Below are 576,716 nucleotides of genomic sequence, written 5' to 3' on the forward strand. Positions count from 1 at the left end.
AGCAAAGGGAGAAAGTCATGTTTCCAGAGCCCAGAGGCTGGGATAGCCCACTGGAAGTTGGAACCATAGTGGGACAGCATTCAGCAGGTATTGGAGCCACAGAAAATGCACAACCATGGCAGAGAGAGGAGAAGAAATGCCTTGGCTTTTTCCTTCTTCCTAGCCTGCAGTCTCCCACCGGTGACTCTGATTAAACAAACTCAGCCAGAAGACGGCTGACGTGAGAGCCTGAGAAGCGCAGGCCATGAGAGTCAGCCTCTTACTGTAGAGGTGAAAGCTAGGGCACAGCAAGAGATGGATCCAAAGGCAAACATGCCCAGGACCAGCAAGTTACCTTCCTTCTTGACATGCAGTACTACTTCCTGTCCCTTCTCCTGGGTACGTGACTTTTGTTGAATTGTCTCAGACCTACATTCGGTTGCCTCCAGAACTGTTAGCAAACATCAGACTGTGTCTCTTCTTCTTTGAGTCTATAAGAGGATTTCTCAAACCTGCCAGTGCCTGTGAATCTTTGTTTTGCTTCCGAACCTTAGATACTACCACATTTTTTGAATATCTGAAATAAACCCACTATGGGACAAAGTTCCCTTATGTTCTATACCCCAAAGCACGCATTCTCAACAGGGGTTATATCACTCCCAAGAGGGCAAAAATTGGTTCTTGGAGGCAGGCAGAGGAATGGGTGAAAAAAACTTAAACTTTACAATGGTTTGGAACCCTCCAAAGCTCAATCCTACCTGACAACACCTTATTCCTTAGTATTGATTTCTCTTGTCAGAGAGAAATTTGATTTAATTTTAAATTTTAAGTAACTTCATTTTACCCCTCAGGGGGCAATTATAACACAAAAAAAAGATAGAGAAATATTGCCTCAAAGGATGAAGAGTGCTTTCTTAACTTTCATTTCTCTGACACATTCTTATGCCAGCAGAATTTTTTTCACTTCACTTCTAAAGCTTTCTTCATGGGTTATTCTTTTCATCCTGCTTAGAAACTCTTCTCCACAACTAGAGCGATAAAAATCAATTTTAGTGGATTTAACCAAAAAAATTTTTTTTATTAATGTTATTAGGATCTTAAGAAATTTTCCAAGTTACAACAAAAGAAGTTAAAAGCAACTAGAAAGAATGATTTGATAAAGAAAAACAACAGAAATTTATGAAAATAACAAACAAATACCAGATAAATCCAAAAGCTAATTCTTTGAAAGGAATGACAAAATAGGTAAACACTTCTAAAACCATAGATAAAGGAGAAATTAAACATAATTATAAGTGAATACTATATGCAACTCTATGGCAAACATTTTAAAATCTAGAAGAAAAGAATGATTTTCTAGCAAAATTAAGATTAGAAGACTCAATTAAAAGAAGAAAGCGTGAACAAACCAGTCACCATAACATATGTTGGAAGGTAATTAGAATCTACCACTGGACAAAATACTAGAACCAGATGGCTTCATAGCTGAGCTTTATCTAACCTCTTAAAAACAAATTATCCCAATGTTATTTAAAATATTTCAGTCACTGGGAAAAGATGAAACCCCCTCCAATTTATTTTATGAATACTGCATAACTTTTATACCAAAATCAAAAAATCGTTACAAAAAATAAAATTTTGGATCAATCTCATATGTGTATAGAAATGTATAAATTCTTCATAAAACCTTAACAAATAAAATCCAGCAACATGTCAAAGGAACAATACATTATAAAAAAGCAGAACTAATTTAAAAAAATAAAGCAGTACTTATTGTGAAAGTGTGCATGAATATCAGAAAGTCTATTAATATAATGAGCAAATTAAAGGGAAAAAGCAGGTGCTTAAAGGTGTTTTGATGAAACATCACTTAACCTTGATAAAAAATAGAAATAGAAGGAAATAACAAATATAATAAAGACTAACAAAAAATAAAACGGAATACTTTCCTAAATGCTAAAACACTATAACCATTTCTGTTAAAATCTGAAACTAGACTGCTATGTCACCATTGCCATTTTTATTTAACATTGTCTTGGAAATTTTAGCAATTAAAATAAGATTAGGACAGGCCGGCCCCGTGGCTTAGTGGTTAAGTGAGCACGCTCCACTGCTGGCGACCCGGGTTCGGATCCCGGGCGCGCACCGATGCACCACTTCTCTGGCCGTGCTGAGGCCGCGTCCCACATACAGCAACTAGAAGGATATGCAGCTATGACATACATCTATCTACTGGGGCTTTGGGGGGAAAATAAATAAATAAATAAAATCTTTAAAAAAAAATAAGATTAGGAAATGAAATAACTGATATAAACATTGGAAAAGAAGAACTAGAGGTAGAAAATCCAAGAGACCCTGTTACAAAAAAATTATTGGATTTAATAAAAGAACTAGGTAATGTGGCTAGATAAAAGATAAATGTACCAAAAAAATAACTTTATCCTAGAAGTAAGCCTAAAAATTGATATGAAAGAAATTATTCCATTCACAATAGCAAAGGATGCTCAGTGGGGATTCAAGATTCAGGATATTCTGAGCAAACCAGGTTAGACTGCAAAGGCTGATCTAGGTTCAAAAACTAGTGGGAATGACTATTCAGATTTGGCTTAAATTATTTTAACTTGATTTTATTATTAAACCAGCAAACAGGAGGGCAAAAGAATGAAATAAGAAAGTTTGCCAAAAGTTTGATAGTCTCAGTAGTCCTCATGGAATAAGATTCTGATCTGCCATTTATACTGTTTTACTCTTGGAGAGGCTTGGAGAAATACATTAGTATTCAAGGGTCCATCACATTGCTGTGTAAGAAAATTCTCGTGTTCCAAAATTGCACACTTCTGCATTCTATTTTTGAATTAGACAGTTGAGTCTTCTCAAGAGTTCAGTACAGCATGCCTGGCCATGGCCTACATGAATCATCTAAATCTTCCCATTGAATTTCTCCAGGCCCACTCTTCCCCCAATCCATGCTCCGACTTTCTCTCAAGAGACCAGCTGAGGATGTGAAGTCAACTCTTTTTAACTCAGAAATTTTCAAGATCAAACTGTACATTTGGTGTTTGACTTTCTGCATACTTTGGCAGCAAGTAATAAGAAATTCTTTTAACAAAGCCATGGAAGCCTCTGGTTTTCAGCATGTGCTTTGAACTGAGAATTTGGAATTTGAGCATCTTTCTCTTTCTTCAAGCTATCAATTATCTTTAGAAACTGTCTTATCCCATAGTCCTTGAATTCCCTGTCACCTTCATATTATTCAATAGCATTGATCTCTTAGTTCCCTGAAGCTTTACCTTCAATTCGGTCTAGGTGCACACAGGTGATGATTTGATTAACACGATCTGGTGATCGTGACAAGAACCCTTAACTACGCCAGCTGGATTTTCATTGCCTTCAACCTCAACCAAGCCAGATAACACTTCCATATTTCCACATACATCCTATATTTCTCTAAGGCTCTGTGGCTTGCAACCACTCCATTCCAATTTCTGGGTCATTGACAGTGCTTAGTTGCAAAGACTAGAAACCAACTCTGTCTGAGTGAAGCAGAAAGTGAATTTACTAAAGGATATTGGGTGGCTCACAGAATCTCTAGGAAGGCTGAAGAGTTAAGTTTGCAGTGAGACAGCCAGGAAAATTACTCCTGAGAAGGGACACAATGACTTGTGTAGGCAGTAGGCTAATTGGACTCTGGACTCCACTAACCCTCTTGCACTGCTACCCCAGAATCCTGATCATTCTGCCACCTCTGACCTTGAGAGGTACTGGAGAGTTTGTTATGGTTCTCCCCCGACTTCGTGACTTCATCTCACAAGTGGATACTATGAGTCATACCTGACTCTAGCAGTGGAGACTGAGAAAGCAAGTATCTGGCATTTCAGTTTCTATAGTGGAAGGTATGTTCTGTCTTTCACTGACACAGGGTGGGAAATCCAAACATGGGAAACAGTTTCAGATACTGAACAGCCAAAAAGAAGGACAAATGTTCACTTTACCTTTTAATAAACCAGAAGAGGAAAGAATATTCAAACCTCTTTCCCTTCTTCTCCAATAGGGAGACAAGATCATATCCAGCAAGAAGACAAATATGGCACATATCCTGGAGATCACTGAGACGCTTTTGTAAGTCTGCCTGTTTCCTGGGTCTCATGTTGAGTTACAACACTTTGAAGTCCCCTCATTAGCATCAGTAGCCAATTCACCCCATCTCTTCACTAGGGATTTGTCGTAACACAAGAGCTTACTTGGCTGCTTTCCTCCCGTTGGGTTCCATCCAATGCTCACTTATTAACTATTAGTATTTCCCACTGATTTTTACCACAACCTTGTCTTTCTCTGTACTTAATAGCATTTTCATTTAGTCAACACTTACTGAATATCCACATATGCTAGGCGACATGCTAGGCTTTGAGGACACAAAGATTCACATTCTATGAGGAAGGAAGAAATACAACAAATAAGGCAATTGATGATTAGAAAAATGTTAAGTGCTCAGATCCTTGACAGAAAATCCAACATTTAAAGTATCTGTCTGAAAACAAACAAAAAAAAAAAACAAAACAAAAAACCCAACAACTCCAGTGAACTCCTCTTGCACTTAGAAGAAGTCCAAACTCCTAACCATGCTGGACCTATAAGGCCCTATAAGACTGGGCCCAGCCTTTCACACTGACCTCATCTCCCACTACATTTCTATGCTCCCTATGATCCAGCCCCCTCAGCCTTCTTTCTGTTCCTCAAACAGGCCAAATTCATTCCCACCTAAGTGTCTGCACTTGATGTTTCCTTTTCTTCACAGTCTTCTCCCTGGCTGCTTCTCAGAAAGCAACCTTGACCACTCTATTTGAAAGCCACTCTTCTGATCACTCATATTTCCATTGTGTTGTATACTTACCATCCCTGCCTTCCTCCCAAGAGTGTGTGCTATTGGAGAGCAGGGATCTTGCCAGTCAGGTTCATTGCTATCCCCAGTGCACTGCACAGTGCATAGTAAGCTGTTTAGAAAGAAATATGAATTAAAGTATAAATGAAGGAATGTCAAAGTCCAAACTGATAGCAAGGGCAACTGTGGGCATGTCAGGGGTTTAGGATACTTAATGATGCAAATCTCCAAGGTGTGCTAGGACATCCTGGATTTTCATATTTTCTGCAGATCTTTCTCCCCCTTTATAAGTTTTGACAAAAGGTAAAAAGGAAAAATGGAAGTATGTTTGGTCCATCCCAGAAGGATCACATGGACATTATGGGATTAAAAGTTGAGGAGATCTGGGTTTGGTCATCGTTTAAAAAGACAGTCTTTGCCAATAGAAGGAAAGCACTTGCCTGCTAAGTAAATCTCACCAAGGGCAGGTAAATTGGGAAGGCCCCATTCTGGCCTTTTCTATGTAGTTAGAAATGGCAGGATCTGCCCTGTTATCTGGTCATGTGAAAACAACAATATGCTGGGTCTCACTGAATTTCAGGACTAGCAGCAAATAGCAGTATAGTCTCTAAATCAGCTGCTCCCCTTGTCAGTGTAGCAATAGTCTTGGCAATTTTCTCTTGATCTCAGTACTCTAAAGCTATTTATACACTGGCATAGGAAAACATATTATTTGCAGAAATGCCTCCGGATCCTATGTCATTTATACAGGGACAGAAGATGTTTTCAAAGAACCATATTTCTGTAGTATTTTTGCGACAAAGACTGTACAGCAATGATCTGCCAGGTTGTGTGGGTGTAAAAACAGCCTCCATTAACTAATCTTCAGTTCTACTTTGGCTAGAATATCTATAAAAAATATCTATTCAAGCTTTTCAGTCTGCCCATATTTAGATTTTGGATTTTACTCGTGATCAATTTGCAAGCTTTAAGAATACAATAGAGTGTGTAGGAGTTCCTTTCTCCATGCTCTCCTCCTCTCTCTTGGGTTTTATTGGAATCTTGCCAATATCAGTGCACTTTGGAACTCTTACTTTAGATAATCTGGAAATATGCAATTGTAGGGATAATGCAAGTCTCTTATTTCACTCCATGGGCTCCTGTGTTAGTTTGGGTCCTAGAAGCAGAGGCTAAGACAGGATTAGACATGCAAGAAGTTTATCAAGGGAAATGCCAATGAGGGGAAAAGGGGAGGGAACTGAAGGAGGTGAGGAGAGCCAGGAAGGATGAGAGGGATGTAATAGGGGGCTGCACTTCAGAGTGCAGCACAGTCCTAAGAATGTCTTAGCCAGGTTGAAGGAAAGTCTTTAGGCCAAAGTCGCCCTCAGAGGAGTCCCCCATCTTGCAGTAAGAGGCCTGCATACGCAGCCCTGTCACATTCAGTCATTGGCCAGGAGCAGCCGATGGGAGTGTGGACTCATGCAAGAGCTGTAGGGGGTTCCTATCTGTCACTATGCTCCCTGCAGCAGGAGATCTGAGTGGTGCATTCTCATGGCCACCACAGCTCCCACCCAGTTTTCTTAAAAAGCGTAAAAAGCTGTAGCTTTTAAATTATTTTCTTTAAAGCTCTGGGGTCCTAAAGTGGGCCATCAGTCCACACAGGGAGGAACCAAGAGGTCAAGAACCACTGCAGAGACCCCTACACCTTCTTCATCCGCAGAGGCTTTTTACTGTTATATACGTTGGGGGTTCTACCTGAGACTTCTTTTAGGGGAAAATGATTCCACCGCTTTCTAAATAGTTTCAAAACAGTTAAAGGAATACCACTGGTAGGGAGGTTCTTCTTAGAACTCAAACCCTTGATTTGTGGGTCATTGGAGGAAAAAGAGATATTTTCTCCATGATACTTATTTTCCCATACCATGTTCTTCCACACGTTTGTGGCTTTCTGTATGCTGTTCCATACACCGGGAATGCCTTTCTCCCTCTTTTCTACCTAGAAAATTCCTCATCCTTCATGACCCCTATCAACTGCCGTCCCGTCTCTGAAGCTTTCCGTGACTTTCTCAGGCACAGAAAGCAGTTCCTGCCACTGTGTTCCCACAGTGCTTTGTATCTTGATTACAGCATTTGTGTCATTTTATAATAATTTGTTTGTACATGTATATTTTTCTAAAGAGGGAAACATTGGCACTATTCCATAAATATACTGGTAAATTCTCTTCTTTTACAACCATGACTAATACCTCTAGCTGGTTAAGAGAAAGCCATCTGCTTTCTAAGTAATTTTGAATTTCCACTACAGGCCTTTCGAAGGAATAAAACCCTGACCAAAGCAAAAACAAAAAAATCCTTGGCATTCAAAACGTAGCTCTAAACTAAGCATCAGTGTGAGATCATTTGTATTACAACTTTGTGAGAACCATAAAAAGCGAATACGAAAAGAAAAATTTACCTATGATTCATTTATCCATTCATTCCACAAATACTGAGAACCTGAGAACCATTGCGCCAGGCAATGTTCCAGGTGCTGCCATAGCTAAAGACTATGATGAAAATAAAACAGAGCAAAGTGATAGGGAGTGATAGAGAGGCGCCTCTAGGTTGGCCGATCAGGGAAGGAGCTTTCCATAATTTGTTAGGACCTAAAGGGTATGTGAAGCTCTAGGGGGACAGCATCCCTTGCAGAGACAACAGCTAGTGCAAAGGGCCTGAGATGGAAACACACAAAGCCAGGGTGAGAAGACTGGAGAGCAAGGCAAGGAGTGGTAGAAGACGTGGTCAGAGAAGCGGGCGGGAGTCGGTTATGTAGGGCTTTGTGGAACAGCATAAGGATTGTGGATTTTCTTCTATGTGGAAGAGGAAGTCATCGGAGGATTGTAAGCAGGCAAATTATGATCTGATTTATGTTTTTAAAAGACCACTGTGGATGCTGTGTATGTAATGGGTTCTAGTGGGTTACGAGCAGAAATAAGGCTAGCGAGGAGTCATTGGAGAAGTCCAGACAGAGCTAGTAGAGATTTGGACTATGGTGTAGCAGTGGAGTGCAGTGTTAAAGTATAAAAATAAATACTGTATGTGAACACGAGCACGTGTGTGCAAGTGCACACATAAAGAAACGTACACATCATAGTTAAAGCAAAAAAATTAATTCTGTGACCTCAGACCTCCCAATTATGCTCTTGCAAGAAACAACTAAACGTAGCTTGTAAAACCACTTCTACCCCTGCTCTCTGTTCTCCATTCCCTAATTATTACAGGAAATGATTAAACTGAGCAGAGAGGGCAGGAATTTCCATCTGAGGGTCTGGAAGGATACAGGTAGCAAGAACAGGAAGTCTGATCTGTAAGGCTGCTTTTCTTTTTTATGTCCAGGTCTGCATCCGTGAATTAAAGGTGATATTTAGTTGCATCCTCTGAGCAAATGTACTAGAGAGAATATTCTGACTGAATTAATCAGGGGGAGGGGGTTTGGGTGTTTAATTAGTTGACCATCTGTTCTATTAAATCGTCTCTTACCTTGACAAGGCACAGGTTCTTGATTGAGCTCCTTCTCTAGTGTAAACCTCCCAAATCCGTTCACTACATTGTTGCCAGAGTGCTAGAGCTAACGGACAGCTCTAATTGTGTTGCTCCCCTGCTACGAAAACTTCAAGGGCTCTCTATCATCTGAAGGATAAGGTTTCAGCTCCTTTCATGCATACAAGGCCCTCTGTATCTCTTGCCATCTCAGCTCTGGCCCCTGCCCTCGTTGCATCCTTTGCTTCACCAAAACTAAAGAAGGGCGACCTGCTGTTCACACCTTGTGCCTTTGCTCATGCTGTTCCCTTTGTCTAGACAGCCAACCCTTCCTTACATATATATCCATCGAGCCCCAGCTCAGGCCCCACTTTCTCAACAAAGTCTCCTGGCATCCTTCCAGGTTGTATTAAATGCCCTTTTGTGCCCTTAAAGCAATGGTTCTTAAAGTGTGGCCCATGGAACCCTGGGGGGAGGAGGGTCCCTAAACTATTGTGGGGGGTCTACAAGGTCAAAACTCTTTTCATAATAACACTAGATTGTTATTTACCTTTTCCACTGTGTTGACATTGGTGATAATAGTGCAAAAGCAATGGTGAGTAAACTCCTGGCATCTTAATACAAATGACAGCAGTGGCACCAAATTATACTACTAGTCACTGTATTCTTCACCACCACACACTCATGAAAAAAAAAAAAAAAGACCAGTTGCACTTAACAACGTCCTTGATGAGGCACTAAAAATTACTGATTTTATTAAATCTCAACCCTTGAATACACAACTTTTTAGCATTCTTCACGATGAATGCTAAGGCATACAAGTAGCACTTAGCCGCATGCCAAACTACGATGGTTGTCGCAAGAAAAAGCACCTGTGTTGGAGTTGCAAGCTGAGCCAGCCGTTTTTCGTTTTTGTGTTTTAATAGAACACCGTTTTTATCTGAAAGAATGACTGACAAACTAAGATTATTCAGATGTGGGTATTTGAACCAAGTGAGCCTGTTACTTCAAGGAAAACAACTGAAAGTATTTGTTGCCAATGATAAAATTTGAGCTTTCCAGCAAAAATTAGAATTTTTGGAAAGCGTGTATCTGCCATTGTGATCTTGACAGCGTCCCAGTGCTTAAAGACTTTTCTGATGAGATTGGTGGAGATATTGATGAATATGGCTTTTTAATATATAGTAAAATGTGTAAATATTTGGAAGATCCACATGACTCAGTGAACCAATATTTTCCAAATGACCGATGCATGATGTGTAAAGTCATGTATAGGTTAAATCTATCCACATTGCAAGATAACCAATGTATTTTAATGTAACAGTATAAAATGTTTACTGCTATCACCCCAAATGGATCTATAAAATCAGTACAATCCCAATCAAAATCCCAACAAGTTTTATTTTTGTAAAACTTGACAAGCTAATTCTAAAATGCATATGGAAATGCAAAGAAACTGGAGTAGCCAAAGCAATTTGAAAAAGTTGAAGAACCTTCTACCTGATTTCAAGACTTGTGTTGTATCAAGATAGTGTGGTATTTGTATAAAGACAGACATACAGATCAATGGAACAGAATAGAGGTTCCAGAAATAGTTCTACACATATGTGATCAGTATATTTGTAACAAAGATGCTAAGGCAATTCAATGGGGTAAAGATAATCTTTTCAGTAAATGATTCTGGAACAATTGGATAGTCATTTAAAAAAGGAATCTCAATCTTTATCTCATAATATATACAAAAATTAACTCAAACTGTATCTTTGTCTTATATGTAAGAGTCAAAACTATAAAACATAGGAATACATAGTAGGGCCGGCTCCATGGCTTAGCAGTTAAGTGCCCGCGCTCTGCTACTGGCAGTCCGGGGTTCAGATCCTGGGCGTGCACCAACGCACCGCTTCTCCGGCCATGCTGAGGCCGCATCCCACATACAGCATCTAGAAGGATGTGCAACTATGACATACAACTATCTACTGGGGCTTTGGGGAAAAAAAAAAGGAGGAGGATTGGCAATAGATGTTAGTTCAGAGCCGGTCTTCCTCAGCAAAAAGAGGAAGATTAGCACGGATGTTAGCTCAGGGCTGATCTTCCTCACAAAAAAAAAAAAGAAGGAATACATAGGAGAATTTAGTGATCCTGGGTTTAGCAAAGATTTCTTAAATAAGACATAGAAAAAGCACAAACTATAAAAAGAAAAATCAATAAATTCATCAAAATTTAAAACTTTTGCCCTTCAAAATGCCAAGAAAATGAAAAGACAAACCACAGATTGGGAGAAAATATTTGTAAAACATATATTTGACAAAAGACTGATATCTAGAATATATAAATAGCTCTTACAACAATAAGAAGACAAGTTACCTAATAAAAAGTGGGCAAATGATTTGCACAGACACAACACCAAAAAAAGATCTATGAAAGACAAATAATACATGAAAAAATGCTTGACATAATTATGGAAAGGAAAATTAAAGCCACAATGAGATACCAGTGCACATCCTGTAGAATGGCTAAAATTAAAAAGACTGACAATACCAAGTGTTGGAGAGTATATAAAACATTGGAGCTCTCATAAATTGCTGATGGGAATGTTAAATGGAACAGGCACTGTGGAAAACAGTTTGACAGTTTTATAGAAAGCTAAACATATACTGTATGACCCCACCATCCCACTCCTAGGTATTTTCCCAAGAGAAATGAAAATATATATCCACACAAAGACTTGAACATTAACATTATAGTAGCCAAACCTTGGGGGAGGGGGGATGTCTATCAGCAGGGGAAAGGATAAACAAACTGCGTCATATTCAAACAATGAAATACTACTCAGCAATAAAAAGGAACAGACTGCTGATATATGCTAAAACATGGATACGTTTCAGCATAATTATGCTGAGTGAAAGAAGCTAGTCAAAAAAGACTACATTATAATTCCATTTAGATACAATTCTAGACCTGCACTGTAAAATATTGTAGCCACTAACCATATATGGCTGTTGAGCACTTGAAGTGTGACTAGTTCAAACTGAGAGGTGCTATAAGTGTGAAATACATACCAGAATTTGAAGACTTAATACGGAAAAAGAGAATGTAAAATATCTGTCTTAGTCTGTTTGGGCTGCTATAACAAAAATACCGTAGACTGGGTGACTTATAAACAATAGAAATTTATTTCTCATGGTTCTGGAAACTGAGAAGTCCAGGACCAAGGTGCCAGCCAGCAGATTCGGTGTCTGGTGAAGGCCTGCTGCCTGGTTCATAGATGGCCATCTTCCTGCTGTGTCCTTACATGGTGGAAGGGGCAAGGAAGCTCTCTGGGGTCCATTGTATAAAGGCACTAATCTCATTTGTTAGGACTCCACCCTCATGACCCAGTCACCTCCCAAAGGCCCACCTCCAAATACTATCACATTGGGGATTAGGTTTCAACATATGAATGTTGGAGGGGACACAAACATTCAGTCTATAGCAGTATCTTGTTAGTAATTTTATATTGATTACATGTCAAAATGATAATATTTAGATATATTGTGTTAAATGAAATATGCTACTAGAAAATTTACAATTACATATGTCACTCACATTTGTAGCTCATGTTATATTTCCTTTGGGCAGTGCTCTTATAGAAAAATACAAAGTAATCTATAGTGACAGAAAACACATCGGTGATTGCCTGGGAATGGTTTGAGGAACACAGGAAGGAGAAACGGACTATAAAGGGGCATAAGGACACTTTTGAGGGTAATAAAAATGCTTATTATCTTGACTTTAGTCATGTATACCTGAATGTGTCCATATGTCAAAACTCACTAACTTGTACATTTCAAATATGTGTGACTTATTGTATGCCAATTATATCTCAACAGATCTCTAAAAAAAATCTGTTTATTGATATGTTTTCAAATTGAACATTGCAACTAACCTTTAAGAAACTATTACTTTAAAAAAAATAGAAACTATCGCTTGTCAAGTTTTTGTGTAATAGTAAAGAAGAATATCCATAATTATTTGAAAAGACTATTAAAATACTATTCTCATTTCAAACTTTATATCTATGTAAGGCTATTTTTCAATCAGCACATTGAATGCAAGGCATATATGAGAATCCAACTGTCTTCTATTAAGCCAGATATTAAAAAGATTTGCAAAATTTTTAAATATTGCCACTCTTCTGCCTAAATATTTTGTTTTCGAAAATATAGTTATTTTTCATTAAAAATAAGATACATTATAAGTTTATTGTTGGTTATTTTTTATTGAATTAATAAACATTTAAAAAAATTTTTGTTTAACTCTGTCATAAAGATGGAGCCAATGAGACTGTGTTAATACACATAAACCTTGTTTTTTTAACATGTCATTGGGATCTTATAGAATGTCTGAAAGCATCACACACTTTACAGGAATGGGAATTTATACAGGCAGCTTTTATGAAAGCAAGGAGAAAAAATATACATCTGTATTTTTTAAATCAGTTTCTATATAGCTGATTAAACGTGTATTTTTTAATTAGTTTCTATATAGCCCAATCAATTGGGCTTTAGGAAAAGTTTTCTGAGCTAGAAAAGAAGTGATTTTTTTTCCCTTGTCTGCAGGAAGTAATCAGCAACCAGCCCTGTGCATTTCGTGAGGATTAACATTAACCCCAACCTTATTGTTTTAGGAAGCTATATGTCAGGATCCAGAAAGAAGACAGAAATCACACCAGTTATTTTAACAGAGAAAATGTAACATGAAGGATTGCTAGCCGGATACTGGAGAACTGGAAAGGCAGAAAAGAAACAGTCGGGTATCACAGAGATGACATCCATAGGAGGAGGCTACCCCTAGGACTGAGGATCCAAAGAAAAAGTCAGAATTATTTAAACTCTGAAGCTTGGAGAATGAGTCCCACAGACTGGAATTCAGACCTCTGAGGAGGGGCAGCTGTTCAGACAAAACGGGTGCCTCAGAATCTGGGGAGAGGGTCCCCAGGGAGCTGAGACCCAGACCTGTGAGGAAGGGAGAGGGGTTCCCTGTTGACTGAGGCCATATTTCTGAAAGTACATGATAAGGCTGGTTCTCTGAGGTTTAGAAGATCGGTAAACTGGAATCATCTGGAATTAATTGCTGCTTCTGGAAGGAGCTGCTGCTGGGGTGAAGTAGTGTTGCTAAGGTGACACCGACAAAAACAGGAAGCAAACAGGAAAGAGAGTATCTCTTCTTCCTTCTCCAGCCTCGCAGTCTCCCTCTAGTGCCCGATGGGCAGAGCCTAAAGGAGCCAGCCAGTAAAGGAGAAAGCAGTATGCAGAGTCACAGCATCGCAAAACGGAACATAGAAGCATGGATTTGAAGCTAATAGACACTAGCTTAATAAACACAGTGGCAGCACTTAAATTTCAACTGTTTTTCTCAAAATAACACCTTGAGTAGTAGGAATTCATGTATATACATGTAATTCATATATATGAATTACGGTAACATGTATATTTCATGACTGTGTCCCTCCCTCCTCCTCTCATGCTTATCTCCATAACCATGAACCTTGTTTTATGTTTATCCCCCAAATTCTTTGAAACACCTCTCATGGAACATATTTGTCAAATAAATTATTAACGAAATAAAAACAGCAGCGAGTCGCATGCTGTTAAGAGTCAAACTATAAAGCTTAGGAAAGTGAAATCCTGTCTGAGGAATCGACAGAAGCATGGGTTGTTTATTCAGAAGGATTTTAAAGATGTTCACTCTTGTTAGGTCCAAATTTAATGGTAGCTAAAAATGATGACTATTGTGGGCCATGATCTAAGATATAATTGATTAATTCTGAAATGATCTTTTACCAATATTTTGGAAGAGATGCCATGAACCCCACTATTCCATATGAATTCTATATAAAGGAATAAGAAACTCACAGTGTCTGTACATAGTTAATTTGACTAATTTCAAAATAAAAAGCTCCAATGGATTAAGAATACGAGATAAGGGGGCCGGCCCCATGGCATAGGAGAGAAAGCTCTGCTTCGGCGGTCCAGCTTCATGGGTTCAGATCCTGAGCGCAGACCTACACCACTTGTCAGCCATGCTGTGGTGGTGACCCACATGCAAAATAGAGGGAGATTGGCACAGATGTTAGGGCTAATCTTCCTCAAGCAAAAAAAAAATAAGAGGAAGATTGGCAAAAGATGTTGGCTCAGGGCCAATCTTCCTCAGCCAAAAAAAAAAAAGAATACAAGGTAGGGCCCTTTCCTTTTTTATACTCAATAAGAATATTAGACTGCATTTCAAATATGAATGCATCAATACCAAAACTTAATAAGGTCATCATTTACTTAATGTGAGGGGGAGTCATACCCAGCAAAAAGCCTCCTGCAAGTTGGACAGAGTTCACCTGTGAAGGGTTCTCCTGGGGGGAGGCATGGTGCAGGGGTTCCCACACCTCAGCCCTTCAAGTCCAACTTCACAGCTTTATTTTAGGCTATGGATTCCTGCTTTATCCTATTCCCACCTCAAAATTCTGAACAGAGAGAGAGAGGGAAGGAGAGAGAAAGCTGGATCAATGCCCAAATTCAGAAATGTAAAGCTTTTAAGCAGTATAAACTCATCAATTAATGTTCTGTAAACATATTCCTTTCTCAGTAAAATTACTTTTAAAATAACACTGCTCTAGTCAATGGCTATCAGCAGAAAACGTCAGAAAGTTTGAAACACTTCACTTCTCCCTTTGGAATCAGCCAACTTCATTATGCTTTCTGTTTAATAATTATAGATCTTATTAACAGAGATGGGTTTAATAACAGAAATAATAGGCATTACAAATTGCATGGTCTCCCAAAGGACTGGATATTTGTGTCATTTAGTACACCAATATGAAAACGTGACTTTTGTTGAACCCATGCACTGGAGTTCTCTAAATATAGTGAAATGATGCAATTTAACAGTAATGTAAGCTGCACAAATCCTTTCTGAGAAACTGTCATTTTATCCCTGCTTTGAGGAACCAGAAATGGTATATCGTACTGTGCCATTAGATTTCTTTCTCCCTGCACATGAGTCAATTCACGTATAACCAACCTACAAATATGCCACTGCCTTGGGATTTTTTAAAATATCTTTTTGGTTTTTATTATAATGGTAATAGTGCTCATTGTATAAAATTTGGAAAATAGAGAAAAGTATGAAGAAGAAAAATAAAAATCACTTAAAATCCCACAATCTAAAAATTACCACTTATTAGTACTTTGGTTTATTTTATTACAATATTTTTATAAATATGTATTTATTGAGATGATTTGTTGACATGATTTGTACCACTTGTATACTGCTGTTTTCATTTAACATAACCTTGTGAGCATTTTCTCTTTTCATAAAAATCTTGGTAAACATACTTTTAACGGGCTTATCCTCCACAATATGAGAGCACGATAAGTTACTTTCATCATTCCCCTGTTAATGAATGTTTAGATAGCTAATTTCTTTACCATTATCAGAAATGCTTGATAAATATGCATGCACATTCATTCTATGAACTGGCCCCAGACCTCTGATTAAGGGAGGGGGCTTCCCTGTTGACTGAGGCCATGTCTCTGAGAGTTTTTAAGGAGATAGTCCTGGTAGAATTATGAGGTCAAAGAAAATAAACGTGTTTAGAGCTCTTAATACATACTAACAAATTGCTTTCCAGAAGATTGCCTCAATTTACACTTCACTAGCAAAGTACAAGACTGCCAACTTCACCATATCTTTGGCAGCATTGAATATTAATATACATATATATATATTTTTTTGTTTTTTTTGCAGGGAAAGATTTGTCCTGAGCTGACATCTCTTGCCAATCTTCCTCTTTTTTTTTTTTTCCTCCCCAAAGCCCCAGTGCATGGTTGTACATTCTAGTTGTAAGTCCTTCTAGTTCTTCTTTGTGAGCCACTGCCACAGCATGGCAGCTGACAGACAGGTGGTGTGGTTCCACGACCAGGAAACGAATCTGGGCTGCCAAAGCGGTGAAAGTGCCGAACTTGAACCACTGGGCCGTCAGGGCTGGCTCAATAGTTTTTAAGGTGAAATGATTTCTCAGTGAATTACTAGTGAATTTGAACATTTTTCTCCCAAGGCATTTTAACTCAATGCAAGATGCATAAAGATAAATTTTTGTAGAATATTTCCTGCCAAGTTGATATGGTGAATCCCCCTTTCAGCCAATTTGAACACTTATAAGAAAAATGCTTCAGTTATCATTCTAAATTTGAAAGTTCTCCTTCTCTAATTAAAAAAAGGCACTGTTTATTTAACATTAAATCATGGCTTAATGCACAATCTTCAGTTAAGGACAGCTGGTCCTTTTAAAGCCAAAAGGACTTCAATATATTAGGCAATATAGAAGTATATACTTGGAAATGGAAAAAAGAAATCATGATTCAGAATTTTGCCAAAAATGTATTTATCCACTGGGAGGAATAATTTTAATATCAGTGGAAAGGCTTCTGAGAATATACAATTAGGGACAATAATTTGCTTTTTGCATGTGCATGGCAAATGATTGCCTGTTCCAGTCAGAAGACTTTTCCTCATTGATTTCTCCTGCGTGTCTCCTGTGCTTTGAAGCTACAACCTAATGTTAGCAGGGAAGTGACTTTTCTATTTAACTCTTCTAGTTACAAACATCATCTAACTCACTCACAAATCCACTTTTTAAAGGGCTGAGGTTCATTTTTAAGAAGTATTTCAACACTCAAAATTATGTAAAGTTTCAAGTGATTTCTTCAGAATTTAAATACTAATGAAAGAGAGAGTTTAGATAAGAAGGCTACAGTCAACAGAAGCTAAGACAATTTTTGACCGATTTTACCCAACGGGATGCAGAAGTCCTGGCACAGTCCTCTGCTTCAGCCCTCATGGACTTGAGCAATAATAAAATCTCTTAAGGACATACTATGTGTATACTCTATGCTGTTCTTTACATACATCATTTGTAAACCACACAACAATGCTGCCAGTTAGGTATTCTTATTCCCATTCTATAGATAAAGAAACTAAAGCTTAGAGAGGCTAAAGTTGGGGTTAGAACCTAGGTCTGTCTCATTCCAGAATCTAGGCATGCTTTTATTTTCTTTTTATTTTTAATAAAATATAACATGCTTACAAAGAGTGCATAGAAATACATTACATCAAAAAATAAACACCACTGTGCTCACTATCAATTCGCCTATACCTTAGAACCCACCATCTGCCACTCCGTATGGCATCTCTCCCATTTCCCAGGTAGCCACTCTCCTGAATTTTATGTTACTAATTTGCTTTCTTTTCTTCATAATTTTACTTCATATGTCTGTGTCCCTAAACACTGTATTTTTAAGTTTTGCCTGTTTTATTTTTTATCTGTATGGAAATCATGAATAATATCTGTTTTTCTCAGAAAAATTCCTTGGTCGTGGATTAATCACAGACCTCTTACTATATCTGTAGTTCTAGAGTTTTAAAACCATAATAAGTAGAAAGCCTAGATTCATAGTTTTAAGGTAGGATTGCCAGATTTATATCCCATGCAGTATTTGGGACATATTTATACTTAAAGAGCATTTGTTCTTCACCAGAAATTCAAATGTAAGTGGGCATCTTGTATTTTATCTGGCAACTCTGTTTGAAGGGAACTTATTACATCAGTCTTGATACCTGAATACCACGTGCTGACAACCCTGGAGGGTAATCAGCAATTTTCTAGTGTCTCCCCACCCCCAACATGGTGGTAGAAATTATGTGGATTCTAAACTTAAAAGATGCAGGTCCTAATTTCTACTCTATCGGTTCTTGATTATGTACTCTTGGACAAGTCCCTTGAACTTCCTGAGCTTTGGTTTTCTCTTCTTCAAAACAGGGGTCATGAGAGTCTTTCTCAAGAGACCTAAATTCTCATCTATTATAAGAGAAATTCAGTTGCTCACATCTAGACTTAATAAACCAAGAAATAATAGCATAAGCATATTACTTAGATATATGCAGGAGATACCAAGAAATCCTGAAAACACCAACAGTTAAGAATTCCAAGGGCTAGCCTGGTGGCGTAGTGGTTGAGTTTGGCGCACTCTGGTTTGGTGGCCCAGGTTCATGGGTTCAGATCCTGGGCATGGACCTACACTATTCATCAAGCCATGCTGTGGTGGTGACCCACATACAAAATAGGGGAAGATTGGCACAGATATTAGTTCAGGGACAATCTTCCTCAAGCAAAAAGAGAAAGTTTGGCAACAGGTATTAGCTTAGGGCCGATCTTCCTCAACAACAACAATAAAAAAATTCCAAATGGGCACCTCTGAGTTGCAGAACCAGGGGTGGAGTGTGGGAAGAGGCAGAGCAGGGAAGGCTGCTTCTCATGGTAAGCTCTCTAGTGGTATTTCATGTTTTTAACATCAACTTTACTTTGGAAAATGTTTAATTTTTAAAATAGAAATTGAATGAAAAAAACAAATTGAGTTTTAAAGTAATAATAAAATGATGCAACTATGACGTACAACTACTGGCGCTTTGGGGAAAAAAATTTAAAAATAAAAAGTAATAATAAAATGAGTATTATCATATTGCCTCCCTCACAAGGTTGAGGATGAAATGAGAACATGTATATAAGAATTCTAAGAAAATTTCAAAGTTGATATCATGCCTGTCTTTTTAGGATAAAAGAAAGGTATGGTATCACCCAGCTGTCCCTGAAGAAGTTGACTCATAGCAGGAGAATTTCCTCTGGCGTTTTTTGATAGGTCACTCAACTTTGACCGGCTGGTGTCTGTTTAGTCTTTCTACTTCAATGCTGAGAAGAGTACCATTCTCCTGACGGACTTTATAAACATTTTTCAGGCCAATGATGAATTCAAGTTACAGAATTTAATTCCAAAGATGGAAACTCCTCTGGGACTTCTGTTCTGAAGAAGGGCAAGTGTTTTGATGAAGATAAGGTGTCTTTGTCTCTGAAATCGGTCTCTGAAATAAGGTAAACTTTCGCTACCAGCTCCAGGGAGAAACTAACTGCCGGGAGCAGTGGAGCTGGCGACAGGAACGACCAGGTATTAGGCATCTTATGCGAGCTGCACCGCCTTCTGGGAACAAAAGGGGGATGCAGTGGTGCCTGGTGCTGCATCCTAGGATACTGCATCCTCAGGCTGAGCTGTGCCCCCTAGTGGCTGCAGATGCTAGTTATTCTTCAAAAATGCTTGTTCCCTCGCACAGGAGTGAGAACTTGGAGTTCCAAATAAATAAAAAAGTAACTAGAGAGACAGAAATGAGAAACAGTTCAGACAGCACATGTTGTTAGATATGTGTGAGAGATTGGGTTTCCATTTCTTTGAAAGTCCCTCTTCTGAGCCAGAGGTTCTCTAGAAATTAGAAAAATAAGGCTAATACACAAAGCCAAACTGCATTTAAGTTAAAAGATTGTCTTTCATTCTGAGATTTTTGTTCTGCCGAATTTTGGGGGCTTTATGAAATGGTGATAGTAAATGATCTTTTTTTTTTTTTTTTTTTAATGTCCTCTGTCATCTCCCAAATGTTTTGGAAGTTTTTACTCATTTATATCTGTACTTCTGGGAACTGCTGTTCCGACCCACCATGACAGCCTTTCAAATTCATAATCACAGAATTATTTTCAGTTGGAATGGATGTCCAAGATCATTGTATTCCGGGAAAATAAGGTATCCTTCCCTCCGTGTTACAGATTTGAGACCTAGGCAGGCGAAGTGACCTGTCTGCTGTGTTTCAGCACCCTGCACATAACAGGAATTCAGTAGGGGATGCTGGAAAGAATGAAGACCTATGGGGAATTCAGTAGGGGATGCTGGAAAGAATGAAGACCTATGGAACCCAGATTTTCTGACACACAATGCAGTGTCCTTTTCACTGAACCAGGATCACAGGATTTCTGATAAGACATGTGCAATCTGCTTGATTGAAAAACTGCTAGGTTTTCATAACGGGAAGGGGTTGGACTGGGGCCTGGAATAGCAGGAATCCAGCCGGGAGACTCCGTGTTTGTCATGATCAGGTAACCCTTGGGGAGTCTCTTTAGAGAGTATCAGACTGGCCCATGGGAAGTTTGGGGCAGTTGTTAACTCCCTTAGTGGCTTTCTCTCCTGTCTGGCATATGACTGAGAGTGGGGGGGTGGAGAGGGGAGGTAGGAATTACTGGGTGGGAGTAGGGAGGAAGACTTCTATGCTGCAGAGAGAAAATGGGGAAATACAAGCCTATGAGAAAATGAGAATGTTTTACACCATGGAGGAGCAAGAGAGGGGGCCTTAAAACTAGCTGTGAAGTCAGGATCATGTGGCTCCCAGAATAGCCAGGTGCTCTGAGTACAGGGAAGTACCAGATAACTCTGCATTGCTAACAACTTTAAAAATCCAAGCAGTGTGTCAAAATGCCCTCCAAAAATTTCTGTAAATTTAAACTTCCATAAATTCGTTTTTACAGTTCCAAAAAAACTGTTTTCAAAAATATATTTAATGATGTTGGTAAGGAGCTAGAGAAATTGGAAGCCTTGTGCATTGCTGATAAGAATGTACAATGATGCAGTCTCTATGGAAATCAATTTAGCGGTTCCTCAGAAAGTTAAACATAGTATTACTATGTAATCCAGAAATTCCACTCCTAGGTATATACCCAGAAGAATTGGAAAACAGTGCTTATAGAGCACTATTCATAATAGCCAAAAGATAGAAATAACCCAAATGTCTATCAATTGATAAATGGATAAGCAAATTGTGGTATATCCATATAATGGAATATTACTCAGCCAAAAAAAGAATGAAATACTGATACATGCGACAATGTAGATGAACTTCAAAAACACTATGCTAAGTAAAAGAAGCTAGACACAAAAGGTCATGTATTGTATGATTCCATTTATATGAAATAGCCAGAATAAGAAATATCCATAGAGACAGAAAGCAGATTAGTGGTTGCTAGGGGCTGGGGACAGGAGTGAAAGGGGAGTAGACTGCTTAATGGGTACAGGAATTCTTTTTGCGGTGATGAAAATGTTTTAGACCCAGATAGAGGTGATGGTTGCACAACATTGTGAAGGTACTTAATGCCATTGAATCGTACACTTTTAAATGGTAAATTTGGTGTGAATTTTACCTCAAAAAGAATAAAATAAATTTTTAAATGGTTTAAAAATATATTTAATGACTAGTCACTTTAGTGACTAGTTACTAGTTAAAGAGATAATGAAAAGAATATTGGTATCTAAATAATTTTTACGTGTTCTTCTTGGATTAAAATAAACAAATTTTAAAGGGTTCATTTTTTTAATTGGTTGTATTTAATCATTACCAACCTTTAACAATTTTATGATTACCCCTGCAATTCACTTTCATGACCTGTGATTATCATTGTGCAGATAATCAAGATGAATGTGAATGAAAGGATTTCTAGACTCCATGTGCTGTAGATGAATTGCCATGGTTAATAAAATTTACCTATTCCCCAATAGTAGAGAGAAATATGTTAGAATTGGTTTAAAAAAGAGAATGATTGTTAAGGCCTTTGAAATGAGTGTGTCATTGTAGTCCTTATTTTATTGATTCTAAGATGCACATTTGTTTTCACATTTTAATATTGCTGAAATTGAGATGCCTCTTGCAGCCCCAGAGGCCAGGTGGCTGTCGTGGTGTAGCTGTCATTGCCTGGACATGTATATCAAAAAGTGCTAACTGGGTGTCAGAGAGCTAGGGAAAAAAATCCCAGAGACAACATCGGAGCACTCTTTTAAGAATATTCTTGATCAAAAAACATGGACATTAATGACTCAAGATCAAAAAATGATTCCAAAGAGTTGGGCTCTGAATATGACAAAGTTTTAGGAATACTTAACCAATTCATCTCAATTCTATTTTCCTTTTCATATTGTACAATATGATATAGGATAATATCATTGCTAAAGAAGTCTTTAAAAGCTCTTTCAATGAGTGTATCATGAAAATTCAAGTGATAAAAAAGCATTTTGTCATGGTTTAACAGCATTTTTCTCTATCTCCATAGAACATAAAATAATGATGTGTCATATATTCAATGATGTCTTAGATTTAATCAAATATGGTAATTATTTTTTGTAAAAATATTAAGCATCTGCATTATTTTAGAAAATTATCCATAGTTACAAATATTAACACTTTCTTATTTAAAAGTAAGCACATTGTAATTCAGTAGAATTTACCTCCTTCAATAAATGTTTACTGAAAATCTGCAAAAAAAAGAACTATATTAGGTACAATGTGGAATATCAAAATAAATAAGACAGCTCCTGTCCTAAAAGAATTTATAATCAACTGGATACGTGATATTACTACTCTGGTGTGTTTCATTTTTTATTCCTTCAAAAAATATTAACTGAGCAATTTCTATATATCAGGGCAGCTCCAGGGGCTGGAAATACAACAGTAAACAAAACAAAATTCTCTACTCTCATGGAACTTACATTCTAGAAGGAAGACATTCGATAAAAAGGATTAACAAATAAATGTATGTTATGATAGATAATGATAAGGGCTAAGAAAAAACATAAAGACTGGAAGAGGATTATGAAATGTTGGGAGGTGGTTGAAATTTTAGATAAGTGTCTGGAAAGCCCTCACTGAGAAAAACCCGAAGGAAGTAGGGAGCTAAAGATGACAACATCTGGCTAAAGAGGAACATTCCAGGCAGAGGGCACAGCAAAGGTCCTGATACAGGAGTGTTTGACAGTCTGACTGGAGTGGAGAAAACACGGAAAAGACTAGTAGGTGATGGAATCAGAGAAGTAGGAGGGGCCGGATCTTAGGGAGCCTGCAGGTCAGAGTAAGCATTTTTGCTTTTCTTCTGAGTGAGGCAAGATGTTGAGCAGAAAAGTGACAGGATATAACTTTTATTTTTAATGGTAACATTTTGACTGCTATGTTGAGAGGATGCTGAAAAGGGGAAGGGTGGAAGCAGGGAAGCCAGTTAGGAGGATGCGGAAATAACCAGGGGAGGGGTGGGGGTGTCTTGGATCAGAGTAGTATGAGTGAGGATGTGAGAATTAGTAGAATTCTGAATATATTTTGAAGGTGGCCTTCACAGGTTTTGTTGATGGATTGCAGGTGAGACTTGCGATGAAGAGAGGAGTCACAGAGGACACCATGGTTTTTGGTCTGAGCAAATAGAATGGAATTGTCATTAACAAGATGAGGAAGAATCTAGGAGGTCGTGTCAAGAACTCAGTAGGGGACATATTAAGTTTGAGATGCTGTGCTGTGAGAGTCAATTGCAGCATGTCTGGAATTGGCCTGCACTCTTAGTGAAATGAGAAATATACCTGCATGGCACTGGCCCCTGCTGAAGACGTGATACACACTGATTGCTTTGTTACCATGGGCCCATGGAGTTTCTGGGCAGTTTGTACTAGCTTGTCAGCATTGTTTATTGATAGTGGTGAGGTTGATGATTTGCATCTGTCTCAGTGAGACCCACAGAAGGCTCTGCCATTGGACCTGGTTACATAGGAGCAATATGCCTATGTGTGAGGCCTGTGAGATATAAGAAACCCTAGCCAAGACTCCATTTTGGGCTCCCTGGTTGTGAGATGTTCCATGCACACATCAATGGTTCCTGATCCGAGAGAGAAAGTATGCTCAGCACGGCCCCTAGAGAGAGAGCCTACGCCTGACCTCTCTGGACGCCTGGCTGTGAGGCAGCCTTTGGCTTCCATGCATGCCCCTAGTTTAACAGTGTTGCTACATTGTTTCCTTTTCCTGAAATAGATTGTAGATTTGTAAGCATTGTCATTTTGGGTTCTATGAGTCTTCTTTAGTAATTGAACTCTGCACAGCTGCCACCAATAATGCAGATGCCTATTAGACATTATGGTAGGTTGATTACAAAAATGGACTTTAAAGCTCCACCATCAAAGGTGAAGACTATCTCTCCACCTTTGGAACTGGCCTTGTGACTTTCTTATACCAATAGGATGTGGCTATAGTAACAGCGTACCATTCTGGGCTTAAGCCTCAAAAGGCCCTGTGTGCTTCCTGTTTCCTCTCTCTCCCTTGTTTCTCTGCCTTTGCCGTGTGAACATGCCTGGGCTAGCCTGCTGGAGGATGAGACGTGGAGCAGAGTGGAGTCAGCATAGGAGTCCCAGCTGGGGCCTCAGACATCTGAGAAAGCACAGCTGAGAGAAGCAAAGCCACCTGACTAACCCACAGCCAACAACAGAAGCATGAGCAAGCCTCGCCAAGGCCAGTTCAAACCAGCAGAAGTGCCCAGCTGACCAACAGACTGTGAGCTAATATAATAGTTTATTATCGTATGCTACTGAGGTCTGTGGGATGTTACAGAGCATTACTGTGGCAATTGATAACTGATGCAGATACCTAAGTAGAGATGTCAAGTAGGCAATTCGATATATGGGTGTGAAATTCAGGGGAGAAGTCCAAGTTGGAGAAAATTTGAGAGCCATCAGCATGTAGTAGCCGCTGTCAGGTGCTCCAGCTGGATTCCCTTGAACACCTTGTCGGGGAAGAGGGAGAATCCCCCTCCACCCTTTCCCTTAAGGTTCTTATGGCTGGCCAAATAATTAAAAGACAGGTTAGCAGGAGAAAATAATACCAAGTTTAATAACATGTATACATGGGAGAAACCAGGGAAACTGAGTTTCTCAACACAATGGCAGAGATTCTCATCTTAAATACCCTCTTCAGCTAAAGACAAAGGAGGACGTTGGGGGTGGGGAGGGAGACAGAAATCACAGTGATCAAGGGTATGTAGATTTAAGGCCTTATCCTCCACACTGATAAGTTTCTAGAGAGGCCATCCCGCCTTCCCCCCAGAGAGGGGGATACCATTACAAATGGAGATTTCCCTTATAAATGTAAATGTTTGTCTGGCAAGTTTATGCAGGGCCACCTAGAGAACATGGCCAGAGAGAGACAGAATTTTTGATGGATGGGCTTGTTGGTGCTTTTCCTATTGTAACAGCTATTTTACATTATATTACAGCCATTATATGATAGTAACTCCTTCCTGGAACAGGTCTTCTATGTTAAATTCTTTAGGCAGTTAGTGGGGGAGGTCAAATGTCCATCAGAGAAAACAATCAAGGTAAAGAGACATATTTCAGAGTGGCCAAATCTTGATCTCCCACAACCTTCTTACCCTTTTTGAGAGCCTCACTCATCACTTCTATGTGCGTTTGCTTCCGACTTCCAGCACCTGCATCTCTTCTTCAGAGAACTGCCCCAGGCCACTGGCAATGCTCTGCCCCCACAGGCAGACAGCTAGACATGCCTGGAAATGCATTTCCCCCCAGGGACAACCCTTGACCAATGACTGACACATATGCAGGGTTAGGGTGGGGAATGTATGAAAGCTCAGCTCCCTTGTTTCAAGAACCCTTGACCAATGACTGACACATATGCAGGCTTAGGGTGGGGAATGTATGAAAGCTCAGCTCCCTTGTTTCAAGAAAACTCTGAGGCTTAACTAAAGCCCCAGAGTTTCCTTACACTCTGGATCAGGTTAAAACTACCCTCTACAAGACAGCCAGAGATTGTTACCTTCATCTGGCCTCCTCTCTTCTCCTGTTCTGGTCTCCCTCTCGGTTACCAGTCTGTCCTGGGAGCACCTCCTTAATAAATCATTTGCACGCAAATCCTTGTCTCAGCGTCTGCTTCTGGGACACCTAACCTAAGACAAACACATAAATAATATTTGAAGGCGTGAGTCTAGGTGAACTATAAGATATCAAGAGACTTGGTATTCACAGTTACTCTCTATATTTAATGTTTTAAAAGATTTAGCTGTTACTTTTTTTTCCCGAACCAAGGCAATTCTGAATGTTTCCAAGTATAAAGTCTGCCCTTGCATTGCTGCATTTATATAACAAATATTCAAGATTCAGCTGGAATAGGATTTCCTAACCAGGTCATCATCACCTCAATACAAAAATATTGGCTTCTGGATGCAAATATAAAAATGAATAGAGGGTGATGAGTGTGTGTGTGTGTGTGTGTGTGTGTGTGTGTGTTGATGTGGGGGTACAGGGCAAGGACAAAGGTCAGTCTCAATGGAACTAGACTAGAGAATACATTCTGGATTCTGGAATGTTTTGCCTGATATTTATGAGTAATATAGTCACACTCCAAAAATGAAAAATGACCATAGATGCATATCATTGTTCATTCAAAAATATTTATTTTAGGTCCTCTACTACATGTCTGGTACTGTGCTGGGCGCTGGGGATAAATGTGAACTGGCAGACGTAAGTCTACCCTCACTGCCCTTAAAGTTTGAAGAGGCGGAGAAGGAGAGACAGACATTAAATAATTACCTAAGTAATTGTTTACTTACAATTATTTGTGCCAGAAAGAAAAAGTACAAGGTATTATTAGAGTAAATAACTGGGGACTGGAGTAATAAGAAAGGCATCTCTGAAGAAGTGACCCCCAAGCTGAGCCTGGAGGATGAATGGACATAGAGGGTGTGTGTTCTGGATTTGGGGCCAGGAAAAAAGGTGTTTTCTTCCAACTTAAGCCCCAAATGATATTAAAGCTGTGCTCTAGCCACAAGAACCATTCCAGCAAGACCACATGTGCTTTGCCCTCCCAGGCCCTTTTTTCTGAATGTGGACTTTGTCCTTGCCTTAAAGTCTCCACCTGGAGGCCATGTGCTCATCTCTCAAGACTCAGTTAATGCCACTGCCTCTTTGAAGCTTTTGCTGACTCAAGGAAATGTTAGACACTCCCGCTGCTGTGTGCCTTGTGCATTCCTGGCACATCATAGGTACTTGTAAAATATTCATTGGATATTTAGTGAATAAATATAACAGCACGTTATTCAGTAACTTATTTTACATGTTTAACCTATCTCCAGACTCTGAGCTCCCTGGGAGGAGAGGCTGTCTTGCTCATTCATCTGATGCTTGACTTGTGACATTTTTTTAAATGTTTGTTGAATGAATACACAAGGTTAAGGAATTGGGGCCATGAAAACAGAAACCTATGAGATGGGGTTTCAATGTAAATTGAGGTTAAATCATGGAAGGCCTTAAATGTCATTTGTAGGACATGGGGAGCCACAAAAAGTGTCTGAGCAAGAGACTGACCTGTTGGAGCTGTGCTTTAAGAAGATAACTCTGTCAGTAGAGTGCGTAGTAGGCGAAAGTGGGGAGAGACAGGAGGCAAGTAGGCTGGATAGGAAGTTACCTAGATTAGTGGTAGTAGAAAGGGGCAGGAGGGAGGAGACACTAGGAAGGGAGAAACAGTGCCTCTTGACCTGAGCACTGATTTCACGTGGGACATCATGCTGATTCACGGGGGAGATTTGCCACCAGAGGCTGCAGTTTGCATAAACTTTCTATAATGTTTCCTAAGAATTCTCCAGAGGCACATGAGTTTTCTAGCTGGGTAATTAAGAAATAGTTATGTTCTCCAGAGAATAGCTGAATGCCCCAGATAATTTCTCCAATTTTGATTTAGCAAAAGGGTGAGGTAGCTATGCCATAATTGCTTTTTGGTCAATGCCTACTAGTTTCAAACTAAATAACCGTTTACTAACACCCCAGCAACATTAATAACCTAAGTTACTTCTAGAAGCTTCACTATCTCAGCTCCTAGATTCTGGCTTCCCTCTGATAACTAAAGTTAATTTTTCATTTTTATTGCTCCATCCCCCTGCAGCTTTAATTACCAATACGATAGAGAATGCTGTGGGTATACTTGTTCATTAAAAGTAAATAAAATGAAAAGAAAAGGGAGCCTACAAAAAACTTAACACTGTATTACAAATTTTATACCAGAAGTCAGGAAATAGAAAATTTAAGATTCTCAAGGCACGTGAATGTTAATTTATCTGCCCTGCATATGTTTTAAAAGGTGTTTCAGATCTAACCCTGAATCCAAACTAATCATCCATAATGTGGGTGGGTTAGCATTAGCATAATTTATCTTTTGATTTTTTTATTTCATGAACAGTATTTATGAGTGACTATTCTTTATACTCCTAAACATTTATAAGAGCCCATTACATGCCAAGCACTGTATTTTATATCTTTATATATCTCAAACTTTAATCTTTGCAAAACTCCTCCAAGGTGTTGTATTATTATCTCTGTTTTACAGCTGAAGAAACAGGCTCAGAGTGGCTCAGTGGCTTGCCTGAGGCCACACAGCTCATAGGCAATGGAGCTGTTGGGAATTCAAATCTGCTTGGCTCCAAGCCTCCCCACCATGCTGCCTCTCTCTAAGACTGAACCTCAGCAGGTCAGCTCTAACATAGCAACACAGCTCAATGAAAACGTTGAAGATCTTCCCTACAATAGGCAAGTAGAATTAAAGTTATCTTTCATGCTATGCTGTGGTCAAAGCAGAGAACAAGCCTCAGTAAGCCGAACAGTTTCAATGAGCAAGAGAAACTGACTCCCAACAGTATAGTATAACCACAGTTATCCTATAACCACCACGGTGGTTATACTATAGTATACTATAAACAGTATAACCACCACCAGGTATATACTTGCTTTAAAATCATTTCCTATTTCTAACGTAACTGTTCTGTCTGTCAAATGTCAACGGACAATACGATTGTAACAATAGTGCGGGCTTCAGTGGACTGTTTCATAAGAAATCTCATACTTTATGAGCAGTTTTCCCCCTGTATGTAATGATAAATACTTTGTTAATGTCTGGAACAATTCTCCAAAGCATTTAAAGGTAATCCATTGCTTATTAACATCTATAACAACCCTGCGAGTGGTGTGGAGCTGAATGTTGCCATTTATATTTTCTTTCCTGTGATAACTCATGTTTAGAGAAGTCAGAGAGTCCCAACTGGACGCTGAAATTAAACGCTGGTCTCTGGCTCCAAGTCCAGTGCACTTTTATGCGCTTGAAGATGATCATTTATTAGTAAATCTGCATAGATACGTTCCTTAAGACTGCAGGATAGAATTACTCCCCTTATCTTCTTTTCTTCCTCTGAGGTTGTGGAAGAAGAAACTCATAGCTTCTTGTCCTCCACCTACAGATGCATCGGTGCCAGACCCAGTGTCACCCGTTGTGTCATTTGAACCCTCAGAACATTGTCTGCGGTTGGTATTATTACCTCCATTTCACAGGCAGGGAAACAGAATCTCAGAGACATTAAAGAAATTGCCCAGTCGCTTATCTAGCAAATGATAGATCCGGGGTACAAACCCAGGTCAAACCAAGCCCAGGCCTGTCCTACCAAATCTGTACGAGAGAACATGGTAGGCTTGTTCTGAGCAGGGTTGTGATTAATGTCTTATGGGGTCGGTGGGCTGAGTAACACTACCTCTCCTCCTTTTTTTTTTTTTGATACTGACATCTGTCAGTAAATTTTAGAGACAGGCATGAGAAAACACGAATAGTTAAAATTCACAGATAACTGCCAATTCTTATTTTAGCGTTTCTGCCAGATCTTTAATTAGAAAATCAGGACTGTTACACAGTCAAATTGGCTGGTTTGCAATTCCCTGCCTCCTTCCCCCACCGGCCTCCACTCTGCTGGAGGTGAAAACTGCCAAAAGGTGACTGTGACGACACACCAGGCCATACGTTTCTCTGTAATCAGGATTTGCTTTTATATGTGTGCTTCTGTTTAAAGAGTAACTTTCAGATATCATAGTTTGTTGGGTTTTTTTTTTTGCTGGGAAAGATTCGCCCTGAGCTAACATCTGTTGCCAGTCTTCCTCTCTTCTCTTTTTCCCCTTCCCCAAAGCCCCAGTAAACAGCTGTATATTCTAGTTGTAAGTCCTTCTAGGTCTTCTATGTGAGCCGCCACAGCATGGCTACTGACAGACCAGTGGTGTGGTCCCACGCCTGGGAACCAAACTGGGGCCGCTGAAGCCAAACTTTAACCGCTAGACCATCAGGGCTGGCCCTCAGATATCTTAATTTTATGTTTTAAATAGGAAATTATAATATCATTAAGAAGCAATGCCATTGTTTTTTGTGGGTTTTTTTTGTCATGGAAGTTCAGGATGAATGTTTTGAATCATCATAACAGACTAACATTTCTCATTTCTTTTCCCAAAGCATACCTGCGTTATGACAAAAATATGCCAGGAGAATGCTAAATGGCTTTGTTCCTTTTGAAAGAGAGATAGATACAGAGCTGATCAGGAAAGGTTAGTGAGCAACTGCTGGTATCAAAAAGAAAGAGCAAGTATCAGAACCCAGTCTCCTTTTCTTGTCAAGTATTTTTAATCTGGCTTTACAGAAGCATCTTTTATTGTTAAAAGGTATCATTCAAGATAGCCTTAGGATGTTATCTTCTTTGTAGATTCCATCAGATTAGTTGCTTTAAAACACAATAGGGCCGGTCCCGTGGCTTGGCGGTTAAGTGCGTGCGCTCCGCTGCTGGCGGCCCAGGTTCGGATTCCGGGCACGCACCGAGGCACCGCTTCTCCGGCCATACTGAGGCCGCGTCACACATACAGCAACTACAAGGATGTGCAACTATGACATACAACTATCTACTGGGGCTTTGGGGAAGAAAAAAAGGAGGAGGATTGGCAAGAGATGTTAGCTCAGAGCCGGTCTTCCTCAGCTAAAAAAAGAGGAGGATTAGCATGGATGTTAGCTCAGGGCTGATCTTCCTCACAAAAAAAAAAAAAAAGGTTAAAAAAAAAAACACAATAGATCGTAACAGAATTGAATATGATGGACACACAACTGAGTTTTAAGAAATTACATTATCTGACATTCACATGTGCCATTTTTTAAAACCTGCTTTTAGAAACTGTTAAGCAACTCAGGCTGTGGTACATTAACAAAATATAGTGAAAGTATAGACTGCCTGTGACTTTTAAAATATCTAACTTACATATAAAATTTATATAAACCAATATTCACTGCCACCTCTTCCCCACTTTCATACCCCACTCAGGATCCCCAGTGATAATGTGAGATGTGAGAGGAAGTGGTTCAGGAGCAGAAGAGAGGACAGTATTATGAAGAGAAGTTAGTGTCAGGGAGCTGACTCTAGAATGGTGAGGTGGAAAATCACAGACTTTGGAGTCACCAGGGCTGGATTTAAGTATTGGCTTTACTGCTTACTAACATTTGACCTTAAATAACTTACTTAACCTCTGTGAGCCTTGGTTTCTGAATCTATAAGACAAGGACAATGATACATGCCTCATGAGATTATTGATAGGATTAAATGAGATGATACACCTGTAACCCTAATTGAAGCCACAACCCATGTGGTCCACTTCCAGAGGAATGCCATAAAGAAACACAGAATCTACAGCCTCAACATCGTGGAAAAGCAGTTCCAATTTTATTCAGGTTTCTCAACATTAAAGAGAATCTAGTCATGACCATTGTGGTATTTTTCATAGCTGCTTGTTTCTTCTACTTAATTTACCTGTATCCCCACTCTCTGGAGTTCCCCATTTACCACAAGACCAAAGAACATTTTCCACCTCTCCTCACTTCTCCTGTCACTCTCACCCCACTCCCCACCTATCCATTTCATCTCTTTCCGTCTTTATTACACAGGTGGACTTAACCTCTTTTGAAAAGTCATTCCTCTTCAACCTCAGTCTCTGCAGTTCTGTGTTTCTCTGGCCATTCTGCATCACAAGTATAGAGAAACCATTCTGAGGAAGACAGACTAGTGGTTTGTTTTGGGAGGTGAAGGTTGGCAGATAAGGGGGTTTAAATTAAACTGGAAATCACAGGCTTTTTCCATGTGGTTACGGGAGGGTAGGTTTTAGAAAAATCTACCAACATTCTGTGTTGATAATTTTCACCCCATGGTATATGTAAAGAAAATAGCACAGGGTCTGCCACAAAGTAAAATCTCAATATTTGTTAGTCCCTCTTCCATTCAGCATCTGTTCCAGATATCTATTGCTGCATAACAAACTATGCCAAAACTAAGTCGCTTAAGACAACAATTATTACTCTCGCTCATGGTTCCGTGGTTGACTGAGCTCACCTGGCCAGTTCTCACCTGGGGTCTCTCATGTGATTGCAGCTAGGTGGCACCTGGGCCTGGAGTCATCTGAAAGTTCAACTGGACAGTCTAGTGTCTCAGGTGGGATGAGTGGAAGAGCTGGAGGCTGGCCAGGTATCTCTCTCTCTCTCTCTCCATGGTCTGTGTGACAGATTTGGGCTTCATCCCAGTATGGCAGTCTCAGGGTGGTAGACCTCTTACATTGTATCTGGCTTCCTCAGAGTGAGCATTTCAAGAGACCCAGGTAGAAGCTGCAAGGCTCCTTATGAAATAGCCTCAGAATTTACACAGGCATCACTTTTGCAAGTTAAAAGCAAGTCATAGGGCCAGCCCAGACCCAAGGGGAGGAAACTACATAAGGACATGAAAACTGGGATGCATAGTTGATTGAGGACCATCTTTGGAGGCCACCTATCACATAGCCCACTCAACGCACCCAAAAACATTTTCTCTCCATTTTGGAAATTTAGAAATGTTTTCTTATTCTTTATAGTTAATTTGCTGAAGAACAGAGAATTTGGGTCAGATGGACAGCCTCCAATGTTAAGCCAACAAAGTTCGATATGAAAACAACCAGTCCTTCCCCTCTTGGAGAGGCAGCGTGGCCCTAAAATCAGACTGCCTGAGTTTGACTCTTGACTCCATGCTACACTTTCTCTCAGAACTTGAGCTGGTCTTGCATCCCAGCATTTCTAGCCTGTAACTGCAACAAGGCACTCTGGTCCACAAATACCTTGGGCTTACCCAGGGATTCTGGGCAGTTAACAATAGTTTCAAAAAATACAAGTAATGTCATTTGTAATGTGAATATACTGAATAAATGGCAGGTTACTGGCAAGCATGTTTACGGACAGAGGCTAATGAAACTTGCACTGATTTGGATTGTGGCATCTCTAAACCATTTTGCCTTCAGCTTCATGGGGAAATGATGCAAAGCAGCACCCTACTTAGCCTAAACTTCCTCAATTCATTTTATTATATTGTTAGGAATTCAACCAATGACAGATTCATTCGGGTGAACAAGTATAACCAAAGCTTTGGAGACAAATGTAATAAAATCTGCTTGATAATTCTGGGAAGCATGGCTGGCTAGAAATGAGTGGAATGTGGGGAGACTGGTTTCCAAGATGAGTGAGAGGAGATGGAAGACCCACTTCACCATTCACAGGGAGAAGACAAACCAGACTCCACTGATCTTCCAACAAAACTTTAGAAATCAAGCAACAGAAACACCAAAAAGGCCCAAAGGCCTCCTAGGTTTGGCCATGGGACTTATTAGGATAAGGTTTGCAGTAGGAGTCAGGTACCTCAGTGGGATAAGAAGTATGTCATCCTTTAGAGATCTGGTCCCCAGGTTCACAGTACAGATAGAGCAAGAGAGAGAGTGGGGAGTTCTATCAGTCAGAGTTCTTTGTGTTAAGCAACAGAAACCAACTCTGGCCAACTTGAACAAAAACTTCTTTCGAAAGGATATAAGACACAGAAGGATAGAAGAGAAGGGCAGAGTCAAAACAGATAGGCTCAGGTGTCTCCAGAAGGTCTCAGTCACAGGAATTACTAAGTAGTCTTGTCTGGAGAGGCCCACTGGAAAGGATGAACCATCCCAGCCATTTTCAGTGTTTTCACCAATAAGTTGAAGGAAGAGGACAGCAATTAGCCTCACAGGGGCAGCTTGCCCAGCTGTTGGCTAGAGAAAGGAGGATCACTATGATTCAAAATCCCATTTGAATATATCCAATGGAAGAGGGGTAATTCCTCGAAATGAGTGCTTTTTCCCGAAGAAAGTTAAAGGGTAGTGGACTGCAGAAAACAACATGTATCTATTATAAAAGTCAGTATCGACACGCAAGAACAGTAATACCAGTAGTGCAATGACGGGTCTTGCCTCAGCAGGAAGAATGATCAGGCCATAGATTGGGGAGGAGGACGAGGGGTGGGGCAGTAGTGTGTGGCTGTATTGCCAGATAAACCAGAAGTGGCTTGTTTTGCCCCCAGGAAGCTAAGAGGCAGTTGAAAAAGAGGGACAATTATCTGAGACAAACCTTGGGGGTAATAGATGTATGAGGATCTTGTACCCCGTTTGATCCTCCAAACTCCTACAGCCAGGTGAAATCCCAAACAGAAAAGCATCCTTTTTCAAAGACATAAGCACTTTGGGAAAGGAAAGGGCTATTAGAAAATCAAATGTGGGTTTGAACCATTAATTCTGTTTGCTTTCCTGTTTGTCTTAGTGAGGGATAGAGTTTGAGTAAAGAGGTGGAGAAGGAGGTTGGTGATCTGGGTGCCCTAGAGAAGTCAGGGCTGACCCAGGTGAAGCGGAAGAGCTTGGGGCAAATGAAGGTCAGAACCCTGGAGAAGGGGAGCTCTGCGGTAGAGGAGGGCGCTGAGGGCTGGCCTTGGACCCAGGGAAGGGGGAGGAGCACTGTCTCTTCTTTTGCCCAGAGGATGTGGTTCCCCACCCCCAGGCCCAGAATTCAGGCTTCTCTTGTCATTTTAGGCACATTGGGGGTTAAACCGGCTTCTGTAGAAAAGGGCTTGCACCCAAATCACCATGTATAACCTTGTGATTGGGGGAAAAACATGCGTTTTGGGTTTCCAAACACTGACATAAACTATTGGAGCACGGGTTTTTCTTAGATTCGGCACTGTCCGTAATGCATCATTTATACCCCGTGATTTTGTTGGTTGGATTTATTCTGAGCGATCTGGCCTAGGGAGTTCCGTCATCAAGCAAACAGTCATCTCTCACGCATGTAATTTGGTTAAGCCCTTAGTGATGCACAATGGCTTTTATCGCGTCTGCCTCTCGTCTTTATTTAGTCTGACTGATTCACTAACTGGCTCAAATCCTGTGCCTCTGCGGAGTACAGATAAACAAGGGTTTAACGAACTCGAGGGTACCTTAGAGTCTCCAGGGGGGCAATGAGAGACTTCGGGAGCTTCTCTGAGGTGTTTCTATCAGAGTGCTGTCTGCCAAGCGAGGGCATCTCAGTAACCAGAGGCTCAGGGGGAAGAGAGGAGTCAGATTACCCAGGTCAGGACACCGCAGGGGGGCAGGGGGATGGAGGGGGATCTCAGGGCCTTCTGCAGAGGATTATATCCATGCCCAGTTAAGTACAACATCTTTCCCCTTTCCCTTAGTCAGCCCTCCCACTGCCTAATCATGAGGTTCATTAAGAACAGTCAGAAAATTGAGACGGCTCTTGGAAATTAAGCCAAAAACTACTCCAGTTTTGCAGCTTGAGAATTTTTAAATGTCCAGTTTATGACCTTAATCTTCCTGTACCTCCATTTCCCATATTGGCAAACACCATAGATTTTGAAAATAAAGTAAAAATGAAGAGCTCTTCTTGGCACTGGCATCTATGCACCCAATGGGCAGCAGCAATATCCTCATCAGTGAAATGGGAGAATTGCATTAGTCCATCTGCACATGTCATTCTAGCTCTGAACTCCAAAAAACTGAATGCTGCTGAGAAGCATGGTAGTTTTCCAAATGCCAACCTCCAGGCTGAGAGAACAAATGTACCATGGGATCACCGTCTGGTATTAGAGCGACTTAGATCACAAGAAAAATAGTTTAGGTTGTAACTATGTGACTAATTGTAATTATGTGACTAATTGGCTACTAATAGTGGCATTCTCCAGAGTCATTTGTGTGTCAAATGAACACATAAGGCAAAGTCTCAACCAAGGACTATGCCTTTAACATACCACCTGGGAATGAACAAGTTAATTTTACTGCTGAGTGAAATAGGAGACATAGAACTAAAATATCAATAGGTAGCAACAAACTAAGTTTAAAAAAATCCAGACTTCCTCGATTCCATTAGGCCTAAATTATAAGACCTGCTGAATGCCACTGCAGGGAATTCTACTGCAACCCACTTCTTTCTCAGTTTCTTTAAATAATTTTCATGTGTGTGCGTACTTCAAGAATGCTGGAAATTTCAGTTTTGTGAAAAATGAACAAAAGACTTTGATGTGCTATTTTAATTGCTGGAACGTAAGGTTTCATTTCAACAGGATATATTTAGCATAAATCATTGTAGTTTTGCATTTCCACTAAAAGTTGATAAGGCACATTGTATTGCGTTTGTTGGCAGGAAGCCTATAATTAATATTTGTTTTCTTTTCCAAAAAATTTGCGTAAGGTCAAATTTTCAAGGGAAAATTTTTCCAAAACATTTGAAATGGTGAGTAATGCTCCACTGAGATTTTGCAATCTAGTGTTCATTAATGTGGGTTAATTCTGATTGGGAAGAGAAGTGGTGTGTCGACACAGCCTCCCATAGAGTGGATGTGAAGGCAAAGCACGGATAGGACAAGGGGAATTTGTTGGCATTGAACATCAGTGGATTTCTGATTATTGAAACCATAGCTGACACGGATCCTCACTTCTGCTCCCATTTTAGCCCCTAGCTATTTTTATGGCAAAGAACTTGAGACTTTACATCAGAGGTTAAATGTAGTGATGGATGTGAAATAGAGAGTTAATGGAAACTCTCTTCCCACTTAAAACACATGATCGGGTTTGGGGAAAAAGCACTTGTCTCAAATGCAAAAAGAAGATAAAGAAATGACAGTGAAGAGAGAAAAGAGGACTAGTTTGAAGGCTGGATCTGATCCTTGGCTGAATTCCATTTGGCCTGTGGAACAAGCTCCCAGATCTGATTTGCTTTAGGGCTGCAATAGTGAAAATGCAATAAGATATTACAAACATTTAGTGGCGATGTTCTATATTAAAAGATGAAGACAGGATGGTTTATGGTTCCCTAAGAGTAGACAAGGCACTTTAAAAAGATGAAACAGTCAGTGTGGCCCATGTTTCTCAGACTATACCTGCAGGAGTACAAACAAGGGGGTGCGGGGACAGTAGCACATTTCCGACTTACCGCTCCCTCAAGCCTAAACTCCATGATACCAGGATATCCTGCTTGACCAGCCTGGGGAAAATTATTATTCAAATCAGTCTCCAACTCACCTATCACTTGAATGGCTTTCTTCCCTCTGCAGGGGTCCTCGTCCCATAATAAATCCAAGAACTCAGAGATTGTCTTTGTTCAAGGAGCTAAGGCTTGCTTTCTCTTGGCTGGAGTCAAAATTCAGTTTCACCCCCATAAGGCTAGAGGATAACTACTACTAGGTATTGGTTGTTCCATGTTAAAATCGTCTGGGCTCCCAGTGAGGTCATCTTTGGTGACTCAGGTCTCTGTTTACACACACACAAATATACACACAAAGACACACACAACCATTTCCCACTCACACCTCTCGCACAACCTTCACTGTGCCCAATGTAGCCCCTCTCTAATAGACTTGAGGCTGTGCTGTGGACCCAGGTGAGCAGTACAAACCTCTCGTCCCCCCCTTCCTCCCCCTCCCTTTCCACCAAGATGATTGCCCCTTGAGTCCCTCTAGTCTGAAATCTTTATGTCACCTGACCTCAGTGAGATTACCCTGACTTATCTGAGATGTTTTATAATGTTGGATGACTTGGAAAGGGAAGGGGTTAGGGTCTCTATGTCTGCCCTTTCAGGAGGTCCCTGAAATTTTTCAAAAATTTGCACACCTCTTCACAACCTTTAAGATTCACCTACCAAAACATTGTATCATACCCTTCCTCTGGGACAGTGGATGCCTGTGTGCATTTATCCGAATAACTATAGGAGGCCACACAAATGATACTTCCTAGAAGACTTGATCCAAGATGACATGCTGTCTCCATCATTGGGACCCTGCTATGTGCTTCTCCTAGTGAAACAATTACAGACCCTTGAGAAGGGTGACCAATTCCTTCCAAAAATCCTCTCTCAGGGTGTGAATGGAGTAAAAGTAAGATGGGGCTTTGGGACTGTTTTCTAGGCTGGGTGCTCCAGAAATGTTATTTCTACAGGTGAACATTGGTAGGCTCTGGGTGATGCCCTGCTCAGAAACTGATTCCATGCAGGTGGCTCAAAATGCTGGCTGTCCTCCTGTAGTCATACAGGCAGTGCCTTAGTCCTCTGAGTGTGAGGAAGTGAGGCTGGTAATGACCTGGGGGTGACTCACTGTCTGTGACTAAAGGCAGAAGCAGGGCGATTTGGTTTGGACAACAAGGTGGACAGATTCCCCAGCCTGAGCCTTCCTCCTCTCCTTCTTCACTCCCAGACTCAGGGCTCAACACCCACCCACCCAGGTCTCTGATTCACATTCACACTGGGAAGCCTCTTGCTCCCATTAAGGGGAGTCTCCTTCCTACCTGACCCTGAGTCTCCACAGTGGGATCCCAGGCAGGGGCCATGTTACCCTCTCTACTCCCTTCCAGATGGCAGAGTGCAAGGGTGCCTGGCATGGGCATGGCCCACCCCTCCCCTACTCTGCTCTGCTCCCAATGCTGGTGGGCTCTCTGTCTTCTCTAGTCTCTCCCTCTAGGGTCTTACCAGTCTTAGAAAGAGGAGGTACTGTGGATAACCAACCTAACAGGGCTAGCCTGCCTCAGCTCCCTCCCAAGAGAGCTTAAGCTTCCGCATAACCAGGTGCCATTTGCCAGGAGCTGGCCCTGGAAGGCTGGGCCAGACACCCAACCTCACCAACCAATCACGTGCACCTTCCAGGAGTTTGTGCTGATGTACCTGGATTTAAATTTCCCAGGTGGGCCCCAACAACAGGCCCCCTTTTGCGATTCTTTCTTCCAAAGCAAGGTCAAGGTTAGTCACTCTTTGTCTGGGCTGTCACAGCCACATTTAAAACACTAATCACCTCACTGATAGACTAGAAGCTCTTCACGGGTTGGTAGGTGCCTTATTGTGCCTTATTTTCTCATCTGTAAGATGGGGAAAATAATAGGTGTAAAGTGCTTAGAATCTTGCCTGGCATAAATGAGCCCTCACTAAATAATAGGCATCATCCTTATAATAATAATTATAGATAATATTAATACCATTGCTATGTCCCTGGCGTCTAGTAGAGTACCTAGCCTAGGTAGGGCCTCGACAGTTGTCTGTTGAGTAGATGATGTTGCAGAAAACCATGAGGACATAAGCCTTGCTGGCCCAAGGGATACATTTTAGGAAGCAGGGGGAAGTCAGGAGATGGAATGTGCTCCTGTACCCCCCTCCCATCTTACTTTCTGCTTAACAGCCCAGTGTTTCCTCTTCATTACAGCCTCCAGGAGGGGAAGAATGGGGTTCTTGCTCTTGGGTACTTTTCTTCCTGTGATATTTCCACTGTTTAGGAAAGTTGAAGTTTCACAAAAAGTCCTTCGTTGACTAGCTCATTCCCCCTCAATGCCATATTTCCTCGCTTGGTACCACCAGGTAATAAGTGGTGGCTAATGAGGATGGTATAGGCACAGTAATTAGACTCATTTTAGGAACAGAACTCTGATAACGGAGGAACAGACCATTCAGTATACACCACAAGGTTTTCATTGGTGTATAAAATGGTTTATTAAGACAACAGATACATCTGTTCAATTCCATTTCTGTGTATAAACAGAGACAATGCGCTGAAACAGAGGAACCCAGCATTTTTGTACATAAGAACTACTTTCTTTCTCCCCCTCCCCTTGTTGAGATTCTCAGCATATTATAAAGGCAGTGTTTGAAAACTTACCATTTACTGTCTATAAACCTCTGAATTGAAGCAACACAAGCAAAAACATTACCAGAGACACACTGGGTAACATTGTCCCTAACTTAGCTATAATAGGCTTATTTCCCCTTTCATAGGTCTAAGAAACAGCCCCTCATAGTCCTCTTCCAGGGGGAAAAAAAAGGCCACAAGCAATTCTTGCCCATGTTTTGTATCAGTTAACCCTGCAACCTGGTGACCATAGATTGGGCTGAGGACTGGTATTCGGCCCACAGGCAGACACGTACAGCAGGAGGCGGTCTGGTACAAGAGCTTTGCTTATCTGAGGCATTCTCTGTTAAAAGAGGGACTGGCGAGAGCATGTAGAGCCTCCCTCTGTGTCTTGACATGAGTACAGCCATGTTTGGCCGCTCCATTGACCTACAGCCGCCAGCACAAAAAGAAATATGAAAGCTGCTTTCTGCGTGGTGGGAACTGGCCCTTCTCTCACGGAGGGAGTTGCAAGTTGTAACATTTCAAGGCTCTTGGAGCGTCGTAGCACGGGATGGACTGGCCATCTGTGCCGGGCTGGGACGATAACCAAAGAGAACAATGCACGTACACAACTACTGGGCCGGGACGTTAGCCCGGGGGCTCAGTGCACGTACGCCACTGATAACCATTTTGTGCATGGGAACACTAAATGCTTGCTCTGCAAACTCTGTAATTGCTTACTCTGAAAATTACTGATGGTATAAAAACTGCTGGAAACTGAGACCCGGTGAGAGTTCCACCTGTGGAAGGGACACCTTGCCCAGGACGTGTGATCCTTGCCCAGCCGCGTCGATTGACAGGGCTCTCCCGGCAGTGGGGCGTGGATGTTGTGAGTAACTAATTTGATGTAAAGTAATTGATTTGATATGAAGTAATTGATGTGATGTGTTCTCTTTTCGGTCAACCTGGTGTTTCTCTTTCTGGTTGATTTGTGTCATGTCTCTTCAGCCGATGTGGGTGTTTTCCCTTTCCAGTCGGGCTGATGTTTTTTCCTTCTTAATATTTGACCTATTTGGATCTGTTTGCAGACTGTCACCTTTACTATCCTCTATATAATAAAATATACCTTCAGTCCATTTGTTTGGAGTGGAAAGTGTCTTTTACGTCTCCGATCGAATCCCCGAACCTCTCATAACACTCTGGTCACCCAGGGAGGGGCACGGTTGGTAACAAGGGCAGAAACCAAGAGACTTGGAGGGAGAAGACGTTAAGCCAGGGGGTGGCAGACGGCATATGGTAGAGCAGAGATTAGAGAGAGTGACAAGTGGAAGCAGAGGGAGTCAGAGACAGAGAGAAACATGGGGCTGGAGGAGTCACCAGGAGAGAAAGCAAGGGACACTTTTTCTGAAATGACAGCTACTAGAGTTGCTGAGGGCACTAGAGCATCTGTTGAGCCTTCCAGTTCCAGGAGGCCTGGCCAAGTCTCAAGATGCAGCCAGTTCCCGAGGCTTCCTCCCTTTGCTGTGGACGCATCCTCACAAAAAGACCACGTGCCCTGGGGTCGCCTGAGCACACATCCACCCCCGACAGAGTCTCAGCCTCCCCCTGTGCAGTGCCAAATTAACTCTCTCTCTTTCGCCTCCATCTCACTCTGTCGCCTTCAGGGTCAGCCAGGGCAGGCAGAAGCTGCAGGCGCTCAGGCCCAGGCCCCAAACATTACAGACGAAATGATAGGGCTGGTTCTCGTTCAAAGGAGCTAGGAAAGGTCGGCTCAACCTACAGCCTGGAATCCTGAAGTCAGGGAGGGGTATGATGGATTCTGAGGTCATAGTTGCTGTTCTAGCAAGAGCTTCTGCTGCCTTTCCCTGCGGGGCAGCTCAGGTCCAGATGCTTAGCTCAGTTGCTCCCTGGCTTGACTGTACAATGGAATTGCCTGGGAGGCTTTTTAAACAGCATGGACGAGGAGGCGTGGCCTCAGGCCAGTTAAATAAGACTTTCTGGGGGTTGGCCCCAGGAATTCGTATTTTTTAAATGCTCCCCAGGTAATTCTAAAGTGCAGCCAACTTAACTGCATTTAAAGGACTCTTTCCAGTTTCCTGCGAGACACTCTCAGTATCAGTTTCCACTGACATGGACAACTCCTGTGGACAGATTAGGATGCTAAGAGTTGTCCTTCCCCTTAATCTTTATCAATTATTAGGACGGTTTCCCCTCTGCATATATTAAGCTAATAGGTAATAATGGTCTCAATAATTTCTTTCGCTACTAATTCTTTTTTATCTTGATTTCTTTTTTTAATTTCTTTTTTTATGGAGGTAACATTGGTTTATAACATTAAATAAATTTCAAGTGTACATCATTGTATTTCGACTTCTTGTAGACTACATTGTGTACACCACCCAAAGTGCAGTTGCCATCCGTCACCGTACACATGTGCCCTATTACCCCTTTCGTCCTCCCCCCTCCTCCCTTCCCCTCTGGTAACCATCAATCTATTCTCCATGGCTATGTGTTTGTTTGTTGTTGCTTATCTTCCACATATGAGTGAAATCATATGGTATTTAGCTTTCTCCGTCTGACTTATTTCACTTTGCATAATACCCTCAAAGTTCATCCATATTGTTGCAAAAGACAAGATTTTATCTTTTTTTATGGCTGAGTAGTATTTCACTGTATATATATACCACATCTTTATCCACTCATCCGTTGATGGGCACTTAGATTGTTTCTAAGTCTTGGCTATTGTGAAAATGCTGCAGTGAACATAGGGGTGCATATATCTTTGTGAATTAGTGTTTTTGTGTTCTTTGGATAAATACCCAGAAATGGAATAGCTGGATCATATGGTAGTTCTATTTTTAATTTTTTGAGGAATCTCCACACTGTTTTCCCTAGTAGCTGCACCAGTTTGCACTCCCACCAGCAGTGTGTGAGACGTCCCTTTTCTCCACATCCTCTCCAACACTTATTTCTTGTCTTTCTAATAATAGCCGTTCTAATGGGCATGAGGTGGTATTGCATTGTGGTTTTGATTTGCATTTCCCGAATAATTAGTGATGTTGAACATCTTTTCATGTGCCTCTTTGCCATATATCTTTTTTGGAAAAATATCTGTTCAGATCATCTGGCCATTTTTAAATCTGGTTGTCTGTTTTTTTGTTGTTGAGTTGTATGAGTTCTTTATACGTTTTGGATATTAACTGCTTATTAGATATATGGTTTGCAAATCTTGTCTCTCAACTCTTAGGTTGTCTTTTCATTGTGTTGATGGCTTCCTTTGCTGTGCAGAAGCTTTTTAGTTTGATGTAATCCCATTTGTTTATTTTTTCTTTTGTTTCCCTTGCCTGAGAAGATATGATATTAAAAAAGATACTGCTAAGACCAATGTCAAAGAGTGTACTGCCTATGTTTTCTTCTAAGAGTTTTATGGTTTCAGGTCTTACATTCAAGTCTTTAATTCATTTTGAGTTAATTTTTTTGTATGGTGTGAGATAATGGTCTACTTTCATTTTTTTATATGTGGCTGTCCAGTTTTCCTAACACTATTTATTAAAAAGACTTTCCTGGGGCTGGCCTGGTGGCGCAGCAGTTGGGTGCGCATGCTCTGCTTTGGCAGCTCGGGATTCGCAGGTTTGGATCCCGGGTGCGCACCAACGCACCACTTGTCAGGCCATGCTGTGGCGGCGTCCCATATAAAGTAGAGGAAGCTGGGCACAGATGTTAGCCCAGGGCCAGTCTTCCTCAGCAAAAAAGAGGAGGATTGGCATCGGATGTTAGCTCAGGGCTGATCTTCCTCACAAAAAAAAAAAGAGAGACTTCCTTTCTCCATTGTATGTTCTTCGCTCCTTTGTTCAAAATTAGCTGTCCATAGATGTGTGGGTTTATTTCTGAGCTCTTGATTCTGTTCCATTGATCTGTGTGTCTCTTTTTGTGACAGTACCATGCTGTTTTGATTACTACAGATTTGTAGTATATTTTGAAATCAGGGAGTATGATACCTCCAGCTTTGTTCTTTTTGCTCAGGATTCGTTTGGCTACTTGGGGTCTTTTGTTGTGCCATATAAATTTTAGGATTCTTTGTCTATTTCTGTGAAAAATGTCATTGGGACTTTGATAGGGATTGCATTGAATCTGTAGATTGCTTTAGGTAGTATGGACATTTTAACTATGTTAATTCTTCCAATCCATGAACATGGAATATCTTTCCATTTCTTTGTGTCTTCTTTGATTTCTTTCAACAATGTTTTATAGTTTTCAGTGTACATGTCTTTAACTTCCTTGGCTAAGTTTATTCCTAAGTATTTTAATCTTTTTGTTGGGATTGTAAATGAGATTGTATTTTTAATTTCTCTTTCTGCTATTTTGTTGTTAGTAGTTAGTAATCAGAAACACAACTGATTCTTGTATGTTGATTTTGTACCCTGCAACTTTACTATTTGTTTATTGTTTCTGATAGTTTTTTGGTGGATTCTTTAGGGTTTTCTGTATATACAATCATGTCATCTGCAAATAGTGACAGTTTTACTTCTTCCTTTCCAATTTGGATAACTTTATTTCTTTTTCTTGCCTAATTGCTATGGCTAGGACTTCCAATACTATGTTGAATAAGAGTGGTGAAAGTAGGCATCCTTGTCTTGTTCCTGTTCTTAGAGGGATAGCTTTAAGTTTTGAAATGTTGAATATGATGTTAGCTGTGGGTTTGTCAAATATGGCCTTTATTATGTTGAGGTACTTTCCTTCTATACCCATTTAAATCAGTTTTTATCATAAATGGATGCTAAATCTTGTCGAATGCTTTCTCTGCATCTATTGAGATGCATCAAGTGACTTTTATTCTTCATTTTGCTAATGTGGTGTATCATATTGATTGATTTGTAGACGTTGAACCATCCTTCCGTCCCTGGAATAAATTCCACTTGATCATGGTGTATGATGCTTTTAATGTATTGTTGTATTCAATTTGCTAATATTTTGTTGAGGACTTTTACATCTGTTATCAGCGATGTTGGCCTGTAATTTTCATTTTTTGTGTTGTCATTGTCTGGTTTTGGTATCAGAGTAATGTTGGTCTTGTAGAATGAGTTAGGAAGCTTTCCTTTCTCTTTAATTTTTTGGAGCAGTTTGAGAAGAATAGGTATTAAATCTTCTTTGAATGTTTGGTAGAATTCACCAGGGAAGCTGTCTGGTCCTGGACTTTTGTTTTTGGGGAGGCTTTTGATTACTGTTTTGATCTCCTTACTAGTGATCAGTCTATTCAGATTCTCTATTTCTTCTTGAGTCAGTTTTGGGAGGTTGTGTGAGTCTAAGAATTTATCCATTTCTTCTTGATTATCCAATTTGTTGGCATATAGCTTTTCATAGTATTCTTTTATAATCCTTTGTATTTCTGTGGTATCTGTTGTAATTTCTCCTCTTTCAGTTCTGCTTTTATTTGATTTTATTATTTATTTATTTTCTCTCTTTTTTTGTTAGTTTATCTAGCTAAAGGTTTGTCAGTTTTGTTTATCTTTTCAAAGAACCAGTGCTTAATTTCTACAATCTTTTCTATCTTCTTTTTAGTTTCTATTTCATTTATTTCCACTCTGATTTTTATTATTCCCTTCTTTCCACTGATTTTTGGCTTGATACTAATTCTTCTTTAAAAATATCAGTTTGTTATTAAGTTCTCCCACTCAAAGAGATTTCTATCTATAGTGGTTCAGAAGATGTAATTTCTGAGATATACTTTCTCTAGGGGAAAACTTTTAGTTGTAGGAGTACAGGATGTAGTCTCCTATACTCATTAGGGTCCCCACACTTTGATGAATGGAGTCACTTGGTTGTTTATGAATATGTCATAGATCATATAGATCCAAACATAGATTAACAAAAAATAAAAGAGGTTTCCTCCCCTAAAGCACTATGTAAGACCTTTCTTTTTTTCATCTGAGCCAAAGGACAAGGTTAGGTGCCTGATCACATTTTATTATAGTGTGATAAAATTTCAAAACACAAATAGATGCAGCTGAGATGCCTCTTAGTGTTCTTTCAATTTAGCTCATGTTGAAAATACTCATTCCCAACTTTAGTGTCACTCCAGATAGTACTTGCCTTCTTGGTCTGTTAGCTTCTGTCTTCAGACTTTGATGGCCTCCCCCAAACCCACTTCTCTTATGTTCTTCTTCAACTGGGTCGAATCTTTGCTCCTGCATATTGGAATTCCCCTCTTCCACCTCTCTGGTTTCTGTCTCTGCTTTCCTTTACAAAATGCCATTCTGATGTCACCTTTCCAGATTTATATAACTTACATTATTCTTAGAACTACTCACTGCTTCACAAGAAACATTTATAGCTTTTAAGTAGTTTCTTCTGGCATCTTCAAACTCTTAATAATTAAAGATATCAAAAATATTTCCACCTTATTTTTTAAAAAATTATCAATAAGCTAATAACAACGCACTATAGATACCTTTACAAATCTAAGATTCATGTAACTCAAATGACAACAGTGCCTTTCCAATTACTCTAAAAGACCTCTGCCAATAAAGTGGTGTGAAATCTTCTGGGTTCTATAGCTTCTTCTTTTATAGCGTCTTTCTTTTGGTTCCGATTCCACCAAATCCTCATTTATCACTTTGACTAATGTAAGAATTCTATTGAGACAAGGAACCCCCTTTCCTCAGCGAGTATCCTAGAGCAGTGCTTCTCACACGTTAAGTGAATATGAATCACCTGGGGATCGCGTTAAACTTTAGACTGTGATTCAGTAGGTCTCAGGTGGGGCCTGAGAGTCTGCATTTGCCACAAGCTCCCAGGTGCTGCTGCTGCTGCTGCTCCAGGGAAGCCCTATCATAGGGGGCTTCTTAGCAGCTCTGGCGCTTGCCCCAAACGTATCATCACCAAAGCTTTCTCTGTGCTTAGCTAACATGTTCTCAAGTCAACGCTCAACCAATTGCTGAATTAAGATGAGGCCAATAGCCTCCAGTATTGATGTTGGTTCTCTAATTGTACTTAAAAACTGTTTTTTCATATTGTCAATGAATCTTCCTAGTTTCTGGCTGATTACTGTTACTTAAATCAACAGAACATGTCACATGCTTCAACTCTTGATCCTTAATCATTCCTACAAAACAACTCATGTGTGAGTATTTTTTTCTCTATTTTCATTAAAATTTACTTCTGCTTCTTTAAAATAGATTGTCTCTTTTTCTTAGCACTTCTAAAACTTTCACTGTTTTGGATTTATCGGACATGGTGGGATTAAGAATGTTCGTAAAACAGCTGAAAATGAAGCACAAACGTGCCATCAACTAATAAACAATGCAACAGTCAAGACAAAAGTGATTGGGCACAGCAAGTAAAGCTATTTTTTAGTGACATGCAGAGTCTTTTCGCTCTGATTCAGTGCTTCGTTAGAGTCCCTGAAACTTAGTAAATTGAAAGCCTGTGACTAGAGGAATTTAACTGAATAAAATAAAAAAGATTTATTATTTTTCAGTGTGGTTTCCAAATCTACTAGAAACTGAGGCATCTGTCCCTATAGATTTGATGATTTGATCACTTACTCTGTACCAAGTACTGTTTCTGGGAGGTGGAGTAGGGCTCAGTTAACAGTACCCCTCTCTCTTACTTGTCTGAACCAACAGAGATATAAGACAACAGCATCAGCCTAAAGCAGCCAAAACATCACTTTTTTTTGGTAAGGCTGATGAAGCATATGGCTTACATTCTTGGGTAAGCAGAACTCCTATTACTAAAGCTCAGATTAAGACTTGTCGACCCAGCCACTGGTGGTGTTCACAGAACACCTCAAAACGAAGTGCTGGAAGTTTGCACTGAAGGAAAAGAAGAGAAGATGGGGCCAGGCTCCTTCCTCCCTCACTTACTAATCAGCAGTCACCTCTCCTCCACCAGGAAAGGCCCCGAGTGTTATACTATGGAGGAGCTTCCTTCAGATGGAAGAAGACGTCAGGAGTGGAAAAGAGGTGTTTCCTGCAACCATAAACCACGTGTTTTATCTTATTTAATTCCTACAACAAAACAATCAATATTTATTGAGTGTTTACTATGTGTCATTCACTGTTTTAAGTGCTGGGATACAGAGCTAAATAAGACAGACAAGGCAGTTTACACCAGGGCCTGTCCTCACACAGCCCACCTCACTCCCCTCATTCAATCCCAGCCTTATCAGATCTGCCTTTATGTAAAATTTTGATATTTTGTTCAAAAATTTTTTTTCACTAATTTTGAATTTTTTTAAATATTATATTAAAATATTATTCATCTTGTCTACTGAGCTTTTTGGCTCCCTCTTAAATTTCGCACCTGAGGTGAATGCCTTATCTGCCTGACACTAGTCCCAGCCCTGGTTTTAAAATAAATATGTAAATTAATTCATAAGAACTTTTTCTTAATTAATTATTAAATAAATTGTCAGATAGTAACGTGTACTAAGTTGAGAAACAAGGTGTATATAGGAAGTGATTGGGTGGGTAACTTGAATGGTCAGGGAAGACCTATCTAAGGGGATGATATTTAAGCTGAGACCTGAATGCCAGGAAGAAGCCAGCCATGGCACAGTTTGGAGAAAAGCTTGTGAAAAGGCCTCAAGGTGAAAATGAACCTGGAATTTTCAAGGAACACACACACATACAGATAGTATGGCTTAAATCTCAAGGACATGATAGGTGAGTAGTACTTGCTTCAGATAGAGTGTCAGGAAGGGTTCACATTTTACGACTGTAAGCTAAGTAAAGAGTCTGAATTTTATTCTAAGTGCACAGGAAGCAACTGAAGGATTTTAAGCAGGAGAGCAACATGATCTCATTGCTCTTTTAAATAATTCTCTTTGGCTGCTGTGTCAAGGATGGATTACAGGGGTGTGGAAGGCAAAATAATAGGATCAGAGAGAACTGTCAGGGCTTCTGGTGAAAGACGGTGGTGCCTTGGACTAGGGTGGTTATAGTGGGGATGGAGAAAGGGGAGCAGGTTCCAGCAATACTTTAGAAATAGAGTCGATTGGACTTGATGGATTAATATGGAGAATGAGAAGAGAGGAAACAGGGGTGATTTCACGTGGCTTAACTTGAGCAACTTGGTGGATGGTGGTGCCATGAGTAGGTTAGGAGGTGAGTATGCAATCCAATTTTCAATTAGGGGTATATTGGGTTTGAGATGCCATGCTGAGTAAGCAACTGGTATAAATTGAAGAGGGCAGGGCTGAAGATAGAGATTTGGGCATCACTGGTGCCTTGATAGAATTTACAGCATGGTAATGGATAGAATAACCCAGGGAGAGAGCATGCATGGACAAGAGCAGGAGGCTGGAGATGTAGCTTTGGGAGCAGCTGTTGAAATAGGAGAAGGGCTAGAGAGGAAGGGAGAGTGGCATTATGGTGTCTTTGAAAGCAAGGGAAGAATGTGTCGTAAGAATGGGATAAGGAACTGCATTAAGAACCACTGAGAGGTCGAGAAAAAAATCAGGGCAGGAAAAGAACAAACGGTATTGGCAATATGGCGGTCACTGGTGACTGGACAAAGGTGACCTCTTTTGGTGTGAAAGGCACAAAAGCCTGACGGAGTAGGTTGAAGAGAGAGCTGGAACGTAAGGATGTCAGACAGTTGATTATTATTGCCATTTTATGAATGAAGAAACCGAGGCTCGGAACGGTTAACCAGCTCATCGAAGGTCAAAGCCAGTGGAGTCCGATCCTGGACCCAGAGTCCATGAAAGGATTTGCTACAGGGAGGTGCACGCTATGAAAGAAATTGATCCAACTCTCTTTCAAACCGTAAAAACCAACGCCGCACTCAAAAAACCCCTTGACTTAAGGCATTCCTTCACGATGCTACTTCTATTTTAAAGTGAAAAACGAGAGAGCCTGGCTCGCATTGGAAAAAGGCATCAGATCCTCCCGCCTGCTCAGCAGGGAGGGAAGGGCCGCCCCTTTTCCGCAGCCCGAGCCTGGCGCGGCCCATTGCGCCTGCGCAGGCCGGGCCCGGTGGGGGCGGGGCGGGGCGAGAGCGCGCGAGCGGGGGGCGGAAACGCGGAAGGGGCTGCGGCGCGGGGGCGAGGACTGAGCCGGGGCCGGGGCGGGCCGCGAGTGTACGGGGCGCGCGGGTGACAGGTGTGCGGGGACGGCCGCGCGGGGTGGAGGGCGGCGGCCGCGTGAGGCCTGAGGGCAGGAGACGCCGCGGCGGCGATGCTGGAGACCCTGCGTGAGCGGCTGCTGAGCGTGCAGCAGGATTTCACCTCCGGGTGGGTATACGGTGGGGGACGCAAAGGGACTCGGGGGGCCTGACGGGACGCCGCGTCCCTCTCCGCTCGCCGGTCCAGTCCCGGCCTGTCCCATCCCGCACCTCCCACCCCGCCGAGGAAAGTAACGAAGTTTGCGGCGGCAGCGGTCTAGCGGCACAAAGTAACTTAGGTCCCGGCAGGCTGGCCCGGAGGCGCGCCCCGGGGCCGTGTGTGGTCGGGAACGCGGCGGGGGGCGATGGGGTTGCGTGGGACCCCTCCCGGCGCCGAGAAGGGGTGTGACGTGAGAGGCGAGCGCGCCGCCCGGCTTCCGCCCGCCGCGGGACGGCGGCCCTGCCCCCCTCAGGCCCCCGACCCCCGCGCGCTCGGGCGTCTGTGCTTAGCGGGGCCCGCGCCCCCTCCCCAGGCCGGAGGGCGCCGGAGCCTCCCGGGCCGGGCCGACCGTCCGGTCGTGTCGAGCGCACGCTCGGCTGCTCGCCCAGCCCGGGGCCTGGCTGGCCGCCGCTTCCCCTTTTGCTTTCTCCACCTTTGCTCCGGTTTAAGTAACGCCTCCGTGAAGAAACTCTTGGGCAAGAAAAACACAACTCCAGCAATGCTGTTAATCCCTAGGGGCTAAGAGCGCAGACCGAGCCGTTCCCATACTTTACTTAGAATCACCTGGGCACTTTTTAACAATCCCGATGCCCAGGTCGCAGACCATACCAATTAAATCAGACGTGGGAGGGAGTTTTAGAGACCCCCAGGTGATTCCAGGGTGCAGCAAAGACTGGGAACCACAGGCATGGACTGGAGCGCCAGGCTGCCTGGGTTCTCGTCTCTACTGCTGAAGCAAAAGTATTTCTGCAATTTACTTGAATTGTTTTGCCTCAATTTCCATGACTGTACAATGGGGATAAAGATGGTACTTGTCTCATGGGGTTATTGTGAGGGTTAATGAATTCACATGTAAAACACGCCGAAAGCACTATGACACTGTTGTTACTACTCAGTGCTTAATTCATTTTCATTTTTCCATTACTTTGGAAAGGGTGTCGACTTTATCAAGGATCTGTCACCTTTAGCTTACAAATTTTTGATTCAGAGTGAATTCGGAGAGAGCTCTGAATATGAGGACATCTCAATCAAACTTTTAAATTTCTAATGAGAAAGATGTTAGCTAAAATTTTATCTAATGGGACAAAAATTTATATTGTTTGCCTTTCGGATGCTGAGAGTAACAAACTGGCAAATACTTGAGCACTTAGCACATGTAAGGTATTTTCGATAGTTCTGGTTTGGTATTGAGAATATTATAGTAGCTGTAGGAGTCTTTCACTGATGGTGTGTTTGCATGCTTTCATTTGTTTCCCCTTTAAATTTAAAAAGTAACTTTTTTTCAAGTGTAAATTACTGAATTGAAAAATTTTGCTGTGATACTGGGATGATCCACTTATGGCATGAGAATGGTCATAGATAAACCCATCTGGTACACCCCTGTTATCATTACTTCAGGGAATTCCTTGATGGTGTAACAGCTGGTCTTCTGGTAGTTACTGTAACTCTAGGTCATGTTGTTGCCTAGGAACCCATTCATACTTCTAACCTTTGCTTTAGAAAGTTAAACTTACCTGGGACTATGGTCTCTGGACCCAGAACTTCCTGGGAGATCTTGATAACGTGAGGTTAGGGTTTAGTTAGGGAGAGAGTTGCAGGGATCTGGTTAGAACTCCTGGAAACTGACTTGACTGCTTGAAGATGCCATAAACTGGGATTTGACATCCTGAGAGGGCTTTCATTCCATCTAGGCCCTGTGTTGGCTTCCTGTGGTACAGGTCCAGCTGATAAACCACTGGACTGTCAGTGTGTGCCATTAGCCTGTCACCTGGCAGAGAGATAACTCATCTCCAAGTGATACCTGTCTTCCGGGTGACTGGCATCTCTAAACTCTGATGTTCTCTTTAGTCAGGTGCACAAATTCCTATGCAATTCTTACCATGAAAAAGTCCACTTAACTCATTTTAGTAAACTCCTCCATATCCAGCTGTTTTACATAATTGAATATTTTGCCTGGCTAAGAAAAGATGAAATCAAACACAGCACATGTGTATATTGCACGAAGGCACTGAGGGATTCAGAGATGAAAGCGACATGGCTCTCACCTCCCGAAACTATCAAATTGAAGCTGGCGTTCCTTTGGAACACTTGGCGTTAATGCCCAAAGAAGCCAGGGCAGCTGGCTTCTAAAATAATTGGAGACTTCAAGTGTTGGAGCTGCCCCAGGGAATCCATAGAAGAAAGGCCTAGTGCTTTTCTGAGCTCCTTCAGTGTGGCCGGTGTTGCTCTTCACAGTCACCCAGAGCAGCATGCTCTCCTCATGGTTTTTCTGCTCATTTTCGATTTCTGAAAATTCATACAACTGGAGCTTAAATGTAGGCAAATTTACTTTTGTTTTTTTAAGTAAAATAGGAGTATTCTTTATCAGCCTCACAAGAGAATGTCTCTAGTGATTGAAGCATGTCCAATGAACACAATGAATTCCTACCTTCCATTCAAACTTAGAAAAAATGCAATTTAACATCGGTTAAGGGCAGTGTAGAGCTTGCTGGTGGCCTGCGGGGACTCTAGGCTGTCCGTGGACTTGTAGCCTTTTTTGTAAATTTTTATTCATAATAACAGTTACGTAAAAATCGAGATGAACCTAGAAATTCTATCACTTCCTTTCTGACTTAAGTGGGTGGCCAGCTAGCCCAAAGGCCACAGGACTGGGGGCTTGGTTCTGGGCCTCTTTTTCCTTCACCTGAGTCCTAATTTGATTTAACTCCCTCAGAACTCGTGGAGCCTTTTGGAGAGTTCACCTAGAACATCCACTTGATGTTGGCGTGAGCTCAGGGGGAAACTTTTGGACATACTGAAGCACGTATTTCAAATCCACTCTGGTCTTTGATTTTTATCTTTTGAGCAGTTATGACCAAAGGCCTCAGGATTGAAGCATTCAGACATGCAAAAACTCTTCAGGGAACTGAAAATCAGATTTACTGAAGGTTTACAGCTGCCAGTCATCGGCTGGCACTTCCTGTTTGGAATGCTCTGGATTCTTGTGGGTAGGGATAGAAAACCTGTGGTTATTACTCCTTGCAACTAGGCTGTGGGTGTTTCCCCCTCAAAGCCACCACTGCCCCTGACCTCCACCCCTGCCCAGTATGTTCATTCTCTCTTCTCCTCTTCCATAGTATGAAAACCTGCTCAAGGAGCGGATCTAATCGTCTAATTCACAGCATGGTGGTGAAATGGCGAGGTTTTGCCTAAAATGTTGACTCTTCCAGGATTACTCACCTTTTTAATAAGCAGGAAAAAATCTCAGTATTCGATTTGGTTTAATAAATATTTACCGGGCCGGTTCCATGGCTTAGCGGTTCAGTGCACACGCTCCGCTGCTGGCAGCCCGGATTTGGATCCCGGGCGTGCACTGACGCACCACTTCTCCGGCCATGCTGAGGCCTCGTCCCACATGCAGCAACTAGAAGGATATGCAGCTATGACATACAACTATCTACTGGGGCTTTGGGGGAAAATAAATAAATAAAATTATAATATATATTTACCGGGTTCCTACTAAGTGTTGGACACTAGGCTAGGCACTTAGAGTGTCCATTTTCATAGAAGCTTTTTTCATTTAATTTAAAAAAAAGATTTAAGAGCCCACATGCTCAGTTTTGCCTAGTCTTTACCAAGCAGTGTCTATCTGTTGGGCTAGATGGGGTTGCAAGGTTGACCAGAATGGTTTCTGCCCTAGACTGGTGGCAGTGTAAAGCAAAGCAGAAGGAACTGAATGTTCAAGATACAAGTGATGTGGTGTGTGAGCCCAGAGGAAAGTCATTGCTTCAGATGCATCTACCAAAGGCGTCTAAGAGGAGGTGGCTTCTATACTGGGCCTTGAAGGATGAGGAGGGATTGTGATAGATTTGGGTGAGGGTATTTCAGAGATGGAAGCAGTCGTGGGGGGTGAAACTGGAAAGGAAGTTTAGTGACTGATAATAGAGGATCTTCAATGCTTTGCTACATTAATTCATTTATCAAATATTTATTGAGCACCCACTCAGTGGCAGGCACTATTCTAGGAGCTAAGAATATAACACCAGACAGCAAATAATGCCCCTGTGCTCATTCTAGTGGCAGGAGGCAGAATATCTAGAAGGTCATAAGTACTGTTGTTAAAAATAAAGTGGGTTGGGGGCTGGCCTGGTAGCCTAGTGGTTTAAGTTTGTGCACTCCACCTTGGCAGCCCAAGGTTTGCAGCTTTGGATCCCAGGTGCAGACCTGTGCACTGCTTATCCAGCCATGCTGTGGCAGGCGTCCCACATATAAAGTAGAGGAAGATGGGTACGGATATTCGCTCAGGGCCAATCTTCCTCAGCAAAAAGAGGAGGATTGGCAACAGATGTTAGCTCAGGGCTAATCTTCCTCACAAAAAAATATAAGGCAGGTTAAGGGGGTTTGGGGATGGAGTGATTGCTGTTTTGTATAGAGTGATCCTGGCTTATTTTTAGGTTGACTGAATCTTTTGAAGTTTTTGTGGAGGGGAGCAGCATGAGCCTACCTCTATTTCTGGAAGAATAATTTGAGAGGAATAGAGACGGGGAACAGGGAGATTATTTAGGAAGCTGTGATTATGGGCCAGGTGAGAGATGATAAGGCAGTGCTGGTAGAAATTTAAAGGAGGGAATGGACATGACAGGCACTAGTTGAGTTTGTAGACAGTGAGATGTAGGAAGTAAAAAAGGTAGGGGAGCTGAGGATGTTAATTTTGAAGTATCTTAGGTAAATGATGTCACTCACCAACATAAAAGAACTTAAGAGTAGTTTTGAGAGAGAAGGAGCAGTTGACAATGAATTTGTTGAGACGTAACTTATGGCTTGACATCCAAGAAGCCATTGGAAATGTGAGAAACACTCGGGAGAGAGGTCAGAACTAAAGCGGTGTATTTGGGGTTAATTAGGATAGAGAGAGGCTAAATTCTTCTCCCTTTCCAGACTCTTTGCAGCTTTTGTTTGGATCTCTCAGGCTTTTGAGCTTAGGGGTCATATGTACTTTCAAGTGTGATTGATGCTTTTGTGTCTTCCTAATCTTATTTTTAAGAAAAGAAAGAGGGGCCGGCCTGATGGTGTAGTGGTTAAGTTCGCGTGCTGTGCTTCGGCAGCCCAGGGTTCACGGGTTTGGATTCTGGGCGCAGACCTACACACTGCTCATTAAGCCAATCTGTGGCTGCGTCCCACATACAAAGTAGAAGAAGATTGGCACAGATGTTAGCTCAGGGCTAATCTTCCTCACCAAAAAAAAAAAAGAAAAGAAAAAATTGGTAAACATTAATGGGAAATGTAATAGATGGGATTTGTATTTGTAAACAGAATTTAAAGTCAGAATAATGGAGAGTTGAACATGGTTAAAGGAATTGACCTTAAATGACAAAATATACTAATTAATATACTTTTATGGCGTTTTAAAGCAGTCATCCTCACCTTTCATAATAGCTGATGAGGTTAGATGAGTAGGAAATTGAAGTGCAAATAAATGGAATGCCATCAGAGTCACCCCGTGTGGTCGAGTCAGCTAGAGAAAGCCCATTTTCTGCTCATCAGTCTTTGTAGTGCTCCATATAGCATCATTTATCTACTTCTTTTTAAACTTGTTGTCTAAAACAGTTTTGCTAATCACATCCATTTCTTAGTAAGCTGCCTCTATTTTAGTATTTTCTACAAAGCTTGAAGAAATAAATGTGCTGGTGTCAAATTAAGGTAAACGTTTGAAACAATCTAAAAATAAATTATTGAAGTGTTACCATGAATTTGAGGGTTAATGCTTTGAACTCAAAAGTGTGCATTAGTTGCTTTTGGTAGAAAATAGTTGTCAGGTGGCTCACTTAAGTGTATATCAATAAACTCACACAGCAGCACTTATGTCTTCCTGGCGGTGTATGATATTACAGAGAAGATTAGGAGTGGTGAGAAGCCTTTTATAGGAACTGGTGCATTGGGGAACCTCTGCTTTATTTCACCTGGGCCTAGTAATGTACGTAGTTTCTTACCTTTCTGGATGCTGATAATTTTTATTACACCTTGTGTTTGAATTAGCTCTTTGGCAGAATGCTGCCAAAGTCAAATTTGGAATTTTATTTATTTCTTGTGACAAATCATTATCGTCAGTATAATGTTACTATTTTATGTTTGAGGAAACTGGGGTATTACAGGTAGGTGAGTATTTCCTTCTCAGTGTGTCATGACATTGTGGGACATTAAATAGACTTTATTAGTGGGTTGTTTCCAGCACAGAATCACTGTGAGAAACTTAAGTAGAGCTATCCTCAAATAAAAATGGTAAGCTACTTTCAATTGAATTTTGGGTTTTGAGGATGTATTTCAGAAAGGACCTTTTTGCTTTTTCTTTTTGTTACTTGTTAGATATATCTGACCTTGTATTTTTTTCAACTTAAAATAAGAATAGTAGTCATTGTGACCCTTAGTCTTTTTCTCTTCTAAACTTTCTTCGTTGTTTCCACGTTCTGTCTAGCTACTTTATGTTTTCTCCAACAGTTTCTATTCTGAATTTTGGCATGTTGATGATTTATATGTAGAAGATATGATGAGAAAAGATGAATATATAAAAGATTATTTTTGTTGTTAAAAATTTTCTTACAAAGTTTTAAACATGTACAAAAATAGAATAACATAGTGAACCCCATACATCCATTATTCAGATTCAGTAGTTGTCAACTATTGCCACATTTGCTCTGTCTCTCCTTTATTTATAAAGTAAATCTTAGGCTTGTCTGTATATCTCTCATACATCAGTTTGCATCTCTTAAAAAAATACAGACATTACATAAATGTGATGCCAGAATCATACCTAATAAAACTAACACTAATTCTCTGATATTATCAATTATCCAGTCCATAATCAAATTTCCTGTTCTTAGAAATGTCTTTTTACAGTTGATTTGTTTAAATTCAGATCAGATAAGTTCCACACATTTATATCTGGTTAAAGACCCATTTTTAAAGCAGATGGTTGTTAAGGAGCCACATGAGGAAGCTCTTATTAACCCTTCCGACAGTTTTATCTTCAGCTCTCTGTAACATTCCTTCTTTCTCTTTTATTCCAAACTAATTTTTTCTTTCTTTTTTGGGTGGGGAAAGTGTGGAGGAAAACCCCACATTTGATGTATTACAATTGAGAAATTAAACTTTATTTCAGAAATAAATATTTGAAATACCAACCTGGAGATTTTGCAGTAAGATTGGTCCAAAGAGGATGTTAGCAGTTCCCTTGCAATATCCTTGTAACACCTAATCGTATGGAATTTTCCCGAATCACTAAAAAAAATACTAGAATCATTTTGAGTGTAATGTACTGCTGTGTATGACTATCCTAGTATAATTCTATCTGGGATGTGAAAACTAAGTGCCTTTCTCAAATTTTGGAGTGGAAATGGTAGAGCATGGCTATCAAGATACCTTTCTCTAGCTGTTGCTTAATCTTAGTTTAAACCAGATTTACTAGTCGCCAACGTAAGCTTGAAAATTTATATTCTTTCTCTAGGACAGATTAGACTTTTTAAATACAGCTCCCTAGACGCTTCTGGAGAGATATATACAAATTAGTTTTGTATTAAAGAGATTGCTGAATCTTTTTTAACATTGTAGAGAAATTAATCTCATCAATATTTTAGTTTTTGAAAAAGAACATAGAGCAATATAAAAATCTTTGTATGAAATTGGCATTCCAATTTGTTAAAAAAAAAGGCATTTGATCAGAATTCCCATTCTGGTACTTAGCCAGGCATTATTGACAAAAAAGATGGAATCCTGTTTCACGGCTTGCACGTATAGTGCACAATACAGCATTGGGGCATTCCTATGAGAGTCAGCTTGTGTATTAGGACAGTTTCTGGCTGATAGCAGTAACGTGTCTTGAGGAAGGAGCACCTATTTCTAGTTTTACAGAGGCTTTGTGGGAACTAGCAGTGGTACTGTGGCCTATGCTTCAGACTCTATTTAGAAATGAATATTTGTTGAAGTAATCAAATTAAGAACGTGTACAGCAATATCTCATTTTATATAAAATTATCTCATAATTTAGCACTTGCTTTTTGGCAACCTCTATTATGTGGTACAGAGTCCACAGCCAAAAGAAGGTGAAAATGGACCAGTGAAGTGAAAATAAATTGTACAAAGTCTAAGAACTTCATATTTTGTATATAGAAGAGCCTATTTAATTTTATTTTGTATATGCATTTCTAGCCCATTTATCTGTTTCCCAGCCTAGTAAGTTAAAAAAGCAAATAGAAGGGGAGGAGGCTGCTATAGTTAAGTAGCTAGCAGAAGCAGTAAATGATAGCTGGTAACCAGATGAGCAGTGGTGAGATGGAAAATGTAAATTTAGAAAAAATAGACACAGGATCCCAAACAAACTCAAAAAAACATTATAGATTGGTTTCAAGTTGGTAAATAAAAAGGGATTCCTAGCTCAGAAACATCTGAGGAGAGTACTGTTTTGCCACAAAATGCAGTCAGTGGTATTTATAATAATGATCTGGAGTTATCAGAAAACGTAAAATTTCACAACATGTTGGTACTTTAAAGAGATTTGAGTGCCTGGCATAGTATCTACTAATAAAATGTGCTGCTTAGATATCTTTGTTACTTGTCAAGTTCACCTATGTGGACCACTTCTTTTTCTAATGAAATCAAATGAGATTTCTCTAGTCCCATCACATTTAGGTATTGTTTCTAAAAAAGATATGTGGGGCAAGAAAAACTATAAAAATGTTTGCTACAAATTTTCCATTTGTAGTGTCTGATGTATGGCAAAGACTCAAATATTTGTTGTCTGTAGAGGTGCTTATTCTTGCTAAAAAAGTAGCTTATCCAACCCAAAATTTTAACAGCTGTGAAATTTACTGTTGCAAAAATCTCTTGAGCTGTAAAAATTTGTTGTATACTTGTTGAATTATAGGCTGAAGACTTTAAGTGACAAGTCAAGAGAAGCCAAAGTAAAAAGCAAACCTAGGTAAGCTTATGCTGATTTAATTTACTATGACTTAAAGTTCATACAACTTTTGGTTATAGTCATAATAATATAATTACTTTAATGGGTTTTACATCTGTTGAGTGCATCTGACTACAAAACAAGTTATTGATTCTTTCTAAATTTTGTGACACTTGAAAATTTTCTGGTAAAATTGTAAAATGATTGAAAAAATGGTGAAGTGTAATTGTTTTACTCTATGACAATCAATAGCTGTTGTTTGATCACAATTAATCATTTTTATTTGTATATTAAGAGCAAAGTAAAAGTTCTACATTATCGAGAAGTAAATTAATAATGAAACAGCTCTTGGCAAGTGAGCCTCTTTAGCTGTGTTACCTATTTTATATGAAAACATTGGTATTAGTTGTGCAGTTTTTTCATTTTTTAGTAAAGTGAAGCATATGACCAAATTTCATTTTAAACCTAGAGATGATGAACTTTTTAAAAAAATTCTTATCTAGCATTATATTAAAGTGTTTATTATTGTATGCTAAAAATCTATAGGGCAAAGTAATGGTGGATAGTATATTAACTTTAACTAAAACAATACATTTCCCTAATAGTTTAGAGAAGTTGTCATTAGTGATTCTAAAATATTCCACATTATAATTGACAGTGTCAAAATGCTTGTATGTAGCTTTTTTTTTTAAGTTGGCCTAAATCAGGAAACAATTTTAATAAAGTGTTTCTTTCGGCAGGACTGTTCCACATTTGCCAAAGTACTCTGCTGGACTAGAATTACTTAGCAGGTAAGTGTTTTCATGTAAATAAGAAGCTTATGCTTCTATTTTATTATCTAAAAATATTTTATAATTTTGAAGATGGAGACCTTCAAACAACTAAATTTTACCTTAACATAGTGATTGGAAATTATTTACTTACTCATTTCCCTGAGAGGTTTTTACTTCTCACTGAATAATACAAAGGCCATTCAGACTTTGAGCAGATTGATCAGTATTGTATTTACTAGTCAGTACCTTTATGCATATGTATTATGTTTATGTTTTTTTTGTTGCCAGAAAATTCTGAATTTGAGTCTTCAGTAATTTTTTTTTTACTGATTTTTAATTTTATACCATTTCTTCTCCAATCCATTGCTGTTGCCATGCAGAATAATATTGAAATACACATGATTTTCTTAGATGACACCAAAAGCATAAGTAACAAAAGAAAAAATAGATGAATTGAACTGTATCAAAATTAAAAACTTTTGCACTTCAAAGAACACCATCAAGAAAGTGAAATAACAATCCACAGAATGGGACAAAAATATTTGTAAATTATATATCTGATAAGGGACTTGTATCTACATATATAAAGAACTCCTATAACTCAAAAATAAAAAGACAAATAACCCAGTGAAGAAATAAGCAAAGAATAGACATTTCCCTAAAGAAGATATACAAATGCCCAATAAGCACATGAAAAGATGCTGAACATCATTAGTCATCAGGAGAATGCAAATCAAAACCACAGTGAGATACCACTTTACACTCTCTAGCATGAATATAATCAAAAAGACAGTAACAAGTGTTGGTGAGGATGTGGAGAAATTAGAACTCATGGATTTCTAGTGCGAATATAAAACGGTGTGGCTGCTGTGGAAAGCAGTTTGGTAGTTTCTCAAAAAGTTACACATAGAATTACCATGTGACGCAGCAATTTCATACCAAGAGAATTGAAACCTTATGTCCACATAAAAACTTGTACATAAATGTGCATAGCAGTATTATTCCTAAATCAATATTATTCATAATAGCCAAAAAGTAGAAACAGCACAAATATTCATCAGCGGATGAATGGATAAACAAAATATGGTATATCCATACAGTGGAATATTATTCAGCTACAAAAAGGAATGAAGTACTGATACATGCTACGACATGAATGAAACTTAACAACATTTTGCCAAGTGAAAGGAACCAACAAAAAAGGCACATATTGTATAATTCCATTTATATGAAATGTCCACAATAGGCAAATCCACAGAGACAGAAAGTAGATCAGTGGTTGCCTAGCTTTGGAGGAGAGATGGGAATGAGTAGTGACTGCTGATGGGGATGGGGTTTCTTTTCAGAGTGATGAAAATGTTTTGGACTCAGATAGTGGTGATAGTTGCTCAACTCCATAAATTACTAAAAAGTCCTAAATTATTCACTTCAAAAGGGTGAATTTTATGGTGTGTGAATTATACCTCAATAAAACTGTTATAAAAATACGTATATGGTTTAAGTATGTTGTTATATGCAGTTCTGTACTTAATAATGTGCCATCTGACAGATACGTGGTGAGGGTGTGTGCAGTAGAAGGTAGGCTCCTTTTCCTTATCTGCATTTATTATAACACAATTATCTGTTCCTACATTTTGCTTTCTCTTTTCTAGCTTTTTATTGTGTTTCTTTTTATGGTTGCTAAGTCTAGAGATTTTTTCCTTCTCTGAAATGAGAAGTGCTTAATTTGATATTAATTTCCTGCTTGACTTTGTTGAGTGAAGAACACAAGTGACCATGAAAGAGGAGGTAGTATAGTAATTAATCAGTGTGTGTACTCTTTACTATTTACGTGTTATCTTTATTTTTTTAATCTAGTGATTTAGTTGAAAGAACTTCATTGAAAGGTTTACTTTAGAGGTGTAGACTTCTGTGTATGGTAGTTTTTTGGGATGGGGTGCATTTTGGGACTTAATATGAAAAATCTACAACCATAGGGAGATGTCTACAATGTGTCCATTCATTGCAATGAAGCACAGTCTTTTCTCTTTGGAACTAATATTGAGTGGAGGAAAGATCATTTTAAATAGCAGATATCTAAATCATAATTTTTTTTAATTGTTAAAAAATTGTGGTAAAATACACATAACTTAAAATTTGCCATCTTAACCATTTTTAAGTGTACAATTCAGTGTGTTAAATACATTCAGATTGTTGTGCATACAGTCTCCAAAACTCTTTTCATCTTGCAAAACTGAAAGTCTGTACCCATTAAGCAAAAACTTCCCATTGCCTTCTTCCCCCTGCCTCTGGCAACCACATTCTACTTTCTCTTTCTATGAATTGGACTATTCTAGGTACCTCATAAGTGGAATCATACAGTATTTGTCTTTTTGTGGCTGGCTTATTTCACTTAGCATAATGTGTTCAAAGTTCATTTGTGTAGTATCATGTCAGAATTTCCTTCCTTTTTAAGGCTGAATGATACTCCATTGTAAGTAGATACCATATTTGCTTATCCGTTTATCCATTAATGGACACTTGGGTTGCTTCCACCTTTTGGCTGCTGTGGATAACGCTGCTATGAACATGGGTATGCAAATATCTCTTCAAGACCCTGCTTTCACTTTTTTTGGGTATATACTTAGAGGAATTACTGGATGATATGGTCATTCTATTTTTAATTTTTTGAAGAACCACTGTACTGCTTTACATAGCAGCTGCACCATTTTACATTCCAGCCAGCAGTGTACAACAGTTCCCATTTCTCCACATCCTCACCAAAACTTATTTTCCGTTTTTTTTAATAGCCCTTCTAATTGGTGTGAAGTGGTATCTCATTGTGGTTTTGATTTGCATTTTCCTAATGACTGATGATGGTGAGCATCTTTTCATGTGCTTATTCACCAATCATATATCTTCTTTAGAGAAGTGTCTGTTCCAGTCCTTTGTCTATTTTTGGATAAGGGTTTTTTGTTGTTGTTGAGTTTTAGACGTTCTTTATATATTCTGGACATTAATCCATTATCAGATAAGTGATTTGCAGAGATTTTCTCTCATTTTGTGAGTTGCCTTTTTACTCTGTTTATTGATTCTTTCACGCACAGAAGTTTTTAATTTTAATCAAGTCCAATTTGTCTGTTTTTTTCTCTTGTTGCCTGTGCCTCTGGTGTCATATCCAAGAAATTGTTGCCAAATCTAATGTCCTAAAGCTTTCCCCCATGTTTTCTTCTAAGAGTTTTATAGATTTAGTTCTTATGTTTGGATTTTTGATCAATTTTTAGTTAATTTTTGTGTCTGGTGTTAAGGGTCCAGCTTTATCCTTTGCATGTGATACCTCCAGCTTTGTTCTTTTTTTTTTTCTGTAAGGAAGATCAGCCCTGAGCTAACATCCATGCCAATCCTCTTTTTTTTTGCTGAGGAAGACCAGCCCTGAGCTAACTTCTATTGCCAATCTTCCTCCCTTTTTTTTTTCCCTTTTTCTCCCCAAAGACCCAGTGGATAGTTGTATGTCATAGTTTCACATCCTTCTAGTTGCTGTATGTGGGACGCGACCTCACCATAGCCAGATAAGCGGTGCGTCGGTGCGCACCCAGGATCCAAACCTGGGCTGCCAGTAGCGGAGCACGCATACTTAGCTGCTAAGCCACAGGGCTGGCCTCCAGCTTTGTTTTTGTTTCTCAGGATTGCTTTGACTATTCAGGATCTTTTGTGGTTTCATACAAATTTTAGGATTGTTCTGTTTCTGTGAAAAATGTCGTTGGAATTTTCATAGAGATTGCATTGAATCTGTAGATTGCTTTGGGTAGTATGGACATTTTAACAATATTAATTCTTCCAATCCATGAACACAGGATATCTTTCTATTTATTTGTCTTCAATTTTTTTCATTAACCTCTTATAGTTTTCAGTGTTCAAGTTTTTCGCCTCCTTGGTTAAATTTATTCCTAGGTAGTTTATTCTTTTTGATGCAATTAAAAATGGAATTTTCTTAATTTCTCTTTCTGATAGTTCATTTTTAGTGTATAGGAATGCAACAGATTTTTGTATATTGATTCTGTATCCTGAGACTTCATTGAATTTTTTTATTACTTCTAACAGTTTTTTGGTGGAGTCTTTAGGGTTTTCTATATATAATGTCATGTCATCTGCAAATAGTGACAATTTTACTTCCTCCTTTCCGATTTGGATGCCTTTTATTTCTTTTTCTTGCCTAATAGCTCTGCCTAGGACTTCTAATACTACATTGAATAAAAGTGGTGAGAGTGGGCATCCTTGTCTTGTTCCTGATCTTAGAGAAAAAGCTTTTAGCTTTGCACCATTGAGTATGATGTTAGCTGTGGGCTTGTTATATATGGTCTTTATTATGTTGAGGTATGTTCCCTTTGTACCCACTTTGTTGAGAGTTTTTATCATAAAAGGATGTTGCATTTTGTCAGATGCTTTTTCTCCATCTATTGACATGATCATGTGATTTTTATCCTTCGTTTTGTTAATATGGTGGATCATGTTGATTGATTTGTGAATGTTGAACCATCCTTGCATCCCTGGAATAAATTCCACTTGATCATAGTGTATGATCCTTTTAATATATTGTTGTATTCAGTTTGCTGAGCTCTTTCTTCCTTTTTAATGAGAATTTATAGCTATAAATTTTCTTCTTAGCCCAGCTTTTGCTGCATCCCATAAGTTTTGGTATGTCATGGTTTTATTTTCATTCATCTCTTAATATTTTCACATTTCTTTTGTAATTTCTTCTTTGACCCATTGGTTGTTTAAGAGTATGTTGTTTAATTTTCACAAATGTGTCAATTTTTTCAGTTTTCCTTTTGTTATTGATTTCTAACTTCATCCTGTTGTGGTCGGAGAAGACACTTTGTATGATATCTATCTTGTTTTTAAATATAGACTTGATTTTTTTAGAGCAGTCTTAGGTTCACAGCAAAATTGAGTAGAAGATTCAGAGATTTCTCCTATACCCACTTTTAAAATCTATTGAGACTTAATCTGTGGCCTAACAACGTGCTCTATCCTGGAGAATGTCCCATGTGCATTTGAGTAGAATGTGTATTCTGTTGTTGGATAGTGTGTTCTATATATGTGTGTTATATCTAGTTTGTTTATTGTGTTGTTCAAGTCCTGTCTTTCTTTACTTATCTTTGGTCGTTTTATCCATTATTGAGAGTGGAATGTTGAAGTCTCTAACTATTATTGGTGAACTGTTTATTTCTACTTTCAATTCTGTCAATTTTTGCTTCATATATTTTGAGGATCATGTACGATAGTATCATTGTCAAAACCAGGAAATTGACATTATAAATAATCTGCAGACCTTATTCACATTTCATTGGTTGTCCCAATAATGTCCTTTTTTCTGGACCAGCATCTAATCCAGGATCACAAATTGTATTTAGTCACCATATCTCCTTTAATCTGGGAATAGTTCTCATGTTTTTCTTTGTTTTTAATGACCTTGACACTTTTGAAGATTGCTGGCCAGTAATTTTGCAAAATGTCCCTCAATTTGGGTTTATCTGCTATTTCCTCATGATTAAATTCAAATTAGTACCTTTTTGGCAATAATGCCAGAAGAGTAATGTGTGTCCTTCCCAGTACATTGTATCAGTAGGCACACGATGTTGATATGTCTCATTACTGTAGATGTTAATATTGATCACTTGGTTAAGGAAGTGCCTGCCAGGTTTCTCCACTGTTAATACTGTTTCCCCCTTTTTTATTAATGAGTATCCTGTGGGGAAATACTTTGAGATAATGTAAATATCCTGTTTCTCTTCATACTTTGACCCACTAATTTCAGCATCCATTAGAATTCTTCCGAAGCAATTCTTATTGTTGTGTTTACCAAATGGTGATTTTTTTTTCTATTTTTATCATTTTTTTCTACAGTTATTAATCAGAGTTCTACTGTAAGGAAGAGTCTTTCCTTTCTTCCCCATTTATTTATTCAATTATTTATTTAAATCACTATGAACTCTGGATGTTTGTTTCATTCTTTGAGTTGTAACCCATTACTACCATTATTTTGTTGCTCAGATTGTCCCAGATTTGGCCTTTGGAAGCTCCTTCAAATTGACTTCTGTGTCCTTGAGACGTGTCCCATTATTTTCTGAGCTTTTCTTTCTGTTACCACAGGATGTTCCAGGTTCATCTTTAGATCATATTTGTTTTAATATGTGGTTTGCATTGTGAATTATTTTTTGTTTTTCTTAGATATGAAGATACATGGGCTACACTCCACAAAAGAGCCCAGGAATGTGCAAGTGCTGGAGAGGTAAAGAATTGGCTATACTTGTGGGAAAAATGACCTTTTGCAGTGTTAAATGCTAGTTTTTTAAGAAATTGAGTTTGTAATTGTATTAAAATGTTTTGCATCAATTTAGTAGTGCTTATAAAACCTTAAATAAGGCACATTTTCATAATTTCTCAGTCAAGTAGTTTAGTTAGGCTTAGAGAGTTTATAACTTTTAAGTAAATATTTGGTTTATTCAAGTATAATGCTTTGAATTTGAGTCTGATGCTTTTGCACTATATGTAAATTATACGATGTAATTTCTTTCTACCCACTATTCAAGAATTCCCTGTTATTTGGGCAAAAGCTTAACTTTGCTGAGTCTACCTAAAATCATTAATTTGCTTATAAAATAAATATAAAAATTTCAGGAGTCATCCTCAATTCACTTAAAAGAACAAACTATTTCTAGCACTATGTATAGAGTGTATAATGAATAAAAGTGACTTGTAATTAAAATTATCTTGTACATGTACTTAAAGCTTTGTTAGCCAAGATCAGATACTCTGTGCTAGTGATGTCAATCAAACTTTCTTTCCAAAAGCACTTCTGTGACTTTGACTTTTAATTTGGGCTGACTTTCTTTACCATTTACCTAAATTAGTGAAGCTATAGTAGTTATATAGAACATAGTAATACATATGATGAAATTTAGACATTAATGTTTCTTTTAGAAATTATTGAGAAGCTGGAATGTAGGTTTCTGGCAGTAAGGCGGACTAGATACCTTGAAAAGCCCTGTAGCTATAAAACACTTAAATGCTGGATAGACTTTAAAAAAATTTTTTAAATGCATTAAGTTCATAAAAATTAAGGTAAATCATAAAGGGCCAAAAAAATGAACAGGGAACTGAAATAAGAGTGGTTAAAAAAAAGTGGAGGGGCCAGCCGGGTGGCGTAAGCAGTTAAGTGCACGCGCTCCACTGCGGCCGCCCGGGGTTCACCGGTTCAGATCCCGGGCACGCACAGATGCACTGCTTGTCAAGCCATGCTGTGACGGCATCCCATATAAGGCATCCCATATAAAGCGGAGGAAGATGGGCAAGGATGTTAGCCCAGGGCCAGTCTTCCTCAGCAAAAAGAGGAGGATTGGCAGATGTTAGCTCGGGGCTGATCTCCTCACACACAAAAAAAAAAGTGGAAGCTGGGGTCAAATACTAAAACAAAGTCTTTAGAGATTTATGGGGATAGGAGACACTGTCTATGGGGAGCTGAAGCTGAGATTCCTGCATAAAGCTCTTGAATATTTGAAGTGGCTACATCCCTCAGTGAAAAGTTACGCTAGGAAAAAAAAAAAGAAGGCTATCTATTGGGGAATGGAGGCAACAAGGAAACCTGTCTGTCTTCATAACAACTTGGAATAAGTATATTCTCCTTTTTGGATTTGTTTCCATGGCCTTGGCCTCATAGGAATGTGAGGCTCTAATTTTTACTTCCTACATGATCAAGGAACCACTAAATTAAGAAATGAAAGGGCCACAGATGGCTGTTCTTTGACACCCAACAGAGACAAACACAAATTCTCCCTGGATGAAACCATGTAAACCTAGGCCCCTCAAGATTTCTGTAGATTAATTCCTCTCCCCCCCAAAATTAGAAAACACACAAAGAAATATATTATCAAAAGTTTAAGAGTCACCAAAACCAAAGAGTAAGATTTAGACCTGCAAAGCAGTTCTGATATTGCACTCTTGGATATAGACAATTAAATAGGTATATACAAAGTCTTTTAAAGAGACAAACGATGGATTAAAAATGAGTAAGGAATAAGACGCTGTCAAACATAACTTTAAAAAATCATTGAAATTAAAAACCCAAAGAATAGTTTTAACAGCAGTTATATTCACCTGAAGGAAGAATATAGTGAAATAGAAGAGAAAGTCGGCGATTACCCAGAGAGGATCTCTGAGGTAAGAACATGGAAAATATGAAAGAGGAGTTAACAGAGAATAGTTACAGACGATCTTTAGGTTGAACCAAGTGAAATTACCAGTGTTGAACCAATTTTGACCTGGAAAATTATAGTTTTATATGGATTAGCTTAATATATCTAATAAACATTCTAGAAAAAGAGAATGAGGGAAAGAATATAGGAAAAGATAAATGGCTGAGAATTTTCCAGAAATAAGATACGTAAATCTTTAGATCCAAAATGTACAACAAGCAAGGAAGATAGATAATTATCCACACCTAGACACATCGTGTTGAAACTACAGAACACCAAAGGCAAGGAGAAGGTCTAAAGCAACTAAGGAGAAAAGACAGATCACTTGTAAATGAATGTTTCACAGCAGACTTTGCAAGCTGTTGTCAAGAATGAGGGCAAAATAAGACATTTTCAGATAAAAATAGAGTTTTCTATCAGAAGTCACCAATGCAGGAACTTCTAAAGAATGTATTTCAGGATAAAAGAAAATGATTTGGAAGATAGATCTGAGATATAGGAAGGAATAGTGAGCAAAGGAAATGGTAAACCTTAAATAAATCTAAACAAACAGTGACTATATATATTTACATCAGTTATCTAATTTCTGGGATTAAAAATGATAAAAATGCTGCATAAAAATAGCATGTAATCTGGAAAGCAGATTATTGTAGTTCAAGCATTCTAAAGCCCATGCATTATTTATGGGGAGCATATAGATATTGATTAGTCTCAGATTTAAAGTTAAATATGTAGGGCAGAATTTTAAGGGTAACCACTAAAGAACAGAAATGGTGTTTATCTTTCAAACCAGTATAAGAAGAAACTAGAATAATGAGAATGAATTCAGTCAACCCAAAAGATGACAAGAAACCAAGAGAAAAAAGCAGAATAGACAGAAAAAAAATAGTAAAAATCTAAATATCAGCAATCACAATAATTGTAAATGGGCTAATCTTGCTTGTTAAAAGAGACCTAGAAAAAAATCTAGCTATAAGCTACTTAAAAGAGACACACCTAGAGCATTTAGAACACAGAAAGATTGAATATAATTGGATGGAAAAAGATATACTAGACAAGTACTAAACAAAAGAAAGCTGATACAGTTATATTACTATCAATCAAGTAGCCTTAGAGAAAAGAAAAAGCATTATTAGGAAGAGGAGGATCATTCTATAATGATAAGATTCATTTCCCTAAGGGGAAAAAGTCTAAACTTGTGTGTGCCTAATAACAGTCTCAGAATATATAAAGGAAAAATAGAATTACAGGGAAAAAGTAGATAAATCCATAATCAAAATGTGATTTTATACATTAAACTTAATTGATAGGAAAAAAATTGATAAAATAAGTATGGATATAGGAGATTTGACTAATATGATTAACAAACTTGACTGGATGGACAAAGATAGAATACTGCTTCAAGAAATACAGAATACACATGCTTTAAAGCACACCTGGAACACATAAAAATTGATCATGTACTGGGCCACAAAGCAATTTTCAATAAGTTTCATATAAATGAAGTCATACGGAATATTCTCTGATCCCAGTGCAAATGAAGCTGAAAGTTAATACAGGAAAACAATCTTGAAAATTCCATATGTTTTGAAATTAAAAATATGTCTTATGAATAATTTATGGTTCAAAGAAGGAAAAAAAATTGAAAATTTAAAAATAGAACAAGGATAATAATTATTACATAGAAACTGTAGAATTTGCCAAAATCTACTTAGAGGGAAATTTTAGAGAGAAAAAAAGACAAAGTCAATAAGCTAATCTAACTTAAGGATTTGGAAAGAGAACAGAGTAAACCTTGAAGGAAGAAGGAAAGAAATAATACAGATAAGAGAAGTAAATGAAGGGGCTGGCCCAGTGGTGTAAGCGGTTAAGTGCGTGCACTCTGTGGCGGCCCGGGGTTCGGATCCTGGGCGAGCACCTACGCAACGCTTGTTAAGCCATGCTGTTGCGGCGTCCCGTATAAAGTAGAGGAAGATGGGCACGGATGTTAGCCCAGAGCCAGTCTTCCTCAGCAAAAAAAGAGGAGGATTAGCATGGATGTTAGCTCAGGGCTGATCTTCCTCACAAAAAAAAAAAAAGAGAAGTTAAATGAAATAGGATATAAAAATACTGTAGAATCTAAACAAAGCCAAAAGTTCATAGAGAAAACTAATAAAATACAGTAGATAAATCTCTGGTGATATTGATCATGAAGAAAGGAAGCATAAATAAATAATTTTAAGAATTAAAGAGAATATAATTATAGCAGAGAGCAAAAAGATAAGAGTTTTTGAACAACTCTATGACAAGTTTGAAAACTTAGACAAAATGGCAAAATCCTAAAAATTTTTACCAAAACCAATTCTAGAAGCAGTACAAATCCTGAGTAGTCTTACAGCCATTAAAAAAATTTTACTAGTGATTAAAAAATTCTTTCCGCTAAGAAAGCACCAGGTCTGCAGAGTTTTCATAGGAGAGTTCTAGCAAACTTTGAGGGAATCTACCATTTCGATGTTAGACAAGCTCTTGTAGAGAATGAAGAAAGAGGAAAAAGTGTTCAGCTCATTTCATGAAGCTAGAATAACTAGGATGCTGAAACACAACAAGGGAAGTGTGACAAAGTGAAATTGGAGTCCAGTCCGATTTGTGAATACAGATTCAAAAATTATAAGCAAAATAAAAGCATTATCTCTCTCTTAACTTTAGTAATCCATTTCTGAAAATCAGATGTTCCATGCAAACACTCTAACCAGGAACCTATTTCTCATATTCTAAATTGAAAAAGTTATAGTGTGTCACATGTCAAGCCAAAACCCTCAACCAACTTCCTTAAATATATTTAAAACCAACAAAGCATCTGTACATAGGTAGAAATCTGTTAGGATGTAAAGTGTTTAAAACATAGTTTTCTGATTACCAAACTTTTGATATAATTCTTAAACTGTTGCTTCATGTGTAGTAACGTGGCCTCTCAACACTAGCAACGTGAAAGGCATGCATCTCCTTTATGGATGGACTCCTTATGCTGTCTTGTGATTCTGATATTCTCATAATTTTATTTGAAATTGAATTTGAGAATCTTCTCACACGTTGTTTTAAAATGTGTATCGAGCTTAAATATAAAGTTTTCCTATGTAAATAGTAGCCAGAACTTTGTGTTGATATGTGTTTGTTCTGTGAATACTGGATGATAAACAACAGGCATTCTACCTGGGAGACATTGTGCAGTGTGTGGCTGTGTTGGCAAACCAAATCCAGCAATGCATGAAAAGCAAAATACCCCAGGTTTTATTCCAGGATTAAAAGATTGGTTTGATATTAGAAATTCTCTTAAATGCAATTGACCATGTTAACATATTAAAAGAGAAAAGTATATGATCATCAGATGCAGAAAATACATTCAATAAAATTAAGTCTATTCAGAGTAAAACGTTTTGCAAGTTTTTAATAGAAGATAACTTCTTTGTCCTGATATCTGTGAAAACCTGCAGTATTTGACTTGCGGTATATTGATCCCATGTTCAACCATCTGGCTAAATCCTCTTATTCTAATAGTTTGTATTTGGAGGTGGGAGTTGTTTTGTGTAGATGGTAGGTTTTGTTTCTTTCCTTCCAATCTGTACAACTTTCATTTCTTCATATCTTTTTATACTGGGTAGAACCTCCAGTATAATGTTGAATAGAAGGAGTTGAAGATCTTGGTTCTGATTTTGACTCCGTCAAACTTAAATGTGAAAGGGAAAACTGCACCTCTTTCAGAAAATAGTAGAAGAGCTTTAGGATCTCAGGGTAGAGAAAGATTTCTTAAGGCATAAAAAGCACCAACCATAAATAAAAATATTAATTTTTATCAAAGCTTCTATTCATCAAACATCACCATGAAAAAGTTAAGCAATTCACAAAACAGAGGACAGGTGTTCAGAAAATATGAATAACCCCTACAAACCAATAAAAAGAGGAGAATAACCCAGTAGAAAAGTAAGCAAAAGATATGACCAGGCGTTTTACAGAACAAAAACTACGAGTGGCCAGTAAACATGAAAACGTGTTCAAACTTGGTTAGTAATCAAGGAAATACAAATTAAAAGCACATATTTACACTCATTAGATTATCAAAAATTTAAGAAGTCTTGAGTTTTCTGTGCAGATGATCATTATTCACAGATGACAGTTTTGTTTCTTCTTTTGGAAGAAACATGATGAGGAACAACTGGAACTAGAGAGTGTAAATGGATTGGTACAATCATGTTAGAAAAAATGAGTTGACATTAAGTGGAAGTTGCATATACCTTTCAGACAACAATTCCACTCCTAGAGATATTACCAGAGCATTGCATCCCAAACTTTCCCCTGATAATATTGGTATTGTGCACATTTCCTCTGATAATATTATGTAATAAATACATGAGATTACTTGAAGTCAGAGGTGACTAGGCTCAAGGAGGACTGGGAGCTCCAAGCCCTGCGGAGCCACTCCGGGAGATGAGGAGAGCAATACCTTGGACACATCTGTAACTCATTTGTGAAACTTAGGTGTGGGCACCAGGAGATTTGTAGGAGATGATTTGTAGCAGGTTTTGTTGAAATTTTAGACAGTCCTGAAGTCCATCTACAGAATAAATTATAATATTAGTTATAAAATCAGATAACCATACTGCAGTGAAAATCAGTGAACTGCTACACCTACATGTATCAACATGGATGAATCCCACAAACAATGTTCAAGGAAGACTATATCCTGTAGAGAAGCTTTAACAGAAATCATCCTTTTGATTGTAAAAAATATTTCGTAATAAAATATATAGGAGAAAGAATTTCCTGTAAGATCTGTTGTTGGATTTATGCTATTTGGGGATTTTAAATTTTTTCATAGTTGAGTACTTGGTTATTTTAAGACCCACATCTGATCAAAAGTGCCACTCTTGCTTTCCAGAAATACAGTATTCAGCTTTAAAAATGAAAATTTATATTAAAGCCCTCTGATGTATTGTTGAGACATATGTAAATGTTTAAAATGTGTATCTTTAATATGCATAGTGTTAAACCTATTGTGTTTATTTTGTCAGAGTGTCAAAATTGTCAGATTTTGTGCTCATGTGTCTTTGGTGGCCTTTAACAAGCAGTTTCAACCTGCTGGGCCAAATATTTTTAAGGGAGAGTCAATCTTGTTTGACAAATTATTTTATACTCTACTTTAAAGCTAATTTTTACTATAAAGTCTTAAAATTCAGAGCAGTATCTTAGAAAACAAACAGCTATCGCCAGTACTGGCTTTGTTGGCTTTTTCTATGAGTTTTTTACAAGTTCTTTGATTTTTTTTTCTCCCTCAGTTATATATAAATGAATAAATAGTTAATAATGACTTAAGGGTTAGACTCTGAGGGCAGCTTTTTAAAGTTAGATTTCTAGTGCATTATTTGCTTGTAATTCCTATTATTGTGAAGTATTTGCTTGCCTTCAAATTGAAGATGCATGTTTTGTTTTAACAGTTTGATATGTAAGCGGGTTAAATTAGACATGCTTCATTCTTTGTGTTCCAGCATGGATCTCCTCTACCTGTGGTAGAAAGTGGACTGAACTGGGTGTTGGAAATTCTAGTTTCTGCACAAATACATTTTGACTTCGGGCAAATAACTTTGTCTGTTTTTAGTTTCCTCATCTGTAAAATGGTATAACACCACTTACCCTCCTTACCAAACAAAGTTGTTTGGAAATCACATGAAATAGTGTACCCCTAAAACGCTGAACTTTTGAGTTTGTTATAGACAGTCAAGTTCTATTATAAGCCATTTTGTAAATCCTTGGTGTTCCCTGCTTTTTCCTCATTCTCTTAACTTCAATGTCCACGAGAAGGAATTTTAGAATGAAGCACTCTGGGTCAGTCTTGCCACTTAAACCTGATATGCTGGTGTTATATCTGGGTTTATTCAGATTTGTTCACTTGGAGGTAGAAAAATGGGCCTTCTGGAGATGGCTCATTTCTTATTAAAGTTTAAGTACAGTTTTTCAGAACCCCTCTTTTGCCAGCTTTTCACTTTTCTTCTTTCTTTCATATACCCCTTAGCACAATCCTTAGAATATTGATTAAGGGCATGGGCTTTAGTGTCAGATTCCCTGGGATTGAACCTAGGGCCACTGTGGCCCTTGGGAAAGTGACTTAGCTTTGTTGTGCCTCAGTTTCTTCATCTGTAAAATGGAGATGGTAATCTTGCTTAGTTTAAAAGGTTTCTTTCTGGTTTAAATGAAATAATAAACGTAAATTGCTTAGCGCAGGGCCTGGCACATAGAAAATACTTAAAATGTTTTAGTATTATTACATAATTATTGGTAATGATTTCTGAGACTCCAGCCTCTCATTCTTTTAAATTAAAATGATAGTGTATTCTGGTATATTCTTTCTGTGTACACTTGTTATAGTCTGTATTCAAAATAGAATTTTTAATTTCCTGGGAAGGTGTGAACTAGACTATAGTTAAGTTTCTTGTTTTTTTTTTTGTGAGGAAGATCGGCCCTGAGCTAACGTCCATGCCAATCCTCCTCTTTTTGCTGCGGAAGACCGGCTCTGAGCTAACATCTATTGCCAGTCCTCCTCCTTTGTTTTCCCCCCAAAGCCCCAGTAGATAGTTGTATGTCATAGCTGCACATGCTTCTAGTTGCTGTATGTGGGAGGGACGCGGCCTCAGCATGGCCGGAGAAGCAGTGCGTCGGTGCGCGCCCGGGATCCGAACCCGGGCCACCAGCAGCGGAGCGCGTGCACTTAACCGCTAAGCCATGGGGCTGGCCCTCTTAGGGAACTTTTTAAAACCACTTGGCAATAGGCATTTTTTAAGTATACAAAATTACTGAGAAATTCAATTTCAGTAAGCTTGGTGTCCTGAAGGTCCCCAGCTCAGTTGAGGCTTGTATGTGAGCATGGTTGTGGTTATCCCTCCAGTGTGGGCTGCAAAACAGCAGAGAGGCGTGTGAGACGGGCACGGAGAGGAAACTCGACAGCTTTCTATCCTTCTTATCATAGCTCACTTCTTTTATTTCAGTGTGGTGAATTCCCTAGAGTATTAACATGTAGAAATGAAAACAACCTAGCACCACATACAAACGATTTTACATCTTATTTTGATATTTTTATTCCTTTGGAGTTCTTGCTTAACATTAGTGAGATTCAGTAAGAATCAATTGTATTCATGTTCCAACTCTTGAGTCTTAATCTTGGGATGTGTAAATTGTCTTTTTTATATATATGTATATAACTTAACTGTGAACTCTGCTTTACATATAATAGTCAAATGCATTTTCTTCTGTTACATAATGAATTTTGCAGTTGTTATATTTACTGTACAGAATGTGGGTATCTTTCACAATTCTTGCTTATCGTTGGTGATGTTTTCAAAAGACGACCTCTCCTTGGTTCTTCTAAATCTTATTCTAGGCCCTTTCCCCTCCCACCAAGTTAAGACTAAAAAAAAAATTGGGAGAAATTGATGTCTGTCATTTTCTTTACAGTCTGCAGGAAAAGAAGTTAGAATTATTTTAGGCTAGTCTAGTATCTCACAACCCTGTTGTTTGGAACCGTTTACATCTGAATTCCTTCTTGGTTAACATAAATGCTTTTCTTCTTTTTCTGGAGTTGATCAGTTGCTTCAATAATTCCTTCATATCCAAATATCCTTTACCTTACTTTATGCAGTAAGTGTTGCTTTTTAAATGTAAATCGAATCATGGTATATTCTAAATGTGTTAGGGAACTATTCTGTTAAAAGAATTCCTTTTGTAAAGCAAATAGTTACCCCTTAATTATGTTTTGGGTTGTTTTTGTTTGTTTTCTTTTCAATTGTTAGTGGTAGTTTTTTGTTTTATTTTTTTTCTAGATTTGGATTTTCAAATACATGGTTTACTTAAAAATAGGGTATACTTAGAAGTGATTTCTAAGGTCATTTCTGAACTTTCTCTTCTCTGGGTTAAGATGCACTGAGACAAGCAGTAATTTGAGGTTTTCTGCACTGAATATTAAGTTGGTTCTTTTCTAAGAAAACAACTTCAGTCTTCTTCAGGGTGTCCTGTTGTGTATACTCAGCGCAGGGGTTTTTAAAGATAACATTGACTAACTCTCATTGTGCTGACTATAATTTCTTTGTGCCTAAAATCTGGTTTTACTTGACTCTTCCTCTTCTGTGTTGCAGCTGGTGGACAGTGAGGTGGTTATGCTTTCAGCACACTGGGAGAAAAAGAAGTCGAGCCTGATAGAGCTGCAGGAGCAGCTGCAGCAGCTTCCGGGCTTAATAGCAGATTTAGAGTCCATGACAGCAAATCTGAGTGAGTTTTATGTTTGTATCTGTACATTACTTATAGGAATGAAAATAATTTGGACAGAACTTGGTATAATATCAGGGCTTTCTAAGAATACATTAAATTCTTGGTTAACAGGATTTTTTTTGGAAAATAGTGAGTTCTTGTTAATTTCATATTCTGATTAATTTAGGATTAGACAGAAAATTATTTAAAGTGTAGAAATGGTTTCTAAAACATACCAGTAACTTTTTCGGCCTCAGTTCAGCTCAGGAAACATAATTATAATTTTGTTGATTCTTAAAGTGACTCAGGGTTGTCTTTGTGACTTTAGATCTCTGTTTAAAAGTAATGAATATAGAAAGTAAAAGTGTGAGAGTGACTTTGTCCTGACTGTAGGATATACTCTGGAAGTTGTTGCTTTTAAAATGAGATCTGCTTAGAGCTTTGTGTCTTGAAATATGCCTTTTTTCTCCTCAAACTGGTGAGAGATCAAACAAATCCGGTTAAATGAGGGTACCTGTTTGGCTAAATTTATACCTTCTGGAAGTTTATATTTTTTTGTTGTTTTCATTGGGTTGAATTATCCTGATACTCTTTATTTCTTGGGTTCATATTCATAAAATTAACTTTTATGTTTGACAGTGGTGCATCTTAGGATAGTACCGTAGGATAGTACTGTGGCTTACTGTTTTCTAACCAACTTAAGATCTTAGTGAAATGGGAAGTATGAGCTGTCTACACAGGAGATAAACTTCTTGAGCTAATTACCTTGTCCAGTCTCATAGTAAGAAAGTAAGGATACTCTATCATCTCTTTCTGTTTTTCAATATTACCTTTTTTCAATCAAAGCAAAACTGGTTTACAAAGCATGTAATTAGCAAATCATAAAACAGTTTTTTTGTGTGAATAAAATTACCCAAATGGTATTTGGAATGCTGTTGCTGATAACAATAGCTAATGTTTATAGCACCTACTATATGTCAGAGATTGTTAGATGCTTTACAAACGTGATCTTTAGTTCTCACAAGAACCCTGCAGAAGTGGCTTTTATTATCCCACTTTACTGATAAGGACAGTAAGGCTTGGAGAGGTTGTGGCTTGCTCAGGGTCACACAGTTAATAAGATGTGGATCCAGGATTCCGGTCACAGTGATGTCGTCCTCAGTGGACTATGGAGCAGTTAGGATGACAGCTGTCAATAAGCCTCGTGAACCATATTCTTAAAGCCCTGGCTGTTAGGAATGTTTTCTGGTGTTGGTGTTTTATTATTTCTGAAGGCAGGGCATGGAAAAGAGATTGTGGGTCTTAGGAGAAATGTAAAATAGCTGTGGTTGCCCTCTGCATTTTTTTCCCTCTTGTGGTTATAGGAATGATCCTTCTTAAGCCTTTTGACAACTAACCAATGGAAATACCCTCCAAGATATTCGGAATTTTCTTTTTAGCCACTTTCTGTTAGCTTATCTTCCTGCATCTCTTTGAGTTACTTGCTTTTCATTGGTTGTATATTTCTTTGCAGAGATAGTCTGTTATGATAACCCTGTCTCTTTTTTATTTCCAGCTGAGAGTAAATTCTGTTTATAGATGTTCTTTGTTTGATACCACCCTGCTGATTAAATGCATTTTGCCGTAATTCTAATTATTTTCATAGTTAATTTTGCTTAGGAAATACAGTTTATCTAAGTCTTTCTTAAAATAATAAATTTATTTTATTATTATAAAATAAATATATTCTATTTATTTCTAAAAAGAATAAAATAGAATTGAGAATATTTTCATTCTCAATTAGGATTCTAATATCCGGAAAAAAGCTGGATGTTTAATGACATATGACCTTTCTCTTTAGAAACTGCATTTTGACTTCTTAAATGAGTGGAGTGGGCTTTCCAAATGCTCATTTGAAATCTCCCTCTTTACTAATCTGAGACCATTGAACACTAAAGGCAAATTAAAGCAAAAAGATTCTCTGAAATACTATTCTGGATAGTCACTTCCAAATAATTTGAATTGTATTTTTAACCTAGTCTATGTCTAACCTATGTTGAGCTCTTTTTGGAGAGTTAATTCAGTTTGTTTAGAAGGTACCTCTAAAATCTAGATGGTTGGCTTTTATATTTATTGCCAATCTGAATTACCATTAGCATTTGAAGTACATGCTACCTTCGTGTTTTAATCTATTGTTGTTATTTGCCTGATAGTTACACTTAGTAATGAATGACTAACTATAGAAGACAGCAAGTCAAAACTGGAATTCCAGAGGCCTAGTATTTGTTGTCCTAGAATGAACTCAGAGACAGGTGTTTTGAAATTGTGAGACTTTTAGATAAGTAACTCAAGCTTCTTGGAGTCAGTGCTGATATTATTTACCGTAGGAAAATATTTTGAAGCCAAATATTTGGTGGGGTAGGTTGTATAAACGTATATTCATATCATTAATGTATTTTATGAATTCATTTCAGTGAATTTATGCATCATTCTAGATATTAGAAGCAGTTAGTATTTTAAATATTTACTCTTATTTTTCTGGTAGCCTCAAAATATCTCTTATTATCACCTAAATATTTTGATATAATATTATAAGGCTTAAATAGTCAAGTAATAATAAAAAATAAAAACTTAGAAGAAACTAGTAACTGACCTATATTTAGTCACAGGATTCCCTTAAAACTTTGAACTTTTTACGCTTTCCCTGTCAGATCTAATACCATATCCAGTCAGTCCCTGTATTTTCCAGGCTACTTAACTCTTTTAGTCTTGCTTTGCTCTCTAGAGGGTCTTCCCTTATTAAAGAGTAAAGGATTTATATGATGTGAGCAATTTGGACCTTTGATGATGCTTTTAGTTGTGTTATCCTATGGCTTAAATATGACTCCTGATTACTTGATCCCTCAGGAATTAAGAAAGAATGGATAATCCATTCATGTTGTTTTTTTTTAATGGGATATGATCCATCCAGCTTACAAAAGCCGGTTTAAGAGATAATTACTGGTAAGGCTTGTCATTTAAAAAAGAAATGCTAAAGGTATGCCGAGAACTGGCAAATAAGGGCTATGGACTGACTCTCAGATCTGAGTTTGAATCTCAATTCCACAGCTTCCTGACTGTGATACCCGTGCAGGTTCTTAACTGCTCCAAGCTTTAGTTCTTTGTCTGCAGAATGAGGATGAGAGTGCCTGCCCCATAGGACAGTTGGAGGGTTGAATGAGATGACAGATGTAAAGCACTCAGCACAGTGCCTAGTACATCTGCTGTGTGCCATGTGCTGTGTGTAGATTCTGGGGCTACAGCAGAGAATAAGACTGGGTACCTGCCATCAGGATGCTGACATTCCAGTGGGAGTCTCTCTAGCCTTTACAGATTTACAAAACCATTGTTCTTTGACTGAAGGGTTTGGGTGAATGTTATGCAATTTAGCTTGTCCTGCAAAATAGTTTAGAATGTAAAAAACCACAGCATGAAATGTGGTGAGATGAGCAGTGTAGTATTGTGTGCATTGAAAGACTGTGTGTAAGGATAAAATGGAATGTTGTCATCCGGATTCTATACACTTTCTCGTTTAGTGTAATAACCACAGCGTGAGTCATATCATAAAATTGGTAAAATGTTTGAAAAGTATTTGTTGAATTCTCTTGAACTTCCACTAGAGGGTAGTCTAATCCTGTTCCTTTACTGAAGTTTAAAATGTCAAGGGCTTGTCTGAATTTTCTCTATTGCTTGTTTGTTTTATATGACTTAGTTTAAAAAGACTGTTACCTTCATCTAGAACAGAAGATTCTGTTAATTCTTAGATAACCAAGTGCTGTAGGAGAACGATAGCCATATGCTGAGTTTGTAGCTTTCTTTTGATCTGACCTAACCTGATGCATTATTGTTTTGCTTTTTTTGTATACGGAATTTGAGAGAGCATCTAGCCGGGGGACTGTCACAGCTATCAGTGTTTCATGAACTAGATTATCTTATTGTCCAGGTTACTTTCTGAGATTAGATCCTTTAAGAGGCACATTAACTCTCTTTAGACACCTTTTAGTATACTACGCAGATCTCATTTGTTCCATAATGGCTTTTGCAAGTTAATGCACTTCTTAAAGTTCCTTATTACCATACCATCATTACCGTATTACCTTATGACACGAAAGAGTAGCGTAAGCATTTGAAGAATCCTGTGGTCTTTTAGTACCTGGCCTCTGTGACCTGTGGGTTTGCAGTCAAAGATTTCTTTGTTCCTTGAGGCTAATTATTTTTTGTTAGAAAAGTACTCATTAAGTGTGAAATTATTAATTTTAGCGTGCCACTCCATCTTTCACATATCAGTGGTTACATTACAGATAATATGTATTTGAAACAAATGGCACAAAGAAAAATTCCAAACAGAATCGCGCTTCCTCTGGGACCGTCTTCTCACAAAGATTTGTGAAGCTCTTTCCTGCACAGCTGTCAGGCATTCCCAAATGGCTTTTCACAATAAAATTCCACCTATCTTTTCCACTGATCACTAAATGAGACATATGTTGTTGTTACAGCGAGCAAAATGGTGAGGTGTGAGCTTCTTGCAAAGGTATATTGTGTCCGTGGAGGCATGTTAGTGTTTTACGTACATGCATTCTAAGTTTGGTTACGAAATTTACTCATATACACAACTCGTTTTGTAGCGGGAAATGAACGGGTTGTGACAAGGAAGTTAAATTTCTGCCCATTGAAATTCAATATAAAATATTCAGAATGCACATCATATATATGCTTGTAGTTATTATTTAAAGAGATTTTTTTAAGTTTTTTAATATAAAAAGGAAAGAAAATTTATTTTTGTTAATACAATTCTTCTGTATTTAATTACTGATTTCAAGCCTGTTAAGAGTTAAAACGGGGGGAAGTTAATATGGAAAATTTCCATTGCTCCTACTGCTTTAACTCACCTGTAATGGGGCCTGGTTTGACACACTAATAATGAAATACCGTTGTGTTGTTTAATATTTTTTAAGTTCTCTGCCCTTGTTTAATTTATTCTTTTACAAAATTTAGCCTGACCTCTTAATAGTTGAGTTAGAGGAACATGAGTCATAGATTTGCTTTCTTGGGTGTTATTTATGTTTCAGAGTGATAGACTCATTCTGTCACCAGAAAGCATTCTTAATTGAATTCTACACACTAGGTTTTAGGGGATACAAAGACGCAGAAATACAGTTATTACCCTTAAGACCCTTACTGATTGCTGAGAGAGATGAGAGTACACAAATAGTTGTGTAATGTTAGTCAGGATATAAGTCCTATGTCAGGTTCAAAGGCACAGGAGAGCGCAGAAGAGGAAGAGAGCTCTGAGGGCTGGAGGGAGGGATAGCACTGACCTGAGACTGAAAAGGGAGATTGGAGTTGGGCGGTGGAGGCAAGCAGGGACCTCTCAGAGACAAGCAGAGGCAAGGAGGCAGGACTCTTGGAGTAATGAGTGGTTCTGACGGAACATAGTAGTGAAATGGGGAAAGTAGGTTGTAGCCAGGGGGTAATGGGTCCCTGAATGCTAAGGTAAGCAGTTAGACTAGATTCTTAAAGTATTTGGGAGCCTTTGAAACTTTTCAAGGGAAGAACATCAATATGAATTTGGTGGTAGCAATAAAATGACCAGACTCTCCCAAGCATTTTAAAATCTAGATTGGCCATTCAGCACAAGAACATGATGCTGTTGGCCTATTCAAAAGGATGTGTGGTTTGTTTCTTTCTCGTTAGTAGTTCCATACTGGTACTAAACAATTCATATGTTTTCACCCAGTCTCCGTTTTATTAACAGAAGAGTGAGCTAGGGCGGCAAGTTCAATTTGTACCTAGAACAGAATTTTTCTCCGTAAGAAATTAATTGGCCTGCCTAGGCATCAACTTCATTCAAGTTCCTGGCCTCATTAGCTCTGCAGTCAACCAACAGAGCTAGACACTAAATGGAAATTGCCATCTGTCCAAATAAAAATAAAAATAAAAAAGGTAAAAAGAACATATATGTTTTCAAGTATAGAGTAATTATTGACCCCTTTACATATTTTCTTTTTAGAAAAATTATTTGAAATTTAAACCCCCTCACTTATAAGGGGTCTTAAGTCTAAGAATGTAGCCTTGAGTATCATTTACAGGTATATATGTTTGCCAGAAAAAATGAGAATTTTATTCATATTTTGGTCTATTAGATCCATAGCTGTTGTTTACAACATGATCATTACTGGTCTGCAGAATTATTGGTTTTAAATGATTTTTACAAAACTTATCTAGTCTTTATAAAATTGTTTCTCTGCATTTTTTATAGTCAGCCATTAATTATTTACTTACTGCCAAGTGCTAAGTTGGCTACTTTACATACTTTGCTTCAGTGAACCCTTTCAAGATGTGTATTGTGAGCCCTCTTTTCACTGATGAAGTACCTCATCTCAGCTCAGCTCAGCTCAGCTCTTCTCATCTCAGCTCAGCTCATCTCATCCGTGAGGGGCAGAGCTGGGTTTCCAAGCTTGTACTTCAAAGCCCTACTCTTAACCAGTCCCCTATATGCTAAGGATAACATACATGGGCCAGCCCCGTGGCTTAGCGGTTAAGTGCACGTGCTCCGCTGCTGGTGGCCCGGGTTCGGATCCCGGGCACGCACCGACGCACCGCTTCTCTGGCCATGCTGAGGCCACGTCCCACATACAGCAACTAGAAGGATGTGCAGCTATGACATACAACTATCTACTGGGGCTTTGGGGGAAAAATAAATAAATAAAATTAAAAAAAAAAAAAAGAAGATAACATACATGATACTGATGGAACCAAGTAGCTTAGAGTTAAATGGATTACATATTAAATTTAATTATTCTAGTTCTTATCACTAATCAAAGTGAAATAGCCTTTTAAATAATCCTATTAGCTATGATCGTCTTTTAAGACCCTGTCAAACTAGTTGTAACAGAATGAGCTGAATATTGCTTCTTCAGGGCCAATAGTACTGGCTCCCAGGCTAAGTCTCCCAGTCATTTTTCCATTTGGTATAATAACAAAAAATACTCTAAATAGCAACTAACATAATAACATCGTTTTGTCTGTTTTCCCCCACATAAACTTCTTATGTACCATTTATGACATTGTTAAAAATCTTAGATATAATTTTTCATTGATTAAAATTTAGATTTTACAGATTGTTTCATGTTAGGCTTTCCGTAATCACATATATTAACTGTTTTATGTGGCCCCTAAAGATAGATTCAAAACTGTTATGAGCTGTGTTATTACCAGCCTTTTCCACTTTCCAGTGGTTTACAATGATGTATCAATATGATAAAAGTCAGTACCTAAAACGTCTTTGAAGAGGAATGCTAAACCACTTGTCATCACATTTTTGTTTTTCAGTAAAATTTTATATTCCAAAAAAATCCGTGTCTTTAAGCCCTAGGCCCTACCAAATAGAAGAGAGAGTTTTTATAAGCATAGGTACTTAGTAGAGTTAAAATTTAGGATATTAGAAAAACATGAATGCTTCTGGATTTAATAGATCTTTCTATGAAACAAAAATTAATTAAAAACAGGCCAAAATTTGCATGTTAATAAACCTAAAATTGCAAGTTGAAATTTGAGGGGTTTGTTCCTAACCTAGGTGGCTCCAAAAGCTAATTTAGAAAGTCATATGAAAATCCAGTGGATAAATTGAGGAATTAGACACATCGTAATTGTATTGTAGCTGTTTAATGGAAACCAAGCTGCACAGTCCGCCTGCTCCTTCTCTGCTGCCCCTTCCCCACTGGATGGCTGTGACTTTCATACTTGAGAGCCAGATCTCTGGCTGAGCCTCTTCCTCATTGTGTTAGATGCCACTCCTTGACTTCTCACAGCACCTCATGCCTGGCTCTGTTAGGCTGTGTTGTCATTGAAATATACCTACCCTCTACTTTAAGCTCTTTGAGCACAAGGACTGTCTTTCTCATCTTCGCATTCCAGTGTCTGGCGCATGTGGTGAATGTTCAGTAGATGGCCACAATGCTGTTTGAGTTCTATAATCTTTGACTTCTAAAACTTTTCTCTTGTCTGAGGAAACAACCTAGCCTCGCACCTATAATTGTGAAGTCTTGGTTTACTTAGTACCTTCTCAGTTGGAAATCATTGTCGTGTAAGAGAGACTCAGTTTTGATTCCTCACTACCCTTGTCTAGCTAGGTGACCTTGGGCAAGACACTGGATTAATTTCTGCAGGCTTTGGTCTTGAACCTTAAATGAAGGATTTGACTAGATGATCTCTATGTTCAATAAAGCTGCAAAACTCTGTGGCCTACAGGCAAAGTGGAGTAGTGCAAGAGTAGCAGACTGGTGAGCAGAGCTGAGTCTCTGCCCTCCAGCCACTGACTGGCCTGGTGACCTGTGCTTACCACTATTTGTACATCTCTATAGTGCCTTGAAGATTTATGTATATGATGTGCTGAGGCAAAACAAATGCTAAAGTAACGTGAAATCTCAAATATTAAATTATGTTCAGTATAATTCGTGTTAATTATATTTTGCTGCATTATTATTTGAAAAATGACTATTCATGTGTGGTATATGTGATCGTTAGGATATCATGTTAGATTAGTCAGAATACTCTGTCTCCTCATCATCTGGTTAATAAAGTATTTTGGAAAGTTATATCTTGAAAATGTTTGAAATATAGAAATATACTCAAAAAAGGTAATTTGAAGTATATTTTAATGTTAGTGTATTTTATTTTGCTTCAAGAAAGTTTAATAAAGAATATTGAATAACTGCAAAACAACCTCAACAGTTTAGACTTTAAGGTTTTGGACACTTTTTCTTCTCTCCATGATCAAGGATTCTGATTTTTGACATTTGTTTGTTCTTTTGACCTTATATACTTTCAGCTCATTTAGAGGCTAGTTTTGAGGAGGTAGAAAACCATCTGCTGAATCTGGAGGATTTATGTGGACAGTGTGAATTAGAAAGATACAAACATACGCAGTCCCAACAACTGGAAAATTACAAGAAAAATAAGAGGTGAGTTTGAAAAATTGGCCACAATATTCATTTTAAATCTCAAAGTTTTCCACAGTACTTTACATGCTATTCTTTATAAGTTTGGACTGATAAAAAGACAAATGTTTCAACACGTAAATCTCATTAATAAGCTTTCCAAAACATGATTTTTTTTTTGGTACCACTATCTGTTGCCGTTTTATGGAGATGAGTTCTGAAAACGTAAAGGATAGGATGAAAGGTGGGGGGGAAGCAGAGCATCGGGCAAAGCTTTCCAAGGAAGTAGGAGACCTGACTTCATTTTCTCCAAGTGGCAAATGCCTGAGCTGCTTTTTCCTTTTCTTTCTTTTCTCCTTTGTTACCAGAGCAGGAGGAAAAGGAACCTGAGCCCTGGCTGTGGAAAGGGGTTTGATGGGTTTGAATCTCAACTTTGTCACATACTGGCTGTGAGACCTTAGGCAAATTATTTAATCTCTGTTAGTCTCAATGTCTCCAGCTTATAGTGAGGGTACTAATGTACCTACCTCAAAGAGTTGTTGTGAGGATTAAATGAGATAATCGTTACCAAATGCAATAAGTGCTCTCTAAGTATTAGTTATAATAATGATTGTCATCATTAGGCTAACCTGAACTGGAAATGAAAGAGAAGTCTAAGGGTAGCAGCTTGCTCAACTAGCTATAGCACCCCAACTTGTACAGTAACATCTTGAGCAGAATTGGGAGGTGCAGGATGGGTCCCTCTGAAGTCCGTGGTGGGGAGGTCCATGGTAGCTCGTGAGAGTGCCTGAGACTGACTGTTGTCTGTGCTGCACAGAGCAGGAAGTGAAGGGGGCTTGATAGATGCAAGAAAACAGAAGTCAGGGAATTGGAGTCTGGCTGAGGCTGAAGAGCAATTTTGGTGAGAGAGAGAGAGGATAGGTTGGGCAGAATATACTGTCAATTTAAAGATCATTGATGAACTGAGTAGTACTGGGTCTAGGGTGTGGCAATAGGAGGAGTGGATTGCTGTCATGGACAGAAAGTGCTGGTCACTGGCAAACAGGAGGTAAAAAAGTGAAGCTAATGTGTAGGTATTGTGGATTATCACACTGGTGTTAAAGTTTTCTAAAATAATGCCAAGGGGGGCTAGAGATGAAAACTCAGTATTCTGACATTCTGAATCAGGTCCATCTGTCCCTAGAGATGGGTCTTAAATGTTAATCAGCCATAAGAATCACCTGGGGAGAGTGTTTAAAATGCAGACCCCTGGACTCCATCATTGGAGTCCAATTCCAAAGTTAATTCCAAGTGTATTGCTTTAGACAAGGATTCCAGGGGATTCTGATAAGGGCGGTTAAGGGACCACATTTTGAGAGATGGATGGGGGTGAGTATTGGGTCACGTACAGGCTCTAAATGGAAGAGCTTCAAAAGAGCTCTCAGGGGACCGTGGATAAAATTGTATACAAAAGTTTGTAAGTTTATGCATTTTTCTGGAGGTGCTTTCTATAAATTTCCTTTGGCCATAAGATTACAGGAGGGTATCTTGGCAGCATTAAGAATGGCATCCTTGTCAGGAAAGACTTTTTTTTTTTTTTTTTAAGTGATGTTTTAATAGTTTTTAACATTGTGAAATTTTGGGTTGTACATTTTTGTTTGTCCATCACCATATATATGACTCCCTTCACCCCTTGTGCCCACCCCCCACCCCCCTTGCCCCTGGTAACCACAATACAGTTTTCTCTGTCCATGTGTTGGTTTATATTCCACATATGAGTGAGATCATACAGTGTTTGTCTTTCTCTTTCTGGCTTATTTCACTTAACATAATACACTCCAGGCCCATCTATGTTGTTGCAAATGGGACGATTTTGTCTTTTTTTTATGGCTGAGTAATATTCCATTGTATATATATATACCACATTTTCTCAATCCAGTCATCAGTTGAGGGACACTTAGGTTGCTTCCACTTCTTGGCTATGGTGAATAATGCTGCAGTGAACATAGGGGTGCATAAGCCTCTTTGGATTGTTGATTTCAGGTTTGTTGGATAGATTCCCAGTAGTGGGATGGCTGGGTCATAGGGCATCTCTATTTCTAATTCTTTGAGGAATCTCCATACCGTTTCAGGAAAGACTTGTGAATGAGTGGGTAAGTATCAGCAGCCAGGGGATTCCAGACTGATACGTGGGGCATGGGAGATAAAGAACTTTCTCTCAAGAAGAAGGTTGCAGAGTTAGAGATGGTTAGGCTGGTCTGGCAAACATTCTGTTATGAAGATGTTAATTGTGTAACAGTTTATTTATAATACAATAAGAATTTCAAAGAACGTTGTAGGAAGGCTTAGAATTTTGAAAGGAAATTTTTGCAGGAAGTTGGACAGCTTGCATACAGGTCATCTGACCCTAGCAGTTACATGGTTTCCTCATCTGTAAGATGGGGATGATAATAATAGGACCTTATACTGTTGTTTTAAGGATTCAATTAGTAAAATACTTAGAATAGTGCTCAGCACATGGTGAGTGCTATGTCAGGTAGCCAGCACTGGCCGACTTGTATTATTACTTGTACAACTCTTAATAGGTGAGTATTCCATATTTTTAATATCAGTTATGTTTTTTAGCTAGTTGAACACAAAAATTATATGAATATTGTGGTTTTTCTATCCATATATGTTGAAGTTTGATTATTTGAAACATACCTGATAACTAAATTTCAGGTTTTCGTAAGTTAAGATGATTAGATAGAAAAGAAAGTAATAAAATTTGGAACTATGAAATTTTATTTGTCATTCTTTTCTTCACTCTCACCCAATGACTTAGGTATAGTTTAATGCATTGTAATTTACATGTTATAAAATGAAAATTAATTTCATGTTTGGAAAACAGCATCACCTGTAATTTAAGTAAAAGCCCAAATGTACTGAACAAGTCTTAATATTTTCACATAATTGAAATGACAAGAGTATTTGTCTTTTTAGAGGTAGAATTGTGTAGTAGAGAGAGCACTGTCCTTAAAGTCAAAAGACCCAAGTCCTGGCTTCATTGGTTACTAACCCTGTGCTCTTGGTTAAGCCATTCAGTTTCCTTTATACCTTATCCTTTTGTAAAGCTTTGCTTAGTCTAGAACCTTCTTGACTAGCCTTGAAAGACTTCTAAAAAAATTGCTTCATTTTAATAAACTTAGATGTGGTAAACAGATTTGTTGATAAGTGCTTGTTACTCTGAAATATGTAAGAAAAAATAGTGTGCCAGTTTAGGACAACCAGTTTATAATCAGTGGCTTGAAATCTGTAAGTAAAATAATGGTAAATATATCATACTCTAATAGACCAAATTTTTAAAAATTATAAAATGTACTTTCTTTTTTTTTTAAATTGATGTTTCTTTTTTTTTTTTAATTTTTATTTTATTTATTTTTCCCCCAAAGCCCCAGTAGATAGTTGTATGTCATAGCTGCACATTCTTCTAGTTGCTGTATGTGGGACGCGGCCTCAGCATGGCCAGAGAAGCAGTGCGTCAGTGCGCGCCCGGGATCCGAACCCAGGCCGCCAGCAGCGGAGCGCACGCACTTAACCACTAAGCCACAGGGCCGGCCCTAAAATGTACTTTCTATTTCTCAAGGTTAGCATGAGATTAATGTAAATGTCATAACAGTTTTTAAAACTAAGTTTTGGTGGGAAATTTCAAAGGTGAGGAATTTGAATTAACCTGTACTTTGATTGACTTTCTAAAACTTTGAAAGAAAAAATTATTTGTATGTAGATATTTATTTGTTAATACTTCCTCCTAGCGTCTTTATGAAATAAATATTTATCAATAAATGCCAAAGTATTTTGCATCTAATTGTCTAGTAAGATATTAGACTTGCGATATAAATTGAAGTCATATTTTTATCTTGAAATGATTACTACTGATTTAATTCAAAATTATTAACAGAAATACAATTTATTTTGGTTATTGTGAAAACGTCCTTGAAGATATAAACTTGAATTTCTTCTCTGCCACTTGCTACCTGTAAGACCTTTTACAGATGACCTGTCTTTGGCTTTCTTATCTGTAAAATAGAGATAATGATACTGTCTTGCAGGGGTATGGAAGAAAAGAATTTTTTTTTAAAGGGTCAAATAAAAGCAGGCCCATTTAGCTCACAGAATCACTGGTAATTCTCCATTCTAGTTAACTTGCCTTTCTGAATACAAATAGTGGAAATACTGACTATGAAACATTGCTTAATACTGTTTATAAACTGTAATCTTTTTGAAACTGTTAATATATTTTATTCACCATATAAAAGAATGAAGTATATTTTTCAAAGAAGCCTGTTGGAAGCAATTTATTTAGTCAAGCTACACACACACATATGTATGTATACATATATATGGCTGATTAATAATTGCTTGTAGTATAAATAATTCGTTTGAGTTGACAACACTGAGAAAGTAGAGCAGTTTTATTCAGTCAGATATAGTTTGATCAAAAACTATGTTTTAAATAATAAATCATGTAGAATATTTACTATTCAGAGATGTTTTATTTACACTTGAAGCTCTTTCTTGGTTTCTTCTATTCAATCTTGAGGTGTCAAAACTGGCAACATGATGAAGGCTAGTGTAATAAAACCAAAATAGTTTTGATTGACACAGAGCTTCTGTTTAACACAATGGATTGAGCACAATCACTTATCTTCACTGAAACTCTACTAAAATGATAATAAAGAACTTTTTTGAACTTATAATTCAAAAGAACAAAATGACTGGAAGAGGAAATGTTATCAGCATTTTGGAAGACAGAAGGTGGATGATGAGTGGTAGCTGACTTAGCAGAGTAGAGAAGGCTGATGCCTAAGCTGAGACTCAAGAGCCTATAGAGGGGAACTCAGACATGAAGCATGCTGTGTGTCCCCCAAAATTCTAGAAAGACTCAGGAATTGAAGGTACCAGGAACCTTAAAAGGTAAGGTGTGTTGCAAGTACATAGGAATAAAATAAAATATTCGAAATAAAATATACGATAGCAGAAGTAGAAAACTTCAGCTGAACCATTGGAAGATAATGTTAAGCTTCTATGTAAGAGAACAAAAAGACTGAGAAAAGCTAAGAATGTTAAGAAAATTAGAGAATTAATTCATAAATCCCATGTCTGACTACTAGGAGATTCAGGAAGGAGAGAGAAAAAGAAGAGACAAATTTATTAAATAAAATTGTTCAAGACTGAAGAATATGAATGAGTTTGAAAGGGCCCACCAAGTAGTTGGCAAAATGAGTGGAGAAAGATCCATTGTCAATACATATTTTTGTAAATTTCACTACACTAGGAATAAAGATCATAAAAGCATTCAGAAAGATTTTATAGTACAGATTAGAAATGGAAAGGAATTTCAACTTTTCAGCAGCAACACTGGAAGTAGAAAATGATTTTTACTGTATATTTACTTAGCAAAATTTTCATCATGTGAGGAAATAGTCATTTCCAGGCATACAAGGGCTCAAATTTAGCTCTCGGGCACACTTAATCAGGAAACTGCTGGAGGATGTGCTCTACAAACAAGGGAGTAACCCACGAAGAAGGAAGATCTGACACAGAAGAGAGGTGAATTACTCTAGGAGGATCCATCCAATTCAGAGGGAAACAAAGGGAATTCCCAAGATGATGGTGAAGAGAAATTGTAGCAGGCCTGGAGAGCAATCCAGACTGAAGCAGGAAACCTTTTGGAGGATTCCAAGAGCAGTGTTTTTAAGGGGAAAAAAATGAAGCTAATCGGTTTTCTGATATGCTTGACCATATTAAGAGGAGTTTTATAAGCTCTGATGGAGAGTTTGATGATGAATTAGTGATAAGTATGTTTTTAAAAACTAAGCCAACAAGGCAACTATTAACACTAAGGGGAAACACAGTTTTACAAGAAAAGAAGTAATACAGTACATGGCTCAGTTATAAGCAATGTTTATGTAACTTTGTAATAATTAAACATAGAGTATGGGTTTAAGCCAGAATTGTGACATAACTTATTAGGAAGATGGGGGAGAGGAAACCTGTTTGTATTGAGGAGTAGGAAGAGTTTAAGAAAGATAATTCTCATTTTCCACAGCAGGAAATCAGTAAGGTTTAAAATAGAAAAAAATGAATAAGTATTAGTATTGGCATATTTAGAAATAATGGAGGTAAATACCAGAAGAAATAACTGAAAGAATTGAATGTGGCTGCTTATGAAAAGCAGAACAGAAAGGTAGAGAGAGCTGGGGCAAGGAACTATTCTTCTTCCTCATAAACAAACTCTTGTGGGTACTATTTGACTTAAGGAATGTACATGTACTATTTTGATAAACATAAAAATTGAATTCAGAAATTTTTTTATGAGCTGCAACATTCCCTGAAGTGTTTTACATGGATTACTAGACTGAGAAGATAGCACTGATAAAACATTCCCTGATCAGTTAAGTTCCAGAAACACTTTATCCTGTATTTGCTTCATGGAGCTTTGTGTAGTATATGTCAGTATACTAAGGGTTCTGAGAATTCCTGTAGTAAAGAAATTTGTTTGACTCAGCATTTCACAACTTACAGAACCAATCTGCATGTACTACATATTAAGTTCTGTGACTTGGTATTCTTTATAACACCATTTGAGAAATTTTCGAATACTGTTACCAAAAATTAAACTTTTTATTATCTGATCCACAAGGGAAGAGTTTAAATAAACCTTCTTTTTTAACAAGATGCCCTACAAATTAAACTAATGATTTTTCTTTTCTTGCTCTGAAGAAGAAAATAATGTGTGATACAAAAGGTTGGGTATATGATGTGTGTGTGTGTGTGTGTGTGTGTGTGCACGCTCTGTAGTGTAGAGGAGGAAAACAAATCCTCTATCCTCTAGGTCCCTCTGGCTGGTCTACGATTTAAATCAACGTGAGACAGAGTAACAGGAGAAAATCAAAGCTTTGTAAAATGTATCCATGAGAGAAACCTCAGAAAATGGAGCAACTTACCAGATGGGAGGAAGGCAATTCACATGGAAATGGAAAAGGAAATATTTGGTAGACAGAACTTTGATAAGAATGGGCTTAGCAAGGATCCTGCCAGTCTACCCATACCCAGAGTTATCTATGGTGATGGCCTGTCCTTTATTTAAGATAAAGGGACGGGCCTTTTATCTTAAGTTCTTTAGGCTGTTAGGGGGAAGTCCAAGTTTCTTTCTTTTGTTCTTAAAAATAATCAAGCCAAAAAGACACATTTGGGGTGGCCAATTCTGATCTCGCACAGTAACTTTCTGCAAAATCTGGGGCAGACAACTGGATGGGGATGGAGAGAGGTGGGGAACGGTTTCTCACCTCCAGTGCTAATGGTCTCTACAATAAGCTCCCATCGTAACCTGTGGAGTGGGCAGGACAGCAGTTACTGGAGTTGAGGAGGAGACTGAGTTATATGAAATCATCAGGCTACTTAGGGGCCAGCAGCAGAGCCAGAGTCTGCAGACACCCCAAACTTGTCTTCTTTTTTGACTTTTGAGTTGGAACAAACTGAATCAGTCCCAGATATTGATACCAGTGCATCTGTAGTTGAGAATGCAGATAATGATATTTTGTCATACATTTGATGGGCAGTCCCAGCACAAAGAATAGATTCTTGCCCCTACAAAAGGAGGGGTCTGACCCATTCCTGATAGTAATTGTGGCTTATTGTGACATTATTCTCGAAGTGCAGAGGGAAACATCTAGCTTGAGAACACTCCCAGGGAAGATTTTGATAGCTCTTATCTACCCTTGATAAAGATTTGAATAGATGTTTCTGCATTGAAGGACATCCTTCTTCAGCTGGTTATCTAATGAAAGTGACTTATAGGGAACTTATAGTTGTAGGGGGAAAATACCTATAAATAGCTTTTCTAGTATTTCTTCTGCATATAAAGTGATATTACTGATAGCTTTTATGGACAGGAATAGACACTGCCTTGATAAATAGTAAAACATTGTATAGTGGATAGAATATAGCTGTAGACAGAAGTAGTGATACCAGTGGCTAAGTTGTCAGATAATTCAGAAGATGAGTTAGCTGTACAAGTCTAACTCATGTATCCCTTTCATAGGTTTTCATAACCAGTAGGAAATGTATTTTTCCTCAGGTAAGAAGAGTTAATATTTAGTATATGAGCCAAAATAAGGAACCTAAAACCATTCACGTGGATTTGTCTAGGTAGCAGTTAGAAAAACGGACTTGCTATTTGGGAGTCAGCTTACATTTTTAGTCGCAGGGTGTGGGAGGATGATAAATGTATAATGAAAAAAAAAGGATAATTTCAGATAATTATATTGGCTTTGAAGAAAATAAATCCAGATAATGTTATAGTGGTAAGGTGGGGAGGGCAGCTTTGGCTAGGGGGCACAGGGAAGGCCCTTCTGAGCAGATACATGAGAACTAAGACCCGGATAAGAAGACAGCCATGTAAAGCTCTAGGATTATACACTTGGAGGCAGAAGGAACAATAGGTACAAAGACCCTGAATCATGAACAGTAGATAATTTGGGTAGGTTGAAGAAGTAGAGCTAAAAAGAAATGTAGAATCTCAACCTTCTAAGTTTTTAATCTTTCTAGTCCTGCCGTAATATTCCTTGGAATGCTTATTGAAATTCTCTCATGATAATTAGTTATATTATACTTAAAATCAGACATAAGTGTGTAAGTTAATTAAAATATTTCTTATTTCCAAACTTCTGGATCCTTTGTTTTCCCCTTCAGTATGCAGCATACCATCAGAATTTCTCTGAAAATAGCTACATCTTGAAGAACAGTGTGATTTTAGTAATTCTACTTAATTATAAATGACTCATAATTTTAACACAGTCTTCTGTTGAACTTGACATTGTCTTAGGGGCATACCAAACTCTAGAAACATTTTCACTGATTCATTTAGACTTTGAAACATAATTGTTCTCTCTTAGAAACTCTCTCTTGTAAGTGGGGGGTCACTGCTTCTGTGGATGAGATTTAGTGCTCATGCATATTTTGAGAAAGTCATTATTCCTTTTGCTATATGTGTTACAGCTAATTCTAGGGAACTATACTCTTCTTTTTGTTTGTGTTTGTGTTTTATTTTTTAGTAATATGGACTATAGATTAAGTTTAGAAAATCTTTAAGGCAAAGCATAACAGATTTATTTGAGACGTTATGGCATATCTTGAGTAGTATTTGACCAGTTGATGTTCTAGAGATTAACCTGCCAAACTCCTGAACTTTAAGAAATGACTGTCCGAACTAACCTAGGCAGGTAGTGGACCATAGGTCTGACCTGTACTTTCATTTCAGAAAGTTGGGGATGGTGATGGTGGGGAGGCTTGGCAGAAGGTGGCACACGGGCCTGGCTTTACTGAGAATAGAACAGAAGAAATCAGTGGCATTCTCCAGGGTAAAGATGGTTCTGGAACCAAAAGAGGTGGTCCAAAGCAGCTCATCCAAAGTAGATAAGCAGAAAGGCAGTAACTAGCTCCTGAGGTTCTGCAGTGGAGATCTGTTTGGATGCTGAATGGAAAGTGGATCAGGAAAACTTTCCCTCAGGCAATGCTTTCACAAAAAGGGGAGTGGACTTCTCTGCCCAAGATGGAGCAACAGGGACCAGATTTACTCTCCCACCTGATAAATCCAAAAACTAGACAAAATATATAAGGCTTTTTAAGACACTGGACATAGGGCAAAGAGGAGAAGTGATCCTTGATAGACAGGAAACAAGTGAGGTGAGCCCTGTGATTGCCTCAGCGTTTTGCCTTGAGGAAGTTCCAGGCTGTGGTGTAGGGAGGAGAGACCCAGAAGAGCCTGGCAGACTCTCTGAGTTGAAGAGACAGAGGTGAGAGTCTGGGAAGACCAAGGCAGCTGGGCTTTACAGGGCACGGTACCAGAGAGGAGAGAGCTGCAAAGAGAAAATGCCAGAAGTCTGCAAAAGGTTCCCCTTGACCGTTCAGCAGTGTACCGATAATACATGTGGGAAAACTACCTGAGGCAAGAGGGAAAAGAACATCCAAAAGGATTCGTTAACAGTGCCCGGAGCCTACACAGTGCCTGTTCCCAACAGCCAGACTGGAAAACCTTATAAGTTGAGAGGCATTGGGAGGAGCACTCAGGAACGTTGTCCCTCAGTAAGGAGTATAATCAGCCCTTAACTGAGCCCTGCTCCAGACCTGCTTAACAAATCATAAAAGCAAGCATCAAAATGATCAAATTGTTTCCAAGTAAATTAACTATATCCCAAAACAAAACTCAAGAATATTTGTAGTAGGGCTGGCCCGGTGGCATAGTGGTTAAATTTGGCACACTCTGCTTTGGTGGTCCAGGTTTTTGGGTTCGAATCCTGGGCGTGGACTTACACCACTTGTCAGCCATGCTGAGGTGGCGACTCGCATACAAAATAGAGGAAGATTGGCATAGATGTTAGCTCAGGGCCACTCTTCCTCAAGCAAAAGAAAAAAAGATAACCAGTTTAATCAAAACCAATTAAGAACTGACACAGATGTTAGAATTAGTAGACAGGGACATTAAAACCAGTTATTGTAAGTGTTCTGTAAGTTCAAAAATTTAAGTAGAGACGTGGAAGATACAAAAAAGGCCCAAACTTGTGTGTGTCTCCTCCATTTTCTTCTTCCCTCTCTATTAGATCCTAGGTTTTAGACAGTGCCCAGGTAGTAAATTGATAGTTAAATGTTAGTAAATTATTATATTTATATAATATAGTAATATAGTAATCACAACTTGCTAGGCCAATGACCTCTAGATAAGAGACTATGAATTTGTTGGTTTCATGAATGTGTAATCACATCTTACATTTTATTTCAAAATGAAATGCTAGCTTATGAGTTGGCCAGGAATTGAACTTAACAAAATTCTTGTTCTAAAGTGTCTGTTAGAGAATAAATCTTGACAGTTTCAGACTTTATATGCAGTCATGAGAACAGAGGTAGCTAGAATATTTAACAGGTTATTAGATCCTTGGGTTGACAGCAAATATAGTTGAGGACTGATATTTAAATTCTTCAAGCTTTATTTTGAACCATGAGTATCTGTTTGCCATCAGTATTAAAAGCTCATGTCCTGACTTAATTCTTTAAAAATAGTAAATGTTTCTCAATTGATTTATAGAACTCTTTTCCTGAACTTTTTCTCCCAGTTGTGTAAATGCTTTTCTGTATATTGGGGTTCATAAAGGTTTTTGTTTTTAACAAAGACAATAAAAACCAAAAGTATATATTTGCAATTGAGAGTAGTCAAGACTAGAGATATAGCAACCTTGAGAAAGGTTTATTGAAATTCAGCAAAACTAATTTTGATTATTCTGGGTTTTTAAAAAAGGTAATCCTTTTTCTGCAGATAGATTGGTTGTAGCTTGTGCATTATAATTTATAGAGTCTGTAATAATTTCCAGTATTTTAGAATCAGTTTATTAAATTTGGAATAATATTTCACATCTTACGTGACCCAGTAACATTATGGAATTTGTTTTCTCTTACTGCTTTTTTTGGAGATGCTTTCAAAAATAGGAAATCTATCAGTTATTTTTGTTTTCGGGTGAGCATGGCTTAAACTGTGGTACAAACTTTTGCTTTTCTCACTTTTCTGGGGTTCTTGAAAGCTTTTAGAGATGGGACAGTGAGAGGCGTACTTAGCAGTGTGCCCTACCTGCTCTGACATCAGTGGCAGGGAGAAATTACGGCAAAGGCAGCAGCAGGAGAAGGGAGTGCTCCTTCTCTCTGCTGCAGCCCTTCCTCTTGCCCTCTCAGGCTGTGCTCTAGTGTGGTTATGTTGGCCCAGTTTTTCTGTGGCTAATAAACAGATCTCTTTTCTTGCTTGCCTTCTACCATTTCTAGTCTTTAGTTCTGGCTCAGAAAGTTGACACTGTAACTGTTTCAAAGGGCATGCACTTGTTTGCTACTGGAGAGGTTTGACACTGGATTTCAAAGAGTGACATTTTCGCCCAAAGTGAGCAACATTTTCCTTTCTCTCTGAAAGTTTCATGTCATGTCTTGCTTATGACCAATTTTTATTCTTATACTGATATCAAAGAAGTGCATTATTGTCATATAAAATAACACATTACTTCTTTGAGGAAGAGAAAATAGAAGTTGCCACATAGCACTCAAGGATTAATTCAGTTAGATTTGAGAATTTATCAGTTGATATCAATATTCTGGGCTTTTACATGGAATTTAAAAAGTTGGAAAGTATCCTTTAAAATTCTAAAGTAAACATTGGACTATTTTGATGAAAGTAAAACACTATTTTACCTCATAAGTGAACTTTTAAAAAGATTTATTAATTAAAATGAATGGGTAAGATGCATGGCACACTAAAGTTACAATATTGCTAATAGAGAAAGAAAGATTATATAGAGGTTGCATAATACTAAGACACTGATAAAGACTGAATCCATGATGTACTTTAAATGTTTAATCTATGTTTTTCTTCTTAGCTTTTTAGGTAAGCCAAACCCATTGACAAATCAATCCTTATTTACCTGACCTCTTGAAACCGTCTGTTCTTGACTTCTGTAACACTAATATCCTAAATTTTCTTCTCTACCTTAGGTTAGTTTTTAGTTTCCATTGTAGATGCTTTAATGTTGGTATTCTCTTGGATTCTGTTGTTGGTTATTGCCTCCTCCCATTCTACATAACCTCCCTAGGTAAGCTCTTCTATATCCTTGGCTCATTTACCACCCATATGGTGATCGTTATCAAATCACTGTCTTCAGTTTGGGTCTCTCTTTTTACCTTCAGAACCAGTTGCCATCTGGACATCCCTACTTGGATATCCCAACAGACATCTCAAGAGCGGCATGCCCCAAATTATCTTGCACAGCACAACTTGACCTTTTCCTGTCTCAATGTGTCATCACCATCTACAGATTTACTCAATCCACAAACATGGAGTCATCATAACCTTTTTCTTTCTCTCCTACCATCTCCACTCAGTTGCCAGTCCAGTCCATTGTTTCTTGAATCTGTTTTTGTTTTTCTGTCTTCACTGGTCCTTTCCTAAGTTCAAGCTCACATCTTTGTAGCCTCAGTCATAGTGATAGTCTCCTAATTAGTCTTCTTGTCTATAATCTTGTCCCTCAGTCCATTTATATTATTGTTAGAGTGTTCATTTTTTTCTAAAATGCACATATGATTAAGACTTATCATCTTCAAGATAATTAAGTTATGATGGTGATGTGAATTAGATAACAGTAGCATTTACTGAGCACTTATTATGTCTCAGGCACTGTGCTTAAAGACCTTAGTCTAAATTAACTCATAGAATTCTCATAATGACCATTTGAGTAGGTGTACTGTCCTCTTTACCAAAAAGAAAAAGGCAACTAAAAGAGGTTAAATAATTTACAGGGCGTTGCAGAGCCAGGAAGTGTCAGAGCTACACCAGATCAGTGTTTTTCTGACTTAAAAGTCTGTTCTTACGCTTTGTATTATATTGTCTCCACACAAAGCTATCCATACTGTGGGTTTGGATGTTGTGGAGTGTGTAAAGGGTCTGGCTTCTCTCACGGTGCGTTGACCACTTCAGCTGTTGTGACTGCTAATTTTAAGAATGGACAAGCAAGATTTTTCATTAGTGGTGCCAGGGATGCATAATTTTTTTTCTTTAATCCACCTTCCACCCTATCAACCACAAACTCACCACGCCTGTAAGGATATACAGTTTCAGTAAATGCTGAGAAATGACAGGAACACTGACTTGGTAATAAGGAGTGATAGGGTGGTTCTTTTTTTGGGAAGCTGGATAGACAATTAAAAATTTGAATTAAAAAATCAGTAACATAAAGGAATTAGAGTTATTTTAATAATTTTATAATAAAAAAATTTAACCAATTAGTTGCCATGGGCTAGTCACTGAACAGTTTTCAGTACATCGGTGAGAATAAAGGTGTTTAATAGACCTGGTTTTGAAAATCACAGGATGTAGTCAAGGGCATGTTGGGGTTTTCACTTTAAGTTTACATCAATGATGATGGCTTTCAACTTCAGTTTCAACAGTTTCCTAAAAGGAATGTACCTCTACAGAGCTGGTTGGACCCAGATGTTGCCCAGAAATTTGGAGATAGTTCTGAGTTTCGTATACATGACTTTGGTATCCAGTAGACTTGGTGGTCTACTTAGGTAACTTTCTGGTGGGGCTGAAATATCTCAGGTGGGCCACAACTTGCATTCAGTAGGCTGTATTTGGTCTTTGAGGTGCATTCTGGATGCTAAAGATTGCACACACTTGGAGTCAGAGAGGTGCAGGTTTTATTCCCAGTCCTATCATTTATTAGCTATGTGGCCTTTCATTCTTAAGCCCCATTTTCCTCATTAAATGAGGATGATGGTACCTACGATAGGGCATTGTGGGTTATAGAGGGTAATGTATGTAAGGTGCCTCGTCTAATGTGTGATATACAGTAAGAACTCAATAAATATTCCTTACATCTGTCTCTCATCCTTCCTTATTCTTACTTGCCTTAACCACCCTCCTCCCCCTCCAAATCAAACAGATTTTCATGGAAAATAAGTTTAGGAAAGTAATCTTGCAAGTTTGGGGGGAACTTAATCCATACATAATTTAGTGCTGCCACCCACCGCCCATTTCCTACGCCTTCATTATCTTTTTTGGGGTCCATTTTTTAAACTCCAAGTCGTTTTTGTTACCATATCACTCAGATGCTTTTCAGCTTTAAATGCCAAGATTCTAGGATTCTATCATCTTATTACTTTCTAGGCTATGTTTCCCCAAGGTAGATAAATATATAAAACTATGTTTATATACATATATATTCACTATTATTAATAGCATGAGAAATATGGATTTAATGCAGTTTTTATGATGAATTGGCAGCTTTTCAAGAAGTTTTGTTTACAGATAATGTTAAAAATGACTTGTATCTGTATCCCTAAGATACAGATAGTTTTGAGAGAATTTACCTCAAGCTGGAAGGCCAGCTCTCTCCCCGCCAAATTCTCCCCCACCTTCATCCGCTTCCTACCCTATCAAGCACAAACCTGCCAGGCGTGTAAGGATACACATGTTCATGACTGTAAAATGCTGGGAAGCAACAGACTTGGTAATAAGGAGTGGTAGGTGGTCCTTTTTGAAAGAGGTCTCGTGAAATCTCTCCTGTGAACAAGTAGTTACAGTGATGGATTCTGTCCATCAGCACTAACAAAGGGATGCTCTTCAAGTGTGTTCTATACAAAAAGTATTGCTGATCATATTTAAAAAAAATTTTTCCCTAAACATTTTCAAATGTGAAGAAAAATGTTAGAGTTGATTTTGCAGGTGGCATTTTGAATGTGGTGTTTTGCCATGTAGAATAATTTTATTAGCTTTTTATCACAGATTTGTCCTAGAGAAGGAGTTTAGTATTTAGAGAAAGTATGCTTCCATCTGTGAGATGATTGTGTTTATGGAGATATTTATCCAGTGGTTCCAATCTATTAAGTTTGCATCTGTGAGTCTCATTTAGTTGATTTCTATATGTATACAGATTTAATATACTTCTTGCAACATTCCATAGATTTATTTATTAATGTGGTGCTTTTTTTGTTTTTATTCTGACCTCATAACTCAACCCCTGTAGAGAAAATGATTAAGTCACAGTTTCACCCTTTGGAAATGTTATTAGATTTTGAGTCTGGTGTTATTTGTTGAATGTTTTAGTTTCAGGATTTGTTATGCTAAATTTTGTAAAGGCATTTGCTGAATTGAGTAAATTTTAAAATATGGTAAAATCTAAAGGAAGGCATTTCAACTTTTTCTACTTATTTGAATCTTCTGAAAATACTATTAAACTATGAAAGATAAGAGACTCAAATTTTTGAAAATGCAAGTGGAAAACAAGTTGTTATCAAATGAGATACCATGTGACCAAAATTTTTTATAAAGAATAAAATACACTATAGTTATAGCAAGGGCTTCTTTGAAGAAGCAAATATTCTTAGTCATTCTGCAGCCAGAGTACTTGATGATCATGATTTGCTGAATGTCTGTTGGGTCTGACTCTGTGATCCCATGTATGATCAGGGCAGATGATAGATAATCTCTGCACTTCAGGAGCTCTGTTATGTAATTGTAGAGATGATACCTGTACAGAAATAAGTGCATTACAAGGCAGTGCGTGAGGTGTTATAACTCTGACAGAGGTAAGTGCTATAGCAGTTTCGATAAGGGGAGATCGCCGATTGGGTGCCAAAGATGTCTTCATGGAAAAGATAAACTTGAAGACTGTTTTACACTGATTATTGTCATTGTCATTTCTAATAGAGTTGGGGGAGTGACCAGAATTTGAAACTCCTGCTCACCTATGCTTTTTCATTTGGTTAACTGAGAGTATGACATAAACAAGAGTAAAATGTCTGCCATGTTTTCAATAAATGTTACCTATCATTGTCAATTATACTTGCCTTCAAAACTCAGTTCAGTCCTTGCTCCTCCAGGAAGCCTTGTCTGTCAAACCAAAGTGTATGAATTGCTCCGTCCTCTTTACTCCTAGAGAATCCTCATCATATCATTACCAGAGCAGTAATCTGTGACATCGATATCTGATTGTTGTTTTACTTCTCTTTCTCTCTCACTAAAGTTCCTTGAGGTTAGGGAATGTGTATATCCCAAACCTAGCATTATTTCTACTGCTATTCCTAACGTTATTCTGTGTCTAAGGCTCAATAAATTTTTGCTGAGTGAATGACTGAACTCAACAAAGATTACATTCAGTATAAGAAAATGGATATTTATACAAGGTTGATGGCAGTGATGATGGAAAGAAATAGATGAATCCGGGATATGACAGGATTTATTGATGGATTGAATGTGGAGAATGAGGGAGCTGGATAAACCAAAGCTTAAGGAACTTGGTAATGCCATTAATTGAGATGAGGGAGACTGGAGGAAGAAAAGGCTGTGTTTTGCAAGGGTTATTCGAGAAGCATCCTCCACTTTTGAGTAGAGCTATCAAATAGGCAGTTGCATATGAGTCTGGAGCTCGAAGAGATCAAGACTGGAGATATAAATCAGGAGGTCAGTAGCACATACACAGTATTTAAGGCTACGCTGCTGGATGAAATTGCCTTGTGAAAAAATATAATAAGGTAAAGAGAGAAGAGGGACCAGAACCAAGCTAGCAGTGCTTCAGCATTTAGTGGTCTGGAAGAGGTGGAGAAGCTAGCAAAAGAAACTGAGGAAGTAGGAGAAAAACTACAGGAAACTTTCTCAAGGAATCGCCAGTTGGGTCAAATGCTGCTGAGGTATTTGAATAAGAAGTGAGAAGTGATCATTGCCTTTGGCAACCTGATGAGTGTTGGTGACCTTGATTGTGGGTGGGGACCCCAGTGGTGGGTTCTGGAAGCCAAATTGGAATCGGTTCAAGACTAAATGGAAAGTGAGGGAGTAGAAGTCTGTAGGAGCTAAATCCATGAGCAGGCTGCAGGGGTTGGGAATTATTACCAGCCTTACGTTTCCAATCTTCCAGATTATTTCATGAAGTCCCAAACTGAACTCATGCGCTGCCCTCCAAAATCTGTTCCTCTTCCTAAGTTTTCTGTTATTAATGAATTCACCTTCCTGCTGGTGATCCAGACTAGAACCCCTCATGGCTAATGTACTGGTCTCCTTCCTCCAGTTATCTCTATGTAATCAGTTGCCGTGGACTGTTGAGTCTTCTCAGCATTTTTCAAGTTGGACTCCTCCTTTTCATTGCCATTGCTGCTTATGTTGCTCTTGCCAGACACTAATTAGCTGTTCTTCAAGCTCCTCTAATAGTTTCCTAAGTACTCCCTGCTTTTATTCTCCCCCTTGACAATACATCTATCCATCACAGCTAGGCTGTTCTTCCTAAAGCACAATGTTTCTCATGTTATTCTCCTGCTAAAAATAAAACCAGATCCTTTTAGCCTGGCATGCAGAACTCGCTACCTTTTTAACCTTATCTCCCACTACTTTCTCTTCATTCAAACTGCCGTTCTGAAGTATTGGCTCTTTCTTAAATATAACCTGCATCATTTGGCCTCCACGCCTTCAGTTTCACTGTTCCCTCTCCTTGACAGCCTTTCCCTCCCTTCTCTTATATCTTCTGTATTTCCAAATGCTTGTTACCTCTAACAAGTGGTGGAGTCTACCCTAGAATTAGGAAATTTCAAGGCTTTCAGTGCTACGCTTTACTTTATCTGTTCTTTAAAAGTTTCATAATACTGGTTTTTACTTTGAACCACGGTTATGTGCACCACCACTACCTCAACCAAGCTTGTTTTTTAGGAATTGGGTACAAGAATGATTTACTATCTGAAAGGAAGTTTCTTGGAAATGTTACTTATGGGTCATGGTAGTCTGTAAATAGAGAATGCCTAAAAAGAACGCTCTGCTAGGCCTCTCCTCTTTTCTCAGTAGCAGCTTCCCCTTGATTTGATGAGGCAGCCAGAAGGTTGAAAGGTGAGCGTGATAGCTCCAAATGGAAGGCAGGTTTCCTCAACTGGGCGGTTACTCGTTAGTAAAATAGACACTGGATTCTCTTTTTATGGTTGTTGATATTTGGGGGTGGGGAGCAGGGCAAGAACAATGTCTGTGAAATTATTACTCTTAGTTTCAGCTTTTTAAAACAGGAAGTGCCTTTTAGAAGTTTTGCTCACTGTTACACATTGTAAAAGAAGGAAAGCAGAAGCTGTCTAAAGATTGTAATCATAGAAAAAAGAATTACTCATTAGAATATTGGGCTGAGTGTTCTGTCATCTTTCCACCCATCAGCGGCCTCAGGGAATTGCCAATGTTAGGGCATCAGTAGGAGGGAAATTGAGGGCATCTTTTCAAGATGTTCTCTTATGATACATGTTGCCTTTCTTTTAGGTATTTTAGCTTTCATACCATTATTGGAGTACAAAGTAGGTTTCAAGTAGGTTTAACTTATCCGTAATTAATCTTTGAAGAATGAAGTTGGACTGTTGGCTGAAAGGAAGCAATTGCATGGTTTTTTTTTTTAAAGATAGAATTGAAAGTAACATTCTTTTTCTCAGTTAATGAACTCTGGTGCTAGAGCTTTATTATGAGGAGTTGGTATTTTTAGAAAAAGAAGAGTGAGATGACCCTCTGATTTAAGAACTTTCAGTTGGCTGTTACAAGAACATTATCTGCTTGGCCTTCCTGTGGGCAGCTTGCCAGTCCTCCAGCCAGCTGCCAGCTGTTAATTGTAGTCAACTATTTTGGAACTTCAGGAGTATTGTAATTAGTAGTGTGGAACACTGATTTGAGAATTCAAAACATCGCTACATTTTTAGTAAAATCTAGAGTGCAAATAAAAGATAAATGTCTTATATTTTGAATGGGATAACAAGCGTTTACTAAATAAACCTACCTCCTCGATTACTTTTTTTTTTTTTTTTTGGTGAGGAAGATTGGCCCTGAGCTAACATCTGTGCCAGTCTTCCTCTATTTTGTATGTGGGACGCCGCCACAGCATGGCTTGATGAGCGGTGTCTAGGTCCACACCAGGGATCCGAACCCACGAACCCTGGACTGCAGAAGCAGAGCATGAGAACTTAACCACTATGCCACTGGGCTGGCTCCTCAAAATTACTTTTTATTAGTACTGATAATGAGAAAAAATATATAATTACAAAATTATGAAGGAAAATCTGAGAACCACTTGCTTTGACTTCTTTGTCAAAAATGTTTTATTTTATGATTGTTCATCTGTTTTCTCCTGCCGTACATTTCCCCAGGAAACTTTGTATTTCAGCATCCTTAATTGACACTGACAAAATTACAAACCAGAGGATTTCCTGGAGGCCTGGCCCTTTTGTGTCAGGATGAGCTATGGACCTCAGTGCTTTGATATGTGCTTTCCTCTTTCATTTAGAAGGGGAAATAACTGCTCCTATGCTGGATGATTTTTAATTAAAGATCTTAAAAGTCTGTTATTTATCAATGGAAAATTGTTACATGCTTTTATAAACTGAATCTTATATATACAAGATGGTTCATAGCTAGCATTAAAAGGCTCTGTTTTCTTGAGTATTTCACTGTTTTAATAGTTTAAATTTTGGTAGAATTTTTTTGAGCCATTAATAGGGTAATAGAAAAACTGGAAATAGTAGCTTTAAGCTAATTGTATTGGTAATTTCAGTAAAGCATAATTGATAATATGAGCATCTAGAAATACCACTCTGGGCATTTAAGGTACGTACATTTTTGTTATAATCTAAGAGCATTTTCTATTGGGAATAGATTATTTTAAATTTACATTTTCTTTTTTTTCTACAGGAAGGAACTTGAAACCTTCAAAGGTAATTTTGTGTTTCATTCTTCACTTTAAAGTAGATGAGAGTTAATTGATGTCAGATGTTCTCTCTTGATGATGAAAGAACTCATTCCTTTTTCTTTAAATCAGACAGTTTACATCAAAAAACAAAAGTTTGCTTCATACTGCTTTTGTAAGTTTTATTTAATCACAAGTGGTTTTGATATTCTTTTAGCTATAACACATGTACCAAGTGAGAGTTTCTGCTAATGACCATTATAAGTAATACAGTAGGACAGCATAGTGCTAACTTTGAGGCTATTGAGACTCATAGTTGAAGAAGATTCTGGTTTCTGTTGTGCAAAGTCTGGGCCACGTGGAGAGCTCGTGGTGATAAAGAGAGAGATGTCCCCTGCAATTGACCCAGTAGTCACTTGAACCTGCGGAGAGGTTTTCGGTGCTGGGTCCTGCTCTGCCACTATTTTGTAACTGTAGATAAGTCTCTTACCTTTCTCAGGCTCAGTTTCTCCATCTGTAAAATTAGAAGCTCTGATGAACTATATTCTGAGATATTAAAAGCACCCAGCATTGCTTTTTAATTTTATGGAACTTTTGAAGGTGGAGCACTGAAGAATAATTCTTGGTCATGTTGACCCTTACTGGTCATGGAGAAACACTAGTGAAAAATGGAGAAAACTACAAACTTTGCAGCAGCTCAAAGCCCTTCCAATTTGCCATTTTTCAGTTACTTATTAACAATTAAGTAGCAAAATCACTATTCTCAGAGAGACTCATCATATCAATAACCAGGAAGACTTTGAATTATTGCTTATATTTCACATATAAACTAGTTTTATGCTTCCTATATTTCACATGTAAACTAGTATTGACTTTTAGATTTACTGAATGATTAAAGATTTTCCAGCATATCATTTACAGTTGAATTGTTTATGTGTATGATCTGGTTGGATGTTTTAGAAAAAATTACTAGCCCTCAAGATAAAAGGTATAAAGGCTTATTCTTACTATGACTGTAATTGAATAGACTTGTTTTGGCTGGGTTTCTGTTTGACTGACTACAGTTATAGTAAATGATTAAGTTCATCGCCATTTTGTTGAGGGTAATGTCAAATGATCATGTGAGGGGTCGGCCGGGTGGCATAGGCGTTAAGTTCGTACATTAAACTTCGGTGGCCCTGGCCCAGGTTCGCCGGTTCAGATCCTGGGCGCGGACCTACTCACCACTCATCAAGCCATGCTGAGGCAGTGTCCCACATAGAAGAACTACAACTCTACAACTGTGATATACAACTATATACTGGGGCTTTAGGGAGAAAAAAGAAAAAGAGGAAGATTGGCAACAGATGTTAGCACAGGACAATCTTCCTCAAAAAAAAAAAATCATGTGATATGATGTATTATCGTGGCTAACATTATTCTTAATCAGTTTGTGAACCACTACTCATGTATATTATTTTTCATCAGTGGTTTAAAATAAGATTTGAAATCCTCAGAAAATGTTCTTTTCCCTCTCATTCTTCTAGTCAACTAGCATCTTCTTATATAACAGGAGAAGGGGGAAAAAAATCAAGTTAGTGTTAAAAGACAGACAGGGACAGATTATGCAAAATGTCAACTTTACTTCCATCTCCGTATTAAGGCATTCTTTTTTTTAGTATGACAGTATTCACAGAAAAAAAAGAAACCAGCAATTTGCAAAAGGTTAGATAGAGTTACATATTACCTGATAGAATAATTCAATTTATGCTGAAATATCTTGTTTATACATACCTCCCTAGTTATGTACAACATTTAACAGCACATCTAACCCACCAGCAGGCCAATTAAAGCTCTCAAATTTGAACAAACCCTAAATTGATTATTGCATCATATCTGGATTTTTTTTGTACCATATTCATGAACAATTCTTTCCTTTTGAGTGTTTTGCTAATATTTAAAAAGCATGAGTAGCATATAATAAGAAGAAAAGAAATGTAACTGCTCTTCTAAGACATTAGTGGAAAAAAAGAAAAAAATGATTCAAACAAATGTAACAATTTCTTATTTTTGAACATTGCCTCTGCCTTTGTTTTTCCTTTATAGGTTGCAGAAAAACAAAAGGTGTTACATCCTCCAATTGTTTCATTCAACTTGTAGTTGTTTTGGAAGCTTTTTTCTAAGTTGGTGAAAAACTAACTTTTGGGGACAAAAACACAAAATTAGTAACTCTGAAAGTTAGTAATATAGATCAGCATCATCTGCTGAGTTCTGGATTCTTCCTTCTATACTCCATTGAGGTTAATGAGTTAAGTTCACCTTTCACTTGTACCACATATAGCAAATCTCTACAATGTTATTGAAACTAGTTATTTATTGTTTGTTTTTTTAATATTGGCAGTAGGGAAGTTTTCTTTGTTCCCCAAATATTGCATTCCTTTCGTCTTTTTAGTGATAGTCACTTGAATATTAGACAATAGAAAAAGGAGGGTAGGATCTTAAGCCTTAATTTTTCATTTTCAGTGGGAGAGGAATTCCATTATTGTAAGCACATGTAGAGTAGATAAGTTTTCACAGTCCTTAGAGACATGAGAAATCGGCCATGAATAGACATATCTGTTATGTAGGGATTATTCATCATTTTTCCACTTTAATTTTTAAAATAGATTGTCATTCATGTATAAATCTTAAAGTCTCTCTTAAGATTTTTCAACTTTAGAAGTAGTATGCTACTGACAAGAGTGTAGAGGTACGGAGATCAAGGATTGGATGTTGTTCTTACCTCCTTATGATTCCTGACTTAACATGGCTTTAATATGCAGACTTGTTCTTTTGCCTTCACTTAAGTTCCTCGCTAAATTAACCATCATTCTCCATTTTCTCTGTAAAATAGAGCAGCTGACACCACAGCACGCTGAGTGCTCGTGGCTGACAGGCTTCTCACCAGTGCCTCCAAGTACTTTTGTTTCCATCAGGTGTGTGGAATGTTTGCCTGCAGTGAGCTGTGTTTGCTCCTGAACTTATTTATACTTGTACTTGTTATTGTAATACATAGCTAAATTAAATATCAGATAAAATGACGAAACCTCAGTGTTAAGGAGAACTATTTGTAAGAAAACTAAGTTGACTGCTTAGGAAGACTTAATATAAGTAAATAGCTTTTAACAGTTGCTACAAAAGGTATACTTAAGAATTAGAAAAGATTTGGGGCAAAAATAATAAATATCCTGAAAGATTCTGTACACAGATTCACACATATGAAATTCCTCCTCTTCTTTTAAAAAGAGATTGGAAATTTTATCCAATGCAGTATGGGTGGCTTATGCAAGAATTTTCAGTCAGTGGACCTGATGATCAAAGACTTTGTGGATAAAAATATGGTTATATTTTAAATTAAAGTGTTTATATATGTGTTTTTTTAATGGATTCCTATATTAACTGATTTTTTAAAAAATTAGGGGCTGGCCCAGTGGTGCAAGCGGTTAAGTGTGCACACTCTGCTGTGGCAGCCCGGGGTTCGCCGGTTCGGATCCCAGGTGCACACCGACGCACCGCTTGTTTAGCCATGCTGTGGCGGCGTCCCATATAAAGTAGAGGAAGATGGGCACGGATGTTAGCTCCGGGCCAGTCTTCCTCAGCACAAAAAGAGGAGGATTGGCAGATGTTAGCACAGGGCTGATCTCCTCACCAAAAAAAAAAAAAAAAAATTAAATGACCAACATGGGTTCTAGGTGTATAATATAAAAGGACATCTGTTGTGACCTTCTTAATATAAAATTATCCAGCCATGTCAGAAATGTGACTGGCAAGGTGACAGCATACCAGGATTTAGGCATTATCGCTGTCACTGAGTGGATCATCATGAGAGTGTGTGGGAAAAGGCAGCTAAGGCTAGCCTGGTGCGGTGTGATCACATTCAAGACTTAGCTGTGGAGAGCGGAGCCAATGAAGGAGACAGGGCCAGAGGGGTCAGAGAAAGAAGGGAAAGACCAAGACAATTTAGTGGCAAGGAAGGCCAGAGAGGAGAAAGATTAAAGAAGTGTTTATCAGTGATATCAGTAATGCAAAGAAGTTGAGCAGAATGGGGAAATCCTGTTGGATTTGACAATGAATAGGTAATTGATGACCTGGAAGAGCTATTTGGGAGAATTCAGATTGCAAATCAGAAGTGTATGAGAAGTTAGGAAATAAAGGTGACATGAACTCGTTATTCTTTCATGAATGAAAAGAAAGAAATGAAAAGATAACTTGAGGTAGAATCGAGGTCAAGGTCAAGGGAGAACATGAAATCGAGGATGTTAAGGAGTTAAGATCCTAGAGAAGATGGAAAGAAATGATATTCAGATAGGTTATCCTTGGAGAGGATCCAGGGACATCTCTTTCACTGAGACCTTAGAGAAAGAAAGGATGCTGTTAATATGGGAAAAAGTTTACATAGAGGGAGAGAGGAAACCATTTTTTGAGAATCCATGTAGGGAAAGATAGTCTGAATTTTCAGGCTAGGCTCGAAAGTAGAAATAAAAACCAAAACAAATATGCTTTGGTTAACACCGAGTTGGGAATTAGAAGATCATATGTAATATATCAGCAGAGCATGGTAGTCTTGGATGAGGCCGTGATTAAAATGATTGGCCATGGAATTCAGCTTGGAAAGAAGAGGCTGACTAGATCAAAAGTTAAGCAAGATTGAGGTACTGGAGATGGTATATACCAAAAAGTAAAGAGCACTTCAATGGTTAAGGTGGATCTTGTGGTCAAAGAAGGAATTTCAGTTTGAGATCTTAGAGCTGGAGCAGTTCCCAGTGATGATAATGGCCAAATTTGAGTAAAAATAGAAGTTGCAAAATTGAAGAGGTCATCTGAATCAGAGAATTCTTTTTTTTTTTTTTTTGTGAGGAAGATTAGCGCTGAGCTAACATCTGTTGCCAATCTTCCTCTTTTTGCTGAGGAAGACTGGCCCTGGGCTAACATGTGTGCCCATCTTCCTCCACTTTATATGTGGGACACCGCCACAGCATGGCTTGATAAGCAGTGCGTATGTCCGTGCCCGGGATACGAACCGGCGAACCTTGGGCTGCTGAAGCAGAGTGGGCGAAATTAACCACTACACCACCAGGCTGGCCCCTGAATCAGAGAATTCTGAAACTGTTAGGAGTCTCACTTGTTTGGATGATCCTTGGATATGGACTCTGCATACTGCTGGCTTGGCAGTCCTTAGCATGTTATAAATCTGGATGTGATGATAGATGATAAACTTGGTAGAATTTGTTGGTTCAATTCAAGAGTTAGCTTAACATGTAAGGCAACACTATTCAGCCGCCATTTGGCAATATTTAGGTGGTGGAGACTCAGGTTTGATAATATGACTGTCCTCTGTCCTCAAGGGGCTAAAGCCCTGTGGCAAAGCCTATAGGACAGAAAGGCAAATATATAATTTTAATACAATGTAAAAAATATTAATATTATAAGAATTTAAGAAATCAGCACACTAAGGCAGGAATAATGAACTATTTAGACAGGCAATGGCACTTGAGCTGGATCTGAATGATGAGTGCTCCCCAGGCTGAAAGGGGCAGTAAGGACATTCCAGGAAAAGGAAAGAACAATTGCAAAGATGCAGAGATGTTTGTTTCAAGAATACAAGCTAAAATTTAACTTCTTGTTCAATGAGGGAACTACAAATAATTTGTTACGGCTGAAGCATATGGTGTGTGGGATGAAGTACTGAGGGATGAAGTCGAGATGTAGGCAGGGAACAAAGGATATACAGCCTTATATGTCATGCCAAGGAGTTGAGACTTTTTTTGGGGGGCCAGTGGTCTCCAAAGAGGATTGCAGGTAGGCAAAACAATATGAGTGCAGAAGAAAACTGGAACTTCTATTTGTTTCTTTTTTATGTCGTCCTTTTAAATTTCACTTTTGGTGTATATTATAAACTAGTACAGGAATTCATGTATATGTTATATAAACATTTGGGGTACATGTTAAAAGTTTTCACTCATGGCGGGGGTGCATGGTCAAAAGAGCTTAGAGGTTACTTCTGTAGCTGGTAGAGAGAGACAGAGTAGGAGGGGGAGAACCCAAATGGTTTTAATTGGAGTAGCAGGACCACATTTGCATTTTAGACCAGGTTTTCTGGGATCATGTAGAAGATAGATTGGAAAAGAGCAGGGATAGAGTAAGAAAGATTGGCTGGGAAACTATTGAAAAGATTTGAGTTAAGGCAGTGGTAGAATGGAGAGAAAGACACAGATTCAAGAAACTAAGTAGGTAGAATAAAAAGAATTTCATGCTTGTTGTGAGGAGTCCCCAGGATGACTCCTAGAATTCTGGCTAGGACATCTGGGTAGATAGTCTTTCATTTACCAGGATATGTAATCTAGGTAAAAGAGCAGATTTGGGAGAGAATGGTAGTGAATTCTGTTGGTTTTGGGGAGGAGGTAAGAGTATCGGTTTATTAATGACTGCAGGCAAGTTCCCAATAACCCCATAAAAGTGCAAAACTTGTTGCTGTCAGATTGAGGAATGCTTTTTTAAAACAGCTTCATTGAGGCTGGATTTATAAACTACAAGATTCATTCATTTTTAAGTGTACAATTCAGTGGGTTTTAGTAAATTTGTCGAGTTGTGCACCCATCACCACAATCCAGTTTTAGAACATTTTCGTCACCCACAACCATTCCTTTCTCCCTGTTTGCATTCGCTTCCCACTCCCAGCCCCAGGCAGTCATTAATCAGTTTCTGTCTCTCTAGATTTGCCCTTTCTGGACATGTCATATAAATGCAGTCATACAATATGTAGTCTTTTTGCATCTGGATTCTTTCACTTAGTGTTAAATTTTTGAGGTTCATCTATGTTATAGCATATATCAGTAGATTGTTTTTTTTTTTTCTGAATTTATATTCCCTAGTATGAATATATTACGTTTTCTTTATCCATTCACCAGTTGATGGATGTTTGGATTGTTTCCAGTTTTGACTATTTTGAGTAATGCTGCTACAAATTTTCATTTACAAGTCTTTGTGTGGACATACATTTTCATTTCTCTTGGATATATAGCTAAGACTAGAATTTCTGGATCAGATGATAAGTTTATGTTTAACTTTTTAAGAAACTGCCAAACTGTTTTCCAAGGTGGCTGTACCATTTTACGTTCCCACCGGCAATGTAGGAGGGTTGTAGTTTCTCCTCATCCTTGTCAACACTTGTTATTGTTAACTCTTACATTTAGGTCTGTAACCCATTTCTTTTTTTCTATAATCCATTTTGAGTTAATTTTTGTGTTTGTGTGATGTAGGAGTCTGTTTTTTTGTTGTTTTTGTCTTTTTTACATATTGATATCCAATTGTTTCAGAACTATTTTTTGAAAAGACTATCTTTTCCCCCATTGAATTGTTTTGGCATCTTTGCAGGAAACCAGTGACTATAAATGTAAGAATTTACTTCTGGACTCGCAATTTCGTTCCTCATTGCCAATATCACACTGCCTTGATTTACTGTAGCTTTGTAATAAGTTTTGAAATTGGGAAGTGTAAGTCCTACAACTTTGTTCTTTTTAAAATCAATTTGGCTATATTAGGTTCTTTGTATTTCCATATAAATTTTAGGGTCATTTTGCAAATTTCTGCCAAAAAGCATACTAGGATTTTGACAGGGATTGTTTAATTTATGGATCAACTTGGGGAGAACTGCTATCTTAGCAATATTGACTCTTCCAATCCATGAACGTGGAATGTATCTCCGTTTATTTAGATCTTTGATTCTTCTCAGCAATGTTTCGTTATTTTCAATATACAGGTCTTCCACTTCTTTTATTAAATTTATCCCTAAATATTTTATTCTTGTTGAGTGAATTCTGTCTTGAGCATATTAAATTTGAAGTGTCTATGAGACATTACAGGTAGAAGTGTACAATGGGCCCTTGGACCTCAGGAGAAAGATCTGAGCTACATTTGGGAGTAGTCAGCATATAGGAGGGAATGGAAGCCTTTGGTTTGGATGAAGTTGCTCACAGAGAGCAGCAGAATAAAAAAAAGATGACAATGGAGAGAAATCTGGGAAGCACTAAAATTCACCAGGCGGAAGATAACTAGTTGCTTATAACTTTAGTTGCTTATAACAGAGGCTGAGAATAATCAGCCACAGAGGTAAGGGGAAGAGTGTGATGTCGCTAAACAGAGAACATTTCAAGGAAATGTCAAGAAGCGGTGTCATATTGTTGTGGAGAGGACAAAGTGAAATATAGTCTGAGAAGGGTCATGTAATTAGGCAATTAAAAGCTAATTGGTGATGTTACTGGGAACGATTTCAGCAGCATGGGTGTTCATATGTCAGGGTGGGAGTGGAAACCAGATGGTGAGGGATTGGGGAATGAGTGGAACGTTCTTCCTTGTTCAGCATCGTGACCCTGGGTGCTTGGCACGTTGGTACTTAGTAAATATTTGACTGGATGAGGACGTAGAGACAATGCTTTCAAAAGCTAAGGCTTAGGGAAGGAAAGAAGAGAGGTTAGAGGAGAGGGTTAGGTTGAAGCTAAGATTTGTTTTTTTAATTTATGAGAATATTTGTATGAAAAGTTTTTAGTATATTTGTGTGAAATGGAAAGAGGCTGTAGAGAGGGAGAGGCTGAAGATGAGAGTGGCTGATTGATGAAGCTGTGGTTCAGAGCGGACCAGAGGGAGTAGGATTTAGAGCATACTATTTTGAAACAGGAAAAGACTGTTGACAAGTGTGTGCAACTGTTGGAATTGTGGTGATTTAAGATACTTATTAAAAATGTATAGCACATACCAAGCCACTGGTTAGTGTTGCTGAATTTGGAGGAACCTTTAGGCTAAAGCTATGTTAAAAATAAAGTGGGGGAAATTTAAAGACACTTTATGTGTTATGAAATGAGCTATATTCTTAATCTGTATTTTATTACTTTCAGATAGCAAGGTTTCTTCTCTCTTGGTATGTTACTAATGCCTCTTTGTGCCTAGATGACAAATTTAGATGGATTTGGTATCTTTTCAGCCTCCCCCCATTTTTGAGCAGCATTTGGTATGGCCCCAGATCTGTGCATACATCTCTGCACACCAGAGCCCCGAGAGCTTGCATTTGGCTTTTATAGAGGCAGTAGATTCCGATATATGTCTGCTTAAGCCATCAGCAGAAAACTAACAGGCTTAATACAATTTCTTTGGAAAAACTTGCTTCTGGCTTCAGCCTCGCTTCCTTTGTTCTACATCCCAGAAGATGCACATCAGGGGAGCTGCCTGGTAACTGGAGGTTTCACTTGACCAGCACTGAGCTTCTGTTTACTTGTTCAGTTCTCACATCCATGTCATCTCCAGGACTCACCGAAAATAGTCAGAGGAATCCCTGTAGGTGGAACTTTATTTTATGTTTTTCCTTCACTGCTTTTCTTTAACATTTTTACCTCCATGCTTGGGTACATTGCAGTATTTGCATGGTATGCAGATGATATATTATTAAAAAGCAGAAATTAAATTTCAACTTGATTTGAACCTACAAGCAGTACATTTTAATGAAAGCATCATTAGTTTCTTTATATTACCAAGAAGCAATAATTACTAAATTAATCCATAAAACAAATGAGAATGTTGCATGGAAACCTAGGACTTTTGCTTTTATAATATTGTGTCTTATCATCCATCAGGTAAAATTCACCAGTCATTTTTATGAGGTGGCATTTATATTAAAAGATAAACATAAAATACCAGGAAAGTAATGCCAGCTATTAGAATAATGAGTCCAGTTCTTATGGTACAGCTTCATAAAACTAATTCAGCGTTCCTTGCTGCTAGTATGTTCATTTTCCAAGAAGCAGTTAATATAGTTAAATATGTGAGCCATATCCAATAATAATGTCAAGTTAAAATTCATTCCATGCTACTATATGGGTTCATCTAAAATGGCTGATTTTCCAAATGGATTTTTAAAATGTTATAATGCTTCATACAGATTAGAAAATATATATATTTTCCTAATTATGCAGAACTTAAGTGCACCCTATCACCTGTTGGCTAGAGGCCACGCTTTTAGTGATGTCTATATGTGGCATTTTTATATAGACATATACAAGGATATTGAACTTGTGGGATTTACTGCAAAAAAATTATACCTTAAAAATTAGCTGGTGGCTGTTTTTTGGTTGAGTAATTTATTATTCTATCCATGGAGATAATTGAAGAATAACTTTTAATAATTATTACATTTTTTAAAACTCCGTATTATGCCTTTAATGTGGCACGTGTTATGACATGTTATATATCATGTCCTGTCACATAGAAGCACACTTGTTTTCAAAGGAAAAAAATGAAAGTACATGTTGTCTCTAATCTCCTACTCTATCGTGGTTATTCTGTTTTTGAGATTACAGATTAGAATAAGATACATCAAACTTGAATTAAAGGGAAAGTTCCTTCTTTTTCTCCCTCTCTCATGTCCATCTTGTATTTAGTATAGCAAAACCCTTCAAGCTCTTTAAGCTTAGATAGACATATTAACTGAAGCAAAATGATAGCTCAGGAATTCATTGTAACACTGGAGCATTTATGGAATGAAATTCCAGCTTGAGGTACCACATTCTTGTTCATTATTTGTTAAGTGTTCAGGAATAAACTGGTAAGAATGGAGGAAGTGAGAACTTTAGTGTTTATTTTTAAAGTATTTATTTATAGGGAATGTATAATAAATGGCATTTTCTCCCCTTCCCTCAGTCCCACTATAGTAACGTAGTGGTTTCAAGAATAAAGATTTGAATATAGGTGTAATCTGGCATTAAATTTAAAATTTTATAGTTGTTCATTTAAGAAATTACTGCCTGAAAATCTTGGTTTGTTGGTGAATACTGGCAAGATTTTTTCAAGTATCTGCTCTTCTTTGTTTCCCACATGTCAATATGTGCAAGTGTGTATTTCTTTTTAAAAAGCTGGTTTATATTTTATAACCTAGTGTTTAGATAAAGTTGGTATCTATGTCTTGTAGTATAGAAATATTTATATCCTGTCTGTTAATTTTGGTTCCAAGACAGTTTATTTTTAAGACTTAGTTGATTCTTTATTCTAATACCCTGTCATAAGATGTGATCCTGTGGCATGACCCAGCACTCTCAAAGGTGATGTTTCATGTTGAAAGGGAATTGGAATTCTAACAGCTTGGTTAAGTATGAAACTACACAAAAGTAGAGCCTCGAGATTAGAGTTGTGATGCTTAAGTGTTACCTTTTTGTGATTTCTTATAATAATTATATACCACTACTGTATAATCAATAATTATAGCAATAGAGTATTTTAGAAATGTATCAGGACAAATTTTTGTTGTATATCATATATGTTTGGTATCATGAATAAATACAGCTGTTCTGTTTCGTTACCTTTTTGCTGGAACATGGTATAAACTTGACAGCAAAAATTATACCTTTCAGAAAACTAAATTCCAGTACCACAAAAAGGAGAGTTCTGTGAAAATTTTGCCTGTCAGGCTCAAAAAGCGATTTTATCTGTTGAATTCGTGTGGAGCTTCATGATTTTGTCTCAGTTTTTTGGAGGTTTGTACTGGAAAATAACCTAGGGGTATTACAGCTCTGCTGATTAAAGTGTTTCAGACAGCTGATGGAGTTTGCACCTTCTCAGAAGACTGCTAGTTGCCTAATGAGTTTTATAGATTTCCAGGGCAAAGGAGAAGTCAAGTGGCCAACTGAGCCCGAAACTTGCTCTTCTACTTAAATATTCATCTGACTCGCCTTGTAGAGGTTTGCCCATGCCGTAAATTAGAGTATATGAGATTTGGTTAATTTGACTACAGTTGAGGAATAAAACAGTGTTTACCCATCTTAAGGGAAATAACTGAAGAAACTTTGGAACAATACTGAGGTATTTAGTTCACTTTTCTGTTTTTCTGAAGGGTTATTTAAAGTATTTGTATAAGGCAACAAAGATTAGTATAGGATACTTACTAATATGGAACTCACTTTCACAGTCTCTACAGTTTTGAAAACTTATGAAAGAAGTACTGTAGTTCTAGATAAGATGAAATCGAACAGTCGGAAACTTACTGCGTGAGGATGACTCATCAGTTCTAGTTATGTTTATTTTTAATTGAAAGTAAAAATATTTATAAGATTTGTCACAGTAATTTCAATAATGTGATCAATAAATAAATAATATATGAACTTGCCATCAGGATTTGTTCTTTTTTTCATTTACTAAAATTAGTGTGGCACAGAATACCAGTTGTACCATTATGAGTGTATAAGTATACTCTTGTTATTTCTGTTAAAATTATAATAAATTGGAGGAAAGAAGGAAACTGCTACTTATTACATATCTACACTATGCTAGCTATGTGCTTTGCCTATCATAGTACCACAGTATCTCAGTATCATCATAGCCTCGTGAGATGAGACAGGTGAGACCCAGAGAGGCTAAACGCATCTCCCCGCCTGTGAGCCTTTGAGCAGGTATTGAACCAGGGATGTCTGCCCGCAGACCTGCGTTTGTCTCGCTTCGCGGCAGTGATTCCCGGGAAGTCCTGAAAAGTAAACAATAAAATTTAGACTTATTTTCTATGGCTCTATAGTTTGTTTCCTTTATGTATTGCATTTATATCTTATCCCTTTCTCCCATTCTCTTCCTGTACCAGATAAATTTAAATTCACAAACTTTAATAGCTAAGTAGCTTACTGAGATATCATCTTTAACTGCATTTTGACTACTTACTGGTCTTGCCGTGTAGCTCTCCTTCAGTTATACCTGACTGTTTTAAAGACAAATACAAACAAAAACCCAGTGTAAAAAAGAACGCAAGCTGATTGATGCAACAGAACCCTGGACAGATTGCTCTGAATTTGGATGTGGATAGAGGCTCAAAACAGGACTGAAAGAAAGACTGTTGGGGCCTCCAGATCCCTTCCCCACACTGTGCCTGAATCTGATGTATTTGACTGTTCTTAAAATACAGAGTCCTTTCTCCTTCAGTTCTGATGTCTGCATAACAGTTTTAAAAGAATTTCAGTGTCCTCTTTTTCTACTTCTAGAATCATATCTTAGAAAAACCTTTTAAGTTATGTAATCCAACATCCTATCCTATGTAGAATCCCTTTTTACGCAATTCTGAAGGATGTTTGTGTAGAGTTTGTTGGATAGTCCTTACTCTCCACTAACCCTCCTAAGTTTCAGAGTCTTAGTTCCCTCAACCTTTTTTTCATAATATCTGGTTGCAGATGCTTTATTTTCCTGATCACCCTGTCTGGACAAATTCGAGTTTTCCAATACCCGTTATAAAAATGGTGTTTGGAACTGCAGCCCTTCAGAAGTGGTGACTAATACCATAGCTTTTTATTCACTTTTTCACCTGGTTAACTCATGTTTACCCACAGTGCCCGGGTCTTCTTAACATGAAAGTGCCCCTAATCTTTATTTTTAAAGATTACTATAGAAGCAATGTATTCCCATTGTAGACAATTAGAAAAATACAAAAAGCTACCGAGAAAAAAATTGTCACTAGTCAGAAATAACCTCAAAAATTTTAGTGTATATATATATATATGTGTGTGTGTATACACATATATACACACACACACCCCGCATACGCTGTATACATCTATAGAGACATATCATCCAAAGTTGGGATATCATATAAATAGTTTTGTTCCCTGTTTTTTCACATTATGAAATGAGTATTGCCTTATGCCATTAATGAATTTTTTAAAAATACCATTTTCCTATTGTTGGAAATTTAGATAGTTGCCCATTTTATGCTATTTATAAATTATGCTATAATAAGCATTTCTGCATACATATTTTCTTAAGGTCACATTTTTTTAGGGTCTGAGAGTATGACATATTTAAGGTTCTTGGTGTGTATTGACCATGAGCTTTTTAGAAAGGTTATGCCAGTTTACACTTTCACTGGCAGTGTGGCTGTATGTTTCACATACTCTCACTTAAGAAGTTTTTTCTTGTCTTTACTAACGTGATAAAAATAATATTTTTTAAACTGTTTTTATTTATTTATTTATTTGTTTTTTGCGAGGAAGATCGGCCCTGTGCTAACATCTGCCAATCCTCCCCTTTTTGCTGAGGAAGACTGGCCCTGGGCTAACATCCATGCCCATCTTCTACCACTTTATATGGGACGCCGCCACAGCATGGCTTGACAAGCGGCGCATCGGTGCCTGCCCTGGATCCCAACCGGTGAACCCCGGGCCGCCGCAGCGGAGCGCGCGCACTTAACCGCTTGCGCCTCCGGGCCGGCCCCGATAAAAATAATATTTGATTATTGTTTGAGGTATAGTGGTGAGGTGGAATTTGATTTATGTCATTTATTTTTTGTTAATGTGAACTGTTAAGGCTTCTGTCTACTTTCAGGTGGAGTTTTAGTGCAGTTATTGATTTGAATGAGGTTGTTACATATTAAGGGTATCAAATTGTTGTCATATATATTTCAGATCTTTGTCTTAGCTGGTTATTTGCCTTTTAGTTTTATTTGCTTTTTTCATTATATACTTTTATATATTCAAATGAATATTTTTAATGATATCCTCTATTGCTTTTATGCCTAAAAACTTCTCTTCCAATCCTAAGAAATAAATGTTAACTTGTAATTTCTTCCAGTTTTTATTCTAGCTTAATTTTTATTTGCTGATTTTACTTGAATTAATGTAGAACTTATGTTGATGTACGCATGAAGTGAGTACTCAGTTTTTTGCCATATAGATAATTGAGTTTTCTAGTACTATGGAATATCCTTTACAGTTCTCTACCTCTGTTGTTGGCAAAATTTAATTGGTTAAATTAAACTCTGCCTGCATGGTGCCTGGACCTGAGCAGCTGAATGAAGCTGGAAAAACGTAGAACCTTCCCCTGAGGTCTGACTTTAAATTTTGTCCACAATTCACTAGAAAGCCTTGAGAACCAACTGGCAATTCTTTTGCATTTCACTTCTGCTCCTGTTTTCTCAGACTGCCAACGTCCCATCCTGACTCCTCATTCTTAATTGATTTCTTCTGATTTCACTGAGAACATAGACGCAATTAGAAGAGGACTTGTGTGTCTTCCCCCGCTGACTCTCCCTGCCGCGTCTGTCTGCTTACTCTCCGTCTTACTCGCTGACACTGGGGGACTGTCCCTGTTCTGAAGCTCCTCTCTCCTTTTGTGCACTCCATCCCATCTGTTCTCTCCTCCTCAAGGACTGTGCTCTGGCGGTGTTTCCCTCTCTCTTCCTACATCATCAGTTTTTACCTCTCTGCTGAATCATTCCCAGCAATTATTCTGATTTTCCCCATAGGTCAGTGTTCTTTGTCTCAGTCTCCTTTGCCTCATTGTCCTTTCTACTCCCCCCATCTGAGATAGTGAAGTGCCTCTGGGCTCAATCCCTGGACCTTTTCTCTCTCCTTCTGTGATCTCATCTGGTCCCAAGGCTTTAAGTACCATCTGATGCTAATGACTCCCTGATTAAACAGCTCCTATCCTGACCTCTCCTCTAAATTCTAAACTGGTATATCCAACTCCCAGCTCAAGATCTCAACAGCTATCCTTACGGGCATCTTAAACTCAACACATCAAACCCTGAAGTCTTGATTCTCATCTTTATAACTTCCTGGCCCCTCACTCTTCCCCATTTCATTAAATGAGACTACCATTCATTCTGGGGCTTAGGCAAAAACAGACCACAAAAAAAATGCTTCTTGGTTCCTCTCTCGCTCTCACACCTCACATCCAGTTCCTCAGTAAATCCAGTCAGCTCTACCTTCAAACTAGATCCCAGATCTAACTATGTCGTACCGTCTCTCCCACTACCATCTAGTCCAGGCTGCTATAAGTTCTCGTTTCCACTCTGCAGTGGCTTCCTCGCTGAGTCCCTGCTTCTGCTCTCACCCTCCCCACAGAAAGAATATCACCTCCTTGCTCGAAACACTCTTCTGACTTCCCAGCACACTTAGATACCATCTGAGTCCTTCTCCTGGCTTGCAAGGTCCTTCATAACCCAGCCCTTTGCTCCCTCTCTGACCTTCTCTCCTCCCACTCTCTTCCTGGCTCCTTGGTTCCAGCCTCACTGGCCTCTTTCCTCCCGCAGGCCCAGCATGTTCCACCGTGGCCTTGGGCTTCTCTTCCCTCTGCCTGCACTGCTCTTCCTGCAGAGAGTGGCCTGGCTGCTTCCTTTCTGCTGCCTTCTCAAAGATCTCTGCCTCTTAAATTGTACATCCTTCTCTCTCTCCCTTCACCTGGCTTTATTTTATTTTTGAGATATATTCTTTTTTTTATCTAAAGTACAAACCTGTCATACATTTATTTGGCTTTTCTCTGCTATGTCCAGTGTGTCTAGAACAGTGACTGGCACAGCACTCAGTAAATGTTCATTAGGTGGATGGAGTACTACTATGACAGCATCCTGTCTCCTTGCTTTCTGGCTTGGACTCCTTTCAACTCTGTTTTCCAAAAGTGGCCAGAGCCATCTATCTAAAAATTCAGATCTGACCATATTATTAAACCTCAAAGTGGCTCCCTAATCCTTACAGCAGTGTTTCCTAAACGTCAGTCATTTGTGCTTCACTTTCACTATTTTTGTCATATCCATGTACAATCTGTACTGTTTTTAACAGATTTTCTTTAAATCAACTCATTTTTAAAATGTATTTTAAAATACACTTAATGTTATAAATGGAAAACTAGTATCACTTGACACGAACAGCAACGAATTGCAAAAATAAGCACATAACTATTAAAACTGTACCACCCCAAGTTATCTTGTCTACAATATTTTGGAAAACTGAGCTGCAGGATTAAAGCTCTTTAGCATAGTAGACAAAATTCTTCTTGAAAGCCTATGCTTGCCTTTCCAGCCTCATCATCTGCTCCTCTGTGTATCTTGTACCTCTTGGTCCAAAAACACTTCACCTACCATCTGGCTTCAGCTTTTGTTCTGGCTCTTCTCCTTGGACTCCATTTCTTCACCCTCATGTCGTCATCATTACCCTTTTACCTCTGAGGACTGCTGAGGTGCCACCACCTCTAGAAGGCCTTCCTTGGCTCTTGAAAGCAGGGTAGGTGCCTTTCTTTCCTGCTTCCATGGCCCCCTTAGATGCCCCTCATCTAATTCATCATATTAAATTGTAGTTATCTACAGTGTTTTTCCTCCATGAGTACACTGGGAGGTCCTCATGGACCAGGATCCCATCATATCCATCTGTGTAGGCCAAACACCGAGCCCAGGGCCTGTCAGTGAATAAATGGCAGATGGATGAACACGATCCTGCGGGGTGAGGCGTGAATGCAAATAAGGGAGAGTGGTAGGGCTTTGGTTCACAGTTACTGAAGTAAAATTGGCCCATTTCAGAAGATCCTTAGACATTTTACCCAGTGGATGTGGGCGAGGAAGGGAGGCAGGGGTGCAGGAGGCCGCTTGTGGTATAGCTGCTGAAAAGGAGAAGTGCCAGGGAAGGTGGGCGAGTTGCAAGTCTGTTCTGCCTTGGTCCATTGCCATCGCTAACTTTACTTCTGCAGATGTTGTGTCCAGAGATGAGCGGAGAGGGAAGCCTGGGGTCAGAGAAGTGAGTAAGTCCCAAGCAGGAGTGTTAAAGCTAACAGAAATGGGAGGGGTTACATAGAGACAAGGGTTGGGAAAACCATGCACAAAATCTTCCTGTGTGTAAGGAAAGGAAAAGATGGGGAAAAATACCAGATTTCTGCCCGGAGTGAGCTGGGGAGATAGAAAAAAGGGAGATGGAAGAGGAGAGAAGAAGGATTTAAAGGGAGAGAGCAGAGGCGGTGTGAGAAACTGACCTCTCGTATATGTGTTGCATGGCCAAGTTGAAATTAGTTGTTTTTTTGCATTGAAGTTTTTGAATCTATGTTTCTGAAGTTTCTACTATTTGCAGGACTTGAGGATTAAAAAATAAAAAGCATAAGATACTCCCCTAAAAAGCATGAAGTGCACCCATTATAGGGCTTACATAAGAGAATAGGGCTACCAGAAATTTTTTCTATACTTAAAACTTTAAGGATATATCACTTGCTGGGTTTATCTTAAATCAGACTGTTTTTTGAAGAGTGTTCTTCTCATTGGTCTATAATAAGTTCAAAAAGAAAATATTTTTTCAGTATGGCATACTGAAAGCTATTTTGCCATCAGCTTCTACAACCTTGATAGCTGCTTCTCCCTCTCTTCTCTTCCAGGGGGCACTTTTTTAGCAGTGGCATTTTCACTGCTATTTTTGCCAGTTCCATTATTTGTGCCCTTGTGAGGCTAAGTACAAAATGCCAGTGACAACTGGAAATATTAACCGTAGGTTAACGGGAAGTTATTTTGTGGTCTCTTGCCCATACAAGTGATTTTGGAGAGTAGTGACAACATTGTAGGGGATGAGTGGGTTATTTTGTTTTCTTTTTTACTTTTTGGTTTCTCTTGTATTCAGTCTCTTCTCAGATTGCTTTGTCCAGCATCATGAATTACCTTCAGAGGATTTTGTATTGTATTATACTCTAAAGAACAAATGTGTTTTGTTTTCTCAGAGCTGTGGTAAGAAGGTTTATATTACTATACACCCTTTTTTCAAATTGAACACTGGAGTAGCCCAAAGAAGTGTTAAAAAAAAAAATGTCTCCATGAAAGTCAGATGAAGATATGCCTTTAAGCGGCTGATTTGGTTTGTGTCGAGTAGAGTGAAAACATTACTGTTTTCCGGAATAAGACAGTTGTGCTAGCCTGGTACTGTTATGTGCATTATATTCAGAGAACATGCAGCAGAAAATTGTGATTATGTTTATAGAATAAATCTGGTTTCAATTCTCTGTCTAGGAAAATTAGTTCTTATAGCCCCATGGTAGAAGGCATTCAAATGGGATCAGAACCCTCTCACTCCTCTTTAGGATTGTGTTGAATAATATTAGAAAACTTGGTGACACTCCATTTTGATTGAGAGAAATATTACAGGGTCTTACCACTAACTAATAAATAGATTTGTGTTTTTTCATGTTCAAGTGACTCCAAAGAAAATCTTCTTTGAATGGTTAGACACTGCCTTACCCTCCTCCTCCTCCCTCACACGTTTTTTGAGCATTTGGGTGGAACAGCTTGCTGAGGGCAGGGCTCTATGTGCTGGAGGATATTGATTTCCGTGCGCAGAGGAGAATGTGACAATAGATTCACTTCTAATAATTTTTGGTGAAAACGATATGCTCAGAGTGGACTGAAATTAACGTATACAAAAAATCCAGAATTGTATGGATGATGTAGCTGAGTCTTTCTGTTAGGTGTCAGAACCTTGACAGCTGCCTTGTGTGATAGTGCATCCTTCCCTTTGGAGGGCCAGGGTCAGCCTCAGTTCTCTAAGGAAACCACCCCTCAGGGCTTGAAATGCTGTTGATTCATTTAGTAAACACCTCTGTTTATTGTTCTTGCCATCTACTCTAGCCAATGCTGGGGATGTAATGATGACTAAGGACGAGCCCACTGGTACTTGCATCTCTAGCATCTGTTGCACCACCTGGCACACAGGAGGCCCTCGGTCAGTGTTTGTGGAAGGGAGAGAGGAAATGTCATCCATTTATGCAGTAGCTGTATTTTCTTCTGGTAACTTTTTGTTTATTTGTGACAATGCAAAGAATCTACAGGGAGTTCTGGTTTTGTGTTATGTGCTCAGGTTCTGGAGATACCCATGTCTCCAGAGACAAAATATCTTTGTACCTTTGAAATACTTAACGGTCTAGATTTATCGTCTTTCCGTTAAAGACCTTTAGCAATAGGGGCAGAGACTTTCCTTTATGCTTTAAAATAGTGCTGAGAACTTACATTAACTGCATACAGCAGAAGAAACGTATAGAGCAAATGTTCTCTGTTTTTCATTTTTAAGAATTTTTCAAAGCTGACTCTTTACAGTGGTTTATATAAACTCAGTAGAGTCGACTAGCCCCAGAAATTTTATTGATTTGATAAATCAAATTCTTGAATTTATAAAACCTTTGCTTTAGTTTTCTTGATATATACTATGTATCAAAAATTTCCTGTATGGTGATAAAGGTGGAAAATAACAATGTTTACTTTTGTAAATTGATGTTGACCATTGCAGTTTTCCTAATTTCCATCTTGAAGACTAGACTACAAAATATAGTTGGAAAAAACAACGTAGATGAAAAACAGTAACTTTGCTCCTATTTACGGGCTATATAAGGCTTAATCCTAAACCACACACTTCAGGTTAACCCAAGTATATGTGTACCTTTTTGGCAGTGCAGCAGGTGACGAAGAGCATGGACTCGGGAGCTGGACTAGGAGTGCTGAAATCCTAGCTTGGCCACTCGCTGGGCATGTTTTGTAACCTCTCTGAGCCTTAGTTTTCTCTCTGAAAAATGAAGATAATAGTAGGACTTGCATTCTTGAATTGCTGTAAGGATGAACTGGGTTGATACATGTACAGGGTTTACAACAGTGCCTGGCATTTACAGAAAAGTGCTGTACATAACAGTTAGCTACTGTTACTGCAGAGACAAGGCAAACAGGCTAAGTGACTTGTTTTCCATTACTTGCTTTCTCTGTCTTGTGCTCTGAGGCGTAAAGATACAGGAAAATCAAACCTAAACTTCCCTGGGTTAGAGAGCGGAGTTTCTTGTACATAATATGAGTTGGGGGTTTCTGCTACAGCGATTAGAAGAGGGGCATCAGCGGTTCAGCACATAGGCTGGATTTGAATCAGCTTCATCCCTTGCAGCTGTATGTGAGTTAACCTCCGAGTCTATTTGCTTATCTATAAAATGGGGAAAATAGTAGTACCTACCTCGTAGGGCTTTTGTGAGAATAAATTAAATCATAGTAGTGCCAGCCATATGATAAATATGGAATAAATGTTAAGCTCTTTGTAATTATGAATTTATACTAACTATAATTTCTTATTGATGGGACTCATAACTCTCCATTTTTTGATTAACCATAGGCTGTCTCTTTCTTTAATGAAAACAATGGTAAAGCGCTGTAAATTAAGGTAATTGTTCACATAAAGATATTAATTGGCTATTTTAATTATCAATATATCTTCAGGACTCAAACTTTGGTTTCAGAAACAGTTTATTAACAAATGTACAATAGTAAGACTAAACTAAGATATTAAAATATTTTTTGGACATTTTATATGTATATTGAAATTATAATATGAAAAAATCTCCACGTATTTAGAGTTTTAGAATGAGCTACTAATTTTGAGATTTGAAGATTTATTTGTCATTCCTCAGACTTTTATTTTGTACCTGCTTAGTCTAAGCATACGATGTAAAGATGAATAAGACCAAGTGTCTACCATCAAGAAGTTCACATTGCAGTTGGGAGACAGTCAACAGTGATGGTACCGTGAGTGGACTGTGGGGTTAGCCTGGGCTGGTACAGGGTTACAGTGGGGGCCCAGACATAGAAGGGTGCCTAGAGAAAGGTTATCAGGCATCCTTGTAATCATATGTCACTAAACCTGTGGAATTCTGTGTACCTGTCCTGTGAGTATACATGTATCTTGAAAAAGATCCCACATGGCTATTGAAACCTTAGGGAACAGAGGTTACAGTGAAACTAAAACAGAGAGATGGAGGGAGAAACAGGGAGGGAGAATTCTTCACAGATCAATGATTTCCAGTCTTTAAAAGAGTGTTGACCTTCAAAAAATAGACAGCCAGGTATCTCTCCAGCAAAAATGGGTTTATTTGGGATCATTAAAGAATCACAGTTTGGGGTCTGCAACCATGGCAAGCCACGTGCAAGTTCCCCAGCAACAAAGGAGTCTCCTGTTTTACACAGGGGAGGAGGAAGTTGGGAGGGCTGTTGTAAACATTGGAGGTATTGAGAGTTTAACGTGTAGTGGCTTTTCATTGGCTGAGTTGTGACAGTCTCTCATTGGCTGAGCTTCTTGCCAGTCAAGAAGAGGAAGTCTGTCTTCTTCCTGTTGAGCTCTGCTATTGATGTAGCGCATGAGAGCTCCCTCTTTTGGCCTCCCAACTCCAATTTAATGAGGTTTCTGTTTATTAATTTGACAAGAGATTACAGTAAAGTTTATATGATGGGTAATATACTTTTTCAATCTTTTAATTTTTGGTTTTTTAAATAAATTTAAACTGCAACTAGCTGAAATCTTTTCTTTGATCAAGTAGACAGTTAAAAGAACTATTTTTCTCCCCACCCATTTTGTTACACAAGTTTTCAAACACATACAAAAAACTAGAGAGAATATAATGAAACTCCATGTCCCCATCACCCAGCGTCAACAATCGACACATGGCCAAGCTTGTTTCATCTCAACCCCTCCCTATTCTCTCCCTCACTTCATTGTTTTACAGGAAATCCCACATGTGATTTCATTTCTTCGGTAAATATCTCAATGTATACCTCTAAAAAATAAGACTTTTTAACATAACCACAACACCATTATTATACCTAAAATAACATAATAATTGTAATTTCTTAATACCATTATCATAGAAAGAGGTTGTAATATTAGGTTTCTTAGATTAATGAGTGAAATAGATGTTAAGCCTTAAGTTATTTCTGTAGTACGTAGTTTACTAAGAGTATAGTTTTGAATTACTCTTTATTTTCATATTGCCTAGTATTCAGTTACCAAACTGTCTTAGTTCACACTCAAATGTTATTATTTTATGAGACTTTTACCCTCTTTAAGTGGAAATTTGCAAAAAGCTATGAGTATAGTTGGCTTATTTGAAGCACTCCCAGAATAACTTTAAAAACTAAAGTGTTTATTTTGCAAATAGAATTGGCTTGTCTTAGGGATTTGCTGAAAGGGGAAGGAATTTTTCAGTTTTTTTATCTGCCACTGAGTACCCTGGTTTAGACAGTGGAGTTTCTGGTGCTTGCCCAGAAAGGAAGGAGTGGGCGGATGCAAAAATAGGGCAGTGTTATGGTAGTTAGTTCATTGTCCTTACACAAGCTGACAAAGTAACAACACGTTTTCAGTTTCCTCTACTTTATCCTTTTTGTTCTCTTGGGCAGCAAGATTAGGCTAATGAGCAGAACTATTTCTGCTATTTTTATAATAATTTTTCAAAAGTAGCCTATAAATGTCGCACAGAAATCTCAGTAGTATCTCATTTGCTGTTTCATGTTGCTGTAACGTGTTATACTGTGAAATATAGTTAAACACGTTTGTCCTTGTGTAACAGAAAAGTAGTAACGTCTCTTTCCACCTTAAAAAAAATTTTTTTAACCTTTATTACTACAAATAAGTAGAATTGATTTTTTAATTAACACATTTTAGTTTATTTTCCTTTGTTTCTGCTGATGATATGATTTTATTCTAACTGCAGGGTTAATATTGAATCTTCCTGTTGTTTGAGGGTACAGGATGGAAACAAAATAGCTTAATAAGCAAGACTTCTCAGACCAAGATGCTCTTATGACATTTGCAAAGGGGGAAAACAGGCTCAACTTTGAGTTTATACTTAAAGTGGAGGAAGCATTGGGTTGCTATTGTAATTTGGAAAGTTTTGCAGTATTTTGTTAAACATCTGAGTTTCAGCAGCATTGTAGAGTAAAATCTGAAACTGCCTTTTTTCTTATAAATCTCTGTTTTCTAGTCAGAACATAAAACTGTTTACGAACTCTTTTATGATGTTAATAGTGTATGAATTGATTTAAGAGAAAGGGATATTTTGGTTAATAGTCTATTCAGTACATCAAATAAAAACATGAAACAGCCAAAGAAAGCATTCTATACATCACGATATATTTTTTAGTAGAAATTTTTTTTGCAGAAAAATGATTTAAATCCTAGATCTTACATTAAGTTTTTATTTGAAAATATTCCATTTTCATGGGAGTGTCTTTTGGCCCGGGGTGGGGGGGGGGGGTTGCTTTTTTTTTTTTTTTTTTGGTTTCTTTTGTATCAATTCCAATTTTTAGTTTATTTGAAAGATTTTTGTTAGTAAATCAGGAATTGATTTAGTCGGAATCTAGGCTGGAGTAGATCACAATGCTAAAACATGATTTGGTGAAAATATAGAAAAAGTGTAACCTTGTGTGGCTTTTTTTTCCACATTTTTCAATTAAAAAATAATTATGTGGATTTAAATTACATATAGTATTATATGGAAAGTGAAAGCAAGCTCTTTGGAGATGATGTAAGTGACTTGACTTTCTATTTGGGGTTAACTGTTTTTTAAAGCATCAGAGTAAAACCAGACCATTTGCATATTGATATCTGTAATGGTTGCCCAAATAAAAATCAGGGTTTTTTTTTTTTTTTTAAAGATTTTATTTATTCATTTTTTTCCCCCCAAAGCCCCAGTAGATAGTTGTATGTCATAGGTTCACATCCTTCTAGTTGCTGTACGTGGGACTCGGCCTCGGGTTGGACGGAGAAGTGGTGCCTTGGGGCGTGCCCGGGATCCGAACCCGGGCCGCCAGCATCAGAGCGCGCGCACTTAACCGCCAAGCCACGGAGCCGGCCCAAAAAAAATCAGGTTTTTAAAGAATGAATTTTTGCCATAATCAGTGTTTGCTGATTCAACAAAGATTTGTGACTGTTTATCTTTGTTAAGCATTGGGAATTCAAAGTTGAAAAGATTCTTACCTTCAAGGAGCTGACAGTCTAGTGGAAGAGAGAAAAATAGTAAAACAGTTGCTTTAATAAGAGCATAAACAAATGTATTTGGAACAGAAAGGAGTCTCTGTCTCAGGGCTGTTGAGAATATTAGCAGATATTTAGCTTTGTCAAAAACGTTGATAAGACAGTTGGTCCACACCAAAAGGTCCTTGACGTTTGGTCTGTCCAAAATGACCATGAGCGTATTTGGTCCACGCCAGATGGTTTTGAACAGGAACAAAGATCAAGAGCCTTTTGGCTTGGACCAAATGTCTTATGGACGTTTTGGACAGGCCCAAATGGTCCTGCAAGGGTTGGGAAAGGTACTTAGAAGACTTTGGGTTAATGGTCATTTTATTCTGTAAACTTGAACAAAAAGTAAATAATAGGATTCATTTGCTGACTGCCCTCTATGTACCAGGCGCTATGCTGGTTAGTAGGTATACGTATATATAATAGATATGCATTTATATAATGGGTGTACACACGTATGTATGTGTGCATGCACATGTTCAAACATATACTTGAGGAGACAGCTGGGATACCCTCATGGAGTTTGGTCTAGCGGGAAGAGATAGGCAGTTGACAACCGTCATTATCATAATGACACAGTTTAGATTGGTGAAGGGGATGGAAAGGGCAAGGATTACCCAAGGTAGTAACTGTTATGTCTGAGACTAAAGGATGTGAAGGGAAAAACCAGTATGAATAAAAGGGGGAGGAAATTTCTAGGTGGCAGGAACACCATGTTCAAAGGTTCTAAGGAAGTAAAGAACTTGGCAGGTTTGAAGCTGCTGAAAGACGGCCGTGTGGCCAGAGTGCAGTGAGGCTGGAGACGCTGGCAGCTGCCGGATCCCGGGGGCCTTATGGAGAATTACAGAGTTTGGATTTCATTTTTATTGCAATGGAAGGCCAAAAAAGGATTTTAAATAGTGTATGGGAGGGGGTATCATCTGACTTATAATTTGAAAAGATCAAGTAGAGTTAAGAAAGAGTTAAGTAGAAGCAGAGAGACCAGGGAGAAGGTATTGTAGGGAACAGGACTAGGATGGAGGTGGTAGTGATAGAGGTAAAAATAGATTCCAGAGATATTTTGGAAGCAGAATTGACAGAGTTTGGAGTAATTATATATTGGAGAGAATGGTCAGTTTTGTCATCCTCACAGTATTGTGAAGATTGAAATATGTCCTTTGGAATTGGCACCATGTAAACCATGGGTGACTGTGAGAAGAGCAGCTTCAGAGGAGTGAAGGGAACATAAGCCATACTGTAGATATATTATTATTGTTAATTCTCACAGCAACCATAGTATTCTTGCGTTAGCTGCCTCTTATAAAAGAAGCAGAGTGCTTGTAGAGGACTCTGTATTTCCCCTCTCAGTGCCTAGCTTGCTGGATACTTCAGAGTAAGTGCTGTAGAGGAGACACATGTTCACGTGAGGTTTTGTTTTTGTTTTTTAACACCTATGTTGAAGTATAGTGTATGTACCATAGAATTCTCCCATTTTAAGTATACCATTCAATGATTTTTAGTAAATTTTAGAGTTGTGCAATCATCACCACCATCATCCAGTTTTAGAACATGTCTGTCAGCCCAAAAAGATCCCTTTCTGCCCATTTGCAGTCACTCCTAGCTCCCAGCCCCAGATAACCATTAATCAGCTTTCTGTCTATATAGATTTACCTTTGCTGGATATTTCATATGAACGTAATCATAACAATATGTGTGGTCTTTTGTATGTAGCTTCTCTCACTTAGCATGATGTTTTTGAGGTTCGTCCGTGTTGTAACATGTATCAGTACTTAGTTCCTTTTTATTGCAGAATGGTTTTCTATTATATGAATATACTACATTAAGTTTATCCCTTCCCCAGTTGATGGACATTTAGATTGTTTTGAGTTTGGGGCTATCATGAATAATACTACTGTAAACATTCATGTGCAAGTCTTGGTGTAGATATATGTTTTCATTTCTCTTGGGAAGATTCCTAGGAGTGGTGAATTGCTGGGTGGTATGCTAAGTTTATGTTTAACATTTTTTTGTGTGAGGAAGACTCGTTCTGAGCTAACATCCATTTCTAATTCTCTTTTTGTTGAGGAAGATTAGCCCTGAGCTAACATGTGCCCATCTTTCTCTATTTTGTATGTGGGATGCTGCCACAGCATGGCTTGATGAGTGATGTGTATGTCCACACCCAGGATCCGAACCTGTGAACCGCAGGCCGCCGAAGCGGAGCGCACAATCTTAACCACTACGCCACTAGGCCAGCCCCTATGTTTAACTTTTTACAGAAACTGTCAAACTGTTTTTCCTAGTGGCTTTACCATTTTACATTCCCACCAGCAGTGTATGAGGGTTCCAATTTTTCCTCATCCTTCACAAGACTGGTTATTGTCTGTCTTTTTTTTTTTTTTTTTTTTTTTTTTTTTTTTTTTTTGTGAGGAGATCAGCCCTGTGCTAACATCCGCCAATCCTCCTCTTTTTTTTCCTGAGGAAGACGGCCCTGGGCTAACATCTGTGCCTATCTTCCTCCACTTTATATGGGACGCCACCACAGCATGGCTTGCCAAGCAGTGCGTCGGTGCGCGCCCGGGATCCGAACCAGCGAACCCCGGGCCGCCGCAGCAGAGCGCGCGCACTTAACCACTTGCGCCACCGGGCCGGCCCCTTGTCTGTCTTTTTTAATGTAACCATTGTAGTGGGAGTGAAGTGGTATCTCATCTGATTTTGATTTGGACTTCTCTGTTGACTAATGATGTTGAGCATCTTTTCATGTGTTTATTAGTTGCTTGTATACCTTCTTTGGTAAAATGGCTGTTGAAATATTTTGCCCATTTCTTAATTGGGTTGTCCTATTATTGAGTTGAAAGAGTTCTTTATATATTTTGGATACAAGTTCTTTATCAAATATATGATTTGCCAATATTTTCTTCTAGTTTGTGGTTTTTCATATTCTTAATTGTATGTTTTGAAGCACAAAAGTTTTTAATTTTGACAAAGTCCATTTTATCAAAAATTTTTTAATGAATTGTGCTTTTGCTGCCATATCCAAGAACTCTTTGCCTAACGTAAGGCCATGAAGATTTTCTCCTGTTTTCTTCTAGAAGTTTCCTATGAGTTTTTATAATAGGTTGGGTTTCACTTAATTATGGAGGTCATAGAATTCTTCTGTGAGGAAGTGGTACTTAAGCTGAGATCTGAAAGTTGAGTAGGAGCTAAGAGGCAAGGGAAGAGATTCCAACTAGAGGGAACAGGTGGGATTATGTCAAGTTTGAAGAGATGGAAGAAGGCCTTTAGAGCTGGTGGGGAGTGGGTGCAGGTGGTGGTACATGATGAGACTGGAGAGGTGATGGGATCATTAGGCCATGTGAAGCAGTCCTCCTAAGAGCAGTGGAGTCAGGGAGGCGTTTTATTAAGCAGAGGGTGACATGATCAGATTTGCTTTTCAGAAAAATCACTCTGACTGTCGTGTGGAAGTGGATTGAGAGAGGGCTGGTGTAGGTTTGGATTGGCCAGTTAGCAGGCTATTGACCAGTTAGTGAGAGATGATGGCAGCCTGGACCCAGGGGAAATATGAAAATAGAGGATATTAGGGACATTTGAGAGCCTCCCTGCCTTGAATTCTTCATGGTCAAGGTTCCCAACCAGGAGATAATAAGAGTGAGTAAGGCAGCAGCCTCTGTGGCTTCCACTCCATTCCCTAGCACACACCTCTTTTTGGTTCTGCTCATTGGGTTTTCTTTACCAGGAGGAGATTAGTCCTGATAGCCTACACACCGCAATTTAGTTTAAACATCTTTACTGCTTTCCTCCTTCTTCATAAGACTTTGGGAAAAAATTGCGAACAGGTTACTTACTCATTTGTACATCCATTTCATTAAAAAAAAAAAAAAGTACTATATGCCAAGCACTCTGCTACACACATAGAAGGTCACGACCCTTTGTTGTGGGAAGGAAAATCTTCAGGTAAAAGTGGCTCATAATCTGGGGTCAGCTAGTCTAGGATTGACCCACCTGTTCTGTTACTTCATGAAGTTATCAGGGGAAATGTAACTGAGTCCAGTGAAGACAAGAGAACAATGAAAGTGACACAAACTGGGAGCTGTAACCCGCTAATTCAATGAAAGATGATTGTGGGACATTTTCAAGGACTACAGTATCAACTTTAAACTCCAGGCTTTTATTTTAGTTCTGAAATATGAAATGTGGAAGAATCTTCTCTGTGATTTTCCCAGAGTGTCCTTTAATTGACTCAGTGAATTAATAGAAGCAAATTACTATTTCTCAAAGGGATTACAATAAATCTAATTTTATCTTTCAAAATACAACAGAAAGCACTGGGATTTCTAGGCTAATGGTGAGAAATGTCTTGCTCAGAAAACTAAAACGTGTATTATTTTTACTAAGTGTTTTCCATTCTGTCTGTGAAATTGACACCTCAAAACGTATTTTCTTTTTTATAATTTTCTATTCTGCTATAAAGAAAGAAAACTAGAACGTGATGTTGAAATCGTTTGCTGGATCATTTTAGCTTCTTAATACCCTAAATGGTAAATGTCAGACCTTTTTGACTGTCAAAATTAAGAGATTCTAGTAAATTGGAAACTATTTCATCTTTTGTGTGCATACCCATGATCATAAATAGAAGGAATTAGGTTTTGGAAAGGAAGGGGCAAAAAAATGATAAAGATGTGAGAAATTTTTTTTTTTTAAACCTTTTATTTATTTATTTTTTGTGCAGAAGATCAGCCCTGAGCTAACATCCATGCTAATCCTCCTCTTTTTGCTGAGGAAGACCGGCTCTGAGCTAACATCTATTGCCAATCCTCCTCCTTTTTTCTCCCCAAAGCCCCAGTAGATAGTTGTATGTCATAGTTGCACATCCTTTTAGTTGCTGTATGTGGGACGCGGCCTCAGCATGGCTGGAGAAGTGGTGTGTTGATGCGCGCCCAGGATCCGAACCCGGGCCGCCAGTAGCGGAGCGCGCGCACTTAACCGCTAAGCCACGGGACAGGCCCAAGATGTAAGACATTAACTATCAGACTTCAGGGCTTTTTTCTAAGGGACTCGCTTGGGTTTTTATAAGTAAATTTAAGAAATGGCAAAGCTGTCTGAGCCAAAAAATACAAAGCTCACCTGTTGCCAAGAGTGTTGTCGTTAATTGTTTTAAGCATGAAGAATAAACAGAGTTGTTCCTCTGCATACAAGGAAGGTGGTAAAGGACATTCAAAGGCCTGAAACAATTTATGCCAGAATGCTAATCAGATCACCGCTCTCTCTGGAGTACTGTGTGGTTCCATCTTACCTGAACTTAAAACAGAATATGTATCTTGTGTGGTGCCAACTTATGTAATATGAAGTTTGTGTTTTTAAGTGTTTAAAAATCTCCCGGTGGCACAAGTGGTTAAGTGCTCGCGCTCCGCTGCAGCTGCCCGGGGTTCGCCGGTTCGGATCCTGGGCACACACTGATGCACCACTTGGCAAGCCATGCTGTGGCGGCATCCCATATAAAGTGGAGGAAGATGGGCACAGATGTTAGCCCGGGGCCAGTCTTCCTCAGCAAAAAGAGGAGGATTGGCATCAGATGTTAGCTCAGGGCTGATCTTCCTCGCAATAAAAGAAAAAAAACTTCTATCTTCATCTGGGGCCTTAGTTATATGCTAACATATTTAAAGAACATGCAGATGTATCAGGGTGGTGTTCCTGGTATGTTACAAGCCATCTCGACTTGTTTTACTAGATTTTTAGGCAGTCTTTTTCATAACATGGCAAGAGTTTGGGAGGTTTTTTTGTTGGTTTTTTGTTTTTCTCTCCTGCTTATGATCATATACAAAACAAAGTGATGAAATGAAATTAATTCTGTCTTGGCTTAGACTAAACTTTTTCTTGAGTGGGTATTTCCTGAATGCTGTGCCTTCTTAATCCTGTCTTGTAATTAGTCATCGATTTGCTCATTTCACATCACTTTTGAGTTCCGACCATGTGCCTAGAACATGGAAAACCGCGAAGTACCCCAAGAAAACAACTTATTTCTGTGTAGTGGATTGGTGGGCAAGTCTTCATTCTAAGGAATATTGACATTATCTGGAGAGTTCATGTAAAGGACACTGTCGCGTCAGTTTTCAGAGCACTCTGGGTCTTATTTTAGGAATGTTAGTTGAGCTTATGAGTTAGACTTTTCTTACAGCAGAATAGGTTTCTTGTATATGAATTGCTGTCATTTTAATGGAGCACATACGAGGAGATTTCCATTATCTCTTGCATGTGTTGAGCTTTGTAATAAATGGGTAAATATCCTTACAGGTTATATGCTATTCTGAATGAACTCTCAGTACTCCTTCAGTTTCTCTGCCTGCTTTCAGTTGTTGTCCACCCCAAGGAAAGGGTCACTGCATCATTTTGTAAATATGAGTTTTGGGGAGTGATTCAGAGGCTGTATTTTGTTAATCATTTGGGGGGTGGCTTACTATTTTTGGAATGCTATTTTTAGTGCCTTACAGGTTTCTTGGCCAGCTTTTCCATAGTCCTTGGGTAATGGCGTTTTTGTACTAAAATGAATCTTGTTAAGCTCGGGAGTTTTTGACTAGGTCCTGCACTGATTATGTGAACCAATTTGATGTCATTGTCCATTGCCAGCCCCGGAAAGCCTGTTGTAGCCACGTCCTGCTCCGACTTTTAGCCTTGATGATTGTACATGTTGTTCTCAGCCCGTATAATGGCGTGCTAGTGTTTCCTGTCAGCCACGCTGCTGTTTCCTGAGCTGCTGTGTGCTGTTTATCTTCTGCATCACTGCATCTTGAACATCTGGCCTGCTGTGACTGCCTTCTGCGGCTTTGCAGTCAAGCAGCCCGGTGAAAGCTGCCACCATCCACTTGTCCAGTGGTGTTCCTCTGCTCCTGGACATTTGGTATTTACCGTGCAGGCTCCACGTTGTGATTGTTACCGGTTCATTCATCAGACTTTCCCTGAGCGTGTCATAGGCACTACAGCTGCCAAGTTGAAAGGGTAGAGGAGGAAAAACTTTCTCCTCTACCTCCTAGGTTTAGTGCCCAGGGCCCTGAAAATTAAACTGACGGAAGACAGAGAAACAGGAGAAAAGGCATACAAATTTTCATAGATGTTAGTATTTTAATTTTTAACTCTCCACGGAGGCCTCATAGAAAAGAAGTGAAGACCCAAAACAACAGTTAGACCCAGGGGCTTAGAGACCATTTTAACAAAGGGCGATAAATTGTGGAGAAGTAACTAGATGGAGAGGGGGAGTTTGGGCTTCTAGGAGTGGTAAATTGTGATAAGGTAAATATACAGGGGAACCTAGTGGAAGGTAAAGGGTATTTAGTGAGGTCTGTTGTGCAGACTCAGTGTGGTGCCTTCTCCACTGATGAGTCATCCCCAGTGATTGAGTCATCCTCCTCTTTCTGGTTTCGGAGAGGGAGGCACCTTTACAAATGAAAATTTGTACCCTTCTTTTAGACAGAAAGGGGAAGGGCAAAGAGCTTTTCCTGCATCTGCTATTTCTCAGGTGTCTTCAGCTCAAAATAATCCTTATGCCCAACTGTCGTATTTTGGGGTGGCGTATGCTGATCTCCTTTAAAAGACGTAGAGTCTGCCTTCAAGGAACTCGGTGTCTGGTCGAGTGACAGAGGACAAGCATGCGGCAGCAGTGAAGATGTATCCTTTACAGTGGGAGAATGCAGGAGAGAGAGCCTAAAATTTCCTGCGTTTATCAGAGGAGGGAACAGTTGAGCTGAGACCTGGAGGATGAGCAGAAGTTTGCTTAGTGCAGGCCTCTGAGCAAAGGGCAAGTGTAGTTGAAAAATCAGGGTCACGAGAAGGGAGGTGGTTTGTTTGGAGTACCACAGGATGTTGGCTGTAAGGCATTTGTAACTGGGAAAGCAGTGTCTTAGGGATACTTCCTGAGTAGTGGTGTATCCCTAAGAAATGTTCCTACAGAAGTCTTCACTGTGGTGGAAGAGCCAGGAGAAACAGGACGAGCAGAGGGTGGCGTAATCTCTGAACACCATGTTGAATCAGGGATGGTGTGTCTGTGATGTTTCATACTTGTCTTTTTCACTTTCTGGTCCCTCTTTCTGCTAGGCATTCATACCTTCACGGCTGAAAGTCTCCACTGAGGCCCACACCACAGCTGCCCTCTCCCCCTCCCACTGCTCCTTTCTTCAGGATCATCTTTCTTTCTACCCATTTCTCTGCATGTCTATACAGCAGTTAATCTGAGAGATGTATTAGGGAGAAAGCATAATAAACTAGTTCACATTAAATTTTGAATATTAAAATTTTGTCAAAGCTCCCAAATACAGTATTCTACTTGCTTAAAGGGGACATGTTAAAACATATAAATCTCTGATTGGTGAAATTTCAGGAAGTAATACAAAGGGAAGTGAGAAAATTCTGACTACTCAACTACTGCCCAGATGTTGGCAGCTCCCCTGCTAGCCCCTTCTTCATGCAACTTCTTCCTCTGCTTCTGGACTCATGGATCTACTCAGCGACCCTTCCTGCCATCCCTGCTGGCTGCGCCACCAGCCTGTCTGGGAAGCACAGAATCCATATCTCAATCCCATCTTGTTAGCTGACGGTAAGGGACTTGGGGTGGAAAGGAGGAGGAGGCCAAGGCAACCATTCATAATACTAATTTATTTATAAGTCCCTCATTCATAAGCCTTCAATAGCTTGTAATTGAAAGTGATAAATCCCCATTTCTGAAATGTTTTCTGGAAATAATGAGGTTCCAGCAGATAACGATCAGCTTTCAAGCATGCTGAGATTTGACTGTCACTGAACCTTTTAGAGGCAGAATGTTTCCAACTTGTGGCATGAGGACATTTATAACAAGAGGCCCTTGCATCCAAAAGCGTGTTGAGCTTTGTGTCCTATGTGGTAAATATTTTGTATTGCAAATATATGCGGTATTCTGTTTCAGATGTGTGTAAATGTTGTGGGAAATAAAATTCAGAGTCATTTTAAAAGTGCTACTGAGTTCATAATACATTTTTGATGTCAAGTACTTTCTCAATAAATTGTAAATAAAAGTATACCTAGTCTTAAACTTCAAAAGGTTTGAAACCATTGTTCTAGATTGCAATTTTTAGACTAATTAATTTGAAATCAAGGCAGCATAAGTAAAAACATCTCTAAAGGTGTTTGATTTGAATGGTATTGAGTATTCTTCAAAGATATTTAAAGTCTAAAGAAATCTAACATCTGAATTACTCTATCACCATTGAAAATCATTATGCTAATGTGTAATCTTAAACTAAACAGGATTTTGATTTCCCAGCATTCCACTGATGCATTGTAGGGAACTGCCTAAGAAGTTAGGTTCTCTCACCGTTGGACGGGAACAGTTCCGGAGGTAGAAGTTGCGATGGTGAAGGCAGGAGGTGGCACCAGCCGTGGTGTGACTTGGGCAGTCATGGGGCAGGAGCCCCTGCTTAGAAAGATTAATTAACAGCAGTTCCTCACTTAGCTTTATTCCTTGAGCTTTAAAGGCTTTTGGATTCTACACTGTCGTATTAAAATGCAAATGTCCCAGAGGGATACTAAACCTAAAAACACAGAATCTTGGCTCTGACCAGCTGAAAGGATCTTGTCCTGTAAAAACTTTCACAGAGTTTAGTCGACAGCTAGCTGAGTATAAAACGATAATGCCATCTACTGAGGGCAGGAAAATTAGCTCCAAGAGAGGAGGCCCAAGGTAGCCGTGGGGTGCCAGAGGGAATAGGATGCTGCCCCAAGACGGCCACGTCCACCTTACTTGTTGCCCACATGCCACCTGGGGGTTTCTGGGCTCCCATATTTCAGATCTCCTGTAAAAGAAAAATGTCATTTTTGTTCAGATAGAAATGCTCAAATTATAGACCCTTAGATAACATTCCTTTGACATATTCTTTGGGGTCAAACATAAAATTGTAAGTGGTGGTATCTCTGACTGCATCTTATTTTCGATGTAACTCAAGCAACCAAAGCTTATTTCCTCCTTCTGATAGTGAGACTAATCTCAGGGAGTTGCTGTCAAAATTAGTTCACATTTGTCAAATGGTTGCTTGCTCCTAGATGAATAAGATACAGAAATATAGATTTTTAATAATTAATGAAAATTTAAACTTAGTATCTATATCTCAAATGTTTTTCTCATGATTTAAAAGAAAACAACAAACTCCAACCTGTAGGCTTCAACACCAGGCCCAATCACTACCAACAGGTCTTTTTGTTTTTTTTAATTCACATTGCGTCATTTTTAGATGTACTGAGATCTTATTGCCTTCTTTCTTTCTTTTTCCCCCTCCTCTAGATCTGTTTAGACAGGCATATGAGTTTAGTTTTTGGAAATTTCTCAAGATACTTTTATAAAAAAGCAGCCAGTCTAAATCACTGTTATCATAGAGATGAGAACTGTCTTACTGAGACAATTCCATCAACACCACTTTTGTACTGAAATCGAAATGTTAGGAGCAAGGGGATGCTTTTGGTTTTTGTGTCCTTAAGTTTTCTGTTTGCAAAAATGTCATTCCTTCCTTCAAAATGTTAAAAATTGGAAGGACTTGTTTTCTTTTGTTTTGAAAGTTTAGAATTTAGTAATAGAAAATATTGACATGAAACCTTAGGTGTGATCTGTCTTAACCCATGAACAGATTATGTTTGATGGCCATGTATTTATAACAGTTGGAGCTATTCTAAAACTTTTAAATATGTGATTATTTATGTTGCATAACAAGCATATCGCGTTTTCAGGGTTGGAAAGTTTCTGGTTAATTCAAACCTTTTATCCATTGATATTTACCATTTACCAACCTGTCAAAGATTACCTATTTTCAAAGCAGTAGAATATATTATAAAATTTTTTAATAATTCAGAAAAGGTCTTTAAAAATCTTTTAATGCCTTAGGTTATCATTGTGATTAACTACATATGTTGAAGCTCAAAAATGTTGACTAATAGAAATTTCTGGTTATAAAAATTCCAGATAACCCTAAATTTTACTGTAGTATTACTATAAAGTAGTATATTTTAAATTATTAACAAATAAGCTATAGGGAGTTATAGGCACATAGTAAATGTGCTTATCAAATGTGTTGAATAAATTAAATGCATGAATGATATCACATGCAAGAATAAATGAATAAATAAATACATTCATATATTGAATATTTTTAAATAAGAAATTATTTAATTTTATAACATCACCAACAGTAAAGTATTAGTTGGATATGTCAAAACACATATTTATTATTTTTATTGGGGAATTAAGATATATTTTGTGTATTTATAGAATCTTATGCTTGTTTGAATTTTTACTTCTAAAGCTATATAATAACATTACTAAAAGTTTATACCATTGAGGGCAAACAATCATCCACAGTCTCACTGTCATGTTTTAGTATCTGGTAGGGCTAGGCTCCCCCGACCTCCACCTTTTTAAAAATATATAATCAGGACCAGCCCCAGTGGCTTAGTGGTTAAGTTTGGTGCGCTCCACTTCAGCGGCCTGGGTTCAGTTCCTGGGTGCAGACGTACACTGCTCGTCTATCAGTGGCCATGTTGTCATGGCGGTTCACATACAAAATAGAGGAAGATTGGCAACAGATGTTAGCTCAGGGTGAATCTTCCTCAGCAAAAAAAAAAAAAAAGAAAGAAACAAACGAATATATATATAATATCAAGTTGTGAAATCAGAATTACTAGGAAAAATCCATTAGACAGCTTGTCATCCTTTTCTGTACCCCGTGATCTTTGAAAACTTAAAATAATTTCATTTTCTCCATTAGATTTTGATATTTAACAATTTCATTTCTTGTGTTAATTTCTGTAATATGTATAATTTTAAATCAAATTATTCATTTCATTGATGCTTCAGAATATGTTAGCATATGTTTGGGCATGGTAGTGTGTGAGGAAAAAAAAGTATTCCTTGATCCTCTTCAAGGTTCCTGGCTGGCTCTGAAAATTAAACTGACAAAGACAGATTTTTTTTTTTTTTTTAAAGATTTTATTTATTTATTTTTTCCCCCAAAGCCCCAGTAGATAGTTGTATGCCATAGCTGCACATCCTTCTAGTTGCTGTATGTGGGACTCGGCCTCAGGATGGACGGAGAAGTGGTGCCTCGGTGCGCGCCCGGGATCCGAACCCTGGGCCACCAGCATCGGAGCGCGAGCACTTAACCACCAAGCCACGGGGCCGGCCCAACAAAGACAGATCAATAGGAGAAAAGTCTACAAATTTATTTAATATGTTTTACATGACACAGGTGCCTTCATAAGCAAATGGAGACCCAAAGAAAGTTAAACCTGGGTGTATTTATGCTAGGTTTGATGAAGAGTGGACAGTCATTGAAAGATATGATAGGACAAAGCGTGTGAGGTAAGTGTAGCAAACTGGGGAAGCTTAGCAAGGCCTGTGTGTTCAAATTCCTCTCTGTGTCCCTCCGTCTTGGAGATAATGGTGCTCTTTTCCTCCAGGTGTGGGGAAAGCACCTCTCACCTGAGGGTTTTATGACCGGCTTCACGGAGGAGAGACGGGGAAGGTCAGAGAACTTCCTGCTTCTGCCGTTTTCTCAGACTTTTTCAGCTAAAATATTCAGTATGCCAAGGTGCCATATTTTGGGGTAGCATGTTCTGAACCCCATCATTAGTCACATATTTTTACATCTCTCCTGCGTCTGTTGGCATACCTTCTCTCATATCTCACTTTGGGTTTGTGTACTTTTCCTTCTCCTCTCTTAGTTTTTATTTGACAGAGTTTTGTCTGTTAGTTTTAAATACAAATATAATTTTATATTGTTTACATGAATGTTTCAATGGAGATGAATGGAACACCTCTGCATGTCATCTCTGGAAATGGAGAGGATGAGAACCCTTGGTTAGATCTGGGTTCGGGACAGAGCACAGATCTGGTCACAACATTTTGTATGAAGCCACCAAGCCACTGAACCAGGGACTTTGGTAAGGGAGTCCACAGAATGGGGTTGAGTTGCTACAGGGGGAATCTCGCCCTGAAGGCACTTGTCTCTCATCAGTAAAGATGACTTGTTGGTTGTTGATGATTATACATTTTGGTTGCTGCTGGAGATTTTCCTTTTTAGATGATTTCATAGATATTTTAAAGATAAGTTAAAGAAAGGATGTTTCTGTCATTTCCATGAATTGTACCAGCTTCCCCATTTTATGTCCATTCTTCTCCATTATATAAATATTTGTGCAAAGTAAAAATTTGAATGAAGTAGATGCACAGATATCGTTCACCTGGAGCAGTGGTTCTCAGAGTCTGGTCCTTGGGCCAGCAGCATCAGCATCACCTGGGAGTTGGTTAGAAATGCAAATTCTCTGGCCCTACCAACTACTGAATCAGAAACTCTCGGCATGGAGCCCAGCAATCTCCGTGTTCACCAGCCCTCAAGGTGGTTTTGGTGCCACTAAAAGTTAAGAACCACTGGCCTCCTGTCTCCATAACCCCTTTGAATGAACTCAGTGATAGTTCATTTTCACACTTAGACACAGGCACTGGTTTATTCTTTTTCTAGAGTCTTTCATCTAGTGACAAAAAAATCCTTGGAGTTTGAAAGGATTCCTGTAGTGGTCTAAACCTCCCCCATTTTTTCCCCCCAAATAATTGTTTTTAAGTAGGTCAATACCCTAAATAAAATTCAGGAAAGTGTCAGATGTGACTTAAAAATTCTAGGAAATTGGGCTATTGTCTAAATATCCATAACAGAGGTTCTAGCCTGGAGTTTTTTTTGTCTTAGAAGAAAAAATTGGAAACCATCCAAAGAGTAGAATAACGTGATATACACTTGATATTTTTTACAGCATTTTTAGGTATTGTTCTGTAAAAAGTATCTTTTGTCAACATATGACAGAAAAGCACTTTCCAGTGGAGTTAAACCACCTCTTTAGACTGTGACCCCCGTTTAATTACGTGGTGATCTCCTGCAGGAAGTACAGCAGTCCTGACGCTCCCTGGCCTCATTTCAGGCCGTAGACCTCTGCTGTCCACCTCCCACCTTGAGCCCAGGACGTTGGAACAGGTTAATAACTCATGAAGTTCTGACCACAGATTGAGTGTACTTCTCACTTATCCGGGAATCTTAAGCTTTTGGGCTCTAATCATTCTTTAAGCAATAAAATGACCAGGAAAATGAATGCAAAAATACCTTCAGGTTTTTGTTAATAGTTGAATCTAGTTTTCTTGAAATGTCGCTAATTCATAAGGTCCTAAATTCCTTACTGCTAATCCGACTTTCGTATCATTTTCCCAAAAACTAGACAGGATTTGGGATTACCTCTTCCTGCCCCAATCAAGTAAAATAGAACCATAGTGTTGAAGAACTAGAAGTGACCTTCTTATGGAGGTCATCCAAGCCCCTCTCTTTAACTGATGGGAAATCCAAGGCCTGGAGGGTGGATGGTGTGAGGTCGTCTAAGCTGCCTGCCCCTCCCGTAGAAGATAACGTACCGTGGAGCATTTCTACCTTGCTGTTTTCAGCAAACCTTGTCCACGTGGTGTGTCTACAGTGTCTGTTTTGCCAGTACTCTGGATAGTGGTCACTTCCTCCAGGGTACTTGATAGGAATTTTAAACGTGTTCCAGAAGTTTAGATACTAGAATAGTGTTTGTTTCCTAGGACATGGATTTAGGAAACAGCTGTTCCGGGAGCTGTTCCAAAGGGCTGAACTTCATGAACTCCTTAGGAGTTGCCATGAGTTCTTTGTTGTCTAAAAGAGTTATTTATTCTGACTGTCTGCAAAACCTGCCATTATTCTAAACTACTCTATTTTAGGTAAGGAGTATCCTTTCTTAGTTGCATGTAAAAGAAATAAGTACTATTTGGTTCTTCATAAATGTGTGTAAGGGGTAATATGTGTGTGTGCATGTGTGTGTGTTGGAGGGAGGGTGAAAAAAAGTTCTGTAAAAAGTCACTTAACTTTCTTTTAAGAAATGTGTTAACTTGAGCATGCACAGGAGACTTTTTTTTCCAAGTAACAATTCTGAAATAAGGGCTCTGTAATACTTGAGAATACTCATAGAAATAATGTATGGTATAAATAAGTTTGTCTTGGAAACTGTTGATGAAAGCTAGACAAAAAACCTTTAAAAACTGTAGAAACATAGGGCATAGAAGTTGATATTTTTTAAATGTATCTATAAAACCCCAATTCTAGGAAAATATTAATTAAAGGTCTCTTTTTGGTCACATCTGAGACAATTAGTATTCATTTTTTTAAGATAGGGGCAGAAGGTAAGGGAGATTATTAAAATGGTTAATGATGCGTTATTTTGAAAAGTAATTTAAGTTAGAAATAAAATGTAACTGTTAAATGGTAAAAGTACAGAATAGGTAGGTTTTAAAACTGGAAGGAAATCTTGTGTATTTTGTCATCGTCTAACAAGTCCTCAGTTCCTGAATAGAATTTTTCTAAAATTAAATATATTTTACCAATTCCAAATGTAAAGAAAAGTAAAGTAGGAAAAAAAAATCTCAAAGAACTGAAGTACCTTTAGAGAAATAGCAGTTATTGAAAATGTCTAAGAGGACTTTGAAACTTGTTTTTGACAGACACATACTCTGGGGAAAAGGAGGAGGAAAGGAAACAGTTCTCGCCAAAAGCTGGCGAGAATGTGTAGGAATGTGGTCGCCTCTACATGGATGATGAGGATAGAAAATGGAATAGCCACTCCAGAAAAGAGTTTGGCAATTCTTTTCAAAACTAAAAAATGCACTTACCATCTGACCCAGTGATTGCTTTCTTGGACATTTATCTCAGAAAAATGACTTACTTTCATCCAGGAACTGGTACACAAATGTTCATAGCAGCTTTATTTATAGTAACCAAAAGTTGGAAACAACCCAGACATCCTTCAGTGAGTGAATGGTTAAACCAACTGGTACATCTATAGCATGAAATTCTACTCGGCAATAAAAAAGGAACACGTTATCGATACGTGCAACAGCTTGTATGAACCTCAAGGAAATTATGCTGAGTGAAAAAAGCCAGTCTCAAAAGGATATATACTGCATGATTCCATTTATGTAACATTTGTGAAATAACATAATTATAGATTTGGAGAACAGATTAGTGGTTGGGGGATGGGTAAGGGAGGAGGGAGAGTGTGGTCACAAGAGGGAGCCTTGTGGTAATAGGACAGTTGAATGTCTTGATTGTGGTTATTACACAAGACTGTACATGTTATAAAACTGCATAGAGCTCCCCCCCACACACACACACACTCTCTCTCACACGAGTGCGTGTGTGACTGGTGGAATCTGAACAAGCTCTGTGGAATGTACCAACGTTAAATCTTTTGTTCTGATATTGTACCATAATCGTATAAGATGTTAGCATTGGGGGAGGATCAGGATGGGTGCGCGGGACTGCCCTGTACATTTCTTGACAACATCCTGTGAACCTATAACCATTTCAAAGTGAAAAGTTGAAAAATAACAATGCAGCTCTTCTAGTGGTACCAAAAAAAAAAAAATCGAGTATTGAAATTGCAAATAGTTCAAGGAATAAAGAAAACCTGATGAGTGTACGCCAAAATGCTAGTTGTAGTCATATATTTATGGTGATTTCAGAGGGATTTTCACCTTATTTCTGCTTTTTTAAGATTAAAATTTTTTCACAATGTACATGCATTGTTTATGCAAAGAAACCTAATAAATAAATGCAAATAATTAAAACAAAAAAATAGTGGGTCCCAATCTTTAAGTTCTATCACGCTAACAGAATTTAGTGTAGTCTTTTAGTGGTCATGTCGTTTGACAGCCTATTGGCAGTTAAGTTTTTATCAAGAACAGTTTGGAAAGATATTTGTTTACTGTGTATATTTAGAAATTTGTTTAGAAATTTACAGAGGTTTCACATTTCTCCCTTGATCATGTCACATATATTTTAGTATCACCAAATTTGTATTCTCTAATAATGTAAAAACATCTGAATTGTAAATATTTATAGATTTGAAATTTATTCTTAGTCTTATATTGAATGGAAGATGCTCTCAATCTTTAACATTATGTAGAAATTACCAGAATTTTTCTTAACTCTTATTTAATTAAATTTTTTGTTTCACTTGTAACATTTTTGGATTAGAGAGATTCTCATTAACTCTTTTAACAGAGAGGTTTATCCTGGTTTTCCTCACATCCTCCATTTCTTTCCTCCCAGCAGCTTTGGGGGCCATTTTCAGTCATTAACACCTCACTGTCTTTTATTACTTATCAGCTCTGTTAAAAGGCTTAGTTGTGGAATAGGTTGAAGTTGTTTCTGAAGTGAGCTTGACGGATGTTTTTTTTATATTTCATATATCTTCTGCTATCCTTATGCCCCACTAAAACATATAATTGAGAATTGATTATACCATCTTCACTGGTAATGGGATTTTTGTTGTTTTGAGTAATTATCCATTTGAAATTGATAGTGGTGGCTGAAGCGGAAGCTGCAGTCAGATAAAGCTTGAGCGATGTCTGGAGTTGAAATAAAAGGAGACACAGACCTGGGTTGATAATGGAATTAAATGATTACTCCTGACTCCTGGTAGAAACTAACTACTGCATCTTTTTTGTATTCTTTTTTCTTTTTAATCTTAAGGCTATTTGTTGAAGTTCTTTAAATCTTTGTATTTGTCTGGCTTTCCTCAGTACAATAAATGGTGTCTTAAATGTGAACAAGGGGTCATTTTTCCTTGTAGAAAATGTTCTATAATTTATATTTTTCCATAGTCACTCTCAAATTCAGATGCTGGTAAACCTCTAGATTTGAAATATTCCCTCAATGTCCTTCCATCGTTTTACCACTCCCAAATGTACTTGTTTCTTGGTGCAAGCTGGACTGATGATTCCAGAACAAACAGCACAGTTAGAACATCGTCGCTCAGGCAGGTAGCTGAGGGTGCATTGTCTTAGCTGCTGAGCAGCACAGTTATTTTTAACGTGTCCATGTGCTTTTTCATCGTCGTCCTGGGTGGGAGCTGCTCAGGGAGTCAGGGAGCTGCTCTAACTGTCCTCAGTTGTCAGTGATCTAGCTTAGTGGTCAGCCCTGAGACGTAAGAGGGCTCTGAAATGAAGTGGAGCTGACAGAGGGCAGTTGGGAATATTTCAGTTACCTAGTATGTAGCATGCTTTAAAACTTAAAGCAGTGATTTTCCTCCTTTTCTTTAAGTCATTTTAAGTTCCCTAATCCAACCCTCCCTCCCTTTTCTGAGGGTTGAGACCTGATTAAATTTCATTTCAATATAGAAAACCTAAGATGAAAAACTACAGGACTTATAATTCAGAAACGTGAGATAATTGAACTTGTGAAGCAGAAGTCTTGAAAAGAATGCAAGTTTTCAAGTTACATAACTATATCTCTATAGAAAATCTTAATTCAGTTAAAACAAGATGTTCTTTAATGAAAACACCTTTGATAATTTCTACATTGATCTTTGTTTTGAGCTGCTTATTCTGGAATTATTTTTTTAAAAAATTAAGTGAACTTTGTTTGAAGTGTTTGAAGCATACCTCATCTATTTTAGGGTGACTGTTTCTAATGGACTTTGCAGTCGTGAAGTATCTGAACAGAGAGGTTGACAGCTGACGTGAAACAAATGAAAAGACATCCTCTTCACTTCCCTTTTTTCCTCTCACAAGTATACTCTAAGTTCCTTGCCGATTTATTAAGGGCACCGAAACGTGACTAATTCTTGAGCGTCTGAGTGGGGCTGAGAGAGTTAGGGTTATTCTTAGTGTCGTTCTCATCCTGGTTCATGGTAATATTTCATACTACTTCCTTTTCAAGAGTCTGTTTTAAATAATGCTGGTATTAATCTTAGCTGTCAGCTATGGTCAAGGTTATGTGCCTGATGATGCACTTCTGTTCCCTCCTTTAATCCTGCCAACAACCTTATGAAATAGGGATTTTTACCTCTCTTGTACAGAGGAGGAAGTTGAGACTCAGAGGTTGTTAGTTATAGCTAGTGATAGATATCCCAGCCTGGGTTTCTCTGGAAGCAGAGCCTGAGACGAGAATTTTGCTGCAGGTAGTTTGCTTGGGAGGTGATCCCAGGAAGCCAGAGTGAGGGAGCACAGAGAGGGAGAGAGCAAAGGAGGAAAAGTCAGTATTGGATGCATTTTTGAAGTGGGGCTGCAGTTCCGCCCAGGTCTCTGAGAAGTGTTCAGAATGCCTCCTAACATTGTCCATTCAGAGGACGTGAGACTGGGGCATTGATACTTCTGTCACTTGTTGGTTGAGAGCTGCCTTAATTCCCCAGAACTTCTGGGCTCTGCTGCTTGCAGGTTCTCTGGGACTCAGAGAATACTCTGACCAGAAAAACGTAGAGGTTTGTTTGCAGGTTCTCTGGGATTCAGAGAATATTCTGACCAGAAAAACGTAGAGATGCAAAAGTATGGCCTTGAGGTAGGACCTTGTATGCACACAAATGAGCTGACACAGAGCTGCCTTGCAGAGTTGCAGATGAAACCAGAGGTAGACTAAAAGGGGTGTGGTGTGAGGTGCCAAAAGGGATAGGACCCGAGTCCAGACCCATCCCAACACCCCGTGCTCTTTCCAAACCATGTCCCTGAAAACAAAGATATGAGATGGGGGTATAAGTTAGGGTGACATGGAAATATAGAGAATGCACATAATGATTATAATAGTGTGAGTAGAATGCACATCATTAGTATTATACATAGAATTATATGTAGTCGACAAGATTTACTTTCCTATTTGTGTTGCTTTGGTTAATATTAGTTTGCTTTCCCTGCATATATGTAGAGTAGGATACAGGAAGAACACCCAGAATGTTGTAACTATCGGAGAGTATAACTGATTGGGGATTAAAAATATACTCCATGATCAAGTTTTTAATCTATATGCATACAGAATTATGTTGTAGTCAGGAGTTGTGAAATGTGGTGTTGCATATTTGTGGGGGGTGGGAGAATGACTAAGGCAGATCACATAGGGCCTTGTAGACCATTGTTCATGGTAAGTTCTGCTATTTTTTTTTTTTTTTGTTAAAAATCACTTCATAACACCCCAAAGATTTTTTTATTGAGATATAATTGACATAAAACATTGTGTAAGTTTAAGGTGTACAACATGTTGATTTGATACATTTATATATTGCAGTGTGATTACCACTGTAGAGTTAGCTAACACCTCCATCATGTCACATAATTAATTCTTTTTTGTGATGAGAACATTTAGTATCCAGTGTGACAGAAACTTTGAAGTATATAATGCAATATTGGTTGACTATAATCACAGTGTTGTGCATTAGAGTTCCAAAACTTATTCATCTTCTAACTGCAAGTTTGTACCCTTTCATCAGCATTTTCCCATTTCCCCCACTCAGTTCATGGTAACTACCACTCTACTCTCTGTTTCTATGCGTTCAGCTTTTTTAGTTTCCACATATAAATGATATCATATAATATTTTTCTTTCTCTGACACATCTCACTTAAATGTAATGCTGTCATGGTCCATCCATGTTGTCTCAAATGGCAGGATTTCCTGCTTTCTCATGGCTGACTAGTATTCCATTGTATATATATTCCACATCTTCTTTATCCATTCATCTGTTGGCAGACACATAGGTCGTTTCCTTATCTTGAATATTGTGAATAACATGCAGTGAACATGGGAGTGCAGATATCGCTTCAAGATCCTGTTTCATTTCCTTTGGATATATACCCCAGAAGTGGGATTGCTGGATCATATGGTAGTTCTATTTTTAACTTTTTCAAGAACCCCCACACTGTTTTCCACAGTGGTTGTACCAATTTACATTCCTACCAACACTGCACAAAGGTTCCCTTTTCTCCATATCCTTACCAACACTTATTTTCTCTTGTTTTTTTCATGTTAGCCATTGTAACACATGTGAGGTGATATCTTGTTGTGGTTTTGATTTGTGATGATTAGTGATGTTGAGCATCTTTTCAAGTACTTGTTGGCCATCTGTATGTCTTCTTTGCAAAAATGTCTATTCATATCCTCTGTGCATTTTTTAACCGGATTGTTTGTTTTTTTATTATTGAGTTGTATGAATTCTAACATCCCAAAGATGTTGACACTCCCCAGAGATGAACCAGAAGGAACAATGCCTTGGGTGAAATTATTTTTCAGTGTTTTGGGCCCTAAGTCTATCCCAGGACAATAAGGTAGCTGAAACTTGCTGTTCTCCTGCCACACTCACCCTAGCATAGTGTCTGCCACAGGGTAGGTGTTGCAAAATATTTGTTTAAGGGAAAGAATTCAAGTTGTCATTTTTCGATTCTTCAGCCAATCAGACGTGGGCAGGGGCTGGAATTCATACAGACAGCTTATTGGGAGTATTCTCATATTGCTGCATAATAGATCACCATAAACTCTGTGGTTGAAAACGACACAGATTAGCTCACAGTCTGTAGGTCAGAAGTCAAGGCCCAGTGTGACTGGGTTCTCTGCTCAGGGTCTCACAGGCTGAAATCAGGGTATCAGCCAGGCTGCAGTCCCTGCTGGAGACTGGAGAAGAATCCATTTCCCAGCTCATTCAGGTTGTTGGCAGAGTTCCAGTTCTTCACATTGGTGGAACTGAGGTCTCTGTTTTCTTGCTGGCTGCCAGCCTGGGACTGCACTCAGCTCCTGAACACCGTCTGCCTTCCTTGCTATATGGACCCCTCCATCTTCAAAGCCAGTAAGGGATACTGTTCCTTGTGTCAGATCCCTCTTGCACTTCAGGTCTCTTTTTCTAGGAAAAGCCCAGGCCCATTTAAGAACCTGATTAAGCCAGGCTCAGCTAGAAAACCTCTCTTACTTAATGTCATCTGCTGTGCCACATAGCATAACCTAATCATGGTTGTGAAATCAGTCACATTAACAGACCTGGGGTTTATGCAGGGTGTGTACACCAGGGAGTGGAGTTCCTGGGGACCGTCTTAGAATTCTGCCTACCACACTGTGTGAGGTACAAAGGACTTGAAAGTTAAAAGCAAATTGAGAAGTAACCATTGGCCCACGTTCAAGGTGAATAATGGTATATGCCTGACCCTGATTTCATTTTTTGTATTCTGTATGCATGCCTTGAGGAACGATTAAACCACTAGAAAGTGTTTATGGAATGGTAAATTTGGGGTTCTTGTTTGTATGACAAGGCTAAGGCTGATTATATTAGTAGTTCTTGCCTGGTATTATTGACTTGGCCCTAATTCGAAAGATCACTGCTCACTTTAATTATAAAGTTATTTTACATTATTTCATTTGTTTCACATCAATTTGGGGTTAATATTTCTAGGCCAAATTTTCAGATGAGTAATCTGAAGCTCAGAAAGGTTAACTGACTCAGCAAGGTTGCATGATTGTAAACAGCAAAGCCAAGAGTAGACACTTTTCTGTTAGAAAAAAAAAAAAGTGGCTACACACTTGCTCTTTAACAAACATCGAGTCCTATGTGCTGGGCTCTGAGCTGGGTGATAGGATATTAAAATGAGTAATATATGGTCACAGTCCTCCAGGAACTCCAAGTCTTTACCTGTTGTACTGTAATGTATGTCAGCTGCAAACGTTTGATCACAGTGATGTGACTCTCAGGATGGGGGACATTCCACTTGAGTTAGTTGAAGAGTTAACTGGGAAGTGAGTGTTGAAAGACGAACAGCTGTTATGTGTGAAGAGTGGGAGACGTGGGTGGGAAGGTCCTTCCAGGCAGAGGGAATAGCGCCAGCAAAGGCATGGGACTGCAGGGCCTGGGCCCCCCCCCCACCCGCAACACCCCTGGGGAACAGGAGAAGTGCAGCTAGTGGGGGAGAGGAGGCTGCATGTATTGCAATCAGTGCCAGCCTGAGTTTGACAAGCAGATGTGCCACTGTGAGCCTTGGAGGGTGGATATGAGTAGGTATTTATACCCATTTCCTATCTTAGTCCCTTCCCAAACCCTGACCCAAAGTATTCTGTTTCCTTAGCTGAACTCGATGCAGAGCACACCCGGAAGGTCCTAGAAATGGAGCACACCCAGCAAATGAAGCTCAAGGAGCGGCAGAAGTTCTTTGAGGAAGCCTTCCAGCAGGACATGGAACAGTACCTTTCCACAGGTTACCTGCAGATAGCGGAGAGGCGAGGCAAGTTGGGGCAGGACCACTGGCAGCTGGCAGCGGGGACTCTCCTTAGGTGTGAAAGATGGTGTCGTGCTGCGCCCCCAGGGTGGGGTGTGGGATCAAGTCCTCAGACGTCCCATTCTGTTATCAGACCCTAAAGATCAAAGTGGATGCATCATGCCATATTTATCTTGCTGTTGTTTTTTTGCCTCTTCCTATTCTAGGCTTTTGTTGAAGGTGTTTAAAAGTGTGGAATATATAAAACAAAACAAAAAAGACAAAAGAAGCATTATCTATAATTCTACAGCACAGAATAATCCCTATTATTACTGTTTTAGGGTGGTTCTTTCTATTCTGTGTGTGTGAGTCTATTTATGTAATTGTTATCAAACTATACATATATCTGGCTTTATATCTAGCTTTTCTTAATATTATATGAAGATCTTTCCCCTTTTATTATTAAAAATTCTTCGAAAGAGTATGTTTTAAAAGCTGCATCTTCATCGTCAGGATGTCTCCTAATATACTTAACCAGTTCCCTAATTGAACATGTAGATTCTTTGCCTCTATAAATGGTGCTGCAGTGAACATCTAGATGTGTAAGTGTTTGTTCGTATCTCTGATCATTAATAAGAACAAACTGAGTAGCGGAGAAATCAGGTACCAGGCTCCTTCATCCAGCCTTTCCTTCCCAAGGCCTGGGTGCTGCGGAAGGAGGCGTTGGAGTGGGCAGGTGCAGCGGCGTTGGGCAGCTTCCATTGTCCCTCAGGCCGGCGCTGAGAGGGCAGAAGCAGCCTAGTTGCAGCGCCCATTCACAGGCAGTGTGGACAAGCGTCCAGGGCTTCCCTGTTTACCTGCCCTTCCATCCTCCTGTGCGTCTCATCACCTCCTGGAAACCCTCTCCCCTCCCCAAATCTGTCTGTAGTCAACCTTCCTCCTCTGCTCTGGCCTTTGTTCCCTATACATGCCTGTCCCTGCACCCCCACATTTATCTGTTACCCTTACTATGTTCCTTCCTTGTCACTCAATTCTGTGTCCTTCCCCAGGAGAGGTTAAAGAAATCAAAGAGGAAGGAAAGCAGTGTAGAGAAAACAGATTAATAGTAGTATGTGAATGCCTCAGAATGTGCTGAAGGATGCATTGATGTGGATAATGCTTTTCAAACTTACTTGCTTTCTCTGTATCTCTGAGTCAGCTCTCCCTCTTTGTATCCCACTGATCTGGAGTCTTCTTCATCTAGGAAAGTCAGACTGCGTATTCACTCCGAGTATGTCCAGTGTCAGTTTCTTTGGTGTCTGGTGTGAGTTGTGGGGAGAGCAGTCCCTGTGTGCTCCAGGGACTTGTGTCCTGTCGTGGGCAGGAGCTGAGGAGGATGCTGTCTTAGTCTGCTCGGGCTGCCGTAACAAAACACCACAGACTGGGGGCTTAAACAGCAGAAGTTTATTTCTCACAGTTCCGGAGGCTGAAGTCCAAGCTGAAGGAGCTAGCTGATTTAGTTCGCTGTCAGAGCTCTCTTCCTGGCTTGTATCTCCCTGTGTCCTCAGGGGCAGAGAGAGCTCTGGCTCTTCCTAAAAGGGCACTAATCCCATCACGGGGCCCGCCCTCATGACCTCATCTAACCCTAGGCACCTCCCAAAGGCCCCACCTCCTTAGGGTGAGGGCCTCAACACACGGATCTCAGGGAGACACAAACTCAGTTCATAACAGACACACCTGCTCTGGCAAATCTGACCCTCAGATTTGAGCATTACACCAAGCAGGCGTGGAGGGGGTGGAGCAGTGAAGAGAACAGGGATAGACACTCTTATTGCTGAACAATTGAACTCTGTCCTCGTTCAGTTCAGTTCAGCTCAGCAGACATTTCCTGAGCGCCTGCTAAGTGTTCAGCACACTTTTAGGCCCAGAGGAGGCAGAGAACGTGCAAGTGCCTCTTAAGAAGCCCCCATCGTCATGGGGAGCCGCCTGAGCGCACACAGAGTGGGAGCACGCAGTACTAGAATCGAGACAGGTCCGGGAGTCCCTCATTCTGTCGATAGAAAGCCCCGTGAGACGGGAACAAGCTGTGTACTGCAGGCCCCTCTGTGGCTCGTGTGGCGCAGTGTCTGGCAAAGAGAAGGGCCCAGCCAACACCCATTGAACAGATTTCAATTAAATGTTAAGAAAGTGAATTTTCGTGGTTTCAAGCACCTGAAAAATAATTTTCTTCATTTCAAAAAAGTGTTGGGCTCATTTTTTTTAAGGTAAAAAGACAGGAACATGTTGCCAATATGTGTGGTTTTGAAAACCTTGAAGAAGAAAATTGGAGAACTTGGGCTCTCGAGCTTTCTGCTTCAGCTGGAGCTGAAAAGACGTTCACAAACAACAAACAGGCCTCTCTCCACAGGGCTGTTCATAGCCGTCCCTTAGGTTTCCCAGCCTGGCGAGTCACACATCCCTTTCTCACAGGGTATTCATCTCCAAGGATGAACATGGGGGGTGTTTAATTTAGAAGAATCAATCAAAATAAAAAATTTCTACAGTGAACTTGGTATTTTGGACTCATTCCACTAAATCAGAAATAGCAGTCTGAATTTTTCTCACTTTCCAAATTATTATTTTTTATTTTATTTTTTTTTTGGTGAGGGAGATCAGCCCTGAGCTAGCATCCATGCTAATCCTCCTCTTTTTGCTGAGGAAGACCGGCTCTGAGCTAACATCTATTGCCAATCCTGCTCTTCCCCCCCCCGCCAAAGCCCCAGTAGACAGTTGTATGTCATAGTTGCACATCCTTCTAGTTGCTGTGTGTGGGACACGGCCTCAGCATGGCCGGAGAAGCGGTGCGTCAGTGCGCGCCCGGGATCCGAACCCGCGCCGCCAGTAGCGGAGCGTGCGCACTTAACCGCTAAGCCACTGTGCAGGCCCTCCAAAGCATCATTTTTTAATTAAGACAAAGGCATGGGAAGTTTTATCCAGAAAATTATCAGAGTAAAGGGTGGAAGGATATCTGACCACTTGGATGGTGGTAAGGCTGGAGAACCGCAGGGCAGGGAGCCTCACGGGCTTGAAGAGGAGCGCAGGCGGTGCCAGAAGCGCTGGGGCCGAGGGGGCCTGGGACCTGCTGCGGCCCAGCAGTTCTGAGTGCTGTCAGGACATAATTAGGTACTTGGTAAGACCCTGACCCAGGTTTTGTCTTCCACCTGACATGACTCCCGTTTCCCTGAAAAGCATTTATTGCTGAGTGCCAGGGTATCTGGACATTGCAGGCAGTTATGGACAGATCACCATGGAGATGCCCACTCTGCACCTATGTACTCCCACAATTAGATCTCAGATTCCTGCGGATCTCTGCTGGCCTGTAGGGCAGCAAAGTCGGGTCCTCTGGAGCCCTGTGCCCTCAGACACTCTGACTCTGCCCTTGAGTGTTCCAGAGTGGATCCAGTGCTGGGAAATAGAAGGAGGTGATGCTTGGGCTAGTGATGAAATTAAAGATAGAAAAGAAAGAATCGATAAAAATGCACCTATACTAAAATTCACATGGTATCTCCCAGAATACAATCTAGAATGTAAAAAAATCTCAAATACAATTGCCAGCTTATGATCTTAACTTTATATGATTATCTCCCCATGAGGGTTTATTCAGAACTTTGAAACTTACTGGTTTTCATTTTAATTAGGAAGTATTTTAAATATCCAGAAAAGAACATAACATACTCATGTTTCCATATTTAACATGTTAATATTTTACCGTATTTGCTTTAGATATTTAAAAAATGTTATGAAATATTCCAAACATACAAAAAGGTATAAGGCATTATATAAATAGCCATGTACTGACCACCCAGCTCAAGGAAGAAAACATCACCAACACAGTGCAGGCCCCACGATCACCCCTCCTCCCCTCCAGAGGTGACCTTCCTGACAGGGCCTTCCCTTGTCTCCTCGTACCTTTTCTATAGGACATTTTCCAAGACCGCACATGGCAGGCTTTGCAGATTTTAAAACTTCGTAGGGACGGCATTATACCATATGTATCTTTATGCAGCTTGTCTTCTCAGGCAGCCATGCTGATAATCATCCCTACTGATACGTTTCACTCTAATTTGTTCATTTTCATTCTTAAATATATTTATTTATTGCTGTGTTGATGAGTATTTTAGTTATTTCTTATTAAAAACACTGCTGTTATGGAGATTCTTATGTCTCTCCGTGTTAAGAGTTTCTTTAGGGCAGTAGTCTCAAACTTGAGCAAGCCTCACAGTCTCCTGGAGGGCTGTTCACAGGAGTGGCTGGACCCCACCCCCAGGGTTCTGATTCAGTAAGGTTGGGGGGGCCTCAGAATGTGCATTTCTAACTAGTTCCCAGGTGATGCCACCGCTGGTCTGGGGCCCCCACTTTGAGAGCCACTTGTTCAGGGTATGTAACTAGGATAGTAGTTAGTGAGTCATATGACATGCATATCTTTAATTTTACTAGATTCTGTCAAATTTCTTGCCAAAATATCTGCACCAGTTTACAGTCTCCATAGCCACATATGCCTGTTCCAATTACTCCACATCTTTGCCAACACTTTGTAGTGTCAGATATTTAAATTTTTGCCAATCCGTGGCTATGAAATGACATCTTATTTTGGTTTTAATTTGTATTTCCTTGTTTGTCCATTTTTCTACTGGTTGGTTGTCTTCCTTGATTAAGTGTTACACTCATCCTGGCCTTTGCTGATTACATCTGATGGAGAAACCTTCTCTCAAGCTGTAGCATATCTAGAGGGGGCTTTGATAAATGTGAGTTTATTTTTAATGTGATCAGCTTTGCCCATCTTATTGTTTATGGTTTGTACTTGTGTGTCTTGTTCAGGAAATCCTTCCTTCCGAGTTATAAGGACATTCTACTATGTTTTATTCTAAAAGTTTTGTTTTCCATTTTATATTTGGCTCTTTGATCCACCAGCAGTTGATTTTTGTGTATATTGTGAGGTAAGGATCCAATGTTAATTTTCTCCCGTAGCAATAACTATCTGTCTCAGTACCGGCATTCTCTCTGCACTGCCTCATATTGTCTTCCGTCAACTTCAGTACCTCATGAGTCTTTTCTAGGCTCTTTTCTGTTCCATTTTTCTCTTTGTCTAGCCTTGGGCCAAAACTGTACTCTCTTAATTATAATTCTTCATTAAGCAGTGGTTTTCCACTGGGGGCAATTTTGTTCCCTAGGGGACATTTGGCAATGTCTGGAAAGTTTTGCTTGTTGTGACTAGGGGTAGGGCTGGCATCTAGTAGATGCTAGTAGAGGCCAGGGATGCTGCTAAACATGCTACAATCTACAAGACACCCGACAACCAAGATTGTCTGGCCCCAAGTGTTAATAGTGCCTAGGCTGAGAAACCCTGTTCTATAGCAGGTCTTGATATCTGGTAGAGCGATTTCCCCCTACCCCTACACATATTTACATTCTTTTTTCTTCAGAGTTGCCTTGGCTCTTCTTGGCTTTTTTTCCTACTATATAAATTTTAAAGTCAGATTTTCAAGTTCTATGAAAAAAAACCCTGTCCAGAGTTTGATTGGAATTGCGTGAAGTTTCTACACTGAAGGAGAACTAGCACCTGAGTGGTAATGGATTCTTCTGCACGTGTATATGGTGATGTCTCATCATTTCTTTCCTAAGTGGGGGGGTAGACTTGCCTCTAACACTGTTGAAGACCAGTGATTTCTTGGGGAGAAGAGCTACCTATTCTTTTTCTCTGATGGTTCTAGAGGTTTCTTATTTCTTAATTTTAGCAAGTGTTCCATGGAATTTGTTCGGCTTGTCTTTAGTTTTCAAATATATTAGCATTACATTGTCCATAATACTCTTTTCAATCTTTGCAGTATTTGGGGTTGGGTTTGCTTTTGCATTCTACAAATTGTTAATTTGTGCCTTTTATCTCTTTTCTCCATGAATCTTACACCAAATATATTCAGGTGTTTTCTCCAAAGACCCAACTTTTAGTTTTGCTATTCCTTTCTCCTATATCTTTATTTCATTAATTTCTGGGTTTCTGTTTTTTGGTCTAATTTAAGTTTAAATAATTAGGCTTGATTTTCAGCATTCTTCTCTTAATAAGCCATTCAAAGCTATGAATTTTTCACTAGGGTACCACTTTATTTAAATTTTTCCATTAAGATTTCTTATTTGACTTGTGAACTGTTTAGAAGTGTATTTTTAAGTAATGTGTGAAGGTCCTTTTTGTTAACAATTTCTAATTAAATTTCATTGGTAGTTGCAGAGTGGGATTTTGATGTTTTTTTATTCGAGACTTACTTTATAGCCTGATTCACAGAGTTTTCCTACATGTTTCATGTGTACTTGAGAGAAAGATTGTTAATGACAGGCATTGAGCTCCATGTGTCCATTTCATCAAGCTTGTTAACTGGGTTGTTCAAATATTCCCTGTTATTACTAAATTTGGATTGCTTAGTTATTATCAAAGAGATATATTAAACCCTCCTTCCCCCATGATTATTGATTTGTTAAATTTTCCTTGTCATTCTTCCATTTTTAACTTTAAAAACATAGCCACAAAATATATAGTCACACAGAAATTTGGAATTACCTTCCTGGTGAATTGAACCTTTGAAAAATCATTAAGTACTATTTACCCCAATACTGCTTTTGTTTCCCCTTTAAGTCTATTTTGTTTGATACTAATATAGCTATGTCAGCTTTATTTTTTAAGTTGTTTGTCCACTTCCCATTTTTCCTTAAACTTTTAATGTTTTTGTGTCCTTGTTTTAGGAGTGTCTCCTATAAACAGAATATAGCTAGATTTTATCACTTTAATTCAGTCTTAAAATCTGTTAACTGGTAAATTTGGTTCATTTACATTTACTATAATTACTGACATACCTGACTTCATTATCATCTTATTTGGTGCTTTCTGTGTTTCTGAAAGCTTTTCCTATGTTTGTCCAATTTTACTCTCTCCTGTTTTAAAAGTTTTACTCCTGCCCTCTTAAGAGGATGGCACAGACAGAAAAAGGAGCCTCTGCTCCGTTCAAAACTGCAGTCAAGGCAAGGCCATACAGAAGGGCCTCCATAGCCACAAAAGAAAACCTGTATGTCACCCACCTTCTGGCAGCCCAACACGGGGCACAGAGGAGTGCCAAGAGGAACAAGTTTGACCACTGTCCCCGACGGTCAGCCTTGAGGAAGCTGCAGGACAGCACTGCCTTGGTGTCCCCGGTGGATGTCAGGATCAGTCAGGCCGTGGAGCAGCTCTGTGACATCAACACGGCCATGGCCCAGGTCAGCGCCCTGGTCAAGTCTGATGCAGACCATGCCAACTTCAACTGGCTCCTGACTACACTGCTTTGGATGTTGCCACTTCAAGTGGGATCATCTAAACTATAATAAACTTTCCTCCAGCTAAAGATACACATTACATACTTATTATTTCAGCGCTGAACTTGAATGATTTTCTGGGCCTAAAGAGAATCCGATTCTCACCTTCCTCCCAGATAAAGCAGGGGCCTAACACTGCTTCAGCTCTCACCACACCACCCCCGCCTGTCGACACCACTATTGCTCAGTCCTTTAATTCTGCCAGACTGAATTCCCCAAATTAGATAGTTATGATTGTGTTATTCAAAGTTTATTTATTTATTCACAGATTTACAGGTCTCTTCGTTTAACATGCTTTCTTGCATCTTAGACCTTCCTTCTGGGATTCCTCACCATCTTCCTTCTTTAAGTCATACCTTTAGTGCGAGTAGGTTCATGGTAGTGTTGTCTTGACAGTGCTAGTATCTTACACTTGATCTTAAATGCAATTTAATGATATATAATTTTAGAGATGACATTTATCTCACCTCTTTGAACTTCTTATTCCACCGTCTTCTGGCTTTTATTATTGTTGTTGAGAAGCTGTCAGTCTGTTTCCTTGTCTCTCCTAATCTGCCCTTTCTCTTTGATGTTCGTCAGTGTCACTGCAGTTGCTGTGAAGAGTTCTTTTCTCTCTCTCGCTTGAGAGAAAATATATTTTGCTTCCTAAATCTGGGACGTCAAGTCTTTCGGCAAATCTGGAAAACAGTCAGTCTCTTGGAATATCACTGTTCCCCACGTTGTCTCCATTCTCATTCTGGAACTGTGAACATGTTTAACTTTTGCATTTTCCATCTCTCTTAAGCTCTTTCATACTTTCCATCTTTTTATTTCTTTACTGTAGAGAATTTATTCAGTCTGTCTTCTGGTTTACTAATTTTCTATTTGGCTCTCACTAATCTTCAATTTAACTCATGCATGGAGTTTTAAATTTTAGTGATTAAATTCTTCCTATCTGAAAGTTATCTGGCTCTTTTTCAAATGCCTGGGCTAATTTTTGACACCTTCCTTGTTCATTTTTTTATTCCATCTTTAATTTCATTAAAATATTTAAAGTCACTTAAAATTCTTGGGAAAGGATCCTCGTAGTGAGTTTGTTTCGGCTGACCATCACTCATAGTGACGTATTTCCACGTGTGTGCTGTCAGTTCTGGATTGGACTGGATTTTGTGTTTTTATATTCGTGCGAGACCCGGGGTTAAGGGTGTGTCCGCATCCAGAAATACTTTGTATTTGCTTCTGCCAGGCACCATCATACCTGGGGTGACTTAACTGTAGTTTTCTGGACCACGGAGATAGTTTACATAGGAACTCCAGCTCCGAGGCATCTCTCACCCACGGCCCACGCCAAGACAGTCTTGTGGCCTCCTTTTGGTGGTGGGATGGTTTTTTTTTTTCTGTAGTCTTTGCTTTCACTGCAGGGAGCTCTTGGTTCCAACTCACCAGCTTGCAGATGCCCAGACTTTGTCTGTTGTTCTGATTGAAGACTATAGAAATGTCAGAGGGGCAGTGAAAATCTCAACTGGAACTATAATAGTTTGAGGGCAGCTGCAGGCGGAAGGCAGAGGTGTGTCTGGCAGGGCAGCTGCTAACCTTGTGCTGCTGCAGCAATGTCGGCCTCTTGGAGACGGTGCCCTGCTCCCAACAGCCAAGATTGGCTTAATGCAGAAACGGGTTTGTTTTCAGCACCTGCAAGCAAAGGGCTGAGAGTGAGCAGGAAAACTGCTATCGAAGGTGTAAAAGGTAATAGTAACATTGCCTATAATGATGGATATCAAGTACCAAAGTGGGATGTGCCATTTAATAATACGTTGCTTCAAGTTGTATTTTAAAATTTTTGGAGTAGCAGGCAGGAGGTATAATAACTAGAAAACACAATGCAGTTAGCCTAATGCAACTGGAGCTCACCTTTTCAAGTATTGCTAAAGATAAGAAATCTACTTTCTTCTTGTGCTGGTCTCTTCCCAGGGCCCGTGGGCAGCATGTCGTCCCTGGAGGTGAACATCGACTTGCTGGAGCAGATGGATCTGACAGACGTCTCTGACCAGGAGGCCCTGGATGTCTTTTTGAATTCAGGTGGAGAAGATAACACTGTGCTGTGCCCTGTCTTAGGTAGGGGGGACAAACTTGCATAAACTTAGCCATACTTCACATTATTTCCTTCCACAGGGAAACCATCAGAGTAACTGGATCAGTCACAATGTACAGATCTCTAAGCTCAGTCAGCTTCTGGTTCCACCAGCCCTCGTCCACCCGTGTCTGGTGTCACGGTAGTGGGCAAATGCAACACTGGCTGTTGCAGTTGTGAATTCCTCCACGATTTTAAGTGCTCTACCCAAATACCTTGAGAGAACAGAGAGCTTGCTTAATTTGTGTTTTACTTCCTCCTCTGTCTCAAATTAATTTGGGTTGGGTTTGTGTGGTTATTTTAAGGATTGGAATTTGGGGGAGGTGGGAGCTCCACTGTGTGGTCACACACCCTGTGCTGCTCTGAGCATACATGTCTTTTTTTAAACTCTCCCCCTTCATTCAGCAGATTTTTGTCTCTGCTGTGGGCAAGCCCAAGGTGTGTGTTAAGCACTTTGCTGATATTTTACAAATTAGTTGCAGCCCTGCGTGCACTTTTACTCCGGTTAATGCCTTCCCAGAATTTTGTTCCTCATTCACTTAGCAAACATTTACCAAAGACCCAGCCCTATACCTGGGCTCCATTTGTTTTCAATTGCAGACCGGTCCTTCTGGGTGGGTCTTCTTATATATACATCATTACAAAGAACGTGTTTGAAGTTTTTCCACATACAAAAAGAGGGACAGGCTTTAAGCTCAGTCCTTCAGCAGCACCTTGTCCCCTCTAGACAGCATGCCCAACCGCAGGCTCCACTCCGCCTCAAGTCGAGTCCCTCAGGGTTCTTGTCCCCTTGGGTTGTCTTGAACTTCTCAATGAAGCAGCTACATTCGCCTCTTCTGGAAAGTCGCTGGGAACAGTGTTGTCCCGGGGCAGGGGCCCCCTGTCGTGAGAAGGCTGGGGCACTGGAGATGGGGATGAATGCTGGCCCCTTTCCCCAGAGTTAAGATGACATTCAGAAACAGTGACTCCATCATCTGCGTATGATTTTGATTAAGAGCTTATCTAGTTCTCATGACATTGGAGAACTGCCAAAAGATCAGTAAGAGTTTTCTCTTAGCATTGATTTCTCTGCATTACTTCAGGGAATGTAAAGAAGTGAATCTAGATTATCAAGGTCACATGGAATGCTCCTTACAGAAATGCAGTGTGTGCCCCTGGGCCTTCAGCACAGGATTTTACTGGATATTGTTGAAAGGGTGCGGGATCTTTCCATCTGTCATAGGTAGAGGGTCGGCTCAAAATCCCCTAGCTGCCTCTGGCGTCACCCAGCTCAGCATTTCTGGGGACAGTCCCTGCACTGCAACAGGCAGCCTGGTTGTGCAGCCCCCAGACACCGCAGCAACAGTTACACCCCTTTCATTCTATGCAAATTCCAATGAGCATCTTGGGTGGCAATTCTAAATTGCAATATTTTTGTGACGCATTTTTTTCTACTTTATTTTGCAGGGCCTGAATCAAGTATCAGTCAGAACGAAGTTACTCTTCAGGTTCCAAATCCCTCTGAGTTACAAGCTAAGCCGCCTTCCCTACCCTCTGCCTGCACCGACCCAGCTGCCCAGGACCCCAGCAAAGGTGGGGAGTCCCCCGTTGTTCAGTCTGACGAGGAGGGAGTTGAGGTGGACACTGCCCTCGCCACCTTACACACCGATGACAGTGACTCCTAAATCCGGGCGCTTGCTTTCTCTGACCACCTTTGAGGAAGACGCAGCCTTGTGCAGAATCCCACCGTGAAAGCAGGTGGTCTTAGGGAGGCTCTTGATTTTTACACAGTTGCCAATAATGTGTGAGAAAATGGACTGAACAGCTGACAATAAAGTTTGAGGACTTGAACCTGAGAGAGTACGTGGCCCCTTTGTACAGAAAGGCTTGTACATGCACACATCCTGTATATGCAGGAGGGGGCGCGGGTCCCCGAGACACTGAGGAGCCTGTGTTGGGCAGGGCTGGGCCAGGAGAGGTTTGTCAGTCTCCGCACAGGCTCGGCACTGACCCAGGACCCCAGGACCCCTACTCTGTTACAGGTAGAAAATTTTGCTTCTTCTAAACTATAACTATAGTCAAGTCAAACCCAGCTCTAACAAAGCTTGGATTTCCATCTGATTGATTGATTGATTGATTATTACAAAATTAACTAACAGTCCACCAACCAGCCCCTACTTTAATACTAGAGCACAGTCTGGGCCCAGAGGAAGAGCAAGCAAGACAAATCAGCAGTCCACTCTTACTCCCGACAGGAAACTGGTCACACACAACTCTTTTTCCCTTTCACCACTCCTCACAGCCCAGTACCCAGCAGAGAAGACAGAACGAGGGGCAGTGCAGTGCGAGGGGAACCCTAGCTCGCGGTGAAGGACGGCTGCAGGGGGATGGCCCGCCCAGCCCGCCGGCTGTCATGGTGCACAGGCCCGCGAGCTGGGTTCCAGTGGGCCACACAGAAAGTAGGGGGAAAAACAGCAGCCACGTGGTTTTGCTCAAAGGGGATTCAAACCACCCCCAGCAGATGCAAAGTCAGCAAGATTAAAATGTGTTGTTAGCTCCACTCCCTGGCTGAGGGGAGGGGTTCTCAGCCCTCCACCCATTTATCAGAAAAGAGCTCATTTCATTCACTCATCTTCCACAAGACAGACAAATGTCCAAAAAACTTTGTTTTTATTATTAAACCTTGTAGTACAAACCTGAAAAGTAAACAAAAAACTGGCAATAAACAACATGAAGTCTTCCCTCCCCAGGGAGGAGTGCAGAGCAGCGCTAATAAATTAAATGTCAAACTGTAAGCCATAGGCAGAAGTTTACTGTCAAAAAGAGGGAAAGTACACAGCAAGGCCATAAAAACCAGACAACCACATTGGAAAACACTTGACTCTGTTCATGTAATTGTTAAATATTCCAAAACAGTTCAGTCTTCTGCAACAACAACCAACAAAGTGTATCACAGGACGTTCCTGACAGTCCCACTGGCGAGCTCAGTGCAGTACGGGTAGCTACGGGATCGATGAGTCCAATCATGAAACAAAGAACAGCTTGTGAAAACAGGTTCCCTTTTTTATTCCACACATACTGTACACACAACCGGAGAAGGGCAACAGCTACTCCATTATTATTTTTTTGTTGTTGTTCAGTGATGTAAGCAGCACTTATAAATGTTACAAGAAAAACCCTGTAAGCATCCAATCCAACCGATGAAGAAACTGAAATGTAAGGCTTTTCTTCATCTTGTCTTCTCACCCCCCTCCCCACCCCCCACCGAGAAAAAGGCTCAAGTATTTAAAACAATTTACAGGCATATGTACAAAAGGGAAGGGATTCTTTTTTTTCTTTTTTTTCTTTTTGTTACAACATGAAGAGAAAAAATAGACAAGATGAGGGCAAATGCATTTTCACATTCAACAAGAACTGCAGACCTCCTAGTGGCTCTAAATGTGATCACAAACGAAACAAATTTAAAAAGAAAGATTAATGCTGACTTGTGAAGGTGTCAAACAACAAGCAGTGAGATGAAGATGGAATGTTAGAAAGATTGCACATCTATGACAAAGAAGCACTTAACGGCTTCACTTTTTTCTTTTTTTTTTTTTGTTAAGGATGCTATTGAAGGGTTTTTTGATAAAGTAGCCAACAGCACCAAAAAATAACAGAATGGATTTCCTAATGAAATCAGGCACAGGTTTTCCTCACGTGACCCCTCCAAGGCAGGCAGTCTTTTTCTTCTCTCTCTTGCTTTTTCTTTTTTCCTTAAACAGATGCATAGTGATGTGCTGGTAAAGAGAACCTAGTCACTCCAATCTCCTCATTTTGCCTATGGTTAGGAAACAACGTCCGCCTTCAGCTGCCATAACCGCCCGAAGAAACAGAATGGGGGTTCTCCGGTCTTAGAAATTACAAACTCATCTTGCACATAACAGAAGAAAAGACAGCCAAAGTAAAGCCATTTCTTTTCAAGTTTTTGTGTGTCTGTCTCCTATCCCTTTTCCTCTCTAGAAAAATCTGCTCACATGACTGATGGTTTTAAAATTTGTTCTCCAAACTTCACCCTCTTCAAAAATGGGTTAAAAAGCCTTTTTTCCCCCAACAGTTACAAAAAAAAAAAAAAAAAGTCAAACAAAAAGGCTTTTGTCAGCCACAGGGGCAATACAAATTAATACAGCCCCCCAAGGGTTTTAAAACAGTGAATATACGGCAGTTTTAAAAATCTGACTGCAGTATCTAGGTATTGTAAGTACAAAAAAAAGTTCAACAGTTTAATGCTAAAACAAAATTAGTTCTCTAAAACCAGAAGAAAATCTTCTTTAGAGCTAGTGCAAAGACAGCTTGTATCCTACAGCAAGTACTCCAAACTAGAATATAATAATTACAAAAAAATATATGTCGATCGACCAGGGGTGTTGGCATCTTCACGAGGAGCTCGAAGCACTTTTGGATGAACTGGAGGAGGAAAGCCGGGCTGGCAGCACGTCCACGGTCGCTCTCTTGCGGGGCCCTCTTTTTGGTGTAGGTTTACTGAGACAGTTCTCAATGCTGCCGTTTTTACCAGATACCTTGCCACAGATCTGATTGACCAGACTGATAATTTGTTCCTGTTTGGGGTTGAAAGAAAGACACAGAATTAACAAACCAGAAGAGCGTGTTCCCAGAACCACCCAGGGAAAGGTTCAGGAGAACTTGCCGGCCAGGCTGGGCAGCCAGTCACCTTCATCAAAGCCAGTCACGGCTGAGATTTCTGAGTGCTGCCCGAAGAGTATGCCTCAGGAAAGCTGGGACGGCCTTGAACAATGTCCCCCACGGATTCCGAGCTGCAGTAGGCTTGAGGAGGAGGCCCCTAACTGGGCACCTTAAATAAAATGCTTTCCTTCCTAAGGAGAAACGGTTGCCATTTCTCACCTGAAAGCCAGCATGGCACAGGGCAGGCTCCTAATCTCCCTTTCGTCATCTAAAAATCAAGGGAGCCTAATAGCACCTCCTAGTGGCTGTAAGGTTGAAAAAAATTCATATGCTAAGAGTCCTGAAATCCAGGACGTCCCATTAACTATACCCAGGAGGTATGTACCTGTCTCCTAAGAGCTGATTCCCATGTGTCTCCACGTTCATCTGAGGTCTACGGATCCCTCACCACAGAGCCACATCACACACCTGACACAGACACGCCAGCCACAATGGCAGGTCTCTGTCCTACTGCCAACCACCAGGGAGCCTCTGTGGGTCACCCATACCACTTCGGAGCTTCAAGATGTCAACCCACAATGAGGCATTTGTGAGAGAAGACTCACAGGCATGAGGGCTCTAGTCCTCTCAACTTGCCCCCCTGGAAAGTGACAAATGCCTGAAGCTGCTTGTTTCACTGGCTACTCTGACACTGGAGCCTACTGAACCTGGTCTTGGAAATAAATGAAAACATTTGTCTTTAAATATTTGTTACTTCCTCCTCAGTGAAGGGGAGACAGCAAACAAAACAAGCATTCCTATAATTCACCCAAAAGAACCATCTATCTGTTGGTATCAAAAATACTTCTAACTTGAACACAACTCATAACCATCCAGTTTTAAAAGAAACCACGGGAAAGACTATCAAAATGGCAGGTGGCTTGACATGCATTTCAGGAGCACCTGCTCTGGGCCAGGGAGGGATGGAGCCATGGAGACACGCAAGGGAGGAGGCCATCCCTTTACTCCAAGGCCTGAGGGTCCGCTAAGGCCCGGGGCCTGCTCTTTGTCCCTCTGGAAGCAAGAGCACCAGGAGGCTGTCATCACAGAGGAGTGAGAGGTGTTGAAGTAGTTAAAGGTCAAGTGAAAAGCAACTGAAAAGAAATACAGTTAACAGCGCCCTGGGAAGGGGCAGGGCTGTGTCTTTGTAAAAACAATTTCCGTGGCCATTTACAGCACTTACGATAAACATGCTAATAAAGAATAAACAGATGAACTTCTTTAAAACCCAGTGTAAGGGCCCAGACATGAGATTTGTCTCCTGGGCGCACAGGGCCTTAGCACAAGAGCCTGTGGAGGGCTCACAGGCTATTGCTGAAATCCAACCCCGAGCCAGAAAGTCCCCAATTTAAAAAAAAAAAAGCACAGTTCAACTCAACAGGGAACTGACTTGCAGATTTTCATTTACTGAAATAAATGAGGCCACTGGCGAAGAGGCGGCTTCTAAATACCTTTTTCTCTTCCTTACTCCTCAAAACCAATGATTAAGCTTCAAACTGACAGACCCTACAAATGTGATTTCATTTCCCAGGCTTTTGGTCACGTTGTAGCAACGTTGTCTTGTAGCAACATCTTGCTACAAGATGGGCTGGAGTGGAAACTAACCCCTATTTTGTAGAGAGCCTCAAAGTCACCTTGGAGAACCCCCGTGGGCCGCAGCTGCACTCTGCAGGCCGAGGGAGAGCTGTTCTGACTCCTCCACTGGGGGTTATTTTTAACCCTGTTCTGACGTTTGCCATTGAAGTGAAGCAGCGGGGAGGGCACCGCACAGTGGCTACTGCCTTCCGGGAACATGCTCTTTAAAAACAAAGACGATGCAGAGATCTATTTTCAGCTTTCTAATCTTATAATTGAGCCAAAGGCTTATCAAGTCTGACCCACGGCCTGAGCCCTGCAGATGCACTGACCCCTCCTGGGGGCTCAGGTGGGGAGGCAGATGCGGTCACCTTCACAGGACCAGCCTCCTGGGATCTCGTGGGGCAGCGGGAGTGGGGGGAGCAGGAGAGAGGCTCCCGCTGCTGGCAGGTTTGGCCTCAGCTGTGCAGGTCGTGCCCTGCATGCAGCTCCTGGCCAGTGTAGACACCACAGGGATGAGGACCATGCTTCAGAAGACGATGGCCAAGAGCCTGGAGGAAGGCCCCCAGGTGCCACGTGTGCAGCAGTAGGCTGACCAGAAGGGGTGACATGGTCCCCACAGCAATCTGAAAGGTGACCCCCAAGAAGGGATCCAGGTCAGTCAAGAAGTGAAATGTGCCTCCTGAGGGGCAGGGTCTCATTTTGCGGGAAGTGGCCAGTTTATACCTGAAGACACAACTGACAGCAGCTTGGAGGCATTTACAGTAACACGCTGGGAAAGGCTGATGGACGACCCAGAGGGAGCGCGTGCTCGCTACTTTGGGATGTGAGAGCCTTGGGTGCAGGGGCTTTTCCTGCGATCCCGTCAGCCCTCCATGCTGGCTGAAGGAAGCGCTGTCATCTATAGGGGAATCTAAGGGACTGCAGAGGCCGACCAACTGGCACAGAAGGGGCTTCAGATGGAGTCTGTCTCTGAAGACGACTAGGGGTTTTCAGTAAAGACATGCTGCGTGAAGCACAGAAAACGGGAAAGAATGAGGGGAAAGACCCTTCCGGACACCGAAGGGCGGCTCCTTACATGAGGGTGGAAGCACTAGAAGTGGTGAGAACTGGGTGGACCTGGAGTTTATCTGGAAGGTGGAGCCAACAAGATTTGCAGAATTGGATAAAGAGAAAGGCTCCATGTTTCAGCTGAGGACCCCTGGGTGAGGACAGAGCCCGGTCCCAGCTGGATGCAATTCCCTGCCAGGCACGGGGCCTGGGGGAGCTTTGAGAGCTACTCCTGCCTCATGTGCCACATCCCTGCTGCCTGGCTCTGCCTGCAGCTTAGCAAGTGGCACACAGGCCTGCCAAATGCATATCTCGCTCTGAAGTTCTCAGATGGAGATTAGATAAATTCTTATGAAGAGAGGCCGAGCTGCTGTTCGCAGGGCTTCCATGAGAGGAGATGGATGGCATCTACTCTGAGGCACCACAAAGCAGTCACCCCGCCCCCTCAGCCCTGAGAGACAGCTGGCAGAGTTATACTGGTCATTTTGTGCGGAAATGGGCACCAGATATCCCAGTCAAGCGTGGGCTGGGATTCTAGGGTTGACGGAAAGCTCTTTCTCCTCACTAGAGCTGCTTCACCACCGCTGATCCACAACAGAACTTCAGAGCAGAAATTCCCTTCCCAGGGCTGTCAGCTGCAAACTCTAGGGGAGGGACACCTCTACAGGCACAAGTGCACCAATGTGCTTAGCTGTGGCCAAGGCAAGAGACTAATTCGTGTCTTTATGTCTCAAGAGTCTCTGTGGGGCCACAGCCAGGAAGACTCCTCTGGCCCAGGACCCTGGAATTGGGCTCCTCTGATAACACAAACGCCAGAGAGACTTGCTTTGAGGCCCTCGAAGCAGCCACAGCTGCTCACTCAGCATGTCCCATGTCTCGATGGCCCACGAACGGGAAGGAGGGAGGACAAGGCCTGAATCTTCCTCCGCTGATCAGAACTGGTCACCTTCAGTGTGGGTCTGTCTTGTGATGGATGTGCAGAGGCAGCCCACTGTCCCCTCTGAATCTGGACCCCCGCACTGACCACAGAGAACAGCGCAGTCTTAGCAGCCTGGCCAGACAGTGTGGTACTTTGGAAACCAGCACCCAGATCCTGAAACCCAACCCCTTGTAAACTGAGGCCGTGGTGGCCAGGGATACTGACTGAGACGCTGTGAGAGCTCAGGTGGGCCCCACAGAGCTGCAGGCCGGCTCCAGCCCAGGGAGTGGGAGTGGACAGGGCCCACTGGTACAAAGCGCCAGTTAACACGAAGAAGAAAACTGCTGTGCAAGTAAAGAAATTTCTACGTTTCAGTTCCTGGGTGTCTCCAGCTCAGGCAGAACACAAGCTGAACCTACCCACTTCCCCTGTCTCGGGAGAAAGAGCCACTTTCCCGGCAGGTCAGGCTGTCTGCCCAGAAGGGAACGTGCCGGCTGTACCAGGTCTTAGGCTCTGCTGAGGGTGCCCGAGTGGATAATGAGAGGCTCTCTCGTCCCTGTGGAAAAGAGGGCAAGTGACAGCTGCCTTCCCCTGCAGAGGCCCTGGCTGCCTGCCTGGGCACGTGGAACGCCAGGCCCCAGAGGGACTGACCTCATCGTAGCGGTACATCAGCTTCAGTCCTCGGCAGGACTTCTGCTTCTCCACGTGGCGCAGAGCACACTCCAGGCAGAACACCACGTTTTCGTTCTCCTGCACGACCTGCGGGGAAGAAGCACTCCTGAGCTTCTGAAGGGGCTTGAGTCACTGCTGTCCAGGGGACACGCCCCTGGGAGGGAGAATCGGAGAGGGCGAGTTCTCAGAACAAACTAAGGCAGGCCTGTCTTGACGCGCACCGCCCAAGCTAAGGGACTTCGTGCCTCAAAAACATCGGAAATTGATGGAAAGACAAATCACCTAGAACAGGGTCTTCAACTAGCAAACACTGCCCACCTCCAAGCTGCACCTAAGGGTGGACGCAAGTCCCCTCCAGGTTTCTGCTGCACCTTCCCATGCGAGGTTCCAAGCACCATTAAGCTGATGAAGATGGGATGAACTAGTGATGCGTTGATAAGTTCTCGAATTCTGAGGGTTTCTGAGACTTCTTGTTCAAAAACTACCCTGGTACAAGAGGTGCCAGAAAGTAGCTAAACATGAAGGACCAGAAATCAGAGCAGGTGTGCAGGGAGGGCACCTGGACGTTTCAGTGGCTCATGGGTGGGTTCTCCTCTTGCTCTTCAGGGGCTCAGTCAACCAGTTGGTTACATGGAAGCTGTCCCTGGCGCAGCACCAGGGGCGCCAATGCCTCCGTCCAAACTCACCCCAAACAACCACAAACTCCTAATCCCCTGTAACCTAGACAGGCCACTCCTGCCTGCCCCACAGACACCTCCAGCCATGGGAAAGCGCGTGCCCAGCCCCGAGGCTGCACGAAGCACACGGAGGCAGCACGTGGACAGCCTGATCCACCTCAGACACTTAGCACAGGGGGGATCTGGACTCAAGAGAGCCTGGTTTGTGTGGGGAGTTCTCACCCCTGACCCTGACTTCTAATCCTGTTCTCATTCTGTGGGAAAAAAAGGGAAAATGCTGCCTTTACACACAAAATGCAAGAGGTTCACGGGCCATTTTCTTAAAGATTTAGGGTAAAGACCCAGGATTCCCATCTTCAGATTTTCTAAGCAAAGACGAGAAAAGCTGTAGGAGAAAGGAAGTGACGCTTATTGGCAAAAACATATCACCTTTTAAAGACACTTGGGGCTAAGGACGGGAATAGACAAAAACATGAAACAGAGTCAACAGAAATGCATGAGCTTCCTAGTCATCCAACCAATGAAAATTGTAAATATAAATGAAATGTCAATTTTTACCTATGAATTTAGGATGTAAGCTTTTAAAAACAACATTCAGGCTGATAAGAAATGACTGGTCAGAAGTGACAACTCTCAAGGTACAACTTTCTGAAGGACAGCTTGAAAACGAGCCCACATGCTGCCGTCCTCAGAGCCCACGGGAACAGACCAGGGCCACACACGGAGGTCACTGCGGCGTCACTCACGCTCATGGGAAAGAGCGCAAGTATTATTTCCCATGGGAGTAACTCCATCCCAAACGAGGAGAATGGACACAGAGATACACAGCTTTTGTGAGTGATGTTTATGAAACACTGGTAAGAACTGGGAAATACTTGTGACTTATTTTTTTAAAGCATGGTTCTCAATTATATCTTGAAAAGAAGAACCTGGTAAAAAAAAAAAAAAAAAGACTAGACAGGAGAAAATCTGTGCAATGGGATGGTGCGGTTGTTACAGACTGAATCGTGCCCCCTCCCCCACTTCAGATGGTGAAGCCCTAACCCTCAGGACTCGACCGTATTTGGAGACGGGACCTTTAAAGAAGTCATTAAGGTAAAATGAGGTCGTATGGGGGGGCTCTCACCCAATATGACTGGTGTCTATATAAGAGGAGATTAGGACACAGACACACACAGGGGAAAGAGAATGTGAGGACCCAGGGAGAAGACAGCCATCTACCAGCCAAGGAGAGAAGCCTCTGAAGAAACCACCCTGCCCACACCTTGACCTCGGACTTCCATGCTCTAGGCTGTGAGGAAATTAACTTCTTTGTTCGCATCCCTGGTCTGTGGTACTTTGTTGTGGGGCCCTAGCGACTAATGCAGGGGTTTTGCCCCCTCCTCCATGGTTTTCTGTTCTCTTGGACAAAGAGCATCTGACTCCACAGGAGTGGCAGCGTGGTCCCTCTTCTCTGCAGGGCAGCCAGGTAAGGGCCAGGGACACGGGGCCAGGAGGCTGAGGGTCAGACCTGGAAGCACTCACTGTTCCAGGCCTCAGAGCCCACGTGTGGCTCATGGGGAGGCACGTGTGGGACGTCGGTGCCATGCCGGGTTTGGGGTGGGTACTTCCTATTAGGAGGAAGAATCTGCACAGGCGGGGAGAGGGCACCAGCACTGGATGGCTGTGAGCGCCAGGCCAAGGCGTGTGGCGGTGGGGACACCTTGGTGGGAGCTGGGTGTCTCCCACAGACCTGTCAGGGCAGCTGCCCCAGTGGAAGGCAGGTGACGAACTGGAAGCAGCACAGGACAGGGCGACACCAGTCCAGCTGTCAACCGGACCAAGGTTTTTCCAAGCCCCCACTGGCCTGGGATGGGGACGGGGTAGTGGAAACACGTACATAACAAAACCCAAGGCTGGGTCGGGCTGGCAGACCTGAGAAGACTGGCTGGGATGTAAGAAACCCTTCAAGGGCACTGTGGGAACAAACCAGAAAGAAGGGAAGACTGACTGAACTGTGTTGGCAGATGGAGAGGCAGGAGGAGGAGCTGGCTCAGGGAGGCCAGAAACAGAGCTCTCAACAGGCTGCCTTGGATACGCCCGAGAAGTAGCCATGATCAGAGACTGGGAGGCTGGAAAGAGGGGAGTGTTGCTGAGGAGAAACGTTTGTTTTAACCGAAGACAGATTTCAGAGTCCTCCGGGGCAATGAGATTGGTCACGGAGCTGAATGGAAACTGGAAACGAGGCAAGAGCCAAGGAAAGAAACTGGGGGCCCCTACATCTTGTCAGGGGTGGTGGAAGGGGCGAAGCCCAGCCCCTCACTGGGGAGGGGACAGGGCGTGACAAAGCAGCGGCACTAAGGGAATCCACTTCCCGCAGCCGTGTGGCTACAGGGGCCTCCGTGGCAGAGCAGAGCCAAGGCCACGCGCCGTTTCCACAGCTGTCTCAGTGAGCTGGGTGTTGCAGGGGATGGCCCGACCTCTGGAGCGTAGGACCAAAGATGGAACACTGACGGGCTTCCTGGCACCGAGAGCCCAGGTTCTCCTGGGCCCTGCAGGCTGCGGGGGTCACAACACGGAGCAGAGCTGGGAGGGCAGCGGGCCCGGGGCAGGGCTCACCATTGACAGGTAGCACAGGTGCTGGCAGATCTGACACCTCCTCTCCGAGGTCTCCAACTGCAGCCATTTTCGAGGCTTTTTCTTCCCATCCGCCACGGCGCTGTTGCTGTCGTGGCTGCCATAGCGCGCAGAGGAGTGGAGGCCGGCCTCGAACAGCTGCCTCCGCTGCCGCAGCTCCGTATCCCTGCCCAGACACAATAGAAGAGCCGGGCCGTTAGGAGGCTGAGCGAGGCCAGGCCTTCCCCAGCGTCAGGAGGGACACATGCGCATCCGGGGGACCTACTCTCTCACCTTCACAAGGCCCCCAGCTGGGGACCCAGGCCCTTTAGTGAAAAAGTCAGACACCCCCGCTCCCAAGGCTGCTCTGATGACTGGACTCTGCCTGCGGTTAACAGGCTGCAAACCCCCAGGGCCTGTCACAAAGGCGTCAGGGCGCCCTTCATTCCGAGCCAGGGATGCACTGACAGACTGTCTGCCAGCATCCTCATCAAAGCTTTGACCAACACGAGTGGACACCCGTGTGCTGTCCTCAGCACTACGGACTCTCGCTGGAGGAAAGAGACCACGAAGCCACGTGGTGGGCAGAAGAGAAGGGGGTCACGCTGCAATTTCTGCCCTGCTCAGCTTCAACCATTGGGAAGGCTCCTCCCACTGCTGTGGGGTGAGAGCCAGGCTAGGGCCTTGGACTCGGGGGAGCGGGCCAGCCACACACAGGTGCCAGGTGTGCTGCAGCTGATGCCAGCTGCACCGAGGCGCCTCACACACATCACAAGTAGGTTTGGCAAGAAAACCAAGCGGGGGCACCAAAACCTCTGGCGCAGGCCGGGCCTGGAGGCTGCAGGTCCCCATTTCCTCACTGGCGACAAGCTGCCTAGACCAGTGGTGCCAGGGGGGTCAAGAGCCCACAAAGAGGGTTAACCTCTTGCATCGGCACATGAGAAAATCCTGGCTCTGAACATCAAGCACGAAGAGGGAAAGGATTAACTAAAAATAACATACAAAGAACTACAGCCAGTCTTCACCCATCTGTCTACGCGCCAGGTGGGCCCTGCAGCTCCGAGCGGGCGGCCGGCGAGTTCAGAGGACGGGCCTTCACCTGCGGCTCCTGGCATCGCCCTGCCCCGCTGAACCCAGGGAGGGCCCAGCACCCCGGCCTCAGCCCGGAACCCAGTGTGCTGTTACCTGAGCTCGTCCAGAAGGGCTGAGATGGTACTGAGAGTGGGACCGTTCTCCTTTTTCGCTTCTGCCTGTGCGATCTGGTAGAGTAACTTCTCCATGGAGAATGGCTTAGCTATATGGCGACGCTTCATTTCCTGCAAGAGCCAGGTACATCCTTGAGGGTGGATTTCCCTTACAGGCAGCTGTCAAGGGTTTTCTTTATTGGGGAGGGGGCACACTCTGAATTTTCAAAGACTGAATTCCATTTGGATTCAAAACGACTGAAACTCCTACAAAGAAGGCCCCAGACACTAGGAAAAGTCACCGCTCCACACCGCCAGCCACAAAGCAGATGCCACAACCTAAAGACAGGCGGAGATTTTCTCTCCATTTCAAGTGCCTTCAGCACCTGCAGTCCACTCATCCTAACACTGTGGTGCGTCAGCAGTGGAACTCAAACCTTTATGACAAACCAACTTCTAACAACTCTCCTTTCCTAGAAACACCTCTCAGCCATATTCTGAAATGAAACATTCTCTAAAGCAGACATGCATGTGCAAGGCTGTGTGCATTCGTGTGCACTCACGTGTGACCTGCAAGGGGCGGTGCAGAGGGGCTCCCAGCCTCACCTTGGCTGTCTCGAAGCCCATGCTTGTCCACTGGGTGGTGGCAAAGTGCACGGTCTCAGAGACGCTGTAGCCGCAGCACACTTTGGACACAAAGGATCCCGGGAAGCAGACGACGAACTGGCCGCTCTGCTGCACGGTCCTGTGCACCTTGATCCCCTCTTTGCACAGCACCTCCGGGGAGATCTGTGGAGACAGGCCAGGGCTGAGATGCACGCCCCACGCAGCTGCACTCTCGCCCATGCTCCCTCCCGCTGCCCAGCCTCCTGTGCCCTGACCACTGCCGTGACCCCTTCTGTGCAGTCCTGAGAAGCAGCCGAGCGCCGGCCTGTGACCCTGTGACAGGCCTCCCTCCCTCCCAGTGTGTGAATGTGCACACCTGTCATCCAGGTGGGGCACAGGACTTAAGACGGGGCCTGCTCCTGAGGAGATAGATTATGTTTTATATTAAAGACTTTTTGTGTGTCTCTTTCAGGGAAAAAAACATGCATAATTCCTAAAAGAGGAAGAAGCAACTTCTAAATTGACACTGGACCAAGAGTAACAAGAGATTCATGACAGCCCTTGACACCACACGGGGGCCCTCCTCTACCCGCCGACCCCCAGCACTGCCAGGGGTGGTAATAGGATAAATTACACCATCTCCTGGTGGGCTTCTGGGCTGTGTCCAGGTGGAGCCTTAGGAGTACCAGCCGGGGGCCTTGGACCTGGCACCTCCCAAGGGGCTGCTGCTCACCTTCTGAGCCGGACCAGGGGGCCCAGCACTAACAGAAAACCCAGGGCAGTGTCAGCACAGGCCCGAGAAGCCCTGAGCTCAGGCGTCAGAGCACAGCTCGAAGCTAAGAAGACTCCCCAGGACTCGGCAGCCCCATAACTTTCTGAAAATGGGGTCAGAGGCCTTTGTGCTCATTCCAGTAATGTTGTGCGTTCCTGATCCATGGCCCAGGCATCCAGGTGCCCGCAGGTGGGCATGGCAGGGACCAAACAGGGGCCCCCGAGTGCCCACCTCACAGCACACCCCAGTCTCCATCTACAAAACAAACCAGCCCTCAAACAGATTCAAAGGCCACCACAGGCCGAGACCTGACGTCCTCTGTGCAATCTGAGAGACACTGGTTTTCATACAAGGGGACGTTTTGGTTTGGACAGATCCCTGGAGGGTTTATTCTGTGTGGCTCTCTCTGCCTCTGAGAAGCAGGTCAGCTAAGAGGGCAGCTTTATAAATCAGCTCTGTGTTAGGCCACTGTTCCTGCCCTGCCCTCCCCGCCACAGCCCGGGGTCTGCGCCCAGGCCGGGGCCGCACCATGACGTTGCTCTCCAGCATCTGCAGCCCTGGGGTCCCGTTGGCCTGCAGCAGGGTGTGGACCACGTCCTCCAGCTTGCTCTCCTCCTCAGCAGGAATGCAATACCTGGGGTGTGGAAACAAGGGCAGAGCAGTCATTCAACAGGGGCCCTCTGCCAGGCGAGCACGTGCTGGGCCCACCCTCCCTCCTCCCTCCTCCCCTGGAGAAGGAGCCAACGCAGGCCTGGAAAGTGGCCTCGGGAGGCACTCGGTGAGGGCGCCGGACCCCCTTTGCAGGCCGCACTGCCGCTTCCACCAACACAGCCAACCCGTAGCCATACCAGCAGGCGAGCGTGTTCATCCTTTACGTAGATCTGACCTATACGTGAGCCAGAAAGCCTTCAAACCAAAAACAGACGTGTCAAACCTCCTCTAAATGAGACCCAGACACGTGTGCAGACTCAATTAGCCCTCATGAGCGCTCCAAAGCAGCATCCTGTCCCGGGCTGGCATCTGACGCTTTCCTGTCGCAGGAGATGCTGCAGGACTAGGAGTTGAAGCTGGAACACACGGGTCCCTCGGCCTTCCAGCCCAACCTGGCCCCGCTCTGTGTCCCGGGGCCCAAAGACAGGTGAGGGCTGCGGTGGCCAGGAAAAGTAAAAGAACCCCTCAGTTCTCCAAACACACAGGAAGTCAGGACGTGAGTCCAGTCTGTGCACCCACTGCCTCACAGCCAACACTCGGGGTGACACTGTAGCCGCTGTGCAATTCTGAAATGGGAGGAGGGCACACCCAGGGGACACAGCCCTGTGCCACTGAGGCAGCTGTGTGTGCCAAACCCAGCCAGCTGGTATCAGGCTCAGTCAGCTAGACACACAGGAGAACCCACACTGCAAGGGCTGCATCAGGCAAACCGAGGGGGGCCGAAAGATGGGGCTCGGCCCAGGATACAGGGCCAGGAAGGGGCGCAGTCAATGCAGATCCCTCTGGCTGGAGCTAAGGAGTCAGCAGGGAAGATGAATGGGAGAAAAAGCCAAAGATGTAAGCAGAACTCAACCAATAGAGGGATGTGGAACCTCACTGCAATCACAAGGAGAGGGGGGACTGTCACTGGTGTCCCAAGAGGGCGTACCCGGGACACATGTGCCACCTACAGCACATGACATCCTGGTGCCAGCCGGTCGGTACGCACAAGGCAGGTGTGCGAGGCCTCCACGAGGTCCCCGCTTCTCTCTTAAGGGCTGGGCGGGGGCAGCTGGCCATCCCCACTCAAGAGTGACACCTGCACAGTGGACACCTGGGCAAGGGCACACCAGAGCAGAGCCCGCCCTGCACCCCCAGAGACTCAGGACTTCAGGCCGCCAACTCAAACGAAGCCACTGACCACCAGTAAAATCCAAAGCAGGGACAGGAACTCTGGTGGGAGTCCCGACCCATTCCTTTGCCAGTCCACCCAGCAGCTCACCCTCACCATGAGTTCTGAACCTCAGCCTCGCACAGGCCCAGGCGGCAGGCAGCCTGCTCAGCGGGGTGGAGGCATCTGTGATGAAATCTCCCGCGGGACCGTATCCCGGTCTCAGTTGCCGAGTGAAGGGAATGCCAATCCCCACATTCAAGTTTCTGTGTTAAATGCTTATGTTATTTCAATGCCAGCATATTCTATTACTGATTTGTGATTTAAATCCAAAGTTTCTAACCTAAATCACATGTTTTAAGAAAAACCACACACCATAAAGTTCTCTGATCATATCCGGCCTTCTCTTTATTCCTCATCAATGAGGTTCCAGGAATTAGCCTTCAAAAAGCCCACAGAATCTCATATTTCCCTCTTTCTAACTCAGCGGTCAAGCAACAAAAGTGTTCTTTTCACCTCATCACCCTCACACGCCACTGTCAGTGAAGAAACCAGGGCTCTGAGCAGCCGGGGCCCAGGCCTGGGTGGGACTCTGGGACTCCCGCGGGGACCGGAGCTGAAGGCTCAAGGAGCAGCTGTTCGCACCCTGGAAGCGGCCACTTGTCCTCTGCCCAGAGACCACTGACCCTCTCGGGCTCCACAGCCCAGCAGGCACACACAGTCTCACCACAGAAGATGAACCACAGGGCCCTGTGGACCACTGGCCTCCGCACGGAGGCTCTCCATCAGCGTCCTTCAGGTACCAGCCTGTGTCAACACCAACAGCCACTCACTAGGACGTGGCCTGAGAGCGGGGAAGTCACAATGACAAGACTGCTACAGACTCTGCCTCCTTGGGGGGAAGCATTAGTTCTAAGACTTGGTTTATTTTGATAAAGGACGCCTAATCACCCCATCAGGACAATAAACACAGTTAGTGTGGGATGAATGCGAGGCCTCCAGACTGTCAGACAACAAGGCGTCTGATTGTTAGCAGTTAATTTCCCATCTGCCACTGAAAACAAAGGAACCACAGAGCCGGCCCCAGGTCAGGACTGGTGAGAGGTGACAGTGACGGAGCACAGGTGGGTCCTGGGGCAGAATGCTTCCACGAAACAGATGAACCTGTGCGGCAGAAACCACATGTGCGTCTCCACACTTCAGGACCTCCGTGCCCCAGCAGCACCCACTCTCTCCATAGCCATCAGCGGACTGCATGACAGCGGCTGAGAGATGGTGATAATGACCACTGATATGAGGCCAGGGAGAGAATGGTTCACACAGGGCTAGGAGAAGGCTGGCAACATGGTGACCACTTCTGTCAACTTTCGGGGATACTCCTACTGGTTCTTATCCCTCATATGGAACGAACTCGCAGAAACCAACAAAAAAGAATATCCCAGAAGAAAAAGCAAATATTCCAATAAGCATATGAAAAGATGTTCAACCTTGCTCATCATCTGAGCAAATTAAAATGTTCCCTGCCACCTCCAGCACAGAGAACACGGGACAAATTCACAAAAGCAAGCTCTCAAAGGCCACCCAGGCACTTTAACCGCATCTTCGTTCCCACCCACCCCCCCCGAGGGGCTGGGGGCGAGCGTACTCACCAAATGCAGTCAGCACCAGTGTGTAAGTAGTCAATGTAGGGAAGGTGGTTTTGGTCTCGAGACCAGCATGAGGTAGAAAAGACCATGCCAATATTTAGCCAGGGAATTGTCACTCCTAAAACATTAAAAAGGGAGAAGTGGCAGCATGAGGACCGCAACGTCGTTTCAGGGGAACAGCCGTTAGAAATCGCTTTCCTCTCCCCAAACAAAAAATAAAAATGGGACTCAAAAACACAGACAAAACCCAGTGAGAAGAAGGTCCTTGCTCTTTCCTGCTGGCTTTACAGAAATGAGCCAAGAAGATGGACGCTGTCACAAACAGTGACAAAAGAACATCTGGAACCCTGAGTAAGGTGGGCAGCGAGATGCCCCAGGAACATGACCGTGTCAATCGATGGTGAGGCCCGTTGAACCTGGAGGCAGAGCACAGAGCTGCAAGCCTGACCTTACTCGCGCTGGAGGCAGGAAGCACGAAGCCCCTTTGTGGGGAGAGGCCCTGAGTAACGCCTCCCACCAGCGGGTGGAGGGCCCCAGGCCACCTCTTGAAGCAGCCCAGCCTTCAGTGACCACTACTCCCAGGACACCTGGCTTTCCCGAACATCTGCGAAGAGCCCATCACTTACAAGCCTCCAGTCTAAGGAGTCAGACTTGAGCTCCAAAAATACCAGTGTCAAGGGGAAACTCGGCCACTGAGCATCTGCCCAGCTTCTAGATTCTGCAATGTGGCTCAACCATTCCACATTTTTGCTATGCTATCTTCAATTATGATCCTTGTCCTCTCTCTTTTCGGATAATCAAGGTTTTCAGTACACATACTCTACACTGAAACTGCCCCAGCCCTTTCCAGCTGTGCTTCAAAGGAACTGTCCAGCTCTAGTTCCCAGGAGTGGAGCGCACTCCACAACCAGCCCAAGGCAGGGGCTCGGGACCCCAAGGAGAGCGGCCGCATCAGGCTTACCAGGCACAGCACCGAGGTGACGCAGGATGGACCCTGTGTTATTGGGGAGGACGGTGAGGTTCCATCCATGCCTGCAGAGGAAGCAGAGGGACGTCACACACTGGCGGGGAGGGACGCTGTCTAGCCCCCAGAACAGGGATGAGAGCATCCAACGTTACCTTGAAAATGGTTCCGATTTACCCACTGGGAATCCGCTGCCGTGAGTGTTGGTGTCCACCTTGCCGCAGTGCACGGCCACGTGGCAGTCCTTCTCTTCCACTAGCCTCCAGTACTCTTGCTGTGGGGAAGAGGGAAGGGCCAGTCAGCACCTCCGCTGTGCCTGAGTCAGAGCACAGTTCACCCTAACAACAAGACAACACTGATGCGTGATGAAGGAGCCCATCGCGGAACAGCTGCCGAGCGTCTCCAACAGAGCTCTGAGCAAGAAAGCCGGGATCAGATCAACGCTGGGGGGTGGATCCAACAGAACCGAAAGCAGGGACTCAAACAGATATTTGCACAGCCATGTTCACAGCAGCATTATTCATGACAGCTAAGACATGGACACAACCCATTATCCATCGACAGATGAATGGAAAGACAAAATGTGGCATATCCATACAATAAAATATTAGTCAGCCTTAAAAAGGAAGGAAATTCTGATACATGCTACAACCTGAGTGAACCTTAAGGACATTATGCTAAGTGAAAAACAAACACTGTATGATTCCACTTACATGAGATATTTAGGATAACGAGTCAGAGAGAGAATGAAGGATGATTGTTGTCATGGGCCATGTGTGGGGAGGGAGGATGGGGAGTCAATATTTAATGGGTACAGAGTTTGGGAATATGAAAAAGTTCTAGAAATAGATGGTGGTGACAGTCACACAATGATGTGAATATACCTAATACTAATGAACTGTATACCTAACAAACAGCAAAGATGGTCTGTTTTGTTATATGTATTTTACCACAATAAAAAAATCATTTCTATGAAAGGGGGGTGAAAAAAAGCAACGATAGGAAGAAGGCTAAGACCTCCCACTGTGGTCCTTAGATTGTAATAAATAACAGCCTCCACGTCCAGCATCTTGACAGAAAAACGCCTTCCACACCTCCAGGAACCAGCTGACGTGACTTCTACGCAAGGTCATCCCCTGGCTGCATGTTAGGAGCATCCGCGTGAAGACTACGTCCACCAGGGCTGTGACCCAAGCCAACTCAATCAGATGAGGGCCAGGGCAGGTGTGCTGGCCGGTTTAAAAGCTTACCAGGCGACCTTACTGAGTCTGATCTAAACAAATACGGGGCAAAGAGCGGGGCAGGATCGGGTGTTGCTAACAGGTAAGCAGACGTGCTCGGCTCCCTGCGAGGCACCTCTCCTGCCTCACAGGCAGGTTTTCATTATCATTCCAGAAGCACAACATCACCTTCCCGAACCTTGGCAAACCCCATGAGCTGGAACCACATGTAAAGAAGGAAGCCTAACCAATAGGCACCCAGTGTCACAAAGTACAATTCAGCTCAAAGAGCTGCTGCCAGCAATGTCACCACTGTGCCTTCTACAAAGAGAGACCAGCCTGGAGGTGGCCAAAGGCCCCAAGTCAAGACTAAAGTCCACATCACCAAATGCCTGGATTCCTTCAACAGGATTCCTGGAATGTAAGGAACGAAGCAATGGTCTGTCTGAAGGGACTGGTTGAGTCCCGGCCCTGCCACCCACTCATTAGACTGAGAGAAACAGCTGGTAGATTAATGAAGATGTGGGGGGTGGCAGGGGAGCCACTACTAAGTGGGGGCCACTCCAGTTGCTGACCACCAGCCCAGAGGAAGGCTTGGCCTTTTTTGAGGATCCAGAAGCTAGACAGACTCAGACTGAAAGTTTGGATTTTAGCGAATCTTCCCTTTGTGTTTATTATGCAACTGCTAAAGCAAAAGACAGACTTTCAGAGATTCCTGAGTAGGCAAGTAAAGCTAAGCTAAGCTTTCTCCACATAGCATTCCTATCCTATGGATAGGATTGAACCCTACACTGCCCGGAGACCTCCACAAGTACCTATGTTGTGCAACAAAGGCCTCTGTTTGCTCAGAGTTGCGTTCCTTTCTTCTGACATCTCGACCGCAAATGCCATGAGCACTCAGGAAGCAACTGTGACAGCCACACGTGTCCCAGAATCAGGGCCCAGCTGACATGGTGGCTGATGGAATGCGGCCTCGGCAGGGCCAAAATTGGGGGATGGGGTGGGGGCCAGGCCACAGCGTGGTGTTCAAACGGAACACCCGGGCACAGAGCTGGGGCAGCCCATGCAGATCAGCAGAGACCAAAGGCCTAAAAGGGACGCCCACAGTGCTAGAGGCAAATACTGACTTCACCAAACTAGGAAACCAGGCCTGAGCACCAGGGCGGGACCCCCTGGGCTGCTGACGGTTTCTCTCAGAGGTGTAGCACCACACAGCACGGATGCGACTGACCAGGTGTCCTGGTTTGACCCAGACTGTCCTGAAAGTCTCACTCCCAGGAAACCCGGTCAACACAGGACGGCTGGGCCCCCTAGTGGTCAGTGTGGGTTTTATCTAGAAGAGGTGGCATATATCACCGAAGAAAAAATTTTGCAACAGCGGTCTGAAGCCTGTTAGACATCAAAAGACCCAGCTGTGGTCCACATAACCTCCTGCTCCCCCGGCAGCTACCCTCAACCAGCGATACAAGCTCCGTTTCTCTCCCCGCCAGGACCGAGGGCCACCTACCCCACATCTGGCCATCCACCCCTGCAGCCGGGCACTGGCCGGGGGTGGTAAACAAACAGACCCGGTCTCTGCCCCACAGCGCCCCACGCTGAGCTCCCCCTCATTGGTCCCGGCACAGAAGTGCTCGCTGTCTTTCCAGCCTCGTCCGAACTCAAAGAGCAGGGTTGGCAGACGCACAAAAATGGCAAGCTGCCAATCCCATTAAATAAAAATAGGAGAGAAGAAAAAGCACAACTGTGGTTTCAAGGGATTCCAAACATTCTCTTGCATAACAGACACAGAGAGGACGGGGAAGAAGCGGCCAGCTGGGCGGGGGATGGAGGCGGAGGACGGAGCTCAACCCGGGGACGTGGCCTCACAGCCTCGGGGTCAGGGTCCCTCAGGGAGAAGCCGGGAGGCTCCCTCTCCTCATTATGCTTTCTTGGCTTTGAACGCGTGTAGACTCAGGTAAGTTAAAACTTCTGGCTGGCCCCGGCACACAGACAACAAAGCCAGCCACTCAGGTCCTCTCGGCCCATCAGGCCCGGGGAGTCAGGGGACACTGCACGAGGCCACGACACGCAGGCGGGGGGCCGGGGTCAGCTGCACTCACCTCGATTTCAGCTGGTGCAGGCTCCTTGCTGAAGCACATGTTCATGATATTTCTTGCTGTTCGATAAAAAGTCGTTAAAGAAACAGACCTTCCCTGAAAACGACAGAAACAGAAGGGTAAAGCGTAAGACAGAGCTGAGCACTGACCCCAGACAGGCCACACCCCCATCCCGGGCCTCTGAGGGAGCTTCCCCGTGTGGCCGCAGGCCAGCGTGTGTCCTCAATTAACATGAGCAGAGAAGGTGGAAAAATATTCTCTCAGAAGGATCCTCAGGGCCGACAAAAGGAGACGGGGGCCCACTGCAGCACCAGGAGCAAACTGAGCCGTGTTCCGGCAGAACCAGCGCTGCACTGGGAGGCCACGAGCAGACGCATGCGGGAAGCCAGGAGTACACCTCCAGGGTCCTCTGTGGAAAGGCATCTTTCTTTCACTTCATGGAGAAGTGGGTACACCGCGGAAAGAGGCAGAATTCCTGTGTTTCCCCCACGTTAAGGGGTAGGATTAAGATTGTGGGCCAGCGAAGAAACTAAGAGAATCAGGACTGTGACTGGCTGGACCCCGTGACCAGGACCCTGCGGAGAGCAGCCTGGAGGACCCTGCAGGACAAACTGAGGGCGACGACTTCCACGCCCTGCAGGTCCTCGACACATGAAACCCGCCAGAGGAACAACCGAACCCCGTGGATCTGAGGGGCAAGAAGTAACCCAGTCACCCCCTTGCCACAGAAGTCACCGCTGTCCCGCTGGCAGCTCCCCGGCGAGGACACAGAGTGCCTTTACACGTCTGACCCCCAGCCCTCTGTTGCCCTTTCCAGGTGATAATCCAAACCATCTGCTCACTTTGAGAGAACAGCTCACCGTGTCAGTCTGGGAACCACAAGTTAGGGCCCGGTTTTACCTGCCGTAGAATACGTGCTGTTTTACAGAGACAAGCCCTCTAAGATACATGCCTTTCGCTCTTTCGTGACCAGGCACAGCGACCCCTTGATGGCAGAAATGTTTACTGAGCACCTACTGTATACTAGGCCGAGTTCTAGGGGCTGGAGACAGAGCAGAGCTCAACACTGACAAAATCTCTGGCCTAGCGGGGCTCACCTTCTGCCTGGGGAGCACGGCCCCTAAACATAAATAAGACTCTGAGGAGGCACTCAGTGCTATGAGCCAGAAGCAGAGTGACAGCAGGGGCAGGGACGGTGGCTTTTATCTGAGGTGGTCAGGGAAGCTCCCCTAATGAGGTGAGCTGGGAGCATCCCCACAATAAGTAACAGGCCTAGACCAGGGGGCAGAGTCTTCGTGCCTTTGGAAGGACAGTCAAAGCAGTCAGCATGAAGAGTCTGGATCTGCTTATGCTGTCCAGTTTTGGAAGTGACTACGCAGGGTTCTAACTAAAAGAAAATACTTCTGTTCAAGGTCTAATCTCTTCTGGCATTCTAACTACTAGGAGGGACCTAATTTTGCACTAAGGCAGAGGGCCCCCAGTTGGAGAAGGCGACACCCAGGGTGCTGAGAGGGGCTCAAGAACCATGAGGTCCCAGGCTCCCAGTGTGCACATAGCTGCCACTGAGCACTGCCACGGCCACCGGACCACTGCCACAGCCACACTCTTACATTTTTGTGATAAAATCTAAAAATACCCTTTACAAAGCACATTAAAAAAAAAAAAAAAAAAAAAAAAAACCTCTTACTCAGATCCAACTTATTCTCATATTATTGGCCTTCTTAAATAAATAGTAAAAATAGGAAATCTCTCATTTCATGAATTGGCTATTCAGAGTCACAGGATTCAACAAGTGGCTTCAACTGAGGAGGGCTTCTCAGGCAAACATTCAGCAAATACATCCAGAAAGTGCTCCTGAGTTTACACAGTCCATGGGTCGTCTTCTCCCTTTTCATGTCACGTTTAAAATGTGAGATACAAGCATGCCATCGGCAGGCTGCAGGTAGCCACTCCCCACCCCCACCGTCTCTGTGAGGCAGCGCTCGACAATGCCAATGGGGACACCGAACCCTCTCCAGGTCTAGTAATAGAAAAAATTCTCGGCAGGCAGGGTACTGCTTTCCAGAAGTGGGTGCAAGGGCTTTAAAAAAAAAAAAAAAAAAGGCAAAAAAATAAGAAGAGTGGGAGAGACTGGCCAGAGACATGACTTCCAAGCTTGGACTCAGAAAGGAAAGAGGCAGAATCTGGAGATGAGTCACAGGATTCCTCTGTGTCACGGACAGGCCAGGGCCTGCCCCCAGACGGCCATGGGAGCCTGGGGGTTGTGGGTGGGGCACAGTGATAACTGACAGCAGATTTCCAACAAGCAGAAACCCATCACCCCCCATTACTGCCAGGCTCCTCTGGAAGTGGAGCCCTGGCTGGGCGAGGGCCGCCAGGACCTGTCCAGGGAACACGGCCTCCCTGGCGAATCCAGAAGTGGATCACCGGGGGTGAGCCTGTGCACCCCTCAGAGCCCAGGCAATTCAGCAGAGGCCTGGTGGAGGTCTCAGCTGGGCTCTGCCATCTGTGCCTCGATGCCGCTCACACTGGTAGGCAGGGAGGGAGGTGGCCGCAGTCTCGCTTTAGAACCAGCCCGGCAGGCGGCTGCAGTCCCCACTGCTGAGCCTGGGCGAGCGGCAGGTGGGCTGCCAAGCGCCTCTGCCTGCTTCTTGGAGGAAGGAGCGAGTCTTCTCAGGATGGCTGGTGCTGCCACAAGATGTGGCAGCACTGGGGAAAACACTGCAAGTTTCACTTTCCGGGCTCTCCCCACCTCCTCCCCTACGGCGTGTTCCTGGCGAGAGCATGCTGATCGCTTTATCAGGGCCTGCTCTCCACGGAAAGACCTGGCAGAGGTGGCCGGAGAAGCGCGGCAGGCTGTGCAGAACGTTAATAAGGAGGCAAAGAAAGGGAGTGCTCCAAGCCACAGAGGGTCTGGTCCGCCAGGGTCTGAAGACCCCCAGACCTGACTGGGCAGTTCCCACCCTCCAGGATGAGATGGGGGTGCTCAGAGGGGCAGACTTGGAACCATGGGCCTAGGAGAAACTGCACGTGCATCCTCGGTACTGCATCTCAGGCACGTGGGCATGTGTGCACGGGCGTGTGTGCACACACACAGCTCATCCCATGCAAAGGAAACCCAAGGCCCGGAGCAGACAAGCGACTCACCCAGTGCTCATGACTGGCAAGGGGCAGTCAGGGCCAGCAGCAGCTGGCCAGATGCCCCGAGGCCCGAGTCCTGACCTCCCCGCCTCCCTGGCAGACTGCAGACATTTCTCTTTATTGCAGATGCTTTCCAGACAAGCTGTCTGGTGGCTGCAGGACCACCAGAGCCCACCACGGCAGCCAGTGCGCCCTCCATCAGCACCAGAGGGCCTCACTCAGCCCATTTCCTGCCCTCCGCGGCGGCGCCCTACCTTATATATACACTTGTGGAAGTCGCTGAGGACGCCTTTGTCCTCCTCCTCCTCCTTCACCACCTCCTTTTCCTGAGCAAAGAGTCGCCGCCGGCCCGTCTTGAGCTGGGCCTGGCCCACCTCTTGGAGCTTGCTGCGGAAGCCGTTCCTGTGCGCCACGCCGTTGATGAGCCCGTTCTTGGGCTCGAAGCGGGGCAGGGGGTGGAACTTGTTGTAGTCGTGCTCCGTGTGGCCCTCCAGGGGCCCCTTCCGCTTCTCCAGGATCTCCTTCTCCATCAGCACCTCCTTCTCCAGCCGCCGGTGCTCCTCGGGGGACAGGGAGTCGTAGGAGAGCAGGTACTGGCAGTAGGCCTCCTGGAGCTTGGCCAGCCGGTCCTGGGCAGTTTTGGGGATGCGCAGCATGTCTGCTAGTTTGTTCCATTTTTTGAGGTCAGTCACTTGCTGCATGCCGCCCATCTCGTTAATCAGCCGGAAAAAGCAGGCCAGGTCGAGCTCACAGCCTCCTGGGACGGTGAGGGGAGAAAACACAGACAGTGGGTGAAAAGGATCACGAACAAGACCTTCCTCAACTGACAGTCCAGGGAGGCCCACCATGGCCAGGGACGCCCGTCAGCTCTGGGGTCAGAGCAGCAAACAGCATCATTTTTGGCCCACAGGGAGCTTAGTCTCCGGAGAGATGGATGTTGGACAATCTTGGGAGCTACGGAGACAAAACAGACTGAGGGGCTGGAGAGGAATGAGGACCACTGTCTTAGGTAAGATGGTCAGGGAGGGCGTCCCCAAAGAGGTAACATTTAAGCAGAGGCCTGAACGGAAGGAGAGTGCTGGCTGTGCAGACCGGTGGAGGAACCATTCCAGTGTCCCCTGGAGCAGGGGCAGCATGTCTGCACTGGAGCACGCCCACCTCAAACACCAGGAGCGGGTATCATGAGACAAGGAGCAGGGTCCCATCCCCCGAGAGGGGCGGGCAGGGCCTGGGTTGTGCTGTCCGGCCACACCCACGTCCCAGTGTCACCCACAACAGCTGTGATGTCAGAAATCGTACACACACAGCGTGTCCTGTCAGTCCTGACTCCACTGCTAACACTCCACACACACACACACACACACACACACACACACACACACACGGCAACTTATTTTCAATCCCACTGGATTTCCAGGGTGACAGGCAAGATTTGCATGAGGGCACATGGCAGTCTGTCTGTCCCTCCCTCACTTCCTTCCATCCTCTGTTCACACAGAGGGACTGCTACCTGCGTCCTCACACAGAAGGACGTGTAGGCTAGTTTACACAGCATCCTTGATCAAGTTACAGCATTGTACAAGCACATCAACTCAAACACGTTTGACTGCCCTCCCGGTAACTTCTAGATGGGACTGGACAAGCAATCTCCCCATGGCCAATAAAGGGGGAAAGTCTCCGAGAATAATCCTCCACTGGCTGTCTTGGAGGTAAATATGCAACAAAATGCTAGGTGAGCAAAGTAAAAGTAAGCAAGTTTTAGATCTTTGGAAGGTAGAGGTGTATTTACATCCAAAACAAAAGGAAAAGCAGCAGGACTCCCGACAGACTCTAATGGCCGCCTGACAGCAACACCCGAGCGCAGGGTGGGCCGGGCACCTCGGGACCTCCAGGTGAGTGCCCAGACAACCTCGGCAGGGTGTGCGAGAGCAAGTCCCCGGCCTGTCAGTGAAACCAGGGGATGGGCGAGCAGCAGCCTGCATTCCAGTCACTCTGCTTGGTGGGAAGCTGGACTTGGTTCGCTGTGGACAACGGAGCCAGTCCTCATTGAGGACACCTGCCCCGACCTCGGCCAAGAGGGACCCGAGGCCCAGATTCCGTCACTCCCTCGAGGTCTCTGGCTCTCAGTCGGGAGACGCTCCGGGGCTGACAGCACTCTGCCTGGACTGTAGAGGTGCGAGTGGGGTGGGGTGAGTCCCGCCACCCGAGCCACAGCGGCTCAGCTCACAGGTCTCCCTAGAAGGGAGGCAGTCCACACTTTCGTCTTTTTCTCTAAGTCATTAATTATCATCCAACAGCAATTATAAACTTACACAGTTCTAGCAAATCCTTTATTTCACAGACTCTTCACCTGCCATGATCAGCCCAGCCACAGGGCCACCAGGCTGCTAAGTGGCCAAGTGCCTCCCTCACCCGAGTTCGTGCTCGTAAGACTCCCCAGGGGCTGGGTGCCCATCTGTGTCAACAGATGCAGAAGGAGCATTCGTTTTGGTGAATTCAGTTTTGAAACTGTTTCAAAACTACTAAGTCCCCGTGCTTCGAGACGGCTGAGCTCAGAGCCACGGCCTGAGGCCTCCACGGGTAACCGGCCAGGTGAGTACCGCTTTCACAAACTGTGACGAGGCTTTACACTTCCAGACCACGGCAAAGAGCGTGAACATACACGTCACAGTGATGAGTCCACTTGGCTTCTAGGGCTACAGGAAGGAGTCAAGGTTAAGAAAACCTACTCCAACAAAAGGTGGCTGGCTGTCATCAGGACGTCACCTGAGTACCCTACCTGTCCCTAAAAGACTCACCAATCCCCTGCAGGGTGGGGGGACCCAGGACGTGTCACCGCAGCCAGGAGGACTTGGTGCTGTTCTGAGTCACCCAGCAGGCTGAGTACGCATGGGGCGAAGCCAACACCCAACTCCGAGGCGCTCGCACCCGCTTAGCCTGTTCCCACAGCCCCGTGTCACTGTCTATCACAAGCCATCCCTGACAGCAGACCACAAACCAAGAATTCTTTCGAATTAAGTGATTCTTACTCCGGCATTAGCCCTGGCAGCACCTGCTGAGAGAAATAATGAAACTCCATCTTGTGAGGAACCCTATCTTGCTGCCAATTCTTGACACTTAAATGACTGTTAAACATCTCCTTTTCTCCCCGCCTTTGAATTACAAGGATCTCCAAAATGGAAGCAGGAATGTGTGCCGTGCACTGCTTCTTCTCATGGGTCTAGAGCTGAAGGGAAGTGTGTGACCTTACCTGGCTGTCCCAAAAGCAAACTCCACTCTGCAGAACCCACTCGCCCCTGACAGAGCAAGCTCATTCTAGAGGTGCGAAGTCCAGGAGAGGAAGAAAGGGAAAAGGGGCTCCAGGGGAGACTGTGAGTGGGCTCTGCCTGGGGGTCCAAGGGTCTTCAAAATTGCCGGGATGGACGGTCACTAGAGGAGTCACTGAGGCGAGCTTTGCAATGTTCCCAGCCAGAGCTGTGCTGCTCTTGGGACAAATTTAAACATGCCCCCTGACTGGTAGGCTCCACAAGGGCCTGGCTGGTCACCAAAGAAACAGAAGCTCAAGTAAAAACGAGGAGTGATAGAGACAAAGATCAGACAAAGAAATGGGCAAAAATCTACGAGAGCTTATGGGCTAAAACATGTTCCCCAAATATTCGCATGTTACAGTGCTAACCCCCAGTGCCTCAGAATGTGACCGAATTTGGAGACAAGGTCTTTAACGAGGTAATCAGGGGCGGGCCTGGTGGCACAGGCGGTTAAGTGCGCACGCTCCGCTGCAGTGGCCTGGGGTTCGCAGGTTCGGATGCTGGGCGCGCATCGACGCACTGCTTGGCAAGCCATGCTGTGGCAGCGTCCCATATAAAGTAGAGGAAGATGGCCATGGATGTTAGCCCAGGGCCAGTCTTCCTCAGCAAAATAAGAGGATTGGCAGATGTTAGCTCAGGGTCGATCTTCCTCACAAAAAAAAAAAAAAAAAGAGGTAAATAGGTTAAAACGGGTGGGTCCTAACCCAACAGGACTGGTGTCCTCATGACAGGAAGAGACACCAGGAATGTGAGCAGAGAGGCAAGACCATGTGAGGACACAGGGAGAAGACAGACGTCTACAAGCCAAGCAGAGGCCTCAGGAGAAACCAAGTCTGGCGACACCCAGACTTCCAACTTCCAGCCTCCACACTGTGAGACAGAAACTTCCCATTGGTTGAGCCCCCAGTGTGTGGTACCCAGTGTGGTGCCTGGTTAAGGCAGCCCAGCAGACGAATACGTGGGCAGTTCCCGTCTCCCTAGACTCTGCCCTGGCCCCCAGGGGGAGGCCAGGCAGCACGTGACGGCCCAGCTGGGAGAGCACGGGCCCCAACACCAACCCTCCCCTGCCACAAACACCCAGGACCTGGAGAAAGGAGCTTCCGACTCCTTCTGAGCAGCGGAGCAGCCCGAGCAGCCCACCCGCCCGAGGACGGGGAGAGCCCTTACCGATGAGGGGGAGCTCGTCCATGGTGATGCCCTGAGATCTGAGGTGCTTCTTGATGCAGGCCAGCCGCTGCACGTTGGGGCCCCAGCGCCGGCCGAGCTTGTGGATGTGCTGAATCTGCGTGACGAAGCGCATCTCGTCGTTGAGCTTGCACTCGGGCCGCCAGTCCGGAGGGGGGATCACCCTGCACATGCCGTACTTCTCCACCTGAGCGCGCACCGACTCGATGTAGACGAGCGGGTCGTGGAACTCCTTGGCCGACGGCCGGAGCACGGGGATCTCGTCCATGGCCGCCCAGCCGGCCCTGCCGCTCCCCTTCTCGGGCCTGGCCGACGCGTCGTGCGGCTTGTGCAAGGGCTCCGATTGCGAGGTAGAACGATTTTCACAGGAGGCGCCGTCCGTCTTGCCGTGTGCTTGTCTGCCCGGCGTGCTCTTCCCAGCCGTGGCCCGCTTTGGCCGGGTCCGCTCCACGCTCCGCTCGGGCACATCCTTCTTCCCGGGGCCGCTCAGCGGGGCCTTGTCCACCGGGGCCGCCGCCGCCTTCCTGCCGGGGGCTTCGGCACAGGCGGCCACCCCCTTCATTTTCTTGGGGGGCGACTGCGGTTTTTCCGCCTGGTGGGCCTCTTCCAGTCTCCTCTTGGAATTCCGCAGCCCCTCCCTCAGCTGCCGCCCCCCCACCTCCTTAGTGCATGACTTTGGGTTCAACCTGCCACTGACCTTGAGGCCACTAACGGCGGGCCCGGTGGACCTGGACGCCCCCCCGAGGGATAGCACCTGTTTGCGGGTTTTTGCATTGCTACTTTCAGTTTTCCCTGAGATTGTGTGGTTGACAGCTGAACTGGGCTTGTGGTGATTGGGTTTGGTTTCCTTGACCAGTTCTCTCTTGGCTTTGGTGTATGTGACAGTCCCCTTCGTCACCGTTGCAGTGTACTTCACAGTTTTGGACGGTGAAGGTCTGACTTCGCGCATCTTTTTGGCACTGGTTGCACTTGTACCCAGAGATGACATTCGAGTGACTCCATTTACCTTAGAAACCTGGGAGGCAGCAGGAGAAGCAGAGGGGAAAAAGCAGAATTAGTATTTGCTGAGAAGGTGACCTCCACACGCCGGTAACCACACAGAGCCAGCACCTGCTCTGAGACGAGGGGGCGTGGGGTTACTGGCAAAGCTAACAAAATGCCCAGCCATGAACTAAACTCCGATATTCCGTTTCAGAATCTTTCTACGACTGTGTGCCTATCCTCCTGCACAAAAACACACAGCCAGAACTGGTGCAGCCCAGTGGGGTCTCTTGGGTGTGTTTTAACATTCATGTTTGTTCCCACGGCTCTTTCAGGCAATAAGATGTTTCACAATGAGGACCTCTCCACGTGCCTGCCAATCACCTGTCTCAGGTGAGTAACATTCAGGACAGCAAGATCCTGCCCACTGGGGCCACAGGAGATAGACACACATACTCAGACCTTTATATCCCTGTTCAAGAAAGCACATGTTTGCTATTCTTGGTGTGCTCCCCATAACAGCACAAGCTGCCCACAGAATTTTAAAATCTATGTGCTAAGAAAAGTAAACAAAAACACCATGGGCAAGAAAAGAACAAGAGCACTTATGTGGTTCAGCTCTGATGCAAATCGCAGGCAAAGCCCAGAGGTGTGGTGGCTGACTGTTGGCATCTTCGAGACTGGACACCAGGCAGTGCCTCCCAAGTACGAGGGATGCGTTCGACCTCTTTACTGAGGCAAAACATGCCCCAGCCTCACCTGCACAGGTGTTTCCTATTTTCCCACCCTCAACCAACCCCCACATTTGGTTCTACGGGAACTGGGTCATCAGAAGCAGCTTCTCTGCACGGGCTGACTTACAGCTTGGACAACAGGGTAATTCTGCGACACACACAAGTCACCCGCGTTTATAAAGAGAAACCAGAGTGACTTGGTGGACCCCAGACATGCATTAAATTCCAGAGCACGAGGAAGGGCCCACGACAGGAGCTACTGCTGGGCCGGCAGGTCTGGATGGACATCGCATCATGACTGCGCCTCTCAGAGGCCTCTGACATGTCAATGTCTTGGGTATCAATTTCTCCTCTGCAACATGAGTTCAAAAACAGGGATTCCAGGGTTCCGCAAGCACCAATGCCTCCAAAAGAGGCAGACTAAAAATTACACGATTATGGGGAGACACAAAGCAGAAACAAGAGCCCTCTTTTCTCACCAAAACCCCGAGAGGAAGGTGACAGGGTGGAGGGAGCCTGCGCTCCGTGGTCGGGAAAGCTGACCAGCCGCAGTCATCCAGAAGCGCCTCCCACCTCTGGGCTGAGAGGACACCTAAAGCAGCTGGCTCCTGTCAACACCCGGGGCCACCACAAACTGTGCAGCTGCCTTACCACAAGAAGCTGAGTGCCCAGGGGACAGGGCCTAAGTCTTAGTGACCTCTGCCCTAGGCCCAGGCCCAGGCCAGGAATCTGCACAGTTAGCTTAGGTAAGAAACAAAACAAAAACAAAAATCCTTCCGGCAGGTATCCAAACCAGGGGTTCTCAGAATCCCCTGGAAAGCTTGTCAAAGCAGATCACTGGGCCTCACCCCCAGAGTTTTTCATTCAGTAGGTCCTGTGAATTTACATTTCTGACAAGGTCCCAGGGGATGCTGAGGCTGCTCATCGAGGGACACACTAAATATTAGCAGAAAGTTCTGAAAACAGAAAAAGGAAAGAAGCCACCGAGACTTTATTTCTTTATACGTCACTAATTATACACATCTGATCAAAGCCATCAATTCTTGGTATGAGATTGTACTCCATGAGCAAACCCCAGGGCATTTAGTGAGTCAGGTTTCTGGTGAGCCAGCTTCGACTTCTGGTCTGGACTCAGTGAGGTCCTGGGCCCCAGTGGAGAGGCTGAAGGGAAGGCCCAGGATTATAGCCTGGATCCTCCACTGCTTGCAGGACTGACAGGATCAGGTGGGAAAGAGAAGGGTCTGGAATAAACAACGGGAAATTAAAACAAACAAACAAAAACCCAGCAGCCTGGCAACAATAAATTAAAAACAAATTTATAAAACCAGGGGTGGCGGCAAAGACAAATTTTCCATGGTAAGTACCACTAATTTAGAATAGGGGTATGGTGAGGAATGCAAATCTCTCTAATTTTTAATTGTTCTTTCAAATTCTTCCACTGACTGAAAACAAAACAAACCATTTAGAACAACAAAAGCAAATGTGAAATCTTGCTGTGGCTCATACAGAGATTTTTCCATCATCAAGACACTAGCAGGCCGGCCCCGTGGCTTAGCAGTTAAGTGCGTGCGCTCCGCTGCTGGCGGCCTGGGTTCGGATCCCCGGCGCGCACCGACGCACCACTTCTCTGGTCATGCTGAGGCCGTGTCCCACGTACAGCAACTAGAAGGATGTGCATCTATGACATACAACTATCTACTGGGGCTTTTGGGGGAAAAATAAATAAATAAAATTAAAAAAAAAAAAAGACACTAGCAAGTCCTCAGGGATCCAGTATCTTCAGAGAAGGCTCCATTTCCCAGACCGTGGAAGACAATGCCCCTTTGGCCTCCATCTTCGGTTAACCATTTAAAGTACAACCTGTTTCAACTCTTTACCCAGTTCCAACTTAAACAGATTGCACAATACAGTGTAATCTCTTCTTGAAGATGAGGGATCTCCTGTGAAAACGGCCAACACTCCACGGTGCAGGGCATCACCATCTCCCACAAGACAGTTCACTTCTTGCAAAGGTTTAGTTCAGCCCTTGTGAAACCTGGGACCCCTGAGAATCCCTGGGAGAGCTTGAAAACAATGCCGATTTCACAGTGTAACCCCCAGATTCTGATCTAATTGGTGAGGACAGAGAAAGGGGATCAGTGGGCAAGCCCCCAGAAGGCTTAGTGTTCCCACAGAAATTTTGGCCCCACCCTTCCCCAGCATCCCTGATCACCTGTGGGAGCCCGGGAAGCCCGAGTTCCACATCTCTCAGATTCTACCTCCAGCAAGAGTGCAGGGCCCTCAGGTCTGTCCATCCTGGCTGCAGGGGGCACCTGACCTCCTGGCTCCTCTGGTGCAGGCAGGTAAATTCTCTGCATAGTGGAATTCTATGTAAGTATTTCACCATCTTCAATGGCAAAGAAGCCCCTCTTTGTTTACATATTTCTATACTTAAATACTGGCTTTTTGCCAAGATGTGCAGTTAACTCACTCAATCAGAAGAATGACTTAATCTCTTCGTTTTCTTCCTCACTGTTATACCACTATCTTCAAAAGTGTCCACCCAAATCTTACACATGCATGTCCATATAATAAGTCCAAAGACTAAATGTATCCCCCTCATAACCCGTTACAATGAACTTTAATTTACAGAGAGATTACAAAGATTGGAAAGAGCATCTTCCACTGACCATATCTCCTCTTCATCCTGTATTGTAAGCCAAACCGTAGAGGCCACGATGCAGCTGACGAGCTAACACAGGAATCAATCCGTCCCACCAGCTGTGCCATGTGCCCTAAAGTTAGGGACAAACCAGAACCAGCAACCCAGGACCCACCTGTCTAACACACAGATGCCTATTCCTTGTCCTGTACTTGTCTCTAGGGCTCCAATGTTTAATTGGTAGCAAAGAAAACAAAGGAATGGGGGAAGGCATTGATTTACCTTGCCATTGGGGGGTCTCCCCGAACCACCACCTTATCAAATAGAACCAAACGCCCAGGTCACCAGGCCAGCTCACCACGCGGCATCACTGTTGTACATCCTGAGAAGGTGCTTACACTGAGCACAGTAGAGAGAGGCCACTTTAATTCACTGGCGAATTTAACACAAAGTTAGCTTATGGCAGAACCCTCCAATGTGCAAAAAAAAAAAAAAAAAAAACATTTTAGCTGAATAACTTGACGTCTCTTCAAGTTGTTCCTCCTCTCAGCTCTGGTGTGGATTTCTGACTTGGCATCCCACTTCTCACAACTCCCCCACTCTGCAACAAGTGAAGTGTCTGCAGCTTGTTCTCCGTGGCCCACCACCACCCACCCATCACTGGTGCTCAGGTCACCCCAGGCCCACAGCCATGAGGTTTTATACAGTCCAGTCCTAGTCAAGAAAGCTATCCTTATAGTTCCACCAAAATTCAATTGTCAAGCTCTTATCTCCCACTAGAGGGAGCTATTGAGTCAGATGCCTCTGCTCATCCTTTCAGAACCCAGAAGCAGCTAGGGAGCTCGAGACACATTCATGGGTTGGGGATAGTCCATTTGGACTTTAAAACTTGAATTAAAAAAGAGGCAGGGGTGGGCCTGGTGGTGCAGGCGGTTAAGTGCGTGCCCTCCGCTGCGGCGGCCCGGGGTTCGCCGGTTCGGATCCCGGGCGTGCACCGACGCACCGCTTGTCAGGCCATGCTGTGGAGGCATCCCATATAAGGTGGAGGAAGATGGGCACGGATATTAGCTCAGGGCCAGTCTTCCTCAGCAAAAAAGAGGAAGATTGGCAGATGTTAGCTCAGGCCTGATCTTCCTCACAAAACAAACAAACATTCCTCACAAAAGAAACAAACAAACAAAAAGAGGCTGAAATGAACAAACTCCACTGGACAAGCCAGGGAGTTCAGGAAGGGGAGAGAAGACCTCCTGGTATGGCAGGCCCCTTTGTTAAGCGGAAGACCAAAGACTCAAGTTCAGGAGGACAAGAGCATCCAAACGTTCTCCAAAGCAGCAGGACAAGGCTGAGGTTTAGACCCATTCTCAAAAAGGAAAACCTGGGTTCTGGGGAGAGTCCCCAAATCTCTTTACAACACCTGCTCCCACTATAGGCAACTGAACGAGTCACAAATACCATGCGACAAACACGTGCAATTCAAACTACACACGTAACCTGATGAGGACTAAGACCCTGAACATTCTTACAGCTAAGGTGATGTGATTTCTGACGTTTTCTCTCCGGATGTCCGTTTATCATTTTCCAGCACTTTAAAAGAATACTCCCAATTCTCTGGTTTGACCAGAGCTTAAACCTCCTCTCTGAATTTTACGAGGCCAGGACTTTTCGGCCACCCCTGTATATTTTAACGTGAAAGCCTATCCTCCAAGGTAGCACACCTCAGTGGATCTTCTGCCTGGGCGTGTCTGCTGGCTGCCCACGCGAGTCGAGGATTTTCTTCTTCACGTTACAGCTCAGCCTCAGTGGAATAAATAAGAACAGAGAGGTGACCATGTTCGGCACAGCCTAATAATCCATGTCCTGGCTTACCGACCACACAAACTTCTATGCAAGTGAGAAATTCCTCATGCCGCTCTTGGAAAACAAACATTTCAAAACCCTCTCTAGGTGTAAGGTCATTTGTTTTATCATCCTAAATTTTTTTAGTGTCTTTTACTGCATTTAAACTGGGGTACATTTTAAGGAAATGAAAAGGAAAACATCATTCGCCCCTTCGTCTGGCACCTACCACACATCCACAGGATCATCCAGGGACAGCCCCTGCCCTGACAGTTCCAGGCTGTTACACCACATGTGCATCACAACAGACACGGCCCCCTTGGTATTATAAGACCAGAGGGCCAGCAAGGGCCCCTCACACCGAGAAAAAGGCAGAGGTGACTGGCATGTCCACACGCTCTAAGTCTCCGGGTCTAGGGCTTTTGTGGAGCCTACAAACTATACACAGCATCATGCAAGGTAGTGAGAGAAGTGGCTATTTTTGTAAAAAGAGCGAGTTATCAGACAGTGCTTCCGAGCACATCAGAGCCAACAGGGTGAAGTGACTTAGGGGCAGCAGCCCCTAAACAGTGTATGCTTCCACCCTGCCCATCTACACATCATGTAATCCATTTATCCTTTTCTTTTAGATGGAAATAAGAAAACTAATCATATTTGAAATTAAAGATCAGAGTATCTGTTGGGCTCCTATCTTTCATGCAGTGGAAAAGACGAAAGGTCAGATTCTAATCATGTGCATCAGGTAGTTACAAAGGAATCTACAATCTGCTTTTACCGACCTTATTTTCAGAGTACAGTCATCCCTCGGTACCCATGGGGGATTGGTTCCAGGATCCCCTGCAGATACTAAAATCCGTGGATGCTTAAGTCCCTTAGTCAGCTCTCTGTATTCACAAATGCAAAACCTGCGAATGCGGAACCCACGAATATGGAGGGCCAACTGTACTTAACAGGATTTGATGGTTTCAAAATTATCGTTTCATTTCTCACAATATCCCCGTGAGAGGAGTTGGCATGACTGGTTCCAAATGTACAATAGGGCCCCGGAAGGGTAAGTATCACCTTTAAGTCTCAGTGAAGGTTGTGGTCAGACCCAAACTAGAACTGGGAGCCCTGGGCCATCCCACCCGGGTTGATAAGACAGGGAAGGGAGGGCACGCAGGGGGGAGTAGGAGAGAGGAAGGGGGTGATGGGAGGAACCCCCCTTGAACCTGCAAAGACTCTAACCTGAACACAGAAAGCAAGCCACGCTCCTACACTTACATGACGGGAGTCTGCTCTGTAAGGGGCACCCGGGTCTCTCCCCCAACTCCGAGGCTGCATGTGAAATGGGCCACATGTGCATGCCATGGAGCGAGGGGGGCAGGGGCAAGCCCAGGGCAACGGGTACTTTCTGCTCCCCTCAACTCTTACTTCCAACTGTGCGAATTCCTCTTGCTCCGTTACGAAGGGAAATCCAGAAGTGTCGCGCAACTGCTCAGAGCTAAGGATGAGCTGCCACCCACTCAGACCAGAGGTTTACTCAACCCAGCCTTATACACGGAAGTGCAAAAAGAGAAAGTGTGTGTGTTCGTATGTGACTATGATTCTTCGTGAACAGAGTCACATATCCATCCCTCACTAGGCCCCGCCCCTTACAAGTCCTTTATTCCTGCCCCACAGATCGATCCTCTCCCTCTCTGGGTTTCTTTTTAATTGATCTCTGTCATAAACCAAACACCTGTGGCAGAGTTCTGCACAAGTGCCTATAAAGCCGACAGCTCTGAAATGGAGTGGGGACAATTCGTCAAAGACGCAGAAACCAAAGGTATGGTGCTCCCTGTGCTTTGCGCTCTTGGTCCTGAAAATTGGGCACCCAGTGCTGGGGGCCATTCCACAACGGTGCGCACCCGTTCTCACCAGGAAACCGTGATGTCTGTGTTTCAGGAACAGTGGGCGATGTTCAAAATACACTAAAACCATTCGCTTCATGTCAAGATAACACCGTAAAGGATGAAGAAGTGGCTATCTGAGGACCGTGGAAACCTAAGTGTGAGGACTCTTACCTCCTCCACACAACTCCAGGTGAAGACCTGAGTGTTACTGGAAAGCTCAAGGTTAAGACTAACACAGGCCTACCTCGTTTTATCGCTCTTCACTTCACTGTGCTTGGAGGATATTGCGTTTTACAAATTGAAGGTTTGTGACAGCCCTGCGTTGAGCAAGTCTACTGGTACCATTTTTCAAACAGCATTTGCTCACTTCACGTCTCTATGTCACATTCTGATAGTTCTCTCAATATCTGAAACTCTTGCATTATTATTACATTTCTTATGGTGATCTGTGGTCACTGATCTTTCATGTTACTATTGCAACTGTTCTGGGGCACCATGAACCGCACCCATATAAGACGGCAAACGTAATTAAACGCTGTATGTGTTCTGGCTGCTCCATCAACCGGCTGTTCCCTGTTCTCTCTCCCTCTCCTCGGGCCTCCCTATCCCAAGGACAACAATACTGAAATTAGGCCAATTAATAACCCTACAATGGCCTCTACGTGTCCAAGTAAAAGGAAGAGTCGTATGTCTCTCACTTTAAATCAAAAGCTAGAAATAATCAAGCTTAGTGAGGAAGGCATGTTGAAAGCTGAGACAGGCCAAAAGCTAGGCCTCTTGAACTAAACAGTTCTCCAAGTTGTAAATGCAAAAGAAAAGTTCTTGAAGGAAATTGAAAGTGCGACTCCAGTGAACACATGAATGATAAAGTGAAACAGCCTTATTGCTGATATGGAGAAAGTTCCAGTGGTCTGGATAGAAGATCAAGCTAGCCACAACATTCCCTTAAGCCAAAGGCTAATCCAGAGCAAGGCCCTAAATGTCCTCAATTCTGTGAAGGCTGAGAGAGGTGAGGAAGCTGTAGAAGAAAACTTTGAATCCAGGAGAGGTTTGTTCATGTGGTTTAAGGAAAGAAGCCATCTCCATAACATAAAAGTGCAAGGTGAAGCAGCAAGTGCTGATGTAGAAGCTGCAGCAAGTTCTCCAGAAGATCTAGCTAAAATAATTAATGAAGGTGGCTACACCAAAGAACAGATTTTCAATGTAGACAAAACAACCTTATATTGGAAGAAGCAGCCATCTGGAACTTTCATAGCTAGAGAGGAGAAGCCAATGCCTGGCTTCAAAGCTTCAAAGGACAGGCTGACTCTCTTGTTAGGGGCTAATGCAGCTGGTGACTTTAAGTTGAAGCCAATGCTCACTTACCATTCTGAAAATCCTAGGGCCCTTAAGTATTATGCTATATCTACTCCGCCTGTGCTCTATAAATGGAACGACAAAGCCTGGATGACAGCCCATCCGTTTACAACATGGTTTACTGAATAACTCAACAGACCAACTGCTCAGAAAAAAGGATTCCTTTTAAAATATTACTGCTCATTGACAATGCAGCTGGTCACCCAAGAGCTCTGATGGAGATGTACAACGAGATTAATGTTGTTTTCATGCCTGCTAACACAACATCCATTATGCAGCTCATGGATCAAGGAGTAATTTCAACTTTCAAGTCTAATTATTTAAGAAATACATTTCATAAGGCTATAAGCTGCCATAGATAGTGACTTCTCTGATGGATCTGGACAAAGGAAATTGAAAACCTTCCGGAAAGGATTCACCACTCTAGATGCCATTTAAGAATATTCAGGATTCATGGGGAGAGGTTAAAATATTAACATTAACAGGCGTTTGGGACAAGTTGATTCCAGCCCACATGGATGACTATGAGGGGGTCAAGACTTCAGTGGAGGAAGTAACTGCAGATGTGGCAGAAACAGCAAGAGAACTAGAATCAGAAGTAGAGCATTGAAGAGGTGACTGAATTGCCGTAAGATGATAAAACTTAAATGGATGAGGAGTTGCTTCTTATGGATGAGCAGAGAAAGTGGTTTCTTGAGATGGAATCTACTCCCGGTGAAGATGCTTGAAGATTGTTGAAATGACAACAAAGGATTTAGAATATTAGATAAACATAGTTGATAAAGCAGCGGCAGGGTTTGAGAGGACTGACTCCAATTCTGAAAGAAGTTCTACTGCGGTAAAATGCTATCAAACATCGCACACTACAGAGAAATCATTTGTGAAGCAGAGAGTCAATTAATGCAGCAAACTTCACTGTTGTCTTATTTAAGAAACTGCCCCAGTCACCCCAGCCTTCAGCAACCAGCACCCTGATCAGTCAGCAGCCTTCAACACTGAGGCAACACCCTCCACCAGAAAAAAGTTCAGGACTGGCTGAAGGCTCTGATGATGGTTAGCAGTTTTTAGCAATGAACTATTTTTTAATTAAGGTTTGTACATTGCTTTTTTTTAGACATAATGCTACTGCACAATTAATAGACTATAGTATGGTGTAAACATAACTTTTATATGCACTGGGAACCAAAAAATTCGTCTGACTCGCTTTATTGTGGTGGTCTGGGAACTAAAACCGCAGTATCTCCGAGGTGCGCCTGGTAATACGTATGTTGACACACATTTCTCTGTCTGGCTGCGTACGAATATAGTAACATTTCAGAGAGAAATACTTCGAACATTACCAAGAATGAGAAAGACCATGTTAAAGAACACTTCAACACAGGAGGAATTTCACTATTTTCACACCACAATGACCACCTTTTAGTCATTCCAGAGTACTGCCAGTCAGGAAATCTCTTCAGTCTACCCACACCTTGCCCTGAATCAGTCTTTACAGATTACAGTTTTGGTCTATTCTAGGGAATTGAACTCTGAGTTAAAAGTCCGGGTGAGGAGAACTCATCTGATATGATCTCCAAGGCTCACTGACTTTAAAATGGAGTGAGGAACAGGAGCATGAGAGGTCAACAAAATGCCACCTGACCTGCCATCACTGTGTGCCTGCAGGCACCTGCCTTTCTCCCTCCCAGGATCCAGAGAAATCACTGTCAAAGGACATGAACACAGTGACAGCAACAATGGCTGAGCCCTGAGGCCATTCTTAAGAGTTTCCCCAACAGGATCTGTGTCATCTAACCGGACCCTGAAATGGGGGGCAGTGGGGGCACTGAGAGCACTGTGCACCTGCCCTCTGCTGAGACGCAGGACTCAAATCGCTCAGCTGTGCCTCATCACACGTGCACACTGCCCAGCAGTGTGCGCACCCACGCAAGTCTTCTGCTCACAAGTCCTGGCGGAGAGATGCTAATTCTCACATTACGAAGAACAGATGAACAGTCCAGGATCATCTGCTGACAGCACTAGGCAGTCTGCAGGCTCGTTTCAAGGCGTAACTTATCAGCTCTCTGCCTAACGTGAGGAAACAACCAAGTCCTCCCAGTACTGGTGGGATGGAAGGGGCCCTAATAGGGCGCGTGGGGTGGAAGAGGCGTAATGAAGGAGGTAGGTTCCCTTCCTAGCCTCTTAATACATCCCCACACATGCAATTCAACAGATTATGGCACTCGCCGCCTGCAGCATCCTCTAGGGATGAACGCAAATCCCCCCATGGCCCAGGCAGATGGATCTTCCCAGAAGAGGTGTGTACATGCACACCTCTGTGCACAGATACTGTTCCTCTCTCCCACCTCACCTCTGAGCATCATTTCCTGCTTTTGGAACCCTCGAAACATGGATTTCGTGAGGCTACCACACACATTTCCCCTTCAGTAACTTGGTGAGATGAGGAGGGGGCATCGGGCAGGCACCCTCTCGGCCAGACCATGGTCCCCGGAGCGGCAGGGCTGGGCTTTACCTGCTTCCGTAAGTCCTGAGCCGACCGATGCAGAGGGGGGTGGTGGTGATTAGCAGCGAGCCCCTTGGCCGAGGAGCCTGTGGAGGGGGCCGCGGGGGGGTGGGTCGCTGAAGCCTGCTCCCTCCGGCTGTCAGCCCGGTGATCGCTGTGCTTCTCCTTCCCGGGAGTGGCCTCTTTGCTTTTGTGTTTTTGAACAGGTTCTTTCTCCCGTGATGACCTGCTGGAACCATTGAAAACTGGAAAGGAAGGAAAAAGGAAGAATGAAGTCACTACACTGAGTATGCTGCCATGTGTGTCAAAAAGAGACAGAAAAAGAAAACATTCTGGAAGACTATCAAGTCTCATCCACTCTCAAGAGCAACCCCAAGTCAAAACACAACCACCACAAAAACGCAAAGTACGGGGGATAATCCTAAATACTGAGACCAAAAAAAAAATCATAAACATACCCCAAGAATTTTTTCCTTTGGTTGAAATGATTGAAAAACCTAATTTTTAAAATCCCTATTAAAAAAACCCCAGCAGCCTCCAGAATATCAACATCACACTTTAAACACAAAGTAATTAAAATGAAGAAACTCATACAAATAATCACACACCAAGAACAGGACTACCTCGTGTATAAAGATACAGGGGACCTGAAATAAGACAATATATTCTCAGATTTAAAAGTTACGCATTTTCAGGCTGAAAATCTGCTAACGGTTCCGCGTCAGAGACGCAGCTGCTCCACGTGACCCTTCAGTGAGCACAGAGGAAGGAGAAAGGGACATCGGAGCTTTGAGCCAGACCCATTTCCTATTCCAGAAATCGTAAGAGCAGTAACAGCTAACAGGTATCAGGTACTTACCACAAACGAGGTGAACCACGCTCAATCTCTGAGGTGCACTCAGCCTCTGAACCCGAAGGGACAGGACATTATCACCACGCCCATTTTACAGATGAAGCCAACAAGAGTGGAGAAGGTGAGCGCCTCACCCAAGCCATGCTGCCTGTCACCAGGGCACCCAGGTCAGCCTGCCGCCGAAGCCCAATGTCCCCTCCCCGACCCCCAGGTGGGTTCTCAGTGCCAATGTGCAACGTGCCCACAGCATTCCACCCACTTAGCAAGTCCAAAGGAGAACAGCGATGCTCAGGGTTTTTACAGCCAACTTCAATCACGGTGCCGTCGCTGAGTTCTCTCTTCTGCTTTACAGCTGGGACTTGCAGACCTAGACAGACTCAGCAGGTCTGGCTCCTCTCCGTGGCATCAATGAGCCTTTCACATCTGTCATCTGTTCCCCTCGCACACACAGGGCCCCCTACTCCCCTCAAACCATCCCAGCAGGCAGCCTACTTCTTCAGGGAGGGAGGAAGGACATCCCATGCCTGGTCTGGTCTGCTCCACCCCACGAGCTCCAGGCAGAACAGCACGGAGAAGCTATAGTGAGCCCTTTAACTGTCATTTTAAAAAGGCTTCTGTGCATTTGCTGACAGAGGGAGCCTTAAAAGGTCACTGTGCCCACCTGCCCATCCGGCACCTCCACTCCAGGCCCTCCCCACCCCAACTGGGACTTGCAGAATTCCGGGCAGAATTCACCACCTGACCAGGCAGCGGTAAAGGGAAAACTCCTCCTCCTGTGAGTTGAAATCTCTTCCTGCTGGCTTGAAGAAGCACAAATCAAACTCACCCACTCCTGCCGGCCCTCAGACAGCTCAAAAAGGACAGATCTCTTTTGAGGATGCCTCTCGAGACTTATATCTACAGTTCCTTCAACCCTCTCTCTCTCACCTTGATTTGTAAGGATCCTTTAAATTACATTTATGCCTTACAGGTTGCAAACATTTTCCTCTTATTCATCATTTGTTTTTGCATCTGCTGTGGTGTGAAATCTGCTAACCCATTTTTTAAAGTTTTTCTTTGCTTCTCTGCTTAGAAGGCCCTCCCATATTGTCAAATGGTAAAATATTCCTCTAAGTTTCCTAATTGTTTTCTGATTCAATTGCTTAGATTTACTTCTTCAGTCCACTTGTTATTCCTTTGCGTATGGTGTAACAGAGAGATTTACATTTTCCATATCCAGCTTGGATGTGAACCTTGATCTCTAAAGTGCCTCCCAGTACCAGTGATTACATATTGTAAACAGATTTTCAGTACTAAAGTACACCTCATACACAAAATACGGTATATGATCCCGTGTTGTGTGTGGTTCTACTGGATACTCTCAGTTACAGAGAAAATGGAGAGCTTCACACGGCTGGCATTTATTCTAAGTGTAAGGAACTACACATTGTCAGAAGCCATCAATCATGCCCAAGCTGACAGACTGCGCGTGCTGTCAAGACAAGTTAGAAGCAACATCCGTAAGAAGTCATACTTCAGTGTGATTAAAAATCAAGTGAAGGAATATCAATCCAGGCAATTCTTGACCATTCACCCATTTTTTAAAGCAGTGAACACAGTCCCTTCATTAAAACACAGCACAGGAAGTTGTTAGTTTTTTAATCTCAAATATTGCATACTCCTCCATGCTTTGTTACTACCACGAAAAAGTACCGGTTTTATAATTATTTTCTCTTTGTTCGATTAAAGAAAATTTTATTCTATGTGTTTGTCCCCTTTTGTAACACTGAATTATAGAGGTTCAATTCCCAGCCCTGCTGTTTGCAACAGGGCAAGTTATTTAATGCTTAGTTTTACCACCAGTAGATCAAGGGTAAGAGGTGTTCCTGTAAGGAGATTTGCGAAACCTTATTACTGCGGGTTTAAAAGGACCGTCTCAGGTTACTACATAATCAGATTGTGGCAAGATCTCTTCTTGCCTCCTGTCCTCCCTGCAGATCAAGTATGAAGAAGGGCTTCGATACAGCCACGTGGTTGGCCTGAACAGACCCATCTCAGCCTCTCCCATTCACCCCAGCTGCCTCCCAACATCCATTTCATGGGAAAAAGAGGCGTTGCTAATGCCCTTACCGAGGAAAGACAAATAAAACGCTGAAAATACATCCCACATTTTCTACTAGGTTTATGAGTGACTTGTGGGACCCTGAGACCCTTTCAGGGAATCCTCTAGGTTAAAACTATTTTCATAATTATACTAAGACAGTAATTTGCCTTTCTCACTGCACTGATATTTTAATAAGGCGTAAAAACAAAGGTGCATTAGCAGTCAGGGAAATGCTAATCAAAACCACCATGAGACAGCACCTTCACATCCACTAGGATGGTATCCTCCAAAAGACACATAACGGTGAGGACGTGGAGAAATCGTAACCCTCATACACTACGGTGGCAGCATAAAGTGGTGTAGCCACTTTGGAAAACAGGCCAGAAGTTCCTCAAAAGTGAAACAGAGTTACCATAAAACCCAGCAAGTCCACTCCCAGGTATGTACCTAAGACAAATGAAAAATATGCCCACATAAACACTGGTATACAAATGTTTGAAAATATATTAACAATAGGTAAAAACTGGGGGACAAAACCCAAAGGTTCATCAACTGATATTTATATAAACAAATTGGGGTATTATCCATCCATAAAGAGGAATTAAGTACTGATACAGCTCCAGCATGGATGAATCTTGGAAACATCATGGTAAATTAAGAAGCTACCGACAAAAGGTCACATACTGTCTGATCCCATTCATATGAAGTGACCAAAACAGACGAATGCACAGAGACAGAAAGTAGATTAGTAGTTGCCAGGGGTTGAAAGGGTTTTGGGAAAATGGGAATGACTGCTAATGGGTACAAGGTTTTTCGGGGGAAGGTGATGAAAACGTTTTAAAGTTGACTGTGATGATAGTTGCCCAACTCCGTGAATATATTAAAAACTACCGAATTGTACACTTAAGTGGGCAAATTTCATGGTACATGAATTACATCTCAATAAAATTACTCTTTTTTTCAACAATGACAGCAACATAAGGCGGGCAAAGTTGCTGATGTTTTAACACAAATCATTGGCAGTTTCAAACTATACTAATAATTATTGTATTGTTCATGACCAGTTACTAGCAGTTAAAAAAAAGTCAGTTGCATTTAAGGATAATGTAGTACAAATTGTTGAAGGTCTTCTCCTGCATACCAAAATATGATGACTGTTTCTAGGGAAAAGCGTTGGTGTGACTGTTTAAGCTGCAAGCTAGCTGCTTCTTTCATAGAATGTTACTTCTATTTGAAAGAAGCACTGATGTACTTATTTGTCGGCCATTTTCTCAAAAGTGAATAAGGGGAGCCTGTCAAAGAAAATAACTCAATAGTTTTTACTGTCAGTGATAGCATTCACAATTTCAGGCCAAAATTACAATTCTGGAAAACCTTTATCTGCCATCATGAGTTTGACAGCCTCTCCATACTTAAAGACTTTTCTGATGAGGTCAGTGGAGAGGAGATGTGGGATTCTTTGATACTGTACCATTAAAGGTGCTGACAGTTGGAAGAGGTACAACTCAGTGAACCATTATTTTCAAATGATAATATGTTACAAAATTGTCCATGGGTAAGAGATCCACTCAAAGTGGAAGGCAAACTGATGTATTTTAATGTAACCGAGTATGAAAAGTTCATCCCTATGGGTTCAGATTCCCCTAACAACTGACCTTTCAGAAACTACCACTGGATGAGTCAGGGTGCAGTATCAGATAATAACCATCTACTAGGGCTCCTCCCTTCTCCAACTGCATATTTGTCTGAGGCTGATTTTCTTCATATATGCCAACCAAATCTACATATTGCAAGAGACTGATGCAGAAGCAGATGTAAGAATCTAGCTGTCTTCTACTAAGCCAGACATTAAAGCGATTAGCAAAAATGTACAACAATGCAACTCTTCTCACCAATAGCTCTTTGGTTTGGGAATATAGTTACTTTCATAAAAACGTTATTTGTGTTAACATGTAATGGGCTTGTGTTATTTTTAAATTTTCTGTTTTAATTTTAATATGGTAAATACTAATAAATACAATCCACATTAATAAAAGCCTTTTGGGGCCTCACTCAATAGCTATTCACAGTAGAAAGGGATCTTGAGAGCAAAAGCCTGAAAGTGCGGGGCTGCATCACCCTTTCCATGGTTGGTTAGCTACATCATGGTTTCCAGAGGCTTTGATGGACCCTGTACTTATGTCTACACCTACAAACCTCTCAAAAAGCTGAGGCTCTCAGCTGAAGCTACCTAAAAGTTTGAATCCAGAAAAATTTGCTAACTGTTTCACCTTGGGCTGGTGACCTGTCCGAGTCTTAGTTTCCCCATTGACTATCTCATAGAGTTGCTTTGAGGATTCGGTGAGAAAATATTAATCTAGAAAGGGGCTTAGTGGGGCATGAAGCCAGCCTTAGGTAAGCGTTAGCTTGTTAGGGTCACCACACTACTTCCAACAGAGTCATTGGCCAGACATGTAGCACAGCACCACTAGCAACAGTGTTCAGTTCCATATGTCTCCTTTCCAAATGAACCATGGGGCACAGCCAGTTGCTAAACTGGGACTTTAAGGAAATTTGTTACGAGTGACACTGTGGTTAGCCAGCAATATCTTTCTGAGATCTAAGAAAAAACAGATCCTTCATCAGCATCATCTGTACTTAAAACATAATGCACAATTCTTTGGTTCTATCCTGATGCCTTGGAGGAGTCTGACCACCACCAACAACAAACCAACTCCTCAGGAAAATGCTCTGGAAAGTAAAGCCCTGCAAATCAAAGACAAATCTGTGGGCTTCTAGGGTTACAGACAAGAAAGCTGGACCAGAGGGGAGAGGGAGGCATGTGCCATTAACACAGTAAATCAAAACTGCTTGCTCTGTGAACTACAGCACTGTATTCCACTGCAGATTATTGTGATCAGATCATCGGAAAAGGAGAAAGTTTTCAAAAATACAAAAATTTAAAATTGAGTAAAATTAACTTTGATTGCAAACAAAGAGAGAGTTTCCAAATGAATCTACTTTCTGTCACCATTTTGCTGTTTTACAGCAGCAATAGACCCAAATGGCAAACACAGCCAAAAAGTCAAATCATGTGCTCAATGGGAAGTGGGAGGGGCAGATGGGGCGAAGACGATGGAGCCAGAGACAAGGTATATTTTGTCCTCAACAGCTCATTAATTTTAAGTGTCGTGGGAAGCTGCCAGTTTTACCCCTCGAAGTAATTATCTTTTGTCTTAATTTGTAAGATTCTTGAGAAGGGGAAAGGAAAAAACATTCACTCTCCCAGGGAAAGACTAAATAAACCCTGTGAACATGAGACAGAAAGACAGAGAAAGTTAGATGCATAGAGGACCTATGCACACAGTCCCCAATTAAAAGGAATAATTGGACTTGTTTCTTTAAGGAGAGAAAAAAAGCATTTATCACAGTGAGCCACATTAGGAAATTGTATTGTACCCAGATACAAACAGCTTTACATTAATGAACAGAGACAAATTTATTGATTTGTATACACATACTCTGAAAGTTAAATGGCCTATAGACAAGTGTTTTCACACCACAGCAAGCAAAATCTTTAAATCCAAAGGCTGATATTTTCATTTCAGGCCACTTCATGCCTGAGAAGATAAGATTTGCTCTCAATAAGGGATGAAAAAGAAACGGGCAAGAGGTTACTTTAGAAACATCTTGAACAGCGAACAGCAACGCCGCAATCATTTGAAAGGCGGAAAGCTACCCTTTCCAAGGAGGAGCCCACATTTATAGCTCCAGGGAGTCTGTACTACAGGATGTTCCTCATATAAGCTCTGTTCACACAGTTAGATCCCGACGTGATTCCTGCGAGAAATCCATAAGGCAGACTATGACAAGCCAATCATAAGGTCTTTAAAACCCTCACTACATACATGACCTCTTGGAGGGCTGTGATTTCTAGCTCCCAGATCACCAAACACATCTGTGCCTCAATTCCCTCAACTATAAGACAACTGCCTCCCCTTATCTGCCCTCCAGGAATCACTGAAGAATTCAAAATAAAGTATATAAAATGCTTTGTGTTCTTCAGAGAAAGGAATTATGCAAATATAAGAAGGTTGATCTTTTTAAAAGCTCCTGCTGCCATGGTGAAGACAAGACCCACATTTGAAAACAGTAATTCCCTTCAAACAGGACTGTCGAGGCCAGCGCGTCCACTTCCGCCTGTCTCCACGCCCTTCCTGTATCCAGATGCCCTGATCTTGCTAATTATCCGTGCTAGTCAGGGCACCTCATCTGAACACCAGGAGACAATCCTGACATTTTATATTAGGTGGCTAGGAAACAGAAGTCCTTGCTTGGCGTCTGACAAAAGTTATATGGTATCCTGAGATGACTCAGAACAGACCTGAGCTAACAGCATTCTGAAGCCTTTACCTCCTTGAAAGGGAAATATGGATGTGAGCCATTCCAGAGCCGGACTGAAATGTCTGCCAGCAGAGACACAAAGGACAAGAAGGAAAGAATGAGCAGAAGGCCTGAAGACTGGACTAACCCCAAAATCATATAAAATAAGACTTGCTCCCAGCCTAACCCCCAAAACACATCGAAGGGACAAAAAAACAAGTCATTGTAAATAAAGAAGAATGTATCACAAAAAGGAAAGAGAAGCACGCCAAGTTTCTGATCTTGAGCCAGACATTTAAACGTAAGCTTCGTGTCATTACACGGCATCCCTACTTGGGGAAGACAGACTCCATCAACTGGCTGGCAGTAAAGCCTTGTTACTGTACAAAAGCTGCACTTGCTCCCTGGAGCTAGTTCAACTTGGAGTCACTATTGTCTGCAAACAATGGAATGTCTGCCAACCTGTGCCAACACTTCAAAAGGACGTTCATGCCGCGTGTGTGAGTGCTGTAACTGGGCTCGCCCTGGGCAAAAACAGCTCCACTAACTTAGCTACAGCACTCATGTGTAAAACTGGGAAAGCAGCAAGGACGTGTTTAGGTCAGCAGAAGCTCCATTATACTGTCGCAGCGCAGCTCACATTGGGAGCTGACAAGAACCCTACAGCAGCCTCCGTGCTGCACCCTGACTCCAGTATCACAAGCAAGTTCTACTGGCTTACATGGTGTTTGTAAAACCCGCTGTAATTTCTACACAGTGAAATCTCCCTACCACTTTGGTTATACACATAAAATAGGAAAGAATTCTATAAGCAGAGTTTTCAAAGCAAATTGAATTTTCTATGGAAGAATTTTAATTCTCTAAGTCATAGAATATCTTTTTCAATCAAAATTTGGTTGCCACAGTCCCAAGACGTAAAACTGTGAATACATTATGTGTAATGATGTAAAATAACTAACAGAGTTGGATAGATTTTCCATTTAAACATATTTCTTACATATGTTCCTATGTAAGAATATATGTTCCTAATAACTTCTGATACTAAAGTTTAAAAGGGCCTATGACCTTTATGAGAAAATAAAGGTTGGGCCAAGAGAAAGACCATAAATCAGGATGAATGGTTTCTGTCATTGAAAAGTGGTTTCCTGGCCCACTTGGCCCCCAAAGGAGCCAAGGAAAGGATGAGACTGATGGCCTGATGGTGACTAACCCCCCCAGCCCCCCCGACTGTGGCCACATCGGTTGGCTCTAAGGCATCTCCATTCTCCAACGGGCCAGAGGGCACCCAGCAGAGGACGTTCAGGCAATGGCCTTTTGGGACAACGAGCAGGGGGCTGAGAGGGCTGTCATGCTTTATCACTCTCAAGAAACAAGACAGAGTACAGAACTATGGGTTATACTCAGAAGAGGACATGCATTAACTTTTGAACAAATGAATAGTGTTTTTGCAGTTTGGGGTTTCATAAAACCCTGTATGGTCAACAACAGACCGCATATGCAATGGTGGTCCCGTAAGATTAGTACCATAGAGCCTAGGTGTGTAGTAGGCTATACAATCTAGGTCCGTGTAAGTCACTCTACGATGTTCGCATGATGATGAAATCGCCCAACGACGCATTTCTCAGAATGTATCCCCATCGTTAAACAACACAAGACTGTATTCAAGGGGATGAATTCTAAAAGACCAACCACATTTGAAGTCAGTGATAAGACTTCTGGCCCATCTTTGGATCTGAACAAGGAAGCTGTAACTACTCACAACACACTGGGAGAGAGAGATCTTGAAAATGTGCACAAGAGTTAAATTGGAAGGCACCCCATATACACAGTCAATTATACAAGTTATAGAAGAATTGGTAATTTTCAGAATAAAAATATTAGTACAGAAAAACTAAATACAGAAATATTTGCATTGTAGGAAGGGTTGTTTTCAAGGTTCTCCAAAAAAAGTATTGTGAATCCACTATGCTATCACATACACCTCCACTCACCCTCCAGGAAACAAATGACTTTCAAAAATTCTATGAGCACATTTTATAGTCTCTGGGAACAGCACGACTTCCCAAGTGACTAAAAAGTCCCCTTAAGACAGGCCAGGTGAATTTAGCTGAAAATATTAAATACTGACCAGTTTGGTGAACAGTTCAGTAATTCAATTTAGGATTGTGGGGGAGGAGGGGAAGTGACTGCTAATGGGCATGGTGTTTCATTTTGAAGTAATGAAAACCATCTCTCTCCCAGGGTGTTGTGAATGTGTATACTATAAACACATCCCAGCCAATTATGAACAACAAAAATAATTAAAGATTCCAAAATCTAATACCTTATATTAATTTCTTTAGAACTGCACAGTATTAGAGTTCTTTAGAAGAAAGAATGATGGGGTGCGAGGCCAGTAACAGGATAGTAGCCAGCCTCCACTGTTTGAGAACTTACCAAGTGCCAGGCACTGTCCATCTGTCACTCATTTAGTCCTAACAGATTTTAGTTTATCTTTAATAAGCTATAATTCACATATTATGTAATTTGCCCATTGAAAGGGTACCATCCAATGGAGTTTTGCATGTTCATGGAGTTGTGCAAGCATTATGATGATGTCAGTTTAAAACGTTTTCATCACCCCAAAATGAAACACCATGCCCATTTGCAGTCACTTCCCCTCCTCCCACCCAACCCGATCCTGATGGAAAAAGCTGGGTGTTACAAGCATATTACAAACAGGGAAACTGAGGCTTAAAAAGGTTAAACAGTTGGCCCAAGGACACCTGGTTAGGAAGACATAGCTGAGCCAGGAGCTTCTCTTCTCCACCACCAGACGCCTCGCCTAGTGGGCTGTCCCGGAAATCTGTATGAGCATCTCACCACAGAGGAGAGGGGCTCTTCCCAGGAGGAGACATCCCCAAACCAAAACACAAGAGGGGCTGGCCCACGGTCCTAAAGTGTGCGTGTCCCTAAGGTCCTGCATGGACCAGTGGAATAAGTGCTTAAGGAAAATGAAAAGAAACAGGGAAAAGCTGATTATACTGATGGACAGGTGTTATTGGGGACCTTCTACCACGCTTGGAACAGCTCATTCTCGTAAGATCAATAATGCCACACTCACAGTGGTAAAGTGATTTCGGGGGTGGGGGGAGTGGCCTGAGGAAGATTAGCCCTGAGCTAACATCTGTGTCCATCTTCCCCTTTTTTTTTATGTGTGGGATGCCTGCCACAGCATGGCTTGATGAGCCGTGTACAGATCCGTGCCCAGGATCCGAAGCTGCGAACCCTGGGCTGCTGAAGTGGAGCGCGTGAATTTAACCACTACACCACTGGGCCAGCCCCCTCACGGTGTTAAGAGTCACCTCTCAGAGAGCCCTCACTGTGTGCCAGGCATTTAAACACACTAACTTTCCAAGCTTCTCTTATCAATTACAAAGTTGTTCTAGGCTTCCAAATGTTTTCAAACACATGTGGTGTTAAGGATAATAGCCAACAGGCAATTTGTACCAGCCATAAAGTCTTCCAACATGTAGTGACTCATTTAGCTCTCACAAAAACCTATGAAAAAGCCACTCCTATTACCTTTTCTTCAAAAGTAAGAAAACTAAAACACAGAAAACTGGACCAAAGTTGCAGCCATAAATGGGAAGACGAGAGCCAGCCCCGTGCTCTCCACCACTATGCCAAGTGGTCCTGCAGAAGTGGCGGATGGTTAGGAACAGATACTTTCTAACCTGACTCTACATGTACTACTGCTCTTAAAACACATGCTCCCAGCCCAGAGCCCAACTTTTTGGAATATTCACTTGCCTCAACAGGAAAAGAAATGGAGCTGCCAAGTTAAAAATAGTAAAGAAGATATGCTATGAAAACGTCAATTAAAAAAAAGCATTTGTCAGCTAGAGAGTGTCTCCTCACTGAGCACGGCCATGGCAAGACACACTGACCCTGCCTGCACCCCCGCCCTCCACCAGCCAGACGGAGAGGGGGCTAAAAGCACCTGGAAGGCAACCACAGAGCAGAAATGCGGTACACGCATCCAAATGACTGCTTTTCGGCCCTTACACAACATGCCCCCGGTGTGAATCCAAAAGCAATTAAATCATTCCAGCTGGGAGGCCAATGGTATGTTGTTTAAAAAGTCTTCTGAGAAACGTCCCTCTTCAGAAAGGGATGAGCACAAAAAGGGACCATGGTCTCCGCTCTTCCTTCCATCGTTCATACACACACAAACTCATTTATAGAAAACGTGGCGACGCGAGCAATGAACTTTCACCAGGTTCTCCTTTGCAAAGGACGATGAGGCCTCACCACAATGACAACGCCGAGGAAAAATCAAAGCCAAATTCATTCCAAACAAATGGATTAATTCCTCCAGTCCACCTCACTTACCCCATTGGAAAAAACAACCAATGATGAGAACTTTTCAAAAACTAGGCAAGTTTCAAATATCAACTTGTAATATAAATACCCACAAGGCAGTGTTTTGATTGTGTTGTTTTGTTTCCAAACCGTGATTACCTAAGGGCTCTATTGTTAGGATTATTGAGGTTCTGTGTATGTAAGAGTATTCTGGAAACTGAAGAGCTATCGAAATAGAAGTTGCTGGAGGCATTGTTATTGTAACCCGTAAGTGTTAACCCAAGGTTAAAAGCGTGGGGGATGCAGTCCATATCATTTCAAATCATGTATTTTAATAAACAAGTCCATTTCCATTAGGATGCTCAGTGAATTATAAATGAGAACATAAGAGTCCTGTGTAATGTTTACGAAACTGAACATCTGCCCGGGGACACCAGACTCTTATAGGAGACTATTGGGGTCAGGGCTCCCACCCCCAGGAAGACGAGTGCTGTCACAGACAGACTCAATTAGACACAACCGTAGCCCAGTGTCAGGGGGCGAGGCAGGAGCGCGTTCTCTCTTGGCACCTCCTTCCCTGAGCCAGGCCACTGCTCTGGAGGGAACCCTGTGGCTTCACTCACGGTCAAGCATGGGGAGAAACAAGATAAAGGGACCACCACCAGCAGTCTGGATTCTAGTTTCTTCAAACTAGCACAGCCTAAATAAAACTAATCCTGGACATGCAGCCTAATCAGGGTTTTTGGCCAGAGCCAGGCCAGTATAAAGTATTAGTTTTCCACATTTTGTCTTCTGTGCATTTATGTTTTCCCCAGATTTCAGCAAGGGTGATCCCCATGGGGTAGCATATAGATGTTGCTGATTTCCCGACTCACCTCAACATCTCCACCACGCAAAATAGGGAAAGCGCCACGCTAACAAGAGAAACACCCTGTTGGGGAGAAGCATGAAAAAGCAGCTTGCTCTCCACTTTATCACGTGAAAAAGCCAACAATTCTGAGGACCTGCTTGACCACACAATGACTACGCTCTCATCCTTGTTCTTTCTGTTAGAAAATCGATTTTAACACCTGTACATTCTTCACCGAAGTCAGAAAAATAAAAGGAAATGGAGACAATCTGTCCCTAGATTTTACTATTTGGAAAGGGAGGCATGAGCAGGGAAAGGGAGAGCCCTCATCTCATTCACAAACTGGACCCAACCTTTTCATTCTGTGCAGTCAGAGAACTTACGAGTGCAGTCAGAGAACTTACGAGAATCTCAAGAGTGGTTCTTTTCTTGCTTATGCTCATCAGCGCCCTCTAAAATCAGAGAACGGGGGGAGGGGTGGGAGAAGCTCGCGAAGCAGGACAAGAGCATCTTGGGTCTCCCAGTGTCGCAGGTGTCACACTGCAGGGCCCTCTGACACATTCTGGGGAGTGGCGAGTCCACCTGCTCACCCGCGAGGCTTGAAACCCTCTGACACCAGCCCGCTGTTCATGAGGGACAATTAGGCATCGGCGCCCTACACATCTATCTAATCAAGCTGGGAGCTCTGCAGGAGCTCTCAGAAGCTGAACAGGAAAGGTTCAATTTTCTGAACATGAACAAGGCCTCCTCTGAACTCCAGACAGAAGAAATAAAGCCGGTTGGGGCAGGTCCTGGGTGAGCCTGGGGTCAAGCATTTTCCTCTTAATCACCTATCATCTACCCACTTTCTTTAAAGATAAAACTGCTGGGCCAACGTCATGCCAACAGACCAGGTAAACACCTTCTGTACTCCCACCGAGAACTCTCTATTACAAGTGAACCCTCCAGGAGTATCTGTTTTATTCTGTTGTCACATATCACATCTAAACAACCCCTTTTATAACTGATAGGTACCCATAATGAAATCCTATCACAAGGAATTGCAAGGAATTCTGCTCTGTATTCACCAAGAAATGGGTCTCAGTAAAAGCAAAGCAGGAAAGACAACTTCTAGCTGCCACAGGAATTGTTGCCAGCGTCTGATCTGTATTTATTAAATGTGAAAGCAGAGCTCTTAGTGATCCCCTCCTGACCACGCGGAGGATTCCTGTGTAAACAACTCAGGTCCGGGGGTTTCCAGCTGACCTTCTCATACTCTGGAGGAGGCACAGTGTACCAATGGGTTATAACAGGGGCAAGAAGAGTCTGGATTGGAATGTGAAGGAGTTGAAAACTGGGTGGGATATAAATGTTTTCAATTTGAAAAAGGCAATCTCAGGGAAAGAAGACTGGATTATAGGGAACAGAGTTTTAGTTAGGGCTCTTCACTCAGCCAAACAGGTGACCTTGGGAAAGCCACTTTTCTTGCACACACAGCTACGCCGGTCATCCACTAGAAGAGATCTCAATGGTAACCATTCCTGCACATGAAACAGGCAGTAAGGGTTTCTTTGTGCTGGGATATAAATGAATGAATGAACAAACGAATGCTAATCCACTCCATCCTGCTCATTTCATGGAAGGGGAAATTAAGAATCAGAGAAGTTAAATGCTTCACCCAGGAACACACAGCTAATTAGTTAGTAGCTTTAAAAGAGGCATGACCAGGGGCTGGTCCAGTGGCACGAGCGGTTAAGTGTGCATGCTCTGCTGCGGCGGCCCGGGGTTTGCCGGTTCGGATCCTATGCACGCACCAAGGCACTGCTTGTCAAACCATGCTACAGTGGCGTCCCATATAAAGTGGAGGAAGATGGGCATGGATGATAGCCCAGGGCCAGTCTTCTTCAGCAAAAAAAAAAAAAAAAAAAAGAGGATGATTGGCAGATGTTAGCTCAGGGCTGATCTTCCTCACACAAAAAAATAAATAAATAAAAAATAAAAGAGGCATGAACAAAGCTCCTGGGGACAACGTGATGCTGATAAAGACCTTTGTAGGAACTGAACAGACAAAAAAGACCAAACGTGTTGTAAACTTGGTATTACAGTACAATTTCAATGATCTAGAAATGGTTGGGGATCTAGAAATGGTTGGGGAAGGAGCAATACTGAACATGGGATCACTCCACAGCCGAATACTCACTTTTCAAAGATTACTACATTTTAATTGTACCACGTGTCACTGACGAGCTTCTAATATCAATAACTCCTTTCTCCACTGTTGAAAATAGTACCTTCAGGAACATCCTTACGTCCTCCTGCCTGGGGACTTACTCCCAAGCATCTCTAGGACTTGCATAGTAAACTGCTGATGGCGGTTCGTTTCCTTGTCATCTGCCTTCTTTATATAAGAGAGGATGTAGAATCGAGAGGGTGACTGACACAGCACACCTAACCCGTGGTGAGAGCTCAGTGTTTTTCTGAAATACTGACCGAATCTGAGGCTGAAGCTGGCCTTCTCCAAAGCTAACTATTCTTTTCTTTCATTTTCTTTTTCTTTTCACCTTTTGATTTCTCTTTTTCAACAAAACCACCATCTTGCTCCGGGTCACCTGAAATTGGAGGAGCATTCCTAACAGCCTCTTCACTTCTGAGCTGGCTTCAACTCACTCGCCTCCACTGGCCTCACAGAGAAGACTGCAATCCTGTGGGTTTTCACTATTTGGCTTCCAAAGACATGAACGCCATGTGGCAAGAGCACCAGGAGACCCAAGCAGAGCTGCATAGTGGCCTGTGGAGCTGGCTTTTCGACGCTGTCTACTGCCTGTGAGAGTGGGAACTCCACCATCACAGCATACTCTACCCAGCACAAAGCGCAACTGCTCACACTCTCATCCTCACAACAGAATGTGTATGGGTCCAGAGGCATTTCAGAAACTTTGACTCTTGGCTGCAACCTGCCACTGTGGGTGACGGGTTCAAGACATCGGATCTTCCACTTCCTCAAGACACCTGCCCTGACCACCGCACAAGGACTCTGTTGTCGAGAAGGTGGATTCTAAAGAGATAAGGTAGGTGAACACATCCTGCAAACTCTAGTATTCTTATTGTCATGCATGGAAAACAGCCGTCCACCACGCCCTCTCACAAAGGAGCAGATTTCTAAGAGAACATTTCCTAAAATAAAATCAGAGAAGCCACCCATGAACTATGAACATATCTAGCTATGCAGTTAACAGAGAGCCTACACAAACATCTCACTTAATCACCACCTAACAGATGAGGAGCCTCAGGCTGAGAAATATTAAGCAACTTGCTAGCAATTGTTGAAGGCAGAATTCAAAGCCAGGTGGGCCAGAGTCTGAGGCCTGTATTTTGAATCACTGTGCTATTCACTCCTCAGTGCCTCATCACCTCGTTTTATTATCAACGCCAAAGGTCAAAGGCTGACAACTAAACTGGAATAAGCCAGAATGACTCAAGAGCAGGAAACTTCAACTGATTCACTCACAGCCTCACCCCACATCAGTAGAGCACATAGAGCACTGTAGACTGACTGGAGACCTACATTTCCAATTGCATTTGTATTTCCACTGACACCAAGCCATCCCTGTGTGTCAATTATCTCGGTCTGATTTGACATTTCCACTTCATTCAAATGACGTTTCCCTGATTAAAACCTCAGAATCATGTAAAGGTTAGTGCAGTAGTCTCTTCAAGGTGTTTCTGCCTCTAAGCTGTGACCATTTCAATCTCTCTTTCAAAATACTATCCTCGTTCATCTTTCCAAAATACAAATGTGATCACAGCACACCTTTGCCAAAAAAAGTCCTTTCCTTTAAGAAGGAAGAGGAAGAGGCAAAGAGAGAAAGGATCAACATTGTGACCTTTGCATTAGATGACTCCCTGACACTAAAACTCGGGTCATACTTTCTTTTCATATGATCTTACAAAAGATTTGGTACTTCGATGTCTGAAAAGTGAAAACAAACTCACAAACCCATGAACATACACAAAATAGAGCCCAAACAAACACTTGAGTACCTCAGCTGCTTGTCCCCAACGGCCCCTTCCTATCAAGGACGTCTGTACCTGGGTGTGAGGGGAGTGTTAAAGTCATACAGACAAGTGGCATGACACAATTAGGGGACACACCAGAAGTGACAGGAAGCAAGTATGTGAGCAACACAAACTGATGGCGGAGGGGGATGCGGGGGGCGGGGGGTGGTTACATGAACCAGACATTAAAACCTGTGTGACCAGGAGAAACACATGGCTAGAGCCTGAATGCCTTGGGGCATTTCTGACGAGTTCGCCAGGAAGCATCCCACACCCTAAGCTCCTTGAAGGAAGAGCCTAGATGCCTTGTTCATCCAGGTTATCTTCCAAAGTACTACAACTAGCACAGGGTCTTACACTCATTTTTCACATGCACAGAAGTTAAAATTCTTTTACGTCAGATGCAAAAATTAATTCCATAAGTGGTTAACATGGCAAGATCCTACCCTTAAAGAGTCTACGATTATGTCTTAGTACTTTTCCCAGTAAAATGATTTCTAAAGCTCCCTTTCAAATCCTCCACAAATACAGCCATTTCAGGAACATGCAAACACAAAATCTCTAACACTTTCGGGCATTAGCATTTGCAGAAAAGGCACAAACTCCTTTTGCTTTTATAATGGAGTTGGTTTGGTGCTTCTATTTGACTTGTTTGATCCTTTTGAACACTCCAAAGTAGAAGGACTTTACTGACTACGGTGTTCGTTGAGGATATAAGAGGATGTGAAAGGTCTTCGTGCCCATGGCAACAACAAGAAAACCTCAGACAACATAAAAATTCATACTTTCCTAGGGGGCTACTGAAGAGCAGATGAACTGAATTCCAGAGGGAAATGCACACGGGGGCTGAGGGACTGGTGTGGGAATGGGCACACTTACCGTCGTCTGAGAGACTATGCAGGGATGAGGCTGGGGCTTTAACAGTATGGGACTGCATACCGGAGTCTGGAAGACACCCAAACACAAGGACAGATCACTCTGGCCTGCAGTTATCTCCCTCTCATCCATCCCCCAAAGTTTAGCTGTGTGCATAGCCCCATGGGTTCTCACTAAGATGGGTTCTGGGACTTTATTGGAGTTGAATCTGAAAGCAAACTTTGGAAGTGCAGCCAACCCCTTCCCAGCTCAAATACTGACATGATCTAAAAGGCAGAGGCTTGGGTGTTGGGGGTTGAATTAATCACAGAGGAACTCAATGTAACTAAAGACATAAGCCAACCACTTGAGGAGAAATCAGAGCGGTCAGCCCCTCATCTAAACTGCCAAAAAAGGAAAGAGCTTCACTCCTTGGGAAACAAAAAATTATACTGTAGAATATGGCACACTACTATACACTATATCTGAATATAATAAAAAAAGAAAAGAATACAAGACATAAATAGGACCCATAATCAAGAAAACAGTCATTAAAAGTAGACCTGTAGGTAACAGAGTTATTAGAATTAGCAGGTAGGGACTTTATAAGGGCCTTGCAACTTTGGTCTCTACAAGTCTGAGTAAGGAAAGCACAGAAGTGTTGGTAAGTACGAGTGGAGTTACTGTGCTGATGAAGCCCAGCTGGCCTGGGTATGCTCCCTATTGCTCCTATATCTTACTCATGCTGTATCTCAAGAAAGTACAGGAGAGGACAGCAGAGGCGGGAAGGGAGAGGAAAAGGAGCAAGAGAAGAGGGAGTACAAGAGCAAACTCAGAAAAGGCAGTAAGAGGGGCTATGTGGGTTCTCACACCTCAGACCCCCCATCTAGTCCTTCCACACTAGAACCAAGGACACACACTATCCTATGCTGGCCCCATTGAAGAGACATAAAAATTCATCAGTACACAAAAAGAACCCAAGAGTATTGCTGACAATGTTTGAAATAACAAGCGAATCCTCATGAAAATTTTAAAACCTTCTTAATTGCCACAATATTTTTTTAGTCACACATCACTGTTTAAAATAGTAAAATCTCACAACATTTTCAAAAATCAGAAGTTTGCCTGTGTGTACATGCATATGTAGATATATGTATCTACAGATAGAGACAGATACCCTTTCCTTCACTCCTAATGACAATGCGAGTGGGAAATGCAAAACTGTTATCCTCTTGCCTCAGATGACAGAACACAGGCAATTCCTTCACTCTCATCTCACCCCCTTCACAGAACTCCCTGTCATGTGCTGCCAGATACTCACTGCCCCTTCATATGATCCCTCCGCAGCTCACCTAAGAAGAGAATTCAAGATAATAAGATCCAAACGTAGAGAAGATGACAACTGTTGATGCTGGAAGTTGAATCTGAGAAAACTATCTAGTGAACCAACAAGCTCAAGCAAGATGGGAAAAGGAAGGAGTTGGGGAGCCCACCACAACTGCACGGGTACACATGGAATTAATTCACCCGATTAACATGACTGAGGAATTCACCTATCAATCACAGTAAGAGAACCAAAATTAACATCTCAAGGAACCACTCTGATATTGTACTGATGAAATATGTCTATCATATATAGACACAGAAACTAACAGATGAGTCTAACTTCATGTTTTGCTCATATTTATTATTTATTCTTGATTCATACTGAACCAAAAGTAAAACTCAAAAATCAAATACCTTCTCAAGAATTTTAAAAAAAAGATCCCCGCAAGTCTCCTTCCTTGCTTCATTCTATCTCAGAAAGCTCATCCATTCTGTCTGCTTCATCCAGCTGCGGCTCCGAGATCAATTCCCAGTCTATTCTCTATAGTTCTCCTGTCTGTCCTTCACCATCACTGCAAACTTAGATGATAAAGTTCTTAACTCCTCCCCCATCAACTCCCTTCCTAATTCCCGTTCTATTACCTTCAACCCTGCCTCTCCAGGCAGTTGTGAAAAGCTGATCATTTATGCTTCAAAATGCCTCTTGCACTCCTGTGAAACACTGTATGTTCTCCAGTCCAGCCTCCCTTCAGCTGTTTTCTGGCTAGAACTTTTGGACTCTCATCATCTTTCATTTCAGACTAAACTCGGTTGGAGGAGGAATCATTCTGAACTTGATCTATGTCATCTTACTTCCACATCTAAAATCATCAAGAGTGCCCTATTCTCTACATTTGAATTTTTCCTCCTGCCTAGCATAGCATGTATTAGCAACTCTATCCTGTGGCTCCCAGTTACCCCTAAGCACACCTGCCACACTGGTGGGTCCGTATGCCACCAGCCGACAACTAGGCCACACTGCACATTCCACAGTTTACGTGGAATTGAACAGTTCATGAATTTCCCTAAAAAGTTCACCTCTACACCTGTACCTGTATTCCAACTCATATATGCAGCTGTTTCAACTATCAAGATTCCTGATAACCACAATCGCAGGTAAAAAAAAAACTTTCTCCTGAAAGGGTAAAACTAAGTCACCATTTTTAATTATGCACTGGGAGTGTAAACCCTGTCTCCCCAACTAAACTGTAAGTCCTTAAAAGGGGGTCACGTCTTTACTACCTCTAAATGCCACTGAAACACAGCCATAAGCAAGAGGCAGGAGAGATGAACAACCATTAAACTGACAAGGCAGAACTGCCCAACAATAACGAAAGCAGGACCCGGACTCCCATCACGTCTAAGCTTTGCTTGTCCTGAGCCTCTATTTCCCATCAAATCCAGAAAGACAAGTGGTAGCCCAGTGCACATCAGTGGAGGGAAAAACAAAAGTGAGAAACTTTCCTTTGCCTCGATCACTTATCGACAGCACTGATTTTCTGCCTTTTGTAGATGGGGACTTTCTACCTCACAGGGTCTCTGTGAGTCCTACATGAAATACATCATCTAGAAGAGAACCTGTAGGAACTCAACAGAAAACAGCCATAATATCTCCCTACCCCATTCGCTCTGCTTCACTCTCCTTTTCTTTCCTCTTTTCTTACGTCCTTTCCCCCATCTCATGCTAATCCGAATGGTTATCAAGTCTTCTCAACACTACCCCCGTAAAATTTCTGTATCTACCTCCTCATTTTTAAACTTATATCCTCCTCTTTATATTGCCATAACCAACTTGTAGTTCCTTGTTACCTACGGCCAGGTAACTGTCTGTAATTACAGCCTTCCGATGTGTTTCCTCTTCTTCAAGTCATTTCCCTTTATGGAATCCTCATAATTGACGCCAGCTTTACCTTTTCAGAACACAACTCCAATTAAGTTACTTCTCTTTTGAAAAACCACTGGACATTTTCCACAGCCAACTTATTTAAATAGTTTCTTCTCTCTGATACCAACCTTTTGTCCTCCTCCTCCTCTACACTATAGTACTTGAGGAAAAAAATCAGTCTAATTCATAATATGTATGCATTTACTTTATTTCATATGCTGAATAATGGTTCTTTGTACATTCTCTCCACCTGCTAAAAATCACAAATAAGGTGATCACAACAGTTTCTTGAAACTCATGAAATCTTCTTGATCATCCCTATTTAGCTGTGATCTCTTCCTCTTCTGATTCTATTATCTGCAGCTCTTATGGAATTTATCATCATCTCCACAACGTAAGAATATCTATATTCATCTTAACAATCAATTCATCTAGAACATACTGACTGCGCTTTGTTACTCTCTTTGCCCTTAAACGTGTCTGGCACTTAGAGAAGTATCCAGAACTACCTTTGCCACTAACCAGCTGTGAAGCCTTCATCTTCATCTTCTTCTCAACAGATGATCTATGCCAGTTCTCTCACCCAAAGCTTTGGATTTTACCTTTTTTTGCCCAAATTCAATAGCAGACGTACCATGCCCGTTGTGAACGTGCTTGTGGGTTTTTCCTTTCCTGGGGGTTGACTGGCATGAAGATGAAGCATTGTTGGTGGCTGTTTTGACGTCTTCCGTCTCATCATCTTCCTCCTCGACGTCCTCCTCGTCCTGAGAGCTTCCGAAATATACCATGCTGTTGGGCAGCGCAGGAGAACCTGGTGGGTTTAAGAAAGAGGCTCATAAACACAGGCCCTGATCCTCACTCCTTCCAGAAGGAGAACTAAAAATGAAAGCATTTATTGAGTTACAAAACCAAATCCTCATGACTAAGGCGATAAAACAAAGCTATTCATCTCTACTGCCATTTTTAATTTATTTTTCAAATATCCCCCAGGAAATATAACTCCACCTGTGTCCTTTTAACAGATTTCAAGCAAAATCTCCCAGCAGGGGGATGATGCCATTCACCAAACATAACAAATCGCAATTTAAAAAATCTCATCTGAATAGTTCTTGGGAGGGGAGAAAACTAAAAACTACCAAGGACTGAACTGAGCAAGAAAAATCAATAAAATAAAAAACATCTACCCACAGTGTGGAGTAAGAAAGACTATTCTGGGTTATGCCCTTAACTCACTAGACTTAAAAATACAAATTTAAGGGCTGGCCCCGTGGCTTAGCGGTTAAGTGCGTGCGCTCCGCAGCTGGCGGCCCAGGTTCAGATCCCAGGCGCGCACCGACGCACCACTTCTCCAGCCATGCTGAGGCCGCGTCCCACATGCAGCAGCTAGAAGGATGTGCAGCTATGACATACAACTATCTACTGGGGCTTTGGGGGAAAAAAAAAAAAATAAATAAAATTATTAAAAAAAAAAAAAAAAAATACAAATTTAAGCAAATGAATTTAAAAGTGAAAGAAGAATCAGAGAGAAGTGGTAAAAACAGAAAATAGTGTTTCCTTACATATGGTCATTTGTCTTGTATTTATATGGGGTGAACGACAGACGTGGATTCCCAAAAATCATAATATATTTGGAAGCTACTTTGATATTATGATCAGGTTAATAGCATGTAAAATTATTAAATTAAATTCCTACACAGGACTATCTAAAAGTGATGGATTTAAAATAAAAAAAAAGGGCCGGCCCCGTGGCTTAGCAGTTAAGTGCGCGCGCTCCACTGCTGGCGGCCCGGGGTTCGGATTCTGGGCACGCACTGACGCAGCGCTTCTCCAGCCATGCTGAGGCTGCGTCCCACATACAGCAACTAGAAGGATGTGCAACTATGACATACAACTATCCACTGGGGCTTTGGGGGTAACAATAAATAAATAAAGTTTAACAACAAAAAAAAAAACCCAAAAAACTCCTCATAGAAGAACCCATTTTCCTCATTCCTTTATACCTTAACCTCCCCATCCCCAAATGTTTTCGTTTCTGAGCTTATCATAGAGCAATAACACCAAAAAATAAGTTCAATATTATAAAGATGGACAATACAGTTCTTCCTTATCAAATAATGACAATTTAGAAGTAGATCAGTGAACTCACTCGTGTATTGTTTGGGACAAAGAAAATCCCCCAAATTAATTTTCTGCAACAACTTCAATCTCTTTCCCATTAAGTATTTTTGGGAGAGCTACTACCAAGTAGCAGAACTAATAAATGTGAAATTCATTTCTTCTCTTGTTCACTTTCCTGTGAATGTGCTAACACTCTAGTAACATCAAGAAAGATACAAGTAACCAATTTGCTCTCTTTCACAAACAGAGATCTCAAACTTCAAACACAATGGTTAAAACCATTCCTATCCAACTTCGGGGCTATGCACTCTAACATGGAGATGGAAATGAACTAGCACCAATAGGAAGCTGAAGTGGCAAACCAAATACGCATGTCACAGGAATGCAAAGACAAAACAGATACCTCCAGTCCCTTTCCTTTTGTTGCAGTCATGACCTACCAATATCCAAAAACCCTAAAGGTTATGTGGTTTTCATCTCCAACCCACTAGGTGGAGATGAAGGATCCAAACGGATGTATGTGGCAAAAAGACCCTCTGTGGATAGTAGAATTGCATATAGTTTGACAATCGCCATTTCCTTTGTTTTGTTTTCACCTCTTTGATCATTTCTAACTAGAAGCACGTTTTCAACAGAAGAAAGATTCTTAAACGTGACACAGATTTTGGGGAAAATAATTTAATCAAATAGGAGTTAGAGATGAAATAAAAGAAGGAAATATCTAGCCATATTTCCACTGGAACATCATCTTTACTCTTGTCCCAAGTGGTTTTACAACTAGGACAAGACTGACTGGCAAAGAGGAGACATCACCCTTCCTAGCTTCGTAGTCAGAGGTTTTCAATCAGGACTCACCATTCACAGGTAAAATACCACACTGTTTGGATCCTTCTTTCCTATATCTAACTTTTGAGGTACTTCAGAAAAAGCAGGAGAAACTTTATTTCAACACTCAAAAGAGACTTTGAGTAAAAATTTAAAAAACAAATTTATTTCACCATAGGCTCCACTTCATTCTAGCATGTAACATGACTTAAGGTAACATGTTACATGCTGTCAGACAGACACAGCAGAGAATGTCAATCCTTGGAAATTTCGGACTCGGCAGTTAAAATTTCCCTCTTCAATAAAATGAAAGGATATAGGTTAAACAATCTCTTCAAGTTCCTTCCAGATGAAAATATCCACGTCAAATTTCTTCTAAAGAAGAGCCTGCCTACACTCTATCTTGGACACACTGACTTGCAATTAAAATCAGAAAGTTGGATTAGTAATAAGAAGAGCAGGTGTTTGTGTAGATCCTGTGGTAACTTCTGTAGCCGGCTCTGCCACCTATTGGAGGGAAGTAGCAAAGCGACAAGGGAAGGGTTAAGGGGATATGTTTCAGGAAGTAAGCCCTTACCCCTCTGCTTTCCTTCTTCTCCCCACAGCAGAAAATGCAACAAACTCTGCAACTCAGGCCATTTGGGAGTAACGTGAAAATAGGGGAAAGTAAAGATTGATAAAAATATTCTGTTTCAAAGAGAATCTGGTAAAATCTATGTGGAACACACAAGGAATGAACTTCACTTACAAAATCTGTTGAGGATTTTTTGAAACTCAAACCTTGAGTAAGCAGCATGAAGCAACAATCATATTCCTTACACAAGATTTTGAGAGAATGAGATGAACATCAGGTTTATGTTCCAAAGAATGAAAATGGAGAAAATGTCTAAAAGCTCAGTTCAGGATCCAAGTTTCACTAATATCCAAAGAAACCATATAGAGTAATTTCGTCAAAATTACTTCAAAACAAAAACAGAAAACAACCAATCTTATAATGTATTTGCTTAAACAGCTTCTCAGCAAATATAAATAAACAGGTGTAACCTGCTAGGTATTCTAAAAGAAAGTCAGAGGCTAATGTAAGAGAAAAGTCAGATAGGAAATACACGAGCACGGAGGAATAGGGGGTGTTTCCAAGGGACTGACTCTCAACCCAAAACTTCTGATAATACAAGTCCTTCCAATGTAACTGGTTCTGCAGTCAGAGGTGGAAAAGGACACGATTTCTTCTCAGTATGGAGGCATGGAGGATAAAAGCAAATTGCCTTTACCCAAAAGGTGACCTGGGTTCATGTTGGTCTGGACCTAAAGGTCAAGTGTCAACCAAGAAAAAAAGGTACTAAAGTGTTCTCAAACCAAATGGGGAATGAAGAAGCTGGCATGATAAAGGCAAGGAAAACCTCCGGGAGAAGGAATAAGTGGAAGGAAAGGACCAATGCTCAACAGTAATCAATCTCAGGTGGAGAGGTCACTTAACTACTAATAGAGGCAAGAAGATGTCCTTAGTTCAAATATCAGGCTTGCACGAATTCTCCCATTTGGCAGGTGCCTCTCATTATGGACAACCCATCTCTCCCTGGGTATTGCCTCACTATCCTTTTAGGCCTCGTTCAAGAAGCCACTGCCAATCCATAACCTGTCCACCAGGAGTGGCCTCGTGAACTATTAGCTTCTCCCCTAGAAGGAACAGACCTCCAGAATTTTACTGGGCACCCTCATACCTGTACATCTCCATAACCTTGCAGTCAAAATGAAGCAAGTAGAAAAGACTGAATCCAACTGAGTCTAACGCCATTTACTCCAAAGCTATCCCTACCCTGTGGCTATTGTAAATCCTCTAAGACCTTGCTCACAAGTCTATTTGCAAAGTAATGGAGAGGCCAAGCTAGCACTGCAGACCAGGAAAACCACAGCATTGGCAAAAATGAAGCAAAAGGAGCTTCTTTATCTCATTAAGACAAAACCAGTAAGATCATCTTATATTTTATGCCACAGTAAAAATAACCAAGTTGACAGAGAAACACTGTTATATGCTAATACCTGGAAAATAACTATATAACACCCTCAAGCACATAGAAGATAACAAAAATCATCTGAGAAACCAAAACTAGTATATGGACATTCATATAGTGTATTTATTTCTTCTTAGTCTACACACAAGCTTGATTATCTGATTTACAAATTTAGAGGAGGAAGAATCTGCTAGACACAAAAAAAGATGAAGGAAAGGATATTTTAAAACCATAAAAGCACAGCTGTCTGGGTTATTTATCACTGGAGAAAATCCTATATTCCTCAGTGTAAAATGGGTGAATGCATATATTACATAATCATATTGATGCTTTGTCAACAGAAAGTTAAATTGATATTTAGTATTTGAAAATAGAAGAGTGTATGTGTTTTTAAATTTCTCATTAAAAATAGTCTGCAACTTATAGATCCTGGCACATAAGAGGTAAACTTCATCTCTAGAAAATTTATTAGGGAATGTCTTTCCTCCAAATGTCAGATGAAGTAAACTTTTGAAAGGCTCGTTGTGGGTCCAAGCCTTCAGGAAAACGGGAAGGTAGCTACATACAGGGATGAAAGTAACAGGGAGAGTGAGCTGCGAAATGGGGGATTCATATCTTGCAAATGCTTTCTAAAAAAAGAGCTTCCCGTTCCACAGCAGGGCTCACCTAGAAGCTGCTGCAAAACACCAGCAAAGACATGCAAACAATGGGGTCTCAGAAAGGGCTCAGCAGACTCATTCAGAGTCACGCCCTGGTGTCTGTTGAGGATGAGTTGAGGTACAAGTCCCATTCACTACGATAATTACCAAGTGAGAGGCTGACATCCCACAGAACTACATCACAAGTCTCCTTTACAAACTCTAGTTTTAGACAAGTAATCAATGAAAGGTGAATGTTTTAAGAGGATTAAGGATGGCGTGGGGTATTTTGGGGGGGGCTGGAGGAGGGATTTTTACATCCAATAAATTATAAAAATGTATTTAGTATATACGGTTTTCTATTAAAATTACAGGCAGATTTTCTCTCCTGATTATTCAAGTGCATTAGCAAATGTGAAAAAAAATCTGAACTTGGATCAGATAAGTGGAGTTGGGAGTACAGAACGCATCTGCGCTTTGCCAAAGCCGTATTTCATTACTTTTCAGAATTAGCTGGCAATGTCTCCACAATATTTACTGAAGTGAAAACCAAATGTTTTCATCTGGACAAAAATCAAACTGTGGTATGTTATAACCACAACAGAAATCACTTTAATCCAAAAACTTGCTTTCTCTAATTTGGGCTGTGGTTTCTATAAAATTGGATTCTTCTCCACGAATCATGTACACATACAAGCCCTCCTTCCCATTATATTTTCTCTCCCGACCAGTTCTTCATCTTAACAAGCTAAACACAGCTCAGCTCTATTTTGGAAAGACCCTAAAGGGATTCCCTGCACACTTTCATTCAGCTGGGGGGTCAAATCCTGTAGCTTGACCAATAAACTCTGGGCTGGCCCACTGAGTTGGCACTTTCATGGTGGATCTTCAGGATGCAAAAACAGAATGAAAAGCAATCGGCCCATATTATCATATTAAATTAAAAACTAAACTCTATTATATAAATTAAAAGACAGAACTTCAAAGTGAACTGGTAGGGATAGGTAGGGGAATAGAGGCAGAGTTATTTACTATTTCCTGAGTTAGAGGAGAGGAGGCCTCCGTCCACTGAAACTGGAGAGCCACAGAAGAAAGTAGTTGCAACAATTGTCTTGGTTCATTAATCCAACTATGTACGGACCAGGCACTGTTCTAGGCACCGTGACCCAAACAGAGATGTGTACACAAATCCTGCACACTCACGCACCCACACATGTGCCCTCAAAGACTGTGGGACTACTGTAACACTCTGTCTGTCTCTTCCAGTTCTGCCTTTACATTCTACCAGGGAAGAATTTACAACAGGATTTCCCAAACTTCATCCATTTCCATATGCCCTAATATTATTTTGCCATATCCAGATACTCCACGTGCTACTGCTTTCTTTAAAGTGATTCACATTCATGACTTATATGATTTATCTCTATTAGATCAGTAGAAAATTAATATCACTTGTTCTAAAGGAAAGGTAATGAAAATTATGATAAAATTTTAAAACGCTCAGCCAAAGCCATGTCTGGCACCACCATGGGTACATGCTGCAGGGCTTGGGGAACAGCCCTCCAGGCCAAAGGCCAAACACAAAGGGGACCCCTATTCCTTATGAGATAAGGAGCTGCCTGTGCAATGATGCCCATCCTGAGATCACTCTTCCTTTTAATACGTGCATGTCCAAAACAAAGATGCCCATCATTGAAAGGGACTCTACAGGGAATCCAAAAACCTAGGACAAAGCATCAGCTTGGCAGGCATGTGCTTACTTCTCATAAGGCTCAGTTTACTTATCTGTACAATGAGCATAATGTCTTCAGCCATAACAACTGTGATGACTTCAAAGGCTGTGAAGTAACATAAGCCACTCACAGTAAGGTGATATTATTGGGCTAATACATGGCTCCATTGACAAGAGCAGCTCATAACTATAAAATCACACTGTCACTTTACATAGGTAAGAGCAAAGGCAGTTTATTTCCTATCTGCTTTCCAAAATGGGAAAGGAAGCAGACTGGTGACAAGAATCTAGTGGGGTGTGAAAAATGCAAAATGAATTCAACAGTTAGAATTTCTGGAACTTGGGAATGAGCCTGAGACTAACACCATGTGAGAGCTGGAAACCTTCAGCTATGACAGCCTTTTTTAAGGAAGAACAAGGGAGGAAGTAATGACCTCCTCTCAGCATGGGCGGTCTTCCCCTCAGCATTCCTCCCCTCTTCAATGACAACCCTCGGGCACTGGCCTAGGCACACATGCTCCCAGCTGTGCCTATCTGATCCCACATTTAGGAAATTCCGCACATCAGGGCACGGGTTCTATCTGCAAGGGCCCTAACACGACAGACACAGCATCTCCTAACAACGTCAGCTCGCATGCTGACCCGGCCCATAGCAAAGGGAGAAAGTATCTTTTAATTAACAGCAGGAATACCCCCCTTACAATCTTTTCCACATTGTTATCTATACACGTGGCTTAAAAATATACATCTAATCAAGTGCAATGAGGTCTCTGGATCTCTTTATCTCAAATGAATGCACAAAAACCACATCACACAGCAGCCACCATGGGCGCAACCTACTTAACTTCTTCCCATCAAGTTCAGAAGTGGAAACAAGGTAGAAAGTAACTTCAAACAGTGGCTGTGTGACCTTGATGACCACCACAGTCTGTGTTCTCTTCTCCATGCAAAGTGTCCAGAAATCCTAACAGAATACTAAGAGAAATCTCTAGAAACTAAGGAGAAGGCCAGAGATGACTGTGAAAAGTACTACGAAACCTGTGCCAGCACCCACTGGCAGGGAAAAGGGAGCCCGAGTTACCTTCAGAGAGGGCAAAGCCTGATCAGAGGCCAGCTGGCCTGGAGCAGTGCCAATCCTCTGAGCAAAATGTCTTGGAGTCTTAACAACTGATGAAGGTCACAGAGCAATTAAAAGGGATCCATCCTTCCCCTCCTCAGAGCTTAAGAATTCCACGGTTTCACATTTCTTCATAACCAGCCTGATAAAACTATCCTGGCAAATAAATTGCTTGCTCAGCAGGACTCAGCCAAGTGACACAGACTTGATTGGAAAACCAAGCATCTGAGGAACATAAGGCTGGTCTGATTCGGAGAAAAGAGCGTGGCCACTGAAACCCTCAAGGTGCTGAGAAGACCGTTTTCGAGCATACTTGCACTGTCATCGCTCTGAAAAATTAAGATGCAACACCACTCAAAAGGATCCATCACATAAAGTTGTGTACCACTGTGATGGTGTGCCTTCCTCCCCAGAGAGTTCATATAACGTAAAACCATTCCCATTTTGCTCAAGAAAGTTGATTATTAGCGCCACAGTGTTCCTTGCAATTGGAGGATTACTTAATTGCTTTCTAGCAGGTTAATCCCCTTTCATTCTGTGACCTCTAAATCACCCCAGTCTTTTGCATTTGCCCTACTTAGAATTTATTGTCCTCAATACCCAAAGCCAGTACTGTGTCAAAGTATGCACTCCTTGCTGATAAAGCTGGCAACTGTCTTTAGAGAAAACTCCACGGGTGGGCTGTCACTTCTAATACCTACAGTCTATTCAGCTGGTCTATTTAGATTGTTCCTCCGAAATTTCAAATCAAACCCTCCTCTCTGCTATATATCTACCTAACCTCACTGGGAAATAGGTAGCAAGCATACTGTGCTGACTACCACAGGCACCACCTGGGCCTGTTTCACACCCATTAGCTTTGGTTCACCACCACAGCGACTGTGTGCTATAGACACCATATACCCATTCTACAAATGAGGAAATGTGAGCTGAGAGCGGTGCGAGTCATCTGCCCAAGATCCACGAGCCTTCAGCCTCCTGCCTGTGTTCCTGCAATAACCCCCAGGATGGCCTTCCTGGAGCCTCAATCCATTTTCCAGTGCTGCTAGGATCATCGCACTAAATAAAGGTCTAGGCATAGTAAGTCATCACGCAGCTGAAGAACCTCAACAGTGCCCTAATAGCTATCCAAGGGCCCACAGAATCTGACACATCTCATTTCCTTGCTTTAACCTGGGACCCTCCAAGCAACATAACCCAACACCCATCCACACCATGGTCGGGGTTCTGCAGAACTTCCAAGCAGCTCAAGTGTTACTTTCCTTCCGCAACCATCTCATGCAGCCCTGGGCAGGGTGCCACTTCCTCCTGGCTTGTACACGAGGCGTACCTCTACCCTGGCATTTTCACGTGTTTATTGTTATCATCTATTTCACCTACCACATTGATACTGCTTTCCTGTTTCTAATCTCTGTTTTCTAGGTGTCTAGCATATAAAAAGTGTTCAATAAAGGCTTGCTGAATTAATTAGCAATTGAATGACAGCTGATCACTGAAGATTCTCTAAGACTTGGGAAACAAAAAGCAAGCAGTCCCCAAACAGAAAGCACTGCTTCACAATGGCTGACAGTGAGGTTCTTTACCAGGAAATCCCCCCCCCAGAAGGGCTCTTTTGTGCTGAACGGTGACACCCACGGTCAGAAGAATGAGCGTGTGTAGGTGTGTGTATGTTTCAGGAATCCCCTTTGGGAGGCCCCCTTGTCTGCAGTGCCCCAGAAAGAGAAAAATGTAAATAAGAGAATCATTTAACCTGCCACTGCTCTACTGTGTTAAAGCTTTTTTAATGTGTTAATAATCATATTCGGAACAAAGAAAAGATGACACAACTCATTAAGAATAACGACACTAGTGACAGAAAATACAGCGACGGTAGGAATCGCTGCGTGCAGCACACGGCACGTACCCTCTTCCTCCCATGTACCAGTGAAAGATACTAATTATGCCTCTGGCAGGAGACATGTGGACCCCCTTCCACGCAGCTATTTAAAGATAAATACACTGCTGGCAAACACTTCAGGCCCGACTGCACTATTCATTCCATTCTCCCTTCCTTTAGAAATTTTAGGTCCTGATATGAAATAGGAGAGAGCCTTGCCAAACATAGCTGAAAGGTCTCTGAGTGCCTTGAAACAGATTTTAAAAATCACGAAAGCTTTTTATGCCTGAATGACTGGCATAGTGTGTTTACATATATACACTAATCCCAGTATTATTAACGGTGTGGTTTTTATTCCTCACCCAAGGTTTTCACTGAAGACACTTAATGGAGTTGTGGGGAGAAGCACGGTCTTGGGCTCACTGGGTGCCATTAATGGATGACGAACAACAAGGCTTAAAGAACTCCATTCACCGTCTTTCCCTCAGTCTCAAGATTTATTCTCTTCCATATTCCAAATTAGTGCAGAGACAATTACAAGTAATAACTGGAGAAAAGAATGATCTGTAATCCTTGGCAACAAACATCACTTGTAGGTTTTTGATTGGATACCTTCATTATTTTTGTAGCCAGAATTTTTTTGCTATAAATAATGAGCTTATTAAAGACCGTCCTCTTTACCCTTAACAGTGCCCGCTGTCACCCAAAGGTGGTGGAGTGACTGGGCTCTTGATGCTGAACATGAAGTCTGGACTCAGATAAGCTCCATTTGGTTTGGAATCCTCACCAGAAAAGAAGACACAGAATTAGAATGCAGGTATAAGAATGTTAATCAGATTCCTAACTGTCAACTTCACTTGAAGAGACTTCAGGTGAGGCAAAGACTTCAGTGAGGATATGCGTCACCAACAGTTGATATCAAAAAGGTAGGAATACACCTAAATGTCAATAAGGAATTAAACAGATAAATGATAAGACATCTACAAAATGGAACAAGTATTTATGCAATACTGTGAATTAAGAAAACCACACTGCAAAAATAAAATATACTACAATGCCACTGGTGGGCTGGCGGGGTGCGGGGTGGGATGTGCGGGGGGGGTACTCGTATTCTATATGCACAGAGAAGGCTTGGTTAATATTTTCACCAAGAGGTAGTTAACAGTGGTTGACTCTGGGAGATTGGAGAGAAGGTATTCTGAGTTTATTCTTTTGCCTACTTCTCCATCTTTTCTGCTGATATTCCCAAGAGGAACACGAAAAACCTTTATGACTAAAAAAACTTTAATATCTTATTTTTCTTAATTTAAAACTGAAAGAAAATGATTCAAGTACCACTACAACAGGGATCATCTATGTAACCCTTGTACACTTCAAAATATGAATTTTAATTAGCTCAAGTAATTACATACTAAAATATGCCATCTAATGCACCAAATCATCAGATTTCCAGGACCATGAAGGTACTATACAAATCACCTATGCAGGGAAGCAAAATATGCCACTCCGAAATGTGTCTCTTTGGCGAGAGAAAGTTTGTCTTTTAGTCCCCCAGTGTCTATAAAAACATTTCAGGTAGAGGACCTGTTCCGGGAGGGGAGATATCACCATAGATAACTATAGTATAATATGAACTAGTGCGGTAGACAGGGAGAACCTAGCTGAGATTGCTTGATCAAAGTTATGTGTCTCATTGTTTCTGGATGGCCCAGTAAACATTTGTTAACCAAACATCAATTTTTTTCATTCTTCCTGTGAATTACCTTCCTTCCCTTTGAAAGATGAGAACTGGGTTACCCTGGAAAGGATGGATCAAATAAACAGATACGTTAGGGATAATAGGAGCCAGGTTTCTCAGTGTTCAATGTGGAAAGGAAGAAAACCAGAATTCTTTGCTCTTCAACTGAAATTGGAGGTACTGGTGCTAACTGACAGATTTTAATATACATGGCTATACATCTAGATATACTAAATGAGCATATGTGTACAAATACACATGTATGCCCTTGTATGCATGCACGCACACACACACACACATACACTACATGCAGTCACAGAGTGCCTAGGAGAAACAACACTCAATAGCTATGAGCACACCTCAGGCCCAGATCGTGGCTTCTAAAGAGACGCTGTCACTTAAAGACACAAGGTTTCTGGGGCTGGCCCGGGGTTTGCAAGTTCAGGTCCCAGGCACAGACCTACGTGCCGCTTATCAAGCCATGCTTTGGCAGGTATCTCATGTATAAAGTAGAGGAAGATAGGCATGGGTGATAGCCCAGGGCCAATCTTACTCAGCAAAAAGAGGAGGACTGGCAATAGATGTTAGCTCAGAGCTAATCTTCCTCACCAAAAGACAACAACAAGGCTTCTTCGAGAAATGGCTGATTCCAGGGCTGAGGGAGGGAAATGTACAAGATGAGCCTGGAACATTTTGTTGTGCCAGGAAGCATGGCTGGAAGGATGACAGGGACATGTCAAAAGGATAGAGAAGCCAGCCTGAAGGGGCTTCACTCATAAGATCTGGGATGATATAAACTTCAAAATAAATGAGAGTAATAGATTATAACCCTTTGAATAGGAAATGAGTCCATACAGATACCAAAAAATGGATAAATCAAGGTTGATGAGAAATGGAATATGAAGTTTCAAAGAACCTCCCAACAAAATACTTATAAATTACAAAGGCTGAAAAGGGTAGCTTTACAGCAGAAAAGCCTGACAGACCCATCTTAAATGAGCGATCAACAGGAACACTATCAAGAAAAGGATGGACAAATTCTGTACTACTCAACAGGACACAATGAGAAGAACAAAGAATCACTTGTGTGACATTCCCTCCCAAAACGCAAAACTGGAATCTAATCATGAGGAAACACGAGACGACACAAATTGAGGGCCATTCTACAAAATAACTGGCCATTATCTTCAAGTGTTAAGGTCAGAAAGACAAAGACTGAGAAACTATTCCAGGCTAAGCCGACTAAATCGACAACTAAAGATAACGCCCGACACTGAACGGGATCCTTCTGCTCTCAACTCACTAAGACCTAAGACGGTTGAAGCAATCTGCTATGGGGCAGTTGAGGATTAGATGGTACTCATGTATCATTGTGAACGTCCCAATTTTGATGGTTATAGGAGAACGTCCTTATTTTAAGAAAATACACACTAATGTGGTAAGGAGTGAGGGGGCATCTGGTGGAAATTTTATCTCAAATAGTTTAGGAAAAAATTCTTTGTATTACACTTAAATCATGTTGTAACTTATTTCAAAATGTTTTTTCTTCTTAAAAGTACGTAACCCTTGGGGCCGGCCCCATGGCTTAGCGGTTGGGTGCACACACTCCGCTACTGGTGGCCCGGGGTTCGGATCCTGGGCGCGCACCAACGCACCGCTTCTCCGGCCATGCTGAGGCCGCATCCCACATACGGCAACCGGAAGGATGTGCAACTGTGACATACAACTATCTGCTGGGGCTTTGGGGGGGTGGGAAAAAAGGAGGAGGATTGACAATAGATGTTAGCTCACAGCCAGTCTTCCTCAGTAAAAAAAGAGGAGGATTAGCATGGATGTTAGCTGAGGGCTGATCTTCCTCACAAAAAAAAAAAAAAAAAAAGTACGTAACCCTTGGGGGCTGGCCCCATGGCACAGTGGTTAAGTGCGCGCGCTCCGCTGCTGTCGGCCCGGGTTTGGACCCCAGGCGTGCACCGACTCACTGCTTGTCAGGCCGTGCTGAAGCAGAGTCCCATATAAAGTGGAGGAAGATGGGCACAGATGTTAGCCCAGGGCCAGTCTCCCTCAGCAAAAAGAGGAGGATTGGCATGGATGTTGGCTCAGGGCTGATCTTCCTCACAAAAAAAAAAAAAAAAAAAAAGTATGTAACCCTGAACCTCAAAAGCCCACCCCACCCACCTCCCCACCCAACCAATAACCAAGAGCAAAGACCCTCTCCTCCTGTTCACTTTCCCTCAACCAACCACACCAAAGGAACTCTCCGAGTTCCTGGCTTTCTAACACGACCCCCCACCTCTCATTTCCATAAGCTCTTCAATTTCTTTGACAATCTTTAGTGTCCTTCCTTCACAACTGTTAGAAAACTTAGTTCCTGTAGTAAATACTTTCCCAAATAAGGCCATGTAAATCCAAACCCATCCTTTATTACAAAATTTTACCCTCACCTTGCACTATTAGTCCTGTTCACAACTATGGACCAATATTTTCACTGTTAACTGTACTTGGAAAGTACTACTACTCTTTTGCCTATATAGTACAGGGCTAGGAGAAGAGTGATTCCTCAGTCAGAGCGGCTTATTGACAGACTTTAGGAAAGGCAAGGAAAGGAGACTTCATACCCATCAACAACTGCCCTGCCAAAAAAAAATACAAAACAAAATCAAAGGCAAAGTCAGCAAAGCAAGTGTGTGATGGTGACGGGGGAGGTGATGGGAGTCCTAAAAGGGTGATAGGAAAAATTCAAATTATAAAAATTAAAAACAGAGGCTGGCCCCGTGGCATAATGGTTAAGTCCCGTGTGCTCCACTTCAGTGGCCCGGGTTTGCAGGTTTGGATGCCGGGCGCAGACCTACACCACTTGTCAAGCCATACTGTGCCGGTGACCCACATACAAAATACAGGAAGACTGGCACAGATGTTAGCTCAGGGCTAATCTTCCTCAAGGAAAAAAGAGAGCAAGATTGGCAACAGATGTCATCTCAGAGCAAATCTTCCTCAACCAAAAGGAAAAAAAAAAAAAAAACCCAAAAATTAAAAATACAAACTACAAACTGTAAAACTGTATATTGAAAAGCCAAGAAAGGAAATTTAAGAGTCAAATGAAAATAGAAGGAGAAATATGAAGACTCAAGCAGCCTCTCTGTGGGATTTCTCACTTTCAACTCTCCCTCAAAAAGGGATAGGGTTTTTTTTGGCTGGGGAATTGAAAGATGGATGCAGCAGAGACCAAAGCTAATATGTATTCCTGTGTACAGTGTTACTCTTTTCTTTCAACTAGGCTGTTCCTTCCAAACTGGCTGGTTAACACAGTCTTACCTCGAAGGCAGAGAAAGGTAAGAAAATCTTCTGTCTTAGGCTTCCTTTTGGAGAGGTCAGAAATTTGAGTGGCTGGAGGGGGTAGCAATGGCTCCACTATCTTTACTGGAGTTGTGCTGGGACTGTTCGGCTGAGATTGAGCAAACTTTCTTTGTGCTTGCAGCCTGGGCCTGTAAAAGCAAAAGAAAATTAAAAATAAATTAAATAAATTAAAAAATAAAATTAAAAAATAAAAAAAATAAAGCAGAGATCGGAGGATCTAGATGTACGTGCAGCAATAAAATCATGACACAAAAGGGAAAAAAGACCCTATTTCAAGCAACCTCTTTCTTTCTAATTAAGGTTCTATATCTCTCAAACTCTCATAAACCACAGGCCTGCTTTAAAGGGCAATAAATTTGGTTAAAGGGCTGTGTTTTATACACTGATATAAAATATGCACCATGAGTGTGTGTGTATATGTGTGTAACAGCACATGCCTGTGCACCAACCACAACAGTGTGCCTGCGTATTTCAAAAACCCCATGTGGTGTTTGATGACATGGGATTAACGGCTTATGTATTTTTTATTTAGCCCATACTAATAAGGAAAACACAAATCATCCTGCCACACTGATACAGCGTTCTATGCTTTAACATGAGACTGTCTCAAATACACACACGATTCCGTTCACACTGTGTCCTTACACCCAGTGCACCTTTCCCTGTGCATCCATCACTGACCCAGTCTTACACCCCACACGACACAGTCTCCCAACCTCTAATCTCTTCTGATTCCAATTCAGCCACAGAAGTTCACTACACTAATGAAAGCGTAATGCGGAAAAAAAAACTGTTTCTGAAGTCTATCTAAAACCCCTCTATCCTCACCAAATTATGGATTACCCTCCGCCTACAGGGTAAATCCACACTCCTTAGGGATTCAAAACCTGGCCTTAATCTACTTTTCAGGCAGGCCTCTTCACTGTTGCAATCCTACCTAGATAGTGACCCCTAACTTACCCACTTGGTGTCTACAAATCACAAAACTTAAGTTTCCTTAACTAGACATCTTTCATTTGCTAAATCGCACGTGTAAGACATTCCTTTCTATCAATGTGAATACTAATCAATCTTGGAAAGGTTTCTTATGTCTCTCCGAACACCACAGCCAATAGTTCATTTCCCTTTCTCTACGTAAGTATTCTAACATATTTTTTTCTTTACGTATAACTAACCTTACACTTACCATAAATTGTCTCCTATGAGGTCTTCCTTTAATTGTAAGGCTCTCAATCCATAATAGAAATAGGCACCCCTGAGGGTGAGCAGCTGTGTGTGTACTACCCAGCCCTGCTCATACAGGACGCTCAAGAAATAGTATTTGAGGGCAGGGAAAAAAATAAAAAAAACAACCAAAAGGCAGCCCTGTGGCACAGGGCTTTAAACAGATCTGGTCAGAATCCCAAATTCACTGTGTGGGACTGATAATGCCACCCCAACTCCAGGTTGCTTTGAATATTACATAAGAAATAACAAGAAATCAGAGATATTTGTAAAGCAGGAATAATCCTTCCCTTGACTATTGTTGGGATTATAAAAAATAGTAATCATAGTATCTTAAACTGCCAGTGCTCAAAATACCTAGCATTTTAAATTAACACTCTAGTATTTAACAAAATACTACAGCAAAATACACACACCACGATTTTCCACTTTGTAAAAATTAGCACCTTTAAATTTAACCTCCCTGGGCCAGCCCCGTGGCTTAGTGGTTAAGTGCACGCACTCCACTACTGGCGGCCCGGGTTCGGATCCCGGGTGCGCACCGACGCACTGCTTCTCCGGCCATGCTGAGGCTGCGTCCCACACACAGCAACTAGAAGGATGTGCAACTATGACATACAACTATCTACTGGGGCTTTGGGGAAGGAAAAAAAGAGGAGGAGGATTGGCAATAGATGTTAGCTCAGAGCCGGTCTTCCTCAGCAAAAAGAGGAGGATTAGCATGGATGTTAGCTCAGGGCTGATCTTCCTCACAAAAATAAATAAATAAATAATAAATAAATTTAACCTCCCTGGTGTCCTGACCAGTCTCTACTTTTTTGCCTCCCCTACCACCCACCAAAAATACTACTGTATAGATCATATTCCCGAAACAAATTGACATTTGATCAAAAGGGAGACCGCATGACTACTACTTACTTACTGGGCAACCTTCATTCTTTAAAATCTATAAACATCACAGCTAATCAAAAGCACTTTAGAACCCAGGAATAACGTGAAACAGCCACATTAACAAGGCACCTGCAGAAAGCTAAACAAGTTTAACATAACGTCCCAAATGTTGTAAATGGTAAGGGAATAAGGCAACGCCACTGTCCTCATGTTATAGGGAATGAAGAGCTGTTTTACAACCGACTGCCTGTATATAAGAGACGAGACAGACCAGAAGTGCGTGCTGCATAAGCCACTAAGCCCAGGAGTAACCTGCAAAGGGGGATAGTGAAGGATCAAATCGAGGTGGGACAGAGCCTTTAGAGTGGTGCTTCTCAAACTCTGTGAGCTGAGGATCAGTTTTGTGCTTGGTTATTTATTTTTTCTTTTGTGAGGAAGATTAGCCCTGAGCTAGCATCTGTGGCCAATCCTCCTCTTTTTGCTGAGGAAGATTGGCCCTGGGCTAACATCCATGCCCATCCTCCTCTACTTTATACGGGACACCGCCACAGCATGGCTTGATAAGCGGTGCGTAACCCAAACCTGTGAACCCTGGGCCGCAGAAGCAGAGTGTGTGAACTTAACCACTACGCCATTGGGCCGGCCCCTGTGTTTGGTTATTTTTTCCCCCTTTAAATTTTCTATCTGTTGCAAATGGATATTTTTATAATTAAACCAGGGTAAAAATTAAATAAGACATAAAATACAAACCCAAATGTTTTATTAGATTCAACAGACATAAGCTTTAAGTTTCTAAATAGCTCACTCTCAATTTCTGTATTCAACTCACCGGCACCAAGCAGCAGCTGGCATCTTGAACAGCACTGCTTCAGGGGAAGGACCAGGCTACAGAAAACCGCACCCCAACAGGCCACAGCCCGCAACGCGAGGCCACCATCAGGGTGGACTGACCCCAAAAGAACTACCCGCCTCTTCCAACAAAGCTTCTCCTCTCCATCCACCTTCCCTCCCTGTTAAAAGAAAGCCCCTATCATTTTATTCTACAACACGGTTTTTTTTTTTTCATAACTGGCAATTTTATAATGTGTACATCTCCATTTAAATGGACACAACTCACACTCTGAGTATTAGACGAATTTTACAGAAATACTGCCTGCATGTGAACAGGATGTTCAGTGTTCATTGCTTTTTCAAAAGTCAGCAACAACAAATGCCACATGTTATGAGAAGGCAGCGCAGCCACAACGGAAAACAAACACGCAAACACAGAGATGCACAGGTGACAGAGCAGGACACAGTCAAATATCCTACAACTTCAGGACCTTCAAGATCAACTGCTCCGACCACTGTTCAAAGAGGCACTTGCTGCCTGACGACTTTCTCAGTCAGACTATGAAAAAGAAGGCAAAAACACATTAAAAACTGGCAGTAAAATAAACTACCCCTCAGAGGAATGAGCCAAGCTCCCAAGTGATTAAGTATTTGTGAGACTCAGATGAAAGCAGGAACTAAAGAACAAGACAAACCAATATCTTCTTTAAAGAGGCCAGAAGATTCCGCGCTTTGCAGGAAGGGCAGGTCTGTGGTTTGGCTTTTCATCCTGCACAGTCCCAGGGGATTAAAAAGGTGTTGGCTCGGCTCTGCTGGCCCCACACAACAAAAGACTCTGAATGACACAACTGAGAGGCCAAATCTGTGGAGAAGGCACTCTTGGAGTGCAGGTATGTTTGAGGGATAGGTGGTTCATTCTAGAACGTCGGATACAAGGAAATGAGTGTATGCTATTTTAAATCAGTAAAGAAAAGGGTGTGGGGAGCAGGGGGCACAGATGTTTAGAACCAGAATATCTGCACATGGAGATGTTGGGGAAGAAGCAGGTTAGCATTCGGCGCTGAGGAGCTGGCCAGATCAGACACTGACCACAGGCTGATGAGGGAGGGGGAGCTCTGCAAGGATTGGTACTCAATTGTTAGTTCTCAGCAGTTAGCAAGCAAGGTGGTCCATCCACTTACAGCAGCATTTACTTCACCCACCCCTTCCATCACCTGAGTGACATTTTAACCAGAAACAACATCCTTCATTTCATTACTAGAGCAAAAACACTTTAAAATGCAAATATTGATTTTTTGAACTAAGGAGGTTCAGAGTCATCCTAGGGGTGGAGTGGGGGGGAGGGGGGGGAGTGTAGGGAGAGTTTGGGGTTGCTGGGGTTGAGAGAAAACAGAATGGGGGGGAGAGGTGGGCTCCCAAGCCTTGTGGACTTGCCATTTAGCCAGGATGGCCAGTACTGCCCATTGGTAATACACAGAAATGCCAGAATACAGAAAACACAGAGGGTGTTTGTCCCTCATGGAAACCACAGAAGTACCAACTAGAGCATTTGCGTGTATTTTATTAATTGATCAAGGAAGGAGTTTCCCTTACAGAAGCTTCCTTCATTCTAGGAACTCTGGGTGTACCCCTACGTCAATGAAACCTATTAAATCAACCTCTCCAGCAAGCCAAGTTAAACAGATCGTATAAACTTAAATCAACTGAGGAAAAAATGAATAAATATATTTATATATGAATAAATATATTGAGGGTAACATTTTACAGTATGTTAGAATCTAGGGTTGGGGGTATGGGGGTGAGGGAACAGAAGTGATCACTTCATCGCTGCCACTCACCTTCCATGACGTAAATGTGTGCATGTGAGTTAAAGGACTACGAAACTCAACCAGCAAGCTCAGAGAATATAGATATGGTCTGCTATTTCTGTTTGGAGTTTGTGACAAATGTTAAAAGCTAGTGGCTTTACTTTTTTGAAGGATCTTAAGATCACCCTCCCTGCACAGAAGAATCAACTGAGAGAAAGGTGAGACCTGCCACACACTGTGGGTCGCAGAACGAACACCACCAGAAGCCAAAGTCTGGGTCCTTGGGTAAGAGTTTTCTCTGTCACGCCACGCTGCACCCAGGTGGGAGGTGAGGCACATCTTTGTCACAGGCAAGGCCTTCTGGCGTGCCCCTCCTTTAGAAGCTCTCAGGTCCAGGAGCCCCAGGGCAATTTCGTCACCACAAAAACCAGCCCTACTGGTGTGAATCCCATTTAAGCTAAAATGTCCCAAAGAGGAGGAAAACAATGTGTTGAAATGAAAGTCTATTTTCTAATCTGATCCCCCAGTTTCACTCTATATAGAAATAAATGCCCGAAAATAGAAGCAATGGTCGGAGGGGACCTTACTTACTCAAGCCTGCTCTGTCCATCTGGAATGCTCTCCTCCTGTATCTTGCCATGGCCAGCTTCTTCCCATCATCCAGTGAAGGGAATATTAGAGGCCTGATACTTTTTATGGAAGTCACTTCTTCCATAAAGTTCAAAAGTCCCCTCCTCAGAGACACCGAGCCATCCTAAAGGAGTACACCCTTCATGACCTACCACTCAACCCCAATGCCACTCCCCTGCCCTCCTGTGGGCCTACCGAGTAGGCTCTACAGCAGTCTCCTCTGTACACAGGTGTTACTGTGCATGGAGGACAAGCCTCCCTCCATAAGTGCTGGGAAGGAATAGCAAGAGCACTACACTGCTGTACTCCGCATGGACTACACAACTCATCCTTCTTTCCTTAGGAATCACTCAACTAAACACATGAACGTTTTCTGAGCAGAGAGACAGACTGAATGGCAATCCAGAGGTGCCAGGGGAGATAGCTGGATAGATCTAAAATAGACCTAACAGTAACAGGAAAGGAAGAGGCGTGTGGTTCTGGCCCAGGCAAAGTTATTGGCCATCCCAGCGTACGTCTACGCAAAGGTAGACTGGAATTCACTTTACATAGGAATCTATCTACTGAGCATTTTCCCATGTGACCACAATTTCTACCACCACCACACTCATCACTTACTAAGAATTTACTGAGCCACTTACCCACCATCTGCCTCACCTAACAAAAGTCAAATCAGGGCTGGTTCTGGCTCTTAACTGCCACGCGGCACAAGGTGACATCCAACCCCAGGGCACCCAGGTCATGCCATCGCATTCCACATGCCCTCACACAGCACAACTGTGCACGGGCTACAATCTGCTGGAACCAGGACAGACCTGCCTCAAAACCATGCACACAGGACCACCACATATAAGAGATTATTTGTACTTTTTGATCAAGCTGCATGAGCTCGCAGGGGGAAGGCCCATCATCTTCCTCTTTTCCCTTCCACTCCCTTAGATACACAGGAGGGAGACTTCTTTTTCTCCTGAGCCTTCTCTCATTTGGGGTTGGTTGGCAGGGACAACAACCCGAAGAATGTTTTGCTTGATCACTTAAAATTCTACCCAAATAAATCTTCAAATATGTTTCATATTTAGGTTAAAAAAACAAAAAGTATAGCACCTTTATGGAAACAAAGAAACACACCAAAATACACAGCAGCATTATTTTGCAAGTTAACAAATTGCAAGACAATACTTGTAAAGAAACTCTGCTGATGAGCTGACAAAGTCCTATGCCAAATATTTTGTTTTGTAATACCCTCCCTGTGCCCCCTCCTGTCCTTCCCACAACATGCATTTAGAAGCTTCCCGGGCAGTCAGCCATCAGAAGCCTCACAAGAGGGTGGCACTGTTTCTCCAGGCCTCCTCCGGGGTTATCTACAGGAGCGAGTTAACCAGCTTATTGCTATCTGTGCACTCAATCTCTAGGGCCACCCTAAATATGACACAACAGCCATTTCTAGGTTAATTCTATTTCTGTCCAGGATTTCTGGCAGTTTACAAACCCAAGGAGAACACAGTGTATGCACATAATTCGGCTGGAGAAAGCAGGAGCGGGGGGGGGGGACGAAGCAATTTAAAGAAATGCTCAGCTGGTCCCTCGGGGAGGGATGTGTACGCCAAAACACCATTTTATTAACTCAATTTTCCAATATTAAAAACGTAAGCTGGTAAATCCAATTATTTAGATTATATCTCAATTCTAAACAAAGAGCAAGGAATGGGTGGGAGGGGAGGGTGTGTTCATTCAAAAAGAAGACATGTTGTGTCTGGCAAATGCAAAATGACCAGCATGGCTGCGCTCTTTGTGCCGGTGTGGGAGCCGGCCCTGAAGCTTTGCCAGCTTGCTGAAAGGCCTATTCAAAAAAAAAAATTTCCTGTGTTTCCACCCCCAAAATAATTACCCACTCTATTCTACCCCCAAACACACACACTACAAACCTGGCAACTACTCAAAGGAACGAGAGAGAGAGAGAGACAGAGAGAGAGAGACAGAGAGAGAGACAGAGAGAGAGAGAGAGTGTGTGTGTGCGCGCGCGCGCGCGCGCGCGCGTGCGTGCGTACGCGGTGGAGATTGCAGGGGGTGGGGCAGGGGATATCCCCTGCCCAGGGCAAGCTGCCCACCAAACTCAAATACAAGTGCAGTTGCGGACAAACCACACAGGATGGTTGTAAACATCCTGTATAGTAAAGAGAAAATAAACACATTCTCAAGTGAACCCAGAGGCGAGCAGAGACCAACTCATACCCAACTCTATAGCAAGCAACACTGGCAACAGACTGTATCCTTCTCTGCTCCCGACCCACCCTGCTCCCTAGTTATCACTGGAGTTTGTTTAACCAGGTTGTGAGGATGTCACACAATGACAGAAAAGGGAGGTTGGCTGGCTCCATGAAAGGAGGTTTGCTACAAAGACTGCCTGCTTTATGGTATTTTTGGAGATCTTGCCACACTGGTTCACAGGCCTCATTTCTTGCTTTACATATAAACAGATGAAATAGTTTGTTTATGCTAAAAACCGCAGGATGTTAAATATTTGCAGCACTTGTCTTAATTAAATTACATAGGCTGCTATTTAGAGAAGTTTGCTATTAACCAGATTTACCTAAAGAAACTTTTTGTGGGTTGGATCCTCTCAAGACGAATCTTCCTAAGTTTGGCTTGGTCAGAGTGATACAAGGAAAAAAAAAAGTGGTAGCATAAAACCTAGGCTTTAGTTCAACTAACTTGTGATCTAGGGCAAGAGACTACAAAAGGGAGAAAACTGGGGCTCCTTCTAGGTCCAATCTTATCTGACTTCATCTACAAAACTTCTAGATAGTGATTCCTGTAATAATTCCTTTTGGATCTATGATTTCATAGTTCTAGATGAGAAATACTTATCTTTTTGCCTGTGCCCAGCAGGAAATTAGACCCTAAATCTCCAAAATACCTGTGTTACGAAGCTGAAGATTCTTTTAGCACCAACTTTCTAACTACAGATTGTCAGGCAAACAGCAATTATGATTAAACTTTTAAATTTTGAGATAAGTATATGACTGCCTAGCACTTTAAAAGGTAGGGGTGGAAAAATTTTAAAATATAAATTTTTTTAAAAGAGGGAACAATTTCAAAAATTGTGCCAGAATTCCGTTACACTATTAAATAGTAACAATACTATCTACACTCTGCTGCCTTAAGACTTAATCCTTCCAATTAGGAATGAAGCACTCACTTAGCGAAACACATTAAGTTCCCTGAGAAGCCCAAGACATCCTTAGGAAGAGTAACATAACTACTTATAAATATCTTCTCAGCTCTACCCAGTGAAATGCCAGCCCCAGCACTGCAGACCCAAACATCACCACCACCTTGGGAAGATGTTCCGATTGCTCACCAACACCGCGCTCCCTCAGAACTCAGGCACTGGAAAGCAGGCACACGAAGGAAAGGCGAGCCTTCCTTTTCTTTCCTTCAGGGGAAAGGATTAGGGGAGAGAGGAAGGAGAATATCCAAAGCACTAAGTTTCCACAAGCTCCGTGCAGCATCTTCCCAGGGACAATATCACTTGGGCACATCCATCTCTGGTGGATGGTGAGATCCCACACAAACGGTATGAAAAGTCACATGCAGTCAAGCTTTTGATTCAATTAATCAAAAACTATGCAATTATGTTTTTAAAAAATCTTATGCAGTAATCCTGAAATGTCAAAGAACCAGGACCGCCTGGAAATCATGACTCTGTCAAGATCAAGGAAATATTTGACACTGACTTCTTTTGTGTTCTAGAAAGCAACCACGTCAAATTTGAGAGGGATCATCATTAATCAACAATTAAAGCCGCAAAGCCCTTTTGTTCTGTCAGTCACCAATGTCACATGTGCTACAGTTTACCACCTATGGAAAGCTGCCTGTTTGGCCACCCCCAGGCAGCACAGCCCTCTTCTTATCAGGGATCCAAACACTGCAAACGCTATTCTACACAAAGACTGTCGGCTGCAGGTCAGTCTTGAGCAAAATCTATCTTACAGCAGAATTGAACAAGGATAACAAGAGTCAGAAGAACACACGGAAGTTAAGTATTTTAGGAATCTAGCCAAAGAAATTCCTAATACATTATTGTAGTTACAAGGTGTGAACAAATTATCTAAAGTACATTCAGTTTTAAAAGCCTCAAAGAGCCAGTTTAAAACGTTAATCTGCTTTTCTATTCTCTATCAAGATGGAATCGCCAATTTTGTTTTTAAAATATTATTTCAACAACAACCCCAGTTGTTTCTCAACTTCTGGTTACCCAATACTGATCGCAAACTGCCAGAAATCTCGAATCCTGGCAAAGATGATGGTTGGAAAGGGATCGAGTGAATGCCTCTGTGAGGCAAGAATCATGTTTTACTTTCTTCTTTCAAGGAAAAAAGAAAAATATATGAAGAAATTACATCCTACAATGCTACACAGCTCTTCCCTATAAAAAACAAAATCCAGTGGAATCCTAAAAGTAGACCTGAAAAGTCAATCAGGTAGAAACTTCCCACCAGAAACATTCTCGAAGGAGTTGCACAGTGGGGTTGCGATTTTAAGCTTCAGTGCATGACAGACCAAAGGTCTAAGGCAGCGCTCAGATGCCAACGAGTCCCAACAACTAGTCTTGCCCTGATCTGGAGGCGGCTTTGGCTTCTCACAGACAGTAAGTCAGCTAACAGAGACCTGCTTTCTTTACAGGGTGACAAACAGAAAAGAGATCCTGGACAATTTCCTTGCCCACTGGAAATCCCATGAAGTGGCCTCCAAGCACCAATAGATGGCAATAAAGAGTCTTCAGACTCCAGCTCTGGGATCACCACTGAAGAGAAAAAGAAATTCTGTCTTGCGAGAATTAATGACAAGCCCGGGCATTAACCAATGTTTAGGACCTGTGCTAAAATCTCATGCCAGCTAAGAAAGTAGCCACTATTTATGGAAAGTAGTATATGATCAATGTTAGCAGGATCCTTCCATCCTATCAACTCAATTTCAATTCAAGGTTCCTTTTTTGTATGGAAAATACATAGAAACTCACAATCTAGCGTTTTATACACTAAAAATACGCCGAGGACAAAAATCCACAGGATTGGTGTCTGAAATATGCCCCTCCCTCAAAGGTGATTTTTACCACCAAGAAAAGCTAAGAAAAGGCAAAACTAAAGTAATGGACCACGGTTCTAATACGTTTCCTTCAAAAAGAAGCCCAAAATACTCATTTGGAGGCTCTGACAGAAATTTATTTAGCGAGCTGAAACATAAACGTGTAATTTTCAAAGTATGAGGTGTTACTATCACCAATCCAAATGCTGAGTGGAGTCTCTTCTGTAATGAATGGATTCACTACAATTCACACATCGTTTCTTCCTGATGTTTACAAAGTCTAGGTTTTTATGACAACTGCCTAAAGATGAGGAAACATGATCATAATTAAAGAATCTGTTAATAGCTAATGAATATAAGAAGAGCAACTATCTTTCTTTTTACTGTTTGTGCTTTGTGATCCTGGAGGAATGGCACATTCTTGCACTGGAAAATGGGAGCTCACGCAGCATCCCAGACTCGGGGACTCATCTCAGGCTCCGTGCCACTGATGGCTGCCATGACAGATCTAGGAGACACATCAGTGGCGTGGAAATTTAAATAAAAAACGAAGGAAAGTGTATCAACTCAAAGTAGGCAAAAGGGAGTCAAGGCATGGAAATCACTTTCCTTTCCAACAATGCCTAGAATATTCTCCAAGCAACGCTGGATTTCTATCCATGTGCAAAGCTGCACAGAGTAACCGTATGTCAGGCCAGGAAGCAGAAACATCTTTCCAAATGGCATCACTCAATCAAACCAAGTGACCTCATAAAACAGACCAATAAAAGCCGAATGAAGGGGGAGGAGGGCTGAGTCACACCTTCCAATCACTCACAATATTCTATCTCATTTGTATTCTTAATAACCATCCCATGACCTAAGACATCTCTCCCGACATATAAGTCCTCCCAGTTCGTCCTCATCAGCCACTGGCAAGCCCAATCTGACTTTGCAGGATGTGAACCCACGGGCCCTTAGATGATGTCACGAATGCACTATGTGGAAAGAGGTCATGTCTGTGGACGGCAGCAGCAGATGACCAGAAGATACGCAGTGAACATCTGCAGGACATACACGGCCACCAGAACTGTGTACAGCTTAAACGAACCCTCAAAAGGTCTGGCGAGAATGTCTCCTGACTAGACCTCACTGACATCACAGAACGAAAATTTCTCCGACAGGGGAAGTCATTCTGACTCACAAGGTGACCTGTCGTCAAACAGGTTATCTTACAACCATTTAACCAACAAAACCCTGCTGTTAATAAAACGAGTGACTTATCACTCCTTTCTAGAGACATCATTATTTGTATTTGCTGTGATACTACAAAAATAGCTCAATGGACTTTTAAAGGATTTGAGCAAAGCTTGTAGCTGAAACTCCCAGAGGAGAGACAGGAGGTATGCAGAAACAAGCCCTCTCCTTCACTCAATGCTGTAGGCTGACCAGTCACTCCTCCACCAAGCATTTAGCTCCCCGACAATTTCTGATCCCCATTTAGCTTCAAGAAACAACCAGAGAAAAGTCCAGCCTCTTATGGAGGACTCAAGATAAATACTCAAGCTGTATGCACCACTTTAGCAACTCCAAAAGGCTGAAAGACTTCCTGTTCAATTAAGACCTTCATTAATCCCTACTGTTTGAGCCCATTTTCCTTGTCTATAAACAGGAAATGATAGAGCTACAAGGTCAGACTCCTTCAGCACAGCTTACACCCTCCAAAGAAGGCCGCAGCCCTAGACCTGTCCTAGGTGCTGTCACAACGCTTCAGTGTCGTCTGGCCCCACTCATCTTCATGGAGTACAAAAGAGAGGGAACGAAGACAAAAAGCAGAGAAAAGAGTGAAAGAAACGGGAGAGAATCCGAAAGTTCTCCATGATCCTAATAAAATGTGAAAACAATGGGGGATATAAGGGGGAGAGGAGCGTAGAGATCATGCAGCAGACGTAAATCTCAAATAATAAGAGAATCTATCAACCACATTTATAAGCTACAAGTTTAAAAAGTGACTAACCTCCAAAATATAATTTTTTAAACGTCAGCCTCAAACCTAGCTTCAGTGTGTCCTTCCACAAATTAGGAGGAATTAATTTTTTGTGTTGCTTCCTATAAACATGTTGTTTTCCCATGGCCCCATCGTCTCCTACTCCACTGCCCAGCAAAAATGAGAATAAGCAGTTTCAATTGAGTGATGAAGTACTCTGTCACAGGAACTTTCTTCCTGGTTCTCTCAAGCTAAGCTGCACCAAAGCCATAAGGCAAGCCACCTCTGAAGAGAAAGGAGAAGCCAAGGGGCTTTTTAAGGGAGGGCGCAGGTAAGGACCACACAATGAAGGAGGGGGTGGGATAGTGAGAAGAACTGTCCTATCTTCCCACATGTTCAGAAACGATATATGCTGAGGAATCATGGAAATAAACTACATCCTTCTCTCCTCTGCAATCCACTGATTAACTCAAAGAAACAGAAGCTAAGTAAGCTCACGCTTCCTTACAGCTGGCTTCAGCAAAGCGCTATGCCAGCAAACTGGGCAAATCTGAATCACGTTCATAAAGATGTGGGTGGCAGGCACTGGGGGCTGGCAGATGTGTGACTACTCTCTCTATAATGAGTCTCTTCAATCCCACCAGCCTAAACATGCCCTAATGGTCTCCCTTTGATCAAAGAGGCATCCATCTTCAGCTGTGTCAATACGCTGCCAAACACCACACTCCCTGCCATACATCAGTCCTGGGAAGGGTCACCAAGGCTCCACCTCCACCAATTTGTGAGTGAGGCTGGTAGGAGAACATTTCCAGCTAGACACGTAAGGTGTCCCGCCCCCCTGCCCATTCAAAATAACCTCAGAGAGCAGCTATAATAACTCCACACCCAGAAAAGACCCCCAAGACAGCGACCCTGGGGAACCCACTGGTTTGCAAAAAGTCAGGAATTCACTTTCGCACCTTATTCCTTCCTCAAGTTTATTTTTGGTCCCATATTTTACACAATTCCAGGTATCCCAGATTTTATCCAGTACTTTCTGAAATGGACATTTCGTCTGAGGTGCAGAGTACAGTAGTTTTACTTCACAGGGATTTGATTTTTTGTTTTTCAAATGACTTTTTTCTTTTTTATGGTATACGATTTTAAGAGCAGAAAATGCTATAAAAATTAGTACTGCAGGTAGAAACAGGATGCATCACTGGGGCTGTTGGTGCCACGAGGTAAGTTAGATTTCCTTGTCCTAAATTTCCATGCCCTCTCAGTTCTAGGCTTATAAAGACACCAATAAACTTGGGCTAGGAATCATACAACATAACACTTAGTGACAGAATCAATAAGCAATAAAAATTGTAAATCTATTTCACAGAAGACTAAGGCAATGATTGAACAGGAAAATCAAACTCAGAAAACTCAGAATAATATCCATCCTCTCCTCATTCAGCTTCCGCTCAACACAAGTCGAGAAACGGACACACCCAGGCACTATTTAACTATGCCAAGGGAGGACACCCACAATGTAAGCACCAGTAAGAGCGCATTTGAAAAAGGAACTGAGGCAAAGATTCCATGGTAGGACAGAGCTGGACAGAAAAGGGACCCCAGGGATTGGGCAAATCAAGGAGACACCCACCCGGCCTTCCAGGACCAAACATGAAGCCTTAGGTTTCACCAAGTGCAGTCTAATCCAGTCACAGCATGACAACACACAACATGACCTAGGCTACACTAGGGAGCTGGAACTTGGGCTTATGCCGTTCCCTGCTAGCCCCTGAAATAATTTCCCTGAGATAGAAATAGGCTTCGGAACACAATCATTCACCACAAGAGAACTTTTCAGGAAGAAAGGTACAATTTATTCCTTCCTGACCTCCCCTTCTCAAAGAAAACAACTACAAAGACAAACTTGCACCCCAGAGAGCTTCCATGCTGATTAGCTCAACAATAAAACACTAAAACCACCCAGCTGGAGACAGGGGAGGGGCATGTAGCAAGGCTCCCAGTGAGCCTGGAGGGCTGGGTAAGGTCCATTTAGAGCTCCAAAAGTCCCAAGCCCCAGAGCCAGACCTATGAGGCACCACATATCAGGTCAGGAATCAAATGCTATCTCAGAGGAGTCTTGTTCTCCCATGAGGTGAACTCATTTTAAATGAATGTGAAAACATAGAATATAAATATCATAATAAGAAAAAACTACATGAGAAAGAGATAAGTGCTGGCAAGGATGCAGAGAAAAGAGAACCCTTGTGCACTGTTGGTGGGAATGTAAACTGGTGCAAACACTATGGAGGTTGCTCAGAAAATTAAAAATAGAACTACCATATGATCTAGCAATCCCACTGTTGGGTATTTATCCAAAGGAAATGAAATCAGTATCTCAAATAAATACCTACAAGTCCATGTTCATTGCACCATTATTTACACTAATAGCCATGATATGGAAACAACCTAAGAGTATGCTGAGGGATGAATGCATAAAGAAAATGTGATATAAATAAATGGAATATTATCAGCCATAAAAAAGGAAATTCTACTATGATAATGTAGATGGACCTTGAGGGCATTATGCTAACTGAAATAAGTCAGACAGAGAAAGACAAATACTGTGTGATCTCCCTTATATGTGGAATCTAAAAAAAAACGAACTCACAGAAACAGAGTAGACTGGCAGGTGTGTGTGTGTGTCTATGTCTGTGTGTGTCTGTGTGTGTGTGTAGGTGAAGATGGTCAAGGTATAAACTTCCATTTATAAAGTTCTGGAGATCTAACATACAGCATAGTGACTACAGTTAATAATACTTAACAACTTGACAGTTGTTAAGACAGTCAATTTGAAAAGTCATTCACCACACACACAAAAAGAAGGTTAACTATGTGAGGTGATGGATGTGTTAACTAACCTTATTGTGGTGATCATTTCACAATATATACTCACACCAAATCATCAGGTTTGTACATGTTAACCTTTACACAATGTTATACGTCAATTACATCTCAATAAAAAGCTATGGGGGGGGGGGTTTCACACGTAACATTTGAATGTAACCTAACATCCAGGAAATAAAAAATAAACTAGCCAGAACTAAAGATTTTACTGGGTGGTAACTTAAAGCATTTTTTCTATTGAAACAAACCCAAACCTATTTATGAAGTAGAAAGTAAAAATTTCATGAATTAAGACAGACCACAAGACTTCAAAGAACTATCCCAGCACAGGAGGGCTCTTTCTAGGCCCTAGATACATAAAGTTGAGAAATGTTCTTGAGCATCTTCTCATCCCCCAGGAGAGATGAGGAAACAGAGGCTCAAGAAGGATATTTGGTCACTTGAGCAGGATAAAGCTACTATTGAATACTATTACAGAGTACACAATAACTTTCTATCAAAATACTTGAACAGTCCATGGAACTCACATAATGGAATGTTGAAACACTTGGATAAATGAATGGGTTCATTTCTTATTGTGGGCGGGGGTGAGAAAGCCTCTGTTGTCATGGCAATGGTAAACCAATGCATTCCCTTCCACACTCCACAGTGGTTAAAATAAACACAGATGAGAGCTGACCCTGTTTGCCCTTGTGAAAATCTTTCTCCTCATCAGCCCCTGGAGGGAACTGGCTCCATCCCAATCTCTGTGCAACACTCTCTAGGAGATACCACCACCCCTAAAAAACCCCATAGGCTAAAAATACAACAAATTCCTTTCTAAAAGATAAGCTACTGAGAAAATGTTGATCAGTATATGGAATTGCCCTTCACAGCAAACAGGACTAGAAGCACGAATTCTGTGCACCAAGGGACAGCTATCGTGTTATTCAGTGTCATCTCTCCTTCTGTGGTCTAAAACACAACTTGCTTTGTAAAATAGAGAAACTGTTAGGCACATAGTGAAAGGTGGAGACAGACTTATGGAGCTGTATGCGTTTTATGAGTAGATTTCCCCTGCTGGGTATAAATTAAATTAAACCTTGTGCAAGCTGAAACATGTGAAATAGGGGAAAGAATGAGAGGTACACTGGCACATACATATTGTCAACCCCATTCCATCTCTGCCATACACACACACACACAGTCACACATACACCCTGAAAAGGGCTATGGGGAAAATTCTTAAGGCCTGGAAGAATCATAAAAACAGGGATGTGATAGATATTGCATTGTCTGACTGTCAACCAGGACGCCATCCACGAATACTAAGTATAAGACAAAAGAACAAATAACTTGCAAAGACACGGTATTGTTTTCAAATTTTCCTCTACATAGCCCAGGAAGAATCATGGAAAACATCCCCAGACCTATAAGGGTGTAGAGCTGTGGGTGCATCTACCTGGCCTACTGTAGGTTACTACTGTAACCTACAGGGACCTGGGAATAATCTTAGAGTTATAAAATTAAAACCACCCTACGACACTCCCTTGCAAAGGTAATTCACGATTAAATCACATTGTCTGCTTTGATGGGTTGTTTGCAGCAGGAAAATACTTTCACTCAGATGGCACGCCCTTAGGTAGGGTATACTGCACAGAAGCAACTATCTAATGTAAAATTACACCAGAAAAAGGAGGTGGGGGGCGGGAAGGAGGAGGCGTGCAGCCAGCGACCGGTCTATAAATAATTTCAAATAAACCACAAGGGAAGGAAAGGCATTATTACTCTTCTGCTTCTGCACAAGGCAGATGAACAAGCTGAGGAAGGAAACATTTGGGGGCATATAAAGAAAAAGGTCTCAAAAGGTGTGGTCTCAAGTAGGCAGAAGAAGACCTGCTAAGGCCAAAACTCAACATCTATGAAGGAAAAAGGAGGGCAGAAATACGTGAATTCATACCACGCTTCACCCATGGGTCTGAGTAAAGGTTTGTACAAAGGAGAACTCAAACCAGAAAACAACGAAATGATCACAGAGCATACCAAAGAAAAGAAAAAAAAATCAATTGAATTCATTTAAATTCTTACCTAAAGGACGCACACAAAATATCAAGCAAGAAGAATATTCCTGTGAGACCAAGCATATTGGGAGCAGAGGTAGATCTACCTGATAAAGGCTAACTGGTCCCAAGAATCCTTACACACAGGGATAATCACTGTCTATTCACACAGCCACTGTACACAGAATGGATATTTATTTATTGAAGGACAGCAATATACCAGGTGCATAACATCATGTATAGCATTTAGTCCTTACAGCAGTGGTTATCAGAGTGTGATCCTCCAACCAGCAGCAGCAATCACTTGACAACTTATTAGAAACGTAAATTCTCAGGCCTCACCTCAGACCTAGTGAATCAAAAACTCTGGGGATGGGACCCAGCAAGCTGGCTTTTAACAAGTCCTCCAGGTGGTTCTCATGCATGCTCAGGATGGAGAAGCCCCGGGGTAGAGCCAACTCTATATGGTATTACTGTCGCCACTTACCAGACAACAACATGGAGGCTCAGAGACTTTAAGTAGCTTTAAGAGCACAGTTGCAGAGCAACTATCTGTCTTATTTCAAAGCCTGCGCTCCTTCTATTCCACCATATTAGAGGGGCATTCTGTCCTGGTACTGGACGTGGAGACTGCTTTAATTGGTGAAGCAGTATCAAAGATCTACATTATATTTTAAATTAACAAGAACAGATTTAGTCCAAAGTGAGTAAATACACTGGTGCCATATGAACAGTAGGTCCTAGTTTGCTTAGCAAAAATATACGGGCACTGCTCAGCAGGGTTAGCCTGCTTACCTCGCCAAGCATGCCTGGGAACAGGTCCCTATCGGTTTTATTAAATAAGAGAAGTGTGTCCATTCCCAAGGGCTTTATTGGCTTACTGGTTCAAGGGGATTTCAACAAAAGCAGTTTCAATTCTCCTACACCAGGTTTTAAGACTGGAGCTATGACCTCTTAGGAAAAATCTATGGTGTCACTACCCAAACTGACATCTGGGAATTATATTGACAGCCTAAATACTTTCTTTGTATGCAATTTCATTTTGTTTAAGTATGAATTTAAAAACATCTACTTGGGCAAACGTAAGAGACTGGAAAAGATGGGCCTTTGCGACTAAGGATCAGAGAGCACAAATGTTTGTCCTCAAACAGGGATAAAAGTTTGTCCTGCCCATCTGAGGCTTAAATCAAGAAATCTGAATAATACGGAAAAGCACTTGTTTATACCAAAGGCAGTGGCAGTCGAGGTAGTGGTGGTGATGGAAAGGGCGACACAAAAGGTGATATGTGCAAGCCTCCAAAGTGTCTGCTGTCATTACTCTTCCTGAAATTCGAAATAATCAGGTCTCCAGCAGAAAGGGAAAGCTGTACCTGCCACACCCTCCTCTCGCTTCCAGTAACAGCCCCAACTCACAGCAGGAGGGCATCTTTCAGGAGACATATGGATTTTGGCTCTATGGAAAAGATCAATGTACATTTTGGTTCCCAAATCATTTCAAATATTAATAGACATCCTCACCATGAGGACTGACAGTACCCCAGTCCTCTCTAAGCCTTAGATTTCTCATCTATGGAGCCGGATGATCTCACATTCACATGATCTATAAGGACTTTATTTATCCCAGCCTTGTTAAATGAGCCTGCACTGTAAGAGGCATAAGAAATGAGAAGCAGGAGAGAAATTATGGCAAAGGCAGCTCAAATCCCTGCAAAGGGGAATAACTACAAGCTCCAGAAAGGCCAAGTGCCAGTCCACATCACACAATGGCATTTGCCAGAACAACAAGCAGATTACAGCCTTGCAATGTACCAATAGTCTGCAGGCTGTCACAATGAATGCAAACATACTTCTTAGGGGCAGAATAACAGGCTGAACAAATTTGTAACTCTGTTCTAGAGAGAATGACTCTGAAAACAACATATATTTTAAAACTGCTAGAATCCCAACCTGCACAGTTCCAAGTTGACAGAATTAAAAACGAACTAAGTTAACGAATATACCACAGGCTAATCATAAAGTACCCCCCCAAGATTGGCCAGAATCATGCTCATGGTTACTTGAACCATCCTCTACAGACTATTCGCTTCCCAGGAGTTTGCAGGAGCTAACGTGGGCTTTGGCCTGGAAAGAACGCCCCAGTAGTGCTACCACCCCCAGATAAGTAGGCAGTGACAAAAATGGCCTTCCCACAAGATAACCAACAGCCACTACATAGATTTACATCATACTACATCAGAGCCAAAGGTTGCTTTGTGTATTTCTTCAATTATATCATCAGAGAACAGTTTACCGGATTCAGTAGAACACCTGGCCTAGTATGCTGTTATATACTCAACAGAATAGTACCTCATATAAAAGAAGCATCATCTCAAAAGATCTCCATTCGTTTCAAAATATGTCTGAAACCAAATGAACAACAGGACAGACTCATTTTTAAGACCTGGCTTTTGGTTTCCTTTTAAATGTTTTCATTCTTTCTACACTTCATATATGGTAGACAACAGGAATTAACATTAATGTTAACTCTACATAATTGAAGCTTTCTATAAAGTGGTCATATAAACTTTGCAGAAATTTTCTTCAAAAACTTAACTCCAAAAACACAAAAACAAAAGTTAAGTCTTCTACCTCTGGGAAAACCAAAATCTGAGAGCATGAGATAACAGAAAAAAATGCCAGATATGCTTACTACCATCATTAAGAGAGAATAATGTTTCTAATCATGGAATTACATGATCAGGCTAAATATGCTAAAATTTTAAAGAGACCAGAAAATTGCAGTCAACCTTAAGAGGGCATCACAGGAAGAACCATAGGGCCTTCAGGCAAGAAGGCATTTTTTTTCCTTCTCTTGGCATCACTAATTAACTACGGCTGACAGAAAGTCAGTGAGCTTACAACGTAGTAGTTTGAGGACTCCAGAACCTGCTGTGAAACTAGAAACAGGCACTTCCTTACATCCTAATCAGATGTCATAAGAGAGACCTCAAGGAATAAGTTTACAAGTTATATTTTGGTTTCTGTATAGATGGATGTGGGAATTTTGGAGCCAGGGAGTATTTATGGAAGCAGAGAGAGATCAGAAAGATGGAGAAACAGGTCGGGGGGAAAAAATTGAAGAGAAGAAAATTATATTACTATCAAAAAACAGCCTGCTTTGTTCTTTCCTAACCCTTTAACACAAAACAATTAACAATGTGTAAATACTTCAAAAACACACAAACAGACACACATGTAGGCACCCACCCACATTCCAATGTGATTAAGAGGCTGTGAAAGATTCTAAATAGGAAAATATGCTTCTCAAAGATAATAATGCCTCTAGGAATATTTCCTTTCCTTACACTCTATTTGGCTACTCTTAAACTTGTTAGCCTTCAGAAAAACATACAGTTGTTCACTGCATGCCAGATAACTCCACCAGCCGTTGGGGATATAAAGATAAAGAAGGACTATCCCATCTCTGAGGGAGCGGAGGGCCAAACCCTTTTAAAATAAAACTTGAACGTCAAGTGAGCACAGCTCTGCAGGGATGAGCACCCAATCCCCTTCCCACCCAAATACATTCAAGAAAATCAGACTGATGATGTTGACTCTACACCCATTCTGTGGAACTGGCTTTCAGCTAGTGGGACAAACCCATCCAGGCATTTTGGGAGGATTACATACTTGAAAAGAGTCTATCTTTGCAAATCAAAGCAATTGAGCATAAAGCAAAAGAGAGAATAAACTTGCCTGATATTTAATTTATTCAAAAAAAACCCCACTTATTATTATGATCTCTTCTTTAAATTTCTACTAGCAGAAATGACCCAAAATCTCTCCCCTGACAAGTAAGTCACTTAGGTTGCTGCGTTCTCTCCTCAGCCTATACTTTAGAACCTCTCCAGCCCCCCAGCCTACCATGAAAATGAAAGGGAGGAAGACAGAAGTGTGAGGTGGTGGTGGCAGTAGTAAGAACACCACTCTATTCCCATCTTAGGGGCAACAATGTGCACTGCTTTTAATTGAGCTGCTCAACAGCCAAGTGAAGTAGTGACATCAAGGAACATTCTGCACAAAAAGCCACATCTAGCAACCCCTGCACAAGCACTCACATGTGAACCACAAGTGACAATTATGGCTGTCACCCCCTTCACAAACGAGGTGACTCTAAACCATCACAAGCCCAGCATCTAGTGGCCTTCATGTGAGATGTCTGGAACCACTGTCTATGCATTCGCTCTTGATTTCATCAAGGAAGATTTACGAACTGATAAGACAAACTGATAAGATGTTTCCGGGAGGGTCATATATACTGAAAAGATCAGGGACACTTTTACACTTGTCCTTTGAGGGTGTAAAAGGCAGCAAGGAGGGCAAAACCACGTGACAGAGATGCTCATATTTAAAAGACAAGGAAGAGCCGTGATACAGGAGGAAGGGAAGAAACCGGTACCCAGTTTCCGTGGCAACCACAAAGCATGCTAGACCATAATTTGCATGGGAGGTGAAGTGATATCCCTGTAATCAGATCTCCGAGGTAACAGAAAAAGGAAATGGCCACAGCAGTAATAAAACTGCCTCAAATGAAGTTCTAGCCAGTTTCCTTAAATAAATAAACGTGGCAGAAGTCTGCGTACTTACCAGGAACCTTAAGCAAATTACGGGGGCAGACGCTCATCCCACAAGTATCTAAAAATTTGTCCTCAGCAACAACTAATGGACAATTAAACCAAAGGTATTTTGCCAATCTTGCACCTTGCATAGGGGCACATGTGCTCTGGAGCAGGCTCCATGCTTCCAGTTCCTTCCGTAAGACTAAGACCCACGTCCACTGACCTCTTAGGACGCTGGTGTGTGTTTGTGCATAACTGTGTCTCTATGAAGACTTCTCTAGACAGAACTCCACAACCAGCAGGAAAAACAACTTGTTAAGGAAAGACGAGCCCACTGTCAATAATGAAAAAGCTTAACACACAACAATTCCAGGAAGATAAGCATTAACAGTAAATTTAAAAATCCATTGCACAATGCCAGAAAGACACGATCATCTCTCCCTGCTTGAGATTCCTACGCGGTGTTACCTCATACACCTCAAGATGCTGCCCCGCCCCAAATTACCCAGGCCAGATATGTGGCACTCTAACACACACTTAAAAATGGAAATTCCATGAGAACTTTAAAACTCAAGACAGGGTGGAGCCAATGTAAATTTATACTAAAAGCCTTCTGATCAAAACCAGAAAACAAGAGTGAAAGCTCTCATATAGTATAGTCCCCTCGAATCCTTTAATTAGCCATGAACCTCTATGTTTAAGTCAACCCTCCCTTTGGTATATAAAAAAAGAAATCAAGACTGGTGTTTGTTTTTCACTTACTAAGGTGAAGACAGAGAGCTCGCCTATTCCCTCCTATAATGGAAGGAAGCTAACGGTGTCCTTCAAAATGCATTCAACAAATATTGATTCAGTGCCTCTAAGCACATCTTCGCTTAGACTGATTTAGGGACCAATGTTAAAGCACACCAGGCTCCTATCTCATGCTGAGATAGCTTATTTCGTTTAATTCTAAGAACCACCTGGGTTGTTGGTAACTGCAAGTTTGCCTAGCTGGGCCCATCCAATTTGAGGCCTGCATGGCCCCCAGCACACCACACAGTCTCTCCCGGCCCTGTCCATGTGTCGTTTCTGTCTCCAGGAAGAGGTGGTGAGGGAATGCGGGGTGCACCCTGCTCTCACTACAGGTGACTTCTTATATCAACTACAAGAACATTATGTCAGTTCTGAGGCTTTTACAAAATAGACAAGTGGACTGGGACCTGATATTTTTTCCCCAACAACTACATGTGCCCTTTCAAAATATCAACTAACCCTCGTCTCAAGCTCACCATCTTGGTCAAGAAAAGTTGGTAAACAAACACTGCCCTCTCCCAGCACTCTCGTGATGTCAGTCAGACAAAGTGTTGAAGCATACAGGGCAGCCTGCCACAAAGCACAAAGAACCACTTCATGTGTCAAGGCTCAGCCCCACCCAAGGATAACCAAGAGGCTCGCAGGCATTCAGCGCTGGCCCTTCCTGCTCTGCAGGTCTCGGCAGCTGTTGTCTCCTCCCGTGGGCAAGCAGCCCAGCACCAAGATGTTCATCATGTTATTAATGTAGCTCCACCGCACCCAGCTACTGGGTTGTTCGAGCCCCAGGCACTGGGCTTGTCTCTCTGCATCATTTTGGCTGAGAAGCCCACAGCTGGTTCACATCACACTGTCAGGAAGTTACCAGAAGAGCTCTACCAGGGGGTCCAGAGCACAGCAAGAGTTCAAGTCTCCCTCACTCTCACTTCTCCTCCCCACAGAAGGAAAAACGAAGTGCACACATCACCTTACTGAAGATGCCCCACCTTCCCTAGACACTCCCTAGTCACTCTGCCTCTGCGTCCCACAGAAGTCACATCTTCCAAGGCACTCTACACACTGCATTTGAAATTATTTGCTTCTCTGGAAGGGAGATTTCCTGTACTGCAAAATCAGGCTTAAAGAATCATCTTTCAGATCCATTCCAGTATCTGGCAAACAACTCGAATTTTGATGAATAAATTAGCCCCTCTGGACACTCCTTCCTTAAGGGTCACCCTCCTCTGAGAGTTAAAATGGGATCACTTTGCTCAGCTCTCAGAATTCTCAGGCCTCCCAAAAAATTCGTTAAGACACAACTCTTCCATCCCTCTTCATCTTCAGTGCCCCATGGTGGCTCCTCCCTAATTTACTCAAGGTGAACAGAAATCGTTTACTGAGTCCTGACAATAAGCCAGGAGCTTTATCTCTTGGGCAAAGTGCAGTCCTCCAGGGCTCAGCATTCTCATCTATAAAGTGGAGGTGATAATAAAAGACCTATCCCAAAGGGTTTGCTGTGAGGAATAAATGGGCTAATATACGGCAAGAATTTAGACCAGCGGCCAGCACATCGCTATATCGAGTACGTACGCACTATATGTTATATAAGTGTTTGTCACAGCCATTCTGCAAAGGGGGTATTCTTTCAAGGGACTGACTCTCTCATGGAGACTTAAAAGGAGAAACTAGGATTCAAATCCAGTCTATGTGATTCTAGAATCTTAAAAATTTTCTCCTTTCTCCTGACTGCTAATCAAGGGCCTTGTTATAAAATTGTGCCAGAAAAACAAGTCCCACCTTAAACCATCTAATTTTGAGGATAACTCAGGCATAAGTCTCCCACCCTAGTGTCACTTGCCTTAAAATCAAGAGGCCATCAGGCATGGATACAAAACAGTCTACACAGGCCTGTGCGCTCCCAGGGACCCAGAATCGCTGTAAGAGTTTAGAAAACTCACGTACACCAAGGCCTTGGAAGGCTGCCTACTAGTCCCAGGAAAGATGGCCTCATGGAATGTGGTGGAGCCAGCTGGGCTCAGAGGGAGTTTTCTCCTCCAGGAAGGTCAGGGGGCTCTGACCGCCCAGGCCTGAGTCCTGGTTCTGGGGACACACCTACTAAACAGAGCCAGGCAAGAGGTGAGGTCAAGAACATGGGCTCAGAAGGCTAAGCAACACATTCTGGCCACACTGCCTAAAGAAGGCGGGGAGGAAGACTGATCGCTAGGAAAGGACAGTGAAGCTGCAGAAAAGCTCTCCAAGGAGAGCAAGTGCCTTGAAAAAGTAGATATGGAGACTCCTCCAAGGACAGGGAATCTGGAAAGGGCGCCTGCCCTTAAAAGTACAATCACAGTTGCAAGAGCCCTAGAACACTGCTCTTCAGAGCTTATTTCCAATCCCCTCCCTACCAGGGCCCTAAGGAAGACAAGGCCTGTAAGAGTCAGCAGGAGTGGAGATGAGAAGTGACAAGCTTCCCCGGCTCCTGCATCACAGATATCCTCTCCAGGAGAAAATGTCAGTGCTTCGCCCAGGGGGAATTCAGGCATACAGAGGCACTTCTCAGCCCTCATCACCCTGGTTTGGATAATAAAGATTCGCCTTTGCTTCAGCTGGAGGCAAAGGGTAGAGGGTGGGAGGAAAACATTCCCAAGGAAACCTGCAGTCTACCCTGCCATTTAAGCCAAACAAATGTACCCACACATGTGCCATAAGGGTAACTAGAAAATACAAGCCCAAGTTTAGTCAATCACCCAGGAACCTCATTTGCCACCCAGTTCCATATTCTTCCTTCTACGAGTCGAAACCCACCCCCAACTTTAATCCTTCTGGACTTGCCTCCTCTAACCACCAACAACTGTACCCCCACCCCCCAAAAACCCCTAGCCCTCAGCTTTCTTTCCTCTGATAGGTGACTGAGTTTCACCTTGAGGCCTCCATAAAAGGGGTTGCCTGGCACCTTTAGACACCATTCATGTGCACAGTCAAAGAGCCCTAACACATGAGAAGGAAGATACGGAAGGACTCAACAAGATGCTTTATTAATGAGAAAGAAGGATCTGCCTCCTGTAAACCAAAGCAATGCAAAAGCTTCTTTTTTAAGCCACAAATCGTGCCATGTAAGTAATAATCTGCCAAGTAGTTAAAATTCCAAGACAGGAAAGGTAGATGGGGAATCCCACAAACCTCCCATAAATAATTTCAAATGCAAAACCAGTTAGACGTTATGTTTATTACAGCAGCTTCCTTCCTTCTGCAGAAGGCCATAGCCAGGCTCTATTTCACCATGGGGGACCCAAAGGAGGGGGGTTCCTCTTAAATAGAGACAACCAGTGCCTTGGGGAAGGGAAGGGAGAAGGGAGGGGAGGGAACTCATGAGAGTTATTATCTGAGGGGTATGAACAGAAGCCCAGGGGATATGGCTACAGGAGAAGAACCTAACCACGAATGGGAATGAGCAGCATGTGCCACCGTACAGCAAACAGAACACGCATGTGCTTCAGCCAGTGGGAATCTCTGGCACAATCAAATGCTCTCATAGCTCTCTGCTATGCAACTTGAGATGTGACCCTCAGTTTCCACCTTGGTGACCATTTTATCTGGGAAAACACTTAGGATCAAGGTTAAGGTATAAAGAGCTGGGAGATTCAAGCTCCCCTCCCAAACCTGAATAGTAGGAAAGGTGAAGTACATCCATAAGCAGGCACCATGATTAGGTGAGCCAATATTTTTACTTTGCACCTCAAACCCACCAACTCCAGCCAGCTGAACAAAAAGTGAAGTAAAAGAGTCTACTCCCAGAAGGACATAGGAACAACCCACTGAAATCAAAGTCATCACTGATCTACTTGGAACAGCCACCTGAATAGAATAGTCAGCTAGGTCTTGAATGTTCTCACATCCAATGATGTGATGTGATGATGATGAACCTCTCTCCCCAGTGCCCTTGTGCATGAAAAGCATGACCTCTAATGTCTAATACTGGAGCACTGCAGAGATCATTTCAAAAGCAAAATGTGTTTTACTCAAGATAAGTTGAAGTTTTGCTCCTTTCTTTCTAATTCTTGGTTTACAGTAAGAAAAAAATTTTTATTTCATTAAAGAAGGAATACAAACACTGGCAGAGAAGAGAACAAGTACTAGGTTTCATCATCTGAAGGGCCACAAGGGGTGTACAATGCACAAAAGGTGCTCAGTTGAGGGGACAAGTGGGGCTGTGACCCAGGCACGGTTCAGCTCAATAAGCCAGGCGCTGCTGGCCCAAAAGGAGTGCCCTTCTGGAATTTGTCTGTCCAGGTGGTACCTGAAAGAATAAGACCTACAACTGATACCCGTGATAGAAGGTGACATGGTGTAGTGGAAAAGTCCATGCATTATAGATTTGAAGACTTGGATTCAAATCCTGACTCTGCTAGAAATATGTCATTAATCAAGTATTTAGAACATTTGTTGACTTAGCTATAAAACAAGGATAATAAAACCTTCCAGGTGTTTCATGAGAATTAAAGTAAGATTTATTAGCACAATATGTTATATTCACTAAGGGTAAGTTTTTCCTCTTTTAGAGACAGAGGCTCTAGAACTTCAAAGAGTCTGAACGATTAACAGTCACATGTTCTCTTGGGGAGTAAGATTTTTCTATTTATAGGTTAACTGCTTCTTTGTTTTGAAATTTTCTTTTTCATTGCATCAGGGCTTACTTATGCAATTCACTATTTTTCTCTTTTAATGACTAACAAAATTAAATGAAAAGGTTATGACTGTGACTAAGATAAAGTCCAAATATGGTAGTTACATTTCCTGGTGGTACATTTCTCTCTCTCTTTCAACATTCAAAGGACAGGAACTTCTGCTTCTGGTTTAAATACAGTAATAGGGACAGGATTTACATTCTGCCTGAAAGAACTGAAAATCCACACAAGACAATGAACATTGCACAACAAAGCACTATGATCCCTGAGAGATGAGAAACAAATAACTGGCCCAGTTTACTGTCTTGAGAGAATTTCCAGGCCACAGAACAGGAGAGGAAATTCAAGCAGAGTCTAGAGGAATCTGAGTTGAGAGTTCAGGGAGGCCAAGGTATTGAATAGAATCTGGAGGGCGGAGTACTAGAGAAGGGACAGCCTTCTGGAAAACTCTGGAATCTGACGAGGGTCCTCCTCAAGTACTTGCTGAGTACCAGCAACCACATACGTGGGAGGAAACTACCTAAGAAAAAGCATAACAAGAAAGGATTAGAGTGAACAGTTCCCAAATCCCACTCAGGGCAGGAATAATAGCGCCTGTACCTACTAGCCAAAATGGTAAACATCATAATTCAAAAGGCATTGAGTAAAGCACTCATTTGGGTTTAGCCTGAATAATGGGAAAAACTTAACCCAACATTAAACAATGCTCTGGCCCTACTTAACAAAGCTGAAAAGCCAAGGCACAAAAGGATCCAACTGCTTTCTAGTAACTTAATCACATACCTAAGAGCAATGATCAAGAACAGGTAGAGAAATACAAACACACATTCAGAACCCAACAAAGCAAAATTTACAATGCCTGACACCCAATAAGAAATTACCAGGGGGACTGGCCCTGTGGCCTAATGGTTAAGTTCAGTGTGTTCTGCTTCAGCAGCTCAGGTTCCCAGGTTCGGATCCGGGGCATGGACCTACACCACTTGTCAGCCATGCTGTGGCGGCGACCCACATATAAAATAGAGGAAGACTGGCATGGATGATAGCTCAGGGCTAATCTTCCTTGGCAGGAAAAAAAAAAAAATTTACCAGGCAAGCAAAATATGACCATACTGAGGAGGACCAACAATAAATCCAAATGACCCATAAATGACACAGATGATAGAAAAGATTAAGCATATTAAGAGAGACATTGAAAGACAATGAAGATTATAAAGACCAAAAGCTAACCTTAGAGACAAACCCAACAACCTCTGAGATAAAAATTACATATCCACAGATTTGGATAGAAACTACTTAAAATGAAACACAGAGGAAAAAAGACTGGAATAAAGTAAACAGAGTATCAGTGAGCTGTGGGACAACTTCAAGCAGCCAAACATACATGCATTTGAAATCCCTGAAAGGAGGAAGAGGGATACACCAAAAAATATTTACAGTGACATACATTGCCTCCAATATTTCCAAAACTGATGAAATCTATGAAGCTCAACGAACTCCAAACACAAGAAACATAAGGTAAACTATACCAAGGGACATATGATAGAGTAAAAGAAAATCTTAAAATGATATAGACTGGGAATAGACAGACTAGGAAAAAATGACACTTCTTGGACAGTTAAGAGTGATGTCAGGTCATGTCAGAAACAATGCAAAGCAGGAGACAGTGGAGTGGAGCAATATCTTGGGTGGGGGGGTGGGGGGGAGATGCCTAGAAACCCAGCAAAAATATCTCTTAAAAATGACGGTGAATTTCTCACAACTGGTTGTGATTCCACAATTCTCATAAAATAAACATATTTTCTTTTTAAATGAGAGTGAAATAAAGACATTTTGAGACATATAAAAGCTGAAAGATTCATCCAACCTCAACAGACCTATATTAAAAATGTGCAAGTCTTTCAGGCAAAAGGAAAGGGAAAGGGATACCAGAAAGCCATTTAAATCTACAGGAATGAAAGAAGAGCTCCAGAAATGGCAACTATTTATGTAAATAAACAGAGCAGATGGGCTGGACGCATCTGCGTTTACTTTACATTTAACTCCACAGTTATTTCCTGTGGTAATTAAAGGTGCCCCATAACATTCTATCCTTCAATTTTGCCCCTTCTTTACTTCCTGTAAGTAGATAATGTTTCAGTGGAGATAGCTCTATAATTTGAAATTATAATAGTACTAATCTCTGCTTTGTAAAATGCTCTTCAAGGTTGTAACAACAAAACAATCTGCAAATAGCCTGGTCCGTGGAGGCATCTAAACCTAAAACAAAAGTTAAAAATAATATATCTAAGCTGTTTGGTGCTTGTTTTGCTTTGAATTTTGGCAATAACAGCAAAGTGCATTTAACATTAAACTATACTACTATTGCATTCTTAATGGCAAATGTAAACATTATTTAGGTTTTTAAAATTCAAATTCTTAAGGATGGTCACATTGAATAACTCCAATTTCTAACTGCATACGGAGCCAAGCAAGAATCCTATGCATTTGGGTCTATCTTCCTTCCAAACTTGGAGGTATGAAAGTATTTTATATCAACAAATTAACTCAGAACAGAAATAAATAGGGAAATATTAATACTGACAATTCAGCTGTGAAAGAAATACCTGTTAAAAGCCTAGGAGAATTCTCATCATCTTCAATACATATTCATATCCAGAAACAAAACTGCACTAAGGCAGGGCATCCTCACCCTTAAAATAATTCCTCACATTCAAAATCCAATCTACTGGAACAGGACTGTCCATCTTTGAACTCACTAAGTCGTATACCGTCAAAGGCCTAACTAAAATACAGCAACTCTTTAATAAAAAGAAAACAGTTATGTCCCTGCAGAAGCACAGTCTGCACTTTTTTACTAGTTCAGTAGACTCTCTTGGAGTTTGTTTTTAAAAGTTTGTCAGGGATCTGAGCATTAAATACTAGCAAAATAGGGGCCTCCCCCAAGGTGAACGAATGAATCATGTGTGAATAGCTGAGATGGAATCTGCTCACCAGCACCCCATCTTTGCAAACTACAACCTCAGCCTACTCGTGCATACTACATGCAAACAAATACCTGGTCACACCAAACTTTGCAGAGGAAATTCACACTATACACAAGGGTCCTTCCTGTGACTCAATTAACTTCAAAAGAGGGTCATGCGCCCACACTTTTCCATCTGCTCACAGGTGGCTGCCATGGAGGAAAGATATAAATCACTATTTGTATAAATCAAACTCCCTCTAACACACATTTGAGAAGTCTCCAATGACTGTGCATGTTCTCACGTAGCAATTCACGTGTCACATACACTAATGATATCTGATAATATCTAACATGCAATTATACACCTGAATGCTCTTCATGAATTAACTTGTTCAGTACACAAAACCACCATGAGGTGGTTACTATTATTTATCACAGACATTTGACAGATGAGGAAATTAAGGCCCGGTGATGTTACAGAACCTGCCCAAGAGCACACAACAAGTAAATGGTGAGCCAGAATAAGAAAACACACCTCTGGCTCCTGTCCACACTCTTAACCACTATGGCACGTACAAGGTCCCCACGACACGTCCCTAAGAACTACCACTGTCTTTACATTTTTCCTACTGTTTCCCTACACCCACTCAAAGGTGAAATAAAATACATACACACAGTTAATTTTGGTATACATTTGAGTGGTCAACTCATGTTACCCCTTGTGGACTATGCATTTTGGATCTTCCATTTACTTACACCAACTTCTTTGTACACCACCTTCATTTCCACTGGCCCCACAGATAATCCCTATCCCCATAACCATTATTTCAGAGTTTCTCACAGCCAGTCCATACCTGACTAACAACATCTGTCCATTCTGGTTTCCAAACTTCCTTCAGGAAACACAAATTTTACAACAACTAAGTGTAATGGGATAAGCAATAAGTTGGAGGCAGGAGTGATGGTGGTGGCTGGGAATGGCCACCATAAAATTCAGAAAGAGCTGATTAAAGCTGCAAGTCTCTATAATGTTTCCACTCTAAACTGTAAAAGTTACATTAATATATAATTTCAAAAGAAAAAAAAATTTTTTTTAATTAACCTACCACAATGATCAAAAGAAAAAGAAAACTGACACCTAGGAACTCACACCAGCCTCAGGTCTCTCAGATCTTCAATGGCTGGGCTGCCCTGTCCATCACACAGGCAAAGAGCTTCTAGAGAGAGGCTGGCTTTTGCTTTCACAAAGAGTGATTTCAGATGATGACCTTTTAATGGCTAGGTAAAAAGATACCTTTTATTTTTCCCTTTAATAAAGAAAAATAAATCCTATAGAACTCTGGGTTCTACTGCTTTCGGTGTGCCAAAAAGATTCCCAACTTCAATTAAATCCAATGGCATCAAGTACACAGAGCTAAACATAGCTTAGGCGGTTTCCCGTAGAAAAATAATACTTCATAAACACATGGGATTGTTTTGACTCAAGACTTATCATCAGAAAATGGAATTGTTTCAATTTGCATGATGGAAACTCAAGGCAAGGTCCAAACTGAGGCTGGCATAGTCTACACTCAGATCTTAATTTCTCTTAAGAAGGAAGTCAAACACATGAATTCCCTCTTTCTTTCTCCCCTACTCCACCAAGACAAAAGGCCTATTAACTGATGACCCTAAAACCAGGTACCTACAAAGAGTAGTAAACTGTAAAAGAATGGGAAGCAATTCATATCATTCTTAAAAAAAACAGAGGATGCATTTTCCAAAGCAAATAGATAAATCATAACCCTCGATTTTTAGGATTCAGTGTTTTCTCCTAGAAAGTCTAAATGCCAACAGAGAATGCAAACGGTTAACCACGAAACATGCTCTTCTCACGTATAAATGAGGCTTAGGGAATTTTAGACACAAGGGAAAAAGTAGCATCTAGTCAACAATCCACCCAATGCTTGAAGCAACATTTTGGAATAACCACTTTAGGCAGTTACTCTGGCCTTGACTCACCAGCAGAAACAGCTCACTCTGAGGTACAATATACATAAGATGAAGGAACGTGGAGCACTGCAGTCTGAACAATACACTGACAAAGCTCCAAGTATTCGGGTGCCAGTTCATACATCCTGCCTAGAAGGCAGGATTCATACAAAATTACTTATACTAAATATTCATACTAAATGCCAATGAGAGATCAAAACAAATCAGCCCTTAAAAGTTGGAAAGTATTAAAAGTTATTATTTTGGAGCTAGCCCTAATGGCCTAGCAGTTAAAGTTCAGCACACTATGCAACGGTGGTCCAGGTTCAGTTCCCGGGGGCAGAAACACACCACTCATTGGTCAGTAGCCATGCTGTGGCAGTGGCTCACCCAGAAGAACTAGAAGGACTTACAACTAGAATATACAACTATGTACTGGGGCTTTGGGGAGAAAAAAGAAAAGGAGAGGAAGATTGGCAACAGATGTTAGCTCAGAGCGAATCTTTCCGGGGGGGCGGAGGGGGAGGAGGCTTTCTGTAAAAAAAAAAATTATTTTGTACTAGCTATGTACCCTGCAACAGTGCAAGAAACGTGTGCCCTAACTACAAAGGCCTCCTCCTATAATCCAGGCCACCCAAGACCAGCCCTAAATCTAGCCTAACCTGTCAAAAAACCTTAATCTACATTACGTCCCTGATGGGTTTCACTGGTAGAATGTGATCATAACCAAATAAAATGCTGCTATGAATCTTTAATTCAGTAAGACAAGGTAATTGGCACACTAATAATTAAAGCAGATTAGCGATGGTTAAGTTTTTCTTAAATTCAGCCTGAACAAGGTTTCTCTTTTCCACTGTCCTGGAGAACGAAAGTTAAAGACTGGTTTGCATACAGCTGCCAAATACCACCACAAAGAGGAAGCCAGCAGCACTGTCATCTGAGAAAGGCACTAGGAGCCAGGGACAAAGGACCCCCCTCCAAGAAAATGAAACCTACCAATCTTCCATCATCACACTCCCACGCGGACCGATTTAACCAGAGGTGAGGGTGACAGCCAGCCACATAAGCTAAAGAGGACTGGGTGCTGTTATTTCCAACCACACACTCGTAGAATTTTGTCGCTAAATGGAGATGAACGATGATGCCAGATGCATGACCACCCACCCATGGTTGCACCCACCGTGTCTAGAAGCATGGATAATATTATTACACATTCCAATGTATCTACTGATAGGATATTTTTATACATTCTTGAACTCGCTCTCTTGTGATGATGTATTTTTCAAATTGGGGCAGGGTGAACGTTTGTTACAGAGTATCTGAAACATAACAGGCTTCTTATCACTGAGACACTCACCCAAGTGCCTTTAAAATGCAGAGAGACTTCTTACATATGCTTGCTAACTGCCGTAACAACAAATCTAATGACACCTTCTAAGACATGGTGCTAAGCATTAAGAGAAAATGAAGATGGGGGGCCGGCCCGGTGGCGCAAGCGGTTAAGTGCGCGCGCTCCGCTGCGGCGGCCCGGGGTTCGCTGGTTCGGATCCCGGGCGCGCACCGAAGTACTGCTTGGTGAGCCATGCTGTGGCGGCGTCCCATATAAAGTGGAGGAAGATAGGCACCGATGTTAGCCCAGGGCCGTCTTCCTCAGCAAAAAAAGAGGAGGATTGGCGGATGTTAGCTCAGGGCTGATCTCCTCACAAAAAAAAAAAAAAAAAAAAAAAGAGAAAATGAAGATGGAAGTTAATACAGACTCCCTGTATCAAGGGCTTTTTAAACAGAGACACTGCTTGATGGAGGAAAATAAACCAAGACTGAGCTACAGATCTCAAATTTCAGATCCCAAGTACACTTCTGTTAAGGATTTTAAATATCTACACATGGCTAATCTTGTCCTTTCCTCTTAATTTTCCACCATACTCAGTTCTTCATTAGATACACACATCTAGATAGTTTCTGAAAAGTAACTAATTCTGTAGAAAGAGTAAACAAAGAAGACCAGATCAGGGGATTTTTTTTTTTTCCTTTCCCCAACCTCTCCAACTAACAGATTCTAAGAAAAAGTCATTTATCTCACCCAGGAAAACATCAAGTATGAGAACGGAAAAGGAATGAAATGAAATATTGGGGGGGGGGGGGGGGCGGGGGGGGCGGCCACGCGCAGGGGCCAGGGACGCGGCGGCACACGTAACACATGAGATAGAAGGCAGACAACTAACAAAGGGTTTTAAAAACCCCAAATTAAAAGCATTATTATATAATGTCACTAACACTGTTTGACCATGAAACCACAAACTCTTATCAAACTACCATAGCCGGCTACCTTATCAAATCATCTTATTTAGGAAAGTCGTATTAAAATTAAAAGTTTTAAGAACCAATTCCACAACTACTAACTTGGTTAAACACGAAGTGGATTTTGCCTTCCTGATGAGGAAAAACAAAATTTCAGAAAACACCACGTTTAATTCTTCAAGTTTTTAGAAGCATCTCTTGAGAAATGGCAAAATAACATCTAATATACTCAAGAATACTACTGATGAAAATCCATTGAAATGAACAGTTAAGACAGGAATGACAGGTTGGCAACTCTTTGGCCATTTTTTATGGCAGGAACACGTTTTGTTTGGCCCACAGCATTATTTTGCTTGTTCCTTTTTAATCCTAATTAGTGGACAATATTTAGAAACCGGGACATTTGATATAAAAATCCAGAATTCTGGCTCCCCTACGAAAAATCGAGAGACTGGGTGAGTGGGCCCAAGTTTGTTCCCATGTGGCAAACACTGGCACCTAGTTTGAAGTCCCTCGTTTAAGGCACCAATAATTTCAGCCTTGGGTACTAACCTTTTCCTCGACGGCCCTTCTTCAAAATCTGAAGAACTAACATCGTTGCTAGTAGAGGACACTTGGGATGCATCGTCCTTCTCATTCTCTGACTGTTCTGATGCTGGTCCTAATCCCTTAGACTGGCCATTACCAAGGAGCCCTACAGGTGAGAAAAGGGGACAAACACTTCAATACATGACATCAGGAAGCAGCACTTTACCACAGGTAACCTACACAACGGCTGATGAGGACAGACAAGAATTTGGATAGATAAGAATTAGAAGGCACATATCCCTTTTGAAGAGGGGGAAAAAGTCGCACTTCATCCTACTTTAGACCTTTGAAGAGAGTGAAATGCCTAATAAGGAAACAATTTCAACAGTCAGAAATCAAGCAGAAATTTGTAATCATAATAATGTACTGTAGGGTTCTTTTTTGAAGTTCATAAACATCTTTTAGGGCTAGGGGTAGAAAGGAAGAAAGGCATCTCAAGTATTACCAATTCAAACTAGTTATCCTTCAAGGGCTAAATATTTAGTCTAGAAAGACTGAAGTCATTTTTGGAATTGCCTTCAGAAACCAGAACCTGACACACAAGAAAAAGCATCATTACTTTGTAGACATATCTTAGTTATTAACTAGAAATCCTACTACACAACCTTCTCTTCACGGTCGTCCATTCATTAGACAGCCAGCATACGTGCCTTTGGTTGTCTCAAAGGACAAAGACTCTCTTTGACTGCGTATATGGCACCAAGCACAAGAGGCAATCTTGGGACCCCAGGATGTGTTTTTAGTAACCAAACTGGAGACAGGTCCTAGGGAAGGGGCTGTGCCAAGTGATACGGAAGTATTTTATTCAGGTGATGTGCAAGTATATTAGCAAGCAGCAAGGCCACACTAATGAGTGACAGCTGAATAAAGGCTTAGTCTTCTAGCATGCATGTCCTTGCATGTAGCGTTCTGCACGCCATTCAGGTTCCACCAATGGGAAGCTTCTATAAACACAAGTGTCCACAGCAACTGGCTGCCACTGTCACTGTCTAGTCACCAGACTCGTGGGCATCAGAAGCTGGGCATCAGCAGGAATGCTAGCAGAAGATCTGCATTTTGACAGCCATAGCGTTTGGCTTTGAAGCCAAGACCAAAGCGCAAGGTGGCCCTTGATTTTTGTTCTTCCACCAATTTTGTAAGCACTTAATTCCCTGCATTATATCCCTTTTTGGTTGAAACACTTAAGAGTAGTTCCTATTAGCTGCATTCAATACTATACAGCCTATAGTATTCTATATATGTGGTAAAATTTTCTGAAAGAACATAGCACACTGCAACAAAACCCTGGGACTTGGACTGTTTATGCATGCATTTCCCCAGTCATCTATTTTTACATCATTTCAGAGTATGAGTAATAACATAAGGTTGGAAATCTAATACAATGCAGTAAATAAAATCTCATGGCTATCACTTAGACATGTGGCTTTAGGAGTCACGACAACAATATGGAAAGGAAAACATATACAACTTCCCAAAGAAAGAGAAAACATGGCGAGAGCTTGCACTGTGAGACCAAAAGAAGACATAACTGTGTGAAAAGGTTAGAAGTGCACCCAATGATTCATGTGGCTTTAGGAGTCACGACAACAATATGGAAAGGAAAACATATACAACTTTCCAAAGAAAGAGAAAACATGGCGAGAGCTTGCACTGTAAGACCAAAAGAAGACATAACTGTGTGAAAAGGTTAGAAGTGCACCCAATGATTCAAAGATTAAAGCTGTTCTATCCATTACCGTGGCCACTAGTCAGTCACATGGAGCTACTTACTAAGCATTTGAAATATGGCTAGTATGGATAAGAAAATAAATTTTTATTTTTATTTAATTTTAATTAATTCAGAACTGAATGTAACTAACATTTCATTAATAATTTTATATTAATTCTCCAACTATTTTGGAGATATTATTAGGTTAAGCCAAATATATTAAAATTAATCTTACCTGATTCTTTTAATTTTTTTAATGCAGCTCTAGAAAACTATAATTACATATGTGGTTGAAATAATCTCTCTATTGATCAGCACTAAATTAGAGCACTTTAGTAATGTCACCCTGGGTTTGCCAGCCCATGAAATCAGTAGGAGGATACAGACAATACTTAACCGAGCTTAGGAAACTGGCCAGGGACATAACATAAATGATATTTGTAAAAAGAGGAGAAGATGGATGAATTGTCACACTTGAAAAGGATGGAAAATTCGAAATAAAAACTCAGGTTATGAAACTGTATGTAACATTAATAAGAAAAAAAAGGAGATATGCATCTTAAACATAAGTGTACCCTTAGTTGAGTTCAAATTTTTCCACAGTATATGAGTACATAAAGGAGAATAAAGCAGGAAAGGAGAGAGGGAATCTGACTTCATCCATTCAGTCATTTAACACCTACCACATGCCAGGACACTGAGGATATAGGCATAATCAAACAAAATCTAAATCTAGTGAGAAGAGACACATCCACAAACACACATGTATATATCAGTTAGTAGTATGTGCCAAGAAGAGACTTTGCGCTTGTAGGGCAAGGAAAAAGTGATGGAGGAGGGCAGTGAATACGAAATAATGGAGCCAACAAACAAGTTTGCAATATCAAAACAAGACTAGCAAAGTTGGGATTTGCAATATGCCTAAAAACAAAAACAAAAAGACAGGTGGTGGTGGTAGAAGTCAAGGAGGAGAAGGAAGAAGAGGTGATTGTTTTGAAGCTCAATTTGGATCAAGGAGGAACTAAGGAAGGACTAGGTGCTGCTAGGTGAAGTCAGGAAGAAATGCTGCTGTACCCTTTGGTACACACAAGATCTTAAGTATCTGCTGAGTGAAGCAGCTAGTGAGCAAGTGAATGATTTAGCAGAGAAAAATTAAGCTGTTCAACAGCAGGTATACTCTTTCCCCTGACAAGAATAATCTCAATAGATTGTAAAGGCCGAGATTCTCAAACTTGAACATCAATCAGAATCACCTGCAGGGCTTGTTCAAACACAGTCCCCTAGGCGTCATCCCCAGTCTGTCCTATTGTAACAAATTTCCAACTAATGCTGATGCTGCTTTGGCTGGTCCAGGGAACACATTTTGAGACCACTACTGCAGGGGAAAGCAAGGTTCAAGCCAGTAAGAGATCTAGTTGCCATAAGACACTCTAAGGCTCTGGGCAAGTGTGAATTAGAGCCCAGGAAACCAATTGTGATTGCACAATCTAACATAACACAACTCGAAGTAAGGCGTCCAAGTTCTGTTGGGGCATTCTTCCACCTTTTATCCATTAATTTTGTGAAGGGAAAGAAGGTTGCTTACAACACTTGTCACAAAACTATGAGTCAGCTAATGACAAACACAAGCTAAAAAAAGTACCACGTTAGAGGAAAGTGTGCATATCCAAGAGGCATAAATGTAAAACGGCATATAATGTTTCTTCTCTTCAAAAAAATCAACTGTCCAAGCACAAATTCAGGGAAAGAGGATTATGAAATTTGAAATGAAAGGGGGCAATTTTAATTAACTGTATGTGAGCTCAATGTGAGGCGAAACGGATGAGGATGCTCTGAAACACTAAGGCATAACTGAGCTCCATTAAAAGGAATGAAAATAGTGGGTCCATTGTCCCAAGCCCTCATCAGACTAGTATCTTCAAAGAACTCCAAAATTTTCCCCATTCCAAGGATTAACAATGACTGATTTACCTGAACTAGAAGAGACATGGATTGTCTGATTCACTTTCCAGATTAGGAAAATGGGGCCCATATACAGAAAATTGATTGCCTGATATGCAAACTGAAGGACCTCTGCTTTTCATAGCCTCTATTAAGAGGCAAGACTGACTTGTTGTGCTTACGATCAATTTTTTCTATTTGAGTACTCCTAGCCTGTATATAACGGCACAGAGAAAATTTGCATTTATTTTTAGTTAGACAGTCTACATGGATGGATAAACCTGGGCTTTTTCTTTTTTGCACACCTCCACCACACCTTTCACATCTCCAGTGTACTGGCTACCCCATCTCATTTTGAATGTTTTAATCCAAATCGTACAGACCGCCCAATACAGAAGAGCCAGGTCAGCAAGATGCAATATGATGCCACAGGGCAGAATAACCGTTATTGTATTAGACAAGCTAATGTGTGCTGTCTTTTCTTTCTCCTGCCTAACAAAGCCCTGCCACCAAGTTTTTTAAATTATTATTTTTAGTCAGTGAAATAATGAAATGGCATCCCCTCCTTCAGACACACAAACTAATTTTTTTTTCCAAACCCCTCCCCCGATCAACACAAACCTTTGTTGGGGAGATGAGGTTAAAAAGAGGAAATTGAATGGCCCAAAGATTCAGTCTCCCCACATTAGCATTTGTTCTCCTCTATTAATATTCAGTAGGTTGAACTTAAATTAAACCATGTCTATTGTCTTTCACAAAAGCAATAAATATGAGCTGGAAATTTCAAATCACTGCCATAAAGGCAGCTTGGGGACCGCCTGCAACCTCGCCTAGTCACCATCAGCTGACAGGAGCAGCATGTCACAGACCACTCAGCCACCACAAAGGCAGTTCCCATTCTCACAGCTGAGAACCCCCAAGAAATCCAATACAACAGAACCCTGCCATCCCTGGCTCTGCAGATTCAGGAGCTTTTCATCTCATCTCCCAAATTAGCAAGAAATGAAGAGGCTGTCAAGGCAATACATGAGAACTGGCTTCTTTCTGAGCCTGGAACAGCAGCAGCAAAGGGAAATAAGAATCCCTGTTCTCGGAGGCTGGAGATATATGTGCATGCTCTTCTCCCTCTTGCCTTAACATAAAGGGGGCTGGGAATATTGAAACAGAAATGAGGCCAAAGATTCCTAAGCAATTGATGAGAGCTACAGATTTCAGAACACAAATGTATAAAGAGAAGGTATTTCTTTTCTAACATCTGAAAAAAAAAAAAAGACTAGAATGTACAGATCTTATAATTTTATGATGTTTTAGACACAAAGAAGTTTCACCAGGCCTCCCATTAGCTATACATACATGACAGAACACAAAATCAAAGGAAAACGTAATGCCTCTGTTTCACAGAAGCAACGCCTAGGGTTAAGGAAGGGTTAAAGAAGAGGAAACACAAGGAGACCTTTGAAGCTTCCAAAACATCTGGAGCACACCAAACTTATTAGCATATTAGGGAGGGTCACTGTATTTGGCTTTGTTGTTGAAGAGATGCACAAAAGGTAATTCTGTATTACAGAGCCAACGCCGTCTGTCACCCTGTCACTGTGAGACAAGGTATCACATTACATATTAAACAGTCAAGCATCCAAAGAGAGCTTTCATTTTCAGCAGAGAGGGAGAGAGAGGGACGGAGGGAGGGAGAGAGAGAGGAAGGGAGGGAGGGAGAGGGTGTGTTGGGGGATGGGGATGGCTGCAGCACTTTGAGTTGAGAGAAATTATAAAAGCAGCCCCGGTGGTTGAGGTAGGGCCCTCTCTGAGGTATTCAGAATGCAGAGTTTGCTGCCATTACTAGTGAAAAATAAAGCCTATTTTAACTCCAATTTTGAAGGAAAAATTGGATTGTCTGCTTTTTGCATTTCGATGCCAGGGAATATCTGGCTTGGGCCAGCTCGGAAGGTTCAATATGAATATGGAGTTTAAACCCAACTGTACACACTCAGCAGCTAAGCTTTCGGATCAATCCCAGGGTCCCAGGGTCCCAGGGAAGGGCGTGAATAGCACAGAGAGATCTGTGAGGCCAAGCCCAGGGTGGTCCACTGACATCCTCTCCATATCAAAACCCTGAGGTGGCTGAGAACAGTCGTGAGGCATGATGTCACTGCGACACTGATGGTCAGTGAGGCACAAATCAAAGTGGTTTAATACCTCCGCTTATGGAAAATAATTATCCCTTTCCCTCAGGAGAATGGCCCCTGAGCAGATTCGACTCCCCTTTGTCTGCTCTCTTATCAGCTATGGAGATTTCCCGTTCCAGCCAAGAATATATAATCCAAAAATAGCCCCAACGACCCCTCAAGAGTCTCAAGATAGGGGGGCAACATGTTTTCGTTATTTTAACACTCAAAAAGTAGGTAGGTAGGTAGGTAGATAATCCCACAGGAACCCTTCACCGCCAGACTCGTGCCCCACAAAACCTTCTTGAACAATCTAAATCTCCTTTGCATGTGCAATTTTTTGAGAAAAGGCTTTAGATTAAAACCTGACACAGTGATTAACTAATAACATGGAAAAGTTGGGCCACTGGGTAGGCAAGGAAAAATGTCTGACCCTATCCTTTCTTGCCTATTTCAGAATTAACCAAACGGCTAAATCTGAGCGAGACAAGCAGGAAAAGAGACAGACAGAACCCTGAGCCCAGAACACATTTCCTCACCTTGAGGCACAAAGGAACAAGCCCAGCAGACATGTCACGCTTACACACAGGAAGGGTGACCAGATTGCCGCTATTACTAAAACGGGCCCTAGTCTAGCTGTCTAAACCCCAAATGAGGGAGCACCACCAAAGAACAAAAGACCTCTCCTTCCCACGTCCTGACCAGGAGTCACAAGAGAAGAGAAAACACTCCTACTGGAGAGGCCCCAACAAAAACCGGAAAAAAGCCACAGCTGAACTTCATCTGATACAAAAACCACTCAGTGGGAAGGATCCATGATCTCTAGGAAAGATTTCTGGAGCAGCCCAGAAGCTATTGAAACTCAGATGATCACAATAGCGAGCAAAATGTACAGTGCATTTTGGCACAACTCCCTTACCTCTGTGGGGAAAGGGTTCTTCCTCCCTACACTCTCCCCCTTTTTACTCATTCTTCATCCTTAACGTGATTTTTATAACGATCAGAACAGGTAAAGTACCTCGTATAATAATAATTACTGAAATATGAACATCCACATTGCTCTACAATGACAACTTCTGCTTTTGCATCCAATCATCATAACTCCTCCAGCCCAAGCCTTAACTCCTCTAGCTCCATACCCCATCCCAATATCTTCTTACTTTTACACTGGCGAACAGTCCAACGCATGGCTAACCAGGCAACCTAGTTATAATTGTCCATCAAAACCATAAATCCTTGGAATCCCCTAGGACATGCAACTCAAGCTTCTATCTTAAGTAAAAGGGTTACACTGTACGGATGGCTCAGTACTGAACACCCCAGAGGTCGAAAACTGCCTTCCCCATTCAGAAGAAAAGTGACTAAAGAAAATGTTGGGCTTAGGCTAGTTTGGAAAGTGAGCTGCAGAACAATGGCATCATTGCAGAGCACGGGAACTTAAGAGTCATACATACTGGAGGTAAACACTGGGCATTTTTAGAGAAATTCTTTTGGACAGATAAATGAGACCAGCATGTTCAAAGTTTTATGCTCAGATAACCTAACATGCCAAAATCTGACTTTGCAAATAATGGAATTTGCACTTCTCAAAGGGAAATATACGCAGCATGTTCTCAGATAGCTAGTGTCTACCTTTAAGTAATTACAATGTACATGTATATATGTATACATCTTTAACGCTTCATATCATCATTACATTTACTCCCCAAATATAAGTACCAGGCTCTTCAAATGTTAGCAAGTCTCTACCAAGCTGAGCAAAACTAGCTTTAACGCAAATCAACAAATCCAATAAAGTTACTGGTTTCTGTACTAGTCTGTGATGAAAAGGGGCACAACTCCAAATACTTTGTGTCCGAACATCATAATTCGCGGATAAGTAAACAGCCACACTCTTACCCCCCAACTCTCTTGGCAGCCTTTATTCCGTAAGATGATAAAAATGGACCCCACAGAAGTTCTAACTTATGTTGTGTTTGAAGCATGACTGGGAGGGTCAGAAGTTGCCCAGTGCCCTCATTACCTCACTCACGTACTGAGGACAAACTGCACATCCACTTGTCAGATGAATATAATAAGAAAGGATTAAATGGGCTATTCAAAGTCAAAAAACAATCTGCTGACAGCCAAGTTCAGAGAGTCCTACTGCCTCCCAGAGCAACACGCTTCCCCATGCTGAAATCTAATGGCAGCAGTACAGAAAGCAGAACTCGAGGAATGTGGCCACAGAATCTGCAAAGATTTGAGGCACCTAAAATTGATGGCTCATAAAATTCATTTGTGTTTATATCTAGAAATACAAACATGGATTAATGCACGAAATATGGAAGAATCGAGAGCACTTGAAGTTTAAGGCTGTAAGGTCTAACCTAGAATCACTTAGTTTATATTTATATGCCTCAGTTTCCTCCATCTTTCAAAGAAAGAAGACAAGAGGTAGAGAAAGAAAATATTAAGGGAAATGAAACCATGCATGCTGTTTATAAAGGAAACCAAAGCTATGGTGAGGATGAACTAATTAACTTTAATCAAACATCTATTTTTAAATGCTGGGAAATGATCACATAAATTGGTAATAAAAAAAAAAAGGGACCAGCTATAGCTGGATGGCATTTAGTCCCCAGAGAAATGTCTAAATTCATACAAGCCTGGCTAAAACTGCAAATTTGGCCAAAATGGTCAACAGAGCTGAATGCTTTAAGAGCGACATTAATTCTCTCTGTAAATTTCCACAGTGCCTTTGCAGGAGCCACCACTGACCCTAGGGAGGGTATCAAAGCTAAAAGAATATTAATATTAAGCAAATCGCAACACTTTTTACATACTCCTATATATATAGCACCTTGCCATCCATAATGGATTTAATCAGGACCCCAGCAGGGAAACCCACAAAAGGCCTATTTCTCCAACAAAAGCCATACCGGCCTGAAACAAATCTAGAGCTATTTGGTTTTTATTTTATTTATAGGAACAGACCTTCTATCCCAGGTTCCTCAAGATAAGCCACCAAAAACTGCACCTGACAGACCCGTGGAGCAGCCATCCTCAGAGCCGGATCATTGCAGAGAGACAGAGAGGAAGAAGGACAGAGGGAGGGAGGGAGGAAGGAAGAGCGCGGCGAGGCAGGCTCCAGAGCACTTGTCAACAATCCTCCCCTGTACGCAATCAGCAAGCGGCAGTGCGGATTCCGGCAGTGCAGATTCCGCGCGGCAGTAGGACAGCCAAACAGCACTGGGGCCGAGGGGGAGGGGAGGCGCCAGGGGGAGAAGGTTATTTATGTGGATGGGAGGGAATCTAACACCAAAGGGGAGGGGTCTGGGGCTTTTTGCCCCCTCCTGATAAATTAAAACGAGAAAAAGGAAATGAGCCACTAGCTTTTCATCCTGCAATTTCCCCAACCTGCAATGCAGACAAATCCTTATTTTAGAATTTCTGACATGGGGGGACACCTCTGACGGGGGCAGTCAGTTTAACTGTCCACACTTCTGTATGCCCAATCTGTCAGATCACGACCCCCTCCATGCACACACACCACCCCCACGGACAGCGGGGTCCATGGCACATTTTCAATGGCATCCCTTTTTAATATCATAATCTGTGTCATTCAGCGCTTGTCTTTTATTTATTTTTATTTGTTTTTTTGGCTGGGAAACCTGGGCAGCTCTCCAGACAGACTGTAGAAATCTCTTTCCACATGCTCCTCCTCCAGCCCGGCCCCCTCCCTCCAATTCCAGCTACCAGGGCGCTTCATTACGTATGTGGTGACCACATGGGCCACGGCTGCCCTCCCCGCCCCAACACACGGACGCCCCGCCCCCAGGCACATAAATTCATCTAATCTAATAAAACAGAAGCTGTTTTCCCCATTGTTTCTTGAGGATCTTTCTTTCACAAAACAGGCTCTGTGGCCTGGCAGCTGCTGAGGGGGGTGAAAAAGGCAAGAATCCCACAGGGCTGGCCTCAGATAGCTGGAGCATGCATCTCCTTTCATATGTCATAAGCTTTTTGATTTTTAAAGTCAATTCTTTTGAAGCTTTTGAACTTCAGCTGGCAATTATAATGTCCAAAACACATGCTCTGAACACCATCCCACACTCTCTTCTTTATGCTTTTCCAAAGAGGAAAAAAGATGGTGGCAACATTCTCAAAAAACTCCCATGGCATTGAAAGTTTTCCTCACAGATTCATCCAAGGAACTGGGGAAAGAATGCCCCTTACTATTACTTTTAGTTTGTTGTTGTTATTTAACCAGGAAGGAGCCACTTCCGGGCTTTACACAGGTTAAGTTATTTAGACCTCACAAAACCCTGAAAGCTGATGTGAGCTTTGCTCAGGGCACCTAGCCTCCAGTTCCCAGGGCTGGTGATTATTCATCTACTATGGCTGGCTCCGGTTTCCTACATCACCAGGGCGTGTCCACCTGCCTCACTTTCAAACTAATAAACATCAGGAGGTAGGTGATAGTCTTCCCCAATCTCTACTTGATGTCTACCACTTTAAAATCAGAATTCCAGATTAGATTTACAGACAAGCGAATCTAGTAAATCCCCCACTTTACAGATGAGTAAACTAAGGCTTATGCAGGTATGGTTCTTAACCAGGATCACAAAGCTAGTTCCTTATAAGTTCTCAACAAACAGAACATCCAAGAATCCTCTCTACCTGGATACAGAGCAAGCTAACACACGGAACAACTTCATGACAATTCCCTGTAGAACAGACAGGGTTGGAAAATCCCTCTCCAATCATTTCAGGCCCAGTGCGAGCCCTCAGGGCAGACCCTCATTTAGTTCTCTCTGCTGCAGTATATTCCTATAATGTTGAACAACTGTTTGGCATGTTTCCCACTGCAGCATAAGTCATACACAGCCAATTAAAGGACATTTAAGGGATGACTATTTGGCTTTTTTCCTCTTCTTTCTACTGGGACTTGTCTTTTGGCGCCTTCGCTAATCAAAAGCATCCAAAACAGAGAACTGGAAAGGAGATATGAAGCAGATATTTGGATGTATGGTAATTCTGAGAAAAGGTTAATGAGAAAGTCGAAACTACAAGACATAAACAACCAGCCCGAAACAAAGCTTGCGAGTCATCTGTGGATACTGGTCATCCTTAACATGCCCCATTCCGAGGCATGAGCGTGTACACAGGCAACGGAGTCTTTAGCCATCAGCAGTAAGCAGTATCTGCTCTTTTCCTATCTCCACTCTCCTCCACTTCACTGTTGCTTCCTCTTCCCATCAACTAAAAAAGTAACAAAGTATTTAAATTCAAAAAGATAAGACCTAACAGGATGTTGGCCCCAGGCTGCTTTTACTTCCAAAACCATCATCAGCATCTGAACATGCACTCACTACTCCCTAAAATATATGCTGAGTTAGCCCTGTGCTCTGCCTTTGGGCTGAGGAGAGTTGGAAGACTCTTGCCTATGAACTTCAGCAGGTTTTGAACTGTTTAGATAAAATGCTGGTTTACCAAAGAGGAAACGTATCAACAGTGCCAAAAATACTAACAGCACCCTCTGGAAAACACACAATAAAACTGAGAGCGAGGTTCAGTTTAAGAATAGCCACACAACTTTCAATATTTAAACTCTGAAAAGAGGAGAGGGTTAGAAGGGTGACACTGGCAAGGTCTCTCTGTTTCAAATTAATATGCTTGACAGCACCACCAGCCAAGTTTCAACATTCCAAGTTCAGAGCCAAGTCCCAATTCTTAAATGAAAACTCCCCCAAACATTATCAACTTCACTTTCCTTCCATTTTATTTAATTTTAATAACATAAAGAATACCTGCAAACCGACAGCCAAACACAACTATTAAAACATTATCTATGTGTTTCATCTCACTCAAATTCACTTATTTTCTAAGTTACAGCACAAATACAAATGCCTAGATTGTATATTATTTCACTGCACCTGATTATAAACTTCACAAAAAGGGTATCACACTATGTTAAGTCTTAGGGGACTTGTTTTTTTCCCAACTCAACATTAGGTTACTAAGATCCACTCATGATTTTGCTTATACTTTGCCCATTCATTTTCACTGTTATTTATGATACTCTATTATACGAATACTCCACAATTTATTTTGATTCTCCTATTCAAGGGCATCTAAAGTGGTATCAGTTTCTTGCTATCAGGAACCACACTGCCAACATCCTTCTGCTTGTCCCCTGGAAAGCGTGCACTAGAGTTTCTCTAAGATACAGACGTAGGAGTAGAATTACTGGAAATCCTTGTATATGCAAATACCCCAATTCACAAGTTAACAGCAAATTGGTTTCCAAAGCAGGCATCAATTTTTGCTTGTGCACCAGCAATGTATCCTTGTAATCTCTAAGACTCCAGAGAACAAGTCACTCCAATTGCTACCTCAGAAGAGGTCAGAATTTCAGAAAGGATCTCCTATCCTAAGACCTGCCATGTAGGCAGACAGGTACATGGCCGCCATCTACCCAATTATCACCTAAACACCAGGACATGCAAGGACACATTCTGCCTCTGAAAGCTTCAGAATCAAGGACCTACTAACGTTCACAACCATTTCGTTACCTCCGAGTTAGGCTAACTCCAGCAGCCCCCAGCTACACTCAGCATTGTAAAAATATATGACTGGAGCAAACCCCAATCCAGGATTTGGGTAAAATGTAAGAGAGCAATACATTCGCATGTCTTAATCAAATATGGATATCTAATAGTATCCTGTGTCAATTAATTAAAGAACCTGCTGCCTCAGAAGCATTACGACCTTGTTTTATTTATGTATCCAATCAAGGTAGTCAGCCCAAATTGAGAGTTGGGGCCTACCTCGTAAAGGAAAGAGAAGCCTTACAGAGTACTCCTTATCATCCATGACCTGCCTCCAAAAGCTCTCCCATTTCCTGCTATCTGTACAAGCTACTGCGTATGAAGGTCGCACCTTATCATTTGAGTTGCATTCAACTAATAACAATTTCTCCAAAAATAATTATTACAAATTATTACAAAGTGGGGTGGAGTGGGCTGCTCCGTGTGAGAGAAGGGCATATAACCGTGTGGAACCTGAGAATTTCATATAGGAAAAAGAGGATTTTAATGATCACATTGCATTAGCCATGTATTCATAAAGATACTTCTGTTATTTGGATTGAATTACATCGTATTGATCCCACCACCTACCTTGTGATAAAAAGCCAATGCGGAAAACTGATCCACTGTGCTAACATTTGACTTTCAAAAATATTATTGAAGTGTGGGCACTTTACAGCAGCCGTCATAATAATAATAAACACTATTTGTTAGAATTAAATTTAAATAAAAGTTAATACAATGGCAATATATCAAGTGGAATTAGGTACACATGGAGTCTGGCTTGGACTCTTTCCAAGAGGGCTTGGTAATTCCTGAAGCACCAACAGCGCTCAACTGTATAATGCATGTGGCTGGCCCTATGGCCAACCTGACTTCAAGGCCACACTGTACAATTATAAATTAATACCAATAATTACAAGAACACAGTAGGGAGGATCTGGGCTAGGTGACTGTCTATTAAGTAGTGAAACAAACCTGGTTACTATGGATTTAGTCACACTTACAATGAAATGGCACTACAATTAAACCAGGAAGTTCAAATTAACAAGCCATCAGGAAAGGCAACATTCTGGCAGATTTAATTTTAAAAAACCACAACTGGTTTACTGGGTAAGCATCTAGCACTAAGAGCTTTAGTGGTTCACAGCACACACAGCACAATTTGGACAAGTTCGCCTGGTTGTAATCCTAGTTTGGCTCCTCATCAACTGTGTGAATTTTAAGGAGAATCACCAAAAGCTCTCTGTGCCTCAGTTTCCTCATCTGTTAAATGGACATAAGGACAACCGTGGTTGGTTAAATTAAGGCCAATTATATATGTAGAAGGGTAAGCAGTACATAGCAAGTGCTTTACAAGGGTCACCTAAGTGCCTTAATAAACTTTGGCGCTAATAAATTACTCAAAGAATTTTTGTTCAATATATACTTTTAATTATTTGGTTGTAAAAAGAAACAAAAGTTAAAAGCTTTAGCTTTTAATATATTTTACGATGATTCAGGTAATGAATTTGAAAAGGTAAAACACAGGAATTATGCCAAGTTAAAGAAGATTATCAACACTGAGATTGTTGTGAAACCATGAACCACAATAGCACAAAGTAAAATTCAACTAGAATCACAACACGGCATTTTACATATTTAAGAATAATGAATAATGGAAAACGACGTTTGAAAAGTACAGAAACAAAAAGCTGTCTCAGGTCACAATTGAAGAGTAGTTGATCCCCTTTTCAAATCTCTGCTTCTGACAAAACCTCATACACTGCTGGTATGGAAATAAACTGATAAAACATTTCTAGAAAGCAACTTTGTAACGGACACCAACAATTTATAAAAGTTTAATTCAGCAATTTCATTTCTAGAAAGTACGACTAAGAAATTAACCAAAGAAACAAAGACTTACTACAAGGATTTCAATACAGTTTTAACTATTTTGTTGCTTCTTTTACTGGTTTGAATTCTATCTGTGTCCATTTTAAAAAAAGAGAAAATTCTTCTACATCGTTTCCTGAGCCATGCAATAGACTGACTAGCAGTGTTTTGGTTTTCAAAGCTAAGGACACTCCATGAAGGCACTGAAGTAGCTGGCTTGGGTCCTACACGTGTGGCAAATGACACATTCTCTTCATTACTTGATTTCTCAAGCCTCAGTGCCTTTGCACATGCTGTTTCCCCTTTGGGAATACTCTCTCCTCTCTGCCAGCCTGGAAAGCTCCTGCTCAGCTTTCTGGCCAGTCTTCAGTGACACCCACGACCTGCTCTGCAGGGGCTACACTTCAATGGAATACCCGAAGTGATGAGCAAACCTTTACCTGATTCTCAGGTTCCCTGAACAAGCAGATGTAGTCCTGCTCACCTTAATAACCTTCAAAACCTAGCTTGTGCCTACAGAAAATGGCTGAGGCCCAACAAATACTCTTAAAAGCATAAGTTGCTCCTTGAGGCCATCTCAGGGCCTTCGTAAGCCTGAAGCACTCTTTCCTGGGAGGGCCCATTCTACAACTCACCAAGCATCCCAAGGCACTGCTTTCTTGCTGGAGAGGAAAATGTTTCAAAGAATTACTTCTTTGTGTTTAAAAGTATTTGGCTAGGAAGACCTCATGCAATTCATAAAAAATTGATTTCTCAGCATTCACTGATCAAAACTAGGAATTCTTGGAAAATAACCCTCAAATTTTCAAGTAAAATAAAATTAGAGCATTCATAAATTTAACACTCAATAACCTTCACATGATATTATGTTTTCCAGACATGTAACCCCTTATTAATTTCAATTTTAAAGTTTTCTTTGTTTTGGAGCCAATAATTTCTTTCTGTCTGTAAAGCTGTTCTGTGCCTTCCTCAAAGTATTTACCTTTTATACCCTGCTAACTTAAACTCTTTTTATTACTAACATGATTAAATAAAAGCTGAAATACTATAATCCTTCTACCTTTTTTATAAAGTGAAACTAATCAATCACCGTTAGCAATTTCGTATGTATTTTTCACAGTATTTTCCTTAAAAGTCTCATGTACCATACTGAAGACTAATGCTAAATATGAACATGTTTTTTTAAATATTACACGATTTTTTAAAATCACGTTTTCAAAAACTTAGCAACATAATGCTCACAATGTTTAAACTGCAGAGATTCCACTGCACGAAATAATTAAGTTGGGTTTAAAAAAATATAAGTGTACAGAAAGTAGACCAGAGGAAATAAAACAAACTAATAACAAAAAAAAAAACTGTATCCTCCCCAGTGGTGATTTTTATAATTTTCTGAAATTTCCAAATGTTCCACAATTAAAATAAATTACTTTAAAGACATAATAAAAAGGCAATATTAAAAATTATTTAAATGGTATCATGGGGAAAATAACATGTGCTGCCATCACAGAAGTAGTATCCAATCACAAAAAAGTAGTCAGTGATGAAAAGAAGAAGCCACATTACACATAGCTTACGTGGAGCTAACAATAAACCTGGATAAAGTAAATGACAATAGTAGACAAAGACAATTCTGAAGCCAGTAATACACTGATATATTGAAGTCAAGGATAACATCAATATTGCAACATTAATACCATGAGCAAAAGTATTCTGAAATTACTCAAAACACTAAGAGGCATTTGAAAAAAATATTAATATTTTTTTACTACGTGAGCACTCTCTACATAACACACCACGAGGGTAGCTAAGAGAATGTTTCTGAAATTAACTACACTGGATATCTAAAAGACCTACCACCAAAAACAACAACAACAAAAGAGCATGAGTATAAAAGAGAAGAATTTCCCCACTATGCCCATCCTGTCTCTAGAGCTGCAGTGTCTAATTTGCCAGCCTCTAGTCACACGTGGCTTTTGAACTAAAACTAATCAGACCCGCTAGGTACCGAGGACTCATGAGTCACAGGTGGCTAGTGGCTGCTCTGCAGGACAACACAGATAGAAAACATTTCCATCACTGCAGAAAGTTCTCCTCGACAACGCTGACGTCTAGACTTGTCATGCCTTTAGTCTCAGGACCCTGTTGCCAAGTCTGCAGGAGCAGCAGTCCCTCGTTTCTCTCCTGTCCTCTGCTAGGAGCTTGGACCCAGTAAACAGGGCAAGTTGGACCAACGGTGACTTCTTTTCAGGGGCAGGGGGAAAGAAGGAGGTGGGGCAAACGGAGCAGCACGCTGACAGACCCCCTCAATTCAGCAGCAGATGGCTCAGGGCGTAATCAGTCCAGCTTTTAGAAGACGGGAGAGGGGAAAACGGAGGCTGGAACCATTAAAAAGCCACAAGCTTATTCAGAAAACTAAGAATGGTAGGAAAACTTTCTCTTTGCAAAGCGATTCCCCCAAAGTGTGATTTTTATCACAAATGGTTTTAAGTGATCCTGATGCAGCTTGAGGCTAGCAGGTCAGCAATCACCAACTGTGACCCATGAACATAGTGCCACATCAAATTATTCTGACTTATACTGTGATTTTGCTACCCTCAAGGCTACAGGCACAGAGGCAGAAACCCACACACAGATGACTCTGGGCTCACTCCTTGGTTCCGACACCCACAGGAGACCTCCAGAGAGAGGTGGGAGAAGGATGCACACACCACAGGAGAGAAACAGTGACGAAAGAGGATACACTTCCTCTAGATTCCCTCCTATCCACTGCCCTACAAATTCTGTAAAAGCATCCAAATGCTTCCTAACCCACCAGCATGGGGATCTCACAAGGCGGAAGAAGAACATGAGCATGCCATAAACATCAGCATATCACTCGTCACAAAACAGAAGCAAATGGGACAACGGGATGTCACGAGTTTTATTTTACATAAGGAGGAAACCAGGGAAGGGATGATTGCTTATAGTGATACCCAGTTACTGGTAAAACGAGAATTATAACCCAATGTCACTGCTCATTACAACATATCAATTTTTTGATACACACAATATTGCTTAAATGGCTAGAATCCAAGAATTTTGGTTTAATATGATTTGACAGATTGCGATGTGAATGGTTACATAACATAGCCTCTATCACTTCTAAAAAGCTGCTGAAAATATATAAGCCCTAGAAATGTTATTTCCTTGACCCTAACCTAAAGTTTCATCACCATCCTGGTGTACTCCACGGTCACTTTCTCCCTCTGCCTGCCTCAGGCCTCCCCCTCCAACCCAGCTGGCACAGATCTATCTTCTTTCGCATACCATGTGCCAGCTCAGAAACCCTCCTCTCAGAGACCAAAGAATCAAGTACTCTGTGCACTGGCAGGGGCACGCCACCTATACCAACTAACTCCCACTATCCCTACATGACAAGTTTCCCAGCACCACTGAGGAGTAACCTGCTGGGGAAAACTAAATAGGGATCACTTCCTTTCCAGCTCAGTTACAGCTTCTGCTCTCCAGTCCTAGGGTGAGGTCTAACTACAGGCTGCTGGCATCCAGACCCCGCGAATGAGGCAAACCGATTTTAACCCAGTCCCTTAAGTGTGCTGTTTTATGACACAGCTACAGCTTTTATGGGAAGTAGTTACGTAATGTATATCTAGAACCTCAATAACAATTACCCCTTGAATGCTTACTTTCTGCCAGGTTCTAAGGACTTAAATAAATCATCTCATTAATCCTAAGAATATCACCTCTGAGAAAGAAATTATTACTCCATTTACGGAGCTGGGAAACAAGAACAGGAGCCAAAGAGAATGGCCAAATCAGGGGTGTTAGTTCGCTTCACACCTGGTGGGGCTGTGGGGCCATCTTTCAGGGATGACTGCATGATCCTCCCTGCCAATTTCCACGAGTGGAGTCAGAGGGCCGTGGCCTCCCAGCCCAGCACAGGCAGGAGGATGAATGCCCAGCAGTTTTCTCCAGAAAGCCTCCAGCTCGTGTGCATTCACAGCTCCAGGGCCCACTGCAACAGAGCCTGCCTACAGTTTCAGACTCCACTGGGAAGGCATGGTTTTCGTTCACACAGATGATGCCCTGAGGATGTACAATATATAGATATTCTGAGCTCTCTCTGCTCCTGCCCCCTCCGCCAAAAAAAAAACAAAGTCAATTCCTCAGACAGAAAGCAGTCCTGAGCTTGATTATTCTTCACAGAGGGGCTAAGAAATTGGAGGACAATGTGTGACGAGTTGGCCAGCAATGGTGGCCAGTATCCTCCCATCCACTACCAATAGCAGCCACTTGATGGCAATCTTAACCTATTCCCTTGGAATTCCTCCATAAAGAGAGACCCCAGCAGGGTAGAAACACTAAGAGTGGGCCGCACAATGTGGACACTGCTCAAAAAGGCATCTTTGCTCGACCTGAGTGTGCAGCAGCAGGGGTGTATACGAGGATGGATAAAGAAACTGTGCCAAATTTCTCCCTTGGGTTATTCCCCATGTTCACAGACTTCTCTGGGGCCTAGGTGCAAGTGATTATACAGGTTCTGCAGTCAGACAACTCAGGAAAATGGAAATCTCTCCAGCCCCATGGCACGCTCACATCGGGCTTTCCATCAACAGATTGAAGAGCAAGGCAGACAGATGGTAACAAACAGGATAATAAATCAATGGCAAGCTCCTGCTTCGTATCTCAGCACCTTGTTCCTTAAAAACAAAGAAAAAAAGCCAAAAATGAAAAAAGGCAACTTTCCTTAGTAGAAGGTGCCACACTTGTTGAATCAAGCAGCCCTGATGTTTCCTTCTTATGTAAATTGTAAAAGAGAGAGGGAAAAAAAAAGCTATTTGCATCTTCTAGAGAAAAGGCTCTCTAGAAAAAAAATAGGAATACACTGGAAATTGCATTCACTACACGCTTCTATTTTTCAGTGGCAGGAAGATTAACATCAAAATGTGGGGAAAGGGGTAAGGAACCAGTCCCCTATCTTAGCACGGATAATGACATGTTCCCCACCCCACCCCCCTCACAGTTCAACCTGGCCCTGTGTGACGGCTTCGTAACTCTTGGCTTCTCGATTTATAAGAAGAGTTCAGGCAGAGAGTGGAGAGTTTGCCAATATTTTCCTCTGAGGGATTCACAAAGTGCCAGCTGAGAGCCTTCCAGCTCACCCTTTAAAACTCTGTAACACTTTCCAACTGAGTAAACTGGAAAGGCCCTTTTCAAATAACACTAGTAGTCTGAAGTTGGGTAAACTGCTAAGTGAGGACAGGGTAAAGCCACTAGGGTACAGGCTAGGTAATTTGCAACACAGATCCCTCCAGGCCCTATCAGGCCTCCTGCATGGCAAAATGATAAATGTGGAATATTTCCAGTGGTATGTCACCTGCCCTAATCTTGTCTGAAGAGGATTCTTCAACTCTCTAGAAGGTGAGATACAACTTTCAAAAACATGGACCTAAAACCATGGGGCCTGGGGCTGGCCTGGTGGCATAGTGGTTAAGTTTGCGCACTCTGCTTCAGCGGCCTGGGGTTCGAGGGTTTGGATCCTGGGCGGGGACCTACACACTGCTCATCAGGCCATGCTGTGGTAGGCGTCCCACATATAAAGTGGAGGAAGATTGGCACAGATGTTAGCTCAGGGCTGGCCTTCCTCACCACAAGAAAAAAAAAAAACAAAACCATGGGTCCTTTCATGAATACTTCAATCATATCAGAAGGAAGGAGAGTGTCAGAAATAACAGAGTTAAATGTTTCCAAAGTGGAGACCCTGAGTTGCCTTCATGCATCAGAAGGCAACATAACTTGTTCAGAACCATGGAAAACTAGAAGGAGACTGCCACTTCAGACAGCACCAGGAACTGGCCTGGGAGTCTCAGGCCCAGATGGTTATCCTTGTCATCAAGACCCAGTGCCAAGCATGATTAGGATGCCCACCTACCTGCTGAAGGGAAATGTGAACCAATTAAGGGATAACCCAGAAGACAATGGTAGGGCAGGTCACACAGGAAGAGGCCCTGTATGCATAAAGAGCTGAATCCTTAGATCCCAAGTGTGAATGAGCCAACAACACTAATGACAGGTCAGGGAACAGTGCAGAGAGAGGAGGAATGGGGTCCCAAGACATCAGGCATGAGGAGCTCTATAGCTCTCCCAGGTACAACACAGGGACAGCCTGGCTGACAGGGTGGGCTGACACCGGCAACTCCTCTCCTTGACAGGCAGGTCCTAACGTTATAATAAAATAGCTCATCTTTTCCTCATTGTCCCCAAACCTCCTCAAATGAGAGACCTGTACTGTTTTATGATCTTTTGAAAATAAATTGTAAGAAAGCTAATTTGGGGATTCTGCAGAAGCACCCTAAAGACTACAGAGAAAGCTAGAAGGATAGATGAGACTTGGCCGCAGGTGAAATTAAGCAACGAATTGTAAATTAAGGGATTTATGGACTGCAGGGTAATTTCCCAAAAACTTATCTAGTTATCACTCTTCTGGCTTTCAAGATATACCACACAGGACTCTAAACATTTAATGTGGCTCAAGTAATAACAGGTTATTTCCAAGAGCTAAGTAAAAGGCCCTCTAAATTTGGGGGAAATGGGATCTAAGAAATCCACAAGCAAAGCAAAACTAGTCCATTGTGGTAAATCTGATAGTAATTACAGCTCCAGAAATACACACATCACAGAATCTAAATCATGAAACGGGTCAGGTGGAGAAAACACATGAAGCCTTCCTCCAAGTAGAAGGAGGTGGGTGACAGTATCATTTACAAGAGTGAACACAGATAAATTCCATGCCTGAGCAAGTCACTTCTGGCTGAGTGCAGCCCTATCTGGTGACCCCTCAGGGCTTTCCCTTTCTATACAAGTTGGCAAGTGAAAATGGTTGGAAAGCACTGTCCTTAATTACATTTATAGTATAATACTCAGGCAATAAGATGAATTAGTGTATAACTCAGGCAATAAGATGAATTAGTGTATAACAAAGAGGATTCCCTCAACCTCAAATAATCCCACGATTTTTCCCAAATCGACAACAGAAACATCCTCCCACGGCCATCTCAACTGCCATTCACCTCCCAAACTCTTAGGGCCTTTGAAACACCCCGTTTTCCATTTCTTAGGGCTCCTGGCCTTCTATAGCAGCTTCCCTTGCACATGAATCATATTTCAATCCCCACTGAAGTAAGCGACTTAGGTTAACTCAGGTGGGCTCACAAAAGCAGGCACTCAATAAATATAAGTCCAAGTTTAAGTCCATCCAATTGAGAGGAACAATAACTTCTCTCAAGTCCAACAGCTCTTAGGGTTTCCTGACGTACCAGGAAATAGTTCTAGTATCACATAAACACAAAAGCAAACATGCTGCAGATTAACATGGAAATTGACTTAATCTAAAATTACAACAAAATAAAACTGTCACCATCTCAAAGCTCTACCGAGCGAGCACTAGACTGTCACGGTCCTGTGTTGAAGCCCCAACACCTGCTGTGACTGTTCTGGAGACAGAGCTTGTGAGGGGGAGATCAAGGTTAAATGAGGTCATAAGAGGGGGGCCCTAATCTGATAGGTCTAGTGTCTTTACAAGAAGAGGACGAGACACCAGTGCACTCTCTCTCCTTCTCTCAGCCACGCGGGTGCACAGCCAGGAAGCAATCCCTCACCAGGAACTGCACTGGTTGGCACTCTGGATCTTGGACTTCCAGCCTCCAAAACTGAGAAATAAATTTCCGTTGTTTAAGCCACCCAGTCTATGATATTTTCTTAAGGCAGCACAAGCTGACTAATACACAGACTTTCACCACAGCCAGAAGAAAATAAACATCAGCAATGTTACCACGTTGCTGCCACCAAGTTTTTACATCCTCAAGCCCATTAGGTAGATCGTGGGCTCCTCACAAGGATCAATCTAACTGAAAACACTCTATTAGAAGAGAAGGGACATGACCTACGGATGCCTCTTTAGTATGCCTTTGGGGGAAAGGCAGGCCTGGGACCCCAGTCCCAGAATTTCTTGAATTATAACATCAAGGCTGAGATTTCTTTCTTTTTCCCCCTCCCCAAAGTCCCAGTACATAGTTGTATATCCTAGTTGTAAGTCCTTCTAGTTCTTCTCTGTGAGCTGGCACCACAGAATGGCTACTGAAAGATAAGTAGCGTGGTTCCGCACCAGGGAACTGAACCCAGGCCACCGAAGTGGAGCACAATGAACTTTAACCACTTGGCCTGGCTCAAGGCTGAGATACCTTAACATCCACAAACTAAGAACAGTGCCACAAGAAGGGGAAAAAAGTGCCACAAGAGAAAAGTGACACTAAAGAGTATGAGAACTAAACTTGTTCAAAAGCCCCTTCGGTTTGAACTTGCACAACAGCTCAGAACCAAAACTGGAATGCCAGCTTAAGACAGGGCATCTGGTTCCATGAATATTACCACGAGATGGCGAACGTCATTCGTGAGAATGTCCAGTTGTGGAGTTCTTACTCAAGCCTTGGTTTATGCCTACCTAAGCTGGGGCCTCCAAGAGCTGTTCATTGGACACACATGGGCCTCTGGCTCTGAGGCATTTCAAGTCGCAACACTCTCAGGTATCTGGTACATTCTGAGGAAACGCCATAAATCCACGTACAATCATAAAAGCTTCTAAAAATAGAGACAGCCATGCTGACAAACCCCAAAATGAGTACATACTTTAAGGAAATCAAATGAACTGGAAGGGGCAGGAGGAAACTTTTCTAGAGTGATGGAAAAGTTCTATATCTCCCTTGCAGCACTGGTCACATGGGTATATGCGCATTTGTAAACTCATCGAATTGTACACTTCAGATGATGTGATTTCACGGAGTGTCAAGTTTTTCTCAATTTAAAAAAAGAAAGCAAGATCTGGAGTCAGGAGCCTGGGTTCAAATCCTGACTTGACCACTTCTTAGGTATGTAGCCTTGTGCAAGTTGCTTAACATCTGAGACCCACTAAACCCATGAAATTATGACAGTAATAGTAGAATTATCATAATGTTCTGAGAATTAAAAGTGGTAACCTATTTTTTCTTAAAAGCCCAATTTTAATTTAAACTACCAAGCAATGTATCTTGTACCTAAATAGACATTCAACAAATGTGGCTAAGAAAGGATACAAGGGTGACCCAATTCCAAGAATCCTTATGATGATGAGACTTCTAAATATATCACCATCATGAATAAACGTACACTTTGGTGACAGGGAAAATAGCATGGGCTGTGATCTGAGGACTAGAGTGTCAATATGTGCATTTCCGAAATGAAATCTGGAGTAAGGGGTGGAATACGCTCAGCCCCGTGAACAGAGAGGAGCACATCCAGAGCGTGGCAGAGGGGTGCTGGGGAGGGGAGTGTGGATGTGGCCGGTGTGCAGGTGACCTGACTGCAAACTGGTTCACACAGCACAAGCTCCAGAGCACCCAGGAGTTGTGCGTACAGCAGTAGTTAACACAATGAAGCTCTTCTCTCATGGAACTTACAATCTACTGTGGGGAGAGAGCTTATCATAAACGCAGTAACACAATGCCGGGCAGTGAGAAACACTATGCAGACAAATATTACAAGGCAAGGAGCTAAAGGGTAGTAGACAAGGGCACAATTTTTCATAAGATGCTCAAGAAAGGACTCTCAGGTAAGGGCTCATTTGAACAGGAACCTGAAATACAGAGAGGGATCAGGTCATTTAAGTGTATCTAAAGGGAGCGAGCTCTAGAAAGAAGGAGCAGCGAGTGCAAAAATTCTGGGAAGGGTACAGCGGGTGTTTTTGGAACAGCAGGAAGGCTAAACGAGGTGAAGGGGAGAGAGAGATGAGACCAGAGAGGTACTGGGGGACCACTCCAGCGGCCAGGGGAAGATGTTTAGCTTTCATGCTGAGAGAGATGGGCAGACATTGAAGAGGCATAACATGTGCTAACGGGCATTTTTCAAGGACTGCTCTGGCTGCTGCCTGAAGGGGTAAAAAGGCAGAAGCTGAATGAGCATTAGGAGTCCCAGCCCAAGCTAGAGGTTACAGACTAGTAGCAGTGGTGCAAATTCAGATTCAGAAGATATGGTAAGTTTAGAATAAACAGGTTTTGCTCAAGGATAGAATGCAAAGCCTGGAAAAAACAGAGAAGTAACAGATAACTCAAAGGTCTGGGCCAAAGCAACCAGAAGAAGGGGATTGGCATTTATGGATGATGGGAAGACAGGCAGGGCAGGAGCAGAAGAGAGAGCAGAGATAGAGTGTTGGCTTTGAGACAGTTCAAATTCATGAGGCCTACAGAGAAATCAAAGTGCAGAAGGCAAGCAGACAAGTGGGGTTCAGGAGAGGTTCAATCATATCAAATGCTACCGAATGGGCAACTAACGCCACACTGACCGAAAAGTGGATTTGACAATCAAGGTCATTGTCAGCCTTGGTAAGTAGCCTGACTCTAGGGGTTCAAAACTGAATGAGGTAGGGAGAGAGGATATTAACATGAATATAAATAGTACGGGGAGACAAACAGTTTAGACCTTTTCTTTCAAGGGATTCTGCTATAAAGTAAGAGAAAAATGAACAGGAGCGAGATACGAGATCAATGGAGGGTTTATTTTATTATGGGAGAAATTACAACATGTTTTGTTCACTGATGGGAATAATCTAGTAAAGAAGTACATAATGATGAAGAAAGGAAGGACAATTTCCAGAGTAATAATGTCCTTGTAGAGATGAGAGAAAGAGATCTGGTGCACAAAGGGGCAGTCTGACTGAAGATGGAAAGACCCTTACAGGTGGAACAGCTTTAAAAAACCTCCCAGACTACAGTGGATTTCCATCCTCTGGCTGTCTGCACCCCACAAAGCTGGGCTTCTCTAAGAACGGTTAGAGAAGATGACAAGCAGGAAAACACCCAGGACAGTCTCAAGCTCAGACATCACACACATATCCCACATCTACCCTAGCCACAAACTCTCTCTCCCGGGTGACACTACCTGCAATGTACGCCCTTTCTACTAAAGAGTTCCAGGATTTGATGGGGACAATGATGTAACCAGGAAAGGGTGTAGAGCTTACAGAACTGGCAGAGGCAGCCTAAGAGAACTCAAGGGGCAGTGGGCCTCAAGCACAAAGTGACGGGAAAGAGGAGCATGAAACACATTAACCTCCACGGGCACATCCATTCTTAACTCTCCATGAAATCCTTGCAGGCAGCCATGCCTACCGGGAAGCGTGGCACCTCACCGTCATTTAAATTGGATTTCTGGTTCCAATCAGTCTTCAGCATGATCCATTCCTTCTAGTTAAGTTCATCATCAAGGCTCAAAGTTCCTCATCTGTAAAATGTGAGTCTGACCTATATACCTCTAAAAGTCCCCTCCTGCTCTAACAATCCATATTCTGCGGCCAACAGGGTTGCAGTTATGCTCACCACTCCCTTGGTGCCAGAGCAGTACAAGGAGGCTGGCCACAGAAACCTGCCATTGTAGGGGACTCTGAGAACAACATTCCTGCCAAATCTCTATTTGCTGGTCCTCACCCCTGCCCCCAACACCACCCTGCCCCAATCCCCAGCCCTTGCTCACAAAGTCCCGCAGCATTCAAGGCTCACGGCATGCAACTTCTGGAGTGAAGCCTTTCCTGGTAGCTCAACACTGGGCCTTTTCCACATCTGCCTCCCTGCTAGCTTCTCACACTAGAGCAAACACACAGTCACACACCTCTCATTTTTAAAGCGTTTCTCCTTCAGTATTATTTTCTTCTTCACTGATTCCAGGTCACACACACATTTTTCTCAGGTTAAAACATGCATATCTAAAATTAGAAAGCATCTTACAAATTATGATGGCTTACCCTTATAATTGAAAGCATTTTTTCCTTTTCTTATTGATACATAAAAACATGGTGCATCACTCAATGACATCTTAGATAGGGTGAAATAAGGTATTCTGACTCCTCAACATAAGCCACTTGAGTTCAGTTTTATTACTCACAATACCTCCTACATACTAAAGACTCTATCAAGTATTGATCAGATGGAAGCTCTATCCAGAAATGCCCCATCTGCAATACTTTGGTCATAAAGAGATTGACCACAAGAAAGCTACAAAGAGAGAGAGAAATCAAGCCTTCTCAACTCGACCGTCTTCCAAGATAAATGTAGCTTTGCTTTCAACAAAGAATAAATTTTAGTGGTTTTCAACGAAGTGTATTTACCCTCATTTCACCCAGCTTTCTTTCATATGGAGTGTTGTCTCATACATCAGGGGACATAGGTAAGAAAAGTCTCCGAGACTGGAGTGTTCGAGAAAACTTAACCAACTAGCCCCCTGGAGCAGCTGACTTGAGAGCAGCCCGAGCTGGGGCTCCCTGCAGCTTACGGAGGCCCCTACACTTACACAGCAGCAGTTCAACTGGGGCAAAGCCTAAGGGTAAGCCATGTTCTTCAAAAGAAAAAAAACTGTCACTTTTGTCAAAGTAGGGACCATCTTTAGAACAACCAGACCTGAGAGCTTCAGGCCGAGGCAAGGCATCCAGACAACCAAAACCTTCATTTCAAATATAGCTCCATAAATACACTTCCATTCACCAGACAATGTGCCCTGACTTTTTTTGTTTTTTTTTTTTTTTGAGGAAGACTGGCCCTGTGCTAATATCTGTTGCCAATCTTCCTCTTTTTCTTTTTTCTCCCCAAAGCCCCAGCACGTAGTTGTATATCATAGTTGTAGAGTTGTAGCCCTTCTATGTGGGACGCCACCTCAGCATGGCTTGACAAGCGGTGAGGAGGTCCGCGCCCAGGATCCGAACCAGCGAACCCCAGGCTGCCTAAGTAGAACATGCAAACTTAACCACTAGGCCACCGGGCCAGCCCGGTGTCTTTTTTTGATTTTGACTCACAAGTCATTATTTTATGCTGTGAACAACGAGTTTGCGGGAGTTGGACTCATGTTTCATTCCACAAACATCAGGAATCTTCAAGAAAGATTTTGAAGGGAGTCCAAAATTCTACTCCTTCGAAATAAAAGGAGGGCGAGGAGGGTCGTATACCTGCACTTCCAACTTTCCCTGACTGCAAGTTGTTGCCAGAAAGGCTACACCCCCTCTCACCACTGCAGTAAGATGACTGGTGGCCCTCCAGTGATTTCCAACCTGCACGTTCAACAACAGTCTTAAAAATACAAATCTCTTAAAAATACAAATCTCTATCTCTAGGTGAAGAAAATAGAAGGAAATAATGAATGCATTTGGGTACCTGTGACTGAAGTAAAGAGGGTAACCAATCAGAAGGAGTGCAATTTTTTGATTCCCTCTGACTATCAATTCAATTATGACCTCTAATAAAGCCTAGAAAATTGCTCACATTAATAAATACTTAGGACTCCCGACTTCTTCGGAGGTCTCTTTCCCAAGAAAAGATTTCACATATATCCTTCAAAGGAAATTGCTATTAGAAAAAAAAAGTCCTCCTACAAATTCTTATTTTTAGAATCCTATCTATACGGAGGGTTCTGAAATTACGTCTATTTTTCTAAGTGGTGGTTAAAAGCAGGGGAGTGCTAATGCAGAAAGCCGGGGTTTACATCCTGGCTCTGCCAGGTACTATGCAGAAAAACTGCTAATCCACTCCAGTGTATCATTTCCTCATCTATAAAATGGCTTGTTCTGAAGATTAAATGCTAGAACAATAATTGGTAAATAGTGAGCACCCAATACAGGTTGGCTATCACAACTACTGTAAGATTCTAAGAAAAAGGATCCAGGTTCTCGTAAATCTAGTCAAGACTCTGTAGCTGGCCAGAGGGCTTCCTGGATCTCAGATGACATTTATAGGAAGCAAATGAAATTCAAATACAGCTAATAGCTCCCCTCTCTTACTATGTAATTATGTGTACTCATTATTTGTGGAGCATGTTATTATTTAAATGTCCCTAATTTCAGCCCCGGTGGGCCAAGGGCCCTCAAAGAGTGGCCGAGGCTTCAGCCTCTGCCAGCCCTTTCCCAAGCCTTTGTCAATTTATTACAGCCAGAAAAAGTGGCATTATCGACAGCAGGAAGTAGACAGAAGGCTCACAATCAGCAAAAATCTTAGCGCTGCCTCCCCTCTAAGCCTGGCTCCAACCAACGAGCTGCAGTGATGGCTTCAATTCCTACACAGACAAATCCACAAGGCTACATTCTCTACCTCTAGTAGGACAAAAAAATTCATTGCTTGTCACTTTAGAACCACAAAAGCAAGATTGATGGCAAACATGGATTTTATGACATAAAATATGAGGTCTCTCTACTATCTTCTGTCTGTTTGGGTTGTTACTACCATACCAGACCTGCAGAAATGGGCAGCTGAGCTCAGCCGCTCAGATACAGCTGCCACTGTTTTTAGTTTTAACAGACACCCAACCCACCTCGCACAAGAGGTAAGGGCAAGAGGCTGTTTGCTCATCATCCTAACATGTCAATGATTTAGCAGAAGTGATGGTAATTAGTTTTCAAATTAGATAAATATTATGTCAAGCCCATTCTAATGTTAATGCAAAATATTATTTTTAATTGAATTTTCCCAGGAAACTCTAGCAGGACCAATAACCCAGAAACATCTTTGTTAAAATACAATAGGGGGGCTGGCCCAGTGGCGTAGCGGTTAAGTGCACACGCTCCGCTTTGGCGGCCTGGGGTTCACAGGTTTGGATCCCCGGCACGAACTGACACACCTTTGTCAAGCCATGCTGTGGTGGCGTCCCATATAAAGTAGAGGAAGACAGGCATGGATGTTAGCCCAGGGCCGATCTTCCTAAGCAAAAAGAGGAGGATTGGCACTGGATGTTAGCTCAGGGCTGATCTTCCTCAAAAAAAAGAAAAAGAAATTGTGATACGGAAAAAAATAAAACACCTTTTATTCAATACTACTGCTGCAAAGATACGGTATAATTTTCATCTAGTCTGTGCTCTAAAGTAAGTACTGGATTCAAAATTACAGACTTGAGCTGTAACACCAACTCTGCTACTGTATAATAAATAGACGTGTGACCTGAGGAAAATCACCACCACATACAACATGACAAAGCCCCACAAGGACGTTTTATTCAGCTGACAAATGAAAACACTGGGCGTCTCAGAGGTATGTCACTACCCAAGGTCCCCAAGCTACAAAGCGTGAAAGTGGGGGACACAGGGGCAGAAGTGCCCCCACACCACCCTATCCGGGGTACAGGCACATGCTCTCGCCCTTGTCCAGTCCAGTTTCATGCCCCACCTCCCAGCAAGGGCTCTGTACCGGACAGTTTCAAAACTGGACCATCAGACAAATTTCTGTCACAATTAAAACTGGACCAGTGGAATTATTTCAACTTTTGAAAGGGAACCTCAAGGAATTGAGGGATTAACAACCAAAAAACTTAAAACATGTACCTTGCATGACTGTTAAAACAGTTCTCCCCCATGCCCTCGCTAATCTATCTTCACTTGCGCCACCAACCCCAAGATAGTGTTCTGTGATATACAGCTTAAGACAAGGTCATTCTATTGGATAGTATATGAATGATCATCTTCTATACATCACCTATTCAAACACAAGTGATACACATATATGCCCACATACATACGCACATCAAAGATGACACTGCTCGCAATCATCCCGATTCCCAATCTCATCAGCCAAAAAAGTCTGGATGCTCCCTGCTATTTCAGCTTTCTATGGGTCACAACCCCCAGGAGAGCACTCCTAAGATTCTGGGACCTATGGCGAAGGAGTTATTCCCATGGTAACGATTCTGGTTTCTTGGGCTTTCCAGTAGCCCCCCAAACAAGAAAGCACACTTTGTTCAACATGTTCGCTGCCTTTAAGAAAATTATTCTTAAAACGTAGTTAAGTTCTGAAACAAGGAGATGTGTTTACTTAGAAATGCTACTGAAATCCAAAACATGGAATAACAAAAAGGTGGCCTTGGAATGCTGCCTGCGCAAACACCAAACAGGAATCAGAAAAAGGCCCCTTCACAGCAATTTCACAACCAAAACAGAGAAGCCTTGGGGGGTCTCAGTATTTAAGAAAAAAAAAAAAAGACAAGTCAGTCTTTAGCAGGGTGAAAGGCAAAGTACCGCGACAAAAACTACCTTTTCTTTATGAAAGTGGTACAGGAATTATTTCAAGTCTTCAAGGATCCCAAAAGAGATGTCTTCACCAACTTTTCTTAGAATTCCTTTCTCAGTATTGCCAAACCCTTGACTACGTCAATAAAAAGGAGAGCTACATTTGGTCAAATAGCTGGCAGCGCTAGTTCTTCTTGAATGGTTTCCTTTTTGTTCTTTTACCCAAATTCTACCTTTATTCAATCCTGGACATCTACCTGGCTAAATTCTTGTCCTAAAAGCTGATTATCCCAGTTGAGTTGTTTTTTAACTGTTAAGAGATTCCAAAAGCAGGAAGCCATTGTGATTCCTGAATAGTAGAATGAGAGCATCCCTTATCACAGAAGTAACCTGTAAACCACACAGCAGCCACGGTCCACTTTAACTCCAGGTTTCAATGATATTTTCCCCCTTCAGCCTCCCCCCACCCCCCGCAAAAATTCATCAAGCAAAACACTTTGTTCAATGTGAAGCAATGACAACAACAACTACCACATCAAATGCTCTCTAAATAGACACAGGGGCTGAGAACTTACTGTATTACAGGCAGCCAAGGAACAGATGGGGTCCCTACCTGTTGGAGATCCATGAGCATACAGGGGGGGTCCAAATTATATACTTGTGGCAACAGATTCCACTACTTATTTTGCTTCTGCAAATGTAAAAGAAATTCAAAAAGGTCCTTTCCTCTATACGTTGGCTCAGATTTCAGGGGGTTCTTGTTTCTAGTGACACAACACTAGAAGGAGAGAGTGACAGAACTTGAGTGGGTGGTAGGGCAAATCCAGGCAGAGTTCAGGGAGGACAGCTCAGAAAACCCTGCCACGGCCCTGCAGAAACAGCGCGGCAACAGTTCCTGTCTGTCTGTAAGCACTAGTTCCAATAAGAGGCTCCCAGACAACTCACCTACAACCGAGCAGGCTGGAAAGAAACTGGAAGCCCTAAGTAAACCTGTCACTCTGCACTGTGGCGAGCCATCAAGTACCCATGTGTGACGACTATAACCCTAAGACCAGAGCAAAGATTCTGCAACTGACAGCATCTCCTCTTCCTTGACTCCCTGCTCCAAGCAAGCACAAACCAGAACATGATCAATTCATTCTCATTTTATCTATAGTTCTACGAGATTAATAAGTACAAGCAATACCTGGAATGCTACCACAGCCACATCCACTGAAATAAAATAAATATAACCAAATGCTTGTCCTGAGATGGTTTTCATTGGATGATTTCATCCGAATCATACTAACCCTGTTAAACAAGACATCAGAAGCAACTCAGAGAGGAGGAACTTTCCTTCCAGGCTTCAAGGATCCATTTGATAACCATACAGGAAGACCACTTCTGCAGGCACAGGAATTCTAAGCCACTGTACACCTGCTGCCATGTAGCAACCTGCCCGGCCTGATCAGCAAGGAAGGAAGCAGGTACTTCAGAGGCTGTGGAGCCAGAGAGCAGGAAGGGCAGTAGGTACATGGTAGATTTAGGCTACTTCCTATACAAACAGGAGATAAGAACCAAAGTCTCCAAATTTCAGCAAGACCAAAGGCTTCTGCTGCCATACTTGGGTAGAAAGATACCCACAGAAAAACCTGTAACACAGGCTCCACATTCAACCCAGGACCTCATAGAAATCAGATCGCAGCCCTGGTCTTGTCTATAAGGAACGGACTAACTAAGGAACCTTGTCAATTATATTATGCAACATATAAAAGAACATAAAAAAATCAATCTATAAACCCAATCGGATGTCCAGAATAACTGCCCTTAGGGGCTTAGCCTGAGAAGCACAAGCCGCCAAAAACACATCCAACTCAGAAACAAGGCCATGCCCAGAGACATCATCCAATTCCAACAAAATACTCCACTCACCATTCACTGTTTTCAGACTCCCAGCAATGCCTTCACCATGCTGCCTCTTCTGGGCATTCTTGAACTCCTTCAGAGACAAATAAAGAACTTTACGTACCACCCTTTCTTCTGACCATGGAATCCCATCACTGTCATCCTGGAGAAACATAAGAAAGAAAGGGGAGAAGGGGAGTTACTTAAAAGAAAGCATGCAAACATTAAGAGTCAGAACAAATTAAAAAAAAAAACCCAAACAAGTATTGTGTGACCGAGACCCAGTTCTGGAGATCAAAACCACATCATATGGTAAAGGGAAAGCATTGGCCCTTCCAACATCTGGAGAGATCTCAGGCAAAAAACTACCGCACAGGCTGTACAAGGACTGGAAGGAAGATGTAACCATCCCACTTCCTTTATTATATACTCACACCCAAATACCTTCATTAACTGGTAATCCTGAAGTTTTACATTCCTGGCAAAGCTTAGAAAGAGGAGTTATTACACCCACAACCAGAGGTGTAACGAACCATTGCATGGGAGTTTTATGAAGTGAGTAATGCCAGAATGCATACTGCCTTACAAATATGTGCTGCACTCTTCTGGAAATTGTTGTTGTTGTCGTTGGGGGTTGGTGCTACCTTCAAGGAATTTACAATTCAGTCAGAAAATGAAATTGGATCTGCAATGGCCTCTTAAGGCAATGAGTCACAATGAAAGGGAACAGAGAGACCACTGTAGAAAGGGCAATGGATCTTGGTGAAGTGGGGTAAGGGGGTGATTTTAAAAAAAGAAGAAATACACACAGGTTAATAATAGGTCTTGAAGGTCTAATTTAAACGTGTGGCTCCCTTATGTCTGTTGTATTAGATCCAATGCAAGTTCCTGAAGAGGAAAGAACAAAACGAAGGCCAGGCTAGGAGGGTGGGAGTGGGGCAACCAAAGAACTAGCAGCCAGCCCAGACCATTTCAGCAATCCCAGCAGTAAAGATATAAAGAAAGTTTAGAACTGAAGAAGCACTGGGGTCTGGGGCAGTTGGGGTGAGACTCACAGGGAACTGAGACAGAATAAGAGCCAAGTCTGGGAAGACGGAGATGGTTGATACTGGTGACTAAACTGAGGTAACGGTGTCAGAAAACCAGCAGGAAGGTTTTTAAGGTTGAAAGTGTTGACTCACATGGCTAAGGAAGGTTCTCTTCTGTGGATATCTGTCTACTGTCTGCTAGTGTAAGAAATCTTCACATTCACACATCTACTTCAAGACTTAAGCATTTTATAACAGAGTTCAATTTAGAGATGGAAGTATTTGAGCTTCTCAGATATTTTGGGCCTTAAGAGAATAAGGAAGACATTAATACCCTGGGTGAAGGCAGGATTTTGGATATTCAGGTTTCTTTTGTTCAAACCGAAGGCTGAATACCTCTGAGTTCGACTGGTGTGTTGTACTGGATGTCCAACTCAACTGGTTTTTACTCCCTGCCACTAACGGGTTACATAAAACCTCCATGAGCCTCGACAAGGGGGCCAGATGATCTGAGGTCTTTTCCAGCTCTTAAATTCCTAAACTCTGCATAAACATAAACGACATCTTAGAAATCCAACCACATAGACACTCTAAGCCCTAAATAACTTAAGCTGCACTCTGGTTAAGCTTCCAGGATTTCCTAGAACGAGAGTAATTCTCTGTCTTCTATAATAAGGGGAAGACAAGCCCTGGGAAAGAACAGAGCTAGGATTTCCACCTTCCTCTCTGCATCCTTCACTCCTGTAGACCTGCCAAGTGAGATTTCCGTTACCCCTAGAGGAAGAAGGCACATCCTGTCTTCCTGGTCGCTCTCCTGAGACAGCCAAGACGTCTATAGACCAGCCTGGTGGTGGAGGTTCAAACACGAAGGCTCACAGCAGCCAGCAAACTGCCTCAACCTGACAGGAGGAACACACACAATTTCTTAACTGCTACTGGGTACAACTCACTAGAGACCTTCCAACTACACGGTTAAAAACCGGAAAAATGAAGCACTCTGACCAGACCCATTTGAGGAGCCCAAATAAACCGCATGGGTAAAAGGCAGATGATTTAGCTACACAACACATGAAAAGCACAATGAAGTTGAATTCACTCTTATAGCAACTTCCTTGAGTTTGTATGAAAGCGCCCACAACTTATTTGCTGCAACTGAATGACAGTCTTAACCTCAGGAAGAGTTAATGCTCATTAGGCTGAAATCCACCTTTTCAGCATCCACAGTCTATGCAATAAAGGCTGTCCAGCAGAATTCTCTTCATCACGACCAGGTTCCTCTTCTCGCCACTTGCATCTCCACAACCAACAGGGATGTGACGATAAACTACTATTTTCTACATATACACAGTATATAAATTATAAAGCCCCAAAATAGCTTTCAATGTAAAACTCCTGTGACGATTTACTGCATTCTGTTCAGGCTGGTGCCTTCATTCTGACATCAAGCCTCCATGAGAGAATTATACCCCCACAACTAATGCCTAACTAAAGCATAAACCATGCGAGATGAAAAACTCCTGCAAAGAAAGACGCATTCAAGGTTTACTTACTGACACAAGCAGCTTCATTACACCTATAAAGTACTTTAAATACAGGAGAAGCAAATCCATGACACAGATTATGGGGTCTCAAATTCTAGACATTAAAAACTCAAAATTATTATTATTATTATTTTTTTTTTTTACACACACATGTTCTTTTATAATCTAAAGTGCTGGTCATGACTTGTCACCTCCCTCAATGTTGATGCAAGACACAAACCTAGTAGGTAATAAGTTGGCTCTGTTCTGTTTCCAAAAGCTCAAGAGGCAGGTAATAATTCAGAAATTAAAAATTAAACTGCCTTTCACAGCTGTAGAGTTGTGATGAATCACCCAACACTAAGCTTACACCCCTCCCTAGTGGAATGCTAGAGGCAGAAAGCAGAGTTCGCAGGCACACAACCAGAAGGCTACACAGGGCTGTCCACGTTCAGTATCCTGGAAAGCCAAAAAGAAGGTACCTCAAGTGTAACACTTGCTCTGCCGTGGTCTTATCGCTGTCAGAACAGCCCCAGGACCCAGTGCTCTAGACGACAGCCCAGATATAACTCTACCATTAGAGGTCAGGCAACTCAAAATACAAACACCTCTTCTCTCTCTCCAAGACTTTACATGACCTCTGAGTATGGGGCTTCCCTTTTATCTTCCCTTTTCCAATAGCTGTCTTACTTAATCAGCCATTTAAACAATGTCTGCATGGGGTCAGGAAGCTATTTCTCCTGTTTACCACTGTTAGCTGAGCACCTAAAACATGCCTGATCCAGTAAGAGCCCAATAAGTATTTCTAGAAACAGTAAAAACTCAATCCCGTGCCTCTCACGTACTTTTACCCAAACTTGGCCCGCCAGTGCCTATTCTTACAAGCACCCAGGATGTTTTAAGTGAAGTGCCTGAAATCACTACCATTTTCTTGACTTAAATCACTGTCACCCCCATAAAACACTCCCCACTGTGACTAATCCAGAAGGGTCAGGCTAGGCCTCTCATTCTCAGCAGTAAGTTTGTCAACATCCTGGCGACATCCCAACACAGTGGCTGCACCACCCCTCCTTCCACAACCACCTAGTTCCCTGCAAAAACAGAGTGCCTGTCTGCAAGTCAACCCGGTCTTACAGGGCCCAAACCGAATGACCCTGTCACAGCCCCTTACCTTCAGCCAAATACTAACCAATTCTTTCACTACCTACCTCTTTCGGGTTCTCACTGTTCCTCTCCCTACCATCCTCATCGCATCTACACAGGCTGCTTTTCCTCTGTATCTCCCAGGATTCTCTCATCATATTCCCCCTCCACCCTCTATATTCAATTATTCATCCCCAAATGACTATTTCCAAATCAACTCATGCCTCATGCGCCAAGGTCCACATTTATCCCCTTTTGACCTTCCTAGGCCATGTTGCTCTCCCTCTCCTCAGATGGAATCACTCAGGATTTGAAGGCAGCACTGAAGAGTGAGAGAGAGCCTTTCTTGGCTTCCTCCAGAATGCTCCACAAACCAAGCACTCTGTCTATCCCGGTTTACTGGCCAGCTTAACAAAGGAAGATACAGGAGGAGTTGTAGCCATTGATATACGAGTCCAGTAGCTTTATTCTAATGCAAATTCAGTTGCCCAGAAGTGTATCAGTTCTTCTCATGAATTGTATTAAAGATTTAAAAACAGCTATTGCCATTTGGAGTTTCGATAAGACCTCTAGATTAATAGCCCATCAAAATTTGGAGAAAAACAATTCAAGCTCCCAGACAATGCACCACCTTTCCTCATTCCTATCCCCCAGTCTCTTCCTTATATTTCCCCAACCCTGACACAAATAAAAATATTTGGGTCTGCTGACAGGAGGAAAAACAGAGAGAGAGAGAGAGAGAGAGAGAGAAAGAGGAGGAAAAAGAAAATCATCACATAGATCTAGATTGACTTTGCTATTAACTGCTATAAATCACTTTTTTGGCAAATGGAAGATTGAGTAATAAGGCCTTTAAAAGTAAAGGTGACAAGGTTTTCTTTTCATTTGCAAAATGTTTGCCATTCTTAGAGATAACCAGAGAATTTCTTATCAAAAATGGCAACTGGTCAGGAACTTGAACACTTACGGAAAAGGAAAAAAAGCACATCACCTCTAGCTGCCCCAAATTTTCTAATAGACATGGAAGGAAAAGGAGCAGAGAAAGTAAGCACATGAAGACACTACACTCCTTGTAGCAGACAGCACCCTCTAACAATTCTCCAAAGCTCACAGTCCAGGTCAGAGATTAAACAGCCTTCTCTCACCTCCTTCCATATCCTCGCAACTCCAAGCGTGGTCCAAAGACCACCAGTGCCTTAACCATTTGGCATCTTGTTAGAAATATAGACTCTTAGGTCCCAGCCCAAACCTACTTAATCAGAATCTGCATTTTAAGAAAGTCTCCAGGTGATTCCCATGCACATTCCACTTTGAGAAGCTCTGCTGTATACATTAGTTCCCCATACTATGTCCATTTCATATCACTTTCTAATTTCCATCAGAATATAGGCAAAGGTAAAGGTGATGTAAAATCCCAAGACAATTACTTCTAACATACACCTACTATTGTCATTCCTACTGCAAGAATTAAGAAGTCTATTTATTAATATACCCTGAGAAATCTTCCCTTCGACTTCTCTTCACTGAGCTCAAACAAGTGATCAAATAACACAGGCAAAATCAACAAAAAAGTAAGCCACTAAGTAATGCTGATTCCTTAAATCATTCCTTATGTGACATGGTCTCTCAAACCTTCGTCCTCCAATTACCCAACGTGGGATGACTTCTCTATTTTTTTATTTATTTCTATTTTTTTGGTGAGGAAGATTGGCCCTGAGCTAACATGTGCCCATCTTCCTCTATTTTGTATGTGGGATGCCACCACAGCATGGCTTTTTTTGTGTGTGTGTGAGGAAGATCAGCCCTGAGCTAACATCCATGCTAATCCTCCTCTTTTTGCTGAGGAAGACCAGCTCTGAGCTAACATCTATTGCCAATCCCCCTCCTTTTTTTTGCCCCCAAAGCCCCAGTAGATAGTTGTATGTCATAGCTGCACATCCTTCTAGTTGCTGCATGCGGGACTCGGCCTCAGCATGGCTGGAGAAGCGGTACATCGGTGTGCGCCCGAGATCCGAACCCGGGCCGCCAGTAGCGGAGCGCGCGCACTTAACCGCTAAGCCACAGGGCCAGCCCCACAGCATGGCTTGACGAGCCGTGCACAGGTCTATGACCGGGATCTGAACCCTCGAACTCCAGGGCGCCGAAGCGGAGCACACGAACTTAAACCACTACGCCACCGGTTCGGCCACATGACTTCTCTTTAAAATATGACAACCAGAACTAAACACACATTCCAACATGTGAATAATATTTCAGAACAAGACCAACATAAGCAATAAGATCATTTTCTATTTCCACGCACAAATCCAAAAGTTAGAATAAATTGTAGCAGGCACATCACACTGTAGGATCTCTTTAAGCTTGGAGTTACCTATACCCTCTATGGTGATTTTATTTGTTTCCTGGGGAGAGGGAGGGAGTAAATTTTTTTTCATTACAATGCAACAAAACGCAAAGGAAGGCCTCAATCCAACGAAAATAACAGCTCACAGTTAGAGAATTCTTTTCCTGGGATGATCTCCTCACTACTAAAGCAAAAAACAAAACAACAAAACCAACACAAGCCACTAACAGAAAGCCACGTGTACATGATAATATGAACCAAGTTGCCCTCCTTAACCAGGTTTATTTTACAAGACAGAAAAGAAGGTATAGGATCTATGGAGAGCAGGTTGCCATGCCTTCTATCTATCCACACGTCCTCATGGAGAAGAGATAGAGTTGTGGGCACAAGCATGAATAACTTAAAACTGTGACTGTTTTCAATGTATTTGAGTACCTACCCCAACCTCCACTGGCGGTGTAAATTCAAACCAATGTAAGTTTAAATAAAACCTGAAATGAGGCATCCTAACATAAATAATAAATTTGCTGACTATTCAAATTCTCTCTCCATCATCCATGCTTTAAAACACTGGATTATTGATAATGACATACTATAACTGCACCAAGAGTTCTTCTAACTTATTGTCTTAAGACTGATCAGATCATTGATACAGTCAAGTCATACCCTCCACTCAGCCACAGGCTCTGCTCTCCAATGACAGCCAGCTCTTCAACAAGAGGGACCTTCAAAAACTCTTCAGAGCACTCAACTACCTCAGTGCAAGAAAACAGAGACGTCCCGGTCAGTCAAGCTTGCAAAACAGGTGGTAGGCAGAGGACGATACTCTTGGAGTCATAAGGGGAGAATATAAAAAGTGATAATGACTGTAATGATGGCAAATGTCTACTGGGTGCTCAATATGCTAGACGTTGGGCTCAGCACTTACACGCAATTAATGTTCGAGATTCTCTCTGCTCAGCCTCCCCTTAGCACAAGAGCCACACCACTGCTTTCTCCCTTTGGTTTAAAATGTGTGGGAAAGGAAGTAATCACGAAACTCTTAGTTATTTTTTTAGAGATGAGTTTCAGTGTCTTGCCCAAAGGTCACACAGCTGGAGAGAAAAAGGAGCTGGCGCACGCAACCAGGTAGTCAGTCGGACGGTCCACTACATGGCAGGTGCCAGATCAGGAAGCGAAATTTCCAAACTCAGAAATTTGTTATTAAAGAGAAAAACGTCAAATGTGTAACTCACATTGACTCCTAAATGAAAGCAAAATTAAAATTACTAATTTCAAGAGGCAAATGTACATGTTGTATGAAAAACCAAAACATCTCATGAGCTGCAGCTCTAGGTGGAGACTACGAAGAGGAGGGGGGAGGGGAAGTCAGGGGAGAGGGACAGACTTTCTCTTATTGATCTCTAAGACCACCTTGTGTAACAGAAAGAATATCAACCCTAAGGTCATCTCTCAAAGCATCCTTGCGTAACTTGCCCAAGTCTCGGTTTTTATTATGGTTTCAAAATCAGGCCACCTTGATTTAGGAGAGAGGAAAAAAGGATGAAAAAGCATGGGTTAGAGGGAAGCACATTTCTGATCAATTAAAAAAAGAAAAACATTTTCAGGGCCAGCCTCATGGCATAGTGCTTCAAGTCAGCGCACTTCACTTAGGTGGCCTAGGTTCGTGGGTTCCGATCTGGGGCGCAGACCTACACCACTCGTCAGCCATGCTGTGGCAGTGTCCCACACACAACATGAAGAAAGACTGGCACAGATGTTAGCTCAGAGCTAATCTTCCTCAAGCAAAAAAAAAAAAAAAGAGGAAGATTGGCAACAGATGTTAGCTCAGGGTGAATCTTCCTCAGCACAAAAAAATTCTAACAATTACAACTATTTAAAAATGGATAAAGGGCCCAATGGAAGGTAATTTCCTATCACTTGTGAGCAAACTTCGTAAGAGACTCATGCATCACAGGTAGAGGGACCAAGTAATTTATCCCAACCAAGGGCACTGTTAATAATAATGCAGGGACAGTTGGTGGAAACTGGGACAAAGGTCTACCAACTAAACTAGGTCGCTTCTAGCAGATTTGAATCCATTTAAAAAACAAAAAAAAAGGTCTACAACACCACAGAGATCATTTTTAACCACATCACCAAATAAAAAGCCAATATCCAAGACACACCAGGATTGAAGTGTAATACACACCTGTGTTTTAAATTGAAATCCAGAACCTCCCACTCATGTTTGAAGTGTCAACCTGCCTATAAGGAGGCGTGGGGGGGGGGGGGTGCGGTGCCCAGGGAAAGGCAGAGCTACAGATGGTGTTACATTCCACAGAAACCACTCCTGCTTCCATGGGGAGGGCACAGCAAGTCAAACGCTCCTCACAGCCTCCTGTAAGTAAAACGAGCAACTGCGGGTGTGGGGTTGGGAGGGAAGAGAACACTCAGGTTCACAGTTATCAAGACCTTCTCCTAACATGAAACCTCCTTTATTAAAAGGTATACAAGTGCTAAAACAAATGATTATGTGTTTGGATTGCAGGAGCCACTGGATGAGTTACCAATACCACCATGTGCATATACATTCTAGTTCTATCCACCTTGTCAAGGCTCTGGGAGTGGAGGGATTTGTGACTTTTCACCTCTTTTAAAAAGAAAATGAAGTGCAATGCCCAATTGCAATGCTCAACCTTACCCTAAATTGGATTAACACGAAATGCCACATCGTAGGGAGGAGGATGGTGGATTTGACTGACAGGTGCACAGAGCTGACCAATAAGAAAACAAAATTTGAAAGACTGGGCCCATGAAGGAGGTGAAGAGAAACAATTGATAGCCCTTTCCTCCTTTCAGGGAAAAATGACTGGAAACCTCGACATGGATGCCCTTTATTTTCAGGAAAACAAGTTCCGCATATACCTACTGTTAAATCATCCTACTTAATACAATTTGTTGCTGTCTAAAATGCCAGCCTCTTCCGTCAACAGTTTGAGAAGAGAACAATGAAAGCATCAAAAAAATTTGTTGGGGATGTTGATTCTTGGCACAAATTCAACGTCAACAAGGATTTACAGAGCCAAAAAAAGAGAGAATATTGAAGAAAAATGTGCGAGGTACCACTTAGACGCAGGCCAAAACTACGGTTTCTTCCCTTTTAACAAAATAATATTTTCTCCATTAGAAATCAACTCACTTTCTCAAATCAACTCGATGCTATTTCTTCTTTTTTGAATTCATAAAATGGTTCAACTGTCAATACTCAAACATCAACGAGAAATCGGGGGCAACAGTCACACCCAGAAATAAGCTAAGTGGCCAGGAAGCCAGTGACCTACTGAACTTGTAAACGATGCTCCTTAGCTTGATTTCAAATTAAACGGTGCTTTGGGGGCCGGCCCCGTGGCTTAGCGGTTGAGTGCGCGCGCTCCGCTGCTGGCGGCCCGGGTTCGGATCCCGGGCGCGCACCGACGCACCGCTTCTCTGGCCATGCTGAGGCCGCGTCCCACACACAGCAACTAGAAGGATGTGCAGCTACGACATACAACTATCTGCTGGGGCTTTGGGGGAAAAAATAAATAAATAAAATCAAACAAAAAAAAAAGGTGCTTTGAAAAAGCACTTCAAGCAGCAAATTTCCTCAGACAGACATGCTTCCCAGGATAAAGTAAAGGGTCTGAAAACGCTTATGCAAGGAGAGTTTTCTTCCAAACTCCCATTAAATAATGTGTACTTATCTTTGATTACTGCCTATTTAAAAAAAAAAAAAAAAGGTACAGCTGAAATTGGATTAAGAACTTCTGCTGAAAACGATTTATTGCATAACACAACTCTGACAGCCTGAATCTCCGGCCACCAACTGAGCCTTTATAAAAATCTGCTGGGCAGCTGCCAAGTCAGCTCTTTTGCGTCTGAGCATGTCAGACATCGCTGTTGTCAAGGCAGCAGCAGCATGGGCTGTGACATCTGCACGTTCGTGGTTAAACGGTGCAGTGAGGGAACAGCAGCCAGGGCCACACAACACAGCGTTCAACCCTCCTGCAGCTCTTCGTCTGACAGTTTGTTGTTTCAACATAATCAAAAAAGACCCAAGATCTACAGCAGGATTATCTCCAAGAATCCAGCAGAAATCTGGATTGATGATCTACCTTCAGTAGAGGGAATGGGGGAAAAATTAAATCAAGTTACAAATAAACACTTGGAAAAACCAATACAATGAAGGATGATTCAGTATCAACAAGGCCAATACGTGACCATACAACAACTTCATTTGGGAATAAATTATTAACAAGTAGGTTCCCAAAGGAATGCTAACTGATTTAAATCTTTTAATCATTAAAGCCCCTTTATGTTAATAAGAATACCCCCCACAAAAACCCCGAATGCTATATTCTAAGCTGCACTAACCCATCGAGTAGGCACTAGCCACACGTGGCTATTTACAATTAACCTAATTAAAATTAAAAATTGAGTTCCTCCAGTCATACTAACCACATTTCAAGTACTCAATAGCCACATGTCTCCCAAAATGGACAACAGAGCTACAGAATGTTTCCACCATCCCAGCAAGTTCTACTGGACAGCACTGTTCTAGAGCATACATTTGCATTTCATTGATAGAGTTTTAACTGACTTATTTACTAATGCATTTCATTAGGTCCCTGAGATTCTTCAAAATATGTACCTTTATGCTCTACTCAGCTTAGCAGGGGAATTCTGGAATATCAGAATACCCTGAAAATCAGAGCCTTGAAAATCAGAGCCTAAAGTAGGTAAGTATATCTGAATTACAGATATACGCCCATGCAACTCTCAGGAAAGTGGCTACAATCCTCTCTGGGACTTCTGGCCTTTCAGTTTTGCAGAGAAGGTACATGAAATTCTGAAGATGAAGTATAAGATTCTTCAGTCTATAAGTAAGCCCTGAAGACACACTGCTTTAGTACACCCTCAAATCATTTTCTAAGGAATCCCCTACAAAATAAATCCTCCAGGATTAAGACCAGACAAAAGCCAGTCCTCCACCAGCCAGGCTCCCAGCACTAACAGGGTGACCTGAACCACTAAGACTGATGGCTGCCCCGCCTCCTGCCAGGGCCAGTCAAGGTCATGGGCCTGTGAGCCATGGCAAAGCGTTAGGGCAATTTTTGCACTTCTGTTTCTTCCTCCAGGCCCTAGGACCTAGGCTGGCATCACTTTATGAGCTCAATCAATAGCTGACTGACTTGCTGGCTTTTTTGGCTCAATTGCAGTAACCCCCAACTGGGAAATAAGCCTAAGTGTATACACACACCCAGGGGGCTGGTTGTCTGGTCGTGCTACATTAGAAACCATTAGGTTTATTTTTGGTCCTTTTATGAAAATTTTATAATTACAATAAAATATACAAATAAACCTTGTCCTTGGATTTAACATAAATTGACACTGCACCATGTTTCTTCTGATGCGCCTTACCCCTTCTTCTCGTACCCTCCAGCCCTCCCCAGAGTTAAGGACCACCCTGGGATCGGTATGTACCCTGTCATTACAGGTTTGGATCTCCAAAAACAATCTTAATGTCTGTTTTCCCCTCCAAACAGCAATTCCCACTAATGATAAATGCAGACCACTGTGTGGTAGGCCACATACTACTTGTTTCTTGTGCATATTCTTCTCTACGTTTTACAACCTGCCTATGAAGGATTATCACACAAACATTTCTGAATGACGAACCTGAGGCGCTGAGACAGATCACAACCTGACTAGTCTGTGTGACGCCAGAGTACCTGCCGCGTGCCTTATTCATCTTTGCATTTCCAATACATCAAGCTGAGTCTAGCACACAGTAGGCATTCAAAAACATTTCATATGAGCGAGCACTTCTAAACAGCTGGAAAGTGTAAAGAGAACAGTGGCCTTGAGGTAAAAGAGACCTAGATTCCAGTTCTGGAATTTTCTGTTGCCTCATGCGTACACCAAATGACCTAAGGGAATGGTTGCCAACTTGAGCATCCATGAGCAACAACCACAGGGCTTGAAGAACTGTGCATTGCGGGCCCCACCCCAGGGTTTCTCCCAGGTGATGCTGACGCCGCTGGTCTGGGGATCGCCCTTTGAGAACCACATGGGTATACCAGCCTTGCAATGGATCTGACTCCCACCTTGCCTTTCCATGCAACACTGTTCTCAGTGCCATGAAAAACATTCTAATTGCCAAATCTAATGCAAACTTTTTACTGGCAACCTGACTCTCCCTGGTTTTTCTGTTTTCTCTCCGCTACCACCTTCCACTCTGAATCTTCTGCCCTTCCCAATCTCTAATGATCTAAACACCCACACTACTAAATCATGTTCTTGACAATCTCCTCCCTCCCCTACCCACCTCACCTCCTTGTGTGATTCTCTCTGAATTAACCCTACTACCACCCTGCTGGCTACCCATGGTTTAGAATCCTGAGCAGAACTTGGCATCTTCTTCCTCATTGCTCACATTAACTTTCTAAATCGGATAATACTCTCTCTCTAGTCCTTGGATACAGACATAAAATAGGCTCTCATCTATCTTACAGAAGAAACCTTCCAAAACGATTGCCAGTAACCAATTCCTATTTCAACCACCCACACCACACTGCTTCTCTAAAAACACAGCCACATTGCAATGAGCTACTTTTTAAAACTATCAATCCACGTCACTCCTTCCCCCACTCAAAAGCCTTCCATGGTTCACCAATGGCTACTACAGGGGAAATTTCCAAACTTCTCAGCAGGGCCTACAAAAACTCTTTTATAATTAACCCAACTTACTGTATAAGCTTTAATCCCCCCGCAACTCCCTATACACCTAAACCGACAAGGTGTGAGCATCTCAGGTAGAGGCAACAGCTCTCATCTTTATCCTCTTCTCAAAACAAAAACCAGGCAAGAGGAGTATTGGTGTTTATTAACTCAATATTGATCATGACTTCAACAATAATTCAATAGTAAGTGAAGAACAGACTTTCTCAATAGACACGGTTAAAAGTCCATTCTCAATTCCCTTTTTCATATCAATACCTTGCTAACAAGAAATACATAAACAGTCAATTAGGCTTGATTTACCAGCTAATGTCTGTTTCAGTATTTACCCATAGCTCTTGGTTTTCACATTGCATAGAATGCATGAATTCTATGTGACCAGGACCTTTAGTACAAGATATCAACTATATTAAAACTGATGATTAATTCGTAGGATTAACCTATTCCTAGTCCAATGACAAGACTTAGTTAATACTATTTCACAACGGTTTGCAAAGACCACAATTATTTCTTCCACCTAAACAAAATGGAAACCTCCTTGATCCCTGCATCCACACCAGTTCTAACATTGCTTCTTTCATGCAGGATGAGATTTCCTGCAGTTATTTAGTTCTATAAAGCCCGATATACCAGTGTGCGAGTTCAATGAAAAGATTCATGCTTACCTATAGATTGACAAAGCTCCCAAAGTGATAAAGGCTGACCCCCCAAAAGATGACACGGCATATGTACAATCTCATTTTAAACCAAAGGTGTTAGGGAAAGCAAATATGGCTATCTAGAAGCGAAGTCATGATTCTTTTTATGTTGACATTTCATAATGATAAGAACACAATGGATGTAAGTAGAAGTTTACCATTTACACTTCAGGTAATGTGTGTAAAAGAATAAAGCAGAAGTGGAGAGATGACAATTTTACCTTAATGGGAAACCACTGGAGAGTTGCGAGCAAATAAGTAACAGAATTTGATTTACATTTTTAAAAGCTCCCACAGGCTGCTGCTGTGTGAAGAATACACCATGGGTGGTGGGGATGGGAGGCTGGGGTCAAGTAGGGAAGCCAGGAAGGATGTGACAATTGCCTACACAAGAGGTGAGGACCAAGGTAGGGGGACAGCAAGTGGTTATGACAACTGGTTACACCCTGGAAACATTTAGAAGATTGAGCCAAGAGAGCTGACGTAGAATGTGTAAGAAAGAGGAGTCAAAGATTAACTACAAAATTTTTCATCTCAGTAAATGGAGTAGCCTCTGGGGAAGAGAAGGGCACTTCTGCAAAGAGCACTCTGGAGCAGAGGGAGGGGAAGGAAGAACCAAGGAGCATTTAGTTTTTAGACAAGCTGAGCTGTGAGTTGCCTATCACAGATGCTAGGGAAGAGGTCAAACTAGGCCATGTGTCAGAGCTCAAGATCTGAATACAGCTGGTAGTTAAAAATCAAACCTAGAATAAAACATCGAAGGGCAGAAAAACAGAGTTTACCCACTCATTTAAAAGTCAGGACTGAAGTCAAGTAAGGGTTGGCTGACCTGGACAAGTTGCTTTCTGGCTAAAAAGGTTTTCAGAGCCTTAGGAAAAATGATCCTTTAAAATAAAGAGTGAATGAAGACAGAGGACTGAATGTGAAAGGAAGAAAAGGATGTTTCATATACTCAAGAAGTATTCTATAAAAATCTACATTTTACATCACTGCCCTAACTCGAAAGTGATGGTGTTTCAATAACGTCGCGGTGGAGGCCTTAGAAATCCACTGCTCAACATGGCGATGCCGGAGCTCAACAAGCTGCTGGAGGTAAGAAGTTCTATTTAGCCATGTGAAGTCATAGATCATTCATTCAACCTCTCTCTGTCTCTCTCTCACACACACACATTGCCACAGACACCCCTTCTTATATTTAGGCTGCACACGCAAATAACAAAAATCACCGACATCCACCCCTAGGCAGAGGCAAGGCCTGAGGCTGGCTCTCACAGGTAACTAGAACATGCTCACAAGATACCCCACAGGGCAACACTGAAACTATGTGGACAAGTTCTCGAGTGGTCACATCAGAAAGATGTGTGTGGAGGTGCGACAAACTACAACCTGTTTTCTCTCAAGTGAATCCGGGAAGGATCCAGAGCAGCTACTTCTGAATGCCACCCACTGGCTGGTCCTACACACAGGAAGTTGTCACGGCCAACAGGGCAAAGCAGTACAAAATCCAGGAGTAAACCCTAAGATTTGGAGGAAGAATAAGGAAAATAATTCTCACTAAGTAAAACACTATTTTTTATTTTACCCACCTATGAGTCACACCCTCTTGCCATTCCTATGCTGTGCTTCCTCTCTGAAATTCTCCTTCAGTAAACCTCGAGGCTCCTGAAGCAAAGATTCTCTCTCCTTAACACACTCTTCACTGGAGTTACTGGAAACCCATATTCCTATCTTCCTAACGAGTCCTTCCCATCTCTGCTGCTGGTGAGTCGTGTTCAAATTTGAGCAGCGCTAGAAGCACTTCTCTAGACAACTAGCTGTTGAGCTTGGCTGCCCTGGAAACCCCCTGGGGAGCTTTATCAAGTACAGACCTCACGCCATCCTGACTTCACTGGTCAGGGGTGTGGCCTGTGCCCTGAGATTCTGATAAACTCAGAACCATGGCTGAGAACTCAGTCCTGGGACTACCCATCTACTGACACCCCCGTCCTTGACAGAATCAGTTTTACTGCATTAAAATCAAGAATAACGAAAAGTTTGGGCTGATACTAAAGCTTTTGTTTTCTGAAACACAGAACGAGCCCCTACTAGCTTCCAAGAACTGAATCAAAACTGCTATCAACTACTCAAAGCTTCCGTGCCTCCAACTGAATGAGGAAAACCCTGCGTGTCTATGAGTCAGAGATAAGTTCTGATTTGCTAATAATACATACAAAAACCATGTCTCAATACAAGCATCAGGAAACTAGGTCATGACTGCTCATTGATTTAATTATATCAGGAGGGAGAGATATCAAAGGCAGATCATCCTTGACCCAATAATATCCTATCATTGAGAACTACAAACAGTCAATTTACCAGGAAGGAAAAAAAAAAAACCCTTGTATGTTCTTTGAGGTTTTTTTCTCATTAACCCAAAACACAAGCTACCGCAGAATAACCCCAGCCCCCAAGTTACCTGAAGGACACAGCTAAAGCTTTGGTTCCTCTTTTTGTGCCATCAGAGCAAGGACTGTCAGATTCGGTGAAATCTCCTGCCCACTTTAACATATAATTCCATTTTTGTTTCTGAGTAACTGGACCTCTAGAATACATCAAGAGAGACTGAGCTGCCTGCCTGCTCCTTTTTCGTTCCTAACATTCCCCAGTTAACAGGGTAGTAGCTCTCAAAAAAACCTTGTCCACCCCTAAACACACACGCACGCAAAAACAGATCTCGTCCTTGCAACATGATAGTAACAGACTGATTTTATCCTTAAAGTTGATGATGAAACACTTAAAAGGAAGAAGAAAAAAAAAAAGAGGAAAAGAAGTAGGGGGAGGTTATCTTACACAAATTTATTTTTTTATGGCCAGTTGGGGTTTGACAAACTTTTCAGACCATTTTACAAAAGCCCTGACCTCAAAGAAAACACTTTCCAATTTTAACATACATGCCTATACAAAGAAACACAGCGGGCACTCCCCAAGGGCCAAAATAAAATGCTCTCTAGTAATTACCATAAATAGAAAAGGAGATGGGCTTCCTGAGGCAGAGTACAGAGTACCAGAAAAACCACCAGCAACAAAAACATCATAAACAAAATTACATGCCCAACAATAAACTGGGAGGAGAGTGGAATTGCTTCTCAGTGAGATGCAAAGAAACACATCTGGAAGATGCTTCAACAAGAGAAGGGTACACATTCATGAGCCTGCAGAGGTACAACCCACTGGTACTTTCCTCAAATACAAAAATAGAATCTAATCACAATTCATTTTCTGTTGTACAAAAAGTTTCTGAAAAATCCAACGAACAAACCATACCTTAGTAAAACATTTGAGAAAAGATTTCTTATTACTCGGGGCATTTACTATTGACCCTAAATTTAGTACAAAATTTCCCAATCAATTCTAACTTCTTGGAATTTTTTTAAATCAATAAATAAAATTACTTAGAGAGATTCTCCCTTAAAAACAGCTTGAGAGCCTCCAAGTACCTCTCAAATGCACACGTAAGACAGCTGTCCATCCTTCATCCACACTAGCCCCCATTGTGATCATGATGTTATCAGTTTGAAATTATGATTTAAGTTCACTGACATGTAGTCTGTAAATTGTACTCATCTGACCAAGAATTGTTCTATTATGAAAACTGAATCTTCATTACTGCAAAATCCCGTGTTATCTATACTTCTGGTTGCACTCATTGAGCCAACTATATTCTGGGAAGCCTTCTAAGAGATTCACATGAAACGCTGCATTGAAGAGGAACTAGACAGCTTGCCCAGGGCACACAGGTAAGAGGAGGTGGGGCAGAGGCTGTGGGCCCGGCTCCAGCACTCAGGTGGGGCTCTAGCACTCTCAGTCTCAGGCCATTCTGAGGCCTCTCTCCCTAGTGTTGAGCTTTCACTCTGCACTGAGCAAAAAGGTTCAAAACAAACAGCAGTCTGAGGCCTCCCCTCTTATCTTAACCTTTAGAAAGAAAATTCTGAAAAGCATATACTTTAAAATGATGATCTTCTATTATGTGAATTTTAACCTCAACAACAACAAAACAACTTATGATACAACGTTCAATTGCTAATCTCAAAACAAATTATACTTTAACTTACTATATTGAGATATTGAGCATAAATAATGAAATTATTAGTATTTTATTCCCATGTGAAAGTTGTAGAAGTACTGTTACTGGCAAACTGTGCTTAAGTTTAAAAAGGCTTGTAAAATCATCCAAAGACTATGCAAAACAAAACCATAATCACTTTTTACCAAGTAAAAATTTAACAATTTCTGAAGACATTTATCATTAATATTGCAGCCTAAGCAAACCAAAATATCAGCTTGCTGATTTTATCTTGTTCACTGGAAACAATACATAATCATCAAAATAAAAATCACTGATGGCTGACCCCGTGGCTTAGCAGTTAAGTGCGCGCGCTCCGCTACTAGCGGCCCGGGTTCGGATCCCGGGTGTGCACCGACGCACCGCTTCTCCGACCATGCTGAGGCCGTGTCCCACATACAGCAACTAGAAGGATGTGCAACTATGACGTACAACTATCTACTGGGGCTTTGGGGGAAAAAAATAATAATAATAAATTAAAAAAAAATTTTTTTTAAATCAATGAATTGTGCAGAGAGACGATTTCTTTCTAACCACACTAACCACTTTTTGAGACTCATAAACTTCCCATTCACAAAGGGCAGAATGGGGTTACGTGGGGTCTGCTCCCTCAATACCCAGAGCCTTTGCCTGACAAACAGTAGTGACCAAATATACAGAAATGGAGGATTCCTGTCATTTATTGATATGAGTCTCAATGAATATTCTTGATTTTCAGTATTTCTTTCTTTGCATCCTTGCTGTGGTCTGCAATGGTTTCAAGCCATATCCTAAATAAGTCTTTTGCACTGTGTCCCCTCTGTCTCTTCCCCCTGGATCTTCCCTTATCACAATATTCATTTCTCAGTCAAATGTCACCTTCTCAACGAAGTCGTCTTTGACCATCCTACCACACAATCTATATAACCCTTTTAACTTTCTTTAGAGCATTTATCACCCATAAAATTTTCATTTGTTGGGAGTACGTATTATACAATTTTCTAACTAAATTACTGGCTGAATTCCACCAGTAATGTGGCAAAACCTGTATATGGAGCATTGAATATATTCAACACTTGGTTTTCTAGGGTGATAATTATTTTTCACCCTAAAAAAATGAGGGTCCTAGAGAGAGGTTAACTCACATAAGTGAATGGGATCAAATTCAAGCTTGAATCCCAGTCTTCCTATAAAAATCATGGAGCCTGGAGCCACTTACTAGCTGTGTGATCTTGAGGAATTGACTTCACCTGTATACAGCCTTATCTGAACACGGAGGACCCACGGCTTATGTAATAGTGTGTCTGTCACAGGGAACGTGTTAATGAGTGTCAGCAGCAGGAGAAACTCGAATGTCCACCCCTCCGCTAATGAGGGACAAAGATAACATTTATCCTTGTTTCCTACTGCTCCTGTTAACAATTACCACAAATTAGTGTCTTAATACACAAAATTTATTCTCTTACAGTTCTGGAGGTCAGAAGTTCAAAATCAGTTTCTCTAGGCTGAAGTGGAGGTGTCTGGCAGGGCTGGTTTCTTCTGGAAGCTCTGAGGAGAAAATCCAGTCCCTTGCCTTTCTCAGCTTCTGCTGGCTGCCTGGATTCCTTGGCTTGTGGTCCCTTTCTCCATCTTCAAAGACTATCACTCCGACCTCTCAGTCCTGTTCTCATATCTCCTTTTTCTCTCTCTGCCTCTGATCCTCGTACCTCTGTTTTATAAGAACCCTTGTGATTACACTGGGCCCACCTGGATCACCCAAGATAATTTTTCTGTGTTAAGATCTTTAACTTAATCACATCTGCAAAGACCCTTTTGCACCACGTAAAATAACAGGTTCCAGGGATTAGGCTTTGAATATGTTTGGGGGCCATTAAGCAGCCTACCAGACAGTACATGTTGATAGTTTCACATGTGAGTAAGAGAGCAATTGCTACAGCTGAAATACACTTTACTGCTGAACACTGGAATGCATATAATGGGATGTGTTGGGACAGAGGGGAATGCTATCTTAAGCTGTATATGAGGAAGTGCAAAGAAAATGAGTGGCAGAATTTTTCCCCATTTGTTTTCTTTAACTGTAGATATACAACCAGTTCCCTGAGTCGCCCACTAATGAAGTGGGAACACCTGAGCAGGTCAACAATAATGGGTGAACTCAGGCTGATGCAAAACTGCCATCTCTCAAAGCTTATTATATGTTTCCCTAGAAACAGAAAAGTAATTGAGCGTTTTGACTGAAAAGACTTTTTTCTGTATTGAAATCATAGTGGGTAGGGGAGTCGTGAACCGGCTGAAGGGTTTCACTGTTGTTCTGACTCCTCAGTAAAGAGGAACATGGGGTGCACATTAGGAACTGGATCATTTAATGTGATAGGTTCTTCCCTTCTAAGTCTGCAACTGATTGCTAGAATTGTTAATTTCCCTGTATCAAAGGCATTCGATTTGAGGCTAGAATGTCATATTTTTTATTTTATTATTCAAAAATAGCCCTTCCTTGATAATGATTTTTATCATTTCCTAAATAGAGAAAGCATTTGTTTTCAACCTCCAAACTTCTCTTTTCAAAACTAGCACTAAGGTAAGAATTTAAAGAGATGACTGTTGAAACTTTCTCAGAGGTAACAGGATGATATGAATTAACATCAAGATTTCTACTCTAAAATACACAAATGGATAATAAGCACATGAAAATACACTGGACAGCATTAGTCACGAGAGAATTGCAAATCAAAACCACAATGAGATATCACCTCATACCCACTAGGATGGCTATAATCAAAAAGACAGACAATAATAAGTGTTGACAGGAATGTGGAGAAATTGGATCTGTCATACATTCTGGTGGGAATGAAAAATGGGGCAGTGGTTTTGAAAAAGCCTGGCTATTCTTCAAAAAGTTCAACAGAGTTACCATATGACCCAACAATTCCACTCCTAGGTGTATATCCCCAGGACAAGTAAAAACATCTGTGCACACAAAAATTTGCACATGAATGTTCCTAACAGCTTTATTCGTGATGGCCAAAATGTGGAAACTCAAATGTCCATCAGATGATGAATGGATAAAATGTGATATATCTGTAAAAGGAACTGTTCAGCAACACAAAGAAAGGAAGTATTGACACATCTCAATAAAACTGCCTTTTGCAAATAAATAATCTCTGCTGTGCTATACTGCATTTTTCTGCAAAACTTACTATACTTTGCACATTCAATGAATATTTACTCTATGGTGAACTTAAACTTATAATCACGTCCGAAAGGGAAAAGTCGGAATTGCGTGCTACCTGTCGTCTGCTCTGCCAGCTGGAAGCACGCCATCCATTGTCTGTTCCCTACATGACAGGACCGCCAAGTAAACTACTTAACAGACATTCAGACAACTTCATGTTTACCACAGGCTAAGGGAGATTAAGGAGAGAACTAAGGTGGGGAAAGGAAGGAAGCCCGAAGATACAGCAGTGTCCTCTGCATCCCAGACACAGACCTCCCACCCGTGCCCTGCTACGCACAGCCAGGCAGGTGTGGACCTCCTCGGGGCTGCTGCTTTAGGAACCTCTATCTGAGCCGGGACAAGAACTTCTCGCCGACAGCGACAGTGCATGTGTTACTAGGAAACAATTCAGACAGAGGACAATGTGACATTAATGTTGAAGAAGTGGGTTGGGGGAAGGGAATCTAAAGAGAGTTTCTTCTTAACAATCCAGAGAGCTTTGCTTGTGAAAACCTACAGCCTCACAGGAATCTCAGCTAAGCGTGATTGCTCGGTATTTCCAGCAGCCTTTACCGTTTTGTTATAAAGAATTACACACCAATAAATTAATTTGTGTGTAAGAAATAAATAGGATATCGGGGAGGAGGGGAGCTGCGAAGATAAGCTAGCAATGAACACAACAGGCTCCTGCCCATCCTGTCCTGTGAGGAGCTAGTGGGCAGAGTTCCTCTGATACATCTGAGAAATGAGGCAACTATTCATGAAAAAAAAAAGATTAAAAAAAAAAAAATCAACATAGCCTTTAAATACCTCATGGCCTCAGATTCAGCACAGTAATTTTCCTTTTAAAAAAGGATGTATACTGGAGTACCTGCTCCTTTTTACCAAACTCTCTAGCCAAGCCCAAACTAGTTTGCAGAGAGGGTCTCCTGGGATGTGATCAGCAGAGCGAAGCGAGGAGCGGGGAGAGCTTGGAAGAAGCACCAGGGCAAGTGACTCAGGCTATCTCTCTCCCTGCCAAACGAAGCAGCTACTGATGCCAAAACATCCCATTTATAATGCTGCACAAAAGCGTGTGCATCGAGGGACCACACAGCAACTTTTCAGAAGCCTAGAATAACTTCAAAGTTTAACCCATAGAGTGGTTATTTCTTAAAAAAAAAAAGGGGGGGGAGCATGGGGCCACACCAAATGTACAAGTAATGGTGAATAGGACTGACCCCCAGAAAATAGCTTCTTCTCACAAGCTACAGTATACCAGCAGCTTGTGTGATACAAAGGCACGTCCTTCTATCCGCAGAACACCACACTTGCACCAAGATTTACATACGACGACACTGAGACCTAGAAAGCCTAAACAAAGGTTAGAAAGTCTTGTTTGGACTCTACTGAGAAAGGCAAGAACGAGAACCAAGACCTCCTAAGACCTCCTACTTCGTTATTCTACTGTCGGTCTGGGACACTACACTGCCCCGGGCTAGAAGAAAGGTTTTCTGTTTGACTGTTTAACAGAACAATCCACACCTGGCAGCTATCCACGGGAGCAAAACAGGAGTCTTGCCCAAACTCTACTAGCCTTTCCCCTAATTAACTCATTCGCCTTTCAAGTATCAGCTGAAAATGTCTCTGCATCAGAAGTTTCCCTCAAACTCAGTATTAGTATGTTGTCTGCCTATTAGAACAATATATTTACCCAGAGATTCTAATCAACGCTTGGTTCTCCTACTAGAACGGGAGCCCCCCCCACCCCAAGGTGAGCTCAGTTTTCTCATTACTATGAGCACAGTAAATACTTGTCAGTGTTAAAAGTTTAGCAACGCCTCTTCCTTCACCAAAAAGGTACCTTCAAGTAATGGTGTCGACAAGTATGAAATTCACCATTAACACGAAGGCTGAAAACACTACTGTCAGTAACTATGAGGCAATCCCTTAACCATGCTGCAAGATACCAGCTTTTTTGCTTTGAATTTTCTTTAAAAGTCCCAAGATGTGGGTAGTTTCTCCCGCCTTCAGGTGCCCTGAAACAGGCAATCCTTGCGGACCTAACATAACCTCATCTATTTGGGGGCCACCTTTCTTGTTTTAGGTCCTGTAAAACACTTGCAAGTTGTTTTGCAAGAAAACATGAAATTTGGCCACAACAAATATTTGTTTCACTAATATGAAACTTACAGCCTCTTGTTTCATTTCTTTGCCTTTGTTTGTATAAGATAACTTTACAACATGATCTGCCATTGAAATGAAGTCTTTCTGAATCTTGTGTGCCTGTTAACAGCAACCCAACAATGCCTGTAACTTGACTGCAGTGATGACAATGTGAACAACAGTGCTCATAGTGTGGAAACTATGTCACAGGTGCCACCTGGTTATTTATTCTAGGCAATTTAAAACATGAAATGTGATAATTACAGAGCACCACTGGTCAGTAACACCAATATCCCTCCCGACTAGCTGTATGGTCTTCACGTTATGATAAAGGACTATCTGCCAGGGAATACATGTTTTGATAAAAGTCTCCAGACAGAGCTATGGAGAAACAGAGTAAGCTAGAGCAGGATGACGTGCAGCCTGACTTCATCATGGATAAAGCAAAACATAGCGTGGTCACTTCAAGTGCCTGGTCAATACACAGCTCAAAAGAGAAACGCAATCATATATAACGGCTGTCCCGTCCACCCTATCTTGCTGATGGTGACTCTGAGATCTGCCTTTGCTCATGCCACAGTTTGATAGAGGGGCTATCTAACTCTTCAAATTCTGACCCTGAGTTAGAACAGATGCTGTGTATCCACAGAGTTGAACAAATCCAGTAGACTCACTCAACATAAAGTGGGCCCAGTTACCACCTCTGACCCAATATCTGTAATTTGCATCATCTCATGGATATAAGGTCACCAAAACTTAAGAATGACCAGATTTGACATCTGTGACAAAAGATCAGGGTCAAGGTGTGAGAAGAAACTATGTCAGGGTAAACACATTAAAATGGTGTTTGCCTTGTCCCCAAAACACAATGGCCAAGGGTTTTAGCTAGAGAAGACAAGGCGTGCGTTAAAATGAAGGCCAGAATCGGAAACTGCTGTTTCTGAGCCACCAGATCTTCAGCTTTCCCTCACTCTCACTGATATATAAACACAACTGCAGCCCAGGGAAGGGATTGGGGGGCCTTCGTGTTTCCTCCCTACTTCAGACTTCCCTTTATGGTCTCCCTTCCTTTTTTCTTCAATGTTTCCTCAGGAGCTCCTCATGTCTGGCGAGCCAAAACCCATCAATGATCTTCTGCCAAAACTGCAATTATCAAGCAACCAATGCCAAAACCCAATCCCACTTCTGAAAACAGTGCTCTTTAATTTGTACTCTACCTCCAGACTGAACAACTCTGGAAATAGAAGTGGGAATTTTCCAACCTGGAAATAGTTCTGGCTGAAACTTCTGTCTACTCATTCTCTTTGGATAACCCAGTTAGGCCCACTTCACTCACATGCGCCTAATTAGAGCACATAATGTGGTTGTGGCAGCGGACGGAGACACGAAAAATTTACCCACCCACAAAATTCCATTCTCAGACGGAACATTTTTACATTTTTGTTCAGTATCTTCCATCACCAAAGGGAAGTCACCATCTTGAATGAAAGAATAAAAGCTGAAGTAGCAATTAGGTCCTTCAGAACTAACCAGTACTAATCTACCACATCATCCAGAGATGAGCTATGACCTCATGGAGCTGCGATTTTCTTTCTTTTTTTTTTTTTTAAAGAAAAGTGATAAGCAGAGCAATATAAACTGTAAGGTCAAAAAGAGGAGTTTACATTACAATATGGGAAAATGTTTCCCATCCCTAATGCATACAAATTAACGTGAAAAAAACCTTTTCAACTGTGTGCCTGGAGTTCCTTTCATGACCTTAATTAAGGAGTCAAACTTCAATTCCACCCTGTGTGCCTCAGATGGTACACAATGTCCTGCCTCTTCCATTGAAATAAATAATTTTTCTATCCAATTAATTGGCTTAACTCCCCCCACCCAAAGAGGCAGTAAATATTAAATGCTAAACCTCAGCAGCCAAGTGTGTTCTGGTGAGCTCTTCCCACTCTGATCCTCCTGATACAGCTGCTTCTCATCTAGCTGAACGCTGTTCCTGTCTGCAAAGGCTTGATTGTGTGGGCTTTTCACTCTCTAATGGTTTCAATGAAGAATAAAGGATTACCTCAAGTTTGACATTTTTATACTTGAGAAGAAATCAAGAGCAATTCTCTCTGCTCTTTCAAGTATAACTAAAAAGGAAAAGAAAATCCACTAGTTAACATCTGGAACAAAATATTAAATCTAATTAAAACTTTAAACCACTTCTGTGAGCTTATGAAGAGTTTCAACCAGTCAATGGAAGTTTCCAAAACACATTTTAGAAAATACTGACGAGCCCCCCGCCCCGCTGCCCCCCAAATAATCTGCTACAATGAAAATTCAGAGAGAGAGCAACATACTTAAAGAGAAATAATTAAATTTCCTTGTCTCGTAAAACGATTTCAAGCCACTACCAGCATACAGAAAGTGTAATTTTTAACCCCCAAGAGAATTATATTTTTTAAAAAGTCATTGGTGTAGCTGATAAAGAATGCCTCGTTCTTTGTCTCATTTTCGTTCACATCCTCAAAAATAAAACATTACACAATATACCCAGGAATCTAAAACACACATAATGGGAACTGAAACATTTCTCACAAATGCTCACCAGCCACGTGAGTAATCAGGGAAGGCAAAATGGATTCTGAATGCTTAAAAGGTTAAAATACTTACAGGAATGCTTGCTTGCTTAAAATAAAATAACCATTTTTCTCATGAGCAAGCACGCACTCCCCTCCCTTTCTCTCCACACTCCCCACCCCACGTTTTCATTAAATATTGCATTATATCAACATATTCTCTTTCTTTCTACCCTAAAAAGATTTAGGATAATATATTTCCCCTGACTTCTGCTTTCCCCCATATCCTCATTCTCCACATAAATAGTAGCTACTTAAAGTTTAGTTGCATATCGTGTGTTCTCCTGTACTCAGATTACTTTATCACCTAATACCGCAGGTTAGGAGAGTCAAATACTGTTTTAGGCAATCACTCTACCTGGCTTCTTTCTCATATAAAATAGTTCAATTACATAACTTCGACCACTATATTCAAAATCTATTTGGAATTACAAACAACCAAATGTGTACGCCCATGGGGCATATTCAGGACAAATGAAATAAAGCAATGCTGGGAGGCAGCTGGGAAAGTTTCTTTAAACCATGGCTCCACATCCCCTCTCCCAGAGAAAGGAAGGGAAAATTCTTTTCTTAGACTTATGTACACAGGTGCGTCAACCAAACGCAGAAAAGCAGGAAGGAAGGACACATGCCACACCAAGGCAGACGGGTGTGCCCTTCTAACCAGAGAACCATCAGCATGGTAACTGAATCCAGAATCTGAGAAAGCCAAGAAAACTTAAAAGGGCTGCAAACATTTATAACAAGAGGAGGAGACTCATGGATTTAATTACTTCCACTATACATGACAATTAAGAATAAATGGTGGAAAACCACAACACAGCAGACAGTGTAGAAAAAAAGTTAAATGTTGACTGCCATCAGTGTTAACAACAGGAGTTTCTAACACCTGCTAGTAGCTACTGTGTCATAAAACATGAATTCCTCTCCTAATGAATAAATGAATACATTAATGTAAGCCAGGTTCTTTGGGAAGCACATTTCAACTCCTTTAAACCACCACTAAAGTAACATCCACCAAATAGATACTTCAATGCACATTTCACAGGATGGAAAGAGTCTGAGCCTCTTCAAAGCTTCCAGTCTACATCTGACAACAAAGACAGAGAATGTAGTATGACCAGACAGGAAATTCACTTAAAAAAATTCATTATTTCAAGTACAAACAGCTGAATAAAACAACAAAAACAATAAACGCTTATTGAATAGATTTTACATAGATCACAACTAATTCTCAGAACAACCCCATGAAGGAAAGGCTAACCTGACCTAGACTGCACAGTTTGTAAGTGGCAGAGGAGAGGTTCAACCCCAGGCAGTTCCCTTCCACAGCCACCTACGAAAGTGAGTGAAGGCTCAGCCTTCTGGCCTACCCAAGGCTCAATGAGACCCAAACAGAACATAGCAACCTGAGGGTTATATTAAACCAGAACCTTATCCATGTTCTCTAAGAAAACATAAGAAAATGGAAATCCTCTTCAAAAAATTTCCATCTAGGGCCAGCTCCGTGGCTTAGCGGTTAAGTGCGCGCGCTCTGATGCTGGCGGCCCGGGTTCGGATCCCGGGCGCGCCCCAAGGCACCACTTCTCCGACCAACCTGGGGCCGAGTCCCACGTACAGCAACTAGAAGGATGTGAACCTATGACATACAACTATCTACTGGGGCTTTGGGGGGAAAAAAATGAATAAATAAAATCTTTAAAAAAAAAAAAATTTCCATCTAGGGGCCGGCCCCGTGGCTTAGCGGTTAAGTGCGTGCGCTCCGCTACTGGCAGCCCGGGTTCAGATCCCGGGTGCGCACTGACGCACTGCTTCTCTGGCCATGCTGAGGCCGCGTCCCACATACAGCAACTAGAAGGATGTGCAACTATGACATACAACTATCTACTGGGGCTTTGGGGAGAAAAAAGGAAAAAAGGAGGAGGATTGGCAATAGATGTTAGCTCAGCACTGGTCTTCCTCAGCAAAAAAGAGGAGGATTGGCATGGATATTAGCTCAGGGCTGATCTTCCTCACTAAAAAAAAAAATTCCATCTAAAGGGAATAAAGTCAAGTCAAAATTTGTATTTTAAAGGAGAGTATTTATAAAAGCTATAAAATTCATAAAATACAGATGGTCTAATTTCATTCCCAACAACACAATATTAATAAAAGGTCAGCTATATTTAATTATAAATTGAATTTTGGTTAAATCATATTCCTCCAAGGACTTCAACTACCTTCCTATACACTGTCTAATTCATATTAAAAGCTCCTTCTCAACCGCACAGGTGAAAGACAGGAATACAATGACTAGACCAAGATCAACTGGTAACCTTGACCTTCAGACTTTCAGTCCAAAGACAAACCAATTTACAATGGTTCTCAAATCGGGGTGCAGCTCCAGTCATGATAGCAGGGCTCTACTCTAGTTATTCCAAACCAGAGTAGCAGATGGTAGAGCTCCCAGTGGTGAATTTTTGTAGTTGCACACAAAGGATGCAGATGCACATCCGTGGTCAAGAATATTAGACCACACCATGCATTCCCGAATCTACTCTAGCCCTCCTTAAAAAGGCTTTTGAAAAAAACTTGTCTACACATATAGATAAGCAGTGCGTAAGTCTCTAAAGCTTAAAAAAACAAGAACCTATGCTAGAAGCTTCAGAAAAGTGTAGGAAGAAAGCAGCAGGAACACTCACCAACTATCATCTCTGAGCCTGGAAGACAGCTGCAGCAACAAAAAAAAAAACAAATTACAAGCAGTGGCTATACAGAAAGAAATCACATTTGATGTGCGTTTTATGATTTTTGCAACAGCAGCAATTTTACTTTTCTAATTAAATTAGGCTTTGGCAAAAAAATTTTAAATGTGTTCTCTACTATCGATGTTAAAGATGGAGGATGATAATACAAAACAGCTAATAATCCAAGTCTTCAAAAATGTATTATGATATCAGTAGCATTTTTACAGCATAAGTTATCAATAAAATTATGTATATATAGATGCCCAGAGCATTACAATAGTTGTACAACTTGTCTGTTACAGAAAACTTCAGACCAGGAAGAGGCAGACAACCTGGGATTAAAAATCTTCTGCAGAGAATATATAGAAGTAACATAAAAAGCTACACACTAGGTGGGATAGAATCCATCAAAATAACTGCCATCAACACTTCATGGAAAGAAACAGTCATATTTCAGATAAATATTCACAGATAATTTACTTCTAAAATCAGAGACTGAGGGCTGGGAATATGCTGGAATTAGATTATGACGATAACTGCACAACCTTGAGAATTCACTAAAAATCATTGAATCTTATACTTTAGGAAGTAGATTGTAGGGTATGTAACTTTTATCTCAATAAAGCTGTTTAAGAAAACAGCAGAGAGCTCATCAGACTTTCGTATGAACCTCTTTCCAAAAATTCTTTCAAACAAACTATTTTTCACTACAACAGCTGAGTCATCCGAGCTACATACTCCATGCTCACTCCTAACCCCAATCTAACTAGGAAAATCTCTAATCTTTAATCTTTGGTACATGGAACATGACAGAATGGAAGAGAGGAAATTATATACTCAAGCACCACCCACTGAATAAAATAACGGAGAATCAGTGAACATCTCCCTCTTTCATCTACTTCCCAAAACTGCTTTAGGGTTGACCACTACTTTATAGTCAACCATGAAAGTGAGATTCATAGCCACCACTAGAAACTATAAAATCACCACGTAGTCCCAAGTGTGACAGAATATCATGTACGTCCCCTAAAACTCAAGCAAACTTTGCATTCGACTCTATATTACATATGCATTAGGTTAATATTAAGTAAACATTAAGTTAAACTGCAAGTGCCAAACAGTGAAGTGCCACGTAGCTGCAAAAACACCCAAATGGATAGCTGTCTCCGTGATCTCCCTGGAGCTCTAAAAGGATGGCTGGCACGAACTCTGATGCCCTGATCAGCAAGGTCAGCAGGACGTATCTTAATCTCTGAAGCTATTTAAAAGGTCCTCTCAGGTAAATCTAAAAGCAGTATATATCAGAATGAATGGCTATAAATGAGTCACGGGAACCAGAGGTATTCTCCAACTATTAATTGCTTTGTTTTTTAATCTAACAATCCACCACTGGCTTTTTTCCTTGTGTAGCTGGCTTACAGTCTTCTGATTACTATGCCAAGATCAACATGCATTAGTCTAAACAATCTGATCTTAACCAGACCCTGCTTCTGTCAAAGATAAGTGAAGGGCAACATTAACTCACAGAACATCTGCTAACTGTTGGAGGGCACCGTGACAGCATATCAAGCTGCCCTTCCTCCCCTCCAAAGACACTGATGGAATCATACTTAGCACAGGCCTCTTTGATGTACAATAGCCTATTTTTATACCAAAGATGATCATACTGTCAACACACATCCAACTATTTAACGCAACCTCAACCCAGAGCTCTGGGGGAGTTAAATATGATATTCCCCATCTTTGAATTCCATCAGCAATAATAATGCCCACCAAATTGTAAGATTGATTTGGTTGCATGAGGAGAACTTAATGACACCCTTCCTTTGAAGTTAAGTGGAAAAATACCAGAAATCACAAAATCAAATTTGAAAAGCATCCATAACAGCATTTTTTAAATCCTAAACTAGGACTGCATAAATAAAGCAGCTATTCACCACCACAACCTTAATTATTTTACCTGCCCAGGACACATTGTAGAACATGGACATAAATACATTCTAAAATCAAAGCATCTAAATAATGATTGACTAATTTAGTACTATACTAGTATTGGGGTGGGAAATGGTCACAATACATAGTGATGTTCGTTTTGAAGTAGGAGATTATTTGAATAATCCTATGAAAAATACTTTTGTCAATAAAAACCATCTCCTTTTTCTATAATTTTAACAAACTAGGAAACTTCCCAGGATATCTCCATGAATTTTAAGAGTTATGTAAAAGTTAAGACTTATCAAAAGACTTTTTAAAAAAAAAAATATGTATAAGGGGCAAAACAGGTGAAGGGGCTAGGGGTATCCAACTTCCAGTCATAAAATAAATAAGCCATGGGGATGTAATATACAGTGCAGGGAATACAGTCAACAGTATTGTTAATAACTGTATGACAACAGATGGTTATTAGTCTTATCAAGGTGATCATTTTGTAACATAAATAAATGTCAAATCACGATGTTGTACACCTGAAACTAATAATGTATGTCAACTCTATTTCAATAAAAGAATAATAGATGATGTGTATATTTTAACCAAGCAATTTACTCCTTCTTATCCTAAAGAGATAATTATGAAGATGCACTAAATTTTGAGGACGTTCACTACTTTATTCAAAGCCAAGTGTTAATAAATTCTAGCAGACAACAGCACAGTGGCTGAACTGGGCTAGCTGAAGATCTGGGTGTCAGACCACCCTAAGTGTGTGTCTCCCCTGCCCCAGGTTCCCACATCCATGCCTACCCTCTGGAGTTATTTCAGAGATTAAACAGGCCCAACAGAGGGGGTGGGGATCACACTGCACAATGCCTGGGGTGGGCAGCTTGTGATTCAATGATTCAATTCAGCTGCACTGGGGAACACTACACAGCCAGTTACAAAGAAAGATGCTTTAAAACCAGACAAAGTAAGAAAAGCAACATGTACAATATGCTTTGGGGATTGTTTCTCTTTTATTTCTTCATATTTCAGCCCACAAGATGAGAAAAAGAGAAAAATTGATAAACACAAATGTTAATTATTATCAGAGTGGGACACATCTTGCTCTTTTTATTTCCTTTTTTTTTTAGCATCCAGCGTTTCTAAATGTTCTAAGATAAAAATAAACTACTCACGTAATATAAAAAGCTACTTTAAATAAATCAAACACAAAATAGTGTGTCAAACTGTACCAAAATTATACTCTTCCTCTTTCTGCAGTTCCTAACGTAGACATTCTTAGGACCGCATACCCTCCCGGTAATCTTTAATCACGTCATTTCATTTGCTGAAACATTTACTGAGTATCTATCAGTGAAGGTACTATGAGGAGACTGTGGTTCTGCCCGTGCCTGGGCACTGTTCCAAACCCAGCCTTTCATCAATGTGATTTCTCATCTCCATTTACTGAATAATAATGATAATCCAGCAATCAGTGGCAAAATTAACTGGCATCCCTTCAATAATTCCTAGAGTACAGTTATTACCCAAAGAAGAAATTTCATGTGTAAATATAAACTATTCTAATGACAAAATAGAAGGTCCAGTCAGTGCAGTGAGGTAAGTATTGTTTATGGAGCACCTACACTGTGGCAGGCCCGCGAAGAGTGGGCACCATTTCTGGCAAATTTGAGATTTGAGGCTGTGACCTGCCCCAGACTGTGACCACTTCCCTATCTGCTGTAGAGAAACTGAAAGCCCCGTCTGCTTATTAAGGAAGCCTTTGTAGATCTTACATCTGCTGTTTCAAAGAAAAATCCTAACTATATTTAAGAACAATTTTTTAATTTTCCACTCAACATGTGGATGAGTGAGAAAGACATATGGGAGGGAGAAACATTCATTATGTAAATAATAGGTACATATAGCAAAAAAGAAGAAAAGGGCTAGGGAGAAGGCCCTAGTTCTTCAAGAATATTTCATAATTTTCCATCAACAAGGAGGCATCTCAAAATTGCACAGAAGAAATGATCATCAAGAACTAAGTGAAAATAACACTTCTAACATCACACGGAGCAGGAAGAATAGCGTGGGTATATAAGAAAAGACTTCCTTTTGCAAACAGTGTCTTTTCTTTCACTTTTTTTTTTTTTTTTTAAGAGATAAAGGTCATTGGGTTTACATTAGCACTGCACACCTGCCTCCCACCTCAAGGTGGCCAGGACTCTGACCAGGTTTAAATTATCATGGAGAGACAGACACATCCCAAAACACGACTTGGAAGCAAAATGTTGGTTAACATCCCACAGATGACTTCAGGCCTAGATGGGTCACAAGATCATGTGAGACGTGGGAGTGTTATTTACAGCTATCCTACATTCATACTCACCTTTTTTCCTACTGAAGAGGAAAGATACATTTCTGACGTAGAAGGAACTAAGGACTGGAATAAAGACTGCGACATCCACACCACCAATCTACCTCCCCCATCACAGATATAACTCTGAACCATACAGAACACCACCAAGTCATACGAATGGAAGTGTGTTCAGAGAGAAGTCCAACGTTTCCTACATGTCAATTCAATACTTCTTCCAATATTCATCCACTAAAGAGACCAGTTAAAGCAAGACTGGGAGTGAACTTTACAGCCTGGGGGTTGGCACATCCACTCAGGGGATCAAAACTAGCACCAGACTGGGGCTGGCCCGGTGGCGCAAGCAGTTAAGTGCCCGCGCTCCACTGCGGAGGCCCGGGGTTCGCCGGTTCGGATTCTGGGTGCGCACCGACGCACCGCTTGTCAGGCCGTGCTCTGTCGGCGTCCCATATAAAGTGGAGGAAGATGGGCACGGATGTTAGCCCAGGGCCAGTCTTACACAGCAAAAAGAGCAGGATTGGCAGATGTTAGCACAGGGCTGATCTTCCTCACCAAAAAAAAAAAAAAAAAAAAAAAGATTAAACAAAAAACTAGCACCAGACTGGGTGCTCAGAACTACTTCCATATAGTAGGTAAATCACACGCCCAATTAATGACAAGCAAAGTATCAAAAGTACCATTCATGTCACATAAGTCAGAGTCAAAATTAGACTCAGAAACCAGCCCGAGATTTTACCTGCTGTGTGACCTGACTGGGCATCAGCTGCCTTCATTTGTAAAGTAAGAAGTAAAGGAGAAGGCACATACACAGAGGAAAGGACATGCCAGGCACCTCACAGGTATGCCGAGTAAGTTCGTCCTTACTCTTTAATAACTTTATAGCTATGGCATCAGAATATAGCATCTGCATTAACAGAGATAACCCTATAATGTGGAATACATATAAAAGGGGTGATCAGATGTAACAAATTTAATTTTTACATGTGACCTACAGAACCACTTTCAATGTTAAAATAACTAAACCCTTGCCTGGCAAAAGAAATTTGGTAAAAGCCTAGTGCTGGTTCCCAATCCTGACTACACATCACAATTAACCTAGAAAGCATGTTAAAATACACAATCCTGGTTATGTGTTAAAAATGCATAAAACTTACACCTAAAAACTTTACTTTATAATTTTTTTTTTAGAAACCATAACCCTGTATTTTACTAGTAAACCAATGCTGAAACAGAACACTGAAAGGGGTGAGCTTTTTAATAAGCTCCAGAGAGCACTGTTCAACATTTGGAAATTAGTACAACATTCTTTCCCCAGGCAAAATGGTTTCCTTACAAAAGCCTTAGTGTCTATCACTGTAAACAGGAATTTACAGATGTTATTTTAAATGTATGCTTAAAATGTATGCTACAGTTCTAACTCAATGTCAGTAATTATCAAATTGTGAGGTTGACAAAAGTAGTTCATTCCAAAATCTGAAAAGCCAACATGTTTAATCGTTGGATTCTTATTTTTAACAACAATATACTGGCATTTTAGAATCATCGTCATAAAACACATAACTAAATTAGTTAGACCTGAAGCACTTTTCCTTCCCTCCTAGAGGCAATCTACCCACTGCCCCATCCCTCTTCCCTCATTTTCACAGTTTCAGGGATAGTAGCCCAGGCCACCTCCATGGTGTTCACGGCACAGTCTCTTCTGCTCCAGGATGACGAAGGGGCCATGCTTTAGACAGCCACATCTACCAAAAGGAAGAGGAGGACACGAAGCGCCTGTTCTAACTCCTGTTCCACAGGAACAGTGGGCAAATAGGAATGGCTAAGGCTTGGAGAAAAGGCTGTGGATAGAGAATCAGGGGGTCTTCAACACATCTTGTGAGGACAGCGGACACCATGAGTAAAGAGATGCTCAGGGACACCTCAACATCAAGGGGCAAACAGAGAAAGAGGAAGTGCAAGTCGAGAATGGTCAGAGACAGGAAGAGAACAAAGGAAGAGATTAATGGTGTCCCAGATGCAAAGAAAAGAGAGCACCTCTAGGAGGAATAGTCGAGTCAAATGCTGTTATAGGCAGCACTACAGAATAGAAAGAGCCCTGCCCCAAGACACCTGGCATCACAGCAGACCTCTGCCCTAAGCAAGGTGACCCTAATGCCTCAATACTTTCATGTACAAAGAGAGGGGAGTGGACAGAGTGATCCCCGGGATCCCTCCAGTTCTACAGAGCTGGGATATGCTGACTTTCAATAACCATTTATAAAATCAAGAGAGAAAAGGCTGGTGAGTGTTTAATAGTCTGTATCAAGAAGAAATTAAATAAACCCCACTGGTTTAATACCATTAATTTTTGAAAATTAAACCAATGAAAATAAATTAATAGCAACATCATGAGCCTAGGTGGTGTCATATGCTATTACATTCCAGTTCTTTAATTGGCAATAGCAGTCAGTTTTGAACAGGAACTAGAATTTTCCCAGTCCCACATTAGCCTATATTTTATTGTTACTTCGTACAGAGTTTAGATCTGTTTCTATAGTTATACACTATCCCAAATATTATAGAATTAAGAATCTGAAAAAAGACATACAGAACATGATGTCTTCCAGATGCTCAATGGTAACAACAACCAATACCTGCCTGACCCATCTAGTAGTCAGTGGGCTCCAAATACTGGCTGAAGGAGGAAGAAAGGAACAAACACTTTGTCGAATGAGCATGCAAAAACTGCTGTGGAAGTGAAGTCAAGCCAGATCAAGAGGGGGTCAGAAAATTAGTGACTAGAAATAAACAGGGAATGAATGGAAAACTCTATTCCCTTCAATGTATATAAAAGACTTTATATTTAAAGTACTTAGCCACATAAAAAATCATCTTCATATAAACAGCATTATCAGGACGCATTCTCTAAGATCTAAGTTATTTCCAAGTGCTCAAGTGGAGCTCAAGTCCCCCTTGGTGACAAGAGCCATCACCTCGTAGGAACTCCCACGATTACAAGGTCAAATTTTGTTCCATTATGCAGCACATTGACAATGCCTCTTCAGAGACATGATCTGTTAATGTATGATTTATTTTAATTAAGCAACACAGTTTAATGCCATCAAGAGGCTCTAATTAGAGAAGGCTGCCGTGTCTTCATGCTGTCAGATCAATTCCTGTTTGCACATCCGTACAAACTTACACATGCTCTGAGAACACCTCTGCTTGTACCGAGCAAGGCTTCCTTCAGGGCTATGGACTTCCACATTGTAAAACATCGTACTTTAAAGGTTTGCTCACTTGATGTGTTTTGTATGTTCATCCATACCAATAACCAGAGACTTTAAAAACAAAACAAACAAAAAATGCTCCTCTCTTCTCCAGAGTGTCCTGCATGATAACAGATTCCTTTGCTGCTTGTTTGAACTCTGAATTACCATCTCTGTAGTTTATGTTCCTATGTTATGGCACTAACTTTGAATCTCACTTCTGCTAACACATAACTCAACCTCCATTTCCTTTCTCTTTAACATACACATTCCTCAACAAATATAGAGGCTAACTAGCTATAATCGTTTCTGCTAATACCAAAAGTCATTCAGATGGATTTGAGAAAAAAGAAGTATCCAATATATACCTATTTCCAAGACAGTAGGGGGAGAAATTATTTGCAAAGCATACATCCTATAAGCAACCTGTATCCAGAAGACATTAAGATTCTTACAACTCAACAACAAAAAGACAATCCAATTTAAAAATGAGCCAGGGGCCGGCCCTGTGGCTTAGCCATTGGGTGCGCGCGCTCTGCTACTGGCAGCCCAGGTTCGGATCCCGGGTGCGCACCGATGCACCGCTTGTCCGGCCATGCTGAGGCGGCGTCCCACATAACAGCAACTAGAAGGATGTGCAACTATGACATACAACTATCTACTGGGGATTTGGGGAGAAAAAAGGAAAAAAAAAAGGAGGAGGATTGGCATGGATGTTAGCTCCAGGCTGATCTTCCTCACAAAAAAAAATAAAAATGAGCCAAGGATTTAAAGAGACATTTCTCCAATAAAGATGTACAGAAGATATATGTACCTACCATATGACTATCAATTCCACCCCGAGGTCTATCCCCAAGAAAATCTGAAACCTATGTCCAGACAAACTCTTGCACACCAGTGTTCATAACAGCATTATTTATAATAGCCAATAAATGAAAACAACCAAATGTCCATCAACTGATGAATCAAATGTGGTATATTCATACAACGGAATATTATCAGCAATAAGAAAGAATGACGGGCCAGCCCCATGGCTTAGCGGTTAAGTGCGCGCACTCCACTGCTGGCGGCCCGGGTTCGGATCCCGGGCGCGCACCGACGCACCACTTCTCCGGCCATGCTGAGGCCGCGTCCCACATACAGCAACTAGAAGGATGTGCAGCTATGACATACAACTATCTACTGGGGCTTTAAGGGGAAAAAAATAAATAAATAAAATCTTTAAAAAAAAAAAGAGAATGAATTCTGGAAAATTGATAGTGTTGTGGTCGCACAACACTGTAACTGTAGTCAATGCCACTGAAATGAGTTTTGACAGTTATGTATATTTTATCACAATTTTTAAAAATTAAAAGGGAGTAGGAATGAAGTACTGATTCACAGTACAATGTGGATGAACCTCAAAAACACTATGATAGGTGAAAGAAGCCAGACACAAAAGGCCACATACTTTATGATTCCATTTATATGAAATGTCCAAAACAGGCATAGCCATAGCAACAGAAAGGACATTAGCGATTGACAGGGCCTGGTGGGGGACGGAAGGTAATGCAGAGCAACTGCTAATGGGTATAAGTTTCTTTTACGGGTGACAGAAATGTTCTGAAATTAGATAGTGGTGATGGTTGCGTAACTCTGTTAATATACTAAAAACCACTGAATTGTATACTTGAAAAGAGTGAATTTTACGGTATATGGATTATATCTCAATAAGGCTGTTATTTTAAAAGATAGTGGGAAGAAGCTTAAGAAACTTGTGTGTGTGTGTGTGTGTGTGTGTGTGTGTATAAAAAGACAAAAATTTATGTATTAAACTATTTACCCAATTTGGATTTGTTTGTTTTTCAGGGCAAATCTACATAAAGGATTGTCCCATTTCCCAACTCAGCAGGGACTTAACAAGTGAAACCCTAAAGTCCTGACACAACTTAGAGGGCCTATCAGATTGGCAGAAGACCAAGGAGGCCAATAGCACTTGTCTAACTAGCATCCACCAATGCAGCAAGCCAAATCCTTTTTCAAACACCTTGGTCCCCTCTCCTGGAGTTTTACTATAGGGTTTTGTCACTATAACAAATATTCCTTTAGAAGTATAGAGACGTTATGGGCAATCTGGAAGAGGGGTTTTAAATTTTGCTCCTTCCACATAATAAAACTGTTTCTACACAAGGCTGCAAAAAACCTTCCAGTTCAATTAAATGAAAATAAAGATTTGGTTCTAACTTTGAGTCTTTTATGTTAACACTATTACACAATGTATTTTAATTCATTAATAAAAACAACTGCGTGACAAGTTTGAGCTCCAATTATTATTCAGATAGCTCTTAAAAACTAAACTCATGGGGCAAATTGCTAATTTGTTTTCCTGAAATAACCATTTGACTTCCTCCTATAAAATACCAATACATTATCGATGAAGTAGTTTTGCGTGAATATTTCCATCATTCTTTGCAGGTATTTTTTTCCTAGCCCATTTTAATCCTTTCGCCTTCTTCCTCCTTCTACACTCTGATGTATGGCTAAGTTAGAGCTACTGGTTTTTAGTTTGGCAGTACTTCTTTTTACCAGCCTTTCCAAATTTTTCAGTCATGACTGACTCTGGCTCCTATGCCAGAGCACACATTTGTATTGGATTACCTTAGTAGGTACGCTCCCAAATTTCTGCAGTATTTCGTGTACTCTTGTTCAAATGGACAGCTTTGGGGGGGGCAGCTTTTTTGCTTTCCTTTCCCAATATCAGCCTACACATTCGCTTTGCTTTTTAAATGAGAAGTGGGAAGGACAATGTATTTCAGAATTACTACCGATTTCACAGAGACAACGAATATGTAAGTTGAATAGGTAAGCACTTATCAGACTATCTTAAGAAACAATTACTTAATTACAACACCTAACAATATTTCACAGAACCTCAATAAAGTCACCTTCTGAAAACACTGACCACTTTGAGGTATTCAGTCCTCAAGCAAGAAAGCAGAGAACTGACAGACGATTAAAAAAAAAAAAAAACATTTTAAGACATCTTTTGATGTGACTTTCCTAGTATTAGACAATAGCTCTTTGCAATGCTTGCATCTTTTAGCTGATTCACCAAAAATAACGACTGAACAGAGAAGTTTCTGACTACACTATTTCCATTATTCATGCTGTGGAGTGTTCAAAATGTTAAGCGTTTTGAATACTTTCGTATTTTACCTATTTTTGAAATACACATTGTCCCTTTAATAACACCATGCACTAACCTAAGATTGTCAACCTAAGCCATTTATAATCATTTCTGTTGGAAGAAAAACGTACTTAATTAACATTATTGGATATTAAAACAAAAAGAAGAAGAAGAAAAAACCCACACACTGACACCACATTTCCTCCAGTAATTTTAAGTCGTGACCACTGTGTTGTATCAAGCGCTGGCCACACAAGTGGATCAACTTAACCACTCCGCTGCCAGCACAGGATGTGGACGCGCTGGTATTAATGAGAGCGCGAGCTTCTAGTGTAACCTCACCAGACCAAATAACCTCCTGGCCACACAAGTAGAAAATAATTAAAACAAGCACGATTCCAATTTAGCTTTGTAACCAGATGGTGAATGAAAAGCAGACAAAGACTCATTTTGTGAATAATCTGGAGAACAGCGCCTAACAGTTTCTTTTAAAGTTACAGCCTGACTTGTGAAATAAAAAAGGGAAGGGGGTTGGGGGAGAGCGAGGGGTTTGCACCAGAATTCACTCCCAGAGCACATACATGTGAATTTCCCTAGGTCGTGACCAAAGAAATCACAACTTATTCTTTAAATGAATGCCAAGTTTAATTACAGTAAAACCCCAAAACTCAGTAAAAATTAAATGAAGATGCTGCTCCACAACTATTTCACTGATCAGTACTGAGCTGTACATGAACAATTATACAAGGTAAATTTCTCACATTTCTCAGGACTCTGAAACAACACAAACCTCCACCAACGTTCTACAAAGATTCTTCCCAAAAAATAAACACTTGCAACTTGGCACAAAACTCATGTTCTTTATTTTCCTCCCCCCAAAAGGATAAAGGTATTCATGAGTGGGCAAAAGAAGACTTAAGATAAAACCCAGTACCTTTGGTAAGGTACCAAAGACCTTGACATCAATCTGGAAATGGGAAGACAAAATCCAAATGCCTGCCTGACCTTCACAAACCAGAATGAGAGTGGTTTAACCCGCATATTAAAGATGGAAAGGGAGATGCTCAGTAATCTGTGCACCCTCAAATGGGGATGGGACAGCAAAAAAGAACACCATCCTGTCCAGAATGCTCCGCCTACACACACACACACTTCCCTCAGTTTACAGGGAGCCTGCCATGAGTGAAGAGGCAGAAACATCAAGAGTTCATTTCAGCACATCACCACAATCGTGCTCAACCTCTGTGAGATCCCTGCAGGTTGTCAACTCGCCCTATACACCCTACCCACGAACAGTTGGCAGCAGCTGACTTCCCCAGGCCCATCCCTCCCCAAATCCCACCCACCCACTCCTCTCTCCTCTACTCCCCTGGCAGCACTAATCACAAGCACAGGGCGGAAGAATCCCAGGCCGGAGTCCCAAGAGATGGTAAGGTGATGATTAAGGAGGGAGCTGCAGAGCTAAGGGGATAGCAAAATAATGCAAACATATTAAACGGACATTCATTTCTGCCTCATTAAATGCAAGCACCAATACATAGATTGTTTCTCCGGGTTCCTAAATTCTGTTTCTGACCTCGTTTGCTTCCTTGAGCCAATGGATTTACAGTGGGTGTGCAGATACTCATCTGGTCTCCAGGGAAAGATGAGAAGCTAACAAAAAGCCATTTTTGAGGATATTATAAATATGGAGGCCTAGCAGTCACTTTTCTGGCTTTCGCTTCTGGCCACTGTGCACCAGCTTTGTCAACAGGGACTGTGCCCCCAGCCCATCCTCACAGGGCTGGGGCCTCTGAAGCTACAGATCTAATGGATGCCCCTTTACAACTCTGCACACCTGACGAGTAATCCCCCTACAGCAGCAACAGCCCACGTTCCATAAAACACACACTGAGGTGTTGTAAACGAAGTCGCTGACGATTTTAAGTGGGGGCAGGGGGTTCTTGACAATTTGAATTTCTTGCTCTGAGGTCACAGGGGCACAGTCCCATTATGACTGCATGTATGTTCTGAAGTTTGGATTAAGACAGACTCCAGTCCTGGCTTTAGCACTTACTAGTCAGTTAACGTTACACTAGGCAACCTGGATGAACATTTTTATGCTTCGAATTCCTCTTCTATAAAACCAGGAGTAAGTATTCAATAAATGTTAGCTATGTTCTAAGCACTGTACATGTAAAATCACTTAATCCTTCCAAGGACGCTAAGCAATAATAATTATAACTAAAATTTACAGCATCTCAAGTAACTTGTCCAATTCCTACAGACAGAAGGGAGCAGAGCAGGAGAAACAGCCACCTGCAAGCAGAGTTGAACTGGACATAATACATGTGAAGCACATCTCACAGAGTGCCTGGTACATACATGATTTACCTGGGTAAATGGGAGCTACTAAGGTATCATCACTGATGATTTTTGGAGAGTTTGGAGATGTTGGTGCTAGTTCTGTAAGCCACCTGAATTCCGTGCCCCTGTGGGAGTGTTCTTTGCTTCAAGAGCTCAGGACACGGTAAAGTGAGTGTACTCCAACCTGCATGTCGGACCTACAAGGGCCCACATCACACTGAAAAGCCCTCCCTGGGGCATTGCTGGAGGCTGACCCTGACCTCACCTCCTGGTATTTTCCCTTCATGAACTCTCACTTACGGTGCTTCTTTCATTCGGCAACATTTATTGAACAGCGACCCGTGCCAGGCCTGGGGTAAATATTCACCAGCAATCTGCTAACAGGATGGATCAAAGGGGGCCAGGGCAGCACAGACGGGAAAGTCCCCTCTGAAAACAAACAACTAAGATCTTGTGTGATTTGTGTTGTGACAGAAATATGAACGAGGTAACACATGAGTGACACAAATGTGGAGGATGCACCTAATTGGGGAGATGGAGAGGACTTCACAAAGAAAATGACACTGTGTCTTCAACGACGAACGTAAAAATGAAAAGGGTAGAGGCCTCCTTTAGGCCCTATTCATCTCCAAGCACATTAATCCGATTTTCACAAAAACTGTCACCAAACCCAATTTCTAAAATCCTATGGGGGCTAGTTTACATGAGATGCTTCCATTGCCTTCATGAGTCCTGGCTCTCTCCCTCACTCCTAGTCCTCTTTTCTCCTCCCCAGTTCAGCCCCCAAGTACCCCCAAGCCCCACAGGTCAACCAGCAACCCCTTAAATCCCATCGTCAGATCTCACCCTCAAGAGGTGCATTTCTGAGGCAATTATGAGTTCACATTCCCGCGTCCTCAATCACACTACCTACCCACGTGCGATGGCACTCACAGACCCAAGGAGCTACATATTTTGCAGAAGTTTCCGGAAACCAGTTGGACAGTACCATAGATGTGTGCCCTTGAAAAACTGCAGGTGAGAGACTGAAATATGAAAATGTGCAGAGGATAAAGTGGGGGCTATCAGAAGGGAAGAACGAGATATGAAAGAAAACAAGGATGGTCTGTCCTCAAAGCAAAACCCTATCAACACGGTTTCAGATCTGCCCCAAAGACTGCTGGCAAATTAGGCCACACACCTGCACACGCAAAAGTTATGCCCCTCAGCACATATGACCCTGTTTCTGCAACAAATTACAAATCTCAGAGGAGCGAGTAGGAGTGGGGGTGTTAGACTAGTAATAAATCTATATTTTTAAATCTATGTTTTTATCAACCAATCTCAATGTATGGACCTTATTTTAAATCAACCTTTAAAACCAGAATAAGAGACAGATAGTAGGGGAAATGTGAACATTGACCAGTTATTTGATATTAAAAACTATTATTTATGTTACTGGTATCATGGGTATGTTTTCTTTAAATAGAATCCTCATCTTTTAAAGATTAATAATGAAATGTTTACAAAATACATAATATGATGTTTAAGATTTGCTTCAGTACAATCCAAGGGGTGGAAGTAGAGGTATAAATGAAACATAACTGACCATGAGGTGGACACTGTGGGAGCTAGGAGATGAGCACGTGGTAGTATATTACATTAGTTTCACTATTTTTGCATATGTTTGCAATTTCCTATAATAAAAAGTTTTGTAAAGGGGAGGAGGTGTTTACTCTTCTAGAAAAAAGGTTTTAAACCACAGAACATGTAAGCAGAACAGCAATTATCATAGTGTTGGGTGTCAGGATCTCTTAACACTAAAAAATTATTGAGGACTCGAAAGAGCTGTTGTTTACATGGGATACAGATATATAGATATTCAAATTGAAACTGAGATAATTTTGAAATATATACATATTAATTCATTTAGAAAATAACAAAACCATTACCTGCTAACATAAATAACATTCCAAATTTTTAAGTTCCAAAATTAAAAAATTTAGTGAAAAATGTGGCAATGTTTTCCACTTCTGCAAATCTCTTTAATGTCTGGCTTAATAGAAGTCAGCTGGATTCTCATAACTGAATTCAATCTGATGCGATATCACACATCATGTAGGTTCTGGAAAGCCCCGCTGCACATTCGGGAGAGAATGAGAGTGGAAAAGGAAAGCAATGTCTTGGTATTATCAAGATAATACTTTTAACCTTGCAAACTCCCAAAAAGGGACTCTGAAAACCCCAGGGATCCCTAGGTGACACTTTGAGAATCGCTGAGGTGAAGGGAAAAGTCTGTGGGAAAAGGTAGAAATTCCTTGACACTAGAGGCCTAGCGAGGACCCTCTACTCCTCTTTATTGTGAGGTGCAATGAAGCACAAGATTTAAGTGCCCAGGGTTGGCAAAAAAAAACAGTGTCACCCTAAACACCCTCGCATACAGCACCATCATGAGGAAGGGTCTCTGTGTAGAAGTGACTGGTATGAACTTTAAACACTCACATATATAAATCCAAGATGAGCTGTGAATATCCAAGATACACTGTTTTCTAGACTGCTGATCCCTCACAGGAAATCAATATACTAGGTCTCCTGACAAGCATTTTTCTTTTAAATGAAATAGAAAAAAATTGGACAGATCAGAGTATGTTGTAGATCGTAATGACAGAAAGGGTAAGTTTCGTGAAATCTGTTTCAGTTGTAGCCATGTGTGCACAGATCTTAATCTTTGGGTCTTAATTCAAAATTTCTTAGTGCGGCTAAAAGTCAAAATTTAAAAATACACTGCTCAGGTACAAGGTACAGATTCTAAAAGTCTTTGAAAATAAAGAGAATAGGAAGAAAAACAGCGTTTGAAGAGGAAACAAATAAAGGTGGTGGGCCTGCTGACTAAATAGGGAAGAACCCGACTTCTCAGGGGACAAAACAGGGTACAGGGGCAGAAGAACAGAACCTAGGGGTGTAGATTCTGCAACTCCTCCTGGAAGCATCTAGCCTATGGATCTATTTACTCAAAAGAGACAAAGATAGAATTACACAAACAGATCTGTTTCTGAGGACAGAAAACGGGAAGCCTGACAGTCAACAGAAAAAAATTTGTTTAAAGTACAATACACCTGGGCTGGCTCCGTGGCTTAGCGGTTAAGTGCGCGCGCTCTGATGCTGGCGGCCCAGGTTCGGATCCTGGGCACGCCCCAAGGCACCACTTCTCCGTCCAACCCGAGGCCGAGTCCCACGTACAGCAACTAGAAGGATGTGAACCTATGACATACAACTATCTACTGGGGCTTCGGGGGGAAAAAAATGAATAAATAAAATCTTAAAAAAAAAAAAAAAAAAAGTACAATACACCTGCCCGCAAACCAAAGGCTACAGCGCAGCCGCTGGAAAACGATGAAAGCTGAGCCACACAGTACAAGAGATAGCTATGATATACAAGGTCCTATCCTCACAACCTTTCAACTTATGAATTTTCAGTGTAGAACACAGGCACCCCTCCACCAGCACCACATAGCACTAGCTGCTATCAGCAATGGGCCCTTCTGTGCTTCTGTTACCACCTTTTGGACTGTAACCAAACAGACTCCGGGGCCATCTGTAAATTAAGTGAAAAAAAATAAGTTTCAAAACTGTGGTATGATCCTCATTTTAATAGGAAGAAAATGAAATTATATGCACATATAAATACAGAGGAAAACTGTGAAAGAATTTTCTCTAGAGAGAGAAACTGGATAGGGTAGAGAATTTATTACTTTATTCCCTTCTGTGCTGTTGAAATTCTTTGTCAAAGGGCATAGATTCCTTTTAATGTTTAAAACCAAAAATAAAAGGATACTCGTTTAAGGAAAAAAAAAATCACCTTTGACCCATACTTTGTACCAAACAAAAATTAACTCCAAAAGTGGTGATAGCCTAAAGGTAAAACAAAACTATTAAACTCCTAGAGGAAACACAGGAGATAATCCTTGTGATCTTAAGCTACACAAAGATTTAGGACACAAAAGGGATGAATGATGAAGATAAACTGGGCTTTAGCCAAATAAAAATGGTTCTGTTCTACTAAAGACAATGTTAAATGTTATGGCATGAGCTGAGACCCCCTCCCCAACAAAAACTTCAATTGTCCTAAACCCCAGTACCTCAGGATGTGGCTGTATTTGGAAATAGGGTGTTTAGAGAGGTGATTATGGTCAAATGCGGTCATTAGGGTAGGCCCTAGAACAATATGACTGGTGTCCTTATAAAAAGAGGAAACCTGGAAGTGTACAGAGGACGAGGACATGAAGATACGGCGAGAAGATGACGACAATCCAGAGGCAGGCCTCAGAAGAAACAAACCTGATCTCGGATTTCTGGCCTCCAGAACTGTTAGAAAATAAATTTCTCTTGTTTAAGCCACCCCGTCTGCGGTACTTTGTTACAGCAGCCCTAAGCAAACTAATACAGAAAATAAAGAACATCTGTGCAAAACACATATCTAATAATAGACTGGTATCCACAATATTCGATAATAAGAAAACAACCCAATTTAAAAATGGGCAAATAAACACATGAAAAGATGCCTGACATCATTAGTCACTAGGGAAATGCAAATTAAAACCAGTGAGATTCTACCTCATACCTATTAACATGGCTAGAATTAAACAGCTGACAATACCAAACACAAATGAACCCTCATACATTCCTTGTGGAATGCAGTACAGTCACTGTGGAAAAGTGGCATTTTCTTATAAGTTAAACATGCACTAGCAATGAATACCACAACCTCACAAAAACCTATATATAGCAGCTCTATTCATAATCGCCAAAAACTGGAAACAACCAAAGGTCCATGAACTGATGACCAGATAGACAAACTGTGGTACATCCATACAACAGAATACCACTCAGCGATAAAAAGGAATGCATTTCTAATACCAACAACATGGATGAATCTCAAACACATTGAGAAACTATACTCAAAAGGCTACATACTATATGATTCCACTTAAGATATTCCAGAAAAGTCACAGAAAATCCAGAAAAGAGATCAGTGGTTATAGCAAGGATTAACTACAAAGGGGCACTTGACTGTGATGGGTTACATGACTATACGCATTTATCAAACTTCATAGAACTGTACACCTAAAATAGGTGAATTTTACAGCATGCTAATGATACCTCAATATAAATCCATTCTACTCAGGGCATAATGCCACAGGTGTGCCCCAAGATCTTCGCACACAACAGACCAGTGTTGTCCAAAAGGAATAACACGAGCCACACAATAATTTTAAATTATCGAATAGCCACATTAAAATTGTTAAAACAGGTGAGATTTTAATAATATTATACTTAAATATATCCAAATTATCATTTAAACATGTAATCAACATAAAAACCAAGTGATTTAGCTTTATTTTCATATTCCTAAGTCTTAGAAATTTCGTGTGTATTTCCCACTTACAGCCCATATCAACTCAGACCAGGCATACACTTCAAGTGCTCACACGTGGCTAGAGGCTTCCTTCACATCTGAAGTAACTTTGAGCACTCAAGTGCAGGGCAAAGCATATTTCAGGGGAAAAACACAAAAGGGAGCAAGGCAAGGTGTTTGATGGAAAGCTTCCCCTGGTCTTACTCTTCTGGGTGAGCAGAGAGTCACCCACAGATCTATGAAAGCCGTGGAGTCAGGCCAGGACACAGGATTTCCTTGGTGCAGCAGCACACCCAAGCTAGGCTAAGGTGAGTCACTTGCACACACGCAATCACAGGCGCACACCCCAGCTCACTCCTTTTATTGTAAGAAAAGCAAAGCAAAGAACAAGAGAGCTACTCCTACACAATTCACATATGCTTAATGGACGCAGAAAGCAACACAGGAGAAATGCATTTGGAAAACCAGGCTGTGCCTGCCTGCCTAGCAGGCAAAAGCCCACCACCACCCACACAGATCTGAGAGCTTCCTTAACACAGCCCCAAGAGAGCAGAATGATTCTGCTAGAAAACCTACAACGCCTATGCTGTGCGGAAAAGTAACCTCCAGTCCTGGGGCTTGCTACCTTAGCATTGAACTGAACCGCATTTCTAGAATGAGCCTGCCACTACTACCAAATGGCACACAGTCCGATCTCAAATGAACCAGATAATTCAGAACAGCTTGGAATTTTTCTCTTTGGTTTAAGAATACCATATGCTGCTAGGTTTATATTACGGTTACATCTGATATTCTGGAATTCGGGGGGGGAGTTTTATTTTGTTTGAAGACATAATCTGGAAGTAGCTAGGAAATCCTCTATCCTTCTCTATCCTGAAATCTCCCCCTGCCACCAGCACTCAATGTTACAGATAGCTCATACAAAGGATCACCCCAAGAGGAGCTATATTTTTAACTAAATGACTAAGAGAAAGTAAAACTGTGGCTTAATGCAGATGCACCCTGACCGCTGGCTGAAAATACTGCCCAGGATTTGGGTTTAGACAAATCCCAGAAACAGTTCTTCAACACTGACAATATATGCAGGCTCTATTCTAAGCACTTCTCATGTGACTCAACCTCACTTAATCCTTACAAGTTAGGCGCTGTTATTCGGTATCTCCCATTCTGCAGAAGGGGAAGGACTCAGGAAGTGAAGAAGGTTACTCAAGGCACGTGCCTAGGCATCTGTCCAGGCCCCATGGGCACAGGGAAACACATGGGGTGATAAAACACTGTGTAGGCTACTGCAAATCAGTAATGCATAGCTCTTCCTATTTGAGCACCCTGTTCTTTAACCAGATCAGAACCACAGGTGCCAACACACCTTCCCCTTGTCCTTCTTAATGTCCCTTGAAAACTAAGGTCCAACAAGTAGTCATTAGATTATTCCATATGCTTCTTGGTATGTCTGAAATTACATTTACGTGAAGATTTCCCACCCTCCTATCAACCACTAGACACCAATTTTAATAGTTAAGAACCTTTCCAGTTATAAAATTAGAGTGGTAACTCACACTCTACTATTATTGACTAACTTCTCACATCTTCAAGGAAAGTATTTTTGTTGTTGTTACGTTGTTTAGCTGTTGACCCAAAGAAGAGTGCAGCAATTAATTTGTAAATACAAGGGGTATTCATATGAGATGCTGAAGAAAGTGTTTTCTGCTGACAAGTTTTGAAATACGTTAAATCCCCTGATGCTCAAGGTCTTTGATTCTGAACAAGCAGATTCATTTCACTGCCATCAATACTTGACAGAAACAAAGCGGAAGCAATAAAAAGCTACAAACCAAATGTCTCATGACCCCATCAAAAAAATATTTAACATTTACTGGTCAAACATCATTTGAACTGCACTGCTGTAACACTTCAATCCTTAGGTAAGTGCACTTTCACACTGATGAAATGCGTTCTATAACTAATGCTCTGAACACTCACGTGGGTACAGTGAGCTTCAGTTAATATATAGAGTAAACAACTCTATATATTATACAAATAACTATTTGTATATATATATATACAAATAACTATTAAGAATTTTCTTTCTTTCCTCGAGGCAAAAAATGGCATGCCCTTTATATCTACGACAAGAAGGTGGCTGATTATATCGATCATATTAAAACTCAACATAATATAAATTGACAATGGCCAGGTTTTCTACAATTGGAAAGCTTCACATATTAAACTAAAATTTTGGAAGAAATCTAGTCATTTTCTTCCCAAAATTCTTTCGTACGTTTCTGGCATTTTCAATCTGCTCACAATATGCAACCAGTGCCCAAAATACTGCTTTGTACAATCAATATATATCTTGAGTGAATGTTACTCATTATGATACACTGCCACCCCTCCCCAAATTAACATACTATAATTTCATAAAACTCCCCAAACAAGATGGGCAAATGCACCAATACCATAAAATTACTCCAAACTGCAGGTCCTATTTCATATGCAGATTTGAAAAAAAAAACATACCACATTCTTGGGTGCCACTGGCTAAAAATACTATAGACTGCTCAATAAAGGTTTTATTTTCATACGCAATATAAGTAAGTTAGAGGCCATATGGTTAATTTCACAAATGAAATATAGTGAGTAATTATTTCCTATATTATCCGTTCTGAATAACATCTAATCTAGCTGCGCAAGAAAGATTCCTGATTAGATAAGGAGGAAACATTTTATGTCATTAGCTATACAGTTTCATCTTGTTTAGGAACTGCATTGTAATGAATACCAGATGAGTTTAAAGTACAGTAGGTTTCAAAACAACCTCCAAATCACATTTATGTAGCCTTTGATAATGAACAGTCAACATTTCACCTTCTACTTCAACCCACTTACATGCTAAACGCCCCCCCCCCCCCGCAAGATACTAATCCACTCTAAATTAGCATAGAGACAATCACTGAGTTTCTTAGAGTATACTTTTTCTATTTTCACCCATACATTCTATGAGCTGCCTAATTAAATTTAAGGTTTTCCTCTTTCCTTCTAAATTGGTCACAGTAGAAACAAAACAGAGTTAACCTAGCTTGGATTACTGGTATATAACCAAGACTTTACCTGTGTCTTAATTAAATATTAAGTCACTAGAACTGAAGGGAAAATAAAAACAGCAATGCATTTTCTGTTCTCTTCTCTAGCCTCCCCAACCAGTCTAAGTTTCTTCTAGCCAGCTTGCACTGTATAATGATCCAGAGGATCAGAAGCTATCAGTGAACCATGCTGAAAAGGGGATGACAATCAAGTTTTAATGTTTGAGACATACCGAAAATCTGTGACAACAGAAGAAGCTGGTGAGCTGAAATTAACCAAGTTCTATTAATATAGCTGTCTATTTGAAATTACCAACTTGTATTTACATAGATACACTCCCTAACTAGAGTGTGACTGAAATATCTCAGCTCTTAGCTCCAGTTCAAATAAGGAAAGAGTCACGGGGCTGAACTTCTCTGAAATCAAAAGGTAAATGATGCAGTGGAGCAAGAAGCTTGATTATTGCACCAAATTTACATAATTTGCAACCGTTGATTAGGTGGTTTTTCTCATAGAAAGTTAAAGGGCCATCCCTCAGGTTCACTTTCCCTGCTCCTCCCTCAAGTACAGACTCCATCTCCCAATCTTGTTCCAGAAACCAAAGGCAGACAGTCCATCTGACTCATAACATAATGGTCAGTGCAGAGTCACGTAGAGGAAAAGGTTACATAGGAGATAATGACTGTCAGAGCCATCCTTTTACAATTACGTTTAAGGCAGCAGCCCCTCATGGGTCCCAGGTTTCCAAACAGAATGAAACATCTGTGTTTGTGTCTCACTATGTGTCTCACTAATCTCTTTGCTAATTTATAACATAACATGTATATATCTCCCATCCTCCAAGAAAGTGAATAAGCCATAAAGCCAGTCCTCCTTTCTCTGAAACCACCAAAGGCCTGATTTCTTTTTGCCTGTTAGCTCAGAAAACTGATTGGAACTGAATGTCTAGGCTGCTTCCTTATGCCCTTTTAATAAAGCCAACCACAGCAAAGAAAACAGAAATTAGTGGCAAGTACATAGCTTTCTGCCACCAGGATTCACAGCTGCCTTTGGACAAGCCATTATGGTTGTCTGGCTCCAGCTCTCTTCTCAATAACCACCATCCCCTTTCTTGCCTACCCTACACCACCCTCCAAGATCAAAGGCAGCACGTACTGCTTATAACATCCTGAGCAACCCGGGAATCCCAAGAGGTTTTTGTTACCTTTCCCACCCCTCATTGTCTCTGATCCAAAAAATATTTTCTGATGAGGTAGGCCAGCCCTTCATAGTCAGACCAGTGAATCAGGTCTGCCCCAAAGGACACTCCTCTGGGATGCCTTAGCTTAAAGAGGAGGCTTGGGGGTGCCTCTGCTCAATGTTAGGACAAGCTCTCCTAGAGCATGTGGTTCCAAGCCTCTATTTCCCAGCAAAGCAAGTTTCTCTCATTGTAGACAGGTGGCAACAACAAAAAACAAGAAAGCCCCAAAAGTTCTTGCTGGATACATAAAATGTCCCAAGTATCCCACAACAAACTCCTGTGTGTGTTTACGTAGACATCAACATGCCTCTTCTAGAGGAAGGCGCGACTGCGAAGAGCACACCCCAACCTGAGCAGCAGGGCCAGGGCGCTGCTCCTTTCTCCCTTTCCTTCTCCACTCACCTTTTAAACCCAAAATGCTGGCTCTATATCCATCTGTCCTCCAGCCAGGCCCTGGACTTGAGCTTTTTCTTTGCAGTTTAAACACAAAGGCAAAGCAAGATCTGTTTGTGTAATCCTTCTCATTCTCACAGCTGTCATGTTCACTTTTGTGGGCGTGCTCAATGCCCAGGGACACCAGCAAACCTCCTCAGCGCCAGAGAAAACAGGCTTGCCTCTGCCTCCCTGTGCATTCTCACCTCATCTGCTGAAACTGGTTGGCGAGGCCCTGCCAGCAGCAAACATGGCAGAAGCGAAGCCTCAATACACCAGTTTTGTGGGAGCAGGACTGGTATTGAAAACAAACCCCTGACAGGCATAACCACCTCCCTACTCCTGCCCTCAGCCAGCTCTGCACACCCCAGCTTTGTGTGGTGCCTTGAAGGTAATAAATGCCCCCCAAGGGCACATCCACTATGGAGGTGAAGGGGAGGTGCGACAGGATAGGATGGGAGTGCCTAGAACAAATACCCAGACAGCCACAGCACTTCCTCACATGAGAAACTCTCAACAAGAGAAACTAATTCAAACTAAAACCCCAAAACTGCATTTCAAGCCAACACCTCAGAGATTCAAAGGGCATGTTCTGGTTGGAATTCTGAACATTGGTTACACGAGAAGCAAGCAGGTAGGTACCTATGGAAAAACTTACCTTTACTGATTTTATAAGCAGGGCAAAACTTAAGTTCAAGAGGCAAAACTTCAGGTTTACTAAAGTCAAAGGTCAAAATTTCCTAGGGAGTTTTGGGGGAAATCACTCATCACAACGTTTGCTAATATCTCAGATTTCAAACAAAAGAGTATCTTTACCTGCAAGTCCATGCACCTTTAAATGACTGCCAAAGTTCTACCAAACCATAACCACCTCAGAAGCCAAACGATTATCCCAAGTGAGACTTGCATTTCCAAGTAAAAGAGAAAAAAACTGACACGTTAATATTGTCTCTACGCTTTACAGATAGATTATTTCTGCACTGGTTCTAAGAGTTGTTTTTCCCCCCTTCTCAAGGGGGTTTCACAGGGGGACAAGAAGAAATTATTTCTGACTAAAAATTTCTATTGCTATGAAGTTAAATATTGCAACAAAGTATCATTTCTAATTACAAATAACTGCTGGGAGAAGGAAGTATAAAATCACAACCGCTAATAATTAAGATGTCTACAGGGATTCATTCTAGACCAAACATACACTCATTGAAACCCCACAGCAATCCTAAGTCAAGGGTGCTACTATTATACTCTTTCTACACGAGGAAACTGAGGTGCAGACGGGATAAATGACTCGCCCAAGGCCACTCCACTAGAGGCAGAGCTGAGATTCAAACCCAAGGTGTCTGGCTCAAGCAATCCTTTTAACCAAATCATACTGCTCTCCAAAGGTCTGTTAAAAACTGAACAAGAGCTGAGCTCTTGAAAGAGACTGATGACGTTCCAAAAGTGGTAGGTAGGTAGATGGATAGATGGATGGATGGATGGATGGATGGATGGATGGATGGATGGAGAGAGGGAGGGAGGGAGGGAGGGAGGGAGGGAGGGAGGAAGGGAGGGATGGGAAGGATAATCTTTGCAACAAGAGAAGTCTTCATTTTCTTTGATCTCCAACTAAGAGACTCATTGATTTCAAGTGCTTCATTTAATAGCAATTACCCTATTGTGGACTATGGGTTCACCCCAAATTCACTTGAGGTGCTGGTCTAGAGAGAAAGGCTCCACACATAGCTCACTCTCACCGGTTTTCTCTCCCTCCTCAGTCAACTCACCCACATGCACAGCAAATACTAAAACATGTGGTGCTTCTCTGTTAGTACTATAGCAATCTCCTATTACTTGAAAAGGGGAAATAAAGGTGGCTCTCCATTTTGTCTGTGATACTACTACTGTTACTGGCAAGAACGGTCCAAAATGTCTTCACTTTTAAGCAGCACAAAGCATAAGGAGTTCTACCGTCCTCAGCAACAAACCAAACAAAATCATTCAAGAAGCAATCTTGATTATAAGATATTCCTAACTGGTAACCTCTGCTAAACAACAGAATCTGTATTTCATATATCTTTTTTAAGCAAGCAGCTCCCTTTTTAGAATCGAAACGTGTACAGACCTCCACCTTAGTTGTATTTGTGGTATTAGTTGAGAAAATACTTAACAAAATGACATTTATGGAATAGAACCAAAAGAAAGAAAGCAGCCACGTAAATTATCCATGTTCTAATCCTAGCACCAGCTTACGTCTTCAGTCACCAGGGAATCAAAGATTAAAGTATCACTTTCTTCTTTCATAGATTTGGGAACCACAAAAAAATCATATTTCAAAAGTCAGTAATAGCAGGTACTGAATATATCCACAGCACACTGGGCCCAGCTGGCACACACCACAGGACTTGCTTCATTAACGCACTTTCTCAATTCTGGTTACAGTATTAGATGGAAAACTCAAACTGAATTAGACATGAAGAAAGAACTGGGCACAAACTCCAGTGGTTTCTTCAAGTAACTCAGGACTACCACAACTAATGGGCACCTGCAGCCTAGAAGGGACCTGCAGCAGCTCAAGATACTTCACTTATTTGGCCATATCCCATCCTAATTATTAAGGTATTCTAGTTGCACTCTAGACACACTGCTGCTCCTAAATACACAAGATTCCACTCTTCACTCTAGGGTTTACTGACTGCTATGCTCCCCCCATGCTAAAGATCAAAGCTATGTTTGAAACAGTAATTCTTCAAGATGAGGCAACAAGTCACACAGTCATTCTCATTACCTTGGGAAGCCAGCTGACATGATATGGTTGGGGGAAAAGCAGGCATCAGCTTAGCTAAATCGCCACAATGGAGTCAATCAAACAAAATTCCAAGGGACCAACACTTTCTTACCCTCTGTTGTCCTACAGATTGTCCACTAGCCAGCATCTTCAAGAGGGGATGTTTGTAATCAAAACGTGTAAACTCTTCTTTCTGACAGAATCAATACACTTTAATACAAGGACAATTTTTGGACAAGTAGGCCACTCTTCTGTTTCTTGTGAAAGGCTTTTACAGTGGTAGCCAGGACCAAACCAACCACACCAGATAAGTACATTTTTTGCTTTACCAATGTGCTCTAGAAACCAAGAAGGATAAAAGTAAGTAGTAATAATTCATGAATTATTACTGCCAATTCATTTCACAGTCCCCAAGCTTTTCCTCCAAGATCTATTTCTGACATCTGTGTTCCATGGATTCCCTTTGCCATTTTGCAAATTGAAGCTGCCTCTTTTCTGCCACTCCAAGAGGCCTCAGCTGTATTTCTAGGGCTCTGTCAGCCTCCACACACAGGTACCAAACTATATGAGTTCTATCTAAGGCATGGTTTTACTTAGCTCCCAACATCGTTGATTGAATTAAAGCCCTGCCTATGAGAAATCCAACACCAGAAGTCACACTTTGAACTGCGGTAAATTTCAAAGTACTATTTACTCTGTCATTCCTTCAACAAATACTTAGAAGTACCAAGTGCCAGGCTTGCAGTAAATCTGTGAGCAAAAACAAAAAGATTCCTGCTCTCATGGAGTTTATATTCTGGTGGAAAAAAAGAAAAAAACAAGCAAATGACAAATAAGGTCTCTGAGGTAGCGATAAATGTTGGAAATAAAGGGTGTGAGAGAATAACTAGCAGGGGAGCAACAGTAGTGGGGAAACATGACATGGGCCATCCGGGGAGCCACAGTAGCCCTAAGGGAAGGTCAAGACTGGAATTCCAGTCCTACTTTGCCATTCACTATCTGAGTTACTTTAAGCCTCCCAGGTGTCCTCACCTGTGAATAGTATCATCTGAATAACTGCTATCCAGAATTAGAGTGGTCTTGGCTAGACTTTGGGCCCAAAAGCGGTATTTTATCCCCAAACAAGATAATGAAGAGAAAAACAAAAAGGGGTGCCTCCATGAGAGCTTCAGGGCAGCCAGGGACCAGCAGAACATTTACGGCTATTTGGCGAGAGACAGGCAAGAGGTGACTACCAATTCCCATCCTACTAGGCCCAGGGCAGGGCTCTGCTACCTTTAGAAAAAAGGCTTAGATGACAAACGGATTTAAGGTACTTCTTTGTCTGAAAAATCTCATGTAGGAAGAAACTAACTTGCTAATTATCAGTTCTTAAAATGCAGTTAAGCCAACAAGTTCCTATATATGAGCCAGGAACGTTTCTACAAAGTCTAGTTTCAGACTTCTTGCTCTTCCCCAGATTTGCAAGTCAAAATACTAGTGCCACGGAGAGAAACACACCATTTCTGAGAGTTTGTGCAAATTAAACAGACGTGGTTCTCAACACTGCACTTGCACACACAACATTCTGCCGAAGCACCGATGACCCGCATGCTTTGACCAGCAACATGTCATTTTAGTTTTGACATCAGTTCTCAGAAAAACTGGCTCTCTTCAAAACAAAGTCACAGATGAAGAAGTACAAATGCAAGATCTGTGAGAACTGTCTCCCAGTTCCTAGTGTTTGTGCAGAGTCTCCAGGGACAGGCGGAGCTGGCACACTTAGTGATGCCAAACCCAGGCCACCCCCACTGCCCCAGACAAGACACTTGTTCTCAACACAGCACTTTCTTCATACAAGAAGAAAATGAGACGTTACAGTGTGCACCAACCAGGCACACAGATCCAACAGAATGGGACTTTCTCATCAATTAAAAGTACATGAGCAGAGACTATTAGACATTTTCCGGTTTACTTAAGGCTCTGTGGTTCTTCACTGTTTGGAGTCAGCACACTTCCCTTTCTATCAAAAGACAGTATGTAAAGTAGGAGACAGATGCCCAGTGTCGAACTCTGTGATGTTCAGCACTAAATTCATTTCCAAAAAAAATTAAGTTTCAAATCAAGAAACAAAATCAAACAAAAACTCACATACTTTGTGGAAATGGAGGCTGCAGCCTGGTTTAAGGGAAAGACCAAGGAACTGTGAGTCAGAATTTCAGCAATTAGTCCCACCTCTGATACTACAGAACAAGACTTGGGTCTGCTGATGTTTGCTTTGCCCTCATTTGGAGGGGGAAGAGGGAAGAGGGAGGAGGGCGGGGACGGGAGGGGAGAGGACAGCAAGAGACAGAAAGCCATAGAGAGAGAAAAAGAAAAAAGACTATTCAGCCATAAAAGGCACACACGAACTACTGGTACATACAGCATGGATGAATCTCAAAAACACAGTGAAGGAACCCAGACACAAGAGTGCTTCCATCATTTATGAAGTTTTACAATGGTGCTAGAAATCAGATCAGTGTTGGCCTGCAACCAGGGGCGCACCACTGACTGCAAAGGGTCATATGGGAACTTTCTGAGGGGATGGAAGCACTGCATATCTTGATGGGATGGTAATACCCAAGTGTATGCAGTTGTCAAAATGTATCAAACTGTACGTCTGAAATGGTTGCACTTGTAAGTTGTACTTCAATAAACTTGAGTTTTCAAAAAACCTGAACTGATTTACAATTGTTTAAAAGGAGGAGTTAGGTGGGGTAAGAAGGTAGAATAAGTTGTGACAACTTATTAAGTTAAACCGATTGTTCTGGAAAGGGGCCACCCACATTAAATACAAGTCAATGCCAAAAGCCACACCTCTGGTGATACAGTTCAGGAACCTGGTCCTAATGTGGAAAATTCCCCCCAGTTTCATGCTGTTAAAAGTGACTTATTAAAGAAATATTTACAATACAAACTCCCTTTCAGTGCTTGGGGACACTTAAAGGCAAAGTAGATTTTATCTTAAAAAAAAAAGTGAAAGACAAAGAAAACTAAGAAGTCACTTTTTTGCAAGCTGCATTAGTGCACCATTTGTGGTCCATGTTAAGAGACTTTCTTCTGTGCTGTGCAGAAAAGCAAATCCAATATTGACTTAGGGAGAGAAAAGCCTTGCTCGCCGGTTTTCATACCTTTTCAAACCCTGAAATTTACACTCCAGTGTCTGAGGGGGGCTCACCACACACAGGAGTCACACTAGGTGGTAGGAAGCAAGCGATCAGCACTCCCAGAGGGGTTACCAGATTCAGGGTGGCGGTGGTATGAATCCCCTGCGCCAGTCTATACTCCACACAGAAGGGTCTCCTACCCAACAGCTTGTTGTTACAGAACTACTACAGAAACTACCCCAGGGCAGCACAAAAAAGTACTTTGGTATAAAGAACCGTAGCAGGGGGCCAGCCCGGCAACATAGCGGTTAAGTGCAAGTGCTCCACTGCAGCTGCCTGGGGTTCAGATCCCGGGCATGCGTCGCTTGTCAAGCCATGCTGTGGTGGCGTCCCATATAAAGCAGAGGAAGATGGGCACGGATGTTAGCCCAGGGCCAGTCTTCCTCAGCAAAAAGAGGAGGACTGGCGACAGATGTTAGCCCAGGGCTGATCTTCCTCACAAAAAAAAAAAAAAAAAAAAAAAGAACCGTAGCAGCACTGAAACTCCAATCTCGGCATCCCAAAGGAGCCCAGTCCTCGCATGCACATCAAGAACTCCATGAGGGTTCCCGCAAGGGGACTGCGGACAGACGGCCCCTAGGAGACACAGAAAATCAGAACATTCTCAGAGCTGGAATCAGGAGCCCACAAACCAAAGTCAGCTCAGTTCCTGGCACTAAATGATTTACAAAAGTCATCCTGGCAGGGTCACATCCAAGATCTATTTTAAGACAATAATCTTGGTCTAAATCTCAACTCCCAGAACTGGGCCACCCCCAGAGGCCAAAAGGTAATTTCAAGGTTGAAATCCCATCTCCTAGAAGGGATCAGACAGAAGACATAGGCCCATTCCCTTTTAGCACCTCCAAAAGCATCTGCACAGAGGTGAGGACATCCCCTTCTCTCCAGAACCACTCTGAAACGCAGAGGGCGAAGTATGAGTCAGAAACAGGGTGGGGGTGGGGGGTACACTCAAGGGGAAGAAAGTAAGTAGTCACAGCACTTGCACCATCCTGAGAATCCCTACACTAGAATCCAGGGCCACCTCTGTCCGACTCACCCAGTGTTCTGCTATGTAAACCACTATTTCAGTTTAGGCTGCAGTAACGTGGGAGGGGGTGACTTATTAAGGTTATCTACAAATGTTAATTTCAACAGACAGCATTTTCCACTGTGACTAGTCATTTGTAAAGAATACTGATTTTCTTAATTTTTTTCTGCAAAGTGGCTATGGCAGGAAGCATCCCTTTTACACTGCTCTGCAGGATTATGATAAAAACTAATACTCATGTATTTTTACATAAATCACATGCTTGTTTTGCCTTAACCTGCAATAGGAGGCAAAGGCATTTAAGCAGCACTTCTAGAAATTAAATTAGCTATCTGGTGTTCAGCTATCTCACCAGAGATGCCCAGTCCAGCCCAGCAAGTCAGTCCAAGAAAACCTCCCTTGCCTCACTATGAGTCCACAATACACAGCTGGGTTAGCTGGCGCTCCTTAAGAAGACATGGTGTGCTGTTTTCCCACTGCTTCCCTGACTCTTCTTTAGAAGAGAAAGAATTCTAGATATCATTTTTTTAAATTACAATGTAATAAATATTTCTTGGAAAAAATACAAATAAGCCTTATCCTCCTGAGCATCCCTCCCTCTTCCCAAACTCCTGCATGCTACTCCTCACCTCGGGACCTTACGCTTGACTCTGAAACACACTGCTTCTCCACTCTGTCTTCACCCAGCTAATTCCTACCCTCCCAGTCTCTACACTGTGACACCCAGCAAGTCTTCTTTCATGCCTCCATACGTATTAGTTTTTGTTCCAAAGCACCTGGACACTTCATCTATCAATGCACTTGTCTCTATATTAATGTAATGGCCGCTGTTCACCACTGAGCGCCTGGCATTCAGCCCGTGCCCTGTATATGGTAGGGGATCAATAAATATTTCTCAGATAAACAAACAAAAATAAAACAATTTATTTTGACCATTCAGAGATAAAACATTGTTGATTTTGGTATATTTCCTTTTACAGTACTTTTCCTGAACAAATAAACAATTTACTTAAATTATTTTACCAAAAAAAAAAAAAAAAAAAAAACCAGCTTAGACTGCACATACTATTTTCTCAACTTGCTTTTTTCACTTACTACATTATGTCATTAAATATCCTTGCTACCATATCATTTTAATGATTGCACAGAACAGATGTTCCCTAATTTAACCGATCCCCTATTGGTTACAATTTTTCACTGCTCTCACACAGTAAAATACACTTGATACACATCCCTGTGGCCAAATCTAAACAAATTCCTAGAAGCAGAGCAGTTGAGTCAAATGGTATGCAAAATATTATGTTAGTTATAGTACATACCAAAAGCTTAAAACATGGGTTATCATTTCTTAAGGATACTGGCAGGAAGTCCACACCCAGAATAATGAGGCACCTGAAATCTTTATTTAAAAAATGGCTGAGGGAACATAGGGTTGTTCCACCCAGATGAACAGCCTGTTGGATGGATGATAATGTTTAGTTACTTCTGAGGACAAAACTGGAACCAGCTGAAAGAGACAGAAAGAGGTACTCTGTTAAATTCAAGAAAAGAATAGAATTTTCTCAAAGAGCTATCCAACATGGACCTTGCAGTCGCTTCAGGTACTCAGGCTGCGGCAGGCAGGAATCCTGCCAGGGAAAGATACTGGGTCACAGAAAGGTCAGTCAGTCAACCACAAAGGTCAGTCGTGTTCAACTGCTACTATCTCAACCCTTCAAAGGGCTCCCCACTGCATTCTTCAAATGAAACTGGAGAAAAGCTATGATAAAACTTTACTACGTTAGCCTAAGTCCTCTAGAGCACAGGGCATACTTACTGCACACAAACTGCTGGTGACAGAACCAATTTCACCAATAAGCAAAAAGTCACGGCAAAAGTCATCGACTACAGCACAGTAACATGTTTTACTGTGCAGGTCTCATGCCTTTTCAAAATGAGAAGGGTCTGACTTAGCCTCACTGTAATATATGTGATAAGAGTAAATGACTCTAATGATAACATGTGTTGTAATTGCCTAATCTCCCTGGTTTTTAAAGAAGGAAGGTATTCAACAGATCAACTGTCACTGTTGCCGGGGGAGGGGATTGCTGTTATCTCTTCCTCAATTTTTACCGCACAACGTTCATATGTAAATGAAGTATGTTTCTAAAAGATACTTGAAAGTAAAGGAAGGAGGAAAATAACATTGTATTTCCACTTCTATGAAAGTCGAGCTTCTCTAGAAATGCAGGGGGATTCACGAAATGACAAACAGTGCCAACATAAATGACAAACAGTGCCAACATCAAGTCCTCGGTGGCTACGACTAAGGCTCGGAAGCCAGATTGCCTGTGATTTGGCCCCTCTGGCTTGTTTTCCACGTGTCTGACATGGGGTCAACAGTACCACACTGACTCGGATGGCAGGATTAAATGAGTTAATACATGTAAAATGCCTAGACTAGTGCGCAGCACACAGGAAGTGCCATATAACTGTCAGACACTTATTTTCACTGTCTGTCATTTCCACGCGTACTTAAAGAAGGATAAAGGTCGGGACAATAACGCAGGACCTTAAGTAAGCAAGTAGGGCCGACGAAGAGGTTATTTTAAAAATACAAGCAGAATCGACTTCAAATAGTCCACCTTCTACAAGTTCATTTAACCACCAGCCGTTTAAAAATCAGAATCCGTTTCATCACAGAAAGGATGTTTCAAATGGTGGTTGGGTTCCCAAACCAACACAAAGGAGTTAAAACTCACTAGGATAATAATGAAAAAAGAGGGAAAACATTAAGGAAGATGACTAGAAGCTGCTAAGGGACATTACGGGGAAAAAAACAGAATTCTCTGTGCTGATCCAAAAGACTGGAAACATTCAAGGAGAAAGCGCTGTCACCACCATGCTGTGGCATGAATATTAGAATGGAAACTCAGTTTTCAAGGAGAAAAACCAAGTCAGGGTCTATAGTTGAGCAAGTGCTTGTTTTGGCTGTCACCTGACTGGCTCCAGAGAAAATAAGTTTTAAGCTACACTGGCTGGGAGTGTGGATTTCTTGGACCTGATGAATTAAGCACTATAATGAACTCCGCAAATGAACTGAAACCAGGCTCTGCTATCATAGTAAATTTGGCCAATTTTTCTCATTGGCTAATAGTTATTAAGTCTGAAATTAAACTAATCGAATAAGTAAAGGGAGAAACAAGCTAAAGTACAGAAATATGCAAAATGTACCTCCATAAAGAAAAGTGTTTTTGATTTATGATTTATGCAAGTGCATCATCAGAAGAGGAAAAATATCCAGAGCAACTTCCAAAGCCTCAAGTACTATATAATGAAATTCCAAAATGGACTAGTCAAATTTTCTGATGGAAGAGATACATGTCATTTTTAGAAGCCACAACCTCTTCCCCAAGCAGAGCGCCAAGAAATTTTAAAGTCTGAATGTAAATGTTAATTGCAATCTACTAAAAACAGAACAAAAAAACCCTCGATATTTAAACTTCCAAGTATAAGGATGAGGTCAGGAGAAGAGACTGTCCATCTTCCCACCTTCCACTTGTTCTCCATTCCACTTGCCCCACCATGCTGTTATTCCCACATTCCTTGTACACTGTTCTGCCCTCCTCTTGTGAAAGGTCTTGCCACGCCTCTTTAAAAGTCCAAACAATTCACAACTAAACTACGGTGTTGAAGACAGCTTCTAGGGAGCAGCTGATTCTGTCTCTTGTTCAAGGTTTTATAAACAGGTGTGTTCAGTTTGTGAAAACTCCAACTGCCCATTATGATTTGTGCACACTTCTACATGTGTTACTTCAATAGACAGTTTAAAGATTTTTTTATAGTACCTGAAAATAAATTTAAAGAAGACAGTATTCTTTTCATTTCCCCAGAATGTGGACTAAACAGCATGATCCCTAAGGTAAAACACTGCCAACCCAACAACCACTCCTTTGTTGTTAATAAGAAAGGAGGCGGGTGGGTGGGTAGAAAATCATGACCAAGATTTTGTGGTGGCTGCTGCTGAGGCTGACGTACTCAACTCCAAGGGACACGCCACACAACTCTCCCCCTCAAATATCACAACCTGACAGCAAAGCACTGAAAGCATCTGCCATTTGTGATCTCAAAGTATGAAAATTGTAGTTACTTGCCAGCAGAAACCCAGGAACACTGTAAGCCTTGATTGAGAAACTGCTGGTACAGCTTCAAAAACCTGACATTTAGAAAAGAGATTTGGTCCCACGAGTGGGCCTCTAGAAATGTAAACTGAATTCTTCTTTGCATTTTAAAAATTGTAGCCAAAACCACAATAGTGAATACTAACAGTCTTTCCTTAAAACAGTTCAGAATAATGCATATATATATGTAGAACATAATGCGTATAGCACAAATACCCTAAAGAGATGATGAGATCCCTTGTAAACATTCATACACTGTCCAAATAATTCCTAAGACTTCATTTGAACTAGTAAGTACATCTCTTACACACACAATGTTAGGTAGTGGAGGAGTACTCCAAAGAGACCAGGAAAAAAAAAAAACCAAGTCCAAGAATCCTTAAGACCCCTTAAACTCTGTTCATACTCCGTCAACAAGGACATCTGCTTCTTCCTATTGCCCAACTGCCGAGGTCACAGTCTACGGGGAAATAAGCTGCTTTACGCACACATCAGAACCCCATTGTGGCTTGAACCTAGACTCATCCACAGATGGAGGGAAACACCACCAGAGAACGAAACCAATTTTAACTCGAAGCTGAACTACGTTGTAGGAAAAGATGACGGTGAAGAACAATGGAATTTTGCGTGGTGAAAACTGTAAATCAACGACCGGAGGTATCTAGCTGTTTGGGAGCAACTACACATAGCCGGGCCCTTCTCCCTGCAAAGTGGAGTTCTATAATTAGCCAGTGTGGGCACTCGCCTGCATCCCTTCTCCCAGCTCAGCCCCTGGGACGGCTGCCTGCAGGGGTTAGCCCAGATTTGAACTGCTCTCAGAATAGGAAATCCCCTTGCATTACATTACATAAGGGGGGTGGTGTTCCAGACGACCAGCCAATGTAAGTCTTCAATGGACATTTTTTAAATCCTTCCTCACAGCTGCTATAACAACACTAGCAATATGGCTTACGTTTCAAGGATAGAGGCCTTACAAAAGCCGGCGGCAACTTCCTCCACACAGGCTCATTTTCCAGCTGGAAATTAGAGGCAAGAAACCCTATCCAACAAAACCCCAGGCTTGTGCTTGCTCCGGGGGGGCGCCCCTCCTGCCAAATGCCGAGAAGGGGAAACTCGATTGCGGTGACCCCAAAACAGCTTTCAGATGTTGCAGCACAACTGGTCACAAAACGCCTTCAGCTGAAAGAAAAGGGCTAATAAAAGGGACGTAACACCTGGTGAACCGTTTGCTCAGCCATCTCTCCACCACACCAAGAGTGAGGATGCCCCTCCACAAACCTGGACCTGGCTGCTCTGCTGCCAGCACGTGGACACGTATGTTGACACTGAGGAAAAACTGAGACTGCTCAGCTCCTGGCCATAATCTAAGAAAACAGACACTAAATAAACTGGCCAGGGCTGCTGTGTGCTCCCTGGATGAGAGTGGGATTCAGAACAGAAATCCACAGAGCAGCCTGTGGGCCTACAAGGAAACGTTCAATAAATATTTGTTGATTGATTTTTTTAAAGAGATGATTAAAGAGTTAGAGGTTTTTGAAAAAGGCCTTGGTACAAAGGTCAAAAGTACAGCATCAGTCATCTAGAAATGGGTGTCTGTGAAGGGCCATTTGATAATGGTCTGGCCACTGCAGAGAGGGCTGTACCCCCACGAGCTGGCTACTTCCCAGTGTCTGCAACATGATGGACTGGGAAAGGCTGCCAGGAGACTGGGAATTCTCCTGCTTTAGAGTCCCCTAAAAAATGAATAAATTATCACCTCTCTAGGAGGTTACCAAAAGTGCAGGTTAAAATCTACCCAAATGATAGTAGGCAATCAGTACACCGTTTCCATTCTTGACCACCAACTCCTCGAGGGAAGCAAAAGGAAGGGGCTGGAAAAGGGCCAGGACAACTGAAGCTGGAAGCACAGGGCAGAGACTGAGGGCAGGTGATCACCGCTGGTCATCTAGGGGAGTCACTGCCACCACCTGCACTGACTCAGGGACCTTTACCACCTCCTTTAATTACCTCCACAGCAACCCAATCAGGAAGTTACCATGATCACCTAAGCCGAGGAAACTGAGGCACAGAGAATATAAACCACTTGCCCAAAGTCACAAAGCTCAAACTAACAGTAGAGTCAGGATTTGAACCCAGTGCTCTTAACCATAAATTATGAATTGGGTTTAGTGCTGGGTTCAAGATTACCTATTACTAAATCTACAGATAGGTTTCACCCCAGGTGAACTATAAAGAAGGAACCTAACACTCACAATACAGAGTAACTTCTACAACCGGAAATACCATCGTCCACACAAAGGTGAAAACTTCTATTCCCTTCAACTACTGCTTTGTTCAATTAGCTTACCATGTTTAATGGTGATTGGGTTGGGGTTTTTCTTGGGGGCAGGATGTTGAGGCCAGTATTAAAAACATTACCGTGATTTTAATCACAATCATTTAACTAACAACAAAAGAGGGGCAACTCTTCTCACCTTAGGTCTTATTTGGGCAAAGAGAGCAACAAGCATTTTAAACACTGCTTCCAATAAATTAATAAAAGCAAACAAACAAAACTGCTCAACTTTAGAAAATCGAGCCCTAAGGATAAAAAGCATCCTAAAGAGCAAAAGCCAGCAGCAGCTGCTGCAGGTGGACTGGAAAGTGGGGGCCACTGCTACACTCCCACTGCCCACACCCACCGCTCAGGACCACCCGGGAGCTTGCCTGAAACGCATACTCTCACGTCCTACCCAGACATACTGAACCAGAACAGGCGTTTCAACATGATCCCTGGGTGATTCCTATGAAAGCTTGAGAAGTGCTGCCCTATGGGATGTGTGCCTTAAGACATGATCACACCTTCTACCAGAAAGCAAGCGGAGGCAGGGAGGTAAAGGAACCAATCGCTACAAGGCTGTCCAAATAAGCCCCAAATTTCTACAACTTACCTTCATAATTACAAATGAGCATTACCATTTTATTCTAATTCCTGCCATCAAGTGTGAACAAGAGGAAATTTATTGAAAACTCTTTGTAGTTCATAACTGTCACCTATTTTGAAAATTAACCACCAGAAATCCTGTGATCACAGTAAAGGAGATTATCTGTTATTCTTTGAGTTACAACTGTCCATCCTGGGCAATGGGCAGCAAGCCCTGTTTCAGATATATAAGAAATTCTCAGTTATTAAAAGTGGACCACTATAAAATCAATGAAGCTAGCAAAATAAGAAAATATGGAAAAGAGAGTAAAGAAACCTAAGTACAGTGACTATACTAAGACAATATAGGGCCGGCCCCGTGGCTTAGCGGTTAAGTGCGCGCATTACGCTGCTGGTGGCCCGGGTTCGGATCCTGACGCGCACCGATGCACCGCTTCTCCGGCCATGCTGAGGCCGCATCCCACGTACAGCAACTAGAAGGACGTGCATCTATGACATACAACTAACTACTGGGGCTTTGGGGAAATAAATAAATAAATAAATAAAAATTTCAGACAATATAAAGCATATGGCATAAACCATCTTCAATATCAAGGCAAAAAGAGAACTTATACTACTCGGTTTTTAGCTACTATAGCTGCAGTGAACAGCTTTCTTCATCATTCTTAAAGTAATGCGTTTGTAATAACGGTAAAACGAAGGATTTGGACGTCATGAATCATTTCTTTCATGCAGAAAGATCAAAAGGTATTGCCTTCCCCTCCTATGTATGCGGAGTTATAAACCTTTTTTTTTCCCTTCAGAGATATAGTTTTCCATAAGTGACAAAAAACACACCAACATACAATTCACCAACATTGCTGACCTATGTTAATCAAAATTTTCACAACTCCAGAACAAAAAGGAACTCTCCTTATTACAGCCTAAGTCACTAAACCAGACATTGCCTTCACACTCTAATAATAAAATGTGTCCATCAACACACCCAAAGGGCAGCCTCATTTCCTAATCTGAATTTAATACTCAAGTATCCATGTAATTTCCCCTTATGTTTCAAATATACAGGACAACTGTAGTTCTGCATTCATTCTTCCTATCAAACCACGGTGGGAAAGATAACAGAATCATCCCACACAAACCACTCTTAAGGACTTATAGGCTGTAGAGTTAATTCTATAAAATTTGGCCAACAGTCCCATTTAGTTATAATCTCACAATGGGAAATGGATTGCAATTATCCATTAGTGTAATCTAGCCTCCATAGTCAATAAATAAACGTCACTTCCAGTCAGTCAGATGAACCCTGGTTGAGAGGGCTATGAAGAAATAGAGATATAAAGGAGATCCTGTAAACATCTAAGGAACACACTGATGACTGATTTCAAGCCAAAATGTCTAGAACTTGTGACAGAAAGTGAAATGCCCATGATTAATATGGTCTCACTTCTAAATGCATTAAAGTGTTATGCTAACACTCTCACCAGTCTCTGAAAAGAGAAAAAATTTTAAAGCAAAAAAAGGGCTCAAGTTCCAATTTGCTAGCTCAAGTCACACCCTATCATTTTGTAGCTTTCCTCCTTATGTGGCCCTGCTGTTCCTTTAGAATTTTTTAAGACCTGAGATTTGACTAATTATAGCCATTTCAGAAATAGTTACCAAAAACCTAGGTACCCATACACTGCTTTAAATGTTTGCCTTGAGTCTTCAGTTTATAGAGGGACTATATGGGGAACCTTACCTTGTTCTTTTACACCCAGAATCTTCTCACCCCACTATATTCTGTTTCCTGGATACCAAAATTCACTGGCTGAAAAGTCACCTACTGACTGACAAACGATACTTCTACCCAAACCCTTCTTTAAAAACTATTTCAAATTAAGAATGCAAGCTTTGGGAAACACCAGGGGATTGCCTGCTCCCTTTCTCCACCCCTCTTACACTTACACACACACAAGCAGCAGCAATCACAACATAGGGGCGCTTGGTCTTTGCCAAGAGGCTCCACCATCCAGTAATTGGCTCATAAATTTCATTCATAACTTGAAACAGAAAGGGCCCAAAATGAGCGATCTGTAATTTTAAATGTTGCCATTATTCTCCTGGCTGCAAGCAGTTAAAAAAGGCCTTGCAAGCTCATGAATTACGGGTGCAGTTTATTACTCTGAATGAGCTCCGAACAAGCACAGTATCTCAGGAAGCTGGTGATGAGAGGGGAAGGAGGTCATTTGTGAGCCCAGATGCTTCCATGGAATGAAGCTTAAATGTCACTTAACCAATCATAGGGAAACCATCCTCCTTCTGCTCCCAGGCCCTCCTCCTTCCTTCACGACCCACAGCACACCTTTAAGGTGGAGAAATTTTACACATGTATTATTATGCATCTTTCCTTAAAATATACTTCAGATCAGGCCTTGCTAATTTATTAGTCTTTAAGCAGAGGTTTTTAAATGCTTATAAGAGAAAAAGTATAGCAGTCAGAGAATTAGGAAAAGCACACATCCAATCTTCACTGCTGAAAAGTTTTCTAACAGATTTTAGTCTACATATAACAAACAGCAACCCAACCCCAAATGGAGGGATAAACAAACACACTCTGAATCAGTGATTTACTCCTGCAAATACTGGACTAACTAGAAATCACATTTCAGACATATCAGGAATTCTGTGAACGGAGACATTAGAAATTTCAGGTTGGGGGTGGTGGGGACACAAATTAGGCAGTTCAACAGTTATTTGGAAGCCCACACCCATAGGGGCTGAGATCCTGGCAGTGGCCAGACAGAACTCCAGTTTTCTTAAGGAGCAGCAGGAGACTAAGTGATCATAGTCAAGGCAAGCAAGTCAGACCAACAGAAAAAATGATTCAATACCAAATATCTTATCTCATTTACCCACACCCACGCCCCCCTTAGAAGTGAGGAAACAGGCAGAGGTTGCCTCAATAACTTCCGGCCACATGAGGATTGCTTTGGAAACTGCAAATGGGGCCATCTGTGTGGCCCCCAAGCTACGATGCAGTGGAAAAAGAAAAGGGAACCAAGACGAAGACCACAGGTTTGGGCAGAGCTAGACCAACTTGCTCCTATTTCCCCTACAGGCCCAAGTGAGCAGGAAGCCAGCGCTGCTGAATGCAAGCCAACCTAGGTTTGAATTTCAGCTCTATCCCTTCTCCAAACTCAAAATTCCTTCCTATAGAAAAGGGGATAACATCAACTTCAGAGTGCCGATGGGCAGGCTTTATGAGATAAAGCACAAGAGTACGTGGCAAAAAGCTGGGACTCAACTAACGTTTTGGTTCCCTCTAAAACTGCCCCCCCACTACCCCTTCCCAAAGAAAGTATTTCATCAGTGTGCAGACCCTCTTCCTCATGATCTAACCCAGAGACCAGTGCCATTTCTTCCCCATGTCAAACACTCCTGTACCTGTTGTAGAGAAACCTGAAATTTTACCCTACCGGCACCTTCGTTTTACAAATTAGTTGTTGGTAGCAGAGGCATGATTAGAACATAGTCGATGCTCTTTATACTACCTTCATCTTTCCCAAAGGGGGTTCCAGAGAACCCTAGGCCCATGGATATTATTCAAAATCGGGATCACTGATCAATTAAGTTTGAGAAACATGAGGTTTAAACAGGTTTCTTTCTTTTAGGTTTGTTCATGGGACTGTGGTCCTGTAAGAAACAGTCCTAGTACACCAAAATTACACTGAAGCTTCCTTCCCTTAGTCTCCAAAAGCATAATATATTTGTCATAACATACTTGGGATACACCACACTACCCTGTCTCATTCAATTTTGCTGGTGGTTTGATTCAGGACTTTTATTCAGGGGGAGGGTGTTTTTCTTTTTCTTTTTAATTTATTTTTTTTGTGTGAGGAAGATCAGCCGTGAACTAACATCCATGCCAATCCTCCTCTTTTTGCTGAGGAAGACCGGCTCTGAGCTAACATCTATTGCCAATCCTCTTCCTTTTTTTCCCCCAAAGCCCCAGCAGATAGTTGTATGTCATAGCTGCACATCCTTCTAGTTGCTGTATGTGGGACGCGGCCTCAGCATGGCTGGAGAACCTGGGCTGCCAGTAGCTGAGCGCACGCACTTAACCGCTAAGCCACGGGGCTGGCCCCCGAGGGTGTTTTTCTAAGTAATACATGAATGAATGTTCACTGCAAAAAGTAAACTATACTAAGGATATAGGGTAAAAATGAGTTTATTTTCTACAGCTCAGAGAAACTGAAAAAGTCAATTATCCTAATCCTTCGAGGTTTCAATTGTACAAATAACAAAGTTATTAGCAAAACATAACTAGAGAAACTCATGGAATTTCAAGTTCTCATTATAGTAGTGAACTCTTAGGAGACTTAACTGTAACTTCATTACAAACTGTCCAACAAAAACTAGTAGTCACTTTTTAAGAAAATATTTTATTTGTACTACTGATAAAGATACTTAGAAAATAGAGGAGACTCCTGAGAAGCTATCTAATAAAGCAAATTAACAAACTGAAAAAATGAATTGAGCTACAATTCAAATGTAGTTTTGATTACATTGCCATTACTTCATTTTCTGCTGCCATATATGAAGAAAAACTTGAATAAACTCCTCAAAATGTCTTGGTTACTAAATTTCTGCTAAAGAGTTCCTGAGGAGAGTCTTTAAGGAAAAAGTATTACATTGTAAATGTGATTTAACTGTCTTGGATCTATCTGAATTACTGTAAGAGAGCACTAACAATATTATATTTTCTTATGTTTTTCTTTTTCTACTTTCTGAATTTTCTGTACTATATATATGCCCCTTTCAAAAGGGAAAACATTAACATGTTACATTTATTGAGAAAATATAGGGTTCACTAAATAATCTAATACTTGTTTTTTTTTCCAACTCTCCTGCCAGTTCTTACAGATCAGTAGGGCTACCAGGAGCGCCGTGTGGAAAAGATTCCGAAAAGGATTCAAAGAGGGTTAGGACCTGCCACAGCCGCGGTCCAGAGCAAATGAAAAGAATGAACTTACCAACCCTGGTGGTATCCCTAACAAGACGTGTGCTGAACGGGGAGGGAGAGTCTGGGAAAGGATGGGACCTATAAAAGCATAAGTAGATAAATAGGAGACGGGTGACAGCTGAACAGAAATACATCGCCACATCAAACTGAAACAACACCTATGAAGGTGTCTTAGTTTAACCCAGTTTAGAAATTTCTGAGACTAGCTCCAGTTACCCGAACTGGGAGTGGACACTTAAAAGGATGGAGATGGTCAGAGAATGTCAGCAAGAAACCATGATATGGACAAAAGCCACCCTGAGGTGCTATGAGTACTGCAGCATAAACCAAAATGGGAAAAGACTTTTACAACAGCATCAAAAACCATAAAATGGTCACGATACATAAGGGGCTGGTAAAGTACTAGATGAACCTGGCACACCTTGCTGTGTCAGAAAGGAAGTGCTCCAGGAATGATGGGGACATGTTACAGGGACACAGGAGACAGCTTAAAGGGCTCCCGATATTAATTTCCTTATTGGTAACTGTTACTATGGTTTTATAAGAACAGTCTTACTTCTAGGAAATAAACACTGAAGTGTTTGGGGATAAAGGAATATTATGTCTGCAACTTACTCTCAAACGGTTGAGCATTTAATAAGTACATGGTAGGGGAGGGACAAAGAAAGAGAGGAGAGAATATACCACAAACATGATAAAATGTTAAAATGATAAAAATAAATTTTGAAATATACCACAAACTGGGGCCGGCCCGGTGGCATAGTGGTTAAGTTGGCACTCTCCACTTCCGCGGCCCAGGGTTCACAGGTTTGGATCCCGGGCACCACCAAAGCACCATACCAAGGTCCATACCAAGGCACCACTTATCAAGCCATGCTGTGGTGGTGTCCCATATAAAAAAAGTAGAGGAAGATGGGCACGGATGTTAGCGCAGGGCCAATCTTCCTCAGCAAAAAGAAGAGGATTGGCAACAGATTAGCTCAGGGAAATCCTCTTCACAAAAAAATAATAATAAAAAACAAAAATTTTAAAAAAAGAAAAAAACATACCACAAACTAAGTAAGAAAAAAAAGTACGAAGGAGGAAAATAACAGTGACCAGGAGGTCTGAGAGATGTGAGAGGATATTAGAGTATCATGGCTTAATCAGATTTGCTGCTGCTATCTTCTCCAGTAAAATCTACAAGCTCAAACACTCCAAAAATGATACCATTAGAATGTACACTACAAATGCCCAACTGCAGTAACTTATGCCAATAATAATAAAAAATAGCATTTACTTCAAACTAACAGAAATATTACTGACAAAGCCACTTATAAAAATGTTACTGACAAAGGCATCTCTTTTTCTAAGTTTTTTAAAAGACAAAAGGAAATTTCTCTTTTTGGACTGAAAATAAGCCAGATAAGAAAATAAAAGACATGGAAAGAAACACCTTTCTAAACAAAGTTCTAGCCTCACAACAGGGAAAAAAACCACAGGCCTGGCAGAAGTGATCCCTCTTTTTTGTGTGTGTGTGAGGAAGATCATCAGCCCTGAGCTAACATCTGTTGCCAATCCTCCTCTTTTTGCTGAGGACAATTGGCCCTGGGCTAACATCCATACCCATCTTCCTCTATTTTATATTTGGGACGCTGCCACAGCATGGCTTGACAAGCAGTGCGTAGGTCCATGCCCAGGATCCAAACCTGCAAACCCAGGGCCACTGAAGCGGAGTGCACGAACTTAACCACTACACCACCAGGCTGGACCTAGAAGTGGTCCCTCTTTTTATGTTTATGTGATACTTAAAATGTTTTTTAAATCTAAAACCCTAAGCAACCAAAGAGATATACATTTCTTTCTTTCTTTCTTTTTTTTTTTTTTTTTTTGCTGAGGAAGATCGGCCCTGGGCTAACATCTGTGCCCATCTTCCTCTACGTTATATGGGATGCTGCTACAGCATGGCTTGACAAGCAGTGCGTCGCTGCGCGCCCGGGATCCGAACCTGCAAACCCCGGGCCGCAGCAGCAGAGTGCGTGCACTTAACCGCTAGGCCACTGCGCCGGCCCCATACATTTCTTAAACTATTCATCATGAAGCAATCTCCTCACAACCAAGACTTCCAGCCACATCGATGTTATTTTCAATACACCACCAACAAACAAGTACACCAACTAGTGTTCAATGACACAAGCTAAGATTATTAAATTGCATGATATCGGTATGATATAGCCAGTCAGTCAGTTTAGTTAGATCACACAATCTTCAGCTAAGGACCAGAGTAAAACCTATTCAATTAAAAAGATATTTTTTCAATTAAAATTGCCCTAAAATGCTAACTGGTTCACACTTCTTGAAATATTACTACTTATATTAACTTCATTAACATTAGAAATGACACATCTGGTCACAACAATAAAATGCATAATGCAATAAAATGGTTCTATACCAGGGAGAATTTACAGAAGACCAGGGTAGGCAAGTTCTAGTTAACTGTTAAGGCGCTTTTAAGTTTTCCAAATCCTTGAAGTGATTTATAGGTTTCCTCTTTCAAGAAATTATATTGTTGATCCACTAAAAAGAAAAGGTTCTCTGAGTTCATTACCTTCTCTCCTAAAACAACTTCTGCTCTAGGATCCTCCCTCTGTCCCAAGCTCCCAGATGTCTCCCACGTGACAAAGTCCTTCCCCTGCATCCCTTCTCTATTAGGAAAGATCAGGTTGAGGGGCTCTAACAGTGAAGCCACGCACCCCCATCAGAGTTCAGGATGTTCACCACCCCCAGTTCACCACCACCCCATACTACACCCCATAGTTCACAACCACTCCAAAGTTCACCACCACCATGGCTTTAAAAAGTTTATGATTCATTGATTCTTGATTACAAACAGGAACAAGTTCTACCTCTCCAGCCTCATCTCCCTCCATGCCCTGCACTGACCTCACCACACCAGCAAACGTACACACTGACACACACAGGAATGTGCACACACGCACACACAAGCATACATGCTGCTCCAGGTCCTTGTGCTCTCGCTCCTCCTCTCCCCTGGGCCTGCAATGTTCTTTCTTTTTTTTTTTTTTTTTAATTTTACTTATTTATTTTTTTCCCCCAAAGCCCCAGTAGATAGTTGTACGTCATAGTTGCACATCCTTCTAGTTGCTGTATGTGGGACTCGGCCTCAGCATGGCCAGAGAAGCGGTGCGTCGGTGCGCGCCTGGGAACCGAACCCGGGCTGCCAGCAGCGGAGCGCGCGCACTTAAACTGCTAAGCCACGGGGCCGGCCCTGCAATGTTCTTTCTGACTCTGCTTCTCTAACCATTCAAGCCACAGCCTTTTATCTAACTTCTACTCATCCTTTATAAGAAACTGCCTTCCCCCAGGAAGCTCTCCCCGACCCACCCACCTCACTCCTAAATGGGTTAAGCGTCTCCTCCTTCCAGGAAGCTTCCATCATAGCCTGTGCACGTTCTTCAGTTGGTTGTCATGATAATCATCAGTTTGTGTACTTGTCTCCCCTGCTAGACAGTGAGATCCAGAAGATAAGAGATGATCTTACTGGAAAATACTAAAAAATAATCGATGTTTCCTAAATAAATAAAAGAATACTGAACAAGGCCTTATCACAAATATTTACAATGTCCATTCAAAAGTAATACCCACTAATTACTTTGTTTACAAAATATTTGTCCCTTCAAAGAAGTAGAGTTCTTTAAAAATGAATTCTAAAATAATTAATTAGTAGAAAGTTTAACAGGTATCACAATTTAGGTAAGAAAAAGGACGACTATCCTAGAAATGTGGCCACATTCCCTTAACACTGCGAATTCATAATATCTAACAAGGTTTGGCTCAGCTCAGGATCTGTAGGTGAAAAAATGCAAGCAGCCTAAATGCAAACACAAATCACCAATCACAAAGGTTAAGGACACTGTGGCACACTCTACTCCAGGGACCTCCTAGTGAACTAGGACAAGTTCAAGGGCATCAATAAGCATCAGGCCCGGAAGAGAAAGGCATCTCCTCTCTGTGAGGGCCTTCAACTATTTCAAAATCCCGTGCATTTGGAGATAGAAATAAGAAACTAACAAGCCTACAGCTAGCTAGGTAACATTCTTTTAACTGGTCAGTTTCTTAAATTCTTTTACAGATACACAGCTTCTAAAACGGAAACTGTTTTCAAAGCTTGAAGGTAAAGTGACAGTCCTGAGTGGATTCACCAGAAAACTTTTTATACTTACTACTCACACGAAAATCCTTCTAAAATGATGACCTACCTTGAATTAAGAAAATATTACAACTTAAACTTCCAGGTGACTCTGGATTTCATAATTTTAATATTTAAATATTCCAGGAGGCTCTGAGGTGCTGTGGTGAAACAAGTGCTCCTAGCCTGGCTGGGGAGCAGCACTATTACGTTTCTGGTGAATCATCTGGCAAAATACAATAGGCTTTAAGATTTCCATTTCCACTGACCCTGGGATTCCATCTTTGGTAATCTACCCTAATGGAAACAATAAAAAGTTTCATACACAAAGGTGGTCAGACTTGTGTAGCGTTATCAAAATTCAAAACAATTTAAAATTTTTAAATACAGTGAAATAGTTAAAAAAAAAAACTGGTGGGGGCTGGCCCCACAGCCTAGTGGTTAAGTTCAGCGCACTCTGCTTCAGGGGGTCTGGGTTCAGTTCATGGGCACAGACCTACACCACTCATTGGTAGCCATATTGTGGTGGCGACATACATACAAAATAGAGGAAGACTGGCACAGATGTCAGCTCAGGGCGAATCTTTCTCAGCAAAAAGAAACCCTGGCGCTTGTCCATCAACTGAATAGATACATGCCCGTTACAATTGTTATTACGGAAAAAAGAAAGAACAAATACAAAAAGAAGCCTCATCCCACAGGACAGGCAAATCCAGGGACCCGGGATTCACCCACTATGAAAACCTAAAGTGAGGGGGTTGTTTCAGAAAAGGAATAGATGGCAATGAAGTGGGGTAAAAAATTGTTACTATGCAAAATATGTAATAACATAAGGAAATATTTATGATAATATCTAGTGGGAAAAAACAGAAACAAAATTGTATATACAGTAGGATTACAAAAATATTTGCATGGAGGGAACGAATAGCTGTAAAAAAAAAACAATACAGCAAAATGTTTACAACAGTTGTGCGGGGTAGTGAAGCTAGGGATAACTTTTTTTTTTTTTATAATTTTTATTTATTTATTTTCCCCCAAAGACCCAGTAGGTAGTTGTACATCATAGTTTCACATCATTCTAGTTGCTGTACGTGGGACGCGGCCTCAGCATGGCCGGAGAAGCAGCGCATCGGAGAAGCGGTGCATCGGTGTGCGCCCGGGATCCGAACCCGGGCTGCTAGCAGCGGAGCGCGCGCACTCAACCGCTAAGCCACGGGGCCGGCCCTAGGGATAACTTCTTTTCTGCCTTTCTGTGGTGTCAGTGTTATTACTTGAGGGAAAAACATTATTTTAAAATATGTCTGTGTGTACCGGGCAGGAAGGTGGTCCTAGCACTGGGATGGGAGGTCAAGCTGCCCCTTCAACACACAGCTGCAGATCACTATGATTTGGGCTGTCACAGGCTCTCCACTATATCCCTTCATTCAAGGGTCAGCCCTCCCTCCTCCTTTAGTACAAGAAATTCCCCTTCTTGACTTAACTGCTACTTCAAGTCTGATACAGGCTGAGAAACCAGACCATTTGAGTCACTTAGAACTATAGGGGAAAACAACAGCTCCTTCACTTCACTCAATACAAAGGTATACCACGTGTGAAAGTAAGGTTTTTCTGGTAGTCGAGTCAGAACTTCAAGAAGATGAATTAAGGAGCATTTCCAACCTAAGAGAAGACAACACTTTAACCAAGATGTTACTCAGTAACTGTACAAGCTCAGTCTAATGTGGATTTTTCAAACATTTTTAAACCCATTTGAAAACCAACTTTTCATCACATGAGCTTGATTCTGGCCAAATATTTTTTTTTTTTAAGATTTTTTTAATTTATTTATTTATTTTTCCCCAAAGCCCCAGTAGATAGTTGTATGTCGTAGCTGCACATCCTTCTAGTTGCTGTATGTGGGACGCGGCCTCAGCATGGCCGGAGAAGCGGTGCGTCGGTGCGCGCCCGGGATCCGAACCCGGGCCGCCAGCAGCGGAGCGCGCGCACTTAACCGCTAAGCCACGGGGCTGGCCCCTGGCCAAATATTAACACCACTAACTTTTTAAAGAAAGCAGTAAGACTGACAATACTAAAGTTGACAAGGACAGGGAGCAACTAGAATGCTCAGGATTTCAAGATGGTGCAAGTGCTTTGGAGAACTGTGTGACAGTTTCTGATGAAGTTAAACATACACTTACTTTATGACCCAATTACACATTTAAGGATTTACCCCTGAGAAATGAAAATGTTTGACTACACGTAACCTTGAACTCAATGTGCATAGCAACTAACTGCCAAAAACTGGAAACGACCCAAAGTCTATCAACCAGCAAGTAAATAATCAAACTGCAGTGTATCCACACAATGGAATATTACTTAGCAACAAAAAGGAATGAACTACAATAAAATGCAACAATACAAATGAACCTCAAAAGATCATGCTGTAGGGGGCTGGCCCCGTGGCTTAGCGGTTAAGTGCGCACGCTCCACTACTGGCGGCCCACGTTCGGATCCCGGGCGTGCATCGACGCACCGCTTGTCTGGCCATGCTGAGGCAGCGTCCCACATACAGCAACTAGAAGGATGTGCAACTATGACGTACAACTATCTACTGGGGCTTTGGGGAGAAAAAGGAAAAAAAAAAAAGGAGGAGGAGGATTGGCAATAGATGTTAGCTCAGGGCCAGTCTTCCTCAGCAACAAAAAGGATTGGCATGGATGTTAGCTCAGGGCTGATCCTCCTTACCAAAAAAACAAAAGAAAAAAAAAAAAGAAAAGATCATGCTGTAAAGAACAGGCAATACTTATCTTTAGTGACAGAAATCAAAACAGTGGCTGGGAGAAGACAGGAGTAACTAAAAAGGGAACACCTTCAGAGTGATAAAAACATACTTCAATTGGGTGGCAGTTACATAAGAGTAATAAGATTGTCAAAACTCAAAGAACTATATACTTGAAATGGGTGTTTGTATGTAAATTATACACGAAAGATGTTTGTTAATTTGGCTATTAGCAAAACTAATAATTTTTATTAATTAAAATAAAAATTAAGATTATTACAAAATTAAGAATCTTCTCCCTCCCTCTTTCCATTAAGACAGGTGGTTTATCTATTTTTTTTTTTTTTTACCACAACTAATGCAGCACACACAGTCTTGTCCCAATTAAGTTATGTTTTTAAAGCACATAAGAGGGGCTGGCCCGGTGGTAGCGGTTAAGTTCGAGCCTCCTGCTTTGGAGGACCAGGGTTCATAGGTTCAGATCCTGGGCACAGACCTACTCACCACTCAGTCAAGCCATGCTAAGGTGGCATCCCACACAGAAGAACTAGAAGGACCTACAACTAGGATATACAACTATGTACTGAGGCTTTGGGGAGAAAAAAAGAAAAAGAGGAAGATTGGCAACAAATATTAGCTCAGGGTCAATCTTCCTCAAAAAAAAAAAAAAGTAAGAATAGAAATATTGGCTTTATAAAAAAATAACAGTTTCTTTTTAGACCGTTCCCTTCTAAAGAAGCACACCCGATTCAGTATTCTAAATACTGCCATGTATTATTCACTCCTCCCTATTCTTCTTGTTCACCTTAATCCTTCCCTTAGATGCGCCCTTCTGCTAGAGGAAATCACCATCACTTCTTACAAGCCCAGCTCAAGTGCCACCTCGTCGAAGTGAACGTTAACCGAGATTCACCAACCCTAGAGTCAGGATCATTTATCTGTCTGTGCAACCAACTGTTCCCCAACAGAACTGTCCCAGACGGTGACATCTCTCTCTGGCCTTTCTCCTCCCTCCATGGCTTGGACAACCTCCCCTGCTCCACGTCCCAGTCCCTGAGCCCCACTATCACCTAGTACATGCTCCACTGCTCCATAACAAGAACAGCTGACCCATCATGATGAGATCGCTAACTTGGGTCCCAGGGCAATTAGCATCCAAAAGGGTCAGAGGGCCTTCTCCTCCCTTCCTCACCAGCAGCTTTAGAGTCCATTCTTTACCTTCCTTCCCCACTGCAGAGGGCAAAATCCAAATCTGATTCACCTTCATAACCCGAGAGGGTCTACTTAATGCCCTCTAGTAAATTCTCTAACTATAGAGGAGAAAAAAATCTTAGGTAGAAGCTAGAAGAAAACCCCCTCCCTTTTGCAAATGAGCAAGCTACGGACTAAATGAGTAAGCTATGGACTAAATAAGTTACACATTCATACATTTAATGGGCACTGCGCACCACTATATGCCAGGCACTGGAAGACAGAGTGACGAACATCATGTGTTCGTGTAACATATACGAACATGCATACATGCACATGTGTTTGTATGAAATTTACATGTTTGGATGTGTGGATCTTATATTCCACTGGAAGTGATTCAGACAAACAAGTAACACAACTGCATTCTTTCCTGGATATATTCTAGTTCATCTCTCACCATACCCACCAACGTGCCTTACGCATGGCCCTGGGTGTCACTGCCTGGTATTTCCACACCTCCTGAGCTTTTCTCACATGATTTGCTCCCTCTGGCTTAAGGTGCTATATCTACGTCATGTAAGATACAAGTATTTAACAAGTGCCTATGATATTGCGCTAGGCACTGGGGGATCAGCAGACATTCACTGCACCCCCAAAGCTCACACAGCCACAGAGTTCCCATATGGGAAGCAGGCATCACACAATTTCATAAATGTCCATGATTGAAAAGTGCTGCAAATCACCAGGTGCTGCTAAGGCAGGTATAACATGGGCTCCCAACCTACAAAGGCCGCCCTGAGGAAATGACATTTAAGCTGAGGCCTGAAGGCCAAGTAAGACTCTGCCATGAGAATAGTGGGATGAAGAGGGCTCCAGACAAAGTGAGCGACTGCAGGAGGAAGGGAGGGAGTCTGGGGGGGTTCAAGGAGAAGATTCATGGAGGTTCTTAAGTTTGTGAACTTGGATAAGCAAACAGTTACATGTTCATTTGTATTAATCTCTTACTGAAATTTAGCATTTCCTTAAACTAAACTATGAATGTAGGCAATAAATCAGAGATATAAGTATCTGAGTGTGACATCAAAAAAATTGTAAACATTCTTATGTCACATTACAGTGGATGCAGATAGCACAAAATACTGTTTGCTATCACTGCTTTGATATTACAATTAGACCCACCCTTAGAGCTTGTTGTTTAATAAGGCATTCAGAAGCACATATTACCATATCACAAATTTGCTTTTCAATATTCTGATGGCTATATTTCAATGTACAGCCATGTGACTGCTGAGTCAACCAGTGTAAATCCGCTGTTCTTTCATCAAGTGGGTTTTAATATATAAGTCTGATACATAATGCATATTTTATGCCAGCAAAAATTCCTTTATAAGAGATTCCAAAGACTTTCCAAATTGTTTTACTGCAGTATGAATTTAATGGAGGCAAAAGGCTAGAAGCATGAGACATTGCCTTCTTCTCTAAAATTCTGTTATCCTATAACCTCACTTATGAATACATTAGAAAAGTAGAAAATCAACAAAAGGTCTCTGAGGAATCAATTGCAATGTCAAAGTTCATGCACAAAAACGATACTTATCACAGAGGCCCAGTCCCATAATCAGGGACTTTTTAGCTTTACTTCACACAGTTAATAGCCTAGTTAATTATATCACATGATGAAAATATAACTGCGGGCACTTATAAGATAAGCCGGCCCCGTGGCTTAGCGGTTAAGTGCACGCGCTCCGCTACTGGCGGCCCGGGTTGGGATCCCGGGCGCACACCAAAGCACTGCTTGTCCAGCCATGCTGAGGCCGCGTCCCACATACAGCAACTAGAAGGATGTGCAGCTATCCAGCTACACAACTATCTACTGGGGCTTTGGGGGAAAAATAAATAAATTAATAAAATTAAAAAAATATATATATATATATATAATTAAAGACACATTCACAATACCAAGAGTAAGCGGCAAGTGTGAAAAAAAAAAAATCAGAAAAAGCTTGAGTTAAGGAAAAACATATAAGTCTAAAGCAGCTGTTCTAAAACGCTTTTAAAGCAGTTCTATACCGTAAAAGAAATCTCATGGATGGTAAATATGTACAAGAGATAAAGACAAGCTGCACTGGCTGCAATCTAGGCAAGGGGCTCAGAGCCGGTCCTCAAAGTGACTCTGACCAATGCAAATCTGACCACAATGAGAGCTATTTTGTTTAAAGGCAGACTCCTAGTTTCATCTGTTAATCAGTTTTCTACCTTTCATGTGTATAACACAATGGTACGGTGGATGTTATCCCTTTATCTCCCTTCTTTTGTCCTTTATTTTTAAGGCTATCAAATTCATAAACAGAATTTACGTAGATTTTATGTATTTAAGCAGATTTAGAATCCAGAAACTGATGCGTAAGCCAGAGCTGTTTTGTTATACATCCAATACGAACATTAATACATTACTTAATACAGGATAATAACTGATACCAAGACTTTAAAAAGTACATTTTAATCCCTTTCGTACGTAGGTAGGGATTCATCCTAAGGAATCCATAAAATGTGGCTGTCAGTAGTCATTATGGAAGATTCCAGAGAGCTGAGGTTTCATACTATTTTAGTGGCTGATGTGCGAGTGCAGAGAGGATTAAGAAATTAGAAGGTGGTATTTAACTAGATGGGAAGTAATAAAGAGAAAGAATTTCTTAGAGAATGCTTTCATATTCTTGAGGTAAGAAAAGCATTCCTAAGCAAGACACAAAACCCATAAAGGAAAACCAAACTGGACTACAGAAAAATTTAAAGCATCTCTTTGAGAAAAGACACTATGAACATAAAGGAAAAAGGACTAGGAGAAAACATTTGTAATATGTTTAATAAACACCCAGAACATAAAGAGCTGACTAAGAGTACTAAGAAAATGACAAACGAACTAATATAAAAATGGGCAAAGGTCATGAACAAAAGAAATATGGATGGCCAACACACCAGTGAAAAATGCTCCATACAGAGAAATGCAAATTCAACAACAATGATGAGTTACATTTAATTCATTAGCAAAAACTAAAGAAGCTTTATAACACCAAGTGTTGGCAAGAAGAGAGGAAAATAAAGACTCTCATACACTGTTGGTGGGGATGTAAATTGGTTAAAACTTTTTGGAAGGAAAAAATCTCTTCCTACTATAAAAACTGAGCACATACCCTTGGACTCAGTACTTCCAATTCAGTCCTATGCCAATATGCCCACATGTGTGAAAGACGTACGGAAAGAAATTTGTTTTATAAGTAAACAAAACAGTGGAAACAACCTAAATGTCTACTGAGTGCCTCTTAAATGCCAGGCACTCTTCTAGGAAGGGAATCATAAGGAAGTGGTTAAATAAATTACAGTGCACTGGTCCTGTCAGATACTACACAGTATTAAAAAGAATGGCATGGAAACATCTTCAAGACACAGTTAAGTGAGAAAAGGCTAAATCACAAAATGACTCCATTCCATTTATATAAACAAGCCAAAAAAGAGAGAAAAAAAGAAAAGAACCACCTATGTCTATGTCTACATAAATGAGCATGTAAATACATAGAAAGTAGACAGAGTAGCATGCATGGGGGATAGAGAGGGACTTCATATTTTGCCCTGAACACTTCTGAATTTGATCTTGAATTTTGCATTAAATTCAAAATAATTTGAATTATGTATACCACGATTTAGTCACATTATTTTTCTCCTGGACACAAAGTTATATCTTAATGACATCATGTGAATCAAAATGCAGTGAAGAATGAAAGACAAGCACAATCTGGGGCAAACCCAAACTGGCTTTGCAGGTCACCTGGCCAAACCAGTTACTACTACAAAGAGACTGAAGCCCATCTGCCCTTCAAGTCCTTTGTGTAGACTGACTGGAAGCCATGTCCCAAATGCTTATTACATTCGGCTCTCCCACGCTTACAAAATCAAACACTGACACACTTAAAACTCGCTAACATACCTCCAGATCAGTCTTTCAAATACTGGCTAATGCATAATAATGCCGAGTTATCACTTACACAGTGGCATTATTTGATATAACTTGGGATTTCCAGGCTAACAATACACACAGGTTGCAGAAAAGCAAAAATCACACGTTAAAACCAAAGGGTTATGGCCCTTTACTGACCATTTCATGGTTCAGAAGAAACTGTACTGGGCCGGCCCCGTGGCTTAGCGGTTAAGTGCGCATGCTCCGCTACTGGCGGCCCAGGTTCGGATCCCGGGCGCACACCGACACACCGCTTCTCTGGCCATGCTGAGGCCGCGTCCCACATGCAGCAACTAGAAGGATGTGCAGCTATGACATACAACTATCTACTGGGGCTTTGGGGGAAATATAAATAAAAAAATAAAAGAAGAAACTGCACTGAATTAACTACCCTCAGTATAGGTTCAAACACCCTATTTGAAGATTATCACCGACAACAACCTCCCATAAACACTGTAAAGTCGGATCTTTGTTCCTTCCACTGACATCTTAGCAAATTCATGATCTTTTTTAATGCAGGAGGAGGAGAGAACCAGAAGAGGATTATAGGAACAAGAATATCCAAAATCTAATTTTTTTCTAAATTGGAAGGGAAAAAACCGAGAAACTAATTTCTCAACTTGGCCCTGCTTTAGTTTAACTCGAACAAATTGAGAAAAGCTACATTACTACAGCCGAAAGAGAGCCAACATTTACTTTGGCAGAAAAAAACCCAAGTCGTTGAAGTTATTTTTTTATTACCACTCAAGCGCTGCAACAGGAGCAACAGCATGTTTATTTTTTTCCTTTTCTAATGGATAACCAAGAGCACCATTTCAAATCTTCCAAAGCCACAAGTTTTAGGAGAAGAAAGCAGACATTGGTAACACATACACACAACACAATGTTAATGTTTGAGTCTAGGTGACGAGTGTCCAGGTGTTCATCATACTGTTCCTTCAACTTCTCTAAGTGAAATTTCTCACAATGTAAAAATTGTAATCAAATTCATCTGGATGACCCCTGGGTTAATACGGAAAATAGTATGACAACATTTATCGATTGCCTGCCCAGTGCCAGTAGACCCAAAGATGAACCATATTTGCCTGTCAACACAACACTGCGCCTTTGCTCATGCTGTTCTCCCAGAATAAGGCCAAGTGCCCAGCACACAGTAGATGCTCAGTAGCAAGAACATCGCCTGGTGAGAGCGCCGAGTTCACTAAAGGTGAGCCTTTAGGGAGAGGCAGAAGTTCACCAGTGGTGAAAAGGAAGGAGGAAATGGGTAATGTAACCATAGTCCTCAAGGACCATGACCTTGACAGAAAAGAAACAGAGAAAATGAACAGATATGTTTCATGCAGCAGATGAGACTGGGATAAGACTGATCTAATATTAGGTGATGCTTAAGGAGTTTAGATTTTATCCCACAATCAATGAAGAGCTATGGAAGATTTGAGCAGGAAAGTAACTTTTCTTAAAGAAAGATAACTGTGACGACAGTAGGGAGATTAGAGGGGAGTACCTCATCAACACTGACCAATCAACACAGGTGCAAATTAATAACAGTATAATTTAAGGACAAGAAACTTGCGCTGGGAGAACTAAAGGAAGTGACAGCAGAATTTTAATGCAACTGGAGTTAGTAAAGCCTCTCTTACAAATTAGCGAGAAGGGAGATAAAGAGTAATACACCTAGACACAAACACTCATGACCTAAGAGTATCACTGAAAATAGGAAGGATGCTGTACCGTAAAGTTCAATACATGACCATACATGTTAAAATCAGACTCACGAAAATTTTTTTTAAAGCCCCAATAACATCAAACTTTAGGAAGAATGTGTACTACTTGGGACACAAATGCTGCTGGTAAACAGTAGTACTTCAACTATTTCAAACTATTTCAGAGAACATTTTAGTATTTCCTAATGTTGACAACGCACACACCCTATGACCAGACAATGGAAATCTTAGGTCTATACACTGGAGAACTTCCTATATATGTGAGTCAGGAGATATCAAAATTAGGGTCAGTTACATTTAGCAGCAAAAAAACAAAAAACAAAGCAGCTATGGTTCATCATCAATAGGTATACAATAATTAAACAGTTTTTCTCAAGGAGAAAAACAGAATTCAATCTCAAAGCATTTCCTCCCTAAATCCCATTTCAAATGTAAACTGTTTTTTGCTTTCTAAGGTAAACAGCCATCAGCTCTATAGCTTCTCTTTCCTCTGCCTGGACACCTGCCACTTCCCCTCTCCTGGGTCCTCCTTCACCAAGCCCCCCACCCCCACGTGACCTCCTATATACTTTGTTGTGAGAAGGCGGAAGAAAAAACATTTTTTTAAGTGAATACATAAAAGCACCCCACAGGGCTGAGTTGTAATACCCAGCTGTGTTCTGCTCTCCTAGTGCTGGGCGGGGCCAGCATCTCTGGACTTCAATGGGGTGGGCCTAAGTGATTCTTCCCCACACTCAAGTTTTGAGAACCAAAGGTTCTCTCTTTTGCTTAATTTTGGAATTCTTTTTTATCGTCTAATTAGAATTCCTTCTTTACACTCTGTGAGAATCTCCCTTTCCAGCTCCTTGAGCTGAGTAACATTCATATTCAATCCCTTCCCCTCTTCCTCCCCACCTCCCCTTTAATCCATCCACCCCCGCCCCGACCCCCCACCCCCACCCCCACCCCTGTGGGTTCAGTCCCATGAAGTGAAAATCCTAGACAAAATGAGGCATTCAGCAGCCAGGGCTGGGCTAGGCCTGGGGTGGTTGGTTGTGAAGCCCCCCCCCCCCCCCCCCCCCCCCCGTGGCCCCAGCAACCACCAGTCAGGGGCCCTGCAGAGTGGGTTTATACAACAGCTGAGTAACCTCTGCTCGCCATCCCCTCCTCCTATAATCAATTCTCTCATGCAGCAGGTTTGGCAGACATGAGACCTGGGGTGTAGGGAGTCTCCTAGATCCTGCCTCCCCTGAACTGCACCTTCCTGAGGTATCATTAGACAGCCATATTGGTCCTGCCGAGTTCATATTCCTCACTGGGGCTGATTTTTTTCCTTGCACTTTTTACAGCATGCTCCAACAGTGTGTTCTCTAACCCCCTCCGCCCCGCCCCCAAAAGGAGTTGTTTCTGCTTTCTCTCCATTTATCCATATCGTTCTGCTAACTTTCTCCTGAAATTTCCCCAAGCACTTCTAACTAGACAGAATCCTTGATTGGTTTTTTCCAAACTTGGTTCTCTATTAATAAGCTATATAGTAGAGAAAGTTTTCCTTCTTAAAATACTTTTGAATAGATGTAATAAATGTAATGCTTCAGTAATAGCTAATCAATTAACAAAAATCATTATATTACCTTATATTAAGTTATTATTTTCAATAGTTACCTTAAAATGCATAATGAGGCCTCCTGGACCTGGATTAGAAATTCCCGTTGTGGAAATTAATAAAAGAAATCTTAACTAAACTGGAGTCAGAAAAACCTGTAGAGGGAGCTCTCCTGCCCTAACACACATCGTCAATTACACCAGACAGGAAGAACCGGAAGGCCTGCTTCTTGGACAGGAAGTAAAACTACTGGACAACTGAGGGAAGACTTCTCTCCCCACCCAGCAACAGCCCAGCCAATGAGAAATGCTGCAGCCCAGCCAATGAGAAACTGTTGCCGCCCTGAACTGTTACTTTCCCCCAGTGGACTTTCCTTTACAACACCCCCTCCCTACTACCCCTTTTCCTCTAAAAAGGTAGAGCCCTTTCCTTGTTTGCTGCATTTGCCTATGGTTTGCCTTAGCACCCACATCCCAAATTGCAATTCTTTTGGGCTATGCCTGAATAAACTCATTTTGAGATAAAATAACAGGCAAATTTGCTTTTTAAGTTGACACAGTTTAACTACTAGCTCCTCTTTTCATTACAGTATCCTGAAAAAGAGACTGGCTGATAATCCTGAGGAGCTTTTCCCAGGAGAGATAAGAGTCAAAATCTCTAAGCCTAGTCACCTTGGGGTACAGAAACATCATCTCATTATTAAAATCCACACAGTGGAGAAAACTGGGCCCACCTGCCCCACACCACATACTGCTTCAGGCCACTTGCCTCTCAAAAGCTAAGTCCATTACTCAGTAAAACCAGAAGAATAAATTCTGCTTTGCAAAGGTGTGTGAGAATATACATACTTCACATACTAATTCTGTTCTTTAACAGGCAAGGTACTCAAAAATGTGGTAGTTGCTACCATGGAGAGAATTCAACAGAGCACTTTTACTAAGAACCCATTCATGAAGAGTTGAAAATGTGAAGGAACTGTAGCTTTTTTTTTTTTTTAATATTGCATTTTTTTTTTTAAAGATTTTACTTATTTATTTTTCCCCCCCAAAGCCCCAGTAGATAGTTGTATGTCATAGCTGCACATCCCTCTAGTTGCTGCATGTAGGACGCAGCCCCAGCATGGCCTGAGAAGCAGTTGGCCGGTGCGTGCCCGGGGTCTGAACCGGGTCGCCAGCAGCGGAGCGTGCGCACTTAGCCGCTAAGCCACGGGGCCGGCCCCGGAACTGTAGCTTTTTAATAAAACATACGGTACCAAGATTTGCTTTGTCAAATGTGTTCCCTCTTTCTTAAGGTACACCTAAGGCTTGCCTGCTGATGGCCTTGTAACTTGGGGAAAAGTCCAAAGAACAATCGAATTGTGCCAGGCCTCTTAGCAAGAAACGACCATAGCAACTTTGTATTGAATGCCACTGGAAATTCCAGGTGACACGGATGACACACAGAAAGAGGAACACCCCAGCACTCCTCCAAGGCCAGTCTCTGTCCCAGTCCCCAACCATGTACATAGGTCAAGGGTCTGCCAACGAGTTGTATACTCTTCCAGGAAGATAGGGAAATGGAAGGACTAGGCTGGATGGACTATTTCATTGTTCCAAAGGTAAACTCCCACTACCAAAGTGCTGACCAACCCTAGAATTCCTTCTCCTTTGGCTCTCCCAGTGCTCAGTATATGACAGAGCCAAATCCTATGGGACACAGACAGTGATTTACATAATTTCCTAAATGCATTGACAGGTATACGTTTGTCTCTCCTGCGACACTTTAAACTCCTTTTGGACAAAGATCACACCCTTTTAAACTTCTAAGAACACTTAAGCATTAATAACAGGCATGCAAATTCTGATGGGTCTGCATTGCCCTGGTTTTTCTGTGAGTCAGCCAAAATTGGACACTCAAGGGGAGGAGAGGGACTAACACAAAACTAAATTAACTAGAACATTTATCAAGTCCAACTTTAGTCAAGTTAGGTACCTTAAATAGGGAAAGGAAAGAGGAAACATCCATTTATCTTCTTCCCTCCAGCACTGCCTCTTTTCCTCATTGGCATCATGGAGAGAGAAATGCAAAGCAATTTTCCCTCTAACTTTTTCTTCTGAAAATTAAGGCAGTCATTTTTTTCCTATAAGCTGCTTGTTGAACATTCTGCATCTATACAGAAGCACTAAACACCCTTACCATGGCACGTGTTAACTTTTTTTCTTCTAAGAAAATATCCCCACTGCCCCAAAGCCCCACTATTCATGGCTTAATTCGCAAACCCCATTAGACGAAAGTACCAGAAAATTGCTTGTCCCATTTCATGCAGCACCTTCCCTGTAGCAGTGACACAAGCAATTAGGCTAATACGCCTGTGTCCCAAGAGGAGGAAAGGGGACAAAAGTCTCAACTTTTCTAAATGGAATGAAATTTTCCCCCACTACAGAAGCAAGGTTCAGAGGGTTAGAGAAGGGAATTGCAATGCAGTTAAATTCACTATTTAATAATACAAGACCATAATCAACTGCAAGTCCTTGAACTTACATTATGCCTTTCTACTGGGATGCTCAAGTAATTTCAAATGTATTACTGTAAAATCCCGGTCATTGGAGAGGCAAGAGACTGGGGGGGATAAAATGGACTTTAATTAAAATATGAATAATCCAAGTCCAGCAAATTCAAAGCATCTGATTCAAACACCTAGTCAGCTGGGAAACAGCAGCTGCTTCCAATTACAAGTGATTTTGAATTAACCGGTATCAGTATCTAATGAAGAAGCTGTTTATGTAGGAAATTTTCTAATTCAGCTTTGCACACGGCCTTTAAAAGAAACGAAACGGGGGCTGGCCCGGTGGCGCAAGCAGTTAAGTGCGCGCGCTCCGCTGCGGCGGCCCGGGGTTCGCTGGTTCGGATCCCGGGCGCGCACCGACGCACTGCTTGGTAAGCCATGCTGTGGCGGCGTCCCATATAAAGTGGAGGAAGATGGGCACCGATGTTAGCCCAGGGCCGTCTTCCTCAGCAAAAAAAAGAGGAGGATTGGCGGATGTTAGCTCAGGGCTGATCTCCTCACAAAAAAAAAAAAAAAAAGAAACGAAACGCCAAAAATTCAAAGGCCTGTCTATATAACCTCTTTCTAGGTCAGGACAATGTTTCCCAGCTTGTTCTTGTCTTTGCCTCTGACCACAAGGGCCAGCCTTTCTGCTGTCCCTTGCACTGTGCTCCTCCAGTCTTGTATCCTGAGCCCAGACACTTCAGCAGGGAGATCTGACAGCTCTTCTTGCTGCCTGCACACCTCCTGCCACTCCTCTGGCCCCAAGGTTGTGACCCCAAGTCACAGGGAGCCAGGTAACCCTGCAAAACTCATTTTTAATCCTATCACACAAACGGGGACGCCTGAAGGTTTCCTGCAGTCTGGTGGCCTCTCCAGAGAGGGTAAAAACTAAGGCCTAACCAAAACCTCCTTCAGCCAGGAGACTAAACCAGCCTCCTGTGGAAAGAACATTCCAGAAGGACGACCAGCTTCTTAACTGCAGGTGGAGCTTTAGACCATCAGATTGTCAATAGCTTTTTAAGGGTCCCACTGACGCAATCTGGGAAAGGGAGAGTGGAAGAAAAACAGGAAAGGGGGCGTGGGAACCTCTCACATCTCCTTCTTAGACCTAACCAAGACTAAAGGTGCCAAGGATCACCAGCAAGAGAAAAATCCAGACTCGAACGTCAGCCAACAGAATTGCTGGCTCTGGTCTTCTAAATCACCCCCTTCATGCATAAAAACTCAAGCTCTAAAATCTCCCTCTCACCTCCTGGGCCGCTTAATAAACCACTCTGGAAACATCAGTTTCTAGGCTGTGTTAAATTAGCTGAATGAAAGCAAATTAATTTGGATCTGAGAACCCAACATGCCGCTGAATTGCCCTTTTCCCACACATTTCCTGTTTTACAAACAGAACATGTTTCTTCAGAATAAAACACACTAGATAATACACAGAAATCTTTAGCTTTCCTGTGAACATAAAATAGTATCACATAACTCTTGTTAACAGAAAAAAAGCAGCTGTTTCTTCATCCACTTCTAAAGAAACAGGCAAAAACAATAAGGACATCCCCAAAGTTCTCAAGAAATGCAAAGAAAAATATTTCTTAATGTCCAAAAACCTATTTTTTTAAAGACAGGGAAGGAAAGGGCCGGCCCCATGGCATAGCAGTTAAGTGCATGCGCTCCGTTGCTGGCGACCCGGGTTCGGATCCCGGGTGCGCACCGAGGCACCGCTTCTCCAGCCACGCTACAGCGGCGTCCCATATAAAGTGGAGGAAGATGGGCACGGATGTTAGCCCAGGGCCAGTCTTCCTCAGCAAAAAGAGGAGGATTGGCATGGATGTTAGCTCAGGGCTGATCTTCTTCACAATAAAAAAAAAAAAAAAAAAAGACAGGGAAGGAAAAAGATATAGACAAATATTTTGAGAGATACAGAAGGGAGGAAAAACGAAACAGTATGTTCTTCACTGAGTATTCCCACAAGAATAAAATTGATATTTAGGGACTCAAAACGAGGGTCCTACTAATCTACATTACTTCTAAAAATCATGTTTCAAAAAAACCACCCTTAAAAACAATTTTTTAAAGAACACAATCATTATTTGAAGATCACTTTTTATAACTAACAGCTTATAAAAAAGATATTTTTAAAAATATTGTCAAGAAGGCAGTGAACGCTAGTGTGGGGGAGACCGGGACACACAGTTACTCTTAATATGAGGAAGCTGCAACGTTTCCAGGCAGGAATTCCCCACACACACCAGGAAACCGAGTGAGTAAAAAAATGATGACCCACAAAACCCTATAGTAAGCACCATTCTGAATTGTCCAACTTCCTTTTTCGTACATAGCCACTTACTAAGTTTTATTTTGTATGGATAACAATACATAAATATAATATCTTAACCTAGTATGATACCTTTTAACCTGAGAGGAAAATCATTAAGATTCTGCTTTTAACACTTGGAAGAATGATTTGTAAAGAGCAAGTGGGGGGCCGACCCCGTGGCTTAGGGGTTAAGTGCGCGCACTCCGCTACTGGCAGCGCGGGTTCGGATGCCGGGCGCGCACCGATGCCCCGCTTCTCCGGCCATGCTGAGGCCGCGTCCCACATACAGCAACTAGAAGGATATGCAGCTATGACACACAACTATCTACTGGGGCTTTGCGGGGGGCGGGGGGAAGGAGGAGGATTGGCAATAGATGTTAGCTCAGAGCCGGTCTTCCTCAGCAAAAATAGGAGGATTAGCATGGATGCTCAGGGCTGATCTTCCTCCCAAAAAATAAATAAATAAATAAATAAAATAAAGAGCAAGTAGGTGGAGGATGGGATAGGGAACCAGGTTTATAAATTCAGTGACGGTGTGGCAATAATAACAAGTAAAATCATAATAAGAATAAAATGTACAATAAGTGTCGTTCAAAATCAAATGACATAGATCCTATACTTATGACCTCCATTTTACAGATAGAGAAACTGAGACACAAAGAGATTAAGTAAATGAGGAGATGAAGTAAATGACAAGAGTCAGAACTGAAACCCATGGCTCTGGTTGCATAACCTGGGGGCAGGACTGCCTGCCAGGATGGTGAAGACAAACACAGCCTTCAAGGTGAAACATGACCAGGATTCAAATCTCAGCTGGAGGGAGCGGGCAGGAGAGTCAACCCTGGCCCCTTGTTCCAGCCTTGTTTCCTCAACTGCAATTTGGGGGAAATGGCTACTTCACAGTGTTGTGGTAAGACCTGAATAGCTAAAATACTGTATAGAAAACATTTAGGTAGGTATGCATTCGCTCAATGGTAGCTATTATCCAAAAGAAAACTTTTCTTTTCTTAAAAGACATATAAGCTTTCAAGATGAGTTCTGGATAGAAACCAGCAAAACAGCAAGGGCTCTACAGAGAAATTCCTGAGACTGCTCTGTGTTTACCAAATGAGACATGACAGAGTTGCGGGAAATGCGTAACACTATACAGACAGTGCAGTCTAACTAGTTGTTTGTAAAGAAACAACAACAGGCTTCCTTCCAGAATAAAAACTGAAGAATGGTCCTCAGAAAGGTGAGCATACAGGACACTGGGCTACAAGAGGCTTTTTCAAGCAATGCTTAGGCTTTACAATCCCACCACTGTTTTTAAACACTTTCAATTGTGGGAGAATGACTAATATGGTCTTCGGTCCCTGCAGGTTCAGACAGCTGGATTCCCTAAAGTGATCATTTTCAAACTTTTTTTGGTAGCAAGAGATCTTAAGTGAACTCCCCAATGAAAAAAGAGCTGCTCTCGTTGAGAGAGAGACATGAGAAGAAAGAACCAGTGCACAAACTACCCACAAGAACGAAGTTAGTCCTCAACTCTTGCTGTGATGCATGACTGTCCACTGAGAGCCTGTCAGAAATGCAGAATCTCACCCCCACCCCCCCAGATCTGCTGAAAGAGAAGCTCCCTGTGTAAGTTTACCTAGTATGCACTGGCCTAAATAAAACCCTCTTGAACCTGGATTCCCTCTCACGTTCTTCCCTACCCCTAGAGTAAAAAATAAGTTAAGACAAACTAGATAATAAATCCTTGTGAAATTAAAACTGAATAAAGTGAAAGGGAAGTAGGGCTACAAATGTCCAGGAAGACAAACATCATAGCATTCTGGAGGGGAACTCTGTTCCCATCATGCAACAAGACCTCGCGACGAAGGACAACTTAACTGCAGAAAGGGAAAGTAACTTACCCACAGTCCCACAGCTTTTTCAAAGCAGAGCAAAAACCTAGACCAGAGCCCAACACCTCTACAACACAGTTACTGTCAAGTTCAAAGGTGAAGTTTCAAGTTCCAGCTCTACTGCATGTTAGCCTGACAGGACTCGAAACCAGTAAGTTTCCTACAGTATCAATTCTATACCTATAAAATGAGGAAAGGAGATTGTCCAACTACCTAATAATGGTTAGGATCAAATACAATGATCCTGAGTAAAGCACTTCCTCAGTTTGAAGAAAAGAAGTGCTGGGATCTACAGAAGTACTAAGAAATGAGTATGCTGCTACCTTTGTACATATTCCTGGTGTTCCAAAAAACAAAAACCATACACACACAATTTCTATATAACTACTCAGGAAAGAAACTAAGGGCCAGCCCCGTGGCTTAGCGGTTAAGTGCGCGCGCTCCGCTGCTGGCAGCCCGGGGTTCGGATCCCGGGCACGCACTGACGCACCGCTTCTCCGGCCATGCTGAGGCCACATCCCACATGCAGCAACTGGAAGGATGTGCAACTATGACATACGGCTATCTACTGGGGCTTTGGAGGAAAAATAAATAAAATTATTAAAAAAAAAAAAAGAAACTAAAAGGTTAGGATGAAGCTAAACAATCTCCCAGCAAAAGTCAATTTAAAGCCACGTCACCAAATATTAAATTTACCTATCTTCAATCTGTGAGGTAAAGTCACAGTATCCTTCCTGTCAACAATTCAGGTCTGACTAGACCACAATTCACTTCTGGACCCTGAATGAGCTCGTCTATACTGAGCTGTGGTCTATACAGTCAGTGAAAGCACTTCAGACACACATAAATATTGCCTGAGAAAGGTGTTCCCCCGCGGAGCAAATGCAGTTGTTTGTGAACATTTTTAAAATCTCCAAGACCAAGAAACTGGCCTATCACCCAAAATGCTCAGGGGTACTTCCCAAGTATATTAAAAGATTAAAAATCCAAAGTTAGAAGGCACTTATCAAATCATAAACTTCACTTTTTACATAAGTTTTACAGCCCAGTGGCTTGGTCTGGGGGCCTGGGGGTGGAGCACAGGGTGTGGGGCATTCACATCGGGTCGGGGGAAAACAGAAAGCTATTTAAGGGTTTTCCTCCTCCAACAAAAAGAAGGCAACCACCTAACAAAATGGCAACCATTGCAAGGCCACCAAGAGATGATGGCTCAGCACATCTTTTGATCAACTCGAGGATGCTCCCCAAGCACAAACCAGACAAAGAGGCCTTAAATTTCCTCACTGGGAACGGCCGCTGGCATTTTCCACCTTGCTTGCCATTGGCACACGCCTGACTTTTAAGAGGTTTAACAAAGAGTTATAGGCCCCGACTTCCTTGACTTTAATTAAACTTGGCTTCCACTTCTGAAAAACCGTCAAGTTTTTATTTTGTTTTGTAGTCCCACTAATGCTTTTAAATGAGAGACGCTGGGAAAAGGAGAAGCAAATTCTCTGCAGCTGCGTGTGAGCGTTCTGCCAACTGAAGCACAGGAAGAAGCTCTCCCATGTTAAAAATTTCCAACTGGGAGATTTACAAAACAGCAGGGGAGGATGGATGGAGGAGAGGAAGACATGCGCATGCGAAAGATCTGCAAAAAGCTCCCTTTTTTGTTTTTAAGTCCCAGGGGACTTGGGAGGCTTGTCATGCTTCAGCGATTGCTACCCACCTCCCGTTTTACCCCCTTTCTAAAGCCACTATCCTTTCCAACAGGCTTTCCATAACGGGCTTTCGGAGAGAAGTACACATTCTGCAGAACCACTTAGCTGTTGCTTTGTTTTACCCCCATCTCCCCAGGCCTCCCCCAGCAGTCCTTCTGCCACAACTGGATAATGGCAAGAAGCTTCGCAGGGAGGTGGCAACCATTTCCCTCCGACTAAATGAAGTCCTGGAGTTTAAGCCGCACTCCTAAGAAGGAAATGACAATCATTTTGGCAAATGAACTTTTCAGTTTCTATTAGCAGCAGCAAGATAACCACTGTCAACAACAGTAAAAGCTCAAAGATGAGCTTTTCAGTCGTGTTGTTAAAGCTCTTCTATAGGAAAACCTAGCTACACCCTTACAAAAGGCTAATTCAGGTCAAATATGCCATCAGAGAGGGTTTGGAGATTTTGTTTTAAATTTCTATGTCAAGTGATGGGGATGGGCTTTCCAGAGAAGGAAAAAAGTGCTTATCAGAATTTCCAGTAAGCAGATAAGATAGGCAGTTAGGAGCAAAGGTTTCATTATCCTCCACCATCCACCACCCCCAACTCTGGGGTGGGGAGGAGTCCATATCCCTGCTATGGCCAGAAAGTCTAAGTGACTAATGCCCCCTCTGTAACTCTGGGGATTAAAACGTAGAAGTTCCGACCCAGTAGCATTCTGGGAGGCTGTGTGAATGTGCATTCCATGGAACCAACTTTCCTCCTGCTGAACCCTCAGACTGTTGAAGACTCAGATGAATGGAGCTTATTCCCAGGGCCCCCAGTAACACAACACCACCCTCAGGAATGTAGGTACAATACAGAGCCCTCTGGGGGTCAGCAACGCACACAGCCTGATAACCTCCTATCCCATCCAGACAGATGTACAGTTACAAAGAACTATCGGACTAACAACCAGGAGGCCCTCTAAGGTCCCCAATAGTGAAACCAAGATGAAATCTCCTTCCTACATCACCAGCAGACTTCTGAAGGCAGGAATGCCAATGAAATATCCTCCCAGAGAGAGTTTCAACAGCAGAGGCTGCAACGATCAACCGGAAAACTCCCTGGAACCAGCATAATACTCCATTCTCAGAGTATTCCGAATCTGTCTACATTTTACTATCATTTGAAACCTGATTCTAAGAACAACGTTCTACCTGGACTATTTCACAACCGACGCCTTTCCAAAGAGCAGCAGTTTCCTCCTCAGCACCCACTGCTGTTTACAGCCAGCTGGTTAGGATTCAGGCCCTCCTTTCCCAGTTGCTGGCATCCCCAGGCCTTTTGCTTCCCCTCAATCAGATCTCTGAGCCACCTGTAAGTGGGGAAAGCCAAGGCACTCTACATCTCCAACAGAGGCTCTACATCAGATGCTAGTGAGCTGCTCACCTAAGATTTTTCTTTTTTTGATGAGTAGAGGACGCTGAGGTCAGGAGAATGCCACTCCAGGAAGCTCAGGCTCTCTGTGGACACATTTTTTATGCTTAGATTGTTGAGCTCACCATCTCTCCTCACAGCCAAAGGAGAACAATTTAACTAACAGTCTGCCACCCAGCAAGTTGTGATACGTCAGTATTAGTCCAAACCCTCTATCACAGCGGCTGTAAGAAAGCGACACTGATGTGCAGGTGGAAAGGAATGCCTAGCGTGCTAGGGGCACAGTTAGACCTGTAAAGACCACCTAATCTTTGCTCAGGGGGCATCTGCAACGCATTTTACAGTGAAGAACACTGAGGCTGGCTTTAAGATGAGGCCCAGTGATCTTCCAGGGCCCTCAGCTAATTGGCAAGGCAGACATTTAGAGCATTTTTCTAGGATGCAGGCAACTGAGGTCTCCAGGGTTCATGAGATGACATTCATATGAAAACATACATACACACACACACACTCACAAGCGTGTGTTCACTCAGATATGTATTCACAAAACTGTTCTAAAAAACTGAGAACGCATTACTTTCAAACAAATGAACACAAGAAGACGTTTTTGCCTCAAAATAACAATAAAAGCAGAAGGGTCTTTGATAAAAGATACCTGAAGCCAAAATACACAACAGACACCCTAGCCAGGAGAAACAGGTTGGGCAATGGTGTTTCCTGAAGTGCAACCAAGCACTGCTAGGTGGAGAACAATGACCACGAGGCTGCTGTTTCCTCAGGAGGCCCTGCAAATTAGTCTCTCCCCCAGGGGGAGAGGATGTGGCCTTCACTGTCCGCTATTTTCCTTTTCATCGCTACTGTTCCAGGGTGAGTGCGTGTGATGGCAGGTGGGAGGGTTTTAAGAAGGCAGTAGAGAATCTAGACTGATATTTCAATTTGTTCTCTGTTGGAAGTTCACTGGCGCTAAGTGTTAATCCATACCTGTCAGAGACCATCCTCTCCCCTCAAAAGAGCTCTTTTAAAGGGAGGACATCCAAGGATCCCCAAACTCTGCTTCATCAGCACAAATACCACACGGGATGCATCGGACCCATCTGTGCTCTTGGGCTCCAGGCACTTCGGAGGGTAAAATGTGGAGACATAAGGGAATTAACGAGAGCATATGTGACAGTTATTTGAGATAAAGATGATCAGTATTGACCTTTAATTTGGAGACCCTGAGCCTGGTGCCATCTTTTTTATGAATATGGGAGAGCCCTTTGGGACCTTTCCAGCAGGGAGGAAGGAAGCACCATTATTCATCTCCGCTGGCCGCGAGACCTGACAAGCTCAACTTTTAAAAAACCTGTACAGACTGGCTACCACCAGGGCCCTCCAGCTTCCATGAAGCATGACTTTCTGAAAGACCCCGAGCTGAGAAGGGGGCTGAAAATAAAACAGGTTAAAATGAAAGAGGGGCTGGGACAATTCTACAATGTCCTGTGAAAGACCACAGACACAGGTCTCAAACTCGTGCTTGCCCAGCCCAAAAGGGACTGGACATGCTGTCATGGGTATGTATACCAGGTCCCTGGGGAAGGAGGTCCCATCCACGGAGGAGCCCTGCAGGGATACCCCCTAATTGGCTGGAAAGTGTCCTGTCCAGTGGGTCTTTCTGTAGCCAAGAAGTAGCCTTAACTTCTGTATCCACAGGGAGAAATCAGTGATATTCCCAAAGCAATATCACTCTACAAAATGAATCCCATAGCTAGATCTGGAATGTTCCTGCACAGATAGCTGACGTCCCAGCTGACAATCCTAGACCTATTTGGAGCTAAGAGGATTATTAAGGCTTTAAAATTCAATTACAATTATGAAAACTCTAAATAACTGACTAAAAAAATAAGAATACAAACCTAAGTTTGAGATGCAGAACTAAAGGGACAAGAATTCAGCATCCCCACCTTATCCAAAAGTCAGTCTCACAGCACAGACTGGAACAGCGACTGTTCAAGACAAGGACTGGGCTGGATCCGGCCAACATTACAAGGACAACCAACTGGTCCTGTTCCTCAGTCTTGTGCTTTTAAAGGGCAGTCGATGTGCCAACTATTTTAAAGCTCCAACACACTAATTCTGTAAACAATAATGGCTACAGCCTGCACACTGCGCACTGGAATGGATTCCTCAACTTGGCCTCATCACTTATGCAGCTGATGAAACAAACACTGACAGCTTTTTTGCATTTGTAAAGGCCCCACAGCAGCTGTGGTGATCCCACCATAGAGCAATGAATTAAGCCTGAAACCCAGCTGGGTCTGAACAGAAGCCTTTTTTGCACAATACAGCAAGACTATCATTGTTAACCTAGGCATTATTGGGAAATATTCTGCATTACATTATAGGGCAGTTCTAACTCAATTCTTAAAATTAGCTCTAATAAGCAATTTTAGTAGAAGGGATGTGGCATTTGCTTTTGAAAAGGCACAAGTATGTGTATAGGTTATAGGTACACCACACAAAGGCAGCCCGGCAGAACAGAACAGATTTCCAGCTAAACAATGCAAAGTTTAAAATATTAACTCCTCCTTACATATTCATGCACATCAACACACACACATACACACACTCACTCACTCACATCTACCTTCTATGGAGGTGGGTATCCAACCTTGCAAATTCTTGGTTTATTTGGCCACTATAGAGAATGTATCAAATATAGTCAGAGGGTCCCCATTAGGTAAACCAAATCAATGACCTGAGCACAAGAGTCAATTTGGAACAGAGAGCCATACCAGAAAAACTGGAGAGTGTGAAAAAAGCATGGTCAACACCCTTACTAAGGAATTTTTTGACACTGAACTTGAGCATTATGTAATAACCAAGATTCCAAGTGCTGACAGACACACTGGTCTTTGACTCCCTGTCAGGAACCTCAAGGCAAGGCAAAGACATCCACACCAAGACATGCACTCCTAGAGAATGAGAACACACACCCTTGGCCGTGTGACTTTTTCAATGCCCCTCCCCACCTTCTACCTTTCTTCCATGGCCTCATACTTTAGATGAACACTTAAAAATGAGCACAAAGTGCCTGACTCAAGAGACCAACCTCATCTCAACAATTTGACACCAACTTGGTAAAAATAAATCTGGTAAAAAGCAGAAATATCAAAAGAAAACACGGCACCATCCCTCTTCCTTAAAAGAACTCCCATTTTTTAAAAGAGTTCATTATGAAGGCTCTTTTTTTTTTAAACATTTTTTCAGTTAGGTAGAGCAGGCTTGCAAGGAGCAAGAAAATCAGGGAGAATTTCTAGGTAGACAGCAGTTCCTATTCCCTATAGTCTTTTGCCAAAGAATGTTAACATAAGTAACAACAAGAAAGTCAAAAGCAAAGGTAAGGCAGGAAAATAGTTCCCCCGTCCTTCTCTGTGCTCCCAGAGAGGAGCCAGAGTGAAAACTCTAGCCCTCCCAAAACTATGTGGTAAATGCTGTGCAGAGATGCATCTGAAGACCCACAACTACAGCCAAAATCGCCTGAGCACCCACAAAAAGTAAAACGTCCCATGACGAAAGTACGAAAGTCGAAGTCCCACCATTTTTTCACACCTAAGCAAGGGGAGCATATGGTTCTAGCACTGGCGTGTGTGAACAGTGTTTACAGTTTGCAAAGGGGTAGAGGAAACAAGACCACTCTTCGCCACCCACACACGCAGCGAAAGTGGCAGTCAGGCAGGGAGGAAAATGAGAACCCCGCCCCCCAGACGCAAGGCAAGTGCCCCAGAAGGGGAGGGCTCAATGCAGCGCTGTGCTGAGAGAACGCAGGAGGCTTCGCGACACAAGCTGGGAGAAACAGGTTAGTAAAAGAGCAGTAAATAAATTTAGTAATAATTACACGTGCACAACTTTCTAGTTTGAGCTATTTCAAGAATAGGGCCAACATCATCCACACAAAAACTGGTACAAAATGTTCACAGCAGCATTATTCACAATAGCCAAAAGGTGGAAACAACCCAAATGTCCATCAGCTGATGCGTGGATAAGCAAAAGGTGGTACGTCCATGCAATGGAATATTATTCAGGCATAAAGAGGAATGAAGTACTGATACATACTACAACATGAACGGACCTTGAAAATATTATCATAAGTGAAAGAAGCCAGTCACAAAAGGCCACATATTGTATGATTCCATTTATAGAAAATGAGAACAGGCAAATCCATAGAGACAAAGTAAATTAGTGGTTGCAGAGACTGGGGGAACTGGGATGAAATGGGGAGTGACTGCCAATGAGTATGAAGTTTCTTTTCTAAAATTGACTGTGGTGATGGCTGCACAGCTCTGAATATACTAAAAACCACTGAATTGTTAAGGGGAAAAAAAAAATCACATTTGCGTCCAAAATCACTCAGGGAAAGACTGAGATGCCTAAGATGCCTTTCGTCTTGAACTACCACTGAAACGCCAAAGAGAAATAGTTGAAGAGCTGCCAGAAGAACTGGAATAAGTTGAGAATATAAGAGAGTTTTAAAAAAAGAAAGGCTAAAAAGGGCTGACACTTTGCTAAAGATACAGCGGCAAAGAACAGCAATGTATGCCAAGAATACGCGCGCGCGCGCGGGCGCACACACACAATGTAGTTAGACTGCAAAGGGCGAGGAAGGGTAACTTTAATCTCCAAATAAATAAAAACTGCAACTTTAGGCTTCCTATTCCCCTGCAGCTCTACTGTGGGCTTTAATGAAGAGCAGGAGAATCTACTATTAAAATGTATTTACTCCATGTCAGTGCTACTCAGACAAGTCCCTTAAATTAGTTTTAAAACCATCTTTGAATTCATAAATTGGGCAGGTAGGAAGCAGTTAGAAGGAGGGGACTCCAAAAGTAAATTAGATATTACTTATCAGCTTCAGAAATCTTTTAACACTCAGCAGGGACGACTATTTGCTGTTGGTGGTAGAAAAAAAAAACATGAACCACCACCTAAGGCCTTCCCCAGATCGTATATAATGTCCGTCCAGAGAAACAAGCAGTTATGCCTGGGCAAGGTGTTCTGTTCTTCATGGAGATGACCTCTATGCACAAATAGAGTAAAACGACTCCTCTTACAACAGGTACCAGTAGGGTCTCCATTTGTGTTAAGCAACTGGAAGCAAACAATGTTCGGCTGTAAAAGCTTTTGCAAGTCAAAGATAATGCCCTTCCTTGGTAAACTGACTGTTCTCTATAATCATCATTACTTATACTCCCAAGTGGCTTTCCCTACTGCTCCAATAAATTCTGGAAAGAAATAACATGACAACTTCAGCAAGTCTCATGGAAGCAGGAAAGGAACAAAGGCTAGTTGAGTAGAAAATGTGTTTCATTTGGGGCTAACGTCAGTGTTGGGGTAGCGATCGCATCACTTAATTAGAGCAGGGAGGAGAATAAGAAGGAAGAGGAAAAAAAACACCACTTTTAACTTCAGATATTTCTAAATCAGACCCAGCCACCCCACCTCCCAAAGCTTTCTAGCCTACCAGGGCCAAAAGAAAACCCATTTTAATAGCATCATTAGAGTTCTGATTTATCACAAGTACAACAGAGTGTGCTTCTCATCCAGACAAGAACTTGGTATATAACATGAAGCTTTGCAAGTCTATATTTGTAGCAGGAGTTTCTGCAGGACTAATTGATGGTGTTTATATTGAGCTGGGGGAAAACTAGCCCAGTAGAATGAAACAAGTATTCCCCGACCTCTTCAACCAGGAGACTTGGCCTCTGGCTCAGATATGCCCGAAGCCCAGACTATGGGACAATCAGACAAGCCAAATGTGTTCTTTATTTAAGGAGGTTTCCTTTCATTCCATAAGCCACCTTTCAGATTCCAGCTAAGTTTAAACCACAATGGTTTGGAATCCTAACAGTAGTTTTGAGGATTACGATACAGAATGAGCATTACAAAACATTTTTAAAGACACAGAACGTTGAATCATGCAGTAACAATCTACCATTACTCCCCCCCAAGAAGGTCATTATTAAATCCAGACCCTCCCTGGTCCCCAGCACTGTGGAAAAAAGTGATAAACTGCATTGACATTTACATAGAAATCTTATCCTGCCACTCAAAGACGTAATCACCAGTGGGGATTACTTTCATGTACCTTTAAAATTTTTCCAGATTAAAAATTCTGTCAGGGTGTCAATACCAATATTACTTAACAAATCTCACCTTAATTAAAGTTTTAGGTCAAGTTTTCAAAGCTAAAACAAAAAGCTACTCAGCCCAAACACGGCTGGGTTGAGAAGGACAACTGCTCACTGCCCGTATTTTAATCTGGTTGTCACTTTTTGGATTTAGAAAGTGAACTTTAGTCAGATCAAAGCAAAAATTACTTGCTCCCAGGATGACTGCTCATTATGGCCTTAAATCCTTTTTGGAATGAGGAGTGGTATAGGAAGGTAAATATATAAAACAAACCCCCTTCCAAAAACTACAACCAACTACAAGTCCCAGCAAAAAGGCTGCAGAATGAGTGGAAATGAATGTTAAAAAAAACTACACTCAGGGCCGGCCCCGTGGCTTAGCGGTTAAGTGCGCGCGCTCCGCTGCTGGCGGCCCGGGTTCGGATCCCGGGTGCGCACTGACGCACTGCTTCTCCGGCCATGCTGAAGCCGCGTCCCACATACAGCAACTAGAAGGAAGTGCAGCTATGACATACAACTATCTACTGGGGCTTTGGGGGAAAATAAATAAAGTTATTAAAAAAAAAAAACTACACTCAAATAATTAGGCTGATTAATAAGACTCATCCCTTATCAAACCACTCCAGCCCTTTCCTAAATGCACACGAATGAACTCTTTATAGAGCGCCACCCAACATTTCACGATTTTCAAACTATTAAAGAAAGCAAGTCCTCCATTCATTTGCTATCTATCAAAGGCAGTGCCCTTTGCCATGCAGAATCATCAGTTTGAAAGGAGTCACACGGCATGTGTGGAGGACCAAGTTTTGTGGTGTGGGGGCAGACACAGTTCGAGCAAGATAACACAACGAGGCCCTTCAAGGCAGGTGGCAACCATGTGCTACCAGTCTAGCTGGGACTCCAGACCATGGCTCCTCAGGAAATGCCTTCCATTCACACTGGCTCTTTCATCCTCCAATATCAAGCCATTATTTCAAGCTGAAAATAGAATACTCGGAGGTTTAGTGCTCTGGGTGGCATGAGGATGGAAAAGGGGGCAATTTGGGTAAACCAATAAGCGTTCAGTTTTACCTCATTTCTAAAGAGACATCTTGACTGGAGAATTAAAAAGTTTAATTGAAAAGAAGTTTACCCAAAAATACTCTCTTAAACATCAAAAAGTAATGCTTATTCTTAGCAGCAGTGTGACACCACCTCATCCTGACATACCACCAGGGGAAAAAAAGATAAAAATTCATCACCTGAACAATCAAAAAGTGTCTGGTGTAAAGATCACACTGCATTTTTCCTTAAGTTAGGAACAAAAAGCAAACCTTAGTGCTGAGCATCTATTACTTTCATTTCTAACCTCTTCCTCAGACAACCCGGATATGCTGGAATCAGCCAAGATGACCTAGCAACACTATGTTCCTTTTTCAACCTTGAGGCTGCAGAATTATAGCCAAAGACCTGTGGGACTTATACAGTCTAGGTAGCTGCAATGTACAAAGCACTTCATATGTTAACATTTGATTCTGTCTCCTCCCAATGACCTTGAGAAACCAATAACGAAAGTATAAGTCTCCCCCATTTTACAGATGAAGAAACTGAGACTTAGACAGCTGAAGTGATTTATACAAGGTCACTCAATCTCTTCCCACAGTATTTTGCGTCCCTGTTGTCAACTACACTGTAAAAATTCTCTGAGGACAAGGACAATATCCTATTTCCTAACACCTAACACAGTGCCAGAGCATGGTGAGCAACCACAACCTATCAGCTGTATTTAACTGAATGGTCTTCCAAGCCAGAGCCCAACGGGACCTTTGCAACCATTCGAAGCCCAACTGGACCTTTGTAACCATTCGAAGCCCACCTCACAAGGCTGAAATCATTTGTGAAAACAATGCGATTCTGGGTCATATTAAGGTATGTCCTGTCGTCACAAAAATGCATTTCATAAATATAAAATATGTAATTGTACAATTATACATACTCTCTTCTTCCCTTCACTACTACAGTCATTCTGACTAATAACACATTGTGTTCTTCAAGCAATTTTGTTAGTTGCTTTCACATATCTTATCTCATTTAGTTCTAATGCCCTGGGAGAGGACAAGGAAAGAAAAGAAAACAGAAACTTACAAAAAACTCAACTGACATCTTTACTACTTGCTACAAGTGCCTGTATTCCTTTTTAAAAGCCAACAAACAAACAAACCCACCAGCCTCACACGAACTACCTGTGGGACCATAAATTAGTATAGCCTTTCTCCAAGAAAGCAACGTGGTGGGAGGGATTGAAACATAAACAGGGGCACTTCTGAGTCAGTAATTCCACTCTGAGGAATTTGGGGGTAAGTACAAGAAACATCATATTTTGTCCACAGCCCCAAAACCATGAAAAGGCCACCAAGGACAGACAGGCCAAGTAAACTGCAGTACAGCTCAACAGAGTGCTTGCAGCCATCAAAGATAATGATGTGGAACTGTACTTTGATAACTGAGATAAGATATAAATGCAAAAAGCAAGCAAGAGAAAAGCACTTAAGAGTTTGAGCCCACATATGTAAAATTAGATATCTACAAGTGCAATTGCAATGCTTTTTATCTTTGTGTAGTTGTCTGATTTGAATGATTTCTTATAAAGCAAAAAAGTCATTGTCAAAAGGGGAAAAACGTCATTGGCCTAATTAAGTATGGGGATTACATGCGGATTTTATTTTTCCATGAAAATGAATTGATTCCTGCAGTTACTGGATAACTGAGAATCCACCTGGAACTAGGAAGCATGTCCAAAAGACCTGTCCAAAGGCAGGAACACAGATGGCCTTCCACTGCAGCAGCGGCTGGAGTTCAAGCCCCAGTGGGTCACTGAAAAAATGTGCGACCTCAAGCAAATCGCCCAACAGTACTAGACACCTCAGGTTCTCTCAGCTATAAAATTCTGATTAGTTAAGTTCATTTTTTCCACTAGATTCACACCAATTCTCTCTCACTACTAGGTAGTATTTGAAATACTCCAGAAGATTCAACTCAAATATTCTTCAACTGTGTGATAACTTATAAAATTCAGCCACTACTCGTGTGGTTACCAGGTTAAGAGACATGTAAACAATAATTCCAGCTCCTACAGGTAGGTGTGAGGAGTCAGGTCAACAGAGAGAAGGGGCTTGGCTCTGCCTGACTGGGGAGGGGGTGGCAGGCTGTCCAGTAAGGCCAGACAGGCTAGGTGGGCTCCTCAGACAATCTGTTCACAGAGCAAGTAGAGGAACGAGGATGTGCTAAGAGGCTGGGCTCAGCTGAAGTGGAATGGGTGGCAGGAGAGGCCCAGGTCAGAGCAAGAAAGGTTTTTTATGCTGTGCTGAGGACAAACTTGGTTTAGACTTGATCCTGAAAACCAGAGGGAGCCACTGAAGGATCATGATCAGATTTTCAATATCAAGGATTATTGCTCCAACACCTTGCTTAAACATCTTTGATGAAACACCTTTGTGCACAGATTCAGTGCCACTCTGATCTTAATTCTCAATCTGTTCCTCTTTCTCATTCCCCACCCTGACGTGTTTGGTAGTCACGTGTTGGATAAGACAGAGGAGATTCGGCAACCAACGGAGGGTGGGAGTGGGAAGCAATTATACCACCTTCTAATCTTTAAAGCCCTGTTTTAGATCCCAAAATGGACTTTAGAATATCTGTTACTATTCATTCAGTTTATTAAGAGGCAAAGCATAGAATTCATTTGATTCATTTATTTCTGAGTCAGCTAGGAAGGCTGCTGGCAGGTCTGACGTCTCCAGGTTGGTGATTTCCAACCGTGTAATAATACCTTGAGCATTTGTGCAGTAGTATGCAGTTTACAAAGTGCTTTCACATCAAAAACTTCGCTGGCTCTCCCAGCAACAAGCCTGTGAAGTGCATGAACAGATGAGGGAGCAGCTCAGCGAGGTTATATGGCTTGCCCAGGGTTACACAGCCCAACAGTGAATTCAGCTCATATTCCCAATTTTGTCCGTTACTACAGAGGTACCCTATACATTCAAAACAAGCCTGTCCAAATCTGAGGCATCTCATTACTGAAGCCCATGTACTAGTAATAAGGCATATACACAAAGCACAAAACTCTCCAAGTCTTAATGATGTTTATATCCAACTGCTGCTTAACAGAATAAGCATTCATTCAGTTCCCTTTCTGCAAACTTATGGAAGGAATAAATGCAAGAAACACATGCTCAGTCCTAATCCCTTCTCATTTCCTCCTGGCACCTGTTTCTGCCCCCACAGGCACCAAACACTTTAACAGCTGGCAGAAATGAGAACCAAGAGATAACACACTCAACTATTGCAGATCAAGTCCTAACCAAAATTGTGGTTAAGCAATAATGGAGAAAGAACCACCCAGGTTTACAAAGAGAGTAATAAAACAAGGCGCCAAAAGGTCTCCCACATTCTCCTGGATGATGTCACTAGATACCTGGGCTGCTGTCACAGTAAACGAGAGGGTCTCCTGATGGAAAACAGACACACACGACCCCCCCCCTCACGCCTGACCCCAAAAAACATTGCTAGAAAAGAATTTCTGGTTGTATTGGAGAAAATACGCGCGCGAGGGAAGAGCTGTACTAGAACTATGGAGGGGCAAAACCGGGGCTATGTCTCTTGTGAACCTTCTAGGATTCATGGTAACTAAACACCGCCGTTGATAATATTTCAGTGCTCACTGGCCTTCCGCTTCATGGGTGGTGGAGCTTGACAGACTTACAAAATTAGAACTTAAAATCCAATTTAGGCCTTTTAGGTAGCACCAGCTCGCAAGAACAGCTCTCAAGAACTTCTACCAGTAGGGTTCCCCTAACACCTTCATACATCCTACAAATACGTGAGTAATTATGAATAATGTTCCCATTACTCATGCTGCCTCGTTAACATATCTGGGCAGCCTTTGTTTACCGGATGGCTCAGATCCTGGCGAGGATCTGAGGGCAAATGATTTCCCCCAGCACCCCACGGGCCCCTCAGCAGCAAAGTCAGGAGCAACAACACAAGTGCAAGAGAAAGTAGCGAAGACGCTTTGTCACAGCCCCTGCGAAACCAAACGGGCTCTCGGAAGCCAGCTGAGCTAATGTAGCCCGAGAGGGCCCTCAGGTAAACCAGGGTGGGGCACTTATAAAACTAGACAGAGCAAACGGGCCAGTCCCTGGGGTACTGGCATCTCAGCTCTTTTTCCAGTGAGGACTCAAGGAAACAGCCAGCTGGGGATGAGGGGGTAGCTCCACCAACTGGTGTTTAAAAAAACAACAAACACAAACAAGCTCTTGAGATACACTCCTTCTGTTCCTGGAGGCTGATGAACTGCCTTAACTTTCCCAACTTTCTCAAGCAAAAAACCTCTCCAAAGGCTGCCAAGAGCCCCTATCATGGCCTTTTTTCCACTTTTTGGGGCTACACTGATCATTTTTTTGTTTATTTATTTATTTTTTTCCCCCAAAGCCCCAGTAGATAGTTGTATGTCATAGCTGCACATCATTCTAGCTGCTGTATGTGGGACTCGGCCTCAGCATGGCCGGAGAAGCAGTGCGTTGGAGCGCGCCCGGGATCCAAACCCGGGCCGCCAGTGGCGGAGCGCACGCACTTAACCGCCAAGCCACAGGGTCGGCCATACACCCATCACTCATTTTACCTCTGTTTCATCTGCACTAAGAAGTGGAGAGGAGTTACAGGCTTGAACTCTGGCCAGGGTCTATTCACCTCGGTTTTCTCTTCTGTAAAATGGACTCAACAGCCTCTTTTTCTCGTGTGAACTCACTATGGAAACAGTAAATGTGGGCGGTTATTTCAGAGTTGACTGGCTCTTCCCTTTGCGATGCTTTCAGGAGTGGTGGGTGTTGTATGGCCATCGAGTGTTTTCCAAGCTATTCTTGCACATTTCTTCAAACGGCAGAGAGCCCCAGGAGAGAGGGCAGCATTTTACAAGAGTAGTGAAATCAGTAGCAAGACAAACCCTGCTGGAAGGGGAAAGAAACCCAGAGACCCAAGGGCCCAGGGTTGTAGTCCTGCTGCTCACTCAGGTGTGACCTGACTTCGCCCTCTGGGACAAGATCTACATCTGTAAAACATGGGCCCTTTCCCATCCCAAACATCCTGCCTAAGAGAACAAGAAAGAAAAGCCACTTGCAAGCAGTGACAGGAAAAGGAAGTCCTGGAAACAGGCAGGATTCCTCAACCCGGAGCAAAAGGATCTCCAGCCAGCACCGCCACTTCCCACGAGGTTCAGCTCTACTTTTTATTTTTTAGGAAGATCAGCCCTGAGCTAACATCCATGCTTAATCCTCCTCTTTCTGCTGAGGAAGACCGGCTCTGAGCTAACATCTATTGCCAATCCGCCTCCTTTTTTTTTTCCCCCAAAGCTCCAGTAGATAGTTGTATGTCACAGCTGCACATCCTTCTAGTTGCTGTGTGTGGGACGCGGCCTCAGCATGGCCGGAGAAGCAGTGCGTCGGTGCACGCCCGGGATCCGAACCCGGGCCGCCAGTAGCAGAGCGCGCGCACTTAACCGCTAAGCCACAGGGCCAGCCCTCAGCTCTACTTTTAATGATTGTATTCTCAATCAGAAGGGAAACAAAAACCCCTCACTAAAAAGTGAGGCTGCCAGAAGGCTCTAGGGTTGACTGAAGTCCCAAGAAAGATTAAAACCGAAAAGGATAAGAAAAATCTCTCTGGCTCAAATTGTCTACAAAAGAGTAGACAAACAGCAATACTGTATCACAGCTGTAGAAGTCATCCGAGTCCCCACTCCTGGAATGAAAGACGCCTGTCATGATGAGGCAAGTATGTATCCCCAAAAAACCCAGAAAAACGAAGACAGGGCCCGGAAAAGCAACTGAGGATGGGGGCGGGGGGGATGTCAGAAGAATGAAGAGAAAACAGTTACCTGGGAGATGGAGAGAAACAAAAGATAATTGATTCAAACTGAGATTCAATTTGTCTCATTTCCATTAAGAAGTAGGCTTAAGGATTTGAAATGAAACAGACCTTAAGCAGTATCTCCGAAGTAAGACAAAATAAAGTTGCTGGAGTACAAGATACAAGCTTCTGAACTCCATATAAATAAGGTGTAAAATCACTAATCTTTCTGTCCCCTCCCATCCAGTGAATGACTCAATTGTTTTTAACTCTAGAAGTAACACAAATTACCTCAGTAGGACCACTCTAAACTGATCCACATTTTACCTAGGCTATGTGGCACAAACTAACGAAGTCTGGTTTAATATTTGGGGATTAAGGCTAAATACAACGAAAGCACTCTTATCAGAGTTGATAGGGACCAGAAGCAAAGTTTGAGGCAAGAAACCCTAAAAACATATATTATATATATATTTATACACATACAGACACATATAGTAACATTTTAACTGAAACACACGACCGTACTTTCAGCTGGATTTTTTGCGAGTTCAGGTGTTCCAAGGTATGCTTTTTTGTTTGTTTGTTGGGAAGGGCATTTGGGCAAAAAAGAAGTTTGGTTCTTAAAAGGGAATCAATTGCAAAGCAACGTGTGTCCAGATCCTTACACAGATTTTCCCCAAGTCTTTTAAACATCGGGTCCACATCTAACTTAACGGCCTTAATTCACTTTTATCGCATATTCCCAAAACATTCAACTTAAAGTTTTCATAGAAACCAACTCTCTTTTCACACTCGTTCAAAGGTTTACGTAATATTTAACTATAATTGCAATAGTAAGTCTAACTGGAATAACGACATTTGGAAACAAAACAACTGACACTTGGCAAGGCTTCTATGAGTGGGAGCCAAAGGGGACAGAGGCACACATACCCCAGAGCTGCCCAGTGGCCAGAAGCTTCGTATTGGGGTATCACAGCCAGAAGTTCTGCAGCCAACAGGGCAAGTAGGCTGGGTAGGTAAAAGGTGGTTAGGAGAGCTGTTACTGGGGAGACCTAGACATGGACCAGTAACATTAGGAGCATTAGAACGGTGCAACTAGAATTCCAAAAACTACATTTCTTAGGCTGCAAAACTTTTTAACCATTTGGGTAAAAACATCAGGAGTCTGCATCCTCAGACCATCATGATCAAGGGCAAATCGTAAAAACACTCCAGCTTAGCCTTTACCAAGTGTTTTTAATGTACTAAGCTTACTATGCCTTTCCCATGTCGTCTTGGAAAGGAGGAAAAGAAGCATTTCTATTTTGAATGTAACAGACACCAGTTATATACTCCAAAAGGTTTTCTTTTTCTGAAGGAAGAAAGTTTAAATAACCTTTGGAGCAGGGTATATATTAAGATTAACACTGGAGTTATTTCCAAGGCACCTGGAAGTGGGTCAATAGCCTTCAGCCCAGCAACAGAAACTGGTTTAACCTACTATGAGAGAAGCAACAGCCATTATACCATCTAAGTACTAAATAATTCTAGTTGGCTATTTGAGCCAATGGCTATGGGGAAAACACAAGTCAGATACTTGTCTACAGTAAAGTAATAATAACCCAGGTAATAGTAACTCAAATTGGATTATTTTTGGACATCACTTACTTTTCCTTTTAAATTTCAGCGATACACTTTGGGTTCGTAACTTGACAGTATTTCTTCCATAATCTCTCCATGCGGTGTTAGCTGCTAAATTGCCTCTGCCCTAGACTTACATGACAATGAGAAAGGTTTTCCACTACAAGAGACAGGCAGAAAGAAAGCCATGTGACCAGTCCAGGAAAGGAAAAACACAGCAATTAAATAATGTGTGCAAGTTTTTCCCCCCAAAACTGTAAAATAACAATTGGGTGTAAAACGCAGTGGGGAGGGGGCGGACTCAAATCCTACCACTATATTTTGGTGTAGTTCTACTTTTTTCTTTACAATTTTTTGTAATTCTAATTATAGTTTTTTAAATCCTGCTTTTCAATCTTGTAACAAAATTTGCCCAGTTTTTTAAATCACACTGCAGTTTTAAATCATAAAATTGATACTTAACACTTATACCCTAGTGGTACAAATTCTGCCTGAGCTGTCCTAGAAGTCAAACTGGTTGTTTTCGTACTAACTGCATGAACCATACCTTCACGTGGCAGATATTTTTACTTCAAACTCCTACCTGCTATAAAGCATCAAAGATCAAATGGTTTGGAAGCCTGGGTATCATCTCTGTGATTCTCCCTAGGAATAACCAACCAGTGCAGTGATGGAAATGGCAGAAAATACCCCTAGAGCAACACATGCAACTGTTTTTATTGTCCAAGTGGATTGGGGCTTTGAAAGGCAAATGTTTTCAGTTATTTAAGGTATTGTAATGGGAGTCGTACCCAGCACAATTAAGACAGGATTACGTTGCAATTTATGAGTTTCTCCAGGATGTCATTTAATATGAAATACAACAATCATGTCTCCCAAAGCCTGCCATCTACAATCGCAGCCCCAAACTTGCTTTGCTAAGGCAATAAACTAAATGGCAACGCGGCAGGCATCTAAGGCTTTTGAGACCAATTGTAGGAAATGTGCTGCCTTCCACCAGCTCAAGTAATAACGCCACCCCTTACACAGAAAGAGCATACGGTTTTACATCTTTCACGCAGGTTATCTCACACACATAATCTTCTCACATAAAGTGAAGTAACAAAGGCAGGTACTACTTTTTCCATTTTACAGAAGAGTAAATAGACTGAGACTGCGAGCCTCTTGTTCAGAACAACTAAGCCCAGAACACCTTCAGACTTCAGTGCTCTCCTATTAATGACAAGTCTTCCCTCGTCTGGCTCCCCAAGATACTCAATAGGCATATAGAGCTGGCACAGCGAAGGAGCGCCACTCGCCTCCGTGGTATTGCAAGGCTTTCAGAAAGAGCAACAGTTTCTACTGTGCAGCATCACCCAGAAAAGCATCCGGCCACATTCTGCAAAGACACCCCAAACACGACTTAAAGTGACAAGGTGGCCAAATCTACAACATGGTGCTCCTACAGAGCAAGGCTTTCCCTGAATGAAGTTTCCTGGCTTTTCCAAAGCGTTGGTGAGCAAACACAACTACCACAGTGGTAACGCCACCCCATCAGCAGACCTGGAAACAGAGGAATCATTTCTGCAGAAAGAAGGCGTCTCCTCCTGCTCCCCTCCATCCACTAAATGGAATCAGAACTGGGTCGGGGGCACTCCCGTGGGGACCAAGGGCTCCCCGCTCTCACCTGGAGGGAAGCGCAGCGTTTCGGGGCGGAAGGCAGAGACCGATGGCATCCTCCTCCCCTTCTTCCTCCTCCCACGCGGCAGCCCCGCTCCGCCGCAACCCCCGCCTCCTCCCCACTCCCTCCTCCCCCGGCCGCCCCGCCGCTCTGGAACCTCCCGCCCGACTTTTGACGTCACGGAGGAGGAGGAGAAGGTTCCACCCGGGCCCTTCCCTTTGTGACGTCACAATGACAACAGAACGCGGCCGGGAGCGTCCGGGAACCCGGAGCGGCGGGGGGCGGAGGGCGGGGAGGCCGGCGCCAGGCGGGGGAGGAACCGGGGGGCGGGGAGGGGGCGCGCTGACGTCTCGCCGGCTTAACCTGTTGCTCTCGGGACCGCACTGGAGCCGCGGGCAGGGCCGCGGGGAGCCGGCCGGGCCGCCGCCGCCATGCTCGGCTGTGCGCGCGGTGGGGGGCGCCCGCTGCAGCTGTGCGCCGCGCCGCCCCCCGGCACGCCCCCGCCCCGCGCCGCTCCCCTCCCCCGGGCCCAGCGGGCCGCGCCGCCCCGCGCCCCACCCACCCGCAGCCGGCCGGCGCCCGGAGCCCGGAGCCCGGAGCCCGAGCCGAGCCGGAGCCCGCAGCCCGCCCCCTACAGGCCGCGCGCGCGCCCGCCCAACCCGGCCCAGCCCGCCGCGACCCCCGCGCGCCCTCCCCGCCGCAGCCCGCGCGAGCACGTCGGGAACACGGGCTCCGCTCCCCCAGCGGTAACTCGTGCTCTGCCTCCCGCGGCCGCCGCCGGCCCCGGGCTTGCGGCCGGACGCCCGGACTCGACACCATCCGCTGACCACCGGCAACAAAAAATCCCACCCCACACCGCTCTCCAACTCGGCGAGGTCTGGGATGGCGTGGGGTGGGGGGGAGGAGTGGAGAGAGCGGTTCTTGTCCAAGTTCTAGCCCATCTGCTTTGTGGCTGCACCCGAATCGGACGTGCCCCGGGAAGGCGTCCACGCTCCCAGGCAAGATTGTCTCCATGCAGTTTCTACAGCCCGAGTTTAAACTCGTCCTTTGCATTCTACCCAGTCCTCTGCAATGCGGATGTATTTTAATTCTAAATTCTTTAGGGTACAGCTTTTTAAGTTGGGCTCGATTATTTAACCTTGCATTTCTTTCATAGTTGAACTTTACGTGTCTAGATTAGGATCAGCCCTCCAGAAGAGGCATTCAGCTTTTCCATTAAATGTATTTTTTACAAAACCAATGCCCCGAAGGTCATCTCCCATTACCCACATCACATTGCTCAAAAAGGGAAAATATGAACACCAATTTGTTGACTCGAGTTAAATAAAACTTTCTTATAACGTTCTATTATTTCCTAATGTATGTTCATTTGGCCTTTTTTTGAAAAAATGGGTTCTCTGATTTAAAGCACGCAGCTAATCACGGATCACTCGAGTGCATATTTGGTTAATCCCTCGGTCCCCCTCTTCCCTCCCTCCCCCCAAACTTAAAAAAAAAAGCCACCACACACAAAACAAAAACACTCCCCATGCCAATCAAAACGTAGCTGTACTATGCACAAAACAAATTTAACTATTCCAAACCATTTAAATCTCTGAATAATCACCCAATTTCAGAGTGATTCAAAGCCCAGTGATTCAAAGCCCAGTGAACAGAGAGAAATTTGTAGTCACTTACATATGCATTCACATATCTACTTAAAAACATTAGCTATATTGTATGTCTTTTTCCCCTAAAACTGGAAACCATGAATTTTTAAACAAAACCAGTCCCATTATTAAAGTCAATCCCAACAAATGCATTCGCTGTAACATGATTCCCAACTGGTTTATGCTGCGAACCAGATAAGCCAAAACGACCACATACATTAAATTTGATGTGCCAGTGCAAGGAACGAGATCGCCATAATCGGACCCTCGATTGCAACTTAAAGGGCTTCCAACACACCCGCGTTACACGATTTTCCAAATAACATTAATAATAATAACACAGGCTCATTTGCATGCAAAGTGCAATATGGGGCCAAATCCGCCTGAGAATGCAGTTTAGTTACATTACCGCAGCCCCCAGCCCCCCCAAGCTCCACCAAAATCCCTTGCCTTTCATCTAAAACTAGATTATGGTTGTGTCATTCGAGGTCAATATATTCACTTGAGGTATCGCTACACCAATATGTTTTTTCATCCAAACTAGGCAGACACGACTTTGCCTGAAAAGCCCTCTTTCAGAAAAGAAAGAAACAGCCTTATCGGACGCTGTGTTTAAAACCCTTCAGCTGCAGAATTATCTATAAACTTGACATTCACAGCCATTGCTTAAAACTGCAAGTCAAAGGATGTGTTGTTACGAGCACTTACGTATTTCTTCTGAATGATATTCCTCTTGGGTCTTTCCTTGCTCATTCTGAGATCCAAATGCTGATTGCAAAAGGGGACAATTGCTTCATGAATTTAAAGCCGTCAGAAATTTGCAAAAAAATATCCTGGTGGTTTTTATTGTTGTTGGTGGTGGTTGATCTTGTAATCCGACTTTTCTTCCTCTTCCCCCAAAGCCCGATTCGCCTTAAAATAAATCCGAAATTGGGAAGGAAAAAAAAAAGAGCCAAAGACGAACGAAGCAAACAACAAAAAAAAATTCACTTTAGTAAAACACTCATAATGGAAAATTTCCCCCGAAACACACACACAAAAAAAACCGACGCCCTTCACTCCCCCCCTTTTTCCTCCAAAAACTACATCAGCGAAACGTGAAGGTCCTTAGTGTCTGATCTGTAGTTACATCTTGGAAAAGAAAAGGGAAAGATAAATAAAAAATGTTGGAAGTCACGTTTGTGCTGCAGCAGCAGTGCGAGCAGAAGAGTCAACTCCAGCGGCGGCGGCGGCGGCGGCAGCACCACAGCGAGGGCTCGCCGAGTCTCTTTTTTCCAAGCCCCCTAACCAATGAGAGAGAGGCTATCCAGCCCAACTTTAAATGGACTCTGCTTTTATACAAGTTAGGGCTCCTCGAGTAATTCCCCGCCGGACGCTAGCCGAAAACTCCCACAGCTGAGCCACCAGGCGCCCGCCTAGCCCGGCGACGACCGCCCCTGGCCCAGTACTGAGGATCCCCGCAGCCCCGTCGACTAGACACCCGAGAAGCCTCGACGAACCCTTCCCAGACAAGCCCTCAGGCATCGCTCCCACGCCGAGCCTAGGAGTGGAATTGAGAGAGGCTCCCTAGCTCAATGCATGGCACGCTCGGTCGCTCCACCTCACCCCCTTTCCCCAGCTTGCCGCTCACCCCACAGCCGCCACACGCTGGCCCCCGCCACTGCCCTGGCGTCTACCTGCAGCCGGGCTGCTGGGTACGAGTGCCCCAGGACGCCCGGCCTGGGGGAGGGCCGCCTATTCCCGGGGCACCTTAGAATGGTCCCCTTGATCTTCTGGAAGTTGTAGTCCCCCGACTACAAAATGGCTATGGCCACGGGAGCTGGGAACTACAATTCCCAGCCTGCCCCGCAAGCCTGTCACTCAACTCCCCTCCCTCCTCCTCTCCCCCTCCCCCTCCCCGGCCCTGCCAGCAAACGCTTGGACGTGTCCCGCGTGCGACACTGCTAGAGGCTGGCTCGGGATTGGCCCGCAGAGCGTGTGGTCCGCGAGCGAGGAACTCCCCACGCCGGCCCGCCCCCGCCCCCCAGCCGCGGCCCCCCTCCTTCCGCGGCGGCCGGCCCCCTCCCCGCGCGCCCCGCCCCCACCCGCGGCGCGAACCGCCTGTGGAATCGAGGAATCGCGCGCGCGCCGGCCCGAGCCGAGCGGCGGGGGAGGGACGCGAGGCTTCCCGGGGGAAGGCCTCGGAGCGTGGCGGCGCGGGGGGCGGTGTCAGCGAGGGGTTGGAGCCCGTCCTAAGGAAAACTGGGCCACGCACCAAGAGGAATCCTCGGTGCGAACTAGTTGATCGGCGGCGCCTGCTGCCTCTGCTGCGCAGCCGGTGTCACCTCAGGACAGCGCCTCGCGTATTCGCACGGAGCGCGCCGCGGTCGGGCTCGGGGTGGTCTGAGGTCACCTCTGCCCGCGCCCCACGGCCGCACGCGCGGGGCGGCCGGCTGGGCCGTGCGGAAAGGCCACCTCCGGGCGCGGCACGCGGCACGCGGCCCGGCGGGCGAGGACTGCGCGGGGGTGGCCAGAAAGGGCACCTCGGGCGGCTGCCTCCCACAAAAGACAACCGCCCTGAACGAGATGAGCACGATCTTTGCCTTTCCTGGCGTATTTCGCGTCTGGGGTGCCCATGAGCGAGACCGAAACGTGGAGGTGGAAATGGGTGGAATATGGAGACCGAGCCACCCAGACAGGCAAACTGTAAGGAAGCATCTGGAACGCCGAGTGCCAGGACTATCAGCTGCGGTAGCCACGCGAGAGCCTGCTTCTTACCTGCCTCTGCCCCCTGTTGTGGTTGTCTAATCGCTGATATAAATGAAGTAGCAGCCCCGGGTGTATCTCTTCGGGCTTTCGCCGTATTAACAACTTTGTCAAGTCTCACGTAGCCATTCTGCATTGTTAATTTCCTTGTTTTGGAGAAGTGATGTCTTAAATGACCTCCTCTCAGGCTAGCCTCTGAATAAATGAAAAGTGGCGTCAGTGCCCCCTCATCCTCATCCCTATCCATTTTATTTTCCTGCCTATTTCTAAGATTCTCCTTGCCTTGAAAGGTATAAATACTCCGGTAACACCATTGTTAGATTTTATTTGCAGTGCTGTTGGAAGGGATAACCACGGTCGAGAACGGGCTCAGAAACTGGGGGTAGGAGACTTATATTCAAATTACACCTTAGCCACTTGCTTAAAGGTAACTGATGGCTTTCCTGAGCTTGTCAGTTTCCTCATCTACAAATTAGTGATGACCAAGACGTTAACCCCGCTAAGAACCAGACACGTTATTGGAAGCTTTCAGGAAATGAAATTAAGTGCTTTTTCTAAAGGCTTTTTAATTATGACTTTACCTTTTTAAAAAATCTGAACGCTTTGTAAAATGAAATCCTTTTGTCTTATGTTCATTTCACGATCAGAAAAATAAATGACCTTCTGTCCCTTGATATTACAAAACTTGTTGGCTGGTGCCATTGGCTGGGAAGGACTCCCTAGAACAGACTCCACTTTTCAGGATTGGCCACCCAAGTGACTTTATGGTTAGGTTACAACGAGGTGTTTTCAGAAGACTTTCTGAGGTCTCCACTTCTCCACACTGTTATGGTTTAACCAGCTTTCTGGAGGTTTAATGTCAGATCTGTCATTGCCCAGGTAAAATATTAAAGAACAAAGGTGGGTTTCTTCTTGGTTCCCTTAGCTAGCCCGGAGGCTGGGCTTCTCGTCCCGGGCCTGTGAACTCCCCTGCTGGGCTACCAGCTCCAGGTCGCCGCGTACTAAAGACCATTCTCCTAGTGGAGGCTTGAGGGCAGGGGAAAGGAAGGAATTTGCTCATTTCCAAAAGATTTGGATAACATTAGTGTTGTTTTCCCTGAAAAGGAAAATAGATTGGCCTTTTTAGCAGTTGAAGTCCTTTCCTGTTGTGGAAGTAACTGTCTCCTGATGAACATCCTTTCCCTGTCATCTTGGCAAGGCCATATATTACCTTTCCTTTCTTTTTCCTCCTCTTTTTCGTTTTCTGTAAGTCTAATTCACTCTCTCTCCTGATGATTTTAACTCCTCACAGTTCTCCTTTTGACCCCTTCAAGTCTGGAGTTCAGGGGTGGGTGGACCTCACTAGGTACATTTCTTCTAAAGGACGTTATGTGCCAGCACTAAAAGTCTGAAAGTCCTTTGTTAAGAAACACACAGCTCAGTAGAAAAGGCAGATTTAACAATCGATTGTGATACCTCTAAAAAGCGCTGTATTAGCAATATGGAAAAGGAGCTAAAGGGAACGCACAGCTGAAGTGACCAGGAATTAGGAAGTTTTGAAGGATGAGTAGGGAGTTCAGCAGTTTGAAATAAGCCAAGCAACTTTACAGCATGAAAAAAAATCATGAGGGGCTGGTCTGGTGGCACAGCAGTTAAGTTTGAGCATTCTGCTTTGGCGGCCCTGGGTTTGCTGGTTCGGATCCTGGGTGTGGACCTACTCACCGCTCATCAAGCCACGCTGAGGCGGCGTCCCATTTAGAAGAACTAGCAGGACCTACAACTAGGATATACAATTACATACTGGGGGCTTTGAGGAGGAAAAAAAAAAAAAAAAAGGAAAATTGGCAAATGGATGTTAGCTCAGGGCCAATCTTCCTCAAAAAAAAAAAAAAAAATACCACACTTATGGATGGGAGTCAATTTTTGTTTGGCAGTGACCAAAGATGAGACTGAGAGGTAAGCAGGAGCCAGGACCAGAAAGGTTCTGTATGCCAGACAAAGAGTTTGGACTTTGCCTGTAGTCTAAAAAGAAACTTAGGAGGATTTTTACTGGAGGTAGAAAGCAGATTTGCATTTTTGAAAAGTAATTCTGATTGTGTGAGAGATGAAATTGAGGATTGAAGAAGAGAGAGAGGGGCCGGCCCGGTGGCGCAAGCGGTTAAGTGCGCGCGCTCCGCTGCGGCGGCCCGGGGTTCGCTGGTTCGGATCCCGGGCGCGCACCGACGCACTGCTTGGTAAGCCATGCTGTGGCGGCGTCCCATATAAAGTGGAGGAAGATGGGCACGGATGTTAGCCCAGGGCCGTCTTCCTCAGCAAAAAAAGAGGAGGATTGGCGGATGTTAGCTCAGGGCTGATCTCCTCACAAAAAAAAAAAAAAAAAAAAAAAAAAATATATGAAGAAGAGAGAGAGACTGGGGGCAGGAAGACCTAGAAACCAGTTGCAATGTTATTGCATAAATGAGGTAAGAAATGGTTAAAATCTGAATCCAGTGGCAGAGGAAATACAGAGCAGAGAACAGGTTGAGAATGTTATTTAGAATGTCAAAAGTCCGTGGGGCTTGGGAACTGGTTAGCTGGAAGGAATGGTGACTAGCAGGGTAGAGTCTAAAATGATTCCTTAATCTTACCTTTTATGCTCTTTTAATTAGATCCATTATCCACTCTAGGAAGAATGGGAACATGATAGAGGTAAAAGAGGAAGAAGTAACAAATCATCAGACACAAATAAGAGCAGGCCTTCTCTATTCTGGGTTCAAATCTGTATGGGCAATCATAATTAATGAAGCATTCTAGTCCACCGTTTGATTTACTATAAAAAATGACAGAGAAAAAATTAATTAGTTAATAAAGATCAAGTACAGAGGAATAAATCCATAGTCCTATAGTATATGCATATTGAAATTCCCCTCTTAATGCAGGGGATGACAGGTTATTCCACGTGCTTCCAGACTCCAATCACATCCATGGTTCTCCTAAGGGATAACTCAAGATTCATCTTCTCCAAAAATCCTTCCTTATTTCACATATTTCACCCCTTTGCATTGTATACTGACTTTTGCTTACATTCTCCAATTTTTCTCATGTTCCCATCTCTTCTCTCCAAATACAAAAATAAGCTTTCTAAAGTCAGAGACCATGTTGTCTACTTCTCATGTCCTCCCCAAAGCTTCAGAAACTTCATCGATTTTGGAAGTGTCCAGTAAATGCTTACTGTTGAATGTTTCACCAAAACTGTGATGCCTGATTATTCAGACTACTGCCAGCCATTTAGTCTGTTGCTGTCATGCCCAGTTCCATCTTGGAGCGCTGCTGTTTCTCGTCTTAGAGTACCCACATCCAGCACAGTGCGGTGCATGCTTCCAGGCCCCAGTTCCGGTCCTGTCTCCGGTTCAGCCTGACTGCTTGGCTGCCTCATTTCTCGATTCTCATTGCCCCTGTTACTTCAGCCACATTTCAAGAGAAAAAAAAATTGCATATATTTAAGATACACAACATGATGTTTTGATATGCATATTCGTTTTGAAATGACTACTACAGTCCAGCTAATTAACATGTCCATCACCTTACATAGTTACCATCAGCCACATTTTTTGAGCTTTAAAATTGTATTCCATGTTGCCTTGTTTTCTGATTATGCCATTTGTATATCTGTCCTTCCTAAGTAGATTGAAAATTTCACGGGGCCGTGATTTGTCTTATATTGAGGCAGCCTTTGGCTATGAGGCCAATCACTGGATGGGAATCAGATGTCTCTAATATTAACCTTCTGAGTGACCGTAAACCATTTATTTGGCCCCACTGGGCCTCAGCTTCAGCATCTATAGATAGGTTAAATTCAATTATCACCAAAGACATTTCTGGATCCAACGTGCTCTAATCCTACTTTGACCTTTGCAGTACTGTGCTTCCTGGTTCCCCTTTCAGTTCTGGCCCCTAAGTAGATTTAAATACACAATTGTTGAGTAAGGGTTGCTAGGGCAAGTGTCTTTATGCTCGTACATTATTAGTTTCCTAATGTAACCTTCTATTTCTCTGTGATATCTAATGGTACCTTTCATTTGTGTAACTTTTTATAGTGTTTAAAGCACAGTCATAAAAATATCATTTAATCCACAAAACAACCCGGATTAAGATAGGTATTATCGTCCTCACTCTTCCAATGTGAAAGTGAAATATTAAGATGTCGTGATTTGCTCAGGGTCATACAAGCAGTAGGATGGCAGAGCCGGGAGTCAAACCCAGGTGTCCTGACTCCACAACCATTGTGCAGGCCACCTCCCTGGTTTTCCAAAATGTGATCCAAGACGTATGATTTCATGAAATGTTACTAGATATGGCTGGAAAGAAAAGGATGCTTTGATGAATTAGATTTGGAAATTGCTAACCTACACCAAGATAACCTGATTACTTTACCATAAGACTTAAAATCCCAAAGAGGCATATGGTTTTCCAAACTTATTTGGCCACAGAAGCCTTTTTTTAAGAAAAAGCTGGTGTCCATGGAACAGTCTTAGAGACATGCTTCACCCAATATGATGAGTGTGTGCTTCATAAATCATTGCTGACTAACAATAATTTTTACTTAAGTGACTGAACACTTTATGTGAGGTTTCTAATTTTATATAGGTGTGTCTTCATATGTAGGGGGAAGAGAGTAAGGAGGAGGGATGTAAAAAATAATCTTTGACTGACATCAGGTTTATAAATAACTAGGAGTCAGTGTACTCAGAAGGTGGGGGCTTCTGTTGAAAGAAGGTAGAACAGCTATTTCAAGCTGACTGAGATTTGCAAGAGTGTTTTAAAACACACTAGGAGGTAAACTCCGAAGTAAACAGCCCTCTTAAGAGTGAGTGATGTCAAGGAGACATTAGTTCTTTTTGTTATTCACTGCTTCCTGTCCCTCAATTTACGGTCTTATTTGTCAAGCCTCACTCAAATGCCACAGCACAAAACAGATACAATAAAATGATGTTTTAAAATCTATCAGTTAACCGTGGACCTTGTTTATACCAGTCACTGAAAGTTCCCGGTTCTTTGGGTTATTTAAAATTTTTGGACTATCATTAACGATTCTGCTTAGATTGTGTCTCGTGTTATTGAAAGGGAGCTGGCCCTGATTCAGGAACTCTGGTAAGGCAGCCAAGACGGGAAACCTGCAGTTCCTAAGAATAGAAGTTACTGTTTACGATAATACTGTACTCTCTGTTTTGGGGGGGAAAAAGTCTTATCAGTGATCAACTAATCCACAGGGGATCATTAGGAGGAAATTGAGGCCCAGAGAGATTGGAAGTCTCTCCTAAGTAGGCAGAGAGAGAGGGTAGGAACTGTATTCATCAGGACACCTTCTGTTGCAACTGAAAGAAGCCCCAATGAAAATGGCTAATGGAAAAAAGAGGGAGGACGGGATGGTTTACCCAACTGGGAAATCCAGAGTCCTAGTTCCAGGGCTACAAATGATGTCATCATCTTTTCCCTCTCTCCTTCCTTCTCTTTCTCTCTCCATTCTTCTCAGCATTCCTTTCTTCTCTCAGCCTCTCCACGCAGTCAGCGAAGATAGCTCCAAAGAAAACCCTTCTTTCCCCCCAAGGACATGGGGGTAGAGCAGAAGTTGTTATCAGAAGGGGTGGGAGAAAAACATTCTGAGCAGCAGAAAAGCAATCACGATCACAGTCCGCCACAGAAGTCGTTAGTTCTTCTGTCAGGGTCACAGAAGTGAGTAGTGTGGGAGAAAAGCACCCTTTCACCAATCAGAAGTCTAGAGATTCGTTTGATTCCAGACCAGTCCAGCTCAGTCCGGGGCTACACTCTAATCCACCCCAGCTTCCGCAGTTTAAGGTTTTCACAGGCAGGATGACCTCCAAGATGCTAGTTAATCTCCATATCAGACACTTTCGCCCACAGCTCCTATGAATCCATGTACTGCTAGACAAAAGCAGAACCTCTCTCTGGCAAAAATGTAACATCTGCAAAGTTTATATTGTTTTCCGAAAACTTAATGTTTCTAAAACCCCAGATTCATCCACACCTTTACAGAAACCCAGGACCATCTCCCTTTCTGATCCTACACACATACACACGTATAGTAAAACAGAAGAGATTTGGGCATCAGCGGTTACACTGAGACTAAAACTTAGTGGATTATTAATTTCCACATATTTGTCTTTCTCTCAATTGTCAAACATTCTCTGAAAAAATAATTTGTTGAACACTTAGTAAAGATGTAAAATTAAATAAAACTCAGACCCTGTCCTCACCACATGAACACAAAGCACTACGAGTTTTCCCTTGTGAAAGGAATGTTAAGGAAGACAGAAGTGGGAAGACACTTGAAGGTAGAAGGGAACCTCTAGGGCAGGCCTGGTTGGTGCAAGTGGTTAAGTGTGCACACTCTGCTTCGGTGGCCTGGGGTTCGCAGGTTTGGATCCCAGGCGTGCACTGACACACTGCTTGTCAAGCCATGCTGTGGTGGCGTCCCATATAAAGTGGAGGAAGGTGGGCATGGATGTAAGCTCAGGGCAGATCTTCCTCAGCAAAAAAAAAAAAAAAAAGAGGAGGATTGGCATTGGATGTTAGCTCAGGACTGAGCTTCCTCACACACAAAAAAAGGGAACCTCTAGGTTCCCCTCAACTGGGGGCTGGCCACGAGCTGCTCTGCTCTTGAGCCTCAGAGCACATTGCAGAAGAGGCCCCCATTCCTTACCTCCAACCCCTGTCTACCCATCCCTCAGCCCCAAGACTCACAGATGCCAAGGATCCAGAAGGTCAGCCCCCTCCCTTTTTTTTTCTTTTCTCTCCTTCAAGCTTTTATTTGTTCATTCATTTATTGATTGATTCTTTCATCCAAAGAGCACCCAATGACTGCTTACAATGCTCCCCTTACTCTGCACTTTCCCCTCTCTCTGGTTCCTTGAAGCCCTCCTGAGTGAGCAATGTAGAGTTTCTATTGCCTTAAGCCCAACAGTCCTCAGATGGGAAAAGCAGCTGAGATAGGAAAAGGGGAGGAGGGACTGAATCTAGTTAAAGTCCAGGGAACCCAGGACAAGGCAAGGGAATCCAGACTGTCAGAATCTGCCCTTTATTATTACAAAATGACAATGTCTTTATATACCCACATGTACGTGTGCATAAGATAAGGGAGGGAGGTCTTTCACACAGTGTATGGTATCTAGAGGACTTTGGGCATTCATGATTCTAAACAAATATAGATACCAAGAGAAAAACTGTAAAATCAGTGTGGTTATTTAATAAAGTATGGCTTAATGACAAGATTATACTGGGAATCTGAAGGCTTGAGGTTTAGTCTTAGCTTTTTGTGACCTTGGATAAGTCACTTCAATAGGCCTTACTTTTTTTGTTTTTTGCTGAAGAAGATGATTCGCCCTGAGCTAACATCTGCTGCCAATCTTCCTTTTTTTTGTGTGTGAGCCGCCACCACAGCATGGCCACTGACAAATGAGTGCTATATGTCCACGCCCGGGAGACGAACCCGGGCCACCGAAGTGGAGTGCGCCAAACTTAACCACTAGGCCACTGGGGCTGGCCCAGGCCTTACATTCTTCATTTATGACAAAGGGGACTGACCTAGTTGTGCCCTAAAGACCCTCCCAAATCTAATATTCTATGATTATATACAAAACAATACTAATCTTTTTTTTTTTTTTGTGAGGAAGATCAGCCCTGAGCTAACATCCATGCCAATCCTCCTCGTTTTTTTTTTGCTGAGGAAGACTGGCCCTGAGCTAACATCTATTGCCAATCCTCCTCCTTTTTTTCCCTTTTTCTCCCCAAAGCCCCAGTAGATAGTCGTATGTCATAGTTGCACATCCTTCTAGTTGCTGTATGTGGGACGCCGCCTCAACATGGCCGGACAAGCTATGCAATGGTGCGTGTCAGGGATCCAAACACGGGCTGCCAGTAGCGGAGCACGCACACTTAACCGCTAAGCCACAGGGCCGGTCCCAAAAACAATACTAATCTTGATAATTTGGGATCATAACCAATTTCATACAACTTGGTTAATGTTGTAAATTTTAGGTACAACAGTAAATTCTTACGTATACACACAGTGCATTAACTATGAACACAGTTAATGCTGTGTTCATAGATTCATGGTATGTAAACAGACATGCTTATCAGAAACCTACAAAGAAATAGATAGATAAATAGATAGATAGATAGATAGGCAGACAGAGGGATAGAAAGAAATAGGACAAACGTTGGTCATAGCTCACGTTTTGGGCACTCTGTTTAGGTCAATATTTTTGAAGATGAGACTAGGGATCCCAGTTGGTGGGAGAATCTATATCTCCCAAAATGGGTCCCAAGGGACTCTCTCAACCTAGAGGGCAGGAGAAACCAGGTGAAAGGAAGCTGGATTTTCTGAGGTTACTATAGAGCAGATCCTTAGCAATTTCTCAGCCATATCGATATGCCTGCAGCTGTCCTAAACTTTCCCAGGTCTCAGCCATAGATGGTCAGAATCACATTCCTTATACTCTCTCCATTTACCCACTTACAAAGTAGCTGGCACTTACCTAACAAAGTATTTATCACATAACAGATAAATGCTTGTTAAATAAATGAATGGAATTTGGCACTGTGCCAATTATCATTTTGTTCACAAATAATTCTCTGCATCTGGAGTATTCTTTCAAATAGGTCAGCTCCCACCAAGGAGTTGCAATTATTAAGGAAATGAAACTGCTTGACAAGTGGCACTTAAAAGATCTCCATTTTGCTTTCCAGCCAGCACTTCTCTTATGAAATGTCCAAAGAAGAGAGGACGAAATGAAAGATTTCATGTTACTTCGGTAACATAACACGCCCAGACGTTTTCATACAGTGAGTCTACAACTTAAGACCACTCTGGATATATTGATCTGACAAATGAGATTTCCCTGCTGCTGTTATGGACTGAATAGTGTCCCCACCAAAAATTATAATGTTGAAGTTCTAACCGTCAGTACCTCAGAATGTGTCTGTATTTGGAGATAGAATCTTTAAAGAGGTAATTAAGTTAAAACAAAGTCATTAGGGTGGGCTCTAATCCAATACGACTGATGTCATTATAAGAAGAAGAAATTTGGACACAGATGTACAAAGAGGGAAGACCATGTGAAGACAGAGGGAGAAGACGGCCATCTACAAGCCAAGGAGAGAGGCTTCAGAAGAAAATAATTTGGCTGACACCCTGGTCTCAGGATGACACCCTCGCCTACAGAAATGTGAGGAAATAAATTTCTGCTATCATTTGCTGCCCTTTTAGGTAGTTAATTGGCCTACATAATTAGAGCTCTACTATTAGAATATCATTCTTGAAAAACAAAGGAAAATTTATCCCTTTGGGATAAGGCTCTCCAAGATCTAGGTATCTGTTTTGATTTTTATTTTTTTTAATTTTTTTATTTTATTTTATTTTTTTCCCCCAAAGCCCCAGCGGATAGTTGTAGGTCATAGCTGCACATCCTTCTAGTTGCTGTATGTGGGACACAGCCTCAGCATGGCCGGAGAAGCGGTGCGTCGGTGCGTGCCCCGGATCGAACCCGGGCCGCCAGCAGCAGAGTGCGCGCACTTAACCGCTAAGCCACGGGGCCGGCGCTAGGCATCTGTTTTTAAATGAAAGTTCTGTGAGAGAGTTATTAAACCATTATCAGTCTTTAATACATTAGCATGAATTAAGTATTAGAGATTAGCAAACCAGACTTCTAACAAGGTGAAGGAAACAAAATGAGGAAGTGTTGACAAGTATGTAACTTTCTTACACTTTAGAGTAGGCAATAATTTTCTAGGACACTTGTTTGAAATGCAGATTCCTGGCCACCAGCCTAGAATTCTGCTTTAGTAGGTCTAGGGTAGGTCCAGGAATTTGCCTTTGAACAAGTACTGGAGGAGTTTCTTATGTTTTAAATCTTTTTTGTGTGTGTGGGGAAGATCAGCCCTGAGCTAACATCCACGCCAATCCTCCTCTTTTTGCTGAGGAAGACCGGCCCTGGGCTAACATCTGTGCCCATCCTCCTCCACTTTATATAGGACACTGCCACAGCATGGCCTGACAAGCAGTGTGTCAGTATGCGCCTGGGATCCGAACCCGGGCCGCCAGTAGTGGAGCTCGCACACTTAACCGCTATGCCACGGGGCTGGCCCTTCTTATGTTTTAAATCTTGTCATCTATACTTTTGAGAAACGCTGACCTACATGATGCCTCTCTGGTTCTCCATCGCGTATCTCTATCTCAGGCCTTTCAAAGATGGATCTCCTAAAAGCCTCACTTGGTCATCTAGAGACATCCTATGTCTAAAGGGTGCTAGACCCTACGTCAAGAGGGTGCTCTGAGCCAGATGCAGAATCTGGGTCCGGTTCTGCCTGGAGAAGCTTGGCCCAAGGTTATCTATTTGGAGAAACAAGCATTTGGAGGAGTGAGGATTTGAAGAGACCAGAAAGGGAGGGTAAATGAATGCCAGCAATTATTTCTTTTAGGTGAGTCTTGCTTTATAGACAATTACTCTTCATTCTACTTATTCTTTTCTGAAAGGTACAATATATTAAAAATATCTTTTTGAATACCATGTCTACTCAGGCAAGAGAAACAAAAGAAAAAATAAGCAAATGGGATTACATCAGACTAAAAAGCTTCTGCAAGGCAAAGGAAACCATGAACAAAATGAAAAGACAACCCACCAACTGGGAGAAAATATTTGCAAATCATATATCCGACAACGGGTTAATCTCCAAAATGTGTAAAGAACTCATACAGCTCAGCAACAAAAAAAACAAACAACCCATGGGCTGCCTCCATGGCTTAGAGGTTAAGTGCGCGCACTCCGCTGCTGGCAGCCTGAGTTCGGATCCCGGGCGTGCACTGACGCACCGCTTCTCCAGCCGTGCTGAGGCCACGTCCCACATACAGCAACTAGAAGGATGTGCAACTATGACATAAAACTATCTACTGGGGCTTTGGGGGGAAAAAAAAAAACCCGATCAAAAAATGGGCAGAGGATATGAACAGGCATTTTTCCAAAGAAGATATACAGATGGCCAACAGGCACATGAAAAGATGTTCAACATCACTAATTCTTAGGGAAATGCAAATCAAAACTATAGTGAGATATCACCTCACACCTATCAGAATGGCTATAATTAACAAGACAAAAAATAACAGATGTTGTAGAGGATGTGGAGAAAAGAGAACCCTCATACACTGTTAGTTGGAATGCAAACTGGTGCAGCCACTATGGAAAACAGTATGGCGATTTCTCAAAAAATTAAAAATAGAAATACCACAGGATCCAGCTATCCCACTACTGGGTATTTATCCAAAGAACATGAAAATCAACAATTCAAAGAGATTTATTCACCCTTATGTTCATCGCAACATTATTCACAATAGCCAAGACGAGGAAACTACCCACGTGCCCATCAATGGATGAACGGATAAAGAAGATGTGGTATTTACACACAATGGAATACTACTCAGCCATAAAAAAAAGACAACATCGTGCCATTTGCAACAACATGGATAAACCTTGAGGGTATTATGCTAAGCAAAATAAGCCAGACAGAGAAAGACAAACACTGTATGATTTCACTCATATATAGAAGATAAACAAATACATGGATAAAGAGAACAGATTAGTGGTTACCAGAGGGGAAGAGGGTAGGGGGGAGGGCAAAATGAGTAAAGGGGTACACATGTATGGTGGTAAATAAAAATTAGACTATTTGTGGTGAGCACAATGCAGTCTATACAGAAACTGATATGTTATAATGTACACCTGAAATTACACAATGTTATAAGCCAATATGACCACAATAAAATAATTAAATTTTAAAAAGTATCTTTTTTGTGTGTGTGTGAGGGAGATCAGCCCTGAGCTAACATCTGTGCCAATCCTCCTCTTTTTGCTGAGGATGATCTGTGCCCATCTTCTTCCACTTTATATGGGACTCATCTTATCAATAAAATGGAGAAGTTATCACACACTAGAATATGAATTTTGATGAGGAAAAAAATATTGGAAATATAAAAACCAACTGAAAGGAAAAGCAGTAGAGAAACATAGCTATCATTGTAGATATCCTTTAGTACGTGACACAGATATATTCCTGAAACTTTGATTATGAAGCAGATTCTGCACAGAGAATTTGCTTTTCCTAGGAATACTGAAAAATGCAAAACAATTTAAGTATAAACTTTGCAATAGCCTCTTCATATCCAATCTCTAAGCACCTAGTCTATCATTCTACATCCCATGGGCTGGTGTCTTAAAATCCTCATAATCACTCTCTTCCTTAAAACCTGATATCACGTCTTGAGTCATTAAAAATGTTTGTGATGACACACAAGACTGTTGCTAGGCCGGGCATCAGGTGACTAGAACAGGTGCTTTGCCACCCTTCTGTCAATGCCTTCAGGCTGAAGATCAGTCCAACGGACTATTCCTTTGCCTTCCCTGTGCTCTGATTTCTTCCGCCCAAATTCACCAACTCAAAAATACTGTGTTTTTCACATTTCCCTCTTCCTTCTTTCTACTTTGAAAGTGATTAAAAAAAAAAAAGACCTATCCCCCTTCCTGCAAAAACTATTCTTCAACAGAGTTGCTAGTCAAAAGAGTACACCTTCCTTTCCTTCCTACCCTCAGCTTTCTTGGTTTCTATCTAACTTTTCTCTCAATACCCCAATTTCCAGAGCTCAAAGCCATGTGTGGCTACTACTAGTGGCTACTATTTTCGACAGTACGGCTCTATAGATTCAAGCAGAGTAATTTATTATTTATGGACTCTTGAGCCCAAGTTCATGAATGACAGCCATAACCAGGGAATGTTGGGTCCAGGTAAGAGCCTACCCTTTGGGGTTGGTCACCCCAGCTTAGAAAGACATTTGAGACTGTAAGTTCCGTGAGAGTAGAGCCTTTGTTCCATTCTTGACTGTACATCCAAAAGAAGGGCAGAACAGGAGCTCAATAATATTTTCAGAATGACAACATCAATGAATGTCCACCAAACAAAGACTGTTCTCATTGTACCCATTCCTCTGAACACTTGGGAGAAAAGGCATGACATAAATTCCAGATACCAGTGGCCATCATCATGCATTTGGCCTCTCTGGTCCACAAAGGAGTCTTTCTCCAACTGAGTTACCTTTCCAGGACCTCCAGGAAATTCTTCCGATTCTCATCAGCCTTAGCCAAAAGCATGAGTGTGAGTATAGACCTGGAAAATCTTTCAAAGCTGCGATTTTAAAGCCAGCTGCTGAGGAGAATCATGGGAGTGGCACAACTTCCAAAATCCAAGGTTAATAGGCTGTGAATTGCCACTTGCTTTGCTCATTGTCTGAGCTTCAGCAGTTCCTTTAACCCACTGTCATTCAGCTTGGGGAGAAGAAAGTGGGAAAAGTACCAGCTGTGAGGGGCAGCTGACAACAATGCTCTCTCCTCCCCTCGCCCCCACCCCTCCCAACCCACTTGCCCCCCAAAAGCACCAGGCATTCATTTATACAGTAGATGTTTATACAGCCAACCCAATGCAAATTCAAATTTATTTCCAAGTCATTAGGGCCAATTACTCACCTTTGGGCCCTGTAATATCATTTGTTCCCTGCCAAACTGATTGTTTTTCTTGTCGCAAATATGATAAATCTTGCATAGTGCTGTTTAATCATGTTTAAACTGATTCGGATTGTTGTAGGGTTGGGATGAATGAATGAATGGACTGAGTCATGAGGTGTAGATCTCATTGATGATTCTTTTAATTCCAGAATAATTCAATCCTATCGAGGATAACTGGTTCACTTGGAAGGCGCTAGTATGAATATACTATTTATTGCCTTTAATTTGGTCAAGACTTGAAAGAATGCAAATATTTTCTTTTGCCTTTATTTTTGCCATTAAGGATTCAATTTTCTTTCTTCTCCAGCTTTCACAGATGTATTGAATTACACTCTGAGTATAACTGTGCTAGGATTTGAGGACTGGAGGAGGTTAGAAAAACAATGATGAAATAGTCCCTGTCCTATGGGAGATTGCAGTCTCCTTGAAAAAAAGATGAAGACATAGGAAAAAAAGTACCAACAGAAAACTCAATAATGTCCATGATTAGCCTCCAAAATGGTCCAGGCCAGTGATTCTCCACTTGTGCCCCCCAGAGCAGCAGGATCAGAAACCTCTGGGCTTATTAGAAATGCAAATGCTTGGGTTCTTCCCCAGACCCACTGAAGGAGAAACTTAGGGGCAGGGTCCAGTGATCTGTGTTTGAACCAGCCCTCTAGGGAGTCGTGATGCTTACCCAGTTTGAGAACCTCTGGTGTAGAAGGTCTAGTTCATAGAAGGTTGGGAGAGTGATGGGGAAACTGGAAAGGAACATGAACTGAGTTTAGCCTGACAGTTCCTCCTTTGATTTCAATTTCCCAAATTACTTAGTGAATCTCTGCATAAATAATCTCTTTACAACTATAGTTTTTTTTAAATCACTTGTGTTAATAGGCGTTTATTTGTGATTGTCTTAGCTCCCTTCATTAAGATGTAACTTGAACCTTCAGGAGAACAGGACTCTTTGGAAACTATAATCCAGGAAGGTTAAGAAAAACTTTCTTCCAAAAGGTTCTGGACCTACCTCAATAACTTTTGCTGCTTGTTCTTTTGTTTGAAATTCCACAAAGGCAAATCCTTTTGGACCTCCAGTAGACTTTATAATGTGGTAGACTTATATAAACAACATTGCCACATTTCCCAAATACTCTTTCAATCCAGCTGTGATGAACATTTTTGGGAAGTAATTCCTATGACAAATTAGAAGCAGTATTAAATATGTATGGATTCTTACTCAGAAGGTCAATAAATTTTTACTTGAATATTAAAACAAAACAAAACAAAACAAGTAAACTCCATGAAGACAGGACCGTCATTTCTACTTCCTTCCTAACTCTTGACATTATGCTGAAGATAAATGTCTAATATGTTTCTTGCTGGGTTTTATGTTTCCATGATTTTATGTTTTTCTACGATGTGTTAAATTTACATTAAAGGCCTGTAATGTGCCTGATATTGATATTGAAGGGAGTAAAAAGTCGTGTAAGAAACGACCCTTGCCCTTAGAGTCTAGTTGGAACGAAAATATATCTTCAGGAAAAATTAAATACAACTAAATTATTTAGATTAGGTTATTTAGATTAGCTTAACAAATGCCATAGAATCAGAAAAGGAGAGAGATCCAGCAGGTGAGGCTTCCAGGAAGGGGCGGGGCTTGAGCAGGAATTTCAAAAAAGACTGAGAGGTTTAGCTGGGTCCAGAACAATGGGGAAAGGGAGAGGAGGACTGAAACAAAGGCGCTGGGGGGCCTGGAGCAAGATATGTACATATTCAAGGAGCTTCAGGGTAACAGCCCTGCTACAGAGGACCCCATGAAGTGAGGAGTGGGTTGCAGTAGAGAAGGGGGGGTATGTCTGGAGAGCCGTGAATGACAAATTCACTTAGAACTTATCCCCTAAGTGTGTGCTTCATTTTGTTTTATTTTGTTTTGAGGGCAGGGCAGTTAACAAAGAGTAGACTGAGAGCCTTGTGCAGAAGGAATTGGAGGTAGGGAGGAAGAGATGAAAAGAATACTTGGAAAAAGGCTCTTGTAGTAGACTCAGTCATTTGACCCCATTTAGGGAGTGCTAACTCTGTCCTGAGATAGAAGAGTTAGTCTTCCCTGAAGGAGCTCAGAGTCTAGTGACGGGAGACAGAATATTCTAATGCAGTGCCATGAACACTACCATAGAAGAGTTGGGAATTCCCATCCTGGGCTATCAGGGAAGGCTTCCCAGAGGAAGAGACACCAGAAGGACTAAGTTGAAGGACTAAGCAGAGTTAGCCAGGTGCCGAAGTGGGGTAACGACAATCCAGACAGGAACAGCAGGCACAGAGGCACTGAAGCAAGAGAGAGAGAGGGGGCGTTGCAGGAACTGCAAGCAGATTGGTTGGCTTAGGGCAAAGGCTGGATGTGAGCAAGTGACCAGAGGTGAGTTTTGGAGAGAAGGGCGGGAGTGACATCACGAAGTGTGTACAGGAGAGAAGACTGGGGCATATTTAGAAGGTGTTCGAGAGTGTGACATGACCAGGAGAGCAGTTTGAAGAGAGCACTCTGATGGGAGTCTGAAAGCAGAGAAAGTGCTAGCAGGGCATGTAGAGGGGTGAAAGGTGAAAGACCAGACCATGGGGGAGAGGAGGACTGTGGGAATGTCACAAAGCTTTGGAGTAGAAGAACCAGCAGGACTTGGTGACAATGGTTATGGGGGACAAGGGACTGGGAAGGGTCAACATAAAAAATTTCAGTTTTTTGAGCTTGGGCAGCTCAGAGAATGCTGTTACTGTTGAGAGAAATAGGGAAGTTAGGAGGGGAAACCGGTTTCTGGAGGGGAAACTGGGGGTGGGGGAAAGACGATTTTTTCAGTTTTGGATACGTTAGGTTTTTTCTCTTGAGCTGCTTTGTTTGGTTTCTACAGTTGTTCTTTCTTCCCTTAAAACCTAGTTTCGGTGCTTAGAGGAAAAAAAAAGAGCCCAGTTTTGTATCTTGCACAAGATCTAGGTGCATCTATTTATACAATCTGAAGTTACCCAAGAGCCTAAGGGATCAATAAACAACTGAGTTGTTCCAGATTTTTACGAAACAAAGTGCCAAGGTGAAGAGGTGCACCGAGAGAGGCTGTTCCACCCAGTGTTTCGTTCTTGTCATCCCTGGCTGCAGGTGAAGGGAGACTTGGGAGCCTCATTTGGTTGGCTAGACTTTTGTTTTCCTGAGGAGTCCTTGCTCCAAGAATCAGGGCTTCCAGATGGACCTGTCTGACTAGAATCACAGGTCTCTCATCCCAGACCATCCTGGCTCAGCTTCCTGAAGATAAAGCTTTCTAAACGGATTCCTCGTCTCTGGGGACAGGAACTAAGGTTTCTGCAGCCTCGTAGACATTCATGTACCTCAAGTATTTCAGAGTCCTGTTCCAGCTGGTGGCTGGGGCTACCTGTCAGACAGAAAATAGGTCAGCCTGACTCTCCTGATCGCTGAAGTGGAGAAAGTCTCATGGTGAGGGGTCAGGGCAGCACAGAACAGCCTGACCCTGGCTCCTCTCCATGGGGGCTAGAGGGGAATTGGGTTGCAATGGGGCCATCTGACCTCTCTGCTTCCCCACCAATTTTTTCAAGCTACCAGCCATGCTGTCTCCTTGACTCTCATAAATATGCAGAGTGGCCTCTTTAAGTACAAAATGTTTAACTTGGATTTCTTAGAGTCAAGCTAACTTTCGTTAGTAGGACTGAAGTATTGCTGAAAGATAAAATGATTTAGGAATAAGAATGACTTTCTTAGGTTGGGATTTGACGGAACTAGGGGCAGCTGCTCTGAAATCAAGGAGGAACCCTGGTGTCATTCTTGACTCTTCTCTTCCACCCTTCTCCTGGCCACAACTGCCAATCAGCCACCAGATTCTTCGTCCTGTAAAGCACCTTCCAACCCGTCTACTTCTATCTTCACCACTGGCCTAGAGCTGCAACTCTTGCCTGTTCCACTGTAATACCCTCCACATTGGCCTTCCTGCTTACACTCCTGCCTGGCTACAGCCCATTCTCTGCAGTGAGGAGAGATTGGTCTTCCCACAATGCAAGTCTGGTTCTAGCCTGTGGTGGATTGTCTGTGAAGGTGGCCGCCAATGGTTACTCCCATCCCTACATGAAGAGGTGGAATCTATTTCCCTGCCTCTTGAATCTGGGCCTTATGACTTGCTTTTACCAAGAGAATATGGTGGCAGAAGTGATATTCTGGGACTTCTAAACCCAGGGATTAAGAGCCCAGCTTCTTTATTCCCTCTGTTGGGAATCAGCTGCCATGGAAAGTAGTTAGGGCCAGATTACTAGATAAGAGACCAGATAAGAGGACCAGCCGGCCCCCACATGTTGCAACCCCAGATAAGTGAGTGAGGCCATATGAACATTCTAGCCCGAGCGATCTCGGATTCTCCAGTCCAGCCAACGCCACATGGAACAAAGAAGAACCAGAATCACAAGCAGATAAATGGCTGCTGTTGTCCTAAGCCGCTAAGTTTTGGCAAGGTTTGTTACACAGTCATAGATAGTTGAAATGTCCTAGTCTTAAAGTCAACCTTCCTTAAAATGGTGCTGACCCAACCTTTACATCTCCAGGCTCACCTCTCACCATTCCACCTTGTCTTCCACTCTAGGTCTTTGTACACTTATATCACGTCTCTCACCTCCTCCTTAGTCCCACCTAGTCATTATCAGCTTCCTTCTTCCAGGAAACATCTCTTCTTCCAGGAAATCTTTGATTGCACAAGACAGGGTTGGGGACCTTATCAAGGCTTTCTGTTGCACCTGTACTTATTTTACTGTAGCATTTAGCAGGACATATTGTAAAGGCCTGGTTACTTATTTGTCTCCAACATTGTACTTTTAACTCCATGAAGGTGGAGACTATCTGACCCCTTTTTTTTTTCTTTTATTTGTGAGGAAGATCAGCCCTGAGCTAACACCCATGCTAATCCTCCTCTTTTTGCTGAGGAAGACCGGCTCTGAGCTAACATCTATTGCCAATCCCCCTTCTTTATTTTCCCCAAAGCCCCAGTAGATAGTTGTATGTCATAGTTGCACATCCTTCTAGTTGCTGTATGTGGGACGCGGCCTCAGCAGGGCCGGAAAAGTGGTGGGTCGCTGTGCGCCCAGGATCCAAACCCGGGCCACCAGTAGCGGAGCACGCGCACTTAACTGCTAAGTCATGGGGCCGGCCCTATCTGCCCTTTTTAAATAAGTGTATCCCTTATTCCTAGCACAATCTGGCACAGTATGTGCTATTTAATGTTTGATGAATGAATGAATGAATGGGGTCAATAATGGGTTAGAACTATGAAATATTCTTTTTAGACTTAATCATTTTACCCTTATCTTATATCATCATCCCTAGCACATATTATCTTCAAAATGCTGTGTTCCATATTTTCTGCATCTTAAATTTCTCCTCTCTATCTCAGCTCTTTCTAAAGGGACCATATCTGGTGTTCATTATGATGAGTCTTGGGGATACAATGAAACCTTAAAGTGATGAAGTGTCAGAGATTAAAGTACAGTTTTAATTTTTGAAAATTTAGTAAGCCAACTTATGACAATCTACATCTGTAACTCTTTATCAACTCCAATATTAAAAACTCCCAAGCAACCCAAGTGTTTGTCCACATTGGGTAAAAAAAAAATCCCTTGCTTTTGTAAACGTTTTTACTTTCTCAGAGGGGATTCCATATCTGTTATCCATTTGCTCCTCTCCACAGCTCTGTCTGTGAGATGAATAGAAGAGGTAGTGGTGATATATTTCTATTTTACAGCTTTGGAAGCAGAGGTTGTATGGGCTTTCAGGGCCAAATAGCTGGTTAGTGATACAAGAGAGATAGCATCCATTCTGCTGATGACTAACTAGCCTGCTGTTTTCGGCTATATGGTCTCTGTGACAATAGCAGGAAAGTCTAATTTACTGAATATTGTATTGGACATTTGTATTTTTCTTTATAGTATTTATTTATTAAGATTTTCTTTCCAGGGCTGGCCCTGTGGCTTAGTGGTTAAGTGCGTGCGCTCCGCTGCTCGCGGCCCAGGTTCGGATCCCGGGCGCGCACCGACGCACCGCCTCTCCGGCCATGCTGAGGCCGCGTCCCACATGCAGCAAATTGAAGGATGTGCACCTATGACATACAACTATCTACTGGGGCTTTGGGGGATAAATAAATAAATAAATAAATAAATAAATAAATAAATAAAATTATTAAAAAAAAAAGATTTTCTTTCCATTCTTTTTTTTTAAATTTAACTTTTAATTATGGAAAATTTTAAACATACAGATAATATAAGCATGTATAATAGTATGACAAACTCTCATATACCACTCCCAATTTCCACAATTACCAGTATTTTGACATTCTCGTTTCATCTATCCCCTCATTACTCTCGTTTATTTTTATTTATTTATTTTTATTTTTTATTTATTTTTTTTGTGACGAAATTAGCCTTGAGCTAACACCTGTTGCCAATCCTCCTCTTTTTGTTGAGGAAGACTGACCCTGGGCTAACATCCATGCCCATCTTCCTCTACTCTACATGGGATGCCACCACAGCATGGCTCGATAAGTGGTGCGTTGGTCCGCGCCCAGGGCCCAAATCCATGAACCTCGGGCAGCCATAGCGGAGCATGTGAACTTAGCCACTACACCACTGGGCCGGTCTCTCATTATTTTTTTCTAGAGTAGTTAAAGATAAATCCAGACATCATTCCATTTTACCAAAAATGCTTCATTATATGTCTAACATATGTCTAATAGATAAGGGGCCTTTTTTCTCTGTCTAAAACATAACCATCATACTATTCCACACTGACCAAAATCAGCAATAATGCTTTAACATCATCTAATAACATGATCTAATGTGCTGTCTATATTTCCAGGATTGTCTTTTGCAGTTGGTTCATTGAAATCAGAATCTAAACAAATTCCACACACTGTTTTTGGTTGATGTGTCTTTTAATCTCCTATTTTTCCATGTTTTTTTTGGTCAAAGAAACCAGTTTGCTTCTCCAGTGGAAATCCCCAAGATTTGGCCAACTGCATCCTCATGGACATAAAAAACTATATTTCGCTGGCCCCGTGGCGGAGCGGTTAGGTGCGCGTGCTCCGTTGCTGGTGGCCTGGGTTCAGATCTCAGGCGCGCCCGAGGCACTGCTTGTCAGGCCATGCTGTGGTGGCGTCCCATATAAAGTGGAGGAAGATGAGCACGGATGTTAGCCCTGGGCCAGTCTTCCTCAGCAAAAACAGAGGAGGATTGGCATGGATGTTAGCTCAGGGCTGATCTTCCTCACACACACACACACAAAAAATATATTTCTATATAATGTATTACATGTAATTCATTCATACAAATTACATATATTGGAACACTTTATGAACGCTCTATTACAAATATTAATACTTCCACATTCAGTAAATCTTTATTGACTATCTCCTCTGTACAGTCTCCTCTTTCTAATCTCTCAGTTATTGGGTAACATCTGCTATGCAAGAAGCCTTGGTCAGATCTTTGCCTTCTTGTTTCCTCTATTTCCACATCATAGATTTGGCCATAAACCCTGTCTAACCAACTCAGACCTACCACTTTTTCTTACTTAGTTTCTACCATCAGAACTCTAAGAGCTTCTCAACTCAGTTTAAATTCCCACAGTGCACTCCAGCTAGACTGTAAACTTTGTGTAAGCTTTATGATACCTTGTCTGTTTGTTTACCAAATGGTTCGATAAAGATATCCTTAGTACTTAGCATATTCTCCTACATACAATAGGTACTCAATAGATATTTGTTGAATATGAGTGAACATATGGGCTTCTTACCTTCAACAGTTATTTCTTACCCAACCAGAACACTTAAATTAGATTAATCTTCCTAAAACATCAGCATTCCTCTCTCTCTACTGAGTACATTCTACGTTTAGTGGTGAGCTAGAACCTGCTCATATTGCTTCACAAGAGCCAACTGTTAAATTTTAAGAATTTTATGAGCTGGTTAACATCACATTGGTAGTTTGAAATTGTCCGTGATAGGAGTATTGACACCACAGAAATTGGCAAATGCTACAAATTAGGGCTTTCTTTCTCTTCTTTAGAAAGCACACTGTTAAACACAGTATCAGCCTCTGTTTGGTGCTGTACTACACAAAACCTACATTAGCTCTGATAAAGGAATGAAAAGCAATAGGATATATTGGAGTATATGAGGAAGCCATTTGGTTTAAAACTAATTCGGCCTGATCCTGTTATTCCAAAAGGGCCTGACGTGGCCTATGTACAACGCATATTGTACGTCTGCTTTAAACATTTACAATGTCCCAAAGACAAGAATGATGCCCTTAAAGATAGGGCTGTAGCTTGCCCCCATCTTGGCATTTCCTTAAGGATAAGCATCTCTTCCTGGAAACTAAGGATTAATCACCGACCTGCTGTGCTCACCCTGTGACCACTGACCTGCTGCCCACTGACCTGCTGTGCCAGCTAAGCATCTCGTGACAGTAGTAAAAGGGACATTCCTATCATACGTGATGTATGCCCTTTGTTCCAAGACGGTATATGACCACTCTGTACACCCCACTTCTTTGGTGCCCTTCCTTCCTTGGGGAAAGAAGGCCCTGGGCTATAGTCCTCAGACGTGGCTCATAATAAACTCACTCCAATTTTGATTTATAGATTGATTACGGATTATTTGCGTCGACGGCTCCCACTCTCTTCTGTGAATGCAGAAAATGTTCAGCTTGGTCTTGGAGTCCCTCTGTTATTTGGACTCATCTCATACATCCAAAATTTTTTTCTATGCCTCTGCACATGAACCATCCCAATAATTTGACTGTCCTCCCTGCTCCATACCCCAACAACTTGCCATCTTCTATTTAACTCTAAGCTGCTGCTGCTTTTTTTTTCCTTTGGTGAGGGAAGATTGGCCCTGAGCTAACGTCTGTGCCCATCTTCCTCTATTTTGTATGTGGGACGCCACCACAGCACGGCTTGATGAATGGTGCATATGTCCACACCCAGGATCCGAACCCATGAACCCTGGGCTGCCGAAGCAGAGCATGCAAACTTAACCACTATGCCACTGGGCCAGCCCCAACTCTAAGCTTCTTTAGAGCAGGTATTCACCTTTGAAGACCAGTTCTCAGCACAATGCTTGGAATATAGCAACAATAACTCACATTAATTGAACACATAGTGTGTGCCTGGCTTTTTACTTTAATCCTCATCATAAGTGTATGAGTTAGGTACCATTGTCCCCATTTTACAAATGAGGAAACTGAAGCACAGAGATGTTTTCCCTTCAAAACCTTTTCATCCCCATGGGGCCAGCCTGGTGGCATAGTGGTTAAATTCACGCACTCTGCTTCAGTGGCCCGGGGTTCACAGTTTTGGATCCCAGGCACTGACCTACACACTACTCATTAAGCCATGCTGTGGCTGCCTCCCACATAAAAAATAGAGGAAGATGGGCACAGATGTTAGCTCAGGGCTAATCTTCCTCAGCAAAAAGAGGAGGATTGGCAACAGATGTTAGCTCAGGGGCCAATCTTCCTCACAAAAAACACAAAAAACAAAAAACAAAAAACTTTTCATCCCCTAACCTCCACCTTGGTAAATGTCACCACCTTCCACTCAGTTATTCAAGACATTACAATTGATTCCTCTTTTCTTAGTCCCCCAACAGCCAATCCATCATCAGGTCCTGTGGTCTCCACTACCAAAATACACCCTGGATCAGAATCTGTCCACTTCTTTCAATGCCTGTTGCTATTATCCTAGTTTAAGCTACCATCACCTTTTACCTGAATTACTGGTTTCCCTACTGGCACTCCCCCCTTTATCTATTCTTCAACTGATGGTCAAAGGGGTCTTCTAAAAATGTAAGTTATGGGGCCGGCCCCGTGGCTTAGCGGTTATGTGCGTGCACTCCGCTGCTGGCAGCCTGGGTTCAGATCCCGGACGCACACCGACACACCGCTTCTCCGGCCATGCTGAGGCCGAGTCCCACATACAGCAACTAGGAGGATGTGCAACTATGACATACAACTATCTACTGGGGCTTTGGGGGAAAAAAATAAATAAATAAAATTAAAAATGTAAGTCATGATCCAGCTATTCCACTGCTGGGTATGTATCCAAAGAAAATGAAAACATGAATGCATAAAGTTATATGCACCCCTATGTTCATTGTGGTATTATTCACAATAGCCAAGACTTGGAAACAACCTAAGTGCCCATCAAGGGACGAATGGATAGAGAACATGTGGTATATACACACAATGGAATACTACTCAGCCATTAAAAGAGATGAAATTCTGCCATTTGCGACAACATGGATGGACCTTGAGAGTAATATGCTAAGTGAAATAAGTTAGAAGGAGAAAGCCAAAGGATCTCGATCATAAATAGAAGATAGAAACAACAACAACAAACAAACACATAGATACAGAGATTAGATCGGTGGTTACGAGAGGGGAAGAGAGGAGGGAGGAGGGCGAAAGGGGTGACTGAGCCCATGTGTATGGTGATGGATGGTAATTAGTCTTTGGGTGATGAACATGAAGTAGTCTACACAGAAATCAAAATATAATGATACATACCTGAAATTTATAGAAAGTTATAAACCAATGTTACCTCAATAAAAAAAGAAATGTAAGTCAGCTGATGTTATTCCTCTGAGTAAAATTTTCCCATGACTTCCCATAACGTTGCTAAAGTAACCAGATTGGGCCCAAGATGGAGTCACTCACGCTAAGCCCCACATCAGCAAACCAAAACTTAACTAAACTTCTATGCTCAGCTCTCCCAGAAAAGGAAGGCTTAGGTCAACCACTCAGCACAAGTTACTTAACCTGCCTCCAAGACTTCCCTTTGCTCCATACAAGGAAAGTAACCCTGCTTCAACCACTATGCAAATACCTAGTTTAATTCCTCATTCCTGCTCACTTTGGTCTATAAAACCCTCTCGAATTGTACCACTCTTTGGAGCTCCTTTCTATCTACTAGATTCGATGCTGCCTGTGTCATGAATTGCTGAATAAAGACAATAAGATCTTTAAAATTTACTCAGTAGCATTTTTATTCCTTAACACATTGCAACCACAACTTTATCTCCTTCTATCTCTCTCCTGCTGATAAGCTCCAGGCACCTGAATCTCCTTGGGCCAAATTCCTGCATTTGCACTTGTCATTCTTGGGAATGGCTCTTGTGATTTTCCTACCTCTGAGACCTTCCTACAAGTCTTAGCTCAAATATCACTTTCTTGGCAAGACCTTCTCTGACCTCTATCCCAATTCTCACACATTACTCTGTTGATTTTCTTCATAGCAGCCATGTCTTATTTATTTGATCACTGTTGGTCTCCTTCACCAGAATGTAAGTTCCACAAGTGTAGAATCCTTGTCTGTCGTGCGGACTAAACACGGGGCCTAGAATAAGTGCCTGGCACATTATAGGGCCCTAGGCTGATTTTTATAAAATTAATTAATCAATAAATAAGGAAAATAAAGGATCCAAGACTCTAATCCAGCCTCCAGAGCTGAGCTCTTTGTTAAATGGATAGCCTTTGGTTCAAATCAAGGTGCTCCTCTGGCATTGGTTTGGAGGTAGTTGGACAGAGAGGTGAGGCAAACTACCTCTATTGTCAGTTTGTGTCCCTGAGTACCCAAAGTACTTTGTGTAATGTTTCTGAAGATTGATGCCCTTCCCTTTCACCTGAAGGGTGGAGGAAAGGGAAGAAGTACAGAGGTGACACCCACCAACAGTGGAAACATTCCAGAGAACACTCCATTTCAGCCTTGGAAACAGTTCTAGGGAGAATTGAAAATACAGCATGACTAAAATAAAGTGCTGGAGGGTGGGGCAGGGAAGGAGGTGAATTGTTTCTCTTTGGGAGGGTTTAGAACGAAAGGAATAGTTTAGAATTTAGATAATAACCACTGTTTTCTGAAAGAAGTCCCGAGGCTCTACCTGTGGGCAGAAAGGAGAGAAGCTACCAGAAGAGGTAAAGGGGGAAGAAGGAGCAAAAAAGATTTGAGAGATTCAACCTTTTGGATAATGTACTGCTGATCATGGAACAAGATATTTTGGGGGGCTTTTCTTTTTTTTAATTTTATTTTCTTTTGCTTATCATTGCCTTTGCTAATCTTAGATATTTCCCCTTCCTCTGGGTTTATATTGTCAGGATATTTAGGGAAAGATTTTAAGAATTTCCCCTTCCCAACACCAATTGTTTGAATTTTTCCTTCAAATGCAAATAAAATCATTTACCATTTGGATGTACTATAATTAAAGAGAGGAAGGGGCAGTTTGTTAAACCTAAAACCCTTCCTTTTCTCTATGTAGGGGTTCAGAGTCATTTAAAGGCAATGAGAGGACACATTGAGAGGGAGTGGGCGATGGTGGTGGGGATGCTAAATTCAACGACAGAAAATAATTGAAGCTGATCAAATTATAAGACATCAAATCCCACACGATTTGACATTAGACAACTCTTTATGGTAAAATGTTAAGTACTTCATATTTTATTTTCATTGCAGGTCATCTTGCATCATACCCCAAAGCTATTTGTTCTTAGGACAAATGTGCATATGCTTATTAGATTTAACAATCCACTGCTTGCAGTTAGTAAAGAGGTCAGGTTAAACCTGACTCCCTTGAATGAATAAGACTCATTTGCACTTGTGGTGACAAAAACATTAGTTTTCAAACCAAAAGGATGAGCTGGGGCTGGAAGGATAATAGGTGAGTAATGCTGACTCAATCTTTTTTTTCTTTCATATATTTTATTTTCCTGTGCCCCCATGGGTGTGGACTATTTCCCTCCATGTGTTTAAATTTGAGACTGGTTTATTACTTAAGAAGTAATCAAGACAGTTCTAGAACTTAAGCCAAAGTGAAAAGCTAGTAGCTACTCAGCCTCTCTTCTGCATCCACTTCTCTAAGTGGCTTTTATTGATTGATTGGTTGGGTAAATGCCCAGAAAGAGAAATAACTTACTTGAAAATTAGTTATTTTATCCATTCTGCTGATTTTCATCCGTTCGGAAGGAAATTTGATTCATTTCCCTAGACCAATACTAACTTTCAGATTCTGTCTCAAAAAAAAAAAAAAAAAGTGATGGTTTTGGGGGCCAAAAGCTGAATCATGTGTTTAGCAGGAGGTGGACCGACCGACACAGTTGATTAACTGGCCTACACTTGTCAGCTCTTCCAACCACCTCATAACAGCCCTTACTCTGGGGATGTGAGGGTGGAATTTTGGGGATGAGGCTCTTTTCCAGTTGATGAAATGCTTCGTCATTGTTGTCATTATCCGCGGGGGGGAAGACGCATCTTCAGTAATAAGGCATGACTGTAATTCCTCACCCTCTGGCTATTATTAATCATGATTCACTTCATGAAAGAGAGAATAAAAGCCTCCATAGGCCCAAAGTACATCTCAACTTGAAGGATTTCAGGTTTGGGCGTGTGAGGCCTTTCCCTTTATAAAGCGGGGAATGAGTGTGTTCTCCTAAGGGAAAGAGGTCTGACTCCAGCAAACAGATAGCCAGATCGCCCTCTTGCATGGGAAAGGTCTTACTCATGATCGTGAGAAAACACTCATCCCTTTCTGACTCTCCATCAACAGTCAGCATTGACTTAATATTCTGTAGTGATGTTATTTGCCCTTTTTTCTCCTTAGAAAACAAGACGTGTCCAAGTGCCTTGGGCAATATACCTAGTCCTGACTTAGGCTGGAATTATTTGAGGATTATTTACCCTTGCAAATGAATAACTCCAAGGACTACATAACTGGAAGGAATTTTAGAGATCATTTCACGTATCTCCTCAATTCAAAGATAAGGATAAAAAACAAGGTTGATAAGATATACAGATACCTGCTCAAGAACACTAGGACTCTGCAGAATTGAGGCTAGAACTTAGGGCTTTTGGCTTTAAGGCCTGTCTGTGTTCCTTTCATTGCAACAGAACTTCAGCTGAGTGTGGGCTCTGGAGAGGTCACGTGTCACACTGGAGCTCAGTGGGAAGGGTACCTATTACTAATAGGACAACCTGACACATGGGTAAGATGCTATGTGAGTAAGAGGGCAGGCTTTTGGGAATCAGAGGACTCAGGTTCAAATGAAGACTGTGTGATTCATTGGCCGCATAGTTTTAGGTAAACTATTTACCTTTAGTGACACCAAAAAGCTAGAAAATTTCAGTTTCCTCATCTGTAAAATGAGTCTAATAAAGTAATTATTAAGCAGTGGTTGTTGTACACACTAAGATAGAGCACATGCAGTGCTCAGCATAATGCATGGCATAGTTACCAATCAGTAAACATGGGCCGGTACTGCTATTGTTAGTAATAAAATGGTTTCCTTACTGAGGGCTAAATAAGGTTAGGGGGTAAAAAGTATGTGGATTTTCTCCCAATCATGTCTTGGCATGACCTTCGTTCGTTCCTTCCTTCTCGGTAGGACAGCTTTCTTTGCAAAGGAGACCCTCTGATTTTTCTATCCCCAGCCTAGCCATCATGAGGATGTACATGGTGGTAGTTCACCCACTCTTGGGAGAGAAAGTGATGTGAGTTCTTAGGATTCATCTCTCCTCTTACCCAGGCTCAGGCCCACCTTCAAAAGGCTGGTTACAGCTGCTCCTCCTACTTTGCTTTTCTTTTTATCCCTTCTCCTCCAACTCTCTCCTCCTCTCCTTCCTCCTCTGTCTTCTCATCAGCTGCTACTGCTGATCCAGCACTGGGAACACTAGGAAATCTTCCAATGTCTTCTTTTTCCTAGTGTTTTTTAAAAAGAATATTCTAGTGTGTTTTAAAAACAAATTTTGTTTTCAGTGGCATGACAGACTGGAGATGCGCCTTTAAGAAAAGCCTGTGATAGTCCCCAGCTGTCTCCTCTAGGACTCATCTCAGCTTGAGGTCAGATTCCCAGGGTAGCCCCCTGTCGCTGACTGAGCAAAGTGGTACTACAAGGGCTGGGCTCTTTCTGCCCCGTGGAGGATTCCTCTAATGGTCCTTCTTTGCTCCAGGGCTCCCTAAGGTTGGCAGAGACTTTGTCACATCTTCATCCTGCTCTGAAGGCTCTCCCTGCTCAATCCTGCTTCTGTCCCTTGTCTTTCACAGGTGTTCCCTGTGAAACTCCCAGTTTCTGCTTCCCAGAGAACCCAAGAAGATATGCTAATGCAGCATCACATCCCTACGGCCACATGTGGGCACCTAGGTGCCGGGAAGGGGAGCAGGTGACACACACTGGGGACAAGGGCTCAGAAGGGAAGAAATGTCTGAGCACCAACCATGAGCACTGAACCAGGCCCTTGTATACCTGATTTAATTCAGTCTTCATAAGGAAACTGTGATGTAGGTTTTATTACCTCCATTTACTGCTGCAGACACTAAGGCTCAGAAAGGTTAAGAAACTTACCCGAGGTCACCTGGCTATTAAGGGGTGGAGCCAGGATTCAAATCTAGACAATTTGATGCCAGTGTTTGTGCTCTTTCAGGTGCTGTGCCCAGTGTGTAGCGGAGGGCAAGGCAGCACAGGGACACTGTTCCCATCGCTGAAGCCCCAGAAGCCGATGGCATCTTCATCAACACTCAGTAATTCTATGAGAGCTTCCAGAGCCAGGAGAACATTCAGTGTGGTGTGCAGGAGAGAGAAATTCGAATCCTTCATTTCGCTCTCCAAACACCATCTGGATATGACCAACCCCTTTCCCTACATCTCACTTCAGACCAAGAGCTAAGCCGAATAAAGGGAAAAATCATAATTGCTGTAAAGTAAGAATAATATAAAGTCAGCTGGCACTTTCTCTGAGAGTTCTCATGATACATACCTTGTCATCCACACACATACACACATTTTCTTGCTTCATATTTGTTCTTCCATCTGCCTTGCAGAGAATTATCTCCCCTTGTGAGTGTTCTTGCGGATCTGTCCTCCTGCTGACCCTGAATTTCAAGGAGGAGGCAGATGCGCAGTGGCTGCTCAACCCTCCGGCTATACTCGGAGCCTCAGAGAGACAAGCAGGTACATGATTTTCTGCCGCGTTACAAATACAGAAACATGAAGGAGCAACTTGGGTTGTTGTATTATGTAGTATGGCTCTATGGAGCTGGATTGTCTTCCTGTGCTTTGGCTTAAAGGAAATTACAGACGTTGTTAAGCATTATACTCTGTCTCATGGGAATTTCATTTAGACCCTTGATATATAAATGCTAGCCTGCGAGAAGAACGTTAGTACTACTTATTGATGATTTACTATGTGCCAGGTACCATGATAGGTACTTTACATGCATCCGTTCTTTCACAGCTTTTGAGGTGGGCATGATTGTTCCATTTTACTTATGAGCAGAGATTCAGAGAGGTTAAGCAACTGGCTTAAGATCACACAGCTAGTTAGAGGCAGAAATAGGATTCAAACTTAACTCTATCTGACTTCAAAGCCTGTTCTACGCACTATGCTGTATAGCTTTGGGAAGAAATGCGTTTATGATGCCCTGAACCTAATGTTTTAAAATAGATATTAAAGCTATTTAATATCTGTTGTATCCTCAGAACAATTTAGTGAGATAAACGACAATATTTTCCATCCTAAAATATCCTTCCTCTTTTACTCCTATTTCTCCTCCCCCGACTACCCCTTTCAAAGCCAAACTTCTGCAATAAAATTAGTCCCCTCTTCCTCACATCCCGTTCTCTCCTCAGCATATTTCCATTGGGCTTCCATGCCTACCTTGTCACAGAACCTCCTCTTGTCATTGTCCCCAAGGACCTCCATGTTGCCAAATCTACTGTGCTTCCCACCCCCAACTGTGTCCTCATCTTTTCAGGGTTTTTAGGAATATTTGATCCAGTTGATGCCTCCCTCCTTGAGAGAATCTCCTCCTTTGGTTTTGGGACACCACGCACTCTGCTAGTTTCCCGTGGACCTCTCGCCACCCCTCAGTCTCCTTCAGGGGTCATTTCACCTGCAGGTGGCACATAGTACCAGCTGAGTACACGATAGCCATTCCTTCCTTCTTCCCCAGGAATAAAACCCCAGCGTTCTTCAGGGCAGCAAAGTGCCTGGCTGAAAATACTCTCTTTTCTGGACTCACTGGGCGTTAGGGGTGGATATGTGTCAGAGGTCCGGCCCATGAAGAAGTCAGTTGAGCAAAGGCTGCTAGGGCAGCTTTCTCTTCTTCTAAAAAGGGGCTGACTTGCCCTGCACCCCTCCTGCTTTCGACTTGAGTTGTGTTTGTGCACTTAGAGGGGTAATTACCATCTTGTGACCACGAAGCCACAAGCTCAAGGACAGAGACCTGCATGTAAAGATGGCAGAAGAGGAAGATAGAAGAACGTGGGTCCCCAAAAGTGTGATTCATCAGCTCCACCATCCTTGGGCTGCCCAGCTGCAGACTTCATGATATGTGAGAAGAACACACCCCTGTCTGTTTAAGACGTGCAACTAGTGTTTTCTGTTATTGGCCATCAAACACGTTCTGAATTGATATGCTACCTGGCCTCTGAATCTTAGAAACGCTTAGTCCTTGGACCCTCTTTTATGTTTTACCTTTCTAATAACGTATAAACTCCAGGAGAAGGAAGCTCTCCCTAAGTGAGGTGATGCACTCCCTCAGCTTTAAATAGTAATTACATACTAATGATATCCAAACTTACTTGGCACCTACATTTCAGCGTCTTAGTGAGATTTCTAGGTGGTGGTGATTCTTCTCTGTGTCTCACAATCTGGGCCCACAGGAAGTCCTGTATTTCCTGCCTCTTAAATATGTTGAGAATCCATTCACTTCTCTCCATCCTCAAGGCTACCTCTTTAGAATAAGACACAGAGAAGGGAAATCATCTACCCCTGCATAGAGCCAGGACTCAGAAGCTGCAAGAACCTTCCACTCCCAGAGCTGTCCACATTAACAAGATTTTACTACTCCATTGTCTTCATTAGCATGACTTTACTTTTCCAGGAAATAATTGCCCGGGCAAATACCTTCATGGTTCCTTACAGGAACTTCCTGAAATATCCATCGAATTTTCAATATAAAGCATCAACAGATATTTTGTTTCCAAATTCTTTGAACCCCTTGCCTTAAACTTCGGTTAGAATTCTCCAACAATTCTAAACTGTTATATCATGATCCTTACCTGATTCTAATCAAGCAGCCACACTGAAAGATCTTCCTTAAACCACACTCCAAATTCTCAATAAAATTCGACCTTGCCTTTTCCCTCCTAAGACACTGCCAGAATTCTGTTTTGCTTTACCGTAGAAAGCAGTAAACCCAGCTTTGTCTTGTCAACAGACTGCGTTGGGAAGTCAGCTTTTGAGAACACCATCACCTTCTCACCAGGACCACTACAATAACTTCTTTATTGGTCTCCATTTCCACCCTTGCTGCCCTCAAATCTACTCTCCAAGTAGCAGCCAGAGTCCTCTTTTTAAAAAACACAAATTGGACCTCATTATTCCTCTAAAACTCTCTGTATCAGATGCCTCCCGTCCTCTCCTCTCAGTCACCTGTAATTTCAGCTGTGGCTGGGTGGGCAGCCCCGGGTGGGCAGCCCCAGGTGGGCTTTAAATCAGTTCATAGGACAGTGGCTACCTGCTGTGCACACCTGGTTGGGGGTGTACTTTGCTTCCTGCCTGGGGATTCCTCCAAAATTGCAGACACTAGGAAGCTTGAGGCCCAAGATGAACAGTCCTCCTTCTAGTCCATCAGGACAATTCTGGGAGGCTTGCTTTATGCTTCTGGGGGCGGGGGGGACGACGACGATGAAGCCCTGCTGCTTCTGTTGTAAGCGGCCACCTTACAAATTGGTTTTCCCTCCTTCTGTCTTAATCTCTTGATCTCGCCTCTTTCCCGAGGTCACTCCAAGTAAACTGTCTGTACATAAGTTTTCATTTCAGGCTCTGCTTTTTGGGGGAACGCAAGCAAAGGGACCCTATACTAACTTTCCCTTTCACATGGAATAATCTGCTTTGTGCTGACAAATCACTGCTCACCTTTCCTATCTCGTCTCATTCTACTCTCCCCTCTTGTACCACCCTGCAGGCACATTGGCCCCCTCTTAGTTTCCTGAATACATACAAAAATAAAAATACCAGTGAAGAGTAGCAGCATATGCCACCCCAAAATATGACTTTTTGGCATAAGGATTATTTTGAGCTGATTATTTTTGAGAAAAAGCAGACATGAGAGAAGCTCTAAAAATAGTACGATTTACCCTTTTGTAATGGAAATTTGTATTTATAAGGGAAATCTCCATTTGTAGGGTATCTCCCTCTCTACCAGGAAGAGAAAAGTGACTCTAAATTACAAGAAGCTCTCATCAATGGAGGAGGTGCCAGACTTAAATCTGCGTAACAATCTTACTGTACTTTCCTAGTAACCTCCCATAACTGGCCTCCCCACCCCCCAACATCTTTCTTTTGTCTTTAGCTGGAGATGGTATTTTGGACCATTTCAGGGAAGTTTTCCTGGGTATCTCCCACATATACAGGAGGTATACGTGTTATTAAACTTCTGTTTGTTTTTCTCTTGTTAATCTGTCTTTTATTGGCGGGTGTGGGGGGAGTGTCTCAGCCACAGAATCTAGAAGAGTAGAGGGAAAATTATTTTTCCTCCCGTACACCAGTCTGTGGATTTCAGCTGAAATTTATCCTGACCAGAGAACCAGGGTTGTGCATCTCTGGAATAAGTAGGTGCATGGAGGAGGCCAAGGCTCAGTTCTGGAGAGTGGTTGGAGAGCAGGGAATGAGAGCAAAGGGGAGAAGGAGCACACAGGCCCCCTAAAGGGGGACAGCGTCTGCCCCCTTCTTCCCTCCAGGATCTTTCTGTGGAGATCCAATAACATCCAGTCCATTGGAATTGGGATTCTCCTTTGAGCAGCAAGACTGACTTGATCAACAAAGATGTTACTGGCATCCTTTTCTGTGGGAGCTCTGCAAAACCCCCTTCCCTCTCTACCAGGGACATTCTGTTGGGACAACTTTGTCTCAGATATATCACAATTAACCACATTAGAACCTGGAAATGGCATGTATATTCTCACATATTTCACGTGGTTTGAGACATCCTAGTCTCCTTGACGAAGACTGTACATTTCCTGGTTTCATCAGCAACGTATTTTCTTTTCTAATTAGTTCTTGTAATTGTAATCCCTCATTGTCAAATTAATACAGTTCCTTGTGGAATGTTTGGAGCATACAAAAAGGTGTAAAGAAGTAAACAAACAGACATACCGTAATTCCACTAGAAATCAAGTAGTTTGGTATATGCCCATTGACTTTTTTCTGAGCATGATTTTCTTGTATGTAAAACCACCAACATGCTTTAAAACTCTCCACAGATGACTACTCTCACCCTGGCCCCCGCAGGACACTCAGGCCTGCCAGTCACTCTGGCTATGGGGGTGGGCACATGACCCATGCAGGTCCAATCAGAATCCTTCCCTGGAAATGATATATGGACTCTGGGAGAAGGGTGCTTCCTTTTCGACATGAACTGGTAGGCTGGGGTGTGGAATGGCTGGCAGTATTAGTGGACATTTTTATTAAGATGGAAGAAGCCTATTGTAGAAGGAGAATGAATCCAATAACAGAGTCAAGAATAGCCAAAAAATGAAGTGAGAGAAGGAGAGAAAGAGTAAGAACTGTTGTTCACAGGGAAGCACCTGTGTCTTTTCAAGACATTCACATCCATGGACTTCCTGTTTTAAGCCAATAAATTACTTTTTCAAAAAATTAATTTTAGGGCCGGCCCCGTGGCTTAGCGGTTAAGTGCGTGCCCTCCCCTGCTGGCGGCCCGGGTTCGGATCCTGGGCGCGCACCAACGCACCGCTTCTCCGGCCAGGCTGAGGCCGCGGGCAACTAGAGTCCTGCATACAGCAACTAGAAGGATGTGCAACTATGACATACAGCTATCTACTGGGGCTTTGGGGGAAAAAAATATATAAATAAAATTTAAAAAAAATTTAATTTTAACTGGGTTTCTAATATTTGAACCAAGGGAGTCATGATTAGTACAGTGCTTGTAGACATCATCTCATTTAATCCTTCAACAATCCTGTGAACTGGATTTTAGCCATGTTTTACAGATAAGCAAAGATAGAGGGGTTAAATAGCTTGCTTAAAATCACATGGGCAGATGGCCGCCCCGTGGCTTAGTGGTTAAGTGCGTGCGCTCCGCTACTGGCGGCCTGGGTTCGGATCCGGGCACGCACCGTCGGACTGCTTCTCCGGCCATGCTGAGGCCGTGAGCAACTAGAGTCCCGCATACAGCAACTAGAAGGATGTGCAACTATGACATACAACTATCTACTGGGGCTTTGGGGGGAAAAAGAAAAAAAAGAGGAGGACTGGCAATAGATGTTAGCTCAGAGCCGGTCTTCCTTAGCAAAAAGAGGAGGATTAGCATGGATGTTAGCTCAGGGCTGATCTTCCTCACAAAAAAAACAAAAAATCACATGGGCAGAGAGTTTATCAAACTCTAAACCTGGATTCTTATTCTTGTTATGTTACAGTTCCACTTTTATTTTTAGTAATTGTTTTAAAAGTCTCAGTTTTTTTTATAATTTTTATTTATTTATTTATTTTTTTCCCCCAAAGCCCCAGTAGATAGTTGTATGTCATAGTTGCACATCCCTCTAGCTGCTGTATGTGGGACTCGGCCTCAGCATGGCCGGAGAAGCGGTGCGTCGGTGTGCGGCCGGGATCCGAACCCGGGCCGCCAGCAGCGGAGCGCGCGCACTTAACCGCTAAGCCAAGGGGCCGGCCCTAAAAGTCTCAGTTTTATTGCTTAATTTATTTGTTGCTGCTTGATTCAGGATGCTAACCAGTCCCTAGCATAATGGTACCTCCTTTTGACTTTATCAAAGGGTGCCAAGGGTGGGAGAAGGCAGGCAGCTTCTCTAGGCAGGAAACAATTGGCCATAGAGCCCAGGGAGGGTCCAGTGGAGTCACTCTTTACGGGAGGAGCCGGCCGTAAGTACTCTCCATCTGCCCTCCTGCCCAACCACAGCTATCACCCACTTACACACCCCAGGGGAAGCACAGCCTGCCCTGTGTCTCTCCATCATGGATGATGTTCTCAAGGTGAGTTGAGCACATGAATGTGACATAATTCTCATCATAATCAGTGACTTGTAACAGCCATGGTATGGAGAAGGGTGGGGATGAGGCTTCTCTAAATCAGGGGATTGGCTTGTGTACCTTGAAGAAGCTTCAAGTATGATCCAGAAACACACCTCTAAAGGGGCAGGCTCTACTCTCCCGCAGTCCTGGGAATCCACCTCTCCTGGATTTCTTTGACGTCACTCAGAAAGATAATGATAGCATAGTGGTTGTATGAGTTTCCTAGGGCTGCTGTAATAAAGTACCACAGAATGAGTGGCTTAAAATAAGAGAAATTTCTTCTCTCACAGTTCTGGAGGCTAGATGTCTGAAATTAAGGTGACAGCAGGGTCATGCTTCCTCTGAAGGCTCTAGGGAAGAATCTTTCCTTGTTTCTTCCAGCTTCTGGTGGTCTCAGGTGTTCCTTGGCTTGTGGTAGCATAATTCCAATCTTTGCCTCTATCTTCATATAGACTTCTTCCCTTATCTCTCCATCACAGACTCGCTTTTATTATTAAGATACCCATTTTTTCCTTGTAAGAGGTCTGGCTTGAATGTAGGAACCACAGGATAGGAAAAACACTTTTTCCTCTACTCTCTTAGGTCCAGTTCTTGGAGCCTGCAAATTAAACTGACAAAAGACAGATTAACAGGAGGAGAAAAACACAGTTTGTTTATGTGGGAGTACTCAGTGATGAGTAACTCCACTGGTGGTTAGAATATGGGGCTTATATACCATCTTAACCAAGGGTGATACATTTATAGAAGAGACAAGACAAAAGAAAAGGGTTTGGGCTCCCGGGGATGGTAAATTGTGGGGAGGTAAATCTGTGGAAGAAACTAATAGAAGATAAGGGTGATTTTAGTAAGGTTTCTTTGTGCAAACCCATCTCGGTGCTGACTTTCTGTCTCTAGTGATAATAGTTGTTTTCCTCCTCCTTATATGGGACAGGGCAGGGGGAACACCTTCACAAAGGGAAATTCACGACCTGCTTTTAGGCAGATGGGGGAAGGTAAGGAGGTCTTTCTGCATTCGCTACTGCTTAATTGCTTAGTTTTTTTTTAAAACAACCCTTATGCCAAAGTGGTGTATTTTGGGGTGTCATCTAATCTCCCTTCTGATCTCCTTCAAAATAAATCAATTGATGAAGCACATTGGTTATGAGCATGTTTCTGTTTATAGGATTGCAGACTTCTAAGTATGAAAGGACTGGAAAAGCTATTCCTAGACACTTATTTTAGGGGTGAGGCAACTGGTGCCCAGGGACATCAAGAAACTTGTTACTTCTTTGTCCCCTGCCTCGTATCCTTCACGGCTCCTCCTCACTATATATAGAATAAGTTCTAAACGTGGTGTACAGGTCCTTCAGGTTCTGTCTACCTTTCCCGACTCATTTCCCACCTATTCACTCCTCCCTTTTGTTGCTCTCATAATAGCAGAGCTCTTATAATCCCTCTGTGAGCATCATATTATTTTATGTCTTGGTGGCTTTGCCCATGCAGGTTTTTCCCTGACTAACTCTTACTCAGGCACCAACTCCTCCTAGAAACCTCCAAACCCCCAGGTTGCTCTAAACCCCACTGCTCTACCTGCATGGCTCTCTGTGCATCTATCCGATATAGCAATTGCTCCAAATATTGAAATTAATGGAGTCTCCCAGACTATAAGTCCCTTTAGGTTAGGGATCATCCCACATTCATTTTTGTGACCCCAGACCTAGCACAGTGTCTGGCAGATAACAGACACTCCACTAATGTTTATTAAAGCCAGTCCTGGTGGTCTAGTGGTTAAGATTTGGTATTCTCACTGCCATGGCCCAGAGTCTGGGATCGTTTCTGGCCAGGGAACCACAGCACCCGTCTGTTGGTTGTCATACTGTGGTGGCCACATGTTGCTGTGATACTGAAGGCTATGCCACCAGTATTTCAAATATCAGCAGGGTCACCCATGGTGGACAGGTTTCAGCAGAGCTTCCAGGCTAAGACAGACTAGGAAGAAGGACCTGGCCACGCACTTCCAAAAATATTGGCCAGGAAAACCCTCTGAATAGCAGCAGAGCATTGTGTGATGTAGTGCTGGAAGGTGAGAGGATGGTGCAAAAGGCTGGGCAGGGCTCTGCTCTGCTGTACACAGGGTTGCTAGGAGTTGGAATCCACTCGACGGCATTAACAACAAACGTTTATTAAATAAAACTGAATTACTTTTACTCATAAGCTAATGGAATAATCAGGATGGTGATTGTGCTTTATCCACTGTCATACTTCAGTTTTTTAAAAATACTTGAAGACGGGGCTGGCCCGGTGGCGTAGTGGTTAAGTGCGCGCGCTCCGCTTTGGCGGCCCCGGGTTCATGGGCCCAGAACCCGGGCGTGCACCGATGCACCGCTTGTCAGCCATGCTGTGGCAGCGTCCCATATAAAGTGGAGGAAGATGGGCACGGATGTTAGCTCAGGACCAATCTTCCTCACAAAAAACAAACAAACAAAAAGCTTTAAGAGGAGGATTGGCAAAGGATGTTAGCTCAGGGCCAATCTTCCTCACCAAAAAAAAAAAAAAAACCAAAACTTTATTTTCATCCTCAAATTCAATTACTATTACTAAAATTTGTGGGTGGACATTTTCTTCTGTTTTTCAGTTACTAGGTTGTCTCTTATTTAAGAAAATGCAATTTCCTCCTTAAGCTTACAGACCACCTCATTAGGTTTCTCTTTCCTGCATGTAAGTTTCTGTGAAGGGAATCATGCTTATGTTTCCAGCCATTTCTAATTGATTTACAACATAATTCAGTCCTACAGAGCACACACCCAGATGGGGAACATCAGAAATTAGTAAGAAGGTTCCACTATTTTTGATCATTATTATGAGGAAACTATTTTTTCTAATATTTCTTGGAAAGTCACAGTTTAGAGCAGAGAGATTTTATTACAAAATCCACCCTCTTTTCTCCCCACTCTAGCAAGAACTAACAGAAGCTAGAACATAAAGGATGAACTTAACCCTAACCACTGACAAAATCACCTAAAACCCCTTCTCCTCTAAACCCCACCATGCTATCAGTTTCTAGAAAATGCTTACCATTCTGAGACTTCAAAAGCTTTGGCAGCAAGAACACATAAAATGAGCACACAGTCTGAATGCCAAAAAATTATTGAAATCTTAGTTTAACTTCAAGTAATGAAATTTTTATTCATATTTTAGGATAACTGGTTGTTACTGAAATGCAATCAAAAATTTAAAATAATGGTAAGATATTTTTAATTTCAACCAAAAATAGAGAAAACACAATAAATTGGAACCTAGAAATTACAATATTTGCTTTTGCTACATATACAGGGGAGTAAGAGTGTTCCCCCCAACTTAAAACACTCAGAAATTACTCAAATGGATGCTTTAGCACTATTTCACTTTTAATCATGAACATTAATTCAAATGAGTCAAAAATACTTCTTTAAAAATGAAATATGAAAGTTCTATAAAATATGGATGATTGAAAAAAATAATTTGGGGATGGAGAAAATTTTTCTAAATATGCCACAAGGGTTCAGGCTAATTTGGAAAAATTTTTGTGAAGGAGGTGACAAACATAAGGTTAATATTGATAATACACAAAGAATTGTTACATATCAATAAGAAAAAGCAGAAAAGAAAAAGTGGTAAGGGATGTAAGCAGGAAATTCACAAGAGAATAAAAAGAAATAACCAATAATCACATTTATATACTTATCAGTGAGAGAAATGACTTTAATAATCAAAGAATGCAAATAAAATGTCACATTATTTCTATAATATTGTCAAGGATGAAAAATTGACATAAGATTGGCGAAGAAGTAGAGAAATGAATGTTACGAATTTATTGATTGTAGTTGAAATTTACCTCACATTTCTGGTTCACAGTTGTACAATACGTACCAAAATTTAAAATATGCATTTTCATCGACTCCCAAATCCCACTTTTTGTAAATTATTTTATCACAAGTTCAAAGATATGCACATGAATGCTTATTATATTATTTAAATTTTTCTTCTGTGTTTATTTTTATTAAGATTATACATGCACAGGGCTGGCCCCGTGGCTTAGCGGTTAAGTGCACACGCTCCGCTACTCGTGGCCCGGGGTTTGGATCCCGGGTGCGCACCGACGCACTGCTTCTCCGGTCATGCTGAGGCGGCATCCCACATACAGCAACTAGAAGGATGTGCAGCTATGACATACAACTATCTACTGGGGCTTTGGGGAAAAAAAAGGAGGAGGGTTGGCAATAGATGTTAACTCAGGGCCGGTCTTCCTCAGCAAAAATAGAGGAAGATTGGCATGGATGTTAGCTCTGGGCTGATCTTCCTCCCTGGTACCTGTGAATGTGATCTTATTTTGGTTTTTGCAGATGTAATTGAGATCTAAGTTAAGATGAGGTCATACTGGATTCCAGTGGGCCCTAAATCCAATATGTCTGGTGTCTATATAAAGAGGAGGAGAAGAGACACAGAGGCAGATGAACACAGAGAGGAGAACGCATGTGAAGACATAGACACACAGGGGGAAGATGGCCGTGTGATGACAGAGGCAGAGATTGGAGTTATTAAAATTCTGTTTTTTACCAGTTTATGGTAGTTTTTTACAGCAGTCCTAGCAAACTGATGCAGGTGCCTTGGCTGAAAATGGAAGAAAGTAATGTCAAAAGCCCAGCAACATGCATGTGACTGTGTCTAAGCAGAACGCTTCCAAATTAGTTTGTGTCTTAGTCCATTTAGGCTGCTACAACAGGGTACCATAGACTGGGTGGTGCACAGACAATAGAAATTTATTTCTCACAGATCTGGAAGCTGGGAGGCCCAAGGTTAAGATGCTGGCAGATTTGGTATCTGATGAGGACCTGTGTCCTGGGTCATAGATGGACAGCTGTCTTCTCACTGTGTCTTCACATGGCAGAAGGGAGGGGGAAGCTTTTTGGGATCTCTTTTGAAGGGCACTAATCCCATTCATGAAGGCTCTACCCTCATGACCTAATCACTTCCCAAAGGCCCACCTCCAAACACCATCACCTGGGGGAATAGGTTTCAACACAGATGAGTTTGGGGAGGGACACAAACATTCAGTCTATAGGAGGTGGTATTTTCCATTCCCTCCTTTGCTCCTAGCCTTTGCTTACAGAGGTGCTTTGCATCTGCCCTCATTCTTGACATGGTTCTCCCTGAAATGAGGACAGAAACTAACAAATTTCCTTACTAAATTTTTTAATATTCTAAAATGGTTTATGACTTTTTTCCTCTGGATGGTCCCTTACATTGATTATGAAGACTCCCTAAATATTGTGAGTCTTATGGTTTTGTTTCTCAGGAGTGGCCATAAATTGATGGTTCCTGTGGGTATTGGTTATATTCTGGAAGCTTTTCTCAAGGTAGCAGTGACAGACACTTCTACTCAGATAAATTCTATCAGCATTCTCTTGCTTTCCCTGAGCACATTTGAGGTTCCTCGTACTTATGTCTTGTATATGGAGCCTGATTAAATAAAAAGTGATGGTTGGGTCTATATTTAAGACTTTGATGAAAACACTTTACAGAAGTAGACAATGGGGGGCTATTTTTCCTCAGGCTTGTTCCTCAATTAATCAACAGTAAAGGTCCTGGTCTTCCTTCACCCCTCCTCTAAGGCTTGGAGACCACCTACAGTCACTCACTTTGATATTTGAATCTGGCTACTTCTCTGATATTTATATATACAGAAATACCACAAAACATAATTTGACTTCACTTCTGTGGTCTGCTTTAATTTCTTTCTTTCTTTTTTTTTTTTTTGTGAGGAAGATCAGCCCTGAGCTAACATCCATGCCAATCCTCCTCTTTTTGCTGAGGGAGACTGGCCCTGAGCTAACATCTATTGCCAATCCTCCTCCTTTTTTTTTTTTTTCCCCCTTTTTCTCCCCAAAGCCCCAGTAGATAGTTGTATGTTATAGCTGCACATCCTTCTAGTTGCTGTAGGTGGGACGCCACATCAGCATGGCCAGACAAGCAATGTGTTGCTGTGCGCCTGGGATCCGAACCCGGGCCACCCGTAGTGGAGCATGTGCACTTAACCGCGAAGCCATGGGGCTGGCCCTTGCATTAATTTCTTGATAGAATATTAATGCTAGAAGTTATTTCAAGAGGTGTGGTCAAGACCTTTGCCCCACGACATCTGAGAACATAAACCATCCGAGGCCTGTGGTGGACCATCCTATCTATTTTTAGTGCTCTCTAGGGATGGAGAGTATAGAACTTTCCTTAGTTGCTGATTCTAATGTTAAATGACCATTATAGTTACTAGATCTTCTTTGAGTCTTCCTACCGTCTTTGTGGAATTTAAAGATTTTTTTGCTTTATTTAAAAAATTATAGTTTTGTAACTTTGGAATAGTAGAGTCGGTGATTGAAGTTTGGAGAAACAAAAAATACTCAGGAGACATATTAGTTACCTTATTCTTTGGTTTAGAATTTCGGGATTTGGATTTCCATTTCTAGAGGACAATCGTAGATTAGAACTTCAATTGTTTAAGAATTCTTTGAAGCAGCACGTGTTAAACATAAATGATTCTTAGAGACAAAGAAAACATTGTATGAGGACTGGATGCCAAGAGTACATGGCCTTCTCTGGCAAGGTCAATTATGTTTTAAAAGCAACAGAATATTTTGTAACATATGTTCTTCTAATGTACTCTCTGACAGAACCAATCCAAGATGTGCAAAGAGAATTTTTTAAAAGCAGCTGTGTTGGGCTGGCCCCGTGGCTTAGCAGTTAAGTGCGTGCGCTCTGATGGTGGCGGCCCTGGTTCTGATCCCGGGCACGCACCGACACACTGCTTCTCCAGCCATGCTGAGGCTGCGTCCCACATACAGCAGCTAGAAGGATGTGCAGCTATGACATACAACTATCTACTGGGGCTTTGGGGAAAAATAAATAAAATTAAAAAAAAAAAAAAAGCAGCTGTGTTATTGTAATTTGCCAGCAAAGGGATTGTGGAAAGTCTTTCATCCAATGAAAATTGTGAGGGAAAATGCCTTAGTCCCTGCTGATCAAAACTATAACATCAATCAATAGTAATTTATGTGATCATCAAGATACCACTTCTTGCCCAGGAGGAGCAGATGAGCAGCTCCCCTGTACATGGACCAACACTGTCTTCCAAGCTGAACTCGAAGGTAAGATCTTTTGTGTGTGTGTGTGTGTGTGTGTGTGTGTGTGTGTGTGTGAGTGTGTGAGGAAGAGTGGCCCTGAGCTAACATCCGTGCCCTTCTTCCTCTATTTTACATGTGGGACTCCTGCCACAGCATGGCTTGATGAGCGGTACGCAGGTTCGCGCCTGGGATCCAAACCTGCAAACCCCAGGCCGCTGAAGCAGAGCACGCGAACCCAACCCCTACACCACCAGGCCAGCCCAAAGATAAGATCTTGTCTGTGTCCTGTAGACATGATAACACTTCTCCCCCACTAGCCCCATCCCATACTTCAGCCTGCATCTTCTAAGAAAAGGGATATTCTTCTACTTAACCACAACGCTATTATTTCAGCCACAAGGACGTTAACATTTATTTAATACTTATCATCTAACATATAGTCTATATATAAATTTTCCCAATTGTCCCCAAAATATCTTCTATACCTTTTTTTTTCCTGATCTAAAATCCAGTCAAGGTTTACATATTACATACGATTATTCCGATTTATTCTTAAAATCAAAATGAGTTTAAGCAAATTGTTTATGCCCATGATCAAGAATCTTTTTGTGAACACTCTGACTTTTTTTGAGATAGGAGCTCCTTGGGTTTGGAAATAAAAGCATTACTATATTATAGTGGCAAGAGAACTGGGCTAAGCATTAAGCATTCTGGATTTCAGGCCTTGTCTTGTCACTAATTATCCACACAAGGTCAGTGAAGTGACTTTGTCCTTCTGGGCCTCATTTTGTCACCTATAAAAGCTGCATGGTATGATAAGAACATGAGTTTGAAGACCCAGTTTCGGTCTTGTTTCTGCATTAATTGTGCGACCTTGAGCACACCCCTTGCCTTCTCATTCATTTGTGAATTGATTTGAGAAATTTGCCTTGAGTACTTACCAAGGGCCTGTGTGACTAAGACATGTTCTGCCCCTGTCCTCACAGAGCTTAGAGTGTCCTTCAGGAGGCAGACATTACACATGCAGTCACAGCAATGAGTCATTAATTTCAACTCCGGTAAGTGCTCTGAGAGGAGTGCTGTTGACAGAGAATAACAGGGAGACCTCATCTAGATGAGGGCTGTGGAGGGAAAGAAGTGAAAAACTCAGGCAGGCTTCTCTGAGGAAGCAACTTTTAAGTTGAGACAAGAAGGATGAGTGGGAGTCAGCCAGGTGAGCGTGGAGGAGTTTTCCCTCTTTGAGAATCAGTTTTTCTTTTTCTTTTTTTTTAATTTAGAAAAAGTAAAACATATGTGGCAAAGATTGCTAGCGGTTCCCCAATAGAGGCTCTATCCTTCTTCCTTGTCATAGCACCCCATTGTCACTCGTAGTGACAACATTTCCAGCAACATTTGCAGCTTTTCGTGGCCTTGTGGTTAATTCTGGCTATTGGAAACGCCACTTCCGGGACGCATCCTTACAGGGAGGTGATATGCCTCTTCTTCCTGCCTTCCTCTACCCTGTGGCTTGTAACAAGGACTGGGTAGGGAGCCACCGTTGGCCATGAGGGCTGGACAACATCTAGGGGTAGCGGAATGGCAACTGGGGCCACCCCACCACCCCTAACTGCCTATGGTTGTGCTTATATCTGAGCGAGTAATAAACCATTGTCTTGTTTAAGCCATTTTGGACTCGGGGTGGGGAGTGAGAGGGATCTCTGTTCTATGTAGTTGAACTTAAATCCTAAGCAATTGAGCATGCCTATCAAAACATTCAAATTAAATGAGAAAATATAAAGAAAATTAATTTTTATCATCCACACACCTCAGAGTTGCTTTTAAGACATCATGATAACTAGAGTGGAACACCAAACTTCAAGTGTGAAGTGACCAGTCCCTAAAAGACTAGGATCGGACTGTGCTTTGCTATGGTCATTGCACCTTTATCAATGTGTGTGGGGACATCACTCACTTGGTGGGCCGCCAGTTCATGTTGCTGACTTTTTGTATTGCTCTATGACATCTAAGGTCACTTCAAACCCCACTTCCATTGACTGAGCCATGTTGTAGGATCTCAGGTCCAGAGCTCTGGTTTTAGAGCATTTTGGGATCTGTGAATGACTTTTCTTGAGAAATCAATATAGTGGTTCTTGATTTTTACTATTATTTCACAATATAAACAAAAGGATAAACATGAATACCAGAAAAGTTAAACAACCTGAAGAACACATGGACATTATTTATAGATGGTCTCGTGAGAACATTCATGATGCTGGTGTTCACCAGCATTGTGAGAAATACCCAAGTGCCACCAGAGTGTTAGACTAATCTATACACACGCACATAGCATGCCACCTATTTCTCTAGAATATAACTGGGTTCACATGGGATTAAGACTCTTTATAGAAATGAATAGATTATGGGTTGCATTGTCATAAAATCATTCACGTCTGGGTAGGCCCCGAGTTTACCTGGCACCATTTTCACCACAACGGAAGGAGTTCATCCTGTGTTAAAGAGAAGGCAAGCTGGAGATTGAATGCAGAACCTCATAATCGGATTTGTACTCTGGCTTAGTTGATTCTGAAAAGAATTCAATCAAATAAAAGCTATGCATTAGAGAATATTATTTTGAGCAAAAGATTTTATGAAATAGCATAAATCCATTGACCATAAATAATTAGTCAATGGAGTATTCCATTACTACTTATTGAACACCCGTAGAGTGAGGGGGACTATTGTGGGGGAAACATAAGACTGGGGTCACCACAATGTGTGTACATTCTCTGGTGGTCATTTCCATTAGCACTCAAAGTGTTTGCTGTAAACCACTGTTTTTGAATAGTTGCTTAAAATTACATTATAGTGGACACTTTTTAAAAATAACAGTGAAGAGAAGGATTTGATCCGAGTTCCGCTTTAGCCACCACTGTCCATTCCCCACGGTATGTGAGGCCCTTCAAATTCTAGCCTCTGCGTCTGTTTGTAGCCTCATATCTCACCACTGGCCTCCTTTCTTTGTTCTCTAGCCGTACTGAACTATAGCTCTCTGTGCCTTTGCACAAATCGCTCCCTCTTCTTGGAATGCTTGTCTTCTCTTTTTTGCCTTGTGCATTGCACAATTCCTGCACATAGTAGGCACTCAATAAGTGATAGTTCTTTTCCCTTTCCTCTCATTTTACAGAGAAGCAAATTGAGGCCCACAGAGTTGAAGTAATTGGCTCAGAGTTAAACAGCTTAGTAATAGAAGAGACAAGCCCTGCATATTCTGGTCCAGTGAACCCTTTTTTCCTATAACATTGGAAACATGGGATGTGGGAATGACCCTTGACCCCAACAGTAATAGGTTTAAAAATAACTTTTTATTATTCACACGTACACAAAAGTAGGGAGAATAGCATTATGAGCTCTATGTACCCATCACTCAGCAATAATAATGATCAACTCTTTGTCAGTCTTTTTTTTTTTTTTTTGTGAGGAAGATCAGCCCTGAGCTAACATCCATGCCAATCCTCCTCTTTTTGCTGAGGAAGACTGGCCCTGAGCTAACATCTATTGCCAATCCTCCTCCTTCTTTTTTGTTTTTCCCCCTTTTTCTCCCCAAAGCCCCAGTAGATAGTAGTAGGTCATAGCTGCACATCCTTCCAGTTGTTGCATGTGGGACGCCACCTCAGCATGGCCAGACAAGTGGTGCGTTGGTGTGTGCCCGGGATCCGAACCCCGGGCGGCCAGCAGCAGAGCGTGCGCACTTAACCACTAAGCCACGGGGCCGGCCCCTGTCAGTCTTTTTTCATCTATATCCATCAATATCTCCCTCCCCCAAAGAGTATTTTGAGGCTAATCCTAAACACCTTATCAAATTCTAATTGTATTTTTCATGAAACTCTTTTTCATGTGTTTAATCTCTAGAAAGGGTCAACTCAGTTGGGGAAGATTTCAATAAGATGAAACCTCAGTTCTTCTATTAAAAGATATTGGAAATGAGACCCTCAAAACCCCCATGACATTTGCAGACCTTTAGAATCTTGCCAAAGTGGGTATGCCAAAACATAAGTAACATCTGATTTGTCTTAATCTCTAGAGATCAGTAGATTTCTTCCAACTTTTACATCTCTGCTGGGTTTTCGTGTCTCTATATTGTCATTCCCACCTGTCTGTCATCCTCTGGACCACTCCCTCGTGGCAATAGTTGTGCTTTTCTTTGTATAGTTTTACTTCCTCAAATGCCTTCTTTCTTCCAAAATCTATCAGCCCTTCAAGACTTATTTCAGGAACTTTAACCTACATAAAACCTTTTTAGATTATCTCATCCTTGGAATGCGATGGTGTCTATAGTCACAGCACAGTTTTGCCCTTAATTCTTATTTGTTTCATGTGTATCAGTTTTGCCTCCTTAGCAAGATTGCAGGTTCCTTGATGGCAAGGATTCAGTCAAAATATTTTTTTGAGTATTTCCTCTCATTCCTCCTGCCCCCTGTCCCACGGCCACTGACATTGGAGAGCTCATACTAAGTTGCTCATCATAGTTTGTTGATTAATCTTTGCACACTCACATTTTGGGTCAATCATATACTCTTAAAGAGGTATAGTCGAACCTATGCTGCGGTCTTGCCAAAAACATCGAAATTGAATTTGATCTGCTGCCTTGATCCAACTTCTAAATTTTCAAGAAGACAGAGAGCAGAGGTCTCCACAAGGATGCAAACAGCAAAATCTGGACTGTGGAAAATGTTATAGGAAAAGTTTCTTCAGTAAATAAATTGCAACAAGGAAAAAAACTCATGGAGGGGGAACAGAGAGATTTAAAAAGACCTGACAACCAACTACAGTATGTGAACCTTATGTGGATTCTGATCCAAGCAAAGAACCTGAACAAAATTTATGACATTTATGAGTTAATTGAACACTTAGTGAATAGTTTCTGATGTGGAGAGTTTTATTTTTAATTTACCATTTAAAAAAATTGTGGTAAAATACATACACCTAACATAAAATTTACCCTCTCAACCATTTTTAAGTATACAGTTCAGTGGTATCGAGAATATTCACATTGTGGTGCTACCATCACCACCATCCAACCGCAGAACTCTGTTCATCTTGCAGAATTGACACTAGACCCATTAAACAATAACACCCATTCCCTCCTCCCCCCAGCCCCTGGCAACCACCACTCCGCTTTTTGTCTCTATGAATTTAGTACCCTAGGAACTTCGTATAACTGGAATTATACAGCACTTGTCCTTTTGTGACTGGCTTATTTCACTCAGCATAATGTCCTCAAGGTTCATTCATGTTGTCACATGTGTTAAAAGGGTATTTTTTTGAGAGGTAGTAATTGTTTTGTATTTTGTTAAAAATAAAAAGAGCCCTTATCTTTTAGAGATACACACTGAAATATCTATGAATGAAATGATAGAAAGTCTGGGATGTACTTCAAGATAGCATGGTGTGGGGGGAGTGGCTGCGGGTACAGCTGAAATAAGGTTGGCTGTAAGTTATTAATTGTTGCAGGTGGGTGACAGGTACCTAAGGGGGTCATTATAATATTAGGTCTATTTTAATCTATGATTGACATTTTTCATAATGAACTATTAAAAAATAAAAAAGTATCCATAATGTGTTGATTGTTTAATACTTCTCTATTCTCTCTGGCTCTCTTCTCTTTGGCAGTGAGGACGCTTGTGGTCCAGGAGGGCAATGACGTCTATTCTCCATTGGGCCAGCCCTGGAGCCTGTGCAGAACTGTTTACACTGGCACTTTGTGCCAATGACACACTGCTAGGGTTGCATATAAATCAGGTATTCCTTAGCCACTCTTGTTGATGGATTGATCTGGCTGTGCTGTTAGAATCCGGGTAGGTGTTTAGAATCCAGACACACAAAGTCAAGGGATTTGTCCTTGTGCTTGTTCCTTGCATGCATAGATTTATTCAGCATTACCCAGCCTGCCTTAGGCCTAGAGGGCCTCGCACCGAGGAAGGTGAGGTGACCCTCCCAGAGCACCCCATCTTGAGCTTGTCAACTGTCAGGGGGCCTTCAGCCAGGGAGCGGAGGGGAGGGCTGGTAAAAAACAGCCGCATTGTATTAAGCTTTGTAAGAGGCTGGCTCATCCTCCCAGGGAATAGAAAGTAAATTGCTTCCCTTTAGGAGTTGAATTAACTCTTTCAGACCAATAGAATTAGTTCAGTAATGACTATCCCGTTGCCTTAGGATTTCCCCGAATGTATTTTTAATGAGCCGTGTCTACCCATTGCTACCAATGCCACAATTTAACGGAATTGACTGATAAACTCAGCCAACAACAGGTTTGACTAATTTTTTTCTTGGAATAGACCAGGTGTTCTTGTGAAGGGATCAATTGCCTGCTTGTTTCAGAACTGAGAAGGCACAACCTCATTAGAGGCGGCCAGTAGGCGAGCCCTCTAATCCTTATTCATTTTCAGAGCAAGGATTGTAGTTTCTGCTGCCCCAGCCCATCAGCAGGTCTTTTGTGCCGCTATCAAGTCTTGGTTCCTTGTTTCCAATTTGCTACATAATTTCTCTTCAGGCTTGCAGCTTCAGAGAAAAGGAGTAACAGTAAGCAAGTTTTAACTGACAGGTTTTGAAACCCGAAAGTTAAACATCTAGACAGGTTAGCAGTTGCATTGAAAAAGCTTTAAAGAAGATTGCAGTTGAATTGATTTCCAACTTTGCAGGTGGCAGTGTTTCTAATTGAACAGCTCTGAAATTCCAAGAAACGGTCTACTTCCCCCCACTCCCAAGCCCCATAAATAATTGTATATCATAGCTGCACATCCTTCTAGTTGCTGTATGTGGGACGCGGCCTCAGCATGGCCAGAGAAGCAGCTCGTCGGTGCGCGCCCGGGATCCGAACCCGGGCTGCCAGCAGCAGAGCGCGTGCACTTAACCGCTAAGCCACGGGGCCGGCCCAAAAAGGTTTACTTTTATTTGCAAAATATCTCATCTCCACCGGCAGCACAGAGGTTGGAGAAATAGAAAAATAAGGATTAGTATTTTTTAATGAAAAGCCATCTTGGGAGGCTTTAAGGACTTCTCCTCACTTTCTTTGAAGCAGCAAAGTAGTGATCTTGCCTGCATCTGGCCTTTTAAAGAAAAGCTGCCTAAGATGCGAGAATTGATGCCTGAAGTAGATTAGTTAATGGCCCCCGTTTGAGAGAGAAATTTACTCTGTGAGAACATCAGAGTGCCATTTAGCACTTTGGAAGAGATAATTAAACCAAATATTAGCCTGGTGTCTTGAAGGGGTTAACTCATCTCTCAAGGCCACGCAGTTTATTTTTAGAGGGCACAGTTATTCGTCTGGGCCACCTCCCCCCACCCCAAGATGGAGCGCTTCGTCCCAATCCTCCTCTGAGGTGGGGCTGTGCAGCTGGAATCAAATATGCAGGACTTCCCAAGGAATCAAGTGCCTTCAGAATCAGGCTCTCTCTGCACAGTTCCCCCAAGGAGTCTAGAGTCTGTTGGATGTTAGTGCACAGATTTGTTATGGGCCTGGCTGCTGTGTGTTGATTAACTCTTAATGAAAGCATAACCTCCATAAAGCCAGGAGAGCACGTTGCCGTTGGAGCTTCCGCTTTGGAGTCAGGCACGTTCAGGTTTGTATCCTAAGCCTTACTAGCTGGGTGACGTTATTCAGCGACTCTAAACGTTAGCTTCTTTCCCTATAAAATGGGTTGATAGCACTACATACCTCCGGGGATCGAGGGCTTTCCTTGGAGGAAGATTCAGTGAGCGCTGTAGCTGGGGGCCCAACTCTGAGCTGTTCTCATTGGTGTTAGCTATTGTCCGTATTATTACAAGGTCCCTCACTCTCTGGGCCCTGCCCCCTTCTCCCCCTGATGAAATCCTCCATATTTCCTGTGAAGTCTACAGGTTCTCCCCCTACTCTGTTCCCATCACAGTTTGTAGGTGCCATCGTCATACCCCTTACTTACCACATTGTATTAAAACTGTTGTGTACCCTATCTTGAGGGTTACTGTAGGAATTAAAGTAATGCATGTGCCTGGCACAGAGGAGGCAATCAATGAAGTGTAACTTCATTTTTCTTATTATGTGTCTGTCTCAGTAGGCACAATTTCATCCAATAAATGCTCTCTGAATGTCTACTGTAAGAAAGTATCTCATGGAACTGTTACAACAATCCAAGGAAGTAGATGCTATTACCTTCCCTGTTTCACACTGGAGGAGGAGGAGGCTTGGAGTGGTCCAGTAAGGTGCCCAAGGCCAACTAGAAGGGAGTAGATCTAGGATTCGAACCCAAGTGTGTGAGAGCTGGGACAATGTTATTGGTCTTACCACAGTTCCTAACAATTGATAAATGCTCCATAAATATTGATGGACGCATTGGAGTCAGCTATCCTTCTTTGCCCTACCCAGCTAGAGAGGACCCCAGTGAGTCTTACTAGTTCAGCCCTCTGTGCTGGTCATTGGCTGTTGGTTCTCAGATCCAGTCCTCATACTTCCCCCTATCTGCTTTGGATCACGCATAATGGGCTGATCTGTGAACCGCACTTCCCAGACTCCCTTGCCAGCTGGCTTCCAGCTGGGTTCAGCCAATGGGAGGTTGCCCTGGGGGAGCTGCAGCCATGGAGGAGTGAGGCCACAGCCAAGGATGCTGCCTAAAACAGAGACAAACGGGGAGAAATACTCTGACATCTCCTTTCTTCCTGCTCCCAATCTCTGTCCAGTGCCACCATCAACCGAACATAACTGGATGCCAGTTGGCAGGGGGACCTAAGAGACAAAGTTTGCAGAGGTCAGTTACCCTGTGATGCAGAACAGAGTAGCTGTGAACGGATCTGAGAGCCATCAGGCAAACCATCCCTTGTTCTCTGGAGCTTTGCTCAGACACAGAAGGTCATAAATTGGGAGGGGCTATCTGGAAAAGGAGATGGGGGTGGGGTGGGGGTGGGGGTGGGGAGCAGAAAGCTTCTCTTTTGGTGTTCTGTTATTGGCATACTTAAATTTTGTTGGTTGATTGGAGTTTGTGGAGCAAGTCAAAATGTATCTTGTAATCCTTTTTTTTTTTTTTTTTTTTGAGGACGATCAGCCCTGAGCTAACATCGTGCTAATCCTCCTCTTTTTGCTGAGGAAGACCGGCTCTGAGCTAACATCTATTGCCAATCCTCCTCCTTTTTTTTTTCCCCCCAAAGCCCCAGTAGATAGTTGTATGTCAAAGTTGCACATCCTTCTAGTTGCTGTATGTGGGACGTGGCCTCAGCACGGCCGGAGAAGCGGTGCGTTGGTGCGCACCCGGGATCCGAACCCGGCTGCCTGTAGCGGAGCGTGCGCACTTAACCATTAAGCCACCACCGGCCCCAAAATGTACCTTGATATGTGTTTTTCGCTTGCACATTAAAAAAAAAGTGCCCATTTTACCCTGTGAAAAATGGCCACTTATCCTGAAGATGTTGTGTTGACTTCCGACTCCCACTAGAGTGGCCACAGGAACATTGTTCATGAATTTGTGGCAGAGTGAGACTCATCAATAGCTCGCTTAATAAATATAGATTAAAAGGATATCCAATATCTGCCTTTTTTTTTTTTTAATTTTATTTATTTTTCCCCCAAAGCCCCAGTAGATAGTTGTATGTCACAGCTGCACATCCTTCTAGTTGCTGTATGTGGGACGCGGCCTCAGCATGGCCAGAGAAGCAGTGCGTCGGTGGGCGCCCGGGATCTGAACCCAGGGCTGCCAGTAGTGGAGCGTGCGCACTTAACCGCTAAGCCACGGGGCTGGCCCTCCAATATCTACCTTAAGCCCACAAAAGAATATAAATTTGCAGCAAGAGATCAAGACTCTAATGAAGGCAGCGGGAGACGGCTTTAAGACAATTCCCTGTTGCAACTTGGTGATGAAAATCAGCCTTAACTGTGCATTTAATTTCTTTTGTGGGTTCAAAGCACATCCCTCAAGTTTTATTCAAGGAAGGTTAATCATGATAGTCTTTGGAGCCTATAAAGCTTCTAATATTGGGTGGAGTTAGTAAATAACGTTTGTGTGAATAAAAATGTTTTGCTTATTTTAAGTGAGGTGTTATATCTAAAAAAAGAACCTGAAAAAATATCATCTTTGTAGAAATCCTTGAAGAGACTGATGTGGGAAAAGATTTGGGATTCATAAGCAAATAGCATTTATCTGTAAAAAACACCTTTCTCACTCTCCACAAAACCCATATTTCCTTAGCAAAATGCTGTGCATTGAATAGGGAAAGGAATCTTTCTCTATAAAAAAGAAATGAAGAAAGGAAGAGAAAAACAAAACCTCTTCTTTGATGAGGTGGAAGAGACCTATTTAACGCAGGACAACATTTTAGAGGCCCATGGCAGGTCCATAAAACTTGTACACTCTTTTTGTCTTTTTTCTCATTGATTTTCCTTTTTGGCCATCTCTGTGCTTTCCAAGACTGGCTTAAATTGTCAAATAAGCCATGCTTTATGAGTGTTTACCTTTGATTCCACATAAAACCCCAATCTCATGTCTTCTATTCTTGCTTGCTCTTTATTTCTCTCTAGCTCTAAGCAAGAAGTTCTCACACGTCGCTGTGCATAGGGATCAAATGAGAATTTTGGTTAAAAATTCAGATTCCTGGGCCCTGGTGCCCAGGATTCCAATTCAGTGATTCTGTGTTGAGGTCCAGGAATCTTGAGTTTTACCAAACACCTTAAGTATTTCTGTTGTGTGTGTTGAGATATGTTGTTGGGTTATCAAATAAGACATGACTTTTCACCGGGGTATTTTCATTGTATTGAGAGTGGAAGGAATCTTTAATTGTTGACCTACAGGCATCAGCAATCCTTGTGTCTAGAGCGTTTCCATGAGGAGCTCAGCATCCCGACAAGTCCTATTGTCAGGCCTGCAGTTCTCTGCTTCTCTTGCTGTTCCCCTTTTTCCTCGTAACAGTGGGGTCGGGGGACCCCCGGAGGTCTAAGGGGATCATCTGTCTCTGGTTTGGAATTCAAAGACTTGGAGAGTGAATGACCCTCATTCTTTGGACTACTTTTGAGCTTTCTTAGGTTTTTAAACTTTAAGGCAAGCTGAAAAGTAATCAAAACCTGTACTCAGAACTTGCCTTATGTATAAGAAGTTACTTCTGTAACATGAATTGAGAGAAGTCGACTCCGGTTTCAAAAATGGCTCCCCCACCAACTGTCAACGTATCTGAAATTCTACCATTACAAATGATGGCCTTTGGACCTCGGGAAAGCGGTAGGCCTCAAAAGTCTAGCTATTACAATGTACATACTTATAGGTCAATATCACCTTAAATTGGAGCATTTTGGTGATAGTTTAAGATGGTTGGAATTAGGACCAAAAAGAATGGGGAGAGGTTAGTAGAAAGGAGAGTTTTGCTGGAGGCCGGTTATGCCACCAGGTGAGAAAAAAGTCACCCTTTTTTCCTTTACTTATCCTAATCACTTGTACTGTAAGCAAATAAGAAAATTTAAATCAAAGAAAAAAACCTCAAGTAGGAGTAGCTCTTTGGTGAATTCCAGACAAACTGAAATAATTCCTACAATGTGGCAAATCACCCCTCCAAAATCTGAATATATTGAATAGTGGAAATGTATTTTTACTGTATATATTTTTTGATATCAACATATAATAAAGTAACAGTATATTTATTTTTGTATGACATAATGCATATTGAAATCAATTTAAAATGTCACTTGAAAATATGGAAGGCCACTGTATCAAGTTTGAAGCATTAGGTGAAAGTATTCGATATAATCTTAAATTCTGAAATTAGAAAGGGAAACTTTCAGGATAGAAGTATGTATTTGAGTCATGCAAGTCGTATTAAATTACGCTAAAGCTGGACTCTGAAAAACGGTCTCCTTTTGAACAGTTATAGAAATCACTTCTTTGAGGAGTCCCAGATCAGCCGTCATTTTTCCCTTTAATCTCTTTCCCTCTTATTTCGCCACTTACCTGGGTCAGTACATTTTCTACAAAAGTGGCTCGCGTCTTGTGTGCAAAGTTGGTTTCTGAGCTGAGAACATCACATGGGCTCTGAGGGGAGCTTGTCCACTTGAGGCCAAGGCAGTATGCGCTATCAAGGGTTCTCTTTTCTGGTGGTGGCTCTGAGGAATCTTATGACCTTGGCAAGCTATCTTTGGATGCCTTGATTTCCCCGCCAATAAAGTGGAGATAACAATGCCCATTATTCGAAAAGGACACAGAAGATACCATCTATGAACTTTCTTAAAGAATGAGGTGAGAGCGTTTTGTAAATGCCATTGTTTCTGTTCTCATTATTATTGTGGTTACACCTGGGGACTTTAATTTGGCTTAAGGTCCTCTAGTATGCAGTTATTTTATAAGAACTGGTTGTTTTTAATGTTTACTCTGGGACCACCCCCTAAAATCAAAATAGGAACTATCTGATAGCAGATTGGAACTTTCTGTTAACATAGTTATCTTCAACTTTAGTAAAAATCATCTTCTGAATATAATCTCCTGTTTTGATAGTTTCAGATTTTGTGTATCATTTTAAACTCCACTTTCTAGCACTTGTTTTAAGTTGAAGCCTAAGTTGCTAAACTGTGACGGATTCTAGTAAGTTATGTTGTAGCCATTGAAATCCAGCAATTCTTAGTCCAGGAATTAAGGCTGCAGCAGTTTGAGCCAGGCGTGTTATGTCTAATCAGATGGGTTTGTTTTTCCCCCCAAGACAACTGAGGGAGTTTGCTTTCTCATTGTATAGGCTCTAAACTATGGCAATAGTAAGTGCAAACAAGTATTCAACCGTGGATATGTTTTTGATGCTCTATCCAAGTCACCAAATGTGTGCATTTTGCTTGGAGAATTGCACACTTTGCAGCGGCCTCTTGCACATTTATACCCGTGCACAGCCTTAATGAGAAACATTTGAGTCTGGTTGCAAAGATTTGCTCAGTGTGAAATCTGTTCCTAACACAATGGTCAGATTGAAAGGAGTTTCATTACATGGCCGGGCATTTCTTCTTTCTTTGGGGAATATAAAAGGTGAATGCAATACTTTCCAGTTTAAAGTTACCACAAAACTTCATAATCTTAACCTCAAAATCGACTCCTAAATTTATACAGAGAACCAGAGGCCTTGAGCTGGCTGCAACTGCCTGTTTGATCTTGGTTAAGTTCCAAAAAGCCAGAGAGAGTTCAAAGCAGGGCCAGGGGCAACTCCACACTTTAATCCACGCTCCCCTTTTCCTTCCCTCTTTACTCTCTCTCTCCATCCTCTGGTATGAACTACAGTATATATCCATTTCAATAACCCTAGACACCGTATATTCTAGAACAATGAGGAAAGCGTCTTTCCTTATTGATACTGACAGGCCCTTTGGTCAGAAAATGTCCCTCAACAGATGTTAGAGAATGTGGTCATAAACCAGAAAGATATCTGTTACAACTTTTAAGGCCTTTTTATTTCTAGCTCTCTAAATTCCTCTGGATAAGATTTAATTTTTTTTTTTTTTTCCTTTTTCTTCAGAAACTCCTCTTGAGGGTTTAGGATACAGGAAAAGTCGTTATGGCTTAAGATAAGTTGCTGACTTTGCTTTTGCATTACACCCCGTCCCCATCTTCCCAAAAAGAAATAATGAGAGAACATAAAGGATAATTATGAAGCAATACCGATAATAAAGCAAGAATGAGTTCTTTAAATTTATTATTCAAGGTACTGTATTTGGAAATTGAAGAATGCTGTTTTTTTCAATCTAAGCACTCTGGATGTTATTTCAGTCCAATTGTATTGTCGGAAGAGGGTTTGAGATGATTTTAACTTTGGTGAATGAATACATCCATTGATATTAACGAGAATTGAATTGCACCCTGACTTTGAGGGCCAGGAAGTGAATTACTGCCTCAGTGCTGACCTAGCCTGAAATTCACTTGTTATCAAATGGGCCACCTAATATGAACGAATTCAGCTTGAAATTCCTAATGAAGTCATAAGCATTGTCGGTAAATAAATAAAACTGGAGTTTTTAACACTGTAATGTTTTCTTCTTTCCCAAGACGATTTATTCTCTATAGCATAAACCAAACAAGTATGACAAATAAACAATGAAAAAGAAGGGTAAAAAGGGACAGAAATGGTACGCTGACACAGGTGATAGTGATGACAGTTGTATGTGGCTTTGCTCCCAAGTCACCCAGAGCCCAAGTGAGTCCTCTATTGCTGAAATAAACATTTTTTTTTTTTTTTGTCAGGAAGATCAGCCCTGAGCTAACATCCATGCTAATCCTCCTCATTTTGCTGAGGAAGACCGGCTCTGAGCTAACATCTATTGTCAGTCCTCCTCCTTTTTTTTTCCCCCCAAAGCCCCAGTAGATAGTTGTATGTCATAGTTGCACATCCTTCTAGTTGCTGTACGTGGGACTCGGCCTCAGCATGGCCGGAGAAGCGGGATCCGAACCCGGGCCACCAGTAGCGGAGCACGTGCCCTTAACCGCTAAGCCCCGAAATAAACATTCTTAATGCCCCACTTGTTCTCCTCCTCCTCCCATTTCTGAGTTTTGGCAGGAATGGGAAGGAGTGATGTTCTGTTCTTATTTTCATTGCAGAGCTCCTGAACAGCACACAAAGAACGTGAAGGTTAGGGTGGGGTGTCTGATAATGTGAATGCAGGGGAAGGTTTGAGTGTTATGGCAGGTTATGTTTTCCCTGTATATTCTTTTTACAATGTGATGTTGACATTCCTCCATTGAGAAGGTATGTTCCCTATCTTTGAACTCGGGAAAATCTTTGTAACTGCCTCAACAAATAGAAAGCAGTGGAAGTGATATGGTTTGACCTCTGAGGCTGGGTCACAAAAAGCAATATGACCTCTGTCTGGCTCCCTTTCTCTCGGGATGCTCGCCTTTGGAACCCAGCCACCACGCTGTGAGGAAGCCCTGGCCACTTGGAGAAGCCACTTGCAGGTGTTCCAATCCACGGACTTAGCTAAGAAGTGTTCCTGGGTAGGGGAAGGACGGAAAAAAGTAAGGAGAAGGGGAAAAAATGAGAAGAGGGAAGTGACTCTGCTGCTGCAGAGTTTCCCATATTACTGAGTTTCCCATAGAAGCTGTTCTAGAAGTTCTAGAAGCTGGGGTACAGCTATGAACAAAACAGATAAAAATAGGCACCTCCTTAGCTCTTTCTGTAGACTCTGTCAATTTAACTTAGCCTTCTACAACTGAGAGAACCAAGCTCAGATTTTATATAATTCATTTTTTTTTTTTTTGTGAGGAAGATCAGCCCTGAGCTAACATCCATGCTAATCCTCCTCTTTTTGCTGAGGAAGACCGGCTCTGAGCTAATATCTATTGCCAATCCTCCTCCTTTTTTCCCCCAAAGCCCCAGTAGATAGTTGTATGTCATAGTTGCACATCCTTCTAGTTGCTGTATGTGGGACGCGGCCTCAGCATGGCCGGAGAAGCGGTGGGTCGGTGTGCGCCCGGGATCCGAACCCGGGCCGCCAGTAGCGGAGTGCGCGCACTTAACCGCTAAGCCATGGGGCCGGCCCTCAATTTTATATAATGCTGATCAAATTTTGTAAACACAGCAAACACACTTCATGGGAATTAATTTGTTCTTTGAAATAGTGTTCCTCTTTGTTACAGATGCATAAACAAAGCCTAGGGAAGTTGATGATGATTCGTCTTCATATGACTATTGGAGATGGCAGCTAAGTCATCTTTGTCCCCGTGTTTTACTGTTTCCATCAAGTCATCGGAGTTATGCTCCGCCATAGAGAGCAGCTTGTGCTCAGTTAGTTACATGCAGACACACCTGTCCAGAGGTGCTTAGGTGGGAAGATAAGAAGACCCTGCCCCTCTTCCCCACCCCATTGGGGTGAGGGGTCCTCCTCTGTCCCACAGCCCCTCTGCTTTCTACTCTTGGAGCACTTACTGCCTGCGCATCTGCCTTCTGTTGCTGAGTGGATGTCCTTTGAGGGTAGGGACAGTATGAGCCTCGTTTCTGGATCCACAGTGCCTGGTAGAGTTCTAGGCCAGGATAAGTGCTCAGTGGCTGTTTGGGAGTGATGAATGAATGAATATGTGTTTGGGTGGCACCATCCCCTCCCTGACTCCATTCCCCTTCAGTATAGAGTGCTCCATTTTCTTGGCCACTGCTGCTCTGGGAAACATGGAAATACACTAGCTAGTTCCTTTTTCAAGGAAAGACTTGCTGCCCAGCTGCAGGGAGCGTGGTTAGAAGAAAGCCTTCAGCTGTCCGCTCCTTCAGGGTCTGCTTTATCTGCAAAGAGCCACCTTGCCCAAGGTCATGCCCTATGGGGGCATTCTAGAATCCCACGACCAAATGCAGAGAGGATATAGAGATCTGGCCATTTTGGCCCAATGGGGGCCAACTCAGATGGGTAATATTTACTTTAAAGCTCACTGCTTGGTTAGCTGAAACTTTATTGAGCCTGCATCACACTTCAACTTCCCCCTCTGCCGATTCCTTCGTTCCATCTTCCTTGCACAGGTATTGGTCCTTAATAAACATTTTATACCCCAAACTCCATCTCAGCATCTGCTTCTGCGGAACCCAACCTGTAACACCTTTCTCTTGCCTTTCGTTCAGTTGTAAGGCTCTTTACCTTTGGTTAAAGCTTTAAAATATTCAATTCTTTCTTTCTTTTTTTGCTGAGGAAGATTCGGCCTAAGCTAACATCTGTTGCCAATCTTCCTCTGTTTTGTATGTGAGCCGCTACCACAACATGGCCACTGATGAGTGGCATAGGTCCGCACCCAGGAACTGAACCTGGGCTACTGAAGTGAAGCACACCGAACTTAACCACTAGACCACCCTGGCTGGCCCAAAATATTCAATTCTGATTATGGTTCAGGAGAAAATTGACAACTCCAAATGAAGGCCAGGCATAACATCAATGGAAAGCTCACTTAGAAAGGTTGGAAATGCCTTTCTCATTACTGCTAGTAATCTATTTTGGCTGAAATTAGACGTTTTTTATGAAATCATTGCATCAACTGATAATGCATAGATTGCTGATGTTCTTTTTTCCTGTTCTGCTGTTTTGGATCATCAAATGCCCTGAAGAGAAAAACTGCTTCAGATGACAAATATCAGGCTCACACCTAAGATTCCCTTCTCTCTGGAATTTTGGCCCTTCAGGTCCTAGGTGCCTTTGTACCTCTCTCATGCCCTCAAACGGACTCTTCTCCCCATCTCTATTTTTTTCATTTGTTCCTAGGGGGTGTGTTGGTCTGTTACAAATTAATCTGCCACAGCTGGAGGCAGAATTGTCCAGGATCACCTTCCTTCCAACTCATTAATCTTAACTAACAGAAGTGATTTGAAAGAGTAGATGTTTTCTTTCAGTAAAGAAGAAGAAGAACTCAAAAGATTATTAGAGGGCCAGCCCCGTGGCTTAGCGGTTAAGTGCGTGCGCTCTGCTGCACTCATCCCGGGCGCACACTGGCGCACTGCTTCTCCGGCCATGCTGAGGCCGCGTCCCACATACAGCAACTAGAAGGATGTGCAGCTATGACATACAACTATCTACTGAGGCTTTGGGGGAAAAAATAAATAAATAAAAAAATTATAAAAAAAAAAGATTATTAGAGGAAAAAATATAAGATTGAGCAGGTTCTGGAGAAGCATGTGTTGTTTTTTCAATCAGAATTGTATTCTTTAGATTCGTCTTTAATTAGGAAAACATGACTTTTACTTGCCCATAAACACATTCAAATTTTAATTCTTCCTGTTATTAGTTTTTGTTTCCTTTGGTTAGTTTTCTTAATTCCATCACTTTAATTACACTTAACTGAAAGTTATCATAAGTTAAATTTTTTCTTCTTTTGGTGAGGAAGATTGGCCCTGAGCTAGCATCTGTTGCCAATCTTCCTCTTTTTGCTGAGGAACATTAGCCCTGAGCTAACATCCATGCCCATCTTTCTCCATTTTGCATATGGTACACTGCCACAGCATGGCTTGATGAGCAGTGTATATGTCCATGCCCGGGATCCAAACCCGCGGAGCACTGGAACATAACCACTATGCCACTGGCCTGGCCCAAGTTAAATTTTTAAGAACTCATTCCTTTATTTTGAAGAAACTTTAAATCTCCAGTTAATTCTCAATTATTTACGGTAACATGTAGAAGGATTTTGTATTCATAATTCAAATCAATGAATAATTTAAAAATTTTATCTTTGGCTTTGAATGCAGGTCATATTTTGCTTGTTAAAGATTTATCTTCCCGATTATATTTTACTTAAACAAATATATTGACTTTTAAATCTTTCTTGGCCAAATAACTTTTCCTTTTTGCTGTGTGTGTCAGAATTTACACATTATGGTGATTCGGAGTCCTTTGTCAATATTGCTGCTTTCAGCTGTGCATACAGTTAAAATTTCTTTTCCTCATCTCTGTCTATATTAGATAATAACAATACTTTGAGTCTCCGTTGTGTTTGTTTCATCTTTAAGGAGTTTCAGAGACTCCATAGTCACAGTGCCAAACCCCTCACGGCCAGTTGGTGAAGATCTCTATGGTCAAGATGAAGGAGATGAGGCAAAACTCAAAGGAAAACAAAGCGAAGGAAGAGAAAGCCTCTCTGGACAGATTATAGCAGAATTCAGGTCTATTGACAGATGCTGCTAGAAGAATGACCTTCCCCCAGACACCTGCTGGGATTCAGTGCCTTTGAGAAGGAATTGGAACAAAAGTGATTAGTTAGATTGTTCTCTTAAGGAGAGTCTCACTGCTCCTGTGACATGAGAACTGCTTACCTGGTCAACCAAGGCAGCCTTGCTCAACTGGATCCAACTCCTGCCAAGATCTTTATTTTCTTAATCTAACATTGACTATGATTTTATGACTTATACTTAATTTATGTCCAGTTGGTTCATTCACTCATTCATTCACCCATTTATTCAGGGATTTATTTCAGACCTACTCTATGTAGATACCACCCAGTTACCCATACGCCATGTATACAGCATTCAGCATCTTCCCTTTTAAGACCCGTCACTTCCCTGCCTCCCTCCTCGACCAGACCCACATCTACTCGCTGGCACCACATTAGATCCTGGGGCAAATGACTAATGATGACTCACGAAAGGAAAGGAAAGGTCACTCCAGAAGCTACTTCCATCTGACTGCTCTTGCTCTTCAGCCTCTGTTCCAGTTTGTTTTTTAATCCACAGCCCCTGATCCCCTAGCTTTTATAAGACCCATGATATGTTATCTAATTTTTCTTTGAAATGTAGATGAGTTTTACTTTGAGTCTTTAATGTACCCAGGCTCACCTTTAATACCTGTATTTGGCCTTGTCATTCCATGCAGAGACAATGTAAACAAAGAGAAGGGAGTTGGAGGAGAAAACATTTTTGTTCTTCGTTTCTTATTGCTATAAGCAGTAAAGTTCTTTAGAAAACTTCTAAGGGCCTCTATACTTGAGAGACAGGAGAGTAGGGAGAAGTTATTGGGCCATATCGTATTCCGTAGCAGGCCAGGGAGGAGAGAGACTGTGGTCATAAGGAACAGATGGTGGTGATGGGATAGGAGGTCTAGGACTAATCCTGGGACCATCAGAAGAAAATAAAAGGCTTATGGGGTACCATCTGTACCAGCTCACACATGCAGGATCTAATTTAGTGTTTCCAAATGTCTTCCTTGGCTCACTAGTCCCAGGAGATGTTCTGAAAAAAAAAGGGGCCTGGGCTTAAATATGTTTAGGAAAAGCTACATATCATGTTCCTGTCTTGAAGAAGTTCCTGCAATAAGAAATCAGTGTAATCTCCCCCTACATCTCATTAGCAGGATTGCTGTGTCAAAGGGTATGTGCATTTAAAATGTTGGTAGATATTGTGAATTTGCATATATTTCTATGTCCACCAGTGATTCCTGAGACCTTCTTGTGACCCAGCATTTCCCATTTTGCTAACACCTATTAATATCCTATAGAGCTCATGTGCCGGAAAACACAGGTTTGCTATACTGGTCAATTTTTTTTTTTTTAAGCACTCATTAAATGTTAGCATTTATTACTTTATTACACCCATGGCCATGACACAATCCCAGCCTCCAGAAGGGCATAGGTTCTGAGGTTTAGATCTAGAAATGGGCTCTGAAAAAACTTATATGTGTAATTATTTTTTTTTATTATTTTGCAGATTTAGAAGTTGTGCTTTTAATTCTTTTCTTTCCAATTATTTTATTGAAGTCATATTGGTTTATAACATTGTGTAATTTCAGGAGTACATTATTATTTATCAGTTTCTTTATAGATTGCATTGTGCTCTTTGCTATACTGGTCAATTTTTATTTTATTTTATTTATTTATTTTTTTCCCCCAAAGCGCCAGTAGACAGTTGTATGCCATAGTTGCACATCCTTCTAGTTGCTGTATGTGGGACGTGGCCTCAGCATGGCGGGAGAAGCGGTGCGTCGCTGCGCGCCCGGGATCCCAACCTGGGCCGCCAGCAGCGGAGTGCGCACACTTAACCGCTAAGCCACGGGACCGGCCCTATACTGGTCAATTTTTAATCTTCTTCCAATCTGTGTACAGTGTACATTATTGTCCTCTTTCTATGGATGAGGAACTGAGACTCAGAACCTTGACCACTTCTTAAGAAATCCATTCTCTCTCTTTACCCCCAACCTGCTGGGACTCCCTGCCCCACAAAAGCCAGCAGATGGCTGTACTTGGAGAAGCATCCATTCCTACTGCTGGAGGTGCCGGGGGATAAACTCTGGATATTTCCCTCTAGAAGCATTGTTAAGTGTATGATGTTAGATTTCTATGGTCTTTTTAGCAGTTCTTTATTTCTGGTAAATTGCAGGTTATTAGCTATTGTGGTTTTCCCCTGCGATACTAACTGGCATATATAGTAGGGTTTTAATAATAATAATAATAGGCATCATTTATTGAGCTTCTACTGTATGCCAGGCACTTCAGAGACAGCGTTATTTGTCACAACAATCCTGCAATAGAGATACACTTCTAAGAAGGTATCCTCATCTTCACAGGAGACTCAGAAAGGCTGTTACTTTCTTAAGGTTACATGGAATCAGGATTCACTCAGTTTTGTCTCACTTCTCTGAATCATACTGCTTTTATTTGAAAATGTTTTGAACCCCAAGCAACAACTAATGTTAAGAAAACACTTTGTTGCATAATTCAAGACTGCCCTAATCCTAAATCTCGTTGACAATGATTGGCTGCCTCTGTCTGCAGGTATGACTCTTTTTATTACCGGAGTCCTATTTGTCTGGCCATTGATTAAGATCTGCTTTGGGTTAAACAGAGTTAAACTGTGAGATTATGATATATTCTTATTCCCCACCCCTCCTTATTCCCTTACTCTTCTCTTTTTTCTTAACCCTCTGTTCTTTCTTTTATTTTTCACAAGCCTGGTGAGATTTTGTCTTCTCTCAGAATATAACCTCTTTGCCTTCTGCCCTGTTGGGCATCAAATAAAAGACTTTGTGAAATAAATCAAGGTGGGAGGGAAAGGCAGTGATTCTCAGCGTTTTAATCCTACAACCCTCCTTCCCCCATGTCTCGCCTCATTAATTCCATGACCCAACTTCTCCTACATCTTCCTTCACATTCTTGCTTCCCTGTTCCCCCCAACTAGGGAGGTATTCCTCTGAAGGGGCAGGGGATAGGGAAGAATATAAAGGCATAGAGTAGATCAGGTGTGGGAGGGATCTTATGGTTGGGGACAGTCAGGCAGGAACAAGGATGGAAGAGAGAGGAAAGGTCTTTACATTACACAGAGGGCTGAGGACGTGCAGCTGAAAGCTCCAGCAGTGACGATGAAGAAACAGAGGACAGAGCAGCACAAAGGGAAGGAGACAGAGATCAGAAGGCTGAAAGGAGCCTGCAGGAGAGGAAAAGCCGAGGAGCAGACAGGACAAGGTGGAGGCAGGTGACAACACAGACATTTTGGAGAACAGAAGGGCATTCAGGGAGGAGAGCCAAGGCCACATAGAGTTGACTGTTATTTTTTTAAAGGATTAAGGATGAATCACTGTTTTCATAAGCATCAGTGCACATGCCATATGTTAGGTGTTGCTAGAGTGGAGAACACGTTACACTGACTTAGAACAGGCCCGACAGCCTCACACTCCACCCTGACGGAGGCTTGGGAAAGAGCCTCGTGGGTTTAGATTCCCCCAGAGATGAGGTAATGCTTCTCAGGCACCTCTTGGTGCATGACCCCCACACCCTCCCTCCTATAAAGGGAAATCCAAACCAACATAAACCCTGTAAACCTTCCTTGACTGCTCAAGGGCTAGAAGAGAAGTGGAGGTTAGCTGCACCACTAATGACAGATTCCACGATATAGGCTCAATAAACACTTGGTAATTAATTACAGAGAAAAGAGGAACAGGATACTGATTTAGGTCATAGGCTCCTTTGAAAATCTGATGAAAGCGATGGACCCTCTCTCCAGAAAAAAACATATGTGTATATACACACCCGATTTTATTTATAACATCAGGATATTCACGAAAATCCTGAGGCCAAGGCTAAGGGGGTTCGTGGACCCCTGGGTAAGAAGCCTTTACTTAGGGTACATGAAATACTTTTGCATCCATGAACCATTTTATCTGAACGAAACTCTGAAGGTAGAGCAGATGCCAGCACTGGACAGACGAGGAGACCTAGGTACAGAGGAGGGGTGACTTGCCCCCACATCTGCTAAGAGGCAGTGTGGGGCTAAAGCTTAGAGCTCCTACCGCCAAGGCCTTGTTCCATTACCCACTGGAAATTTGGAACCTGCTGTTAGGAAGACAGACTTTTTATTTTTTTAACTTTTTGGTAGTTATCAGGGCTTTTAGAAAGGGGAAACATTAGATTGTACTTCTTCTTTATCCTTTGAATGAGTCAATAGCACATTTTCTAGCTCTTTCTTCCTTTACACTCAAAATAGAAGGTAGGGAAAGTTGAGTGGATTTGAGATCCAGTGAGGAACTACCACATGATGAGAGATAATTATTAATAACAACTACATATATTACAGCTGCTGCATCTTCCCCTTTGTCAGAAAAACCTACTCTCATGGGGTCCATTTATGATTGGATGAGAAGTATTAGAGGGAGCAGAGTTCACAGAAGTCCCACAGTGCAGTCTGGATGTGCTGACTTCGGGGCAGTCTCCTACCCAATGCACGGAGCAGGCGACATTCCAGACACTTGCCAGTCTGAACACTCTCTTTGTCGAGCAGGCCATCCATCTCCTTCAGGCTTTGATAATGGAACAATGTACGCCGGTAACTGGTGAGTCATGGAAAATGAGTATGATATTGCATGAAGTTTCATTTCCTTAGATGATGGGCTACTGTGAGTTTACATATTGTTTTGTTGGGATTTGAATAGTGTTTTTTTTTTTGTCTTCAGAATATTCCTATTATAACATTCTGTGTACTCAAATCTCAAGGATTTGTACTAGAAGAGTAGCTCTCAATATACGATGTGCATAAAAGTCACTCAGGGAGGTTGTTAATAACGCTCAGGCCCCAAGTGCTAGGCTAATTCTTGATTCTATAGGTCAGGCATGGGGGGCTAGGAGTCTGTGGTGGAAGAAGTTCCAGGACTGAGTTCGTTGCAGAAAGTCGGAGGACGGGCTTTGAGAATCTCTGACCTGGAGGATTAGAGAGGCATCTGGTCTACACCTCTGGTATACGGACTCTCATACCGTAATTCCTGCTTTATTTTTCCACTCCCCACTCCTCAAGGATGATGAACTCCTTGAGGGAGGAGACAAATCTGATGCTCATATTTATATTCCTGCATCCTGGCACAATTACTGGTTGTTGACTGAGTGGGAGAATAGGAAATCAGTTGAAATGTCAGAGGATGAATATTAGTACGTTGAGGTATTTAAATTTAACACTGCAATCATGAAAAAGAAATCTTTATTTAACCAAAAGAAATGTCATAGGCCAGAAACTCCTAGAACGAAGGAGTCTCGATTCCGCACATTTCAGTGCTCAGGGTAATTCACTGCTTCCTACCCTTCACCCCACTTTCTGGATGTACACCTTGCTGAAGTAAGACATTTTCTGCTGTTTTGGAAAACATAATTTGGAAAACAGCAACAGTATGTAAGCATGTACTTTGTGTGTAGTGCTGTGCAGATAAAAGAACTAAAAGATTAGGTTCCTGCCCTCCAAGGGATTACAGTCCGGTTGGGGAAACATGATGTTCACAGGCACAGGAGTATCTCCTCATCAAGGCATGATGCAGTGCGTGCCGGGAAGGGGACGGAGTTGGTATCTAGGGTGTCAGTTAGAATTGTCTGGAGGTGGAAGAGGTCATTCCAGGCTTGAGCAAAAGCAGGAGTGTGAGTTTGTAAACATTTGTTTTTTTGTCAGTCTAGCATTGCTTTCCTTTTTCTGGTAACACACCTCCTTTTACTTTGGACGACTCTCCAGCTCTGCTGCATGTGGTCCAAGTGCTGATCGCCTTTATCTGGACAAGGAGCAGTATCCGTGTAGACCAAGCAGGCTCTGTTACCCTGGCATTTGGAACTTGAACCCAGAGATAGGAAACCACTGGACCCGATTTATCCTGATGGTGGCATTCTGAAATCCCTGTTCTTGTGCTCCTGCTGCCTGGACCCAGCTGTCTACCCTTCAGAGGGCCTGACTCTTTACCCTTTCCTTCAGTTCTTCCCAGCAGATTTCTTGTTTGCTTAAGGTAACCAGAGTTGGGATTTGTTGCTGAAGCCGAAGAACCCTAACTAATGGATGCAGAGAGCGAGAAGGCACGTTTTATTCAGGATACATGCAGAGCCTGTGTTTGGCTGAAGTGTGATGTTCTGATACAGGAAAAGATGGAGATCAGGTCAGATAAATAATTTGAGAGCAGACTTAAGGAACTGAAGTGCTTTGGGAGGTACTGGGTTCCTTGTTACTGGAGATATTCTGGTCTTGGCTGGATGATCAGTTGGTAGGGATGTTACCTAGGAGATTCAAGGATTAGATGAAATGACCTTGAAGTTCATCTTCAACCTAAAATTCTAAAACTCTTGCTAGTCATTTATTGGCAGTGACTGAGCCCTGTAAAATATAACCTGGCAACCCAGGACAATCATAGGACAGAGAGACGAAGAAAGCACAGATCTGAGTTGTCTCAGGACTGTCCGTGGTACCTTCAACAGGCACCTCAGCTGTTACAGAATCTCAGCTCTACACATATAAAGCACCCCATAGGATTTGGTCAAGTGCACATCGACTTGGAGAAAAATAATTTTGCTTTCCCTACATGAGGCAATAATTTGTAAGCCATATGCGTTATGACTGGCTTTTAAAGCAGCAGTCGCTGTAATAAAAAATTCAACTTATGGGAAATTTCAACCATCTCTCTGCATAGTTCTTTCATTCCCAGTGGGGTTTGGCTGGGGCCTCGAGAAAGGAGGAAATTTTCATAGTAGTAGCCATTTCAAACCAAGCTGTTACAGCATAGTCACGAATGAGGTTGGGGTGAGAAGCATGAAATAATGAGATGAATTTATGATTTATTTCAATGGCTTCACTTCTCAAAGTGCGTTTTTAAGTATTTTTTTTCTGGGTATCAACTTACCTCCCTACAAAGCTTGTTGTTGTGTGCTCCTGGACTGGGAAAGAAAAACATTTTGTAAGGGCCTGTTTTGGACCACTAAGTCTCCTAGTGATGGATTACAAATCAGCCTTTACCCTTACTCTCTGTAATTTATAGTCACCTGCCAAAGATGATCAGGAGCAGATCATTTTTCCATTTCAGCACATCTGCGAGGGCATACGTAAAATATAATTGCTTACGTTTCTGTCTCAAGATGGCCTGTCATTCAGCAAGCACATAGGCATTTGCTGTATGCTAAATGTGGCACAAGTTAAAATTTGGTGGGATGTCTTATAAACCACATGGCTTCTTCTGTAACCTATTGAACATGTGAAAATGACGAAGAGCATGGGGCTAGTGTCAATATTTGTTCAATGAACGTTTATTGAGCACATATCATAAGCTGGGTGATAAATAAACATGGTCCTTCCTGTTGAACAACTCGATCCTGCTGGAGAGACCAGCACGTATAAACAACTAACTACAATTAAAGGTGGTTAGGAATGCATATGTAGAGTCTGATAAGCAAGCTATTCTTTTTGCTTAGTGCTAAGATGGGTACCCTGATGATTTCTCCACAGGAACTGAAATGGTGTAGAATTCACAGAGGGAAGGTGGGACAGAGTATTATAAACAGAAGGAATAGTATGAGCAAAGGCTTGGAGGTGTGACCATGTATGACTTCTTTAAGGGATGATGGGTAATCTCGAGCCTTGCCACTCAAAGTATAGTGCCCAGACAAGAAGCATTTTCATCATCTGGGGATGTTGTTAAAAGGCAGATCCTTATTTAGTACAGCTGGGGAGGGGCCCAAGATTCTGCATTTCTTGCATGTTCCCAGATGATGCTGATGCTGATGTTCCATACACACACTCTGAGTAGCAAGGAACTAGAGCATCTGAGCATAAGATTTGTGATGTGGAGTGACAGGATCCAGTTGTGAAGGTCGTCGTGCCATTCTGAGGAGTGTGGAGCTGATCCTGTAGGCAACTCTTTGGGGTAAGGACACCTGAGTTCTATTTTTACCTTTGCAATTCTCTCCCCTTATCCATAGACATCATTTCATAGGACTGTTAATTATTGTCACTCATCTTGAACTACTTTGAATTCCCTGACTAAGAGGTATTATTGAAAGGTAAGTATGCGGTGCTTGGGAGGTTGGAGGGAGCTACGAGAAATGACTGAAACAAACACTGTGAGGTGTCAAGATATAAAGCAGATGCCTGTGTCCTAGCGCACTTGACACAGTGCCCAAACCTGCTGGAACAATTGTTCATTCATTCACTCAATCATTCAACCCTGTGCCTAGCTCTAGATGCTAAGTACTGGGGGCTTCAGGAGGGGGTTGGTGGTGGGATGGTGAGGAGGGAAAAAGGGACCATTTTGACCTGGATTTGAACCCAGACTTGGAAAGCAGTTTTCTTTAGCCAGATAACTCTGAGACAGAGCAAAAGAAAAAGCAGGATCTGAGTTATATGTAGGATTGGAATAATTGTAGGATAGGAGTTCAATAAAGAGGACTGATGAAGTGTTGCTGAAATGTGGATGGATGATATACACGGTTGTGGGCAAACCACAGTCTAAATGTGTACTTTCTGAGCAGTTTTTGAAGCACAACAAGAGATCATCTAGATAAGACCTAATGTGATCAAGACGTGGCCCCAAACACCATCTTGGAAGAATGACAAAATTTTAGCTTGACCCACACTTGGCCCACTTTATAATTTTAGAAGAATTAAGGGTACCTAGATGGATAAGATTTATTTTTTTGATTATTATTATTTGGCTGTCAGCCTGACTTAAGATGGAAAGACATGAAAGTTTGCCAGAAAATGGATTGCTAGCTGATGGGAAGAGAAATATAAAGGTGATTGGGATTCCTCTATCCATCACTCCATTCAGACCAAATAAAACAGAGTGTGAGAGGAATAAAGACTGAAATCCTTTTCCTTGTGAGAAGCCTCTCATTCATTTAATTAAATAGCAACTTCAGGCCAGGTACTTTTCGTAGGATATCCCATTTAATCCTCAAACAGCCTTATGATCAACTACCATTGCTAATATTTTACAATTAAGAAAGTTGAGACTCAGAAAAGTAAAGCAGCTTGCCCAAGGTTTCACAGCTTGTAAGTTGCAGAGTCACATTTGAATTTAAGTCTTCCTGGCGACCCAGAGATAGCAATCTGTGTCAAGAACACTTAAATTTGTCTTGAAAGGCATATGATCCCAAACTAATGATTTTAGGAGCAAGTCAAAGTCCCTGTACTAGTGGACCTAATGAAGTTAACTGTCTCAGAGATGAGGGAAATTCTCTGAATTCTTGGAAGTTTCTTAATGAGAAAGATGAGTGTCATCTTGAACCCCTATAGAGATTTTTATTCCTTTAGGAAAGGGTAAGACTTGGTAGTGTCCACAGCGTCTTAAACCCTAAGGAAGCTATGTTCAACCCTCTAGGAATAGAGAATTCTTTGTTTGAGAAGCTTTTCTAAAAGGATTGGAGATGGCTCATGAAACTCTCATTAGAAATCTGGGAAATTAAGATGAATCAAAGATCAGATATATTCCTGAGTCTTTAGACTACGATCTTCCCTTTTCTGGGAAGGCTCCCAGTGGATGTTAAGAGAAGGGTGAATTAAGCCCCTGGCACAGAGTATTCTCCTATTTTATTTGGAAAAGGTATGATGGTCCATTGGGAAGTGAAACCTGAAGTAGGTAGATGATCCTAAAGGCTATTTGTGGATCTGGGAGAAGGCACAGAGATGTTGTGGTCTGGTAGAGACAAACAAATAAAAATAGCTACAGAGTGGATGGACCTGAGTTTTTAATTTTTAGTTCAGCCACTTAGTACCAAGTAAGCTTGAACAAGTTATTTATTTATTTATTTTTAAAGATTTATTTATTTATTTTTTCCCCCCAAAGCCCCAGTAGATAGTTGTATGTCATAGCTGCACGTGCTTCTAGTTGCTGCATGTGGGACGTGGCCTCAGCATGGCCGGAGAAGCGGTGCGTCGGTGCTCGCCCGGGATCCGAACCTGGGCCACCAGCAGGGGAGCGTGCACACTTAATCGCTAAGCCACGGGGCCAGCCCTGAACAAGTTATTTAAACTCGCTGAGACTCAATTTCCCCAGCTATAAAGTAAGACTAATAATACCTACCTTTCCTGGCAGATAAATGAGATGATGTCTAGGTAAAGAGCCTAGCATGATGTCTAATATCTAGTAGATGCTCAGAACATGGTGCTACAGTAAAAGATTATCTACGAGTTTAAACTTTGAAGTAGGGAATGAATAAAATTATGAAATGGTTTTAAAGGAATTTTAAAAAGTGATCATCTACTAAAAAAATTAGAAGCACTCTAATAACTGAAGAACCATTTGTTATGATCTTTGAGTTGAGGTGATAGTGAGGTGATGGAGGCCTGATCTGTGAGATGCAGATGGCGGATGATACATTGATGCCATGGTGGCTCTGTGGGTACTCACACAGAGTCTGGTCCTTGCTGACTAATCTATTTTGATGGGTAACACCTGTTTTAAAGCTTTAACTTACTAGTGGGCAAGCATGTATCACAAGAGATAAGTTTGAATTTGCTCCACAACACATGGATGCAGGAAATCTCACTTTTTAAATTTTTCTAAATTAAGGGCCGGCCCCATGGCTTAGCGGTTAAGTGCGCGCACTCCGCTACTGGCGGCCCGGGTTCGGATCCCTGGCGCGCACCAACACACCGCTTCTCCGGCCATGCTGAGGCCGCGTCCCACATACAGCAACTAGAGGGATGTGCAACTACCACGTACAACTATCTACTGGGGCTTATGGGGAGAAAAGGGGGCGGGGAAAGGAGGAGGATTAGCAATAGATGTTAGCTCAGGGCTGGTCTTCCTCAGCAAAAAGAGGAGGATTGGCATGGATGTTAGCTCAGGGCTGATCTTCCTCACCAAAAAAAAAAAACAACAACATTTTTTTCCTAAATTAAATTGAATTTGGCTCCTTGGGAGCTACCTTCTGGTTGTCCTTGGTAGACTTTTTCGTAGCCCTAAGTTGTATAAGACCTCTCTACTTGTAATGGACTGAATGTCTGTGTCCCCCCAAAATTCGTGTGTTGAAATCTTAACCCCCAAGGTGATGGTATTAGGAGGTGGAGCCTTTTGGAGGTGATGAGGTCATGAGGGTGGAGTCCTCATGAATGGGATTAATGCCCTTATAAAAGAGACCCCAGAATGCTCTCTTACCTCTTCTGCCATGTGAGGACACAGTGAGAAGCACCAGGGATTGAGACCCCACAAGACACTGAATCTACCAGCACCTCGACCTTGAATTTCCCAGCCTCCAGAACTATGAGAAATACATTTCTGTTGTTTATAAGCCACCCAGTCTATGATATTCTGTTATAGCAGCCTGAATGGACTAAGACATTATTAAAAGTGTGGTCCTCAAAGCTTGTTAGTAGTATGGAATCTTGGGTCCCACCCCAGACCTACTGAATCAGAGTTTGCATTTTGACAAGAGACCCAGGGGATTCATAGGCACATTATAGTTTGGGAAACACAGATGTGAGAGACTTGGAGGGCTATGCAGTCCTGAAAACTTAAGGAAGGGCCACCGGTCTTCAGATCTTCATGATCATTGCTGAAATACTTACTGTCTAGTCTTTTGAGATTAATTAGAAGGCAGGCATTTCCACTTCCTCTGGGCTTGTATTGCTCCGTCAGAGGTCCTGCCATCACTGCGGAACAGGGTGAACAAAGCATCAGCATTAATTTCACCCCCTGAGAGCCATCACACCCCAGACACTTGGGGCCAACAGTCTCCTCCAGTATCACCACTCCTGTTTCTAAGGAGGTAGGGAGGTAGTGCCCAGGCATGTCTCTACACAGGCTGGTTCCCTACCAACCTGCAAGCCACACTTTCTTTTCTATGAGGCTCTGCGAAATGGGTCTCAGGTACGGTTGGCCGGCGACCCTTCTTAGGAGGAAGGACACCCGGTTCGAGCAGCCAGCAGCTCCTCCACAACCTGGGGAAATACTAGAAGAAGTCAATCCTGATTCAGGTTCAGGCTGGACCAGTGAGACTGGGGCTTGGCTGTGTTTTTGTCTTAGGAAATAATCTAGATGTGAGTGGGCCACTAAAACTCTTTCTCAAGGCCTGAGCAATGACTATATTTCCTGAATTAACATCAAGATATGCTATCTAACACAGGGTTTCAGTGATGCTTAGATGCTTCACCCCTTCCCAGAACAAACAAACAGCTAAGAACATCCAGGACATTTTAATGACTTATTGTGAAATGGCAACAGAAAATCTGAACTCGAGGCTGATTCAGGAAATTCAAAATCTGAGCCTTTTTTTTGGGTAGGTAATTGATGTTTTGGGAAAAATAATTTGATTAGAACCCCTAATCCACTTTTATTGTAATTGAAAGTAACAAAACAGATGCTGTCACTAGTGTTTAACTGACTAAGCTTTTGAGAATTCATTTATTGTTACGAGGTAGCACATCTTAAAGGAGAAGAAAAAAACATCATTACGAAAACTGAGCATGAAGTAAGTTTCAAGATAAATGTTCATGAGGTTCCAGGTTTTATTTTTTTGCAAGTAAAGGTGAGATCTTAAAAATCAGCTTGAGCCAAATCTCAGCTGAATTGTGCCTGGATTGCCCTGGCTAATCTCTACCGACCTTTTGTTCCCATAATTAGAATCACTGCCATATCACTATTAGTTAAGGAGACCTGATATTTAGATAGATCTGTTTTAAAATTGCTATTAAGTTGGATGCAATCAGGTTCTCCTGTGAGCTCACGAGTCTTCAGACCAGGGTGAAGGCTGTTTCTCATTTAAACATTGTCAAACGAAGAAGAATGATGCCGTTGCTCCTGAGTTCTGCATATGTCAGCATAGTAGAAGCTTAGTCATGCAAATCCCTATTACTTAGCAAGTCCCAAACCCAGAAATACAGAGCTGTGTTTCCATATTTTATCTGTGTTTGTATTTGAAAGCATGCCTTCTATTGTGCTTTTAAAGAACAGATGTCAGGGCAATGTTGAAAGCACATAACCCAAGTATTGAAAAATGTTTTTTGCTGCTTTAAAAGAAAAAAAGGAATCCACAATAATGAATTCAGTCTGCCAGTTTGTATTTTCGAGGAATATTTTAACTGTTGAGGGACTTTCCAGCTCCTACCCTTTAAATACTGCCCTCATACCGTCAAAGAAGGCCAAAGCCATTTTGAACTAACAATTTCTTTTGTGGACTCACCAAGACAGTGATATAAGTCAGTCTTTCAAGGACTGAGGCTCCCTTAGAACTTCAGTGTTGTGTTCTCATTTACTGAGCAAACATCACATGAGGGAAGCAGTAATGGGCACACTTACTTTGAAGACCCAGATGAGGATGAACGAGAGGCAAGCTTGTGCTCAGGAAAAATCAGTTGTAGGGGTAGTGAGGGTCAGAAGAGAGATGAAGGCAGGGGATGCACCATCTCTCTGGGGGAAACGGTAGGTGAATTGGCAGGAGCTGAGGGAGTGGTGGCTGGAACAGATGGTCCAGGGTCAGGAATCTAGCGTGATCCTGTGTAGGGTGGTGATGAGGGTTATTCAAACAGGGAAAAGAAACAGTGGGCAGAGCACACCCCACAGGAGGGTGTATAAAGGTCACGCACCTATTTGTCCACACCTGGCAACCATTTGCAACATTTGTCTGAATGTAATGCATGGTAAGATTGGAACAGTTCCCAGCAAGGAGAGGTGAGGTTGCTTACCTTATCTCACAAGATAGTTTATACAGGGAAAGAAGATAACAGGCAGGTAAATTGCAGTCAAAAACATGGAGCTGGAATAGACTTTTGAGATGGACTGGAAGTTTCCTCTTTTTGGAGTTGAGGCACTAAAGCCTAGTTTAAAAGGTAGGCTATGGGGCCGCCCCGGTGGCGTAGTGGTTAAATTTGTGTGCTCTGCTTCGGGGGCTTGGAGTTTGTGGGTTCAGATCCCGGGCACGGACCTAGACACTGCTCATCAAGCCATGCTGTGGTGGTGTCCCACATACAAAAATGGAGGAAGACGGACACAGACGTTAGCTCAGCAACAATCTTCCTCAAGCAAAAAGAGGAATATTGGCAACAGATGTTAGCTCAGGTCCAATCTTCCTTGCCAAAAAAAGAAAAAAAAAAGAAAAAAATTAAGAGGTAGGTTATTTAATATCCTACAGCCTCAGCTCTGTAAATCAGAAGATTCCATTAGAAGGTTGCCATATTTCTAATGCAGTGGTAGGACCGAGAGTCGAACCCAAATCTCTCCACTCCTTATCCGGTACTCCACTATACCCACATTTTACCTCTTTTGGAACGGCTTTGCAAGTTAGCACTCGCCTGTAATAGGGGCCTGGAAGATAGACAAGATGTGGTCTGAAAGATAGGATGCCATGAAGAGGCAACATGTTAATTTTAGAAAGAGACTCTATTTCCCATTTTATCTGGGTGGTGAGTGGGTGTCAGCTTTGGGAGAAAAGTTAAGAGAGGGAGCAAGCACAACTTTGGCGCCTGGCCCTGAATTATTCTTTGCCAAGCAGGGTCCGTGGGATGCACATGAGAATATGATTGTGGAATTCCTCTCTTCAGAAAAACAAAGTAGCAAGACCTTCACTCTCTTCTCACAGTTCTTCATGAATAACCCCTTTTTGTTTCTGTTGACAGTGGAGTCAAGCAAGTGATCTCAGGGGTGTCGCAATGAATCACTGATGGGGGAGAGACTGGTTTCAGGAGCAAGCTTCACAGCGGCAGGAGGTGTGCAGGGCAGGAATGGAATGGGCCATGAGAATTGCACTTGGTCAACAGCATAACCATTGTTTTCTTCTGTGATTTCTTCTCTAGACCATTGACCCATTCAGCAAGAAAGTATAAAACATCTGCCTCATCTCCAGCACTTCATGGCTCTGTTGGAAGTAACAGAGGGCATTCAAGGTAGGTCCCTGCCCTTAAGAAACTTATGCTCTGTAGAGAATCCAAAACATATATTTGAAGTACTTAGGAAATAATTACAAGGTAACTCATAATTTCTCCTCCTTTGAGGGAAAAGATCAAAAGGGCTGTGTTACAATGGGTCATCATGTTGGTGCCTGTCTGAACTGCCCACGCGCTCCGGAGGCATTTGGATTGGAAGTGATGAGGGGCCAGGACTAGGTTTTAGTGGCTCCTGACTTTCCCACTCCCTCGCCTGGATCCTGGGAATTCCAGTGCTGGCTCTGTGACTCACCAGGATGTTGTAAAGATGGGCGAGACATGGTTTGTCCCGCACCTTCCACCCTTTGACAGAAAGGCACCTCTAGAGATGAATGCAGGGTGTTAATGCTGATTATAGCAGTTTCGATTTGCATTTCCATATGCTAGACAACCTAATCCACCCTGTCTAAACATGGAAATCCCATAACTCTGCCCAACTCATCACTCCATTAATCCACTTAACCCCTGGCCAATACATAATCTAAATATTTAATCTTGTCTGTTTGTTATCTATGTTTATTTCATGTTAATTCATGGTCTGAATCTCCTCTCTGTTTATCCCTGTTAGTGGAATCTAACTTCAACTAGGAGTACCCCAAGGAGGGGAGGGAGAGTCTCTTATCCGTTCCTTTCTTTTCTGGCGTCTAGTACTGAACTTGGCACATAGTAGGTGCTTACCAATTGTTTGATGTTGAAGGGCAAGAACTCTCAGAGTAATTGATCTTTTTTTTTTTGGCATCTGCCCAGAGATCTTTTATTAATGCCATGGAAGAATCTTACTGTTTCAAAGGCCTGTTGCAGTGCCTGGCACATAGTGAGTATTTAATGAGAAGTCAGATGAATGATCTTTGGTCATACTATGGAGCAGTAGAATATGAAAAAAGAGGACTGCTCTAGAAGGCAGGAGACCTGGAGTCTGTTTTCGGTTTTGCGGTAAGCAGGTATAGGAGGTGGTCAAGCCCTTTCAAGCCTCTACCCTCAGTTTTCTCATCTGTCACATGGAGAGATGAGATTAGGTGAACTCCAGGCTGCTTTGACTTTAATGCTTTGTCTAGGCCCCGAGTCATGGTATAGGGAGGGGCACGAGGATGGCGGCACCAAATGTTGGTACGAGCACTTCTTCCTACCACTGGCACTCAGGGATCAGGGGAAGGGGCAGGAGAAGGGGGTGCCTGTTCCCCTCTAAGCCTCCTACTCACTCTCACTGTCTGTCGCTCACAGCCTGGGCTCAGGCCTCCAGACATCTGCTCATTCCATCTGCATCAGCTCATGTTTATCCAGTGCCCCTGGATGCTTGGGCCTGGAGTCACCTGGGGGAGGGCATGTGCCGAGAGGGCGGGGAGTGGGTCTTGATTACGCCAAAGCCTCCATATGGACTGTGTTTTCCCCGTGCACAACCCAAGCGTGTGGGAGGTAGAAGGAGAGTGAAGGAGATCCTAATTTATTGCTCAGTCATGTTTATTTTCACTCTTGGCTGGTTTAGGGCATTTTTCTTAATGTATTAGGGTCACAATTTTATCGACTTCAAGGATGCTTGAAAGCTCTGTGTGTGTGTGTGTGTGTGTGTGTGAGAGAGAGAGAGAGAGAGAGAGAGAGAGAATTTTTTTTTTCTTATGAATTTTTTCCCAGGAAAATTTTGATTTTTAACCTAAATAATGAGCCATCATAGCTAAATATGATTGCCTTCTCACAGACTGCTATGCCTATCACCGTCCTACCCATGATGAGTTTAGTTTGCCTAGATCAAAAATTAGGATGTGACTGACTTAGCTATTTTTTTTTTTTTGTGAGGAAGATCAGCCCTGAGCTAACATCTGCCAATCCTCCTCTTTTTGCTGAGGAAGACTGGCCCTGGGCTAACATCCATGCCCATCTTCCTCTACTTTATATGGGACGCCGCCACAGCATGGCTTGACAAGCGGTGCATTGGTGTGGGCCTGGGATCCGAACCAGCAAACCCCGGGCCACCACAGCGGAGCGCGAGCACCTAACCGCTTGCACCGCTGGCCCGGCCCCTAACTTAGCTATTTTTAAAAGAGGCTTCCCCAGCTTCTACTTTTCTTCATAAGTCTACAATGCTGGATTCCTCTGAGGTCTTTAATTATAATAGTCCTAGCTACTATTTATTAAGCACTGTGCCAGGCCCCATATGGAGTAGTTTCTGTAACTTGGTGTAAGAAATCTCTCCATTTTACAGATGAGGAAATTAAGGTTCAGAGAGGTTAACTGGGATTAAAACATAAGATTGCTGGATTTGTTCATCTCCTGCAAATCGAGTACTAACAAAATAGGAATTAAAGCATGTTTTGGAGAGCCAAAGGCAGAGTGGAAATGTGCCTGAGTTGAGAGGGGCAAAATTGGCGCAGTTAGGGCTCTATGCTCTTAGGAATAAAGGCAGCAAAAAGGAGGAGAAGGTTGCATGCAAAGAAGGGATTTGGATGCTCCAATGTTTTTCTCTGAGCTATCCCTAGTGATCCATAGGCAGCTTCAGGTCTTGGGAAACAGTTGTGGTAACTGTTGCTGCCTTGATACATCTTTCAACATTAGAAAACTTACCCTGCAGAGGATGCAACTTTTGATAGTGTTTTAGTTCATTCACCCACAGTGTTAGGCCCTGAGCCAGGGACAGGGGTTGCAAAGATGAGTAAGACCTACTCCCTACCCTCCAGGGCTCGGTTTAGCTCTACTCAAAGTTTCTCAGCACCTGGCTGGATTGAGAACATGACACCCAGTCGTGGGTGTGTGGTCCCCATGGTCCTAAGTGAATCTCAGCTACATGAGAGCCAAAATCTAGTTCTCCCTCTAAGCACAGAGTTCTGCTGTGATCCTAATACAGCCAAGTGAGTGATTTCAAGTGTACCCAAATGCTCGTCCCCTCAGAGGCACTGGTGTTCACTGCAGAGCAATGATTGCTTTTTGGAATATGTGTCCCATTCAAAGGCCATTCAGTAGTAACTTGTTCTGACAGCCCATGACAATGTCTCCTGTGTTAAATTTATGCTCTTGTGGAAAGAACAGTGTCTGCCAAACTGTCAAGGTATTGCCAGGATGGTGCTTTTAAAAATCACTTTTTGATGGTTGTGGAAAAGATGTCGAGTTTCCTAAATCTTGAACTGTTTTTCTAATTTTTTTTGCCACTGACCTTTCCCCCTGACTTCTTGGAAATAGCAGAAGGGGAAAAGAATGTTAGGATAGCAATTTTAGGGTGATAGAGATATGGCTACAGGGGATATATATTGGACACTTAAATTAGAAATGATTCTGAGGGGCTGGCCCCGTGGCATAGTGGTTAAGTTCACTGTGTTCCACTTCGGCAGCTGGGGTTTGCGGGTTAGGATCCCGGGCATGAATCTACACCACTCATCAGCCATGTTGTGGCGGTGACCCACATACAAAATAGAGGACGATGGGCACAGATGTTAGTTCAGGGCTAATCTTCCTCAGGAAAAAAAAAAAGAAATGATTCTGAAACATTGACCAAAATATTTCTTGTAATAGTATATTTTATTTTTCACAGTTGAATTGCATCAAGAAAGGTGAGGGTGATTTAACTTTTGGTTAAAGAGAATTTATGGATGGGATATTGTAAGGGATATTGTATATTATTCCTATATATAAGCATGTAGAGAATGGTTCTCTATGGGTGATATTACAACTGGTTCTAAGACACTGGGTGGGAAATTTATTTGGACTATATTTAGCTCTTTGTTTTGGTTTTGTGTGTATGTGGATAGTTCTAGGGAAATCTTGGCCAGAGGAAACTGACCCATATTTCTTTCTGTACAGAGCATGCCAAGAGACCATGCAGAAACTGCTCCGAAACAAGAAGGAAGCACATGGCCTAATGGGCACAGAGACTTGAGGTTCACTTAAGAAACATTGACTGAGGAGCTGCTATGGGCCAGGCATGGTGGCTTCTTGACAAATTATTAAATACTTCTTTGGTTGAATGACACATTTTCCTCTTCAGTGTTTCCAGTCTGTCCACCACTGAGAGGTGAGGCAGGACTAAGTTGGTGATCAGTTTCCGTGACTAACAGTTACACCGTACTTTTGAGGTCTCTGGGTCTATATAAAGACTGCTGAATCTCGCTTTGGGAAACAAATATGCATAGATACATGTCAAAGCCTTAAACTTTGGTAAACCCATTGACTCGATAATTTTGTCTCAAGAATTTATCCTAAGGAAGTAGTTGTGGATGTATCCAAAGTTTTAGCTGCAAGGATGTCTAGCTCAGCTTTGTTTATAATAATGAAATTTGGAAACTACTTCAATGCCCAGCAATAGAGGGTTGGTTAAATAACGTGATAAATCCGTATAGTGGGATACTATAATATCTTTTAGAGTAGTGCTGAAGAAGAACATTTTGTGACATGGGAAAATGTGGACAATATGCTGTTAAGAAGAAAAAGATTAAAAAACGATATGCATAGGATTGTATTGTCATTAAAGAATGTATATTTATGCATAGGAAAAAGACTAAATTATGCTGCAAAATATTAACAGTTCTCTTTGGTTGGTGAGATTATGAGTGAAGTTATCTGATTGTTGAATGTTTACAATAATCACATTTCTTTTGTGGCAAAAAAATACTACTTAAAAAAAACTGCATAGAGGGGCCAGCCCCCTGGCGTAGCGGTTAAGTCTGCGCGCTCCACTTAGGTGGCCCAGGTTCGCGGGTTTGGATCCTGGGTGCAGACCTATACCACCCGTCAGCCACGCGGTGGTGGTGACCCACGTATAAAGTCAAAGAAGATTGGCACAGATGTTAGCTCAGGGCTAATCTCGCTCAGCCAAAAAAAGAAAAAAAAAAAAACTGCATAGAAATATATTAAATGAGAATCCCCTTTTAGATGGAAGCTCAAATAAATGGGTGGTTCTGCAGTAACCCTCCAGCAGCTCAATTTGATTGTAACTCAAGCGGTGATACATATGTAGAGGGAAGATGTTTGACCTTGGCGGCCTCTATATCCTCTTTTTTTCGAGGAAGATTGGCCCTGAGCTAACATCTGTTGCTGATCTCCCTCCTTTTTTCCCTTTTTCTCCCCAAAGCGCCCAAGATAGTTGTATGTCATAGTGGCACATCTTTTTAGTTGCTCATTTCTATGTGGGACGCCACCTCAGCATGGCTTGATGAGTGGTGCGTAGGTCTGCACCCAGGATCTGAACCGACAAACCCTAAACCGACAAGGCCACTGAAGTGGAGTGTGCGAAGTTAACCGCTACGCCACGGGGCTGGCCCCCTCTATATCTTCCAAAATCCAGAGTTTAGTGTTGATTTTATTTTATTTTATTCATTTTATTTTTTATTTTTATTTATTTTTTCTGTGAGGAAGATCAGCTCTGAGCTAACATCTGTCGCCAATCCTCCTCTTTTTTTGCCGAGGAAGATTGGCCCTGGGCTAACATCTGTGCCCATCTTCCTCCACTTTATACGGGATGCCGCCACAGCATAGCTTGACGAGTGGTGCGTTGGTGCGCGCCCGGGATCCGAACCTGCGAACGCCGGGCCGCCAAAGTGGAGCTCGCCTGCACTTAACCGCTGCACCACCAGGTTGGCCCCTAGTGTTGATTTAAAAAAAAAAAATGTTACCTAGAAACAATTTTTCCACCTTTACAACTCTGAAAAGCACCCAGGAATTAACTCAGCTCCAATCAGGCAGGCGAAGGGTCATGCATGCAACCGTCATCATTGTAGCAAGTGCAAATATGGTGTAGGTAACACGACAGATGCCAACAGAGAGGGATAGAAGACTAATTTTGTTGTCATGAATATGCTATTTTATTTCCTTTATTTTCAAGACATGAAATAGCAATCTTTGCAAGAACTTCTAAACAGAGAGCTTTTTTTGAGTCTACCATATGTTCTAATGTTGGATTTTCATGAAAAAATATTTTAGCAAGTGTCAACTGCTAAGCTGGCATTAACGGGCTTATTATGGTGAGGACCTGTGAACTCTTTTGGTTGGGGCGCTGCTTTTTGTTTCTCTCAATGGGGGTTGCTGACGGTAAGAGAGATGCAGAGGCTGACAGACGTTTCTAGTAGGGCTGAGGGTGATTACACCCCATTGCCCATACATGCCTCACTCTAGTTAAGATTGTTGTGGTTATTTATTTTTAATTTTTTTAAAAATTTTATTTATTTATGTTTTCCCCCAAAGCCCCAGTAGATAGTTGTATGTCATAGCTGCACATCCTTCTAGTCGCTGTATGTGGGACGCGGCCTCAGCATGGCCGGAGAAGCCGTGCGTCTGTACGCGCCTGGGATCCGAACCCGGGCCGCCAGCAGTGGAGTGCGCGCACCTAACCGCTAAGCCACGGGGCCGGCCCTGTTGTGGTTATTGACTAGCTAGCTGGACTGGAAGAATAATAGGTTGTGCACTAATATGATGGCTAATATTTCCACAGCACTTTTCTTCCACTTTCATTATTACATTCACTCCTTTTCGCAACCTTGTGAATATTACTATTTACACGTGAGGAAAGTGACAACTCAATACGGAAATCTGTAAGTGACGTAGCTGAGGTTTGAACCCAAGTCTCTGACACCAAATCCTATTCTTTTCCACATTTTTCTGCTGGTTAGAGTCTCATTAGGGATGAAGTACTATATAATATTTGGCCAGCAATTTCCTGGATTAAGTTGACGTGGTTAGCTTTTATGGGTTGAAAAATAATGTAATAGATATTTCTTTTACATAGTATATTTTAAATAAATATTTTTAGATGTTTTTCAAATACTTATTTTATATTAGCTTTAAAGGTAAATATTAATGCAATATTACTTTACAATATGAACAAAGTTTTTAATGTATGGCATCTCTAAAAAAATTTGCAAACGTTCTCAATGCAGTGAATTTTTAATCCATTTTGCAACTTGAGAATCTGAGACTGGATAAATAGGTAAGACTCTGATGGGAGATAATGGGAATAGAAAATATGAACCTTGAGTACCTCATTCCGTGTGAGAAATTATCTGTTTGGCAGACTTGTAATAGATTTTCTGTGGCTGGAGAATCAGTCTGGATACAGATTTAGCAAGTCGTGAGTTAGAGGTTATGTTTGGAGTTATTGAGAAAATTTGACATCATCAATATTCTTTTTTGAAATAGATGTCTCTAGGGAATTAACACATATCTCACTACTCCCAAAATTACCTTTGAGGGCTAGATATTCCATTTGTCACTTATTGACATCGTTATGACTGATGACAGTGTTAAGGAGAAACTGAGGCCCTGAACTGAGAGGTGAGGTGCCTGGGGCCGCATAGGTAGAGAAGGCTCGTGGTGCATCCTCTGAAGGAGGATGTTTAGGACCTAGATGGGAGACAACTTAAGCACTAAAGTCTTAGGAGTCAAAGACAGACTCGAGTAATGGCCCTCAAACTTTATGAGGGTGAGGACCCCTTGTTAATATCAAAGAATTTAATGAGCCTCATGTGATAGTCTATACTTTTATTAATTATCTTATTGCTAGAAACTACTTGGTATGATTATGGATTTGCAGCTGCTTTGCAGTTACCCCCTAGGGACCTGTGGCCTACAGGGTGGGAGTCACTGGAGAGGAGCAAGGAATCCTGGGTTTTTGGTGCCCCACCCGGATACTAACACTCCAAATATTCTTGCTTTCAACTCCTCTCTTTGATTTTCCTACCTTCTTTGCTCTGAGCATCTGGAATTAGGACTATGAGAGTAAGTTCTCTAACAAGCCTCCTATTTTGTACGTCTGGATCTAGCCTCCAAGAAAACTCCAGTGGGGTCCATCACACCAGATACAGTTGGCTCTCCGAATCTGTGGGTTCTGCATCTGTGGATTCAACCAACCCCGGATTGAAAGACCAACCATGGTTGTGTCTGTACTGAACATGTACAGATGTTTTTTCTTGTCATTATGCTCTAAACAATACAGTATAACAACTATTTACATAGCATTTACATTGTATTAGGTGTTGTAAGTAATGTAGAGATGATTTGAAGTATATGGGAGGATGTGCATAGGTTATATGCAAATACTATGCCATTTTATAGCAGGGACTTGAGTATCCATGGATTTTGGTATCTGCTGGGGTCCTGGAACCAATCCTCCATGGATACCAAGGGACGACTGTACTCTTGCTCTTGGTATGTTGCTCCTGAGAGACTTTTGATTGATGAATTTGTTCTCCTTTGTACTACTAAACTTTGAGGTAATTGTTTGGAAGCTGTAACTTGTTGATTTGTCTTTTGAAATAAATTATGCAGAAATATATATTAGTTTCCAGACCTGGTAACAAATTCCCCCATCCATGTTTTCTAAATTTTCCATAGTCATGTATGTTATTCGTATGATAAAAATGAATTTGAAAGTACACCAACTTTAATTTCTCTACTTGGGACTCTGTGTTTTTTTTTCTTTCTCTCTGCCATTCTTCTTCTTCTTTGCTGATGCTAATAGAAGCAAGCATGCTACTAATTATGATGTGTGTGTAAGACCACAGTGGCCTGGAGAAGGATTGCGTGCCCTGAGGGTATGCTTGCATCTAACGGGGTAAGACTGGAGAACATGTTTGTGGGTTGGTGGATGTTTTGGAAACTGTCTACCAAACTGATCTGTATTGTGTGTAAAAACAATAATTTTCCAGGCAGGGCTTTTTGTTGTTGTTATTGTTATTGTCTGTCAAGCTCAGTAGTGGCTCAGCACGAGCTCTGTGATGATAAGAGTCGTTGACAATTGGAGATAGACTAGGGAATGGTTCACCTCTGATAGGCTGGCTCTGTGGGAGGTTGGGGGTTTGTGTGGCACTAACACGATAATCAGAAGTGAAATTTCGTCCATCTGATATAGAGCTGGGCTGGTTTCTCTCTCTTTGACGGATAAATTAAGCTGTTTATTCTTGTGCTGTTTATTAGCTCTGCCTGACCTGATTTCCATCACCCAGAATATGGAAACTTGGTGTCTTAAGTTCTCTGGCTGAGTAGTCACCATGTCCCGAAATAAACATTACTTCACAGGAGTCTCATTTTCTTTGATTTACAGCACTTGAGAGCAGAGCACGGAGGGAGATAGAAGAAATGCTGGTGAACTTACTCTATAGGCCAAGTTCTGTCTACCATGGGCTCTTCCAGACAGGTCATGGACTTGATTGTCCAGCTGTCCAGTTTCGTTAGGAAAAACACTTCTAATCTCAAAAGAGGCTAGAGCTAGAGAATGTTTCCAAGTATCTGACACTAGTTTCTAACCTAAGTCATAATTCGTGATTCATTCGCATATCTAACCTGAATATCTGTAGGTCTCACGGCTTGTGGGTATAGAGTAAATTCTACCGGCTCAGTTGTCCTCACTTGCCTCACAGCCAAGATTGCTGCTTCACCTGCAGTGGACCAGGAGACGGCAACTTGAAGATCCTTGGGCCATTGCCGTGCTCCACACTCCTCAGCCTCTGGATCTGTCCAAAGAATATGGCGCACTCACGGTAAGATGGGATGGTGTAGTGGCTAAAGGCATGGCCCTGTTTTAGTCCCAGCTCTGCTTCTTACTAGCGGGGTGACCTTAGGCAGTTTGCTCTCTCTGTGCTTGTTTCCTCATCTGTAAAAAGGGCATAACACTGGGTCTATCTATCTAGCATGGTTATTGAGGGGTAAATGAGTCAATATAGGTCCATCACTTAGCATACTGCTAGGAAACTGGTAAATGTTTGAGGCATGTTAACAGTTATTATTATTCTTCTCTACACATGTTATTGAACACTGTCTCCTACAGTTCTAGGTTTCCAACGAGCCTTTCTGTCCCACCAGTGGAGAAATAACCTTCCCTTTCCTTTTATTTTCTGTGGAGGGCTCCCACAGCAGAGTGGCCAGGGCCCAGGTGATGAGGCCATTTTAGCTTTTCCTCCTCTAGGTCAGCACTGTCCAGGATGGTAGCCATCAGCCACATGTGGCTATTGAGCACTTGAAATGTGGCTAGTCTGATTTGAGATGTGCCTTAAGTGTAAAATGCACATTGGAATGTAAAGATGTAGTATGAGATAAAGAATGTAAAATACTTTGTCAATAGTTATCTTGATTACATGTTGAAATGATATGTTTGGAATATATTGGGTCAAAGGAAATATATTATTAAATTATTTTTCCCTGTTTCTTTTAAATTTTTCTTAATATGGCTACTAGAAAAATTTTTATTGAGATGAAATATACATAAGACAAAATTTACCATTTTAATTATTTTTAGGTGTATAGTTCAGTGACGTGAAGTCCATTCACCTTGTTGTGTAGCCATCGTCTCCATCTCCAGGAATTTTTCATCTTTCCAAACTGAAAGTCTGTACCGGTTAGACATTAATGCCCCATTCTCCCCTCCCCCCAGTCCCTGGTAACCACTATTCTACTTCCTGTCTCTATTTATTTGATATTCTAGGTACCTCGTATAAGTGGAATCATACAATGTATTTATCTTTTTGTGACTGACTTATTTAACTTAGCATAATGTCTTCAGGTTTCATTCATGTTGTAGCATATGTCAGAATTTCATTCATTTTTAAGGTTGAATAATACTCTTGCGTGTGTGTGTGTGTGTGTGTGTGTGTGTGTGTGCGTATACCACATTTTGTTTTTCCGTGGACATTGGGTTGTTTCCACCTTCTGGCTATTGTGAATAATGTAGGAAATTTTAAATTATGTATATGGCATGCATTATATTTCTATTGGAAAGCCTTGTGCTAGAGTGTTGATAAATTTCCAAAAGGTGGCAATGGAAGGCTTCCAATAAGTGCTTGGAAACACTGCCCTAGTTTGCCCCTCAGGCCTACTGCTGACCCAGTTTGCTGGCCACTTGCCTCTTCCTGCTCTCTTAGGGGGTCCTGCCATTCTCTCAGCAGTGTTGCTTCTCTTAGGCCCTATCCCTGTGTTTGCCTGTGTCTGCCCTCTACTTTGGTACTGTGGAAATGCTCAGGAAACCCTGGGTCTCGATATGAGTAACTGCAAGTCACTGGATTGGGATGGCGGCAGGAGAGAAGGATTTAATCTTCTCCCCCAGAGTCAGGGACCCCGGCCTTGACCCTGATCTGGCTGGGGACAGGGCTGTCTTTGGGCTGTGAGGTAGGGATCATGGAGTCTTCTCTCCCTTTTATGGATAAAGAGACACACCTGGAGGATGGGAGACTTTCCCAAGGGCATGCAGCTGGGACACAAAGCTGGGTCTTCTGACACCAGAACTGGAGTAAGATCTTTTTAGAAGGCAATTCACCCAAAAGAACTTACTTTTTTTTTTTTTTACGTAAAGCAGTGTTACTTTGGGCTAAGGTTCTTTGGTTTCTGAAAAAGCTTCATAGCCCACTTTGGTCACAATTAAATGTGGTTAGAACTACACGGGGAGCCCAGCACCATTTCTAATTGTTGTGTGGATGAGGACTGAGATAACAATTCAGCTTGACAAGTCCTTTTTGGTTTCAAGAACTTTAGCAAATCCTTTTAGATAAACATGTGTTGCCCTCTCCCCCAAAACATTTCTAATATGGATGAAGAAGTGGAGTCTGACCTAAATACACTTCTCTTTCACTATGTAAGTATTTCTTATTGGTTTTGTGAACTCTTCAAATATTTTTGTTTGCCAAGCATCAGTAAAAAAATGTTTGGTCGTGCACCCTCAGTATATGTATATTTATGTGTTCTTCTCTCAAATTGTTTAATGTATTAGTAAAACTAATTTCAGTATTTTTACAAAGTAAAATAGAATAAAGTAAATAAAACAGAAGTTTTACTGTTTCCTTTCTGGGCCTCAGTGGACCATCTTGTACACATTCTGGGCTGCAGGTACCTTACTTTGGAGACAGAAAAGTGTTTTTTAAACTGGAAGGATATGAAATCCCAAGAGTGTAAGTAATTTGTTCTGCTCTTATTAGTGGTAGGGCAGAGTTATGACTACAGCTAAAACTATCAATTTACTTAAACCAAAACCTGCAACAAAGTATTAGAAATATCGTAAATATTGTAGAAGAATTATCCAGAGCTGGGGCTTTTTTCCAGATGAGCATTACATTGGCAAAATGACAAGATGTTGACAACATACATTGTTTTCATTGTATTTCTCAATGTATACACTCCTTTACTATCATTAGTAATCATCACTGTATGAAAACTTCCAGGCTGGCAACGTTACAAGCAGTAAGACGGGGAAGATCTTCTTTCAGACTCTGTCTGATGGCAAACATACAAATTGTGGGCCAAAATGATGGAGTCGAGGTATGTGAGTTACTTGCAAGACATTGGATACATAATCCCCACACTGAAGAAAAATACTCAGACCTCTATATGTGTGTCTGACATTAATTATTTTTGCTTTAGAAAAAAAATGATCTGACTCACCTAGGAACTTTTCCAGATTTTAGAAGTTTCTTGATGCAGCCCTTAGCAGGCAGAGCTCCCCAGACCAGGACAGGATCTGCTTAGATGGCGGGTTCCACGACTGGAAGTGGCCTTTCTCTGCTGCTCCGCAGTCGTGTTGGGAAGATTAGTGTAATTAGAGCCTGTGCTCTGCAGCACTTTGACATTCTCAGATGGAAAGTGCTAGATGAGCGTAAAATTTTGTAACTGTAATGGAATCCAAGCAAATCGCATTGTAATAAATGGGTCTTGCTGCTGATCCTGCATTTAAGAGTCCCCTCTTTATTATCTCATGTTTACTATATGAGATGAACTGAGGTGATTAATAACAATGATAATAATTACTCCTGCAGCATTTTATGCTTTCAAAGGGCTTTACAACTTGTTCATTATGTAATCTTTAATCCCCACAGTTGCTACTGTGCTAAGTCAGGATTGTTTGTTTGCTTGTTTCTAAATTTTCATAGAAATGGAGAAATCTGAGGGACAGAGAGGGAGGCTAAAGTTTTCAAGTTCACACAGCAGGGCAATGTGGAGCTGCTAGATTTCAATTTGGAAAGTAAAGATGTATAATCAACTGGAAAAGAGGATGAGGTGGGACAGGGAGAAGAAACGTTCAGGTAACAGTGGTTTCCGTACGAGGCTAGGTGGCAGATCGCCCCGCTCTGGACGCGAGGAACTGAAGTCGAGCTGTTTGGTAAGCTAACGTGAAGGGCAGCTTGATTCAGAATTTGGAGGTTGTGGTTCCCACCTCAAGGCCCGGTCTGTGAAGGCCTGGATGCTCCAGTGGAATTTCTGTGGTAGCCCCTGTTCATTCAGCCAGTACGTCACACCTGGTCAAGGTTGATCAAGGGGAGTAGGGCTTTATGTGGCAGCTAATTGGGTGCTATAAGGAACAGACCCCCAAATTGTAGTGTCAGCAACTGTGCGTTGCATAATCAGCTGCTTCGAATGCCCACTTGGGGATTAGACCAGGATGAGTGAGAGCCGTAGGTATCTGCGAAACAAGCAGCGTGTCAATTACACTGCAGACGGCCAGATGTATGTGCTTTTCGGCAGCGCGGCTGAGCTATTAATCACGTCTCCTGAACAGCCCCATGTAAACCAAAAGCAAATGGCACATCTCATGGACCATCCCAGCAAAAAAATGTCGGTTTCCTCCTATACCTTCCACTGACGTCTAAGGTACTGAAACGGGAATGGATATACAGAGGCGTCAAGCAGTAATCAAGTATGACCTACCTATTCTTTTCTTTTTTTTAAAAATAAAGACCTATCCATGTTTTCTGAGCTGGGGAGACTGGATTCCTAGCCGGCATCTGGAAATGGCATATTTCACATAAAAATGCACCCGTTACAACATTTTCTTTTAATGACAAAGTGAGGGTTTCACGGCTTTCGTTTACTTTTATGACATTGTCGTTCAGATGGGCCATACATGTAGATTTCTTATTACTGGCTAAGCTACATATCTCATGAAGTGCAGTACATTTAATGTCATCATTAAATGTCGTCAGGCTAATGTGTATGAGTGTTTTGAGCTTTATCCCTAATTGCTGTGTTAGCATGAATTAGACAGGGAAGTAATTAGAAGCCCAAATGCATCTGTGTCGTGTGGTGCAGTTTCTGGGGTGGGTTGTGTGTTTGTGAACTTGTAACTTGTATGAACCAGTTCTCCCCTCTTCCTCCTTATTCCTGACGGCCTCAAAGTGCTTGTGAGTCTCTCCTGTCTGTGCAGAAGGCTCTGAAACAATGTCCGGAATGGAAGCCATTGTCTGTAATAGGGAGTCCACGTTTCTTGCAGTAAGCAATTTTCTGTAATCAGTCAGCAGGGAAAGCTTTACTCTGAAAACCAGAATTAATGGAAGACAGGTTTTAGAGTTTAGAGAAAGTGTGTTTATCCTCAGGACAGATTAGTTGGGATTGGGGTGTGCATGTGTGTGTGGTGAGAGGGACTGGGAGTTGTACAAAGGAGAAAATAGGGAGATATTTTTTTTTAACTTGAGATCTTCTCTAATCTTCCCACATTTGTCAGATCCTTAAGGGCCCATCCTACTGATCACGTGATGATTGAACTTTTCCTCCATCTCTTCTCTTCTGCCCCCAACTCCTTGGTTTTGTACTAAACAGAAGTCCGAGGAGAGGCCTGTAACAATCATGTCTGGATTGTGGCTACCATAGTCCTTCCCCAGGGAAGTTAAGGACACAGGTGAGGCCTTCATCACTAGGCCCTGGGTCCAGGAGAGCCCCCAGCCCCGCCCTGGCCTCCTCCAGCCCAGGGCTCCTCTGCAGCACTTCTCCAGTCAATGGACATCTTTTTTGTTAGGGTGTGACTGTATCCACTGTGCAGCTGATTTTAATCCGCCGTGGAGCTGAGGAAGACAATGGAACAGCCTCAGGGAAAAGTCTATCCTCTGATAACTTTTATCTGTCAGAGAGGCCGTCACCACCCGCTTGATTTCTCAGGCAATTTTAATTCATTGCCGCCCAGTGACAGGGAATCTGAGAGAGAGAGTCCTTCCGCCTACTGAGTTACCCCATAGGCTGTTCCCGCAGCCCCAAGATACACTGTGCTTGGCCTGTACCTGTTTTTCTCATCCAGGTATTTTTTTTCTATGACAGATTTATGTGTTGGCCACGCTAATGTCTGAGCAGCTTTTCCCCGTGGTATTAGCTCTTGTCCTCGAAGGACTGGCATAGCCTGTGGAGTTGTTCCCCTCCTATGGTAGGAACAGGAGCATGAAAAAGACTCTGCTACCACCTGACAGTTTTGACAAGCCTTGTCAAATTCCCATTCCCAGAGGTGCCTCTTGCCCATTAGGAGGCTGATTGCTGGCGGGGGAGCCTCCTGAATTCCAGCAGAGACAAGATCAAGGCCTAATGCACTGCGTGAACACGGGGCCTCCCTCTCCTTGACCAACAAATTCTGACAGAATGGCTTGTCAACAAATAGGCCTGAGGTAGGGAGATAAAGAGTTGTCATTTAGAAATAAACGCTGTTATTTCTCGTCACGATTTGTAACCTCTTTTTCCACTCTTTTCCGCCTCCTTTCCCTCCTCCTCTCTCTGGCCCCACAGTTTGCACACCAGCAAAATGCTCGTACAGCCACACCAGACAAGCCTCATGCTGGACAGTTGTGCAGTGGTGCTCGCTCCTGCTGGGGGCTTCTTGCTCCTTACCTTCCTAAACAGCTCCCTCTCCACTTTTAAAAAAAGTTCCAAGGCAGCGTGAAAGTGTGTCAGTGACAAATCACAACACCCATTGTGTGTATCTCTAAAATGGGCAAGAGATATCTTTAATTCCTCCCTCTGCTTCACAGGCCATGTTCACCATTCCTTGTGTATTTAGCAATTTCTAATTTAGATCATTTATATTTAATACAATTCCATGAACTCTTCTTCACTCGGCTATTCATCTTTCAGGTCTCAAGTGTTGCCCCTATATGTTCTTGTGTTTTTCTTCTTCTTCTTTTTTTTAAAATAATTTTATTTATTTGTTTATTTTTTCCCCAAAGCCCCAGTAGATAGTTGTATGTCATAGCTGCACATCCTTCTAGTTGCTGTATGTGGGACACGGCCTCAGCATGGCCGGAGAAGCGGTGCGTCGGTGCGCGCCCGGGATCCGAACCCGGGCCGCCAGCAGCGGAGCGCGTGCACTTAACTGCTAAGCCATGGGGCCGGCCCCTTGTGTTTTTCTGTATTCCCCCATCAGACTACTCACCACCTTGTGCTGCTATGGGCTGTTTTCTTATGTATATGCCCCATAAAATTACAAGCTTCACAAGGGCAGAGTCTATGTCTATCTTGTTCAGAGTTGTATGTCATTCTCTAGCATTGGACTTGGCATATAAATGATGTTCAACAAATAGTAGCTGAATGAATGCACGCACAAATGTGTGCTTTGCCATGCGTAAGGTACTGTGCCAAGTTGCTGCAGGACTGACCTTGATCTTTAAAAGTTTATTACGTAGTAGGGCAGATAAGACTCAAGGTCACAAATGCTGGTAATAAATTGCCGAGTAAGAGAATTGCCACAGGAGAGAATAACACAAACTTCTATGGTGGTGGTGGTGGAAAGGCGAGATGGGATCAGGGATAGTTCCTTGGAAGATGTAGAGTTTAAGCTGGGCCGTGAAGGCTGGGTGGGGTCTTGACAGACCAAGATGGGGCAGAATGGAGGCTTAGGGGAGCAGGAGAATGCAGTGGGCATTTATTATTTTGGGCCACCCAGATCCATTCACCTTACTTTTAATAATAGCTCTTGGTTTTCTTTTGGATGGCCACCCCTGATGCCCCTCACTGGGTCCAATGGAACTGATGCCTTGGAGGTGGCCAGGGACTAGGCCTGGCCAATCAGGACTAAAAATGAAAGAAGAGTGGACAGACACTTCACAAAAGAAGAGAGAGCAATGGCAAATAAGTACACAAAAATATGCCTGATGTTGTTAGTCATGAGGGAAATGTAAAACCAGTGAGGTGCCACCACACATCCACTAGAATGGAAAAAATTGAGAAGACAACAATACCAAGTGCTGGAGCATATGTGGAACAATTGGAACTTTCCTACTCTCATACCTTGCTGATGGGAGTACAAAATGGTACAACCAGTTTGGAAAACTATGGACTGTTTCATTCATCTTATTTATATATATAAAATCCAACAATTCTTCTCTCCTCTCTTAGACATTTACTCAAAGGAAATAAAAGCATAAATCTACACAAATGTTCATTGCAGCTTTATTCCTAATAGCAAAAAATTGGAAACAACTCAAATGTCCATCAACAGGTGAATGAATAAATCAAATGTGTTATATCCATACACTGGAATACTGCTCAGCAAAGAAAAAGGAATCCAACAACCTGGATGAATCTTAAAAACATTATTTTGTGTGAAAGAAGCCACATACAAAAGATTACACACTTGATCCCATTTATATGAAGTTCAAGAACAGACAAAAGTAATTTAAGGAAATAGAAATGAGAACAATGGTTGCCTCTGGGCAGAGATGTAGATTGATAAGAAAAAGATACTAGAGGACTTGTTTGGGATATTGGTGTGTATATATTTGTCAAAGTTCATTGACTATACACTTAAGATCTGTGCACATTACTGGAGGTAAATACTACTTCAATTTTTACAAGACAGAAAATTTACAAAAAGTTAAAAGAAGAAAAAAATTTTAATAGTTCTACCACCCAAAGAAAATCACTATTGACACTTTAGCGTAGTTCCTTCTAATATTTTTATTTTCTGTATGCTTATTTAAAAAATAGAGTTGTAACCATATCTATACTTAACATTTTGTCCTTTTTTTAGTTAATGTTATAGGCATTTCTCATGTTATATAATATGGATTTCAAAACACATTGTTTTTAATGGTTACATATTCCCATGAATGGTTGTACCATATGGCTCACTTTTTCACTGTCTCTTGCCTGCAGCCGTGTCCTAACCAAATGATGTCCAGCTTTCTAGGGAACCACTGAATTATTGCCTTATGACAAATTCCCAGAAGTAAAATAGGTCAAAAAGAATGAACACTTTAACTTTTCTTGATACGTATATAGTTTAAACATTAGTTTTAGTGCCTTAGGAAGATTCAAGCACAAATGTACAGAGCTAAAACAGCTAAGGGCAGTCCATTTTGCAGTTTTTAAATGGGTATTCTATATTAGCCATAAACCCAAATTCACTTCTGAATCTCGTTTACTTTGTTGTCTATACTGGAGTCAAAGGGACATATTAATCATGAAGTGAATTATTCATTGACATGTGTGGGGATAGCTCAACTGTTCTCACAAATGCTGTCAATCTCATTTGAATTTGTGGAAGTAAAAATATGTATATATATATGTTAAAGCTGTTAGATTAGCATACAAGTGCCCATTGTCTAAGAGCTATGGGCTTAGTACCTTAGTGTTTAGCTTGATTCCTCCCTTATTGAAATATGTTACCTCTACTTACCAACCCATTCCAGAGAAAGCTTTAGGATTCTTTGCCTGCTTGTCTTCTCAGTATCAGTTTTTCCCCTTCTTGGGACGCCTCACTCCATATCATCTATGGAGAAGGCCATAGCCAAAGCCAGACAGAGAGGGAGCTGGTTGACCTGTTATTCTGTGTTACAGGCTTTATACAGGTTTTCTCACTGAATTACCACAACTGCCCTTTCTGGTCGATGTTGTGATTCCTATTTTGCCAAAGAGGAAACTGAGGCCCAGAGAGTTAGGGAAGCTGCTCATTGTAGAAATGGTTGTTCAAATAATAGATGTTTATGGTCTGAAGATAAAACAGCAAGTCCCATCGTGTGCTTGTTCCCCACTGCAGCAGCCCCTCCCTGGAAAGGCCCCGAGGCTCTGTGCAGAGGGAGATAAGATGCCACAGCTTCCGGCAGACCTGCATTAGCAAGAGCAACGTCAAACACCAGCGTGTCTAGTGGGTGGCTGTTTGAGAATAAAATATTTGTGCGGCAGGCTGAGGCTTAGGCTAAGTCTATACTAGTCACTCATTGCGGCAACCTTCGGTCAAACTGTGGTTGCATCAAGATGGCTGGATTTCCACTAAGTTGCTTTAAAATGACAAGAAAACAGCTGACTCTCCATGTTGTCAATACAGCCATAGTTTTTTCCTTTGAGCTGTCCCTTCACAATGAAGTGATGTTTTCAGCAGGAAGCTAGAATGGTGGAGGACTTTAGAAAGTGTCAGGTCCAACTCCGAGAGGGGAGGGGACTACACCGAGTTTAGTGACAGTTCCAGGTCTAGATTTTGGACTCTTCTTCGAATCCGTATTTTTCCTGGAAGAGGATTAAGTATCAGTGACATCTTTGGACACCTCAGGTCTTCTTGGGAATGTTTCAAGTGATACTCCTAGCAAATGATTTTTCCGCCTAACGTTTCCCTCCCCACTGAGACACGCAGAGCTTCCTAACCTTTTGCATTTGGAGGGGCACGTCCGAAATGATAACGTTGGTAAAGGCTGCTCTTGGCTGGAGGTGACAGACCCCAGAACTCTGGCCGCCCTGGATCCACCTGGCTGCCCTGAAGTCTGAGAGCATCACTATCCTCACTGTGACCCAGGCTTTCAGCACACTGTTGAGAAACCGGTTAAAGTCCCAGCAGAAACATGGCCAATTCTACCTTAGCCTCAGGGTAAAGGTTTTTCTGTACAAAATCCAGAGGTAAACTCCTGAGGTTAAGGGATATGTCTTTGTAATTTCTCTCTTTCTCTCTCTAGCTCTCTCTCTCTCTCTTTTTCATGTATTAAATAGAGAAAAAAGTTTGAACTAACATCTTGGCTTTATAATCTTATTTTTATATTGATGGGAATACTGTCAAGTGGGGGAGTGGAGAGGGACAGAAATAGACAGAACCAAAAGAGGAAGACAAATGGACAGAGGAATTGCATTTCACCAGTAATATTCAGAATCACTCATCCAGGGATCATAAACCATTGAAAAACTTCCTTGACATTGTCCTAAATAATGCTCTGGGTACTAATAATACAAATCCAGCATCTAAGCTGATTATGAAAAGAGGTAGCAACACGAAGCAATGTATAAAGAAGGGACTCTGGAGTCAGCGAGATCCGGATGTGAATCCCAGCTATGACACATGTTAGTTCTGTGACCCTGGGAAGTTGTTAAAACTTTCTGTAAAATGGGGATACTAATACAAACCTTATGAGGCTATTCCGTTAACTGAGCGCGACAAGGCATGTGGAGGTAAGTATTCAGTGCGTACGTTTAACTGGATGCTCAACCCACCTTAATTCTCTGCGTGGTGGCTTCATTCTAATATGGTCTTGTGCTGCCACACCAATCTTACAGTTAGCTTCTCTTGGCACTTTGGTAATTGCCATAGTCTTTAAAACGGTGTCCAGACAGATCCATCTCACCATGAATTTTATAGTTTAACAATCAGGGCCAGCCCCGAGGCTCAGCAGTTAAGTGTGCGCACTCTGCTGCTGGCGGCCCGGGTTCGGATCCTGGGCGCACACAGATGCACTGCTTCTCCGGCCATGCTGAGGCTGCGTCCCACATACAGCAACTAGAAGGATGCACAGATATGACATACAACTATCTACTGGGGCTTTGGGGGAAAAAAAATAAAACAAACAAAAAAAAAACCAATCAGTGTTTCAATAAGGTCTAACTTGATAGTGTGAGAAGGTAGGAGGGAAAGGTATCATATTTGTAAACGTAGGCAAAACGTGTTGCTCCCATGAATGCATCTGTGCGTTTAGTGTATTCATTCCACAAATGAAAAGGGCTCTCCATGAATTACTGTTGAATCTCATGACGGTCCCGTGAAGTAGATATCATTAGTCCATGTTACAGATAGACAAACTGAGGCTAGGAGATTAAGTAAAATGTCCCAAGTGACTACATTAGTCAGTGGGAGAGGTAGGATTCCAAGTCAGTTCTTCCTGACTCCAAAGTCTCCCCATTCTTCAGGCTTCTGGACACACAATTTGAATACAACAAAATAACATAGACCATCCTTACATTTTATAGTAAAATATGCCATTGCTTGGGAGTCAGATAATGTCTTCCCTTCTGCACGCTCTTTGGGTACAACACTTGGCCTGAAAGTTGAGTACCCAGTATACCTCTCCGGTCAGAGTTGAAATGGAGCCCTAGTGCAAGAATAAAGTTAATAACATCACCCAGCTATCACTACTGTTAGCATTTTGGCTTACACACATTTTCATTTTTTAAAAACTTGTTTTATTTTAGAGGTGATTTTAGCATTCATTACCAAGGGGGAAATGGGACAATACGGATGCCAGAATCTCACAAGGTTCTTACTTCTTGGTCCGTGACTTGTTTTCTGACTCCATTTCCAGAGGGTGATGGAAAATCTTTCTACTGCTTTTATTCCTGGGTGGTTTTCTTCAAACTACCAACCCTCAACCCTTCTGACCCACTTTCTGGCCTGTTGTCTCTGGAGGGTACCCCTCTTCCCCACATAGGCAGGAAGTCGCCCTCTTGGCTCACAAGAGATATCTCTTCCCTGGCATCTTTGAGGACCTAAAGGCTAGAATTTCTGCCTGCCCAGGAATCATTCCTCTGGACATTTCCTAGGAATTTTCTCTTTTGTAAGCCATGAAATTTACAGTATATTTTAGAAAAATTGTATTTCAAATGAATTAAAAATTTAAAAATATTTGGCTTTAAAGGGATAGGTTTTGGATATCTGAAAAGTTTACTTAAATAGATCATCTCAATCCTAAGTAAAAGGAGTTCATTCATGAGAATGAGTAACAACCTGAGCTTCCTGTTCCAGGGAGAGCTTTAGAACCTTAGAGACCTGAGTTTGGAACCGCATTATAGACTGAGACATGTTAGGCATGTCCCTTAAGGGCTCTGTCTGTTCCTCTATCTTCAAAATGGGCTGATAATATGATCTCACCAAGGTGTTGCAAGGATTAAGTGAGATGGTGCATGTAGACCTTTCTTACAGCATCAGGCCAGAGCAACTGCTCACAAGGCAGTCTATTTTAAAATTAGAGCAAGTAATTCAGAGGATGAGACTTGGCCATTCTCTCTTGCTAGGAAATACTTGGGTCTAAGTGTCTGAAATTGTCATCATCCCTTATTTAGCTCTCCCTGGAGCACTGTCCAGCTGTGCGAGTCTTAAATTTGTTCTGCAGGAAAGGACATGAAAGAGTTAAACAGAAATACAGTTTTTATGCTGTTTTGGAGTTTTTCCTCTTTGTTTGACATCAAAGTTGTCTGCAGTCCATTTTGCCAGTTTATACATATTGTTGTACTCGGAGAAAGGCTGGAGGAGCTGAGCTGGCTGCCTGATTAGCTGTGACTCCCTTGCTGGCAGGCTTAAGAGACCAAATGGATTCTACCTCTTTAGGTTTTAATGATAAGGGGGTGGAGGTGAGGGTGGGGGAAAGAAGCTCCCTCTCTTTTCAAATGAGACTTTGTGGAGGCACCGCTAATAAATCATTTGTTCCCTCTAAATGCACTCTCCCATTCACATAGGCACAGACTCAGATGGTTCCCACTTGAAATTTCTCATCAAGTGCAAATAGCTCCCAGCCTGGATGGCTGAGCTGCTTTCCAGACTCCTCTTTGTGAGGAGGCTTCAGCTTGTGACCAGCCCTAGAGACTCATGGGTGTACAAAGCCTGTGCGCACAGGAAACAAAGTCAGAGGCTCACGTCGTCTCCACCCTACCCCCAACCCCATCATCCTCTTCCTCTCCCCACTTCCACTCTGAATTTCATGAGAGGAGAAAAACAGCAACCTCAAGGATTTGGAAGTTGGACCTGCTGGCCGCATCCTTGGAGTGCCCTTGGATTCATCCTGAAGCCTGCCTTCTCCCAAAGAAAGCTGCCTAACGTGGCCCAGGTTTGCCCAGCCCTGAAGAAAGCTACACAGGCTCCAGAAAAAAAGGAGCTGCAGAAAGTCACTTGAGTGGAGAGCGGGGGGCTGTATTCGCATGCCTGCGCGTTAAGTCAGCTCCTTCTCCTCCTTCCACCTGGCCCGAGGAGAGCTGGGGGTGCCATGTGGCCACTTCCATGTTGGGGCTCCCCTGGGCCTGCCTCCCTGCCCTTTATCCAGCTGGGGGGAAGCTGCTTGCCCACTCTGTCAGCAAGAGTCATTTGGAGCACGCCAGGTTCTCCTTTCCGTACAGGTGTGCCGCTGGGATAACCGATGATTAATGCATGTGTCTGTCTGGGCCTTCAGGGTAATTTGATTTGCTTGATATCTGGAGTGATCACCCTCTTTTCTTTCTCCTCCCTTTCTTTTGCTGAGTTTGTGGCAGTGTTTACCTTAGTTGGTGTTTTGAGTTGATGAATGACACTTCTTTCTGGTGTTCTCTTCAGCCCAAATTTTAATTAAATTTTGCACAAGACTTCTGTAATTATGGATCTGGGTCTCTCATCCTCATTTTACCTCTCGAAAGTTACTCGGTGTTCAGAACTTTCCCCAGTTTTCCTGTCTCTCCTCCTCACCATCAACCCAGCAGGAGGCCCCCATCACGGCGGCTATTACCTCTGGGTTTTATGGTCTGTGATGGCAAAAGCCACATCCTTCTCCTGACAGAATCCATTAGGCTGGAGGAAGGAACAGACTCCCAAAAAGATGACTCGTTTGCTGGAGGAGAGCTGTGCTGTGCCCTAGGTAAGGGGAGAGCTGCAAAATAACCCCGCTAAGCAGATGCTGCCTGGCCTTCCAGGAGGGTTCTGTCTCTATAAGGGGTGAGGTGAAGCTATGTTTTCTCTTTAAGAGCTATGTGGAGGAGCACAGCCTCCGTACGTTCCAGTTGAAAGAATGCCCACATGGTCGAGACAGCAAGAGCTACGGATTAATGGTCTAGGGAATAGATGAACTGAACCAACCCAGGGTTACTGTCTGCCTGCAAACTTGAGATAAAATTAGAGCAAGTATGTCTGGTTCAATTTATGGTGGGTCCACAGTTGGGGCCAAGAAGTAAACTAGACACGCTTCTGAGGCTGCAAAAAATTGGCTAAGTTTCTTTAAATCTATTACCCACCTGCTTTTGTTTTGGTTTGCCTAATTCATTCTTAGAAAACTCATAAGGAAGATATTCTGAATTGAAAGAGGAGAAAAATGTCTTATTCTGAAGAAATTGGTAAGAGAAATTTTCGGTCTAAGCAGATAAGGGGATGACCTAGAAACACCTTTATGGTTTCAACATGGACTTACTAAGACTGTGCTGGGTGATGTGAGGACACAAATGACATGGGATGTGGTCCTTGCCTGCCCTCATGTAGTTCAAAACCCTGTAAGGGGACAATAAGGCTAACACATTACAAATAGATAAATAGAGGCAACCTGGGGCTATGGAGAAGAGAATGGAGTAGATATCAGGACATGGATTCTGTTCCCTCCTCTGTCACTAATGAGGGCTGGGACCTCGGGCAAGGCATTGCTCAGGCTTGGTGTCCTCGCTACAAATGAAGGGAGTCAAATGAAATAATCTCTTAAAGTTCCTTAGAGCCTTAGTCTTCAGAATCTAGTTACCACTACCAGTAGATCTATTGTATAACCAAGTGATAAACGGGACGATACAGATGATGGAAGCTGTGAGACAGAGTTCAAAACGGCTTGGGGAGGGACCCCTGAGAGTCTGGGGCTCGGGTGGCCTTTGAGAGATGGGCGGGAGACCCAGCAGAGAGTAATCACAAGGTGTGTTGGGAGAACAGGGGGCAGGTGAAATGCTTGGAGCAGTTTGTGGAGGTGGGTGGTGAGAGAGAAGTGGAAAAGTTGGGCTGGGGCCAGATGGGGAGGGTCTTGAACACTGGCCTAACGAGGTAGAACTTGAGCTCATGGGCAAAAGGCAGTGATTGAAGGTGTGGTGTGACAGACGAGAGACTGGACAAGGTGTGTTTCTGGGACAGTGTGGAGACAGACCAGCTTCATTTTTGGCATAAGTACTGGCCTCTCAGTGGTGTTAGAAACTTCACCTTGTCATACTCCGCCTGCTCCAGGACGTGGCTCTCCCTCTGCTTGGTGCTGCCCAGTCAATCAACAATAGAGGAGTGGGTCAGAAGATGGGGCGAAAGACAAGTAATGGCCTGTGGGAGAGTGGTAATAGCATTAAAAAATTTTTTATTGTGGTAAAATATACATAATGTAAAATTTACCATTTTAGCCACTTTTAGGTATACAATTTGGTGGTAGTAAGTACATTCATGTTGTAGTACAGTCATCACCTCTATCCATTTCCAGAACTTTTTCGTCATCCCAAACAGAAACTCTGTTCCCACTCCTCACTCCCCCAGTCCCTGGTAACCACTATTCTACTTTCTATAAATTGGCCTATTTTGGGTACCTCATATAAGTGGAATCATATAATATTTGTCCGTTTGTGTCTGGCTTATTTCACTTAGCATAGTGTCCTTGCGGTTCATCCATGTTGTGACACATATCAGAACTTCATTCCTTTTCAAGGCTGAATAATATTCTATTGTATGTATATTCGTGTTTATCCATTCATCTGTTGATTGACACTTGGGTTGTTTCCACCTTTTGGCTCTTGTGAATGATAATTGCATTTCAAATCTGAAATTTGACTGAGAAATGTCTTTTTCTCTATGTAGGCACACGGCATTTTAAAAAGTTTTCTGCAGAGAACTTTGAGCAACTCAGATACTCATAGCCGACTCAGGTTAGTGGGATGACTTGGAGAATGGGATCTGAGGGCTGTAGAGGGTGTGGAACTAGAATAACTTTGCTGACAGCTCCTCAAAACTCGGAACAAGATGATTAGAGAAAGTCTTGGCAGAGGAAGGAAGCCTTCTGGAAGCCTCCTCTGGAAGGAGGCAGAGAATCAATTTTCTGCCCTAGGTACCAGCCCCCGGGTTTATTCTCTGCTTCCTCTCCTGCCCCTCAAATTTGCTGGTAAAGGAGGATTATTTGTTGAAACAAGCACTGACTGTCCTTAAACCAACTTATTGTTTCTCCCAGAAGTATTTGCATTTTAAATCTCATCTCTTCTCAGGGAATCAGGTAAGATTTTGTTAATTGTCGAATGGAGCCCAGCATTTAACCCTCAGGTGGAGAGGTATGGGCAGTCTTTCTTGACCTCCTGCCTTGCTGTAAATCTTGCACAGGTGCCCTTCCTCTCAGACACCATTTGGGCTTTAGGAAGAAGGTATTGGCCCTTTTAGGAAGCCTTTGACCTCACAGGAGAAATGGGAGAAGGAATCAGAAATCCAAAGGATGGGAGAAGCATTCCTTGCTGTTGCTCCTTCTTATGGCTACCTTTGCTGGAGAGAATCCAGGTATTGTCCCAGGGGTCTGTGCAGAACCTTGTGCTTTCTAAACTTTTATGGCATGGGGGCAATTGAGGGCATGATTCCCTTCCTTGGGAACTATTTGGAGATTTTAGCACTGGGGAAATTTCCCTTAATTAGTTTCACAAAGCATGACCGACCTGCCTGGGTAAGGGACACCTCAGCTCTGTGCAGGCACAGCTGCAGGTGACTCAGAGACCAGCTTCTCTAAGTACTCTGAATGTCGGCGTGGCCCTCTGGCCACGAGAATCCCCTCGGGGCTCCCACTCTGCCTCCACATGTCCAACCCGTGAGACACAGAGGAGGCTTGTTTTATCCCAGGACACCTCACAAAGCAAGGGTGATAGGAGCTGTTTTTTTGAGCATGGTGGAGTAGAAAGAGAAGAGCTGGCTGAGTAAGCAACCATGTGGCACAGTGTGCTCAAGGAATTTGCAAAGAGTCCTTTCTCTTTGGATCCCTAATAAGGAGGACAAAGGTTGTAGTATGGCTATCAAAAATTCAGCCAGCTAGTCAATCAACAAACATTTATTAAGTACTTCCTATATGCTGGGTGTAGGGGCTAAAGACATAAAAGAAAGGTCTGTTTTCTGTGTGCACACAGTCAAGTTGAAGAGAAAGGCAAGTACATAATCAATTATAATAGAGGGTGGAAGATTGTATTTCTCCAAAATGTCCACAGTAATTGTTCTAAAATAGAGTGTATTTTTTTTTGTGTGTGAGGAAGATCAGCCCTGAGCTAACATCCATGCCAATCTTTCTCTTTTTGCTGAGGAAGACTGGCCCTGGGCTAACATCTGTGCCCATCTTCCTCCACTTTATGTGGATTGCCGCCACAGCATGGCCTGACAAGCGGTGCATCAGTGCATGCCCAGGATCCGAATCCGGGCTGCCAGCAGTGGAGCGTGTGCACTTAACTGCTATGCCATGGAGCTGGCCCCCAAAATAGAGTGTATTAATAGAAAATTTGTGGTATAGTAACGCCAACAGATTAGAAGATAATTACCACCAAAAAGATAGTTTATTATACTCACAGATTCCAAGAGGAGGGGGCATGCCATGCAGGGCCACATGGGGAAGCACCAGGATTGATCAGGAGGCAGAGAGGAGGGAGAAACAAGCCTCTTTATAGTGGTTTCTGAGGGAAGGAACCACAAGGCAGGGTGAGCAGGATTAGGATGGGCTAATATGAATACTTTAGTGGGCTCTGTAGCCTACGGACTGTCCCTAGTGGTTTGGTACCTGGCCCTGGGGTGATTAGGGCAGATGGATAATAGCTCAGAGTGTGAGAGACAAATAAAGATGTTGGTTGGGGTGTGGGTTCTGGATTGGTTGGTATGTATTTGAAAAGTGCGCTTGTGGGTCAGTTGTTTACTATCTCTAGGAATTGGTTAACCCTGGGAGGGCAGTCTCTCCAAGGACAGCAAGGCCCCAGATGTCAAACCATCAGAATATAGAAAATAAAGACATGGCTAATACAGTAATATTTCTGGTCCCACATGCTTTTCCAGAACTCTGCCACTTCCCCGTCAGGAAAGGGATCTTAGGGGCCGGCCTGGTGGTGTAGTGGTTAAGTTTGCATGCTCCACTTCAGTGGCCTAGGGTTCGCAGGTTCGGATCATGGGCGCAGACCTACACACTGCTCATCAAGCCGTGTTGTGGCGGTGTCCCATATATGAAAATAGAGGAAGATGAGCACAGATGTTAGCTCAGGGCCACTCTTCCTCACACACACACAAAAAAGGGGGAGTCTATTTCCTCTTACCTTGAGCTTGGAGGACCTTTGTGATGGCCTCAATGGATAGACTGTGGAGGAAGTAACACTGTGTAGCATCCATGGCTAGCTCATTAAAGGTGATAAGGCTTCCACTTGCTCTTTTTTTATTGGGACACTTGCCTTTGGGACTCAGCCACCATGTTGTGAGGAAGCCCAGGGCATGTGTAGAGGCTGCACCTGTGTTCTGATCAAGAGCCGCAGCTAAAGTCCCAGTCGTTAGCCTGCATCAAACACCAGATATGGGGGCCGGCCCGGTGGTGCAAGCAGTTAAGTGCACGAGATCCGCTCCGGTGGCCTGGGCTTCGCCGGTTCGGATCCTGGGCACGCACTGATGCACCGCTTGTCAAGCCATGCTGCAGTGGCATCCCACATAAAGTGGAGGAAGAGGGGAATGGATGTTAGCCCAGGGCCAGTCTTCCTCAGAAAAAAAACAAGAGGAGGATTGGCAGATGTTAGCTTAGGGGTGATCTTCCTCACGAAACAAACAAACAAACACCAGGCATGGGAGTGGACGTGGCTTTAGATCCCAGCCCCCAGCCTTCCAGCCATCCTGGCTGATACCAACTAGAGCAGAGAAAAGCTGTCCTCACCGAGCCTGCCCAAGGGCAAATTCATAAGCAAAATAAATGGTATCATTATTTTCAGCCACTAGTGTTGGGGTGGTTGGTTGCACAGCGGTAGATAACCAGGACACAGGATGATAAGATGGCGCTGGTGGGGGACACAGGATGTTTGTAGTATGTATGGGAAGAGAGGGATAGGGATAGGGAGGGAAACGGGTCTGAAAAGGCATCTTGGAGATAATAATAGCCACATTTGAGAGCTTACTACATGCCCAGGCACTATTTTAAGTACTTTATGTGCATTTGAACTGTTTCTACTTCCAAAACTTCTGACACCAAATATGTAGGTTTTTTTCTTTATACCAACCAATTCTCCAAATTTTTGGACACCAGCTGGGTGTCCTACAATTCAGTTCAATTCTGACACTAACTACCTGGAGTTGCTTCAGACACCACAGGTTAAGGGCTCAGTCCCACAAGACTGCCCCCTCCCTGCTCCCTGCCTCCCCCCACTTCAGACACCAGTTACAAGGCCCAGGTTGTGACCTGTACTTCTGACCAACCGGCTATAAATTGGGGTTCCCATGACCCCCTCCTCAGGTGTGATGATTGCTAGAATGGCTCACAGAACTCAGGAAAGTGCTTTACTTACTGTTATCAGTTTATTGTAAAGGCTACAACTCAGGAACAGCCGGATGGAAGAGATACACAGGGCAAGGGAGAGGGTGGAGCGGGTGCGTGGAGCTTCTGTGCCCTCTGTTTCTTCCCAGCACTTTGATGTATTCACCAACCCAGGATCTCAGAACCCAGCGTTTAGGGGTTTCTAGGGAGTTTCCATTACGTAGGCATGATTGATTAAATCATTGGGCTTTGGTGATTGACTCAATCTCTAGCTCCTTTCTCCTCCCAGGAGGTCGGGGGTGGGGCTGAAAGGCGCAACCCTCTAATCACGTGATTGGTTCCTCTGGCAACCAGCCCCCATCCGGAAGCTATATCAGGGCCCACCCAGAGTAGCCGCATTAGCATAAGCTCAGGTGTGGTTGAAAGGGGCTTGTTATGAATAATAAAAGATGCTCTTATCAGTTGGGAAACTCCAAGGGTTTTAGAAGCTGTGTCAGGAAAGGAGGAGAAGAGCAAATATACAGGTCTTAGCGTATCACAGTGCATTAACTCATTTAATCCTTACAACCACCTTATGATGTTAGGACTATTCCTATTCCAGATGAGGAAACTAAACTTGGAAAGTCACACAGCTGGAGGAGCGTATAGAACTGGGATTTCAATTAGGTAGCCTGACTTCCAGGTGCATGCTTTTAACTGCTAAATTATGTCATTTATTGGTTCAACAGCCTCTTCCCTTATCACAGAAATAGCAGCGACCGTGTTCGTTCCCTCATTTAGCAAACACTTATTAACTGCCTACTTTGTGCTGCACGATGATCATGAGCTGATTTTGAAAAACAAGGAAGAGTTAGAAGGTATATGTGAGAATGATAATCTTGTTCTAACACAGGAGATATAGACGTGAGAGAACCTGGCTCATTTTCTTTTAACCTTTTTATTTTGAAATAAAGATAGATTCTTTATTGCAAAAAAATGTACAAGGAGGTCCCGTGCACCCATCATCCCTCTTCTGCCAAAGTTGGCATCGTGTGTAACTCTAGTACAACATCAGTATCATGAAACTGGACATTGGTACAATCCACAGATGATTCTGCCTTCACCAGTTATATGTGTACTCCTGTGTGTGTCTGCCAGTGTGTGCGTGCGTCAACTGTAACTCATGCGTTGTTTCGTGTAGCTACCACCACAAACAAGATGGACAACTGTTCTGTCACCACATGCCCAGCACATTTGGTGTGACTGGAACATAGAATTGGTGGAGCAGAATGATGAACTGGCAGGAGAAGCAAGCAGAGGCCACGTCCTGGAAGACGTCCCCACATTAGGGGGCTCAAATTTGGTGCGGAAAGTCTTAGTGGTAAGGGTTAAAATGGAAATACCGTTAGAGAGAGGCAAGGAAGTGCCTTATATTCACCTCGAGGTTTACATGACTTAGAACCTTTCCTAAGAGTGGACTTGCAGAGCTGAGAGGGAAGAGAGGGCACTGGACAGTGGGCGACAGTGTGCGGATGTGGGTGGGGTGCAGGCGATGGCCACCCTGACATATGACCGGCCCTATGCCCATCTTCCTCTGCCCCTCCTGAGCTGTCCTCTGATCACGAACTTCCCAGCTTTGCTGCTTCCCTCCCTCCACCCAGCCTCTGGCCCATCTGACTCTGGAAACAATTGCCAAAGGGTTATTGTGTTTGGGGTTTCTATATAATGTGGAATGAAATATAGGGCACACCTTTCCAGTTCATCCATTTTCTTCCTGTCGCCAAAGCGAAGTGTTAAGAAGAGTGAGTCATTTTACAGTTGCCACCACCACTGCTGAATTTAGATTGGAAAAATGATTTGCTTGAGGAAAGTGGCGATCAACAAATCTCATGAATTTGTTTCTTAAACAAATACGTTTGTTAGAGAAAGTGAGGGCTGCTGCCTTGTTCTTTGAGGAGGTGGGTCTGAGAGACCTTGCCTTCATTTGGAAGGAGATTTGTCAGCTCCTGTCCACTAACTTAAGAGAAGCGTTGGGATAACAAGACTTATGAAGGTGTTGCAGACCGTTAGCATCTGATAAAACCCTTTGGTTTTTCATGGTCTCATTTAATCCTCACAATGAGATAGGTAGGGTAGGGGTTATATTATCTCCAGTTTATAAATAAAGAGAGTGAGAGATGAACCTACAGCTGCCCAGCTAACATGGAGAGGGCGCATTTCTCAGCCTCTCAGTCTACACAAGAGCCTGTGCTCTTTGGATGACCCGTTTGAATAATGCGGTCCAACTGATTTTCAGACGGCAGTCACGGAAGAGAGGCAGGGAAAGACACTTGCATTTATTTTGTGCTCATTTTGTGCCAGGGACAGGGTGGGGTGGCTTACGTTGGTTATCTCATTTAGTCCAAGACTTGAGAACACCAGAACCCAAAACAAACAAGAAAAGCCTTCTCCAGGGCTGGCTTTTCATCAAACGGTAAATGATCACAGTTGCTCTTGGTGGCCTGGGCTTCCCGTGGATGAAGTGTTTCTCCTCCTTCCATGCTATGTCCTAGCTGGAAGCTCCATTTCTGCTGCCGTTTATTAAATCAGGGCTGGGCATGCATCCTGTGGTCTGTGTCTCTGCAGGCTTCTGCAGCCCGTGGTAGACATGGGGTCCCTGTTACTGAGCCACTCACAGGTCATGGGCCCTTGTCCTCACAGGTTCCCCAGGACCTCCAGCCCCTGTGGAATCTCTACTAGGTATTTCTGAGAATGCTCAGGGGTGTCCCACAGGCGCTACCAGCAAGCCTGCCCCACTCTGTGACTGCCCTGTCTTGTCCGCACTGAGGTGCCAAGTCCCTGGGTGTTCTCTGTGGAGGGCATGGAGGCACACGCCTGCTCCTCTCCGTGTTGCACCGCATTGGGGGCTGCCCAGACTGGCAGTGCCCAGCCAGTGCCCCAGTGCTTCTTAGAATTTCAGCAACAAAGCTCTCCCAGCTACTTACAGAACTCCTGGTCTCCTTAGGACACAGTTACAAGGGCCAGGTCCTTGTGAGGATTAACTCAGGTACCCGGTGTGCTTGGCACACACCCTCTTGAGTGACCATAGGGACCACATGGGACTCAGGGTCTGCAGATGACCATGACTGAGTACTGGCTTAAGTTCAAGGGCCTGGCTTCTTCTCTTCTCTGGGCGAGTTCTCTCGATATAATAACCGATAAGGGGAGTGTCAGTTATTTATACCCCCCCTTCAATACTCTACTAAAATGTGAGTCACTGATAAAAAGCTGTCAGCAATCGTTGAGTATCGACACTGTGCCAGACACTATGCTGGGAGCTTTATGTACATTATCTCCTTCTAGCCCCAGGAAGACCCTGAGACGGCACAACTCTCGCTGATGGGGTCAGAGGTCAGCAGGAACCCGAAAACACAGGCTGCCCAGTGTAAGTGACTGTCATTTTCTGTGCCTTAGTCCCTCATCTATTAAATGAGACAGTTAGACCACCGGTTCTTTAAAATCCTTTCTGGCTCTAAAATTCAATTCTGTTGCATTTCTCAGGAATATTTGCAATCTAACAAAAGTCAAAAGTTTAAGTCCCCAAAGGAAAAAGGACTGATTATAAAAATATGTATATATCTATACCTATGTATCAATATATCAGAGGGTTATTATTCTGAGGATGGAGTTTAAAACTAGCAGTTAAGGTTATTTTTTAATTTTGAGTAACAGAGACCTCACTTCACACTGGCTTAGAGAATTAGGAGGCCTTATGGGCTCATTTCTGGAAGGTCTAGAGCTGACTGTGGGCTTCTGCTTTTCCTGTCTAGAGTTAGCAGGTTCTGCCTTTGCCTGTGGTTGACCTTTGTCCTCAGGCAGGGTAGCTTCATTTGCAAGATCACCGACTAAAGTGATGGGGAAGAGAGGGGCATAAGCACTGTCTTCCATAATCACTGGACAGTTTTTACTTCCACATGGATTGGCTCATCCCTGAACTGCTCCAAACAAATATAGGAGTTAATCAGCCAGGCCTAGATTATTATCCGTACTTAAACCAATCACTGTGGCAGAGGCGGTGATGTTATACTGACTGACATTTGCCAATCAGAGTCTATCCCTTACAGCTGGGGGTCGACTCAGTCCTAGCCAAGACTGCGTGAGTCTGGGCAGATTCTCCAGGGGAAATTCTGGGTAGTGTATCAGTCAGGCTAGAATAGGTTGTGCTGCAGTAATAAACAGCCCAACGTCTGAGTGGTTTGAAACAGTAAAGACATTTCTTGCTCATGTTTGATGCAGGTCAACAGGAAGGCTCTGCTCATGGCAGTCATTCCTGGAACCAGGCTGATGGAGGCTCTATCTCTATCTTAGCATGTGCTTTTGGGAGAAGAACTCTGGAGAGACCAGCACTAGCAAGGTAAATGTTTCCACCTGGAAATGATGTGCGCCACTTCTGCTCGCATTTCATTGGTGGAAGCAAGTCACATGGCCATGGCTAACTTTGATGGGGATGGAAAGTGCAGTCCTCCTGCATGCCTGGAAGGAGGGGGAGCTGTATCAGTGACCAGCAATGATGTCTGACCTAGCAAGAACGGATGCAGACAGGTCATCAACAAATACTCAATGCGATACTTCTGAAATCATAACAAAAGGAGAGTGAGAGGCAGCTGTGAGGAACCAGAAAGAGCACCAACTTTAACTCAGAACATCCAGGTTGGAGTGTGATTGAAATTTACTAGCTCTGCATCTCTAGGCAAGGAATCTTGAGCATCAGTTTTCTCAACTGTAAAAATAGGGATAACAGTATTGATCATGTAGTTCAATGAAACAATGCATGTGGAAGTAACTGTATATTTGTAACTGCTGTATATTACTTGAGTTATTTTAACTTTTTTGACTCCTTCTACTTATATAGAACCTTCGTATCAACCTTGTCAGTTCTGGAATGAGCTTTGGGAAGGCCATATCTGACTCTGCCTTTGACCTCTTCCATCACTCTGACCCTACTGTGCTATCTCAAAATGTAGAAGCGTGATAGGAATGGTTCTGATTTTTCTCCTTGGGGGAAAATGCTCCTATCTCTTGTTTGTACTTTCATTCCACAGTTGTGTCAGTGGTCTGTTTCATTATGGATGACGTGCAGTTTTAGTTCTGTACGGGTTTTGGTAATGTGAGATGTCTGAACTATACAAGAGGGGCAGGTGGTGTGGTGGTAAATACTCCTTCCTGGAAGTCCAAAGAGCTAGGTTCTGTTCAGGGCTCTGCTACCTGTAAGCTGTGTGACCCAGAGCAAGTCATCCAGCACATTCAGCCTCATTTTGCTAATCTGTCAAGTGCAGATAAAAATTCCAGCCCCATCTTCCACAGAGGATTTTTGAGAGGATAAAGGAATTAATATTCTCATTACATATCCCCAAATATGCATAGAATACTTTCAAGGTGGGAGCCAGGCGCTGAGCCAGGTGCCGAGGGGAAATCAGTTAATTGGATATGCAAGATGCCTGTGTGCATGCATGCGTGTGGCCTGTTTGGCTCTCTAGGGGTTGGTGGGGGGCTTAACCTCATAGGCAGTGAGCACTCTGGCTGATACAGATACTGCAGACACTGAGGCAGTATGTGAGGTGGGAGACAAGGAGAGTTCAGGGGAAGACGGCCGCCCCTAGGGGGATCACACTGGCTGCTCCCCTGCAGAAACCTCTCTTCACTTTTGGTGGCCCCATCAAGAGAAACGGGAAGTGGGTGGTAGAAGGGATGGGTGGGCGCCCAGTGATGGAAAGGCAGAGAGTGAGCATGAGACAAGGGTATTCATCTTGAGTGCTCTGACTGGCATATGGCAGTGTACCCGAGGGGTGGCGACTTACCTGTACAAGTAGTAAAGGAATGCCCTTCTGGAGTTTTGCAAATCATTCTCTCAACCTAGCTTCCCAATCCTGGGGGGAGCAAGGGGAGAGTTTTACAACAGGCTTGTCACCCCGCCTCCTGGGTAAGTACTGCGCCTCAGGCCCTCACAGAGAGCCCTGAGGACGTCTCTGTCCCCCCAGTTCTGACTCAGCCGCTGTTCCCCTGGTGGTTTTGTGGGAGCAGGGCTCTGGGTGAGGGCTAATTAGTTAATGCCTGTGGAGCACTTGGAGTTCCTTAGAGACGGCTCGCTCTGGATGTATTATTAGTAGTGGTGAACACCGAGTTTCCAAACAACGATGTGCCTCCTTCAGTTCCTTGGGGCGGGGGAGAGAGGGCGATGGGCAGGGCTGGAGAGCAGAACCAGCCCAAGGGCGCCCATCCTTTGGGAAGAGCCCCGTCTTGCCATCTGGAGGTCGGGGCAGAGGGCAGTGACTGCCATTACGAGAGGGAAACTTGTGGGGCTTCCCTTCAACAGGCAGCACTTGGTGGATGATGTCAGCAGGGCAAAGGACAATTCCTGTTAAACCGGTCTGTGACAGTGATGTGGGAGCCGAGGAGAGAAATCAGCCTGAGTCCAGGCCAGGCTGTGCCCTCCTCAGGGTTGTTTCCAGTTGAGGGGACAGTGCCAGCTTCCAGGAGCACTGCCCGTGCTGGCCGGCATTCCTCCGAGAGAGATCACTCTGTGTTAGCTGGCTCTGTTTTCTTTCTTTCTTTCTTTTTTTTTTTTGTGCGGAAGATCAGCCCTGAGCTAACAACCATGCTAATCCTCCTCTTTTTGCTGAGGAAGACTGGCTCTGAGCTAACATCTATTGCCAATCCTCCTTTTTTCTTCTTCCCCAAAGCCCCAGTAGATAGTTGTTTGTCATAGTTGCACATCCTTCTAGTTGCTGTATGTGGGACGTGGCCTCAACATGGCCAGAGAAGCCCTGCGTGCCGGGGATCCGAACCCGGGCTGCCAGTAGCGGAGCGTGCGCACTTAACCGCTAAGCCACGGGGCCGGCCCCTAGCCGGCTCTGTTTTCTAAGGGAGGAGTGGAAATGACCTTCCTGGATTAACCCCTACCCCTCCCAAAGGTTGGGGTGTGCCCCATGCAGATAGTATCAAATGGCTGGCTCATTAAAGGACTAATTTAGGGGTGTCAATTCCTGTCTTAGGAGTTGTGACTGTCCTCCCATTGGAGGATTTAGCTCAGAGTACTCACACCTCTGTCCCTGTTGACCCCTGTAGCTGCTCGGGTGGGTGGGTACCCAGGGCAGCTGTCTCCCAAAAGATATGTTGACGTCTGTTATGGACTGGATGTTTGTATCCCCTCAAAATTCATATGTGAAGCTGTAAACCCCAGTGGGTTGATGTTTGGAGATGAGGCCTTTGGGAGGTGATTAGGGTTAGATGAGGTATGAGGGAGGGGCCCTCATAATGGGTTTAGTATCCTTATAAGAAGAGATGCCAGAGACTCTCTCTTTTTCTCTCTCCACCTTGTGAGGACACAGCAAGAAGGTGGCTGTCTGCAAGCCAGGAAGAGATTCCTCACCAGAAATTGAACCAGTTGGCACCTTGATATTGGACTTTCCAGCCTCCGGAACTGTGAGAAATAAATTTCTGTTGTTTATAAGCCACTTAGTCTGTGGTACTTTGTTATGGCTGCAGAGCAGACTAAGACAAAGTCCTAACCTCCAGGACCTCAGAATGTGACCTTACTTGGAAATGGGGTTATTGCAGATGTAATTAGACAAGATGAAGTCATACTAGAGGCGGGATCTAATGTGACTGGTGTCCTTACAAGAAGAGAAGAGACACAGACACACACAGAGGGAAGACGATGTGAAGACACACAGGGAGAACACCACGTGAAGACGGAGGCAGGGATTGGAATGATGTGTTTTCAAGCCAAGGGATGCCAAAGATTGTGGGCAACACCAGAAGCTAAAAGAATGGTATGGAATAGATTCTACCCCTACAAGGTTCAGAGAGAGCATGACCCTGCCGATACCTTGATTTTGGACTTCTAGGCTGCAGAACTTTGAGAGGATAAATTTCTGTTGTTTTAAAGCACCCAGTTTTGGTACTTTGTTACAGCAGCCCCAGGCAACTAATACTCTAGGGTCTCAGGGTGTTCAGATGCTCTTTCAAGCTGACCACAAACACCTCTGTTGCCTTAGAAAGCCAGCCAAGCCGAGGAGACCTCTGCTTTCCTTATTTCTCTCTTTCGGGAAGTCTGTACACTTGGGCTCCCAGGTTCTCTCATTGAGGCCAGGCCTTCTGCTGCCAAGTTCTCACACAAAATGTTCCAAGATAGAAAAAAGCTTAGAAACCCAGCGGCTTGGAGCAGTAGAAAAGAAAAGCTGTCTTCCTCTTTAGCAAAAGGACAAGTGTCTCTGAATATAAAAACTCACAAAGTGTTATTTCTCCTCATGAATCATCAGGTGACATTTTGTTAGAGGGCACCCAATCTCATCGTGGGTCAATCCCATAAATTACCATGGGGAAATGGGCAGGTTTAGTATGGGTTAGCAAAATCCCAACACATTAGATGATCTGGCAAGTTCTGGCATTGAGACATCTTTGTTGCCACTGGCCTCAAGGGGTAGACGTTAGAGAGCTACCAATGTTCCCTTTCTCTCTCACTCCCCACCCACTAATAATTCCAGATGGCAAGGCCTAAAATAGGTAACATTTAGGTGCACAAACCCGAGCTTCTGTTTGTCATGTGTATGAGCAAACCCAATAAAATATATCACGTTACCAAAGGCAGTCGTGCCACGTTATTTAAACTAGTAATTAAGAGTCTTAAAGCCGGCTTTTCTACAACCACTTAACCACCGGCACCCACTTCCGGGTTCTGGGCAGAAGGGAAGGCGTGGTGGGGGCAGTTGGCCACAGACACCTGGCACTATCTTAAGTCAGATTGTCTTTCAGAATAAGCATAAACCTCCGGTGACCTCAAGACCAGAATCAGCCTCTCTAGAGTCTAGAGTCTTGTTCAAAATAGCACCCTGAGGCTTTGCCTTAGGGGAATTCCCTCCCCCACTGGCATCCTCCTGTTGCTGGGAGGGACTGATACCATTAACCCAGGAAGTAAAGCCTTTTTTATTCATGTCAGTTAAGCTGGCCAGTTGACTGACACCAACCAAGGTTTTCTGCCTCCCAATGTTAAGAGCCAGTATAATTTAGGTTGTGAAGAGATACAGAAACTTGTGTGGGAATTACTCATTTTTAAATTTGGGCTGCCAAAGGCAGAATGGTCCCAAAGTCATGACTTCTGGTTATTAAAGATGTTCTCAGGGTCTGTGGATGCTAATATAAACCAGTCCTTATGATAAAAACCAAACACAACTATTAATTAATGTGGGTAGATAAGGATTTTATTTAGAACAGGCAGCCTGCCTAGGTTTTTGCTGGTGTGGGCATTTAAAGCATTAAGAGGCAGCGTAAGTAGGGCTGGCTCTTGAAAAACTTAGGGGTAGGTTAATTAATTGGGCAAACTAGTGTTAGTTGGCTGCTGTGGGTGAGGCTTTATGCTAGGCGCTGAGGTAGATGCATGAGGAATCGTTCTTACTAAGGGCAAGGGAAAAATAACTCTTGTGGTGTCTCTCTTAGGCACAGACAATAGTTGTGTTATCTTATGAAGTCTTATTATTCCCACTTAAAACCACGGAGTAACTTGCTGAATTTAGCCAGCCAGAAAGGCCCTGGCTGGTATTTGAATCCAAGTCAGGTTAATTCCGAAGGCCTGGACCCATGTTAACCCTAATACAAGGTAGACTGTGATAACTGGTATAAAGCTATCCAAAGAAAGCCCAGGGGAGGGAGAAATTGATTCCAACTGGGAGAGTCAGGTAAGATTCTGTGATGGAGATAGCATTTGAGCTGGTCCTACGAGAGTAATGAGATTGTAATAGGCAAAGATGATTGAGAGGTATTCTTGGCTGAGAGGAAACAGCTCCAGTGGAAGTTTCAAAGGTGGCAAGTGTGGGGATAGCATAAAGAAAGGGAATGACCTGGTATGACAGGTCTGAAGAATGTGTGGTGGAGACGATCTGACAAAGGTCATATTGTCAACGGCCTTGAATGCCACCCTAGGAGACTTGGATTTTACTCTGTTAAGCAAGGGGTAGTGATTAGAGAATATCTAAAGAGGAGGATGTAATTACCTGTACTCTGGGAAGATAATTCTGAGAGCAGAATGGTGGATGGGTTGGCATGGAGAAGACTGAGACTCAGAAAAACCATTTAAGAGGTTAATGCAGTAGGAAGGCGTGAGCTGGTGAGAGCTGGAACCTGGGCAGTGGGAGTGAAAGGAAGGGACAGAATCCAGCGGAAAGTCAAATCAACAGGACTGGGCCAATTGGAAGGCTGGGGCAAGGCCAGCTAATGGGCGTGGGATCTGGGAAGGGCCCTGCACTTGGTTTGATGCTCTGCTGTCATGTCTTGAAATTCTTGGTCACTTTGAACAAGGGGCTCCCACATTTTCATTTTGCACCAGGTTCCACAAATTTTGTAACTGGTCCTGGTCTTCGGTTTTAGAGCTAGACAAACTGGGTTTGAAAATCTCCCTTCTATCTCTTAAAGGCTATGGGGATTTCAGCAAGTTAATTAATGTCCCAGGCCTCCTCAGTTTCCTCATCTGTAGGATGAGAAGAATAATAATTACTCTAAGTATTCTCATGAAAATGGGGGAAAATAATTTAATAATTACTGTTTTTGAGCACTTGTATGTTATGTTCTGGGCTAGGTACCTTTATATCAATGACAAATTTAATCATTGGGACACCTTTTGAGGTGGGTACTATTTTTATTCTGATTTTACAGGACACAGACTCAGAGGGGGTCATGCCGCTTCTACGTGGTGAAGCTGGGATTCAGTTCTTGGTCTGCCTGACTGCAAGGCTGTGCTGACACAGTGTTTGACACTATGCTCAATTGTGTCATTATCACAATTATTATTATCAATATTAATGGGTGTAGGTAAGGAAGAAGGGAGAGCAAGGAGGCAGAAGTGAGCTGGGGTGACTGGATAGATGGTGCTGCCATTCTCTGCAGAGTGAGGGTGACCAGGGAGGACGCCCCAGTGGGGGCCGGGGATGGAATAGTGTACTTGGCTTTGGGCAGCCTGCCTTGGGACATTCTGGTTTCTCTTCCCATGCATTATCTTAGTTAGCCCTCACAATAACGCTGTCATTTAGGTTTTATTTCTTGTGGTTCATAAGATATGAGCAGAGTCAGCTTCGTGGATAACCCTTCTAGGAGACTTTCTGTCACCATGGTGACTGGAAAGATCAAAATGCCATCAAGAGTTGGGAATGAGTCTTATTGGTGGAAATTAAGATACCTTAATATGCCAGGAGACTTTCATGATTCCCATCATAGTCTTGTACTGTGGCTGGTGACTGGATCTAACTGCACTTTCCCTCCAGAGACATATAGGAAACAATGGATGATGTTGTGGAGGTGTCTTAAGGTGCATAGAGCCAGAGCACGCAATATGTCTTCTCCACCTTCCTCCTGATTCATCATTTGTAGCTCAATGGGCTTGAACTCATTGAGTCCTTCCTAGAGAGTAGGGTCTGAGAAGCTGAGAGTCTGGGAGAGATTGGGAAGTGCCTAAGCATTAGAATGTGTTGGGAGTCAGGTAGGGAGGTAGGAACAACGTCCCACCAGTCGAGGAAAAGGGCCCAGGACAGGGAGACAAGATGACCTGCTTTCTAACATCACCATAGTGAACAGGACTGGCCTCTGTGGCTATAACGTCAGTGAGCCAAGGACACCTAAAGGGCTTGGCCAACAGAAGAGGGAGTGTGCCCAGAGATTGGCATGTTTGTTCTGGAGCCTTCTGCAGGTGCAGTGCAATCACCCTTCCCTGCCGAGCATGTTTTTGGATAGTTCAGAACACTGTCTGTTTGAGCTGACTTTTTGTACACTTTTTTCCTAGAGTGATCCAGCTCTTATGAGGGTGAGTGAGAGTGTATGGAGGTGGGAGCATTGGGAAGGCCTGTTACACCCAAAGGGACTAGGTCTGGGAATGCTGCCTGGGTTTTGGAATGGTCCAGAAAACTGTGTAAAAAGGGAGTAGCTTCATCAGTCAGTCACCTGTCCTGATTCAAAGGGGCAGGGCAGGGACTGCTGAATGCTTATTAAACAAATGAACCAGTTTCCTTGATACACAAAAAGAAACTTCTAGGGACTTTGTAAATACTTTAATCATTATAGGAATATGCAATGTAGATAGTAACATCCCGGTTCATCTCCTCTCCACCCCAAGATAACCACTAACTTACTTTAAGTGGCAAGTGGACACTTTACCTCTTGCACTCCATAACTTATAGTAACGCAAGGGGATTCTTCTGAATGTAACAAAAATAAATGCTTATAGGATGGAATTGAATCTGGTGTAGTGGAAAGGACACTGAGCTAAGAATAAGATCTTGGTACTTAACTAGCTTCTGCCTCTAACATGCTGTCTCGCAGGATCTTCCATGTAAGACCCCAGCTGGACTAATTAGACAGGGTGTGATTGCCATTCGGGATTCTGGAAACCAGGAGATCCAGTCTGGCCCAACCTCATTCCATTTACATGGTGTCTGATCCCAGCCCCGTCTAACCAGACTTCTGTTTGGGATTGGACATTTTTCTGCCTCTAGGATTTTGGTACTTGTGTCATCAGCCTTCCTGACTTAACCATCTGACTATTGGGTTGGCCCTCTTTGTTGTTTGATGCGTTTGGACTAATCTCGGAGAAATTCCATAGGAAATCTATATGAATTTGGGCAAATAATCTATAAAAAGAGGGGTTAGATAATAAAAGTGACTATTTATTGAACACTTACATGATCCAGGCTTTATGCTAAGCACTTCACATGCACTATCAAATTTACTCCTCCCAACAGTCCTGAGATAGGATTTAATGAGCTTAACAGTGAGGGTGCTTTTGGCTGCATGTAGTGGAAAACCTAACTCAAAGTAGTTTAAACAATAAGGACATTTATTGGCTCATATAGCTCATAGGAAGTCCAGAGGCAGAATGGGCTTTGGTTAAGAGTTGGTTGATCGTTCGTCTACAAGAGTGACTTCAAGGATCCAAGTTTTTTCCATCTCTCCGCCCTGCCATCAGCAGTGTGGACTTCATCCTAAGGCTAGGTCTCCTCATGGTTGAGGGTTGGCTGTTAGCAGCAGTCAGGGCTCCTTGGTTTCTTATTCTTCATGTTAAGCCTCAGGAAGGAAATTGCTTATGGAAATTCTCTTAGAGGAACTGTTCTAGAACCTCTGGACAAATCCCCTTGTGTCTCGTTGGCCTGATCTGTACCATTTATCATGAACTGAAAAGGAGGATAAAACCACTTTGATTAGTTTACATACATCAAGACCCACTTCCAAAGCAAGAGAAGTAGTTAGCTTCCCCTGAGTCCCACTGGCTGCATGGAGGAGAACAAAATCAGGGCTCCACCAGAAAAGAGGAAGGAGGGACGTGAATGTTGGATAGGCCACCAACAATGTCTACTAAATGAAGTTATCTATCTTTCCCAAGATTGAGCTTGGGCAAGTTAGCCTTGTTCTTAACTGCTATACCATGTTGTCTAAAGTCCCTTCCATCTCAAAATTCCACACATCTAAATCAATTAGAAACATTTCAACCAGTATAAGGAAAAAGTTTAAATAAATGCTGTTTTAATCCCTAGACACATTTAACTTCTCTAGACAGCCATTTTTTGAGGGGTATTTTATAAGTACCAATTAATCTTGAACAATATTTTGGCATAAGATATGTGATTGTCAGTTTATGAGTGGGGGATTTCAGTTTCAAAGTTCCAGACCTCTTTCTGATTCCAAAAGATGCAAGTGTACAGGATTTTATTCCAAACAAGTCATAAAATTAAACAGTTTATCCATAATAAAAGCTGGGGAAATGGAACAAGATTTATCTTCCCCCAAGTTCACTTTTAAAGACAAACTGCCCCAATTCATCTTGACTTGGGAAAAACCAATGTATGAGTTAGGCAGTTATCAGTTTCAACAACAGATCAAACTGACTTAAATAATAAATGGAATATATTGACATGCATCTACTGAAAAACCCAGAGCTAAGCAAGCTTCCTTTAGCTCAGTAATGTCACCAAAGATCCTGTTTATTTTATTCTCTCCTATCTGTCTTTTGTGGTTATGCTTCATCTCCAGGCTAGCTCACCTCACAGTCACAAGGTGGCTGCCCATAACTCCTGGACTACATACTTGTCTATTCACATCTGTTGACAAAGGGTGTCACTCAAAGAACTAGAAACTTCATTCTCACAAACCCCCAGCAATATCTCCTTGAATTTATTGGCCTGAACCAATCTGTGTGGCCGGGGGGAAGGAATAGGCGGATTTGCTTACCCTACATCATATACCTCACCTCTAGAGTTGATCCTCAATGGCCCATCCAGAGCCAGGGCCTATAGGAAAGGGAAGGGGAAATAACGCTGGGAATGTACCCCACAGAGGTTGACCACAGTAGCTTACAGGGATAGGTGTTTGCTCCAGTTGGTCAACAAATCCTTACAGACTTCTGGAAACAATGTACATGGTGGCATAAGAAGAAGGCAGTAAGAGGAGAACGGAGAGAAAGAGAACAGTAATCAAGTTGTAGGAACAGGTTGTTGGGATTTAGCAAGAGTTCTCTAGCCAACCCAAAACATCTGTGGGTGGAAAGTTGAAAATCGTGTCCTGACAAGGCTTGCTGAGTCATCCCTACTCCCAAAGCCTCCTCCCTCCTCCCTATTTGTAGGACAGTCTCTTCCAAGCCTCTCTGACAGCCTCAAACTCAATTTAATTTTCTTACGTTTGTCTGAAGCTCTCACCACTGGCTAGTACCTCTCCACACAGTGAGGGGTGGCTCCTCCCTGAAACATCTTCTTTAGAAGACCCTCATTGAGGATACTTGGTCCTCAACTGTGAGGTCACTGGCCCAGAATCATCTTTAAGCAGTCTCTCTCGAGTTCACAGCAGCCTGCAAACAGAGAGACTCTAACCCCAGTGGGCCCACAGCTGTTTTGTTCTTCAGCTATTCATTCAACTTTATTCATTCATTCACTTGTTTTACACGTATTTATTGAGTGCCCCACCGTGTGCCAGGCATTATTCTATGCACTGGGTTTACAGAATTAAATAAAACTCTCAAAGTCTCTGTTATGTGGAGCTTTCATAGTAGTGGAGAAGATAGAAATAAAAAATATATTAAAGTTAGGAAATGATAAATGCTGTGAAGGAAAATAAAGCAAGCTAAGGGAGCAGAATGAGCATGCAGGGTTGTTACTCTTGATAAGGTGGTAAGGGAAGTTCTCTCTGAGGAAGAACCAGCACACAGTGCCTAACAGTGTTCAAGACACAGAAGAAACCCTGAATAACTAATTAATTAGTTCACTGGTTCTGTAGACCCAAAACTGGGGCTCTCTCAACGCTTTCCCCGGAAGCAGGACAATTTAATTCAAGCCAGATGGAGTACAAGCTCTTTGGTCTCCAACAGAGGGATTAAACAAGCCATTCCACCCTAAAACTGAAAGGGCAGAAATGCAGAGGAGTAAATATATAAATACTAATTTGCTTTTGAATTCTTTGCACATTTACAGACAGCTTTATGAGTGGAGAGGTGGTCCTTAGGGTTCACCTGCCTATTTACAAATGAGCATTTTCCCCAAATGGGCCCAGATGGACTATCTTCCCCTCACTCATGGGCTGGGTTAGTGAAGCCCAAGTGGATACAGGGAATGAAAGCACCAGTTTGACCCAAGCGTTCTTTGACCTCCGTGTTTATGTGGGGATTAAGAGTAGAATGAGTTGTCGCTGAAAATATGTGCTTTGTGTATTTAGAAGATAAGTATTTTTTTATTGCTAATTAGTGTTGGACTCACACACATTTGTCATGTTGGTGTGTCAGATTCATTTGTCCTTTCAAACCCAACTGCCTTAATTAATCTTTCTCCGTCCACTCTCTGTTACAGTCTGGCTGTAACTCAGACTGCCAGGCTCTCTGGTAACAGGATTTCTAGTTAGGAAATCTGAGATTTTAAAGTGAAATCGAGTTTGAGTCCTGTTAAAGAACACGTCATTTGGTAAATCCAAGAACTAGCCTCAGCATAGTGAACCCACATAATGGCGAAATGGGGGAATATTAGACTACTCAACGTTTTCTAAGTCTCGGCCTGGGTGTCATTTTCTCCATGAAGCGTTTCCTGAATCCACCCTCTCTCCCCAAGAATTGGACAAAACTTCCTCCTTTGTGGCCAGCTAAGACCTTTATACACAGGTATCAGAGTCTCTCTGATCTATTTTTATTTTTGTTTTATTGCAATTGCTTGTTAATCCATCTCTCTCACACTAACCCTCTCCCACCAATAGTTAGCTTCTAGAATACAGGAATGGTACCTGTATTCGTATGTGTGTCCTCAGCACTCAGCATCTTGTCTGGCAAGATGCTCTTTGTAAAATGGCACAAAAGAGTGATTCTTTGAGCACAGAGTAAAATACTTAATGATTTTAAATCAGATTTCATCTAACTCATATGACTGTTAAGACAAGTGGAATTGAGCCCCAATGTTTAAGGAAAACCTATTAGGGCCCGGACCCGTGGCTTAGCGGTTAAGTGCACGCGCTCCGCTACTGGCGACCCAGGTTCGGATCCTGGGCGCGCACCCACACACTGCTTGTCCGGCCATGCTGAGGCGGTGTCCCACATACAGCAGCTAGAAGGATGTGCAACTATGACATACAACTATCTACTGGGGCTTTGGGGATAGAAAGGGGGGGAAAAAAGAAAAACCTAATTGATGGTAAATTTACTATTGAGAAAATTCTGTCATTGAGTTTTTCCCTGGAAAATGAGGAAGACTACCATTGTCCAATTTTAATAGCAGAACATCTTTTAGAACATTAGTGCCGCCTGATAGTATGTTTGGGAAGTATTGCTTTATTGAATAAGTATTCCAGTATAAGTAATATTCTGACCTCCAGCATAATAATAAAAACAATGATGACATTTGTATATCATTTTACCGCTTACAGGGGCTATCATATGTATTCTACTATTTGACCCTGTAGAGAACAGTAAGATGCAATTATTATAATTATAACCATTTAAATGAGGAAGCAAGTTGGGCCGGCCCCGTGGCTTAGCGGTTAGGTGCATGCGCTCCGCTATTGGCGGCCTGGGTTCGGATCCCAGGCACGCACTGACCCACCGCTTCTCCGGCCATGCTGAGGCCACGTCCCACATACAGCAACTGGAAGGATGTGCAACTATGACATAAAACTATCTACTGGGGCTTCGGGGAAAAAAATGGAGGCGGATTGGCAATGGATGTTAGCTCAAAGCCAGTCTTCCTCAGCAAAAAAAAAAAAAAAAAAGGAGGATTAGCATGGATGTTAGCTCAGGGCTGATCTTCCTCACACACACAAAAAAAATAAATGAGGAAGCAAGTGAGAATGAGTTAGATTGTTCTAATTTACATATCCAGCAGGTAGAAGAATTGGGTGATAGGTCCACATGCCTATGTTCAAAAACCCCATGTGCTGTTCTTAGTGTGTGTGTGTGTGTGTGTGTGTGTGTGTGTGTGAGGGGGTGGCATTGATGGATGGAGAAGGGCACTACTGATGTCTGGAGGCCCTTCCCAAGTGGCTGACCTTGAGAGAGCTTCCGTAGTTCTGATGATGCTGTGAGAGTGTCTGCAGACCCAAGACGTCTGGAGGTGTGATGTGAGGCAAGGCCAGGAGGTGGAGAATTCAAGTCCTTCCGCGTCTCGTCTTCAGTGTAATTCAATCTGCGTTGGCCATGACCACGTCCTTGCTGATATGGCCTCTGGTGGACCATGCTGATAAGGCTGAGACCCAGGGAAAGGGAGGAATTAGGCCAGGTGCTAGTCTCTCATCTCCAGCTAACTTTGCTTGTTTCAGTTGCCTGGTTATTTTACCTGCCCCTGACAGAGATTTTTCAGTGACCGTAACCAGGCTGATCCCTCATATGAGCTCAAGCTAAGAATAAATGCAGCCCTAGGGAACATGGTCATTAAAAACACCTGCAGCAGGATTGTAGCAACCACAGGCCCACAGTCTCACATCCAAAATCCTTGGGGCCAGATGGGTTTCAGGAGAAACACCCCTCGTGGAGACTCTCGCCGCATTGTATAATCAAGCATCTTATTAAATCTGCAGGCAAAGGGATGGATTGCACACTGAATGAGATAAAGACTATAAATAGCTCATATCAGTTCAGGTCAGCCCTTGACACCCAGCGAGTTGGGAATTAACTCGTGATTTGGGGAGCTTCTAGAATTTCAGAATTGTGGATAAGGAATAACAGACCCTTATCCTTTTTAAGCCATCACCTCCCACGTTTTCTCCTTGTTCTTCATCTTAGAGACAAAACGTATTCTTCGGCTTGCTGGGGTTGACAATGATCAACATTAGGTTCCTTGGAAAGATGCTATGTCATCACCCTCTGGACGCATCTTGATGTGTGAAGGGCAATTTTTTGAGCCTAAAGAACTGCCTTCAGATGTTAATAATCAAAGCCGGTTTATGGAAGTTTGGCAAGGTTTTCCAAGAATGGCTGGAATTTTGTCTACCAAGAGGACTTGGGGGAGTCCCTCACGTGGCGGTTCCAGCAGGAGCCCAGGAGCCTCTCGGCAGGGGCGTTCACTTGATATAAGGGACAGATGGGGACAGGCTGGCTGCAGCACGGGCTTCATGTCGGGAAGAAGTGATTTGAGCTACATTACCGAGGGCCGGGATTCTAAAACGAAGGATTTGGGTTGAATGTCTTAAATAACGAAAAGTCACTGAGAGTTTTTGAGCAGAGACTGAGGGGATGAAAATGGGGCCTAAATAAAAAGGACCTGCTCATTGTCTGCTGAACTTGCCAACTTCTGTGAGCGTCTGGAGCCCTGCTCCTGCTCCGTCCTTTGCCTGAAATGCCCTTCTTGGGCTCCTTCCCGCCTGGGCACATTCCCACTTATCTTTCAGGACCCAGCTCAAATGTCACCTGCTCTGTGGAAGCCTCTCCCTGACCCCGGGAAGTGTTAATTGCTCCTTTCTCTGTGACCCCACAAGCCTTTGCATGTACCTGATGGCAATTCTCCCATTGCACTGCAATTGTCTGTTGTGTCCTTGTCTCCCCGAGTAGAACCACAGGCTCCCCCGGGGAAAGCACTGTGTCTTTTTTTTTTGGACTGGCACCTGGCACAGTGCTTGGTCCACAAGAATTCTAAGCAATTGTTAGCTGAATAAACACTTATATGTCTTCTATCATCTCTTAATAGTCTCTCTGTTGCCTGTTTTTCTTTTTTTTAAATTGGTCACATCTAGGGGCCGGCCCCGTGGCTTATCGGTTAAGTGCGCACGCTCCGCTGCTGGCGGCCTGGGTTCGGATCCCGGGTGCACACCGACGCACGACTTCTCCGGCCATGCTGAGGCCACGTCCCACATACAGCAACTAGAAGGATGTGCAACTATGACATACAACTATCTACTGGGGCTTTGGGGGAAAAATAAATAAATAAAATTATAAAAAAAAAATTGGTCACATCTATGTAATTGGAGTGATAAATCTTATAAGGACTAAATTTGGGGGCATCAGAGTTACCACCATCCTCCAGTAAAGAACCATGGGAATGAATGAAAATAAGACTCATGAAAAGGTTGAGGTGAAGGTTGTTGGATGCTGTATTGGGTTGAATTGTGTCCCCCCAAAAGATATGTCCACGTCCTAAACCCCAGTACCTGTGAATGTGACCTAATTTGGAAAAACAGTCTTTCCAGATGTGACTGAGATAAGGATCCCATGATGACTTTATCCTGGACTGGGTGGCCTCTAAATCCAATGACAGTGGTCCTTAAAAGAGGCAGAAAAGGAGACACAGAGACACACGGGGAGAAGGTGATGTGAAAATGGAGGCAAAGATTGGAGTGATGGAGCTCCAAGCCAAGAAACACCAAGGCAGCCACCAGAAATTAGGAGAAAGGTATAGAAAGGATTCTCCATCAGAGCCTCCGGAAGGAAACAGCCCTCCTGTCACCTTGACTTCGGACTTCTGGCCTCTTGAACTGTGAGAAAATAAATTTCAAGTTTGTGGTAACTGGTCACAGCAACCCTAGGAAATGAATACAGATGCCACTGATGGCTTGAAGCAGTATCATTGAATGATGGATGAGGACGTTGAGAAGTTGTTGTAGGATAAAGGTTAGGAGCTCAGGATTGGAGTCAGACAGTCTGGTATAGTCCCAGCCCCCAACTCTGAGCCTGAATTCCCTCATCTGAAAAATGGGGGTGATGAAATATTAGCGCCCACCGCATAAGGTTCTTATGGGCAAGGGAGGGGTAATTGAGACCATAGTGGAAAAGTCCTTAGTATGTACATAGGAGACACTCCATAAATGTTATTAGTCAATTATTAGAGGGAGGAAAGAGAATAGTTTACTGGTCTGCAAATGTTACCAGCATGACAATGGCCATATGTTTGAAAGTGGTATTCAACCCTCAAACTGCTAAGAACTGAAAGCATCCTGCTTTTCTTTTTAACTTTCTCATAGGTGTACAGCCTGCTCCTTTAAGCTTGTATATGGGTACTGATTTGCAGGCATCTGCTAAATTATCAGAATGATTGAATTTTAGAGTTTATCAGTCATCAAGTGAAGTGTTTTCCACCTGGGATACACAGAAGCTGGAGTCCCTGAGTAAAAAAATGGGAATCCTCAAGTTCTTTCAATATAACAGGAAGTCTAACAGAAACTGTGCATCATTTATCTGTAGGAGGAAGGTACAGCGTAACTGAAATGTATGTTTGTTTTTGCTTTTACTGAAATAATTTGCTAGGTGTGGTAACACTTGCTGTTTCCTGGAAAAATGAATTCACATATGCAGTTTGTTTCAGATAAAAAATTTACAAAATATGGGGAACATAGGGGAAATAATAAAAGTCTTTCTAATGTGTGCCAACCATTTATATTATGTTATGTTATGTTTTGTTATGTTATAGTCTCTATAGGACCAAATAGAGGTCCAGAGATGTTCAGTAAATTGTCTATGGTCACTGTTACTTAGTGGTAGAGCCAAAATTGTTACACAGGATTTTGACTCCTGATCCCATACTCTTTCCTAACAAAGCTCCTATATTCCGTGTCTTCTGAGGATTGTCAGACGTTTGGTCTTTATTGCACATCCATTTGTTTGACATATAAGTGTGAACCAGACAGACACTGCCCCTAAATTCACAGAGCTTACAGTCCAGGGGGTACCATAGCTATAGGACTCCTTGGGCTGCAAGTAGCCTAAACCCGGCTTTAGCAAGAGTGAAGATTTATGGTGACGATCTTGGGGTACCTCGAGGCACCCAGTGGCAGGATTGGGATCAGCCGCTAGGAGCACCAGAACCAAGGACTCCCACTGCCAGAGCTTTCCTCTGGCCCCTGCCTCTGACCTGCGCTGTGTCTCTTCATTCTTCCCTCTCTTCTCCAAACATTGGCTTCTTCTAGCTCCTGGATCCACATGGTGAAATACATGGCTAACGTCGGCTCCAAGATGACCTAAAAAAGGTGAGAATTATTTTGATGGGGACTATACAGAGTGCTACTTAGAGTGCCAGAAAAGGGCATTCAACTTGGGTTTGCACTGAGATCTGAGGTCTGGGTCAGGGGGAGGAGGAGGGCAGAGTCAGGGAGAGGGAGATCTTTCCAGGGTCAGTGTGTCAAGAAGAACTGAAAGCAGTGCAGTAGGGCCGGAGGGTCATGTGCGGTGAGTAAGGAGGTAGAGAGGTGCGGGCTGAGGTGGGAGAGGGATACAGGGCAGGGTCCTTCCGGGCCCTGTGAGCCATTTTTTTTTTTTTTTTTTTGCATGAAGATGATCAGCCCTGTGCTAACATCTGCCAATCCTCCTCTTTTTGCTGAGGAAGACTGGCCCTGGGCTCACATCCGTGCCCATCTGCCTCCACTTTATATGGGATGCTGCCACAGCATGGCTTGACAAGCAGCGCGTCGGTGCACGCCCGGGATCCGAACTGGTGAACCCCGGGCCGCCACAGCGGAGCACGTGCACTTAACCGCTTGCGCCACCAGACAGGCACCCTGTGAGCCATTTTAAGTACAGTAGTTTGAAGTATTTAAGTAGGGACAAGACGTAAACTGACTTGACTGTATTTCACCTGCTGAAAAAAGTTTTTAAGACAAACTATTGGTGAAACAAAGGATAAAAATCAACCACGTAAAATAAATTCTGCCTTCTTATTGGTTTCTACTATGTGCTTTGTAATGATGCTCCGGTGGAAGAAAATACTGGGGCACATCCAGTTACCATTCAGACCCTGCTGGGTATTGAGGGCTAGGACCCACTAGCCCACTGTAGGCAGGGACTCCAGGTGCTAGGGTGTGCCATCCAACTCTGCTGCTTTCTCCTGAAATATTTTCAGTCCTGATCAATCAACAGAAAGACTTGCTTTCCATAGAAGTGAGGGAAAGCCCTTCAATCTGCAGTGTGCCTGCCACTCTTCTGTGATGCCAGCTGTCACCGGATTCAGGAATCCTGTTGCACCAGGGGAGGACTTAGTCTAGTTTTTCCAATTTATCAGTTTGGTTCTTTATATCTGGACAAAAGTTGTGCTCTTGTTGGACTTGGTTATTCTCTCTCCTTTTTCTGATCTATTTCACCATTTGATCAAGTCACTCTATGTACACTATCCTTTTTAAGTAACTCTAATTGATTTATAACACTGACGGGAGTCCTGAGGCATCACTGTCCCTTTGAGGGTGGCGAATTGGAAAGCATATCCCAAGTTTTCACTTATTATGAGAAATATTTCTCAAACCCATTCATTGAAATCTTAAGTATGTAGTGAGTAAGAGCTATGTTTTGATGTGATGTTAGAGGAGCATTTTTAAAGCCTTTCTGTTATAGAATATTTTCCACATTGGCCACTGGCCAAAACGCTCATGTTAGTCTTGTCTTCTTTTCAGGCATTGAAAGCCACCATTAAAACGTGATTTATGCCTTAGAAGAAGAATCCATACCATCATCTGTCATTATCATCTAAGTCAAAATATGGTTATTGGCTTGGTCCCTATCCTCTTGAACAGTCTGACTATCCCATGCCTCTTCTCCAGGCTACAGGCATTCCTTCATTTCTGGTTGGTATGAGAGTCAAAGGCTTCCCTTTTTTTCTAGGCCCTTCTGTTTGCTCCCTGAGATGAGAAGGCCAAGGCTTTACCTGAGGGGAGGAAAGGGACCTGCTCTCTAGTTTAGCAAGCTCCAATTGATAGCCCAAGCCCAGCAAGAAATGCCTCCTGAGGCCTCTTCTTTAGAACCTTGCCCAGGTCCTCTGCAGACCAGCCCTTATGACAGTGCAGATCCAGAGGACAGGATCCTGGAGAAGTTGGCTTGGGAAGGGGGAGTGTCAGGAAGAAGGACACAGGGCCACCAGCAGGCCTAGCCTAAGTCATGGAGCATCTTTGGGTCAGAGGAGCCCATATCAAAATATATGGGGCAAGTGGGGGATGTAGAGAGATGGAGAGGCATGGGCAAATCTCCATTTCTCTGCTGTGTTGTCCAGCACCAGCCCTGAATGGATTCATTCTATACGTTCTTTCTCCACACTGGAATCTGAGGCAGGGGGCTGTCTGGTATTTGGAACCATACACAGTTGTACACCACGTGGATGAGAAGTGACCTTGGAGACTGAGGCTTTCTGTCATCCTGGGCAGACATCATTCTACAAGCAATTTATGAAGTTTCAACGTCCCCTTCTCTCTGCTTTTCACTCCCACTCATGTTTCTTTACGCCATGTTTTACATGATAATCCCTTGAGTGTCCAACACTATTTTTTTTTTAAGCCTGAAGAAAAACACATTCTCTCTCCTCTTCACTTTTAGTTATCAAAGCACTGAAGCATTTGATTCAACAGCAAAACAAAAGGCAAATACATGAGGCCAAAATATGTCCTCTATGGAAAGGGGCTGTGCATGTGGATTAAAGGACTGAGTTGGTTCACAGAAAGAAAACAACATGGATTTTTTAGAACAGACAGAAGAGAAAAGTAGGTCAAATTTTTCAACCTCTCAACCCTGTCATTGTCCCTTTAAAGCTCTTACTGTCAGTGTTTGGTGAAGTCTGTGCAAAGCCATGGATACTGAACTCACTCGCCAGTAAAATAAGGAGCTTGGCGTTTGAGAAAGTATGGAGAAACACTGGGTCTTCAAAAAGACACTGTAAGAGAGAGTCAGTTACTTTTATTTCCACATTTCAAATCAAGGCTAATGGATCTGCAAGTAACACTTGGCCTTGGTTGCCTAATAATACACAGTGGGAGGAAGAATTCAAATTTGATCAGAAGAAGCTAGGGTTTAGTAAAGTATTTTAATGAGATATTCTTTCTTTCTGAATCAAAGCTAGTGGAACCAAGGATATAATCATTCAAACAGTTCTTTTTTCCATCCCACCCATATTCACAAGGTGCCACTATGTGTGTATTAGTTTCCTGTGTATGCTGTAACAAATTACCACAAACTTGGTGGATTAAAATAACAGAAATTTGTTCTCTCGCAGTTCTGGAGGGCAGAAGTCCAAACCTAAAGTGTGAGTGGGGCCAAGCTCCCTCTGAAGTCTCTACAGGAGAATCCTTCCTCACTTCTTCCAGCTTCTGGTGCCTCCAGGTGTCTCTTGGTTTGTGGTTGCCTAAATCCAATCTCTCCCTCTCTTCACATGGTCTTCTCCTATGTGTCCATGTTGTCTCTTCTAAGGACACTTGTTATTGGATTTAGGGCCCACTCAGATGATCCAGGATGATCTCATATCAAGATCCTTAACCTAATTGCATCTGCAAAGAAGTTTTACCCAAGTAAGGTCACATACATAGATTCTGAGACGTGGACATATCTTTTTGGGGCCACCACATAACCCACCATAACGTGTAAGACACTGCGCCTGGTACTGTAGAGTGAAAGGCAGCTGTCTCTCCAGGGTCTTATTTGGTCATGCAGACCATGCAAGGAGACATGAAAGTGAGTGTGTGCTTGGTGTTGGAGACAGATATAAATACGTCTACATTCAGAAGCAGTGGGATGACATTTCTGGATGGTCTTCTCTCAACAAAATTTATAGGAGGGATGTCACCTGATCTGGGCCTTGGTAGGATTTTTGTTTTGCTTTTACTTCAAAGGAAATGTGTATTCAATGCAAAAATTTAGGAGTTACACATAAGCAAAAAAGAAGCAAAATTCCGTCGCTAATACTCTTACCAGTTAGAGATGTTTTATAAAATCCTTCCAGATTTTTTTCTGTTTATGTAAATATATTTCAAGTATATTTTCCAATAAATAAAATCAGAATGTAACACCCCATTTTGTGACTCAATATTTTGACTTGCCAATATGGCAAGAATTTGTTTCTATGTTAATAAATTTATAACCCTTATTCCAATTTTTATTTGCTAGTTAGTGTTCCACTGTATAAAACAACAATTATTTAAGCAATCTCTTATTGTTGCACATGTAAGTAGTTTTCCAACTTTGACTGTTTTGAAGCATGCTGCCATGAATATTCTATCATATCATTTTTGTATGCTTGTATAATTATTTTCCACAGGATAAATTACAAGAAGTGGAATTGCTGGGTGCAAGGGTATACACTTATATGGCTTTTGATAGTTATTTCCAAAAGACAATCTGAAGGGTCATAATTGAGGAAAGCCAGTTAAGTTTTTGAGAGGAGTGACATCTATAAGGTCTCTTCCAGCTTTAAAATTCTGTGATTCTGGGATTCCTAGATTTATGAAGTGTTAAGGCTGTGCTGGAGGAATAAAGAGACGCAAAGGGAAAGTCATTGGATTTGAAGAGCTCTAAGACCTGTAGAGCTTGGAGATGCACGTCGGCCTTGACATTGTCCAAGATAATGTTGGAAGTAGGACCAGAGAGGAGTATTATGACCAAGGTGCTAAATTCCTTAATTAAAGTTTGGGGTTGATCTGGGGTTCATAGGGACCAGAGATGAAGCTTACTCATGGCTTCTCCTACCTTAGGAGCTCTGCCTGCTGCCTTGTCTCTGTGTGGTTTTGCCTGTCTCCTTTGTATCAGCGGGTCCTCTCTATAAATTGAGTTCAGATTCTCTAGATTGAAGAATATGATTGAGCCAGTCAACCACAGGCTAGCATAGAGCTCCGCTGTTGTGCAGGTAACTTCACTGGCTACTGCCTAGGCTATGAACAGTTGCTTTTGTGTCGGGTGCCCACCCTCGTCCAATCAGCTGTGGTCAGCACGGCAGGGGACCATGGTGCCAAGCATCTTAGCTTTTGTATGAAGAACCTCTAGGAAGTGGCTGGGATGTGGCAGGCACTTGGAAACTTAAAAGTGTGGGGGAGGGGCCGGCCCCATGGTGTAGCGGTTAAGTTCCCGCTTTCCCCTTCTTCAGCCTGGACTTTGCTGGTTCGGATCCTGGGCATGGACTTACTCACTGCTCATCAAAGCCATGCTGAGGCGGCGTCCCATATAGACGAGCTACAACTCTACAACTATGTTGCACAACTATGTTCTGGGGCTTTGGAGAGAAAAAAGAAAAAAACAAAAGAGGAAGATTGGCAACAGATGTTAGTGCAGGGCCAATCTTCCTCAAAAAAAAAAAAAAGTGTGGGGGAGTTTCTGGTGAATTCTCTGCCCAGGACATGAGATTAGTTAGGAAGAACTAACATAAACCAGCCAAATGGTACCATGGACCTGAACTAGGGTGAGGTAGTGGGCATGGAAAAGAGGGAGGTGATAATAATAATGAGAGTGAACATTTATGGAGTGCTTTCTTTTTTTTTTTTTAATAATTTTATTTATTTATTTTTTCCCCCAAAGTCCCAGTAGATAGTTGTATGTCATAGTTGCACATCCTTCTTGTTGCTGTATGTGGGACGTGGCCTCAGCATGGCCAGAGAAGCAGTGCGTCAGTGTGTGCCTGGGATCCGAACCTGGGCCGCCAGCAGCGGAGCGCGGGCACTTAACTGCTAAGCCACGGGGCCGGCCCTATTGAGTGCTTTCGATGTGCCAGGGCTTGGTCTCAGCACCTGACATGTATAGTAAAACCAAGTGATAAATCAATATCCCATAAAACACAATTGGCTATTGGTCCTTATCTCCTGTCCTCTGCCTGCCCCCATTCTCATATATTCTCTATAATATTCTATTCTTTTGGGGAGGAGAGGCTTTTGTAATCCATAGTCCTGTTGTTAACCTTGCTCTTAGTCCCTCCGTTTTCCCGGCCCCTCCCCTTCCCACCAACTTTCAAATTCAAATTTCCAGTGGCTGTCCACTTCCGCTTGCCCACCAGTGTGCCTCTTCCTCCTCCAGCTTCTCCTCTCACCCCTCCCAAGTACCAAAGGCACCATTTCTGGTCAGTTGTATACAGTACATGTTCTATTAGCTTTCCTTTTGTGCTTTTGGTGACAATACAGACCCATATGAAATACAGACCTAATACTGTTTTTCCTTAACTTTACCATAACAGAAACCCACATTTTACACCACTGAATTTTTTGGATCATGCTTATCACTTGTGTGTTGTGGGGAGTTAATTCATTTGATCCTTATAGCAACATATGAGGTAGGAACTACTATTTCCCCCCATTTTATACGAGTTAACCGAGACAAAGAGATCTTAAGTAATTAGATGAATGTTCCACAGCTAATAGTGGCATAAACAGGATTCAAACTCTAGAGCTTGTATGGTCGTCTACTACAGCATAGAGAGTATAAAGTCACCCCTTGTCATAACTCCCAGGGACAACCTCTACACTGGTGGCCATTCACTTTTTTTTTTTTTTTTTGTGAGGAAGATCAGCCCTGAGCTAACATCCATGCTAATCATCCTCATTTTGCTGAGGAAGACCGGCTCTGAGCTAACATCTATTGCCAATCCTCCTCCTTTTTTTTTTCCCCCCAAAGCCCCAGTAGATAGTTGTATGTCATAGTTGCACATCCTTCCAGTTGCTGTACGTGGGACGCAGCCTCAGCATGGCCGGAGAAGTGGTGTATCGGTGCGCGCCCGGGATCCGAACCCGGGCCGCCAGTAGTGGAGCGCGCGCACTTAACCGCTAAGCCACGGGGCCGGCCCGGCCATTCCCTTTTTATTCCTCCACTTCACCTCTTTTCTTCCCAACAGACTTCTTCATTGACCAGCAGTGACTTCTATTTCTTGGCCCACTTGCCTTTCTCCCAACTTATTAGCATCTTTTTTGTTCTATTTCCTTTTCTTACACAGCCTAGATCTCATGTTCCATCATTTTTACTATTTCTCAGGTATTCATTTTCAAAACTAGAGTTTTATAAACCCCATCATCATCATCACATTTTCCCCCATATTCACATACCGTCTATATTATTATTTACTATTCTTTATCTATTTTTTCTTTAAATCATCCCACATTTTTAAAGTGAATTTATTTAACAAAAAAACACACTCCTAATTGAACATGGACCAGACAACAGGAGGGAATTACTGATTTTGTTGTGTGCCATAATGGGTATGGTTTTGTAGAATATTCTTGTTTTCTGGAATTGCATCCTGAAGTGTTTTAGGGGTGAAGTGCCTCAATGTCTGTAATTTAATTTTAAGTTGTTGAACAAAAAAGAAATTATAGGGGGTGGCCTGGTGGCATAGTGGTTAAGTTTGGCATGCTCTGCTTCCGTGGCCCGGGTTCACGGACGTGTTCGGATCCAGGGTGTGGACCTACACCACTCATCAAGCCAAGCTGTGGCAGTGACCCACATACCAAAAATAGAGGAAGATTGGCATGGATGTTAGCTCAGGGTCACTCTTCCGCAAGCAAAAAGAGGAAGGTTGGCAATAGGTGTTAGCTCAGGGCCAATCTTCCTTACCAAAACCAAAAAGAGAGAGAGAGAGAGAAAAATTTATAGAGGAAGGAAATCTGAAAAATATAAACAATGGTAGAATCTCTGTGGTGGGGATATGGATGTTCCCTTTACCACTCATTCTATTTTTTAGATTTGAAAGATTTCAAAATAAAAAAGTAAAAATTAAAAGGACACTTCCTCTTACTAACATAAATGGAAAACTTTTATTTCTTGCCATACTGAGAAGGTAACTAAAAATAAATATATTGAAAATAAAACAGTGTCTTTACATTCTAGGTAAGTATCATCACCTGATCAAAGGCTCTGTGTCTATTCTCTTTGCAAATAGAGGGATTATTAAGTATTAGAAATGTGTTAAAGAAATCAACTCTCAACCTAAGAATGCTCCCTAAATGATTGAAAGGAATAACTCTTTCTTTACTTGTTTCAATGTTATTTAATGCCTTATCCTTGTACCTCTTAAATTGCCTGAAGTATGCATTCCATAATTTGGGAAATGCTGCTCAAAACACTTTTTTCCCTTTTCCTTCCATTAAACTTGCCCTGCAAAATACTAATCTGAGATCAGTCCTACTACTCAGCCTCATAATCGTAGGCTCTTTTGGCACTAGGGGAAACACGTGTAATTAATCAGGGTTTGATGTAGGAGACAGAAGACATACTTGAGATTTCTAGCAGAAATGGATTTAATGCAAGGAGTTGGGTACTCATAAAACTGTGAGGATGTGAAGGAGTAGAGGTTGGGCGCCATTGGCCTTTTGGATTCACAATCACACTTGGAATTCAATTGGAAGGAATTGCTACCTCTGTTGACATATCCACCACTGCCTCCCACCTAGCAAGTTGGTGACCAAACGGTGGAGTTTACTGTAAACATCCACATGCGCTGAACTTGCTTATCCACTGCCCCTATCAGGGGACATGGCCTCTGCCTCCCTTCCATCTTTCCAGTATCACACAGGAGCATCTCACTGGCAGTTCCTAAGTCACACTCAGAATCCTATTTGCAAGGGAGTCTGAGAAATGTGGCTTTTGGTCTTCCAGCCTCTATAATACGGGGGAGATGGAAGGAGGTGAAAATGGATGCCAAGTGCAAACGACACATAACGTGGTTGTCTAGTCACCTCAGATTCATGGTCTCCCACATTCAGCTGGGTCCTCAGGGCTGCCAGGCCTTCTCCAGTCATGATCATACTCTGCTCACTGTTCTCTCAAATTTCCTTCATTAGATTTTGTATATTTGGAGTATCTGTTTTTATTTTTTTTTAATCCAGTCATTATTTTTTTAGCTATGCTTTCTAATTTTTTTTTTTTTAGGTGAGGAAGATTGGCCCTGAACTAACATCTGTTACCAGTCCTTCTCTTTTTGCTGAGGAAGATTGGCCTTGGGCTCACATCCATGCCCATCTTCCTCTACTTTTATATGTGGGACGGCTGCCACAGCATGGCTTGAAAAGCAGTGCACAGGTCTAACCACTACACCACCGGGACGACTCCCATGCTTTGTAATTTTTAGCATTCATTCCCTTCATCCAAATTCAACCATAAAAACATGAGGCCATTAAATAATAGATACATTCTAGCCATCATTACTTGATTCCCAATAGCTAACACATAAAAGGTACATTTAAAGATAGATTGTTAAGGCAGAATTTGCAAATCCATTCAGTAAAATAACTATTGAAGACTTTTACTTTTTCCAATGCATGGGAAATAACAAATCTTCTTTATGTATAAAGAACAGTAACTTCGGTGCAGTCAGCTGCAGACAGTACTTAAATTTTGGGCTAATAGAGTCACGGTAGAAATGAAGGCCAGAGGACTGGAAGGATGATTCTATAGAAAGTACTCCCCCAGGGAAAATAGTTGTTTGCCCTATGAGGAGATTTAGTACAATTATGCTTCTAAACTCATCATTTTAAATAATCTCAACTCGCCCCTTTTCTCTCTTTGTTCTTTTTCCTTTAGTTTGTCATGCACTACAAGGGGGTGGATTTCCTGAGGAACTGAGTGAAGTCTCATCTCCTTCCCTTCTTATATGACTGAATCTTGCCAACTAGAGTGGAGGGAAGTCAGATAGACAGTGTTTTAAGTGCCTTATCCACTCCTCATATGCTCTATTTGAAGTTTTTCTTTGACTCATCAGTGGTGGGATATAAAGTGCGGGTAAGTCATCATATTTTGTAAGAACATGTTCTTTCACCTTTATGCTTGTTAACCCTTAATGATTATATGGTAATGTTGCATTGAGTTATGTTTTTGATATCTCTTAATATGATATCTAATCCCTGTAATTAAAATGAATAGCAATAAGAAGAAAAATTCCTTAAGAGCCCGATGACCCATCTCTTACAAAGGGATTCTTTGCTATGAGTATGACAATTTTACACAATCAGATTCTGCCTGTAGTTCCTCTCATGCCAAACACCAAAAATAGAAAACAAAATAATTCAGGTAAAGAACATTATCATTACTTCTAGTTAATGGATAGAAAGCTATAGAACCAGCAGATAGTACACCCTGGAATCCAGGCCCACCAAAGAAAATGTTAGCTTCTGGAAATGAGGCTCAGAGAATGGATGGAAGTGGCTGTAACTCATCCTCCTCTGTGATTTGGAGATAGCTTACTTATGAAATTAAAGTGCCAGGAAGCAACAACCCTAAAATGTAACTAATGCCAGATAAGATGTAATCTCGGAAATTGTAATGTGCCCATCATGAGGTAATGTTGTAATGGCAGTAGCTTTTGGTGGCTGATAAGGAATATTGAAAAAGGTGCCAGAGTGACAGAATGACAATTTTTAGTTTCTCCAGCAGTGACCCAGGGTACGGATGCCCTGACTGCCGACTTAAGTGTGCTTTTCTGGTTGGTAGATGTACCGTTGTGCTGGGGAGAAGGTGAATCAGGCGATCACGGCCAGAATGGCCTTCCCACTCCTCTTAATCTGCGCCTGTCCTCCTCCAGCAGTTGAATCATCTTAACTGGATTTCCCAAGTTCGTTTTCCCGCCGGGAGGAGAAAGGGCTGGGCAGCTTGGAAGGCAGAAGCAGGAGTGAAGACACGGTGCTGAGAATTCGGGGGCAATCGGCTTCAGTCACCTCTCCCAGTCCATTTCCTCATCTGTAAAATTAAGATGATGATATTTTCCACATGGAGTTTTGGTGAAATGTACGCCAGGGAAGGTACTCGAAAAGCACATTGCCTCCCCCAGCTCCACACACCTGAGTATCCCAGTTGGTTTGGCAGTTTTATTTCTCTATGAAATGAACATGCTTTCAGTCTGTTTTTGTTCATTCATTTTGTTCTCCTCGCTTGTGCATTTATACAAAGGATGTTTATTAAGTGCACCTTATGTGAGTTTTGGGGGTGTGAATTGAACCCTCAGGGACAACTCCCGGCTGGGCAAACTCGACCCTTTTAAAACAAGATGAAGGCCCTTGGTCTCTGTGCTGGGCATCAGAGGGCACATGGCTCCTTGGGTTGACTTCCTTCTGTAAGACTTTTCTGAGCATCTTGGCTTCTTTCTTTCTTCTGGGCTTCCCCAAACTCTGTGCACAGAGAGGCAGGTCAGGGTAGAGGTGGAGAGGATGGATTCTGGGGCCAGGTGGCCTGCATTTAAATCCTTGTCCCTTACCAGCAACCACTTACTCAGCCCTCTCTATAAAGTGGGGATAATTACAGTACCCACCTCGTGGGGTTGCTATGAGGAGGAAGCGAGTTTGTGTGTAAGGAGCTTAGAACGTTACCTGCCACGTAGGAGGTGCTAGATGAGAGTTAGCTATTATTACATTAGGTTGAACCATATGAAATTTCTGCTTTTGTAGAGCAACAATCACCCAGTCTTGGCAACTTCATTTGGTTCAACCTGATACTTGCCACACTGTGCTGCAACTCTTTGCTTAAGGCTGGTCTCCCACGTTTGGGGGACATCTTTGCTGGAGTATCTGCTGGATCCATGCAAGTGTCTGTGTGCTTCTGCGTTACCCAGGTGACTTCCGTGGCAAGATCAAGGTCGGAGTCACTTTTACCTGGACCAGTTTAGCGATAGAGCAAGCAAGGAAGTTGTCACAATGTCCTGCCCGCATAATCTCATGTGTAGGGTGGTGGTGATTCTGCTGCTTGGCAGGGGGCAGGAAGGAAGGGTGTCCTGGATGGTTTAGCCACCAGAAAGGTTGGCCCCTGGCAGGAGGCCAGGTCACCAAGCTGGGCTGTCACCTAAATACCTAAACCTCTGTCTGTGCTCCCTGTCAGCTGTCTGATGGCTTCTCACTGAGGGCACACCTTGATCCCCCGGCATTCATCATAGCCTTGTAGTTTGTCACCTCAAGCCTCAGGACCAGGAGTGTTACAACATCACACTAAGTTGGAAATCCGGTTCAGTCCTTCCCCTGGCTCTTTGCAAGAATAGTCCAGGACTATACCTCTCAGGCCAGGCAAATCAACGGAAAGCCATAAAAAATAAGTAGAACTTAAATTTAAAACTTTTTGTTTGGCTCAGTGGAACACACACAGGATAGGTCTTTACTTATGGACACTGGGGAACCACCAGCTCTTTTTTTTTTATAATTTTATTTTTTCCCCCAAAACCCCAGTAGATAGTTGTATGTCATAGCTGCACATCCTTCTAGTTGCTGTATGTGGGACGCGGCCTTAGCACGGCCGGAGAAGCGGTGCATCGGTGCGCACCCAGGATCCAAACCCCGGCTGCCAGCAGCGGAGCGCGTGCACTTAACCACTGCGCGACGGGGCCGGCCCGGGAACCACCAGCTCTTGAGTGATATCTTCTCAAGGGTAAGAAGCAGCCTGACACAGCAGGCTAGTGTCTCAGCATCATCTCTTGATACCCACATACTTATTCCTTGAGGACAAGAGTGTCTCATTCATCTTTCGTATCTGCAATGCCACGTACAGTGTCTGGCACAAAATGTGTGATCAATAAATATTTATTGAGTGACTGAAGAGCAGATACTCAGTAAATGTTCGCTGGTTCTTCCTTATGACTTCTGACATAATTGCTTTCTCCTCTGACCTGGACCCCGGCAACGTTTGTCTATGTGGCCAAGGGAACCAAAGGGCAGTTGGGTTGCACTTCCTCCCAATTCATGTGTCAACATTCTCCAAGTGTGCATTGCTCAGAGAATTGACTTCGGGCTTCGTGTCTCCTCTCCTTATGCCACTGTGACTGCTGGCTTTAGAGAGTTTTCCCCCTCAGCTTCCAGAAAGGCTAGAGAGCCCAAGGGAAGGGTTCATCTCAGCCCGCCTCCTCCCACTCAGGCTCTTCTCATGAACTTCCTCCTTCCAACCCCACGTCTACAAGAAATGGAGCCATTCATTCTTGCAGCAAGCATTTATTGAGCTCCTGGTATGGGCCAGATTCTGTAAGGAGTTAAAAATGCCCTCTGCTCTCAGAGGGCTCACAGCCCAGAGTGAATGAACTTTGGATTTTGGGAAATTAAAAGAGTCAGTGTAAAGTAATAGGGGGAAAAAAAAGCAAAGCAAAGTGAAATAATCATCGCCACCAACAACCTACAATTAGAATAACAATACATGTATTAAATCCATTCTGTGCTTGTCACTTTAAGTGTTACTACTTGTCAAACCGTATCTGTTCCTAGATTTTAGCTCCAGAAAATACTTGAAATAATCAATATTTTTAGTGGAAAGCACTTAGGAGCATGTTATGGACTGAACCGTGTCCCCCCAAAATTTGTGTGCTGAAGCCCTGACCCCCAATGTGACTAGATTTGGAGAAAGGGCCTTTAAGGAAGTGATTAAGGTTAAATGAGGTCATAAGGGTGGGACACTAATCCAATGGGACTGGTGTCCTTTTAAGAAGCTGAAGAGACACCAGAAATCTCTCTCTCTCTCTCTTTCTGTGAGCACACAGAGCAAAGGCCATCTGAGGACACAGGGTGAGGGTGGCCATCTGCAAGCCAGGAAGGGGGCCTCCCCAGAAACTAACCCTGCCCACACCTTGATCTTGGGCTTCTAGCCTCCAGAACTGTGAGAAAGCAAATTTCTGCTGTTTAAACCGCCCATTTGGTGGTATTTTGTTATGGCAGCCAGAGCAGACTAACTCAGAGCAGTTTTAATTTTTCCTTCAGTGCAGATTCAGAAATAAAAAAATTTATAGGCTTTTTTTCTGCAAAATTTGTTAAGTTCAGAAAGGTATTTGCTGATGTCCGAAAGGTCACTCACTCAACCCAAGTATTCGAATAACAGATGCAGCTCAAAACCTTTTTCTCCTTCATCAAAAATGCTAACATATCCCCCTGGTTCCCCCAATCTCTTTAAGAGACTCTCATAACAATTGTGTTTGGAAACAAAGATGCAATTCCTGCATCTTATATGTATTTTCAGAGGCGTGTCTGCATGTTGATTTAATGCACGAGCACAGATTTTATTCATCTGCCACACTGTGGGATCAGGGACAAGCACAGGGGAGTGCTAGGTGAATAATTCGATGGTACTCAAATAACATCTGTTCCCCTAAGTCAGACAGCCCAGTCCCACCGCAGGAATTGAGGGGGGCCGCCGTTGAGGCTCACCCACACTGCCTGATTCTGACTAGCTTCTCTCCGTTTAGTTCTCATCTGTATTGATACATATTTATATCACACTATGTATATTCAATCAGTATTTGTTGAATTGAATTATGTAAATGTGTGCTCACCCATAGTATAAAAACGACGCTGCCAGGATAGAAGCTCTCCAATCACACTATAGGTCTTATTTACACACCTCATAAAGAATGCTAAGCTGTGAGGTATCTGTGGAATCACAGCTTTCATTTATTGCCGGGGAAAAATATTTACAAGCAGGAATGTGGAATTTCATTTGTTTTGACACGTTGTGGGAGGTGTTCTTGGAAAGGTGTTTGGAGAAAACGCCATGTCATCTACCATTGATCTTATTTTGGGATCACCAGAACGTGAAGGGAAAAGGAACAGGCTGCCTTTCAGGGCCCCTCTCCAGCAAACTGGAGCCTCTTCCCCACGCTGCACAGAAAACATTCAGCCGTGCTCTTTCCTCTGCTCTCTCACTTTTTCTCGCTTTCTGTCTTTCATCTCTTCATCTTTTCCTTTCTTCTCCTCCTTTTTCTTCTCTTCTTAAAGTCTGTTTATTTTCCTTTTGTAAAATAAAGCATTAGTTGAGTTGGTCAAGCTGAAAGGGCGAGTGTGTAGTTGTGTTGATGGGGGACAACCCATCAAGGAGAACTTGATTTAATGGTTTAATGGTAACTGTGGGGAAAAACCGCCTCTCACGATTTAACCCAATATGTGGGAGGAACAGAAAAAAAACAAAAGCAGGAATATACATAACTCTGTAGGTATATGTTTCCTCTGAACTTTGTGGGAAGATTCTGTTTCTTTCTGCCAGCCTGGCTGCCCCCATCCAGTCATTTTGGGAGGTCAGACTGGTGTTTGTCCTGAAAAAGGACTCTGTTCAGACACTTGGCAGGGCTGTAGCTGTTACAAGTGGGAAAGTTTTTCCCCCCGAATGTGGCTGTTGGCCTTATGCTGGGCACAATGAATGTAAACAGGTGTGCTAGGGTGCCTTGGTCAATAAAGGACCTCGAGATTTTTGAAACCTCGGTGGCGAGAGGATCATGACGGTCACCGAAGCTGCAACAGTCTGTTTCTTCTGCAGGGAGGCCCGTTGTCCCTCTGAGGGCTGACTCCCTTTACATCCGGCCTCATGGACCTGCAAAGGTAAAGCCAAGCGTACTTGGGCCTGAGGGAGCCAGAGGCGTGTGGCTCCACAAACCCACAGAAGAATAGCTCTACAGAAGAATGGGCAAGACCATCTTCTTGGTGGGCAGAGCTGCACCTCTGAGATTAAATTTCTGTTTAAAACTAAACAGAACAGAACAAAAAACTTTTCCCCCTTCTCTATGGGCCTTAAATGATACGGGGCCTGGAGACTGCATGGTGTTTTAGAGAGGAAGAGAGGCAGCCCCTGAACATAGTGGTTAACCTGGACTCTGAGAGTTGTTTAGAATTCTCTGGGCTCAGGTCCCTTTGGTTATCCCCAAGCCTTCTGAAGGTCAAATGATAAACATGAGGGCCTCAGCCAGCACTGTGGGGAATGAGGGCAGGCCTTGGCCCGTTTCGGGGACGAGGGGAGGTAGCATGCGCGGGGGTAGAAGAAGCTGATCTGAAGGTGCCTAACAGACAGAGCAATGGGCCTGAGGCAGGTGCCAGCTGGTGGCAAGTGACAGGCAAGGCAGATTTTAGAACTTCTCTGCAATCCATGGCAGTCCCAGATGCCTGGAAAGAGGAACTTGGTAAACGGTTGGATCTTGGGTGGTCAGGCAAGTTAGATGGGAGTAGGGGGAAGTGTAATCTCACAGAATTGAACATTATTACTGTGAGAATGATCATCAGAGTAGTAATAATTCCCATTTAATGAATACTTACTATGTCTCTGGTACTATGCTTTGTCCAAATTAACTCATTTAATATTCACAACAACTTATGAGGTCTCCTGTTTGCTTTATAGATGAGGAAACTGAGGGTCAGAGAGGTTATGTAATTTGCTCAAGGTCACACAGATGGTAAATTGTTGGAGCCAGGATTTGAACCCCATTGGTTTGATTTTGGAGCCCACATTTTTGGCCATAATGCCATGACTACCAGCCCAGCGGTACAGGACAACCAGGAAAATAGCCATCACTGGTGGCACAAATCATATCTCAGTTGTCATTTTTCCGTTGATCCTTGCACAGTTCCAAGCACATAGCAGGTACTTAATAAATGGTTGTTGACTCAGTCCCTTTGCTGAAGGGGATTATATTCTTATTGGAGGGAAAATACTATCATGCCTGAGAGAGAAGACAGTTTAGAACAAAATACCCAATGCAGAAAAACCATAGGAGAGTCATAAGGGAAGAAAACACATAATCATTGAACAGATTGGATCCCATTAACTCCTTCTTTTCCGGTGAGGAAACCATCAAAAATCAAATTAAGATCAGAAGGTTGCCTGATACATAAGGAACCCAAGCAGAGGAAATTGGATTTCCTAGAGGGTATGTTTTCATCACGTGGTGACTGCCCCAGTGGAAAGTCCTCCTTCAGTGAGGGCTTATGTTTGCCCAGTGGACTGGATGTTTGTGTTGGCCAGCTGTGTTCTGTCCTGGTCAGTGCTGGAAAAACACCCAGTGTCTCCCCCTCCAGCTCTTTCTAGACTCCATGGGAACTCCCCATTTTCTGTTTGCACTTGTCATTACGACATCCCCCTCCTTGGCTTCCGCAGTCTTCTCACTTTACAATTTCCGTGTCTACAGTTTATTTTACATGGATTCGAGTGCCTGCTCTTCAGGACAGTGGGCACCTTGTCTCTTGATCGCATTTTAGGGGTGCCTCCTCCCATGAATGGGTACTTGTTAGCCTTAATCACGGAGAAAGCCTGTTCTGGGCTTGCATTGTTTTTACATTTTCCTAAGCCCATATTAGGGCTTATCTTTCTTTCAAACTATGGCTCTCTGAAAAGCCTAAGGTGAGTTCCATATATATATATATTTAAATAGATGTAATATAATGTAGTTAATTATGATAGTTTATTATATTATAATATAATTATAGTTTATTTAAATAAACTTTCTATGGCCGGCCCCGTGGCTTAGCGCTTAAGTGCACGCGATCCACTACTGGCTGCCCAGGTTCGGATCCCGGGTGCGCACCGACGCACCGCTTCTCCGGCCGTGCTGAGGCCGCGTCCCACGTACAGCAACTAGAAGGATGTGCAGCTATGACATACAACTATCTACTGGGGCTTTCGGGGAAAAATAAATAAATAAAATTATAATAAATAAATAAATAAATAAACTTTCTATTTTTTTTTTTTTGTGAGTAAGATTGTCCCTGAGCTAACATCTGTTGCCAATCTTCTTTTTGCTTGAGGAAGAGTGTCCTTGAGCTAACATCTGTGGCATTCTTCCTCTACTTTGTATGTGGGGCACTGCCACAGCATGGCTTGATGAGCAGTGCATAGGTCCACACCCGGGATCCGAACCTACGAACCCCTGGCTGCCAATGCTGAGCACATGAACTTAACCACTATGCCACTGGGCTGGCCCCCCATAAACTTTCTATTTTGAGATCACTATAGATTCACGTGCAGTTGCAAGAAGCAATACAGAGAAATCCCCTATACCCTTTACCTAGTTTCCCCAAAAGGTAACACCTTGTAAAACTATAGTATAATATCACAACCAGGATATTGACGTTGAAACAGTCAAGATAGGGTACATTTCCATCACCACCAGAGTCCCTCATGTTGCCCTTTTATAGCCACACCTGTTTCCCTCCTGCCCCCAACCCTTCCTTAACCCCTGGAAACCTGTAAGTTGTTCTCCATTTCTATAGTTTTTTCATTTCAAGAATGTTATATAGATGGAATCATATAGTATGTAACTTTTTAGGATTGGCTTTTGTCACCCAGCATAATTCTCTGGAGACCGTCTAGGTTGTTGCCTGTATCAATAGTTTGTTATTTTTATTTGTGAGTAGTAGTCCACGGTATTGATGTACCACAGTTTGCTTAACCATTCACCATGGAAGGACACCTGGGTTGTTTCTAGTTTGGGGCTATTGCAAATAAAGCTGCTATACACATTTGTGTACAGGTTTTTGAGTGAACAGAAATCTTCATTTCTCTGGGATGAATGATCAGGAGTGCAATTGCTGGGTCTTATGGTAAGTGTGTGTTTAGTTTTTTAAGAAACTGTCAAACCATTTTCTGGAGTGGCTGTGCCATTTTACATTCCCACAAGCAATGTCTGAGTGAGCCAATTTCTTTACACCCTCATGAGAATTTCGTGTTGTCACTATTTTTTGTTTTAACCATTCTGATAGGTGTAGTGATATCTCATTGTGGTTTTTTCTGTTTTGTCTATTTTTTGAGGAAGATCAGCCCTGAGCTAACATCTGTTGCCAATCCTCCTCTTTTTTACTGAGGAAGATTGGCCCTGAGTTAACATCCGTGCCCATCTTCCTCTACTTTATATGGGATACTGCCACAGCATGGCTTTGACAAGTAGTGCCTCGGTCTGTGCCGGGGGTCCGAACCTGCAAACTCTGGGCCACCAAAGTGGAATGCATGAACTTAACTGCTATGCCATCGGGCTGGCCCCTCTCATCGTGGTTTTAATTTGCATTTGCCTAATGGCTAGCGATGTTGAGCGTCTCTTCATATGCTTATTTGCCATCTGTCTATCCTCTTTGGTGAAATGTCTCTTCATGTCTTTTGCCCACATTCTAATTGGATTGTATGTTTTTTGCTCTTGAGTCTTGAGTGTTCTTCACACAGTCTAGATACTAGTCCTTTGCCAGATATGTGGTTTGCAAATATTTTCTTTCACTTTCTAGCTTATCTTTTCATTTTCTTAAGAGGGTCTTTCAGATCAGAAGTTTTCAATTTTGATGAAATCCAATTTATCAATTTTTCCTTTTATGGATCATGCTTTTGGTATCAAGTCTCAGAACACTTTGCATAGGCCTAGATCTTGAAGATTTCCCCCATCTTATTTTCTGAAAGTTTTATAGCTTTATATTTTACATTTAAGTCCATGGTCCATTTTGAGTTAATTTTTGTACAGGCATACCTCGGAGATATTGTGGGTTTGGTTCTAGATCACCATAATAAAGCAAATATGGCAATAAAGCAAGTTACACAAATTTTTTGGTTTCCCAGTACATATAAAAGTTAAGTTTACACTTCACTGTAGTCTATTAAGTGTGCAATAACATCATGTCTAAAAAATAATGTACATACCTTAATTAAAAAATACTTCATTGCTAAAAAATGCTATCACCTGAGCCTTCAGCTAGTCATAATCTTTTTGCTGGTGGAAGGTCTTGTAAAAAACACAGTATCTGCAAAGCACAATAAAATGAAGTGTAATAAAATGAAATATGCCTGTATAAGGTGTGAGACAGGTTGAGGTTCTTTTTCTTTCTTTTGGCTTTGAATGTCCCATTGCCCCAGCACCATTTGTGAAAAAGCTGTCTTTCCTTCATTGAATTCCTTCTGCATCTTTGTCAAAAATCAGTTGGGTATATTTGTATGGGCCTGTTTCTGGGTCTCTATTCTGTTCCACTGCTCCATGTGTCTATTCCTCTGCCAGTTCCACACAGTTTTGATTACCATAGCTATAGAATAAGTCTCAAATCCAAGTCGACTGATTTCTCTCTCTTTATTCTTTTTCAAAATTGTTTTAACTATTCTAGTTCTTTTGCTGTCCCATATAAATTTTAGAATAATCCTGTCTATATTTACAAAAATATCTGAGATTTTTCTAAGAATTTTATTAAACTTGTATATCAATTTAGGGAGAATAGCATCTTTACTATGTTGAGTCTTTCAATCCATGAATATAGTATGTCTTTCTATTGATTTAGATCTTCTTCGATTTAAAAAAAAATCAGTGTTGTTTAGTTTTCAGCATACAAGTTAATGTTTTGTTAGATTTACACTTATTTTATTTTTTTGAGTGACTGTAAATGTCATTATATTTAAATTTTTTGTGCCCACATGTTCATTGCTAGTATATAGAAATACAATTGATTTTTGTATATTTATTTTATATCCTGCAACCTTGCTGAAATTATTATTTCTTTTATTTTTTGGTAGATTCCTTGAAATTTTCTAAATAGACAATCATGTCATTTGCATATAGGGACAGTTTTATGTCTTACTTTTTGATATGTATGCCTTTTATTTCCTTTTCTTGCCTTCTCTCACAGGCTAGAACTTCCAGCACTATGTTGAATAAGAGTGGTAAGAGCAGACATCCTTGCTTTATTCCTGATCTTAGGGGGAAAACATCTAGTCTCTCACCATTGAGTATAATGTCAGCTGTAGATTTTTTTGTGGATGCTTTTTTTTTTTTTTGTGAGGAAGATTAGCCCTGAGCTAACATCCAATGCCAATCCTCCTCTTTTTGCTGAGGAAGATTGGCCCTGGGCTAACATCCATGCCCATCTTCCTCTATTTTATATGGGATGCTGCCACAGCATGGCTTGACAAGTGGTGCATCAGTGCACACCTGGGATCTGAACCCGTGAACCCTGGACCTCCGAAGCGGAGTGCACGCTCTTAACCACTACACCATTGGGCCAGCCTCTGGATGCTCTTTATCAAATTGAGGAAGTTTCCCTCTGTTCCTGAGATTTTTTTTTATCATGAATGGACATTGAATTTGGTCAAATGATTTTTTTGCATGGAATGATATGATCATGTGATTTTTTTCTTCTTTAGCCTGTTAATATGGCGGATTATGCTAATTGATTTTCAAATATTGAACCAGCCTTGTATCCCTGAAATAAACCCACTTGGATCATGTTAAATAATTCTTCTTGTATATTGCTGGATCTATTTGCTAATATTTTGCTAAGGAGTTTTTTGTGTCTATATTCATGGGAGAGATTGGTCTGTAGTGTTCATTTTTTGTACTATCTTTGTCTAGTTTTGATGTTAGGGTAATACTAGCTTCATAAAATGGATTGGGAAGTGTTCCTTCCTCTTCTATTTTTCTGGAAGAGATTGTGTAGAATTGGTGTTAATTCTTCTTTAAACATTTGGTAGAATTCTCCAGTGAAACCATCTGGTCCTGCCCCTTCCCAACCCCTCATATTTAAAAATGCACCTTTAAAAGTATTTAAAAAAATCTAAATACTTAGTGCACCAATAATATGACTAATTAATTTTAAAGGACAAAAATCATGTCTCCTGAATGAAACACACTTTTGAAGTTCTGTCTACAAAATACAAAATTTCCCTTCACAATTTTGAGATGAAACTTAATGGACAAATCTTCGTGTTTCCTTTAGCACCTTCTCTGTTTGCTTGCTCTGAAATGCAAGAAATATCTGTGTGTGGCAAGTTTAAGACCAAAGTGTGAATGTCAACAAGATTGCCTCCCTGCCTGACACATACATCTCTGTCTCAGGTTATCCTGGGTCTACCACTGACTGTCTGTGTGACCTTGGCAAATTATTTACCCCCTTTAGGTCTTAGTTTGGTTCCCTCCTCCTTAAAAAGGGGATGATAATTGGAAAGCAACTTGCCTTATAGGGTTGTTAGGAGCAGGATAAGTTCTCAATAATTCCTAGTTGTTGTTATTCTGCCAAAGCGAAGGGAATGGCTTCCTTTAATTGGTTCCACTTAGAACAGGGGAAGAGAGAGTCCCTATGTTACTCTTGGTAAATGCTTATTGGCCTATAGCAGAGTTTCTCAACGTCAGCACTATTGACATTTTGGGCCAGATAATTCTTTGTTGAGGGGGATTGTCCTGTGCGTTGTAAGATGTTTAGCATCCCTTCACAATTTTGAGATGAAACTTACTTACTACATGTAGTAAGTTTCTATTTACTACTCTACTTACTACGTGTAGCACCTTACTTACTTACTACATGTAGCACCCCCATGCCCACAGTTACGACAACCAAAAATGTCTCCAGACATTGCCAAATATCCTCTGGGGGCAAAATCGCCCCCAGTTGAGAACCACTGGCCTATAGTTATGTGATCTCTCACTCAAAAAACTTTTAGGGGCCGGCCCGGTGGCACAAGCGGTTAAGTGCTTGCGCTCTGCTGCGGCGGCCCAGGGTTCACTGGTTCGGATCCCGGGCGCGTACCGACGCACTGCTTGGCAAGCCATGCTGTGGCAGCGTCCCATATAAAGTGGAGGAAGATGGGCATGGATGTTAGCCCAGGGCCAGTCTTCCTCAGCAAAAAAAATAGGAGGATTGGCAGATGTTAGCACAGGGCTGATCTCCTCACAAAAAAAAAAAAAAAAATTTTTAGAAACTAATACACGCCTGTGGGGAAAGTATGGAAAATACTTGTAGTAGAGGTAAAAATACTATTTTAAACCACAGTGGACTACAGTTGCCTCTGCCCCTCTGGAAGTAGCAGAATTCCTCTCAGGAGTAAGTCATCTTTTGTTTGGTAAATACCTTGACAGGACATTTAGAGGGTGAAATGCAAGAGAGAGGCCCTTTATGCAGCCTGGTAGATGGAGGCACAGAGAGACAGCTGTAGTCACACTGCTCTGCATAAGAATGAGGAGGAATTCGTGGGTGGTGATGGAGCAAGAGGCGAGAGGTGAGCAGAGCAGAGGGCGGGGTGTGAGGGCCGGGGAGTGGGCTGAGCTGCGGTGTGACAGGTGGTAGCCAGGGGCTGTGCAGTTCTGGGCGGGTGAGAAATTCACAGGGTGGGGGTGGCTGGAGGACTTTCAAGTGCTATGATGAGATGGGAGGCCTTCTCTGCCCCCGCCCGTCACCGATTCCCCACACCCTCAGTGAAGTCTGTTACACCCAAAGCCATGTGTAGATGGTGTTGTAAGAAATGGAAAAAAAAAAAAAAAAAAAAAGAGCAGGGAGAAGAAAAGAGCTGAGGAGGTGAAGTGTCTGTGGGACTGAGAGTGAAGGGGAAACGGGAAATGGGAGCAGCAGATGTGAGCAGCCAAGCCCTCTGGAAGTTTTAGAGATCAGGGAGAGGATGCTAGCCTTCCTTCTGGATACGGGAGAGGGGGTTTGAGTGAGATTTATGTAAATCTCAAAGGGTGTGAGATTTACACTGCCGTCTATATGGGAAAGAAAACCGTTTGCTGTATTTTTTCTATGCAGTTTTTTCATGCAGTTCATCTTGCCGTATATGGCCATTTTTCTTGTCAGCCACTTCAGCCCCCAGAGGAGGTGGAAGCCATTTCTGTTGCTGCCAACTCCACCATCTAGTGCCAGTGCCAGGCAGAGGCAAAGGTGCTGGAGCTGCAGCCGCCTGGTACTTCTGGAGCTGTTGGGGTCCTGGAGGGCAGGGCTGTCCTGAACTGCCCAAACAGGAGAGTGTGTGTGTGTGTGTGTGTGTACATGTGTATATGTGTGTGTGCGTGTATATATGTGTGTATGTGTGCATGTATGTGTGTGCATGTGTGTATATGTGCAAGCGTGTATGTGTGTGTATATGTGTGTATACTGTGGGGGACCAGAATTGGCCACCTCAAAAGATGTCTCTTTACTTGGATTATTTTCTCTGAAGGACATTTGACCTTCCCCCAAACTGCCTAAAAGCGATAGACTGGGAGGGTCCTTGCTAAACCCATTCTTATCAAAGTTCTGTGTAAGAGAAATCTCCGTTTGTAAAGGTATCTCCCTTTCTGTACTAGGAAGAAGGGGGGATGACCTCATCTCTAGAAACTCTTATCTGTGCGGAAGGTGAGGACTTAAATCTGCATAGTCTCGTTCATTGTGCTTTCTGGTAATCTCCCATAGCTGACTCCCTCACCCCCAACATCCTCCTTTGTCTACCTGAATATGCAGTTTAAGGTGAAAACTTCCACCATTTGTCGAGAAACTCAGTTTCCCTGGTTTCTCCCATGTATACATGTTAATAAAGCTTTGTTTGATTTTCTCCTGCTATTCAGTCTCATGTCAATTTAATTTGTAGCCCAGCCAGAAAGGACTCAGAGTGGGTAGAGGATAGTCTTCCTCCCCTTCAATAAGTGTATGTGTGTATGTATGTATATGTGTGTGTATGTATGTGTGTATGTGTATGTGGGGGGTTGGCAGTCTATTCTTTCTCCCACCTTTATGATGCTCTTATCCCCAAGCAGGGCTCTCAAGGTGTCTCAGAGAGTTTAGTAAAAAGGCCTTTTGGTTTTTCACTCTTTCTTCTCTCCCTGTGACTCAGGCAGGAGTCCTTGAGAACTAGGTTCCACAGTTATCTGGAGATGGGGACCACGTGGCTTTACCCTAGGATGATGTTCTGACCCTCCCCCAAATAGACTACTTGCAGGGCTGCCCCACAGGCCCACTGGATGAGCTGACTCCTAGGAGGAACACAGCTTAAATTCAGGTTTAAGTTCACTATAGGGGAGGAAAATAATTTTCCTTCTACTCTTCTAGGTTCTGTGGCTGAGACCCCCTGTAATAAAAGACAGATTAACAAGAGAAAAACAAAAATTTTAAAACATGTACACATGAGAGATACCCAGGAAAACTGAGTAAAACTCCCCCAAATGGCCCAAGCCACCGCATTAAATATCATCTTCAAGTAAAGACAAAAGAAAGATGTCGCGGGGAGGCCAGTTAAGGGAGGTGACCAGGAAAAGCACAGTAAACAAGGGCAAGCTTGTTATGCAGATTTCAGTGGGTGCCTTCTCCATTGATAAGAGTTTTTTGTGGTTGTAGAGTCATCCTCCTTTTCCTGGTTAAGTGTGGGAGACACTTACAAATGGAGAATTTCTTTATGCATGTAAATGTCCCTTGCAAAAGGGTAACAGAGATTCTCCTGTGTCTGCAGTTTCTCAAGAATAATCAGCTCAAAATAATCCTTTTGCCAAAGAGGCATATTTTGGGACCATTAAGAAAAAGCCATGACAACTGTTTCTCAACATTCTCTACCAACCCCTAACTCACACATGTCCACGCAAATATCCATTAGCCAGTGGAAAAGACAGTCCTTTTAAGATCAATAAAGCTGGAGTTAGTAAAGACTCCAGGTAAAACTGTGAGGGAGGAAGGGAGGCATACCACCATCTCGGTCAGTCCATCAAGCCCCATTCCCCTCCCATTCTCTCCGCATGGACACAGCTCTGCCTCTAGCTTGCTGTGTTTGTTCTTCAAACTTATGTATAAGAGTTTTGGTTAACTGTGGAAGCTTAAAGACTGCTGTGGACTGAATTGTGTCTCCCTGCCCCGAACCCAACCCAAATTCATATGTCGAAGCCTATA

The 576,716-nt window shown here is 42.3% G+C and overlaps 2 protein-coding genes and 1 long non-coding RNA gene across 10 annotated transcripts; 2 read left to right on the plus strand and 1 right to left on the minus strand.

Moving 5' to 3' along the window:
• The first annotated feature begins 49,974 nt into the window (after positions 1-49,974).
• DTNBP1 (dystrobrevin binding protein 1) lies at positions 49,975-164,512 on the plus strand. 2 transcript variants are annotated; one of them, XM_058555222.1, is made up of 10 exons: positions 49,975-50,097; positions 59,084-59,137; positions 59,857-59,907; positions 66,100-66,160; positions 76,280-76,412; positions 85,240-85,372; positions 105,591-105,613; positions 153,086-153,241; positions 162,518-162,625; positions 164,124-164,512. In XM_058555222.1, the coding sequence occupies exons 1-10, from the start codon at positions 50,042-50,044 to the stop codon at positions 164,339-164,341; spliced, it is 993 nt and encodes a 330-aa protein (XP_058411205.1). In that variant the 5' UTR covers positions 49,975-50,041; the 3' UTR covers positions 164,342-164,512. The 2 variants fall into 2 exon arrangements, with proteins under 2 accessions (XP_058411205.1, XP_058411204.1); XM_058555221.1 differs by having other exon boundaries at positions 49,976-50,097; positions 162,518-162,661.
• Positions 164,513-165,309: 797 nt separating this feature from the next.
• On the minus strand, positions 165,310-423,811 carry JARID2 (jumonji and AT-rich interaction domain containing 2). 7 transcript variants are annotated; one of them, XM_058555224.1, is made up of 20 exons: positions 423,748-423,811; positions 422,780-422,983; positions 308,282-308,417; positions 276,014-276,155; positions 240,772-240,941; positions 226,038-226,214; positions 222,178-222,243; positions 204,781-205,016; positions 192,829-193,861; positions 188,608-189,110; positions 185,216-185,308; positions 182,052-182,170; positions 181,894-181,964; positions 180,936-181,050; positions 177,954-178,059; positions 176,654-176,836; positions 176,049-176,179; positions 174,867-175,050; positions 171,571-171,678; positions 165,310-167,251 (listed from the first exon to the last, which is right to left on the minus strand). In XM_058555224.1, exons 2-20 carry the CDS (start codon positions 422,822-422,824, stop codon positions 167,069-167,071), a joined length of 3,801 nt encoding a protein of 1,266 aa, XP_058411207.1. In that variant the 5' UTR covers positions 422,825-422,983; positions 423,748-423,811; the 3' UTR covers positions 165,310-167,068. The 7 variants fall into 7 exon arrangements, with proteins under 7 accessions (XP_058411207.1, XP_058411208.1, XP_058411206.1 ...); XM_058555225.1 differs by lacking the exon at positions 423,748-423,811 and adding an exon at positions 423,702-423,721; XM_058555223.1 differs by lacking the exon at positions 423,748-423,811 and adding an exon at positions 423,249-423,472.
• A 66,135-nt stretch (positions 423,812-489,946) lies between these two features.
• LOC131414129 (uncharacterized) lies at positions 489,947-506,439 on the plus strand. Its single transcript, XR_009222131.1, has 3 exons — positions 489,947-490,852; positions 501,043-501,132; positions 504,958-506,439. It is a non-coding gene; the product is annotated as an uncharacterized LOC131414129 (long non-coding RNA).
• The last annotated feature ends 70,277 nt before the right edge of the window (positions 506,440-576,716 follow it).

Source organism: Diceros bicornis, chromosome 14, assembly GCF_020826845.1.
Source record: "Diceros bicornis minor isolate mBicDic1 chromosome 14, mDicBic1.mat.cur, whole genome shotgun sequence".
In the NCBI taxonomy this organism is placed as follows: domain Eukaryota; kingdom Metazoa; phylum Chordata; class Mammalia; order Perissodactyla; family Rhinocerotidae; genus Diceros; species Diceros bicornis.

What these genes read in the sequence shown, in the direction of transcription:
- JARID2 (XM_058555224.1), bottom strand. Translation starts at nt 422,824, where the DNA reads ATGAGCAAGGAAAGACCCAAGAGGAATATCATTCAGAAGAAATAC. An exon ending in ATATCATTCAGAAGAAATAC is followed by an intron (nt 308,418 to 422,779) that starts GTAAGTGCTCGT and finishes ATGTTTCTCCAG; the next exon opens with GATGACAGTGATGGGATTCC. An exon ending in TGCTGGAGAGCAACGTCATG is followed by an intron (nt 176,837 to 177,953) that starts GTGCGGCCCCGG and finishes CTGTCTCCACAG; the next exon opens with ATCTCCCCGGAGGTGCTGTG.
- DTNBP1 (XM_058555221.1), top strand. Translation starts at nt 50,042, where the DNA reads ATGCTGGAGACCCTGCGTGAGCGGCTGCTGAGCGTGCAGCAGGATTTC. An exon ending in CAGCAGGATTTCACCTCCGG is followed by an intron (nt 50,098 to 59,083) that starts GTGGGTATACGG and finishes GTTGAATTATAG; the next exon opens with GCTGAAGACTTTAAGTGACA. An exon ending in AATTACAAGAAAAATAAGAG is followed by an intron (nt 85,373 to 105,590) that starts GTGAGTTTGAAA and finishes TTTTTTCTACAG; the next exon opens with GAAGGAACTTGAAACCTTCA.